At 33.4% G+C, this 526,424-nt stretch overlaps 1 protein-coding gene and 1 long non-coding RNA gene across 2 annotated transcripts; one reads left to right on the top strand and one right to left on the bottom strand.

Moving 5' to 3' along the window:
• Positions 1-42,063: 42,063 nt before the first annotated feature.
• LOC129226059 (uncharacterized) lies at positions 42,064-314,357 on the top strand. The gene is made up of 4 exons (XR_008580765.1): positions 42,064-42,175; positions 163,179-163,298; positions 258,721-258,868; positions 314,085-314,357. It is a non-coding gene; the product is annotated as an uncharacterized LOC129226059 (long non-coding RNA).
• A 125,836-nt stretch (positions 314,358-440,193) lies between these two features.
• On the bottom strand, positions 440,194-445,133 carry LOC129226953 (dnaJ homolog subfamily C member 24-like). The gene is made up of 2 exons (XM_054861582.1): positions 445,034-445,133; positions 440,194-440,615 (listed from the first exon to the last, which is right to left on the bottom strand). The coding sequence occupies exons 1-2, from the start codon at positions 445,131-445,133 to the stop codon at positions 440,194-440,196; spliced, it is 522 nt and encodes a 173-aa protein (XP_054717557.1).
• Between the last annotated feature and the right edge of the window lie 81,291 nt (positions 445,134-526,424).

The following is a 526,424-nucleotide window of genomic DNA, read 5'->3' as shown; positions in this document are numbered from 1 at the left end:
CAAATAAAAAATGAAGCATAAAAAATAACGATTAAATTTACGTCTAAAAGTAGAAATAAAAAAAGGAAACACGTTTCTTTGGAAATAATTTTAAAATATTCTTAAAAATAAGGACTTTAAAATGTTCTTTGAATTTGCTCTACAATATATTCTACGGGATTTGATTTTTTATTTTAACTCATAACGTTATTTTGCTTTATTTTTTGAAAAAAAAAATGCAAGATTATGTTTAAAATATATGAAATTTCTTAGAATGTTTTATGTAAAAATTTTGCTTCTAGTACTTCCGATATTTTACTCAAAGGTCTTTGAATTTCACAAATAGACGATAATGTTAAGCATACTCGGGCTGATAAAATATAAAGGGGAAAAGGGGTCGCATGTGAACATTTTTTTTATTTCTTAATTCATCAGAAAATATTATCAATTTCTCACAGAAAAAAGGTCCACATGATTGAATAGTCTTTTCTTTGTGCCATGGATTTTTCCAGATATTTAAAAAAAAATCTTTTTATACTTTATGGAATTTTTAAAAAATGTCTTCAATTGTTCACATGTGCCCTTCCTTATAGGGGGGTACATGTGAACAAGCTTGAGGCACATGTGAACACAATTGAAAAATGCAGCACGAACATCATATTTCAACGAAAAACTCGTTATAATGAAGCATATACGTACATACTAATTACATTCAAAGGTTTGTAACTTATACTGCGTCAGTTTGAATTGTACAGTAACTCATTAAGAAAATATTTTTTTCTGAATTATGTAACTGTGCTCACTGTCAAATTTTAAAGTTTCATAGCATGTTCTAATCACGGGATCGTCAAGGAAAAATCTTCTAAGACTAAACTATACAAATAATATTTTATTATGTAAAGTTTATTTTTGTTATATAGTGCGTTAACTTCATACAGAATATGATGATGAATTTTAAAATTATTCTAAACTTCAGTTTTTAGTTAAAAAAACTTTTGTCCTTATTTTCCTTGCATATATATATATATATGTATATGCCACTACACTTTTGGCCAGCTATTTAGTAATTAAAGAATTAAAAAAATTAAAAAGTAATAAAATAAATATTTATAATTATGTAATAATAATTACAATAAATTTAAACTAATTACAGAAAAATAATAATTATAAATATTTACATCTCTTTTAACACTTATAATAAGCTTACACTAATAATTATATTGCGGAGAGGATATGGGAACTGTTCACATTTGCCCCTCTGCATGTTGCGTTCACAAGTGCCCCGTCATCTACCTTATGACTGATTTTCAAAAATAAAGAATTTTTAATTAAATTACAAAATTCCAATATTGGTATAAATTCACTTGAGCATTCATATAATGGTTTTCAATAATTAAATTTAGCTTATTAGTTAGTTTAAAATACGTTTTTACACGAAGAAGACGGTGATAAAAGTGCATCAGCATCTGCTAAAACTAAGACGCTGTCAGCACAGGAACATAAACTGGCTCCTTGCTCTGAAACTTTGGTCAAAAAGTAGATCTGGTACTGCCGTTACTTGAGAATTTTTTAAGGTTTTTGCTTGATGTTGTCCTAGTAAAACATACCATGTCCACACGTGCCCCGTGCTCTCATGTGCCCCCTTTTCCCCTATCTTAGAAATAAAAAAATGTTTCATATGCGCATTCATCATAAATTCTCTCTGATAAAGTTTTGCGAACAAAGCAAAATTTGGTCAGTATATAAGCAATTTAATTTTCGACTCACAGCCTTTATATTTTTTTCCAGTTTCTTTCTCTTCATTTTTTAACATTTAAAGACTTAACAAAATGTTTTTTATAACTAAACACAAACATAGGACGTTTGAAGACTTAAATAAAGATGTATCAATAAAAATCTGGGAAAAAAAGACTTTTGACTTTTCATTTTCATCTAAAATTTTCTGAAAAAGTGCATGATATTTAATGTGAATAAAGTATTTGAAAATATAGACTGAAATTTGTGCAAAATTTGCAAAATTAAACCTTTAGAATCTTGAAGTGATCAACTATTGAGTATAGAAATTGAAAATAAAAAAAAAATAAAAAAAGCATTTCAATAAATGAACAAATAAGAGAAAATAATAAAAAATGTAAACAAAAACTAATATTAAATTAGAAAAAAAAACATCACGAGGGCCTCACCACGTATTAAGATGAACTGAACGGGCCAGAGCGCCTGCAAAATTTAAATATGATTAAATATTTTCTTGATAACATGAGAAAACACAAAAAAGAAAACATGATCACAACCACTAATTTCTTCTAGTCGAAAACAAAATCAAGAGATAAAATTGAAAATCCTTTAAAGAGATTTTCGTTTGTGCACTTAATCAATTACTAGTATGATAGTTCATTTCTTAACAAATAGAAAATGGCAACAGAGAGAAATTTTAAATCATTGACCTTTCTGTCCTTGACTGCCAACAATGAAATCTTTATCAATCGCGTAAATAAAGCCTTAAACTTATCTTTATACTAATAATAGCCAATGATTGAGTAACCCGCGAGTTTCAACAATAAAACTCGCGCCACGGCATGCTAATTTGATTACATGTTTTGGTAACGTTTAACATTCAGGGAAAGGCTTATTGTGACAAGGCTGAACTGGATCCAGTAACTTAACTGTTTTACTGATAAGATTGTGTCATTTCAGGGGAATGAAGAAACGAAAACTTGGTTGAAAATTGATGCTATTCACTGGAGTTTAGGGTTAAATCACTGGAGCTAGGGTTAAAATTCCAACTATCAAATTATCACCAAAAAAGCAATTGCTTCGTTCAAATGTAGAAGCAATTTCCACCGGTCATACCTTGACGGGCGACTTGCTAGTATATAAGAATGTGGTCGCTTCCGAAATTTTAAAAGTATTTTTTTCTGAAAGAACATGCTTAAAAACATAGGATCTAACCATTTTTTTAAATAATTTGCTTAAGTGTAATATTTTTAAAAAAATACTTATATCGGTGCGCTTTCATTGTTTACATTTCTTGCCGATGACGTCACAAATGATGAAATGCCATTCTGTGTTGCCATTCACAGAGCAAAATATTTAATTCGCATCATCTTTATTCCCGTGTATTGGTAACGATATGGTTGATAGCAAGCGTAGATCGCAATTTTAATTCGCTTCTTGATTATAATAACTTGGAAACGCGGTACAAAATGCGCCAAATTGCATCATTTGTGACGTCATCAAGACCACGCCTTGTTTGCAAAATCGGACATTTTAAAAAATCAATTAAAAAATAACTGTTGGGAAAATGAAAGAATTTTCTGGGTCCATATTATTATTATTATTTTGCTTATTTTATCAATTTCAGTGACTAAAAGGAAACAACCCCATTTCTAAAATAAAGTTCCAGTTTTTTTATAAGTTCCAGTTTTATATAAATTGATGTTCCAAACAAATTCGATCAGACAGCGAAAAATTCGTTCTTCCGATCATTTTGAATATGCGAGTAAGTTTTCGCTACCAAAATTACCGAAATTTTATTTTAATATCTCCAGTAGTTAAGGTCTTACACAGTTAACGGCTAGCTAAGAATACTTTCGATCAAGTCAACGCTCAAACAATGGGGTGGTTTCCTTCAGTCAAAAGTACTACTTTTAGTCATTAAAATGGATAGAATGAGAAAAAAAATACATGGACCCAGAAAATACTTTCATTTTCCCAACAGTTTTTTTTAATTATTTTTTTTTTAAATGTCCGATTTTTCAAACAAGGCGTGGTCTTTATGACGTCACAAATGATGCATTTTGGCGCATCTTTCTACCACGGCTCCACGTTGTGATAATCAAGCAGCGAATTAAAATTGCGCTCTACGCTTGCTATCAACCATATCATTGCCAATACACGTGAGTAAAGATGCGAATTAAATATTTTGTTCTGTGAATGACAACACTGAATGGTATTTCATCATTTGTGATGTCACACGACAGAAATGTAAACAATGAAAGTGCAGAGATTTAAGTATTTTTTTTAAATATTAAACTTAAACAAATTATTTAAAAAAATGATCAGATCGTATGTTTTTAAGCGTACTCTTTCAGAAAAAAAGACTTTCAAAATTTTGGAAACGACCCCATTAAAAGAATCATTGAAATCAGTTCATCGGTTTAGCAGAGACGACGCCACACAGTGGTGCCAGAGTGGAAAAAATTCGATTTTCGAAAGCACTTATTTCGATTATCTAGTGTATGATTCTCACACTATATAAGATACAGGATATAGGAATGGCATGATTTTTTCCGCTCTATCGAGGGTATTCCCATTAATTTAGGCTCAAAGTCAGAATTATGTAAGTTTGACCAAATTCCACCCTACTCAAGATGGGTGATAAAAAGTGTAAAAGAGTTAGAAAAAAATAATCAATTTTTTCCCCTGTTCTACGATGGTCAATTAAACCACTCATCAGTCAAACAGTGCAAAAAAATATTACAGCGCTTCACAACGTTATAAGTTACGAATTTTAAATTAGCATTGAGAACAGCTAAGATAACAAAAAAAGCTCCGGCTTCCTCCGCGATGGTGAAGGTTATTTATCAAACTAGGGGTCCTTAAGTAAACATTAGAACACAAATCACCTGCCTTTATCTGCCTATCCGATCATAACACAGAAAAGAAAGGAAAGTGTTAGAGTACGTATTTGTTTCTTGCACTATTTTGTTAATAGAATTGACTCAGACAAAACATTTCCCCACGTCAAAACCTTTTTTATTTGAGTTCAGTCTAGTTGCTAACGTTGTCTAGTCATGAGCTCTATCAAAATTAAATACCGTGATTTGTGTGAGTGCTTGTGGAGTGGTACAAATTTCGACGTATTCCTTCGACAAAATCACCCTGAACTTGACGAAGGAAACATTTCTTTAATGCTGACAGCTTTTAGCAAGAGTTTTTTGCCTCATTTTAATAAAAAAAAAAAAGATAAAGTAAATCGAGACCGGAAGAGGTTCAAAAAATAGTTCAGCGAGTGGATGGAAAATGAATACGTTTTCAACATACCGGAGCAGGAATCTACAGGATGTGTTGGGAGACCAAGTAAAGACTTTGATGATTCTGGTGAACGAAGCAAAAAGAATAAAATATGTAAACTTCAAGCATCGTACCAACAAAGCTTGATTAACGCAGCTGCGACACATGAAAAGCACGATAAACCCAAAGCTTTGTCAGCCGATCAAGCATTAGCAATATTTCTCTTGGCCAATCTGACAAAATATCAGTACGATGTGATTCGAAAAACACTAAAAGACATTGGATGCCATGTTTTTCCAAGTTATAAAAAATTAATCATCTCAAAGAAACAATGCTACCCTGATAATATGTTAATTAGTGAAACATCTGCAGCTGTCCCTTTGCAGAATTTGCTTGACCATACAGCTAAACGAATTCTGGAAACAAAACCCCTAGAAGAACTAGAAAAATTAAATGAACATGAATATTGACAACGAAATGGGGATTCGACGGTGCCTCAGGTCAAAGTGAATTTGCCCAAAAATATTCGATCAGCAATAACGAAACAAGTGACTCGAATTTATTCATGACGTCTATAGTTCCTCTGAAGCTCACAATTCCAATTGATGTTGATCAAAATGGATCGCTTTGGGAAAACGGCCGACCTTCTTCAACAAGATATTGCAGGCCCTTGAGATACAGCTTCCAGAAAGAGACAATTGATTTGGCATGAGATGAAAAAAAAAGGGTTGAAGAAGAAATAGAGAAGTTGGAAATTACCCAAGTTGTGATCGGCATTAATGTCATCCGTATTCGACACACGTTGGTGATGACAATGTTGGACGGCAAGGTAGCTCAAGCCATCACAAATACAAAGTCTGCAAGTGCCTGCTACGTATGCAATGCTTTACCTTCGGAAATGAACGACTTAGCAAAAATCCAACAAAAACCTCTTAATGTGAATGCTCTCGAATTCGGTATCTCTCCATTACACGCCAGAATCAAGTGTATGGAATACATCCTTCACATTGCATACAACAAAAAATACGAAAAATGGAGGACTACAAAAGACACAAGAGACATGCACGAAAACGAAAAGAAACGTATTCAACAAGAGTTTCTTGAGAAAGTCGGCATCAAAGTGGACTTTGTTAAGCAGGGTTGCGGATCTTCAAATAATGGCAACACAGTCAGACGTTTTTTCAATGATTGCAAGGTCACAAAGTGCAATAACGGGAGTCGACGAAATTCTAATCCACCGGATCGCTACCATTCTGGAAGTCATAAACAGCAATGCAATGATTGACCCAGAGAAATTCCGACTATTCTCAAAAGAAACAGCAGAGCTAGCCATTGAGAAGTATTCATGGTACTAACATGCCATCCACAGTACATAAGATTTTGTTACACGGTGCTGAAATAGTGCAGAAGTCAATCCTCCCAGTCGGAATATTGCCGAAAGAGGCACAACTAAGTAGGAATTAAGATTACAAGGCATTCAGGAAGACCAACTCGCGAAAAATGTCTCGTATATCCACCAACGAAGACGTGTTCTACAAGCTACTAGAGACTTCGGATCCTTTTATTACGAACATGAGACCCGAATCAAAGAAAAAGCATCTGGAAATCAGTGAGGCAGCTAAGGAACTGTTAATCTAATTTCCTTGAATTTGAATTGGTATGTATTCTTTCAATTTAACCAACTATTGACTAAGAATCTCAAACTTTATAATTTTTAAAACTCTCCGGGTCTTTAAGCTTCCTTGAAGGAATCATTTTAAGCAATATTTAATTTAAATATATGCTCAAAATACTTGTTGCAACTTGTTTTTATAAGTACACGCTGTTTTGGAAATTTAAAAAAAAAAAAAAAATTATATTTCCAATAGTCTTTCATTTCCCAATTAGTTATTTAATTAACTTCAAAATGTCAATAAAAACAGGTGAACTTTATGTATTTTTTTGCTCTTTTTTGAATGAGACCGGCCCCAGCTTTCTATGTTAACCCGTTCCCGAGATATTGAATTTTTTCCACTTTTTGGTCATTCGGCCCCATTGTGCGCCATTGACAGAAACACGCACGAAAACACACCTTAAAGTTAATACCCACTTTCCTTTTCCATCGGGGGTTAAAAACAATGTTTAAAAACAAGGTTGCTATCCTTAATCGTGAAAACTTTAATTTGAAAGAAGCAAACGACACTAAAATTTCCTTCCCCCTCTCGCTGAGAAATTCCTAAAATAGGGAAAAACGTAATGAGAAACTCTCCCGGTTTTCCGACAATTTTCTTTCGAAAAGGAAAAATGAAATGAATAATTCAAAATATTTATTATTAGAAAAATATTTATATACATACTTGTTGATTTTACAGTCGTATCTAGTGTAAATACGAAAGCAACTGTTTGTTATAATTTGCCAGAAAACTTAAATCTTTAACTCTATTTTGTTTACGGCTCGTACTTTGCAAATGTTGAATTTTTTCAGAGGAAATTTAGTATTTTTGTTTCAAAATCTGGCCAACATACCACCGATTTCTTATCAACGCCCCCGTAATACTAAAAAAGGCAATTAAAATTATATGCACTAAAATTTCATGAAAATATGCATGCATATATGCACTAAAATGTCTAAAATATGCACTAAAAAAAACTGGTATTTTTTTTTTTTTTTGCAGAAAATATGAAAGTTATAACATCTGAATAAAAATTGCTTCGCTATTTTTTATTATGTTATTAAGGCGGTAACTACATATTAAAGCAACTACATATTAAAGCAACTATGCCCATAAAGAGGTATGCACGTTAATTTCTGTAACTGAGATAAATTACAACACGGTTTTCATTCGTTAAAAATTATCTTTTAACTATTAATATCATATGTAACTAGGGATTGCAATACCGAACCAAAAATTCAATACTGGTATTCGGTATTTTTAAAACGTGATACCGAAATACCGGTATTAATACCGGTATTTGAAATTTCTCAAAAAATGCTTGAAAACATATTGTTTTATTGCCACATTTTATAATTTTGTACAAATATTGTATTATTGATGAAAACGCGCGTAGTGTTATCAAATGTAAATCTAAGGAACAAATGTCATAATAAATCAATAATAGTAAAAAACATAATGCATCTATTGAATTGTCTGTGAGCCTGGAACCCATTTTGTGGTTAACTTTCTTGCAGATGAAAATACTCTTTCTGAATTCACGCATGTTGTGAAACTTTTAACAATATGCGATACACCTCTTTTAGTTGTCTAGAAGTACTTCACCTTCAAATAATTCGGTCTCTTGCGTGTAATATTTGGAAAAATCCTTTTGTGTGCGTGTTTTGTTTTTGTATTGTGTGTATTATTATTATAATGTTATTTAGATTTATAGCTAGTTATAATTTATTTTTAAGAGACGATACTTTTCAAACATTAACATCATTTTCTCTTCAGCAGGAGATGTTTGCGTTTGATTTTTATTATTAGCCCTTAGTTTGAAATTTGCGATAAACTTGACTAAATTTGATTTTTTATTTTCTCTCATTCCTTTTCGCGTTCTTTTTAAATATCATCTTGCCACTTATAAAGCGAGACATGACAGCAATTCAATACCGGTGACAACAAATTACCATTTGTTTTACCAACACGAAAAAGTTTTTTGCTAATATTCAGTATAGTTGAGACAAAAGTTTAAAGAAAATACCATAAAGTATTACTGAAATTGATGGTTGGAATAAATTATTCATAGAAAAAATGTATTCGAAATGACACTCGAAATTAACTTTTATAGAAGGAAAAGTGAGTGATGAGGGAAATAGAAAAAATAAAAACACGGTGCACAAAAATGCGATTCAACTCATCATCTAGTAATGGAAATATTATTTTGCAATCAATCCGATGCTTTTGTTTAAAGATATTCCATTAGTTCGTGCTTTCGAAGGCAAATCTTTACATTTTGGTTATGTATCATGGAAAAAGAAATGTACATCTTTACTAATAATAAAGCTCAAAGTCTCTCTGTCTGAAGGATGTCTGGATCTCTGTGACGCGCATAGCGTCTAGACCATTCGGCCGATTTTCATGAAATTTGGCACAAAGTTAGTTTGTAACATGGGGGTGTGCACCTTGAAGCGATTTTTTGAAAATTCGGTTTTGTTCTTTTTCTATTTCAATTTTAAGAACATTTTCCGGAGCAAAATTATCATGAGATGGACGAGTAAATTACGAAATTATCATGACGTGGAATGGGAAAGCGAATGAACATAGCCAATTGGCGAGAAATTCGTCATCCATTATTTGTAAATATACAGGCGAACAGAATGACCTTTTAATTTTCAACTACGGGCAAAACCGTGCGGGAACCACTAGTTTAAAGTATAAGAAGATATACTAAGTTCAGTTGAAAATTCTTTAATTGAAACTGTTTATTATTTTCAGCTAATACCGAAATTACTGGTACTTTACTTCAGCAAATACTGGTATTACGAAATTGCATAATTGCTCGAAATACCGGTATTCGGTATACTGGTAGCAATCACTATATGTAACGATGAAAATAACCTTTCAATTCTACAGAATATCTTTAAATTAAAGAAAAGTCTAGAGAAAAACACAGTAATATGCATTTATTAAAAACCTTGTTTATGCATTCATATGCTCTTACGTAAAAAGTGTTTTAAAATGTGCAGTTGCATATGCCCATTATTCCTTATTTGCATATAATCCTGGCTCTAATGATAAGTAATATTTCATGTATTAAAGCTTATGACAGCTCAATTATCTTATACACATACACTAACACTTCAATCAAACAAAAACCCTAAACACACCAACTACCTGTAATATAACTTTGCCTCAAGAAAAAAGCCCGAAGTACTCATTTCACGAAAATGAAACACCCCTTTTTAAAACTTTTTTACAACACGAGTGGCATCCTATCAAGCTAAAAATGCTAGAGTTTTAAAATTTAATTGGTGTTTGCTTATTAATGCAGTATTAGATGCAATTAAAATGCACTCCAAAAATTCACCCTCAACAAGCGATATCAAATTTGAAAACCGATGCACGTAATTACGAGCCACCCCACTCTAACACTTGATGCAAAGAAACTTCACTGCAACTGTACCGAATGAACAGAGAAGTAGCCTAAGGGATAATATTCTTATTCACATTATGATTGCATTAGCTAATTAGACAGATATTTCTTCTACTATCTTCAAGTATTTTGTCGAGTGAAATAGAGAGAAAAAAAGGAGCAGCCGCAGCAAGACAAACCTCCTAGTGATCCTCCGCAGCTGACTTGCATACACACAGAAGAGAGAAAGAAATAGAGGTTCGAACGTGACTTTCAGCTCGTTTTGGAACGTCTCTTGATTCGAGTATCCTTCGAAAGAGATTTCGAATTCATTAGCTGAGTTATTCAGCCTCAAGGGCGATTTTTCCTCATTCTTCTTCTTTTTTTTTCAGGATGGTTGTTAAGAGAAACATGCATGAGTTTGGCATGTTAGGCGCTCTTCTTAAATCGCAGGTTAATTTTCTACATTTTAACAACTCGTGCTCAATTACTGTTAAGAACTCGGGTTTTATTTACAAACATGTGCTTGCATTATAAAATTTATCTTTAACTCAAGCCCTAAACGAATGTCTTATTTTACACTTTTTGCTCAAGAAAAACAATTTCTTGTACGTAAGAAAATAAAGTACACTATAACAGTGCTGGCCAAATTATTAGACTAAAGAGCTTTTTTTTGTTTTTTTGCACACTATTTGTACTAAAATACTATTTATTTTACTGTTAAAGTACAGTACATGCTGTACACAGATTATGACGTTATTTTAGCATAACTTAATGTTTGCAGGTGGCAGCACTGTCTGCTTTGTTTATCTACCTACCAGGAACATAACCTCAATCAGCTTAAATAGTTCACTAGTTCTTTTTATTAGTGTGTTCTGCTATATTTAAAATTAGTTTTAAGTAATTAGTGAGTATATGTATGTGAGTGGATATAATAGTGAGTATAAACAATTTTTTACCTTCTTTTTTAAAAGTTAAGAAAAGTGAAAAGTATGCCAAAAAGACTTAAAATGCTCATCAAGAATGAGGGAATGCATACTAAATATAAGATCATTATTTCACTGTTCGTTAATGTGCCTATAGTTATGTAATCAATAAAAAATTTGCTTTTAAAACAGTCTTAGTCTAATAATTAGACCAGTACTGTACCTTCACTCACGCGTAAAATTAAAATCAACGCTTTCAGATACATATTGTTGTCTTTTCTATAGCTAATAAGCATTATGAAAATATTGGGTTCTATTTCTTCGAGAAGTTAAACTTCTTTATTTATTTACAGATAAAGCCACTAAGAGATATTTATGCCTTAAATCTTGTGCAACATTTAAAACCACCGCTTTCAGACACATACTGTTGTCTTTTCCACAGTTAATAAACACTATGGAAGTTGAAATGACACAGGCTTAGCAGTGAAACAGTTAAGTTACCGGATCCAGTTCTGCCTTGTCACAATAAAGCCTTTCCCCGTATTTTAAACAAACACATTATCAAATTATCATGCCGTGGCGTGCGTTTCATTGTTGATGACGTCAGGAGTGTTACTCAAGCATTGGCTATTATATATATGAGGATTATTTATTTACAGATAAGACCGCTCAAGAGATATTTATACCTTCACTCACTTGTAATATTAAAATCACCGCTTTTAAATACATCCTGTTGTCTCGTCCATAGTTAATAAACACTGAAAATAATGGGTTCTATTGCCTCGAGCGATTAGACTTCGCAATAGAACGCAAAGAATATTACAGATTACTTATTTACAGATAAGACCACTCAAGAGATTTGAAGCGCAAAGAGTGGAAAGATTTGAATCGAGCCCACGACCTCTGGTGTATGAAGCAAAGCTTCTACCAGAGAGCTACTGTAATATTCTGACGAACATAAAATTAAAAACGCGCATTTTTAATTTCTAAAAAAGCTTAACGTACTCAGAACAGTACGATTCCTTGAGTATTCACATGTAATCTCCTCAAAATGTCAGTTAATCATTTCGATCTGAAGAAACAAACCAATTCTTCATTTAAATTTCATTAACAGTTAATTTATCTAGAAAATAATTTTATCGGTTAGGATGTGAAATCACCAAACAAATGAGCTGTTATTTATACAGTAACCAATGCACACAGACTGCAACTATTTTTAGCTTTATAGCAGACATTTTCTTAAAAGTCATTTGAGACAAAGAATCAAATGGGTGTTAGTCTGTTTGCGCCCACCCCCTCAATAACCTTTAAGACAATGAATTATTTGATTTAAATACAAGTTTTCATTTTTTATTATTGAAAATGCTTTACCCGTCATACATTTTTATTTATATTCTAAGAACTTCAACGCGTCATTTGCTAAATAGTTTATAACTGTAATACCGGGTGTCCGAGATGTCCTGGACAGATTTTAAAACGTCATAGCAAAATAACAAATTGTCGCATGAATATATCGTTTACGTCACAATACTTCACAGGTGCAATGATGTTTTATGTCGTCATAAAAAAACAGAAAAAGAAAAAAGGGTAATTATATAAGTAATAGTTGTATCGGACTGCAAATCTGCACTACAGATCATCCACTGTAAAAAAATTCCGAAACGTTACTGGTTATTTCCGTGGAACGTCTCTTTATTTCACACGTTTTCACCTATTTCCCCATAAAAACAAGTATTATCACAAAAAAGTTTCCTGAATCGCTACAAGTTGCACGCGTACAGACGTTTTACTGTTGTGGAAAATATTTTTAGCAACCAGTTTAAAGATTGAATGAGCGTGTTTATTAAGTGTATCGGCTTAAGATTGCTTACTGCCTGTCCAGGTTGACTAAGCTCTCAATGAGAGCGAAAATGTCAATGGATAGCTACATTTTTGTAAGGCAGGAATTGTGGGCAAGAGATATGCTTGATTCCTGCTTGCAAAGCCTTGGCTGTGGGCGCTCTGAATTTTATGGAGCCTTCTTGATAAATAGGAAGGTTCTAATCAATTACACTAAACCTACCTAATTCTTCTGGAAGGTTCAAGAGACATGACTGGTTTTAACAGGGAAGATTTTGCACTTCTTCAAAACGTTTTAAGGTTAATTTCAGAAAGGTTACTGACTCTTTTAGCGGAAATCTTTCCTGATAATTCCAAGATATGTTACTGGAAGAAATTGGGCACATCAGCTGCCCATTATTTTTTAGGAACGTTTCTGAATCGTTTTTACAGTGTCCAGATTGGGAAATGTAAGATAGTTATTGATATCAACAGGCTTCTGACTACTATCGCCTCATCGAAAAAAGCATGTACTTTACACTCTACTCATTTTTCATACATTTATCTCACTTTCAGCTTTTGCTGCAATACATATCTTGATGCAGATTTTTCATCAGTTAACCCGCATCACAATATTTGATTTATGCTTATTAATAATTTTAGCTGCTTAACGAATTTTGAAATGTTTATTAGATTAGTTGATAATTAATGTGATAATTACTTTATTGTTTTGCCTTTTTTTTTAACAGTGGAAATTTATAGGGGGTTAATACAAGGCGGTCAAATGATATTTCGCCACTACGCTAGCTTGGATGACAGGAAAAAGCAAAATGGCTGATAAGATAAGGCACGATATGCCTATATTCAATGAGACGTGGTTTGGCTTGTGCCGCTTTGTTTATTTCTTAATGAACATCATTTCATTTAATGCATGTTTGTAAAAAAAAAAAAAAAAATTAAAGATAAATGTTTAAAAAGAAAACTTTTTTGAATAGTTCATCACCTAGTAAAGGTAAGGCAAAATTACTTAATGCATTTAATAGCTTTTTGTTTCTTGTTTTAAGTTTAATTAAACAAATATTTCTATATTTTTATGTTTAAGCTTTTGTTACCAATAATTCTGATCGACTCCTACGTAGACTCAACTGGTACATTCGACACGAGGTCAGTTGATACACAAAAAAATACATTAACTAATCCCGGCCCCCCTCCCCCCTCCCTATCTGTGTCAAATAGCAGAAAGCAATTCTACATTTCTTGAATACTTCACTATCTGTTATTAAGTTTGCAATTTTTCGAATTTAATGAACTTTCACTGTTTGATGTACTAATTTACTTTTTGAATGGTTGTTGGTGTTGAAAAAGAGAATTGTGAATGATTTTCCCACCTTTTTGAATAAATTTAAACAAAAGTTATTGGGATATTTTCATAATCAATTACGTATAACTGACTCACTGTTTTGCTTTTATGACAGTAAAATTATTTTGGAACATTCACTGCATTAATTTTTTAACGCATTAGTACTCATCCGTTTCTTTATTTTTTTACTTAAGATAATAATTTGAGACTCCAAATACTAAGTTCGTTATTTGTTCTGTGTGATTTGCTACTTTTTAAAATTTCATGAATTTTCGTACTTTTGTATCATAAGTTAATTTGTGAAGAAGAGTATGAACCTTAACCAAGTTATTTATTTTGAGACCAAGGGGTATGAGTTTAGAGGTGATTCAAATAAAACCTTGAAGTTGAAGGCCATTAACCCGAGCTTTATGAACTTGCTGCTAATTTAAGTTCCTCTGGCCTCATAAACCTAAATTACAATCAAGATCCTAAAGTTAATTTTGGATACAAATTCCAGAAGCAAATAGCAGATTTAGTGTCTGATTACACATCTACGTGATTCCTAGCAGGGTACAGATCTCGTTAATAATTTAGTCCCATGTACTAGAGGTCTCGTCCTATATTTCCCGCGGCATCCTTGTGTGATTAACTTACCCATTAGTCAGAATCATAAAAACGAAAAAAAAAAATTAAAAAAAAAAAGTTAAAGTTAGTACGTGACACTTGACCGTTCTCACCACTCAACTCCGAATAAGATAAAAAACGCAAGAAATGAGAAATTAAGGAAAACCCAGGGAAAGGATTTCAGCTCTTTCTTAATACGGTTTTTTTTTCTCCTTGATGGATCTGCGTCACAAAAAAGTGCTAAAAAGAACGTAAAGCGTGATTAGTTTTAGTGCTCTGGTGTTATTTTTATAGTTTCTTGGCGGAGGTGCAATATATGCGGGTGTGGGGTTAGTAATTACATTTGGAAGGTGCGCAATAGCTGGGGCAGTGTTTCCGAAATTAGTCATGCCAGGTCCCCGCTGGGCGGCATATGGTGGCAAAAACAAATTACTCGCTACTGCCCTTGGGGTTGGAAGGTTATTTTTTCCTTCTTTATTCGCTTCTTATTTACTTATTCGATACCCGGCTGAGGAACTTTATCGTTGGTGAGAAAAACTGTCAAGACCGAGAAAATATAAAAAAATAAAAATACCACCGTAAAATTTAGATTTAATTAGCAATTTTACTGTTCTTGATGACTCTATTGCAATTACAACATGATGGCAGACGGTGAATGAATCAATATATTTTCGAATAATATATATATTAGGGTGTGTCTTATAATGCACTTTTTAAAAAAGTTTTGAATTTCTTATGGGGCACCCCTTTAATTGCTTCCTTTTGATGAAAAAATACACACATAAAAGTTTCATAGAATTTGAACATAATTTAGGGGGTGCTACCAGTGATTAAAATCACATTCATTGTGAAAAAATGGTGTAAAAATCAACTCCCCAATATATCTTGTCACATTTTTAATCAACATGAAATTAGGTTGGTTGGGTTTAACGTAACACAAATATCTATTTCATATATATACAAGAAAATAATAAGCATTTCATGGTTGTCATTTTATGTAATAATGTCAGAAAATCATCCGAAAGTTCGGTAATGCCATTCATATCACAGGTTTACACTTTCGGACTTTTACATTCAGGAATAGTGTAATTTTTCTCTTTGTTACTTCCATGTGACAATACAAACTTTTCACTGATTGCTACTTACTATCCAGACTAAATAAATAAATTAAAAAAAAATAAAAAGAGGGAGAGTTGACAAATTTTGCAGCAGTGGTAGCACCCTCTAAATATTATTCAATTTTTATTTTTCAGATATGAGATTTTTTTTTCTTCCAAAGGAACAAAATGAGAGGGTGCCTCATGAAAAAATAACACCTTTAAAAATAAGATGCACCCTAATATATATATATATATATATATATATATATATATATATATATATATATATATATATATATATATATATATATATATATATATATATATATATATATATATGTGTGTATGTATATATATATATATATATATATATATATATATATATATATATATATATATATATATATATATATTATACACAAATAATACAAGTAAAACATTTCAAAAGCTTTCCAAAACATTTGAAGAATTTAACAGTGTAAAAAACAATCAGATATGTACTGTAGTGTCAGCGCTAAGCTGCTAGAAACAAAAACTGTGCAAAAATATTCAGAATTTTTTTTTATCAAGAATGGGGTGGTTTCCTACAGTCAAAAGTACTGCTTTTAGTCATTGAAATGGATAGAATGAGCAAAAAAAAAAAAAAAAAAACAAGGACCCAGAAAATACTTTCATTTTCCCAACAGTTATTTTTTAATTAATTTTTTTAAATGTCCGATTTTTGCAAACAAGGCGTGGTCTTGATGACGTCACAAATGATGCTCTTTGGCGCATTTTGTACCGCGTTTCTCCGTTATGATAATCAAGAAGCGAATTAAAATTGCGCTCTACGCTTGCTATCAATCATATCGTTGCCAATACAGGTGAGTGAAGATGCGAATTAAATATTTTGCTCTGTGAATGGCAACACAGAATGGCATTTCATCATTTTGTGATGTCATCGGCAAGAAATGTAAACAATGAAAGCGCAACGATTTAAGTAGTTTTTTTTTAAATATTAAACTTAAACAAATTATTTAAGAAATGGTTAGATCCTATGTTTTTAAGCATGTTCTTTCAGAAAAAAGTTTTGGAAACGACCTCATTTAATATCTAAAAAATATCGAAAAATTGCCAAATGAATCAGATATCAAATCAGATATTCAGATATCAAAATATGAAAAGAGGGAAAACCAAATACTAATTGTAAAAGAAAGAGCCTAGTTAAGTAAGGGCTAATCTTCCTAATAATGATGTCTTAGTCCTTTCTAAAAGTTATTTCTTTAATTACATTTGGTATTTGGCTTTCCCCATTTTCATATTTTTGATATTTCTTTCACTTTTTGATTTTTGATATTTTTTATAGTTCAGTTTCCTGATGGTTTTTTTGCCCGGAATATATATATGGGCAATTCCACTGTTAACTGACTGACATTCACAGAGCAAAACAACAAGTAATTTGAAACATAAACCGCAAACGATGTATGTTCCAAAGAAAATATTTTCTCCTTACTTATTGTACTTTTTAAGCTGAATTTCATGGTAAAATTGAATTTCCAAAATATTATTTGAATGATTTTAGAAAAACTGTTAAAAGCATGGTAATTGACTGACATGAATGCTACCTATATGAAAAGTAATATTGATTCAATAAGAGACTTTTCTAAAAGTAAAAGGAAATTTTATTAAATTTAAATTACGGTCATAGAACAATAAATAATCTTTCGGCTTGTGGCATTTGAGTTCTAAAATATTGCTACAGTAAAGAATTAATTATTAAAACCGATTGGTAACGGACTGACATTCCGGTAACTGACTGAAATTTCTGAAATTTTCTAAATATACTTATGCAAATGTTCGAAATTAAGCAGTAAAACTTATGAACACTCTCTGAATATTTCAATGTCGCATTCTTACTCCCCTCTCTTCCCCCTATTCGTTTGTACCCCTCAAAAGTGTTCATTACCCCTTCCCAAAGTTCAAATGGCGCAAAACCCGGTAATTGACTGACATTTCTGAAATTTTATGCCAAAGTTCAAAATTAAGCAGCAGAACTCATGAATAAGTTTGTACAAATGGTAAGCAATGAAAATACAATTGTTAGATTTAATATTGCTAAAATGAATATTGGCCGTATTTACAACAAGTTGGTCACTGACTGACATATTGGCAACCGACTGAAATGGAGTCGTTTCCAAAATTTTAAGAGTATTTTCTTCTGAGCATAAAAACATAGAATCTGACCATTCTTTAAATAATTTCTTTAAGTTTAATTTTTAAAAAAATTACTTAAATCGGTGCTCCTTTATCGTTTGACGCTTCTGCTGATGACATCACAGATGATGAAATGCCATTCAGTGTTGCCATTCACGGTCCAAAATATTTAATTTGCATCTTAACTCACTTGTATTGGCAATGGTATGGTTGATAGCAAGCGTAGAGCGCAATTGTAATTCGCTTCTTTATTATCATAACGTGGAAATGCGGTAGAAAGATACGCCACATAGTACATCATTTGTGACGTCATAAAGACCACGCCTTGTTTGAAGAATAGGACATTTAAAAAAATAATTAAAAAATAACTATTGAGAAAATAAAAGTATTTTCTGAGTCCATGTTATTTTCTTTTATGCTTATTCTATCAATTTCAGTGACAAAAAGTACTACTTTTGACTGAAGGAAACAACCCCATTAAAAATCACTTTCACTTAAATGTAAAATACTCGTATATATGACACTAATCATACGACTAAAAAATCTCTTACTAGAGCAGATAATTTTCCCCATATTTTTTTACTGAATGGTGATAGAGTATAAAATTTGCATTACATTTGTACATAAAAGATATTTTAACGCATCTCTAATTCTTAAAAGAAATTGTCGAGTAGTTTAATATGGGTAATTTGGTCAGAATCTTCAAGGGTGCTTAAGAACGAGAAAAATAACCTTAAAACACTCTCTATTTTTTTCAATGTCGCACTCTTTTCTTCCCTCCCCCCCCGCTCCAATTCGTTTGCTCCGCTCAAGAGTGCCCCCACCCCCAAGCTCAATGACGTTAATTCCTCACTCCCCCTTTTCTCAACCCTATTTCCTTTATTTTTTTAGTTCTATATTTTCATTTTATTTATTTTTCAAAAACATTATTTATTTATTTATTTTTAATTATTATTATTACTGTTATTTTATTAGAAAAGTTCTGTGCTACGCCAATAACACACACGCGTGCGCCCAAACTAAGTAAATAAATAAAATAAAATGTATACGAAATACAATAAAATAAAAACATATAAATAATTTAAATAAAAAATGAATCAATAAACAAATTTAATAGTAAAAAAAATTCAAAAATCTTCCCAAAAATTTTGATGGCGCAACTATAACCCCCCCCCCCCCATTGCCTGTGGGCTCCCCTGGTACCCGTGGTAGATTTCAGGTTCTCAAAGACATAGTGAAAAAGAAAATTCCAAATTGTGTAGTTTAAGAAAATAATCTATGTAAATATGAAACAATAATTAAAAAGTTAAAAAACACAAGCAACTCTTGAACTATTTTTTCAAGTAAAAAAATTTAAACTACCGTTTTGAAAAATGTTCTTTTGTTATCTGCTATTCTGAGGCTGAAGTTCCTTTTATTAAAATTCAGTTTCATTTCATCGCTAGCTATCTTTTGACTTTTTTTGCTAGCTTTTTGCCACATTTTAATCATAAATGCAGTGATGAACCGACTTCTGGAAAAATCTATATCACCTAAAACTGATGGATCTGATTCAATTCTGATCAACTTGACAGACCACGAAAGGAAGGAAAAAACCCAAGAAAAAAATCAGATACCAATCAGAATTCACATCGATAATAAGAAACTAGTAAAAAAACGATAACTTTTGATTATACTTCATTGCTCTGGTCGGAAAAGGAATCGAGTAAAATTGATAGACACAGGAAAGTAAAGAAAAAAAATTGAAGAAAGTCACTGCTTCATGTGTATACTTTTATACGATATCTTCGTTATACTGGCTTTATTAGGTGCACAAAAAGACGGTTTTCAATCGGATTTCGATAAGAAATGAAGGTAAAAATAAAGTATTGTGGTCGATCAGGATATTTTTTTTTATTATTTATTTTACCATTTAGGAATCATTCAAGGCATCTCGTCCTTGCAATCTCGGTCAGAAACAGAAAAATGACCGGAAATTACGGTCAAATACTTCTTATCCGCGGAAAGGAAAAAGAGAAAAAAAAATCGATATCCGCCAAAGTGTAATTATTCTCCAAATTCGAATTTTCGTCTTCATATCGGAAGCTATTCAATAGGTAATTTTTTTATCTATAGATACATTTTATTCCTTAGCTATCCTGATTTCAAAAGATTTTTCCACCATCTTTTTATTTTTCACATTTTGATTCCGGTATATATGAGTGAGAAAAGGAAATTCTCTATCCCCTTTATTTTAGACTTTTTAGGTTAAACGATGTTCCGAAGTTCTATTTTCGGGATGAATGATGTACGAAGTTTTAGTAAATTATCGTTCGGTGGAATCGTTTGAAAGGAGCTTTTTTTTTCATTTCTTGTTCTATATCTTTCGCTTTCTTCACTTCGTCTAAGTGATATTGTTTTTCCATCAGTTTGATGTTCGATTGGTGAAAGCAATGAGGCTTACAATTTCAGCGCAAGTATGTCATAAAATGAATGATACTATACTGCTTTAGGTCCTTCTTTTGTGAGCCTGCATTGGAAAATGCCTGAAAGTTGTAACTCTAATTTATGGCTCAAAATGCAAGATAAGAGTGTTTTTTATTCTTAATCCTTAATCCTTATTCCTTAATCTTTAAATCTTAACAATCTTCTTTACTGATTTACGTTCTGTGAGATATTTTAGTCACAAAACATTTTCCTTCTTACTTACACCACTTCATTGGTTATTTTTTTAACCACTTCATTTGTAAAAAATGAAATGATTACTGTAGGGGCAAACGTAACCTGGCAGCATTGTGAAGACTGCACAGAGCCTAGTCACAGGGTTACGACGCAGCCAGGTTAGATTTGCCCTAACTATCGACAACTGTAATTACATTAACTCGATCCATTTAATGTACACACTTATTCATTTAAAACCAATTGTTATAAGTGTTTTAAACTTATTTAAAAAAAATATACTTGAGACATAAAGTATTTATGTAAATATTATGTGTCATAATATTTAACTTATTTATCGTCATTCATTCAAACATAACTTCATTTTTTGAAAATACTATTTATTAAAAAATAATTCCTTATTACTTGAAACCCTGTTAAACATGTCAAAAATTTATACTGATGTTATATTTAAAGGTAAATCTTTGCTGCTCTACGAAAATTGAAGACTTTTTTATTGCCACATAACCCGGATGGTAATATGAAGTCATGAACAATATGCAAAGCATAAATGTAAGGTTTAATGACGTCTACAAGGAGGGAGTAAGAACTTACTTACGAAAAAAAAACCATACAAGGTTGAATTGCTCTTATTTAAAGTTTATAAAACACTGAAAATATTTAGACACGCTTTTGAGCTTTATATTGCCTACATTCGTAATTTAAAATACATTCAGGGTTATTTTAAATTTTATTGTCACACCTATACTTTTCTGATATTCATTAAAAATGTGCGTTCAGAAAACAGACAAAGTTACACATTAAAGTATGGGAAGAAAAAAATCCTACGAAGTCTACCGAAAGATAAAATACTGGCAACGATAAAGGCGAAAGAAAGCTGATAAAAATATATGTATTATTACTATGATTTTTAAACTTTTACTTTTCATATCGGATATTTAATATTACTAGCAAAATTAAACTGCTCTTCGTTAACACACAAGCCTGTAAAATGTGGCTTTTTTTCACGTGTTTTAACTTTTTATAATTGATTCCTATGTATGTTTTAGAGCTTATTTTTGTGGATGTCCTATTCCCTTCTCCCTTTTCATTGAATTACTATCACAAACACTATTATTTATGTGACTTTAAATCGAAAATTAAGAAAAATTTTCCCCCTATATTTTAGAGCTATATTTTTATAGCTCTAAAATATGTCTAAAATCTAAAATAAAAAAAGTTTATTTTTTTATAAGCTGTTTTTAATTTTTTCAACCCCCCCCCCCATATTTTAGAGCCTTTTACAGTTTAATTTCCTTTCTGTAAAACTTTGACTGTTAAAAAAAAAAAAAAACAGTGAAAGAAAGGTAGAAATATGTATATAATTCATAATTAAAAATGAATAAACAAAGAAAATTTTTAAACTCACTTTTCAGCTTTATATAGTTAGCCTGTATATGTATTTCGAAATGCCATCTCGGATATTTCAAATTTTTGGTTGTCATACTTATACTCCTCTGATGTTCTCCAAAAATGTGCGTTTACAAAACAGCCAAAGTTTCACAGGAAAGAGTGAAAGTAAAGTATGGAGACGAAGAAGAAAAAAAAAAAAAAAAAAAAAAACTCCTACGAAGTCCGCCGAAAGATAAAATACTGCCAGCAATAACGGCCCAAGAAAGTCAGCGATGGCGCGCAACACCTTTCTCTTCTTGCAAAAAGCTGGGGGGAAAAGCCATGATTGCACACCATAAGTCACGGATAATGGCCCCTAAGATGTCTTTAATTCAAATAGAGGTGCTTTGCATAAATCTCTCCAAAGGGGCCAACAGCCGGGGCCCGCAGACAGGGGAAAGGAGAACCAAAGGCCAGCTAAATATTTTCCCTCTATTTTACCTTGATCGCTGTAAGGGGGAGAGCGTGATATTAATAGTCTGTGTTATGGAAGAATTTTCGAGTTATCTTCCTCTTCGCTCCATCTCGGGAAGAATAAGGCAAGCATAGAGAATATATTTTTTCATTTTTTGTGTGAGCTTTTTTCCCAGAGATAAAGATCCTCTGCTTTAGGTGCAGGCTAAGGATGATACTGATTTGAAGAGTAGAAATAAGGGTAGGACACTTCCACGGGTAACTGACTGATATTTTTAAAGCAAAACAGTACGTATTTTGTAGCATTCAACGCGACGTATACATTGTACCAGAAGGTTTTTTTCTCCTAGATTACTCTAGGATCTTACTGTATTTAAAGCTAAATTTAATGATATAACTGAATTCTCAAAGTACATTTTGGATGATTCAAAAAAAAAAAAAATGTTAAAAGCATGGTAAGTGACTGAAATTTTAAAAATTAGCATGCCAGTCAGTTGCTGTGCTTTTAACAATTTTTTAAAAAACCATCAAAAATGTATGTCTAAAATTCTATTGAAGCATTGAATGCAGCTTAAAAAATACAATAATTCAAAGAACTTTGAATTTGTATCTAAACAAGGGGTTTAATCCTGTTCAAATTTACACAGCGACTTTGAACGGTATCTCAGATACGAGTCGATGAAACGAATAGGGCTTGTTAATATTTGTGGTGGAACACGAAAGTTATAGATCTGGGCCTGAAGTGAAGGATTGGTTAGCATAAAAGTTTACTAAACATTAGATTAAACATTAACTATTAAAAGTTATTGCATACTAATTATAATGAAATAAACATTAAGATAATAGCTTCTAACGACGGCCACTGCTCTTTTTTATATTTTATGTACTGATATATCCCTAAAGAAGGTTAATTCCTTTCATATATCTGATTATGACACATCCATCTTGTATGCATAAATATATACTATTAAAACTTCACTTAAAATTTGGCAAAACTTTAACTTAAAATTAAACATTTTATTAATGTAATTCGGACATTGATAAATACTCACCGACTGACTCTTTTCAGTTGTAGAAAAATTGGAGGTGGACGAGGAAGTCGCACTCTGAGTCTGATACAGGAACTCGGGATATGTTTCCAACAAATTTGGGTTCATCAGTTTTTTTTTTTTTTTTACTTTGCAAAAACAGACAACAATGTTTTGTCACCAGAGAGCTTCATTGTTTTTGTTAAAGGTAGTCCTTTTCTAACAAAAAGCACCTTCTCTTAGCAGTTTCCATCTAATACGAGGGATTTATGGGAATCCTAGCATAACGAGGTTTCGCGCTAACTCGAAACTAAAATTTTACATTTCTTGAGTGACACAAAATCCAAATCACTCATTTAAACTAATTAACTATTTACAGCACATTTACAAATAACTCAGCACGAGCAAAAACGAAACTGTCTAAAAATCAAGACAGAAAGGAATAATAATTTACAGAGATTTTACGTGAAAAATATTTACATACTCAAATGCTTTATCAATTGAAGCGATGCCTGCCGCTCTGGAAATAGTTTTACAATAACTACCGTCGATTAAATTTGTTGCATAAAAAGCGTTAGGACGGCAAACACTATTCCGTTACTTTTCTTTTTCTGGCGCCTGCCGTAGAAACACTGTCTCAAGCAGAGCAATATATCAATTAAAAAAATGACATGTAACGCCATAAAAAAAAGGAATTCAAAAATTATTTACTTTTTCTTATGGTTTCGTTCAAGTTTCTTTCTTTTTTTTTCCAAGCAGTCATTTTCACTGCTCAAATGCAATGAACTTTATTACTATTGCAAAGTTTTGCACAGATTAAGGGTGGGGTCGTGAGGATCACTACCTCCCCTCCCTTCCTTGTATCCACCCCTTCAATGTTATGCCCAAATATTTCGAATAATAAAAAAAAAAAACTATTTCAATCAAGTTTTTAAGTTCTTTTAAGCAAACATTCAAATAATGTCACGGGTTTGGGGGGGAGGCGTCATGACCCCCATGACACCCCCCGCCTTGTATCCGCCACTGGTTGAGCAAAGAAAAGTTTGGACGTCAACCCATGAAAATTTAATCATATTAATATATTCCATCTTTGCAGTAAAACGCTTAATCACTGCCAAGTTACAAAGCGTTTTAGTCATTGATGAAAATGTAGGGTTTTTTAATTTTTTTAACCTATCTGCTTCTGTAATTGATGTTTTTTGTTAAAAAGAACTATAAATTATAATAGCTTAACAGCATTTATTTATTTTTAGATAGTTTCAAAAACTAATTTTGATTTAAGAGAATTAAATATATATATAATATATTGGACCAAAATTCCTTATTTTATAATAAAACAGCTCGAAATTAAGCCAGAATGAAAATCACGAAGCCAGGAAAGATATGAAAAATTCCTCAGCAAAATGTTGGTCAAAAATTTCTTGAGAGATTCTGGGATCCAAATTTCGTTCGCATATTAAAAAATACCCAAATCAGTTTTAATTCTCAACTAAGCAGGGCACTCCTAAAGCAGGAAAAGGAACAAAAAACAAATAAATAGAGAGTAATGAAAAAAAAAGAGGAAAATAATAAATTCGCTGTTGTTTTCTCTGCAAAGCAAATCCCTTCATAATCCAGTCTTTTCATTACAGACATTCCGCCCCTCCCCATCAATTTCGACATCTTAAGCGCACGAAGTCGCCCGGAATTTAATATGCGCTTCCTATTATGACGGAGTGTAGGGACTTTTGAAGAAATGAGGAAATTCATTAAATGTTTTTAAACTATACTAGTTTCCGGAGAACCTCACTCATTTCCGCATACACTAGTACGTTTTAAGCAATTAAAGCGTCGGCTCAGCTTGTCTGGGACTCAGATAAGGAAAAAATGGTAATAAGAAAAGATACCGGCGTAATTATTCAGCGCTTACGTGTTTGAGTCTGATAATTGTCAGGGTTTTTAAATTCATTTCGTGGAAAAAAAAACAATCAACTGCAATTCTTCTTTAATCAACTCATTATTAATTTTTATTTACTTTTTCTTTCTTTAGATATGTAAGTATAGCTCTCTTAATAATATTGACGACATGTAGTGTTAACTCTGGAGCAGATATGACGTGTGGTGATTGAGGTCTGATACGGATATGAGGCTGGTTATAAAGGAAGATGCTATTAATATTCAAATGCGACTAAATTTTTTTTTTTTTAATTAAATCCCATCATTTGCAAACTTTTAAATTTACTTGTATGTTTCTATGAGCAATTAATATGTATTTCTTACCCGCACACACGCATATATACGGTAGACCGACTAGTGAATGAAAATCTCCCAGTGAATCTTAGTGAACACTGAACAGCTCGTAATTCGAAAAATAAATAAATAAATAAATAATATCTTTCTCTTAAGATGAATTAGCATTAGTAACAATGCGAAAAAGCAATATCAAATGCCAATTAAAATATTACTGTCATGTGAAAAGTGCTACAGTTTCTAACAATGCCATGATTTTTAAAAAAGAAAATTAAACTTAAGAATTCTTCCTCTGGACGGTCTATCCTACACTGTGAAAGACCGCCAAGTTACTATAAAATCTCCTAGAAACTCAGTTCCATAAAGGTTTCTACTGTACGTAAGGGAATGCAATACCGAACAGAAAATTTAATACCGGTATTCGGTATTTTGAAAACTTGATACCGGAATACCGGTATTAATACCAGTTTTTGAAATTTCTTAAGAAATGCTTGAAAACATATTGTTTCAATGTCACATTTTATAATTTTGTAAAAAAAACTGCATTATTTATGAAAACGTATTGTAAACAAATATAAAATGAAGAAAAAATATCATTATAAAAATCAATAATAGTAAAAACATTATGCACCTATTGAATTTCCTCTTCGCCTGGAACTCATTTTAGTGCTCAACTTTCCCACAATTGAAAATACTCTTTCTGAATTCACACAGATCGGTGGTACTGTTAACAATGCACGGTACACCTCCTCTAATTGCTTAGAAGTCTTCATCTTCAAATAATTCGGTCTCTTGCGTGTTATTTTTGTATGAATCCATTTGTGTGAGTGTTTCTTTTGTATTTTGTATAATATTAATATTTTATTTATTTATTTATTTGTTCTGAATTTATAGCTAGTTGTAATTTCTCTGCGAGAGACGATACTTTTCTATTGTTAACATCATTTTCTCATGAGCAGGAGAGATTTGTGTTTGCTCTTTACTAGTCGTTTGATTTCAAATTTACAAAAAACGTGATTAAACTTGATCTTGTTAGTTCCTCTTATTCATTTTCGTTTCCTTTTCAAAACTCTTTACAATTATAATTATGAAAATATCTGAAAATATGTTTCAATCCATCATGCTTTACCTCTAAGAAATTTTCAAAGCACTATATAATTTCTAAATATTTTCTTGCCGAGTATAAAGCCAAATAGCGATACAGGACAACAATCCAATACTGATGACTACAAATTACCATTTGTTAAGCTAAAAAGAAAAGGTTTTGTCAAAACTTAGTACAGTTGAGTCAAATTAAAAAAAAAATCATTAAATATTACTACAATTGATGGTTGGAATAAAATTTTTCATACGACAATGCATTAAAAATTACAGTCGAAATTAACTTTCACAAAAGGGAAAGTAAGTGATGAGAGAAATGGAAATATGTAATAAAAATATAGTGCACAAAAAAGCACACGAATATGCGATTCACACCATCTAGTAATGACAATATCTTTTGCAATGTTTCCGCTACTTTTGTTTGGTGATATTCTATTAGTTCGTGCTTTTAAAGTCGAATTCTTGCTTCAACGGATTAAATTTTGGTTCTGTATCACGGAAAAAGAAATGTACATTTAAAATATAAAGAAACCTTTGTGGAAGCCCAGTGTCATATAAATTTTCTGGTAAACAGGCAGTCTTTTTTAAAATGTAGACATTCTTGCATTGTCTTACAGAAATCGGTCTCTGGTAAACTTTATGTGTAATAGTTTTATTTAAAAATGGTAGGAATGAAATATTGTAATTAATACACTCATGCTTGTGAAAATTGCAACAACATGAAGGACTCATTGGGAAAGGATAAAATTTATATCACATATTACTTATAGTGCTACAAATAAACGATCAAAGTTACAGATCACTGAAATGAAAATAACTGGCGTAAATTAATATCGAATGTAGCTACCCCGCTCAGCTATTCGATCTGTACACGTTCGGTATCAAATCATAGAGGTTCTGAATGTCACGATTTTGAATAGCATCCCATATGTCTTCAATCTGAAGCCAACGTTCTTCCGTACCAACTGCCGGACGAGACACATGGGCGAGTCTCCAGCCAATGCAATCCGAAACATGCTTGACGGGCGTGATATCCGGAGAACAGGCAGACCAAGGAAGTAGCGTAACCAGTCGTGCACCGAAGACACTTGTACGTTACGTGCGACATGTGGACGTGCATTGTCCTGCTGAAACACTGCACCAGGGATGCTCTAAAGAAAGGGTAGTACCTCCGGCGTCACAACGTCCCTGTAGCAGCGCTCGCTATCGAGGTTACCCGTAGTTCGGATTAGATGTGACTGCCCTTGGTATTCAATAGCGCTCCAGATAATGGCGCCGAGCGTTATGCCGGTATGAAGCCCGATAAAAAAAAGTCTGGGAGGTGATATTCCCAAATGTAACGTCTTACGCGTACGCGTCCATCATCATAGTGCAGATTAAATCTGGACTCATCCGAGAAGATGACCTGTTGCTAGTTCGCACGCAATAGGGTGTGTTGCTGGGCCCATTAAAGTCGGAAGTGACAATGGTTAAGGGTAAAGGGAATCCTGCATAGGGGAATCCTTGCATGCAGGCCCTGGCGCAGCAGACGTCGACGAACCGGGGACGCAATAAGTGTGACACCTGTAGCCATAGCGCTAGCGTACGAGAGGACGCTATACGATCAACCACAACTAGGCGGGTGAGGTGTCGATAATCTCGTGCGTCGTTTGGTTGCGTGGGCTGGCGCGAGTCTTTCGGCTAATTACATCGTCCTATTTCCATCTTTTACAAATGGACACCACAGTTGAGGCATTACGCCACGTGCGGGCACTAATTTCTCTATACGTATGTTCACCCTCACGCATGCAGATCATGCGGCTACATTCGAGCTCCGTTGCTCGTTCGTATGACGCTATGCGTTTTGGACAAATCATATTGAGTACTAGAGAAACATCTACCATGGGCAAATAATCATTCGATGATTCCAAAACACCTTTACAGCCCTTTATGTACAGAGTCTGCGCCGTAGTTCAGATGGCGTAACTCGATCCACGCATGCGCAACGACTCTGTAATTCTAATCATTTGCATATCTTATCCTGCTTTAGATTTCCTGTGAATTTCACTTCATTTGCATAATTCCTTCTTGGTGTTGCGATTTTCGCAAACATGTGTGTACATTTTTTCATAATTTATGGATAACTGCCTTTTCTAAATTAACTATCTTTTCATAATTTAAACTATTATCTTCGCAGCTTTCCTTCATTTTTTTCAATAAATGTACATATATACACCCACAGATAAGCTTATAAGTATATCTTAACTGTAATTTTAAACCTTTGAAACAATATCAAATTTAATTTCATCTTCATCACTTAACATAATGAGCTTTGTTTGTGCTGGGGAGGGGGATATAAATCATTACTTCAAACTTCCACCCAACTGAGCTCACTAACGTATGTACGTTATTCATTCGCATTTGGAATGAAAATAGTGTGCTCGTGTTTCGTAGTATCAACTAGAGCCGCGAAGTCGGTGGTATCAACTTCAACTCTGTTTCCGACTCCGTATGTTTTAGCGACTTCGACTCTGGACTTATTAACAACTACTCGGACTTATTTACACCAAAATCAGCCCGATTAGGATTGCAAGTACTGGCAGAGCTGCAGAGTTTGAGAGAAAAAGACCGACTTCAACTCCGACTGTTGCAGTTTTAAACCTTGGACTCCCAACACCGACTCCGACTCTTTTACCCCAAAAGCTACCCGACTATGACTCCACGACAAAAACTCCGAGTTCAAAGTCCTGGTTTCAATGAGCATCTTCTTAAAAAAGGGAATTGAGTTATAACCGACTAGCATGGACTAATTTTGAAAATTACTTGAACTGAAGTATTTATAAGGCTCTTTTAACTCCTAAACATGTGTGTATAGTTGACATTGAAAATGTGATCAAATCAATGTTGAATTTGTAGAACTTGGTTTTATCCGGTTGAACCTCAGGGACCTAATTTATACAGGAGTGATCAACGTGTCCGTCATTCAGATTGACTTTATGTGTGTCCCGATCAATTTACAGAATTTACCATTTATTGACGAGAGGAGTGATAGGAAACATTTTTTATAGACAAAAAATATTGGTTTGCCAGTTTATTTATAATCTAGTGACCCACAAAAAGGAAAACTTATACAAAAATCATTGCAAGAACGGATCATCACAAAAAAATCGATACTTTTCCAGCAGAAGAAATATAGTAAACATCAAAAGATGAAATCATAAAAAACCGCTTCAATTTGAAAAATTTCAGGGAGAAATATTGCTTTTAATTTTGTTAAGAAAAGTGCAAAGAATCCGCTGTGCAATGAGATTCAATTAAAAACTTACTTAAATCAACTCGGACACCTTTACTTCGGGTCACCTATTGGCCACTCCTGATACATATTATTACCAGTATAAAATAACTTCTCACTTTTGGAGCATTTGCAATAATGGCACTTGTTAGCTCTGTGCCCCCATTTGTTTTTCTAAAATTTTCGCAAGCTCCTTAACTTACCAAACGCGAAATGAGAATAAATAAGCACCTCCCCTACCTTGCGTTTTCATCTCGCAGATTTTCGAATTTTTAGGAAGACTGTCACTTAAACCTTTAAAGAATACTTCCTCTGAGACAGTACTAAAAATGCATCAAGTGTGGAGCTCATAAAAGCAGAAACTTCCGTAAATTCCCCAAACCCTTCCAAAGTCATGACTCCTCCTAAGTTCGACGAGTATCATTCATAGCGCGATTTCCCTTTTTTTCTCTCCTCTTATCCATTCCTTGGCTTCCGTTTTGACTGCGAGAGCAAAAAAGTTGGGACGTTATTTGATTCCAACGGCAAGCTTGTCGTAAATTTTAGATCGGTGCACTTTAGTTTCAATGGAATTTATGCGTTTCAGATACAAAAGTTAAGAGATATGGCCTCGCAGGAAGGCTTGGAAAATAAAATGAAAATTGAGTTTAAGCGTTTGTATGTGTAACGGTTTCTTATTTTTGACCGGGAGCGTGCATTCTTCAGGTGCCATTTTAATATTCGCCCAGACGCGCGGGAAAGTGGAGATTTAAATGCGTATTTGTAGTGATATTAAATTCGGTCCGTAGTCCATGAGTCAAATAGGTACAAACAAGGCAAGACAGATGGACCCGCTTTTCCTCTTTCTTAATTTTGAATGGTGTAAGCAGAGAACATGAATCACACTTTTGGCGGTTTTTTTTTATGATGCTTTTTAATTAAAACCACATAAGTTAAAATGTTGACATTTTTCACACGATCAGGATATTTCAAGGGGCGTGAGAGTGTTAAACTTTTATTTTCAGGATTAACTGGAATTAAAACCGTGTGTCTGTTTGTGTTCCCTTTACTATGTTCGATTCTAATGATATTTGGGTAATAGCAAAGCTTAATTTTTGCAATTATGAGTTTCATTACATTGCATTACTAATTAGTTGCGACAGAATCGCAGCTCTTCATATTTTAATACAAATCTTTTCATTACATTGCATTAGTATTTGAGTATTGTACTGAGCTCACTCATATTGAGCGCACTCATATAGCATTGAGTTTCATTACATTGCATTACTAATTAGTTGCGACAGAATCGCAGCTCTTCATATTTTAATGCAAATCTTTCTGTAACGTTCTACCAAAAATGCATCAATTGGATAACACTAAACTGTAATACAGTAGAACCTCCCTTAAGGGACACCTCCGAATAAGGGACACCTCTATTTAAGGGGCATTCTTTCCGATCCCAGTCCCTTTGAATAGGGACTTCCATGTATTTAACTCTAATTAAGGGACACTATTTAAGGGACAGTCTCAGAGAGAGGGGAAAAAAATATGTATAACTGCATAAAAAATAGTCATTCACTGGACACTTTTCCTCTAAAAATTAACTGGGAAAAATTTAACATTGCGCATTTGAAAAAGCTTTCCTTCACAGTCGTCGGAAGTTTCCAAGACGCTGTGGAATATTTCTTTCTCTAGCATGCTCATTCTAACTGTTTTCAGACTCATGTGCTCGACTCTTTCTTACTCGAGATGAACGTAAAAGAGGCTTTAACGTCATGTACCACATTCTCTATCCTACGTACTTATTTTATATTTACACCACTGAAAAGCAAAAAATAAATTACTTTTAAATTAAAAAAAAAAAACGCCATAAAAACACCTACGAACTAAAAAGTAAAAAATAACCGATTATACTTACATACTATTTCCTACCCAAACCTAGAAATGAAATTTATTTTTCAATTACAGTACAAAAATCGACTAAACTAAACATCTAATATGAAATAAACACTGATTTTATTTAATATACGATGAATTATTTTAAATACCTAACTAATTACATACGATCTCTTAATTTTTAATAACCTTTTGAAGTCGGGGCCTCCTATGAACTACTCTCTAACGTAACTGACAACCCACCGAATCCTGAATTAAACGATAATTTAACTAATCTCGAAATTAATCTTTAAAACCAAACCAGTTACGTTTGGAGGACGTTCTTTTATAGGAGGCCCCGACTTCAAAAGGTTATTAAAAATTAAGAGATCGTATGTAATTAGTTAGGTATTTAAAATAATTCATCGTATATTAAATAAAATCAGTGTTTATTTCATATTGGATGTTTAGTTTAGTCGATTTTTGTACTGTAATTGAAAAATAAATTTCATTTTTAGGTTTGGGTAGGAAATAGTATGTAAGTGTAATAGGTTATTTTTTACTTTTTAGTTCGTAAGTGTTTCTTGAAGGCGGTATTTTTTAGTTAAAAGAAATATTCAATCATTCATTTGATACAAACATGTTGAATAATAATTAAAAAAAAAAAAGACTTTGAAGAAAGTTTTTTTTTTCGTTTTTTTTTGCACTTAGGCCCGTCTTTTTTATTATCATTTATTTAATTTATTTATTTATTTATTTTTTGAATTTAAATTTACTTCCAAAAAATAAAAAATAATGTTTCCGTGCAAGTTTTGCTACAAAATGTCTCAATATTTTGAATATTTTAATATGTCTTTTACCGGATGTCTTTGCATCTATAAGATCACTATTTTGCTTCCAAAAGTCCCCTAAAACCTCGAAACACGTGTATGCAGTAATAAATAATGTTTTTTTTTTTTGTGTTTAAACGTTGGTAATTTCTCTTTTCTTCCCTGCACGAAAGTATTTATTTATTTCGTATTCCTTATGAAATTCATTGTTCTTTCTTTGTCCACCGTAATCTTCAAAACAAATTTCCAATTTGTTCATTTTATAAAAATAAAGTTATCTTTAAAACTATATTTTACTTTGCTCCACATTCCCCTATTTGTAAAAGCTGATTTTAGGTACGGCTATTATAGCGTTTAACACTTACTTGCATTTAAAGTTCGTGAAATGAATCAAGTCAGGAGTAAAAACAATGCAAACAAAATATTAATAATATTACAATGATCAGTTTTCTTTTGTTTACAAATACAATGGTGTTGTTTCTTTCAGTCAAAAGTAGTAGTTTTTGTCTCTGAAATTGATAGAATAAGCAAAAAAAAAAAAAAAAAAATAGCATGGACGCAGAAAATACTTTCATTTTCCCAACAGTTATTTTTTAATTAATTTTTTTTAATGTCCGAGTTTTCAAACAAGGCGCGGTCTTGATGTCATCACAAATGATGCGCTTTGCCACATCTTTCTATCGCGTTTCCACGTTATGATAATCAAAAAGCGAATTAAAATTGCGCTCTGCGCTTGCTATCAACCATATCGTTGCCAATACACGTGAATAAAGATGCGAATTAAACATTTTGTTCTGTGAATGGCAACACTGAATGGCATTTCATCATTTGTGATGTCATCGGCAGAAGTATAAACAATGAAAGCATACCGATTTAAGTATTTTTTTAAAAATATTAAACTTAATCAAATCATTTAAAAAATGGTCAGATCCTATGTTTTTAAGCATGTTCTTTCAGAAAAAAATACTTTTAAAATTTTGGAAACGACCTCTTTCTAAAATAATGGTGTTGGTTTTATTTACTGACAATTTTTGTCCCTTTCAAATTTTAGTATTGGTTCCTTTCATGGTGAGGGGAGGAGAGATTTACCTATCGAATAAAACTTTTAACTTCACTTAAAAGGATTGAGGGTCTGTAAAGGATAAATTTCCCTTAAAAACAATAACACAATGGGTAGTAGTTGTTAATCTAATCTTTAAGCACTCCACCATAAAATTTCCCTTAAAGTCCAAAGCGCCAAAAGACGAAAAGTTTTATTACAGTCTACAACCCTTTAATAATCCTTATTTGATTTAACTGTTTAACTGTTTGGTTATTTGATCATACCTATTGTGTCAAAAAAGCACATTTTTCATGAACAATTTGAATTCAAATTGATTTGCATAAATTCAAATGTGCGGGCAAAATTGTTATAAGTATTGAATTTATCGATTTATGGAAACTTGTAAATACAGCGTTTTCACTTAAAGACGGCTTTTCCTCGCATACCTAGAGAATTTGGAAAGAGCGTTTTACGGGAATGGATGCAAACGTCAAAGATGAATTTCCGGAGTTTTCCTCCCCCCTCATAGCTAGAGTACTCCGATGACAAACATTCTACGGTTATTTACGGAAGTTTTTGATTCACTATCAGATCCATAATCTAAGTTATATTCAATTTTGAGCAGCTCATTGCCACTGATTCTTCCGTAATTCTTCTTTAACTTTAGCACTAAATAAAAAAGAAGTGGCAATTTGCCATATGTGACGAATTGAAAACGCGATTTTCATTCGCGAAAATAAAAAGCAGTTAAAACCCTAAAATTGAAACTAGATTACACTCTAGGCTTTTGATTTAAAATTTACAGGAAATCTATAACCATCTAATCACCGATTGTATATTAAAATAAATCAATAAATGACATAGATAAAAAACCGCTTTCAAATTAGCGGATTAGATTGTTTTTTTTTTTTTAAAGCTGCCCGAGAGGTTTATGAGCATTTCAGGAAAAAATCCATTCGTAGAAGCCGAGCGGTGTTCCGGAAAAATAGCTCAGTGTTTAAATGCAATAGAAGAGTTAAAAACATCTTTAATAATCCGCTTGAATCGAGCCAAAATACAGAAGAAATCTTGCACAGTCGAGTCTCAGAAAAGCTTTAATGCTGATTACATTTCCATGATAACTTCTATATTCCCTTAATAATATTAAATGCAAATAATTAATTTCTTCTCTAATAAATCAATTAAACTAAACTGAAATATAGGTCCCTATCTTACGCCATAAATTTGAGAAAATTCTGTTACAGTTCACATTGCCTTAATAACTTCGGTTGACTTTAAATGCAAAATCAAAAAATTTTAAACTCTAATAATCCGCTGTAATCAAACTGAAATATAGGCGACATCTTGCGCAATCAATTCGAGAAAATTTTTATTACAGATTCCATTCCCTTATAACTTCAGTTAACGTTAAATGCAATCGAAAATTAAAAACTTCTCTAATAATCCAAACTGAAGTATGGAAACAATCTTACACATTCTATTCAAGAAAGTTTTTATTACAGGTTATGCTCCTTTAAAAATTTCGACCAATGTTAAATGAATTCGAAGCACTGAAAACTTTTCTAATTATCCGCTTGTATCAAAGTGAAATATAGCAATCAATTAGAGGAAAATCTTTTTACAGATTATATTCTCTTAACAACTTTGTCTGATGTTAAATGCAATTGAAAAATTTAACTTTTTTAACAATCCGCTTGAATTTAACTGCAATATAGAAGAGACCTTACACAATCAATTGGAGAAGCAAACACAATGCGGTTTTTGCGGGAGATCTCCCGTTATAGTTCTCAGATCAAAAGTGCCGTTCCTCCGGCAGATCCGGTCACGTGATTTTCTCAGCACCAAAGGGTTAAACGCTCAATTCTTCCAGCACCAATAGTTGCCGAGAACTCTCAACTCAGCTTCCAATCAGGACGATCTCCAGCGATCCCTGTTGACCAACTGGGATTCTCATTCCGTGTAAATGAGGCGGGGGAGAAAGTGACGAAACGTTGCCAAGGTGATGCGTAATTTCCGAGAATTAGTTCGTAATGTTTTCTTAACTAATTTATACATGCGCTGCTTTGGGCGGATGAAACATCGGGAGCTTATTGGAAATCTATAAATCAGCATCTCTTTCTGAAATTTACATTATTAATGAGATAGTGAGAAAAGAAATCTTACATATTGAATGTAATTGAAGCACTTAGAAAATGAAAATAATCCATCATTAAGGATTGACTGATGTTTTTTCTTTACTTTTCCAAGTATGAATATTGCAAAAAATTATTCGCGAACCATCGTTTATGAAAGCTGATAAATGAAGTAGGAGCTGTTACTTTCATTTTCCAATTCTTCTATCGACGTCTTTTTTTTTATCTTCTCTAATTAAACTCGCTTCATCAAAAGGCACATTTGTTGTGCTAAATGTAATAAGTTATTGAAAATGTATCAATTTTCCTTTTGAAAACGGATGGCTCATGGATACATTAGTGTATAATGCGAAAGACATTAACTTCTACTGCAATTTTTATTAGAATGACGTAAAAAATGGAGAAAATCTTCCTCTTCTTCTCTCAGAAAATAAAACGCATAGTTTAATGCTTTAATATTTAAAAGTACAACATTGTCTTTAACTTTGTTTCTTAATGAAAACTTTTGAACATTATTTGCTGAACTAAAATAGCTGACTAGATGATGATTAGCAAAATAAGTTCAAAATAATAACAGAGATGCAATCACTGTAAATACGATTGTTTGAAAAATGTTTAAGAAAAACGATAAAATATATTTTAAGTTTATCTCCAAGAAGTTATTTTTTAAAGTCTCTGCTAATCCCCTGTCTCTTTCTCTTCAAACTTAATGATTGCATCTACTATTCACAACTACGATTTCATACGTTTTTAACTTTAGTTTTTAGTTTCCTTGGATGTAGACGGTAATCGAATAACATATTTTAGTGATGTAAGAACAGAAGAACAAAAAGCAAAAATAAATAATGCATAAATAAATAAAATAGATAAATGTATGTAAAATAAAAGTTGTAATTTCAAATAAATAAATTAATAAATAAAAAATAAAATAAAATACATGAACAAGTTAAAAAAAAACTAAATAAAATAAAGAAATAAATTGAAATCACAACATTTATTTTAGACACCAACTGAACACCTTTACATTCTCGTTAAAAAGGATTTAATAAGAATAAAAGCATTTTAGTTCCGGAATCAATTTTTACATTTATGTTTTCATTTTGAAGGTATAAAAGATCAAGTAGTTTTAACGATATCACGTTTTTATAGGCGTTGTTGTTAATCGCGAGATTTCAAGTTTTTAAAAGGAAGTCCGGGACACAAAAATCGTCAAATTTTGCAATTTTTTTTATCATTTGAAATTTTTTTCCATTTTTTTCTGCTTAAAAGGACGTTGGAATCTTGTTTCTATCCTAATTAGAACCAATGATATAATTATTTTTGTTGAATGCATTTAGCTAGTATTATATTTAACGTTAAAACTTTAAACGCGTTTTTCTCCACGATGCTATTTTTCCTTATTTTTTACACTCAAACTCTTATAAGTCAAGAACTGATAAAGATAAAGTAATGAAATTTGGAGCCTATCTTTTTCAAGCAGTTTACTTTAGTTTTTATTCGGCGAATTTGAAAAAAAAAAACGTTTTTTGCAAAAAATATGATTTTTTTAAAGAATCTTCAGATTTTTCGAAATTTTTCTTCAAAAATTTTTTATTTTTTTATTGAATCAATAATTTGGAAATCGCCGAATAAAAATTAAACCTTAGATTTTTGTGCATATTTTTTTGAAATTTTTTTTAAAATTGACCAAGAATATTTTGAGTCTTAGCAATTTAAAGCAATCCTATTAAAAAAAAATTAAATGAAAACTTTTTTTTTACAAATATTTATGTTTATGATTTTGCTTATTAAATAGATGTTGATTCAGTGCAAAAAAATTCAAAACTCTAAACTGTTTCATAAAAGTTTTTTTTTAATGTGTCCCGGATCCAGTTAACATTGTCGTTTGATTCTTTTTTCTTTTCTTTTCCTTTTATTTTTTTCAATTTCTGATCATTTATTAATTTTTTTCAGAACAGCAATAAATGTGTTTTAATTCGATTTTTTTTTGTTTGTTCATCGGTGTTTTTTTTATTGAAATTGTACTTTTTTTTTGCCAATGACAGGAAAATTTCAACATACAATTGAAGTAAAGCAACGTTGATTTTAGTGATATTATAAAGCGGAGCTATTGGAATAGATGTGTAATCCAACAGGTAAAATTACCAATTGACTACTTTACTACTATCCTTTAAAATTACATGTGTCAAACACTTCACTCTTTAGAAAGCCTTTTTCCACTTAATTTTCTTCTGCTAGCAAACGTCAGAGTTTGATATGAACTGTCCTGCTCTTTACAAGATCCTTTTTCATATTATGCAGACGCTTGTGTATCATTAAGAATATTTGTTTTAGAATCATTGCAACATAATATCATTGTAAAGGAATGTGGAGCAAAGTGAAATTGCTTTTTTGAAAATTAAAAGAAAAAAAAAGTAATTTAATTTGTAAATACAGCAGAGATATGTGATGCAAAATGAAATAGCGGGTTGAAGTGAAATGTAAAATATGTTTCTTTTTTAGCGCGTCCTATCGAGTATTATTTTAACTATGTAGTAACTCATGTAATCTATTCCACAATCATGAACTTTACCACTTTATACGTAATAGCAAAAATTATTTTTGATATGCCGCAAATATTACACTATCAGTATTAAGTTTTGAAAATGGGTTTCTTATCATGTTTTTGTTTTTTAAATGTAACTTTTTTCTAATTGTGTTCATCGAAATGTCTAATAACATTATTAAAATATAATCATTCACTGTAAAAAAAATTGTTCAGAAACGTTCCTGGAAAATAATGGGCAAGTAATTTGCCCAGTTTCTGCAAGTAACATATCTCACAAAAAACAGGAATGTTTTCCTCTAAAATTCAGTTATCTTCCTGAAATTATTCAGGAATCTTTCTGAAGAACACTAAAATTTCCCCCATTAAAGCCTGTCCTGTCGCTGGAACCTTCAGAGGAAACTTAATTGGGTTTAATAAAATAGTTTGGCCCTTTCTCGATTTACCGAGAAAGCTCAAAAGCATTATTGCAGACATGAGCATGAGCAAAGCTATGAAATAATTTCAAGTAAGTATCAAGAATGTTGCTCGCCTGCAAGTCTTGCAAAGCTGTGGAATACAGGGACTTATTTATACTCTCTCACATTGGGAGTTTAGTCAATCCGGACGGGCCGTAATCGAATTGAAGGCGATACACTTAATAAATACACTCAGTTAATCTTTAAACTGGGAGATAAATATATTTTTCTTAGCAGTGAGAAGTCTGCATTCGTGCAACTCATAGCAATTCAGGAAACCTTTTGAGAAAGATGCTTGATTTTCACCGAAAATAGATGAAAACCTGTGAAATCCTGAAACGTTCCACAGAAATAATCAGAAACGATTTGGAATTTTTTTACAGTGTATAAGTGGCGCTGCAAATCTAGAAAAATATTTATAATCTCAATTTGCCCTACATTTCCCTACTCCCTCCCCTGAGAACAAATGAGACGACTCAATAAATACGTGCACTTTAGTGTTTTCTGTTTCAGTTGCTCACAAACTGTATTTGAAAAACGCGTATGTATAGTGTCATATATTACGTTCACTACTTTCGTTGCATGTTAACATCAACTAAATGACAAAAAACTCGCAAAAACTACAAATTTAAGACGTCTTAAAAGTAACTTTCATTTGGCTAGTTTCTAAAATACTTATATGCATTTACCTATTTCTTCATAAAATTTTGTTAATGCATTCTGAGTGCACAAATCAATAAAAAATTCTGATAGATCCTAGTTGAAAAACTTTCATCTTTAGAAATCAAATTAGGACTATCAAAGTAATAAATAAAGTACACATATTAGAGATAATCATAATATCAGCGTTGTAAATATTTCAACAGCAAATGGTTAGTACAAGTGGAAGAATTTCAAAGAAATTACTTAGGGATTTGCAAGTCCGCTGATTTTTCATCTTTAGCAAAAGTATTAAGAAAAATTTGTGTGCTAAGTTATGTTGTAAAGCAACCATTATTTGTCATTTAAGAATGTGTTAGCAAAGTTTATATAAAAAAGCAAATACTTGCAACACTTAACTTTTGGGATTGGAAATTATCATTTATCAGTTTTTATCCTTTTGAGTCTTCACAACACAAGTAATTATTTGCTCGTATCCTTAAATTTGTTTTCCCTTCAGTTATGTAAAATTTGGACATGACTATGACGTTAAAACTTAGTATACATTACTGTAGGACAAATATTAAACATTATAGAATTTTGAAAAAGTTAACAGTGGAATTTACATTGAAATATATTTTAATTCACTAATAATTTGTGAAACAATTAAAAGAGAAATACTTTCTAATTTATTTATGTAAAAAAAAAACTAATTGGCATAAAAAATACTAATGATTTGTGAAACAAATAGTTGACAGGGTGCTTTCTAAATCCCTGGTAATTTGTTAAAGAATTTCATATTCAAATATTTCTTGATCTCTAACATATTGTGAAATAATTAGTTTACATGGAATTTACTATTGAATTTGCTTAATCGAAAGGAGTTGATCACTTTGTTTTTTTTTAATGAAAAATATGAATATTTTGCTTAGTTTAATATCTAATTAAAGTTTAGGAACAAAAAAATAGTATCAGATTGAGATAGTCATCCGAACTTAAATGTTTTAAAAGTGTAATTATCATTATTTTATATTTAGCATCAGAATTAAAACTTTATACAAAATGATTTCCAACATATTATTTTAACAGTAACTGCTCGGAAGGTAGACATGTTTAAAATATTAATATATTGCATTAAAAATCAAAGCATCAAATTCCAAAATTTTCCGTAGAAATGTATTTTCTCTGAAAACTCTCTAAGTTCTAAAACTGTATGAAGCCCTGAAACTTTTTATTCGTTCGTAGGTTTTCGTATAAAATATCGAAAATTTTTGATCCTTATAACTAAAATATCTACTGCGAAACTTTTATAAGTCACTTTCAAAAAAAAAATACTTTCAAACTTTTTTAAAGTAAAATATTGGTGAAGTATTGGTGAAAATTTTTAAAGTGAGTTATCTTGTATCTTATAATATCGCAAAAATATCTGAGAATTTCAAATGTGGTCAAATGGCCATTTCAGTTTCTTTTTGACACACGAAAAGAAAATTTGAAACTTGGAGATAGAAAACTTTTAAAAGTATTCTTACTAAATGTTTTCATGCTAATTTCTATAAAAAGGCGCTGCGAGCGTTTAATGGGTAGATAAATTTTTTATGCTCATAAAAAGTCCTATAAAGCACATCTAAAATGATTGCTTAAACATTTCAATTTTTGTATTATATTTTGTTTCCTACAGCATTTTTAAAGTTGCACTCTTGTATTTTTAAGACTTTTATTCCTTAATTTCAAATTATCTCTCCTCCTTTTTTAGAAACAGGGTTATTCGTTTGTAATGTTACACAAGTATTATAGGTTCGATGATTCAAGTTGACCTAGTCTCTAATTTTGTTTCCCATTGAAGATAGCTTTAAGCAAAATTATAGTATAGTTCAAAATTTAGCAATCTTGATATGTTTTTCATGATCCTGGCGATTGGTATAAACATTTAACATAATAATATAAATTAAGTATGTAAATAAATAGGGATATTTGTGCATAAAAGTTGATGAAGAAATCGTTTTAATGTTTTCATTGAAGTACATTGCTAAAGAAAAGCATGACTAAGCAATCTCGATCCCGAAAACCAATATCTACAAAAGTAAGATGATAAAAAAGCGTGATCAAAAACGAAGTAGAGCTAGCTCATTCTTTTCAATAAAATATATTTAAATTTAAAAACATGATTCTTTTAGTTTGATCTACATGAACGACTCAAAGTTTTCCCAATGTTTATGTATATAGAATTTTTTCTTCACTGGAGGAAATAATGTAATCTCTTGAAATGTCGCAAGATTAACTGATTAAATTGAAGGTTCGGAGCAGAGAATTGTTTTTCCTTCCTATTTATGTTATTATAGTTCAAGTAGATGATGTCACTTCTTTTTACCTCCTTTTCAGGTTTGACAAGATAACAGATAAATTTAAAGGAAACTCTTGATGTCTTCATAAAATGTGAAAACTGAAAAATTGTGGCAACTTAGAAGTTGTGAAAGTAAAACACTTCTCTTCAGAGCAAAAGTAAGTAAGCATTTTATGTTTCAACTAATAATTTTTTTAATTTCTAAAATATTGCAATTTTATTTATTTATTTTTTTTTGTAACAGTAATGACACATATATTGAGAAAAAAAATTTATAAATTGTCACTAGTATAAAACTAACAAAGCAAGAATTTAAAACTGCAAAAAGGTGTTTTTCTTTGATAATTTTTTTTTCCGTCTGAATGATTATGATGATTGATAAATCTTTTTCTGACATTTACAAAATAAAAAAGTTAATGAGCTAGTAAACAAAAGGAAAATGACGCACACACACAAAAAAAGCACATATTCTTCCAAGTAAATTGGAGAAATCTTAACTTGATTATAAACATTCTTACTTACATGCATTCTTACTTATATTCATTCAAATTCAGCAGACAATGAATAATAACAATTTAGTAATAAAAGTATAATTTTTTATTGTCTAATATACTTATGAAAGTTTTTTGCTATGAATAATGCTAAATCTTATTGTTTTATTTCTTTTACGCCTCCCTTTGTAATAATAATAATAATAATAATAATAATAATAATAGTAATAATAATAAAATAAGAAAAAATTTAATAATATGCAAAAAACTTATAAAATAATAATGATAATGATAATAATAATAATAATAATGATAATAATAATAATAATAATAATAATAATAATAATAATAATAATAATAATAATAATAATAATAATAATAATAATAATTATTATTATTATTATTATTATTATTATTATTATTATTATTATTATTATTATTATTATTATACCATTAAATGCATCCCTTTTTTACTTTCTTCTATGTCTAATATAGAGAAGAAAGTATTAGATTTGTGAAAATTTTCGAATTTCGAAGGATTCGAAAGTTTTTAGACGTGCTGAGTCCATGTCTGCCTGTCTCTGTGTATGTGTCACGTATGTGTGTGACCAGTTTTTTTTGGCCGCTCTACAGCAAAAACTACCGCCTGAAATCAACCGAAATTCGGTACACATAAATGCCCCTATGGGAACTTGTGCGCATTGGTTTTTGGGGCGAATTCCTCCAAGGAGGGTGGAGCAATGGGACGTTTCTTGAGTTATGCGTGCCTGCTACTCCCCAGGAAGTAACAGGCGGAATCAAACAATATTTGGTCCACATGTTGCCCCTAACAGGTACAGGTGCTGAATGGATTTTGGTGTCAATAGCTCAAACGGGGGTTGAACTATAGAACTTTTTTGTCGTCAATTGTGACTGCTATGTCTCAAGAAATAATGAACGGCATCAAACAAAAATTTATCGGCAAGTAGCCCTTAGTGGGTATAAGAACTGATTTTATTCTTGTGTCAACAGCTAAAAAGGGGGTAGCGCAATCACCCGTTCTTTTTTTCCATTTTGAGTGCCCTATCTCAAGAAGTAATGCTACGTTCTGGTTGAAATTTGGAATATATGTGAATCCATATGTAAGCAGGCTTTGGTTCAATTTTGACGCCGATCGCTCCAAGAGGTGTTGATTTTTTTTTTTTTTTTTTTTTTTTGCGAATAAAAATATTTTTGTTAATGCAACAATAAGAAAGATAAATCGTAATGGAATGTCGTCTGCGTATTTCACGTGATTTTAATTGTTGGAAAATGACCATAAAATCTCGATGATTTAAACTTTTTATCTGTTGTTATCTTGCGTTTGTTAACAAACAAATGTTTGTAATTATTTTAAGCAAAGCTTTTAAAATAATTTTCAATTTTCATTCTATGCTTTGCTTTTGAGATAAAACGGGAACTGGGATGGTAAATCAAGCTTTGGCAAGTGTTGTCCAAATATAACGAGCCGTTAAGTATCATCATATGAAGTAGCAAAATTCAAAAAACAAGTTTTGTACTGTCCAACCACGGATTGTATGGAAAGGCAAACATCTGGTTTACAGGCGGAAATCGACACATCTATTATTTTTTAGGGATGTCAGCTTTTGCTGATGCATGTTAGCCTCTAAACTAAACAGAGTTTTATTCAAATGAGCGGAACACGCGCATCAAATTTTTACTTTCCCCCCTCATTCAGATTGGACGTTTGCCAATTCCATAGAATCTGTGGTCAAACAGTACTTGAAAGATAATGATTTGGACGTGCTGCCGGCGAGACCGCACGCCTCCTCCTTTGTTTTATTTTGAATGTATAAAAAATTAAAAGTCAAAGTTTAAAATTTCGGGTATAAAGTGCATATGTTACGCATATATGCGTAAAACAGCCCCATCCATGCAAATAGATTTAGCAATCCCGCTTTTAAGTACAATACCGATTAAAATCAGTTTTGAAGAACCCACATCTTTGCACACCGAAGTTCATGGCCGATTATTCCGGTGCGCACGTCACAAGTTTTGGCATGAAAACAGCTGTAAAGTAGCGAGACGGGAGAGAGTTCGTCCTGAGAAAGCCGAAACGTTCTACTAAGTGTCGCGTGCTGCAAAGAATCAATAACATCCCCATAACTCCCCCTGGGGTCGGGGAACCGATTTTTTATGAAGCCCTCTGGGGTGAGGGAGAGACAATAGCTTCAACCTACGGGGTTGCTGTTGCATTTTTTTTCTCACTCTTTCCCTCACCCAGGGGCACTGGCACGAGCCCCACGTGCTACAGAGAAAAAAATCGATCCCGCTACCCCCCTCCTCGTTTTTTGTTCTTTTTTTTTTTTTCTAAATCCCCAACTCCTTAGAATGGATGAATCACCATCATCGTGTTGTTAATCACGCTAATGTTTAATGGCTAATCGGAGAAAAAAAGGTCCCCTACCCCTTAAAATTTTAGGGTTATTAATGACCTTGAAGGCTGAACGATGAAAGGGTACAGAGAAAGGGTTGCGATAGTCAAACATTTGGTAGCAATTCACTTTTTTTTTTTTTGTTTCCTTTTTATTCTAGGGATGGAAACCAGAGACTTTTCGTGAAGTGATGGGGCATTGTGTGGATAGAAAAGATTTCTAAAGGATTTTTTAATTGAAAAAGGAATTACCTCCTCCTGCGCAAATGATGATAATGAATTTTGTTTGAAGCTTTATCTTTTAGTTTTGTGCTATAAATAATAAGGTAAATGCTCCTAAGTTGAAGTTATTTCTCTTCGTGAAGCGAAATCCTTTTAATTGAACTCATTAAGTTTGCAATCTAAGTTCAAAATTTCGTGACAAAAATAAATGCACTCAGTAATTTTAATGTTTGTAATTAAAAGTTGCTTCCGGACCACCGATTAAATGGAAAGTCAAACATTAGGTTTACAGGAGGAAATGGGCGCATCAATTTGTTATCAAGGATGCCAGCTTTTGCAGATGTATGTTAGCATTTAAATTAGGCAGAGTCACATTCAAATGAACGAAACACGCTCATCAACTTTTTTTAATTTTTCCTCTCATTCAGATAGACTCGTCTTGACTGGACATTTGCCAATTCCACATAATTCATGGGCAGAATCGGAACTTCTTAAAGTGGAACTTAATTATCTTAAAGCTGTGGCAATTGCTAGAGGCTATCCGCCAACTTTGATTGATTCCATTTAAAAAAAACTTTCAAAGTAAATCCCAAACTAATGTTCTTAACCGAACCTTCATCAGAAATAATTTGGTTGTTTTGTCATTATTTCCATCTGTAAGCTATCAGTTGCTAAGATTCTAAAACGTTTCCAATTCCAGGTGGTGTAATAAACGTTCATTCTCTTCTCTTAAAGATCCTATTCATCCTCTTAATTGTTGTGGAATTTATAGAATTAACTGTAGTTGTAAACTTGCCTATATTGGACAGACTCGGCGTGCTTTAAAAATTCGCTTGAATGAGCATCAAAATTATTTGAAAAAACAACAATTAAATAAATCTAGCATTGCTCAACATCGTTGGGATTCGAATCACTCTTTTGATTTTAACTCTTATCAGATTATTCAAAAATGCCCCAATCTTGACTTTTGGGAATTCTTTCATATTTTGAAGAACAGTTCTAACATAGTTAATAATCTTAAAGCAGTTCCATATTTTTCCAACATTTGTCTCCCATATCTTTAATATTGTCCTTTCCCCACCCCCCCCCCCTTTTTTAAATCTATCTTCCTTTGTTTATTTTTACCTTTTTTTGTCTTGGTTGACATCCCCCCTTTTTTCGTCTATTAATCTTTATATTTTCCTTTTTCCGAATATTTTTGTTTCTGATTATTTTATTTCGTGGTGTTTTTTTCTTCCATTCAGCTTCTTCTTTCTTGCAGTTCACGGTTACTGACATTTTCTTTTTGTTTAAGCTTCGGCTTAGTCTTTGTCCATTTGATATCTTTCTTTCTGGGTTTACTGTACCTAAGCCTTTGCTTGCACTCCCATTAGTTCCTGATCGGTTTATAATTTTCTCATTGGTGTTTGGCTAATCCGCTATTTTTATCTTTTAAGCTGCATGCTTATCTGCTCTTGGCTTTTGTCGGATGTCTTTTCATCCATAAGCTCATTATTCTTTGCATTGAAAAAGGTGTTCCTTGTAACGCCGAAACACGTGTCTACTGTAATTGGCAATTTGTGCTTTTTTTGACGTTGTTTTTTCTTACTTTATAGACATCTTGTTTTGATTAAAGCAATAGTGTTTTAAGATATAATTTTTCTACTATTTTTTTATTGCTGCAAAAGTCGTTATAACTTTCGCAAAAGAAAAAGAACTAGTTAGTGGTTTGAGTTGCGAAAATCCTTTCAACTTTGAGCTAAAACATTCATATCTCCAGTTTTAACTTAAAAGCTCCAAACAAATTCCACCTTATTCCAAAAAAATCAATTCGTTTGATTGGTATTCAAATTTGTAATGTGCTAGTATGTCTTTGCCACAAAATTTGGGGGAGAATGTTAATTACTTTTAAAATTAATCTCCCCATTAACTACAGACCTACAAAGATGAGACCAGTCAAAATGAGTTTCTTGTGAATATTAAAGTTATTTGGCTTCTGGTTTGATCCATAGCTGCCAGGCATTCTCGAAGAGATAACATACCTTACGACTTCATATTTAAAGGATGGTTTTGATAAAGGAACGGACGCTTCTTCCGGTTGCAAAGAAAACAATAAGCAATCTTTAAATGCTCAAAAAAGTGTCGAAACATTAACGGATAAATGTTTTGAATCAGCAACAGTACTGGTAACCCAAAGTTGAAGAAAATTCCGTCATTTCCTGTAGGTACTCGTGTTTAGTTTTTAAACAAAAGCGTCACAATATGATCAAAAACATTTTTAACTGCGATACTTTAAACAAATAGCAAATTGAAAAACCAATTGCGAAATTATTTACTGTTATTTGAATGTTTTTTCATGAATAAACAGCTAAAAAATCTAACAGTAAAAATAAATCATGGTAAGTGTTCATAAATTAGTGTAATACACAAAATAAACTTTAAATACTGAAGCTGAATCATTAGTTATATTCAATTTGCATGGAACAATTCTGGCATACTTAAAAAATTTTGCGGCAGTATTTGTACTATAATTTCAAACTCACCTTTGTTGATATTCGCAACGATGTCGCAATCATTTTAAATCAAATTAATTATATAGTAATCAGAAAATAAACTATCAAATTACTAGAATTTAAATTAGCATTCAAAGATTTTTTGAAAAGATATTTTAATGTTTTGCATGCTTTATAAATAAATGATTTAGAAATGCAATTAAGTCGGTTCCAGATGAGATCGACAAGATTCAAAGCGGAACTTAAAAGACAAAATTTAATTCAAAATTACGTTATAACTTATATTAATTGAAAATAGACTAATTTATTACTGTCACAGATTGTTTTCAAGATTTTAAAACCAACATATTTAATTTTAAATAGCATGATGTTTGAAACATGAACTCTAAACATACTCAAAAAGATGTTTACATACATTAGCCTCAAAAATAATGCTTGTTTCATTTGAATAATCTAAACATTTCCACAATGCATCTTAAGCAACAAAGATTAATACGAACTGTTCAGCGTTTGTTTAGAAACAAAGGCTTATTTAATTCGACAAAGCTTCTTAACTTTTCTCCTCGACGAGTACATTTCTGTTTATCATTTACAAAGAAAGATTAAAAATTAGTAGTAAGTACTCTAAAGTTATTCGAAAAATAACTTATTACGTCTAAGCCAGACTCGATAAGAATAACATTGCAAAAAAATAAACAATTCAATAGCTTTTACATTTAAAACCTATTTTCAATGTTTTGTTTAGGCTATTGAATATCGCCGCATTATGAAGGATTAGACAAAACCCTTGGCAATAACATCTTTTATGTGAAAAAAAAAAAGAACCACTTTGATTTTGAAAGATTTTACATTCGAATCGTTCTAAACAAAGAGCTCAGAATCCTTCATCCCAGTGGAATTCTCAGGGAAAAAAGAGACTTCGAAAACATGTTCTTTTGGGAGAACTAAAGCAAATCTGGGTAACGCAAAGAAGCCTTCGTTTAAAATAATTTCTTTCATTGCCAAAAAAGAAATAAAGAAAAATAATTTAAATTAGGATTATAAACTGCGTAATGGTGACATACAATGTGAAACAAACAAACAAAAAAAAAGTAGCAATCGTACTCCGGCTGATAACAAAAGAATAATTTTAAATTTCTATTGAAAAAGAATAAAAACATGAGCTAAAAAAAAGAGGACTGAATTGTATAAATTCTTAACGGGGTTTTAAAATACAAATACGGTCGAAGCGAAAAAGAATTTGCTCTTTTCTTAATTAGAGGCTTTGAAACCTGTGAAACAAAGACAAGCCTAGCTTCTAATGCTGATGTGATTTTTTTTTTATTATTATTACTTGAGTATTTGTCTGCTCAAGGAATTCGCAAAATCTTCGCAATCATTTGCATTGTTGGAACGCTGCTCTGTGGTAAAGCTGTAATCCCTCCGGAATTAACTTTTAAATCTCCCGTAGTTCTGCAGAGTTTTATTTTATTTCGTGACTCTTTTCTTAAGATCCATTTTAGGTTTGCTTTAGTGCGTGGCAGAGAGGGTTTATTTAAAAATTACGCTTCATTTGGATGAGTAATTTGATAGTTTTGTAGTTAGAATAGTATATTTTAACCATTGTTTATCGTTGCTTATCTCTCAGTTTTTTAGAAAATGTGAATTTCAAAGAACTCTTGAAAAAGAAGATACCAATGTGTTTGGAGTTTAAAAAGTAGTAGCATTTCGTTCTTAAAAATATTTTAATAATTTTTTTTTTAAAAGTTGGGGGGGGGGGGATTAAACGTAATAGAAACTCAAAGTGAAATTATAAAGAAATTTAAATGCTGACATTTTTTGTTTGCAATGTCACCTATTTGTAAGTATTTTAATTGCGTTACACAACATGTAATTAAATATAGTTTAAAAATAAGTTACGTGTAAAAATTATATGCTAATACAAGCCCTTATCAAAACTTGATGCTCAAATTTTAATGCATTTTGGTACATCACAAGGTTTTTGTTAATTGATATTTGCTATTGTTATTGTTAAGTTCTTCTTCACATTTCAAATATTGAGACCAACGGATTTTCAGTGAAGCATTTATTTACAAGAACAATTAGTGACGTGCATGCAAGTCAAAATGAGCTTCAGAAGCGAAAATGCTCATCTCATTTATTTATTCATTCGTTTATTACATTAACGTATTCTTTCATCAACATTTACATTCATTCATTTATTCATCCACTTTTTCATTTATTCATTAACTAGTTTCTAATTCATTCTGTATTTTTTCACTCATCTATTTTTCAATCAAATTATTAATTTTAATATTTATTTTTATTTAAGTATTCATTCTTATTCAATCATTTTTCATTTACAAATGAACAAATTCAATAATGAAACAATATTTCATTAAAAATATTTTTTAACTATCATTTTCCCCCACTCTGATAGAAAGTAATAATTTTCCCTTTTTATTGATGGCAGGACTATACAGTCAAAAGTGAAAAATAATATTTCAATTAAAAAAAAATTGATACATTGCTTTCTATTTATGTACTGTTGTTTTCAAAACAATTTTTTTTTTCATTTTGAAAAACTAATTATATGTCACTTTGCTTCTCATTATGCTACTTAAACTGTCAGGTTTTACCCTCATGTTACCATCCCTCCTATACATGTGAAATCTGAAGACTGCTTAAGGTGTCAAAAGTATCCAAATTCATTTGTATGGAATAAAATACATTTTTGGGGGTTAAAAATTAATCCGGTTGCTTAATTTTTCTGCCAATGATAATTTTACAGATTACCAAAAAGTAAAAATGTTTTAATATATGTTTTAAAAATGGTTTAAGAAACTTTAGTTCCAACTGATATAAATTCTGCGAAATGATCGAAGATATATATATATATATATATATTGGGAATTTATGCAGAAAGCAGTGTTTTGTCGTACATCCAAGCTCTATCATATGCTTAAAATCGAACAATATAATAAAAGCAATAAGCGTTGGTATTTTTACAGAAATTACTGTTAGTTTGAAGATAAAGAGTTCAAAAAATGCATGAACGAGCTGATGTATGCATCACATGATTTCCTTTTACTACAATTTAATGTCATCTCCGCATTATTGGCAATTTTAATGTGATTCAATTGTTTACTCTCTAAATATCACCAACAGTGGCCAAATCAAAACCAGATTTTAAAAAAAAGCCAAATTTGTCGCCAAGTTGGCGACAAAACATGGCGACCATAAGACTGGCGATATATCGCCAAGTGTCCGACAACTTATAACACAACTTGAGTTTACATCGAAATTAACAATGATTCCCCCAAAAAAGGGGCAAAAGACCACCTTAGGAGCATCCGAATGCAACCAAAGGGAAAGGTGCACAACTAGACCCCACTAGGAGTTTATGTACTATATTTCAACTTTCTTGTACATACCGTTTTTGAGTTATGCGAGATATATACGCACATAACACACATACGCACATACATACCTACATACGGACGTCACGAGAAAATTCGTTGTAATTAACTCGGGGGTCGTCAAAATGGATATTTCGGGTGTCTGTACGTTCCTAGGCATATATCCACATGTAATCGGGTCAAAAAAAAAAAAAAAAAGAAAAGAAAAAATCGAAATTCATTCGGGGATGAGAAAAATGGAAATTAAGGCCGATTTTTAAGTGAAAAATTTTTCGCTAATACATTACTTCCTTTTTTGTAAAAGGAAGTAAAAATATTATTCGTTAAAAAATACGACAGAAATAGAATGTTTGAAAAGAAATACTGTTAAAAGTTATATACTAAAACCTAAAAAGTACTGACATTCCCTCCAACTGAAAATTCGCAAGAATGTCGAAAGTTTTCAAACGAATAAGTCGCGACTTCACTATGAAAAAATATTTTTAGTTCATACAAATTCCAGGGAACATGCAAAACGGTTAAAATGTCAAAGAGATTGAGTATAAGTTTGAGCACTGACACCAAATGCAATGCACCGTCTCTTAAATAAGAATATAGAAATAATAGAAATAATAATATTTTCTGTTATAAAATTGTTTCTGTTAAATAAAAATTTAATAGAAATAATATTCAAGAAGAATATAAATTCTAGTATATGCACAAGAGATATTAAAATGACTCTGTTGGAACTTGAATGGAAGAATGCTTTTCTTTGCCAATATAAAATCAAAAGATTTTTTAAAAATGATTGTCCAGAAATGTTTAATTATATATGTCTCTAGAATTTAGTAAATTAACTTGCTTCATTTTACTGTACATGTGATGCGCAGAAAAATGAGCAATGGATAAAATGAGCTATTAACACATGAAATAATCTGGGCGGACTAGACGAGCAATGTAATAAACGAGCTAGTGAAATGAATAGATTGGTATTTAAATAACTGTCCTCATTTCCAAATATAAATGCACAGTTGTAAGTTTTCACGATCATATATAATTAAAAACTGAGCGTATGTACCTATGTATCTATGTATGTACCTATGTATCTATGTATGTCCAAGCTTCTTCTCCCGAACGACAGTGAACTGACCATCGAACCAGGTACCGATGGATTCGTAATCTTCCCGTCTTCAAGTGGCTATTTAACATAATCTTCCGATAATAATAAGCGGATATATCAATTAAAAACTATTCGCAACTTCAGCACTCGAATACGCTACCTTGCGGTGATTTACAAAACTGCAGAAAACACTAAAACATTGCCACATTGCGTTCCACGTATGTCTGTTGACTTAAACATAGGCAGTTTGTTCTGAGTATTTATTAACGCATTCGATGTGTCTTGGATTGCTTTCAGCAACATTAAGTATTCGAGCTCCTCAAAATAATGTTAGTTTTCATTATTTTTCTCTAAAAAGTGATTTGATTGAGAAAGGGTGAAAGCGCGTTAACACCAGAAAACTCTGGATTAGCAAACTTGGATAACGTTATACCAGGTAAAAAATTTTATTGTTTTGTGTGAATTTGTAAGAATATGGGTTTTTTTTTTAATCTTAAATTAATTTAACAAACCATATTTTACAGCAGCATTTAGTTGGAATAGACAGTATGCAAAATTTTTTCTTGAATATATTATCGTAGAACGAAATGAAAAATGTTTAACCGAGAAAGAATTTATTTTGTTGCTTTTATTCTCAGCTGAAAGGTTTCGCCAAATTTGTTTAGGGTTATAGTTTTAATATTGTGCGAGCTAAGTATCCTTGGCGAGATTCCGCCCATGTTAGTTAAACCATTTTTATTTTTTATCATGAGTGGAATAAAATGGTAGAAAGATTACAGAATTCGATAAGTAAAAAGAAATAATGGTAGATCAATTGAAAAGAAAACTACCACCATATATCCGTGAGAATTTTGTTGATGATTTGTATAGCATGACATAATTAAATCATAACTCAGAAATTAGAAACATACCAAACAGAAAAATTTAAAATGAAACGATTCGGCAATTTGAGAAAAATAACTCAGCTACAAATGCAAAACAATTAGCGCTAGCCAAGCAAGGCAAGGAAGTATCATCTTCTTTTGACAATAATTCGTAATGTCATATAATTTAAATTTTCTAGTATTAATTGTTATTCTTGTCAGGCCACAATTATTATTTAGTTTTATCAAGAATTGATAAATATCGAATTCAACATCGTGGAAATGGCTGCTTAGAACTACGAACTGCGTATTTTGCATTAATTTCTAACGTTTAGTAATGCTTCTTGAATTCTCATTTCTTTCTACGTGGGCCAGAATATCAACAATACTTTGAAAATAAATTTAAAAAGAATAAAGCGAAAAAATCATGCATACGAACAAAGTTTACTAGACTTATTAGCATTTTCTTCGTTTGTTTTAGTTTTTTCGTCCGCCATTAGACAGTGACTGCAGTGCCCCCCATAGTTCGCTGGAGTTGCGAATCAATTAGGACACTTAAATTTCGACATAAAATCCCTATTTTTCGAAGGCTTTCCCTCATTTAAATTATTTTTCAGTGCTTCATTTCAACTTTCCGCATCAATGCTTTTATTAAAATTTACAGCATGAAGAAAATCATTCAGACGAAAGATATGTTGCCATTTTTTTTCTCGAAAATGTAGAAGTAAAATTCTTGATTTTGTTTCAAAGGCTTTTCCTGTAATCGGGGGATTTAAAATGTTTACTTTTTTGTTACTTTTCCGCAAACTGCCGCAAAACTTTACTGATTTTTTTTTCTTTTCTTTTTGTTCAAGCCTGAGGGTTGAACAGGCGTCACTTGACATAACTTTTATTTCCGAGGCAGACCGTGCAAAAGTCAGGCGATGCAGCTAGTAACAGTATGAAAATTGAGATTTTGAACGCATATCAATCGACGATTAAAATATCATTTCATCCGCATGTTTATAATAGATTTTTTAAAGCTTCATAGAATTCTTTATAATAACAACAAAATTAACCATAACGAAGCACCCTAATACGAGTACGTTAGTAGTTTCTCAGGAGAACATTTGTGTTTCCATAGAGAAAATATTCTGTTTTTCGAAATTTGAATGAAGTAATCATATAATATAAAAATAAAAAGTGTCTTTAAAAATATAAATTGGTTTTTATTGTCAACATTTTCTACTACTAACCGGATCAGTTTGCAGTGAATTAGTTTTTCGCTGTATAGCTAATAGAAAACTTAAATGCCAAAAACGTTAAAAAAAAAAAAAAATATTGCAGCAAAAAAAATAGCCCTTCACCGTTCTACTGTTCAAAAACATAATAATTTATTATTTCAAAGAAAATCTGTATTTTTTCTCTTCATTCGTAAAACATTTCTTTATTACCAAAAGAAAAAATAAGGTATTTTTATGGGCAAAAGAATTGTAAAAAAGTGGAGTGTACAAAATCATTCAATGTAATAAAATAATGGATATTACATAACAAAACCCTCATTCAAGCAGCAGACGTGAACATTGTTTTTCATTAAAAAAACAACTTTTAAGTGAAAAGAAATACGAAGAAAATAAATGAAACTCTGTAAATAGCCCATAACAAATGTCTTAACAAAACACTCTTTTTTTCTTCTTCCAATTTATAACTTTTGTAATTTTGTATAAGGCTTTGTTTTACAATTGAAACAAGAATTTTTTCAAGAAGAACTTTTTTTTCCTACTCTCCTAAGTTTCAAAGTTGTAACTGAAAGTTCTTTTGCTTCTAGGTACTTAATACAGCTTTTAACTCGCTTTTTTTTGTTCATTTATATTGTGAAAAAACCTTTTTCAGATATTAATCCAAAGGAAACAAACGCATTTTACAGATTAGTAAACGGTTCAACTCCAGTGTTCCGTTCCTTTGCAACTTCATTTCTTCTTAAGTATTGTTATTACTTTTTCCTTTTTACGCGTTTTCCAGATTTCTCCGAGTTAAAATCAAGAAAATAAAAAAGGTTTTGAAATTCAGTAGATTCTTGATAACAGATATGCTATTCATGAAATTTGTCTCCTAGTCTTTAAACATTGTCATAGTTACTCTGTATGTTTGTAGATACTGTACAGATAGAAAGCAATTTTTTAATCAACATTTCTTTGTTCTTGTTGATTAATATTAATTTCTGTGATTTGATTTCACAAAAATTTCAGTGTAAAATGTTACTTTATGATAACTGTTTAATTATTTTCCTAGCCCGAAAGAAATCAAGAATCCTTCTAATTGTACTAGTTATCTCTAATTTTAAAAATAGAGCATTTGGTATCTTTAAAAACGGGTAGTGTCGTGTCTTAATACCTTGGGGTATTAGTGTTAACAGTTTAGACAGTCAGCCCGATATCTGAGCGTATTTTTGCAATTTCCTAAAAAGGGCTGTCCGTAAATAATATTACATTTTTTAAAGCTAAATTATTTTTTTTTTATATAATCTAAACTCATTTTCAGGTTTCTGAACTACAGTTCTGTTGTTATTAAAATCAGGAAACAAAGTATTAATTTTAACGTAGCAAATTGCAGTATAACTTTTTAAAAATATTTAACCAAAACAGAGGCATCGATTTCAATTTGTTTTGCTACACTAAATTATGCATTGCTTTAGTGTGCAGCATCCCGAGATGGTGGCCCATTAGCTCAGTTAGCAAGAGTGACATACTAATAACACGAAGGTTATGGGATTGAGCCTCCGAAAAGCCAGAAAAGTTGTTGTAGTTTTTGAATTTTCCTCAGCTGAATTCTCTAAAAATAAGCAAGCAAGTCACATTTTAGCTGTTATTTAAAAACTTATTGACACTTAAATAATCGAGTTTTTGAATTTCTACTGTGAAGAACAAAGGCTTCGCACATATCAGCTAGTTTAGAATGAATGTCAACTTCAACTTTTCGCATCTATTGTTTAAAACATAACAACCTTAAATAACAATCTTAAATAATTACATCAATAACTTAAAACTTCTTTTCCATCAAAGAAATTCCCCAATTCATTTTCAGAAATAATTTTCTCAAATTATGACCAGATAATCATGCATATTATTCCGAAATTTAAAAACGTCATTCCCAAATGATTCAGTGCGACATTTCGTATGATATCTTAATGTTGCCACGCTTGAGAAAACTTTTACAAAATTTACAACACGCTTGAATAGTGATGAATTAAGCTCATCTCTGCAAACGAACGTCTTCGTTTGAATTTGGAGTGTAATTTTTACGGAGTATGCTGAGTATACTTTCATCAATCACATTCAGGGAGACAACTTAGGATCCAGACACAATATGCTTTGTCATAATTATAAGTAAATTATACTACTCAAACAATGCCTCGAAGCGAGAAATCTCGTCTTTTAAAATCTTGTTGTCGATAAAAATGTGATAAAATAAAGTCGTTAAGAGGTTCCGAAGTCATTACTCTCCATCGATGAGCAGAAGAGCGTAAAAATTAACGCAAATAAGTATCTAAGAATGCGACGAGCATCACAACTGCGCATGCGCTTGTTTACTGAGCCAGAAAATGCCAGTTTCGACTTTCCTATGTTGTGCATCATTGTGATTTATAGCTTTCGTCGCTCTCTGCGCTACCGCTTCGTACATTTAATTTGAAGTCCCGCGTTTACAACCTATAATCAAGGAGAATTTATTAAGCTTATTAACGTTTAAGAGGCTGAAATGTGCTTTTATAATGCCCCTGTGACGATGAAAGCTGCGTTTTCTGATTTTTCTTGTTTATTTTAATCGATTAGTACAATAAACAAGAAAAGGGTCTGCAAGAAAAATAGGCTTTCAAATAAATGAAAACTGTCCATTATTATATTTTATTTTCTGCATTAGTTAAAAGATGGATTTAAGAAGTTTCTCCAAACTGAAGGTAATTTTAAGTTTTTATGTCCGTGCCATGCAGAAGTGTTTCGAAAATTGGCAGTTTGAAACTCAAGCAATTGCAAATGTTTATATTTTTTCATATTAATATTCTAGCGATTTAAATTTAGTGATTCATATCGTTTTCACGAAAAAATAATATTAATTTTACTCTTTGCTAGGCAAAAGATGACGTCCTATGCATTTGTCATTAAGATACAACTCACATTACTGCTGTTTATGTGCCTGCTTCCTCCCCATGCCCGCCATTAAGGGGATAAATTGGCCCCCCTCCCCCAGACTTTGAATTTTTTTTTTTCCTTTGAGTAGGCATGGTATTTGCTGTTTTCCAGTAAAACTTGAGTGTATACGCCCTTTGCACCCCCTAGAAATGGCCGTGGTTTCCCCCTAATAACTTTAAAGGGAATGATTCAATTTGGACAAACTTTTTTTTTTTTTTTTGTCTGAATGATTTTGGCTAAAAAAATCTTTCCTCTATTTTATTTCTATAGATTAAAACATTATTTTCTTTAGTATGAAGAGCTCAAACAATGTAACATTAGTGTCTACTGAGAAATCCGAATCCCATACTCGTCCTGATGCACCCGCTCCGCGCTTGCTACTTATGCGACTGTGTTTGATGGTTTCAAGAAACTGTAAAATATTGGGGCAGATTTTGAGTATACATGTCTTCATACGCTCTTAGAGGATTTTATGGGTCACTTACCCAGAAGGATATCACCTGGTGTAATCACCCACTCCCTTCTCGCCTCTGTAGTGATTTACTGCGTTTGGTACATTCTACATAATTTAAAATATTGGGAAAAATATTTATGAAAAGATGAATGTATGTTTTTCATAAGTTCTTAGACACATTTTGAGCGTCAACCCTCAGAAGAGTGACACCCAGGTAACCCCTCTTCCCTCTGTAGGAGTGATACTACTAGGTTTAATAGTTTTTATATTATTTAAAACAAAGTGGGGAAATTAAAATAAAAAAAAAGCTCTTAGAGACATTTTGGGTGTCACTTTCCATACAACGTGACACAGCAGCCTCCCTTTCCCCTAATAGGGATACTAATGAGTTTGTTAAATTCTGTATCATTTAAAATATTTATTTTTCATAAGTTCTTAGATACATTTTAGGCTTCAACATCCGGAAAGAAATAACATTGTACAACTTTCCCCTCCCTCACCACAACAGGTGGTAATGCTATCGCTTTTGAAAAATGCCATGTTGTTTAAACATTGGGTAAAAGTTTCAAGGTAAAAAAAAAACATGTTTTTGCATAAACGCTTAAACACATTTTTTTGTGTCACCAGGGGTGGACCGTCCCCCTGTAGCGACACTATTTGTATAATACATACATTTCTAAATCTTAGGAGCCTAGAAAAATTTTAGGCACCAGACAAATTATTTCCAGATTTAATTGAAAAGTTCAGTGCAACATGGCTTCAGAAAGATTATATATATATATATATATATATATATATATATATATATATATATATATATATATATATATATATATATATATATATATATATATATATATATATATATATTCATTCACGAATAAACAATCTAAATAAAATTGAAGATGCAAAAAGCAAGAACATCAAAATGAAACAAGGTGAACCAGGGACTGACACTTTCTCAAGGGGAGGACAGGTCCCTAAGTTCTAGGGGAGGGTAGCAAGTTATTGGGACCTTCCCTCTTGCTAAACAGAAAGGGCCTTGTGAACTTAGGCACCGGTTTAGCCCTTGAGAAAGTGTCGGTCCCTGTTTCATTTTGATGTTCTTACTTTTTGCATCTTCAATTTTATTTAGATTGTTTATTCGTGAATATGTTTGTACTGTTTTTGTTTCCAGCAGCTTTGCGCTGGGATTACAGTACACTTTAGTAGCTATTCTTTCATATTTTTTCAATGTCTTTGAATTTATATTTAAAATATGCTCTTAAATGTATCTTATGTTGTATATATATATATATATATGTATATGTATATGTATATAAACAGAAGCAAGAAGAAGATCATCCTCTGTTCTTCAGGAATCACGAGTGACAATCTTTGGCGCGTAGAAGCGCTAACAAGCTCTTTTCCCGAATTCATCTTCATGAGGACGCGACAGACGAGCGGCCAATCAGTGCGCCCCGGGTAGTTAACGCCTTCCTGCCCGTGCAATCAATTTCGCCTCACGCGTCGGGCGCAAAGAGCGTCGGAGAGCCGAAAAGATTTTTCAGCCGACGCCCAATCGGATAAAGGGGTTGAGTGCACATTGTTTGGAACACTCGAGTACGAGGTGATGCTCCAGAGAAACCTGATGATCCAACCGGTGGTTTGACGGTTGTGTACTCAAAAACGGGAGCACAACCAATTCGAAAGCAAACAGAAAGAGAAGGATTTTGATCAAACTGTTGAAAGGGTTAGAGGAAGATGGGATCTGTTAATTTTTAACTGATGTGCATTTCAGCAACATTGAGTGACATTCTAACATAAAAATTTTACCCCAATTGCTAAATTTTCATTTTTTTAAAGATATCTTTAAAAAAATATATAAGTAAATAAAAGAGTCGTTGGTAGCCTTTATTTTCGGCAGTAACTCCACCATATAAGATGAGTACATGAATAGAATGAAGCAGTAGGATCATGCAACAAAATATATTTCAATATGTCCATCTTTTTCCAAAATTCTTTGTCCATGTTTATAATATCTTCTTAATGAAGTGTTTCACGCGGGAGACATACTTGTTCAAGGTGTCCTTTTAAAATTAATTGTTTTAAGAAAGGAAGTTAAAAGAAAAAGTTTTCTGAAAAAACCTAGTTTAAAAAGTGTACCTAAGAGTTTTTTCGCTTTGAATTCAATTCGTACCACTCCTAATATTTTCACTGTTAATGTTTTTCATTCACATTTCCACGTATCTGAAATTTACTTTCTGATCTTTTATGAGTATTTCCTTTTTTAATAACAATAATAATATTCTCGACACCCCAAAGTTTAAAAGGTACAAAACAATTTTTTTTCTCTTTGAATATATTTTGTTTTGTGCCAATATTGCTCTAATGCGCTCGCATTTCCACGTTTTAAATGCGAGCGCATTAGAGCAATATTGGCAAAAATTATTTTCTCAACAAGTCAAACAACTGTACACTGCGCAATCGTCCACTTCGTAGAAGCATTTTTATTATAAATCTCATGTAACAGAAAAGTTAGTGCAGTTCTCATTACCAGTGAATTCAAATGGGATTCTTTCCACCAGTCAAAAGTACAACTTATAGTCACTGAAGTTGATTGAAGGACCAAAAAAAAAAAAAAGGAGCGAGGAGAGTCTTATTTTCAAAATGTTAAATTTTCAATTAATTTGTTAAAATGTCCGATTTTTCAAACAAGGCTTGGTCTTTATGACGCCACAAGTGATGCACTTTGGCGCGTACTGCACTGGTGCACGGAATGCTGACGCTTGCTGTCTTCCTCGTTTTCAGCTTATTATAGTTCTTAAGTTAATGAAATATTGAGCTCTACGCTTTCTATCTACTATATCGTTTCCAGTACATGTGAGTAAAGATGCGAATTAAATATTGCGCTCAGCGCTAATGGCATTTTATCACTTGTGATGTCATGTACAGAGGCGTAAAAAATAAAATTGAATCTGCGCACCGATAAAAATAACTTTTTTAAAAATATTAAACTTTTTCGTATGAGACAGTGAGAAGCAAAAGGATGTAAGTGGACATTTTCAAGTTTTGAGTAAAATGCGTTTAAAGATAACATCCGAGGTAGGCTTTCATTAAAATTGTTTTATAAATTATGCTGTATAGCAGCAACTACCAGGGCTACTAGTACCATCTTTTGCCCCAAGACAGAGGAGAGGTTCACCTATCATGTGTACTGGTTATCTCCAAAGTTTTGATTTTGCCACTTACATCCCTTTGCTTCTCGCTGCCTCATATTATTTAAAAAAATGGTCAGATTCTGTATTTTTAAGCATGCTCTTTCAGAAAAAAAAATGCTTTTAAAATTTCGGAAACAATCCCATTCCATGCAAATGCTGTTTATGCATCGTTTAAATGCATATTTCACAAGTACCCATTAATCTACCTACCCCCCCCCCCCCATCAAACACCTTTACACGTATATTAAAAACTGTATTTACATACTTAGTCCCGTTCCACTAACCCGATTTCTTCTGCATCCATATCTTCTTTTAATTAAATACTTTATTAATTAGGAAAATAGATTTAAACGTAAAGTACCCAATCGGCTTAATAGTCTACACGATGCTGTTCCATATATCCAAACAGTTGTCTCATGTTAAAAGCATGAGAACATCTGTGGGACATAATTATGTTTTTTCTTAAACGACTAAAATTCCAAAAATCCATTTTTCAACATAAAAAGAACCAACTGCGCACTGTAATGGAAAAGTAAGTCGTACTAATTAAATTTCCCATCACGCATTTTGCACAACACTACCAAGTTATTGCAACTGCTTCTGCGCTTTTCCAGAAGCAACCGAGAATTCACTTCGGGGCAGGGGAAAAAAAGGAAAACTCGCCAACAAAATCAGAAACGAAACCCGAGGTGAGAAGATCGGAGAAGAGCAAAAAACAGCGATGCATTAAATCACACCAAACGATGTCTTGGCGACGTTTGCTCTGCAGCGCCACAGAAGAGATAAGAGCCTCGACCATTTGTCTTTGTTGGGGAGCTCAAGCGACTTTCGAGAAGCTATTGTAACATTTGAATAATATACAACATCGTCTGCTTGCCCCATCCCCTTCTGCACTTTAGATCTTGATCATGTAGGCCTCGCTTCCCCCAAAATGTCTCTACACTTTCTCGCTTTCTATTAGCAGAAAAGGTTTTCACAGCGAACTGGGGTTGTATCATTTACTGAAGGGGAGAAAAAAGGAGAACATCTTTAAAAAAGTCATTTTTAACAGACAGCTTTTTCTGAAAATCTCTCTTTTTTTTCATGCTGGATCTATGCGAGGAACATTAAGTGCCCGCTGTTTTTTGATTACCTAAGTGTTTCGAGCGCGAATTTGATTGCAATTTGTGAATTATTTTGACACGGTAGTCTTCATTAGCTGATTGTTTTTCTTTTTTATAATTTATTTACTCCCCTTGCAGACGTATTTTCGTGATCCAAGAAACTGAATATTTGTTTTTCTCTCTATCATTTTGTTTCATTTTTTTCCCATTTTCCTTTTCAAATAAGTAGCTGCTTTAGAATCAGTGTACTCAATCTTTGTTTCCCATTAGTATTTCGGCCTGGAGCGCAAAACATGTAAGCAATCGTTTAAGTGATAACATTCATTTATTAATGCACTAATAGCTATTTTTACAGTTTAAGTAAGTGCACGAGGGTTAATGAATTAAATTCGTATTTCAAGATAATGGAATTTTGTTCTAATTTCTTTTGGGAATCCTTCATTTCACTTCAGTTCCGAAGAACATCACTCAGCATTTTATTAGAAAAATGAGAGCTGGAAATATTCATTTAAGTGGAAGTGTCATTAGTGAGATGCTATAAATTCATGTGATGTTTGTTTTACTGCAATGCAGTAAAGCGTGTTCGGAAAACAGCTTCTAGCGTGATTGCAGCGGAAACGGTTCGAAATAGGATTACTGTTGTTCTTTTGAGGCGCATAAAAAAAAAGCTCATGTTTTTAATAAATGTTACCATTAATTTTAAAAACTAATGATGGAACATAATATGAAACACATCAAATTTATTTTTAAACTTATTCAATACTAGAATGAAATTTTTAATAAATTAAAAAATTGCGTTTTGGTTCTTTCTAATAGAAAATATTGTGTTTTCTGAAGGATTTTGCGTTTTCATTAGAAAAAGAAGCAATCTCATCTTAAATTCAATTAATTTTTCTACTACTTTAAGTAATACCAAAACTTGAACGCGGAATTGTAAAATATATTTATTTGTGACTGATGCATTACCTAGAAATGTAAAGATTCCCATAAAGCATGCTGAATATAATGTTTAAAAAACGATATTCCCTTTTTTTTCTTCTGCTAATTCGCTGCTTGAAATCAAAACGTGGAAAGGCATATTGCTTTTTCGTGCGATTTTTACCTTTATTGAAATTTATTTATTTTAAAAAGGTTAAAAAAAAAAACTAAAGAAAAATCCATTATTATAAGCATGCCAAAATAATAATGAATTATTTGTGAAAAAATCTCTATTATTTGATAGAGTTTTAAAAATCACGGACCCCCTTCAGGGCTCGAGCCAACAGGTGTCATATTTATTTCGAGTAGAGCTGCGGAATCGGAATGATTTCTGGAGTAAAAGAATCAGAGTAGGAGTGGAAGTATAATTAAAATTCCAAGAGTCAGGGTGGGGTCTTTTTTCTTGTAAGTCAGCATTTCTGATATGACAGCTGAGTCGGAGTAAGAGTTGGATTATATGAACTATAATTGGAGCAAAGGAGTAGGAATTGGAGGCTCAAAAATTCTAGGAATCGGAGTCGTGGTGATGGGGTGGACTGATTTGGTGTAAAAGAGTAGAAGTTGGAATTGGGTGTTGAAGGCTTAAAAACTCCAAGAGTCGGATTACAGTTTTCTTTTTCCTCTGAATCTGCATTTCAGCCATGGATTTGAAGTCTGTGTCTGGAGCAAGTTCACAGTTACAGAAGCAATTTCTGCAGAGATCCAAATTTTTCGTTCATCAAGATTAACAGGTGAGATGGGTATAAACACATGACGCTTTACATGTCTCTGAAGGGAAAAATCACACGGTGTTAAGTTTGGTGATCTAGAGGGGATCAATCATAAAGTGCTAAATCACTTCCCCCGTGATCATTATTTTCACTAACTGAATAATAAATAACGCGTGGAACACATACGTTAACACACAGAGGCATTTAGCAGTAGCCAACTGAAACTTTGCAACTCGCTCTTTCATTCAAGAGCAGTAGGTCCAGTATTCCCAAAATTGTAGCGCTTTAAAACCCCACCGCTTTTTAAATTAACCTGTATTTTTCCATCTTGTTTGTGTGTACGTATAAAATTGACTATTTAATAGAGAGGCAAGCATGTAAATAGTTTTGAATATCATTCGGTAAACCCCTTTTCGAAAAATTGCTGTTCAGAAACTTCCAGATTCGTACCTAAAAACAAATATCGTTTTGCTGTTGGTCCGTTTCCTTTTGCCCATTGTCGTTGGAGAGAGCATTCCCAAAAACAACCTACCGACAGCACAGCGAGAGAGTCGAGCGAGCTGGAGCATTGTGTGCGGGGAAGGCACAGGAAGGGAGGGGGGGGGGGTGAGGACAACACTACGAAATCGTATTTACGAGGATGCCGTAATTGAATTTCTTCCGCTCGCAAGACCCTCGGAATGTTTCCGAAGGCCCTAATGGCGGCCTTCATAAGTTACGACCGAAACTCTTCTAATAATCACCCTCCCGTAATTTCGCGTCCTCTACTTTCTCCACGGAAAGAGACAAAGCAAAAAATATTTTTTTGGTACATTCATATGTTCCCCCCCCCCCCCCCGCCCCTTCCCGAAGTGTGTGCAGCGAAGTAAACACAAGCACCAGGATTATAACGCTAGAATGGATTTACCTTTCCGCAACGGTGGCCTGGATTTTGTGCTGGACGATTATGACATGGAAAAATTATCTTTTTTTCCCCGCACAGTACAAATTGCGTTAAGTTCCTCTTGAAGAATAGGAAAGACAAAAATATGCTGGTGGATTTTTTTACAACTATGTTTTCTTACTTAGCTCGAAATTGCGACCAACTTTTTCCAAAAAATAATCCTGCTATGTTTTCTTTGTTTGAGTGAAAACATTTATAACCGTGCGGTAAAATTAGAGCAAGACAAAATAATTATCGTCTGCAGAAAGCAGAAATAAAAATGGCCATTTCAAGTCTTAAATGTGTGGTATGTGCGTTGCTTTAATTCAGGCGTCTTTTCTAAACCCGTACGGAGACTAACTTAACATGTAAAAGTACATGTTCAAGTGCAATTAAAAAAAAAAAAAGAATATCGGACAAAGCAAAGCAGCAGGGTCAAGTAAAATAGTAAAATATCTACTTTGTTTTAAGCGCCACCTATCTGATAATATTTTAACTGTGTAGTAACACGTGTAGTTTCTTCCACTCAGGAAAAAGTTCTCGGAAGATTAAATCATATGATAATATTGCAACTTTCAAAAATTGGTGCTCATTCTGTAATATTTTTTTCAAAGTCAAAAATTATTTTTGTTATTATAAAATGATAAAATTCTTGTTATTAGCATTTTAAATATTAAGACCTACTAATATTCGGTTAATTATTTATTTATACAATGTTAAGCTTCTTTTATTTTACACGTTGGGTACAATTAGTCAAGTTCATGCGGGACAAGGTGAAATAGTTCTGTTGGTCGCTGCTTAGTGGACTGTATTACTTATTTTGAGAAATAGTCGAGGCTGACACAATTTTAGTTTTACTTGGTTTATTGAAAAACATTTATCTTGCATAAATCATGCCGCCGCAATCTTACAGTTTCTTCCGCTCGTCCCAGAGACCACAGTATAAAACTGCAATCCCAGAGGCGTTGCCACAGGAAAAGTATAAATATAAAAATTTGCATATGCACAGTAAAATACAAGTTCTTTTCGTTTACTTATTCAATAATTTGTTAAATCACTTACGTATTCATTTATTTACTTATTTTCTTGTTCACTCACTACTTTTTCACTCATTTATATTTCTCATATATTAATTAATTTATTTATTTATTTATTCATTTATAGTTTCATTATCTATTTTTTCATTCTTTAATTTACTTAATTATTTGATAAATAATATTTTTAATTAGCAAATAGAAAGCATTTCATTAGAAAAATATTTTCTTTTTGACTTTGCCCTATGAAAGAAAGAAAAAAAAATGAGAAAATGTTCCATTTCTTCTTGAAGTTGTAAATTTATTACCAAAAGTTAAAAAAAGAAAGTTTTATGATGAAATAAATTGCTCCTTCTTTATATACGGTAATTTTCAAAGCAAATTTCCATTTTGTTCAGTTTGAAAATGTTAAGTTATCTTAAATATTTCACTTTGTTCCACATTCCCTTACTTACGATAACACCAACGCCCAATCATTCGCAGCAGACCAAACAAAATGTCTGATAAATCAGCTGTGAAAAGCCTTAATGTGATAGAAATGTTATCCCCTAGTTATCTCTGACCTACCTTGTAAGAGTTTCGGCTTGTAACAATAAACATTTTGTATAAGTAACGAAATCCGAGTAGTACACACGGAGCACCATTCGGAGAATAAAACTACTGCTAAGACAGAGTGAAAGAAAGCTCTAAGAATAAAGAGAGAATGGGCGCTAAACTCCCAAAAGAGAACTGAAATCGCTGTGGTTAGCCACACACTCCCTGCACCTACAACCAGATTACGAAAATCTGAAGTGACCCTAAACAATTGGCTGCCCAATTGAATAAAGGAGCAGCTTTGCCGGGATAAAATCCGATCTGTAACGCCCCGGACAATTGATTCGGGACTGATATCATTTAGACAGGGGGCTACGGGGAAAGAAACTGCATTTTGTTATAAAATTTTGAAACTTGGCATATTTGTAGACATTGTATATACAAATATTTCAGGAAGGGGAGACATTCAAAATCCCACTCAAAACCCCCCTGGCGGCCATTTTTGGTCCAAATCCAGAAATGGCGATTTGTTTTTAAAAAAAATGTATTATAATTTTTTTAAATCATTGGTTGTATCACTCCATAAATGTTATTTATATTTTTTACCGTTTAAACCTCCATTTAACGTCTAATTTCAGAAATAACATTACAAAAAGTGGTTTAAAAAATCGATATTTTTAAATTGTAAATTCTCTGACGTGAATTTTCCATATAAGACATGAATAAGACGTATAAGAGGAATAGGAGAAAGATATTATCTTGGAGAAAATGGTTTGCTTCCTGAGAACTGGATCAGTTTTCTCCAGAATGCAGATAAGAAGACAGAATTGTTTTTTATGATTGCACTGTCTATACCATCTTGTTTTCCTCTTAATGATTCGACGGCGATTTTCATTGAATACAACACCTCTAGCTCCATCAAATCACAAGGAAGCTGATTGCAGGATCTACGTGCATGTTTTGGATGCTGCAGAAAGAGGATACATAAGCATCTGCGTAAGAACAGTTGGCCTGCGCTATCATTTTAGGTGTATCACATTTCCATGAGCTGTAAAAAAGGGGGAGAAAGAAAATGGGGCTTAAACTTGTAGCTGGGAAACACTTTCGACTTATACTAGTTCAAGATTTTGCTCACAAATTCGGTCAGCAAAAAGCAGTTGCTCAAAGAGGGTTCCACACATTCTCGGGATGTGACCCAACTTCTTTTTTTGCAGGTTGAGGAAAAGTGACGACGTGGAAAAGATGAAAAGACTATCCTGATGTTATTGGTGCATTTTCATACTTGTCCCAACCTAAAAAAAAAAAAATATACCGGATTAAAAATTTGAAATATATAACGAATCTTTCCTACTCGTCTTCATGTAACTTCCGTCCGTAAATGAAGCTAGAAAATGTTTTCCTACCAGCAAACAAAGATCAAGAGAAGCCTTTAGGCAACTTATATAGTGCTTATCAAGGTAGATATCAATGGGACAGTATGCCTAAAAATTTAACCTGTACTTAAATTCATGATTGGGGTTTACAATAATTGATGAGAAGTACTTTCTTGAATTCTTGAGTTTGTCCGCAGTTTCAAGTGCTTAAAACAAATTTACGTCATGCAAATGTAAAAAAAACTGCTCTCAAATAACTTCTAGTTACTGCAAAAATGGACGTATCTACACATCGATGTCTAAATACTGCAATGGAAAATGCTATGTATCTGTACATTACTTGTAAAATCAAGCGTTTTAAATTACCTTCTATATATTCATTGCACGTATCACTTACTCAGATTTGTTGTAGTTTTAGTTGTTGCTTTTGTAATACCGAGTTACATTTCAATACATAACAATTCTATTGATAGTAATAATATTGTTAGGTTTATTAACATAACACTAAATTTCTTACTGCATTTATTAATAATTTATTCCTCTTACATCATTTAAAACATTAAACAAACGCTTAGAAGAAAAAACTAGAATTTTTTTAAAGCTTTTAATAATAAATTTTAGAGCTATATGGAAAAAATATCCGTGCCCCCCCCCCTCATTTTTCTAGTGCAAATATGACTTATAAAATTGCAGAATGTGAGTCTAAGTTCCAAAAAATTGCGAAAAAAGTGTTTGAAGTTTTCTAATTTTTTTGCCGATAAAAATTGATTTCGTTTTAACAAATCAAGGTATTGTATTCATTCTTAAACAAAAATTCAATTGTTTGTTCTTTGTTTATGATTTTTTATTTCTAGTTTTATTCTTGGTTTTGAAATCAATTTTTATCAGTAAATTTGAAAACATGTTCGGATTTTAAAATGTTTCGGATTTTCAGAGTTCGGGTTATCGAATTCTACTTAAATGAATTGATTTTCTTTAACATAGTGCTTTAAAGTACATAAAAAACATTTCTCAAACAACCTTTCTAGAAATTTTAAAGTCTTTAGTTAGTTAAACTTTTGTTGAAAAAAGTCAAAGTTTTTGAAATTATTATTAAAATTAGGAGGTTTAGAAACATTTTAATGGGTTTTTATGATTTAGTAAGCATAGTAAAACTCACAAAAGAAGATACTGTGGATGCTTTTCTAAAAATAAAAAATAAAAGTTGGTTTGGCTTTTTGACCAAAAATGGACAACAAGGGGGGGGGGGGGGGGGGTTGGGGAGGGATTTTAAAATGTCTCCCCTTCTAGTAATGTTTGTAAGAACATATATATATATATATATATATATATATATATATATATATATATATATATATATATATATATATATATATGTATGTAATGTGTGTGTGTGTATGTGCGTGTTTGTAGAGAAAGAGATAGAGAAGAGTATCGAAAATGTGTGGGACAGCAGGATGTATGCCAATTTTTTTTTTTCAAAAGTATTTCTAGCTAGTGTAGTAAATATTGCATATCAGTATCACAAAAAGGTATAAACCTGCTGAACGAACTTGCAGTTAAGACAAAGATTGCAAATTCTGAGGAAAAATGACCGACTCCTACTCCAACTCTTGAAATTTTGAAATCTCCGACTCCGACTCATTTATCGCAAAATTAGTCTTACTTCAACTCTTGGAATTGTAAAGCTTTCGATTCCTTTTCTTCAAAATCAGTCGGAGTCCGACTCCGTGACTCCTGATCTTCAGCCTGATAAGCCCTTCTCTAGTAAAATAAAAACAAAATCGAACTGAAAATTAAAATTTCGTTTGGAAAAAAAGAAAAGAAAAAATTTTAATCTTAAAATGACGTAATATACGATAATGATGTGTTTGAATTAGTATTTTTAACAAAACATCAAAATTTTCGAAACAAGAAAGGGGAAGAATACTTTAACTGCAAATGTATTTTAAATAAAGGTCGCCGTTGTTCAATAGTTATATATGTTTTAAAAATTTAATCTCTCAGTTTTCCATCGGAGACATACTTTCATAACGAAATTACAAAGAGCACATAAAATCTAAGCATCAAGAAAATATAGGAGTATATTTCAAAAACCTAAAAATGGTCATAAAACGTGAAACACTTTTGGCTTTGACCCCTCCTATCTGCAAAAGAATATGACGTCTCATTCTGTTATAAATTTCCCCCCATATGCGAAAAAATGATCCAATATCTGGAAAAATACATTTTTCCCCATACGGGATATTTAAGACGGACGGGGGAAAAGTTGTACTCTTATTACGAAAAGCCCATTTCTTGAAAGAGAGCTTGTCAGATTCTCTAAACCCTATAATTTAGTTTTTGGAAATAAGTTTGAAATTTACGGCCGTAATACTGCAAAATTATACCTTATAAAACGATAAAATGTCCGCCGTTTTCTCGGATACGTCTACTTTTACAAAAAGTCGGCCGTTTTTAATACCAACGGGCCAAAAGTGAAATTTCCCCCCTCATCAATTCCCACCAAACGAAATAAATTGAAAGTAAGTCGAGAATAGTAAATTTTCTTTCTTAAAAAAAAAAAAAAAAAAATGACAGTAACTGAATTCTTATTTCGATTTATTTAAATGCAGTAGATAGAAGTTTTGCTTTGTTATGCCTTGCAATCATCTGAAACTATTAAGTTTAGTATTTTAGGAGAAATTCTTGAATCATTTTACTAATACAAAAATTATGTAATTTTCAGCATTCAGCAAGATTTATTTCAGTAAAAATACAAAAAGAAAAAGAAAAAAAGCACCCAAAAAGGCTTAATGTATTGCAAAAAATGTGATTCGCTAAAAACAAAAACAAAACAAGTATAAAATCATTAATTAATTAAAAATCAAATAAAAAAATAAATGATTCAATGAATATGAAAAAAAGGAAGTAATGGAAAGCAAGTGGGGAACTGGAATTGTGAAATGTGTCTGTCTGGAAGCCAGGCCCTTCAAGACAACTTTTGAGAGAATGCCTCGATTCAAGCAGAGCGATTTATTATTATTTTTTTTTTTGTTTTGTTTTGTTTTGTAAGATCTCGGACCGGACATACATGTTGCCAATCTTTGAGTCCTAAATGGGATACAAAGATTAGCTTTTTTTTTTTTTTTGAACGACTGAAAATACCACAACCGGAAATAAACAGTAATAACAATAGTAGTATAACACACATACATTTTTTAAAACTTACTTTTAACTTTTTTAACTAACATTTTCGGTGCAATATGTGAATGATTGTTTCGTCCTTTTGAACAGTCTTCTTATTGATCTCTATCACATTCTTTTCATTTTAATAATTAAAACCTCAAGTACAAGTAGTTTACTTACACTGCTGGCCAAATTATTAGACTAAGGAGTTTTTTTCTTTTTTGTACATTATTTGTACTAAAATACTATTTATTTTACTGTTACAGTACATACTGTACACTGATTATTAAGTTATTTTAGCATAACTTAATGTTTGCATGTGGCAGCACTGTCTACTTTGTTTATGTTCTTTGTTTATCTACCTACCAGGAACATAACCTCAATCAGCTTAAACAGTTCACTAGTTCTTTTTATTAGTGTTTTCTGTTATATTTAAAGTTAGTTTTAGGTAATTAGTGAGTATGTGTATATGAGTATGTATAATAGTGAATATAAATAATTTTTTACCTCCTTTTTTAAAAAGTTAAGAAATGGTGTAAACCTTGTGAAAAGTATTCCAGAGAGACTTAAAATGCTCATCAAGAACAAGGGAATGCATACTAAATATTAGATAATTATTTCACTGTTCGTTAATGTGTCTATAGTTATGTAATCAATAAAGAATTTGCTTTTAAAAAGTCTTAGTCTAATAATTTGGTCAGCACTGCAGAAATGGAATATTACGAGCGTCTTCGTTGCTTGTGTAAATAACTTTCGTTGCAGCTGTTTTTGAGATATTTTTACAGACGCACTTCCCCTCCCAGAACTATTCTCATTTTCCCAAGCAAAAATTGGCAGTTTTTAGGACTTCGCTTGTATTCTTCTTCGATAATTGATTCTATGTAACGCACAAGAAATACTGCTATATTTATCTTCTTTACTAATAATGAAGCTGAAAGTTTCTCTGTCCGGAGGATGTCTGTAGGATGTCTGGATGTGTCTGGATCTCTGTGACGCGCATAGCGCCAAGACCGTTCGGCCGATTTTCATGAAATTTGGCACAAAGTTAGTTTGTAGCATGGGGTGTGGACCTCGAAGCGAGTTATCGAAAATACGATGTGGTTCTTTTTCTATTCCAATTTTAAGAACAAAAATATCATAAGATGGACGAATAAATTACGAAATTATCATAACGTGGAACCGTAACATGGGTACAAGCCAATTGGCGAGAAAATTCACCGTACATTATTTGTAAATATACAGGCGAACCAAAAGACCTTTTAATTTTTCTATTGCGGACAAAGCTGTGCGGGTACCACTAGTTAACGATAAAGCTGAAAGTCTTTCTGGATGTCTGGATCTCTGTGACGCACCTAGACCGTCCGGCCGATTTTCATGAAATTTGGCACAAAATTAGTTTGTGGCATGAGAGTGTGCATCTCAAAACGATTTTTCGAAAATTCGGTTTTGTTCTTTTTCTATTCCAATTTTCAGAACATTTTACCGAGCAAATTATCATACCATGGACCAGTAAATTACCATAACATGGGCAAGCAAATTAACATAGCAAATTGGCGAGAAATTCATCATTGATTATATGTAAATATACCGGCGAACCAAGTGACCTTTCAATTTTCTACTTCGGGCAAAGCCGTGCAGGTACCACTAGTGAAAAGGAAAACTCCGTATTTTAAATTATTATTGCAGCGCGATTGACTTTCTCTTTTTTCGGTAGCAAAGTCAGTCGTGCTTTCTATGTTTCCGATTTAAGGTGGGACACATGTCCTTTTCCAAACGAAGACGATCTGCACGCATCAGTGAATTGTAGTAAGAGGCCCATGTCCCTCACAAAGGGATAAATTAACTATTTCATTTATTATTTTAATTGACTTCTCTATAACAAAAGGGTTTTTTTAGTGATGAAAAAAGAACATGTAACACACAGAGTATATTTGAATAAAAGTATTTTTTGTTTCCTAAAGAAGGCCAGAGCGGCATAATTCATTTAACTCACTTCATTCATTGGTTTCGAATTCATGGATAAATAATATTGCGGTTTGTCTTATTATTCTTCTTTGGTGAAATCAATAATCATCATTTTAAAAAAAATGTGCATACGAAGTAGACATAAAGTCATTTCGATTCAGAATGCTTGGGAAATATTGAATTTCTTTTGCAGGTTTATAAGAAATACAAAATAAAAGAACTCGCGTAGTAGTTTCTTGTCAAAACCATAATATTAATGGAAACAGCATGTAGTATCAAATAAATATCTCATTTGTATCATGGCTTTAAGAACAAAACAGCAAGTGATTAACGCTTAGCGGAGAAATAGATTGAGTTCTTGAGTAAAACTTCTATGTTATGAAGCTACGATTTTTTTAATTACATAATATTTTATAGTGAAAATACAAAGTTATAAAGCTTAACGTAAGGTATTGGTTTATTTAACGATCTTTATTTCGTATTATGATCATCATGACAATGTTTCTACTTAAAACCGCTAATTTTAAAATTATATAGTGTTTATTATTTAAGTGACTTGAAATGTTAAAGATATTTTACGTCCCCATTCAAAGTATATTAGAGCATAATATTTACGTATATACCTAAAAGTAGATTAATTGATCTTAAAAAACATTGAAAAATAAACTCGTGAAAACTTTATTATGAAAAACTGTATGGGGAAATGGGAGAGCACTTTTGAATTTCCATTGTTCCGAAAAACAATTTCTGTATCCACCAGTGTCTGTACGCTAGTTTTTGTGTGATGGAAACTGACAATGTATAACCTGCATCAACCCTTTCAACCTCATTTGCGGCAAGTAGTTGAAAAACATCTTCAATTGTATTTCATTTGCAGATCATTTCATTCCAATAACTCTCATTCGGTATGTTTTACTTGCAAACTGAAGCGTTCATATTCCTATAAAGACTAGTTTGGCTGTATTGTTAATGACAACATTTTTTAGGCTCAAAGAACGGGAGTTACTACTCCCTGCTTGAATAACCGCAAAAAAAAAAAAAAAAAAAAAAAAAAAAAAAAAAAAAAAAAAAAAAAAAAAAAAAAAAAAGAAGAAGAAGAAGAGAAAAGAAAAAAAAATTCTTCTAATTTTCAAACAGATAATGGAAGGTCAGTGAAACATAGAATATCAACAAACATCTGTAGGTTGAAAATAATGAACGGTGTTTGATTGCCAACAGGACCCGTCTGTGCTTATTTCATACTTTGAATATCATTCATTGAAAAAGAGGTAACCCTAAAATACATGTATAGTTTTCATTGCAAATTCCAACTTCCATACTTTCTCTTTTCTCTACCCACACCCAGATTAGTATGCTTATATATATACGCTTGCTGCGTATGTAAAATATTGCATAAGGTATCTTTAGAAAGAGAGGCTTACGAGTCAGTGGTGACAAATTTTGCAAAGACACTATTTACAAGCAACCGTCTGTCTCGAATTCTCGATTCAGTAAAGATTATAGAGAAGTAGCGGAAGGGATAAAATCTCTCCAAATATCCCCCTTCTTACTGTTGCCTTGAGTGTGTTCGTTTTACTGAAAACTCATCCCCACGACACCCACGACTTGCTGCCAACAGGGATTCCATCTTCAAAATACATTAAAATCAGCAGAGAAAGGAGAAGGTGGGATTGATGCCGCAGCTATTTCACAGAATGGATCACTTAGAGTAGGCTGTCGAAAAAGAGTGGATGCCCTTCTGTTCATCGATAATGTCAAATCATTAGGGTTAAGTCGAGGCGGTTATCGCTCCTTCCTAAGTATTCTAAATTCTTGATGGTGATGTCTTGTTTCCGTGGAATATCATTTAGTTTTTCGGCGAGACATCACAACTTGATACGTTGACGACTGCAAATAAGGGGACACGTTTTTTTTTCTTGTTAGTGAATGTCGTCATTTTGATTTGGGTGCTGGAATGAGGTGGGGAATTTATTTTTTCCCCGATTGGGTGTCGTTTTGTTGAGTGGAGTAATAATCGTTCGTATTTTTCCAGAATCGTCTGGCTTAAGTAAAAATCGGGCTTTTCTTTTCATCTGTAACACGCCCGCGTTTATCGGCTATGTGTGCGAATGTTTTCAAGGTTTTATGGATAATATCTCAATATTAACAGAAGTAATAGATATAAGAGTTGAAGGGGACGAATATGGCTCACTCTTCATACTTTGCTCATTAAGCAGGAAAAAGAGTAATTTTCATCAATTTCTCAGCCACACATTTAAGTCCATTTACAAAATTGAAAAATATTTCCTGCTGCGTTTTTATGCCTGTAATCAAAGTATCTACGAGTTGCAAAGAACATTATGCAATATCAAAAAAGTTTTTATGCTCAAAAGATTAAAAATCGGATTCCAAATGATTTCTTAAATTGTTTTAGATTACCAATAAATTGATTTAGATGACGAAAGATGAATTTTGTTGCCAGCTAAAATGGAAATTTTCAAAAACTTGAGCCTTAAAAAAATTATTAACGTCTTCCTAACCACCTAAAGGTAATAAAGATAAACGTTTCTCCAAAAATAAATTTAATAAAAATCGTTTTTAATGCCCAGACTTCATGTCGCATTCTCAAAGAAAAATCATTATTTCCTTGATATAGTTAGATAATATTATGTTGAATTTTGCACTACTAATACAATTGTGAAGCCATTTTACATAAATATAGTTTCAAAACTTACCAAAAGTAGTTTTCTCAGAATGTTAAAACTCACAAATAAATACAAGTAGGTCTGTGTAAAAAAAAGTACATATTGAAACTAGGCGTAATTGTATTAGATATTTTATTTTATGTGATTGAAATTAACAATCTGGCATTTCTGTATAAATGCAGGGTGACCAGTTATTTACGCGTTGAAAGGAAATGCCAATTTCTCGAAAACAGTTTGGCTTATCAAGTCCAAAGTTGGCAGTTACATTCAGTGCGTAGTCGGATTTTTTTTATTCTCATTGAGTAGTCTATTGTTAAGTCAGACAAAACAACGTAAATAGAAGCACAAATTTGTAAATTACAGCAGACACGTGTTTCGGCGTTACAGGGAACGCCTTTTTCAATGCAAAAAGTAATGAGCTTATGGATGAAAAGACATCCGACAAAAGCCAAGTGCAGATAAGCATGCAGCTTAAAAGATAAAAACAGCGGATTAGCCAAACACCAATGACAAAGTTATAAACCGATCAGGAACCAATAGGAATGCGAGCAAAGGCCAAGAGCTTTCTCTTAGGTACGAACCCAGAAAGAAAGAATTCAATTGGACAAAGATTAAGCCGAAGCTTAAACAAAAAGAAAAGAAATTGTCAGTAACCGTGAACCGCAAGAAAGGAAAAGCAGAACGGAAAACCGAGAAATAAAATAAACCGAAACAAAAAATATTCAAAAAAGGAAAAATAAAGATAAATAGAAGAAAATTGAGGGGGGGGGGGGTGTCAATCAAGACAAAAAGGTAAAAATAAACAAAGGAAGATAGATAAAAATGAATGGGGAAAAAGGGGGGGGAATGGGGAAAGGACAGTATTAAAGATATGGGAGCCAAATGTTAGAAAAATATGGAACTGCACTAAGATCGTTAACAAAGTTAGAACTGTTCCTCAAAATATGAAAGGATTCCCAAAAGTCAAGATCTGATGAATTGTTGCATTTTTGGATAATCTGATAAGAGTTAAAATCAAAAGAGTGATTCGAATCCCAACAATGTTGAGCAATACTATTTAATTGTTGTTTTTTCACATAATTTTGATGCTCTTTCAAGCGAATTTTTAAAGCACGCCGAGTCTGTCCAATATAGGCAAGTTTACAACTACAATTAATTCTATCAAGTCTGTTAAGTCTATTCCTTCAAATGTTAAACGCTCTGTTGTTCCATCTATTGCTAATTGTGCTAGATTTTATGCTTTACCTTCATTCTCTTCTCTTAAAGATCCTATTCACCCTCTTAATTGTTGTGGAATTTATATGTAATGATAATTTTGCTGTGAGTGTTAATCCTTCTTTTTCAAAGCTTATTGCTCCTGTTGAGAAAACTTTTAAATTTAGTGCCTTAACTTCCTCTCAAAAAGATTCGATTCGGCATCTTATAGCTTCTAATATTGACTTTAACTCGAAAATTTCTAAACCTGTATTTGCTAATACTGTTAGCCGTTCTGTTAAAGATTTAGTTTCGAATTGTGATCTGGTTGTTACCAAAGCTGACAAGGGTAGCCAAATTGTTGTTCTTGACAAATCATCTTATGTTGATAAAACTAATGATTTGATTTCTTCTGGGCCATATGCTGAAATTTTTAAAGATCCTAGTGATAAAGAGTTAAAAACTATTTCATCTGCTGTCAAGTCTGTTAAGTCTATTCCTTCAAATGTTAAACGCTCTGTTGTTCCATCTATTGCTAATTGTGCTAGATTTTATGCTTTACCTAAGGTGCATAAAGCTGGTATTCCTTTCAGGCCGATTGTTTCCAATATTGGTACGGCTTCGTATAAACTTGCAAAATATTTAGTCTCTGTGTTTTCTCCCCTTAGGAGTCACAATTTATTTGCTATTAAAAATTCTATTGAGTTTGCTAAAAAAATTCATAGTTTCGTTCCAAATAATTCTTTTATGGCTTCTTTTGATGTTAAATCTTTATTTACGAACGTTCCTGTCGAGGGTTCATTGTTATGCCTTCGTAGAAGACTTTCTGAATTTCATTTCACCAATACGGAAATTGAGGATTTAATTTTCCTTACCCGTACTTGTCTTAAGCAATGTTCTTTTGTTTTTAATGGGAAATTTTATATTATGTTAGATGGTCTGGCTATGGGTAACCCACTTAGCCCCATTCTTAGTGATAGTTACATGCATTATTTTGAGGTTAAGCTGTTCCAAAAACTGCAGTTTCAATTTTATGTTCGGTATGTTGATGATTGTTTTGTTCTAATGAACCAGAATCAGTTTGAGAGTGATGAGGTTTTATCTATTTTAAACTACATTGATCCTCATAATAAGTTTTCTTGTGAGAAAGAACGGAATAATTGCATTTCATTTCTTGATGTACTTGTTTCTCGTACTGAAATTGGTTTTGAAACTACTGTTTATCGCAAACCTTTTGCTGTTTCTTTACCTCCTCATAGAGTATCGTCTCATCCTCCAAATCAAAAATATTCTGCTTTCAATTCTTTTGTTTATCGCGCAATTAATATTTGTTCTTCGTCGGAACTTCTTAAAGTGGAACTTAATTATCTTAAAGCTGTGGCAATTGATAGAGACTATCTGCCAACTTTGATTGATTCCATTTATAAAAAACTTTCAAATAAATCCCAAACTAATGTTCTTAACCGAACCTTCATCAGAAAGAATTTGGTTGTTTTGCCATTCTTTCCATCTGTAAGCTATCAGGTTGCTAATATTCTAAAACGTTTCCAATTCCAGGTGGTGTTCTCTCCTATTAATAAACTTTCATTCTCTTCTCTTAAAGATCCTATTCACCCTCTTAATTGTTGTGGAATTTATAGAATTAATTGTAGTTGTAAACTTGCCTATATTGGACAGATTCGGCGTGCTTTAAAAATTCGCTTGAAAGAGCATCAAAATTTTGTGAAAAACAACAATTAAATAAGTCTAGTATTGCTCAACATTGTTGGAATTCGAATCACTCTTTTGATTTTAACTCTTATCAGATTATCCAAAAATGCCCCAATTCATCACATCTTGACTTTTGGGAATCCTTTCATATTTTGAGGAACAGTTCTAACTTAGTTAACGATCTTAGTGCAGTTCCATATTTTTCTAACATTTGGCTCCCATATCTTTAATACTGTCCTTTCCCCATTCCCCCCCCCCCCCTTTTTTCCCCATTCATTTTTATCTATCTTCCTTTGTTTATTTTTACCTTTTTGTCTTGATTGACACCCCCCCCCCCCTCAATTTTCTTCTATTTATCTTTATTTTTCCTTTTTTGAATATTTTTTGTTTCGGTTTATTTTATTTCTTGGTTTTCCATTCTGCTTTTCCTTTCTTGCGGTTCACGGTTACTGACAATTTCTTTTCTTTTTGTTTAAGCTTCGGCTTAATCTTTGTCCAATTGAATTCTTTCTTTCTGGGTTCGTACCTAAGAGAAAGCTCTTGGCCTTTGCTTGCATTCCTATTGGTTCCTGATCGGTTTATAACTTTGTCATTGGTGTTTGGCTAATCCGCTGTTTTTATCTTTTAAGCTGCATGCTTATCTGCTCTTCGCTTTTGTCGGATACGTGTCTGCTGTAATTTACAAATTTGTGCTTCTACTTACGTTGTTTTGTCTGACTTTACTATTCAGCACAAAGGTATTTATTTATCTTAGTCTATTGTTGTTTATTTCTCTGTGAAACTTTTGAAATATAGCGTTTCTGAAGGTATTTTAATGGTTCGGACGTATTATTCGAACAAAAACAGCCCAATTTTGACTTAAAGAAATCTGAATTGCATCAGATTGCGTCTTCTGCGTCTGAATTGAAGCATTAGACAACGAAGAGACTCACTTCTGAGCGATAGGTGGAAATGTTGAGAACCAATTTCATTAAAGCCATCCAAAGTGAGCGGGATCTTGAGAGCATGTGGTTTATGCAAGACGGTGCACCACCAAATCGTACCGTTGAAAACTTTGATCTGCTTGAAGAGCACTTCAATGAGCGGATTTTGGCTTTAGGATACCCTAAATTTGAAGACATGGGAATTGATTTGGCGCCATATTCTCCTGACATGACTCCCTGTGATTAATTTTTGTGGGCTTATATCAAAAACAATATTTACGCTGAAAACCCCAAGAGCATCGAAGACCTGATAACAGCGATTCAGCCTGTTATTGAAAGAATTGAAACTTCTATCCTTCAGCAAGTGATGCGGAATTTCGCTTTTCGTTAGTGCCATGGAAGGCCCATCGAACATGCATTAAACTATTTTTCATGTGTTGTACTTTGTTTTAGAAATCTAATAAATAAAAGTTTTTGAATCAGTAGTTTTTAAGAAATAAATTTTTAACATCAGCGCGTTTGTTACTGGTCACCCTGTAAGTACCCCCATTGTGTTCATTTTTTGTCTCCCTAGTTAGCTTTCTTTTGTTCAACTTTCCAAACCCATTTCTTTCAACTTCACAACAGCGAATTTGGACACCTATTTACTAATCTTTTGCTGTCGTTTTTTTCTTTTTCTTTTTTCTTTTCTTTTTTTAAGTTCTGTTATTATTGTCAAAACATTATTATTGATGTATTAAATATTTTTATATTACATTTATTATTATTATCAATTACACATAAAGCCACATAAGAGTCACAAAAGGCCGTCATCTCGATAATGATAATTATTATTCTTATTACATTGCTTGTTATTATGCACCGTAAATACATCTTCTATCCATATATTAATATACATTTATGTACGAAGATAATATTTTTTACAGTTAGCTTGTAAATTAAATGGAAAATTATTATTAAATTTCAAAATAATTCTATATTTTTGAAATAAAATAACAATATGATGGGTATTTGGAAAAACACTTCGTTGTACATTTAAGTTATAACAAACTGTACACTTTATTTTTCAAAGTTTCGATTTTTGTTTGTCAGAAGAAATAGGATTTTTTAATACTTTCTAGCTTGAATATAAGAACCATCGACTACAAAAACTTACCATCTATAAAATGTTAGGCAATTATGGTTTCTTTGCTTAGTTTTCTTATATTTTTAAACAAGGAGTAAAAAAAAATTCATTTTAACTTCAATTATAATTTTTACTACAGTTACATCGGGTGATACATAAAGACTAATCTTGAATGAATTTTTAATTTTCAATTTGCTGATGGTGGATTACTTGTCAAAAAACCTCAATTACTGATACGTCAAATTTTAAGAAAGGAATTACTCCAAAACTAATAACGGCAAAGTTTTATAAAGACTGTTTTTTATGCATAGCAATCATGACAATACTTCAAAAAGAAAATTAACAGCAAAAAACGTGAAAGAAAAAAATCCAACACGTTCAACAGCTCATTGTTCTAAGTATTTTGTTTATATTTTGTGGGCGGGGAAAAAGCAAGACCCCACTTTCACGCCACAAACAGGTGACAGTTTCAATACCGAGAGGTTTTAAGCTGTCCAAAAGATGAAAAATTCCTGTAACAGCAGTAGCACTAAAAGAGGGAAAAAATTAACAATTCATGCGTCCTAAAAGGGAAGAAGAATTGGGATGGGGAATATGTGCCCTGCAGTTCGTGAGAGAATAATAAAGAAAAATGATGTGCAGAAAATGATAGATCTAAGCCCTGGTGTCAGCGTCTTTCTTTATATTTGATAAAAGTATCGCTATTTTTCGTTGGTTTTTGATTCACTTTTAGAGATTGACATATGAATGAAAGTGTAGCCAGTTTCAATAACAAATTATAAGAGAGATACTTGTTTGTAACGAATTAAATTGTGAGCATTTATGATTTTCTTTTAAAAGGAGCTCTCCTGCAAATGTATAAGAAACACATAAATCGACAGAAAAAGTTTACGTAAAAATTTCCGCTATGCTACAACTAACAATTTCAGTTTAGTTTTATCTTTGTCCTCTTTTGCATCCGTAGTAAGAAGATGACAGACAATTATAACTGAAAAACTTGCGAATCTACAATCTAATTAAAACTGACGCAAACGTTTCATCAGATAATTGCTTGTAAATTTGATCCTTTTTTCTTTGAATTAAAGAATATGTTGTTATATATCTAAGGTAAATTATTGACAGTAGCCGTTATTACTTTGTTCTAGACCCAAATAATAAAAACAGGTATTGAATTCGTGAAAATAATAAATCTTATAGTTTAAACGGATTTATACTTTTAAGGACATTTTAAAGCTTTTTGAAATGTGTCGGTTTGTGTTAGTGTGAATGTGTGCATGTAAAAGTTTTCCTTCTTTCTTTCTTTCTTTCTTTATTATTATTATTATTATTATTATTATTATTATTATTATTATTATTGTTGTTGTTGTTGTTGTTGTTGATGATGTTGTTGTTGTTGTTGTTGTTGTTATTATTGTTATTGTTATTATTATTATTATTATTATTATTATTATTATTTTGTGGTCACTTTACTCAAAAGGTAATGCTTGAAATCAATCAAAGTGCGACATATCTATATGTAGGTGAGACCGGGGTTAGTTGTTACACGGGGTAAGTTGTTACATTCGAATTCAAAATTAAACGCCAGTAGAAACTGACTTTCCTTGCACTAAATGATAGCACCCACCCATCTGCATTCCCTGACCGTCACTGGAGTGCTTCCAGTTAGTAACGGGGAGAGTGTTAAAGGAAAATGTTTTTTTGAGTCTGGAAGTATTTTTTCTTTCCGCTGTTATTTTTCTATTTGTGACGAAACCGTTGTAGATAACGGATTGATTTCTATACCACGTGAAAGCCTACACTTTCAGGTAAGTGCTGACATATTTAAAAGTTTTGTACAAAGATATACTACCAGTAATATGTGCTAACATTTGAATTGGCGTCATATGGGGCAAGTTGTTACAGTTTTGTTGGGGTTAGTTGTTACAAGTAAAAACTTGCCCCATGCAAGTTTTAATTTAATATTATGTTTTCTTTTTAAAGGTGATATGGCAAGAAACTATGAAAACAAGACGGACAGTGGCAAAACACCTAAAGAAACATACATGGAGGTATGTAAAGAAGTAATGGCAGGTAGTTCATTCCGAAAGGCAGCTGATCAATATGAAATAAAATTCATGACAATACAGAGATTCTGTAGTAAAATGAAAAATGGTGGTAAATATTATTTCTGATCTGTTTCACTGCATGATTTAACTCGTGTAAAATACTGTATTTGGATGAAGATAATAATAATAATAACAATAATAATAATAATAATTATAATAATAATAATAATTATAATAATAATAATAATTATAATAATAATAATAATTATTATTAATATTATCTCTTTCATGGTATGATTTAATTTATTGTTAATATGTACGGTTGAATAAATAATAATAATAAATACAATGATAATAATAATAAATAACGTATTATTCGAATGTAGGTCTTTCTTCAACGCTTCAGACGGTGCAGAAGTGAAAACGGTCCTGCAAGCGGAAACCGTAGGTCAGCGCCACTTAAACAGATACACCAGTGAAAAAATGTTCTGCAAGCCCGATGTTGGGAAACAAAAATCAGTGAAAATTCAATTGTCTTTAACAGAGAAGAAATCAACAGACACAAAGACAAAAAAAAGTGCAAAAGGTGCTTCAAAACAGTGCGTCCTTCGGATGAAGATGATGAAGACTGGTTCTGCATTGAGTGCGCTAAACCGTACTCAGAATCCAAAAAACCAACTAAATGGCTTCAATGTCGTGATTGTGACGATTGGGCACATGCCCGATGTGCTAAGTTTGATAAATTACATGTTTGTAAAAATTGTAATTCACACACACACACACACAGAGACAATTATTATGATGCTGATAGTTTAGCAGAATAAGTCATTAATGAAGTAAATCTGTAAAGCCAAAGAGTTTTTGATTTTTAACGTGGTTAAGAATTTTTTAAATTGTAACAGAATAAACCACGAAATGTGAAAAAATTCATTTTATTACTTATGTATGTCTCATGTAACAGCTAACCCCATATAGTGTAACAACATGCCCCGTGGTGGGGTAAGTTGTTACAATGTACATATATTCAAAAGACTTGAAATATTTTGGAGTAGTGGCTTCTAATCATTTTTTAAAAAATATATAATGAATGTTAAACAATCAAGATGCATTTTAAAGTCTCACACACGTAAGTATTTGAAATAGCTTAACGTAAAAAAAATATTGAAAAAACTGTAACAACTAACCCCGGTCTCCCCTATACTCTCATATAAATTGATGTTGACCAGTTTTTAGAACAAATCATTCCAGGGTAGAAGCTTATCTCGTTTTGCGTAGCTGTTATATCTCAAGTAATTATGACAGGATTTGCATAAAAAATGGAATGCTTACATACACCGATGAGAATTAATTCTAATTACGTTTTAGCATCAATCGCTTAAAATATATTGACGTAGTGGAAAGTCTTCTCGTCATGTGTGATCATTTCTGTATCTAACAAAGTTAGGAAAATATTCGCAAATAAGCTGGGACACAGATGGATCTTAATAGGAAGAGCAGTTAATCAGTTTTTATAGTAAATCACTCAAAGTTTTAAATGTTATTTTCAAAATAACGTAACTAACACAAAAAAATTTCAAAATTTGTGACATAGAAAAGCACTTATAACAGTTTATATCAAATTCATACGAAATGTTCAAAAGAAGGAAGCGCCAATGAATTTGCATTTTCTTTTATTTATAAAGGGAAGCTGAGGCTCGTTCGACTACGGGGCACGTTGGACCGGTTTAAATTATTTATACTATTAAAACATTAATATATTTTCATTTTAACTTATGGCCAACAGTACCACCTATGGGCCTACAAGCCCTGCAATGAAATCACATGGTGCAGTTCTATTTAACGAGTTTTGTTTCAAAAAGTGATATTTCAGTAGTGCTGAGCAATGTTTAGAAATCTGCAACTTTTTTTTAAAATTTTAAACAGTTTTCGTCAAGATTGCAGTAAATTAATGTAACTCCTATCTTAAAGTAAGTTCCTTTATTTTACAATTATTTGCAGTTTTTTAATTTTTTGTCACAAAGAAAGAAATGATGACAGCATTTTTTAGACTAAGAACGCGAAGTGCGTTTTTCCTACTTTTTTCCGGGGCGCGTTGAATTGGACCAACGTAACTTAAGCAATTTTAAAACTTTTTTTTCTTTACCCTCAGTAATTATAACATCATTTTAATTGATTGCAGATTATACATTAATTTCATGTTACACATGTTTGGGAATAACAATCAAAAACTTGGGGAGGGGGGGGGGAAGCATAGGTATATTTCATAATTATTTAACCAAAATTATACTAAATTAATTTTACCAAAAGATTTATTTAGCATCCGCACTTTTTTAATATTTATATTTTCAAATGTTTACCTAAAATGTTGTTGACAGTTGCTTACAAAGAATAGAATACAGTCGGATCCCGACTTACGCACGTTATGCGTTTTGAGACTAATCGCGTAAGTCAAAATTTCGCGTTGTGGAAAAGTGTTGTGTATATGATTTTTTTATTAACATACCCAATCATTTTACACATTTTTAAGCAAATTTTAAACTATTTAGACCATTTTTAATTATATATTATCGTTTCTTACATAAAGAGCTGAATTTTTACTGTATTAAAAAAAGGAGCATTACTCAACATAAAATACGGTTACGATTCACAAAACCAATGATCAATGGGAAAGAGAGACATAAAAGCAAAACAGTACGGTACGTACAGTATGTAGTAATATTAAGCACTGCACTGTAAGATACAGTAGATACAATAAGTTACATTAATAACTTAAAATTAAGAATGATGATTTATGCTGCGCAATCTGATCGTCATTATAATATATTTTTAAATACAGTAGCTTCGCATTTACTTTTATAACATTTACATCTATGGTAACACCCCTCTTTCAGGGTCTCTATAATCTACAATACAAGAGCAGATTCCAATTTCATATTGTTTACATTTTACTGAAAAACTACTCTGCGAGCTTTATATTAAAACTAAGATTTGGACTTATACGGATTGCCTTCTCTTGACTTTTAATTGTACGTATGAAAGATTCACTCATGTCTAATTGTCGCGCTACTTTCGACCCACTTTCTAGTTGTTCAAAGTGTCAAGAATCTTGACCTTTTCTTAAATTGTCAAACTTTCGCAGTTTGTTTCCTTCTTCAAACTTTTGATGAAACAGCCAACAACCTACCTAGGTACCACACGTTTCATCACCTTCCATATTTAGAATGAATAAATGAAAAGTATGAGGAGTGGTGATATATCACACTAACGTATGTTTATACTGCGGTGTGTGGGAACTTGAGTAGTCAGTGATGCTGAAAAGATGAAAGTACATTCGCGAAGTCAAACTTTTAGAAGTCAATAACAAAGCCGAAACTTAGCATCACGATTCCTTTCCAAATATTTTCGTATTGAGAGCGAGAAATTCGCTTTAGCTCTAAAATTCGTTGCTCCTGAGAAACTCACGTTATAGTCATTTCGCGTAAGTCGGATCGCGTTGTAGCGGGAGTTGACTGTACATTCTATAATACAGTTCTTTAAGATGACTAATATTCAAATCTACCAACGATAACAGTTATTGTTAAATAAAAATTAGTTTAAGCAATGCACAGAAATATTTTTACGTTTAAAAACATTTGTAAAATAAAAATATAGAAAAAATTACCTAAATACTGGCTTTGTTTATTATTGAGAAGCACAAGAAATAATAAAACACTCAATTCAAAAAGACTTTAGAATACAAAAAGCAATTTATATCTACATTTTTTTGCCAGTTTTTTAAAATTTATTATAATTTTTTTATTAGTTTCAATTGCAAACGATCATGAAAATTTTGTATCAATAATAAACCATCGTAATTTTTAGTAAGTTATCGTCTCGTTTAAGAAAAATAATAATAAACATCAGAATTCGCAGGAGAAATGTTTTATAGGAGGCGCTAAAGTCTCACTGACTGCTGTAAAAGGTAAAATAAGCAAATTCAGTAACTTCTTTTAAGCTTAATGAATGACAATAATTTTTCTTCATGTTTATTAGGCATTTCTCGGTTGTATTCTTTTGAAATTACATTAACATCACAAACTATCTGAATATTACGTTTTACTTCAAAGGAGATATGGAATGTTTTGCTTTTTTGGCTAACTTATAAAATCACCCCAATGTAGCTTATTTAAGCTTTAGATCTGCAAATAAAAAGCAATTTAAAATTAAGTATGAATTGAACTGTATCAAAAATATTTTATTCCTATATTTTTAAAGTTATTTTCGACATATGTTTAAAGAATCTAATCATAGCATGCCGCTAATTCGCAACTCCAATAAAATATAGGGGGAGGGGGGGGGCTACAGCCACTGTCTAATGGCGGATGAAAAAGATAAAGCAAACACACGCCGTAACTTATAACTTGCTTTGACACTTAGTGAATGACAGTAATTTTTCATCGTGTTTGTGAGAAGCTTTCTTTTCTATTCCTCTGAAATTACTTTACACCTTAAACTGTCTGAAGCCTGTAATTTACTCCAAAGAAAACACGTGGAACAGAATGTTTTACCTTTTTCGGTAGTATTGTGAATCACCGCAAGGTAGCGTGTTCGAGCTCTGGAGTTGCGAATTTATCTATACACTAAAAAATCTAGTTCTACTAACTGGTAATTGTGATAGTTCTCAAAAATTGCAGAAAATAATTTAAATGTTCCAAAGAAAAGTTTTAAATCAAAAACCTGAACAGAAGGATTAAAACCGTTTAAATGTAGAAGTTTACTGTATTTTCAATGATTTTGCTCAATCATCTACTTAGTTTAAACTTGCAATTCAAATATACTATAGAGGGCGCTGCAGTGTCGGGCCACTAGCTGCCGAAAGATGAAAAACCAAGACTGCGCTACTTATGTAGGACTGTCTAATGAGACATCTATCTTATCCACGCGAAACTTAAATGTTTTACCGCTTAGGCTAATTACTTAAATCACCACAAGGTGGCTTATCAAAACTTTAAAATTTCGAATGCTATTAAATTACGTGATATTTTTTGAGTACAACGACTACAGTTAGCGACTCTGAAAAAAAGCATCCGCAGAATACAGATTTTGCCGAGATGTCAAGAAATATTTATGATTCAATTTGCTATTTTTATTTAGTTCCGAAGGTAGTAACAGTTAAAATGAAACCCATTAGTTGATTTTTTTCTTTTACAAGTTAACGTATAAAATATATGCAATGGAAAATCAAATGAAATCACGTATCAAAATTTCCCCTACGGAAATTCAAGTAATCTTACTTTACAAATGTAAAATTTATAATTTATTTTCACTTGAAAGAAAATATGTTCTTAGTGAGAAAAAGTGCCATATCTTTTAATTTAATTGATTAAGGGATGAAACGAAACATCTCTTATTCATTATATCTTCAGCCTGCTCTTTAAATTTTTCCGCTGCTCATTTTATTAAAACACGAACTATTTATTTTAAACATTCATAATATTTTTGACTTACCTGTATTGCTTTGAGCTTTTTGCTTTAAAACGAAAATGTCACATCAATTTTTTAAAGACTTTTGCTATGAATTAGCTTTAATTTTAAAATGAAGCAGAGCAAAGTAATTTGAAATGCAATGCTGAGACAGATTTAGTGTTTTTTATTAGTTTTTTTTTTCTCTCTCTTCAGTAATGAAACAGTTTTCTAAATTGTCCTTAGGAAAAATTTTTGCATTTTACATTAACTAATGAGCTATGAAAAAACAGTCACGTGACTGGGATAAAGCTTTGCTTTTCCTAAGGTATATTGAATAACATGAGCTTAAAATCTTGAAGGTATGTTAAAATAACATATCGCATTGTTTCAGTGAATTCAAGTAAATTTATCAAAGTTATTTATTAAATGCTAAATAAGGACTGTCCAACTGGCGGCCCGCCAACACTTATTGTTGGCGGGCCGCCAGTTGGACAGTCCTTATTATTTGTGTGGCCCGCATTGACGTTGACATACATCGATGTTGGCATTCCTAAGTTTGTAAAGCAGGCGGATAGGCCTCAGTTTTCCCAGCAAAATGTAAGCTAATTGTTTTATAATCCTTCTGTTTCGTTGTTTTATAATCAATAATTAATTAATATTAATTGTTATTGTATAAGAGGTAAGAGGTTGTTGCTCAACTTTTCAAATTGCGGCCCGCCAGGTGATCAGTGACCGGAATTCTGGTCCATGGGCTCTTTGCAGTTAGACAGTCCTGTGCTAAATAATCATACAACACACCTAAACAAAATAAACATCCTTATCTTTACTAATAATAAAGCTCAATGTCTGGATTTCTGTGACGCGCATAGCGCCTAGACCGTTTGGTCGATTTTCATGAAATTTGGCACAAAATTAGTTTGTATCAGGGGGGTGTTCACCTCAAAGCAATTTTTCAAAAATCGTTTTTTGCTCTTTTTCTATTCCAATTTTAAGAACATTTTACCGAGAAAATTATCATAACATGGACGAGCAAATCACCATAACGTAGACGAGCAAATTACCATTACGTGGACGAGCAAAGTACCGTAGCAAGGGCGAGCAAATTCATCATCCTTCATTTGTAAATATACAGGCGAACTAAATGACCTTTTAATTTTCCACTACGGGCAAAGCCGTGCGGGTACCGCTAGTATTTTATAAAACAATAAGAGAAGGAGATTACGAAAATTCCCTAACTGGAACCCCTTTTCACATTCAAGTAACAAGAAACTCCGTTCAAAACCAAACGATCTTACATTCCCGTATACCAATATCGATTTTCTAGCATCCCCTAATCACTATTCCCTTAACCATCTAAAACTGCATATTATGTCAAACATACCTTTTTAATATTTCAACCTGATTTCTAAATACAAAAAAAGGCCTCTCCCATCATATGAAATGGATACGTAAAAAATAAATAAACGAGCAAATAAAGTAGTAGCCCTTTTAAACAATGCAACTAATATGTTTTCTTTACTAATAATAAAGCTGAAAGTCTCTCTGTCCGGAGGATGTCTGGATGTCTTTGACGCGCATAGCGCCTAGACCGTTCGGCCGATTTTCATGAAATTTGGCACAAAGTTAGTTTGTAGCATGGGGGTGTGCACCTCGAAGCGATTTCTTGAAAATTCGATGTGGTTCTTTTTCTATTCCAATTTTAAGAAAAAAACTATCATAAATTACGAAATTATCATAACGTGGAACCGTAACATGGGCGCAAGCCAATTGGCGAGAAAATTCACCATACATTATTTGTAAATATACAGGCGAACCGAAAGACCTTTTAATTTTTCTATTACGGGCAAAGCCGTGCGGGTGCCACTATATGCTATAAAAAAATTCTTTAATCGTTTTCAGAATAAGAGTTGAAAAAAAAAATCGTCTGTACCGCTACTTCTTTCTGTCAAAAAATAAAACACTCCGAATCTCTTTTTATTTCCCGTTATCAAAAATATAATTAATTAAATAAAACTTTGAAATAAAAATAGAAACAAATAATCTCAACAATCATTATTTAACATTAAAAACCAGGTCATCAGAATCAGATTAGTGGAGTCGAAATTAGACTGGTTTTGGGGTAAAGGAGTCTGAGTTGGAACTAGGTGTCGAAGGCTTCAAAATTCAAAGAGACAGAATCAATCATTTCCCTCCGAATCTGTATTTCCGACAAGGCTGCAGAGTCAATGACGGAATCGGATTCATTATTGGCAAAAAGGGTCGGAGTCGGGAGTCGAATGCTTTAAAGTCCAAAGAGTCGGAGTCTGTCATTTTGCTTCAGATTCTGTATTTTTGCCAAGGCTATGGGGTCCTATTCGGAGTCGCGGAGTCGAAGACGGACTGATTTTGGGATATAGGAGTCTAAGTCAAAGGCTCTACAACAGGGTTGTTCAAAAATACATGTAAAAAAAAATTTCTCCTAGATAACGGGACACCCCTCAATATTTTTAGATCTGTGAATAGTAATAAAATGGAAGAATTTTAGCTTCCTATTTCAACTGAAAGAGGGTGACTATCCCCGCCCCCAAACTTAATGCGTATGTGGAGGGGGGTTAAAAAAGTACATTAAACTGAAAAAATAATGCTACATATTATAGTATACACTAGTAATATGCATATACATTGCATTAAATAATTAATTACAAAAAAAAAACAATTGGGGAAATTAAATATTTCTAAATTTGAAGCATTTTCTATACTACGGCTAATGTTAAATTAAGGGGTCATTGGGTACCCTTTTAAAATTTGAGTAAGAAGTTAAAACTTCTTCAGCATAATACTTGTAGCAAGTCTAAAAAAATAGGGGGTGTCCTGGACTTTAGCTCGGAAAATAAGTTTTTGAATCACCCTATTCAACAATTCTAGGTGTTAAAGTCGGAGTCAGGACTTGGCCCTTTTCCTACTCCGCAACCCTGGAGAAAACACTTACGCTTTGAATTTATTTCATTTTGATTCCGTCATATTTATTACTGACTTGCCTCTATGTTAAGTCAACGAAGTATGATGTCTTATGTTGTCGTTACTGTTAAAATATTTAAATTGTGAAAAATAAAAAATAAAAATTAAAAAAAAACCTTCAAACAGCTAAATAAAAAAATAAAATAAATAAATTAATTAATTAAAAAGAAGTAGAAGAAGAAGAAAGAAAAATATTTTCGTTACATGTTCTTAAGCTTTTTCCAACAAAGTTTGTTTGAAACAAATCCACCTTTAAGTTCAAAATCTATATTGGCATTAAATTTCCTTTTTTTATATTGCATATACATACACATAGTTTAAAGTTACAGTTGAGTTTTGCATACTTCCACAGGCTTTTAAATTTTTGGAAATGCTAAACATGATTCAGAAAGGCATCCATAAACATCCGTTGGGAAACTCAACGGATTTATAGCTTTGAGTCATTTCAGTGTGCTCTTACAAAATATATGTAGTTTTAAAATTTTATTCTTAAAAAAAAATGCTTATGAATTTTAGACCAACATAATTAGAGTTTGATTCATTTTTTTTAAAAACAATATTAATAAGGTAACTTTTCCTTAAGAAGAGAAGTAATATATTCTTGATTTTCATGAAAAAAAAATTGCCATTAACATAATATTTTCATTAATGTTTCTACTTTCAAATCAATTGAATTGGCAAAAAAATCAACTCTAATTCAGCAATTGCAAAAAATGAGTTTGTTTATATGTATACAGATTTAATATCACATTTTCAATTACTTTTTTTCCACTCAGCAGAAAAAATGTTTTTAAAATCGTCTTTTTATTTTCTAAATATTTAAACCTTGCAGCTATTTTCATCAGTGTACAGTAAGATATTCTTATTAGAAAAAAACCTAAAATTTAAAAAATTTCACTTTTCTTGAAGGTAAGTTTCGGTGTAAACAAAAGTGTTTAATTTTTAATATTAAAAACTGTCCTGCCTGTCTCAGTCTTCAAGATTCAAAGCGTTTCGGTTTACACAAAAAACTAATTAAATTTTTCGAGCGCGTTCGTTTAATATTAAAGTTTCCAACCATCTCAGATTCTGGTCACCTAATGACGCTAGAAGCTTTTTTTTTCTAGTCCAACAATTTAATTTCTTTGTTAATTCGCTTAATTTTAAAGAAAATATCTTGGAGGAAGTAATATCCGTACTGGCTTGAAAGAAGAGAAAATTCTTCAACTATGCCAGTCATGCTATGATTTTCCCCCTATTTTTTACGCAATGCTTTTTTTCCGTTCTCCGCTTCTTATTATACTTACCCTCTGGTGCTTTGAAAAAGTTTCTCTTTAAGGAAATCTAAGTTTCAGAAATGGGCAGAGACATTCTTGGCAATTGTCTCTCTAAAAGACACCTTTTGTTTTATTTCATACATGTTGTGAAGTGTACTACTATGTTACAAATAAAAATTACATAGATTAGTGCTAAAAATTACGCAATGCATTTTTTCAGTTCTCCGTTTCTTACTATACGTAACCTCTGGTGATTTGAAAAAGTTCCTTTTTAAGGAAATCTAAATTTCAGAAATGGGCATTTCTGAAATGCCCATTGCATTGAAATGCCCCCAAGACAATTGCCAAAAACTTTTTTTTGCAATTGTCTTTCTAAAAGTCACTTTTTGTGTTACTTACCCATATGTTTTGAAGTGTAATACTATGTTGCAATAAAAATCACACATACACAGATGTGAAAATTACGCAATGCGTTTTTTACAGTTCGCTGCTTATTATTCTTACCCTCTGGTTCTTAGAAAAAATTTCTTTTAGAGGAAACCTAAATTTCAGAAATGGGCAGAGGCATTATGCGCTGTTGTTTTTCAAAAGTCACATTTTGTTTTATTTGTATACATGTTGTGAAGTGTAATACTGTATTGCAAATAAAAATTACATAGGCTGGTGTGAAAAATTAAGCAGTGTGTTTTTTCTACTCTCGACTTTTTTCATTATGTTTACGCTCTTGTGCTTTAGAAACGTTTATTATGAAGGACATCTAAATTTCAGAAACATCAGAGATTTTTTTTCAAACTGTATTTTTAAAAGTCCCATTTTGTTTTATTTGCCTACATGTTGAAAAGTTTAATACTATGAAACAAATAAAAATTACAACAAGGCTGGTGCAAAAAATGACGCAATGTGATTTTTCTGCTCCCCAATTTTTTATTATATTTACCGTCTTGTGCTTTAGAAGCATTTATTAAAACGGATATCTAAATTTCAGAAATGCGCAGAGATCTGATCTTTTTGCCAATTGTGTTTTTAAAAGTCCTTTTTTGTTTTAATCGCACACATGTTGTGAAATATAATATCGTACTGCAATTCGGATTGCTCAGACTAGTGGAAAAAAAAATACGTTAAAGTTATAATGTATTTCGAAAATTGAAAGAAAAAGTTTCATAGTTGGGGAAAATCTCATCATTAGTGCAGAAAAAAAAGAGATCCTTCTCTTTATGCAACGCGTTTTTGTATTCTGTATTTTTAATTATACTTACTCCTGATGCTTTGGAAAAGTTTCTTTTAAAGAAAATCGGAGTTTCAGACTGGAGAAGAGACCTTTGTTGCTGTTGTATTTATACGATGCCATTTTTTTTTAAATTTAAGGTATGTGTACCTATAGTGGATATGCACCAAAATCGAATAACGTCTTCGAAAAGTACTGATTAAACTTTTTCATTAGCTAGGTGTCTCCTCCCTCCCTAAAAAATGATAAGGTAATTTTTAAGGGGCTGCCTACCGATGGAAAAGTCTTATCGTCTTTATTTTTTAAAGAAGTTATCAGCTTTTGGTGTAATATCCTTTTTTGGTGCACTCACCTTAGACATAAGTTGTGAAGCTGATATAATACAGTGTTGCAATACAGATACATAAGTTGGTTTTAAACACACACACAGTATACAGTGATGGCCAAATTATTAGACTATAGAGTTTTTTTTTTCTGTTTTTGTACACTATTTGTACTAAAATACTGTTTATTTCACAGTTAAAGTATAGTACATACTGTACACTGATTATTACGTTATTTTAGCATAATTTAATGTTTGCAGGTGGCAGCACTGTCTGCTTTGTTTATGTTTTTTGTTTATCTACCTACCAGGAACATAACCTCAATCAGCTTAAACAGTTCACTAGTTCTTTTTATTAGTGTGTTCTGTTATATTTAAAGTTAGTTTTAGGTAATTAGTAAGTATGTGTATGTGAGTATATATAATAGTGAGTATAAGCAATTTTTTACCTGCTGTTTTAAAAAGTTAAGAAATGGTGTAAACCTTGTGAAAAGTATGCCAAAAAGACTTAAAAGGCTCATCAAGAACAAGGGAATGCATACTAAATATTAGATAATTATTTCACTGTTCGTTAGTGTGTCTATAGTTATGTAATCAATGAAGAATTTGCTTTTAAAACAGTCTTCGTCTAATAATTTGGCTAGCACTGTAAGGCAAATGTGCTTTATAAGCTGCAAGAATAAGTTTGAAAATCATAAGATCTGAAGTGCAGAAACAGGTGTAACAAATACAGTTATTTCTCTGAGCTGAAAAGTTCTTCCTTGTTTCTGAAAAATAAATAAAAAGATCATGTAAAGAGAAGTATTTTCATAAACATTCGGGAAAAAAAAATAAATTTCATGAAGAAAACATTCAAATGCTTCTATTATCGGGTTTATTTTCTACATTGAATAAACGGAAACTCTAAGCAATATCAGCGCAGAACAAATTAGTGATGTGTCAATCCATCCTAGACAAAAAATAAATAAACTTTTAAAAAAGGTAAAAAAGATTTTTTTTCTTAAACATTCAAAAACAACAAACTTTCAAATGCTTCTATTACAAAATTTATTTTCTACATATAATAAATGGAAACTCTTAACAATATCAGTGCAGAACAAACCTTGGACATATAAGCCCATTCTGGACAAAAAATGAATAAATAAATAAAGTTTTTTTATTTCTTAAACATTCGTAAAAAAATTACTTTCATGAAGAAATTATGAAAATGCTTCCATTATCAAATTTATTTCCAACAGTGATCAAACGGAAACATTAAACAATATCAGCACCTGAACAAATCAGGTTATATTAACCTATTCCAACACCTCTCTCTTATTTAAGGCGTTGTGTACGCGGTCATTATCATTTCTTTCTTGCTCTAATATCAAGCACACAGTGTTCTTCCAGAAACATCTCTATCTGCTCCCCTTCCCTCCTTTTCCCGATCCTCCCATTGGATAATATGAGTTTCTGCAGAAATCTATGACATTCCTAAACACGCTTAAGGAAATGTAAATGAGAAAAAAGAGAAGTGCTAGAAAGAGCAAAAAGTCATAAAAGCAGAAAACAAACATGCATCGAATAAACGTTTTGGAATTCGCTGACTTTTGTACTGACCCACCCCCTTCCCCATCCCCGCACTTCTTTCTTTTAATAAATAATCATTAGTTCTCTTTATGGAAATCGATCCGAAAATTCCTCCCCGAGAGAAGTCTTTTCTTCCGCTCCCAATTCTTTTAGTCAATGGCCGTGACGCAATTAGACTCGTAAGTTTGTATTCAAACGCTTTTTTTTTTTGGCTTGTGTATCAGTTCAATTTTTTGCATTGTTGACTTTTTTTTCATCATTCAAGATACTTTTGATGCACTTCCATAGCAATAATAAAATACATTTAAACTCTTTTGAAGAATATAAATAGTTTTGCTTCATCTGATTGAGCATCATAAGATCAAATAATGTTTCAGTTAAAATAGGATAATTCCCATTTTAAAAATTAATTTAAATTTCCCAATTAAATAAAAAAACGAAGTAAAATTTGAAAAGGAAGTAAACAATGATAAATTTTTGAAATTAGAAGAAAAAAATGTTCGCAAACTAGTTCTTCATTGATCAGCTATGTTTTTCATTGAAACTGATTACCGATCTAAATAATATGATTAATGCAATAATGGCTATTTTTGTTGCATCGGGCTTTAAATGTTTTTCAAAATTAGAAATTTCAATTTTTATTAAAAAAACAAAACAAGAATAAATGAATGTGGCGTTTTTAAACATTCATATTATACATATTGATTCTAATATTTGACAAATAATTTCATTTGATCTATATAAATTGCCTTACCAAGAAAAGTAGACTAAAGAGAGTCACATTTCAAAAGGATAGGTGGCAGAAACTTATGTGGGATGTGATAATGTTCACTGTTCTTAGCCTCCTTTTCGTGGTTTTCTATGCAAGGCTCAAACTACGTCGTTTAAGCTATATTGCTGGAGAAAAATAAATCTTCCTTTCTGTTGTTGATAAAGTAAGGAATGTTTTTAAAAATAGTACGATTAAAATAATCCCAAATATACGTCTATGATAAGAGTAGGAAAAACAACGTTATAAATGCAAATTTGCAATAAAATGCTGACACGTGTTTCTAGATTTGAACTGTCTACTGCTCCACCTCGTTGCTTTGTTGGATGACTTTTCATTCATTAGCTCACATTCGTTAAAGGATCTTCTTCAAGGTGCGTTAGATGAGTGGAGTGAAGACAGACTAAGTGCTTTAACCATGCTCTCAGGTGAAAAGGCCTGATAAATAACATATTTCAACTTAAAGAAAATGGTATTAATTTGCTGCCTCAAATATAATGAAATAAATATTTTAAAAAAATTGTAAATAGGTAAAACAAAATAAAAAAAATAAATATTTAAAATAGAACTTGAAAGTACGTCATACCTGCATGTTTAATCTTTGAAATTTATTTTGGCAACCTCTATTTAAGTGTCCCACGAGCCGCCACTGATTAGAACCTCTTTCAGGGGTTAAATGATGCAGGGTGCCCAGCCCCCCCCCCAAGTGAAATGGCACAAATTCCCCCCCCCCCCCAAAAAAAAATTCCAACCCTCTTTATTTTTTTTAATTTTTTAGCTCTTTTTTTATTTTATTTTTTTTAAATATTTCTTTTTTTTTAATAATAATAATAATAATCATTATTATTTTATTAGAAAAGCTCTGAGCTATGCCAATGACATATAAACGCAGATAAAACTAAAAAAAAAAAATTGAAATTATATGTAAACAGAATAAAATGAAATCAAATGAAATAAATGATTTTAAATTTTAAAAAAGTCAATAATTAAAATAAATAAATAAATAATAATAAAACCTGTGATCCTCTTCCTCCAATCAACTCTAATTTGAATTCTGAAACTTTGAATTCAAATTATGTTTTTCGCAATCTCGAGTTGCGACAAGACCCTACTTATTAGAGTTATTGTTTCTAGAAATGGCTCCCCCCCCCCCCCAAGCATGTCCCTCTTCCTGGATGGTTACGTGTGTATAGTTGTGTGTGTGCAGGCTTACATGTGTGCACGTAGGCCTGTGTATGTGTGTAAAGGCGCGAGCGCGTAGGCGAGGGTGTATGAGCATGCGTGTGGTGGACATGGACCCCACCACCCAGCAGAAGTGGATTCCGGGGGACAGTGCTCAGGACCAGAGCAGCCGTGCCGCCGCCGGTAGGCGGTGGTGCTGCTGGTCCAAGCTGAAGAAGGAACCACAACGTCAAGGACTGTCAAATAAGAACAATAAGCAATCGTGATTGCTCAAAAATTTAATTCCCCCCCCCCCCCCCACAAATTTTAATGGCGCAGCTTGCTTCATCCCCCCCCCCCCCGGGTACTCCTGTCTTGATCTCCAGTTATAAATTGGCAAAAAGCACTTCCTCAGTCATTGATTTTTGTTTGTTTTACTTAACTACGAATTCAGTAAAGAATTAATTAATCGTACTAATCACAGAGGAAAATTCTGGAAAGAACAAACGCAGAAAGCACAAATAACAAGAGGGAAGGGGGAGTGTGATGGCGATCCAGAGAGTGCTGACTCTATAACTTTGAATCTTCTTTTAATGATGAAGGACGATGATCGATGTGTTTGTCATCGGGCGTTGACCCTGGAGACAAAGAAAGATCGACAAATTAGTCAAAGTGTTTTACGAGGCATCGAAATCAGTTTGAATAAAAGATTGTAAGAACACAGTTGTCATTCAACGCCTTTCAATTTGCCAATTTCTCAAGAGTTATTATTCATAGACTCAATGAAATTAAAGAAATTAAAGATCGTTACGATTTTGATGGGTCTTTTTTTAAGGCGTTCCAAAGAATTTCAAGCATTTCAATTTTCGAAATGAAACCTTATTACGGGTTTGATCACTTTTGTAGTCTTTTTCTTTCTTTCTTTTTTTTTTAAATTTATTTATTTATTCTTTTTTTTTTTTTTTTTTTTTTTAACATGATGAAACTTATTAGGTTCTGGATTTTTTTGTTGTTCAGTTAAAATCGTTGTTTTTGTTTAAAATTTCATATATCATTCATGATCTAGAAAAAATCCAGATCACATAGAGATGTTTATTAACAATCTTAAAAGAGTTATTAAATTAAACTATGTGTAGCTTTCAAGCAGGTACTTCCGACTAACTAATCGAAAAACATTATGTTAGAGGTTGTTTCCTTCATTGTTTTTACTCATGTCTGAATACGCATCAAGAACAAAAATAAAAATGAATAAATGAAACTTTCCGTAATTTATTTGCAACTCACACTCCAATAACGCAACATATACATGCTGTGTGCATGTATATATTTTCTTTTTTGTCACATCTTACTATCCTCAGTCAACTTGGTGGGAAACCCTCAGTGTCAGGGTTTATGGAGTCGGAGTCAGGAGGTGATGGTTTAAAATTCCCAGAGTCGGAGTCGGAGTAGGCGTCGGTCATTTTCCCAAAGGTCCGCAGCTATGCCAGTACTTGTGGAGTCAGATTTATTTTGGTGTAAAGGTGTCGGAGTCGGAGTTGAAGGCTCTGAATTTCCCCGAGTCGGAGTGGGTAATTTTTTCTCCAAATCCGCAGTCCTGCTCAGAGTGAGGGTTTATCATCTTTAACCAATACGTGTGTGTGTTTTCATTTGTTTAAATCTGTGTTTTACAGTGTATGGTGCACGTCAATTATTGACTTCATAAAATTTTACCGCATGAATATTCAGCGTTAGTTTCACAAATTGAATCCAAATAAAGACTTTGACATGCACATCCTAAATCACAGACAACAGTATTTTTGCAGAAAATACCAAGAAAGTTTGGATGAGCAAATCATGATATTTCTTGGATATCTCAGAGATAAAAGGTTCCTTTTATATTCTTTTTCAAACTCTTTATCGGTAAAATATTTCGCTATTTAAATGTCCTTAGTTCTTCCGCGTTCATAAATCAATGAAACTTTGTTGTGGAAGTAGTTCTTTCGATAAGATCCTGCACTTCGATCCGGCCAAATAAACAACGAAGTGGTGCGTCAAATAATTACTTTAAAACTTTCATCTATCTCTTTCTCTCTGCTTATGCCTTATGAGTTTTTTCAGGGAATATGGCAAATTTTTCAACGCTTCTTTTTTTTTTTTCAGAAATAATAATAAAAGCGAGAAGGTGGTGTTGGGGGGCTAAGTTGCTTTCGCCCGTTGTTAGTTTTCAATCTATCATGGCCGCCATTATCTTGTCAAAAGAAAAAGCAGAAGTTGCAGCGGTAGATAATGCACTGATTAATTACAGTTTCCGGTGTGCCAGGAATTTTTCCCCTAAATCGAAATTAATCTTTGTTCGCTTCTTAATTTATTTGTGGTTGAGATATCGCTCCTAGTTACGCCAAAAAGATTTTTTTTTTGTCCCCCCTATTTGCTATTTTGTTCGCCCGCGTTGAAAGAAGGCTGTTTTGTATCTTCTATTTCCGAAGACAAATTCTGTCACGTTGTTAAAGCTGATATGAATGGGGTAGGATATGAAAATCTAATTCGGGGGAAACAGAGTTGTTTCAGTTCCGCTTGACGCTGATCCATTACCAAAATGAAATTCTTGTACGAAAAGAGATGTAAATGCTGCAAGCAGTTATGTGCTACAAGTTTCATGTAATTTTTATTCCATGAAAAGAATCAAAACGTTCATATGCATGTGAATGAAATGAAACTCTACTTCTGCAAAGATTGTCGTAAATGCTACAAGTACTTATCATTGAAAAGACATAAAATGGAGGGAGTACAGACATTCAGTCGTGAAACAAAGACACCAAGTCACGTGATGAGATTTAAAGCATTGCATTGGAAGAAATCAGATTTCTTTCGCTAGTTTCACGCAAAACGTGTCAACCATTCGTCGTTGTTAAGAGCCATTATTTTGAAATTCAGACAAAAAACGGAAATTTTGGCAGTGACCATTTTTGATTTTCCTAATTTTTTTATAGCTCAAAGTAGGCCATAAGAAGTAAACATTCTGAAATTTTTAGCTTTCCAAAAAATTTTTTTCGCTCGTTAAAAATTCCCAAAGTTTAACGTTTTGCAGCGCTTTTTAGAAAAGTTCTAAAAGTCGCATTTCAGTGCGCTTTAACTCTTTACAGAAACACCACCCCACGGTTATATTTATATTTAGTGGTTGTACTGTATCTAGTGATGACGACTTCATAGTTATTTTGGTTGGGGGTTGTTGCTTTCTTCAGATAAGGGGTCGCAAAGCATGGATTTTATCCGTTTTCGGGCAAGTTGAACCTGCGTTATTTCCCCCAAAAAGCCACCCCCCGAAAAAAAAAGTAACATATACTGAAAGTTTATACTATGAAGAGAGTAAATGACACAAAATTTGTTTGAGGTTTAATTTTTTTTAGGAGAAAAATGCCCTGATATTTTTCAAATTATCAAAAATTGTGCTTTTTTGATCACAATTAACTCAAAACAGCATCACTAGGAAAAAAAAACCTTTTAAATATTATGGTACCTGGCTATGTGTAAAACATCATGAAAAAGAAAGCAGCATGGGATCTCTTCTTGTTTTCCAGAAAATAATTTTTTTTGTAGCTCATTTTATGCGTTTTCTCGTACGTAAAACGTGTGTCCAGTATGCAGATTAGATCTTCTAAAACTTTAAGGATGTAGTAAGAATGTATATATGTGTGTATAGAGAAAGCAAAAGACTAGTAATACTTTATTTTTCTGATTTTTACAAATTGATGTTATTTTAATTGCAGGTAATTCAGAAAACGATAAATCGATATCATATATATATATATATATATAGATTTATCGTATCAATCCCAAAATAATTCTTTCTTATTTATGTCCGTAGCAATGGAAGAAATATCATGAACAATATCTGTTTCACTTTCCTCTAAATGCCTTTTTTCTATGTCAACTTCAAATACCTCTAAAAGGCTGTCGGTTCTTGATAAATCAGTATTATCCGCTTTTTTTTCCTTTGTACATCGGTTAAAAGCAGCTTCAATTTGACTTTTTTTCAGATATTTGTTCGGTAGGAATATTTTTATGTCTTCAATCATCTCTATTCTCATTGCATGTTCTGCAACAAAAGAGAAAACAAAGAAAAAAACATGTTGGAAATCTCATGTGAGGGGTGGGCTCTCCCAACTCGTAAAAGTACACAATTTTCATTGAAACAAATAGAATTTCTTTATGAAAAGTTCCTTTATGGTAAAAAACCGGCTGAAAGCAGACGTCCGACCAAGTAGAACATGCAATGAGAACAGAGATGATTGAAGACATAAAAATATCCCAACCGAACGAATATCTGACAAAAAGTGAAATTCAAACTGTTTTTAGCTGATATCCCAAGCAAGAAAAAGCGAATAATGCTGATTTATCAAGAACTGACAGCCTTTTAGAGGTATTTGAAGATGACATAGAAAATAGACATTTAGAGGAAAGTGAAGCAGATATTGTTCATGATATATATATATATATATATATATATATATATATATATATATATATATATATATATATATATATATATATATATATATATATATATATATATATATATATATATATATATATATATATATATATATATATATATATATATATATATATATATATATGATACGGATTTATCGTTTTCTGAATTACCTGCAATTAAAATACCATCAATTTGTAAAAATCAGAAAAATAAAGTATTACTAGTCTTTTTCTTTCTCTATACACACATATATACATTCTTACTACATCCTTAAAGTTTTAGAAGATCTAATCTGCATACTGGACACATGATTTACGTACGAGAAAACGCATAAAATGAGCTACAAAAAAAATTATTTTCTGGAAAACAAGAAGAGATCCCATGCTGCTTTCTTTTTCATGATGTTTTACACATAGCCAGGTACCATAATATATAAAAGGTTTTTTTTTCCTAGTGATGCTGTTTTGAGTGTTAATTGCGATCAAAAAAGCACAATTTTTGATAATTTGAAAAATATCAGGGTATTTTTCTCCTAAAAAAAATTAAACCTCAAACAAATTTTGTGCCATTTACTCTCTTCATAGTATAAACTTTCAGTATATGTTACGTTTTTTTTCGGGGGGTGGCTTTTTGGGGGAAATAACGCAGGTTCAACTTGCGCGAAAACGGATAAAATCCATACTTTGCGACCCCTTATCTGAAGAAAGCAACAACCCCCAACCAAAATAACTATGAAGTCATCATCACTAGATACAGTACAACCAATAAATATAAACATAATCGTGGGGTGGTGTTTCTGTAAAGAGCTAAAGCGCACTGAAACGCGACTTTTAGAATTTTTCTAAAAAGCGCTGCAAAACGCAAACTTTGGGAAATTTTAACGAGCGAAAAAAAATTTTTGGAAGGCTAAAAATTTCAGAACGTTCACTTCTCATGACCTACTTTGACATATAAAAAAAATTATAAAAATCAAAAATGGTCACTGTCACACCTTGTCTGAACTTCAAAATAATGGCTCTTAAGTCACGTGCCTTGAGATCCTTGCGCAAGCTTTTTGTATATATATATATATATATATATATATATATATATATATATATATATATATATATATATATATATATATAAGCCAATGATTTTACTTAATCCTCCATTTATAATTCCTGCTCTAGAGTAGTTATGTACTATAAGTTTCATACAATTTTAACTCCATGAAATGAAAAAAAATGTTCATATATGTAAGTGAATGAAATGAAATTCTAGTTCTGCAAAGATGTAAATGCTACAAGTAGTTATCTGCTACAAGTTTCATATAATTTTTACTCCGTGAAGTGAATTAAAATGTTCATATTTAATGACATCCCTGTAACTTAGCTGTGACATGTTCTATCAGGGATATGTAGGATCTGTTAAGGAAATTGGAAACAAGGATTGACCATAAACTATAACTACATTGCCAATTTTGTGACGATTTCAAAAGATGATTTACTATGATGACTTAGCAACAGTGGAAAAATATTAAAAGGGTTTCCACGTGTTTCCAATTAGGTATTAATTAGTCACTTTTATTTAAACCTGATATTGAAAGAAAGTGTTTGTCAAAAGTTTTTGTTACCTAGCATTTTCCTCTCCAGCGGATTTACAAACGCAATGCAATTGGCTTCAGTAGTCATTATTTTGTACCTCAGAGCCAAACTGACGTAAGTCACATAATTGCTACTTTACAGGAGAGAAGGAAAACGTTTGTCTGGCGAATGCAAAGGATGGGACGAGCACTCTTTTAACACTGGTAAATAATTACAAAGGATTATTTTTTATTTTTAGAATTACGTTCACATGGATCGATACGGAAGAGTTTTCTACATACAGTGAACTAATAAACGGAAAATCACAATTTTTGAACTTACGCCAGTCTGGGTCTGAGGTACAGATTTGAGATTTGTCTTTTGAACCAAAGAAATTTACTGTTGAATTTCATCTTTCCTGTAATCTTTGGTTTGCACGTTAGGTGTTACCAACTACTATATTTGTATTATATTCTGGGGGAATTGGGAACACTGTTGACTTATTTTCCATCAAAATATAAATGTTAGACTTTTATGCGAATTACAGTTTTCGTATGCACGTAACTTTAGTATGTGTAGGTTTAGTAATGTAGTATATAAATTTGCCGGGTGATTTGATTTTTGTGCGAAATTTCTCGTTTTTTGAGCAATCGCGATTGCTAATTGTTTTCACTTTCTCCTGGCTCGGTGGCTTCCATGTCCTATACACACGCACGCTCATACACATGCACACTCACACACATACACACTCACACACATACACACGCGCACCTTTACACACATACACGCCATCACATACATACACTTACGCAATGGTCTACGCACAGACACAAGCCTACACATACATACACTTACACAACTATACACACGTAACCACCCAAGAGGAGGGGCAGGCTTAGGAGGACAGGGGACAGGAGCCGTTTCAAAAAACAATAACTCCAATGAGTAGGATCCTATCGCAGCTCGGGATTGCGAAAAACGTAATTTGAATTCAAATTTTCAAAATTCAAATTATTATTATTATTTTTTTTTTCAATTTTCTTTTTCTTTTTTTGTGTTTTGTTTTCTTTTCAGACAACAGTGTAGAAAATAATTTAGTCAGATAAAATTGCGTAAAAGTACTTTTGTTTCAATGAACATCTATCTTTTTGGACTAAATGGAAAATAAATTATTTGTTAAATAAAGTTCACAAAGTTCAAGATACATTAAATTTATCATTGGTAATGCTATGGACTTTTTGAATTTTTCCATGAAATTTTCCAAAACTTTTTGTTTTCAATTTTAATCAGTATAAAAATAATTTTTAAAAGCTTGTATTCAATTATAGCTATTAAAGTAAAACTTGTATCATGCTCCCTTGCAATAAATTCATACTGATGCTTAACCAGTAAAATATAAAATAATTTCTTATTGCAAACTTGAAGATGAAGAGGATGAAAATAAAAAGCTATTAAATATTAAAAGCTGCGTTTCTATTTTTAACTGCATACTTCAATGAATCCAAAGTGACAGCACTCTTAATTATGTCTCCTTCAATCACTGGAGAATATTTTAACTGATGCCATTTTATTTTAATCCAACAGTATTAATAAAAAAAAAAGATCGAAAGCAATTTCGCGAAACGATTGTGAAAGCTGCGCAGCTTGAATTGATATTCAGGCAGAGAATGATTATAATTTTTTTTCAGATCATTTCAAACCGAGCTGCCATTTGCATCTGAAAGTTTTATTAAACAATCTTTCAATTTTTAAGCATAATAACTCGCCGTAAATGTCTGCCAAGGCCCTTATTACCCTGAGTGGTATTTCAGCTATGTGATTGAAACTCAAATTCTTAATTGAAAATTTCCAATCTTGTTAAGGGAAAATCTGAGACAGGTGACTTAATGCATGGCATTCTTAACAATCATTACTGAGGATTGTTTTTCTGTTAGTAAAACTAGAGCAATGTCAAATGGTTTACCTTTTCTTAAGAAATCAATTACTCCCAGGGCAATTCTAAATTTCAATTTATGTCTTTCAATTAAAGTCTTCTGCAGATTGAATTGTTTGTCATTAAGGTTTTTCGCAAAGAGGCGGAAAAATCTTGTTCAAGAAATTTTCGAACAACAAAGGAATGTGATTTGAATAATAAAACAAAGCCTTCTCTAATTGCGTTTTGTCAGTTAATGACCCTATTCTAACATCATAATGATCCTGTTGCCTAGCAACCTCGCTAAGTATCTGAGAAAAAATGTTAAGCAGTTCCCGTATTCGCTGTGTTTCCTAATTGCTCATTATAAAGAAAGACTAATTAATTTCTTAGATGTAGCAGAACAGGCTCAAGATAGGGCTTGAACGCTCATTTAAAGTTAAGGCATAATTAACTTTTTGGAAAACCATTGATGAAATTAAGGAAAAGCGTTAGTTTGCAGTTTTTGGAAAATGGAAAGTGGTTGGTGCTTTATTTAAATCTATACATTTAAAAAAGCTTGTTAGTGCGTACATCTGCTTGTATGTATATATGTATGTATGTATGCTAAATTTATAACAAAAAAGTGGGGCAGTCCCGCATTCCTCAGAACTTAAATAGCTTAAATTCCACCTTATACGCAAAAAATTCACAAAGATCTGAAGGTTTTGAGCATCTGTGTTCGTCTAAGTAAATTAAGCCCTACATGTTGCATGCATACATGAATGTGTATATGTATGTATGTCTGTTTATACGTATGTACGTATGTCTGTTTGTACGTACGTATGTATATATGTCTGTTTGTACGTTCGTATGTATATTTTATGTATGTGTGTAATAATATGTGTGTATGTATGCTTAATTTACAACATAAAAAAATGGGAGAGTCCCTGAATCCTCAAATTTTATTTTTATTTAAAAAAAAGCTTGAACTCTACCTCATATACAAAAATTCACAAAGACCTGGAAATTAGTACAATTTTTGAGCTTCTGTGAACTCTGAAGCAAATTAAGCTATGTATATCTACCAAGGCTATTAGTACGATATCTAGCTACGAAACGGGTGCACGTTCTCCTATCATTTTTACTAGCTATCTAAAATGTTTCTAATTTTAGCCCTTGCACCCCTTTTGATTCTAGGTGCCTCACCTACTTCAAATTTTTTTGTTTCATTCATCGTCCTTTTTACTTCCTTTTACAAAAAAGGAAGTATTGTATTCGTAAAAAAAATTTCACTCAAAATCGACCTTAATTTCCATTTTGCTCAACCCCGAATGAATGTTAAGGTTTTTTTTTTTATTCGACCACACGTGGAAAAGTGCCTAAGAACGTATAGACACGTGAAATATCCATTTTGACGATTACCGAGTTAATTACAACGAATTTTCTCGTGACGTCCGTATGTATGTGTTTATGTGTGTATGTATCTCGCATAACTCAAAAACAGTATGTCCTAGAAAATTTAAATTTATTTCGTAGACTCCTAGTGGGGCCTAGTTGTGCACCTTCCTTTTTAGTTGCATTCGGATGTTCCTAAGGGGGTCTTTGGCCCCTTTGTGGGGGGAAACCATTGTTAATTTCGATGTAAACTCAAGTGGCGTTACAATTTGTCGGACACTTGGCGATATATCGCCAGTCTTTAGGTCGCCAAGTTTTGTCTCCAGCTTGGCGACAATTTTAGCGATTTTTTTTTTAATCTGGTTTTAATTTGGCCACTGTTGGTGATATTCAGAGAGTAAACTATTAAATCACATTAAAATTGCCAATAATGGGAAAACGACATTAAATTGGAGTAAAAGGAAGTCGTGTGAGGCACACATCAGCTCGTTTAATTTATGTGTACTTTTAATTATCAGGGTCAGTTTGGGTTAGTAGAAACATGGTTCATGAATGGGAACAAGCCCTTTTACCACATTTTTATTGATTTTTGAAACCAAACTATTGGTGAGTCACAATTAAGAAACCCAAAAAAAAATTTCTGCGGGTTCCACGTGTCTTCATTGTTTGATGAATTCTTTAACAAAGTTCAGTGGTCCTAAGCATTTTCTTCTCCAGCAGATTTAAAAATGTGAAGTAACTGGTTTCAATTTTGTAGTTAGTTACCGCCCTAAAGCCAGGGCTAAGGCAGAAATACTTAAAATACACCACCAGCTCCGTTATTCCATCCGTTTCGTGCAGTTTCGTGCTTCTTAGCACTCAACAGCCCGGAATAGGAATCACATGAGCTGGAGGCGAAAAATCTCTTAAGGGAGCCAAGAGAGCCAAACAAACTGGTACCTAATGCAGAATTAGCAAACCAGTGCAGTGCTAAGAAGCACGAAACTGCAGTCCTCGGATGGAATAACTGAGCTGGTGGTGTATTTTAAGTAACTGGTTTCAACTACAATACTTTCATTTGTCACGTCGGAGATTACCGCAATCATTTATTCGTAAATTTCACCTTCCCTGCTGTTTTTCCCCTGTATTTTGGGTTTTTATATTTAGTCCATATATATCGTACTCTGGGGTAAATAAAAACAACAAAACTTGTCACTTTACTCAATTCCCCCCCCCTTCCCCCACTTTTTTTGTGGAAGATTAAATTTTGGTGAAAATTATACTTTTGTGTGTACAATGAACACAAACTTAGCGAACAACTTAATTTTTAATGGGAATTTTTAAAAAGTATTTCAAGATGACGTTTGTAGAATTAAGCGGGTTGCATGCTACCTATTTGCCTTAGAGTTTTTATCGATCCTGAAAAACTTGTTTGTAAACTAAATGCGCATTTCACTAATATCCACGTGCGTACCTCATAGGGAAGGAAATCATTATTTCCACTTAATCTCTATGGTAAATACAAATAATGTGAAATTTTTGTTAGCAAAGAAAACATTTTTTTTAAAAATAAGTATTTAGTTTTCCTCTGGAATTATAGTGTCGATGAAAATCTTCAAAAAATATTCCATCCATTAAAAATACTTTTATGCCTTTCAAATACTTTTTTTAGACTGTAGTTAGTGTAGTCGATATCTTTGCGCTTTTTTATACAGCGATTCAGTGATTTAGAACGCAATATAGGGATCTATATAGAAATAAACTCAAATAATTCCATATCTCTGATGAATAAGAATGTTTTTCAAGCGAAAATTTACCACATTTAAGTAGCCCACCCTGTGGGAATGATTCTACTTTAAATGATCCTGAACGAGAGAGGTAAAACATATGTAAGTGCCATTTAGATGAGTTCGTGCGTAAAATTTGTATTATAATTTCCTACACCCATAAGTATGTCTCATGCTCATTTATATACTAGCCTATGATCGAGTAACTCTCCTGACGTCATCAACAATGAAACTCGTACCACGGCATGATAATATTATAATATGTTTTCGTAATGCTTAAAACGAAGAGAAAGGCTGTATTGTGAAAAGGCTGAACTGGATCCTGTAACTGAACTGTTTTACTGGTAAGACTGTCATTTTAGGGGAATGAAGAAACGAAAAAGAGGTCAACAATGAACGCAGCTACTGGAGTTTAGGCTTGATCCACTGCAGTTAGGGTTAAAATGTCAACTATCAAAATATCACCAAACAGGGAATGGCTTCGTTCAAGTGTAGAAACAGTTTTCCCCATCATACCGTGACGGGTGATTTTTCTAGTAATAATAGTAAAAACCAAACTGTAAAAGATAAAAATTAAAAGACACTTAAACAATCAAAGCTTTGCAAAAAAAAAAAAAAGCATTACCTCGTAAAGGCCCGATGCAAAATTTATTCAATAAAATGTATAAGATTCTTACTATTTATTAAATACCTGCAACGAATTATTGCTTTTTTTTCTGCTTTATTAACAAGAAGCGCATTTAGCTTATACATTGCACCTGCAATAATTAACTTCAAAAGCACCCTAAAGTTGTAAAAATATTAATCAGTCTTTAGTGATTGGATTTTTTTTCCATTTAAAGGAAAAACAATTTCTGCATCCGGATGTGGCCACTCCTCGCAAGGTGTGGCCGGGACACTCTGAGGAGTGGTGTCATTTTTTGCTAATTAAGTTGCCAAACAGAATGAGTTGCTCATTGCTCTTTTGCCTGGGGGCAACGGATGGGTTTTTGCTCTTAAAAACATACCGTCACACTAATGAACTGATCACTTAAAATGTGTGGGACGCTGGCAATTCCAGAATGCTTTGTTGTGTTGTAATGAAACCAGCGGGACGTAGAGAGCCTACTTTCATTAGAATACATGAATCTAATTTCGATTATGAAGAGAGGGCCTTGTAGGACCTTAACAGTTGGAATTATAAATCGTAGTTTTATTATTCATAAACTATGTGTTAGTTCGGGATTAAGTCTACCACCTCGCATTTGACTAAATATTTATCTTTAGTATTCTTCACTCCCTTTTTAAAAGCAGGCTCTAATGCATTGCTGGAAATATGCATATATGAAACCCTCTTTACGTATAGCTTGTCTGTAATTAAAGATAATCTGTTTGGGCCAGCGTAAAGCGCATTCTAACACAAGTTCTAACACAAGTCATTGAACTTGGTACACACATTAGGGGAATGTGGGGCAAAGTGAAATTGTGAAATAGTTATACTCTCTTTTTAGCGCTAGTTATGTGGTAATATTTAAACTATGTAATAACAACTATAGTCTTTAGGCCAACGTATAGCTCGTTCTAACACAAGTCATTGAAACTTGGTACACACATTAGGGTAATGTGGGGCAAAGTGAAATGGTGAAATAGTTATATTCTCTTTTTAGCGCTAGTTATGTGGTAATATTTAAACTATGTAATAACAAATATAGTCTTTAGGCCAACGTATAGCTCGTTCTAACACAAGTCATTGAAACTTGGTACACACATTAGGGAAATGTGGGGCAAAGTGAAATAGTGAAATAGTTAAACTCTCTTTTTAGCGCTAGTTATGTGGTAATATTTCAACTATGTAATAACAAATATAGTCTACTCCAGTCAGAAAAAAGTTAATTCTGAAGATAAAAGCAATGTTTAAAAATTGGTACTGATATTGTAATATTTTGATGCAAGTAAAAAATTATTTTTGTTATTTTAAATGATGAAGTTCTTGTTGTAAAAGTGAAATAGGCGAAGTGAAATAGTTCATTTTGTGTATTTCTTCAGTCATTTATTAACTCACTTACGTAAGCATATTAATTGATTCATTTACATTCCTTCCTTTCATAATTCATTTATTTATTCAGTCACTCATTTATCTTCGTATTCATTCGCACTATTTTATTCACTCATTCATTTTCCTCATAAATTAATTTACTCGTTCATTTATTTGTTAGTTTATTGCGCATTACTTTTATTGATGAAAAATATTATTGATGATCGAATAGAAAATATTTTATAAGAAAACTATTTTATTTTTCCCTTTGCTCCATGGAAAAAAAGTGAAAAAAATTAGGGTAAAAATTTAATGCGAAAACTTAAAAATACTGTTTCAATGCAAGTTTGTTATAAAATGCATTGTCTTTTCTCTATGTACTGAAATTTTCAAAACAAATATTTGTTTATTTTTCTTTTTCTTCTTCTTTTTTTCATTTTGAAAAAAAAAATGAGTTATTTTAACTATTTCACTTCGCCTCACATTCCCCTACTGCAATTTTCAAAATAAATTTTGTATTAGTTCATTTTGAAAAATGTAAATTAAATTAACTATTTCACTTTGCCCTAAATTCCACTACATGTGACTTCAAAAGAAATAATAGAAGACCCAATGATTCTTATACTCTGCTGTGAAAGTTATCCTGACTAATAATAAAGCTGAAAGTCTGTATATCTGCATGTCTAGATCTCTGGATATCTATTATGTGCATAGTGCCTATACCGTTCGGCCGATTTTCATGAATTTTGGCACAAAACTAGTTCGTAGCACAGGGGGGAGCACCTCGAAGCGATTTTTCGAAAATTCGATTTTGTTCTTTTTCTATTCAAATTTTAAGCCCATTTTACAGAGCAAATTACCACAACATGGACGAGTAAACTACCATAACATGGACGAGCAAATTAACATATCATATTGGCGAGAAATTCCTCATCCATTATTTGTAAGCATACAGACGAACTTCGAAAAAAATTTATGGTTCCGTGAAGATTTTATACACGAGGCGTTAGAATTCTGCAAAGAACTCTGACCCTCTGACCTGCTGAATTTGAAATTGATTTATGTGTATTTTACATTTTTTAAACACACCTTTTCCTGCAGAACAAATTTTCCCGAACATTCTGCCAGAAGGAAAATGACACTTGGAATATTTATGCCATCCCAAAATGTTTTATCCCTCTTTGTAATTTTTAATTAAAATAGCTTTTTTCGCACTTTACTTTATGCATCTTCTTCTGCCCCAAGGGCATAGCAGGAAAGTCCGTAGCTCCAACTTTTATTTCTCAATAAAACCGATTCCAAGTGTTATTTGTCTCTGTCATTCTCAGCGTCGAATGTGCTCAGCAGTTGCCCCTGAGGTAGCCATTTTCCAAGAGGCTTTTAAGACACATAAGCAGCTATTATTGTACCTATGCTGTTGTCTTATTCAGTGCTTTGCCGCTCATTTATATTTTGCATTTTTAACTTCCGTCTAAGAAAGGTTTATCGAATGTGCGAAGAAATTACTTGGAAGAAAGTTGAACTTAATGGAAAAAATAACGAACTGATTCAGGTTCAATGTACTAGCAGAAAAATTAATTAAAAATTTTTTCCCGTTTATGTTAAAATTTATCCTTATTCAAAGTAACAGTTATAATATTTCATATCATTTTTTTCACTTAATTTTGTTTATTTTTATTTTCATTTAGTTTTGTAATTAATTTTAAAGTTTTCTGTGATTTTCTCTCAAAAAGTGTATATTAATTAGAAATTTTTACCCGTCTATGTTAAAATTTATCCTTATTCAAAAGTAACAGTTATAATATTTCATATGATATTTTTCACTTAGCTTTGTTTAATTTTATTTTCATTTAGTTTTGTAATTAATTTTAAATTTTTCTGTGATTTTCTCTCAAAAAGTGTATATATTTAAGTATATTAATTACAATAATTTCTTAAATTTAGTTTAAAAATATTTTGCAAGTAAATTATAGAACAGTTCTTACAGTTAACTTATGTAAATTTATTTTTTGACCCCTGGTTTTTACTTTTTTGTAAATATTTTGATGTCATCTAAAACCCATTTTGCAAAAATATACGTTGCTTTTATGGATAATCTAAAAAATAAAATCAAAACATCCTTATCTATCAATAAAAATATATGTACTTGTGTTGCTTTGGCAAAGCTCGATGTGTAGTCATTTTTCGATGTGATTATTTTCTACCGAAAATGTTATGTCAGTTTAGATAAAACGATTTGAATATGTTTTTTTCAAGTTAGTACTTTCTTTTAGCGGAAATCTAGTTTTCAAAAGAGTTTTCATATCCAGTTAACAATTAAACAATAATTTAACTTTTTCTTTCGTTTTATTTGTAGCAATTGATGCATATTTTTTCCTCTTATTTTAATAACATTTTTCTTCACCAGCTCATTCATGTAGGCAGCTATATTTTTGCTTCAAAAGAGAAAGGAGAAAAGAAGCCCTCTGCGTTTGTGTAGCTTGTTGTCTGTCAACTGAAGATAGTTCTTCTGCTTTCTATGTCTGTTCCATGCTCTTACGTTCTATCAGCAGATTGTTCCTTCAAAGCGTTATTTTCTTTCTTTTTATTTTACAAAATTTGTAATGGGTTTTAATGTCATATTCTGGTTTATGCGCAAAATGTATTCTTAGTTTGCATATTTTATTTATTTATATATATATACATATATATAATATACATGTAAAAAATACATACTCATACATTTTTTTTAAGCAATCATTTATATTTACAACAAGATGCGAATTTAATTACACGAGCAACTTTCTTCTGGAGCTATTTAAGCTGAAAAAAATGAACCGATCAATCAATCAATCCTTCAAAAAGCAAACGAAACGAAGGTCAATTAATGCTGCTGTGCGACGCGTGAAAATCGATGACACGTGATGGTTAGTGAATATCACGCTATCAAAGAATCAACTCCAGCAGACAGAAAGTTTTTAAATTATATGAATATATATTTCACATAACGACTAGTTTCGGGAACACACAGGACGGCGAATGACGAATTTCTTTTTAGTGTTTCACAGTCGAGGTTTTCTTCTTCTTCGTTAACCGGACCTTGTTCACCAATTTCCCGTCTGTCCCCGGCATATGATCTGTCAAGTAAGATTAATTGGAAGGTTTTTGGAGATCTGCAGTTTTTCCTGACATACCTGCATTTACGCATTTATTTCTGTTGCAAGTGAAATTCTAATTGCATAACGTTTGAGGGTAGTATTTAAAGCAACACTTTTAGGGATGTACCATAAAATGCATCATGGGGAGATTTAGGCAGGGCTACGGAGTAGAAGCCGGATTGATTTTCAGGTAAAGGAGTCGGAGTCGGTTAGTTTTAAAATTTTACGAGCCGAAGTCGGTCATTTTCCTTCTGGATCCGTAGTGCTCTGCCCGAGTGCGGAGTCGGGCAGGGCCCAATTTCCTAATAGACAGAGTAGGCAACTGTCTAGGGCGGCTAATTTTCAGGTGTGGCCATACAATGTTTGAAAATATCATGATATTTTCGAAAATATCCGATATTTTGATATATATCGGATATTTTGATATACATCCGTTATTTCTAATCAGCGGAAACTAAATTATTCCAAATTGTAAATGCATCCTAATATCACTCTTTAATTTCTCATATTATTGCTACAATATGTAGACTTAAAATTAAGGTTTCTTTCATAATTTGTATCTAATATTTCATTTCATATTTTTCTTAATTTTAATGAAGTTAATTTAGCATTAGCTGTTTTCCTAATTTTTCTTCTGTTTGCTACGTTTAAACAGTTATAGGATTCAGAAATAAAAATATGCATTAGTCGATGCACAGTCATAAGGCATTTTATTTTTTTCTGACCAACGTTATTATAATATTTAATTAGGCACTTTTTGTATGAATTAAAATTTTTACATTGCTAATAATATTATGAATATACAATAAAAAAGGAACAGTGCATTACTTTGCTATATTAATGATGAATTAATACATCGTAGAAATATAGTGCATAACTTTCTGGCTTATTTTAATGATCAATGAACAATAGTAGCAATAGTACTATGATTCATATACTTTTTATATTGAAAAGTATAATTTTTCGAAAATTCGATTTTGTTCTTCTTCCATTCCAATTTTAAGAACATTTTCCCGAGCAAAATTATCATAAGATAAATTAAAGTAATTTATTACGAGTAAATTAACAAGTTATCATAACATGGAACCGTAACATGGACAAGCCAATTGGCGAGAAGTTCATCATACATTATTTGTAAATATACAGGCGAACCAAAAGATCTTTTAACTTTCTACTACGGGCAAAGCCGTGCGGGTGCCACTAGTTTATAATAAAACCGTAAGGTTGAACAATACGTGAATCCGTCTTAAATTTGTTTTGAAGAAATATATACGTGCAAGAAAAAAATCTTGCACATGTACCACCTGTAAAGTGCAGTGCTGGCCAAATTATTAGACTAAAGAGTTGTTTTTTGTACACTATTTGTACTAAAATACTATTTGTTTTACTTTTAAAGTACAGTACATACTGTACACTGATTATTACGTTATTTTAGCATAATTTAATGTTCGCAGGTGGCAGCACTGTCTGCTTTGTTTATGTTCTTTGTTTATCTATACCTACCCGGAACATAACCTCAATCAGCTTAAGCAGTTCACTAGTTCTTTTTATTAGTGTGTTCTGTTACATTTAAAGTTAGTTTTAGGTAATTAGTGAGTATGTGTATGTGAGTATATATTATAGTGAGTATAAACAATTTTTTACCTCTTTTTTCAAAAAGTTAAGAAATGGTGTAAACTTTGTGAAAAGTATGCCAAAAAGACTTAAAATGCTCATCAAGAACAAGGGAATGCATACTAAATATTATTTAATTATTTCACTGTTCGTTAATGTGTCTATAGTTATGTAATCAATAAAGAATTTGCTTTTAAAAGTCTTAGTCTAATAATTTGGCCAGCACTGTAGTAGTTATGAACTAGGAGAAACGTCCGAACCACGAAGGATGTTTCAGGTCATTATAATTAACTATAACTAAAAGCATAGCACAGGAAATTTGAAAGCATTGCTTATTTCTGTCATCCTTACTTTGAATTTGTATTTAGTTCTTTCTTAAGCCTTGTTTCCTTAGTAACATCAGTTTGATACATGTCAATACAATAAGAAATGAATAAATACTTTTGTGCTACAAAGTAGCAGTAAAGAAAACCGCGTTATAAATGTACAGATTTACAACAAATTACAAACCCGCTTTTCGGGGCTTCAAGATCCCATTTTTAAAGCAGAAAGGTGTGAGCATATTGAAACAAAGTAAACGAAAACGAACTGATGTGTGCATCACATGACTTCCTTTTACGTCAATTTAATGATAGTAGTGCCTTGGATTAAGCAAAGAAACACTTTAAACATTTTTACCCCAAGTTTGGGGCGAACCGGAGAAAAAAAAAACGTTTATACAGATTAATTTTTCCAATATTGGACATTTTAATATTATTCAATGGTCAACTCTCTAAATGTTGCCAATAATGGCGATAAAACTTGGCGACCAAAAGGTTGGCGATAAATCGCCAAGTGTTTGCCAAATTATAACACACTATAGTTTTCAGAAAAACTAACAACGATTTCCCTCCAAAAAGGTGTAAAAGACCCCTTTGGAACATTCAAATGAAATTAAAAAGGGAGGTGCACATCTAGACCCCACTAGGAGTCTACGTACCAAATTTCAACTTTTTAGGACATACCATTCTTGAGTTATGCGCCATACATACGCACATACGCACATCCGCACATAGTACGCACATACGCACATACATACATATGTACATATGGACGTGACGAGAAAAATCGTTGTAATTACCTCGAGGAGGGTCAAAATGGATATTTCGGGTGTCTATAAGTTCTTAGGCACTTATCCACGTGTGATCAAGTTGAAAAAAAAAAAAGAAAAACTCAACATTCAATCGGGGGTGAGCAAACTGTAAATTAATGCCGATTTTTGAGTGAAGTTTTTTCGCAAATACAATACTTCCTTTTTTGTAAAAGAAAGTAGAAAAGGGCGGGAGAGGTTTTTGAAAATTTGAAACACCTGTCTGCATTTTATTACAATTTTTGAACATTTATTACTTTATTTTTCTTACTGTTATATACTTAATTGATTCATTTTGGATGGAAGTTTTTTCCATCATTTTCAAATCGTTATTATTTACGTAATTCCTTCCCATGTCTTGTGTTCTGAATAAAAGAAGAACTTTTTTGTTTCTACAAATAGCAATTACCTTCATTTTTGTGCAACGTGTCAAATTTTATGGTAATATGTTTAGCTAAATATGTTTCTCTTTTGGAAAAACTTAATTTAAATACTAGAAAAAAGTGAGCTGGAATTACGCGAGAAATATTTCCAGAAATGTAAGAAGAAATGTTCCTATAGTTGTATAAAGATTTTTTAGGGTTAAAAAAGAAACTGTTCTTAGAGTTATGTAAAAAGGTTGTTTTTGGATGCACGTGGAACAAAGTTCTACGAATTAAGCTAGGAATTATCTCCATACTTATGCATAGAATTGTTTCCAGACTGACTGATCCGTATTTATTTATTTATTTATTTATTTATTTATTTATTTATTTATTTATTATCATTAATAGTAAGACTAGTATCACGGTCAGACACAGCACCTTACTTAACGAACATCCAGTTGTAACGAAGAAATCAAATAATATTATTATTTTGCACTTTTGATTATATAAAATTAGTTAGTAGCGAATTTGTTGTCATAAGCGATTTTAGTTTTGAAGCAACAAGAAGAAAATGGCTGTAAGTGCCAAGATTAAAAATTTGGAGACATCTAGTAAAAATAATCGGAGAAATTCTCATTTGTTTTATGGCAAGAGATAGTACTAGTAGCCCTAGCTACACTGTAATGCAGCATAAGTTAGAAAAACGTTCCATAGAAGGGAATTGGATTTTTGAACCCCATACTTTTTATTGCCTAATTTGTACGTTCTAATACTACAGTCATTACACTTAAGTTTTCTCTGCTATGTTTGTCTTGTTTCCTATTTATTTGTCCTATTTCACGTTTCACGTTTCACTTAATGGTGTTGTTTCCATCAGTCAAAAGTACTGCTTTTAGCCAGTGAAGTTGATAGAATAAGCAAAAAAAAAAAAAAAAAAAAATGGAGCAAAGAAATTTTTTTTATTTTTAAAACGTTTAATTTTTAAATATTTTTTTTAATGTCCAATTTTTCAAACAAGGCGTGGTCTTTATGACGTCACTAGCGATGAACTTTGGCGCGCTATTCCACTGGCGCGCTGAATGCTTATGCTTGTTGTCTACCGCGTTTCTACGATATGATAATCAAGAAGCGAATTGAACATTGCTCTCAAAGCTTGTTATCAACCATATCACTGCCAGTACATGTGAGTAAAGAAGCGAATTAAATATTGCACTCTGCACTAATGGCATTTTATCACTTGTGATGTCATGCGCAGAAGCGTAAAAAATGAAATTGAATCTGGCAACAGATCAAAATAATTGTTAAACTGTGTCCAATTATTTAAAAAATGGTCAAATCCTATGTTTTTAAGCATGCTCTTTCAGAAAAAATTACTTTTAAAATTTCAGAAACGATCCATTGTACGTTGTGGAAATTGGAAATGAAAAAAAAAATTGTAACTGTTTTCTTCCGAAGAAAAAATAAAAAAGATCCAACTATATTTCCTTTCCTTTGATGATTTTTAAATTTCCCAATTACAACCCCAGTTTCTCCATTGGATCTAAAACAAGGAAGGCGTTACCTCCTATACACACCCTGCATTCACTAATGGAAGCGTCTGCTAATTAGTGCGCTAATGGGAACCTCGCATGCTGAAAGGCGGGGTTGGAACTTTACTTCTAAACGCTAATATATCCTTTAATTAGAGACCACTTTCCTTCCGTCCTGATTAAATAGCATAGACTCACTCGGTTTTCTTCTGGGAAATGCAGAGGCCCATGACCCAAAACTGCGACAGCCACTAATTAAAGAAAAAGTTTTATCCAACCAAAGGAGCACACGTGGGAAATGTCGGACGTCTGTGGTTGATATGGATGGGTGGCACTCGAATCATGAGAACTGTTTGAAATCATTAAACTTTGATTGCTCTTCTGGTGGTGTAACTCGTCTTCAAACTGCGGGAAGATGTGCAAGAAGATCGATTTGGGGGGATTCAAGTATTGATACTGTATTTTCAAGTTCCGATGTGGAAATTAGTGGTATTTGTTTGAAATATCAATTTACATTTGATAAAAAATGTTCTTTTTGTTGAAATCTTGAAATATAAATTTGCTGTTACATTTAAAAATAAATTTTTTTTATTATTATTTTCTAGCCATATTCCACATTTACTAGACATTTTTCGATTTTAACTGGTGTTATTATAATCGATTGTTTAATTTTAAAAAAAAGTTTTATCTGTCGGTCGTCTGTTGTTGATATGAATGGTTGACATTCAAATCATGAGAACTGCTTGAAATCATTTAATTTTGATTGCTTTTGCAGTGGTGTAATCCGTCTTCAAACTGCTAAGAAATCGATTTTAAGAGATTCAGATATTCATGTCGTACCTTAGAAATCTCCAGCTGAAATCAAAAACAGGTGTTTGAAAATTTTATCTGCAGTTAGATTTTTTTAAAGCTTTTTTAACGGTACGCTAACAGTATTCCGTAGTTATCAGTCGTTTTTCGATTTTAACTGATATTGTTAATTCTTTAGTTAACGAAAAAGTTATCTAACCAAAGAGGCACACGCGAGAAATATGAGAGCCTGTGGTGGATATGGATGGTTGACATTCGAAGCATAAGAACTGTTTAAAATAATTAATTTTTGATTTCTCTTCTGGTAATCTTCAAACTGCTGGGAGATGTTGATGAAGTTCAAAGTCTTTTATGTGTAATTTACATTTATTTTGCACATAATTTATTTTTTTATGCATTTATTCTTTTAAATGGCTTTAGGTTGCATTTGGACAATCCAACGGATCACATGCGACCTACGACCTCTTCAAGCTTCTAAATTGATTGTGTATAGCATGATTATCTACCTACATCAACCTCATGGGGTAATAAACCGGATGTTTATATTTACCCTCTATTCTCTAAGTTAAAAACGAAATATGATTTAATTCGCTAACAAACGGTCCTAAAGTCAAATTGTTCACACCCATTTATTCTCAGAGAGTAGTTTTTTGGGACAATGCACGAAATTTCACACCTCAATTCATCCAAAAAAAAAAAAGGAAAGATCTAATTGAAACATAAAAAAAATTATTTATCTTTACCCCAACAGACCTTATACACATCGGCTGACACAGAAAATAAAACAAATAAATAAAAATGCCGCACTTTGAAACATTTTGTGCAACCTTAATTCCCATAAACTTGGTGGTAGTTAAGCTGTCTCCACTACTCTGGAGTAACTTAACTGATGTAACTGGTGTAAAGTTACACATCGCTTGTGAAAGGTTACACCATGGTAATGTAACTATGGTGTAACGTCTCACCCATTTCTGCGTAAGGTTACACCAGAATTATCTGTATGCGTACAGATAAATTGATTGAAAGGTTACACATGAGCAAAAATTAAGCTTTTATCTGATTTCTTGAACGGATGCTCATTTTAAATTTGGTGGCAGTTTAGCTGTCTCCACTGCTCTGGAGTAACTTAACTGATGTAACTGGTGTAAAGTTACACATCACTCGTGGAAGGTTACACCATGGTAATGTAACTACAGCGTAACGTGCGTAACGTCTCACTCATTTTTGCGTAGGGTTACACCAGAATTATATGTATGCGTACAGATAAATTGATTGAAAGGTTACACATGAGCAAAAATTAAACTTGTATCTGATTTCTTGAACGGATACTCATTTTTAATTGTAAGTAGACATACTTCAAGCTAACTATTCGGTGGTATAAATTATCCAGATATATTAAATGATCAAGTAATTATTTAATTCTACACATTTTAAATTGAAAGTAACAAAATAAATTAGTAGGTTACAATACTAGAAATTTCGTTATTACAGTATCAAAAATCATCCGGGAACACCTTCTTCACAGCTTTTGCTTTTAATCATTCTTTTATTCTATATTTAGCATGTTCATGCTTTTTTACAACCAATATACACCAATTATTTGTTTATTTGAATATGCAAACATGACATTTTATTGCACTAAGAGAAGAAATAACAATCTATGTCCGAACCCACAATGCGAGTCCCTCAGACAAGTCGCAACGCAAACACTTTTACTGCTAAGCCACCAAAGCCTGTTTTCGCTCCGTTAATAAGAGTTGATCAGCTCTGCGTCGGTGATGGTCTTTAAGCATGCGCTTTGAATTGTACTGAAACCATAGTGCAAGGCTCCTAAATTTATTTCAGTTTTTAAAACAATGATACTACGCTCTTCAGAATTTGTGTAAGGTTGCACCCATTAAGACTGGTAACCTTTTTTTTTTTTTTTTTTTTTTTTTACAGTGCGAAGCTAAAGTACAGTTTCAGAATAGATTTTAAGACAAAAATGCTGCAGAATTTATTTCAGAATAAAATGCAACAGAATTTATTATAGAATAAAATGCAATTAAATTATGCATCAAATACACACAATTTCAAAAATGTTAAGTAATATGTTGATTAATTACTAAGCAAAATGTATGGAAGCTGATTAGTACATGTATGACATTAGCATTTCCAAACTACGCCTTACTAATTGAAAATTGTTGCATTATGCACAAATTCTACGAATTGCAGCTAATGTGCCATGTGTTTAAAAACAATCAGGCACAAATTTAGTTTGAAAACGGATGCAGGTATTTCAGAACCATAAGAAATATGTTTTATATCCCAAAAAAGTGAAGTTCGAGGACAAAAACTAAATCCAGAAACAAAGTAATTAATGTGCTGTTTTCAACAGGTTGTTGATTTGAAATTAGTAAATATTTTTATGAAAAAAGTAGCAATTTGAAATAAAATCTGCTCACAGGAACCATTTTAACGTTATTACACCTTCTAGAGCCCATTCTTCGCCCATTTGTCTAGAGTTTATGCATTGTCAAATGCACCCTGGATTGATATTCCATTTAAACAAACTATTTCGAACATTAATGCTATCTGTTGCAAAATATTAAGCCGTGCCTGCCTAAACAGTAAAGCGTTTTGCTCGTAACCGGAGTACGATATTTGCCGGTCGTAAACCATCCGTGTACATTAATAGGGATTGGTGCACGATAAATCTGTCTTTGTCCCAAAGTCCTCTAAGTTCCTATTCCAAATCAATACCTCTGAAGGTGTTGGATCAGTGGTTGATCGATTTCTGGACAGGGGAAAAACAGAGTATTTTTCAGAGCCCCATACAATTGATTAAACCACGTGCAGTGGTTGTCACGAGGCATCCTAGAGTGTAGTATAAAGTTACAAACGAATTTAATTTATTTAAGTTACAAAAAACTATTTGTTGTGAAGTTACCTAATGCTTATTTCTAGCAATGTGTATATGCCTTTTCTTAAGAGATAATTTCAAATTTTTGTACTGAGAACCATCTACATTAGCTGGTATAGCAGGATTTTAATGTATAGATATATTGAAAAATACATCTGCTTGAGTACTGATACATCTCCTATTTTTTCAGTCTGAATTTTATATTTGTTTTACTGACCTTTTCTTTTTTCTTACATTTCTGACTTCTAATAGTCTTAGGTTTTTTATTTGTTTTGAGCAAATTTTTGTTATTTATGTTATACATTTAATTTTGGTTGAAGGAATTCATTCCAAAGAGTTATTTTTTCGTTAGGGGTACTACGTCACTTGGCTTGGTGACTTGGTTACTTTCACATGGTTAAAAACTGAAAAATCTCGCATCCGCCAAATTTTCTGCTATGTTTATAATTTTACAAATTAATGGAACTCATAGTGTTTTAATTTTTATTAATTTGACGGATTATTTTTATTTTTGTTTTTAATGGAGTTTTTAATGTTGTTTTATTTAATTGTCGGTTATTTTAATCGAAAGTTTCACGTTATTTGCTGTTTTATTTGGCGGACTATTTCACATTTTAGTGACTCTTGGCGGATTAGTTTTCGCTTAAATGAAACTTTTTTCTTCATTTTTAGAATCGCAAACAAGTTGTTACAACGTAACTTTTACCAAACGTGCTAGTAAAGAGTAAAATGAAAAAAATCGTCAAGATGAAAAATGCGCCAAGCGTCATACTTACAACAAAAAAGTACCTCCAAAAATTGGCTTTCTCATTTTTATCGCATAATTCCATTTCCACCGCACTAAAACAGGATGAAACGAAAAGTACTAAAATGCATAAGTTTTCTGATAAATGATCGAAGTATTATTAGAGCATTAAACTCTTTCTTGTTTATACTGATTAACTTTTGTATCTGTTTCCCTATTAAAATTTTGTTTTATCTTTATCTGCACTTACTAACAGCACCATTTTCTATAATATTTTAAAACAGTCTTAATTTTAAATACTTTTTTCAACTGGCAATGTTGTGGATTTTAGCGATATTAATCCTCGAACGCAAACAATTTTGTTTAAAATATATCCCAAAAGTTAATTAAACCTCTAAAGAAGAACATTTTGGAAGCTAAAGAAAATTGGATTTTTTAAGGAACTGCCCTCGATATCGCTGTTTACGTAGGCTATCTTTAGCGGAAAATTTGCTTGAAAAATGTCCCTTGCAGAGCACTTCAAACACAACTGCCTAAGTTAACGATAAGATTAAACGATTACCTCAAAGAAAATTATTCATTACCGCGTTTTGTTTGAACTACCTTTAGAAAATTCTCAAACAAAAAACATATTTCATAAAAAAAGCCGCAAAAAAAACTTCTATTGTTTAGGTCTATATTTGTTAAATCTTTTGAAAAAGTTTATCCCTTCCCCCCTATGCGCAAAGTTTTAACAATGCCCAGGATTAGATGTTGAGAAAAAAAATCCCCATGGGGAAATCGTTTTCTTTTTTGCACTCCTGTCCCCGATAGAGAGTAAGTTATTAATTAATAAAGTCTTTTAAGCGGCTGCCGTTGTTTCCTGAGCACGAAGTTGATTTTTTCTCTTTTGTCTTCGGTTTTTCTATAGAAATATTTTATCAAAAAACGGACCCTTTCCGAGAGTTAATGTTTTACTTTCTAATTAAAGGAGCTCTTATATATTTTGTGCCACAGAATTGATTCTTTTCCATGATTTTTGAGGAAATCTTTCGCAGTTCGCCATTTGCGAGATTTTGAGTTCAGCTATTACTCATCCGTTGCTAAATTAAATACAGAAATTGTCCTTTTTAAGTAAATTTGTAGAGCGTTTAAGAAATGAATGTGGACAAGAGTTAAGCCTTCTTTCTTACTATTTCAAGATGACGCCAAAGATGATGACTTCAGATGATTTTAAATAAAAGCAAAAAGTGTCCGTCAGTTAATGAATTTTCTTGGGGAGTTGCATATTACTGTCATGGTGATTTTTTACTTTATATATCAAGAAGCCATCAGTCTAGTTTGTTTTTAAGACAAAAGTATTTCCTAAAGGTTAAGCTCTTGATCATAGGGTCCTCCGTGACTCTGCGGTAGAAGCTTCATCCTCTAAACCGGAGATTGTGGGCTCGATTCCCGCCGGTGTCCTGGATGTTATTTCCTTCTCTTGTCTTGTAATTCTTTCTTAGTGTTCGGAAGACAAGCGCTTTTTAGATAGACCTCTAATGTGACGCTATTTAGCTTCTGTATAAATAAGTAAATCTTTACTAATAATAAAGCTCAAAGTCTCTCTGTCTGGAGGATGTCTGTAGGATGTCTGGATCTCTGTGACGCGCATAGCGCCTAGACCGTTCGGATAACTTTAATGAAATTTGGCACAAAGTTAGTTTGTAGCATGGGGGGGGGGTGCACCTCGGAGCAATTTTTAGAAAATTCGATTTTGTTTCTTTTTCTATTTCAATTTTAAGAACATTTTCTGGAGCAAAATTATCATAAGATGAACGAGTAAATTACGAAATTATCATAAAGTGAAATGGGAGAGCGAATGAACATAACCAGTTGGCGAGAAATTCGTGATCCATTATTTGTAAATATACAGGCGAACCGAATGACCTTTTAATTTTCAACTACGGGCGAACCCGTGCGGGTACCACTAGTAAATACATAAATCTGTACCTCAGAGCCAGAAGGACGTAAATCACATTATGGTAACTTTACAGGAACGAGGAGCAACTTTTTCTGTTGCATGCAAAGGATGAGACACGCGCTCTTTTAATCCTGGTAAAAATTGAAAAGGATTTCTTTTAAGAATTACATTCACATGCTTCGACGCGGAATAGGCTTCTACATACAAAACACTAATAAACAGAAAATCGAAATTTTTGGATTTACGTCTGTCTGGCTAGGTACAGGTACAGAAATATGCCCTCGATATTTGATGAAAGGTGAAGCATTTAACATTTGACATTAAGAAAGAAAAAGAACGCGCAGAAAGAAAGGAGAGATCATTTGATTTGTTTATTATTATTATTTTTCTTAATTTAACCTTCTGTAAACATTTAATACCTTTCAGAGATGCAATTTGTTACTGTTATAAGACACCACATTTCAACCTTTATTAAAGAATTTTTCGGTATTCTGCACTTATCTTACAAAAATCAGATAAAAATTCAAAAAACATTTTTTCATATTAAGACCAAAATTCTGTCTCTGACGTCTACACCTCAACTATATCATATTTGTGGAGTACACCCAAAAAGCACGTAGCCCAAATTTATTCCCCAGGCTTGATGTCCAAAAACAAAAATAGTCACGGACTTATATCGGACATGCATTGCACCCTCTGCTGTACCCATCTACATGCCATATATTGGTGACATGGACCTGATTTGAACTTGCAACCTTCTGATAACGCTATTCATCAAACGGGGGGAAAAACAATGCTTGAACAGCAAACATTTAAAACTTTTTGGGTTACCCATTTTGTTTGAAGTAATGGCAATAGATGGACTTGTAGATCAATTTTGACATAAAGAGTGTATATTGCTGATGGCCGAACGAAATCAAAAATTTCAAAAGGATGATAATTTTTAGCGAACAACTAAAAATTATCATCCAAATTTAGATTATTAACATTGATTATAGATGTGTGTAGTTCCAAAAGAGTGCAGTTTAGTTACAGCTGTTCTACATAATAGTCAAAAAAAGTAATAACTGTAATAAAATTTAATCAACCACCCAGTGGTTGGGTAGTCTTAGAGTTAAATTGTGAATTTACGAAATGGTTTGTTAAGAATCGCAAATCTGACGTGCTAAACGATTGAAAATAATTATAAATAAGGGGAAAATTAAAATAAACCCTATAGATGATCAAAACTGTACAGTACATTACCGTAAATCAGTATAAAAAAATTAAAACCAAATCCATTGCGAAATTCATTTAAAAAAACAAAAAAAAAAAAAATTTCAACCTAAAAGTTATTACGTAGGAATGTGTGTACGTATGGTAGGTATGTGTAAAGCTTTTACAACAAGAAAGTTTACTTTTGAAATTAGATTTTTTTTTTTTTTTTTGATCTTCATCTTTATACATTTTTATTTCACAAAATAATTTTAGTTGAAAAACAGTCCTCCAACTAATATATGTATAACTAAATAGCGGCGATCCATCTAAACTTTATCGGCGATCCCCCAGTGAATCGCGAAACACTGTTTGGGAAATGCTAGTTTTGAAGGAAAAGAGAGTACCCCAGGTATTTATGCAGTTCAGTGTTTCGAATGGAGATAAAATAAACTTTTGGATTAAAACTCAAACAATATGTGTTTAATGGAATGGGTAACAGAGAAAACCACCTTATCGTGTTTGAAGTATGAGCAGTGCTATATTCTTCAGCTTAGAAAATACGAGCATTTTAAAAAGAATGAATCTTTGGTATCTACGATCATATATTCCCTTAATCACACATTAACGAAAACCATTTTTCTTTTTGACATCAAAATCTCCTACTAATGAATCATTTGCAATAGTTTCATTCGCTTTGACAAACCGATGGAGAATTAAATTACGTTTGTATATATAGCCGGTTGTTTCTCAAAATTACATTTGAGGCACTTTCTCTTCTTTCTCCGAGCTTCCGGCGAATTATTAATTTTGCTGGACATTTTCCTTCTACTCCTTGTCGCTGCCACCCGGGATATTGCAACCCCACACCTTTCAAAACCCCCCACCCCACGGGCCCTCTTTTCCCCCACTTTCGTCTCTCTCTCCTCCCTAACAGCTTTAGCTACCTTTTCAGCGATATTAATTAAAAGTCTTATTTTTTTAATAGATCTTAGACACTTTTATTCAAATTTTTTAGCCATCACTTCATTTTGCTCTTCCCCGTTTTACCGCTCTCATATACCTCGCCTAAAAAAGGTTTTCGGATTTTTTTTTTCTTTTTTTTTTCTCTCCTAGCTTTAGTCATGCGATCACTCAGTTGACACGCGCTCCTGTGCACAACCACAAAAAATGTAAAGAAATATGTACACAAAAAAAGTTTTTTTTTTTTTTTGCTCGCCCTTTTTATACACCGCGCAAAATACTATTTCTCAGAGTTTAAAACAAAAAAATCTTTGCGTATTTTTTTGAGTCTTCTTCTAAAGAAAGCTTTTATTTTTTACATACTCAAGATTCTTAAAAAAGCAAAATATTTTGCATTAACTGGGGTTCTCTTAAACTATCACCGTTTTTGTGTTAACTGATATATTACCTAATTATTCTCAGTTAACTCGGTTGCAAATTATTTTTCGTAATAATTTGAGTAAAAAGTTTTTTTTAAATGTTTTTATAAATAAGTTGTTATTGTGTGCTTTGATTCTTACAAAAAACACATGGAGAAAAATGTATACGAATAAAAGTATTTGTTCTTCGATTATTCTTTTCCAATTTCTTATGGAAATACTGTGTTTTCCTATTAATTTTTCCTTAAAAAACGCTTTCTCTTAAAATATTTCTTCAATTCGTTAATGATGCTTAGAAAAATACAATTGGGATGATTGTCTTATTCTATTTAAAATATTTGAATTTTGTGGGAGTAATTTAAAAATATCTAGTTAAAACGGATATAGACAATTGTGAGTAACACTTACAAAGTTAGAAAACAACACCAAACAAAAAAGCTAATTACTTTTTTTACACTAACCAGTTAAATTTCATTTCTATTTGTTACATTTGTAGCAAAAACTTCCCGCTTTTTTCAAGCAATTTTGTTAATTCAGCAACAATTATAATAATGATAATAGTAACGTTAATAATAATAACAATGAACATATGACTAAAATAAAAATGTTATCAAAATTTTTCGAAGAAATGATAAATTGGTTAATACATTGAATTAAATGGTGCAATTGATGACGAAATTGGTTAGCTAGGAGAACGATCAATTTCCACGAAACTAATGAAAATTTCTAGCTGATTCGAGGGATATGAAAGCTTTACTCTTGTAAACTTTCTAAGTATTTTTAATGGGTTGCAACACGAGTACTTATAAAAAGTATTTAACAGAAAACTTTCATTAAAAAAAAAAAAAAACCCTGAAATGATATCCTTAAAGAATCACAGGAGAGGATGATTTCAATTAAAACATCTCATTCCCTGATATACCTTCTCTTGCTCGCTCGTTTTCTTTCTTTCTTTCTTTCACTGCTCTTTTTTTTCTCGCCCTTTTTAAGGTTTTATACTTGGATACGTGTCAACTTAACATTACACAATGTAATTAACAAATTACAAAATGTAATTTACAGTCACATGACTGGAGATTTAAAAAGTGACACCTTTCTTTCCCTTTTTACTTCCTTTTACAAAAAGGAAGTATTGTATTCGCAAAAAACTTTTCACTCAAAAACCGACCTTAATTTCCATTTTGCTCACCCCCGAATGAATGTTGAGCTTGTTTTTCGACTCAACTACACGTGGATAAATGCCTAAGAACGTAAAGACTCGAGAAGTATCCATTTTGATGATTCCCGAGCTAGTTACAACGAGTTATCTCGTGACGTCTGTATGTACGTATGTATGTATGTGCGTATGTGCGGATGTGCGAATGTGCATATGTGCGTATGTGCGTATGTATGTCGCATAACTCAAGAACGGTATATCCTAGAAAGTTGAAATTTGATACGTAGACACCTAGTGGGATTTAGTTGTGCACCGCCCCTTTTGGTTGCATTCGAGAGTCTCTAAGGGGGTCTTTAGCCCCTTTTTGGGGGGAAATCATTGTTAATTTCAATGTAAACTCAAGTGGTGTTACAATTTGGCCGACACTTGGCAATATATCGCCAGTCTTTTGGTCGCCAAGCTTTGTCGTCAACTTGGCAACAAATTTGGCGATTTTTTTAAAAATCTGATTTCAATTTGGCCACTGTTGGTGATATTTAGAGAGTAAACTATTGAATCACATTAAAATTGCCAATAATTTGAAAATGACATTAAACTGGAGTAAAAGGAAGTCATGTGAGGCACACATCAGTTCGCTTTTCTAAATTTTAGTCAAACTATGCGTAACAGAGCTAAGTCGGAATAAGTTGGTGAGCTACTAGACTTTCAAATTGTTTGGGCATTTTTTTAAAGGATTCATATCTTCATGCTTCTGAACCCTCAAATTAGTTAAATCCGAGTTAACTGGATTACATATAAATCGTATTGACAAAAGACCAAACTAAGCACAAATAAAATTGCTATTTCCAGAACAGAAATGAATTACATTGTAAAATTGCTATTTTATGTACACTGATTCAACATTAGCCAAGAAAAATGTTCTGTAAATATACAAATGTTTTTCGTAAGATGTTGTAGTTGGTGCAATTCTGAAAAATTCTTTGTACATTGAGAAAGTTTTGTGCTTTGACCGAAGAAGCATCAGTACTGGCAAAAGCAAAAGCACCTGTTTTACTGGTACAAAACAATTAAGAAATAATTAATTTTAAAATGTCAACACCACATTATTGGTGCCATTCATAATAAATGCATAGGGTTCTCTTCTGCACCAAAAGTACTTATCTGTTACAGATTCTATGCTTGCTGGGAGTTCGTTGATTAGCATTATAATACTCAATAGTGAGAAAAAGTGATTGATAGAATACAATACTATAGAATACAATCTGTTAAAAAAATGCTGCAGACTCTTATACCGTTTTAATATATAAATAATATATAAATATATATATAATTAACCGCTATTGGCTATTTCACCATCACTTCAGAAGAATATATTGGATTACAAGATACAGGTATTTATCAAAATAATGGAAACACTCTGTAAAAAGTGTGTTGGGAATCGATACTCTGTCGTAAATATTCCGTTAATAAAGGTGCTTTCTAACTGTAATCATTCACACTGGTGAATCCAGATAGTGATTGAGTTCTGTGGTCACTTTTGTTACTATTGTTCACTTTTTAGGCATTACAATCCGCTTCAATACCCGTCGGGTTATTTCGCTGAGCTTCTCTTTCCGCCCACTATTTTGCTTTGATGAGCTTGTCTTACCGCACTGTGTATGCTGTTATGACTATAGATACTGAAATTCTAGATACGTCAAAAAATTGAGATGTTTCAGTTACACTTACTTCAGTTGGACGCACTCCAACAATTTGGCCTCTTTTAAAATTTGAGAGGTCTGATATTTCACCGCTTGAAAAAAATCCAAGACTACCAAAACTTCCGTTAAACCACCAAATAGTACCGGAATATGTACATTGCTCTTTATAAAAAAGACAGACATCTAATTTTATTCTTTATTACTTACAAAGCGCATTCAAAAATGTCACTTTTATTCTCAGATGTTTCCATTATTTTGATTACTACCTGTACATGGTATATATAAATGTGTTTACTTAAAACCTTGGGTGACAGCTTCTATACTTTAGAATGCACTATGTGAAGATTTTTCATTTAATGAAATAATTGCAATAAAAAATATTGATGAAGAAGTAAGTACGATTGTATGGCTCGTTTTAACAGTCAAGTGACACACTTGAATAAATGGATGTAGGTAAAGCAGTTTAAGAAGTGGATGAAAAAAAAAATGCTGCAAAGTACCTGAAATTATGCCAAAAAAAGTATGAAATTTGAATACTTTCGAACTACATGATAAGCTTTATTGACTGAAAAAAATGAATTTACCTGATACATTTTATCTTGTAAAACTTGGAAGATCAAATAAATCTACGAATTTTGGAAGAGATTTCACAATGTGCTTAATTTTATTGAAGGAAGCCAGTCATTAGTAATCTTATTGACAGGAATTGCTATATATTATAAAAAAGTTTAATGAAACAATAATAACCATTGAAGACCAATTTCAATTCTTGTTGCAGGCTGTCGAAAAACATTGTCGTGCTTATACCGATAGCTTGTCAACTTACATAATGCTAAAGATTTAAATGAAATAAAGTTGTACTGCTTTCTTAGCCTTTTTCTTTTCTTCTGCATTTATTGCGTAAAATATTGCCGAACGTTGAAGATTTTGAGCTACCTCTAAAAGCTAAAATTATGAGCTGAAACTTAACAATAATTATTTTTTACATAAAAGGAATGGAACCAAATAGAAGGGTAAAACCAATAAAAATCAGAATTTTTTTTTAATGAAGGGACATTTTTGGACCACCCTACGCGTGTAACTGAAAGAGGCATTCAAAATATGAAAACTGTTCAACTTGAAATGTTTTTAATGATATTTGAATGTTCATTTTTGGACATTGATACCAACTCTTTTCCAACACATTTGTTTTTAAAAATTACATTGCAAGTACAAGAAGTTAAGCATCGGTAATGATGGTCAGAACCAAATTTCAGTCTAAAGTGGTATTCGTGCGTGTAATTGTAGTCATTACACGCGCCTTAGCCGGTTTAAATTACTAATTGCAGTCTTTAATTTAAGCACTCTCACCAGTTTCTCCGATCAGGAAACAAGTTCCAAATCCATCCGTCAAAAACCTTCTCCCCTGCAATTAAAAAGAAAATTCGGTGATGTACTCAAAAGCATCGCATGTCGGTGGAAATTACGCCAAAGACCTACCGGAATGTCGATGAGCGGAACATGAATATTTATTTATTTTGTACCACTGCAGCTGCATAACAAAACGAGAAAAAACCTCGCATAGAAATCTAACTACAACTCTCAAATCTATTTCCTAATTGCCTGGATTTAAACTTTTCCCTCGCGCAGTAGAAAACTACCCTGGAATTTTACGCACTACCGACTCGTTTGGTTATATTTGGGTAACAATTATCGCTCTCATTTTAAAAGCTTGGGTTTTGATTACAGCTTTTCTCGCTCTTTGAATCTGTTACATGTAAAAGGTTGTGAAAATTGCAGCAATTATTCGAAACGTTTGTTGAATTATTGGTCTATGGTGCCCGTATGAAACAAAAATGTAAGCTATTCTCAAAGATGATTTGGACTATTATCTTGCGTGATTAATGCTAAATGTCACAACTTTTAACTGCTGCTAAATGCGTTTAGAATGAAAGAGAATGTAAATGTTGGTCAGCGACTAAATGTTAGGGTTGGAATTTCCAGAAATGTAAATTGCGATTTATTAGCGTAATAAGAATCTATGCTGCATCGTGCTGCGTTTGTTTATTCTATACTATACAGTGGACGCCGGTTAATTGAATCAGTGGTTAATTGAATCAGACGCTTTAATGAATCAAATTGCCAAAAACAGAATAAAATCCAGCTTTATTGAACTAGCCGCTTTATTGAATCAGCCGCTTTATGGAATCAAATCCGATAAGAACAAACGTGATTCATACAAGCGGTGGCCACTGTACAAAAAACTTGTATCAAATAAATCAAAAGATATACAGTTAAAAATTCAGGCAACTTTTTGTGGTAAATATTACTTTAAAATGGAGTGTTTACAATACAGAAAAAAAATTACAGTAAATTTTACCGAAAAAAATAAACGATTGCAACGCCAATTGATACACCACATGACGTACAATGCGAAGCTCACAACACCGTTTTTCTCCTCACAGAATGTGTCACAACTTGTATGGTGGGCAGCAAAGTTACCTGCCAATCCGAAGGTCCTACGATCGTAGCTGCTCTCGTTCATTCTACCGTAAAATTTTACGGTAAAAGTTACGGCAACATGCTTACCAGTAACTTTCACCGTAAAATTTCAGGACTTTTTTAAACAGTGTACATAAAATATGTATGTCATACACTTGATTTCATATTACTATTGGTGCGCCATGTTTGCTTCACAAATCACTTTACAGTGTTATTTTGTTGTTAACAGTAACACAAAGACTTAATTATACCGTATATGATTTAACCCCAATGTAGCACTTTTTCCTTCAAAAATAAAAGATCCAAGCTTCTAAATATGCAATCTAAGCACAGCACAAAAAAACATTTTTTCGCATCCGAAAACACTTTCTGCTGTTCAAAAACAGTCTTACGGATGAAAATTTCTCGAGATTTTAAGTGGAATATATTACCTGAAAAAGAAATCATCGGAGGAACATGCGAGACTAAATATTTAACACACATTTTTACTCTCTCTTTCTCTCTCTCTCTTTTACCAAATACTTATATTAGCATTTACTTTTACCTTTAAAAAAAGCCCTTTACTTGCTTATTACAAGTATTAACTGCGGGAACTCTTGCTATATCTTAGAGGAAAGATTTTTGTTCGAAAAGTAATTAAACTATAAAGGTAACTATTAAATTTAGAAGCACACGAAACGCAAAAGATTACTTAACTGGGTGATCATATGATGCGGTCATTTTCGCAAACAGTTCAATTTTTCATCAGAACTATTTAATTACATGATCATTGAAACAATTTGCTTTTTACTTCCTTTTACAAAAAAGGAAGTAGTCGCAAAAAAAAATTTCACTCAAAAATCGGCCTTAATTTCCATTTTTCTCACCCCCGAATGAATGTTGAGATTTTTTTTTCGACCCGACCACACGTGGAATATGCCTAGGAACCTACAGACATCCGAAATATCCATTTTGAAGACTCCTGAGTTAATTACAACGAATTTTCTCGTGACGTCCGTATGTAGGTATGTATGTGCGTATGTGTGTATGTGTGTATGTATCTCGCATAACTCAAAAACGGTATGTCCTAGAAAGTTGAAATTTGGTACGTAGACTCCTAGTGGGGCCTATTGTGCACCTTCTCCTGGGGGGGGGGGGAAATCATTGTTAATTTCGATGTAAACTCAATTGGTGTTATAATTTGTCGGACACTTGACGATATATCGCCAGTCTTTTGGTCGCCAAGTTTTGTCGCCAATTTGGCGATTTTTTTAATTTTAAATTTGGTTTCAATTTGGCCACTGTTGGGGATATTTAGAGAGTAAACAATTGAATCACATTAAAATTACCAATAATGGGGAAATTACGTTGAAATTGGAGTAAAAGGAAGTCATGTGATGTACACATCAGCTCGTTTTATATGAAATTCCTGTTAGTAGAAGTTATTGGTAAATATTTCACCAATAGCCATGTGCAACAGCTTGTTTAAATTTTATTGTGTAGCGTTTGAAGTCTTGCTACTTTTTCGTACTATTAATGTATTTTATCTTTAAAATGTACTATATTTACTAGGACATCAGTGAAACTCATCCCGAACACTGGAAGTTAAGTGACTGAAAGTCTCAGCATATTAAGTTCACTTTATTCAATCGGCACAATGGGGTCGTTCCCATCAGTCGAAAGTACAACTTTTAGTCCCTAAAAATGGTAGAATGAGCTAAAAAAAAAAAAAAAAAAAAAAAACATGGAGCGAGAAAAATCTTAAATTTTCAAAACGTATAATTTTAATTCCTTTTTTTAAATGTTCAATTTTTTAAAAAAAGTTCGGTCTTTATGATGTCACAAATGACGAACTTTGGCGCACAATCCGCTGGTGGGTTGAATGTTTACGCTTGCTGTCTACCGCGTTTCCACGTTATGATAATTCTGAAGCGAATTAAATTTTGCGCTCTACGCTTGCTATCAACCATATCGTTGCCAGTAGACGTAGGTAAAGATTCGAATTAAATATTGCGCACTGCGCTAACGGCGTCAGTGAACGGCATTTCATCATTTGTGATGCCATGTGCAGAAAGGTAAAAAAATCTGCGCACCGATCAAAATATTTTTTTTAATAGTAAACTTGGTCAAATCATTTTTAAAATGGTCAAATCCTATGTTTTGAAGCATTCTCTTTCCGAAAAAATAATTTTAAATTTTGGAAACGACCCATTGTTTAGAAATTAAAAACGCTTTTTAGCGGGAAAGCGTGATTTAGATGATGAAGTTTTTGATCAATATATTTTAGCAACCTTCAAACTTTCAAAACTACAGTTCATGAATTGCAACTTCCTAATGTGATTGCATGAAAAAAGATCATTTTCCTCTTGCGCAAGAGCAATATTAGCGCTAGCTCTCTCAAGTTACGCGCGCTGATTAGCATTATTTAAAAAAAAAAAAAGCATTTTAATGAGAATACTTCGCCTAAAGTAAGCATATCTCAGTCATCTAAAATTTTATCGGTTGTTACTCTCCGGGGGAAAGCAATGAATAATAACAGCATCCTTCATTAGCATCTAAAATCTTTCGCAGTGCTTTCTAATTTCCAATCTAGAAAGTAGTTACTTTTTTCCAACATGGTGGAAGAAAACTCCGACTTGGAATCTCCGTTCTTCACCTAAACTTCATTAAAATTAAACTGAATAATAATAATAAAAGAAAGTAATGCCTTGAGGCAAACGAGAGGGATGGGGACGGGGGGGGGGGTGAATCTGCATATTCCGTATGAGCTGCGTACTAAAACAAATTCCGAGGAAGATGACAGGAACTGGCTTCCAAGATTATGTACCGCTTATTCTATAGGGTGAACCCGAAATTAAACGCTAAAAACCAGATTATAGCTCAGGCGGCAAAATGAAAGTTTTCCTGCAGTTAAGGTTTTTTTTTTTTTTTTTTTTTTTTTTTCTCCTCTGCTTTTTATGTTTCTGCCTGACAAGTGCTTTTTGTTACTTTTTTCGTGGGGTAGGAGAGCTTTTTTTTTATTACTATAATTTTTTTAATGCCTGTGATATATTTTGCAACCCATCACGGACTAATTAAAAACGTGTACCGTTCTCTGCTCATAACGCTTGCTCGTCACTTGTTCGCTCCCGAGGCTCTAATAAATGCTGAAGGGGGTGAGGTAGGAAGTAATTTTGGACAGGTGCCAGGAATCCTTTTTCGAACAATTAATCACCTCCAAAGCCTCGGGCAAAACAAGGTTTTTAGTAAATTTCGCTGCGACATCTTTTAAGCGAAAATTTGTCTCCCGCAGCATGCGAATGAAATTGTGGTAAGGTTTAAATTCTGATGAATTAATTAACATAAGCAAAAATAAAAAATAATCAATAGACAATATATATTAGTGTTTTTTTACCCAGTTGAAACGAAGGAATAAGATTTAAGAAATTACATATTTTACTGATTTATGTCACTGCTGTCATTGCGGTTTACACAGTTTTAATTTATAGGTATGTATATCAGGGTTGGGTTTTAGCGTCAAAAAGTAGCCTTTGACGTGACAAGGGAAATTCTGATTTGAAATGTACAAAAACCTGTCGACAAACTCCAGTGTCAAAACCCTTAGAAGGGAATGAGAACGTGCTGTTGAAACCCATAAAGTCTGTATTAGTAACAGTTGTCACACATTATGATAAAATTTAATCATAATCTGTGTAATTAGCAAGCATTTTAAATGATTAAAATGACAGTAAAATAATAGGATTCAAATCTCAAAACGTTTATTCGTACAAATTGTGACTTCTCTTTCACACAAATTAAGAATATAAAGAATAACTACAGATAGTTATCCAAATAATGGAAACACCTGTGAATAAAAGTGACTTCTTTGAACGTGCTTCGTCTTCTTTACTAATAATAAAGCAGAACGTCTCTCTGTCCGGAGGATGTCTGGATGTCTGTAGGATGTCTGTAGGATGTCTGTGACGCGCATAGCGCCTAAACCGTTCGGCCGATTTTCATGAAATTTGGCACAAAGTTAGTATGTAGCATGGGGGTGTGCACCTCGAAGCGATTTTTTGAAAATTCGATGTGGTTCTTTTTTTATTCTAATTTTAAGAAAAAAACTATCATAAATTACGAAATTATCATAACGTGGAACCGTAACATGGGCACAAGGCAATTGGCGAGATACGAAATTATCCTAACGTGGAACTGTAACGTCGGTACAAGCCAATTGGCGAGAAAATTCACCATACATTATTTGTAAATATACAGGCGAACCAAAAGATCTTTAATTTTTCTATTACGGGCGAAGCCGTGCGGGTGCCACTAGTAAGTAATAAAGAATAAAACTGGATGTCTGATTTTTTTTATAAATAGCAATGTATATATTCTGGTAGTATATGGTGTATTAACCGAAGTACTGGACGTCTTGGATTTTTTTCAAGCGCGTGAAATATCGGACCTCTCAAATTTTAAAAGAGGCCAAATTGTTGGAGCGCGTCTAGCTGAAGCAAGTGTAAGTGAAACATCTCAACTTTTTGGTGTTTCTAGAGGTACAGTATCTAAAGTTATGACAGCATACACGCAGCACGGTAAGACAAGCTCGGCAAAGCAAAATAGTGGACGGAAAGAGAAGCTTAGTGAAAGAAACCGACGGGTATTGAAGCGGATTGTAATGTCTAAAAAACGAGCAACAGCAGCGAAAATGACCAGAGAACTCAATCACCATCTGGGTTCACCAGTGTGAGGGATTAGAGTCAGAAGGCACCTTTATCAACAGTACATTTATGGCAGAGTAGCGATTCCCAATACACTTGGTCACAGAGTGTTTCCATTATTTTGATAACTACCTGTATATATAATATACAGATTCTCATCCCCTGATAGTAAGTTCAGAAAAATGATTACCATGGAAAAAATTAAAAGGGGCAATAATTATTCAGCAGCTAAATATTAAGCGTTCTATGAAACTTAGCAATCCCAACATACTGTATTTCTTAGTTTTTGGCTAAACGTAATATTGAGTAAATAAACTAAATTTCTTTCTATGTTTTAGCGAGTGAAGGAGAGAAGGCGATTACACATTCTCATGTACTTTTTAGTCATTTTACTTTCAATTTCGCAATTTTATTTGCTCCAAATGATCTAAATCTTACGTGGAAGTACTAAGTGACAATATCGACTCTATCTGCATTTTATTTCAAATGTGCTATGTGCTAACAGTATAAAGTTCACATGAAGCTGAATATATTTCTTTATTTCAACTTTTTATTCACCCAACAGATCACTTACTTAATGTAATATTTTCTTTTCAGCTTATATAGAATTTAATAATGGAAATAATAAATAAATATTTCTTAGTACCTTACATTTTACGTATAAATTGATTTTGACTGTATTTGACATTTTTGACAAGGAGGTTTTGGACATTGACGTGATAGTTCAAATCATGATTAAAACTAAATATATATATATATATATATATATATATATATATATATATATATATATATATATATATATATATATATATATATATATATATATATATATATATATATATATACAGTGGTGGACAAAATTATAGACTATAATTTTTTTTCATTTTGTTTCAATTACAACATGACTCAGTTTAAATTATTTTCATTGAAGTAAAGATGAATTGTTGAAGAAATAGTTCTAAAATTAGTAAATCTTATCAATTAAATTAAAAAATTCATAAAGTTAGAAAATTTGCAAATTTTATATTTTATCATTACGTGAAACCTGGACAAAAATATAAACTCAAAGTCAAAAAATCCAGGATTACGAGAAAGTTTCGTTCGAAAATGTTAATTTAACGCCATAGAATGAATAAATGTTGCCATCAGTGATTGCTAAAAGTTTTGTTTTGGGAAATTTATGAGAAACTAATAAATGCACCGCTGGACAAAATTATAAACTCATTTTTTTTTCGTTTTTTCAATCATAATTTAACTCAGTTAAAAAATTTTCGTTCCAGTAAAGATAAATAACCCTCTCAGCATGGTAAAGCAGGATTGGCATTTCTTAATGGAAGGTAGAACGCTGAAGATTACCAATTAATACTGGAAGATCATCTCTTACCTTTTGCTCATCTGATTCCTGGAGGAAACTGGTTATTTCAGCCAGATAACGCGAGTGTACAAGCAGCGAAAAGTACAAAAGAAAGGTTCAAGCGCTAGGTTATCAAAGTTATCAAATGGCCAGCTCGTAGTCCAGATTCTTAATCCGATTGAAAATCTTTGGGGGACCAGGGTTCGCAAAGTTTATCATGATCGGCACCAGTACCAAACCACAGAGGAATTAAAAAGGGAAATACTTTCAGCATGGAACCATATGCCACTGCAGCTGTTAGAAACTCTTGTGAAATCTACATGCCCAGCCGCATATTCGAGGTAATTCAGAAAACTGGGGGTCCAACTCGTTTTTAAAAGTTTGTAGTTTACACTAATGGCTAGATTTAATGCAGTTTTAGTTTTTAAAACATTTCAAATATTGATTTTTTTTTTTCAATTTGTCCATGTTAATAGCAAAATTACATTTTCCTAAATCTATGCTTTTGTTTTACTGAAGTAATTGCATATATAACTTAATTAAACTCAAAAAAAAAAATTGTCAACTTATAATTGTGTTTATGCAGTATTGTAAGTTTGCAATTTTGTAATTCAGCATTGGTTCATTTTTGATTGTTAAATGATTAAGTATTTGAATAAAATTCTACCAAACTTCAGAGTTTCTTATTTTTGAGTTGATACTTTTGTCCAGGTTTCATGTATTATAAAGATATTAATGTTGAGGTTTTTTTAATTAAATTATTTATTTTATAAAGTTTATGAGTTATACTGAATTTAGGACTATTTAGTCAGTTATTTATTTTTACTGGAACAAAAAGTTTTTTAATTGAGTTAAATTATGATTGAAAAAATAAAAAAAAATGAGTTTATAATTTTGTCCAGCGGTGCATTTATATGTTTCTCATAAATTTCCAAAAACAAAACTTTTAGCAATCACTGATGGCAACATTTATTCATTCTATGGCGTTAAATTAACATTTTCGAACTAAACTTTCTCGTAATCCTGGATTTTTTACCTCTGAGTTTATATTTTTGTCCAGGTTTCACGTAATGATAAAATATTAAATTTGCAAATTTTCTAACTTTATGAATTTTTTAATTTAATTGATAAGATGTACTAATTTTAGAACTATTTCTTCAACTATTCATCTTTACTTCAATGAAAATAATTTAAACTGAGTTATGTTGTAATTGAAACAAAAAAAAAAATAAATTGAGTCTATAATTTTGACCACCACTGTATATATATATATATATATATATATATATATATATATATATATATATATATATATATATATATAAAAGGCTGGATAAGTCCCAGACAATTGAATGAAATGCTTTGGGCGACTAGCAGTTCTTTCAGAAAAAAAAAAAAAACCTTTCAGAACCATATTATACTAAACTTTCCTATAAACTTTAAGAAATAAACTCTCCAGCACCTAAATTGATTTCCTGGCCCCTAAAATTCAAATTTTGTCCGTTTGTGTATGTGTGTGTGTGTGTGTGTGTGTGTGTGTGTGTTTGTTTGCGTGCGCACGCGCGACGCGTCACACATTTGAGCTAGTCATCACTAATTCAGGCAGGCACTATCTATTCTTTTTCTAATACAATGCTGACGCATCTTTATCGCTTAAGCGATGATTTTCGTCATAATTTTAAACATATTTCAAAATTTATGTAAATTTTCTACTTCATGACCAGAAGGTAAGTAATTATGCTTAAGTCAATAAAATTAGTTTAAATATTTTAGCACTTCATGAGTCACGTAAAAAAATGCGAATTCCCTTTTTAGTGACTGTTATCTTAGTGACTGTCCTGATTCACGTAAATAAAATAAAAATTCTTAATGATTGTAATTATATTTCTTTAATGTCACACTCAATCATGCCAAAAATTCTTGAAACTAAGTTTTTGCATTTTTCCAAATCATACTTATTGTTTTTCACTTAGTTCCGTTTAGAAGTTTTTCACTCGTTTTCTGTTTCATGACCGTAATTGCATGAAGAATTACTTGCCGGAAAGAGGCAGAAAAATACTTACTTACACATAAATAATGCAGGCAAATAAAATGAATAGTACCTGTAGTAAATAAAATGTATAATGTCAAATATTTCGTCATTTAATTTGAATGATGGCGCATTATGTAAGCCAATATCAGCAGATCACATGAAGTATCCTCATATACATAATATCAAATAATCGAGTAACCCGCGAGTTTCAACATTGAAACTGACTCCACGACATGATAATTTGATAATATTTTTTGGTAACGTTTGACATGCAGGGAAATGCTTCATTTTGACAGCGCTGAACTGAATCCGGTAACTTAACTGCTTTACTGGTAAGACTCATTTCAGGGGAATGAAGAAAAGTAAAAATGGTCAACAATGAATACTATCTACTGGAGTTTAGGCTTAATCCACTAGAGTTAGGGATAAAATTTTAACTATCAAAGTACCACCAAACTGGCAATTGCTTCGTTCAAATGTAGAAGCAAATTTTCACTCGTCATACCTTGACGGGCGATTTTCTAGTTTACAGATAAGCACAATTAAAACCAACAACATGAATAAAAGCATGTATTTTCATCTAAATTTACCTAAGAATATGTAAATTTATCTACTACTGAACTTAAAATTTTCAAACGTATCAGAACTGCATACTAGCAACAAATTATTTTAAAACGAGCTGATGTGTGCATCACATGACTTCCTTTTACTCCAATTTAATGTCATTTTCTCATTATTGGCAGTCTTAATATGATTCAATAGTTTACTTTCTAAATATCACCAACAGTGGCCAAATTGAAACCAGATTTAAAAAAAATAAAAAATCGCCAAATTGGTCGCCAAGTTGGCGACAAAACTTGGCGACCAAAAGGCTGGCGATATATCGCCAAGTGTCCGCCAAATTATAACACTACGTGAGTTTATATCGAAATTAACAATGATTTCCCCCCCCCAAAAAGGGGGCAAAAGACCCACTTTGAAGCATACGAATGCAACCAAAAAGGAAGGTGCACAACTAGACTCCATTAGGAGTCTATGTACCAAATTTCAACTTTCTAGGACATACTGTTCTTGAGTTATGCGACGTATATACGTGCATCCGCATATACACACATACATACATACGTACATACAGACGTCACGAGAAAAATCGTTGTAATTAACTCAAGGATCGTCAAAATGGATATTTCGGGTGTCTGTACGTTCCTAGGCACATATCCACGTGTGGTCAGGTTGAAAAAAAAAAACTCAACATTCATTTGGGGGTGAGCAAAATGGAAATTAAGGCCGATTTTTGGGTGAAAATTTTTTCGCGAATACAATACTTCCTTTTTTGTAAAAGGAAGTAAAAAGTATTGAAAACGAAATACCAAGAACAAAACCATGGTAACTCCTTCCTGATGAAGAATTCCATGCAGGTTGGAAGTATTTTCTTTGTACCCCTATAAAAAGAAGGGGGAAAAGAGATTAGAAAAATATCGGTTGTAGTTGCCTGGTAACCTGCACCCGTGTCACACTGATATTTGCATAGCGAAATGGCTCTATCACGTTCTTTCTCTTAAATTCGTCCCTCCCACTAAATTAAAACAAGGATAGGATTTCTAGATAGTGTACTCTCCCATTTTATGAAATAAAAGATCCTTTTAAAAGTATTTTCTAAGCGAATAACTTATAATTTGTTTAGGAATTTTCTGCTAGTGTAGTAGATTTTTGAAAAACTGAACGAAATGAAATTTGGATAGTGAGTAATATTATGAATGTTTTGGAGCTTTTAGAATAGCTGACCGATTACAAAAAAAAAAAAAAAAAAAAGCTTGAGTTCAAGTTAATATGTTTTTTTGCAATCACAAATCGGGGTTTTTTTTTTTTTTTTCCTATTTTTCAAAAATATTTTTTTCTAAAGACCATGGTCGAAAACATGGGGTAAGTTACTTTTTTTCATAATTTGACTTATTTTCTCTTTTTAAAAAACCCGAAAAGGACAACTTCGCCAAATAAATATTTTATTTACTAACAATTCATGTTCCGCTAATAATTGCTCGCAGTGAAAAATCACCAAAATGCCATATCTTACCAGGAAAGACAACTACGTGCTTCAATCTAAGATTGCTTTCTTCACTTTTGACGTCACACGCTGAAACATTTTATTTCAGAAACCTGACATTTTAAAAAACTAATTAAAAGTTTAAATTTATGGCAAATAAAAGTATTTTCTGGCTCCATGTTATTATAATAATTTTTTTGTTTCTTTTTTTTAAAATCAATTTCAGTGGATTAAAGTAGTACTTTTGACTGAATTGCAACATGACCTTACTCGTTCAGTTTCTTGTTCCTACAAATGCTCCTGTCGCAATTATAACTGAGAAAACAATTTGAATTCAAGGTATCAAAATTCTAATTGGATACATTCCAGAGGATATTGGATATAGTACAAATCATCAGTACAGTTTGTATTTTAGCATAGAAAAATAAAAGGGACCGGAATTCAAAAAAAAAAAAAAAAATAAAATCGAACAGAGCTTCAGACTTGCTTGTACTCTTCGTACGAAATAATTTAGTTAGTAGCCCATGATAATAAATGATTAATTCGTAAATTGAATCATATCGTTGAATAAGTCAGTCAGTTACTTTCATCAGTATTAATTGTACGTAGAAATATATGTTGTCTTTAACTCATATTCTTTTTTTGTTATCTTTGTTACAACAGAAGATGAAATGTATTTTTCGAAAGAAAAATCTCATTTCTAGCAATTTTGGTGTTTTTGGAAAAGGGATTTTCATTTCATCGTAGACGTTAATGTTAAAAAAGTTTATCATTTCAAAAATAGCCCTCAACATAATGAAATGATTTTTGTTTCTACGTCAGATGTTTTTTCTAAGAATGCTTGTAGGACTTTTAGCTTAGCTTTCCTTTTGGGATTAAAAATTCCTCGAAGAGGGGGGGGGGATGCAATCATTCAGTTTGTTCAAAAGTTAAAAGCAAAGAGAAAAATTGCTCAAATAATAATAAAAAAAAAACCTGCAAAACCGAGGTCTTTCGAACAGAAATCTTTTATTCAATTTGGGCAAGAGGAAAATTATACACACAAACCGACACACCTCACTCTGTTATACGTGTTATCACATTTTTCTTTAAAAATAAATCCGGAAATTATTTATTTTAAAACTTTGTAACGTGATGTGCTGTAGTGTATGTTATGCATATACATATTGTCCGATCACTTTATTTGATTAAATGGCACAATATATTTCCTAAACGGCATTTTCCAGGTTGTTTTCTAAAAATCCGAACAACTTGAAAATCCGAACTACCAATGGTCCCAATCAATTTGAACTTTAGACTTGATATACTGTAATTTGCTTTCCTCTTGAAACAAAAGAGTTTTGCAGTCATCAATTGTTAATTAAATTTTTTTTTAGTTGAAACAAAATACATTTGTTCGTTCTGTCACTATTTCATCCTAATTTTCTACGATTTCGAATGCTGAAAATTTTGATAATAGCAATTATTCATTCTAGCTTTGTCTGAAATCAACTTTCTGCGTAGTTTTTCCACAAAGCTGATTGAGCTCCAAGAATGTTTAAAAAATAAATCGAAACTCTTTCATCCGAATATTTGTTTTTGCATCAGTGTAAATTCGCATATCGTACATATCATATCCGTGCTCTCAAAAATGACTGTATTGGAACATTTCGCTGAATGTTGTGGCAAAACGAGTAAGTAATATTTTTATAAAATGAAATCAAAAGCTCGACCAATATAAATTACAAATCCCTATGGTATTCCCTCCAAATTCTTATAACTTTAGTTTTTTTCCCTCTGGGTTTTCATACATTATGAAATAATGTATATTATCTGTACGGCAAGTTAAAAACGATCATAATAGAGTTTTTCCATCTTCTTTACGAGGCTAAATTTTTCAAAAAAACGTATATATGACATTATGGATTAATTGAAATAAACCTCTTTGCCAAGATAAATCTTAAATCTTCATATTACATGACTTTCTGTCCTCATTTTTCTTATATTACAAGAGAATATAGTATCGGAGTATTCGAAAGCTCAAATAGAAATAATTAATAGACAAGATATTTTGCTCCTTCTTTTTTTCTTCCTTTCGAAACGGAATTTTAAGGGGAAACTCAGACGTACAATTTTGAATTTAGTGAAATAAAACGCTCAGCCAAAATAAATTATAAATCTTTATATCACTCTAAATCTTTAAAGGCTTTTATTCGTTGCTGATTTTTCATACATTGCAGGAGAATACATAGTATCTGAAACTTCAGTTTGCGATGATTATTACACAGGTTTTTTTCTTTTTTTTATGAAGCTGAATTTTGCGTGAAAACGTATAAGTTCCATTTGAATTGATTGAAATCAACCTCACGGCTAAGACAAATTATAAATTCTTGTATTCTTTCGATTTTTTTAATATTTGACTTTCTATCTTCATTTTTCTTATATTTCAAATATCGTAGGCGGATATCCAATAGCTCGGATAGAAATGATATAGAAAAGTTTTTTTCTTTTTTTCGTTCTTTTTTTTTCTCCCGAGACTGAATTTTACGGGGAACGCATTCGTGCAATTTTGGACTTTATTGAAATAAAACACACTGCCAAAATAAATTATAAATCTTTATTAGGTTTTTCCCTTCGTGCTGATTTTTCACACATTGCAAGAGAATATATAGTATCTGAAACCTCAATTCGTAATTATTATTACACAGGTTTCTTTCATTTTTTTACGAGGTTGAATTTTGCGGGGGAGCGTATAAGTTCTATTTTGAATTAATTAAAATAAACCACTCTGACAGAACAAATTATAAATCTTTATGTTCCTCCAAGCCATTTGTATCATTGGCTTTTTTTTCCTCCCTAATTGTTCATAAATTACAAGGTAATATGTAGCATCCTTGTGACATGATTGTAATAGAAAGTTTTCCTTCCTATCTTTTTTCCCAAGGTTGAATTTTGCGCGAAAAACGTATGAATGCCATATTGCATTAATTGAAATAAACCGCACTGTCAGAATAAATTGTAAATCTTTATATTCCTCCAAATCTGTATAATTTGTGTCTTTTTTCTCTGAATTTTCATACATTACAAGAGAATATAAACCCGAACTTTGAGTAATAAATCGTAGATGTTCGCACCAGGGAATCTTTAATGGCTGTTTTAGTAATGACTGCGGAAAGCTGCCTTACAAATCTTAAGACCAAAATTTACGACTTAAAGACGAATAAGACATCCAACGTGTTGTTAATTTCTACCCCTCCTTCTCTTTTTCCGAGAGTCACTCCCACATTTTCCCTCTTATTTCTAAAACAACAAGGCAACTTGATTTACACCCCTGCTATTAAAAATCTCTACATAATGCACTTCGCACTGCCTATGGGATAGAGAATGATTCAAAAAACAAAAGCAGGGGAGAATTGTGACCTCCTCGCTCCCTTAATGTCCATTTGCAAGCGCGAGATGAAGAAGAAAGAGGAACTGATGGGGACTTTTTTTTTTTCTTTTTTTCTGGGGACCATAGGAAACAATCCCTTGACAACCCATCTTACTTTTCTGGGGGATAATGATCATTGGGAACAAAAGTAGTAAATGTCGCGCATTGCTAAAAGATGGTTTGAAACTGCCTGACCATAAATCCTTGCTTGGAGAAGCGGGCGGTATTAAAACATTAGTCACCGGGTTGCACGCCTAGGGAGTTGTGGCAAGTTGTTGCCGGAGCTCTAGCTGCTTCTGTGTTTTTTGCAATACAGTGTGAGCCTACTTTCAATTAAGATTCAGAAGACAGAGCTTGATGGACAGTGGAAACCGCTGGTTAGCATTCATGGTATAATGGATGATGCAAAAGCGAAAGTGAAGCTATTCGGTGTGGATTATTGTTTTCGGTTGAGAAATCCTCCCTATATTTGATAAATACATACACTGCACGATAAAAACTCAGCAGCTATGCGCTTTGATACAAAAGAAATATTTATAATTTAAGAACTCTATTTACTACTAATAAACTTTTTAAAATCTGGTGGTATTTTCAGATTTCATCACTTTTCAACCCTGTCCATAGATTTTAATCTTAAATTTGAATATTTTATTTATTTTTTTTTTCATTTTTGACATTAACTCTTTGACATACAATAACGTCTCGACGCAATGTATGTGAGGTGGTTGAAAAATTATTAAAATTCAGACTCAAAGGTTAAAGAGGTATTGAGACATTATTGTAAAAATGACGTCTGGGAAACGCAAAGACGTGGCGAGGGGGGGGGGGGCACGTGAGATGCAACCCCCCCCCCCTTTTTTTTTGACATTCGGCATTTTCAACGCATCAGCCGGCAAAAGTATATGAATGGCATATTTTATTCTGAACATCGACTTTTGGAATAAAAAAAAATGCAGAGTTATAAAACGAACGTAAAATATACCAGGGTTGTGGAGTCGGAGGGAAAATGATCGACTCTTGGACTTTTAGTGCCTTCGACTCCGACTCCTTTATGTCAAAATCAGTCTGACTTCGACTTTCGCAGGCACTGGCAGAGTTGCTGACTTAGAGATATTTGCTCAAGTTGGCATTTGTGTAAAGTAGGCAGAGCAACAGAACTGAAAGAGACAGAAAACATGGGGCAGCACTAGGCCAACTATTCTTATATACTCTTACTAAGAAACAAAAAAGTGCCTTTTTTTGGGGGGGGGGGTTCGTTTGATCATTGTCTAAAACGAACGAGATCTCCAACCTGAGGCCCATAGAACACATCTGGCCGAAGAACAGATTTGATGATTTGGTATCAGTGACTGGATAATAAACAGCAGATAAGACAGACGTAACCAAAACAACGTAGCCACCATAAAAGCCGCTAACATCTACCCGCCCTAATTGAAAGATCCTTTATTTTAAAATTTTTAACAAATGAGAGGGGAATGCCAAAATATGCCGCATTCAGCTCTTTGTTGAATACAGCAAAATGTAAAAATCATGGTTCTCATTTTTCTGTCTCATATTAATTGGGATAAATTTTTGTGACTCACATGTTTCCATATCTTGCTATTGATTTAATCCCGAATCCAGTGTTTAGGAAATTCTTCTGTTGCTTGCTTTTATCTTACTTCCGATGCATGCTATCGATCTGTTTGGCTCGAGGAAAAAAAGTGTTGCTTTAGCTCTATTCTTTTTCATTCGCTGCCCTACTTGCACTTGAAAAAAAAAATAAAATAAAGAGAAATCTATGCTACATATTAAACTTAAAATAGGTGTTTTTATAGGAACACTGTTTTTTTTTCTCTAAACGTCTAACCTATAATCTCACTTTTTATGTATAAAAATGGCTGTTAGTTGTTCGAAGAAATACCTCGGTTCTTACTTTTAAAGGAAGAATGGAGTTGTTTCCAACATTTCAAAAGTATTTTTTTCTGAAAGAGCATGCTTAAAAACATAGGATCTGACCATTTTTTAAATAATTTGTTTAAGTTTAATATTTTTAAAAAATTACTTAAATCGGTGAGCTTTCATTGTTTACATTTCTTGGCGATGACATCACAAATGATGAAATGCCATTCTGTGTTGCCACTGACAGAGCTAAATATTTAATTCGCAACCTTACTCACGTGTATTGGCAACGATATGGTTGATAGCAAGCGTAGAGTGCAATTTTAATTCGCTGCTGGATTATCATAACGTGGAAACGTAGTAGAAAGATGAGCCAAAATGCATCATTTGTGATGTCATAAAGACCACGCCTTGTTTGAAAAATCGGACATTTAAAAAAATTAATTTAAGAAAAACTGCTGGGAAAATAAAAGTATTTTCTGGGGCCATGTTTTTTTTTTTTTTTTTTTTTGCTCATTCTATCCATTTCAATGACTAAAAGTACTTTTGACTGCAGGAAACCACCACATTCCGTAAAACTGTACAATCAAGTATCAAAATGTCAGAGACTGATAAGTGTAATTGAATTCGTGTTTTGAAAATTTTTAATTGTTCCCGACTCCTTGAAAATAATTAAATGAGTCTTTGAAATTTCTTGAAAAGCGCTTCAATTTTATTTCTTATCAAGTGCATAAAATTTGAATTGTCGGAACTGGCTGGATGCTACTTTAAAAATACATGTTTTCTAAATGTGTACACCATTCTTTTTAAAGCATATTTTACTATTATTAATCATTTTATATTTAATTCACTGCTGTGTTTGTCGATGGTTTGGAGTGATGACCAAAAACTTAACTATACGGAAATCAAATGTGAGCAAGTGACAATGCGTGATCTTTTCTTTTTTCTCGGTCTTCCTCTCCGTCAGTTAATGTCAACAATTTGTAGAGCCAAAAACAATTTTTGTTTTGAACCATCTTAAGTTGTTAAATAATGTATGACTTAAAAAAAATAGTCATTAGGCATTATAATATGAAAAGAAAAATTAAACAATTACAATATTACAACACTCCTGCCTTCAAATTTGCCTAATCTTCAATCAAAATCTGCCGAATAAGGATTTTTTCGGAAATCGGAGTGATCGCCTGTGACCTCCCATCAAGACGCCACTGAATATATTAGACTTTCCTCAGATTATGAGCATCAACTCTTTAATTCTTTCTTCCATTCTTCAGCAGGTCTGATGCAGATTTATTATCGATTATTGCCCGCATCAAATCCTTAGCATTTATATTCATTAGGAGCTGCAATTTCTTCCATATTATTCAAAAACAGCTGTTGCTTGCAGAGCGTAAATTATTTTCCATTGCAGGTACTTTCTGAAATGATTAAAACGAAGGTCAAGTTTTTTGGGTACCAATAGAGGATATCTCTCTGAGGCAAGGAGTCTTAATTACTTTATGTGAGGGGGAACAAAATGGAAGGCAATCTATGAAAGATGAACAAAATAGAAAAAAAAATTAATAATGACTTTCCAAAGTCGCCAATGAACTTTCTGGCGGAAAGAATTCTGATTAGCATAGTTGATGAAGGACTACATGCGGGGAATGGGGGTTTTCGTCGAATAGGAAAGGGGTCGGATGCACGTGCTATCGAATCCACATTCGAAGTTCCTGTTCTTGGGCCTCCTGGGGGATGCTCACGCCACGCGAATCATGGCTCCGCGGGGTGTTCCAGAGGCCTGAAAGGGTGACGATCTTGAGGGGGTAAAGAGAGCTATTGTAGGAACAAAATGGCATTTCGAATACTGGTATTTAATTCTTTTTCTGCGATTAGAATGCTGTTGAGTTGAGGATTTTTTTTTTTTTTTTTTTTTTGCTGCCCATGAATAGCAACATTTCCTTCGCTGCTCAATAAATAATTTTTTTATTGAGTTAAACATTATTTTCATTTCTAGTATTTTGGAATTTGTTTAGTTTAAGGGAATGGTAACTCTCAAAATTAATGTTTAATCATTCAGGTTTTATGCAATAATTAAAAAATAAATTAGTAACAAAATAAAATAAACATTAGACATTAATTATAATATTTTAAAAATTTAAGCTTTCCATTGGTAAGCTTTTTGTTTCTATCGTTAAATAAACTGTTTTCTTAAAAATCAAATAACAAACCTCAAAGTTTATACAAATACATTTTCAAGAGCTTTTAAGCTCGCTCGAAAAAAAAAAAAGTTTCTGAACATAAAGTTTTTTTTTTTTTTTTTTTGTGTGTATGTGTGTAAATACTTAGTTTTAATCGTTGATTAGTACTTTCGTCGGAAAATTAAGGTGTTTATATTTGTCTATTGGCTGTTATGGACTACGCGAAAGAAGAGAAAAAAAGAGTGGAATAGAAGAACGAATAATGTGGAGGTTCCTTCTTTTTTTCTCATTTGGTCGAACACCATGTTTTTTTAACTTGTAGTAGAACGATCAGTAAACGAAAAGCTTCTTTTTTAAAAAATTAGTTTTCAATTGCTTTTTCTTAAATGAATTAGTAGTAGTAACTTCCTTTTATACATTTCCAAAAAGAAAGCGACAGGAAAATGATGGATATATGTCCTTTTTTCTCTCTTAAATGCTCCCCCCCCCCCTTAAAAAAAAGAAAGAAAGAACCAAAAAGAAAAAACCTATCGCAGAACCGTAAAAGTTGTCCGATTTTTTGAAAAACAATTATATAAATCAGTTTTTTAAATATCTATTCACTTTGACAGTATCAATGCAACCAGGTACTGGTTAAGACATCCAAATGCAAATATAAGTAATTGTGTTGGCCTCCTCTTGATCTTGAATTAAAATTTTTCTTTCATTCTTACCTTTTCAGTTTAGTTTCTGTCTTTTCCGTTTATGAGCTTCATTTCAGACAATTTGCTTGTTCCTTTTTTTTCAACGCTTTTCGTAAATTCGAAGTTTAAAAAAAAAAAAAAAAAACTTCCCCTATAGAGCTCACCAATGCCCTTTCTTTCTCGATGTCGTTTGGTTTACAAAATTTATTATGCCGCCTTATCAATTCTTTTTTCCGGGGACAATGTATCAGTAACGACTTTCCTTTATTTTATAATCGAAGATGTATTTTGTTTATTAATTGTCATAGTGATTCAAACACTTAAAGGCGCAAGTAAGAATTGGTAAAGCAGCAGGGATGTGTCGTTCATGAACGAACGGGTCAAAAAAAAAACGAATCCTTAAATTGAACGGATCCGTTTGATTCACGTAAAAATGAACGACCGTTCTTTTGAACGGTGAGCAGTTTGAAATATTGTATTGATGCACTTGTGATAAAATCGGGGGGGGGGGGATTACATTCATCTTCAAATTTTGAACTATCAATCAATTTCAAATTTTCTTTGTCTCAGTGCAGTCCAATGTATGCATTTCGAACCTTTTTATTTCCTGCTTTATTCGACATTTTTCAATAACCATTGCAGTTCATTTGCAATTTTCCAATGTATCCATTAGTAATGTTTTGTTCAACTTGTTTGGGACTACTAACAAAACGTTTGGACTTTCCACTTCCTGTTCCACGCACCTGCTAAAATTCTTCTCACGATTTTTGTCGCCCAAAATTGTGCTAAAAATACCTTTTATCACTTTTCTGGCGATCCTTTTGTCTTCTCTATCAACAACCATCTACATTGATTTGGCTTTATTTTCAACTTGTTTGGCTGCTTCCAAGTCGCTTATTTAACATTCAATATCCAGAGATTTTTAATAAGGATTATTATTGTTTGATTTTTTTCCTCCATTTAAAAAGGTGTTGTGTGTGTGTGTGTTTTTTTTTTTTTTTTTTTCTGTTCTCTTGGTGCAGTGAAATAATTTTGAAGCTCCCTAATATTTAGGTGAATCTTTTTTTTTTTTTTTTTTAAATTAAGTTTCCCAGTACTCCCACTAAGCTACCGATGTATTTGTTGTTACTTTTTTCCGCTATATACATGGTCTATTGGTAATACTATAAGTGTACATACTGTGCTGTAGATTTAAAAATTATTTGAAAGAACGAATTTTTTTTCTTTTGGGTAGTTGTCATGGTTGACAGATGTCTGTTTTTTGGTCAAAAAATCTCAGTTTCTACAACTTACGCCAGTTTTTATTTAAAAAGCAGGTGTTCAATTTATAAAAAAAAAAAAGGTTTTAAAACCAATTTAAAGTAAATTATTTGTAACTACGTAATTCTTTTAAAATTAATGTAATATTTTCTTTCTTCAAATCGTATTCTGAATTGCTTTAAAGAACATTTGTATTTACATCAGCATTTGCTTTACAGGTTAACAACCCAGTAATTGGCACTTTAAAAATTTGTCCTTAACCTTTGTTTTCATCACCTTAGAAAAAAATATTCACTTGAAAATATTTTTGTATCGAAGAATGCACATCTGTGCATCTATTTAGTTCACTAAAAGCAAAAATACTTAAATTGATATTTTTATTAAAAATATATGTATAAAATCTTTCAAAAGTCACCAGTAATTGGAACCTGATATCCCAGTTATGACACCTTGTGATCCAGTAATCGGCACATGTTATTAGAACTGGAAAATCACTTTATTTTTAAGGTTTAGATTACATTTTTACATACAAGTTTATGATAATAAGAAGCATAATTAATATTAATTTAAAGTAGGTAATTTTACATAAATTAATGTTGAAGCACACATCTCGACGTTGTAAAAGTATTTAAGAGAAATAAAAATAAATTTGGAGTGTTGCATGAAAAAAATATCGAGATAATTGCTGTTTCATTAGTAGGTATGCAGTTTTGATTTTACGAATTATAGCTGCTTCCACAGAAAAAGCAATATTAACCCGATGATTCTAAGGGGCCATAAAAAATGAAAGAATTCTTTACTGTCGCAATATCTGACTGATGATCATACATATTTGCTTTTATTTCTTCTCTTACAAATTTAACCGTATATTTCGTAGGATTCAAATCAATAGTAGAACCCATTTAATATAGTTGCTGCAAAAGTAACAAAAATCAAACTAGTGACATATTGCGCAACACATACGAGGCACATGTGCCAATTACTGGAGACTAGCAAAACTGAAGCACCACTAAATGGCATCCATCATTACTTCAAAAATCCAAAAAGGGACAAAAAATGTGCTTCTACCCACTTAAAGTAACACCTTTCAACTAAAAAATACTTTTGACAACCAAAATTTAAAAATATATTTTAAGTCGGAATTTAATGGATTGATGCGCATGCTTTCCTTAAGCCAGAGAAGAAGCTTTTGCAACAAAAATAGCTGATTTGACAAAAGACACAATTGTTTCTCTTTCCTATGTAGTGTGCTACCATTTAATAACATGAGTTGAAGTTGTAATCTTTAAAGTAAATGTACGTTCAGTTGGTATATAGCCTTCTACTTTTAGAAGATTGGATTCTAATCTTATTTTAGGACATTTTTGTTGGAAAAGCCAATCACTGGTGACCTGTCAATTACTGGGGGTGTTACCCTAATGTATCAAGAAATGCTTTCGCCTTGTTTGCTTGCTGACTCGCTACGCGTTCCAAAACTTGTGAGGCTCGTTTTAGGGTATGCTGTTCCCCATCCACTGGCGAAGAAGAAGCTTAATTGTGTTTAATTGAACATTCTACATCCAACACCATTCCATAGAAACTACATCTACTTTCACTTCCACTATATAAGTGGATATTCTACATCCACATATTTCATAGAAATATTTTCTTACTTTTAGATAATTTTAGTTATTTTTCCTAAAGAATATTACTGATTTAATGAAGCATTTCGATCGTAAGTAAGAATGGCGCTCACAGAGATCACCTGCAGATTTTTTGAATGAACAAGGTCGTTCAAATGAACGAGTTGAATGAACGGATCAAAAGAATGAACGATCCTCTGATTAACGGATTATTAAAAAGAACTACATTCCCCACCTCTATAAACCAGCATTAGAAATAGGCTTACTTGGTTACATACAGCTTTTGGGTGTAGTTTTTTTTTTGTATAGAGGCGCACAATCAAACTGACTTTCAGATAAACTAACTGATGAAAATGTGATTTTATCAGCAAGATAAATTATTTTAATAAACTGAAAATATCTCATGTTGGAAAAAAATCACAGTGAGTAATGAAATTACAGCTCTTTTAACTTTTCAGGTTGAATTCATGAGACTAGATCTCCAGGATATTTCAAAAGCTTTTTAATGATCCATCCAAATCTATTGAATCTAACCCAACATGTATCATGAATAAATATCACATTTGGATATTAATTCTTAGTCCGAGGACTTCAGATGGGGCTTTACAAATTGAAGTTCAGAATCACGGTCATATTTTTGTTTTTGAACATTAATTGAACTATGTAATAACTACATTTTTAATCAAACGACGTAATGGCATTCCTAGAATTTGAAAACACGTTTCGATTTTTATATCAAATCTTCTGTTATAATCCGCCTGGTGTCAGATTAATCTACGCGGAAGTAAAAAATTCTCTCTTAATATCAGAGCAAACATTCATTAATTACTGATTAAAAATTAAAATTACTTAACAACATTATAACATTAAAAATTAAAATTACTTAAAAATAGATTCCAGATTGGTTTATTTCAGTAACTACCTAGTCCTAGACATGATTTTTTTGAAAATTAATTATGATTAGTTAATATTTGGGGAAACATTCCATTCATTGCCTGTTAGTAATATTTTGTGTAACCTTAGATATATTCTCCAATGTCTTTTTCCAGTATCAATCTAGCTTTTTTATGAATAATTAATACATAATTTTAATTATGTGATAGTAGTGAATATTTTAACGATTGACGTTGCATCTTTCCTAAAATGTGCATTTAGAAACTCACAAAAAAAAAATAATGTAAGGAGCTCTCACACTTTAATTAGACATACCTGATAATGTTAACTATGCTGTTTTATGCAACTTAAAATCTGGCCAGTTGCCAGGAATCACATTTTAGATTCTCGTGGGCGACTTCTGGCCCGCTAGCCAAAATTTGGATGCCCAGATTGAAAATATGTAAACATTTAGTGCTCATTTATTTTAAGTGTAGAAACATAAAAGGAAAAGTCGTTTGGACATGTCATTTCTTCTTTACTAATAATAAAGCTGAAAATCTCTCTGTCCGGAGGATGTTTGGATGTCTGTAGGATGTCTGGATCTCTGTGACGCGCATAGCGCCTAGACAGTTCGGCCGATTTTCATGAAATTTGGCACAAAGTTAGTTTGTAGCATGGGGGTGTGCACCTCGAAGCGATTTTTCGAAAATTCGATTTTGTTCTTTTTCTATTTCAATTTTTTGAACTAAAATATCTTAAGATGGACGAGTGAATTACGAAATTATCATAACGTGGAACCGTAACATGGGCACAAGCCAATTGGCGAGATACGAAATTATCATAACGTGGAACCGTAACATGGGTACAAGCCAATTGGCGAGAAAATTCGCCATACATTATTTGTAAATATACAGGCGAACCAAAAGATCTTTTAATTTTTCTATTACGGGCAAAGCCGTGCGGGTACCGCTAGGCACTTAATAAATCTTGACAACTATTTTGTGAGCCTTCAACGGGAAAAAAATCGATCTTCACTGTTACAAAATACCAAGTCGAATAATGAAATCTGAAAATCTTTTAATTTCGGCTGAAGCAAAATTAATATTTTTTCTATCCCTTACGTCGCCGTTATTTATTGACATTTCTCTCACACGACGTTTTCCCAGCGAAATTACAGCAATATTTTTTTTCCCTCCTACTAAAAAGAACGCCTAATGGGGTGCATTTTAGCCCGGCAATGAACAATGAACGCCAGACGTTAATTACTGCACTTAAGGGATTTAAGTACCTTGTGCCGTGAAACTTAGGGGCTGAGTTAACTCAATGCCGCACAAGCTACGCATACATCTCTCTGGGCCATATTCGGGTCTTAATGAGCTTCTTGCTCATTATCCAAGGCTGTATTTTAAGTAAAAGGAAACAAATTAAAATCAGGACATAAAAACAGCAGATTCGGATACAGCGTATAATCTTTCAATGGTTCTTCTTTGCCCCTAAAAAGTTCTTTATCATTATTAGTTATTACGAAGCGCCTCAAATGAGCCTTGTCTTTTATAAAAACACAACTTCCGGTCATGGTGATATTTCTTTTGGGCAGACCCTCCCCCTCAGTTGTATTCTTTTCAAATGAGAAATTTTAGAGGCGAAATTAGAGCGCGTCTTGAAATGTATAATTTAGAAAACTTTAAGTGGATGCATATGTTATTAACAAGGGCGGAAAAAAACTTTTTAGGAGAGTGAGTTTTTTTTTCTTTCTTATTAGTTCGCCAAACTAACTTCATCCAATTTTTCCCTTTGCTAAGCTTACATGCTTTTACGTTTAACGTACTGTTCTAAGTATTGTTTCTTACAGTCAGAATTTTTTTTTGCTCTTTAGGCTTTCTTATTAAGCCCCTTGCAAAGTGCTTTTTTACTGCTGTTTTACTTTCATTAAGAATGGAAAATAGAGAAAATGAGTTTTTATCTGCAGTAGTAATTACAATGGTGGGGAGCCGACTGCCAACGATACGCATGCGCGAGCAGTGTTTTTTCGTTGTCTAATTCTTTTCTTAAGGTTTTCTTTTACTTTTTTTTCCATCGTAATGGGTGCTGTTTCTTCTAACAACTTTTTCCCTTTTTTCACGTTGATGTCTTTTGCTCTTATTTTTTACGCCTTATTTTTTTTTCTTCCTCCGTTCTCTATTTTAATCGTGCTTCTTAACAACGTGTCTCCTCCGGAGCAAACTGTGCGAGTTAAATTTGCAACCCTACTTAGCCTGATGAGTTAGTCGGTAGTTTTAAATTCTAAAGCCTTCGCTAGTAATTTCAGATTTTGGGCGAAAAGTAGGAGATTCTTTCTTTCTCCCATTCATTTCGCTTTTTTTCTTTTCTTATTCTTCTTTTTTTTTTCCCTAAACGGAAAAATTAGAAAAAATGAGTCTTCATTTCCGGTGTAAAGTTTTTAACTTCTTTTAAGCCGGTTAAAACAAATAAGAGAAATTTGGAAAGTGCTGTAGAGTATGTAAAGAAAAAAAAAAATCATGCATTAGACAGTGCCATTTTAATATGCGCATTCCATTTTTAATGACGTCCATAAGGATGAAGTGAACTTAGTTTTAAAATACGTTTTGAAATTATTCCCATTGATTTTTTCCCCTTCTTTTTTTTTTTTTTTATAAACTTCTAGTAAAAGATGTGAAAAACATTATATGCTATTTTAAATACGTTAAAATATGGTCGTAATTAACGTGAATCACCAGTTGATAATATCAATGTACAAAAAGAAAATGTAGAACGATTTTTTTTTATTTTTTTTATTTTTTTTTTATCGCCGTTATAAGGCATGGTTTTTAACAGGTTTCCAAACAACGTAAAATGAATGAAACGCATCACTTCCACTTGTAAAACGAAGTTAGGGAATGTGTTGCAAAGGGAAATAATTAAGATACCTTACATTTTCTAAATAATCAAATTTAAATTTATTTTGAAAATAACAGTACATAAAAAATGATTATTGTATTTTTCAATATAACTTGCACTGGATTGATTATTTTTTACTTTTGGCAGTAAATTTGTAATTTCAAAAGCCTTCGCTAGTAATTTCAAATTTTAGGTGAAAGTAAAAGATTTTTTCCGTCTTTCTCCCCGGTTCATTTTTCTTTCCTTTCTTTTTCCTAAACGGAAAAAATTAGAATAAATGAGTCTTCATTTCCGGTAAAAAACTTCAAACTGCTTTTAAGCCAGTAAAAACAAATAAAAGAAATTTGCAAAGTGCTGTAGAATGTGTAAAAAATGCATGCATTAAAAAGTTAGAAGATTTTAATATGTGCATTAAATTTTTAAGGACATCCATCAGAACAAAATGAACTTAGTTTTAAAATGCGTTTTGAAGTTATTCCCATTGATTTTTTGCTACCAATTTTTTAAAAGCTTCTGGAAAAAGATTTGAAAAACATTATTTTTTATTTTAAATACGTTTTAAAATAGTTGTAATTAATATGAGTCACCAGTTGATAACATCAATATAAAAAAGAAAATGCAGAAATAATTTTTTTTCTTCTGTCAGTTATAAGTCATGGTTTTTTACAGGGTACAAAAAACGTAAAATAAATCAAACACATCATTTCCATTTGCACAACAAAATTTCGGAATGTAGGGACAAAGTAAAATAATAACATTTTCAAAAAGAAAAAATAAATAAATAAAAAAAAATATATTCTTTTTTTTTTTTTTGCAAATAACAGTATATAAAGAAATAACAATGTATTTTTTAATAAAACATCTATAAAATTATTTTTTTATATTCTTCGCTGTAAATTTGAAATTTCAAAAGCTTTTGCTAGTAATTTCAGATTTTAGCAGCAGAATTTTTTTTGTCTTTCTACCATTCATTTTGCTTTTTTTCTTTTCCTAAACGGAAAAAATTAGAAAAAATGAGTCTCCATTACCGGTGTAAAGTTTTTAAATGCTTTTAAACCGGTAAAGCAAATATCTTATTAGCATTTGATATCATAAGTTAAAACTGGCTGCATTTAAACCATGAAATATAATAAGGTAGGTGAGTTACAGGTAATGAGTGATTAAGCTATTTTTACATTTAGAAGAGTAATACAATGTTTAATCACGGGAAAAAAATTATTGCAAGGAAATTGGTCGGGAAAAATTACAAAAGATCTATTTCTTCTTTCCTACGCTATCTTGGCTTACTTGTTCCGGATTTATTTTAAAAGATGACTATAGAGCAATGTGTGATGTCAAGAACTAGCTAATACCGTGAAATTCCAAAAATTAGCTTACTACATTAGTTAACATATTATTTTTCTTGTGGTGGCCACCTTGGAAACATGCATAGGGTCGCCATTCGCAGGTTGCAAAATTAGCAATATCTTATATTTATTACAGCTTAAGTGAATTTAAGAAAATGTGGTTGAAGAAAAAGAAACATTATGAGAAGGAAACGTGCTTTAACTCAAGGTTCTAAGAATTTAAATGAATGTAAATTGAAATATAATCTTACCTAGAAATTAGAACTATTCCTCCTCAAAAGTGAAATCACTGCATATAGTGGTAGACCAATCAAGATGATCTACCACTATTTCTTCGAATTTAGCCATTTGCATTGCACATAAATGCTTTGTTATGTAGGTGCAGAAGTACCCTTTTTAATTAAAAGTAAAATTACATCTACTTTTTTTTTTTGGGGGGGGGGGTCTACCTTAGAAACGTTGGCCACCTTTGACTCACATAATTAAAATAATGCTATTTATAATTACAAATCACACTCAATGTCGTCAAAAATCCCTATTCCTTAGGATAATTTCTTCTAAACGTAAAAGCAAATGACACCTTTACATCTTTCTAGTGTAATTAAATATTGTATTAGTGGATCAAAGACAAACATATAAAACAAAATGTTAAATATGATGTAATGAAAAGTGTTTAAAATTAAGCAAGTCTAAGATTCTTGAAATATTTAAGTAATAATGTGTATAAATGTTAAGAAGCATTGTCAATTAAAATCTCCATATCTGAACTAGTGTATTCAGTCAAAATCTTCATATATGATTTATTGTATTTAGGAACTATATCATGTTGGGTATGTTAACAATAGGTATTTTCCCAATGCAGAGAGGTATGTTCACCCCGTAAGCAGAATAAAATTTAGTAAAAATGTTTCGGTAGCAGTTCGGAAACATTTTTCAATTTTTTAATGATCGGCATTAAGGCTTTCGATTTAAAAAGACATACTTTTTAATTTGAAACTTTCAGACATGCTAACTTTTCTTTGAATATAATTTTATAAGGGTATGCAGGGGGTTTGGGGGAGAAAGGACACCTATTGGCCGGCCCCGAGTCTGAATGGGAGCAAAAACATTTTAAGTGAGCGGTGAAATATATGTAGGGACGTAGGGGGAATATGAAGGGGGCCTGAAAAAATCATTTGTGACCAGCCGCAAAATTTCTGTGCCCGCCCTTGGATTTGCTCAGCACTTTTTCCACAAATGAAATACTTTTACGCATATATTTGCACTTCATTTCTCCAATTTTAAACTTTAATTGTGATATGTTCCAATACAAAAGATCATTATGTATCACAATGTGAAATATCAGCTTTCTGAAGACTTTTCTTGTACTTCAAAAGTAATGATTTGCGCGTTTGGTGGGCGTGACAGCGCTGTCACACTCGAAATATGTGTCCGGTTCCGCATGTGCTCTAATATATCACTCTTAAAAATCAAAATTTAAAATTCCGATAGCCAAGTGCAAATATATGCGTAAAAATGTCAAACTCGTGTAAATGATTGATCAAGTTCAATATTCATTAATTGAAAATCCGGGTAGCTTCCAGCCGAAACGAAGCCAAAATGGCATTCCGTGATTAACATATATCCTCCTATGATGCGCTTTAAAATATTCATAATCCCAAAATTGCTCGTCTGCGGAATTCGTCGGGATTCAAATCAAAACGCCGGCCCATTACAAATTCTCCATTCTGTCAGCATTTACGGATAAACACACACTAACTGTCCATTTTCGTTCCAAATCTCAATCACAACTGCTTCGTTAAATTTGCCGATAGCAAGATATCGTTCTTGTTGTGAGTCATTACACACTAAACAACTCAATTTCGGAAACTCCAACAACTCTCATTTCACACTCGACTGGTAAGTAACTTTTTTTCACTAGATACCTCCAAAGATCTACGAACTGCTAATGTTCAGAACAAATAAATAAGAATTCCATAACTCCGTCAAGCGAATCCTGATCTTAGGGCCATGCGAATTTTTATCTCTTGGTGATTTCTTTTCACTCGACCTCTGCCAAGGAGGGAGTTCGCTTGTTTCTTCTACCCCATCATAGTGTCATGTCCACTTCCTGAAGATATGTCTTTATTGCCTGGTGCAATAATTTACGCTATGATAATATATGGTGTTTAAATTAACCAGCCAAGCGTGAATATATGTGTGAAAAAAGAGCTTATTGAGAAGCAAGATGGCTAATATCTAGCTAAACCATTCTGTGGCGAGTAAACTCTTCAAGCCCATTTTTCGTCCACATTTTAGAAAAGAAAATCATTTTAAAAGTCTTGCTTATTTTAATAAAAAACATATTATTTGTTCACAAAAAGAATGTGGCAACAAATGACAATTTTAAATCATTGATGATTTTCCAATCATTTACCAACAATTAAATTAAGTGAAAGGTTTTCTCGAGTAGACAAAGGAAAAAAATATACGATATTCCTCTAGATATTTAGCACTACAAAAACTCCAGTAATGCATTTGTACAGCATCACGAACCATTGTCAGAATGATACTCAAAAATGTATGGAACGAACTGGATTACAAACTAGATGTCGTGTAGCAAAAAGCTCTAACACTGATCATTTGAAATTCAATATTTTGTACAATGTGCTCACACATTGCACATTTGTGTAATTGAATTTTACTGAAAAGAAACTTGTAATATTTCTCTATAAATTCATGTATTACTTATGTGCAGTAATTTTGAAAATGTTATTTTTTATTTGAAATCGAGTTCACCATTTGTGCTCACCCTGTATTTGACATTATTGGGGGAGGGGGAGGAACTCTCTTGTTGTATTTTTCTATAAAATCATACATCACGAGCTGTAATATGTGCAGTAGTTTCGAAGATATTATTTTTTTTAAATCGGGTCCATCATTTTTGCTCACTCTGTATTTAACTTAATTGAAAAAAAAACGTGTTTTATTTTTTTATAAATTTATGTATCACTTGCTGTAACATGCGAAAAAATTTCGAAAATATGATTTTCTTGAAATCGAATTCAGTATTTGTCTCACCCTCCATTTAGCAAACTTGGAAAAAAAAAAAAACTTGTTATATTTTTCAATAAATTCGTGTATCACTTACTGTAAAATGTGAAGTAATTTAGAAAATATGATTTTTTTTTTTTTTTGAAATCGGGTCCATCGTTTGTGCTAACTTTGTATTTAATATAATTTGAAAATATACTTGTTATATATTTCTATAAACTCATGCATCACTTATTGTAACATGTGCAATAATTTCAAAAATATAATTTTTGTGAAACTGGGTCCATGTTTTGTGCTCACCCTGTATTTAAAAAATTGGAAAAAAAAAAACTTGTTATATTTGTCTATAAGTTCGTGTATCAGTTATTGTAACGCGTGCAGTATTTTAAAAAACATGATTTTTTTTTTTTTTTGAAATCGGGTTTATTATTTGTACTCATCTTGTATTTCCTGTGATCACTTTGTATTTTTTGTGATCACTCTGTATTTTGTGTGATCTTCCGTTTTAATTCTTGATTTAATATTGTTAACATTCATTACACTCTTGCTAAAAAAGTTTAAACTTGACAAAACATTAATATAATTTGAGACGTTAGTGAAATATAGAATGAAATGTCCTCTCCAGGACTAAATATATTACTACTGTTTGGTCCTATTATATAAGTATTTCTAGCCTTTTGTAATCTCAAGAAAGAGATGCTTTGAAACACATTTAAATGTATACATAAAAGACTGAAGTGTCAGTCATATTTTTTTTTTTTTTTTTTTTTTCAGTTTTCTAACTTTAGCGTTTTGTAATTATTTCAAATGTTATTAAAAATGCATGTTTTTTTTATTGCAATTCTAACTTTACGAAGTAAATGATGTTTCATAAGGACATTGTTTAACTATTAGAGCGTATTTTCGTTTTGAATACATCTTTTTTTTTTTTTTTTTGCTGTTTCAGATGTCTCTTAAAAATATCTTAAGGGTATTTTTAGATTTTATCGTATTGAAATCTGAGATTTAGTGATAGTGTTCAAAATAACTGCTCTTTCCTATTACCTTTGACAGTCAGCTTAAAATAAACTTAATCTTATATGCTTAAAATGATTAAAACTTTTTTGTTACTTCAATTTTTTTTTCTATATTTTTGGTCTTTTTGCTCTGAAGAAAATTTTTTGGGGAAACAAAATATTGAGTGCAGTGGGAGAAAGTCTTTTCAAACAAATATTTTTAATGTCTTTTAAAAAATAAAAACAATTAGCTTTTTTGGGAAAAAAATTAGAAAGAAAAAATAGTAATTGTTTGAAATCATATATTGTTAAAATAACATAAAAAGCTTGATACGTTTGCTTTTGGGAGCGCTCTCAATTTCGAGCTCTCGATAGATTTTCTTCACCTTTTAAGAGGATAAAAGCGGAAAGTCGTTAAATTCTGCCCTGCCCCTTTTTTAAAACACAATTACACTATATGCGATAAAAGTAAACGCTAATTAACAGGCATAAAAGAACTTGTGTTAAAATAAAATGCTACTTCCTTATCAAATTTTCAAAACTTATTCTCGAAAAAGGAAAAATTTAAATGATCGTATTTAAAAACAACTGTTTTTACGCTGTCCAATACTGACCTGAAGCAACCATTGTATGTAAACTTTTTCCTTTCCTACTCACTTAGGAAATTCTTCTGATGTTCAACAGAGGGCAGCAGTGCAGCTGCGATTACCTCTTTTACCTAATGAAGACGGATTGGCGAGGACGTACTGCGGAGAAAAAAATGAATAGGGGAAATGAAACGGTACGATTCATAAAAAATTTGATTTTTTTTTTTTGTAAGGCAATTCATTTCTCAAGTATTCACTTTAGCTGTGTGTTGATGTGGCATAAATATATCCAATTGAAACTCCTGTTATTCCTGTAGAGTAAAATAAATACAAAAAGTTTTTTTTTTTTAAATTTAATTTCACGTCTCTACTTTCTGAGATATAAATGTTTTCGTAACTAGAATTTGTAAAAACTAATTTGTTTTTAAATATTCAGTAGTGAAACAACATAAATTGATTGTGCGTAATGATAATGCAGTCGAACTCGTTTAAAACGGGTCCGGATTTAACGGAAAAATCAGAAACACGTGGTTGGCGCAATGTTAAGGGATCATAACTCTCATTTAACGAGCAAATCTTGCTCAAAGCGAGTAATAGTTTCGTGATTCATAAATTTTCTATTGATTTCCGGTTTAGCATATCCTTTCTTGGGAAAAGTTAACCGAAATTTAGTGATGAAGTGATTAGTAATAAACCCTGAGAACAAAATGACGATCCTCAATATACGGTAAGTAATGACGGCCCTTTGCTGACTCAAACGCTAATATTATTCACTTCCAAGGTATTGCTTTCGGGGATGCTGTTAATTGATCGAGCTCAAGTTAAATAAGATGAAAATGAAAGCCATGAGGATAACGGCAAACGTGAATTTATTTGAAGCTAAAACACTCTCAACATACTCAACAAGTTTTGATATGCAGAAAAAATTTCAAACTTTTTTCTAAACCAGGGGTGAAAATTGCTGTTTTCCGGACTTGTAAACTTGTTATAATTTTCAATAAATTCGTGTATCACTTACTGTAAAATGTGAAGTAATTTAGAAAATATAATTTTTTTTTTGAAATCGGATCCTTCGTTTGTGCTCACTTTGTATTTAATATAATTTCAAAAAATACTTGTTATATTTTTCTATAAACTCATGCATCACTTATTGTAACATGTTCAATAATTTCAAAAAAATAATTTTTGTGAAACTGGGTCCATTATTTGTGCTCACCCTGTATTTGAAAAATTGAAAAAAAAAAAAAAAAACTTGTTACAGTTGTCTATAAGTTCGTGTATCAGTTATTGTAACGTGTGCAGTAATTTAAAAATATGATTTTTTTTTAAAATAGGGTTCATCATTTGTACTCATCTTGTATTTTCTGTGATCACTTTGTATTTTTTGTGATCACCCTGTATTTTTGTGATCTTCCATTTTGATGCCAAACGGAAGATCACAAACCGTTTGATATGCAGAAAATTCAAACTCTTTTCTAAGCGAGGGGTGAAAACGGCTGTTTTCCGGACCATGAGTACTATTAGAAAAAAAACACGTAGGTGGCCATCACGAAACTTTCTTCTATATTTTTCTTTTTTTTTCTGATCCCTCCCCATGCTTGACGAGGAAGCAATATTCCCAATAAAAACAAAATTACACATGCAAAAACTTGACGACCATCCCAATGTCTGAATTATTGCAAAAGCAAAGCAGAGAGCGAAAATTGAAAGTTATTTTAAAAGCATCGCTTGGATTAATTATAAATATTTTATTTGTTAACAAACGCAAGATGGCAACAGTTAAAAATTTTAAATCATTGAGATAATATTTCCGGTCATTTCCATACAATTAAAATCACGAGAAATACGCAGACGACAATCTATTACGATTTATCTTTCTTATTGTTGCATTAATAAAGCTATTTTTATTCGCAAAAAAAAAAAAAAAAAATCAACACCTCTTGGAGCGATTGGCGTCAAAATTGAACCAAAGCCTGTTTACATATGGATTCACATATATTCCAAATTTCAACCAGAACGTAGCATTACTTCTTGAGATAGGGCACTCACAATGGAAAAAAAGAACGGGCGATTGCGCTACCCACTTTTTAGCTGTTGACACCAAAATAAAATCAGCTCTTATACCCACTAAGGGCTACTTGCCGATAAATTTTTCTTTCATTCCGTTCATTATTTCTTGAGATACAGCAGTCACAATTGACGACAAAAAACGTTCTATAGCTCAACCCCCGTTTGAGTTATTGACACCAAAATTGAATCAGCACCTGTTCCTGTTAATACCAACATATGGACCAAATTTTGTTTGATTCCGCCAGTTACTTCCTGAGGAATAGCAAGCACGCGTAACTCGAAAAACGTCCCATTGCTCCACCCCCCTTGGAGGAATTCGCGCCAAAAACTAATGGGCACAAGTTCACATAGTGGCACATACGTGTACTAAATTTCGTTTGATTTCATGCGGTAGTTTTTGTTGTAGAGCGGCCACAAAAAACTGGTCACACACAGACGTGACACACATACACACACACATACACACACACATACAGACAGACAGACATTTTCCAAAAATGGTCGAAATGGACTCAGCACACCTCAAAACGTTCGAATCCGTCAAAATTCGAAATTCGAAAATTTGCACGAATCCAATACTTTCTTCTATATATTAGATATAGAAGAAAGTAATAATGACGCAAGAAAGAAGTAATACGATAGTTCAAGGCAAATTAAACAACTCCTTTGGTACTGTACAGATAAATTACAAATTAACAACGCAAGTACATATATGATTTTTTTTTTTCAAGACCCCGTTTTTTAGGAGCACTTTGTTATAAGGAACAAATATTGCCGCGCCTTCATGCTCGTTGTAAGCAAGCTTGACTGAAACTGTTTTGAATGCGAGTCCATCCTGAAACTTTTTATATTATGCTATGTGTTCAATTGGAACAATTTTATATGCTATTGCAATTTATATGCAATTTTATATTATATGCAATTTTATATGTTATGGCTAAGCTTTCTGTTTCATCTCTAAAATATGCCTTCTGTACGAAAAATATTTCTTCCTTTAGTTTACGATTTCTAGTAAGCTCACACAGTGTTGCCACCCCATTTCGGACATTCTTAAAATTAAGAAACAAAATTCATTTCTTAAGTCACACAGATGTTTGAATTGTCTTCAATTGAAAGTTTGTCATGGTTTATCGAATTAGTTAATTAGTTTTAAAAAAAATATAAAAAAGTGATAATAATAGTAAAGCATTAAAATTTTAAAAAAAAAATCGAATAAAATATAAAGATGCTTCGCGCATCATCAAAATAGTGCTCCTAAACATTTTAACATATTTTTAAAATGTAGTTCATAGAAATAATACTGACATAAGTTTTGAAGTGAAACTTTTTATGCGAGGGCTTAGAAATTCTGATCCGCAACCTTTTTGTCTAACGGAAATGACGTAGTTGTTTTTTAATTGCTGCCAAAAACAATGAAAAATAACAGATTATAATGTTACTTTTGTTAATAAATTTAACAAATTAATTTCAAGACTGAAACGAAGCAAGCATATATGGATGCCTCACTTGCCAAATCAATTAACTTCATAAAACAAAAAGTGAAGAAAAGTTATGAAGATAGTGTTATCCATAACAGTGAAAAGACACTCGTGTTACATTTTCTGCCATCACATGGTCAGAAATGTACTGAACCAAAACTTTAGTATAAATTCTTATGCTAAGCATTGATAAAGCACCATTAAAGTAGAAATTAGGATTTTTTTAAAAAATGGAGATAATCGATTAGGCAATTGAGGCATCCGTAGTTCTGGATTTTGGGCATTTTAAACTATTATGCAGGTTTTCGAAGATTTCTCTGTTCCAAGTCAAGTCACCAGTTTAAATCGTAACCCACATTGCTTAAGTTCAGCCTTAAAATTAGTTTGTTAACTTTTATTAACAGAATTAACTTTATATTTACGTACTTCTATTTTTCATTGTTTCTGGCAACAATTAAAAAGCGGATTCCGAGTAGTGTTTGGTTTTTTTCGTTCTTTATAATCTATTTTCTTCAATGAAATATACAATTGTGATGTAAATATGCCTAAGTTAGGCGCAGAAAGAACAAGAGAGAAGACTTGTGGGTGAAGTGACAGTGCATGAGGTGAAAAAAAGAAAAGTTAAAAGTTTCACTCATATCACGTGTCTTTACGACACTTTTTTTTTTAAATCTTCATTTATTTTAGTTAAAGAAGAGCAATTTATTGCCCACAACCTAAATCTTTGGTTTTTCATTTTCTTTGCCAAACAAATATGTGTTTCCATCCCTTCATGTGGGTTTTCGATTTTACTCTACATTTCGCTACTTTACATTCATATGACTCTACTTTTTCAGAAACTATTATTTTCTTCCCCATTTTGCAAGCAATCGATGATTTTGTTCATTTACATCTATTGACGTAAAAAGTACTCTGTCAACAAAGCAAAATTATCCGGATTATAAGACTTCTGTTTGGATCGCCATTAACTTTTGCTTCGTAATTCTTCGTAAATTTCCATCACATTAAACATAATTAAGAACGGGCAAATTTCAACTAAGCGCCCCTACGTGAGAAATAACTTCCAATAATCCACGCAAAATTCGGCCATTTTTCAAAGAGATCGCACCTCTTTTTTACCTAATTAGGCCATTATTGGGAAACTAATTTGAATTGATGCGAGTTGGTAATTCTCAATTAATATTTCCAAAGACTCCAAAAAGCAGCCATCAGTCCTAGCATGGACGGCATCGAGTGTTTTACCTAATTATTATTACACCTCTTTTGGAAAAATCTTCGCCGCAATTGTGAACCTAATGACGAGCGGCTACGAGAAGAATAATGTTTAAAAAAGGTATTTTTGAGAAAGAGAAGAACTGCACACGTCGTAATGTTTTTAACTGGTGATTTGGGTTAATTATGGCTACATGTTAAGGTCGTAGCGGCTCGATTATTTAACCATCATTTTCTAAAAAGCCAATTATTAAAACTAGAGGAAAAGACATTAAGGCGGCTGTTATCTCTCTCCATATCACGATTTCGGGGTTTGATTTTAATAGCAGTAACAATGGCTTTTATCGAAATATTCTTCTTAAGTGTTGGAAATGGTCATAAGTGTTGGAATAGTCATTATTTGAAGAGTTCTTAATCGTTGGCTGGGGTAACGCTTTGTCCTTGTATCTCTATCGCCGGCCATGATAAGTCCCATCATTAAAACATCATGAGGAGCCTAAATGACTTTTTGGGGGAATGTAACGTAAAGGGACGGGAAAGGAATATCGTGAAAATTGCTCAACAATGGAGTTTAAAAATTTAAAAGGATTTGCTCTTGAAATTTGCGATTGGGGGGGGGGGGTTAACGTTATGGTTGAACATCGTTTAAATTTTCTGGATGTTTTCTACCAACGACACTGCTGTATTATTATATACGTACTGTTACATGAAATACACCGCCAGCTCAGTCATTTCCAGCCGAGGACTGCAGTTTCGTGCTTATTAGCACTCATCAGCCCAGCATAGGAAAGTGACTGAGCTGGACGTGTATTTCATGTATTTCTGCTTGCTATTGGGCGGTAATTTACTGAATATACCATACCATGCCTTGCCTTCAATTCTCGAGTTGAATCGAACCATTGCTTCAGTCACTCGTCTGGTCTGCGCTAATTCTATATTAGCTACCAGTTTGTTTGGCACTCTTGGCTTCCTTAAGAGGCTTTCCATCTCCAGCTCAGTCACTTTCCTATGTCGGGCTGATGAGTGCTAATAAGCACGAAACTGCGGTCCTCGGCTGGAAATGACTGAGCTGGCGGTGTATTTCATGTATTTCTGCTTTAGCCCTTGCTATTGGGCGGTAATTTACTGAATATACCACGTACTGTTAGTATTTACTCAGATGATAAGGTTTGAATTAGTAAATTAAGTGCCGAATAAACTAAATTATTACCTTGTGCTGCTTTTGAAATTTGACTAATTCAAAGTTGTTGGTTTTTGCAAAATTAACAAAATTAGTACGATTTGCATATCGATTGCATTTGCATTATCGATTATTACTAGTGTATCAAACTAGTAATAATCGATATCACCATTTGTATGAAAGCTATGACTTTAAGAATGACTTTTTAAATGACTTCTGTTGTCATTTTTACTTTTTAGCTATCTTTTGTATATTTTCTTGATCGTCAAAATTATCTTGCGTATTACTACATTATTGCTTCGAACAGTTTTTTTAAATTAAAATTTCGTGCACTAAACATGTTCATTTCGACAAAATGTTTCAGAATTTTCGAAGTTTTCTGAATTTTTTTTTCTTCTGAAACACTTTGCTACTATATTACGCCCTTCAACACTTTTTAAAACACTTTTTGGAGTACCTAGCCTATTAAGTCTCATGCTCCATAGGATCAAACAAAATGCCATTAAATGATCTACAATTAGTTACATTTCATTGTACAAAGATGAATTGCAAAGCTTTTCAACCAGATCGAGTATGATAAATAAATACCTTTGTGCTGAAAAGTAAATTACGAAGTCTGCAGATCGAGTATGTTTCAAGCTGTTGTTGTGTTTTCTTTTCCTCAATTAACCAAATTGTGCAATAAATCCACAAAGACTGCCAAAAATGACTGTGGTTGTAATTTTGACAAGCAGCATTAAGAATGGAAACCTTTGAGGTGGAAACAGCTTTGCAAGTTTAATTTGGCTGGGGGAGGGGGGATAGAATCCTGTAAAACTATATGAGCGATTCGAATAATTAACATGATTTGCCATCTCTTAGCGAATAATCACCTGCTTTTACTCATAAAAGCACGATTTCGTAAATCAATCACTACTTAGAATGATACGTCAAATAAAACAAATGGTAAGTTTTAACTTAAATAAATAAGTTTTACTTCAAACTATAATAAATGTTTTCCGTTTATTTTTCTATTTAAATTATTTTTTTTTTTTTACCAAAAAGTTGAATTGATTATTCTAGAAAATATCATATTCTGACCCACTTTACGTATAAAAAATATATCGCTCAACAGTAACAATGGTGGCACAAGCAAAAATTTTTAAAAACGTAATATTTATTAATTTAAAATCTAAATTTAAAGCTGTTTTTTTTTTCACAATACTAAAACAAATTTAGTTTACAATGGCGGTGCGTGGTGAAGTATCCACGGGTTTTTCAATAGTGACACATGTTTAAAATTTCACAATTCAGAACAAAAAATTGCAAACTATACGCTATTTATTTGGACTACAAAAAATCACCATTAATTAAAACATATCTTGTTTTTCTGAGGAATTTTCAATATTTAGCAAAAATCGAATACAATTAGTTTAGCTTAAAATCTTCAACTAGCACTCGTAGTTTCAGCAAGAGAAAGGGAAAATAAAATGGCGTTGTTTCATTTCAAGCAGTACGTTTTTTATTTTTGAATATGATTGCGGTAAAATCCGTGAAATTTTCCCTTATGAAAAGCAAAAATATTTTCCTCAGTGTTTTTATTTTTAATTTAATCTGCATAATTTCTCTAAGCAGCAGTGGCAACAGTTAAAATACATGGACTTTCATTCGCGTTCTAATTTGTTTTGTGTTGTTGAGCAATCACATTGCTTATTGTTCTCATTTGACTATTTTTGGCACCGTATGATTTTATTTTCTTACCCCCCCCCGCCTTCCTCTGCAGCACCACCGTCGACCGGCCCCTCCCGATGCTCCTCCAGTAAAAACCGTCTCCAGGTTGCGCCTCTATCCCACGTGCACACGCATATATACACCTACACACACACATATACACCCACACACATACACCCACACACACACACACACACATACACACCCATACCCATAAACTCATCCTCGCACGCAGGCACAAACACACACGCCTAAGTAGCACACACACACACACACGTGCACACTCGTAATTGCGAAAAAAATTATTTGAATTCAAGATGTCAAAATCCAAATTAATTTTTTTCCTTCATTCTAAGTGTGTGAAACTATTTCTTGAGTTGTGTAAGCGTTTTTGAGCTAATTCCTAAAAATTCTACTAATACGGTTCACTAATAAATCGAATTTTATATAGGGAACCTTGACTGAAGTTTATTATTGTGGATTTTGTGCTTTAATTCACTCAAATCATCATATTTATTTTTTGACCTAAGGAGCCCCCCCCCCTTTTTTTTTTTTTTTTTTTTTTTTGCATCAAGGTTGGTCAGTAACTCTTATTTTAGTCATTTGTGATGGAAAATGAATCGTAAACCCTTTTTAAAAAGAAAAACTGCAGTTAAACCCACTTTAATAAAGTTAAAGGAGAAAATCCTTATATATTATTTCTGTAGCCTGTTTTTGGTTTCTACGCCAGATTTTCCTCAATTTTTGATCGATTTCTTTGATTTACACCTTATTTTAAAGCTTATGTTGCTGGCTACTGACGAAAAATAGACCCACGGTCTAAAAATTGTTTTTTGAGCCGAAAAACCTGTTTTAAAGAACCAGAATGAGACTTTCGGTTAAACTTATAACTTTAACTTGCACTATGACCGACAGAGCTGAATAGCTTGATCGGCAGAGCGTTCTCCTCGTAACCAGGAGAATGCGTGTTCGGGCCCGCGTCCGGACAAGGTGCATCAAAAAATTAGAGAAATATCCTGCATTACATGAATACTTAATTAAGTGAGTAACAAATATGAGGGAATAGAATAAATGAGTAAGAAACGCACTTTGCTGTTATGAAAAATTGATGTGGTTTTGTGCTAAAGTACTTCTGAATTGTACGTTTTTTTTTTTTTTTTTAAAGTTTTGGCTCTGGTAAGAAAATTAAAGCATAATGTAACTGAAAATATAAGTAACAGGTTTAAGATTTCAAACTACAATAGAATTGTTTTTTGTTCAGAAAAAAAAAATAATAAATCGTATATTGAAATATATATTCTTCTAATGAGTTTTTGACTCTTTGTACAAATAAAAAAAATACTACCTCAATTTGATGTGTAAAATACACATTTTTTCCTTTTTTTTTTTTTTTTTTTTGCAAAAAAAAAAGCTTATCACATTTTTACTACATTCGAAAAACTACACTTAAAAAAGAGCATAGTTCAATTTATTTTGTATTTTAACCGTGCTGTTAAATGATGAACACGTGCTGCCATCTAAGTTATAACGGTTCAAGCAACAAATTGTAACAAATTGTAAAACTTTTCAAAAATAAAAACATTTCTCTTCAATATCTTACTTTATATATTAATCCCCTCTCATTTTAAAATTTATCAGGCTGGCTAACGACGAAAAATAGACTTACGGTCGAAAAATCAAGTTTTCGAACACGCTCCTTGCTGTTTCAAAGCCTTGATGCAGCCTGTAGTTCTTATGCATTTTTTTTTAAAGCAAAGTTCTAATGCAGTTTTCCAATTTTTTACGTCGCTTTCGGCAAAAAAAAAAAAAAAATGTGTGTTTATATTTTAATAAAGCTTAAAAGCACTGGACTTAGTTGTTCGGTTAAATTGAAAAGTATTTTTCGGTAGAGCGTTCGGCTATAAACTATCTGAACTTCGGGCAAGCTTGGGCTGTCCGACATAATATCAAATTTATATTAGTATTACGCATTACATGTACTCATAACATACACACATAATAAAATAAATGCAGTGGGAATGCTATTTGGTATTTCGATTCCTTTATGCAGGCTACAGTTATCATTCGGATAAGTTGACTGTTAATCGAAGGGTGTTCTTCCTTTTTTTAAGCTTTGACTCCGTCCAGACCACTAAACATAATGTAAGCATAAAAAAGTATTATATTTACCTCAAGGGAATCCTTTTTGTGCAGAAAAACATTTTCTTTGTACGCTGAAATGTAGATTTTTCTAATAGCAGTGTTCGACCTTTTATACAAATGAAAAAAATTCTACGCCAAATTAAAACTCCGAGTTTCACCCAAAAAATACATTTTGTCTACGTTCGAAGAATTACACTTAAAAAACGGACTCCAACTGGTTTTGGTTTTGAATTTTAAGTGTTCGATTAAAAGAGAAACATGTGCGTACATTTAAGCCGTAACGGTTAAAGCAACCTTCTATGTGAAATAGTTCAATATTCAAAGATAAAAACACTTGTTTTCAATCTAATTTATTACTTCTCTAGAATGTTTATTTCTATCGCTACGTGAGATATTCGTCATTCTTTAATCAAATTCCATGCTTTACGAATAATTTTAAATCGTATCATGCTGGTTAATGATAAAATATAGAAGCATGATCTTATTATTATTTTTTTTTTTTTTTTGGCAAAAAGCTTTTTTGCTGTTTCTTACTACGCATTCCTTCAATGAATAGCTTTCGAAAAGGAAGGCGCAATTGCTAGGTTTGTTGGGATGTCGGGCTGTTCATCAGAATGGCGCCAATTCGAATCCTTGCCAATAAATATCTCTTTAATGTTTCTTTTTTTCCTGTCAGATGTCACATGGGCAGGACTATATTTGACACAACCTGTTTTTTTCACATGCACAATTATTGCTTTTTCACGAGTCATTACTTAGCCACTTTTAATGATATTTATGTTTGCATTGAAAATATGTACGACCAAAAGGCGAGCGATGATCAAATTATCACAACGTTGTATTTAACGAGGTTTTATTACTGATGTCTTTAAATTACATGCCTTCTCTTCTGCGCTTACTTTTTTTCGGTTCTTCTTCATAATGTTCTTTCTTTGAAATTTTTAAAGAGAAAAATGCCTTATGAAACGATTCGAAGCTCAGTGCGGAGTTCCGCACGGGTCGACTAGTTTTTAATATTATTGATAATGCAATTCTTCATTGCATTATCAATCTATATATATATATAAATGAATGTTTGTCTGTATGTCATCCATGAACTCAAAAACTACCCGGCAGATTTGGCTGAAACTTTCATCGTTTGTTATTTTTCGTACTGGGAATGTTTATAGACCAGTTCGAAAAAAATCCGATCGATAGTTCCTTTTTTATTCCAATTTAAGTCACAATCCATTGGATAAATACGAATAAAATTATCGGCTGCAGAAATTAATTCGCGTGAAAGATCTCATTGATAAGAAGTTAGCTGTTGCCATTTTTCTTGAGTTTGAACAAATAAATTCTTTCTTTATTGTTTTATGGCTTTTCATGCAACAGGGGGATTTAAAACTTTTTCTATTTGATATTTTTAGCGATTGATTGATTTTGCAAACTGCGTGAGTACAAAATTTGAGTATAGTCATGGCTTCACTTGATACCTGGACCGATTATTATGCAAATTTCTATATATATATGTATTTTTCCACAGAGAAAGTGCATAATATGCTCATTGAAGCCACTCGCCACCAGGTGGCACTGCAGAGTAGCAACTTCTGCTCCGTTCAACCGATTGTCATGAAAATCAGTATAATGATGTATTTTTTTGTTGGCGTAGCAACGGGCGTCGGGTACAGATAGTACTATTATAAATTTTCTCCTTTAACTTTGGATTGGAATTCTTCAAAGTTAAGTAACATTTTTTATTTGTGTGATGAATCGTAATTTGATTCTTTAATTACTGAGTTGCAAAGTCAATGTGATGTTATCGATGAATTAGTTCTCGTAGTGTTTACAGCAATGTCTAAGAATATTAGTGATGTGAAAAATGAAAGCAAATGATTCTTCAGGATCAATTGGTATAAGACTCCAAATTAACTCTGCTACTTTTACTGGTAATTTAGAAGAATGGAAATTCGACGACCCTTTTAGCGATGTGATTGCGAATAATGAAAAAAAAAAATCTGGTGAGCAGAAATCACAGTATTTCAAGTGTTCCTTAAAAGATGAAGCTTTAAAAATTGTGTAATTGCTTCCTATTTCTGATGCAAATTGTACTATAGCGTGGGAGTTACTTTCAAGAGTTTTCGCTTAAAAAGAACTTATAAGTGCTTTGATCAAAAAAAATGTTGTATTTACCTTCATTGCAATCAGCAAATTCTTCACAAATTTTAAGTTTGGTGGTTAATGTAAGAAAATGTATTTCGTCTTTCGACACAAGTACAAAATAGTGAACTTTTCTAACATTCTATTAATGTTTATTGTGAAATTTAAGTTAGACCCACTTCAGATACAAGAGTTTGGCGGGAACGTTGAATGAACGGTTCTAAAACTTGGTGAATTATTAGAATTTTTAAAATCTTATTCAAGAACCCTACAAACTAGTAACAACAGGGTAATAAAAAGCCAAATGTTTATCAAAGGGTGTCAACAATCACTTCAGAGATGCATTCGCAATGTTGCTGTTGTGTCAATGTTGCTGTATATTGCAAGACTAAGCCTTTTTTTTTTTTTTTAACAAAGAGCAATACTTTTTTTGAATTTAAGTGTTCAAGATCATGTTACTTTTGTGAAGAAAAAATAATAAAGCGCGAAGTGAAGCAACACCACTTTCTTTTCTCTCTTTTTTTTTGGGGGGGGGGGGGTGGAGTCTCACTGTATCAAACACAAAGATTCATTGGTCAATCATCACAAAGATTCATTGGTCAAATGTTCACTTTTGAAAGTTTATCAGGATAGATAACTTTATTAAGTTGATAGCCATTTCTTTTGTTTCAGCTATACAATAGAGTTTATAGCACAATTAAACTTCCAACATTTAAATTTTTGAACAACCTTTAAAAAAGAGTATTAAAGACCAATCAATGTAGTTGTCCAGTTTTGAAAATCTAATAAATTAAATTATTTTATTATCGGTACAGCATAATATACAGAGATCATTTTCCTTGTTTCAGTCTTATTTCAATCTGTAGTAGTACATAAAAACGTGTCTCTCTTTCGATTCAAGACTGAGTCAAGTCGCCAAAACCGAAGTCTTCCGACTTTAAAAAGGCGCCGCCGGGAAGTTGCGACACTTTCCAATTCGGACAAAGCGAATGTCGTCTTCAAAAGGTGCATCATTTGTTACAGCGTCTACCAAGGGGGGATTAAAATAAAATAAGAACGAAAAAAAGTGGGAAGAGCGCAGGGGGGCTACAAAAATAAAAGTATAATTACTTAATCGATAGCAGCTAAGCTGTGCTACGTTAATAGATCCCATGCTTTTTGGAAGGCCTTTACAATGAAGAAGTTAAAAGTCTTTCCCTCTTGTCTTGCTTTTTTATTTCCTTTCTTTTCTCTCAACCCGACTAATGTTGTGATTCTCAAATCGTTCGACCAGATAAAAACTTGGTGCCCTTCTTGAAAAGTGCTCTCGTAGTAACTGCAGTTTTAAAAGCTAGAACTTAAAAGTTTATGCACGAGAGCCCCGCATGTGTCCCCCTCTTCCCTTTTTATGTTCAATCCCCTTTTTTTGCCCTTATCGTTTCGTAAAAGGAGGGATAAGTAAATTATTTTCTTGTTCCTCCGTTGTTCAATTTTTCTGATTATTTTTATTCGCTACTTTGACAAAGCTTGAATGACTGAATGAAATCATTTTTAGGTTTAATTGTGTTCAGTTTTCAGAATAATAGGTCTTTTGTATATCAAGAAAAAAAAATTATTATTTGTTATCTGAAATATTTCTGAACTAATTTTTTGTAAAAAAAAAACACATATGCATTTTAAGATCGTAACTTTCAAAAATCGACAATTTTTAAGATTATTTGCTAGATAAAGTTGAGATGAATGATCCTAGGTGAAAATTTGACAGACTTTAACTGCATCAAACAATTTTGCACGGAAATCAATTTATGTAATTAACAATATTAGTGTGGTTCACTAGCGCCCCCAGAACTTACCTTCGAGGAGAGGGGAATCAGAACAGTCCTAACATGTAAAAAAAATGCCATATTAAAATTATCAATATGTATTAATACCAAGGGCTCTGGTGGAGTTGTCCTTACCACTGGCAGCGCCAATGCTGTGGCGCTAAAAAATAACTCTGTACTACATGTTATTTTTACAATATATTTTTTATTCTCCCCCAAACGAAACCCTTTTCCTAAAGAAAATTATGTAATTAAAATCAATACTTAGTTTATTATTTTATTATGATTTTCTTTCGTGAATATGTCAAAGCCATTAGACACTTTAATGTGTGTTAAATAAAAGACGTGGATTAAATGATACTTTATTTTAAAATAAATTATTGCACGTTTTATTGTTATATTGTGCCCCCGCCCTATGTATCCTCGTGTTAAGATTCAGAATGATTAACAGATCAAGTGCCTAAAGACTTTGAGGCACATGTTTATTAAAAGGTTGTTATCTCTTTAAAATTATCTCTGTTTCGAACGGGCTAGAAAATTTTTCACAGTTATTTCAAAACACCTTACACTGCACTGTAAGAAAAAACGTGTAAGGTTACCAGTATTAATGGGTGTAACGTTACACGAATTCTGAAGTGTATAGTATCATAGTTTTAAGAACTCAAATCGTTGGAGGAACCTTGCACTATGGTTTCAACAGAATAGGGAAGTTTTCGAGATTTCAATTTTATTTTTATATGATAGAGTAACATGTATGAACATCATAGGTGAAAAAAATTTTGTGATACGATAAGTAGTTTTTTTAATTAATTTTTAAAGTTCAAGCGATTGTGACGTCAAATGGCACAGGAAGTGACGTCATGCGCTCTTCCGCCGCGGGAGAAGCCGAAGGACGTGCAGTTGGCTTCGAGAACGAAACGTAAGGCTTACCTCCTCGCGTTTCTGGAACATTAAACCACTCATCCTCTCGGAAATATTCGAATACCATCAGTGATGTTACTTGAGGAAGATTATTAGATTGTGCTTTAACGAATCCGGCCTCCATAGTGTGTTCAAAAAGATTATTGAATTTCTAAAAAATAAAAATATCAGCGCGCTCAAAATGTCGGTAGCGAAAACAAGGGATCTTCGGCGGAAGGCTGTCCATTAGTGCCCTGTGACGTAAGCTCGTGACGTATCAGAAGAACGCACTTTTACGCGTGGATTTTTAAAAATTCATTAAAAATCAATCACGGCGTTTTAACATTCAGCGATGGTGAATTTTTTAGTTTTGAGGGTCAATTAACAATATCCAATAGTCAAAATATGAACATTTAATAGGTTGCAACTTCCCTATTGAGAGCACTTGCGTAAAAATTAGAATCGGTGCAGAGCATGTAAACTCTTATTAGCAAAACGAAACTCGTCCGTGGGGGAAAGCTCTTGCCCTGAGACCTGTCTGAGATAAGCGTTGTGGGTTCGGACACCACTCAGATTATTTCCTCTCTTAGTCCGATAAAAATGCCTTGTTTGTATGTTAAAATAAATAAATGATTAGTGTATTTTGGTTGTGAAAAGCATGAGCTTGATAAATATTGAATAAACGAGCTGATGTGTGCTGCACATGACTTCCTTTTACTCCAATTTAATGTCATTTTTTCATTATTGGCAGTTTTAATATGATTCAATAGTTTACTCTCTAAATATCACCAACAGTGGCCAAATTAAAAAAAGATTTAAAAAAAAATTCGCCAAACTTGTCGCCAAGTTAGCGACAAAACTTGGCGACCAAAAGACTGGCGATATATCGCCAAATGTCCGCCAAATTATCACCACGTGAGTTTACATCGAAATTAACAATGATTTCCCCCTAAAAAGGGGTAAAAGACCCCTTTTAGAGCATACGAACGCAACCAAAAAGGAAGCTGCACAACTAGACCCTACTAGGAGTCTATGTACCAAATTTCAACTTTCTAGGACATTCCGTTCTTGAGTTATGCGACATACATACACACATACGGACGTCACGAGAAAACTCGTTGTAATTTACTCGGGGATCGTCAAAATGGATATTTCGGGTGTCTGTACGTTCCTAGGCACATATCCACGTGTGGTCGGGTTGAAAAAAAAACTCAACATTCATTTGGGGGTGAGCAAAATGGAAATTAAGGCCGATTTTTGGGTGAAATTTTTTTCGCGAATACAATACTTATCCTTTTTTGTCAAAGGAAGTAACAAATAATTAAAAGCAAGAGTTGTTGAGAAGGGGTTTCTAGGGGTTTTCTTTTTACACTGTTATCGAAATTTCAAGCAATATGACCTAATAATTTATTTCTGTACTTTCAATTTAAAACGTATAGAAAAAAATTATTACTTCATCATTTAATACATCTGGAAAACTTAAACTATCGAATAGTTAACTTTGAAGAACAAGTTTACTTACAATTAAAAATGAGAAGAGAGAGGTGGGGTACGTTGGACCGCGGGGCACGTTGGACCAGTCTTAATTATTTTAATACTATCAATATTTTTTATTTTATTTTATGACCAACAAATAGCACCTATAGTCCTGCATATCCTATAAGTTATATTGAACAAATTTTACTCCCGAAAGTGTTATTTCATTAGTCCTGTGTAATTTTCAGAAAACTGTAACTTTATTTTTTTTAATGGTTTTCATCAAGATTATGGGAAAAAATTGAACACCTTTCTTAAAGTAAGTTCTTTTATTTCGATATAATTGGCATTTTTTCATTTTTTGTCAAAAAGAAAAAAAAATATATGACATATTTTTTTCAGACAAAGAAGGTGGGGTAGGTTGGTCCACTCTTTGTGGGGCAGGTTGGACCCAACCAATCTACCCCATATAATTTAAAAACTCTTTTTGCTCTTAAATCTCAATAATTATAACAATATTCTATGATTTTTCTTTTGATTTTTAAAAAATAATTGCGAACTAATGACGAATGCTTATTGCTGTTTTTAAATGCAGATGATTTACTAAAATATCAATTTAATATGTTATATTGATCTTTAAACTTAATATTTTTCACTCTACACACAACAGAGAATATGGTAGTTACAAAATTTAATAGTATTTATCACTGAAATTATAACAAATGTTGTTTGAGTTATGCGGTCCAACGTGCCCCACTCGTGGGGTAGGTTGGTTCACTTTACGAGGTTCCGTTAAAAAATTAATGTAAAAAAAGTTTATCAATTCAACACTTAAAAAAATCTGTGATGTTGAGAAATATTTAGTGAAACTTATTGTAGAAAATCGAACTAATCGTTAAATTTCTGGATGACATAAAAAATGATAAGTAAAAAAGCAGATCAACGCGCCCCACCTCTCCTTACCCGTTCAAGTAAGTCAGATGAAAGCTTAAGTTTTGCTAATGTGTAACCTTTCAAGCAACTTCTCTGTAAGCATACAGAGAATTATGGTGTAACCTCAAGCAGAAATGCGTGAGAGGTTACATTACCATGGTGTAACCTTCCATGAGCGATGTGTAACTTTACACCAGTTATATCAGTTAAGTTACTCCAGAGCAGTGTAGGCAGCTAAGCTGCCACCGTTTTTATGGAGTAAGGTTAGACAAAATGTTTTACAGTGTGGCGATCCCAAGCCAAAGCAATTTAATAATTGCAGTAATATGTAACCTTTCAAGCAACTTCTCTGTAAGCATACAGAGAATTATGGTGTAACCTCACGCAGAAATGCGTGAGAGGTTACATTACCATGGTGTAACCTTCCATGAGCGATGTGTAACTTTACACCAGTTATATCAGTTAAGTTACTCCAGAGCAGTGTAGGCAGCTAAGCTGCCACCGTTTTTATGGAGTAAGGTTAGACAAAATGTTTTACAGTGTGGCGATCCCAAGCCGAAGCTCTTTTAATAATTTCAGTAAATTCTACCATATACATGAAAGGAAACTAGACAGCGTATTTATTAAACAGAATGAGAAGGTAAACGGTAAATTCTACCATAAATTTGTAAGGAATCTGAATAATGAAAAGCAATGAATGAATATAAGGCAATTAACTCATTCCATTAGTTTCCTCATTATTATTATTATTATTATTATTAGTAAATAATTCTTCATTAAAAATGAAATCGAAATGCTGAAGAGAAATCAAACTTCTATATTAAGTATCCTGAATTTTATTTTTTAAATTCTTATTTTCTATCCAACCCTAAGCATCCTCGTGGTAACACATAAAGAGCCTAAACTACCCATCTGATAATCAAAGGATTGTGTTCTCGCTGCCTTAGCCGACCTCTAAGAAAATATTGAAAGCCCCTGAGCAGTTAACGCTGGCGATTTCAGCTCCAGTAACACATGACGAATTGAGCTTGCAGAAGCACTTTTCATAATTGCAGTAAATTCTACTATAAACATAAAAATAAACTGATAGCGTATTTGTTAAACATAATGAGAAGATAAATTCTACCATAATTTTATAAGGAATCTGAATGGTGAAAAATAATGAATGAATATAATATAATTAACTCCCACTACATTAGTTTCTTCATTATTATTATTCTTATTGTTATTATGATAATTAATAATGGGGTTGTTTCCTTCAGTCAAAAATAGTACTTTTTGTCACTAAAATTGATAGAATAAGCAAAAAAAAAAAAATAAATAAATAAATAAATAACATGGACTCAGAAAATACTTTCATTTTCCCAACAGTTATTTTTCAATTAATTTTTTAAAATGTCCGATTCTTCAAACAAGGCGTGGTCTTTATGACGTCACAAATGCTGCATCTTTCTACCGCATTTCCACGTTGTAAAAACTAAGAAGCGAATTACAATTGCGCTCTACACTTGCTAAACCATATCGTTGCCAATACACGTGAGTAAAGATGCGAATTAAATATTTTGGACTGTGAATGGCAACACTGAATGGCAGTTCATCATTTGTGATGTCATTCGCAGAAGCGTTAAACGATAAAAGAGCACCGATTTAAGTAATTTTTTTAAAAATATTAAACTTAAAGAAATTATTTAAAAAATGGTCAGATTCTATGTTTTTATGCATGCTCTTTCAGAAAAAAAAATACTTTTAAAATTTTGGAAACGACCCTATTCTTCATTCAAAATGAATTCGAAATATACTGAAGGGAAATTAAACTTTCATATTAAGCATCCCTAATTTATGTGAAGGGCATATTCATATTTTTTTTATCCAATCCTAAGCATCCTCGTGGTAAGATTCAGAACAATTAGCACATAAAGAGCCTAAACTGCCCGTCTGATAATCAAAAGATTGTGTTCTGACTGCTTTAGCCGGGTGTTAAGAAAATGATGAAAGCCCCTGAGCAGTTAACGCTGGCGATTCCAGCGCCAGTGTCATCGTTGAAATATGGCGTTAATCCAGCTCGCTCGAACACATGACGAATAGAGCTTGCCGAAGCTCTTTTCATAATTGCTGCGCACGGAGGACACTTTTTCCTTGATACTCCTGGCTATTTTTCAAGACATCCTATTTATTATTGTTACATTCTCTCTTCATCCCCTTTTATCCATCGTTCATTCGTCTTCGGCCCCTAAGAGAAAGAGAGATGCTTTTCCTTACCCTTCTGTTGAGGATAAATTGGTGTTTGAAGGGGCAAATTTGTCAAGGTTATGGATTCGTTGGAGAATGTTGCCGCTGGAGGGGAAGCCGGAGGGATTGATTTTTGAAAAAGCCCGGGAGCTCAATTTGTTTTGATGAAATAGAATACATATATTTTTGCCGTTTTTCCTCCCGTTTGGGTTAGCTTTCCTTCCATCTTAAGTGACTTTTTAATCGATAAACTTAGAAGGAAGATATCTTTCCCTTGTGCAGTACTTTAACTATGTTCAGCTCAGACGATGTAGCGAGCGTTGAAAAATGTTATCGGTTTTAATTTGGAGCGAAAAATATGGCAATGTCGGACGGGAATCGATAATTCAAAATTCATAAGTATTGAAGATGGAATGAAATTGCATGCTAAATCAAAAGTATTGATAGAAGTTTGAAAGAAAGACTTATCTGCAAAAAAATGTAAGAAGTTTCTAATAAATTATGTTAAGAAAGGGTACTTTAAGTATAATGTTTTCTAAAAATCAATACTACATCAATACAAAGTATTTTTTCTTTCGTCGCTTTGAAACATTCATATCAAACGAAGGGTGGGCACACTTCAAAACAAATATCAGTTTCTTAAACAAAATATTTTTACTGTTTGAAAAAAAAAAATGACAGCGAGAAATAGCGAAATGTTAAGGTTGAATTGGTGAAACACGGTTGCTCAAAAAGTGTTGTGATGGAATTTTCACCAAAAATGAGGGATTACATTGCATTATCTATTAAGGATGCTGACTGTTAACAAAATAAGGGAGTTATTCTTTCCACAGAAAAGGAACAGGTTTGAAAAAAAATCTCCAAACTCCAAAACTTGTTCTATTGGATCTAGGCAGAAAAACATCTCTTTTTCATGGGTGTACCCTCCCTAAAGATCGCAACGCCCCCCCCCCCCCCATAACAAGAGCCCCCCCCCCCCCCCAAAAAGTGAGGAAAAAATTCCCTTCAAATCTACCCCCTCTCCTAAAAAAACAGTCTGTGTCATGATCCCCCTCCCCCCTCCCTAGGTGGGCACCACTGTCTTTCCTAGTTGTCCCAGCTGTAAGAATTAGTTCCTGGAGGTATATTGAACTATTTCGGGGACTGATTGTGCCATCTCTGATCCAATGTGGAACTAATTGTGCTTATCCTGATCCACTTCGGCGACAGATTGTGTATTCTCTAATCTAGTGCAGTGATTGACAGCAACTTTTTTGACATTTGCGACTACTTAGTGCCATCTCTGATCCACTACGGTGACTGATTGAGCATTTTCTAATCCACTGCGATGACTGACTGTGATTTCTGTGAACCGTTGTGGAGACTGATTGTGCATTCTATGTTCTACTGCGGTGACTGATTGTGCATTTTCTTATCCACTGCAATGACTGACTGGCCGCTCTGCTCTACTCTGGTTACTGATTGCCACTTGCTGTGATAGAAATCCATGAAAATGGAAAAATATAATAAAATTAAGGTCATTAAAAGGTTAGTGAATAAAAAGTGAATTATGTAAACCGAAATAGGCGGGAAATTTCAGTGCACCTTGTTTCAGTTCACTAGTAACACAGAAAAAAAGGTATTGAACAAAATGGCATGATTTTATTTATTTTAATTTTTCATTTTTTCACATTGAGGATTTTCCAGTCTCCATAAACAAAGGAAATTATTTGAGAAATTTTTGTTGCTATAACGAAATATCAAGAAATTTTGAAATACGTATGAAGCACATTTTAAGCTTTCCCATCAATTTATATCAGCATAGCTAATACGATTTCGTTTATAATTTGTGTGTCATTTTTCCATGTGATATAAGGATTGATCGATTTTTTAAAAAATGTGAATGAAATTATAGAAAACAAAAAGAAAATCACGTTTCAGGTGCAACTCTTGTAATATTGATAAGTGCCTAAGGGATGGCAAATTAGAGAGTTACATCGCAATTCAAGACTTTTTTAGAAACAATATTAAACTAGTCACTGCTCTGTCCTTTAAAAAAAACCTAGTCACATACCTATGAATAAAATTACTTGACTTCAGGTTTAAGCGATTGCAGATTTTCTTGAAGACTGAGATAATTATTTAAAAAATTTTCTCTACGCTAATTAACTCTCATAAATGTATCTTATAAATAATTCTTGCTTTTTTTATCGCTGAAGAAGATGTTTGCAGCGCACTCTGCCTTAAACGAATTTCTTGCTACAGTCTGCAACTGGCCACTTTTCACTTTATTTAAATGAAGGAACTGCTTTTTTCTAATAATACTTAGGATCTTCCACTGTCTTCCAATACCCCAGTGAAACACACCGGAATAATTATGCAAAATCTTACCTGATCTCGCTCAATCGCGGAATTCCTAATTCCATTCCCGCCATATATTTCCCCATAAAAAAGAAAAAAAAATCGAGCCCTAGATTTCTTTCCCCAAGTGTCCGCGAGAGCTCATACTGATACAGAAAAGAATTAATAATATTCGAAATTCAAGCCGATAATTAAGTATCCGACAGTAGCTTTTCGAATTTCCCTAGAAGTATGTTTCGAAGTGCGAGATGATATTCTCCCATTCCTTCTACTAAGTGCCCCATCAGTACGTGAGCCGCATTCTTTATTGTTATTAGCCCGATGAAGATATTGCCGCATCCCTGAAAATGAATGCAAATTCGTCCTCTTCCGTTCTTTCTTATTAATAAAACAATAACCATATTCCTTGCTCATCACTGCCACAAAACTTCGTTAACCAGGACGAAGCGGTTGCCATGGCGACTGCCGCGGAGGCTGCACAATTCAAAGGTGCACTCTGCCTCGTAATTATAATACTTTTTCCTCATACTCCCTTCACGCCTCAAGCCCCAATCTGACGACGATTAAATTTTTTTAAGCATTTTTTAAGCCGCCATCACTTTGGCTGGATCTTCTCTTTGTACTTTTTTTTAATGCATAGATTTTTTTTTTCGCCACTCAAGTCTCGAATCGATATACGGGACTGATGTTTGTTTTCTTTGACAGCGAACATGTGAGGGATTTTTTTTTTTCTTTTCCTTCTTTTAAATATTTTTCCCGACACCTACTCTGCTTTAATATATTCTTTCTTTCTTTTTTTCCTTCTTGCCGTCCTTTAAAGGTTTTTTCGCGTATAATGTCTCTCTACGCGTCATAATTTGGTTAGAAATTTCCTTTCAACGGGAAATTAAAGCAAAATGGATGTTTAAAAAAAATGGAAAAACTGCGCTAAAAGCGAATCCAAATTGAAAAAAACAACACAAGGAGCTCCAAGTCCCTATGTAAACAAGAATTTTCTTCCCTTACAGTGTTTGCGTTTTTAATTCTTATTGAGAAACTCGCCCTGTGTAAACGAGTGAATTTCACTCGTGTTTTATTGTCGTTTGTTTGCAGAAGTATAGTTTATTCAATACGTGAGGAGGAATTGGATTTATGCCCACGTCGAACTTTTTTTCTCTTTGTAATTCTTTTTCTTTCTCCACGAAATACTATTTGCGCATAACATTAAAATAGCCTTAATTTGAGTTTCCAGAGCCAAATAAAATTAAAACACCTTTACTTTCAGCTTTTGGCGATGAATTATAGGTGATTAATGTTAAATTTATGTTCAAAAATAAGGTTTTAATAGAGAGTCAAACTAATAAAGTTGAGTATACAAAATACAAGATGAATTTTTTTGCGAAAATGCAGAAGATTTTTTATTAATTTATAGTATTATTTAATTATTTATATTTTAAACTCTTTATAGCTTCATAATAATATTATTTCAGAGCAAAAATACGCTATAAAACTAGTAGCGACTAGTAAATTAAGTTAAGCAAAAGATTTCACGAGATAAACTCATTACAGTTCTGGGACATGCTATATACTGGAAAGTTCTTAATTGATTTATCACATATTTTAAAGATTTTTTTTCTTTACACGCTTAGTCTAATATTAATTGCACCTTAAAATGTTCTTTAGAACATTTTTAAAGCAACGTAAAATAGTTTCATAGTTCTAACAATAAAAGGTTAGTTATTATATTTATAATAAAGTATTATTACACGGTAAAAATTACTACACAGTAAATGTTGTATTACTGTGGTGTCCAACCAACGGGCCATGAGTCCCATGCGGTCAGCGTAGCTGACCAAGTGTAACTGGTTGTTTGTACAATGATACAATTTGAAAATCAAGATTAGTCTCTATGTCACAAATTTGAAACCAAGTTTTCAGAAATTGCTTTCTGGAAAACATGCAAACGTCGCATTAATTAAAATATGCATCAAGTAATGATAACAATGGAATGTAAAATCAGTTAAAAACCATCAAACTCTTCCACAAGAAAAAGAGAAAATGGTTGAGTAAATTACGAGCTATTACTTTAATGACCAGCACCATCATGTTTCCATATATCAGGTACCAACTGTAAACATCGTGTCAAGAGATATTTGCAGTTGATTCCTGATCCCTGTGATAGCAAGAAAAATATTTGTGACAAAAAACAAATTAGCAAGTTTTCTATCTGAAGATAGCATAATTTTTCTCCATGAGAAAAATTCATCTCTCAATCCATTCAATCAGCAAAAACTTTTATTTTACCCCATTACCAAAATTTGTCGATGAAGATGTAAGCGAAAAGAAAATTTAAAATTACCAAGAGAAAAAAAGGAAACTTTCTATGAAGATTTGGTAAAATAATTGTATAAAATAAAAAATAAAAGGTCGTTAATTTTCAAACTTTTAATAGGCTCTTGTTCTTGTGTCTGAATTTCTTGTCCAAAAAAAGTAATAAAACATCACCACAACCGAAAACATCAAAATTCAAAAATTAAAACGGTTCGTTTTGGTTTCCTACATAGCCGGCTTTATAAATAAATACAAAATCAGTTTGAGACCATTAAACTCTACCACAAGAGATGAAAAAAAAAAAAAAAAAAGAAAATGGCCGAGTAAATTACGAGCTATCACCTTAATGCCCACCACCATCATAAGTTTCCCTATATCAGGAACCAACTGTAAGCGTCATGTCAAGAGATATTTGAAGTTGATTCCTGATCCCTGTGATAGCAAGAAAGATATTTGTGACAGCAAACAAATTAGCAAGTTTTCTCTCTGAAGATAACATAATTTTTCTTTATGAGAAAACTTCATCTCTCAATCCAGTCAATCAGCAAAAACTTTTATTTTCCCCCATTACCAAAATTTATCGATGAAGATGTAAGCGAAAAGAAAATTTACAATTATCAAAAAAGAAAAAGTAAACTTTCTATGAAGAGTTTGTAAAATAATTGTTTAAAACAAAAAATAAAAGGTCGTTAATTTTCAAAATTTTAATAGGCTCTTGTTCTTGTGTCTGAATTTCTTGTCCAAAAAAAGTGATAAAACATCACCACAACCGAAAACATCAAAATTCAAAAATTTAAACGGTTCGTTTTAGTTTCCTGCACAACCGGTTTCATAAATAAATACAAAATCAGTTTGAGACCATTAAACTCTATCACAAAAGAAAAAAAAAGAAAATGGCCGAGTAAATTACGAGCTATCACCTTAATGCCAACCACCATCATAAGTTTCCATATATCAGGAACCAACTGCAAGCTTCGTGTCAAGAGATACTTGCAGTTGATTCCTGATAGCTGAGATAACGAGAAAGACATTATAACTCCTGAAATGAAAAAAAAAAAAACTAAATCTTCCCAAAGAAAGGCTGAAGTGAAAGACAACCCGTCTATAACTAAATCAATGGCTCGCCTGCTCAACGGGATTGTAATTCCACAGATACGGAGGGTTAGATCATAAAAAAATTCCCTTAGGTACTGCCGCCTTCTCTTTCGGAAACACTGGATAGGTCAAGACCGGAGAGTACCAAGAACAAAAACTGAAGAGGAGCAAATAAAATTAGAATGGTGAGGACGATCGGAGGTGTGGGGAGGGCAGTCGTTTGAAAGGGGATTTATGACACCACGTGAGTGTATACCTGCTTGCGTTAGACGTATGCTCGGTGGAAACTGAAGACGATTATCGGTTTGATTGGAGGAAATTTAGCGTGAAGTATGCTACTTTCAAATCATAGTTGTGTGTGCCAAACAAATTAAACATAAAGCACCACCAGACGGCGCCTGCGCAACTTAAGTTTTATAAATAAATAATTATACTTGAAGAATTCTAACGCTAGAAAACTACTTCGACTTCTTCTATCTAAAAATTTTCAATCTTGACGATAGATGTCGAAAGGCTTAAGCTGAAGATATGTTGGACAAAATGTTGTGATTCTGTTTTGAGTAAAACTGAGAGTTCGGAATGAACTAAGAACAAATTAATTGACTTCTGTGTTAACTGCCTATTTTTTATGGTCATAAATGCTATGTGTATGTGTGTTTAACGTAGAATTTTATTGTCATTATTTGATACTTGTCGGTATTGGATTATCATTTGCATTTGTTACTTTGTTAATTTGAAAGACTGAAATCTTGTAAATGTTGACATTTGCTGGTGTATATCAACATTCTCGTTTCAAAGACGTGAAACAAAGACCGAATATTTACAGTGAAACATCGGTTGTTTACATTCACCAATTTTGATAGTTTAGAGTGACATATGCAATATGAAATTAGCTTATTCTAATAATAGGAATAATTTTTGCAAACTGAGTCTTACTGAAGCAGGTTGGGAATGCGCAATAAAAGACCCATCGTAACAAAGGAAACTACTCTCCTCGTTCGGTCATAAAGTTAAAACAATAAGTTGTGTCAATGTAAAACATCAAGGATTTCGTTTGATATAGTTAAAACTTCATTTTCCAAGTAAAAAATTTAAAATGTGTCAATTTACTTTCTTTCTTTCTTTTTTTTTTTTAAATTATTGAAAATTGTGCTCGATTTTGTAGGTAAGATGGTGTAAGCATGACTTTTGGTTAAAACAGTGTGTCATTTCAAGATTCAGAAAGCAAAACTATACTCTAAAATGCATAGTTTAATTTCACACTATTCAGTTTTATAGAAGTCATAGGTGCTGAGCAGAAAGCAACTTTACCTCCACCAAACGCTACAATTTTCCAGCCATTTTCTGAATTTCCATTAAGATTTTGATATGTTTCAGAGCATTGAATCATGTTCATGATATTTCCACAAAACAGTAACCTCAAGTACGGATACAAATCAAGGTTTTTTAGTTCTGTTGATAATTTATTTTGCAGAAAATGATGATTTACAGGAGCCATTCCTGCTGAGCAGAAATCAACACTAATTCTACTACACGCCACATTTTACCTGCAATTTTCAAAGCTTCGTTAAAAATTTTCACATGCATCAGAATATACAATCACGGCGAAACATTTGCCTAGTACTTTCCATGAAAGAGTAACATCAATTATAGATTCGCACAATTATATCGAAGAGCAGTGAACAGATTAAGGTTGTTTGGTTCTGAAAATACTTTCTTTGGTATAAAGTGATGATTTGTAGAAGATCTTTAATACTAATGTAATTCTCTCTAATACTAATAACTCTAATTCTAATGTATGTCAAATTTCACCTGCAATTTTCCTTGTTTCTCTAAACTTTTAACATGCTCCAGAACATTCATTCGTGGCGAAATATTTTCCAAGTATTTCTCACGTAAGAGTAACATCAATTATCTCTACGAGTAATTACATCAGTAAGAAATGAATAGGTTAAGGTTTTTTGGTTCTCCAAATAGGTTGTTTTGTATAAAGTGGTTGTTTTCAATAGCCATAGCTGCTAACCAGAAATTATCTCTTGATTTTACCATATCCATTTACCTCATTTTACCTGCAATTTTCTTAGTATCTTCAAACTTTTGACATGCTACAGAATACTAAATCGTAGCAAAATATTTTCTAAGTATATCACTGATAGGAGTAACATCAATTATTATCGATAAGAACAACTAAATCAGTGAGCAGTGAATAATTGAATAGGTCGAAGGATTTTAATATGCAATAGGTTGTTTTATAAAAAGGCATGATTTACAAAAGACATAACTGCTGAGTAAAAATCAAAACTAATTCTACCATATACCACATTTTACCTGCAATTTTACTAGTTTCTTTACATTTTTTGCACATGCTTCAGAATATTCAATCACGGATGAACATTTTCAAAGTGTTTTCCACAAAAGAATAATATCAATTATGAATGCGAACAATTATACCAGAGAGCAAAGAAGAAGTCAAGGATTTTCAGTTCTGCAGATAGGTTGTTATGTAAAAAGTGATGGTAAAAACTCTCACTCAGCATTAACGTAATTACTTTGATCTACTTTTGCTTTTAAACAAACTATATGCCATAAAAGATTACTTCGAACATTGGCATTTCGATAAATACCAAGTCTTCACTCTCGCCCTATTGTAGAGAGCGGAGAAATCCTTAAATGCACTTACGCTCTTTCATTGTTTATTAGTCAAATTATGAATCAGTTCCTTAACAGTGACACAAAACAGGATTCAGTCTTGATTCTTCGTAATCACTCTTCGCTTTGGAATGAAAGAATGCTGATCAAAAAGCACCGTATGTGGTAAGAGGTGATTTCAGGGCTTGGCATTCGAGGATGACCTTCGTCCGACCTTGCACTGGGGGAGGAGGGGGGGGGGGCGTCAGCGGCAAGGATTAAACAGTTTGCCGCAATCGCAAAAGGGACGAAAGTTTTGTCAAATGTGGAAAAGATTCAGGTTCGAAATTTATTTCAGACCGAATTATAGTTCTTAATAAAAATTTAGACAAAATTGCAAGCAAACAAACAAACAACAACAAAAAATAATAATAATTTCGTGAGAGAGAATTTATTAACTCCGTTCTGTTAGCATCATATTAACTCTTAGATAAATCAAGTTAAGGCACATTGCGATGCGATTCTAAGAAGAGCTTACCGTTGCAGTTATGGTATTTAATTTTTTAAATTATTCTGATAAGCATTATACTTATTTTTGAAGTATATTTTAGCGCGAACTTTATTATAGAGTTAACCATCAAAGTATAACTAAAAAGCATTAAGGAATCTTCTTTTTCTCTTTTTTTTAAATTCGAAAAAATAAAATAAAAATAAAAATTAAACAAACAACAACAAAAAATAATAATAATTTCTTGAGAGAGAATTTATTAACTCCGTTCTGTTAGCATCATATTGACTCTTAGATAAATCAAGTTCAGGCACATTACGATGCGATTCTAAGAAGAGCTTACCGTTGCAGTTATGGTATTTATTATTTATTTTTTACATATTCTGATAAGCATTATACTTATTTTTGAAGCATATTTTAGCGCGAACTTTATTAGAGTTAACCCTCAAAGTATAACTAAAAAGCGTTAAGGAATCTTCTTTTTTCCTTTTTTTTTAATTCGAAAAAATAAAATAAAAAATAAAAATTAGAATTTTGAGAGGGCAAAATTGAAAGTTCGGATTTGACACAATTTTGATAAATTATCCCAAAGATTTTATTATTATTATGAGGAGTGCGTGTGTGTTTGTGCATGTGAATTCTTACGACATTCCATCTCATAGTGGTTAGTCACATCCCTCCCCCCCCCAGAAAAAAAGAAGTGTGTTAGCCCTGCATAGTGTTTTTTCTTTTCGTTTTCATCATTTTATTTCATTATTCAGCGTTAGCCAGAAACTCCCCTTCAAACATACGTGTAACACATATGGTAAACTGTTAGCCTTGGTGGCGTTGCAGTTCCAAATGCTCGAAGTTTTGCCATTCTAAAATGTGTTTTTTTTTTTTTTTTTTTTTTTTTTTTTTTTTTTCTGAAATAGAGAATTTTGGAAAATTTTGGAAATAGCTGCATTTTTAAGAATTTTTTTCCTTTTTTATTTTTCTTAATACACACACACACACACAAAAATGACTTCACAGAATTATCTTCTACTAAGTGCGGAAGAACAACCAATGTTCCAAACCAATAGAAAATAATGTTTACTTTTTTTTTTTACGAAATAATTCTAGAACGAAACAGTAAATGAAGCTATTCACTTCGCTCACTTGATTGGTAATAATTCCTACTTTCTTCGTCTGAATAGAAACCAGTTTCGTTTGCCCCCTCAGAATTTATTAAATATGAAACTAAAAAATAGTCTTTCCTTTTTTAAAATTGTATTGTAACTAGTGCTGTTTGCCATTTTAAAATAATAAAACATGTACTGCAGTTTGTCTATTTCAATTATAATACGTTAGCCGGGTACCCGGCGCTGCCCGGGTTTCGGCCGAGTAGTACTGTAAAAAAAAAAAACGTTATAAAGAACTATCACAATTGAATAATACGACAAATCAAATTATTTACTTAGATAAGTAACGATCTTCAACTATAAGAACAAAAATAAACGCTTAAGAAATCAGGAAAACAAAACGAAATATAAATATTCTACAAAACCAAATTATGTACTTAAATATCGAAAAAAAAAACGCATTCAAAAATCAGTTCGCTGACCACAACAGTCCCACAATAGCGCAGCCGACCACGCGTCTGAGCCGCGAGGCATGGTTCCTCGCAGTTATCGACACTGTTGGCAAGCGCCCTCTCGATGAGTTAACTTACCCAGCCATCTATTAGGAATTCATAGAACTAAACAATTAATTAAACATTGAATTTGCAATTGCAAATATTTCGGTCAGTCTAATTTAAAAAAAATCCTTCCTCAATAAATGGACTATTCAACGCAAAAAGACATTTTCAATTCGAATCTGCAGTTAATGAAATTAGCACGTTGAAGCAAACAAACAAACTCTTCAGCTTTATGTTATTAGTATAGATATGCTGATGTTTGCTTTCGTAAATTACCCAGCACATGTTGTTTTAACCCTTTAAGGAATTTTTCAGAAAAACTGTCAAAGAAAAATTGATTAAAAAAAATTCTTTTTGGACATAAAATGCATATATAGGTTCAGTGCAAGTTGTTTCTTGCAATTTCATCTGTGTGGGAAAGAGGGGAACTAGAGAGTGGAGGGTGAATTAAGGGTTATTTTTAAGAAAATGTTATACAAACCTAGTGCAAACGATTTAATTCCATGTTTATTTTTAACTTCAAAACACTAAAATCAAACTAAATCAAATTGTTATACTAATGAGCGTAAACATGGCTAAAATTTCAATGAAAATTAGTATATCACTTTTTCCACATGAATCAACTGAGTGACCGAACTATTGCTTCGGTCACCTGTCTGATCTGAGCTAATTCTGTATTAGCTACCAGTTTGTTTGGCACTCTTGGCTTCCTAAAGAGGTTTTCCACCTCCAGCTCGATCAATCCTATGCCGGGCTGATGAGTGCTAATAAGCAGGAAACTGCAGTCCTCGGCTGGTATTGACTGAGCTGGCGGTGTATTTCATGTATTTCTGCCTTAACACTGGCTATAGGGCGGTAACTTACTGAATATACCTGCCTTGCCTTCAATATTCGAGTTGAACCGAAACATTGCTTCGGTCACTCACCTGTCTGAGCTAAATCTGTATTAGCTACCAGTTTGTTTAGCACTCTTGGCTTCCTAAAGAGGTTTTCCACCTCCAGCACGATCAATCCTATGCCGGGCTGATGAGTGCTAATAAGCAGGAAACTGCAGTCCTCGGCTGGTACTGACTGAGCTAGAGGTGTATTTCATGTATTTCTGCCTTAGCCCTGGCTATAGGGTGGTAAGTTACAGAATATACCCTGCCAGAATATACCCCTGCCTTGCCTTCAATATTCGAGTTGAACCGACCCATTGCTTCGGTCACTCGTCTGGTGTGAGCTAATTCAAAATTAGCTACCAGTTTGTTTGGCACTCTTGGCTTCCTAAAGAGGTTTTCCACCTCCAGCTCAGTCACTTTCATATGCCAGGCTGATGAGTGCTAATAAGCACGAAACTGCAGTCCTCGGCTGGTATTGACTGAGCTGGCGGTGTATTTCATGAACAAGGTAATTTTGTTGCAATTAAACAATTGTTGTTGTTGTTACATATCACTAACTGGAATTCAATGCATGGAGATCTGACTGCCCAGTACTTATCAAGAACAAAATGTAGAATTTCAATACGCACAACTAATTCAATAAAGGAAAAAGATTAACATATATACGAACGAGGAAACAAGAATGGAGGAGGGTTAGAGCTCAATCAATAAGAGGTCATTGGAGTCCAATATAATTTGTGTTCAACTAAATAGTAATCAATGCCTATGCAGCGGACGCATTATGTGACTGGTCCCTTTCATGCCGAAAAAGCAGTGACAATGAATGCAGGCAGCATGACAAGGGCATAGCTGCACAAGGGCACGGCATGCGGTCCCTAAAAACGTGATATATTTCTTACCACCCACCCCATCGGAACGGGCCACACAAATCTATATTCTCCTCAGAGATGGCTGCCGCGATAAAACAGCCTGACGCATCCCATACCTGCTGACCCCTCGAAGAAGCAGTGACCCCCTCCTGAAGACCTGGACACCCTTACTAATTAGACGAGCGAAGACCCCTCCTCTCACCCTCTGCATTCGAAATTTCGAATGACTCCGGGTCGCATCTTGAAGGACCCTGGGTCCTGTTTGGCTTACCAGGTGATGTATGAGACATGCAGTAAGAAGAATAAAATAGCAAAAAGGTTGACGACTTCTTTTCCATTTGTTTAGTTTTTAAGGTATAACGAAAATAAAGGGAACAAAATAAAAGCCATCGAAGTGTCAGACTGGCTTGTAGTGCAAGTTCAGACTTTGCAATTGATATTCCAGGGTCAAATCTGCTGCAATGGTGTTTCTTGGAAGCACCCGAACCTTGTTTTTCTTGGAAACATTATAATACCATATTAAGACACTTTGTTTTCTTCAAGAAGATTGTAAAGCTTTCTTTTTTCAAACTTATTTTTTTAAAAGAATGATCCTTCTCTGCGTGTGCTCCAACTAAAGAGCAAAACTGGAAGAATTCTTTTGTCCCCAGCTGCAGTAGTAACATTTTCATTAGAAGCCATTTTTTGAAATAGAGGCACTTTTTTTAAAACTTAACATGCAAAGCAATAATTTTGCTTTAACTTTTGAAATTTATAGTCCTACATGCGTTAGTTAGTGTAAGTAATATGTTTCTTAAGTTAGTTCATATATATGCTGCATCCAGATTTTGATGGAAAAGAAAGTTAATCATCTAACTCTTAACACTTTTAGGTCGGTAATTTATTTTTTGAAGTGGCGATTGAGTGAAAATTTATATTTCATTTTTTAACTATTGTTTTCTTCATTTAATCGCCCAATGACCCTATTTTTATCCTTCAGCACGAACTCATATCATATATTGTACATACATTACATCTGTTAGCTTTTTTACACCATCTAGCTTTCAATGCATTGTACATATGCACCAACTAGCTTTTTAACGCCCTTTGTCTTGTATTGCATTAGACATATACACCAATTAGCTTTTTTACATCATTTAGCTTGTAATGCATTGTACATATAAACCAATTAGCTTTTTTACACCATTTAGCTTGTAATGCATTGCACATATATAGTCCGTTTTTCACAAGAAGGCGTTCGATTCCTCCCTCTTCACGTGGTATCCAATGATATTTATATCGCTGTTTACGACAGAAGGTATATTCGGATCATAGCATTTTGTTGTAAAAGGAGTGATTTTTAAAATGTAAGATTTTACTAAAATGACAACAGCCAAGTGAAGCAAGCGATGTGAAGGACACTAAGACTTTTTTGCACATTAAAATGCACACCCAAGTTAAAGCTGTATACTTGTTTCCTTTAGAAGCGCGTGGAATGCCTACCGATCATCCCCGCGTAAAATGGAACTCTGCGTTCAAAAGGGCGTGGCGAAGTGCCTTCTCGTAAAAAACTGACGATACACCAATAAACTTTTTTTCCGTAAGAGAGACAACTTCATTTACTCCAGAGACTCATGCAAAAGAAACACACGGTTTAAAGGAAAATTAGCCCAATATTCCAACTACAAAATAAGGCAATTTATAAATAATAATATCTTTCAATTTAAATAAAATATTGTACATTAAATTTGAGGTCCAAATCTTTCATCTATCCTGCATATATGTTGCAATTTATGGTCACACAACAGCAAAGGTTTGATTCAGGAGTTCTTTTTTCAAAAGAACTCAATTTTTTTCAGCAATCGGGTCTGAAAATACCAACATTATTACTCTCATTATAAGGGTCCTTGTAAAAATTTCACCCGTCTTTAAAAATTATTAGAGAGAAATTTTGACTGGAATATAGTCCTTATTAATTACTGTGTTTTTTTTTTTTTTTTTGAAAAAATTATTTCTAATCGAAAGTTTCATTTCTCTTGAAGTGAAAGCAAAATTAACCTTCAAGTTGTTTTCAGTTATAATGACTTACTAAAACCTCGTCTCTATAATGAGTACTACAAGCAATTTGCTAGCATTTTCTCTGTGAGTTGTCATGATGTGTGTTATAGAGCAGGGGTTCTCAATTCTTTTCCAGTCACGTACTCTATTATGTGTATACGTACCCTCAACGAAAATACTTCAGTTTCATTAAAGGTGTTATATTACGAAAAGAATCAAATGTGCAACAAAGTAACAGTATAAACAACTTGGATACAGCACAAATTAACAAATTGATTGCATGCAATCAATCTGATAATGTGTGCTGTATCTACGTTGTTTATACAATTATTGTTGGGTGTTATAATAGTTAAAGTGGAGCTCTTAAGTTGTGAAACTAAATTACGAATAGGTAATTTAACTTAAACCTCCAGAATTTGTGTCAAAATAAACGACCCGCTAGCTCCCAATTGAAATTTTAAAAATTGCTTTAACTGAAAATATTTCATTTACTATTTTATTATAAACATCAAATGTTGTACAAAAATAATAACATTTGATGAAAGAAATAAATTATTTGATAAAACAAAAGTTTTTTCCTCCTTTGCTCACGGTCTAGAGCCGTCAAAAATAATTCATACGCTATAGTTTTCTTTCAGATTTAAAATGAATTTGAGAAACTGAGACGATTTTTTTTTTCACACTGAAAATAAATCACAGTATTGAAATTATAAAATTGGAAGAAAAAAAAAGTTGAATTTTCGAATGGGAACTTGCGCGATACTTCCAGCAAGAATTTGAGTTGATAAATTTCGTTCCAATCTGTCAAGAGAGTATCTTTGCATAGAAAAAGTATTACCTACATACACAAGTACGCGCACGCACACACACACACACGCGATCATTTTTCTTTACAATATATAAAGGGATCAAAAATGGGGTTGTTTCCTTCAGTCAAAAGTAGTACATTTTGTAAATGAAATTTATAGAATAAGCAAAAAAATAATAATAACATGGACCCAGAAAATGCTTTCATTTGCCCAATAGTTATTTTTTAATTAATTTTTTATAATATCCGATTATTCAAACAAGGCGTGGTATTGATGACGTCAAAAATGTTGCTCTTTGGCGCATCTTTCTACAGCGTTTCCACGTTATGATAATCAAGAAGCGAATTAAAATTGCGCTCTACGCTTGCTATCAACCATATCGTTGCCAATACACGTGAGTAAAGATGCGAATAAAATATTTTGCTCTGTGAGTGGCTACATAGAATGCATTTCATCATTTGTGATGACATCGGTAGAAGCTTAAAGAATGAAAGCGCACCGATTTCAGTAATTTTTTTTTAATATTAAACTTAAACAAATTATTAAAAAAATGGTCAGATCCTACGTTTTTAAGCATGCTCTTTCAGAAAAAAAAATCTTTTAAAATTTTGGAAACGACCCCATTGTTTCTTTTTTATTTCTTATTTTAAACTTTTATTTCTTTCTTCATTTATTTAGTTTTAATGCATTTACACTTAGAATTTTTCCATGTATGCAAATTTAAATTATACTGGCACTGATACATGCTTTTGCGTACTACCGAGTCTCTGTCTCTTAAAAATGAACCTTTTTTAATCCAACCCGCACACATTTAATTTCTCATTACCAGTACGTTTTACGTTATCAATCAATCACAATAGATACAGAAAGAAAAAAACTGGCTTTACATCGACACCATTTAGCGCCGGCTCATATCTGCATTCTGGGCAGGTATTCTTTACTTCTGAAATGCAGATTTAAAAAGTAGGCAATTTCTCAATTTCATGACCCCCAATGTAAGAATGAAGTACGTGAAACTCAAACTAATGCCTAGTTCATAGAATTCCTTGCAACATGAACCACGAAGGAAAGCTTCTATGTTTCAAAAAGTTGTTTTACTCATTAAAAAAACATTCTTACCATTTTTTGTGTCGAGCACCCATTTAATCCATTACGTCAGTTCAAAAGTTAATTCTTGCTTCCAGCGTGTGACAGCAGAAAAATATCCCTGAGTCTTTTCTTCCTATTAAGCATGCAAGGGTCATTATTTTCTGAGACACCACATGCTTCATAGTCGCTTCTTCTTCCGCACTTGTCTAACCCTTCTTTGAAAAAGGTTACTACTCTCTCACACCTTCAGAAATTCAATAACAGCATTTGGCACATTTAAAAACATTTCACGCCATTTCTTGCGAAGAATAGAACTTTCACGGAAACAACAAGTTCGATGATTTTGAGAGTAGCATCTATAGGGGGGATACTTTTCATATTTTAATTTTTAACGTCAACTATTTAAATCAAATTTAAAATCTGAAAGTCACATTAAAATACCCCAACATATTTATCTGCAATATATATATATATATATATATATATATATATATATATATATATATATATATATATATATATATATATATATATATATATATATATATATATATATATATATATATATATACTAGTGGTACCCGCACGGCTTTGCCCGTAATAGAAAAATTAAAAGGTTTTTTGGTTCGCCTGTATATTTACAAATAATGTATGGTGAATTTTCTCGCCAATTGGCTTGTACCCATGTTACAGTTCCACGTTATGATAATTTCGTAATTTACTCGTCGATCTTATGATAATTTTGTTCTTAAAATTGCAATAGAAAAAGAACAAAATCGAATTTCCGAAACATCGCTTCGAGGTGCACACCCCCATGCTACAAACTAACTTTGTGCCACATTTCATGAAAATCGGCCGAACGGTCTAGGCGCTATGCTCGTCACAGACATCCTACAAACATCCTACAGACATCCAGACATCCTCCGGACAGAGAGACTTTCAGCTTTATTATTAGTAATCACAAACATCCTAAAGACATCCTACAGACATCCAGACATCCTCCGGACAGAGAGACTTTCAGCTTTATTATTAGTAAAGATATATATTTTAAATTCAGACAGTTTATAAACAAAACATTGCCAGCCATTTGAAGCAGGGTCTGATTACCGCACAGGCTTACTAGGCCCGGGCCTTGGGCCCCCTCTTCCTAAGGGCCCCCAAATTACTTAAAGAATTATGCATAGCATTACAACTATACAAAAAATACACACATTTTTAAAATAATAGCCTTCAGTTGGCATCCAAATTATTGTGGACCTTGGGCCTCACTTTTAGTTAGTCGAGCCCTGATTTGAAGTAAGAGTTTCAAACTGTCCCAAGATACAACATCCTATTGTACCTTGCGACACATCCTGTTGTACCATGGGAAAGTCTTCATGATTCAGGAAACAGTCATATACTAGAACCACTTTTGCACCAAAAAACAAAAGAAATACTTTTTTCATGGTAAAGAATTAAATAATGAATCATGAATCATAACTAATGTATTAATGAATTTTGTCTAACGTTAAATGTGTTTAAAGACTACATAATATTAGAAAAAATTTTCTTGTTCCTAGCATCTCTTAATTAGTAAGAACCGTGCATATTTTGCGCCTTGAGACGTGTCCTAAGGTACAATATGTTTGGTTGTCCCAAGGTACAATTTCCACGTGGTTTAAGAAAAACCAAAATCCTGGTCGAACTAGATTCACTACCATTACTATCTCATAACAAAATATTTAAAGTACTTATCTTTTATAACAAAATAAAATTCCGTTTATTAGTTTTACAAATACAAAGACAGAAAATGGAATTAAAACGAAGAAAATATTTACTTTGGAATCATGAAATTTCCTTTCTCTCACAAAATCGTCAGTTTAATTCTTTTGATGCTGATTTTTACTTTGACACCATTTAGTGGTGAAAGTTACTATTAGAGATTACAAAAAAAAAAAAAAAAAGAAAAGAAAAGAAATGGATGCTTATAAAAGATTCTTAGCAAGGGTCCTAAAAGTACAACACTCTCCCTTATTACAGGGTGATGCACTCGATATCAAAAAATTAGATTTTCGAAACTATTAATAATTATACTTCGAAACTGCACACATTACAATAAAAAATACATAATTTTAAATAGACGTGCATTAAGTTTATTTCTGGTTACAATTCGATGTTTGAGGACTTCGTTACACGACAAATGTATAATCTGTAATCCAGTTAGTTCGCTCCACACGCAACGAAAAATCCTTCTTTTTGTCAGCATGTGACAGCTCATTTATTTCAGTAAATAGTAATAATTTTAAAAGGTAATGAATAAAATTAGTTGCTTAAGAAATTACACGTTTCTGATTTCTCGAAGAACAAAATTTTGCTATTTACCCTCTTAAATTATTATTTTGAATGAAATAAAATATAAACTATCACGTCCGGACCAAAATGTAAGTTTTGCCATAAAATGCCCTAGTTGTTAGAAATCCTATCAAGAATTCCATTATCATTTAAAATCAGCTCTTAGTAAATTAAAGTAAATTGTTGCATTAAAGAATGTAATGCAACATCCATACTGTAAAAAAATGCCCTTTTTCCCCTCTTTTTTTAATACTCTTATAATTCGATGATTCACATTTGACACATTGCGTAATATAAGCATTCTATATAAAAAGCATTCTATAATATGAGCCTCCTATAGAATGCCAAATACGTGAAACCAACAAAATATTAAATAAATCTCTGATTCGTTTCGAATGTCACGTGGCAAAGCATGTAATGTTTAACTCGTATTTCAGACTCATAATTTAACAGTTGCACTTTGCGGTTTGTTCGGGACTATCAAAATACGCAGTTTTACTTAAATTAGTTGAACAAAAAATTAGTTAATAATGGGGTTGTTTCCTTCAATTAAAAGTACTGCTTTTAGTCACAGAAATTGATAGAATAAGAAGAAAAAAATAATAACTTGGACCCAGAAAATACTTTCATTTTACTAACAGTTATTTTTTAATTAAATTTTTAATATGTCCAATTTTTCAAACAAGGCGTGGTCTTTATGACGTCACAAATGATGTCCTTTGGCGCATTTTTCACTGCGTTTAAACGATATGATAATCAAGCAGCAAATTCAAAATTGCCTCTACGCTTGCTTATCAACCAAAGCATTTGCCAGTACATGTGAGTAAAGATACGAATTAAACATTGTGTTCTTCTGAATGGCAACAGTGAATGGCATTTCATCATTTGTAATGTCATCTGCAAATGAAAGCGCGAAATGAAGTAATTTTTTAAAATATTAAACTTAGACAGTTTATTTAAAAAATGATCAGATCCTATGTTTTTAAGCATGCTCTTTCAATAAAAAATACTTTTAAATTTTGGAAACAACCCCATTCTCATGATTTTATACTTTTCCTAAAAATCTCTGGAATGAAAAGACAACGTTGAACAATCTATAGAATGTCGACGTTTCATACTTCACCTGTAACATACATGATAGCTTTATCATTTATGAAGACCTTTTTTCATGCTTCACCTAAATAGTATTTGCCACATTCGATAGAATCCCTAGTTATTATCTTTCTCGGACACGAGCGAAAAATAAAAACTTAGCATTTTGTAAAATGTACTTAAATAAATGATTTGATCAGTATGAAGTAGAAAAGTGCAATGATTATTTCAGTTGGGGGGTGGGGGGACTAGGGGGGCATGTATTTCATGTGATGCAAATAGAAATCAGGCACTTCAATCAGAAATGTTTCTTTTCTGAGGAAGATTATTTTAATTAGTTTAGTCTAAGTGCTCACCACACAATATATACACTACTACAAAAATACTGAAAGAAAATGAGCTTTCTTAATGTGTTGTGGCAACATTACATCGATTTTTCATTGTCACGAAATGAAGCAATTTCGTTTCGTCGTGAAACAGACATTCGCAAAAACATCTTGCAGTCGGTGCAATGTTTTGTTTTTTGTCAGTGACCTTCAAATGACAGAGCTCCAATCGGAATCATCGTTATTCATGAAACGTTAAAATTCAAAATTTCAAAAAAATCGAAATTTAGAAAATTACAGCAAAACTTGTAACAATGCATAGCAAACACCTCGAGCAAAACAATTAACTCAAGAAATGTTTTTACCCGCCTTAATTTCGTACGTAAATAAAACCAAAAAACAAACTAAAACTGACGTAAAAGATAGGTCCAACCGCCACTGGGGTTCATTGCATCACAGATGATGCAAATAAATTTTACAAGTTGCTATGCTGTTATATTTCGTATTTTTTTTTTTTTTACTTTGTTTCAAATTAGCGCAGAGTACACATACAACGGAAACATACTTCAAAAGTGTATGTTTGAATGGAAATAAAGATCCCATATCAACGGCGGGAGGACATCTCGTTTTCACTCAATTCGATGCTAAAACCTCAATCCTTGACAGTTATTATCAAATGTTGACGAAAAAAGAAATTTTCCGAGGCATTTTACTTTGCTTCACATATGAGGCAGCGAGAAGCAAAGGGATATAAGTGGCGATATTAAAAATTTGGAGATAACCAGTACAAATGGTAGGTGAACCTCTCCTCTTCTCTTGGGGCAAGAGATTGTACTAGTACTCCTGGTAGGTGCTGCAGTACAGCACGATTTGGAAAAAAAATCAATGAAAGCCTACCTAGGAAGTTATCTTTACACGCGTTTTAATCAAGACTTGAAAATGTCCACTTACATCCCTTTGCGTCTCACTGCTTCATATGATACAAATAGTTTTAAAACTACCTGCCGTGCGTCCTTTTTTCAAAAATGCAAAACTTTTGTACCACATTTGACACTTGAGAATCGAAGGGTCGTAAAAAAGAAAGTTGTGTGATAATTTTCATGTTTTATACTTCACCTAAAAATGGCCGGCCAAGGCATTCTATTATATATAATACCGGCATTTCACACTTGTCGGTAACAACATCCTCATACGTATGATAGCCAATGATCGAGTAACGCTCCTGACTTCATCAACAATGAAGCATGTGCCACAGAATGATAATTTGAAAATGTGTTTTGGGAATGTTTAAAATGCAAGGAAATGCTTTATTGTGACAAGGCTGAACTGGATCCGGTAACTTAACTGTTTTACTTGTACGACTGTATCATTTCAGGGGAAGGAAGAAACGAAAAAAGGATCAACGATGAATGCTATCTACTGGAGTTGAGGGTTAATCCACTCGAGTTGGGGTTAAAATTTCAACTATCAAAATATCACCAAACAGGCAATTGCTTCGTTCAAATGCAGAAGCAATTTTTACCCGTCATATCTTGACGGACGATTTTCCAGTTTATTCATAAAATGTAAAATTCACGTTAAAAAGCAACGAATTGACTTTAAATACCTATTTTATGAAAATGTGCGTTTTCTAACGTTGTTGTTTGCATTTTCTTTTAGTACCAGTTATTTACTTATTCCGCACACTAATTCTGGCTTGAATATTTATCTCAGCCTTGTTTTTACATCTGTTATGCAATAAGCAGTAAATTTGGTTGTCTGTCTATTACATCATATGAAGGGCAAACTTTTCTTCCCTTTGGCCCATCTCAGGGGTACCCCCCCCCCAAGTTCAATGGCAAAATCCCCCCTCCCCCAAAATTTTCCCAACCCTCTTTCTCTTTTTTATTTTTTATTTTTAGCTTTGTTTTTTTATTTGATTTATTTAAAAAAAATATTTCTATAAATTTATTTATATTTTTTTTCATTTGTTTATTTATTTTAAAATTTATTTATTTATTTTTAATTAGTATTATTATTTATTAGAAAGTTATGTACTACACCAATAACATACACACATACACACAGAAACTTATAAATAAATGGAAAAAAATATGAACAGAATAAAATAAAATAAATAATTCGATTTAAAAATAAATCAATAAATTAATTAAAATTAATGAATGAATTAAGTTTTTTTAAATTTAAATAAATAAATTTAAAAAAAATCCCCCCCCCTCCAATTTTTGATGGCGCACTTTGCGCCATAATCCCTTCTTCCCTGTGGGCACCCCTGCCCCATCTCTGAAAACACTTCGATTAAACTTTGCGCGCAAAGTCAACAAGTTTCTTCTGATTCTGATTTATCGGGGTGGTTGGCGAGAGGTGTCATTTTCTGCAGAAGATATCATTGTTTATGGGGAGGCGCAAGCGTCAGTTCTCTCGTTAAACATAGCTAAGAAGTATTTTGAAACAGAGAGTACAAACTCTGGCGGCCATGTCAAAGCAACGGGGGGAATTAATGAATGTTGAAGGAAAAGATGTACCGATATCTTTTGATTTGCTACTTTAAGATGTAGAATAAACTTTGGACATCATAAACAAGGAACCTACACTCTTTAATACTCTATCAGTTAAACTGATACTTATGAATTTTGTTACTTATAGTATTTTACGTGATTTTCGCCTTCTTGCGTTTTTTCCCCCCCTGAATTGCGACTTTACAAATGATTTTTACTGACTTTTAAAAAATTTTTGCATAGTTTCTAAGAATCAACTATTGTTTCTAGAAACATTTTATTAAAAATAACCCATGAGTTATTTAAGAAATTACAATACCTATCCATGCTTTAAATTATTGTTTGTGATTTTTTGAGCTGTTTTTTTTTTATTTTTTATTTATTTTTTTTATTTTATCTTTTCGAATTTCTATGCTCAATATTTGATTAATCTAAGACTATAATAGTTTTTTGAACCGTTTGGACTATTTTTTTGTATTTTTTCTTTCTACCAAACAACATACGTCAAAAGCACTAGTAAATCAAAGTATTTCACAAATTTAACCGAAATGTGTGTAAAATCATTTAAAAATTTAGTCATATATACTATAAGAAGTATGTGCAATTTTAATAGGAAATAAAACATGCAATTAAAAAACTTTGACACAAATATATATTTTTTTAATGTATTTAATGATTAGTATGAAATAATGCCTTTTTCGATCGTCTAATAATTTTAACGAAACGTTTGAAGGGGAAAAACGTTGAGATAATCATTTACGGGAAAAAACAGCTGCTGATGAAAGGGGAAATGCGTAGTTTTGTGCTACGTAGCATTGGTAGTTTTGTGCTACGTAACATTGGTTATTTCCTTATACTTCTCTGCACAAAGGTATTTATTTATTTCTTAGCTAGTTAATGATTTGAAAAGGTGAAAACCTCTCGATTTCGAGATAAAACACTTATGACCCAGTTCTAATAAATTTAGAATGGCCGAACAAATTCAGCCTTGCGCGGAAAAATCTGCTCTATTGATTGCTGTTAAGTTTTAAAAACTGAAATTATATTTTCAAAACCAGGTTTGTGAAAAAAAGTTTAATTTCATTTTATCTGTTGTCTACGTCAGTTACGTATACAACTTGGCTAAATCAGTTTCTTAAAAAGTTCAGAATGCTTTGATACTTGGTTTGACCCGTAACTCCCGGGCATTCTTATAGCACACAAAAATATGAAAAATTGCGTACTTAAAAATGGTTTTGAAAAAGGGAGAGACGCTTTTTTCCGGTGCTAAGAAAACAAAAAGCAATAGATTGCTCAAGAAACGATCGATGCAATCCAGATAACTATACAAGAAGAGCAAATTTTATAATTTGACAGTAAAAAAGTGCCGGATTTTAATATTATTCATTAAAATCGTTACACCAGAAAGAAAGCAAATATTGGATTTGTATTTATTTCATACAAGAATTTTAAAAAATGGTAATGTTAGAGGTTGAAGTTGACTACGTGCCGAATTGCTGGCCCTTTCATGCACATCTCTCGATTCTACATTCGTTTGAAAATCGAAAATTCCTGCTGGCCGATGCGAGAAACAATGTCGGGAACTGATGAACAAATATCCAACTGTAAACTATCCTGCTACCTTCAAATTTCAATTTACAGCTATTATGAAAGAAATTACTCGTTCTGCAAAAGTTTTACAGGTTTATTTGGCTAGGTTTATCGCTCTGTCTCATTTTTGAAACTCCGTGTTGTTTTGAAGATTCTTCAAGCACCCTCTGGCCTTGTTGTCCTCTATGCATCATAAATCGGACATGAGGTTGCCATATGACACTTTGTCACGTGAAGCAATGTAATGTATTACAGAAGGATGCTGGCTTGTTACTGGACTTAAATGAAGTAGGAATTTTTATTTTTACATTTTTTTTTAGTTGTCCAATTGACTTACCATTAAAAAAAGTTCAAACCATGAACAGTTTGTTGTTTGTTTCAAATGGCATTGAGTTTTGGATTTTCACTAGTAGAGCAGCGCGAGGGAGGGTAAACCCCTCTATCAGTCTTTTCTTTTCACGCCTTCGCAGAAGGTAAATTATGGTTGCGCTAGTATTCTTTCCTATTTGCAGTCGTAGTGCATTCTACAGCAGATGGTAACCCTCTTTCATGTGACACCACCATTAAGGGATAACCATTATAACTTTTAAGAATGTTAATTCACAGTTTGACCACCAGATGGGGCACCTGGACTTGACGGTGCAAAATTGTGCTAAGAATTAGCAAGGAGTATTCAAATAAAATGAATACTCAAGTGGTTTTTAGCATGCCGCAAAATCATACGACATGAACGTTGACGATTTTGTGCTTCTTGAAAATCCAGTGACAAGAGCCAAATTTTAAATCCCGTCCTTAGGCGTGACAGGTCAATGAATGTACCAACCAGGAACTCCCAATTTCTTTTTCTGAAATGGACTAAAATCGATAACTTTCTCCAATTATACTAAATCAGCCGAAATGTTTTAATTTTGCTGTGAATCATAAACGATACTGAACCATAACTAAAAGTTAAGAAATCATAAATTTTGAGAAGTACATTTCTAAAGAAAGAAAAAGAATGAATAAATAAAAATGCAACTACGAGAGACATCAGATTGTTTTTCATCATTTGTCTCCTCTTAAGGTTTCGACAATAATGGCCTGATTTACCGATGCGGCCGGATTAACAAACACTTGTAGAAGGACCTTTGATGTCATATTTTTTACGAGCAATTCTTCTCAATATGCAAATGGTACCTATTCACACATAAAAAAAGCTCAGAATCAAAGTTAATTTGGAGTTCCATCCACGCACACGTAAAGCACCATGTCGCCTTATTTGTTCCCGAAAGTTACTTTGAGCATTTAATGGAAAGATATAAATTACGTGCTTTGCCATGTGCAATTGCACGTTGCAAAGATGCAAAACCAGTTAGTTAAGGAACTCGCCATCAAATGTCAACAGATGGTGTTCCGATATCAAATAGAATAGATATCTGACGCGGTCGCCATAAATTTAAAACATGGTCATGAACTATAGTTAAGTAGGAGAAAAATGCATTTGAGGCTGGCTTCTTGGCTTCCAGCAGCTATTGAAACCGGTCAAGAGTGTCGCCATTTTTTCTTTTTTTTCCATTTTTTTTCTTTTTTTTCCGCCATTTTTTCTTCACTTTATGGATGCATAAGGGTATCTGACATTCAAAAAATCCACTTAGTATTTCATATGCACTTGAAAAGAATAGCAATATATTGTCTACTGTTACAATCTTATTATTTTCAAAATTCAATAACTTCAGCCTGCAAAAACAAATTTTAAAAAATGTACACCTATGCAAAATTTTCGCTTACTTTCAACATGGTTTATGTTTGTAATGTGTAGCTGTAAAAATAGGTACTATCTCCAATTCCAATATTTTCGCAAATGCGTTTATTTTTTTTTTCGCTGCAACACCGAGATAGGTTGAGACAGTCAGAGAATTTCAAAAAAGTCCTCTAAATGGTTTAAATGCGAAACAAGAAAAGTTATTGCAACTCGTATCTTTTTATAGCTATAGATATGTGAATTTTCCAAAAAATATTTTATTTTATTTTATTTATTTATTTATTTATTTATTGGACATACCTACCTTTGCCTCCTATACGCCTCTTTTTTAAGATTGTATTTTTCACTGAAAAATTTGTTGTCGATTATCAACTGTTTTTTTTCTTACGTTTTATGTGTTTCATGCTAATGATTATGCTAATAATACTTTCAAAAAATTTCTCTTGGTCCCCCCCACCACATATCTTGGATTTTTAAAGCTAAAAATAGCTTCTCTGTTGAATAAGTGTATATCTATATACATACATGTGTATGACAAAATACTGAAGTACGCAGTATATTTGGAGTAATTTGTTGCACATTTCATTGATACATTTGTTGTATATTGCATAGGTTACGAGATAATGCAGAAATAAGTCATCCAAAGTTTTTCAACAATATGTTTTCATTAAAAAATGTTCGTACAGGATCTGCCTTTAGCTATTTTCCAAGTAAAGAACATACCGTATGATATCCTATTATTCGTCAAAAATAATGAAAACCCTTAAAAAACAATATCAGACACCAGACCATTAACTATCTTCAGTATTAAATGTTCCGAAGTAATAAATACCTGAAAATGCGATCCCAATCACAGTAATTTGCTTTCTCCATTTAACAAGATTGGATAAGCATTTGCCGGTTTGTCCGTAATTATTTACCATGCTTTTTCTCTAAATGCTTGCTCAATGCTACAGGCGCCGACTGTAATTGCAGCCGGCATTTCTGCTTAATGTGTTCGGACGCTAACAGTCATCGAATTAATTTAAAAAAAGTTTGAGGGTGGGAAAAGGCCCGCGCCCGAAAGGGCTTGGCAAAATTATAACCTCCATGTTCCTACGAATTCTATGTCGCTTGAGTTATTAATGATTGCCAAAGAATGAACTTAATTCTTGTGGACGATAAATACTGCTAGTATGAATTAAGCAGCGAATTGGTGTTATTGTTGTAATCTTTAAGATGTGCGGTTATGGAAGGTTGTCATTAAACGCGTAAAGAGGCCTTTTGATGAAATATGTTTGACTCAGCTGAACTCGGATGGTGTTAAGTCGATCGAACCAATTGAATCCAATTCAGTCTTTTGCTTGTAGGGCGTGTATGCGAATGAAAATAATTAAAAATGTTCCCCAAGATATATCTGGAAGAGCAGCAGGGTAACTGACTCACATTTTTTCTATTTTTTAGAGCCTCGCTCATTTTTTGATTGTGTTATCTATTGGCATAAAACTGAAGGAAAACTCCTCAAGTACGTTGTAGCTACCTAAATATAATAAATAATAATTATAAAATCCATTTAAAATGAATTATTATGTGGTTTTAAATTATTCTGTCACTTAAGATATCTTTGAACATTGTTGGAACTGCAGTTAGCATATGGCACTTATTAGGATGAAGCAGCAGCGCCTCCTTGGGGGGGGGGGATGGGGGGCGTTTGGTTCCTAAGGCACACCAAAGTCTCCAATAAAAAGGACCAGTTGGTCCCGTATGGCAACCTATGGCACTTCTTACGGTGCAATTTGTTTCACTTTGGCAACCATAAGGGTGCCATAGGTGGCAAAATGAAACCCTTAAAAAGTGCCTCTGGAGTTACAACGTTTCACCGTAAAAGGTACCATACGCAACCCGCAGTTTTAACAGTGAACCACGTAAGAAATGTGATGTGTGTGTGTGTGTTTTTTTTTTTTTTTTTTAAGTTGACAAAAAGTGCAACTTCAAACCAGAAAAATTAAGCATTTAAATGAAGGGTTTCCGTCTACGGCCCACGGGAAGCTTACAAACGGGAAAAAAAACCCATTTTTAAAAAGTTGATAGTATATTTTCGGTGTCCCCCTACTTTTCCCCCACGAAATTTCCTCCCCTCCTGTTTTTCAGTTTCAAATAGAGCATTTGACATATTTAAGGGGGGGGGGGATTGTAAATATCGAAGAAACAGATTGTAAACCATATTTTTTAAGCATTTTTCTAGAAAAACTGAATCCAGGAAATCCCAAAAACCACCACTGGGGGGTGCGTAACTAAAAAAACAAAAATTAAAAATCGTGAATGTAGGGGGGCGGGGGGGGGATTAGGTAATGTTCTGACCGATCATACTGTAATGCTTATTTTCTAAATGTAAGCTTGAAACTATTAAAATCTTTATTCAGAATTTGCAGTTTGAATTATTTTTTGAAGGAGGGGGGGGGGGGTTCTCTTTGGCGCACCTTAATTAGCCCTCTTAGCTTTAATTAGATGTCTGAAGTGAAATACTGTTGCATACGCCATTAATTTTAATTGCAACCAAAATTAAGGAATAGAATTTGATGCTACTGGTAGAAAATTAAGCAGGAATAAAGAATTTCATGCAACTAAAAACTCCATTCAAAACAATTATATCGTTTTAAAGCCTCTACAAATTATTTATTTGAAACTTATCTAATATCTCCCTTCCAACGCATGCTTATCACGCACTATTTCAACTCACATTAACACCTCATTAATTGCACTATACATCCATTTATTTGTACGAAAGAATTGCCGAAAAAAAAGTTAAAATTCCAAAGCGTTCACACTCTTTGTGTGGTCCCACATACCTGTTGCCTTGGTTTTTATTTATTTTTTCTTATTTTCCAAGAAAAATTCAAAGGAAAAAAAAATAATTTTTCGTGAAAAATAATGCTAAAGCGCTGCGACGCTCAAGCTGTATTAATCGTAAACTCCAGGTTATAAATTACTAGGCCTCGGTCTGTCACCGTTTTGCCTCCCGTTGTGCTAATGCCAGCTGTCCGGATCTTCAAGAATATAATGCGATAAATAATTGAAACGGGGCCATACCGCTAGCTTTCTTAAAGTAGACTAACTAGTTATGCATTCGCTGTAATCAAACTTAGACTTCTAATGCAGCATTTATCTCATGCTGGTTCTTTGAGTTGTACGAAGAAACTACCAATTGTTTATATAATCTATGAGTTTTACTGAAGAAGAAAGCATGCAAATAATAATATTAATAGTAATAAATAGATTCCGGTTTATATGCACAGTAAAATCGTTGAAATATACATGCAAATCAAATATGCACTAAAGATTCCAAAAATATGCGCTAAAAACTATTTTAAGAAAAAGCCTTTTTTTTCATTCACGCAAATATCAGTTTTCACATCTGAATGAAAAAGTGAAAATCTTTTATATTCCCGCATTTTTTATATTTTTAACGACAAACTACCGTTTTTTCGATAATTGTATAACAAAACTAGTATGCCTTAAAATATAGGATGACTAGAGAAAAACCCACACGTTACCCAATTTTTGTCCTTTATGAAGAACAAAATAGTTTTTTTGTAATCTTTATTTAATCAAAAAAAAAAAAAGAATCTGAAATTTATAATAGTATCAATATGCTGTTTTGAAAATATGATATTTTTATGTAATTTTGTACATAAACGTCAAAAGAAGTAAAAATATGCAATTTTATATGCACATATCCATTTGCATATAATCCGGACTCTTGTAATCCCTTTATAGTAAATAAAAGTAAGGTTTCAAAAAAATTCTGGAAGGAAATCCCGTAGGACCTACAGATTTGAAATTTTGTACAAAATTACTTCGAGCCCCTGGGGTGTGCACCTGGAGTTTTAGTTTTTAAAATTCGAATTAGTTGTTTCGTAATTAATTTTTTAAGCTCAAATTTCGCGTAAATTGCCTATTAAAGGGGTGAAAAATTACACGAACTTCAGATCCAACTTGACTTTTGGTCGAAAAACTTAGCTTCTATCTCCAAAGGAAAAAAAGTTACAAGCCGTTAAAAATCTAGTTCAAATAATTTCATCTCCATTAAAATTATTGATGTTTTATTCGGCGTTGCCATAGTTACATCTTTTCGATTCGCATGTTTCGTCTTTCTTATTCACAAACTTTAAGGGTTTCTATTTTAACGGAAAATCATAGGGTCAACTCAATTAAATCCTCAAGCTAAAGAGCAAAATATATTACTAAAGACCACGAATATGAAAGCTACTTTTAAAACGTACAAAACTGCAGTTTTGAAAGGCTCAGGAGCCCCCAGCCCCTGCAAGTTGGTACAAGTTATTTTGAAATCCGGGGAAGGGGTGCTTTTTGATCCAAAGAGAGTCTTTTTCTAATTAACGATTTAAATCTTTGCGAATCATCTTTGCTCTATGTTTCTAAAAAGCAGTTTTGTGATAGATTTCAGTCTATCATTTCGTATTCTTCAATGACACAAGAAAACTTACGAAAAGAGTAGGTACTTATAATATTTGAAAAGGTATACCACTATACAAAAAGCAACCAATAAAAAGCAAACGTCTACGTAACAAGAAATGAGTACAATTGCAATATGAAATGAACATACCATTCAAAAAAATATTTAATATGCATAGAAAATTTTCGAAATCTAATGAATAGAATAACAAGCACAAACAAACAAAGAACCTATAACTTGATAGACATTGCACCCCCCCTCACACACACATAACTGTGGAAGGAAGAAAAATAAAAAATACATAAAAAATAAAAAACAGAAATATTTTCAAACGGCAATAGATTTTAGGACTCGCTATCTGCCAATCACAAAGCGATAATAGGAGAAAATGTCAGCAACGGTATAGTGACAGTAAAGTATCCAAAAAAAAGTGTTTTTTAAAATTCATTGATGCTCCTGTCTGTCCATGTCTGTTTTAAGCAGACTTCATACATTTAACAGTGCCAATTTTAATCCTTAATGTGTCTTAAACTCTGGCGTCAATAAATTTGTACGAGTTTTGGTATCTTACTACATTTATTTTAGTAATATCTTTATATTTTCTATGCTTAAAATCATTAGGTGTTTTTTTTTATTATTTTTTAAATTATAGTACTTCAAATTTTGTATTGCTTTACTATTTCCAATAATCAACGCAATTTGCGATATAATTTCAATATAAAAAGCCTTTAGCAAAAGATTAATTTTAAAATTTTATACTTATGTAATGTTAAAACGCTGTACGTAAACAAAATCATTTTGTTAAACATCCCTCTTTGTATTACGGTTACAGTTTATTAAAGCAAGTGTTGGGCACTGAGACACATGCTTTTCTCTAGCACATATTCTGTGGTTCAATTTAAGTTTTGTTTCTGGACAATCTAATTTTCTTAAAATAACGTGCAACTTTGATTTCTTTTTAATTTTAATTCAGGCACACATTCTGAAACGTATTAAAGTATCACAGTTTCGTTTTTTTCTTTATTTTTTTCTCCATTACAAAGCTGCTCCAATTGCGAGATTTGGACATCTCAGAAAATGTTATAGCGGTTTGTAAGCAAACGCAATTTTCTACTTTTGGGGAAGAAAATGTTAATATTAAACATCTTGCTTTGCCAAGGTAAAAACGAAAAAATAAAATGTTTCTCTCAAAAAAAATCTTGCTTTTAAATGAGATAAAAGTCTAAGTAAGAAGACCAACTAAAATGAAAAAGAGTTATAAAAGAAAGTTTTACAACTTAGTTTAGCAACGTCGGTAGCAAAGCTCGACGTTAATAACTTAAATCTCACAAGACAAAACAATTTAACACCTTTAGTGCATTTTACAGGGGAAAACATAGTTTTGCGACTTCGTTCCTAAAATGAAGAACTTACTTTAACAAGTTACTTTACTTTTTATCAAAACAGTTCCTGCACTTAAACACTTAAACTTCTATTTTTTTCCCCACATTGCAGACATAATGCATGCCTTTGAAGTTCCATTTTCCTTCTTAGAGATGAAACTATTTCCTACGTTTTACACGCACTTCGTTTAAAATTGACTAAAGTTATTTTAATTTACTTGGAAAAAGTTTATAATTTTTAAGACACGATTTAAAGCAAGTTTTGCGTCATGCAAGAGAAGATTAACGTGTAGATGTAATCAATATATTTTCAGCAAACAAACGCTAATGTTACGAATAAATACCTTTCTGGATGAAAATTAAATGAATGAATTAACAACGTTGTAATACACAACAGTTGAAAATTACTCCAGACATGTGTTTCGGGGTTACAAGGAATCCATTTTTCAATGAAAAGAAGTATGAGCTTTTGGATGAAAAGTCATCCGAGGAAAGCAATCCTTCAAAGCCAAGGTCATTTTGCTTTCCTGACTTCTCCTCCAAAAACTCGCACTTCTTTGCATAGAAAAAGGGGTTCTTTACAACCACGAAACACTAGTCTACAGCAATTTGCAATTGTTTTGCATTAAAACGTTGGTAATTTATTCATTTAAACGCTAATGTGTTGATTACAAGATATTAACAATAAATAGTATTGAAACACATGACATATATAAATGGATGCATGTTTGTGTGTGTGAATGTTACTTGTGCAAATCCAGTTTACATCGAATCTTTGCCGAATATAGCACAGAGGTCCTCTGTCGCTCATTAACTCACGGGAGGGGGGGGGGGTGCCCCGGAGCTCGGGATTTGATGTTAAGGAATTCAGATAGAGGTTTTTAGCTTTTAGAACTTTTTAAGAAATCAAATAAGGTCTTAATTATTTGAATTTTGTGCCAAAAATAGCTCTTTTCTACACGTTAACAGAAAATATTATGCCTTTTTTTTTAAATTCAAGCCTAATTGCAGAATTTGTTGTCGACCGTGCAACTTTGGACACGGTCGCTCGAATTCATATTTTATTTTAAGGCAGACAGCGCTTAAAAAAATCCATTCGAACTCAGAATGAATATTTTTTTTAAAAAATTCATAAATCTTTATGTACTTTAATGGCATTCTCCACAAAGCATTCCTGCAGTTTTTTTACATCTAAGTACGTGTAGTCTTTCAGGGTGACTTAGATTCATGTGAGAATCACTTCAAAGTATTTTAGCGTATTTTAATTTAAAAAAAAAACAATTAAGAGGCCTAGTACCGTGCCCAACAGGCACGGTTATGAAATAAGTTTTCTACTTATTAGTTTAGAAAAAAAAAAAAGCTGGCAATATTGTACAGAGCTAACAGCATCCTATTCAGTAATTCCGAAGCTACTGTTTAAATGCTATTTTATATATACAGTTGCTCTCTGTTTAACGACTTTCTCTATTTAACGACGGCTTTTCACGGTCCCAGATGGTCCGCTACAGTGTTTAAAGCATTCTATTTAAGAACGTTTTTTACTTAAGGACGATTTTTCGTGGTCCCTTGAAAGTCGTTAAACAGAGAGCCAACTGAAATCGCTTTTCCTGCACTGTAATATTCTGTGCAATATTTCTGATTAAAAGACATTTTATAATGTTGTAAAGTAAAATCTGGGGCGCTTTTAAATATTTAGAAATTTTATTTTCCTGGTTTAAAGTCGCACTACTTTTATCAGAATACTTTTTTCTGCTTCCCATTTCTGAGGTGGCTCAGAGTGTCCCTATCTGGAAAAATAACTTCCAATCAGGGTAATAATTCATTTTAAATGGATTTCATAGTTATGATTTTTTACTTTTAGACATCTATACAATGCTTTAAGAGTTTTTCTTCCGTTTTACACCAATGAATACAATACAACTAATTAAATATGGTAATGCCGTAAATAATAAAACTAATAAAATACAGAGTTTGAAATAGAGAAAATCGGGATCAAAAATTACCCTGAGTGACCTTCACTTGATTGACTTTACATAGATTTTACGTGGGTGGATTTTATTAAAAAGCTCACACTATCATGTATTAATAAATGAGTTTCTTCTAACCCCGAAACACGTATATGCAGATTAATTTGCAAGTTTTTGCAATAAGACCTTATTTCCCTACATTCAATTTCCACTTCAAAGTAAACATTTATCTGTACTGATATTTTGTTACCTCTATTGGTAGTTCCCAGAATTGAAAAAAAAAAAAGAACTTTTCTCGTAAATTGCGTATTGTAGAGGAACGTGGGGCAAATGGTAAAGTATGTTATCCAGTTTTCAGTACCACCTATCTGGCTTTTAACTATGTTATTAAACATGTAGTTGACTCTAGTCAAACAAAGAAAAAGTGAATACAATGTGTTTTCAAATTTTCAGTCTTATATTGTAACATTTTGTGGTATATGAATTTTTTTATTATTAAAGTTAGAGTTCTTGCTACTAATATTTCAAATATTATTTGGACTAAAGTAGTTTTACGCGTATTTTTATTTTAATATTCAGGAAAAATTATCAAGTGCATGATAGATCAAAGTGAATAGGACAGAGTGAAATAGTTTATTTTATTTATTTGCTCATTAATCAATTGAGTTAGTTATGAATTTATTATTATAATTAATTTTCAATTTACTTATCCATTCATTCCTTTATTTATTATTTCATTTCAAAAAATATTTTTAAAAAATAAAAAAGAAAATGTTTTATTAGAAAATATTCTGTGTCACGTTCCCCCCATATATGGTGCGAAGTGCTAGTTTTCTACTTTGATACACATTTACCGCTAAAAGTGAAAAATACTATTTTAATTAAAATTTGTCATAATTATAAATTTCCGTATATAGATGTATAAGGACTGCCTAACTACCTTTAGGAGATTTTCAAGGAATATTGTCTGGAAAAAAATTTTGTTTTAACAAACTCATTATTTTTTCTATTCCTTTTTTTTTTTTTTCAAAAAACTTAAATTGGCGTAGAATGCGCGATAATTTATCCTTTAATGTTTAAAACGAACTAAATGAGCTTTGCGAATTAGCATTTGCACGAAAATAACGCAAAAGGATGATGTTAAAGATTAAAGGTTTAAAGAAGTAAATATTGTAAGGTAATTTTCATTCCATCTATTTGATTTCAATTCAGATAAAATTGAACTGAAATATTTTTCTCTCCTGCTGATGGATGGTTTTAAGAAATAATAAATTATATTTTGAAATACTTCAGTTTTCATTCATTTTTCTGTTGACTCAGCTTTTTTTTTTTTTTTAAATGTTAAACGGTTATTTATGAATTGTTGCTGCCATAACTGATATTTGCAATACATATTTTTTCAACATAGCTCCAGTTATAACCTCTATAGTAGAATGTTCCTCTTTTTTTACTATTTCTAACGCAGTTAGGAAAAAGCATCATTAATAGTTCTTATATCATGTTCAAACGCTTTTTAAAGAAATAATTGATCATTAAAATTTAAATAATACCGCAAATCATCAGGGAAATAAAAAGGTAATTCGATCCCTATTTCTAAAACTAAAAATAAAAAAATTAAAACCAATTTAAATTTTGTTTTGAGATTAATTTTCTTCCTCTAAAATTTGAAAAGATTTCATCAAAATTTGTGTAAACACATCTCCGTAACAAATATACCCGAAATATTTATAACCAACAAATACATTTGATTATCTTTATTCTCTATTCAAGAAAACATTAAATGTATCTCTATGTAAACGTCTACCATTTGTCATGATCTTTTAAACTATTTTCATTGTTTCAAAATTCATTTTTTATCCCGGACTAAAAATTCATTTCACAATTTAGTCATTTTATTTTTCAAGTTCTAATAAAGATTGAACTAGAATTATTTGCTTTTCAATAAATGGCCGATTGTCTGGGTGACTAAGGTTAACACACCAGTAGTAGCCAGTGCTTCAGTAGGTGCCACTTCAAGGTTTAAAGCGCACTAGCAGTGTGCACAGTGAAGTATATTTTTAAACTATGGGTCTACGTCTACAATATTAATTACCTCCCTTGAAACTCAATGGGTGTATATTATAGCCCAACTCTTCCCTAATCGTCGAATTTTCTCAAAATGCTAGAATTTCAATGTGTGTGTGTGTGTGTGTTTTTTTTTATTTTTTTAGATAAGCTTTTTTCTCCCAAACCTTAAATTTGATCCAGTAGTGGCTACTCCAAAATCTGAAAATTTCAGTAGTGGCCATCTGACATTCTCCCCTCCGAAGAATTTACATTATTTACTTCAAATTAAAATAACTGATAATTAGAATTGATTCAGTATGATAGTTATAATATATTAATCACATTATTATTATTCATTTGTTTCTTGAAAGTGTATAAGTAACCTTGAAGTGGCCAAAATCTGAAAATTTCAGTAGCGGCCACCTGACATTCTCCTCTCCGAAGAATTTACATTATTTACTAAAAATCAAATAACTGATGGATAGAATTAATTCAGTATGATAGTTACAATGTATTAATCACATTATTGTTGTTCATTTGTTTCTTGAAAATGTATAAGTAACCTTGAAGTGGCCAAAATCTGAAAATTTCAGTAGTGGCCATCTGACATTCTCCTCTCCGAAGAATTTACATTATTTACTTCAAATCATATAACTGATGAATAGAATTCATTCAGTATGATGGTTACAATGTATTAATCACATTATTATTGTTTATTTGTTTCTTGAAAGTGTATAAGTAACCTTGAAGTGGCCAAAATCTGAAAATTTCAATAGTGGCCATCTGACATTCTCCTCTCCGAAGAGTTTACATTATTTACTTCAAATCAAATAACAGATGAATAGAATTGATTCAGTATGATGGTTACAATGTATTAATCACATTATTATTGTTCATTTGTTTCTTGAAAGTGTATAAGTAACCTTGAAGTGGCCAAAATCTGAAAATTTCAGTAGTGGCCATCTGACATTCTCCTCTCCGAAGGATTTACATTACTTACTTCAAATCATATTACTGATGAATAGAATTGATTAAGTATGATAATTACAATGTATTAATCACATTATTAATTGTTCGTTTGTTTCTTGAAAGTGTATAAGTAACCTTGAAGTGGCCAAAATCTGAAAATTTCAGTAGTGGCCATCTGACATTCTCCCCTCCGAAGAATTTACATCATTTACTTCAAATTCAAATAACTGATGAATAGAATTGATTCAGTATGATAGTTACAATATATTAGTCACATAATTATTGTTCATTTGTTTCTTGAAAGTGTATAAGTAACCTTGAAGTGGCCACTACTGAAGCACGGGCCACTGCTGGTGTCTTTACCTTATTATTTTTGCTCTGCTATCAAACAAAAATGGTAAGTGTCTGCAGTATGAAATCAGTTCAATACGATTTATTGTTGCAAATTTCATTCGTAAATATTTTAACCTTAATACATTCCATTTCGTTAGAGGGAGGGGACTATATCAAATCTAAACTAATGATATTTAAAACATAGAATCCCACGGGAGCAACCTGTTTATTCCACGATTCTAAATTTTCAGATAGAAGAGATGGATTGTGGGTACAGTCCATGGTTTGTCCGTGTTGTGAATTCATTTTCACTTTTCTTCTCGAAGGAAATCGATTTTCTATTTATAAACATTATCATATATTTATTTTCATTATAAAAAATCTATTAAATAAATAAATATATAATTGCAAAATTAATAAAAAGCACAAGGTGTCCATATTAACCGCACCTGGAGTTAAAGGCCTAATTTTTACTGTATTTCATAAATCAAATTTTACACATTTGGTGGTGAGTAAATGTGAAATTGATCTATTATAACTTTTTCATAAAGCAAGTTATTATAAGGGAAGGCAATGCATTCTTTAAAATAATAATAGCATTGGTAAGTGAAAAACAAAACAAGGATCCGTATTATAGCCAATTCGATTGTATTGAAGTGAATCAAATAAAGTTTCTTTGCGTAGTGAAACAAAAGTTAAAAATGCCCAAAATTCTGAAATAATAAAATTTGATTTTGCAGATTTGAACACAAGTTATTGTTCCTACGGTGATATCAGCAAGTCGCTTTTAAGTAAATTCTCGCCTATAACTCTTACCACATTCTTCTGATATTTCTCTAATTTGTTGAAACAATTGAAACTTCAATTTCTTAGAACACAAATGAATGAAATAAAATATTTTTACATAATGAAATAAACATTAAAATGCACAATGCTCTTAAATCAGAGTTTATTTCGTGCATTTGATTTGCCACTTATATTTTACATTACGGTATCAGAAAATACCTTTTAAGCGAAATCTAGCTCATAACACTTGCTAAAATCTGACAGTATTTCCATAGTAAAGTGAAGAAGTTGAAGCTTCATTTCTTAAGTATACCAATGAATTAAAAAAAATCATTTACTTAATGCAATAAAAATTACACAATTCTAAAATCTGGATCTAAATTTCATATTTTTTTTTGCTGCAACCAATTTCTGATGGTAATTCTCTTTTGATAAACCTCAATCACACAAGATAAAATACAACACGTTGATAGTGTTAATAACAAATTCCTGGACAGAAAAATTGGGCATCAAGCATTGTTAGCATTTATCCTAAAATTATAATATTTCACCCTTCAGTAATTTAGCGAAGAATCAGCTACACCTCTCAACAGTGATTACAAATCCAAGCGAAGAATACATCTTTCATTATGCGTTTCCCGCCATTATCTTATGCACGATGCACGCTTAACCCATATACTATCGCAAATTGCTAAGATTAAATTATCGCTGATATCAGAAGGAGACTGTAAATAAATAATCATCGTACAAATTCCTGTTCTGAGAATACTAGAACGCTCCACATGTAAGTCACGATTTTGCAAAATCACCGCCAAATCAAAAGCCGAGCCAAACAAAACACCTTTAAAGTTTTTTTCGCCACTCATTAACTTTGCCATCGACACACCCTTTTTAATAGAGAAAAGAAAAACATTGAGCTTCTCCCCAGCGATTATCAAATAGAAACGTTTTTGCCAAAAGCATCGAGAACCCCCCTTTATATTCGCATAGGTGTTAATTACCTAAACTTGGCGAAATAAAAGATTTAAAAAAGCGCCTGACCCGGATATGCTAATCCGCCGTGCCAGATGGTATGAGGCTTAGACGCCCAGCGACGATACGATGCAAAAGAATCAGCATCGATGGTGCTTTTATATCGCATCATTCAGGGCTTCAGCGAGGGGTATTGTTTCTTTTTCACCTACATAATTACCGACGCCGGCTTGCATATTTAGGAGCTGTTAGGGAATTTAATTTTGTAACTTTTTTAATACTTTTAGGAAAATTTATTCTGCATTCTTAGCATAGCTTAGAATATTCAAAGAACAAGAAAACGAATTATAATGTAATGCTCTGTATATACTGCTCATAAATTTTGTAGATAGTGATATTCAAATTGAATCGTGTGGCTTAAGAAGGGAATGAAGACCAGAAATGTCAAAATTACTAGTTGAACTCCTCCAAGCATTACTCTACATGTGAGTGGTAAAAAAAATAAACAAAAACCAGTCCCTAAAGGCGATATATAGCAAAAATTTGGTGGTCATTGAAAGCAACTCAATCACTCATACAAGCTAGTTCGATTTTTTACATTTGATTTTTGGACTTATTCTCTTCTTAAACCTGACAATTCAACTGTTGCTGAAATTAAAAAGTTGAATTGTGAAATAAATTAAATTACAAAGCAAGGTAAAACGAGAACGGAGCAAAGCAATGGTCGAAATGATATCAATTGTTATATGTAGTTCAGACTACAAAGTGTGTAAATCTCTACTGTAAAACCTGAAGGAACCGATAGTCTTCATCACATCATATTTTAGCTAAAGCCCGTTTACATTGACCTAAAACTTGTTCTTTTTAGGCACTTTAATACCATAACAAGAAAAATTCTTAAAAAACGGGTGTATTATTGCAGGTAAAATTTTAGACTTTTTTCTTAGTCCGGTGTACTGAACTAGGAGAAAGAAGAAGGTCATGGAGGAGTCTACACCATCGAAATTTTCAGATTGGTTGGTTTAAGGTGTTTTTACTTCCTTTTACAAAAAAGGAAGTATTGTATTCGCGAAAAAATTTTCACTCAAAAATCGACCTTAATTTACATTTTGCTCGTGCCCGATATTGATTTTTTTTCCCAACCCGACCACAAGTGGATACATGGCTAAGAACGTATAGACACCTGAAGAATCCATTTTGACGATCCCTGAGTTAATTACAACAAGTTTTCTCGCGACGTCTGTATGTACGTATGTGCGTATGTGTGTATGTACCTCGGATAACTCAAGAACGGTATGTCCTAGAAAGTTGAAATTTGGCACATAGACTCCAAGTGGGGTCTAGTTGTGCACCTTCTCTTTTGGTTGCATTCGGATGTTCCAAAGGGTGTCTTTTACATCTTTTTGGGGTAAAATCATTGTTAATTTCAATGTAAACTCAAGCGGTGCTATAATTTGGCAAACCCTTGGCAATATATCGCCAAACTTTTGGTCGCCAAGTTTTGTCACCAACTTGTTGACTTTTTTTTTAAATCTGGTTTCAATATTGCCATATTTAGAGAGTTAACCACTGAATCACATTAAAACTGCCAATATTGGGAAAATGTATCTGTAAAAAACGTTTTCTTTGCTTCGGTTCGCAATAGATTCGGAATGAAAGTATTTAATGTGTTTTTTTGCTCACTCCAAAGCAATAATATCTTTAAATTGGAGTCTTTAAAAAAGGAAATCATGTGATGCACACATCAGCTCGTTTTTTTTAGAAAGCTTTCTCTCAAGGGTGGTATTTGAGGGGTGCGCCCTCGCTCTGGTGGGAATGAGGACCACAGCCTTACTCGGTGCAAAGCGAGATGTTCAAAGGAGGTATTGATCAACTTCAGGTATAAGTAATATAAACGGTAGCGATTGAAAATCCTGACTCCTGCCAATAGGTCAAGTCAGTGCATTTCTTTTATAAACACACCTTTAGTGTTCGCGGTGGATTAACTTAGGTCTTTTCAAAATGAGGGAAATTCATGCTTCACTTCGAATACTAAAATACAGATTGATGCACTTTGCAAACAATGGCTGTATATAGTATTAATCACAAAGGGGTTGAAAGAGAAGCGAATATTAATAGAAGATATTAATTTAAAACGCTCGAAAATGAGCGTTTTTGTTTTCAGTTTATTGAAAACGTAACGAAAATATACTCGCACATTTAACATTTTAGTACTATTCAAAAGAATGAAATTTCCTTCTGCTATTGTGATTAGTTTTGAACTTCCAAGTTATGTAGAACTTGAATCATAACATTTTTTAAAACCAAATTTTAATTACGATCTAAGTGGCTGACAACGAAAGAAACTTTTTTTGATGCTTTAATCTGTTGCCAGTTTCTATTTTTTAATAAATTAAATGTTTGCAATTCATTTCAGCAACATAGAATGGATTTTTAATTTTCGCTTTTGCGACTAATAATTTTGCTATGTGTCTCATTTTTTAGGATCTTATCATTTTCGTTCTTCCAACGTCACCTAAAAAAAAGAATGCAGAATGTATCATTAAACTTTATATGAGGTAGTGAGAAGCAAAGGGATGCAAGTGGCAAAATTAGAAATTTGGAGATAACCAGTACAAATGGTTGGTGAACCCCTTCTCTTTCTTGGGGCAAGATATAGTACTAGTAGCCCTGGTAGGTTCCGGTATACAGCGTGATTTAGAAAAAAATTTCAATGAAAGCTTACCTAGGATCTGATCTTTAAACGTGTTTTACTCAAAACTTCAAAATGTACACTTGCATCCCTTTGCTTCTCACTGCCTCATATGAGTTCTGATCCACGAAGTTCATCGTAAAAGAAGCAATCAGGGTTTTTTTTTTTTTTTTTTTTTTGAGCAATCACGATTGCTTATTGTTCTCATTTGACCGTTTTTGGTGTCCGTGCCTTTTTCAACTTGGACCAGAAGCCTTTGCAGCACCACCGCCCACCGTCCTCTGCTGGCGGCGCGGCGCGGCTGCTCCGGTTTGGAGCTATCCGCTTCTCCTGGTTGGAGACGTCCATGTCCTACACACACGCAAGTTCACACACATACACACATACACACACACGACTTCACACACATACACACATACACACACACGACTTCACACACATACACTCACACACACCTACGTGCATACACACAGGTCTACGCACACACACAACTATGCACAAGTAACCGCCCAGGAGGAGAGGCAGACTTGAGGGGGACAGGAGCCGTTTCTAGAAACAATAACTCCAATGAGTAGGGTCCCGTCTCAGTTCGTGATTGCGAAAAACATAATTTGAATTCAAAATTTCGGAATTCAAATTAATTTTCTTTTTATTATTTTTTTTTTTCAAATTTTTAACTTAATATTAGTTTTTTTTAACGAAAATTCAGTCGGATTAAATAAAACATTGCGAAAAGAAAGATGTATTTGAAATATTTTGCTCTTGTTTTACTTTGTGGTGGAATACAAATACAACTATCCTCCGGTGGTAGTAAAATCTCTCATAAGTGATCTCCAGACCTAAACCAATGCCACTTCTGTCACACGGAACCAGCGTCCAGTTTTATTTTCCCCAAGCACAGGTGAATATAAGTCTCCACTCCTGCCTCTACCTGTCGTGCTGGAATCCCCTTTTCTTAAGCGCGAAGGAGGGGCAGTGCCCCAGGCCCCATCACCGAGGCCCTAATGATCGTCTTAAGGAGCCCCTTTGTTTTGTTTGCGGCGTCGATAATTGCCGCGGACCCCTGTCAATCACGCCAACTGAGGGCCCTTATTAACCGCAACGAGGATCCGGCTGTCTGGGCCCCCTCCGCGTTATTAGAGGGGTGGGCGCCGGCACTTTTTCCTTCCCTCCAGGTTTCGTAACAAGAGATACTTTTTTGCAGGTCCGAGTTGTGCTTAGCACGTTTTGCGTTCCCTTTCATAACCGAAGCGTTTACAGACGCTTTTCTTCTTTTCTCACTTAGTTTTTTTCCTTTCTGTGATTTTTCACTCCTCGCCAACTCGCCAAACACGAGTTTTGTCTTAGTCTCTACTTCCCATGGCTGTTCCGAGCAGCGAATGAACGATTATTATTTTTTTAAATAAGGTATCAAATGGCAGTCGAAGTTCGGTATCTTTGTTATCTAGGCCGTTTTTTAAAAGAAGGGGAGAGGTGGGAGGGGGAGGAGGAATATACTGGCAGAACAAATCCTCCGAATTCCATTTAACCGAACTGTCCAAATATCCGGTCACGCTACGTTGCCCGCCCAACCCTTCTGTGGCAGATTTGCAGGTTTGATGGCCCATCGGGGTACATCTTTGGGGGTATCTTTATCTGTCTTAGAACTATGCAAAACACTTTTCATGTGCTTTTTTGCATCCTTTTTTGGAGCCCATATTGTCGTAGGGACCCTTTTTTCCGCAAATAAAACAAAAGGAAAATGTATAAATAACCTTTGGTCAAAGTTGAGAAGAAAACGATAATGAATACCAAGAGAAATTATAAGTAGGAAAAATGTCTACGATAAAATTAATTTCATCATGTAATACTATTCTTGCAAAAAAAAAATTTATTTAGTACAAATTTGTTTCTTTATTTTTTATATATATTTTTTGTTGGAGTTCCTGAGTTTAAAAATAAAAACTCGAAGCCAAATAAAAAATGATTTTTTTTTCTAAATTACTGTGATGTAAATTTTTTAGTTAAAGTTAAAAATCCTTTTCGACAGCAGCGATTTTCGTTTGACCAATTTTTATCTTCTTCTATATATATAAAAATGAATGTTTGTCTGTATGTCATGCATGAACTCAAAAACTACCCGGCAGATTTGGCTGAAACTTTCACCGTTTGTTATTTTTGGTACTGGGAATGTTTATAGACCAGTTCGAAAAAAATCCGACCGATAGTTCCTTTTTTATTCCAATTTAAGTCACAATCCATTAGATAAATACGAATAAAATTATCGGCTGCAGAAATTAATTCGCGTGAAAGATCTCATTGATAAGAAGTTACAGTGGCTCCCAAAAGTGTTCGTACACTTTGAAATTTTTTAGTAAAACCAAAATAACTCGAAACTGAATTCGAATATAAGCATATTCGAAGTCCAATATTTCTTCACATCATTCCTATATCATTCTAAATACAACCCATTGGTTTTTTCAAAATATTGACGGATCTTCTTTTTGAAATGGGTCAGAAAACGAAGAGACAGAGAAATAACACGCCACAAAAGTCATCGTACACTCAAATATTTTCGAATAAATTCATGATTAAATTATCATATGCCGTTTTATTAATATTTTTGCATTGTGTTGACCCTTATAAGTCATTTGGCTTTAATTTTTTGTTTATTTATTCCTTAATATTGTGCTTATTAGTGTAAAATGGCTGCTATTCGTAAAAAAACTGCAAACACCATTCAAAATTTGATTTTTTTTCCCACAGTAGTGGTAAATTGGTTTGAAATGTCTCTAAATTAGTTAATTTATTTGTTTGTATAGTAAAATGCTGGATAAAATGCTTTAAAGAAAAGAATCGGACCGAAAACAAGGTTAGAAAAGGTCAACCGGCAAAGTTGACAAAACGTGATCGGAGATTTAAAGTTTAAAAAATTATGAAAAATGCACATTTGAGTGCTGTAATGCACTCAAATGCATTACAGCACTCAAATGTGCGTAATGCACTGTTTCTGCAGAGTTAAATGAAACATATTACATTTAATTTTCACCTAAAATTGTTCGCCAAGTTCTCTGATTAACTGGATTAAATGGGAGCTCTTCCCGCAGAAATTTTCTTGGTTGTGCGAAAAACAGAAAGCTTACCCTTTTCGTCGCAAAATCAATTATAAATAAGCTAAAAACGTTTTAGAATCACGTCTTACTTACAGATAAAAATGATTTTAACATTTTTGGTTAAATTGTTGTATAACTGTAAATAGAAGAAAAAATTAGGAGCTTAATCTTAAGAACTTATTTGGATCAGTTAATGAGGACGGTGGAGATGTTCTAGTGTGAGGGTGCATATCAGCATCAGAACTTGGTAGTTTGTAATTTTTTGATGAAATAATGAATCATGCTGTTCCTTTAAATATTTTAAAAACCAATTTTGAACTCTTAGCCAAAAATTTGGTTATTGGAAACAACTTTGTTTTTTATCAAGATAACGATAAGAAGCACACGGTTTTCAACGTTTGCGTCTAGTGCCTCGAAAATTGTCCTAAAGTTTAGAAAATACCCCCTCAATCTCAACTTAATGTAACGTATTTAGAGATATCTGGAGGCTAGATTACGAAAATAGGGCTTTAAAACGAAAATAGAGCTAGAAACAGTAAGACTCGAAGTGTGGTAGAACACTTATTCACAAATTGCGCAAAAAAAGATAGAAAAAGAATGAAATCTATTCCCAGACGTTTGACAGGTGTTATGAATACTATATGATATTCTACTAATTAATAATGTAATCAAAATTTAGATTATTCAATAATTATATAGACATTTTATAAAGTGTAACTACATAAAATGTCTATATAAATGCTATATATAGTATTTTTCCACGGAGAAGGTGCATAATATGCTCATTGAAGCCACTCGCCACCAGGTGGCACTGCAGAGTAGCAACTTCTGCCCCTTTCAACCGATTGTCATGAAAATCAGTATAATGATGTATTTTTTTGTTGGCGTAGCAACGCGCGTCGGGTACAGCTAGTTTTAAAATAAAAATAACAACATTTTGTATGAAAATGTTCACTTTTGTTTTACAATTAGTTTTTATAATTTTCTGTGATTTCTTTCAATCGCTTTTTGAATGTATTGTTCTCACAATAATTATGGATCTTTACTTTAAATATTATTTTAAGAAAGCCGTAATAGTAATTAAAAAAAAAATCTACATTTAGCTTACTACGGGACAGTTGTGAAACACCAAGGGATATTTTTTACAAGAAAAAGAAGTGTACTCGTTAACGATTGTTTTTCCACTGGTTTTTATCTGTTCTCTTCCCAGAAAAGGTGGAGAAGCGCTGTTAGGATGAATTTTCTAAAATATCTGCTCTTGATATTTTTCGATTTCAAACAAAATCATTCCTCCCTTTTACCAAAATGTACTTTGCTCCACATAAATGTGGTCTTTTTGTTTTAAATTTAAAATAAGAGTTAAGACGAGACTATTGCTTTTAACATCTCTAAAATAGAGCTCGCCAAAAAAAGCGCTTCTCTGCCAAATCAGATACCAATCATGTATGGCGGATAAACCAACAATCCGCTAATGGTTATGGGCGGGCAGCGAGCGTGAACAACAGTTACCTTCCTTACCTCCCAACCCCACGGATGGACAGACAGACAATTAGGGCATCATCGCCTCGTACTATCTACATCTTGGCTTTTACTTTTTTTATATATCTTTCAGCATCTAGCCATTAAGGAAGTACAATCGCTAATAGTTTGGCGCAGATAAGAATTTTTGTCGTGATGCCCCCCTCTGCTTTCTTCATAATAAACACCATCTTCTGTTTGTTCTTATTTTGTTCTTGGCGTGTTTTGCTAATTCTCTCTGCTTCATTTTCGCCACGTTAGTGTATGCGATAACAATTTTTATTTTTCATTCTCTCACTGCTCGTGCTAATTTTTACCTTGAAGTAAAAGATCTGTATCACTTCGATGATTTTATTTATTTATTTTCTTTTTTTTAATGTAGTTTGTTCATCTTCTTTCTTGATAGTAATTTTTCAGCGTTTTATTTGCTCCGTTAAATGCCTTTAATGCCGCAGCTGAACCGAGTTTGAAAATTCATGAGTTTTTAATGGGTTTCCAGTTTGAGAAAAATTGCTTGAGGCATTTGGTTTCAAAGTATCAACTCAACCAAAAAGAGAAAGAACAAGAAGTCTTCCGGCTTAACTACACTGGGGAACAAATTTTTATTTTTCTGTTGCATGAGATTTTTCAACAGACATCGGATACTTCCCCACTGTTGATTTCTAATCTGCAATTGCTGGTTTCTCTGTACAAGCTTCAATTTTAATGCAATTTAATAGCATTGTCCGTTTCAAGGGTTTTGAAAATTCACTCGAATGAAAAAGTTTATCTAAAAATATTGTCCGTCGCAAGAATTTAGAAAAATCACTTGAAAAATAAAATGGATTATGCAATAACATTGAACGTTGTATGAGTTTTTTAAATTCACTCAAATAACAAAGTTCAACTGATAACATTGTCCGAATCAAAAGTTTTGAGTAATCATTTTGAACAAACAATGTTTCTCTAATAACATTGGAAAAAGCAAAAGTTCTTGAAATTCGTTTAATTAAAACATTTTATTTAATAAAAAAATTAATGAATAAATTGCTCCATTTTTCCTTCAACGAACATGTCACCAAAGTTTCCTACTTCTGAACACTGTCTCAAGGACGTAGCCAAGGGGGGGGGGGTCCATGGGGTCCGGACCCCCCCTTCCCGAAAGAACCTTCTCCTTTTTTCTCAGTTGTTGCATCTCGCATGAACAAAATTTTTCCGAAAGATAATGATTTTATAAAACGCAGCATTCTCTCCCCTTAAATATTCCCAGTAATCGGCAATTTTCTCAGCGCTTGAGTCAATTCAAAACACGAGAACCTCGTGCAACAACTGCAGGTTCCCAATTTTCGTCTGCTTTTTGCTGTGTCACCTACTCCGTCCGAAACGGGGAAATGTCCCTTTCGACTTTCAAACCAGCTGGGTCCTGTGACCTTGAAATTCAGCCCCTCTCCTTGGTCCATCAAATTGCCATTGGCAAAGTAAAAACAAGCATTTATTGCCACTTCCGCTGTATCCCACAGGCTCATTGGCGTGGTTTTCTTTATTTCTTTCTCTTTTCTTTTTGGATTTTCGTGGATTTCGTAGACGCATGTTGTACGAAAGACAGCCAGAGTAAGGTGCGTTCCTGGTGAATCAGTAATTGAATTCCGATTCTTTTCTGTTTTAACATGCAGTTTTTATCTACGTTATACTTATAGAAAACATATCTTGAACAAAATTGTATGCAAAAGAAAATTAAGTTTACCCAAACTAGGTAAGTCGCAGTGCTCCCTTTGAAAGTTTTCTTGATAATACGAGCAATTTTACGTGTTAATGTGTTTTTCATTTAAAAACTAATTTTAGATTCTAAGCCAGCAGCGAAAAAAGAAATTCTACACATTTCGTGTGTTTGAGAATGAGAAAAATAATTATTGATTTTTTTTTTTTTTTTTTTTTTTTTTTTTTTTTGCATTTTAACTCTATATTTTTGGCATGGTTCATTTCAGATTAATTTTATATTTTGATAAAAATTTTATTTGAACTTTTAGCATCTCTCTCCTTTCTGAGTAACAAATTACGTAGATTTTTTACTGATGTTTTCCCCCCAATATTTAAGCATGATCATGGAACATATTAAATGCCCAAAAAAAATTCGTGTTTGAAGGTAAAATAAATAAAATAAATGAATAAATAAAACTTGAAGTTGATGTAACAAACTTTTTACGGTATCCAAATTTTATAGAAAAATTAAATTGAAAAGTACTTGAATATTTTACTGTGATCAGTTTATGAAATTACAAGTTCGGCCATATTAACGCATGTAATAAGTAATTTATTAGAAATTATTACTTTTAAATCTTACTGAATTGTGATTCTATGATCCCAAAAGAAAAACAGTTAGTTTTTAATTGACGAAAAAAAATCTTATTCGATGTTGTTCCATAAAACATATTTGTATTTGCATCATTGGAATACATTTTCTGATTGTTATTCACTGGCTTTGTACTAAGGAGTTATTTAATTAGCATCTATGCATCCATCTTTAGTAGATTGTGAAGGTAGCATTAAATTAACAAAAAACAGGCATGTGCATTTAACTATAACTTACTAGGTGAAAATTACCGCTATTTACTGCGTTACAAGCAAAGAAACAAAAAAAGGTGAATACGAGGTAAATGTTTTTGAGCTTTTCTGTTATATATTGCCTTTTTTTTTTAACACTTATTTTCTTCAAGCTAAAGATATTTACTATTTCTTGCAATAGAGTGTTTTGCTAACATCTTATTGAAGAAAAAAAATCATTACCTGCGTCGTAAAATATGATATGTATTGTTGTTAAAATTAACAACATGTTGTTAAAATAAAATTACACAGATGCTTAATTTAATTCATTAGGAATACATTTCATTAATCGGCATGTAAAAGATCCCTTTGGTCGTTTGACTGTGAATGCTCTTGACAAAATTGAATTAATTTTGCAGTTTCGCATCGAAGAGAGCTCAGGTGTCTCCATCTGGTGGAAACTGGGCATCAAATTTTCCTGTCACATTCACATCCGCGCCTTAATGGTGGCATATGAATGACTGGATGCCATATCGTTGGTTCGCACTTGTTCCGCAAAAGGCTAAAGCCTCTAACACAGCCCCGTTAGAAAGAAAAAAATAATGATAAAAAACGGCAATACGCCTTTTCCGATATTTAAAATTTTTTCGAACAGCTTTCACCCTTTGAGGAATAGCGACTTCACTTGAGAACACCATTTATTTCTTGCTTCTCTTTTTTTTTTTTCAGCTAACTGAAATCACTGTGTCAGTTGGCTGAAGAAAGAAAAAATATATATATAAAAAATGGTTGCAACAAAGGAAGCCTCCGTCCCCCAAAGAGTTAATAGTTTGTTCAAGCTTTTAATTGATGATTAGGAATGATAATTAGAAAACGGATAAAATTGGAAATATCATTCTATTTCGTGGTATCAAAAGAATATTATAAATGTAAATAAATAAAAACTAATTCAAGTTTTTTAAATGAAACCTTGTTAATATTTTCGTTGAGAGAGTTGTGGGATTTTGCCTGAAATGTTGTTCAAATCGGACAGGGTTACGTTATGTAACATTCATATAGTTATACATTCGACTCCATAGATATAGATTTATTTGTCCTCATATAAATAGTGCCGATGATCGAGTAACCCGCGTGTTTCAACAATGAATTCGCACCACGGCATGATATGTAATTCGATAATATGTTTTGGTAATGTTTAACATGCAAGGAAAGGCTTTATTGTGACAAGGCTGAACTCGATCCGGTTACTTGAACAGTTTTACTGGTAAGACTGTGTCATATCAGAGGAATGAAGAAACGAAAACAATGAACGCTATCTACTGGAGTTTAGGGTTAATCCACTGGTGTTAGAGTTAAAATTTCAACTATCAAAATATCACCAAACAGGCAATTGCTTCGTTCAAATGAAGAAGAGTTGAAGCAATTTTCACCCGACATGCCTTGACGGGTGACTTTCTAGTTTTCAAATAAAATGGCATCAGTACATGTGTACATATTTTGTTGAAATATATTACAAAGCTTTAATATTCTATTAAATTATCGCATGCATTTTCCAAGTAATTTCTAGAACAGTTTTCGTTTTCCGTTTTTCTTTTCTTGTGCCCTTTTTATTAACAGAAAATATATCACTTATTTTCAGGAGGACAGAGGTTCACCCATATTTGGAAACTTTGTATGTGATTACCACTTAACATAAACTTTTTGTTAACTAATTTTAACTAATGACTCTATTAATTTCAATTATTTAATTAATTTTAGTTAATTATCATATTTTAATGATCAGTTTTAATTGGATTTGTCTTAGTCTTGTGTAATTATCAGCTACTAATTCTGCTTTAGCATGCCTCCTCTTTTGAAGTTCGTGCAACCTTGGTCCCCCCCCCCTTAACAAAGTTCTAGCTACGTGCCAGACTGTCTGGTCTTCATCTTCACCCTCCAGGGTTTCCCTTACCTACCACTATGCACAGTTTTACCTGTTGGATGGGGCCTGAAGACAGTTATGTTGTTTGATTTAGACCAGGAACCGAGAAACCCCTGATCCAACTCCCCAGAGGTATTAACGTGAAATGCGAACTTCGGAGACTTTGAATCACTATCATATTTAATCCTTTCGGACGTGGCGTCTGGTATACCGGACATGGACTTTAGACAGCTGCTAATCAATTATTAATTGAATAAAGTATTCGATTGTTTTCGTAGTTGACTCTTTACAGCCTGCTTATTATTATCTGTGCAAGATTTTTTCATTTTGTGATTGACATCATAAAGAAATAGAGGATGGGAGAATGGGACTGGCTCATTTTCCCAACCACGGATTCTCGTTGCAAAAACGAAGTTTTTTTTCTGATTTTTAAAAAAATATATATAATCTTATATTAATCATTTCAAATGCTTATAGTATATTTTATTATTGTTTAGAGAGTATTTAACAAAGAAGTTTGTTTGATGTTTCATCGTTTTATTATCTGAAATACGTATTTTAATGACATATGTCCAGATTATTGGACGTGTCATAACTCTTTTAATTTCTCACCTATAAACTTGAAATTTTGTCTATAAGATACTCTTTACCATAGTACACTGTATACCAAATAAAAACACTTTTGGTTAAGTATTTAAAAATTTCGTCTGAAAGGGTTAAGATGCCTTGTTCCCCATTAACTAATACGGGGAAACCTTGACGGACTGACATCGAACCCGGAACCCTAAAGTTATGCCTTATCGCTCAGTCCATCACAGCCTTTCTCTCTCTCTCTCTCTGGTCTGATGGGAACAACAAAAACAAACACACACAAACTCTTGCATTTTTTCGATTAGACTGACCAGTGAATAAAGACCAAGTGCAATGACCATTCTTTATTTGTCTTTAAAAACAATGTTTCAAATGTTTTTTCCTTGATGAATGAGCTCAAGTTGCTTCTTTCTATGCAATTCTAAAGAGAAAATGACTCAAAGCTCTTAGAAAAATACTGCATACTTAGGAATGCTGGGAAAATATTAAATAAATTTTTAGAGGTTTTGAAACGCGTTGCAGATACATTCATATGACAACGCCTACGATGTCAAAGCGTTTTTACTCCACTTCAAACACAAAAATAAAAAACCGAAAATAAAAAAGAAAAGACAGTCACTCGATGCCCCCCGAGAAATACTTAATAATTTTTAATTTATTCTGATTGTAGCCAATCAAGGAGTGACGTAAAGCTAAATTGCAGGACCAGGATTCGCGGAGTGAATAAACGACAACTCATTAGAGGGCGTTCGCTAATGAGGGAAAGGATTTTCTAACCTATTAAATGCCGCTACGTTTCTAACCTAGCGGCAGAAGAGTGCAAAAGGATTTTATTAAATTGCTCGAAACTCTCATTTTCAGAGAAAATTAAGTTGAACCACCTTAAATTTTATTTTTTCATTTTGCTCAAGAAAATCTACACTTCTAAATGTAAAAATATATATATTGCGGAAGTTTGCTAAGACTGCAGCAAGCCATCGTGTTCCAATAAACTCAATTTTTACTTTTTGGTATTTAATGATCGAGATAAAAATGGCTGCTTCGTTAAACGAACCAATCAAGAGCTGGATTGATTTTTTTTTCTTTTTTCTTTGGCAACATTTAGTTTTTACTACCGCCATCTATTACGTTTAATGCCTACACAACTGCGTCGGAGTTACGGTTACGGTTATTTTACGACTTTATTATAAACAGATTTTTTTAATATTATTTCCTTCATTTAAGAAGGGGAAAAAAAGCTAAAGGTTACTCATTTATATAACAGTCAATTCCTGCCAGACGAGCGATATTAAGGACGCACCACAGCCAACATCGTTACAAGTAATCCTTAAAAAATTCCATTTGGTCGTAATATTTCTAGTTGAAATATATCCATTAAAAGCGTCGAAAGCGCGCTATTAAGAAATCTAATGAGTCGTAATTTATAAAGAATTACGAATTGGTGTTGTTAAGAAATCTTTTCGCTTGACAGTAAATGGGGAACGATGTTTAATTTTCCTGAGGCAGACGTGGAGTTGGGTAAAAAGAAGAAGTGATGTAATGTGTCTCAACCACTAAAATCAGTGCATTGAGACGAATTGATGTCTAGAGACGAATTAAATTCCTCACTTAGTTTTGCTATGAAACTGAAGTGTATTAATACATTGCAAATTCCTTATTGGATTCATAAAAACACATTTTTGGCGGGACTTTGGAGTCGGAGTCAAATAATTGGAGTCGGAGTTGAAATGATTTTGGGGTTAAGGAGTCAGAGTCGGGAGCAGAAGGTTTTAAAATTCCAAAAATCGGAGTCAGAGTTGAACTAATTTGGGATAAAAGAGTAGGAGTCGAGAGCAGCTTAAAGTTCCAAAAATCGAGTCGGAATTGGACCGATTTGGGGTAAATGAGTCAGAGTCGAAAGCAGAAGGTTTAAAAATTCGAAGAATCGGCGTCGGAGTTGGGCTGATTTTGGGTTGAGGAGCCAGAGTCGAGTGCAGAAGGTTTAAAAATTCGAAGAATCGGATTCGGAGTTGGGCTGATTGCGGGGTAAAGGAGTCAGAGTCGGGAACAGAAGATTTTAAAGTTCCAAAAATAGGAGTCGGTCAGTTTTCCTCAGAGTACGACTCTCCAATGCTTCGAAGTCAGTTAGACTCGGACTGATTTTGGGGTAAGGGTGTCGAAGTCTACCCTGAGTCCGCAGTTCTGCCAGTGCTGCGGAGATAGAGTCGAAGTCAAGATGATTTTGGGGTAAAGGAGCTGGAGTCGGAGTCAAAGGCAGTAACATTGCGGGAGTTCTAATCCATGCAAAGTCGGTCATTTTCCTTCCGACTCCGCAGCCCATGTTTTAGTTACTGGTATGCTACATAAACTTATGTGCAATTCTTAATGTAAAAAAACAAATAAATAAAAAATAAATAAAGTTAGTTTCTGACATTTTAACATTTTCAAAATTAAAGATAGCAGCCAGATTTTGAAACGTGGCCTTTATTTTTTGAAACGGTCTTTTTTTTTCGATTGCTATGCTCCACTGTTGATTAATCTGTGTTTCTAAAAATTTAAATTTTGCATTAATTTCAGTCCGTATTTTTTCCGTTTTTCTCTTTTTTATTCATACTAAATATAGAAAAAAACACTAATAAATAGCTATGGCTTTTTAAAATATTCTTATTTAATGAAGAAAGTTTAATGTAGCTTCAATCAAAAGTGGAAAATAAAATTGATAGTACAGATAATGTCAAATTAATTTCTATCTCAGTTATTTTTTAAACCAAGTTGAAACTCGAACTGTAGAAAAAAAAGGGAAAAAAATATTACTAATTTCAGTGTATAGCAGGGTTAGAAAAAAGTTTTTCTTTTTTTAAATCAAATGACGCAAAAGTAACAAACAGTTAGGATGAGGCAAGAGAATTTAGCAACTCATATGCTTTTCTAAAAACTCCAGTTTCAAATCCATGCGAAGTTTCGTCAACTACATCAATTATTAAATATGTCCTTCATTTATTCAAGAGAATTATCATTTAACTGCTAATGGATTTTGAAAACGCACGCCCTTCAAGCTGTCTCTTCGGAAACTCTTATTAAAGAAAGTGCACTTTTAGTTTCAAACTTTTACCAATGAAATTTAAAAAAATCAGTCTCCTGATCATTATAAATAGAGCTCACTCCGTGATAATTCCTCCAAAAAACAAAAAAAAAACAGAAACAAAAATTGACGTCATCTTGAAACAGTTGTCACAGAATCTCAAATAATTTAATCATCTGTCTGACATAATAGCTCCCCTTTTATATCGTGAATTATCAATGCAACACCCTTCACTAAAACGAAAAAAAAAACTTCCCAAGGAAGTCGAGGATGGAATCAGGTATTCATTCATTCATCATAGCGATTGAATATTTTACAGGCGGCAAGTGCCTTCTGATTGGCTGACAAGAAAAAGCACTCAACGGACGTCATTAGTTTTCATAAGAACGGATCTTGATTACGAGCTCACTCTAATTGAAGATTTAAAAAAGCGTTGTCCGTCCAAACCCAAATTTTATTTTTTTGTAAAATCTATTTTTTTTTCTTTAATTTTCTATTTCGTTTTTGTGTCTGAATAATGGATGCGAAAAAAAGGGGGAAATTTCTCGCTTTCATTAATTTACTCTTATATTAGTAGGAGGCAGAAAAAAAAATGCATTTGAAATTTATATTTGATCTTCTTTTTTTTTAATTTGACAGTCTCTTCTTATTAATTTCAACTCCTACATATATTTTTAAAAATGGTTTGAATGCGAAATGGCATTGGTGACAAGATTAAGTAAAAAAATGAAAACAATAAGCATTCGAAGACAGTAACATTTTTTTTTCTAGATGTGAAATTGCAAATGGTTACTATTTTGTTGTTGAACGGTTGGGTTTTTATCAAAAACGAATCTGATTATAAAATGCATTTATTCAAATTTTGCAACAAGAGACTTAGTTTGATTAGCAACGTTTGAATCAATTGCAAATTACGTTTTGCATTTATTTATTTATTTGTGCAAGACAAACTGCACAAAATAAAAAAAAAAATCTTTACTGAATCATTTAACATATTATTTCATTTGACACAGAACCCATTAGAAACTAATAGTGAAAAATAATACTATCGTCTCATAAAGATATTACGAATTTCTAAAGCAATGTCGATTGTAATAGGTAATGTAAATGAAAAGGCTTGCTTTAAAATAAATAAAACAGTCATGTAATTTTAATAAAAGATGAACTTGAAGGCACCGCAAAATATCTGTTCAGAAAAATAATAATAAAAAGCGATGAATCGAAACAAAACGTAGGAAACAACCGCTCGCTTCAAAATGCAATAAATAAACAGTTTATTTACTTATTTAGTTATTTCAATTTTAATTGTAGCTTTGGTCCAGAATGTCTCTGTGAATCTGCTTTCGGGTGTGGGAAAGGAGATGGGAGACATACTAAAGCCGACCCTTTCTTGCGAAATAAAAACTTCTTAACTGTTGTGCAATCAATTTTGACTAGGCTAAGAATAGTTGTTTAAACTTTGAGAATCTATAGATAGCTGCTAAATACAAGACCTATGGGTTTAACATTTTCGCAAATGCAACTTTTTTAAGATTGGCTAATTTAAGAATGAGTACTTTAACTTGGAAAAGCTGCAGATAGCTACTAAATACACAAATGATCACTTAAATTTATTTCAAATGAAAACTTTTTTGAATTTAAACAATCGACTCTGATTAAGTTAAGAATAAGTGCTTCAACATTTCAACATGGAGAAACTGAAGATAAGTACAAAATACAAAAATGATTCTTAAGCAAATACATATTTTTTTGGTCAGGCTAAGCTAAGCATAGTTACTTCAGCTTCAAAAAGCTGTAGATAGTTACTAAATACAAAAAGATAAATTAAAGTTTTTAGCAACATTTCAAATTTTATGCAATCGACATCGACCGGGCTAAGAATACGTATTTCAATTTTAAGAAGCTGTAGATAGCTACTAAATATAAAATTAATTAATTTAAATTTTTGCATATGAAACTGTTTTAAGACTTTGGCTAACCTAAGAATAAGAACTTCAACTTGGAGATGCTGTAGATCACTACTAAATACAAAAATTGTAACTAAAATTCTTCTCAAATAAAAACTTTTTAAATTTTAAATACAGTTGGATCTGGCTAAGTTTAGAATAGGTTATTTTAACAAGGAGAAACTAAAGAAAGGTACAATGTACAAAACCAAAAAAGTGAATTGTGAAGCAAATACAGACTTTTAAGATAGACTAAGCTAAGCACAGTTACTTCAGCTTCAGAAAGTTGTAGAAGCTACTAAGTAGTACAAAAAGATAAAGTTTTAACGTTCATCTCTTTAAATTTTCTCAAACTCTTTAAACTTCATACAATCGACTTTGACTGGCTAAGAATAGGTATTTCAACTTCGAGAAGCTGTAGATAGCTACTGCTTTTGCCACATGGAAGCTCAAATTATGATAAGGTACGGACTTGCGTGTTGGATAATAATATACCGTTCGCTCCTTGTTACGAACCCTTGTCCCTTACCCACGAATTCCTTCTCTTGTTTGAGAACGCTAAGTGATACCCCCCAGCATTACTCAATGATGGTGATACCATGCTTTGCAGCTTCGCGTGCTGCAACTTTCAATTAAGATTTTTCGGGTGACCATAGAGCGTGATAATGATGTTTGAAACAATAGTCAGCAAATGGTGGAAACGGGACTAATTTCACGACGTCGACAGCTGGACTTGGAGAGGGAGTATCATTCCCAACAGTGCAATGAATTTGTATCATTAGAGTTAGGCATAAATAAGACTGCTACTTAAGTATCGTTTGGCACACGGAAAGACTCATTGACGGATCTTAAGGCAGAATGAAGATAAAAGGCCAAGTTCAGATCAGCAGATATTTTGTTGCATCACAATCGAACTTGATGTGCGCGGTATATTTTACTTTGTTTCATGACAATCAATATTGGTACTTTTCTGTTATGGATCACTGGAATCCTATTTGCTTTACCTTAACAAAAATTGAAAAGTTATTTGTACGTCTTCAATAATTCTTTTTTTTTTTTTTTTTGAATTTTACATTTTAATGGAACTTCTAAGGTTCATTTATGACTCGATCTTTTAAATTTAGCTCTTCTGTAGATTTTCTCATCTTTGCTCATTTTTGGCTCACATGTTGATGGAGCATTGAAATTTAATTCTACGAATCATTTTAATGGGATTTTTAATGTTATTTAATTGCTTGTTTTTTTAATTCAGCGGATTATTTTATTTTAGGGCTTAGTTTAATTAATTGTCAGATTATTATTCATTCTAAATGGAATATATAGACCGGTATCAAGGCTTGTTTTGTTTATTAGTCAATTAAATAGGCAAAATATTGCGTTAAATCGGCAAATAAGTAGTTTCTTTGTAACTTTAACTGGACATTGCGACAATAAAAGAAATGAAAAATTCTTGCCAAGATTTAAAATGCGCCTGACGTACATAAAACAGAAAAATACCGCAACATTAAAGTTATCAGTATGTTTAATGTCTTCCCATTGAAAACAATATTAAAATTTGCAGTTCAATTAAACTGATTAAAGTGAATGCTCTTATTTGTATCGAGAAAGTCACAGGCATAACTGAGAGTGCTACTTAAGTATCGTGTCGCACGTAAAAGGAATCATTGACATATCGTTTCACAAAAATCGAACTGGAAATGCACGGACGATTTTACTTCGTTTCATTAAAATCAACTGGAAATGCTTAGTGTATTTTGTTTCGTTTTATTGAAATGTGGAATCTAACTTAATATGCGCAGTTCATTCAAACTGATCAAAGATAATATGCTAATTTATAATAACAAAGCTAGGAATAAGAACCATTGTTGCATTTTAAAGCAGAATGAATGTGGAAGAATAACTTCAGATTTTTGGAGTTACAATCAAGTGCCCATAGTTAGGACGGTTTTGAACTTTTACTTTTAGCATTCCATTAATCATTATGTTTTCTACTTTAACAAAGTATTAAATTATAAGGAAGAGGGATAGTGCTTTACCCCAGAGCAAGCTTTAGATGTGTAGATATGTTTCTTTAAAAATAAAACATAAAAAAATTCCATTGTCCAAGTTAAGGACCTCCTCCCTAACTTGGTACACTTAACATTTGGGACACCTAGAATGACTTTTAAAAAGTTTGTTTTACGATTAAATAAAGAAAAAAAAAGTTTGATAGAATAAATTCTGTTTTGTATATTTTCAGAAAAATTTCAGAATGTATATACTTACCAAGGGCGCCCATGTGCAAAACTTTAAGGGGGGGGGGGGCTCAAAAATTTTCCCCATGGTTTAGCAGAATATTTTCCCCATAAAAAACGATTTTAGTGCAAAGTAGAGATATTAAAATTGGACATTTTTAATAACGTATTCATTAATGGCTGGAAAAGAAATTTTTATACATTTTTGCGAAGAAAAAGCACTAAAAGCAAGGAAGTTCTCCTTTCTAAGGGGAGGGGGGGCTTGAGCCCCCCTTGCCCCCCTGTATGGGCGTCCTTGATACTTACTCTGAAAATATTCATCATCTCGCCAGCGTCTTTTATTCTTTTGAATTTAATGTTTTCGCGTTTCCCTCTACATTTGGAAGCGTAAAAGTATTAGGTGATACTAAATAATTTTTCATGCAGCTGATTCTTAGCTCTCTATGTTCCTTATTTCGCATTTTTCACATTCATTTCTGTTCCTTCAGTATTCTTGATATTCATCTTCATCTTCATCTTCACTAATAATAAAGCTGAAAGTCTCTCTGTCGGGAGGATGTCTATAGGATGTCTGGATCTCTGTGACGCACATAGCGCCTAGACCGTTCGGCCAATTTTCCTGAAATTTGGCACAAAGTTAGTTTGTAGCATGAGGGTGTGCACCTAGAAGCGATTTTTCGAAAATTCAATGTGGTTCTTTTTCTATTCCAATTTTAAGAACAAAAATATCATAAGATGGACGAGTAAATTACGAAATTATCATAACGTGGAACCGTAACATGGGCACAAGCCAATTGGCAATATACGAAATTATCATAACGTGGATCCGTAACATGGGTGCAAGCCAATTGACGAGAAAATTCACCATGCATTATTTGTAAATATACAGGTGAACCAAAAGACCTTTTAATTTTTCTATTACGGGCAAAGCCGTGCGGGTACCACTAGTAACAAATAAATCGGTTTCATCTAGACCAGTGGTTTCCAATCTTTTTTTTCACGTCGCGACCCTTTTTTCATCAAATGAACAACCAGCGACCCCCTAGGTGTCTCTTATGTATGTGTGTGTTTGTGTGCACGCTGATATTGCGCGTAATAACTCAAAGTGCTTGAGATATTTTATTTATAACCAGTGGTGCCTACACGGCTTTACCCGTAGTGGAAAATTAAAAGGTCATTTGGTTCGCCTGTATATTAACAAATAATGGATGATGAATTTCGCGCCCATTTGCTATATTCATTTGCTTGCACATGTTATGGTTCCACGTTATGATAATTCCGTAATTTATTCGTCCACGTTGTGATAATTTGCTCGGGAAAATTTTCTTGAAATTGGAATATAAAAAGAACAAAATCGATTTTTTGAAAAATCGCTTTGAGGTGCGCACCCCCATTCTACAAACTAATTTTGTACCAAATTTCATGAAAATCGGACACATTTTAAAACAGTAAAATAAGACAAAAAAAAAAAAAAAAAGAGACAGAAAGTAAGACAGTTGACCTATACTTGGGTTAGTTTGTTATCAAAATTTAAGGGGGGGGGGACAGTTTAGGTGGCCGAAATTTTTTGTGATTTTTTTTAACAAGAAAGAAATAATCAGGAATTCTTTAAACTTGGAGGATATTTCATTCATCTTTTGAAGTACACCTTGTAATTTTTTCAAGTCATTTCCACCAGAAATGGAAGAGTTAGAATCTGCTGTCAATGGGCGGTCGCCATCAGAGCTTGTTGCTGGCGGGCCATTACCAAAGCCACTATTTTTATCTGCAATCAATGCAATCTTTCTTTCTCATAAACAACATACTTCCGAAGAATATGAACCTAATTGTGATCCAAAAAGTTGAAAATTGAATGTTTTTACATGTTCGATTACAATGTCAAGTTTTTCTGCCATTTGTTTTACATTTCTTGCATTACAAGAAAGATTTTTATTAATAATATCATCTCAGAGTTAGGTTCATACAGAGTATCATGGAGTAAAAAATATTCACACAAATTTTCAGAACGATTGATCAATAACTCTTTGAGCTAGAATGCCCACCAGTTGAAAAAAAGTTGCTTCGAGAAAAATGGGTTTAAAAAACTGCTGTGTACGGTTTCGAAACTCTACAGTCACTTAAGTACTCACAGCATTGGAACTAATCGGAATTTTTCACTGATATTTTGGTAACATATCCTTGAATAGTTTTACTAACATTTTATGAATAAAAAAATTGGATTTTTTGACCCATCTAAACTGGTTTCCCTCCTTAATCTAAATGATAAAACTGAAAATTTCCAGGACTACATTTAGTAGATTTAATACTTACAGTAATAATGGTTCAATTTTACGAGAAGTCAGAGGTTATGCCTCAGTTTCGAAGCATATAAAACTTCCCAATTTCAGATTTTTTGCGAATTTATTTCCTTCGTTCTTGTTATTCGTTTTTCTACCTAGAAATTATGAATTTCCCTGATACAAGTTGAGGCATTTTGAGCAAGCAAGATTATTAATACGGAGCTTTTACCCGGGTAAAGTTTTCTCGCTGTAAAACTTCAAGCGGATTTAATTCTCTGGTGCTTTAGGGGCTAAAACTCACTGTGGTAACTTTTACATCTGTTCGTTAAAAAACTCGCTTATTAAATTTGTGACTCCGAAAAAGCTTCGTCACCCCCACCGAAGAACAGCAATAATTTATATGCCTGCTACCTTATGGGGATGTAGTATCGCAGTGATCAACCGACCATAATGCTTTACCCCGTTTTACCCTCTCACGAGGGTAAACCAAAGCTGCACCAATAAAATAACTTTTTAAAACCCCTCGGGGCGCCATCCTAACTCTCTCCTCAGCCTCTTCCAATCCTTCCGTTCATTCGAATCACGTGACGTACCCGAGCGGCAAATCACGACCAAATGACAGGAAATGAATCTGGCGAGTACTTCTCTCTGCTTTGATGCGAAGCTGAAACTTAATCAGGTTGGGAGAATTAAAATTTGCGGAAAATGAAAGTTGAAGTTGTGTAAAATAGAAACTGATGAGAGATATTCAAATCTTGGTGTTAGGCCTCCACTATAATATTAAAATCTGTTCGCGTCCGTCTGTCTGTCTGTCTGTCTGTCTGAAGATCGATCTCCTCGAGAACCGCTGCGAATCGAGAGTCGAACGAGATACCGATCAATTCGAAATTTTCCAAAGAAAACAATAGAACCAATCTCGTAATTGAACGACTTTAATTAGCGGAGATATTAATTAAAACGTTAATTAACATAACGTTATTCAGGAATTTTTATTTCTTTCCTGCTGCCATTTTGCGTATGAGCAAATAAAATTCTAATAATTGTTTTAAAAGAGATTTTTTTGGCTGCTGTCCAAATCTTAAAACAACGTTTCTATCCAGAATTTCATTTCAAATTAGTTTAAAATTGGTTGTTCTATTTGGATATAGCCTTTATTTTATCGTCTGTCCTTTTTTTATTTTTTACATTCAACGTTCTTAACTCTTTTCTTCATATAAAAGTTGTTTCTTTAGCTATGTTTATTGATTGTAGTGTAAGTTTATCATTCACCGGCCTCATATTTTGATACATTTAGGATGTGCGACTAATTATGTTTATTTTGTTGAACTTTTTCCCGTTACATGGGTGAGTTTTCGAATTGCAATAACTTTCTTTTTCTTTCCTGTTTCTATTTTTGAAATACAGTTTGTATCGTTAAAAGAACATGTTAAATCAAGATTGTTTGGATTTCTTTAAGTGAAACAGAGTTGAACAAAAAAATTGTTTTTAAGGATTTTAACTAAAGCTATCTTGGAATCTGATGACTTGGTATTTAATTAATGCTTATTGGTATTTATTTAGTCTTGGTGCTTTAGTTTCACATAATCAATCAAAATGCGTGTGTCATTTTATGTAAAAAGATGATCGTAATTGTACATAAATATTTCAGATATAGTCTATCAGATTTAATTCAGTTTAAAGTGACCAGAGATTATAGTTGATAATGCATATATTTTCATCTTTTGTGCTAATTGAAAATACTCATAACTTGTATATCATTGATAACTATGATTAACGTTAAAGAGAATTTTGACAAAAATATGCTCTACTGGTGTTTTACAAACCTTGCATTACGCGTATTTATTTACTTCTTAGCGCTTTAGAAACTGATGTCAGAGTAATACAAAAACATCAATTGGACATCTCTTTCATTTTTTAAGTAGCCCGTGCAACGCCGGGCACGCAGGCTAGTTGGATATTAATTTTTGTGATAAACACTTCCTACTGTTTTTGCATGGTTATTTGCAAAACTGTGCAATTGTCATTGTTTTGTGGTCATTTGTCAAAAATTAATCACCTTTCGAATCAAGAAGATGGAATATTTTTTTATTCAAAACACGCGCAAAAAAAGCTTAGTTGAATTTAGAAAATGATTCTCGAGATTAAATTTTTTTTAAATGAAAGGTTGACGTTATGGAAAATAGAAAATGAAGTGTTTAAATCTTGGTGTTAAAAGATTAGAAATCAAATTCTATAATAAACACTCCCTGCTGTTTTTAGATAATTATTTTAAAAAATATTAATGTCTACGATTAAAACTGAGATTTGTAATCTGTTGCTAACTCATATGCGTAAAATGCAGTCGAACTCGCTAATAACGAGCCCTGATTTAACGAGAACCCGGATTTAGTGAAAGCATCCGTGATATTTGGTTGGTACAATGTTAAATATATCTGAGCATAACTCGAAAATTTTCTTAAAATGTTTTAAAGTCAACCGAAATTGGAATTGAACTGGTGATGAGTCATAAATCCAGGGAACAAGTGGTAATGACCTTTAAAAAAAAATATGGAGTACAGCAGCATTTGAAAATAAGAGTTTGTTAACTTCAATGTTATTGCTTCATAGATTGACTTACGAAGACATTGTAGCTCATTTCGAAACTAATAAGGCGGAAAAAATAGTGAAAACATCGACGATAACGACAAATTTGAAGAATTTGAAGCTGAACAACACTTAGTATATATTCAATGGCTCTTGATGCGCAGAACAATTTGCAAGTTTTCTTGTACCCAGAGGTGCAAATTACGATGCTTTTCGGACCATGGGTATTTCTCAAAAAAAAAAAAAATAATAATAATAATAATAATAATAAATAAAAATAAATAAATAATAATAATAATAAATAAAATAAGGAAATAATAATCAATAAATAAAATAAAAAATTAATTTGAATTTTGACATTTGGAATTCAAATTATGTTTTTCGCAATCACGAGTGTGTGTGTGTTTGTGTCTCTGTGCAGGCATGAATGCGTGTGTAGGTGTGTGTATGTGTGTGTAGGTGTATGTGTGTGTGTTCGTGTGTAGGTGTGTAGGTGTATGTGTGTGTTTGTGTGTAGGTGTGTGTATGTGTAGTTCTGTGTGCGTGTGTGTAGTTCTGTGTGTGTGTGTAGTTCTGTGTGTGTGCGCATGTGTCTAGGATATGCACGCAACCTGGAGACTGTTTTCGCTAGAGTTGCAGCATCGTGAGGCCGGTCGACGGTGGTGCTGCGGAGGAAGGCGGGGGGAAAATAAAATTATAGGAACATCAAAACAGTCAAGTGAGAACAATAAGCAATAGTGATTGCTCAAGAAAAAAGAAAAGAAAAAAGAAAGAAAGAGACAATGCGACAGCTCAAAGCAATTAACCAACTTATTTGATACTGAACAGGAAAAAAATAAACAACGCAAGTATAAATTAACTTTTGTACAAAAAAATTCACGAGTTCGTTTTTTACAAGTACTCGCGATATTCACTCGTTATAACACGAGTGAATATCGCGCACCTTTCTTGCTCGTTCCAAGCGAATTTGATTGGAATAAAAAAGTTCTTATTTCATCCAATAATCAGGTGGTTAAACTTTGAAGAAGTTTCAATGTTACAGTAGCGTATTTTATGTACTTCCTCCGTTGTCTAAAGCATCACTATTCAAAATGAAAATCCTTCATTAATTCATGAATACAATACATGCTTCCTTTTTTTTTTTGCTCTTGTAGTGAAATTTAAGCAAAATAGTATGAGAAAAAACTCATATTTAAATTTTATGACATAATTTAATATTTTGCAAGCCATTTTAATCAAAAATCTAACTCCGATTCATGCTCATTTTGCTTTTAAATCTTGCTGTGCGTATAGTCTTATCTGAAAGAAGGCTGAAAAGTATTCCAAAGAAAAGGGAAAAATGTGCAAATGCTAAATGAAGTTCAAATAGATGAAAATGAAATAAATTATTCCGAAAGAATTCTGAAAAATAATCATAAAAATTCTATCAGCTAATTTATTTTCTTCTCGAAATATATTCATAGAGATATTGATTTTTTTTTTTTCCGCCAGCTTAGAATGAGAAAAGCAATTTGTATCGTCAGTGACTTTTTGCCTTTATTTCATTTTGCATTAAATTTCATTTTTGATCAAAACAAGCATATTGCATTCAGTAGATATTTAATTTAAAATATCATTATTTCTTTACCTGAAACTGAAAAAAATAAGTATCTTTATTTTTAAAAGAAACAAGTTTCGAATTCACATTAACTTTTATCAAATATTTAAAAATGCTTATAATTTGTTATGAGAAAAATATTTAAAACTTGTAGTTCGATATAATTTACTTTAACTATCACTTTGTCCCAAAAAACATTTTAACTGCTTCATGTAGCTAAACAACTCATGTAGCTATTAACAAGAAGTTCCATCCAGAACTAAAGGAGCCAGCATCAACTTTCCAGCATGTTTGAACATACCGTTTTAGCATTTAAAATCTGATTTCTAAAAATAAAACATGCCTCTCTCATCTCATGAAATACATACGTACAAATAAAATAACGATCAATTAAAGTCATTTTAAACAATGCAGCTTTATACAATTTTTTCCATAAAAAAATTCTTTAATCGTTTTGTTAAAAATAATAATAACAATAGCATTTTATGAAAGAAAAACAAAGACATTTGTTCGTTCCGCTTCCTTTTGGGTAAAACGACAGCGCCTCGGATTTTATTTTTCCCCCGTTGCCAACAATAAAAAATACTTTAGAAAAAAACAAATAAATAATAAAATGTCCTTTTAAATAAATAAATATTATCAAAACTTAAATGTGTTGCATCTAAAATAATGTACTCCGAATTTAATTTTATTTCCCGTTGACAAAAATATAATTAATTTATTAAAACTTTAGAGTGAAAATAAAAATACAGTGAAACCTGTGGTCAACTTAAACAGGTGATCAATTTATAGAGATTGAATTTATGACATAGCTTTAATTCTGTGCCTGAAAATAGCGGTCAACTTAGACAGGTGGTCAACTTACAAGGGTGGTCAACTTTACAGGTTTTACTTTATATCATTTGAACAATCATTATGTCACAGTAAAAAACCAGGACTGTGGAATTGGAGTCAGAGAGAATCGGACTGATTGTGGGGTAAAGAAGTCGGAGTTTGGGGGGGGGGGGGGAGTCGAAGCATTTAAAATTCCAAAAGAAAGAGTCGGCCATTCTCCCTTCAAGTGCACATATCTGCCATGACTGGGGAGTCAGAGTAGGAGTCTAGGAGTCAGGGTTATAGTCAAAGGCCCAAAAATTCTAGGGGTCGGAGTCGGGAATTGGTCATTTTCCTACCTACTCCGCATTACTCATGAAAAACATTTTCGCTGTGCATTCATTTGATTTCGATTCAGTCATATTTATCTGACTTGCATTAATGTTTAATCTATGAGATATGGTATTTCAATTTTAATGACTTTTTTCTATTTTTTGAAACCAAAAAAATGAGAATATATTTAGAATCTGCACAATTTTTGCCATTCTTTTTTTGGCAAAAGTTTTTTTTTTTTTCGGCATGTTTTTTTTTTTTTTAATCTTTCAAGAAATAAGCTTAAAATAACTAAATCGAAAATATCATCACCAAGAGCACTTACCAGGTATTATTTTGTTAATACCTTTGTCAAGAATGTTGAAGAATAATTTCATGTTCTCAAAACTTTCCTCTTTTCTCCAGGCAACCAAAAAGCAACTATTTCTATTTTTCACATTAATTTATCAAACCATTGATGTTTTTATTTTGATTAATGGATTTAAAAGATAGAGGAATTTCAGCATTAGAAAAAACCTAAAGCATCACAGGCGCATTCCACGAAAAAGCTGCTATTTTGTCCCGCACATATGAGCTCATATATTTCATTTTAAAATAATAATCTTTAAAGGTAACGAACAAAGCAATCACGCCTATGTTTGTGCTTTCTTAAGCAACGAAATTTTGTTCATTACCCTTTTAAAAAAATTTATTCATTAATATTATTTTAACAAAAAAGGAGTAAAATACATAATTTATGTTAAATTTATATTTTTAACAAAATGTTTGAGCTGTCACGTGCGGGACAAAGTATTCACTTTTCCGTGCAATGGCCCATTACATGTTTTACATTGTTTGCATAGAAACTTATGCAAAGTTAACATCCAAGTAGCTTCAGGAGAAATGGAGTCCCCCCCCCCCCTTCTTTCAAGAAAATAATAAAAATGAATCTATGGTTTGCTCTTTTTCGCAGTCTGTAAAGGTTATTAAAGGGTTAAGGTAATTTTGAACCATGTGGTATAACTTCGAAATATTTCGTTTTCTAGTTACTGTACTCTACTTATAAGGTTTTCATACCTGTACTCGAATTTTAATTTTGTAAAATAAGTTTGTCACTATTGCACGCAGCTCATTACAATATAATCTAATCATTCTGAAATTACTGTTCGGAAGCTACTCTTGATTTGAAATCGTTGGAGTCTTTTCCTGAATTTCGAAGTTCGTCAATTTGCTAGCTATGGAACGCCGATGAGAAACAATGGAATAATGAGTCTAAACCAACTTTATGTTATAATAAAAGTCATTTTTCCAGAAAAGCAGCTTCGAAACGGCATTCCAGCAGCCCTCCCTCCTCTCTATGTTGTAATATTTTATACAATATAATAAATTATGAAAAAAAAAATGAGGAGGTTTTTTAAATTTGAATTTCTCTTTTTACTTCCTTTTACAAACTAGTATGTTGTGGCCATCACGAAACTTTCTTTTATATTTTTCTTTTTTTTTCTGATCCCTCCCCATGCTTTGATGAGGAAGCAATATTCCCAATAAAAACAAAACTTCACATGAAAAAACTTGACGACCATCCCAATGTCTGAATTATTGCAAAAGCAAAGCAAAGAGCGAAAAATGAAAGTTATTTTAAAAGCCTTGCTTAAATTAATTATAAATATTTTATTTATTAACAAACATAAGATGGCAACAGTTAAAAATTTTTAATCATTGAGATAATATTTCCGATCATTTCCATACAATTAAAATCACGATAAATACGCAGACGACAATCTATTACGATTTATCTTTCTTATTGTTGCATTAATAAAGCTATTTTTATTCGCAAAAAAAAAAAAAAAAAAACAAAAAAAACAAAAATCAACACCTCTTGGAGCGACTGGCGTCCAAATTGAACCAAAGCCTGTTTACATATGGACTCACATATATTCCAAATTTCAACCAGAACGTAGCATTACTTCTTGAGATAGGGCACTCACAATGGAAAAAAAGAACGGGTGATTGCGCTACCCCCCTTTTTAGCTGTTGACACCAAAATAAAATCAGCTCTTATACCCACTAAGGGCTACTTGCCGATAAATTTTTCTTTCATTCCGTTCATTATTTCTTGAGATACAGCAGTCACAATTGACGACAAAAAACGTTCTATAGCTCAACCCCCGTTTGAGTTATTGACACCAAAATTGAATCAGCACCTGTTCCTGTTAGTGGCAACATATGGACTAAATTTTGTTTGATTCCGCCAGTTACTTCCTGAGGAATAGCAAGCACGCGTAACTCAAAAAACGTCCCATTGCTCCACCCCCCTTGAAGGGATTCGCGCCAAAAACCAATGGGCACAAGTTCACATAGCGGCACATATGTGTACCAAATTTCGTTCGATTTCATGCGGTAGTTTTTGCTGTAGAGCGGCCACAAAAAACTGGTCACACACAGACGTGACACACACACATACACACACACAGACAGACAGACATTTTCCAAAAATAGTCGAAATGGACTCAGCACACCTCAAAACGTTCGAATCCGTCAAAATTCGAAATTCGAAAATTTGCACGAATACAATACTTTCTTCTATATATTAGATATAGAAGAAAGTAAAAAGGAAGTAATGTATTCGCGAAAAAATTTTCACTCAAAAATCGACTTTAATTTCCATTTTATTCACTCCCGAATGAATGTTGAGTTTTTTTTTTTTTTCGACTCGGCCACACGTGGATAAGTGCCTAAGAACGTATAGACACGCGAAATATTCATAATGATAATTCCCGAGTTAATTACAACGAATTTTCTCGTGATGTCTGTATGTACGTATGTATGTATGTGCTGGTATGCGTATGTATGCCGCATAACTCAAGAACGGTAAGTCCTAGAAAGTTGAAATTTGGTACGTAGACTCCTAATTGGATATAGTTGTGCCCTTTTGGTTGCATTCGGGTGTTTCTAAAGGGATCTTTTGCCCCTTTTTGGGGGGAAATCGCTGTTAATTTCGAGGGATACTCAAGTGGTGTTATAATTTGGCGGACACTTGGCGATGTATCGCCAGTCTTCTGGTTGCCAAGTTTTGTCACCAACTTGGCGACAAATTTGGCGTTTTTTTTTTTTTTTTTTTAGTTTTTTTTAAAATCTGTCTCAATTTGGCCACTGTTGGTGATATTTAGAGAGTAAACTAGTGAATCACATTAAAATTGTCAGTAATGGGGAAATGACATTAAAGTGAAGTAAAAGGAAGTCAAGTGATGCACACATCAGCTCGTTATTGTTCAATGTTGCACTAATTTTACTAAAATAATTTATTTTGTATATCACACTTTTGAAACGTTCAAAATGACCCTAATGGTCAAAACAACTTAAAACCAAGTTCATATACAATGACCGCAGCTTATACGAATCATGTTTAATCTAAATAGTTTTGATTCTGTAAAACGACTGATTCAATATAGCATCTAATTCAATCAAAATGGGTTTTGTTCTGTTTTTAACAGTCATTAAAGGGGTATTCAATTAACCGGCGTTCACTGTAATAGTTTATTTTGAACCAGTGTTCATAGTGTAATAGTTTATTTGAACCAGTGTTTACATTGTCCTACATCAATGTAAAGTTGCTCATAATTTTTAACCTGTATTAGTTTTCGATAACTATACAACAATGGGGTCGGTTTCCTAAATTTCAAAAGTATTTTTTTTCTGAAAGAGCATGCTTAAAAACATAGGATGTGACCATTTTTTTAAATAATTTATTTAAGTTTAATATTTTAAAAAAAATTACTTAAATCGGTGCGCTTTTATTGTTTACACTTCTGTCGTGTAACATCACAAATGATGAAATGCCATTCAATGCTGCCATTCACTGAACAAAATATTTAATTCGCATCTCTACTCGCGTGCATTGGAAACGATATGGTTGATAGCAAGCGTACAGCGCAATTTTAATTCGCTGCTTGATTATCATAACGTGGAAACTTAGCAGAAAGATGCGGCAAAGTGCATCATTTGTGACGTCATCAAGACCACGCCTTGTTTAAAAAGTCGGACATTTTAAAAAAAATAATTTAAAAAAAACTGTTGGGAAAATAAAAGTATTTTCTGTGTCCATGTTTTTTTTTTTTTTTTTTTTTTTTGCTGATTCTATCCATTTTAATGACTAAAAGTAGTACTTTTGACTAAAGGAAACCACCCCATTCAGTTTTAAGTCAATATGTACTGCTATTGAAGAGATGCTGTAGCTTTAAGAGCTATGACATGATTTTTTTTTTTTAACTTGTAATCAAGATATTTTACATTTTAGTTTCTTTCTTTTTTTTTTCTTTTCTTTTTTTTTTTTTTTGTTATTTATTAATTTATTTTTTATTCTAATGGTATCTTACTTTTCAGCGTCTCTTGAGAAATGTAATTCAGTAAGGGCACAGAGTAAGTCATTACTCCAAGGAATTAAATTATCGAATAAAGCGCGTATCTACTAATTTCATTCTCTTGAAACTCTAAAACAAGAACAACTTAATTGACTTACAATATAATATGGGAAAGACGAAATTATAGGTTGAAAAAAAATGCATCTCAAGTCATTTGATCCAGTAATTAATTATTTTACACCCATTACTAGGCAGCGGGTCCCCGAATACTGGAATTGGCATGATGACTAAATTGAGTTACATATTGCGCTTCATGCTGTAAGGGCGAAGTAAATTTAATTTACTTTTAATTGCTTAAGTGCACCAAGTGACATTAGTCGACATTCAATACTTCTCTTTTTTTTCCTCTCTAAAACACATCGTGTAGAAATATGAGCTCTAGAAGAAAAATGTAATGATGTTAGCATATTATAAATTACTCCGTATTTTGCAAATGCTTCTTGAGCGTGCGAGTTTAGTAATTAAATTGAGTGGGTTCATTAACTTGTATAATCGGTCCCAACTTTTTCAAAAAGTCACTTTGAAGGTCCACTATAAAAGACATTGTTTGGCACAAAGTTTTAACCCATTTCACAGCAGCATATTTTCTATATCATTTCGAATGTTGTTACTAATTTGAACTACACTGAATAAAGTATTAAATTCGGAATATAATTCATTTTAAATATTTAAAAAAATAATTTGCATAGTGTTTCAAATTTTTGAATACTTAATTTAAATACATGAAATACACCGCAGCTCAGTCATTTCCAGCCGAGGACTGCAGTTTCGTGCTTATTAGCACTCAACAGTCCGGCATAGGAAAGTGACTGAGCTGGAGATCGAAAACCTCTTAATGAAGCCAAAAGTGCAAAACAAACTGGTAGCTAAAATCACGGCTGAATGTACGGCTGGAAATGACTGAGCTGGCGGTGTATTACATGTATTTCTGCTTTAGCCCTCGTTAATGGGTGTAATTTACTGAATATACCATGCCTTGCCATCAATCTTCGAGTTGAACCGAACCATTGCTTCGGTCACTCCTTTGGTCTTTGCTAATTCTATTTTTTCTTATAATTTGCGACTGGAAATGACTGAACTGATGGTGTATTTCATGTATTTCTGCTTTAGCCCTCGCTAATGGGTGTAATTTACTGAATATACCATGCCTTGCCATCAATCTTCGAGTTGAACCGAACCATTGCTTCGGTCACTCGTTTGGTCTTTGCTAATTCTATTTTTTCTTATAATTTACGACTGGAAATGACTGTACTGATGGTGTATTTCATGTATTTCTGCTTTAGCCCTGCCTAATGGGCAGTAATTTACTGAATATACTTAATTTAAATGTTTAGAGTTTAGAAACAACATTTCATCCATCGAGAAGGGATAAAATGAATGGGGTGAAGACTTTCGTTCGTAAATCAAAGAAATCAAGTCACGTGATACATTTTAAAGCGATGCATTGGAAGAAAACAGGCCAGTTTCGCGCAAAGCGAGTCAACCATTCGTCGTTGTTAAGTCACATGACTTGAGCTCTTTGCCTAAGCTTTTGCTAAGCCAATGATTAGACTAGCTCCCTCCATTTCCTAATTCCTGCCCATTTAATTAATTTCATCTTGAGACATGGAAATTGCGTGACCTTGAGTTGTTGACAAGAAGTATTCAAGGTGAATAAGTTTAGTTTTAGAGAGATTTGGGGTCAGGGTAAAAGTGAGAGTGAGTGTGAGATTATAAAAATAGGTTGATGATCGAAAAAAATATATATAATGTATATCTTTATAAAAAATATGGAAAGCAGGAACTTGTTTAAAAGAATTCAAATTTATACAAATTTTTAATCTGTAAAAACACTTAACATTAAAAAAAGTAATTTTTAAGTATCTATCTTCCATAAGGATATTTATATGTCCAACTAGATGTACGCATTAATATATTTCTTTTGATTAAAATTTTAAACGCTATTGAAGCGATTTGATTTTTTTGTGATTGTAATATAACTGAGTATTTTTGGCTGCTCCTGTAAATGATTCAAGAAACACCTACATACTTCGTTTTCAGCAGGTATCATGCTGTAGTTTAAATGTCAATAGCATATTAAAATAACTGAGCAGTCCAAGTGGATATACAAAAGCAAGAGCAGGGACAGATGAATTAAAGTCATGAGCATTTCTAAACTATGTTGAAAAGTCTGTGATGAAATGAAATACTTTAAACTACAAGTTTTAATCACTTTCAAAACTGAATTCAATGTGAACAATGTACCAAGATTTCGCATTTCATGAATCCAAAACAATAAATAAAACGGTACACGTACCATTATTTTCTTCCAGGAATCCTTATTTTTACCCCCGGTACACGTCGGAATAGGGGTGCCAATTTTGCAATCGAGTACAGGGTACCATTTCGGCTCCCTATAGAGTTCCGCTGGAGCTACGAGCGTTTTACCCTTGATAGGTGCCAAATGCAACCATTAGTTTTAACAGTGTATTACGTATTGAGGTAAAATAAAGTTGTAAAATTAATATTTTAACTACAAAACCGCCCGTTTTGCAATCGAGTACAGGGTACCATTTCGGCTCCCTATAGAGTTCCACTTGAGCTACGAGCGTTTCACGCTTGATAGGTGCTAAATGCAACCATTAGTTTTAACAGTGTACCTTACGTATTTTGGTAAAATAAAGTTGTAAAATTAATATTTTAACTACAAAACCGTCCGTCAAGGTATGACGGGTGAAATTTGCTTCTACATTTTAACAAGGCAATTGCTTGTTTTGTCATAGTTTGATGGTTGAAATTTCAGCCCTAAATCTAGTGAATTACCCTAAATTCCAGTAGATAGCGTTAAGCTGTTGACCACTTTTTCGTTTCCTCATTCCCCTGAAATGACACAGTCTTACCAGTAAAACAGTTGAGTTGTCGGATCCAGTTCAGCTTTGTCAAAATAATGCTTTGCCCTGCATGTCAAACATTTCCAAAAAATACTATCAAATTATCATGCTATGGAGCGAGTTTCATTGTTGAGGACGTTAGAGCGTTGCTAGATCAGTGAATTCATGAGGATTTCGAGTAGGATAAAGCTTTGATATCCTATTTTTACCCCCCTTTGTTCAAGAGCTTCCTTAAAGAAAACGGCAAGCTCAAAAGACTCCAAAAAGTGTAAAAGATTAAATACCCCCTGCTAAGTGGATGACTAGAGGAACATCGCTGCAAAATGTGTAATGATATTTATTTATGCTGATATCTGCCTATCATCTCGGTTGACATCTGAAAACCAGCAAAGAAATTTTCATAAGATTAAAAATAGTGCAATTATTGTGTGACCGATCTCTCTTCCAGAATATATTTGTTTAGACAAAGTTTGAAATTCATTGGCATTCTAAGCCTTTCCATGGGTCGTTCACACGATAACATCTATTTTGCGTGATGTATGTGCTCTTACAAACAACATAACCGATAGTTCTTGATGTCATAAGCAGGCAGCAAGACATAAGACACGCTTAATTTGACATTCATTCGAATTCGTGCCTTGCATTCTTAATTTGAGCTCCCCATGAGGGAATGTTTTGCACGAAAATAACAAATTGAGTTTCCAGAAAATTGTTACATTTACAATCTCAAGCGTGGTTTGATATCAGAAACATTTACGTAAAGTTCAAAAAAGCGTATAGAGCGTTACTATTAGAGAATTCATAGTTTTGTGAATCTCTAATTCGATCGCATTGATATGATAAATTCTGCATATCAATGCAAGCAAATTCGAAAAAAGAAACTAATATAAGATTTCGATTAACAATGTGGAAATCAGTTTTACATCAATGCGTCGTATAATTGAATCAGTAAACTAATCTGCTTTAAAGTTGATTTTAAATAGTTATTGAAATTAATTTTATAATCAGTCTGTGAATAAAAATAAGCTAAAACATTCTTCACAATTGAAAAACCTCGGTTCAAGAAAGGGACAGTTCTACTTTTTTTCCGGTTTTGTGATTTACATTGAAATAAATGAAGAAAAATACCATCTTTCATTTTTCACTAGAACCAGGGGAACCCCGAAGACGTGACCTTCCAGAAGGTTTCCGTGAGCTTCCAAAAGTTTCCTTACTCAGGAAACTTTGTCTGGCAATTCAGCCAAATTATCATCATTCGACAAAATTCGAGTTCTATTTGGAAATATTGCCATAATTCGGCGCAATTTAGAGTTCTATTCGGCAAAATTTGGAGTTTCATTCTACAAAGTTATCATCATTCGGAGTAATTCGGAGTTCCATTTGTCAAAATTATCGTCATTTGGCAAAATTTGGAGTTCCGTTCGGAAAATTAAGCATCTGTGCACTCCTAAAATTTTAAATTCCGGACACCCCTGACTAGAAATATACGTTTCCAATTCATATTAATGTAACAAGCTACATCTCAGGAAAAAACAATGTAGCTCCTCGATAACTCAACTTATTGTTTTGAAACTTTTTCCCCCCACAAAACTCGCATTATTTTCTTAAGGGGTTACAACACCTCAAAAATGATGAAATGATCAAAAAAAATTTGATTGCTTATTTCAAAACTAAAAACTATTCTGAACACTGGGAAAAAGTTTCATTGCTTTAGTTCAAATATTTAAAACGTTATGAGTGGTTTAGGCCATACTCGCTATGTGTTCTTATGCAAAAGAAAAACTTGAAACTGCTTTTTCTCGATGATGGCATTTTTGCGTTTTCATGTCATTAGAATCCCTAAGGATTTTTTTCTATAAAAGATACAGCTTTAAAGTAATACTTTTTGCAATTTTGATAACATATTTGACAAAACTGTGCATTGGATAAGCATTTTCTAAATTACTCAAATGTTTAGAGCATGTTAAACCTTCAAAAACCAATTTTTATTTTAAAAAAAAGCTTTGATTTTTTACATAGTTAACCACAATAAATTTTCTAATAAACTCATAAGCAAATGAATGCACATATTTTTAGAAATGATTATAGTGATCGTTAAGCAAAAAAAAAAAAATAATTAGTGCAAAAATAAAAAAAGCCTTAGAGATTTCAAAAAATTGAACTTTTCTTCAATTTTTTGAATTTTTACAAAAAATAGGCAATATTTTTAAATTTTGAAAATAAATTATTGATTAAGAAATAAGTACGCATGTTATGGTTTCAAAAAAATATAAAATTTACTTAAACTTAAAAAAAAAAATGTTCGAAAGTTACTGTGACCCCTTAATAGAATCGAATAATATTTAGATTCATAGAAGAAAAGGAAATTCATTTCAATATAGAATGGAAAAGCACCAATATGTAACAAGTAACACATCAGGAACATTTATATTTTATTAAAATATCATTTAAGTTGGTCTCATGGAGACAAATCCTAACATAATATTAAGTATAAAGACTTTCTTTAAAAGTGAATTTTAAAGATTTGTTTTAGGATTCCTGGAAGTTTTCCCAATGTGGGAGTGCTTCCCTTCATGCGCCGAGATCTTCAATTGCAAAAATATTTTCTGTCAATACTTGCAAAACTTATTGCGAAAAACTTGTTCCAGAAAATATGCGACAGTGATATTACTATTAAGCGTTATTAGAGGTGAATTCGAGTATCTTCGTTTAATTAGTTTAGTTAGTATCGTACTTAAGTTCAATGGATATGAAAATTGTTATTGAAGAAGAATCTGATCCCATCAAAAATAACGAATAACAAAGTCACAGTGAAGATGATTAAAAATTACATTTTCGATTGCAGGATTATTTCAGAAGTACATTATCTTGAAAAAAAACCTAGTAGAAAGAAAGAGGTAGAAATCACACAAACAATGGTAAAGCAATTGCCTAAAATTTTGAAACATTTACATTTTGAAAAAGTCAATACGAAACTAAAATGATGCATTTGGCTAATTGTGTTGTGGAAATGTGATGCCACTGAATCTAAGAAAAATAAATCATGAATGCTTAATTAATACAAATCACTGAATTTTTGTAGTCAAATTTTATTCTTTCATGACTTTTTAATTACTCTGACTCTATTTGACTGTTAATGAACTTCATCTTAAATCATAGCTTCCTGTTTTCTGTTTCTGATAGTATTATACCTGAAGACCTGGCTTCATGTCCTGTATCTGACTTGTTTGGGGTAGATCTTCAACCTTAATCATTGCTATGCAGCTAACCCATAATGCCACACCAGAGATCCAGGAAACTCCAAAAATGATGAAATTTCATTTAGACCTGCGTAAGTACCGCTATTTAGTTGCAGTTTAAACAATCCTTCAGTATAAAATTTCGAATTGTAATCCAAACAGTAAATAAACACTATTATTTTTTTTTATATATATATATAAGGTTTCAAAAACGCTTTTTTTTGTTTTATATGAATTGGAAACAGTAACTTCCTTCTATACATTTCCATCAACTAAGAATTTTTATGTTTTTAAAATGGTTAGACGTTGTTAATTACCAGTTTAATGAACCACTTTACACATAAATCCTCCCCCCCCCCCAAAAAAAAAAAAAAAAAATCCGAAGCAGATTTACAAAAATTCTCCCTGTTTCTTTTTTAATAAATACATCTATCAATAAGAATGTGTTAATCACATGTACCAAACGCTAAATGGATGTTCTAAGAAACAGTCCCCATTTTCTGCCGCACGTGACAGCTCATATCTTTTCTTTACTAATAATAAAGCTGAATGTCCCTCTGTCTGTCCGGAACTCTGTCTGTCAGGATCTCTGTGACGCGCATAGCGCCTAGACCGTTCGGCCGATTTTCATGAAATTTGGCACAAAGTTAGTTTGTACCATGGGGGTGTGCACCTTGAAGCGATTTTTCGAAAATTCGATGTTGTTCTTTTTCTAATTCAATTTTAAGAACAAAAATATCATAAAATGGACGAGTAAATTACGAAATTATCATAACGTGGAACCGTAACATGGGTACAAGCCAATTGGCGAGAAAATTCACCATACATTATTTGTAAATATACAGGCGAACCAAAAGGCCTTTTAATTTTCTATTACGAGCAAAGCCGTGCGGGTACCACTAGTATTATAATAAAATGTTACTTTGAAAAGAAAATTTTATTGCTCAAGAAATCAAAAGTGTGATTTCTTGAGAAGGAATATTTTGTTCATAGCCCTTTTAAATCATTGTTTTTGATAAAATATATGATCTGTCACGTGTAGGACAAAATGCACCTTTTTCTGTGGAATGGAACGCGATATTATGAGCTTCTCATGGTGAAATTTTGCTTAAGTGTTCATTTAATGTCCAGAATATCTTATGCCATTGATAGAAGGAAATATTTGCTCTTTGTCAAGCAGGTTAATTTACGTTTAATATGGATGCCTTAAAACACAAATATAGTAAAGTCAGACCAAACAACGTGAGTAGAAGCACAAATTTGTAAATTACAGCAGACACGTGTTTCGGCGTTACAGGGAACGCCTTTTTCAATGCAAAAAATAATGAGCTTATGGATGAAAAGACATCCGACAAAAGCCAAGAGCAGATAAGCATGCAGCTTAAAAGATAAAAACAGCGGATTAGCCAAACACCAATGACAAAGTTATAAATCGATCAGGAACCAATAGGAATGCAAGCAAAGGCCAGGAGCTTTCTCTTAGGTACGAACCCAGAAAGAAAGAATTCAATTAGACAAGGATTAAGCCGAAGCTTAAACAAAAAGAAAAGAAATTGTCAGTAACCGTGAACCACAAGAAAGGAAAAGCAGAATGGAAAACCATGAAATAAAATAAACAAAAACAAAAAATATTCGAAAAAAGGAAAAATAAAGATAAATAGAAGGGGGGGGTGTCAATCAAGACAAAAAGGTAAAAATAAACAAAGGAAGATAGATAAAATGAATGGGAAAAAAGGGGGGGGATGGGGAAAGGACAGTATTAAAGATATGGGAGCCAAATGTTAGAAAAATATGGAACTGCACTAAGATCGTTAACTAAGTTAGAACTGTTCCTCAAAATATGAAAGGATTGCCAAAAGTCAAGATCTGATGAATTGGGGCATTTTTGGATAATCTGATAAGAGTTAAAATCAAAAGAGTGATTCGAATCCCAACAATGTTGAGCAATACTAGACTTATTTAATTGTTGTTTTTTCACATAATTTTGATGCTCTTTCAAGCGAATTTTTAAAGCACGCCGAGTCTGTCCAATATAGGCAAGTTTACAACTACAATTAATTCTATAAATTCCACAACAATTAAGAGGGTGAATAGGATCTTTAAGAGAAGAGAATGAAAGTTTATTAATAGGAGAGAACACCACCTGGAATTGGAAACGTTTTAGAATCTTAGCAACCTGATAGCTTACAGATGGAAAGAATGGCAAAACAACCAAATTCTTTCTGATGAAGGTTCGGTTAAGAACATTAGTTTGGGATTTATTTGAAAGTTTTTTATAAATGGAATCAATCAAAGTTGGTGGATAGTCTCTATCAATTGCAACAGCTTTAAGATAATTAAGTTCCACTTTAAGAAGTTCCGACGAAGAACAAATATTAATTGCGCGATAAACAAAAGAATTGAAAGCAGAATATTTTTGATTTGGAGGATGAGACGATAGTCTATGAGGAGGTAAAGAGACAGCAAAAGGTTTGCGATAAACAGTAGTTTCAAAACCAATTTCAGTACGAGAAACAAGTACATCAAGAAATGAAATGCAATTATTCCGTTCTTTCTCACAAGAAAACTGAATATGAGGATCAATGGAGTTTAAAATAGATAAAACCTCATCACTCTCAAACTGATTCTGGTTCATTAGAACAAAACAATCATCAACATACCGAACATAAAATTGGAACTGCAGTTTTTGGAACAGCTTAACCTCAAAATAATGCATGTAAATATCACTAAGAATGGGGCTAAGTGGGTTACCCATAGCCAGACCATCTAACATAATATAAAAATTCCCATTAAAAACAAAAGAACATTGCTTAAGACAAGTACGGGTAAGGAAAATTAAATCCTCAATTTCCGTATTGGTGAAATGAAATTCAGAAAGTCTTCTACGAAGGCATAACAATGAACCCTCGACTGGAACGTTCGTAAATAAAGAGTTAACATCAAAAGAAGCCATAAAAGAATTATTTGGAACGAAACTATGAATTTTTTTAACAAACTCAACAGAATTTTTAATAGTAAATAAATTGTGACTCCTAAGGGGAGAAAACACAGAGACTAAATATTTTGCAAGTTTGTACGAAGCCGTACCAATATTGGAAACAATCGGCCTGAAAGGAATACCAGCTTTATGCACCTTAGTTAAAGCATAAAATCTAGCACAATTAGCAATAGATGGAACAACAGAGCGTTTAACATTTGAAGGAATAGACTTAACAGACTTGACAGCAGATGCAATAGTTTTTAACTCTTTATCACTAGGATCTTTAGAAATTTGAGCATATGGCCCAGAAGAAATCAAATCATTAGTTTTATCAACATAAGATGATTTGTCAAGAACAACAATTTGGCCACCCTTGTCAGCTTTGGTAACAACCAGATCAGAATTCGAAACTAAGTCTTTAACAGAACGGCTAACAGTATTAGCAAATACAGGTTTAGAAATTTTCGAGTTAAAGTCAATATTAGAAGCTATAAGATGCCGAATCGAATCTTTTTGAGAGGAAGTTAAGGCAGTAAATTTAAAAGCTTTCTCAACAGGAGCAATAAGCTTTGAAAAAGAAGGATTAACACTCACAGCAAAATTATCATTACATTTTAGAGCCTCAATTTGAGAATTACATAATAGAACGCTAGAAAGATTAACAACAACATTCTTATTAACAACAGGTAAATTATCAAGAGGAACGACATGAGAAGATTTACAAAGCATTGCTAATTTCTTTTTCAAAACAATTTGATGTTTATCAGAGGAACGAAGGGTTGTAGACCAAGAATTTCTGTCAATAATGTTAAAGTTGGGAATGGAATTAGAAACGGAAAGATGTAAATCATTAAGTTCACGTTCAATAAACGATAAATGTTTCCTAGTTTCCTGGATCGAAGCTATGAGTAAAGCCAATTTCGACCGAAAGATTACTTTGTCAATTTTTACAGAACATGGTAAATTACATTTCAAAGAAATGAACTTCGGAATAATTTTCTTGCGCCTACACTCTTGAAGAAATTTTAAATGGTTCAAAAAACGAAATTTCTTAATCCGAAGATTGGCAAACCTATTGATTTGAGACATAATCAAAAGCAAAACCAAAACAAATGAAAATAAACAAAATCAAACAATAACAGAATGAATAAGAAACAAGAAGTAAAAAGTCACGATCAAAATACAACAATAGATTGGACAGACTCGGCGTGCTTTAAAAATTCGCTTGAAAGAGCATCAAAATTATGTGAAAAAACAACAATTAAATAAGTCTAGTATTGCTCAACATTGTTGGGATTCGAATCACTCTTTTGATTTTAACTCATATCAGATTATCCAAAAATGCCCCAATTCATCAAATCTTGACTTTTGGGAATCCTTTCATATTTTGAGGAACAGTTCTAACTTAGTAAACGATCTTAGTGCAGTTCCATATTTTTCTAACATTTGGCCTTCCATATCTTTAATACTTACCCCATTCCCCCCCCCTTTTTCCATTCATTTTTATCTATCTTCCTTTGTTTATTTTTACCTTTTTGTCTTGATTGACACCCCCCCCCCCTTCTATTTTTATCTTTATTTTTCCTTTTTTCGAATATTTTTTGTTTTTGTTTATTTTATTTCATGGTTTTCCATTCTGCTTTTCCTTTCTTGCGGTTCACGGTTACTGACAATTTCTTTTCTTTTTGTTTAAGCTTCGGCTTAATCCTTGTCCAATTGAATTCTTTCTTTCTGGGTTCGTACCTAAGAGAAAGCTCCTGGCCTTTGCTTGCATTCCTATTGGTTCCTGATCGATTTATAACTTTGTCATTGGTGTTTGGCTAATCCGCTGTTTTTATCTTTTAAGCTGCATGCTTATCTGCTCTTGGCTTTTGTCGGATGTCTTTTCATCCATAAGCTCATTATTTTTTGCATTGAAAAAGGCGTTCCCTATAACGCCGAAACACGTGTCTGCTGTAATTTACAAATTTGTGCTTCTACATACGTTGTTTGGTCTGACTTTTCTATTCAGCACAAAGGTATTTATTTATCTTATTTGTGGCTTAAACGGGCCTTACGTTTACATTTTCCGCCTTTTATGCAATTTGTGTTTTTGTTTTTGTTTTCGGAATTTTTGTCTATTGTTGTATTTTGATCGTGACTTTTTACTTCTTGTTTCTTATTCATTCTGTTATTGTTTGATTTTGTTTATTTTCATTTGTTTTGGTTTTGCTTTTGATTATGTCTCAAATCAATAGGTTTGCCAATCTTCGGATTAAGAAATTTCGTTTTTTGAACCATTTAAAATTTCTTCAAGAGTGTAGGCGCAAGAAAATTATTCCGAAGTTCATTTCTTTGAATGTAATTTACCATGTTCTGTAAAAATTGACAAAGTAATCTTTCGGTCGAAATTGGCTTTACTCAGAGCTTCGATCCAGGAAACTAGGAAACATTTATCGTTTATTGAACGTGAACTTTATGATTTACATCTTTCGGTTTCTAATTCCATTCCCAACTTTAACATTATTGACAGAAATTCTTGGTCTAGAACCCTTCGTTCCTCTGATAAACATCAAATTGTTTTGAAAAAGAAATTAGCAATGCTTTGTAAATCTTCTCATGTCGTTCCTCTTGATAATTTACCTGTTGTTAATAAGAATGTTGTTGTTAATCTTTCTAGCGTTCCATTATGTAATTCTCAAATTGAGGCTCTAAAATGTAATGATAATTTTGCTGTGAGTGTTAATCCTTCTTTTTCAAAGCTTATTGCTCCTGTTGAGAAAGCTTTTAAATTTACTGCCTTAACTTCCTCTCAAAAAGATTCGATTCGGCATCTTATAGCTTCTAATATTGACTTTAACTCGAAAATTTCTAAACCTGTATTTGCTAATACTGTTAGCCGTTCTGTTAAAGACTTAGTTTCGAATTCTGATCTGGTTGTTACCAAAGCTGACAAGGGTGGCCAAATTGTTGTTCTTGACAAATCATCTTATGTTGATAAAACTAATGATTTGATTTCTTCTGGGCCATATGCTGAAATTTCTAAAGATCCTAGTGATAAAGAGTTAAAAACTATTGCATCTACTGTCAAGTCTGTTAAGTCTATTCCTTCAAATGTTAAACGCTCTGTTGTTCCATCTATTGCTAATTGTGATAGATTTTATGCTTTACCTAAGGTGCATAAAGCTGGTATTCCTTTCAGGCCGATTGTTTCCAATATTGGTACGGCTTCGTACAAACTTGCAAAATATTTAGTCTTTGTGTTTTCTCCCCTTAGGAGTCACAATTTATTTACTATTAAAAATTCTGTTGAGTTTGTTAAAAAAATTCATAGTTTCGTTCCAAATAATTCTTTAATGGCTTCTTTTGATGTTAACTCTTTATTTACGAACGTTCCCGTCGAGGGTTCATTGTTATGCCTTCGTAGAAGACTTTCTGAATTTCATTTCACCAATACGGAAATTGAGGATTTAATTTTCCTTACCCGTACTTGTCTTAAGCAATGTTCTTTTGTTTTTAATGGGAATTTTTATATTATGTTAGATGGTCTGGCTATGGGTAACCCACTTAGCCCCCTTCTTAGTGATATTTACATGCATTATTTTGAGGTTAAGCTGTTCCAAAAACTGCAGTTCCAATTTTATGTTCGGTATGTTGATGATTGTTTTGTTCTAATGAACCAGAATCAGTTTGAGAGTGATGAGGTTTTATCTATTTTAAACTCCATTGATCCTCATATTCAGTTTTCTTGTGAGAAAGAACGGAATAATTGCATTTCATTTCTTGATGTACTTGTTTCTCGTACTGAAATTGGTTTTGAAACTACTGTTTATCGCAAACCTTTTGCTGTCTCTTTACCTCCTCATAGACTATCGTCTCATCCTCCAAATCAAAAATATTCTGCTTTCAATTCTTTTGTTTATCGCGCAATTAATATTTGTTCTTCGTCGGAACTTCTTAAAGTGGAACTTAATTATCTTAAAGCTGTGGCAATTGATAGAGACTATCCGCCAACTGTGATTGATTCCATTTATAAAAAACTTCCAAATAAATCCCAAACTAATGTTCTTAACCGAACCTTCATCAGAAAGAATTTGGTTGTTTTGCCATTCTTTCCATCTGTAAGCTATCAGGTTGCTAAGATTCTAAAACGTTTCCAATTCCAGGTGGTGTTCTCTCCTATTAATAAACTTTCATTCTCTTCTCTTAAAGATCCTATTCACCCTCTTAATTGTTGTGGAATTTATAGAATTAATTGTAGTTGTAAACTTGCCTATATTGGACAGACTCGGCGTGCTTTAGAAATTCGCTTGAAAGAGCATCAAAATTATGTGAAAAAACAACAATTAAATAAGTCTAGTATTGCTCAACATTGTTGGGATTCGAATCACTCTTTTGATTTTAACTCTTATCAGATTATCCAAAAATGCCCCAATTCATCAGATCTTGACTTTTGGGAATCCTTTCATATTTTGAGGAACAGTTCTAACTTAGTTAACGATCTTAGTGCAGTTCCATATTTTTCTAACATTTGGCTCCCATATCTTTAATACTGTCCTTTCCCCATTCCCCCCCCCTTTTTTTCCCATTCATTTTTATCTATCTTCCTTTGTTTATTTTTACCTTTTTGTCTTGATTGACCCCCCCCCCTTCTATTTATCTTTATTTTTCCTTTTTTCGAATATTTTTTTGTTTTTGTTTATTTTATTTCATGGTTTTCCATTCTGCTTTTCCTTTCTTGCGGTTCACGGTTACTGACAATTTCTTTTCTTTTTGTTTAAGCTTCGGCTTAATCCTTGTCCAATTGAATTCTTTCTTTCTGGGTTCGTACCTAAGAGAAAGCTCCTGGCCTTTGCTTGCATTCCTATTTGTTCCTGATCGATTTATAACTTTGTCATTGGTGTTTGGCTAATCCGCTGTTTTTATCTTTTAAGCTGCATGCTTATCTGCTCTTGGCTTTTGTCGGATGTCTTTTCATCCATAAGCTCATTATTTTTTGCATTGAAAAAGGCGTTCCCTGTAACGCCGAAACACGTGTCTGCTGTAATTTACAAATTTGTGCTTCTACTTACGTTGTTTGGTCTGACTTTTCTATTCAGCACAAATATAGTGTTTATATTTTTTATTTTCATAAGAAAAATCAAAAATAAAGTTGCAGTTGCTCTGATTTGATAAATAATTTGATTCTCAGTTTTGGTTAATGAATCATTGACATAAAATACCTTGAAGTATTTTATGTCGCTTTTCTTGACATAAAATACTTCAGGGTAAAGAAAATTTGAAAAGTTTCAAAAGCCGGATATCAACTATTCTATATTTGCTTAAGTTATGCTTTGAAATTTATTTGTTAAATTTTTCACATTAACTTCGTATTTAGTCTTATTTAGTTTTTTTTTTTTTTTGACAACGATTTTAAAAAAACTTTACCCACCCAAGATAAAGTAAGTATTATAAAAGCATTTTAAAATAATCAAAAGTGACCTGCAAAGACAAATGCAATGAAAACCCAATTTAATGTAATTCTTTGTCTAGTATTGCATCAAACTTGAGTTAAAATCTTCTTTTTGAATACTAATAAAATTATGTTGGCAGACATAGTTTTTCGCGAAAAAAAGTGTTATAAAATAAAGTTCTTCAACTTGCATTGAAAGAAACATTCATAGTTTAAATTCCATTCTTCCCGTCGAAATAAAAGTTAAAGATTCAGCGGAAACCGCATTATATATTTTCGTTTAGAACACCCCTTTTACAAGTTCCCTGAGATTCAATCTTCTTCGTGTTGCCATCGCACACAATCTAAATAATTGATAAAGACAACACCAGCCGTTACTTTCCTTTACAACCGAAAGCGGATAAAGAAGAAAGAAAAAACTTTTTACCAGCTAAAAAGTTTGCTTTGCCAACACACTGTTCTTAATAATACGGTAAGACCCGACTATAGAAAATTTTGCACATAATTCTTGTCTTTCTTTTTTTCTTGTAAAAAAAAAAAGAAAAAAAGAAGGAAGACTCGAGAACGGTGTGTCAATCATAGTTCGTTAGTCCTCATTTTGTGAAAGAAACATGGAAAAGTCTAGTCGAAGAAAAGGGTACGAAAAAGTGAGGCTTTAAAAAAGAATTCACGGCTCTAGAAATTAAGTTAACGCCTAACAGTCGACCGTTCCACGTCGCAGATGTAATTTGCGTCCAATCGCCCCTTGATTAACACCCCTGTGAAGAAAACGAACTTTGAAAAAAGAAAAAAAAAAGAATTTCAAGTCCTTGTGCTTAAAAAGAAGCTCCTTACCATTACTGCTTTTTTTCGTTCAGTTTTTTACACCTGAAAAAAGTTTTACTAGAAAGTGTGTTTAGTTCATTAGGATGGCGTAATTAGTGAAAAAGGAGAAAATCATTCGGCTGTAGAGCAAAAGCCGTAATGCGGAGTAAAAAGTAAAGTTAGAAAAATAAAAAAGGCTTAACTCAATTCTAAAAAGCATGTCTTGTGTTTATTCGCTCGAGTTTGCAATGATGAAAAAGTCGTTCTTGTGTTTAATGATGTGTATTGAATTACGGTTGCATTTTTCGCGCGGAGAGTAAAGTAACACCTCAACTTTACTCGAAACGAATTATCTGTTCCAATGAAATTTTTCTTGCAGGTGTCGGCCGTTTTCTGGATAACAAAGAATGAAGTTAACTAGCCCATTCTATCTGACAATTGTTTGTTAATGTTATATGTGTATTTTTATTCGTATTATTACATTAATTACATTCCTTTCAGAGTATTTTGAGAACATGTAATTTAATTGTCGTCGAATTCTATTGCATAAAAAACTTTTTTAAAGCAATGCAAGAACCATGCATTTGTCGTACTGCGTTGAGGAAAACGAGCATTTCTTTGTTGGATTTTTTTTTTCCGTCTTCGAAATTTGGTCTCAATGCATCTAAATTGCTTATGCAACAAACCAATTTTTAACTATTTAAAACAAAAAACCGAAAATTTGTGCAATAAAATGAAACTACACTTCAATTCATTTGTCATGTGAAAGGTTACTAAAAGTGTTATTTATGAATTTCATCTTACCTATTATTTTGGATGTGCACGGAAGGTGTTTCTTTTTACATTGTATGTGTTACCCCATACTTTGGGGTAAATATAAACAATAAAGTTTATCAACCGTCTTTTTTTTTTTAAAGAATACATTTTGATGTAAATTACTTTTGTACGCATTTTACCTAAATTTAGAGTTTAATTTACTTTTTCTGTGAGTTTTCTTTTTAAAGTATGTGTCTCCCTTCAGTTTTCTTCACAAAAATAAAATTTTTAATTAACACACATGTTTTCAGTTAGAAGAATAAATAAAATAATGAAATGAAGTTCAATTTAATTGGATTTTCCATTGACTTTTGTAAACTAATCCATTTTTCAGAAAATATATAGTAAAGCTTCATATTTACTCTAAACCTTTTATAATAATTACAACAAATATTTTTAATTCCTCCAATATGTTAGTTTAATATTTAATTGTGTTGTGAATCAAAAAAGTTATAATACCTTTTATACTTACTGAAATTGGACAAATTTTATGTACACAGTGTGATCTTTCAATTTATCAATTTTTCGAATAAAAAAGTCATAAAAGTATCAAATACATAAAGACAAGCTATTTTTTGCTTCCTTACATACCAAAAAACGAGTAGAATATAGAGAAAAATTTTAATTTGAATGTCTGGAGAATATTTTTATAAATCAGGTTTTTCGTGAACAAAAAAATTTAAAATCTCAATTAAAGATTTTAATTTTAAACAACAAAGTTTGCACATATTGACAAAAATGTTACATAAAAAACTTAATTTAACATTTAAGCAAGAAATTGAGCCACTATAATGTTTGAAGTTTAAAGAACCGCCGTACCAATGCACTGTTTATTTTCTGTTGCTCTTTAGATGCTCACTTCCAGTTACCGAAATTTCACTTCCGCTGCATGTTTGGGGTCATAATTCTACTTCTAATTATCGCAGGACTAAGGTAAAATTTTTTTTTGGAATTCTAAATGTGTATCCGATGAAATGAGTGAACAAATTTTTTTTTGAAATTTTTCCCCCAAAATAAGGATTTTGAGGTAGGCACACTCCTTGAATGATTTCACATCACATTTGGAGAATTAAGCGCGTCGCATGCAACCAGATAGAGTATAATTGTTGAACAACTTATTGAACTTCTAATATGATTATTTGTACAGTGAAATATAGTTAGAACGAATACCAATACAACAACATTTCCGTTTCAACGAATTGAATTTTTAGTCCCAATGTAATATGCTTTTGCATCGCTTGAATTTCGTTACAACGAAATTCTCGTTACAGCGAACAAAGTATCTGATCCCGTGAAGTTCGTTGTAGCGGAATTGCACTGTATTTAATTATGGCAGTTGGAGGCGTGGTGATAAAGCGCTGGCCTTCTATGCCGCGGTCCCGCGTTCTGACCCATGGTGGTCAGTCTATGGATTTTCAAGATGCAGAAAATCGTCAGCCCCATGTGCTGCGGCATGTAACATACCCCTTTGGTATTTGTTTGGCTTTGAAAGCCCTCGAAAAAACTTTATCCCTAGTGCTGTTTCGCATCGAAGAGAGAACAGGTGCCTCCATCTGGTGGGAAGCGTCAAATTTATCTGTGTCATTGACATCCGCGCCTTAATTGGGGCACATGAAAGACAGACATTTGGGGGAGGGGGTTCAAGCTGAAGAATGACCCACTCTCCTCTTCATGAACGAACCTACTGTTTTAGGTACGAAACAATTCCGAAACTGCTTGGGTGTCAATAAAAGGCACCAAATCGGCCAGGAATATGGCATGTAATCGGGCATATACGTAAAAAATTAGTTTAATAGGCAGTGAAAAGAAGTGGTATTTCAAATATTTACTTTCAAAAATAATTAATGAATTGAAAAGTCTGCTGAAAACTGAATTCTTTTATCTTTTTTTCATTAAGTGTTTGAACACAATGGGGACGGGACGGATACTATTGTCGACAGTTTAGAGGGGATGACCCCCACGACACAAAATCATCAAAAAAAAAAAAGTTGTAAAGCCATATTTCTGATATCCAGTAACTTTTAGAGATTGTAGTCTTGGATACAGTGCACAAAGTTTTATCTCTCTATTCATCCAAAAGACAATGAAAGATCTCAAGCTGAAACACTGAAATTCTGCTTCCATTTATCATAACTCACCCTGTATGAAATTTGATCAATTTCTCTGATGCAAAAAAAAGGGAATCAGCTTAAGCTGAACGTATTTTTAATAATACAATGTTACAAAACATTTACCGGCTTTAGTTTTGTAGTTACAATTGATGACTTTCTCCCAAAAGTAATTTAGAAAGTAATCTTTCACATAATGCGCATAATTGAAATCCAAGCCTTTTACGTATCGTAATGACTAACCCATGGAAGCAAAAAAAAAAAAAACATTACAACATGCGACAGCAATTAATCTACTAAACGCTAAAGCCGGAAATGAGAACATTTACGCTTTTTTAACCAGCATTTCCATAAAAGCAAATGAGCTTTTTTATTTTATCAAAAGTTTTAGTCGCTCATGAACCAATATTCACTCATTCATCATTTTCCTAAGCAACAACGAATTAGTTTTTACATCGAATAACTGCAATTACGTCCACAAAATTATCTACATATTTTAATGAATAATTGCTGCAATGTCTTTGGTACTAACGTTTTAATGGACACAAAAAATTAAAAACGATACAAAAGGGAAAAAAAAAAACGCATCGAAATTAATTTCCCGACAACGCAATTAAATCATTTATTATTATTTTTTCGGGTGGAAATAACAAAAAGCAATCTTGTCGACTGCGTCATAAAACATAATTTCTTTCATAAAAGCAGCACTGGCACGGCTTTAATCATTCTGTCATATTGGGGTTGCTGCTTTAAAATAATTACGTAATTATAACTAAACGCCATTATTAAAGCGAGTAATGTGTTTTATGGCTAAGCAGACACTTTTTTCCCAAATTAAAAACTCCCATGCCAAATAGCCTCGTTTGCGAAATTTCAATTTCACATTAGTTAAAATGCCTTGTTAATATTTTCTTAATGTTCGTTTTTAATTAAAATTTTCTTGTAAATGCTGCTTATTAAAAATCATACGTCATTTCTTAATTCAAAGGTTATTAATAAATTTCTAACCTCCTTCCAAATTGCTCGCTTAATTTTGCAAAAAGTACACTCAGCATGCAGAGTCAATCAAAGATATGTATGTGTGTGGTTAATGACATAATTAAAAAACGAAATATTTGTTAATCTGCTGCTTGTTTATGCATTTTAAGTTTTGAATGTAATTGAACAAAATATGAAGCATTTTGATTAAATCGTTTCATTTAATGACGTCTGTCATTAGTTTGTGGTCCTTGTTTTCATTTCTCGGTTAGTTTGAATTAATTTTAATATTTTTCATTTCAATGAAGAAATAAATTGCTAAACTCTATTAACCAGATTTTTAAAGGATATTGCACGCATAATTTAATGATTATTAAAATAACTCAAGCTAATAGTAAAAAATGGATTCAATGGGTGGAGTTATCAAGCTATTCAAAAATTAACGCGAACTGTGCTTTTTTATTTATTTATTTATTTATTTATTTATTTATTTATTTTTTGAGCAATCACGAATTGCTGATTATCTTCACTTGACCAAAGTTCATGTTGCTCCGACTTTTCAGAGAACCATAAAAACGGTTGTTTTTCATTTTTATTTTGAGAGAAACATTTTCGTTACAAATCGTCTGCGGTTTGAATTTTTTTTTTTTTGAACAATCACATCGCTTATTGTTCTCACTTGACCGTTTTTGACGTCTTTTGATTTTATTTTCCCCCGCCTCCCTCTGCAGCACCACCATCGACCGGCCCCTCCCGTTGCTGCTCCTCTAGCGAAAACCGTCTCCGGGTTGCGTCCATATCATACACACACACACAAACACACACGCATATTACACACATACACACACACACAAATACCCACACACTTATGCCTGCACACAGTAACAAGCACACACGCATACATACAAACACCTACACACATACACACACACACAAATACCCACACACTCATGCCTGCACACAGTAACAAACACACACGCATACATGCACAGACATACACACGCACATACACTCATGCCTGGACAGAAACGCACGCGCCTACGTACACACACACACACACACACGCTCGTGATTGCGAAAAACATAATTTGAATTCAAGACTTCAAAATTCAAATTATTATTATTTTTTTCAGGGCTTAACGCAAGCAGACTGTATATTAAAAAAAGGGGGTTCTTTGAGTAAAATTACGTTTTTTCAGGGAAAATAATGATGAACCTATGTAGATGAACTTAAACAGCAATACTTTATATAAATACAAAATTTCAAGATTACTGATTCCCATCATTTAAGATTCATTAGAAATAAAAATACGTAACGTTATACGCTGTAAATAATCTTTATGATAAGTGTACTAGTGGATATGACATAAAATCTTTAGCTTTATTATCATATCCTAATCACAATTTCTTTTTTGATGGATATGACTCGTATTACCTACTTTAGAAAAACACCAGTTATAATTTGAAGGGCGCAAATTTTTTGGCCATTTCCATTCCATTCCATTTGTAGAAACAAGAAATCCGACGAGTATGGTCCTATCACAATTCGCACAAGCCAACAACATAATTTGAATTCAACACATCAAAATTCAAATAGTGCTGGATGCTGGATGTTTTTATTTTATTTCAGCTATGTTAGATTTAGTACTCTTAGAGATATTATTTACCATGTTTTCTAAGAGGTAACCCAAAAATTATTCGTGTTAAAATTTTAAATTTTAACAACCGCGACTTATCCGCTGATGTGGCGCGTAAGATTTTAAAAAAAGTACAATATTCCGAATATTTAAGTTTCTTCTTAATTTGGAATATTTTTGATGCAGAGAGATAAGAAATTTTCGTCGCGCAAAGTGAGTAAATGTTTTTCTACTTCACGTTGCAAGAAATAATGTATCAAATTACATAAATATTTTAGAGCATTATCATTTTTTCCAATCGTCAACTACTTACTATATTACATTAATATAGGGTAAACCGGGTGCAGTTGGCACAGTTTTACAAGGACACAGCTGATACAAGGACTTTTATTTTCGAGTGCTTATCTGCCCAGGAAAATAGGGGGTTTATTGAAGAAGCATCAGTCTAATGCTTATTTGACTTACGTACGCTGGGGAAACTTCTTTTTTGTTTGAGGGGTATTTGTAAAAATTCGTTTTTATTATTCCCCCCCCCCCCTTTTTGAGCAATCACGATTGCTTATTGTTCTCACTTGACCGTCCTTGGCGTTTTGTTCCTTTTTCAGCGTAGACCAGGGGCCTCTGCAACACCACCGCCCACCGGCCTCTGGTCCTGAACACTGTCTCCCGGAATCCGCTTCCCCCTGTCGGTGGCGTCCATGTCCTACACGCACGCACGCTCATAAACATGCACACTCACATACATACAAACTCACACACACGCCTATGTGCATACACACAGGTCTACGCAACATATACAAGCCTGCACATGCACGCATGAGCGCCTACGAACACACACACATGCACAACTATACACACGTAACCGCCCATGAGGAGGGGCAGGCTTGGGGGGACAGGAGCCGTTGCTAGAAACGAAAACTTCAATGAGTAAGGTCTTGTCGCTACTCGTGATTGCGAAAAGCATTATTTGAATTAAAAATTTCAGAATTCAAATTAATATTTTTTTTCTTTCTTTATTTTTTTTCTTTCTTTTTTTTCTTTCTTTCTTTCTTTTTCTTTTTTTTCTTTCTTTCTTTCTTTTTCTTTTTTTTCTTTCTTTCTTTCTTTTTCTTTTTTTTTCTTTCTTTTTTTTTGTGCGCGCTCAAAAGTAAATTTTTATGGATTGTTTTCAACTGTCGGAGTTTTGAGTTAATAATATCATATTTAGCAACATCAGGGGTACCCAACTAACTGCAATGGAGTTTGGTACAGACGGTGGCACTGAAATTTTTAGGAAGACGTATTCAAAGGTAGGTTTTTTTTTTGGAGGAGAAGGGGAAGGGGCTTTCGTTCTTCTGAGGTCTTCGTGCGCATTTGGGGTTGCGTCATTGCTTTTAGTGGATGTTGGGCACCATGTGCTAGAGGCTGCTCTGTCCCTTGAATGAGAGGCATGATTGAACCTAAAAAAAAAAAAATCTGAGATGTTTTTCCATCGTATTTGAGTAAACGTAATGGGGTTGTTTGGGTTAAGTCGATATTTCGCGCTTGGATCAAGTTGATACCGTATTACTCACAAGTCGTTAAGTGTTTTTCGTTTTCTAAAAACTCTAAGACTGCATGACCAAAAAAGGAAAACTGAAATTACGGAAATTCCTCTTGAAACATTTGAAAGCTGGTATTTTGACGAAGATAGCCATCCTCATGTTCATATAAACTGTAAAGTCAGAATGACGTTTATGGTCTTACTCGTAGCAAAACTTCAAATATTTTGTGAGAATCTTCATTTTAAACAACTCTTAAAAACTTCATTTCGCTTTTCAATACGTTAACTTAATAGCCTATGTATTTGTGTATCTACTTGATCCACTTTGGGCGTAAGGTAAACACACCAGTAGTGGCTACTGCTTCAGTAGTGGCTACTTAAAGGGTTTAAACGCACTAGTAGTAGCTACGGTGAAGTATATTTCAAAACTGCGGGTCTACAATATTAATTGCCGCCTCTCTTGAAACTCAATGAGCGTATTATAATCCAACTCTTACTCTTCCTTAATCGTCCCATTTTCTAAAAGTGCCAGAATTTTAATTTTCTCAATTTCTTCATTTTTTTTCCCCAAACCTCAAATTTGATCCAGTAGCGGCCACTCCAAAATCTGAAAATTTCAGTAGTGGCCATTTACCCCACATGAATAATTTCCATTACTTACTTTAAATTTAAATAACTGATGAATAAACTTTATTCAATATGAAAAGTACATTAAGTACGTACCAATATATTAATCACATTATTATTGATCAGTTCTTTCTTCAAGTACACAAGTAACCTTTGGCCACTACTGAAGCACTGGCCACTACCCGTGTATTTACCTTAAATGATACATTTCGAAAAAAAATTGAAGATATTTTTTTCCCTACGAAATAAATTTTGTCAATAAAAGTGTTAAGACCATTATTGCAAGAAAAATAGTAATAGTATTACAATATTACAGGAAATCTTATTTTGGTACTTAATTTCAGTAACAAACAATAGAGAAATCAAAGTGTACAATGTTTATTAACTACACCCAGTCTCCCTTACATAAATGCACAAATACCACTTCCTGACGAAGCGTTACTAAGGTGACTTAAACACCAATTCGGCGTGGGGGCGGCTTTTCTCTCATTTAAAATTTGAAACCCTCTGAGATCCTCGCACCTAGCCATTTCATGTTTGGCTTTTCTCTCAGAAAATACAAAAGTCCAAGTGTATTTTTGACGGTTAACTAAGTTATATTTCTCAGTTAAAAAGATAGGTTATTTACAAATTTGTAACGCAATAGCTGAACTAACTTACTTAACATCGAGGAAGGAAATGAAAAGCATAGGGGTGTAGAAGATGGTGGCTCAAAGCGGGTAGGTCACCCAAAGCCGGTAAGCATTTGTATGCCACCGGTGTGCAAGCTGCGATGTATGCGTAATGTCGTGTTTACTCGAACACCCCCGATTTTCAATCAGTCACAGCGTAGCAGCAGTGAAGCGGCATGACGTAACCAGGCTTAAAATAAGAAAAACGATACATATCTTTAAAAAAACTGAAGGTATGTAACTTGTGATAAGTTGAAGATTAATTTTTTTTTCAATAATATTACGACATTCTGACACCATCCATCTATATAGGATGCTTATTTCGTTTTTAAATTTAAGGTTATAATTATTGAAATAAAAAACGTGCCGGGCAAAGCGGGTATAAGATTTAATCATATATTTATTTATAATTTCTTGACACATGTGCTGTCTTAGATTATCTATTTCAATAGGATGAGTATAACTTTAAAAAGTTATTTTTTAGGATGGCAATTAGTTAGTCTATTAATTTAATCAGTTATTTCTTTATGTTTTATAAACAAATGTGCTAACTTAATTTTCAATTTAAAATGAATAAGTATAACTTATATATATATATATATATATATATATATATATATTTTATAATGGCAGTTAGCTAGTCAAGTCACTTAATCATTTATAACTTCATATTTGATTGGCAAATGTACCAAATCACAACTAGTTAAGCTTACCCACTTTATGCCCCCTGATAGGAATAAGCGGGTATTTCAAGTGTTTGTAATGTTTGATAATAAATATTTATTGAGTTTGAAATAATGCAAAGTTCACTTTTTACTTTGAAGTTCAAGAACCCTGCTAGAAAATAAAACGTAAATTGTTGCGATAAAAGTCCAATAACTACAACTGTATTGCGTTCTTCGTTAACCTGCCTGCTTTGGGCCACCTTCCCCTAAGTGCCAAAATTAAAAATTTAGAGTTCAAACCACAATTCGAACTGACCTTTGAAGCAAATTGCGTACGAATAGCGAGTTTCTACTGCATATGAACATTCCCTGCTGCTACTATTTGTCCACATTAAATGATCCTTCTCTGTCGGGTACCACAGTTTTAATATATTTCACTTTTTTTATGAAAGTACCAGGTGCAGAACGAAGCAAAAAATACTCGCAACGGGGGTAAAGAGGAAGTCGACAGGTGCAGCATGGGGACCCTTTTGTAACTCCAGCCTTTTCACATTCAACTTCCGTATTTACTTCCGTCATACAGTTCCTTATTGGGCGAGTAACTTTTATTTTAATATTTTTAAGTCCTCTTGAAACCTTGAGGTTTTAATTTGCATACAGTAGAAATTCAGTAAAGCTTTTGAGACAAACTTGAGTCACTAGAAAATAGATTTTAAGCTTATACGAATATGTCAAAGAATTTTTTTTTTTAATATTAACTCCATTCCTGACACTTTAAACGAAAATCCACTGGTGCCGAATCTATGACCGGCGATCCTTACGTGGCCCGTGAAGCCGAGGGGCTTGTTATGTTCAGTGTCATGAAACGGAAAATATGTTCCCGAATCTTCCACAACAACCGATCATGTGTTGTCCAGTATTACAAATGATAATTGCAAATTTGTAGCCAGATAGTCAGAAATGGTTTTCTAAAAAAAGAGTCGGAAACTTAGTATGAATAAAAAAAAGCATGCAGAAATAACAGAAACAATTCTTGGTTCGTAGTTTTAATTCCGTTTCCGTGTTTTAATATGTTATCTAAAAATATTAAAATATAGTGCTTTAATTTCATATATTTGTTCTAGCCTTTGAACTTAATCTTAGAAATAGGTGCAAGCCTCGGATTAAAAAAATGTTGCGGACCACTGATCGAAGCGATTTAAATTCTTAACCAACAGCAGTTGTTGCTTGCGTATAAACGGAAATAACTTTATTTGTTGTGAGAATAGTTAAGCACCAATAATTTAATGAGTAAATACTAATTTTCTTTTACATAAAATGATGCATAAATTTTTGTTGTTAAACATAATTTTCCGAAGATTTCACCACCTGTTTGTTCAACTCCTTTACCGCCTCGCACTTAAAACTTTTCAAACTTCAAAAATATCTTTCAAAACTGCATTTTTTTTTAAAGATTATTTATTTTACCATTAATGCCATTGTCAGAAAACTTATTGCAAAAGGTAGAAAAATGCCAAAAAACGTGTTGCTTTAATAAAGCATGATTGATTGAACATTATATGACATAGTGAGTAAATTGATGTTTTGCATAAAAATAGTTGAAAAGGATCAACGTACTGACCTCATAGAAAAAATCCGACTAGTGTTTCCACAGTTAAAATTTCTTTATTTTGCAGCGAAATTTACATTTGTCGCTATTGTACTTTTATTGTAAATTTCATTCAAACAATAAATCATTGATTGTCTCATTTTTAAGAACTTCCCTGCATTATATATCATTTTCAGTAATTAATACTAGAGTATTTCATTATTTAGTTTATTGTATCCTCATCTATATCCTTTTTATATTCTGTTCTTGATAATGGAAAGTACCCTGAAATCTTTAAAAAGATTTTTTTTCAGCTTTTATACATTTAAACATTCAAATCAAGAGCTTGTAAGCGATACCAAATTTCTATGTAGATTGAAAGTAATCTCAGTTTAAATGTTATTGCCCCAGGAATGTATTAAAACATACGTACAATTTTACTTTCACACAAACTCGATTTTCACAAAAGGTCAATTTTAAAATCTCATGTTTATTCTTCTAGAAAACTACTTTACATATATAACTTCGAAATTTTCATGACATTTTATTTATATGTTCATGATTACCCTGAAGTGAAATTATTATATATATATATATATATATATATATATATATATATATATATATATATATATATATATATATAAAGGTAGCTTTAGCACTCTCACTCTCACTTCTTCCTAAACAGCAGTTTCATGGTCAAAACGGAAAATGGACCTTTTTTTCATTTAAAAAGTAACTATTAGTTGAAATTTAACAAATTATGAATTAACCAAATTGCCTCAACATTTCACTTTAGTATACTCTTAGATATCTCTTGAAAAATGTGTGAAATTTGTGAGTTTGTATCATCAAAACTTTTTGCGAAAATATTTATAAAGTTAAACTGATTTGCATTACATATATTCGGGGAACTGACTCCGTTCAAAAGGTGGATGTGCCAAATAGGGCCATGTAGACTTGTCATGCCAGCCCCATTTTTCTATGTAGGATAGAAAAGCTCGCTAGATAATGATTGTATCGGCATGAGAAAGCCTAACTGATGGAATACCGCTATCAACAAGCAGTTTGTTATCAACAAACAAAAGTGTAACTGCAGTAATTACAAAAGCGTCTTGTCAAAGCTGCTCCTTTTTTTTTTTTTTTTTTACTTTGTTTCTTAGTGATTCACTAGTTTAAATTTATAAAAAAAAAACATTTTAATTGTTCTAGAAAGAGTACTTTATGTAGTTGATGAATCCAAAAAAGAAAAATGTGCTGTGTACCGTCAGTTTTTCCTGTGATTCCATAACCCTAGAATAGTAGATTGTATCCGAATTAATCCATAAAGGGCATTATAAGGAATCCGGTAATGCCCTTATTAAGGTACCGAAGAATAAGATGGTGGTTATGATCCTGTGCTACAAACGCTGCACTAATTTGAACAAACTGTGAGCAAAATAACCAAAAAAAAAACAGAAAATAACGAGTTGTCAGTACAGCGAATGTGACGATTGATCCTTCCGATTTCCACGGAAATATAAATTGTTTTAAATGTTTATTTAAATAAATTTAAATGTTTTTGAGTTTATCAAGTGAGGTTTAATACGTTTTTTGTTGACAGTAAAGAATGTTTCAATTTTTTTAGTTTGACAGTACATTTTGGCATTTTTTTTTTTTCAAAATTTAAGCTTGAAGTTTTCAACCTCCAAAAAAAAAAAAAAAAAAAAAAAAAAAAAAAAAAAAAAAAAAACAGAATTTTAGCCTGAAGATTGTAGTATAACGCTGAAAATGTTTTGAAAATATAGAAACATTACATAAAACAGTATTGAAACATATTTCTCAGAATACTTTAAGCGTAAAAATTAACTTTCGTTGAGATTAGGCGAATGACAAACTGAACACTGAACACTGAACTCTGTAACGCTCAAACGCTAATTTAACTACGTAGCGAAAATATTTCATCAAAAATATGCATGCATGTAAGGTGTACAACATCAATATACGCTAGCACATTATACAAAAATACAGTTTTTCTTACCGATAAATTAAAACATTTCTAGATAATATCACGCAAATCTTATATCACTTTTTAAGTTTAACACATTAGTTTGTAACTAAATTTCACATAATGGCCCATTCGGGGTTCTCTTTGCAGATCATGCTATGGGCTGTCATTTTTCTCAAGCTTAAAATTAATTACAAAAAGAAAAGCTTTACCATTTTGTTTCTCATTATTGGTAGGATATCCCCCAGCTCCCCCTATATGGAGTCTACTTTTCGCACTAACATTTATAGGCGGTTAGTGCACCAAAAAGTGAGGGGTCAAACAAATGAGGACTGGTGTGTGGGGGGGGGGGGTGAAGCAGCTTTGGTCCTTAAGGGGTTACAGTACCTTGAAACGATCAAAAAAAAATTTTTATTGCTTATTTCAAAACTAAAAATTATTCTGAACACAGAGGAAAAGTTTCATTGCTTTAGTTCTAATATTTAAAAAGTTATGAGTGGTTTTAGGCCATGCTCGCTATGTGTTCTTATGCAAAAGAAAAACTTTAAATTGCTTTTTCTCGATGATGGTTTTTTTTTTGTGTTTTCATGTCATTAGAATCCCTAAAGATTTTTTTCTATTAAAGATACAGCTTTAAAGTAATACTTTTTTGCAATTGGGATAACATATTTGACAAAACTGTGCATTGGATAAGCATTTTATAAATTACTCAAATGTTTAGAGCATGTTAAACCTTTAAAAACCAAATTTTTTTAGAAAAAATTTTGATTTTTTACATACTTAATCACAGAAAATTTTCTAATAAACTCATAAGCAAATGAATGCACAGATTTTTAGATATGATTATAGTGATTGTTTAGCAAAAAACTTTTTTTTAATTAATGCAAAAATAAAAAGGCCTTAGAGATTTTAAAAAATTGAAATTTTTCTCAATTTTTTAAATTAAAAAAAAAAGGCAATATTTTTTAATTTTGAAAATAAATTATTGATTACGAAACAAGTATGCATGTTACGGTTTCGAAAAAATATGAAATTTACTTAAATTTAAAAAAAATGTTTGAAAGGTACTGTGACCCATTAAGCTGATTTACCCTCCTTTTTCTTTTGTTCTTTCTTTCCCTTTCTGAAAAAATTTTGAACATAATTTTGGATTTTAACATTACTAATTAAACTTACCTCTAAAAATGGAATATGGCCTCAAAAATCAGGACGGGTGGCCACCAAATTCAAAACCCATTCTTAAAAAGTAACGTAAGTTCAGTTTTATTTTCGTGAAATAAATCAATTGACACTATAAAAAAATCACTCTTCAAATCGATCACTAACTTTTAGCTCTGAAAAGTATAAGGCAAGGACCCTTTACTTTTAAAAGTGAGAGGGCAGTTGACCCCCCCCCCCCCCCTCATGCGAGCTCCTATGCTAACATTAATGCATTTTTCAATAAATGTTCACAAATTGTCCATAACACTCACACTCTTTGCGAAACTCATGGCTGTAATTAATTTTAGGCTTATTCTCACGACTTTCTACATTTTATGTTCTTTTTGGAAAAATATAATTTATATGAGAGCACCTCGTTCGACAAAAAAAATGGTTCCATACAAGCAAAAATATAAGAGTTTCTGTATGCCGTTTTAAGGTCGATTATATTATTGTTTTTCAATTTGTGAAATTACAGTTGAGCGTTAAAAACCCTAACTAATTGGATTCATAAATAATTAAAATTTTCAAACTGTTTGGACTTTCAAAAATTACAAAAAAAAGTCATTTATGATAAAATATGCCATTTCATCAAGCAACATGGTTCCAATAAATACAGCACAGTTTACAACAGTACAGCTGCAATATGTAATTACATTTTTAAACAAAATGTTACAAAAATTAGCTCTTATTTTTTACCGAACATAAAGGAAAATTTGTTAAAACTTCTTGGGAGTGCGTTCGGATGTTCGACATTTCGGATTTTGGACGTCCGGATTGCTAACGGTCTACTGCATTAGTTGGTTTCGACTTCCAGATGATTAGTATCGTTGTTGATATCATTGAACTGTTTGGATCTTCAAAAAAAAAAAAAAAAACACAAGAAAATGTCATTTTTTAAATAATAATATGCTAGTTCATCAAATAACATGGTTATCCAATAAATACATTGCAGTACACAACAGTACTGCTGCAATATGTAATTACATTGTTTAACAAAATTTTACAAAAATTAACTCTCATTGTTTATTGAACATAAAGGAAAATTTATTAAAAATTCTTGGGAGTGAGTTCGGAGGTTTGACATTTCGGATTTTGGACGTCCGGATTGTCGACGGTCTACTCTATTACTTGGTTTAGACTTCCAGATAATTGATATCATTGTTGATATCATGGAACTGTTTGGATTTTCAAAAATAACCAAGAAAATGTCATTTTTAAGATAATAATATGCTATTTCATCAAATAACAGTGTTATCCAATAAATACAACGCAGTACCCAACAGTACAGCTGCACAAGATGTAATTACATTTTTTAACAAAATTTTACAAAAATCAACTCTTATTGTTTACTGAACATAAAGGAAATTTTGTTAAAACTTCTTGGGAAGTGCGTTCGGGTGTTTTTTCGGATTTTGGATGTCCGGATTGTCGACAGTCTACTGTATTAGTTGGTTTCGACCTCCAGATAATTGATATCATTCGATACACTCTCCCTCAAATTCCTTTTTCAGAAAACGGGGGCGGAGGTACCCCTGAAACTCGCAGGTGGCGTGTATCGGTTTTGCTAAAATACAAACATCTCAAAATGATCATCATTACGAGCAATAATTCATCTCTTCTTCTTCCTCGTATCCAGAAAGGAAGCTTGGAATATCACGCTTCTTCATTACGAACCCTCCGAAGAATAGGTGGGCAGGCGCAAGAATGATAATAAAGAACGAGTTCAAATATAAAAAGGAAGAATTACCAATCACGGTGATAGATTTCAAATCGTGTGTTAGGATTATTGAGGATAGAATTTAACCATCCCTCTCCTCTAGGTTATGGTAAGAGGATGAACCCCCTTGCTTTCTTTACATTAGATCGAATAACGTCGATGCGCCATTTCGTTTATTTGATCTTTTCTTCTTTTTTATTATTGAGAAACAGCAGTGTAGAGAAATCATTAAATTCGCTGGCTCCTATTATTATTTATGCATTAACTATTATTAAGGAGAATTGTCTATTTCTTCGACCTTTGTACTGCTTAAGGTAACAAGTTCATCGGCAAAATGGCTGCTCAATATGACCTCAAAAAGTGAGGTTCATATTTGTTTATGTTTTACTTTAAGATTAAAAAAATTCTTCTATTTACAATCTATTTCCTGATGTGTGAATTACAATGATAATGCACTTTCACTGCTTTCAAGTTTCTTTTTTTACTCGATGAATAAGTTAAATGTTACAAAAGAAAAAAGTATGCCTTTATAAATGTAGACGAATAAAGTAAATATTATGTTGCATGACTTAAGTTTTTTATTTTTAGTTTCATATTTTTTTCTTGAGGCAATAATAATTGCAAATCGTTTATACATTTTGAGGAATTTTTGGTCGGCTACCTCCTTCCTCTAGGATAAAAGTATGTTTATAACTTTCACAATAATACTTAATTGAGCGGCCAGTTGTTAATTTTTAAAACGTTTATACGTTTGGTAAAATTTTCGGTCAACCACTTTTTGCCTCCAGACTAAAAGTTTATTTATATTCTTCACAATAATAATTAATTGAGCGGTCAGTTGCTGAGTTATAAAGCGATTCCATTCCAACCCCCTCCCAAAATAAAAAATGTTTATACTTTTCTCAATAATAACCAATTGAATGATCAACTGCTGATTTGTTAAATGATAATAAATTTAGTGAAATTTTTAGTCAACCACCATTTTCCGCCAGAATAATAAAATGTTTATAGCCTTCATAATTATACTTAATTGAGCTGCTAATTGTTAATTTATTGAACTTTTATACGTTTAGTGAAATTTTTGGTCCATCACCTTTCTCCTCCAGAATAAGAAAATGTTATAATCTTCACAACAGTATTTAATTGAGAGGTCAATCGTTAACTTATAAAGCGTTTATACGTTCTGTGAAATTTTTGGTCAACCACCTTTTTCCTCCAGAATAAAAGTAAGTTTAACACCTTCACGATAATATTTAATTGAGCGGCCAATTATTAATTTATAAGGCGTTTATACGTTTAGTGAAATTTTTGATCAACCACTTTTTTCCTGCAGAATGTATGTTAATAGCCATTATTATAATCCTCAATTGAGAGGCTAATAGTTAATTTATAAGGCGTTTATACCATTTGCGAACTTTTTGGTCGATCAACTTTTTCTTTTAGAAAAAAATGGCGCACACGAGTTTCATAAAAGGAATTATATGTGAAGTGTAAAAGAGTAAGGAAACATAGAAGTGTTATAAATCCGTTACGAGTTACGGTAGCGAAGTTCGAGAGATTGAATTAACTTTTGATATCCAATTTTATGTACGAAATCAGAGAGATAAATAACCGCCATTTCTAATTTTCTTATCGCTATTCTGATCATAAATCAATTATTTGCGACACTCTCCAAAGAAAAGAAATCTCTCAATCGCACAGATTACGGTGAAGAATTTCGAAAAACAACGCATTGATTTATCGTTTCATTGAATTTCAAATTTACCGAGCGCACATTTTCCGCATAAAAGTGCATAAACAATCGCAGAATAATCTCAGGCAATAAGGATTTACTCTCGGCAAAGATTTACAACTGGATGTAAAATTTTCTGCCGTCATTACAACGACTTCCTAAGCAGTCGCTCATTAAATAGAAAAACTCGGATGCATCCTTGGCATTCGGTGACATTAATTTCTGAACGTGTCACCCGTCGAACAATGACAATAGTTCGATTATCAAAAGAATAAAAAGAAAATACCATTTCGAAGCAATTGATAGGTAAAGATACTGCGCAAATAAAAACCAGAGTCCCAAACAATGAAAATCAATCAATATCATATTTTACACCCCAACAGTCACGTTTCTGGTGGCTGGCCCTCTTTGATGACGTCATTAATTGCGCTGCTCTTTTGTCATCTTTCATCCATTGATGGGCTGTCACGTGGGCCATCTTTAATGATTCTTTCTTGCTGACGAGGAAGATGAAGATGTTTTTATCGCGAGTGCATATAAACAGGCTATTAACCTAAGTTTTATAGCGAATTTTAGTGTGCTTTGTTTAAAGAACGGTCCGGAATAGTCAAGGCAATAAAAAAAATCTTTGAGATAAATTAGCAACAGTTGAAAAGATTCGCAACTGAAATACGAGTCGACTCCTGGTATGCAGAAATATCGCTTTTTTTTTCTTTTTCAAGGCTGAAAATGCTCCTTGACATGTTTTAAAGAAGTGAAAAGTAGGAAAACAGGAAAGACCACAGTTAATTCAGTTAGTTTCGTTAAAAAATTGAATTTCTAAGGATGAAGCAGAAAACGATAGGGAAGGAAAAGATGTGTGTTATTTCGATTCTTAACATGCCTATTATTTTTTTATATAAAAAGGGAACAAACCATTCAAATGTAGTATTTAAAAAAATACAGCTCCATTTTTTCCCCATTTTCTACAGTGCTAAATTTTGATTCAAGATACAGAGCCTGAAACAATTTTAAGCATATTACCGGTTTTCAGTATGTGAAATAATGTCGTATAGAGGAGTTAAAAATATGTCTGCTTTTATGTATATTAGGATTATGACTAAAAATTACTTTGCGTTTTATTTAATCTCGTGTGGTTACGATTGATGAACTTTTGTGTCTTGACTGCTAAAAAACTGTTGCTGCAATTGACTCTGACAAAAAGTTCCCGCAACAACTTGTTTCAGGTTTAGTGTACTACATGTTAAATACTGTAACCTGTAGCAGCTAAAAGGGTAGGATATAGTAATATAGTAGTGCTAGTGATGAAATGTCTAGTAAAAGGTGTCAATTGCTTTGAGAAGACAACATTAAAAATTGTACATGTAAATTAGTGTTAACCCAGAGAAGAAATCTCCCATTCTTTGTGCTCTAAGATACGTAACAGTGTGGTGGAATATTGGCAAAGCGATTCATAACCCGTGCAGTTCCAGAAATGTACTGTAGTAATAATAATTTGAACTTTGACATTTTGAATTCAAATTATGTTTTTCGCAATCATAAGTGTGTGTATGTAGGCGTGTGTGTTTGTGTGGGGGGGATGTGTGTGTGGGTAGTTGTGTGTATATGTGGGGATATGTGTATGTATAGGTGTGTGTGTGTAGGTGTGTGTCTGTGTTTGTATGTCTATATGTATTTGTGTGTGTAGGTGTATGTGAGGTATGTGTGTGTGGGTAGTTAAGTGTATGTGTGTTTGTGTGGGGGAGGTATGTGTATGTGTGGGTAGTTGTATGTGTGTATGTGTAGGCGTCTGTATGTATCGGTGTGTGTATGTGTTTGTGTGTAGGTGTATGTGTGTGTAAGTTTATGTGTGTGTGTAGGTGTAGGTGTATGTATAAGTGTAGACAAGTAAGTGACGCGACCTTTAGACGGTTTCCGCCAGAGGAGCAGCATCGTGAGGCGGCCGGTCGACGGTGGTGCTGCAGAGGGAGGCGGGGGAAAAAGAAAATCATAGGAATTCAAAAGTGTCAAGTGAGAACAATAAGCAATCGTGATTGCTCAAAAAAAAACTGTTAAATAAGAAAAAAACCTTCAGATTTTTGGAATACATTCACTCCTGTCTTGAAATTCCTGTATCCCCATCTGGGGGGGGGGGGGTCTTCGTTGATAACCGTGTCATAATATATTTATACTAAAATACTAATTAGTCTAAGTAGCCAACCACCGTATTTAAAGCTTCAGAAAAGAAAAGGTATCTACAATATTTAATTACGCCTCATAAACATTAACTGCATCATAACTATGAAGAATTCAGTATTTCAAGCGGTTTACATATTTGTTAATACACCAGCTTTATTTTAAAATTTTCTGTTCTACATATTTCCTTTAAGATAAACAGAAGATCTGATACCCGAAATAAAAAAAGAAATATCCCTTCAATCGTTCATCCAAGCAAAATCGCGTTGACACAGAAGAGTTTAAATTTTATTTTGTTTGACAAAGGAGGAAAATATGCTGGTGTCCCTAAAGAATGGCTTAACAATGGAACAGAAACCCTGTATTAGTCAAACAGAATAAATTCTTTATTCTGAAATGTAAACATCATTACGGCCGTTTCGTTCCGTTTTTCCTCCTTCCCACCCCTCGCTCGTTTATGATTCGTTTTAAACTCTACACTTCAAAGAAGCTATTTCTTTAATTTACATTAGAATTTTCATAAAGAACTACACATAATAAACATTCTTTCTTTCCATTCAGAGCTGTAGCAGTCATTTTCTCCATTGCCAAAGGCTACACTTGAACAGAGGATCAAAAGATGGGTTGGAAACGTAAGATGAAAAGAATAAAAAACTCGAAGACTTTAACAAGAGAGGAATTTGTCTTCGAATCAAATCAGAGAGAAAGAAAAGATGAAATATCCGAAGGGGAAGAATTAAAATTGAGTAACCTTTTAAAAATGACTGCCGTTTAGAATTATTTGTTTAACCACCGGTCTTTAGCAAACGTTGTTTTCCAATTTTTGTTTATCTTTTAAATCATTCTGAAAATTCGGATAAATTGGCATGACTTATCGTTTGTATATGGGACTGCATTTTTTTTTTTTTTTCAATGTTTCATAAAAACATTGAAATAACTTAATTTAGGACTTCAATTTTCAACTTTAGGATTTCAAACTCTATTCTACAAAGAAATGAAATCTAAATACGTATTCTTGGTATGATATTCTTTTGATGGATGTGTGTTCATTCTTTGGATCTAGATATGTTTACAGAATATGCGTTTTTTCACTTAAGACGGTGAATGATATTCCAAACTCTCTCTTCAACAAAATTTAGATTTATTTCTCACAAAACTGGATAGTTCAAAATCTCTATTCTACAAAGAGGTGAAATATTGTAATGTAAGGAATCCTGTGTAAGCTTAAATTAAAAACAGTTTCATTTAGTTTAGTAGTACATAGTTATGAATTATTGTTTACAGAAGATGCATTTTTTTTACTCTCTACCTTGGATTATATTTAAAATACTCTTTTCTGCAAAATTAGAGGCACGTTCCCCGAAAAGCTTAGGTTAATCTTCTGCAAAATTAAAATTTTCCAATTATGCATTCTACAGCGAGATAAAATCGTATAGTATAAGCAATCCTGTGGAAGCATAAATTCAAAACTGCTCCTATATTTCGTTCAGTCCATCAGTATTTATGAATTCTTGCTTTCAAAAGATACATTTTTTTTCCTTCGATAATTGTATTTTATTCCATATTATCTATTCTAAAAAATTAGAGGCACATTCTTTACAAAGTTTAGACTAACCTTCTGCCAATTTCAAAATAGGCATTCTACACCAAGACAAAATCTTATATTGTAAGCAATCCTGTGCAAGCATAAATTCAAAAATGTTCCTATAGTTCGTTTAGTCTATCAGTAGTTATGAATTCTTGCTTACAGAAGATGAAATATTTTTCACTTCAGACCTTGGATTATATTCCAAACTAGCGGTACGCTCACGGCTTTGCCCGTAGTAGAAAACTAAAAGATCATTTGATTCGCCTGTATATTTACAAATAATGGATGATGAATTTCTCGCTAATTTGTTATATTAATTTGCTTGCTCATGTTATGGTAATTTTCTCGTTGATGTTAGGATAGTTTACTCGTTCATGTTCTGATAATTTGCTCGATAAAATGTTCTTAAAATTCGAATAGAAAAAGAACAAAATCGAATTTTCGAAAAATCGCTTCAAGGTGCTACGAACTAACTTTGTGACAAATTTCATGAAAATCGGCCGAACAGTCCAGGCGCTATGCGCGTAACAGATATCCAGAGATCCGGATATCCAGATACCCAGAGATATAGACTATCAGCTTTGTTATTAGTAAAGATTATCTATTCTGCAAAATTAGAGGCACACTATAAACAAAATTTAGACTAACTTTCTACAAATTTCTAAGTATGCTGCATTCTACAGCAAGATAAAATCTTATGATGTAAGCAATCATGTGCAAGCTTAAATTCAAAACTGTTCCTATATTTCGTTTAGTCCATCAGTAGTTATGAACTCCTGTTAACAGAACATGCATTTTTTCACTTCAGACGTAAAAGAATGTTTCAGTCTCTTCAGAATAATAGCCATTTTGCGTGATACATCACTGAGCCATGTAAAATGCGATTCAAAAATTCGCAACCTGCCTTAACGACAATATCGCGAAAATGCGACCCTATCGCCGTCATCTCGTCGGTGATTACATTCGCCTTTTTTCCATAATTTCCAGTTTTTCTCTCCCTTTGATGCGCTTCGTTTGGTCACGGTGACTTGATCACTAATCACACATTAATATGAAGAATAAAATACATTATGGATAAAAAAAGCTCCTTTCTCTTCTAACCCGAAGCTGATATTCGGCATAAACTCGCATCATCATTATATCAGCAGACGAGCGTTGTCAAAATATTTCATCAAATCATACGATAATTACTTGGTCGGCATCCTGGCGTATCTGGCTCAGAAAGTGATGTTTGTGCTCGAGTTGAAAAACATCTTAAGCACGATATTTCGAAATAAGCTACCAGCAAAAGGAAGAACAAAGTAGATACACTTCAATGGTTTACTGTTTTTGTCATGTCTGCTTTCATCGATTCGAAATCCATTACCTATAAATTTGTTAACCGAGGTTGAATTTGAGTCCATGTACATTGATTTAAGTCATCCATTTGAAAAATCTTCTAAATAGATATTTACATAATCTGCAACAGAATTCGAAGCATTTTTGCGAATGATTCTCTAATATTGTCTTTTTGTCTTCTTAACTATCCTGGTCAACTAGGTTTTGTTCTCTGAGCCTAAGAGAATGGCGTGAAATGTTCTACTCAGAAGCTACCCTGGTCATGAATGCTTGGCGAATCAAGTGGTAGTGCTGTAGTCAGTTGCAAATCATCATATCTAAGCATTAAAGAAAGCTAAAGAAGTTTTTTTTGTCCAACAGCAGATTGTTTGCAAAATAAGAAATAGTATCATCAAATTGCAGATTTGATGTTGCTATTTCTTATTTTACTTTTTATGCACAAATGCATTTATTTAAGTTAGTAGATTGTTTATAAATAATGCTCTTTTGTCAGTTAACAAATTTGCTTAAAAATTTGTTTTGGGTTAAAGCATAGTTGACTGAGGGGTTTCTGTAAGAACTAACGCATGTGGCCGGTGAGTTTTTTAAAACGTGAAAAAAAAAAAAGCCATCAATATAATCATAAACATTTTTTTTAACCCAGTCTTCTTATGAATGAGTTTCTCAATAATATGTTTAACGTTCGAATCAAAGATGTAAGACAATAAACGGTGAATTAAGAATCACAGTTTGAATGAATAATACCTCATTAACACAAATACAAATCACTAATACAAATTGCAATGGGAAACAAGTTAAACAAAATTTCTATTGAATTCGATTTTTGAGCTGTTTTTAAGTAAAACAAGCATGCAGATTTCGAAGCTGTAGATAGTTTTCTTCGTCATGTTTGTTCTGTACACCTTATGTAAATACCCGCACCCACTTTTCGCGGAAGAGCGCGAACCACAGAAAACCCTATTGCTCTCCTATTGGCTGATATAAGCGTTTTTGAATTGAAATAAAGAGTTTCATTTTTATCATCATTATAATCTTTGACAAATTTTAATTTACTATATTTTCAAGGCAAAAAAAAAAAAAAATCCTTGTCCATCAAGTATCCAAAAAAAAATTTTTTTTTTTTGCTGTGCATGCAATGTATGTAATTGCAGCCGTTCTAAAAATTATTTTCTTTCGTCCTAGAGTTTTCCAAAAATGTTCTTATATTTATTGTTATGTATGAATGGATGTAACTGCGATTTAGCTGCAAAGTTTTTTCTTTTGTCATTTTGTTTTTCAAAAAGTCCTACATTTTGGAATCTGTATGAAATGTTTGTAATTGCTGCTTATCAAAGGTTATTTTCTTTTGTCCAATAGTTTTTTTAAAAAATATCCTATATTTTGTGTTGTGTTATACAATGTAAGTAATTACGGCTTTCCTAAAAATTCTTTTGTTTTGTCTTTTAGTTTTCTTAAAACGTCCTATTTTTTGTTTTATGTATGCCGTGTTGTGCATTGGCCGCTTTGATTCCTATGCAGCTCAAAAACTTGATGTGCTGAAGAAAAACTGCGATCATTTTTCGGCTCAGAGGTGGTTAGTTACTCCAAAACAAGTCCCAGACCTAAGACAACCAAATCATTTTTCACCTGTGCTACCATTACCAAGCTCATAAAGCAATATTGTTGTGACGACATCTAAAAAAGGACTGCATTCCAAAACCAAAAATGATGGCTAGTCTTTTTGCCCACAAAGACTTTTGTGCATTATTTACAGAATTTATGTACAATATAATTCCAATAAACATCACAGGGACCAATACACTGCTAGAACAACAATGCTCCTCAAAGAATTACAAGACAGTCTATCGGAACGAAATTTGGCTATTGAAGTTAACAAAATAACACTTCTGATTCTAGGAGTTGAATAGTGAACTCAAACATCGCAGACGATTTTGAAATTGCTTTAAATTTAAGTCTAAGGCCATAATGAATATATCGCCATGAAATGTGAGATTTTCCTAATAGAGTTGTTTCCTTCAGTCAAAAGTAGTACTTTTTGTGACTGAAATTGATAGAATTAGCAAAAAATTGATTTCATTTTTACAACAGTTATTTTTTAATTAATTTTTTTAAATGTCTGATTTTTGAAACAAGGAGTGGTCTTGATGACGTCACAAATGATGCAGTTTGCATCATCTTTCTACCGCGATTCCACGTTATGATAATCAAGAAGCGAATTAAAATTGCGCTCTACGCTTGCTACCAACTATATCGTTGCCAATACACGTGAGTAAAGATGCGAATTAAATATTTTTCTCTGTGAATGGCAACACAGAATGGCATTTCATCATTTGTGAAGTCATCTGACAGAAGCATAAACATTGAAAGCGAGCCGATTTAAGTAATTTTTTAAAAATATTAAACTTAAACAAATTATTTAAAAAATGGTCAGATCCTATGTTTTTAAACATGCTCTTTCAGAAAAAAATACTTATAAAATTTTGGAAACGACCCCATTGTTTTTCCCCTCACCTGACCGAACCCTGATACAAAAAAAGTTCTTTAAATCCTGGGGCGTCTCCCCCCAAGAACAAAGGCGTTCCCCCCTAAGTATTGCAAAGCCCCTCAGCCCAAAAAAGCAAGAGCTTCCCTCAACAAAAAATTACCCCTCAAAACAACCCCCCTTAAAATATCAATGGCGCAGTCTGCGTCAACCCTACTTCCCCTTAGGTGAGCACCCGTGTTAAAACATTTCATTCTATTAAAAACTTAAGAACTTTAGCGTTTCACCAAATCTAATCTCGGAAGCATAGAAGAAGGCCAAATCGAACATTACGCGTGAACTCACGCACAGCGGAACAAAGTTAAAATGATGTTCAATGTAGCGAAGCGAGTCAGTTTTGAAGATTTGGCCATTACTCCTCATTTGCCGATTAAAAGGGAATCTTACCGAGATTGATGGTGTTCCTCTAACCTGCTTCGTCCCCTTCCCCTCCGTCTCATCGTGAAATATTTCTCTAGCAAGAATTTTTTAAAGATCATTCTTTTCTTTGTTTAATTAAAGGACATAAATTTTGGTAGACGTGATTGAAGACCCCAGACTGTAGCCAAAATGAGAATAAAAACTAAGCTCACTGGAGCATTAATGATGCAATATTCATCCGAGGGGGTTGTTAAAAGTGTCTGGCAGCAGGTCATCGTTCGCGGTAAACATGTTGCCGCGAAGGTGGGGGTGTAGTACCAACTGATCGTGGTTTGTTTATTTTTAAATCAGTTACCACACTTATGTGTTTGTCAAAATTTAATACTTCCATTTAAATATATCGATATATGTTTCGAGATCAGTGGCTTACGTAGACATACATAAGTGCTCTCCCCTCCAAGGTGTATAAGAGTGCCCCATGTTACATAATACTACAACAAACAAACTATATACTACAAAAAATAAAATTAATATAAAAAAAATAAAATTATAATATGAAATAAAAACACTAGGATGAAGAGCATCAGATATTTATAATTATCAACTTGGTTGATTACTTTGTTTATAATCAATTTTTTTTTTCTTTTCAAATTTGGAAATTTCATTCACTTAAGGGATTTCTTATAAATTCTCAGCACGAGCACTGCCGTGCGACATGGGTGCAGCTACGTTTCGATGTTAAAAGTTATTTTTTCCTTGCAGGAGTTTAAAATTAATATTATTACTACATTTTCACTGTTCATCCTCTTCGTTTTTTAGAATTAAGGATTTTTTGAACAAGTTTGTGGAGATTTAACTTACAATTAGCTTTTTATGCGCTCGTAACCCTCTTGTCCCTCCTCCTTCACTTGAGGGGGGTGCGAGAGTGCTATTTACACCACTTTTTGTGACTACTGCTATGTTGCTTTGAAGTTATATGGTCGAATTCAGGCAGTAGTTAAGAAACTTCCGTCTTATTTCGAAAGCTTGGGGGTCACACAAACGCAACTACATTTGTCTAGGCTTGCCGGACGTCCCGATTTGACCGGACAAGGATTTTTACAACAACATTAAAATCAAAAAAAGAGTTTCTAAAATAAGTACTAGTCAATGAAAAATAGAAAGTTTTTATTCCTCATTATAAGTATTTCCTCTCACTGAAGTAACTAATATTTAAATGAAAGAAATAAAATGTTTAAATTTATCTGCTTGTGTCATGCATTATCACCCCTGGTTTAGGCTCATAATTAGTATTTACTCACAGCATTGAGAATGAACTACCTTCTAAAACCCGTTAAAAACCAGCCAGAGGTGTGTTTCCTTCAGGGGTGCTTGTGATCAAGAATTTTGGGCTAACAACACATTCTAAAGCTGAAAAATTATTTAAAAAAAAAATTAAATGTTTATTTTCAGTAGTTTTTGCTGGCATATTTCAAAAAATTTCACGGGGGGCAGTGGAGAAGGTTCAAGCTTCCTCATAGTTTCTGAAAATTTCCCTAATTTCACTGTCTTCAGAAAATTTTATTTGAGTCCACTGTCACCCCTGATTTCCTTTTGAATACTCGCGACCGGGGGGGGGGATGATGTCGGTGTTCTTGTTGAATATTTCAGAAATCTGGCAAGCCTACACTTGTCTCAGTTTGTTGGTGACGCAAAGTCATATCAGCCGCTACGATTATGTTTCTCTAAACAAGATAAACATTATACGTAGATACGCATGCACAAATCAAAACTCGGGCCAGGTAAACATACATTCTTGTGACTTTTAAATAGGTTGAACTATGATATGCCTGTAATCAAAAGTAACGAAAATTTTTTAAAATGTAGTTCCGTTCGTGTGACCCTAAGCCCCTGATTTGTAACTACTGTTATGTGAAATGAAAAATTATCATATAAGCTTTGTGCTACAATATGATTAAGGTGAAAAAACAACGTAAATAAAGCACAAATATTCGAGAAAATACAGCATATAGCTATTTCAAGGCTACAAAAACTACTAAAGGGCTACAAAGCCTACTGTTATGTGGCTTTTAAGTTATATGACAGAGGTTAGACAGTAGTTGTGAAGTTTTGTCTTTGTGACTACTGTTATATGACTTTGAAACTATCTGATCAATGTAAAGTAGTAATCACGAAAATTTGCCTTACTTGTGACTGCTGCATGAAATTCATAAGAAAAAAGTTACGAATAATAACCCTGTCAAAAACCCTGTCTCTCCTCTCATAGCTGGCTTATTTTGTGGGCGTATAAAGATTTTCATTTTTTAATCTTTTTAATCGCTTAGTTTTACATTAAATGATGCTTTTGATCTCTTTTAAGCTAATTTAATACCAATTCGTCTCCTAAAATTACAACAGCACTGTTTACGGAATCAGTTCCTCTCGTGGGGCTCACCTTTCAGACAAAATAAGTTGTGCGTAATGAATTGTAGCAAGGCTTTTTACAGAAAAGATTTGCTCTGTTCGTTAGTATTCCCTACTGTAAGTCATTAAGCTATTATAGCTGGGAATAATTTAAGACCTTATGATATATTTTCACCTATGGCATACTACTGTATGTCCTTAAAGATCGAACAAGACTCAAACTGATTGCGAAATTAAATGGCAGTATGGGCTTTCTTACTTAGACAAAACTGAGCTAGTCCTAAAGACACGCTTGAAAGAACATGAAAATCATGCAATAAACTATAGTTAGAAATAAATTTAAAAAATATTCATTTGAATTCTGAAATTTTGAATTCAAATTATGTTTTTCGCAATCACGAGTTGCGACACGACCCTACTCATTGGAGTTATTGTTTCTAGAGACGGCTCCTGTCCCCCCAAACCTGCCCCTCCTCCTGGGCGGTTACGTGCGTATATTAGTGTGATAAGGCGTGTGTGTGTGCATGTGTATGCTTGAGTGTTTGCGTTGACATGTGTGTATGCATGTAGGCGTGTGTGTGAGTTTGTATGTGTGAGAGTGTGCATGTGTAGTAGCGCGTGTTTTGTAGGACATGGGCACCACCGACCGGGAGCAGCGGATTCCGGGGGACAGTGCTCAGGACCGGAAACCGGTGGGCGGTGGTGCTGCAGAGGCACCTGGTGCAAGCTGAAAAAGGAATCAAACGCCAAGGACGGTGAAGTGAGAATAAGCAATCGTGATTGCTCAAAAAAAGGCAAATAAATAAAAAGTCTTACTCTGCAGCCTTAAACTTTCAACCACATAGTCTTTCATCTTTAACAAACGTAAAAGTAGAAATAATCATCTGCTTCAGGACTTGCGTTTGTGGGAACTTTTCCACATTTCAGAGAATGTGTCGAATTTAGTCTGTGAGTTAGCGACTACTCCTTCAAGTTTTACATTCGACTCTGTTAGTTATAATCTTTACTTCTTTTTAACGTAATGTATCAACTAATTCAACATTTTTGTAGTTTTTTCATAGTTTTATCTAATAGGGAATTAAAAGTTTTTTTTTTTTTTGTCATGTCCTTCTTTGCAAATAATTAAAATAAATAAAATTATGAGTAAGGTTTTTTTTTTTTTTATCCTGTCTTTCGTTTCAAACAACTAAAATAAATTAATTTCTGTGAAAGTTTTTTTTATCCTGTCCTTCTTTGCAGATAATTAAAATAAATAAATATCTGTGTAACGGTTTGGTATTTTTTTTAACAGAACTCCGTTTTCATTCATTGAAGAGATGTTTTCTTTCAATTCCAAAACATGCGTGCTCCCCCCCCCCCCTTTCTTTCTTTCTTTCTTTTTTTTTTTTAATTATGCGTATTTTATTACAAGCATGTACCAACCACTTTTACCATATGTATTGTTGATGTAAATACTGTTGAATTTTTTTTAATAACAATTAACTGTTCGGAAAGTTACTAGAAATCAAAAGCTTGATTGTTTGTAGAATAGTAACAATCAAGATTTTAGAATAGTAAGAAGGGTAAATCTGCTCTAAAAAAGACTTACTAACCATTCTAATTATTAAAACAATGAAAATTTTATAGAATTTTAACAATATCATGTTAATATTACTTAATATTCATGAGTAAATGAAAATATTTTGAAAGACATGCAAACTTTCCACTTAATTTTCCGCTTAATAACTTTTAGAAGAATGTAATATCCTTTAATTTTCGTTAATGCACTGTGTTGATAACAGCCTCAAGCAAGCTTTCAAAGATATTAAGCTTTTCTCATTAAAATACAAGAATGATTATTAAGAATGTGAATGCTTTTCAATACAATCTTTTGGAACAAAGATTTTAAAATACGCTGAATCGAGTAATTTAACTTTAAAAAAAAGAGGAGATTTTAAATGAAATTCAGATGATGTTCATAAAAGCTGCATATTTTCTTAATTTATTCCTTTCTAATCAGGAAACTATGTAAAAAGCCTGTTATAGAAAAGCTTTCAGCTAAAATGCAACATTGCGAAAAGGAAAATAATTACTTTTTTTCGAGACATTCACTTTCATTGCCTTTTAACATTAATTGAAAAGCTGTTATTTAATGATTATGCTTGTCCTGAATTCTTTAATTTTTTTTCTACCTCTTCCAATGTCTCCATTTTCATCCAAAAAAGAAATTGTTTTCTAATATTACGCATACGTGCAACGAAATCCTCGTGCAACCGATCCTCTCTTGGAAGCACAGTTACAGTGAAAGTAACTTGATTTCATTATGCATTAGCAGACGATCGCGTTTTCTTAATGATTCAAAAGCGCAGTGGAACAACAATTTGCATTAAAATTACATCGCCTCACAATCACTGCCGCATAATTTAACGACTGGTTCTTGTTTTACATGAAACCCCGTGAGTTCCAGGAAAAAATAAAAATGGCAAAAAAAATGGCATGCTTTTTTTCTAGTTCTTTTACAAAAAAAAAAAAAAAAAAAAAAAATGCAAGCTTGTACTGAAACCAAAGAAAATGGAAATCCTACACTCCGAACCTACGGAAATTCGATCGCATTCTAATTATTTTAATGACTAAAAGGGAACAATGTCGAACACTAATTAATTCAACGGTTTGTTCTAACGCAGCTTCTTTCCAATTGTTCTTTATTAGCATAGCTAGGTAAATAAAATTCGAAAAAATATTTTTTTCTGTTCTATTTCTGCTCTCATCTTGTGTCTTTACGCGGGATTTGACTTTTATTATGATCCGTAAAAAGAGAAAAAAAGTGGCTAGAATCATTTACTTTGATGTTCCATGATTAGGGAAGCCTTCCTAAAAGAACAGTTGGAAATCAAATTCTTCTTGTTACCCTTATTAGATAAGAACAGGTTGCTTTGATGTATTTCTGTGGTTAATGAAATTTGGAAATAGGGCACCGAAAATTGAGACCTTTTGAATTCTCACATTCTTTTGTGCCTCTTCGAGTGGGAATGCTCACAAAAAGTCGACCTCTAATTAGAAGGCTGAATGTACGTTCTTTGTATATTTTAAAATGTTTGGAATAAAAATACATCTGCATGATTTTGCTTCTATAACTAAATCAAGAGGCTAAATAAAATTATCCGAAGGGAATTAGGAAGTACGTTCTTTAAGTTAAAATTTTGAATATTTCTACTGAAAAAAGTTTTTTATAAAGCATTTTTCTTCATTATGCGTTCATTTCTTGAACATATTCAATTATTTTCAATTGTTCTTCCTTTACTTTCCAGAAAATTAAAAAAAATTTTAGTGATTTAAATACGTTTCAAAAATAAAAGTATAATTTGTAATTACTTGATGTTTTCTCTTTTTCTGATTCTAACTTATTTTCACTCTAAACAAATAAGTAATATAACATGAAAGTAAGTAGTCTTTATTCATTAGTTATTTAAATACGCTTCAAAAACAGAAATATGTATATGTAATTTCTAATTACTTGATGTTTTCTTTTCTTATCCCTATTTAGTTCCACTTCAAATAAAATTACTAACATAACATATAAATACAATTAGAAGTCTGAGTAAGAGTTAACACAAAAAAATTATATTTTTAGCAAAATACAAAATGAAGTTTTCTTGATTTTTGTCATTAGAAAGAAGACTTCCGTTTTGGCTTCTCAAAAAGTTCGTAGAAAACTAAACTAGCTTACTCTTCCAGCACCATTTATATGACAAATTGTTCGTAAAATATGTTTTCTGTCTACATTATTTTGAATGGTGTTTACAGAGAAAATTTTAAACTTGGTGGAAAATCTTTTTAGTTCTTAACAATTTTTTTACATTTTCTGAAATTGTTCTGCTTTCAACATGTTCGGTAAAAAAATGAGTTTTTTTTTTTTGTTTTGCTTATCACAATGCGAGTTCCTTTTACTTGCTTTATAGTCACTAATAATTACCGCGTCACAACTTTCAAAGCTAAATAACAATCCAAAAATATGCAGAAATAAATTTAAAAGTACAAGGAATATCTGTTTTGAAGGACATTGTCAAAAAGAAGAAAATAATAAAATCAGAAAATAATTTTTACTATTAGAGATTTAATTTCTGGAAAAAAAATTTAAGCAATGGCAATGGAATATGTGATTCACTGTAGTAATCACAAAGCGAATAAAAATTCCTGTTCATTTAGTATTTCTCTATTACGCAATACAAACAATTGACTGTGTGGAAAATTAAATGAATAGTTGCACAGAATTTGATGAGGATCTTTGATGATAATGCAAACTCTCAAGATACCATTAAAAATTTATTCTAAAAGAAAGCCGTCTGGAAGAAAATTCAGAAATATTATGAAAAGAGCGATTAATTTTTAGAAAAGCAAAAGGACTGGGGTTGCCAAATGCTTATACATCATCAGCTGTTTCTCAAGTTTTCTTTGTCTAAATTTACATAACATTGCAAGAATATAAAGATACAGTCGTACTCGCTTATAACGAACGCAAAGGTCTACGATGTTTGCTCGTTAAAACCGAGTCCTCGTAAAAAAAGGAGTTCGTGAAAAAAAATTAAAAAATCATCGTAGTCGCCTTTTTTCTTCTTAAATTTTAACCTCTGTGCAGTACATAGAAGTTGGTTAATTTAATTTGAACTGTCTGAATGTCTGTTTCTTGTCATTGTTGTCTTCTGTCATTGTTTTTGAGGAATACAGATACACACATATAGATTATTTTACATGCTTCTTTACTCTTCAAATTAAAAAAAAAAGTGCTGATACCGCTTGATCTCAGGAGTTATGATTTATCTATTACGAACTTTTGGTTGACCGAGTGCTCGTAAAAAAGGAGTTCGTGAAAAAATAAAAAATTCATCGTAAGTCGCCTTTTTTCTTCTTCACTTTAACCTCTGTGCAGTACAAAGAAGTTGGTTAGTTTAATTTAAACTGTCTGAATGTTTGTTTCTTGTCATTGTTGTCTTCTGTCATTGTTTTTGAGGAATACAGATACACACACATAGATTATTTTTAAATGCTTCTTTACTCTTCAAATTAAAAAAAAGTGCTGCCACCGCTTGATCTCAGGATTTATGATTTATCTATTACGAACTTTTGGTTGACCGAGTGCTCGTAAAAAAGGAGTTCGTGAAAAAAATTAAAAAATCATCGTAAGTCGCCTTTTTTCTTCTTCATTTTAACCTCTATGCAGTACAAAGAAGTTGGTTAATTTAATTTGAACTGACTGAATGTCTATTTCTTGTCATTGTTGTCTTCTGTCATTGTTTTTGAGGAATACAGATACACACACATAGATTATTTTTAAATGCTTCTTTACTCTACAAATTAAAAAAAGTGCTGCCATCGCTTGATCTCAGGATTTATGATTTATCTATTACGAACTTTTGGTTGACCGAGTGCTCGTAAAAAAGGAGTTCGTGAAAAAAATAAAAAAATCATCGTAAGTCGCCTTTTTTCTTCTCCATTTTAACCTCTGTTCAGTACAAAGAAGTTGGTTAGTTTAAATTGAACTGTCTGAATGTCTGTTTCTTGTCATTGTTGTCTTCTGTCATTGTTTTTGAGGAATACAGATAAACACACATAGATTATTTTTAAATGCTTCTTTACTCTACAAATAAAAAAAAAGTGCTGCCATCGCTTGCTCTCAGGATTTATGATTTATCTATCACTAACTTTCGGCTGACTTCGAAACGTGAAAGAAAATTTTCCATAAAAAAGGATAAACTAAGTAAGAAGCCAACAGAAGTTTTATGAATCACAGAAATATTGCTCCATTTAAGTGGGGTTTGCTCTCTAAAAGCAAGTTGTGCTCCCATAGATTTAACATTGCATCAAGAAAGTATCTCTAGTTTTTTCGCTAAATCCGAGTTCTCGTTAAATCAGGGTTCGTTATCAGCGAGTTCAAATGCATAAAATCGTAAAATAACACTCACAAAGAATTCCATCCGAGTTAAAACGAAAAATTAAGTAAATAAACACGGTATGTTTACTTATGAATAAATAGAAAATAATACATTGTGCTAGAGACCTAAATTCTGAAAATAATTTTTCAGGAAATAGCATTGAATTTTGTGACTCACTATGTACTAATCACAAAGCGAATAAAAAGCAACGACAAGTCTTGATTTTTCAACAAAAGTTAGTTCATTAAAGTATTACTCTATTAAATAATACGATCAATGACTGTGTGAAAATTAAATGCATAGTTACACAGAATTTGATGAGAATCTTTGATGATAATACAAACTCTCAAGGTATTAACCAAAAATTTATGCCAAAAGAAAGCCGCCTGGAAGAAAATTCAGAAGTATTATCAAGAGAGCGAATAAAGAATTCGATTAGAAACGCAAAGGAACATGGTCTGCAAGTGCATATTAACATCATCAAGTGTTTCTCAAGGCATCGAGCTAACGATGCAATCTTTCACCATATCCGCCATCAAAAGTTAATAAGCAAAAAATTAAAATCATATGCATAGTTTCAGGAATAGCTTTCGTCAAAATCCGCCATCATTTCCCTTTCAACTTAAGTCTAGGGTGCGTAACTAAACTAATAATTGCCCAAAAGCGTTTGCGCGACTGTCTTACACGTAAAATTTTGCAGCATTAGGAGGATCCACTTGGTTGAACCAACTTATAGTGGAAATTAATGATCCGTGGGTTCTTGCAATTTCAAGCTTCTCCAAAGGCTGGATGCAGAATTTTGGAACGGTTGTAGATGCTTCAGCCCTGAAAGTCTTACGTCTTTTTCGATTTGTAGAATGTAATAATAATTCACTTTTCCTTCCTGAAAATATGGGAAAATCTATGATTAGTTGTAGAATGTTTGGTTCTCTTAGATGGTAAATAAAATCAACCTATTATTTACCATCAACTGTGGGAACAAATTTAAATTATTTTCCAAAGGCTAAGTAAAGAATTTTGGATCGGCTGTAGGTGCTTAAGTACTGAAAGTATTCGATTAGTGGATTCTCTCTCGTAATAGAAATTCACTCTTTCTTCCTGAAAATATGGGAAAATCTATGATTACTTGTAGAATGATCGGTTCTTAGATGGTAAATAATTAACAATTTTAATATGCGGACCAAATTTAACTTATTCTCCGAAGACTGAGTAAAGGGTACTGAAGGACATACTGAAGTCCTTAAAATTTTTCGTTTTCTTTGTTCTTGTAGAGTTGCAATACAATTCACTCCTGAAATCATAATACATGTATATTTTAATTATAAGTAGCGGAGATATAGGGTAACCAGTAATTTACTTACCAAATGATAAACCAATTACTTAATACCTAACAGTTTCAATAACATGACAAAGTATTTCAAGTATTTTCCAAAGGTTGGTTAAAGAACTTTGGAATGGTTGTTGATGCTTCAGGCCTGAAAGTATAAGCGTGTACAAGTTTACTGTTGTACACGCTGTAGTCCTGTCGTTAGTTAAGTTAATATTTCGTCTTCTTTGTTTTATAGAGTTCCATTAGAACTGATTCCTGAAATTATTTTAAAATATATTTGGTAAATAATTCAGCAGTTATTTACTGACAAAATGATAACCAATTATTTAATACCTAACAATTTCAATAACATAGTAAAGTATTTCAAGTCATCCACAAAGGCTGAGTAAATAATCTGTTTTTATCATGAATTACACTGAACGATTGCAAGCAAATGTTGCAAGCTTGCAAACGACCCCTCACGATTCGTTGTCTATCCAAGAATTATTGAAATTCGGCTCATTAGATCGCTGAAAACTTTCTGAATTTTTAAGATATTCAACTCAAATTTTATCATGAGTTGAGGAATCTAGTTGGGTTTTAGATTGTATTGGAAAGGGTTCAAAGGCGGGCTACAAGGCTAATAAATGGACTTTCTCATTTAGACGATGATTCCAGGCTTAGAAGGCTAAAAATGTAGTCTTGAGCAAAGAAGAGACCAAGGGGACATGATTCGGTTGTTTAAATTTATTAAAATGAAAGATGTTACGGGGCTGAAGTTTAGCACTGAAAACAGGACAAGGGGTCATTGTTTTAAGCTATTTAAATCTCAGGCTAACATGGATATTAGGAAAAATTATTATTTTAGCAAGGCAGTGGAACCTTCGAACAGCTTACCGGAAGAGGTGGTAATGAGCAAGGGAGTAGATAGTTTTAAGAGGGCCATTGATCTTCACTGGGGATTGTAAATTGACTAGGACCAGTCTAGCTGGGCCCAGAGCCTGTTGCTGGTCGTCACTTTTGTATTTGTATTTGTATTAGGAAAGTAATAAATTGCTATTTTTCGCGCATGCGCAGTGAAAAATTAATTGCTTTAAATTTCCATATTTTATCAAATGTTCAACATTTTAATTTCAAATTGTATGCTGTCGGCTTTTCTGAAAGTAACTTGAGAAAGAAACTTTGCATGTTATGAGCCAAAAACCTTCAAATAAAATTCGAAGTTTTGAAAGAAATGATTATATCTTCGTGAATATCAGTGCTACTTTCTCGAAAGTATGTAAAGTAATTGTGCACAGTAAGCTAACTAATTTCTGAAACTTACAGCTTATTCTCAGCTGTTAACGATGAATGATGATCAAAAAACCTTTTTGTTTTAATCAATTCCTTACCGATTCCCGAAACGCAAGGGTGCTATAACTTTTAATGGAAAATGACAGCCGGAGCATACCTTTTATGTGACAAAAGTTACAAAGCAGTTAATCTGTTATTTCTAGAGAAATCCTAAAAAATGTGAACTTTTGAAAGTGTCCTAATACAATGTCATATAGTGTAGTATGTAGACATTCATTATATTTTCAAGGAAAAACGAAAATAAAGGAAAACTCGAAATATTAAACAGAAAACAAATAAGTTTCAATTTGATATTAATTCATTTATCATATCTCCTAAGTAAATGATGCTTTACAAAAATTATCGCTTTGAAAAATAAATAAATAAGATTTCATTTTAAAAACTAAGTTCAAATTTCTTAACCGAACCCTAATCTTGGCAAATATGGCTAAAATCGTTATTCGAATACTGTAAGGTTGATAACGCCTTACCTATAATTTCTTGTCTACTTATATAGTGATTCATTTTATTTTAAACTAGTGGTACCCGCACAGCTTTGCCCGTTATAGAAAAATTAAAAGGTCTTTTGGTTCGCCTGTATATTTACAAATAATGTATGGTGAATTTTCTCGCCAATTGGCTTGCCCATGTTACGGTTCCACGTTATGATAATTTCGTATCTCGCCAATTGGCTTGTGCCCATGTTACGGTTCCATGTTATGATCATTTCGTGATTTACTCATCCATCTTATGATAATTTTGTTCTTAAAATTGGAATAGAAAAAGAATCACATCGAATTTCGAAAAATCACTTCGAGGTGCACACCCCCATGCTACAAACTAACTTTGTGCCAAATTTCACGAAAATCGACCGAACAGTCTAGTCGCAATGCGCGTCACAGAGATCCTGACAGACAGACAGAGATCCGGACAGAGAGAGATCCTGACAGAGAGAGAGACGTTCAGCTTTATTATTAGTAAAGATAAAGATAAAGGTAAAGAAGGCTGGACTGGATCCGGGAACTTAACTGTTTTACTGGTAAGACTGTCATTTCAGGGAAATGAAGAAACGAAAAATAGTTCAAGAATGAACGCTATCTACTCGAGTTTAGGGTTCATCCACTGCAGTTAGGGTTAAATTTCAACCATCAAAATATCCCCAAACAGTCAATGGCTTCGTTCAAATGTCGAACCAATTTTCACCCTTCATACCTTTAGATGAACGATTTTCTAGTAAAAGAATAATATCTTGAAATCCTCATTACAGAGATGTAGAGACTAGTGACTCATTTAATTTTGAAAAACAAAAAGACAATAAAGGAACAATATCTAAAAACTCATTTTTGAGAAGTACAAGCAGTCTTTAGTTGAAAAGATTCCACAGAAAATAAATGCATTCCAATTCGATATTAATTTATCGATCATATTTTCTGAGGAAATGAAGCTTTACAAAACTTATCCCTTTTCAAAAAGCCTGTCTTTTGAAAAGATGGAAAGATTCCTCAGAAAACAATTGCATTTTATATTCAATAAGTTACCCTCCTATAGCCGGGGCTAAGGCAGAAATACATGAAATACACCGCCAGCTCAGTCAATTCCAGCCGAGGACTGCAGTGTCGTGCTTATTAGCACTCATCCAGCTCAGCCACTTCCTAAACCAGGCTGATGAGTGCTAATAAGCACGAAACTGCAGTCCTCGGCTGGAATCGACTGAGCTGGCTGTGTATTTCATGAATTGCATTTCAATTCGATATTAATTTAGACACTGTATTTCCTGGGGAGGGTGAGGGGGGGGGGGGGTGCTGTACAAAATTAGTTACTTTTTTAGTTTCATTAATAATCATATTAATTTTAAGACATAACACTAACCACGTAATACCATCGAAGTTCCAATATTATCAGATTGAACTTGCCAAACCAATAGTTTCCAGTCTACGTTTTTAGTGAAACATTTTACTTTTAAAGAAAAAAGACAATAAAAGAATAATATCTTAAAACTCTTATTATTGAGAAGTACAGGCTGTCTTTAGATGAAAAGACTCCGCAGAAAACAAATGCCTCTGCTATCACTTCCGCTTTTCCAAGAAAGGAAAGGAACTACATTGGGGAACAGGCGGAGATTAACGAAGTTTGTCATTACAGACATAAGAAGGGCTGTAAAAAGGAAAACATAAAACGCGGAAACAAAAGCTTGCCGGACCCGACTCTGAACCCCTTTGTAAGTCCGGTCAGCTCCCGAGCCTTAAAATCTTTTGTTCGACGCCCCGCCTTTAGACTCTCCATTATCGAATTAGCAGAGCCACCCCTGTTCTGTCTTTTAGAACAGTTAGGAGTGCCGTTCAGGAGGAACTAAAAGTGCTGCCACTAAATGAAATTACATTCTAATGTTTAAATGAAAATTACTGCGTCTTATCTTTTGTTGCTTAAAGTGGCAATGCGGACGTACATAAAGTCAGTTCTAAGGTGGTTCTCCTGGGGGGGAAGTATCAGATTAGAACTTTTTGATTCCATATCGAGTTATTTCAGAAAGTATATATTTATTTGGAAAAATCTCATCGATATTCCTTGTATAATTTATGCTATTTAAAGGTTCGAGATAGGTTGAATTCAAAAACGAAGATACGAAATTTAGGCGTCATTGCCACTCAGGTCTAGATTGTTGCACGGTTTCCCAGTGCCCGTGCCCCAGGGCATACAATCTTCTAATAGGAAATTTATCTGTAATATGTGGAATTGTTCTTTAGTTTTCAGCCCATTTTCACTTTTTGAAATGCGTATAAATTTGTTATGGTCAATGTGATTATTTCGATTAGTATTAATTATAACTTTTTTAGTTAACTCTTTTTAATAACAGGTTAGTAGAGCTAATCATAGCACTGACTATATCATATTTATATAAATATACACAGTGTCCGAAAAGTCCTTGACACATTTTAAAAATTCATAGAAAAGCAACGAATTGTCGTAGGAATGTGCGCTATAATACTTTGCAAGTTCAAGAAGTTTTTATGGCAGCGAAAAAATGGAGAAAGAGAAAAAGAAAGAAAAAGAAAAAGGTGATATTATAAGTAATCGCTGTACCGTTACAGGAAGAAAAACAAACGTCAAGTGAAGTTGTTTAATCATTTTATCAAACGGAAAGCAACTCCTTTCAATCTAAACTACAAATCTAAAGAAGTTATTCTGCCCTTAAATAGAAGTTTGGTAAGACCTCATTTGGAGTATGCTGTTCAGTTTTGGTCTCCTTATTTTAAGAAAGATATTAATGTATTGGAAAGGGTACAAGGCTAATAAATGGACTTTCCCACTTAGATTATGATTCCAGGCTTAGAAGGCTAAAAATGTACAGTCTTGAGCAAAGAAGAGACCGAGGGGACATGATTCAGCTGTTTAAATTTATTAAAATGAAAGATGTTACGGGGCGGAAGTTTAGCACTGAAAATAGGACAAGGGGTCATTGTTTTAAGCTATTTAAATCTCAGGCTAACATGGATGTTAGGAAAAATTATTATTTTAGCAGGGTAGTGGAACCTTGGAACAGCTTACTGGAAGAGGTGGTAATGAGCAAGGGAGTAGATAGTTTTAAGAGGGCCATTGATCTTCACTGGGGATTGTAAATTGACTAGGACCAGTCTAGCTGGGCCCAGAGCCTGTTGCTGGTCGTCACTTTTGTATTTGGGTTTGTATTTCATTACCAGAATTCTATGTGGGCACCGTATGTTGCTCGAACCACATCTAAACGGTACTCAAGTTCATTCCATGTCCACAAGCGATGCATGCATTGAGCTCTCGTAATAAAAGGTATTGTTTTCTGTTTAATAAAATGATTAAACACCTCACTTGACGTTTGTTTTTCTTCCTCTGACGGTACAGCCGTCAATGTAAATTACTTATAATTACAATTTTTTCTAGTGTAACTTATAATTATACTTTTTTTCTTTTCTATTCTTTAGAGTTTTTATCTTTCTTTTACGATGTCATAAACATTCTAGAAATTCTGAAGTATTATGGTGCAAACCGCATATATTCATAATATTATCTTTTATTTTCTATGAGTTTTTAAAATATGTCGAGAACTTTTCTGACACCCTGTATTAAAAAAAAACGTTTATTGTTTTCTAGAGCATAAAAAAAACTTCAAAAAGTATCACTATACTAACTTTAGTCTATGCTTTGAACTCTGTTAAGGAAAAGCATTGCTTTTTGTTTAATAACATGATTAAACACGTCATATGCCGTTTGTGTTTCTTACTGTGACGATACAGTAGTCTATGTAAAATTCTTACACTTTTTTCTTACTAGTTTTTCTTTTGTTTTTTACGATGTCATAAAACATTCTTGAACCTGTAAAGTATTATAGCGACAATTTGTCCGTTTTTTTCCCTGAGAAATTTTAAAATATGTTGAGCACTTTTTGGACACCCAGTATAATTTTAAAAAAAAAGTTTATTGTTTTTTAGAGTACAAAAAAAAAAAAAAAAAAAACGTCAAAAAGTATCACTATACTAACCTTAGGCTTGCAAAAAATATCACAATCAATCTGAGACGCTATAATATAATTTATAAATTGCCAAGACCCTTCTTATTTCTTTTCTAAATTTGTTATTACTCTTCCTATACAATAGAAATAAAAATAAATCAGAATTTATTGTAAAACACTTGAAAGGAGAGTAAAAAAAGAATTAGGGATGAATAGGGAGAGAAAAAAATAAGAAAAGACGACGGGGAGGAGATAGCATCGGAGTAAAGTGCTCTTACTTGTCTAACTAAGACATTCTCCGTTTCTGAAAAAGGGAATTCCCTGCGCTCGAACCTTTTGGGAGGGAAGAAAATAAACTGTAGTAACTTAACGGTCTTACCAGATTAAGTAATAAGACTACATCGCTTCCAATTTGGTCTACCTTTGTCATGATACGATTCGGAAAAATCGAATTTGGAGTTTTTTTTTTAAAGCCATTACTTTGACAATAAAATCATTATATTACGTTTAAATACTCCAAAGCGATTGAGATTTTTTGTGTACTCTTTCGAGTATCCATCAGTTGAATAATGAGGTCTCTAACGAGTGGATCGGTGTATTGAAAAAGGATTAATTATCATTAAATTGGACCGAAAGGCATAGGCGAAGAAAGGAGATGCTTTTATATTGAAAGCAAAAAGAAAAATTCCGAGGAAATCTTGGAAAAAGTGTGACGCCGTTCCTGATATAGTTGCGAGCTTTATCAATCATTAGCTGTAAGCTCATTAGTACGAAACAAGTAATTCAAAGCAATTGCGTCTGATGAGTTGGCTAAAACAATCGTGCAAGTATATTTCTTCACTAACTTTTCCGCATCTTTGTTTCCGACTTGCATTCCGGGTAAAAATACCGCTTTCACTCCAGAAGCTAGCAGGAGTAGAAAGATTCCACATAAAACCCGCTAATAACCGGAATGCGGTGAAAAGCGGGCTTTTTCCGGGGTCGAAAGTATCCATGGAAACGGCCCTAGTGAAACGTGAAAAAATGTCCACTTGCGGTGCGGTAACTTATTGGTCAACTAATAGAGGCTGCTTTATATGATACAGGGCTGATTATATACCTGTAAAAAGCGATCCATTTCGACAGGGGATCAACATAAAAGGGTGATCAACGTTACAGGATCAAGTTTATTACTGTATCAAGTTTACTCTTATCTCACCAAGTTCTGAGATAAAGTAAGAATTTAAGGTGCAAATTTCGAACTCCATCTCAGCAAGCTCATTTGTGTAAAACAAGTAGTTCAAAGTAACTGCATCTGATGAGTTGGCTAAATCAATCGTGCAAGTATGTAGTATCTTCACTAACCTTTCCACCTCTTTTTTCCGACTGAAAACCAAATACAGTGAAACCTGAGTAAATTGACGACTTGCGGTGCATGACTTTAGTGGTCAACCAATAGAGTTTGATTCATATTAGTGACGGGCATAATTGAGATCTTTTGACAACCGAGATATCGGGAATCGAGTACTTTTGATAATCGAGATCTTTTGAATTCAAGAACTCGAGCGATTGATATTCGAAATCTTTTGAAATCAAGAACTCGAGCGATCAATAATCGAGATCTTTTGAAACCGAGAACTCCGGGGATTGATAATAGAGATCTTTTGAAATCGGGAACTCGAGCTGTGTCAATCGAGAACTCGAGGTGTGATGATCGAGAATTCGAGGTGTGATAATCGAGAACTCGAGATGTGATAATCGACAGCTCGAGATAATCGAGTTCTCGGATGATCTTGATAATCGAGAAATTTGATTACGCTCATCACTATTTTAAATGATGTAGGACTGAATCTGTACCTGTAAAGAGCGATCAATTTTGACAGATGACCAACTTAAAAGGGTGGTAACTTTACAGGTTTTACTGCATCAAGTTTACGTCTTATATCATAAAGTTCTAAGATTAAAGTGAGAATTTAAGGTGCAAATTACACACTCCATCCAACAAATTCTGGGATTGAACAAAAAGTTTACTGTTCAAATTACAAATTCTGTTGACACGTTAACAGAGGAAATACAATGACTTGGTAATTGTCAGGAGTAAAGGCTTTCAATAGAACTTGGTTACATTACAACCTGCAGTTGACCAATAACTCCTCTGAACTATTCCGCTTTGCTTCTCATAGGGGGTAAGTCGAAAATGCTTCCTGAAATAATCTGCTTCTTTTAACTTTCTGTAAAGGAATTTTCCAATCTCGGTTTTTAAGTTTCTGCAACAAACTGGCTTTGTGTGCAATACCGAATCACAAGTTTGGGGATTAAAGGATGAAGATGTCATATTCTACCATTTCACACCTTCTTGCAGAATACTCAGCAAAGTAAAATTACAGGAGAAGACACTGGTCTTGAGTTTCAATACGTGTGATACATTCTACATCATAAGTTCATGAATTAGAGGGTAATCTTATAGCGCACGTTTCACACTCTAGCCGTTTAAATCACATAGTTATTAGTAAAAGATCCTGCACGTCACTTAACTCAACTTTTGAAAACAATTAACCCTCGAGTACTCTTTTTGGCTTGGAGTGCTCTTGGCAAAATTTACTCCCTAGTGCAGTTTTGCCTCGAAGAGATCCCAGGTGTCTCCATCTAGTGATCAAAATTCTCGTAGTAAAAGCATCTGCCGATAGGGGCGCTGCATGAAAAAATGGATACTGTATCGGGGAATAACACTATGACTGCAAAAGATTGTGCTTCCAACGTAACCCTATTAGAAAGAATTAAAAAAAAAAAACAGGGAGAAAAAAAAGCTCCGGCTACCATTTCACTTGTTCTTAGAAAACAACAAAATTAATAAAATCATAAGAAAAGAAATAGACCCATTTTAAACTATGGCTACTTACCATTTGTCGTTAAAACCTTTCTTCGCGAATTGTTTCACCGAATACTTGATGTTTATATCGTAGAAAAATTTTGGCAGTAGCTACTTTGAACGCAAGGGACCACCTAAAGGAACTTTTTATATAATTGAACGAAAAACAGTGAAGTTTTTTACATGAGACCTTTAAAAGTACATTTTGGCCAGCAATTTTCTCTACAAAGGATTTTTTTGCCACGAATCATTTAAGCAAAAATTAGGTATTCATTCAATGCGTTGAAGATGGATACCATATTGCAGGCTGTCCCTTGGCAGGTGAAGAACTGTAATTTCGCTCCAAAAGCTTCGAGAACAATTTCAAGAAAAATAATGTATCTTTCTGAACCATGTTAATTAAAAATGTCTTTAACCACATATTTGAAAAAGAAATGGAAAAGTTTGCAGCCAAAATTATTTTGAATGTGAAGGTCTTTGCATTTAATATTACATCCATGAATTAGAAAGAAAGGTAGATAGGAAAAAAAACTATTTCCTGGAAAAACTGCTAGATATTAATGAACTTAATTTTTTCGAATTCATCAAAAAATGAATTTAATTAAATTGAAAAATTTCAGAACTCTTTTAATCAAAACTTTATTTAAATCACGCGACCATCCCGCTAGAATTTGAAGTTCTTCGAATTCCCATTAAAAAGAACGCCCTCAAATTTGCGCCTTTGCCCTAGCAGACGATTTAGATACGAAAACGTTTTTAACTAATGAAATTTTCGATTCGAAACGTAATATTTCATCACGACTTAACTTTTGTTTTACGATCTGGCAATGCTCTCTGCGTGCAGATAGCGACGAAGGGGGCTGGGGAAAGTTTAATTACAGCAGATGGTTCGTTTTTGGAATGAGAACCGGGCGGTTCTGAGGGACGGGTAATGAGAGAATGCAATTACGGTTTTACTCTTTTCTTTCTTTTTTCCTTTTTTTACTTTTGTTCTTTTTCTGGTTCTCGTGGGTGGTTTTGGTCATCCAGTAACTGTGTGCTCCAACCGATTAATTAAAGGACATCGGACTACCTATTTCTACCATTTTAGACCATAAATTTGTTTTAAATATCAAAACGTAAATGGCGACAAAATAATAGTATTTCCAAATTAGGGGTGCTCATCCTCCCTTAGTTCGATGGCGCAAATCTCCCCCCCCCCCTCCAGAAAAAAAATGTCTTATCCCTTTTGCCTTTTTTATTTTTAGCCCTTTTTATGTAATTCTTTCTTTTTAAATATTTTTTATTTATTTACATATTCTTAATTATCATCATTATTAAGGATTTGTTAGAAAAGTTCCGTGCTACACCAATGACACACACACACACACATATAAACACAAAATAATTAAAGAAATAACATGAAAATAAATTAAATAAAGTTTAATTTAATTAAAATAAAACAATATATTTTAAACTAAAAATAAATAAACAAATAAATTTAAATAAATAAATTTAAAAAATTCAAGAATTTCCCTAAAAATTTTGATGGCACCATAACCCCCCCCCCCTCCCCCCTGTGGGCACCCCAGTTCCAAACAATATGTCGATTCTTTTTTCTTTTTTTCTTTTCTTTTTTTTTTTTTTTTTTTTTGTATAGAGTTTTTTTTGTTTTGTTCCTGTTCAACTACAAAAATATAAATCTGTTCAGTTCCGGTTTTTGTTAATAACGGTAACAAAAATAACGGTTTTCGGCTTTCGGTAAAAGTTCCGAATGAATAATTTTACATTATGTAGGTTCTTATTTGTACCGCAAATAAAATTTTATCCTAAATGTAGCAACGTATGTGTAATGATTATAATTATATGGTTGATGTCAAGTAAGTAAACATTGATAATTTGGTTAGAGTAACAAAATGGCTGAAGGTCTATCGAACCGAAATAAATCGATTCTTTATTTTCGGTTCAGTTCCTGTTTTCGTCCCATCAAAAGTAAGGATTTTCGTGTTTCGGTTCAGTTCCGAATGAATAATTTTACATTATGTAGATTCTTATTTGTACCGCAGACACAATTTTATATGTAGCAACGTACGTGGTAAATAGATTTTTACTTTGGGTTTAGTTCCGGTTTTTGTTTCGACGAAATTGACGGGTTCCCCCCCCCCCCCCCCCAGTTTTCGGATTAGTATCAGTTCGAAATTCTGCAAAAATGTCTGAAAAAGGATAGTATCAATCATCTGTGATTTTTTATGTGCATAATCATTTGTTTTATCTTGTTAAAAATATGTGTCAATTATTTTTTTGGGCATCATAAATATGCAGTTTTTAAGTCTATATTTCTCTCCTTTTGAGATTTACACAGCCAATTAACAAGTTTCTTTTTAAATTTTTTAGAACTTAATTTCTAAGTGATCTGCATCATTTTAAGTAAAACAATAATGTTTTTCGTTACGTCATTAGAAACTATAGTTAGCTATTAAACATAATGTTAAATTGTGTTTTTTAATCAAAGTATATTTACTCTCATTTATTGAAATATAGCTAAATATATTAATTTCCTATTTCTTTTATTTTTCTAGGAGCAGACTCTTGCACTGTAAAGTGATCAACGTGCAATCGATCATGTTTTGAAACATGAATTCATCCTACAGCAATTTGTGAAGTGGAACGTTAGTTGAAAGTTTTGCTGCTTTCCTGCAGAAGATTGTTACTCTTTAAATTATTCAATAATAGGAATGAAAATTTGGATAGAGACTATCTGCGTTCCTCGCCCTGCATGGAGGAGAGACTGAGGCATCTTGATATTGAGAGGCAAAGAGCTTTATGGGGCGATAATGTTAGATCATCATTTGAACATTTTGATGTCTTCACCCTTTTGATGCTTTTTTATTGGTTTCTTTAACAAATATCATGTTTTGTTCTGTATGATGTACTACTCCAGCCATTGGAAATAAATACGTTTAATGATTTTTTTTTCTTTTTATGTTCAGAAATAAGATAATAATGAATAAACCTTGCTATCATTTTAACCGTCAAAGCTTCCAATGATTTCAAGTAAATACAATAGTAATTGAAAAAATAACATCTGTCTGAAGTTCACGAATGAGATTCTTTTGTTTTAGGTCAACGTTCGTCTCTAAGTAACTTGTACACAAACAAAAACTCTACTCGTTTTGTAACGATATGAAACTTCATTAACTTGTAAATTACACCCAGACTTATTTCCCACTGACTATCATTTATGCACATAGTACATTAATTGTGTTATTGGGGTATGGATATATATATATATATATATATATATATATATATATATATATATATATATATACATATATATATACAGTTTCAACAAACCATTTTAACAGGACATTAGTTTCTTTAAGAGTAGCAGCATGAGAAAAGAATATCCCGTGATTCAGCATTGACTTTGAAATTCTGTACCATTCGAATGCTTGTAATTAAATCCGAAGAGACAACCTTCAAGAAAGGTCACACTCCCATCAGATGAAGGTTCGTGAAAAATAGAGAATATTCCATCTCAATTAGCGCAGTGTGCCTTATAACGCTTAGCGGCAAGGCCTTAATAACTGCTGAAATTCACGTTTCACCCGCGCCGCAAGTGATGCGCCGTCACGCCGTGACCTGCTGACGAAAATTACCGAAAGATCTCCCATTCCTCAATAATTACGATCGAGTAATTTATTCCAGGGAAGGAGCCCATTAGGCTGCATCACGAAGTCAGGGGCGGCCATTTTCTTTTGCCATCCTGATGGCCCATTGACAGCTAGTGTAAACATCGATGACAGCATTCGAGCACTTTGGGGTCCCAAGTTGAACGTTGGGGGCCATCCCATTCTGACGGGTCAACTTAGTGTTCTGAAAAGACAAGACTGTCTTTGGAAATTTAAGACTCATGTGGGGAAAAAAATGTACTCACATACAAATATTAGAAAAATATTGCATTCACATTTTTTTTGTTTGGTTAGTAGAAGAGGCCGAAAATCACAAAGGGAGATTTTGACTTACCAAAAATTAAAATGAGTAATAAAAAATTGAATTATTGCTGTTAAGACAACAAGAATATAGGCTGTTGATGGTGGGTGATCGAGATAAGCCCTAACGTGAGAAAGGTTTTTTCCTTTCTACCTCGAGCCAACAAAAGTTTACTTTCGACTTTGTGGCAACAGTGTAAAAATAGAATAAGACTTTTCAATATTAAGGTAAAGTCAAATTGTTAAGAATTTGGCCATTTTTATTGAAATAATTTTAATTAGATACATGTAAATAGCGTTGATAAATGTGTTTTAAATACAAGCTTTTCCTTTCAAGAACATCATGAACTTTAATATAGACAATTTGCTCGCTAACTTGAAAACGTGTTACAAGACGGAAACAGTGAAATTCTATACTTGTGTCCAAAACGCAGTGTTGTCGAAATTTAAGTAGCAAGTTAAAATAATGAAAAATGTTTATTCCAGATGCAGATGATTTTTAGGAATGCATAGATTAAAGGAGGCTCCGTTACAGCAATCATCTTTGGAGTGGAAAATCGCACTGTGGCGTAATTTCCTTTTAGAACGTCATTATAATTGCCCTCAAATAATTAAAAGAATTTTTTTCCCCTAAGGTTCGAACAGTTACGAAAAACTACTCTGAAAATCCGATAGCACTATGCGCAGCTGTACTGCGCAATGTCTCTACATCGAAATCCATCTCTTACATCAAATCGCAGGTGTCAGATTTAAGTGCGCAGTGAGCACTAAACATACCTCAAATAAGAGAATCTCCCTCAAAGTGTGAATCTCATGCTGCATACTTTCATGCAATTACTATGTGCAATACAGCAGAAATTCATCGACAAATGAGAAAGGTGCAAAGAAATACTTTCATAGGTAACAGTTATGAGCAGAAATGGGGTTAAACTTTGAAGAAGGACAATTTAATATTCATAAAGCTGCTTCGCAGTCCGGACTTGGACCCTTCCAATTCGCATATTTTTGCAAATGGCTCATAGGACAAAAGTCTGGCTGAGACAAACTTACAGATGTGGCTGTAAGAATAGGCAGCTGCCTAGATTTGGGAACGTTAGGGGCACGCTACAACAAATGTTACAAATAAAACGGTTACTACGTGGAGTATAGCAGGATGATGTATTTAAATATTACAAATTACATAGTTTTAATTTTCAGTGTGGTTTTCATTTCGCGATCGATCAGATCTAGGGGGGAAAAAGCATTCGTACAACAAAACAGACATTTTTGTGAAATTTTATCTCACAAATAAATAAATCAGTAAATAATATTAAATTTTTATTTGCGCTGATCTGTTTTAAGGATCTTGTGTGAAACAAATTAAATGCTTTATTGTTCCCATTTTTAGCAGAACTGACTCACAAATATAACTTTTCTATCAATTTATTTCAGGAAGAGATGGTCAGATTCGAGAAGAGTTTGAAAATGCAATATTTTATACCTTAAATTCAAAAAAAAAAAAAAAAATCTCTGGAAAGAATTACTGTACATTAGTAAAATAATATCTTGTCAAAAAGCGTATGCCAGTATCCATCGCAGATTTACAAACATAGAAACCAGAAAACCTTCCCATGAGTCCATTTCAAAACAAGCGACTTGTTTAATTACAGTCGGAGAGTAAATGGAGCCAGCGCGTAGCTGGAAACCCCTCAATTAAAGGTTGAAGCCAGTTGGAAATGCGCAAATCACTGGATACCTCACTCATCGTAAGGCAAAATGAACTCCAAGAAAAAAAAATACCAATTTCGTGGGGCGTCATTTCCTCAAATGTTTTAATTGCTGTTTTTACCGGTCTTTTTACCGGTTTCAGATGTCTCTTCAACTGAAGAAGGGACTGAGATAAAATTTCTTAGGCTTAGGGATTGAGTTCACGCTGTTTTTCTTGGGCTGTATAAGATGAGTTTCAATCAAAATATTTTACTAATTGCTTCCTTCCAAGAGCCTTTGGTTTCAACAATTTAAGATTGTTACTTAAAAGGACAATAGTCTACTAACTGAAAACTAAGTATTCACATAAACTACTATATTTGGGGTAAAATTTCAACTAAAATTTGAGACTTTTCAACCCTGGTTTTACTAGTATGTTTTAGTTGCTTTTTTTTTTTTTTTTGAACTAATGATGGGACTGACATAAAAATGTCAAGGACTTAGGGATTGAAAGACGCTGCTTTTCTTGGGCTGTATAAGAATCAAAATATTTTACTAATCACTTCTTTCCAAGAGCCTTTGGTTTCAACAATTTAAGATTGTTACTCTAAAGGACAATAGTTTACTAACTGAAAACTAAATATTCACATGAATTATTTGGGATACAACTTCAACTAAAAAACTATTCCTTCTCAATGCTTTTTACTAGTGGATTTCAGATGTTTTTTGAACTGAAGCACGGAATAAGATAAAAAATTTCTAAGTTTAGAGATTGAGTTCATGCTGATTTTCATGGACTGCTGTATAAGATAAGTTTTAATAAGAATATTTTAACTTATACTTTTACTTACGAAACGAATTTTTTATAAGACATTTTGATTTCTTTCCTCTAAGAGTGATGTGAGAGAGAACAATATTTTACTAACTGAAAACTAAGAATTCACATGAACTATTTCAGATACTACTTCAACTAAGGATACAATGGGGTCGTTTCCATAAATTTTAAAAGCATTTTTTTCTGAAAGAGCATGCTTAAAAACATAGGATATGACCATTTTTAAATTAATTTATTTAAGTTTAATATTTTTTAAAAAAATACTTAAATCGTTGCGCTTTCGTTGTTTACACTTCTGTCGTGTTACATCACAAACGATGAAATGCCATACAATGTTGCCATTCACAGAACAAAATATTTCACTTGCATCCATACTCACGTGTATTGGCAACGATATGGTTGATAGCAAGCGTAGAGCGAAAATTTTAATTCACTGCTTGATTATCATAACGTGGAAACGTAGTAGAAAAATGCGCCAAATTACATCATTTGTGACGTCATAAAGACCACGACTTGTTTGCAAAAATCGGACATTTAAAAAAATTAATTACAAAAACTGTTGGGAAAATGCAAGTATTTTCTGGGTCCATTTAATTTTTTTTTTTTTTTTTTTTTTTTGCTCATTCTTTCCATTTCAGTGAATAAAAGTAGTACTTTTGACCGAAGGAAACCACCCCATTGATACTTTTCACAATTTCAGCTCTGTTTTTACCTTTCAGTTTTAGATGTCCTTTGAACTGAAGAAGGAATTGAGATAAAAAAAAATTTCTTAGAAATTGAGAACTAGAGACTTAAAAGATTATGTTTATACTGTTTTTCTTGGACTGTATAGATGAGTTTCAAACTAAAAAAAAAAATGCATGATACTTTTTACGGAACAGATTCTTTCTAACAGTTTTGGATTTCTTCAATTAAAAATTGCTATTCCAAAAGGAAATAGTTTATAAACTAAAGTAAGTACTCATATACGAGCTATTTTTTATACTACTTCAAATAAAGCTACAGTTTATGCTTTTCAGTGTTAGGATTTTTTGAAGTGCTACATGGGAACTGCATCAAAATTGAAATGATAATGGCCGTCCGCCAATAGAAATGACAAATGAAAGAATGAAAGCCAATCCTTAGGTCTGCAAATGGCATGGAGCTAATGCGCAGCACCAAGAGAAAAAAAAAAATCTTACATTTGATTTCAATGACAATAAGATCTTACGAATAAGTAGATATTACTACTCATTGAAATATAGATTCAGCAAAGGTCCAAATCTTAGTAGTACTTAGTACTATCTCCAGTAGAGTGGTTCAAAAAAAAATTTCAGCTAGAGTCCGAAACACCCCCCTTTTTTTTAGCGTTTACTAATAGTATTATGTTGTAAAAATTTTAACTTCTTACTCAAATTATAAGAGGGTGCTCAATGACCCATTCATTTAACATTATCCTTAGCATAAAAATTGTCACACATTTAAAAACATTTAATTTCCCCAGCTGTTTTTTTTTTTTTTTTTTGTAAATAATTATTTTATTGCAATGTATGTGCACATTACTCGTGTATATTAGAATATGAAGCATTGTTTTTTTTCAGTTAAATGTATTTTGTTAATCCCCCTCCCCATACGTATGAAATTTGGGGGAGGGGGTTGAGCACCCTCTTTCAGTTGAAATATTAAGCTAAAATTCTTCCAGTGTATTACTATCCACAAGTCTTTAGTAGTCTAAGCGGGGCAGTACAATAGACCTGAGGTCTCAGTGCTCGCGCTCGTTTCAGGCGCCCCCCTTCCCCCCATTTTCACTACATACTACATCCACAAGTCTAATAATATTGAGGAGTGTCCTGTTATCTAGGAGAAACTTTTTTTTTACATGTATTTTTGAACCACCCTAATCCCCAGTTAAAAGATATCTGCAAGTTACTTCAAATTCAAGTGCTGTTATTTTTCTTCTTTGCACGGCTGCGCTGATTAATAAGTGATGTAGTTACTAAATTCATTTATACTCATGTCACATACTAAGATATTACATAGTAGTTTAGTCACAAATTACTCTGATATCTATCAGTATATGTGACAGTCATCATAGATCACCATCCCACAAAGGATCTGGTGGGGCAAAACGGTCCTAAAATCGAGGACTTTCTTCTTAGGTGGATATTAGTGGTGCAACATCGATGAAAAACATCGATGCTTTGTAGCATTATTTAATTTACATATATTTTGAGTTTTGTAAAATCAAATAAATTCTCTTTTTCTTTTGGGAAAAGCGAATATACAGCCTGTATTGAATAATCTATATCTAAGATTCTTGAACTGTCTAAGCAAAGTAAATAAAATTATAATATAACTGATTTATTAAAAATATCTTAAATTTAAATCAAGTTGTAAAATGTGTGCATATTTTTAAATGTGCATATTTTAAAATAGTGCATATTTTTTTAATATCCAATATTGAAAATCAACAAAAATGAATTGGAATAATTTTATTACACCATTTAATGTTCCACCCGAGTGATACACATGCGAACTTATTTGAGAAATTGATAATATATTTTAAACAAGGTAACACGAAAAATAAAAATTAAAAAAAAAAGAAGCGTAAGAAAAAAAATGTGTTTTTAAAAGATTAATTTTTTACAGAATTGGATGGGGTTGTTTTCTTCGGTCAAAAGTACTACTTTCAGTCACTGAAATTGATAGAATAAGCAGAAAAAATAACATGGAGCCAGAAAAAACTTTATTTTTCCTAACAGTTACTGTTTATTTAATTTTTTTAAATGTCCGATTTTGGAAATAAGGCGTGGTCTTTATGACGTCACAAGTGATGTACTTTTGTGCCACTCTAAATGTTTACGTTTTGCTATCAACCGCGTTGGCAGGTTATTATAATTTGCTCTGTGCGCTAATGGCATCAGTAAATGGCATTTCATCACTTCTGATGTCATGCGCAGGAGCGTAAAAAAGGAATCCAAATCTGCGCACCAATTAAAATAATTGTTAAAAAATATTAAACTTTGTTCAATTATTTCTACCAATAATTGGGTTGGTCTTTTTTTTAACTATTCAACTCTTATTTTAACTGTGTTACTAGCCACCTACGGCAGATTAGTGTACGAGGGGCCCCAACGACCATAAGGCCCAGGAGGCGATCCAAAAATGCACACGATAAATGTTTTAAAAATTCCATGATTGACAAAGGATCAAAGATGTAGTGTGACGGACCTGTAAATCCGTCACTGACAGAAATAAAAACTGTATAAAATATGTTTATTATCAAAGTTCTTTTGAACATTATACTGCAAAACCTTTACAACAATGGTGCAAATTTTCGTATTAAAAGCTTTGGTGATCGCTCATAATATTGATGCTCGTATATTTTAGAACAGAAATATTCTTAGAATAATCACAAATTAACAATCGAGTATCAAAATGTAATAAAATAAATATTTGGATTACGTGCTTTAAGTTAGAAATAGAATTATACAAGTTCAAATTAATAATAACAAATGTAGAAAAAAGTTCGATGAAAACTTTTATCACACAAGCAGAAACTAAAATTGTATACTCCATAAATGGAAATTCTATTCGCTACAAATAAAAATTAAGCAATAGGAAGAAAGTTCTAAAAATATTTGATGGGGAGACCTCAAACGAAAAAGCGTCTCCAATTCCATGTCCCAGGTAAAGATAGATTAACCATTCCCAAAGAAAAGTCCATCAACGTAGATAAGTAGTTATTAGAGCTTAGCTTTAAGTAAGGTTTCTCGCAATTAAACCTGCGCCATTTTCCACAAATTAGCTGGGGCGTGATATTTTTTCGCCTTCTTTTTACATCTTAGCTGCTTTCTGTATCCCGTTTTTATACGTCACGTGCTCCCTGACGAAATTATCCCGACGGAGAATTGCTGGCTTTAATTATTATTTCGTATCCAAGAATAACAGTGTTACGCAGGATTTCGGCAATAACACATTCTTGGCTTAGAAAATAAATTCGTGCGGTTTTTTGTATCGTGTAGATGGCAACACCTAGGTGAAGTTTAGTTCGAGAGATTTGGACATCAGCTCCGAAATAATAGTTATGTTTTTTGGAGTATAAATTTATTACCGGCTGTTAAATACAGACCATGTGTGCTTTTCATAATTACTTTTTTCCCTATCGTAGTTTACCGAAAAATTTGTTTCGCTCCTAAAAGTTATTCTTAAAGGATGTTGATTTATTAACAGTTAATGTACCTCAAAGTTGCAGCTAGTAATTGCAGTTCTGGTACACCGTTATACTGAATGCTAGTATTTCCTGCTATTTTGTAATTTCATAAAACCGATATTTGCTATGATAAAATAATAGAATTTTCGGTGTTAGTTGCAAATAATATTTCATGCTTTTTTAGTACGACTCAAATATTTACTGTTATTTTAAATGTGTATTATTTTCATGAATGATACAAGATGAAAATTAATCATCTGATGCTGAAATTTTGCTTTAGAGGCACTCATAAATGGAGTACAATGATTAAAAGCATTGGAAAAATAAACAAGAAGATCTGCCTAGAACTAAACGAGCCTGTTTTCCCGTATACCAATATCGAATTTCTAGTATCTGATCAATATTCTCAAAATTAGTAAAAATCGCAAATCATTTCAAACAAATTTTTTTAAAAAATATTTTTAGCTAATTTCTAGAAATAAAATATGCCTCGCTCAATTCGGAACTCCAGCGCTCGAATACGCTACCTTGCGGTGATTTACAAAACTGCCGATGGAACTAAAACATTGCCACGTTTTAGTTCCATGTGTGTCTGTTGACGTAAACACAGGCAGTTTGTTCTGAGTATTTATTAACGCAATCGATGTGTCTTAGTTTGCTTTCAGCTACAGAAATTAATTCGTCCCCTAAGAGTATTCTCGAGCTTCTCAAAATAATGTTAGTTTTCCTTATTTCTTTCAAAAAAGTATTAAATGGTGGACGCGTAAACAAGGAAACTCTGGATTAACAAAATTGGATAACGTTATACCAGGTAAAATTTTTTATTGTATGAATTTGTAAGAATATGAGTTTTTTTTAATCTTAAATTAATTTAACTAATCATATTTTACAACAGCATTTAGTTGGAATGGACAGTATGCAAAATATTTTCTTGGATTTATTATCGTAGAACAAAATGAAAAATGTTGAACCTAGAAAGAATTTACTTTATTCCTTTTATTCTCAGCTGAAAGGTTTCGCCAAATTTGTTTAGGGTTATAATTTTGGTATTGTGCGAGCAAAGTAACCTTGGCGAGATTTCGCGTTTTTAGTTAAACCATTTTTAATTTTTATCATGAGTGGAATAAAATGGTAGTAAGATTACAGAATTCGATAAGTGAAAAGAAATAATGGTCAATCAACTGAAAAGAAAACTACCACCATATATCCGTGAGAATTTTGCTGATTTGCATAACATGACACAATTAAATCGTAACTCAGAAATTAGAAAAATCGGAACAGAAAATTTTTAAATGAACCGATTCGGGAATTCGAGAGAAATAACTCAGCTACAAATGGAAAAAAAATAAGCGCTAGCCAAGCAAGGCAAAGAAGTATCATCTTCTTTCGATAATAATTTGTAATGTCATTTTGAATTTTCTAGCATTAATTGTTGTTCTTGTCAGGCCACAATTATTATTTAGTTTTATCAAGAATTGATAAATATCGAATTCAACATCATGGAAATAGCTGCTTAGAACTACGAACTACGTAGTTTGCATTAATCTTTGACGTTTAGTAATGCTTCTTGAATTCTCATTTCTTTCTACGTGGGCCAGAATATCCACAAGACTTTGAAAATTAATTTAAAAAGAATAAAGCGAAAAAATCATACGTACGAACAAAAATCACAACACTTTTAGCATTTTCTTCGTTACCATGTGCGTTTGTTTTAGTTTTCAATTCCGCCATTAGACAGTGATTTCAGTGCCCCCTACAGTTCGTTGGAGTTGCGAATGAAAGAATTATATATGTAAAAAATAAACAAACAAACAAATAAAGTAGTAGCACCTTTTAAACAAAGCAGCTAATGCATTTTTTCCATTAAAAAATCTTTAGTTAATGTTAAAAGCATAGACTAATAATAAGAGTAGACCGAGCTATGGCAACCCTTTTGCTGCTCATAAACCAAACCATGTGACTGGTGGATATCCTAGCAACAGCGGGCGTTAATCGTAGCAGACGATCAACGCCACCGCGAAATAAAATAAATAGAATTGATGGAACACGGAAGAATGATCTTTTATGGAGTCCGATTTGTAAATTTGTTATTCTAAGTTGTAAATATTTTGTTAATATAGTGAGTTTTTCGTTTAGATATTATTGTGCATTTTCTTTAGTCAATTTCAATAACTTTCTAAGCAATAAAAGATGCAAGCGACCAAGAAGAATCAGCAAACGGTAAGATTTTTACCTACAGTTTCAATTTAAGATACCGATTAGTACATTTTTGCGTTAACGCAAAACGTTTACGCCATTTCGTTCACGCCAACGCTGACAGCTCCAAATGAAATAAAAGTTACCGAAAACTGATCAAAAACTATTACTAATGTCAAAATAATGCATAACTAAAAGAAAAACAGTTCAATCTCTGCACCTGGACGTTTTTTTTAATGAAAACACATTGTCTTAAAATACATGTCGAGTGCCAAACTATAGATAATGCTGCCATCTAGCAACCATGCTGCTAAAGTCTTCGCCAAGCCCTTCCACTAGTCACATGAAACATCTATGAACCAATTTTCTTTATCAGCAAGAATGAGAAAGCTCGGTCTACTCTTATTATTAGTCTATGGTTAAAAGCTCATTAAAGTAGTAAATACATCATATCGGGAAAAAAAATCGTTTGTTTTTTCGTTGTTGCCAAAGAAAAATTTTTGAAAATAAATTAATGTACTTTCAAAAATAAATAAAAACAATAAAATGCCAACTTAAAGAATTAATTTTTATTGTTGAAAAAAAAAAGAAAGAAAGAAAGAAAATCGTCTGCGCATATTTTTATGTGAAAACATAAAGGACTCCGAATTTCTCCTTCAAAAACCGAATAGATAAATTGAAACTTTAAAGTGAGGATAAAAACAAATCATATTAATAAAAATAATTATTTCACAGTAATAAACCATGATTGTGGAGTCGGAGTCAATCTGATTTCGGGAGAAACGAATTAGATTCGAGAGCCGGAACATTTTAATTCAAAGACTCGGAGTTGGAATCGGTGATTTTCCCTTAAAGTCCGCAAGTCTTCCAATGTTTGCGGAATCGGAGTCGGATGTATTTTTTGATACAGGAGTTGGAGTTGAATTTCCAAAAGTCGGAGTCAATCATTTTTCCTCCGTATATAAATTTTTGCCAAAGCTACGAAGTCAGAGTCGAAGTCGGGGAGTCGGAGTTCGTCTAATTTTCGGGCACAGGAGTAGATCGAAGAGAGCTATTTCCAACAAAATTTGTTTGAAGTAAATCCACCTTTAAGTTCGGAATCTATTTTGACTCTCAGTTTCCCTGTAGGCGCTATAATGTTGGGAGATTTGAACCGTTCAAAATTAAACGGAAAGTCATTCAAATCAAACAGACATTTTATATAGAAGTTTCTCGTCAAAAGCTTTTTCCTATAAAATTTGTTTGAAGCAAATTCGCCTCACAATTCGGAATTGCCTTGAATTTCCCCGTAGGCGCTAATGTTAAGTTTTTGTGAACTGTTCAAAATTGAACAAAAAATAGTTCGAACCAAAAAGTGAAATATAGGAATGAGGTGTCCTCGTCGAGATCTTTCTAACAAAAAAAAAGTTTGTTCGAATCAGATCATTCATTCAAAAGTTATTAGGGGGGTACAGACAGACAGACCGACAGACATTTTCTCCCATCTCAATACCCTACTTTCCGATTGTTAATTTTTCGATATTTATTTAATTATTATTTTTATTTTTGACTTTTTTTTTTTAATTTTTGTTTTTTGTAATATTTTCAAGATGCATTAAGCCTTCTTTCGTGCTTTTTGAGCAATCACGAATTGCTTATTGTTCTCACTTGACGGTTTTAATGACCTATGATTTTATTCCCCCCCCCCCCGCCTTCCTCTGCAGCACCACCGTCGACCGGCCCCTCCTGATGCTACTCCTCTAGCGAAAACCGTCTCCAGGTTCCTACCATATCCTACACACACACGCATGCATACACACACATACACGCCTACACACGCGCACACACATACATATAAACGTGCGCGTACATACATGCACACACACACGCACACGCCTACACAAAGACACACACGCCTACATACATACACTGGTGCCTCCAAACACACTCGTGATTGCGAAAAACATAATTTGAATTCAAGATGTCAAAATTCAAATTAATTTTTTCTTCTTTCTCTTACTGGGAAAGTAGGTTAAAAAAAAGATATTTGTATCACTGGATAGTGTGTTTGAATAACATTTTTATGCTTTTAAGTGCATAATAGCACGTGTAGCAAGTTTTTATTTTCTCATCTACTTTTGCACATCAGATTACTTCACTGGACTCTTAGTATAAGCTAATTAATTTTAATTCAAACATTGTTAAAAACCTACTTGTTCTATGAATAGTTTATTCTAACCTTCATTTGGAGCTTGGCTTCATATTAATCTTTTTAAATCTTTGTCTCAATTGAGAGAAACCCACGAAGAAGAGGGAGGGGTCATAGCACAATTTTTTTGGGGGGGAGGGGGTATTTTTACGGGTCTAACTTTTTTTGGGGGGGGGGGAGGTATTTTTACGGGTCTAACTTTTTTTTTTTTTTTTGAAGCAATCTCCATTTGGGAAGTACTCCGTTGCATTTGAGGGGTGTGGCAATTGCTCATGGGGGATGAGCACATCAACTGTTAGCACAAATGTTAATTTGCTATTTTTAAGACGGGAGTTACTATTTTTAATGCCCGACCAAACACGGAAGGTGGTTATGACTAGAGCCCTTACATATACCAGGTCGAACTGCCCGCCATTTTGAATCAAAAGTCGGAGAAATATTATCACACTGTATGTTTCACTTCCTTTCAGTTTCATTTTATGTTAGCGTAATGCATTTGTTTTTGTCCCAAATTGACATTAGAACAACAGAGTGTCATATTTTGGAAAAATAAACAAACCAACGAAACAACTAGAAATCGAAAACATTTCAATTGGTGAAATATTACACATATAATTATTATTCGGTTATTTGTATGATTAATTAACTTGGTAATTAATTATGAAACTAGTATTACTTTACATTATTAATGCTCTTAGTAGTATTAGAGTAACTATATATTTTTATGTGCTAATACTATCTACTTGAATTTCCAATAAAGTGTCCTATATAAATAGTCTTATTTTTGTCAGCATTGTATTTTTGGATATTAGCAATTAATTTATCAACTGATTTAAAAATGTAAGAGTTGTATACAAAAAAAAGCATATTTCATCAAACTAAATTACTCCACAGCAATAAAAATAGCACCGAGAATTTACATAACAATGTTTACTGCTTTAGCACTTAGCTTCGGATTTTCAGCAAATCGTTAATAAAATTTATTTTTTATCTTGGGTTATTAATTTTGAAATTTAAGGAAACAAAATCCTTTCTGTGAACTGCACAGTACACTGCGCAGTACAAATGCCGCACAGTACACTGCGGCACATTCACTTATTTTTACGGTCTTAACATTCTTTCTTGCGTCTTTTAATAATTCATCCTATGGCAATGGCTCAAGAACAGACGTCACTTTGATCCAAAATGGCGGATGCGTCAGCTCCTTATAGAGGGCCTTAGTTATGACGCGTCTGTATATCTTTTTATGGCATCGTACCTTCATACGAATAAACAGATTTGGTTATTTTTTGTTTGTTTATTTGAAAAGTCACTTGATCAAAAGTGTTCTTAGCAAGACTCAATCTTTGTCGGACTTAATTTACCGTAAATATTAATTAAAACCCGAAAAAGCATTTTTTCTTTTTCAGAATTTTGGAAAACTTTCATGCACATTTAAAATATTGATACCGATCGAAAGAACGAATTTTGCTGCTTATGATGGAACATGTTTGTAACTTTCCAGTTACATAAAACTGGAATGGTGCGAAAATTTTTGTTAATGTAGAGAAAAAAAATCTTTAGCAATTTCATTGTTGGCAGACAATCGGAGTTTGTCTCTGAATCATTGAGTTGGGTCAGTGGTTCAAAATTGTTATCTATTGCCACTTTCTATTTGTTAACAAATGAAAGAAATGTAATTGATTTTCGTTCGTAAGCAGGACTTGAAGAAGATTTTTAACTTTCCCTCTTGATTCTGCTTTTGCGAATAGTAAAAAGTACTGCTGAATATCTTTCTTTTTCATCATATTGTTTACGTGTCCGTAGCGAATAAACACATTGGCCTCAAGGGGTTGGACTTCTTTACTTATTTACAGATAAGACAACACAAGAAAGATTAACAGCTCAAAGAACGGAAATGACACCCAAGGTACCGGTGGTAATTGAACCCACGACCTCCGGCACGTGAAGCGAAACTTTAACCACAGAGCACGGAGGTCCCGTGCTTTCTCACGTTAGCTAGGGAAAAGTTGTTTGAAATATACTAAACCTGCTTATGTATTCTGACCCGTCAAATTCATCTGAATAACAGGTGCGGTCTTGGAATATAGCATTTGAATTTTTAATTTTGTATTAGTTCTAGTGACAAAGTTAAATGTAGGTTAGGTATAGGTTTGTCTTAATGATAGCATGTGACATCAAATCTTAAATCATTCAAAGTGTATAATGTGATTTAAAAAGCAAAATAACATAAAATAAGCTGAGAGTTGTTAGCATTTTCTGTTTTAAAGTAACCTACACAATACGTACACTACTGCACAAAATTTTGGACTTGGGTCATTGATGTACTAGCAAACCGAGCAATATTTTTATTTTTGTATGTTTTTAATCTGCAGACAGTAAAACGCACGCAGTAGAACATCTAATTCTTCCATTTCCTTGATAACCAAAATGATAGATCAAATTTCAGTATTAATAGTCCCTAAGATCGACGAGAGGGCAATAAAAATAGCCCGGATATACAATCCAGCATCAGTTAGTCTTTTTACGAGTGAATAAATAACATCACAAAAAAAATTAAAAATGATCGAAACGTGAGAATAGAACCCACAATTCCTAAACGGATGGAACCCCCTTCCCTACAGAATGACCCGTAAACTATCTATTCTGATGCCTCTCGATGCGTGAAACTGATATTAAGGTTCGATAGCCCATATTCTCATACGGCACCCAAAATGGTAGGGTTGCTGTTGGCGGGAAAAATAATTACACTTCCATAACAAGTTCGCCAATATTTCACTATTTGAATGCTTAAGGGTTTAGAACTAACTTGAGAAAAGTTCACGAATGAAATTGGAGTTGCAGTTGTATGAAGTAAAGGGCAAAATTGGCGATATCACCACCGCCAAGTGGCGGGGCGCCCTGAAAATATTTTTTTAGACAGGCGGAAATCCTCATTTTGATTTTATGGAACTCCTAGTTTTGCAAATGATAATTTACGGGTTTGCACACATAATCACATATCTAATAAAAAGGGGCATTCGGGCATTTAACAATTGCATCATTGTTGGAAAAAAGGGGGACACTGAAAATATTTTCTAGCTTTGCCTATAGTATGAAATCTACCTGAAATTTCAGTCCGTTTGATGAAGAGCAAATAAATGATGCAGTTTTTCCATTTGCTTATGCAGCGAAACCCGCCTGTTGAGGGGGGGGGGGTTATGGCGTAGACTGCGCCATTGAAATTTTTAGGGTGGTGTTTTGAGAGTTGTCTATTTTTGGAGGGGGGCTCTTGCTCTTGATAGGTGTCTTCGTGGCATTTGCGAAGGGGGGGGGAGTACGCCATCGTTCTTGGAGGAATAGGCACTCCTGGTTTATGATGGGTGCAAAGTTTGGGAATACAGTAAGGGTTGGCGTTGTTCAACACAGAACAAATCGTACTGCATCATGACAATGACACCCAACATGGAACCTCTAGTAACTGGCCAAAAAATCGCAAAACAAAGCTAGTAAATTCTTTCAGAGCCTGAAACAACCAGGAAATAAAACCGTTCCTTATATGTGCTGAAAAAAAATAAACTGAAAAACACCAGCATAGCTGATGCTCAAAATTGCTATTATAGGGCTCGTTTATAAATGACGTCACGCTTTGGGGGGGGGAAGGTTCATAAAATTGGGGCAATTTGTGACAAGGGGGAGGGAGGAGTAACAAAACGTGTCACTTTACACATTTTTATTGAAATATTTACATTTTTTATAACAAGTTAGCCTGAACTGCGACAAGTGACAAAAGAGGAAAGAGGTTAAATTTGTTGACAAAATGTGACATCATTTTGGAAAGTCCCTAACATTAATGACCGCTGTTTAACGACTGGAAATCAAAAATGTTTTGAACAAAAACCGAAAGCAAAAAACACGAGTATGGAATATTTTTGCAATTTTGATCTTTTATTACGTTATTTAATAAAAACTTCGGGATGCGCGGTTGTTAATATTATTTAATATTTTTCCAGTAGTTTTTTTTCTCTGGTTATTCCATGAAAATGAAGCAAGTTGTCATGTGGCAACCCCGAACTTGAATATCTGATGCCCCTCCCACCCACGATTCATCTTCAAATGATCATTAGCGGGCCCAACGACCCTTCACAAGAGATCTCAAAGGGGGAGACGTGGGGGATGAGGTTTCTCACAAAATCTCCAACTCATAACAATAAAACGAATCTTTCACACAGCTTATAATTCAATGTATCTCCCTCCCCCATCGCACTTTTCCGAAGTCCTGTGAAACGATGGATTACAGTTTTCCAAAATTCTACGGAAGAGATCCTTAACAATGGACAGGTTTGAGAGATTGAACTGATTAGGGACTCTCTCGAACACTCAAAATAAAAATCTAATTAATTCCCAGCGATTTTGTTTCAAGTTACGTTTTAAAGCTTTGAATCGGCTGTTCCTTTGTCTGGGTTTCTTTTTAAGGTAGTGCAATGTGTGTAGCTTTAGTTAATTTCAAAGAAAATTACAATGTAAAAAAGTATTCCGAATCTTAAAATGGTGACGTGGGTCTCTGCTTATTCTTTTCACTCATTTGCGTTTTCAAACCTTGATGCCCAACAGTGACACATTCATTAGATACTCGTAGATGATGTTTACTACTTATTAGTATTTATGTTGACTTTTAATGGTATGGAGTAATAACTGAAATGCTGTTCTGCATGCCTCTACTTTTTCCTGAGCGGCTCTCTTTCAATCAAACCAACCGAAATCACTGCTATATTTTACTTCCAGTAAGTTTTTTTTTTTTTAATCATATCAGACCCTACATGCATAAAGAACACCATGCAAGGACTGACAGTATGGACTTAAAAAAAAAGGGTTTCGGGAGGTTGACCCCCAAAACCTTCCCTTGCTGCTCCCACTTCAGCTATTCCTGTCAACAAATCAACTAACATGAATTTGACAGCTGACGATGAAAACGGAAACGTCAATCTCTTTTTCTTTAAACCAAATGTTTTTTTTTTTCGTTTGAAATCCAGCGGAACATGTCAACATCACTTTAGACGTATAGACCAGCAAAATCTTAAGACACATAAGACAACGCCTTTTGGAGACTCAAAGACCAGCAACAATTAAAGATACTCAAACCGTCACCACCTGGAGACGCATAGACCAACTTCACCAGGAGACACGTAGATCGGCCCCACCTGGAGTTCGTGTTAGTCTATGAGGTGTTGTTGCACAAGCCCAACGCATAACTGGCCTGTGCAACCAGGCCAGGTAGTTGTGCCTGTGCACAGACTCAACGAAATACGACCCAGTGGTGACGTATTGGATCCGAAAATAGGAGGTCTGGGGGGCTTGCATTTGTTATTTGAGCAAACAAGGAGTTACTGCTATTGTTGAGAAACATTTTTGAACACTAGTCGAGTATCATGGTAAGAGTTTTTCTGGTTTACACCCTTTCAAGGCGCAAGTGGAGAGCACCCCTCCAGTAAGTCCACCAGAAATGCAGCTCTCTTTCAACTGCTCTACTCCGAGATACAGGTACACTTCAAACAAAAAAAGGCTTGACCTTGGATGGTTCCATTTATAATTGGGTTGAAAGAGAAGAAATACATACCGCGGCACAATGGCAATAACTATTATTGGCAAAGCAAACTGACTTCCCTTATTCTATTTTACGAAACGGAATCGTCTAATCCTTCTCCAATCGGAAGTCATCTAATTGAAACCTGACGGTAGAACTGACTCTTCACGCATAAAACACAAAACAAACCGCGATACAGTGTGGACATGCTTCTTGAAATGTGCACAAAACTCAAAAACTTACGCTTTAGAAATTTAGTAAATTTCTAACTTGTACAGATTTTTTCTCTCTCTCTCTATATATATATATATCCTTTTTTTTTTTTCAAACGGCGATAATTTTTGCTTTGAACTTTCTGTGTTCAGTAATTTTTAAGAATACAGAGCTTTGCACAAAAAAGAAACCTTCTTAACTAACAACAAAACAGTTTGTATGACGCATTCGTCTTCATCGTTTTCAACAGTCATTTCACAAACTCTCTTCTAGAGACAAGGGTGAAAAAAATGGCGAGAAAAAAAAATCCTACACTTTCATCACCTGACGGAGAAACCGAAAGGGAAAATGGGACCAAAAAAAGAAAAAAAAAAGGCTATCCAATAAAACCGAAATTGGACACCGATACGGTTGAAGTATCGGAATCTGGCAATTACGGCACGTAATGTCACGGAAGTGACGTACGTGGTCTGCATAGGGCGGTAAGGTGATCACAAAATCAACTTCCTCTCTGGACTTGATACTCACCCACGGGATTATTACGTCCTTTCATTAACTCCTGAGAATTAAAGTTACCTGCAAGAGCTTTCAGTTTCTTTGGTACTTTGCAACTCACGCTGCTCCGTCCCGTTTTTTCAGGAAATGCTTAAAATTTTCATTAAAAAAATCCAAATTTGTCAATTATTTTCACTTTCATTTATTCTCTTTTACTTTATTAATTTACTTCATCATTTATTCATTTCATTTTTTTATTTATTTAATTTAATTAATTAATTTATTTTTTTAATTAATTTATTTTATTAATAATTAATCATTTTGTTTATTTGTTTATTTTGTTTGGTTTAACTGTGTGATTCAAAATATAGGGAGAAGATTTAATTTATTTCTGACAGCTTAATTGCTTTGATTTATTTAATTTATTTTTTTTAAAAATCGTAGCCAGGTTTTGAGACTTTCTTTTTTTTTCGAGAATAACTTTTTTCTTTACGAATGTCTCTGATCGCTCCATGATTCTAAAAGAAATTTTTCTTTTCAGATTTTTGTTATTCATACTGAACGTCGCTCAAAAAGAACGCTAATAAATCGTAGTATTTAAAACGTAATGTCATAATACATAAAACAATCATCAATTCGTCAACCAATGACAATGGATCCGTTATTCACTATCTACCAATCACAAAGCGAATAAAAGGGGGTGACGGGCGAATAAATGGAACGAAGATCACCCACGTGTTACTGTTGTGTCTTAGACATAATTTCATCTAGCAGAGTTAAAAAGACAAATACGGAATTTGAAATAACTCATGGAATTGATAAAAAGTAATAACAAGCCCAATTTTGCGAAAATTAAAATTTAAAATTTCAATTTCCCGAATGAAATTGATTTAAACGACTGTAACTCTTACAGATCCAAAAACGGATCCCTAATGAGAACTTTAGTGAAGCGGTGTTGATAAAATAGCATTCATTACTAAGCAAAGAATGCCTCAAGGACTAAAGAAGTTATTCCAGCCGTGTTTCTCTATTACATTATTACACAGCAAAAAAGAAGATTAAAATCAAGCATAATTGCTGCTGAAACTCATACACTGTAAAATGGAGTATTAACAGCACATAAAAAATTTACAGTAAAATGTACCGAAAGAAATAAACAATTGGTGCGCCAATTGATACACCACGTGACTTACAGCAAATAAGATCGTATTTCCCCTCACTCGTGTGCTCAACTGGTATAGTGGTCAGCAAAGCCGCCTGCCAATACGAAGGTCCCGAGATCAAACCTGCTGCGCTTTTTAACTCTCGTTTATTCTACCATAAAATCTTACAGCAGCATTTGATTTTTCGGTAAAAGTTACTGGCAACATGGATGCAGGTAACTTTTATCGTAAAATTTCAGGATTTTTTAATAGTGTAGAAGCTATGGTATCTCTCGGAAATAATGAGATGTCTCTAATCGCTGAAGCAAACTGTTTAACCATCATTCAGATATTGGATCATCCGTTATACTTTCTCTCGATCAGAGTCTGTAGCCGCGGTGGCCAAAGTATCTCGGATATCTCTTCATTCTCAAAAGTTTGTATTCACGAATTAAATTGATTTAAACTATTTCAATTCTGATATACCCAGAAAACGATCACAGTAATGAAAACTTTATAGAGAGGTATCGAATCAACAGTAATATTCAGTGAAGAACGCCTCAAGGGTTAATTAATTTAATCCGGCTACGATCCTCAATTAGCATAATTACACAGCAGATAAGATTAAAATCAAGCATAGGTGCTTCTGTAAGACCTAGAAGTTTTCTCGCAGATAATAATGAGATGTCTCTATTTTCTGAAACAAATTGTTTCCCCATCATTCGGATTCTGCATCAATCGTTATACACTCCCACCCATCAGTCTCCGTCTCGGAAGGACGTAGAGCCCCGATGGTCGAAATATCTCGAATATACATTCATTCACAAAAGTTTATACTCATGAATTAAATTAATTTAAACCATTTGAATTCTTATCTATCCAGAAAACGATCGCAAATAAAAGGTTTAATGAAGAGGCGAAGAAATAACAACACTAATTGGTAGTGAATGAATCTTCAAGAACTTAAGTTTCACGAATTAAATTGATTTCAACTATATGTACGTCTGACACATGGAAACTTTAGGGAAGAGGTATCAACAGTAATATTCAGTAAAGGATGCCTCAAGGGTTAACTATTTTTTATCCATCTACGATCCTCAATTAACATAATTACACAGTAGACAAGATTAAAATCAAGCATAGGTGCTTCTGTAAGACATAGAAGTTTTCTCGCAGACAATAATGAGATGTCTCTATTCACTGAAGCAAACTGTTTCCCCATCATTCGGATTCTGGATCATCCGTTATACATTCCCACCCATCAGTCTCCGTCTCGGAAGGCCATAGAGCCCCGATGGCCAAAGACAAAGTATCTCGGATATTCATTCATTCATTTTCATTAGGAGGTGGCAGCGACTCAAGATGGGTCATCCGTCATTAGGGCGGACGACAAAAAGAAGAAGAAGAGATGATCAAGGAGTGACTAGCCGCAAAAAGATAAAGAAGACGCTTGGATTTTTCCCTAACCAAGGCTAAAGGAGGAGGAAGGGAGAGAAGCGAGCGCCCATGTTTCATCAAGGGAGCGTCAACACTTCGGGTCCCTTTGTGGAAGAGTGGTAATGAACTGTTCTTCAGGAAAAATTATCCTCCAGTTAATCCCATTTCGTTATGCTCTCGGGCAGCAACTTCTATTTCTCGGTTATTTCAATGAAATTAGGAGATGCGATAGCTGAAGGGGGAAAAAAATCATGTTTGAGACACTTTGATTTTTCGCGATAAACTAGCGGTACCCGCACGACTTTGCCCGTAGTAGAGAATTAAAAGGTCATTTGGTTCGCTTGTATATTAACAAATAATGGATGATGAATTTCTCGCCAATATGCTATGTTAATGTGTTCGTCTATGTTATGTTAATTTACTCGACCATGTTATGGTAATTCGCACAGTAAAATGTTCTTAAAATTGGAATAGAAAAAGAACAAAATCGAATTTTCAAAACATCGCTTTGAGGTGCTAATCCCTAGGCTATGGACTAATTTTGATCTAAATTTCATGAAAATCGGCCGAACGGTCTAGGTACTATGCGCGGAACAGACAGAGATCCAGACATACAGACTTTCAGCTTTATTATTAGTAAAAATTCACGTTTTTGAGCAATCTGTAATTGCTTACTGTTCTCACTTGACCATAGTTGATGTCCTATCCTTTTATTATTTATTTTTTTATTGATAATATAGTTTTTTCCACGCTTTGGTTGAAAGAAATTTGGTGACAGGTGAAACCAAAAAGTTCAATCACCCTGTAAAATATACTTAATAGATGCTGAATGTAAAATTTATAGCTAATTTGGCATGTTTCAAATTTTGGTAATTCCCCAAAAAGGTTGCTTTAAAATATAAAAAAAAAAAATCCACAAAAAAGTAAATCAGGTCGTCCAGAAGAATTCTGCTTTATTCAAGGATCATTTTATTAAAATCGAACAATTTTCAGTAAGTTTGAAATTTGGCTTATACGTAATATGTACCAATATTCTGTACTCCCAAGCTATTAAATTTTTTTCTTGAATTTTTTTTTTCCTGAGATATAGCTATATTTTCACGGATGAGTAAAATTTGGCCTTTTTGACTCTTTTTCTAACAGCTCTAGTAAATTATTTAAACTCGTAGAAAGATTTATAATCAGCATAACTTTTATTTCAAAAATGATGGATGCAAACTATTTGCTTTGTCGCATAAACGAAAGGATTCAAACAATCTGTCAACCACAACATTCACATTTTTATATTTCAGCACTTAGGCAGAACTTCATGAACCTCATTAGTTCCTCTTTTTAGCTATTTCAAGGTTTACATCCATCAGATTTTTGATTTTTATTTATTTTCTTTTCTTTTAGGGGGGGGGGGGAGGGTGTCATTTCATGCCGCATCAACAAGCCTCTGAAATCGACCCATCTTAGAATTCTACAAAATTTACAGGTTTAAGTCTGTCCACGTGATGATAGAAAAAAAAATGTTTTTTTTAGATTTTTTTGATCATTAGTTTTTTGTGTGAGTAGTACCCAAAGTACTCGAAAAGTGGCACTTCGGATATTACAAAAATTAGTTTTTCTCACCTTCTAGATCAGTTATGAAATATTTTGATTCCGCAGATTACTGCAATTTTCCCAATGTGTGGCTGTTAATTGGAAGAAATAATTAATTTTCAGTACGATCCCATTGCTGTCCCATTCTGAAATTTTTAACACGTGTAGACCACGATGGTAAGCAAAAAAAAAAAAAAAATCAAATATTTCAAAAATCTACTTTTTAAAATGTTCGAGGTCAAATAATGATTTGCATGACCTTGAAATAATAATGTCACATAGCCTTGTCGAATGACATATCATGTGAAAGCCTATTAAAAAAGCTTTAAAATGACACCTAGTACGACACTGTAGCTCATATAGAAGATGAGAAAAAAGAATTTTTTTAACTACCGAAATGTCACTTTTTGCCACTTTTCGAGTACTTAGAGGGATCTCACACAAAAACTAAAGGCTAAAAACTCTATTTTTTTCAATCATCACGTGGGTAGACTCAAACCTGTAAATTTTGTAGAAATCGACTATGGGTCAATTTCAGAGGCTCGTTTATTTGGCGTGGCATGACCCTTTGTACAAACAATTTTATGCTGTGATTTTTAAATGGCTAAACCATCTTCAGTTCAATTTTTGATGTTTTGATATTAAACTCTTTTGGAACGCTTCCTCCTCAATCGTAACCTCAAAATTAGCAATCATTTCTTTTCCACCTACGTTCATTTGTTCATGTAAATATAGAGCTGTTAACCTGCAACCGAAATGACCCTCAAGAACGCGGATATATTCCCTGAGATAATACTTTATAATCAAGATAAACTTTATTTCTAAAATGATAGACACAAACTGTTTACTTTGACGCATAAACGAGATGATTCGGACAATCTGTCAACTACACAGCCTTCGCCATTTTATGTTTCAGCACTTAGGCTTACCTTTATGAACGTAATTAGTTCCTTCTGTCGAGGTCTACATCCATCAGAATTCTGATCACGGAAGGAAAGAATAAAGTTAATCGGGCTATAATTCTTTATTACAGCATCCTGTTTTACAAAGTTCATAAAAATAAATTACGAAATCTAAATTTATTGTTAAATTTTTTAGTACAAAACCGTAATATAAATTTCGAGGACCTGTTCTTCTGCATTCTCAGCTATGTAATAACCCAACAAGTAGTATCCTTGTGGAAACGGTTTTATAAAGTAATTTAATTTCTAGTTTTGCTCTTTAAATAATGTAAAAGTCGTCATCGTTGTTGTATTATTCATTTTATTATTCTTATTGAACAAAGCTAGGATGTCGGTGGTAAATGCATTACTTTCGCATTTTTGCCCTTTTTTCTTTTATAAGGAATTTCTAGTAATTTTTAGGTTATATTTTAATTTTTAAGATTTTTTTTTTAATTTTAGGCCATTTTTCAAATTTAATTGGTTTTTTAGGGATATTTTTTTCATTTTAGAAGCATTTTGCTTGTTGAAAACGTTGGTTGCCATACATAGAGAGATGCAAATTTCAAACATTTTAATTGGAAACAAAATGAGTAGAAGAAGACATTTACGCTAGTGAATCTTGTTTTAAAACAAGCTACGTATCTTTTCAAACTAAACATTCGACTCGAGGAAAAAGGTTATTTTTATAGGAAACTTTTTTCTGCAATAAATTCATATAAGCACCGAAACGAAATAAATAGTGAACATCAGCGATTAAGCCTCCTTTACAAGTTCAAATCAACGGACACGCACTGACGTGACGGGACATGTCAAAGTGCTTATGATGAAGAAGTTTGTTCTAAGGGCGTTCGTTCTAACGAGTTTTGATTGTTACATGACTCGACAAACTGAACAATGTTTCTTCTGAAAGTAAACATTTGGCTGTAGAAAAGAGCTCATGGTAATAGAAAGTCTTTTCTCCAATAAACTCATCTGAGCACCGAAACGAAATAATCAGTGAAAATCAGCAATTAAGCCTGCTTAACAAGTACAAATCAAAAGACACGACCTGATGGGACACGTCATAGTTCCTTTGTTGAAGGAGTTTGTTCTAAGGCCATTAGTTTTGATGAGGTCTGATTGCTGCATGACTCGACAAACTGAACAATGTATCTTTTAAAACTAAACATTCGACCCGAGAAAAGAGCTCATGATAATAGAAAGGCTTTTCTATGGTGCGTAGATAAAGTAATCTACGCATCGAAACGAAATAATTAGTGAAAATTAGCAATTAAGCCTGCTTAACAATGTTCAAGCTAAAGGACACGCAATGATGGGACAAAAACAATTCCTTCTGTTAAAGAAATTTGTTCCAGGGGTGTTCGTTTTGACGAGTTTTGATTGCTACATGACTCGACAAACAGAACAATGTGCCTCCTCAAAGTAAACATTCGGCTCGAGAAAAGAGCTCATGGTAATAGAAAGGCTTTTCTCCAACAAATTCATCTAAGCACCGAAACGAAATAATTAGTGAAAATAAGCGATTAAGCCTCCTCATTTCGGTAAAGCAGCGACACCGCCGTTGAAGCTTCACCATTAATCAAGAGCCCCTGACGAAGTCGCTCGGGATATAATGAGCGGTTAAAAAGACATTTGTTATTTTTCGCGGGCCCAATTAAAGAATTAAGGATACGCTAAAAATGCAATTACGACCAGTGATGACGCGGCAATTTTGGTCTTCTGACCCCCGTTGATGAAGATGCTCCTATTTGCCATCAGGCTGAAGTGACTTGCAACAGATCCTATGCCGGGCTTCGGGTGCGATTAATTGCTGGATTTGACTTCGAGACCCTTTGCTTGTTTTATAGCAATTCTTTGGAACCATTTACGTCAGAATGTATGAAAGTGGAGGATAATTTATTGCTTACATTTGGGGTTGAACTAATCGATACCATTAGCAAAAGCGCTGCTCATAAATAATGAAAATGAAAGAAGTTGCCGAGAATCTCCAAGAAACTTGAGTAATACGTAAAGAAAAACATTTTTAATTGTTTCTAAACTAGGTACGCTATTAGTAGCGCATGTATTTCGGAATTAATTTGAGTTAATTTTTTTGCTACGCATCAAGTTGAGGAGCGCATAATTCCTCAGGAAGATTTTTGGGTAAAGGAGTCGGAATCCGGAATCAGTGTTGGAGGCTCTAAAATTCCCGGAGTTGGAGTCGTTCATTTCCTTTCCAAATTCACATCATATCTCTACCACAACTGCGGAGTCGGAGTTGGAATCGTGGAGCGGGAGTCGGACTGATTTTGGGGCAAAGAAGTCGGAGTTGGAGGCTTTAAAATTCCACGAGTCTGAGTCAGACGTTTTCCTTCTGACTTCACAGACCTGTTCAAAAATCAGAAATTCTCAACATTTTGCGTGGAATCTCTAAACTTTGGATTTGCGCTATTTTATAGAATTTTTTCCTTAGAGTCTACGAAGATTTTTTGTTGGTTCTATAAAAAAATATTATGGAATGGAGAAAATTTTTTGTAGTTTCTGGTAACAGTCAACAGGAGTTCGTCAGAATCTGCAAGGGATAGATTATATTTAATGTTGTTTCAAGAATCCTGAAGGTTTTGTTTGCATGAGACTCTACACAAGGTTCATAAAGAGTCTACGGAGATGTCCTGCAGATTCCACTGCAACTGTTGACAGAATTAGCGGAAATTTTCTTTTAAAGAGTTTATAGAAGTTTGTTTAGTTTCTACTCTCTATTACATTTTTGATAGATTTAAAAAAATGTACTTTTAGAATCTAGAGAAACATTATCTAATGATCATAGAGTATTATTTATAGGGTCTGAAAAGATTTTTATTATTATTTTTTTTTAATTAATTTATTTATTTTTTTGAGCAATCACATTGCTTATTGTTCTCATTTGACTGTTTTGAATTCCTATGAGTTTATTTTCCCCCCGCCTCCCTCTGCAGCACCACCGTCGACCGGCCCCTCCCGATGCTGCTCCTCTAGCGAAAACAGTCTCCAGGTTGCGTCCATATCCTACACACACGCACATACGTACACAACTACAGAAACACACACATACACACACTCATGCTTGCACACAGACACAAACACTCACGCCTACATACACACACACTCGTGATTGCGAAAAACATAATTTGAATTCCAGATGTCAAAATTCAAATTAATTTTTTTTTTTTTTTTTTTTTTTTTTTTTTACAGTTTTGTAGAGAGCTGTTTAATGAGTCGGAAGACATTTGTCTAGAACACCTTCTGAAATAATCCTGCAGTTTATTTCAACATTTTACTGAAGTTGTGCCTTTTTTTAAATTTATTAATTAATTTATTTTTTATTATTTATTTATTTATTTATTTTTTATTTATTTATTTATTTATTTTTTATTTATTTATTTATTTATTTTTATTTATTTATTTATTTATTTTTTTATTTTTGCTGTTTTTTCAAGAAAATATACAGTTCTTCAGAGCCTGCAGGAGATTTTAGAAGCTTCTGTATATGCTTGTCTTCGGATTTTCTTTTTCTTTTTTCTTTTTATTTATTTATTTATTTTTTAAAATGCGTAAAGTCATTTGCAGTAAATTTGAGCCATGTGGGTTAACTTTTGCACCTCTTCAAAACTTTTTTTGTTTAACCAGAAGGTCAAGATTATGAAATAGGTTTTCTACTCTGTATTTTAGAAAAATAAGATGGCAACATGGTACACAGCTAACTGCATCATTGAATAATTCTAAAGTTTTACTGTGTGAAAACTATTTTTACTGTTGTCGCTCTTCCAACATTCTATCCAATATCAGGAATGATAAAAACTTTGTCATGTGAAGTAAAAATGTAGAGTTTTTTAAAATTTAGAAATTTAATTTTTCTGGTTTGAAATTTGCTCTACTTTTATTGAGTAATTAACTTTTCATCCCATTTCTGACGTGGCTCAAAGTGACCATTAATTTCAGGATAACTTTAAACCAGGTTAAGAATTCCTTTTAAATGAATTACATGCTTACGAGTTCTTAATTTTTGTTCAACTATACAATTCATAAGGAGTTTTTCACCCATCTTATGCCATCGCATACAATGACACTTAAAATGTTGTGTTTGCTGCATTATACTTACACTTAATTTACTATTATTATTATTACTTTCATTATTATTATTAACATGTTTAATGATATTTTGTTTTTATTTATTTATTATTTATTTGTATCCTATTGTTTTTGTAGCTTGAACCTACACCAAATGTAAGGATTACTTTGAACCAGGCAAATAATTCACTTTAAATGGATATTAGTTCCTAATCTTGGGTAAGTATTCAACGATTTGCAGCCCAGTGGCTTAATGGTAGTGCGTCCTTCTTCACGCCGCAGACCTGGGTTCGATTTCCATGTTGGACACGGTCGACTCAGCCTTTCATCCCTTCAGTGGGTCAATAAAATGAATACCAAGCGTGCTTGTGAACTAAACTCTAGGGGTTACACATTCTGCTGACCACTTAGCCAGAACATCTGCTTTGCAACCCAGAGCTTTCGGTCACGAAAACTAAGATGGGCACATCAAGCTTTGGCTTCCATTGGCTGATGCGCCCACTGAGTTTAGTTTATATAATACTGTAGGAAAGTTTCTTGCATTTTATGTCAACAAATACAATAAAGCCAATTGAAACATGTGAAGTGCAGTTTTAAATAGAGAAGTTGTAAATCAAAGCTTCCCTGAATGACTCCACTTCATACAGGATACCCTAACACTTACTTCAATACATAAAATACACCGCCAGCTCAGTTATTCCACCCGAGGACTGCAGTTTCGTGATTTTTTAGCACATATCAGCCCGGAATAGGAAGTAACTGAGCTGGAAGGCGGAAAACCTCTTGAAGGAGCCAAGAGAGCCAAACAAACTGGTAGCTAATGTAGAATTAGCACACCAGACCAGTGATCGCAGCAATGGTGCGGTTCAACTCAAAGATTGAAGGCAAAGCTAGGTATTTTACAGTAAGTTACCGCCCTAAGACAGGTCTAAGACAGAAATACATAAAATACACCGCAGTCCTCGGATGGAATAACTGAGCAAGCGGTGTATTTTATGCATTTCTGCCTTAGCCGTGGCTTAGGGCGTTAACTTACTGCAACTTACTTCAATGTTTCTTAAAACTTGCTACATTCTAAATTTCTTCAACGTTTCCTAAAACAACTGAATTTTAAATTCTTCTAGGTTTCCTGGAACTTAACTGAATCCTACACTCTTCAAGGTTTCCTAAAAATTAACTGAATTCGAAATCCTTCAAGGTTTTCTAAAACTTACTAAACTCTAAATTCTTCAAGGTTTCTTAAAACTTACTGAATTCTTATTTCAAAAAAAAAAAAAGAGTTAATTTGATTTTTATTTTAGTAAATTTAACATTATTTTAGAAATTCTTAAATATTTACTTTAAGTACTCTAGATTTCTGAACCTCTTTTAAGAGTTCGTATAGTTAAATTTTTCTTGCACTTCCAAAACTTACTGTTTTGTAGCGATGCGGTGAACAACTTATTAGTCAGAATTTATTTGGTTATTTAAAAAATATTCCTCAAAAAATATTATTTTAAATACTGCATGAATTACTTTTCGTTTCAAAGATAAGTGCTCTTTTTTTTCATTCACTAGCATGGTGAATGCAGGGGTGCCCATACATAAAAGAGCAAAAGCGCACCCTCCCCCCCCCCCCCATGAACGATAGCTCTCACCTCCTAAAAGAAAGTTTAAAAGAAAATACCCGTAAAAACAGCCCCCCCCCTAAAAGTTTCAATGGCACAATCTGTAGGCCCGGCGAAGGCCATGTCAGCCTAGTGAAACACTAGGGTCCGGGCTTGGGGGGGGGGGGGCGGCAACACTGACGCAAAAAAAAGAAAGAAAAAGAAAGGATGGGGGGAAAGGGGGGAGAAAAAAGGGGGGACTCCTAATAAGAGAAAACGTAAACATTAAGTAAAATTTATTGTGATGCTCTGAGAAGTTGAGCTCCGACTCTGACAATGTTTACCTCTGTTTCGGAAAATAGAGAGGGGTGATTGGCGCTAAGTTGAGTTGAGTAACTTTCTTAGTAGTTTTTCAAAAATATTCCAACTAAAATCCGAGTTAATGACACGTCTTTTTTTCACTCAGCTCCCCTAAAACATAGTCAAGGCCACAGCTTAACTAACCAGAGCTGCTCTATGCTCTTGTGGTATTTATTGTTGTGGCAGTAAAAGAAGAGTTAATTGTTTTCTAGAAAGCAATTTTTGATTTCACCTCCCCCCCCCCCCTTTCATTCTTTTCTCATTTTTTTTTCTTCTTTTTCCCCTTTTCTTTCTTTTTTCTTTTTTTTGGGGGGGGGGGGAGCGAGAAGGGCTCGGTGACATAACTAACAAGGGGCCCGCCGTGGCTCTCTAAGGCCCTGACAATCTGTACCATGATTCACCTCCCTCCCAGATGGACAAAGCTGGGTGAATGTATAATTCATTGAAAAAAAAAAGTTTCGATTACCAAAATTACTAATAATAAAATAGATCCATTCGCAGTACAAGCAACAATAAAATTAAAAATTTAAAAAACCCCTGACTATGTCGCAACTGTAGAATCAACAGGGATAACTGAAAATCCTTTTAAAAGCCTTATATTATTAAAAATCAATTACAAATATTTTATTTGCTATTAAATAGAAACTGGCAACAGTTAAAAATTTTAAATCATTGCTTTTAATTTCCTTGTCGGCCAGCAATGAATTCGGTGATCAATCGCGTGAATTGCTTAACCATTATTAAAATCTGCTTTAAAAAAACGTTGTAATTCGAATTCAATGAAACATGGAAGTTCCAAACACATTCTATCAGACGCGGAAAAAAATTATCTTCATTTTGGTACTAAATTTCAAAACTTTAACTATGTTTTAACTGCAAAAATGGCAAAAAACCTTTAAGATGTTTTTAATTAATATCTTCGTTAATTAATGTCATCCAAAAATGCAACCTAGCTAAGAACACTTTCGGTCAACTTTCCTTTTGAGCAAATATTTTTTTTTCAAAATCGGCCAACCCGTTTAGGCGCTAGAGTGCCACAGACAGACACACAGATACACCGACACGTCAAACTTATAACCCCATTCCTTTGTGTGTCGGGGGTTAAAAAATGAAGCACATTATTAAGCAATCACGATTGCTTATTGTTCTCATTTGACTGTTTTGAATTCCCTTAATTTGTTTTCCCGCCATCACCCTCTGCTAGCACCACCGTCGCGTCGACCGGCTTCACGATGCTGCTCCTCTTGCGAAAACCGTCTCCAGGTTGCGTCCATATCCTACACACACACGCATACACACACACGCCTACACACACATACACACACTCATGCCTGCGCACAGACACACACTCCTACAGACACACACACATACACACACTAATGTCCGCACACAGACACAAACACATATGTCTACATACACACACACACTCACACACACACATGAACGCCTACACACACGCGCGCGTACACACACAGCACTGCATACACAACACGCACACACATGCATACGTACAGGGGCGGCAAATAGGGGGGTCAAGAGGGGGCGGTCGCACCCCCAAATTTTTTGAGCAAAATGATAGAAAATGGGTGAATTCAATTTAGGTAAGTCGGTAATCAATGTTTATTAAAAAAACGCACTGTTTCTCAGTAGCTATTTGATGAAACTCGACACATTCCCACACTAGAAAAAGTGTTTTTCTTTATTTGGATGATGACTTAGAAATTCATGAAGTATTTTCCGGCCTTTTTAGAATATAGAAAACTGATAGAAAATTATGGTTAATTTTTACTAAAAAAAGACATTTCCTCATATAGGCTAAATATTTTATACTTGGTGCCCACTGTATCGTTGGTATGTCCAATATGAGAGGCTCGTGCAAAGTGGTGTGGCTACATGGTTTTCACAAGAAAATTCCTTGATATTTTACCTTCATTTTTACGCTCATTTTTTAAGTGTATATTTATTTAATGAGTGTTCATCGCTTTCTTCTGCTGGAAACACGTTTCAGCTGCTCATGCATCATATGCTTTCATAGAAACTTCTTTAAAATGCATGTGGTTATTGAACTAACAAAAAAAAAACATATCAACAAATACCTTTTATGGGGCTATATAATTATACAATCTCGGAGTGAAACAAGATGCTCTTCAAGAGTTAAAACCATAAAAGCATTTCTCCGTAACTTCAAAGCAGTGATTTGACGACTGGAAGAATTATTGCAAAACGATTCCTTCAGTGGTGGAAAAGCTCATTCCCTTTAGAATGTATGACTTCGCTTGAGTTTTTATTCAATTTGTTTGTATTGAAGAAAGTTTTTAAAAAAGTTCATCCTATCAAAACATCTTCAATCCGCTACCCTTAATTTTTTGACTATTCAAACCACAGTTCAATATATAAAAAAAAGTGACAAAAATCCACATAATGATGTGAAGTCATTATCTGGGTTGGATTTTGAAAACGAAAAATAAAATTTTTCAATTATAAGCAAAATTTTTAGCATGTAACAAGTACAATTAGAAGCAATAAACCGACAGACCGATTATCACATCCAGAGACTGCAGTTTCGTCCTTGTTATGAACTTATCAGTCTGGAATCGTGAATAACAGAGCTGGAGGCAGATGACATTTCGTTGAAGCTGAGAGCGCCGACGAGAATAGATTATTCAATGATGAAAATTTAAGCTCCTCACAATTTTGAAGTTGCCTCGGTGATTTTGAAGAGAAAGATATAAAAAGTGTTTTCATACATAACTTTATTACAATTATTTTTTAACTATTCCAATCAGCTCAGCTAGTAGAGAAAGTTTTTTTATGTCTCAGGAGTTTAGAGAATTATTTTTGAAGCACAATGGGCAAAAAAAAAAAACTTTTCTATTTAGCTGTACTGGCAAAACAGCACGACACTGGGCACTGATAGATTAGTAACAGGGGCGGCAAATAGGGGGGTCAAGAGGGGGCGGTCGCACCCCCAAATGTTTTGAGCAAAATGATAGAAAATGGGTGAATTCAATTTAGGTAAGTCGGTAATCAATGTTTATTAAAAAAACGCACTGTTTCTCAGTAGCTATTTGATGAAACTCGACACATTCCCACACTAGAAAAAGTGTTTTTCTTTATTTGGATGATGACTTAGAAATTCATGAAGTATTTTCCGGCCTTTTTAGAATATAGAAAACTGATAGAAAATTATGGTTAATTTTTACTAAAAAAAGACATTTCCTCATATAGGCTAAATATTTTATACTTGGTGCCCACTGTATCGTTGGTATGTCCAATATGAGAGGCTCGTGCAAAGTGGTGTGGCTACATGGTTTTCACAAGAAAATTCCTTGATATTTTACCTTTATTTTTACGCTCATTTTTTAAGTGTATATTTATTTAATGAGTGTTCATCGCTTTCTTCTGCTGGAAACACGTTTCAGCTGCTCATGCATCATATGCTTTCATAGAAACTTCTTTAAAATGCATGTGGTTATTGAACTAACAAAAAAAAAACATATCAACAAATACCTTTTATGGGGCTATATAATTATACAATCTCGGAGTGAAACAAGATGCTCTTCAAGAGTTAAAACCATAAAAGCATTTCTCCGTAACTTCAAAGCAGTGATTTGACGACTGGAAGAATTATTGCAAAACGATTCCTTCAGTGGTGGAAAAGCTCATTCCCTTTAGAATGTATGACTTCGCTTGAGTTTTTATTCAATTTGTTTGTATTGAAGAAAGTTTTTAAAAAAGTTCATCCTATCAAAACATCTTCAATCCGCTACCCTTAATTTTTTGACTATTCAAACCACAGTTCAATATATAAAAAAAAGTGACAAAAATCCACATAATGATGTGAAGTCATTATCTGGGTTGGATTTTGAAAACGAAAAATAAAATTTTTCAATTATAAGCAAAATTTTTAGCATGTAACAAGTACAATTAGAAGCAATAAACCGACAGACCGATTATCACATCCAGAGACTGCAGTTTCGTCCTTGTTATGAACTTATCAGTCTGGAATCGTGAATAACAGAGCTGGAGGCAGATGACATTTCGTTGAAGCTGAGAGCGCCGACGAGAATAGATTATTCAATGATGAAAATTTAAGCTCCTCACAATTTTGAAGTTGCCTCGGTGATTTTGAAGAGAAAGATATAAAAAGTGTTTTCATACATAACTTTATTACAATTATTTTTTAACTATTCCAATCAGCTCAGCTAGTAGAGAAAGTTTTTTTATGTCTCAGGAGTTTAGAGAATTATTTTTGAAGCACAATGGGCAAAAAAAAAAAAAACTTTTCTATTTAGCTGTACTGGCAAAACAGCACGACACTATGCACTGATAGATTAGTAACAGGGGCGGCAAATAGGGGGGTCAAGAGGGGGCGGTCGCACCCCCAAATGTTTTGAGCAGAATGATAGAAAATGGGTGAATTCAATTTATGTAAGTCGGAAATCAATGTTCATTAAAAAAAATCTCGCTGGTTCTCAGTAACTATTTGATGAAACTCGACACATTCCCAGACTAGAAAAAGTGTTTTTCGTTATTTCGATGATGACTTAGAAATTCACGAAGTATTTTTCGGCCTTTTCACGACTAAATATTTCACACTTGTGTGCTCAGTGTAACGATGGTATGTCCAATATGAGAGGCTCGTGCAAAGTGGTGTGGCTGCATGGTTTTCTCAAGAAAATTCCTTGATATTTTACATTCACTTTTGCGCTCATTTTTTATGTGTATATTTATTTAATGGCCGTTAATCGCTTTCTTTTGCTAGAAACACGTTTCAGCTGCTCAATGCATTATCTGCTTTCATAGAAACTTCTTAAAAATGCATGTGCTTATTGAACAAAAAAAAAAAACATATCAACAAATACCTTTTATGGGGCTCTATACTTATGCAATCTCGGAGTGATACAAGATGATCTTCAAGAGTTAAAACCATAAAAACCTTTCTCTATAACTTCAATGCAGTGATTTGACGACTGTGATAATTATTGCAAAACGATTCTTTCAATGGTGAAAAAGTTCATGCCCTTCAGCATGTATGACTTCGTTTGAATTTTTATTCAATTTGTTTGTATTGAGGAAAGTGTTTTAAAAATGCTTTACTCGATCAAAACATCTTCAATCTGCTACCCTTAATTTTCGAACTATTCAAGCCACAGTTCAATCTACAATTGATCTGTGCATTCATACTACCATAGTTCAATCTGCAATTGAAATTGAAAATAGATTTTACATAGATGTATATTTCAATCATTCGTGAAACTTTTTCAAAAAAATTTTTCCTCCGAGCCAATTTTAAAAAGGCGCTTTAAAAAAAAAATCTACATGATAATGTTAAGTCAAACATTGATTTTTTAATATTTTGTATGAAGTAATAGATTGTTTTTCGAATAAAATTAACACAAGATTTGATGATAATTATTTATCTGCATGGTTGGCTCTATATTACCTGGATTGGATTTTTTGAAAACGAAAAATAAAATGTTTTAATTATGAGTAAAATTTTTAGCACTAGGCAAGAAAAATTACAAGCAATATACCGACAGACCGGTTATCACATCCAGCGACTGCAGTTCCGTCTTTGTTATGGACTCTTCAGCCTGGAATAGTGAAAAACAGAGCTGGTAGCAGATGACATCTCATTGAAGCTGAGAGCGCTGACGAGACTAGATTATTCAGTGATGAAAAATTAAGCCCCTCGCAACTTTTGAAGTTTCCGGTGTGATTTTGAACTGCAAGACATAAAAAGTGTTTTAATACGTAACTTTGTTTCTTCAATCATTTTTTAACTATTCCAGTCAGCTCAGCTGGTAGAGAAAGAATTTTGTTAGGTTAGAGAAATATTTTCGAAGTACAATGGGCAAGAAAAAAAGAAAGATTTTTTTTTTCTATTTAGCTGTACTGGCAAAACAGCACGACACTGAGCACTGATAGTAACACGATTCCTTGCTCTTCCGAATTCCAAAAATCATGCATTAAAACTTTTCCAAAAGGTATGAAAACTTCAGTACCGAGATGTTTTGTATGATAACTTATTAGAAAATGAATCAAAATTTTAATTGCTTCTAAGCACTAATTTTTATTCATATTAAACCGATTTTATGACCACTTCCTGTTAGCTAATGTGTGTTTGTTACCGCACTGTGGTAATCAGGGTTGCCAGATTTAAGAACAGTAAATACGGGACAGGCTTCTAGAAGTGAAAAGGGGGGGGATATTTTTGAGATTGAGTGCAATTACTGGTTATAGTGTATTTTTAAGAAATGATAAACAACAATGTTTTTACAGCTTTCCGAAGATTACTCTCAGTATGTTTATGGGTGAGTACAATTTTGGAGGAACTATGTCTCAGAGAATAAAGCAAGCAATAGAACGATGCTCAGTGTACAACAGATCAACGTTGATAGGAATAGGTGCTAACTAGTTTTTTACTTGTGTTTGCTATAAGAGAAACAGAGAAACAGTGCAATCGAAAAGTTTTCTAGTTAAATGCGACTACTTTACCAAAAATAGTAATGGAAAGAATCATGGAGCAAAAATCATTTTTTAATGCCACACCAGCCCATGTGGAAATCTGAATGAGTAAGCCTCATGGTCTGCTGCCAAAACAAAGACATACGAACCAAATAAACACGATAACAATATGTTTGGATTTGCTGCCAAATTATTTTCATTTTGCTTTTTTTTTTCACATGTTTTGTTATTTTTTCCCCTTAAAATAATATCGCGTTTTGTAAAATACTGTTATTAGCCAGAATACGGGACTTTAGCCGTCCCGTATGGATGTTCCCCGGGACGCGGGACAATTTTTCAAAACACGGAACTGTCCCTTGAAATCCGGGACGTATGGCAACCCTGGTGGTAATACATATTTATGAAACTCGACCCCCCAAATGAAATGCTGAAATGCCGCCCCTGCATACGTACACACATACACACGCACCCACACACAAGCGCCTACACAAACACATGCGCCTACACAAACACACGCCCATTCATACACACACACGCTCATGATTGCGAAAAACATAATTTGAATTCAAGATGCCAAAATTCAAATTAATATATTTTTTTTTTGTTCCTAAATGTAAACAGACAAATATATTACCTACCCATAACTCTCCAGGATGTCAAGCGAATTTTTTTTTTTACCCTATCTTTTAATTCTTCACACCTTGTATCAAATGAAAAGAAAAAAGTATAATGAAGCGTATGTCCTTACTAGAAATATTAACCTAAAAAAATATAAAAAGCAGTAAAATGAAGGCCTATTAATCAACCTCCGAAAAATATCTTATTGGATTATTTTTTCGATTAATAGTACACTACCATGGAACAATATCATTAAAGGTTCCAATCTGCAGCATGGGTGTGACCCAGTTAATGATAAAACTTACCCATAGGGGTGTCTAATGGAAAATTTATGAATTTTCCCGTTTTTCTGCTTTAAGAAAAATGATTTATCAAACTATCACATTTTCAGTAGTTGCTTTAATTGAGAAAATTGAGACGAAAGCTATTAGAGTAGCTATGTAGTTAATATTAATCAGACTATCTATCATAAACAATTCATGTATGGTAATGATATTTTATGGAATGAATATGTTCAACAGAAATGAATCAGTGTAGCTTCATAAAACACGAATAAAAAATCAGTTCTTCAAAACTGAAACTTTTACAATCATTTTTAAGGTAGGCGGACATTCTAAATATTTTTTCTTCAATATTCATTGCACCTTTCTTAAACTTTAAACGATTGTTAAACACATTTTTACTACTTATTTGTTTTAAAAAAAAATCTCTAGGGTTTTTTTAAAAAATTAAACTGCCATTTTTTTAGCAAAAAATACCGTTTCCTTAACACCTCCAGTGCATTCGTTTTTTCATAATGGGGTCGTTTCCAAAATTTTAAAGGTATTTTTTTCTAAAAGAGCTTAAAAACATAGGATCTGACCATTTTTTAAATAATTTGTTTAAGTTTAATATTTTAAAAAAAAAATACTTAAATCGATGCACTTTCTTTGTTTATGCTTCTGTGGATGACATCACAAATGATAAAATGCCATTCAGTGTTGCCATTCACAGAACAAAATATTTAATTCACAGCTATACTCACGTGTATTGGCAATGATATGGTTGATAGCAAGCGTAGAGCGCAATTTTAATTCGCTTCTTGATTATCATAAAATGGAAACGCGATAGAAAGATGTGCCAAAGAGCATCATTTGTGACGTCATCAAGACCACGCTGTGTAAAAAAATCGGACATTTTAAAAAATTAACTGAAAAATAACTGTTGGGAAAATGAAATTATTATCTGAGTCCATGTTTTTTTTTTTTTTTTTTTTTGCTTATTCTATTATTCTATCGATTTCAGTGAGAAAAAATACTACTTTTGACTGAAGGAAACTACCCTATCTTTAAAACTTTTTATGTCTATCTCTTCGTTAGATACCAGAGAGTGATATGAACCACCAATTTGGAAATAATTAATTAAAAACTGGTTTTATGGGTAAATATTTGAAACATTTCTCCGTAAAACGTACTTTTTACTTCCCTAAGTTTAATCGATCATTATTTCAAAAGCACATATTACATGTGCCTTAAGTTTTCGAGGTTTATATCAAAATAATATGTTAAATTCACATTTTTGCTAAGTTTCAAATCTTTAGAGTTAATACTTTTTTCGCTAGAGCTGTTGGCGTGAATAAAATCTTTAAAAACGTGGTTATGAGAAAACCAAGCAAAAAAACGTAAATTTCGGTCATAAGTAACGCATTTGAGTTTAGTAAATTTCTTCTAGTTTTCTCAATAATTCACATCATTTTTTTTTAATTCCGAATTTAAAAAGGAGAATGGGGCTTAATTTTTCAAAATCTCAAAATCCATTTTTTTTTTTCGAAAATTAGGGTGATTGCCTGCCTTAAGTTTTCAAAAGTTGATGCCCATCGTAAGTCTCGTTAAACAATATTAATTGCAATATACTGGGGTCTTATTAAAACTTGCACTGAAAAAGAAAAATTTATGAAAAAAAAAAAACTATTTAGGATTTTTACATATAATTCATTTTATCTCAATTTTCATCCAATATTTATCTCATCAGTTTCCCCTCCCCTATCCCCACTGCGGTTAGTTGAAGCGATGGAGTTAGGGTTAACATCAAACCTGAAAATGGGGCCCAAGAAAGAAAAAAGTCAGTGCATCCTTTTACGTGAGGGATTTTGTCAATGACAAAATGTTTGAACACAAGTCTAATATTGGCATGTTAAAGGTAATAGTCATGGATGCGATATCATGCGTTACAGAAAATATGCTAGATCATCCATTCTCAACTCTGACTGCAGTAAAAAAGTTGACCAGATTTCTAAGATGACCTGACACCGTTAAAAAACTTTCCTTGTTAAATTAAAATAAATAAATAAATAAAATCCATAAATAAATAAAATAACAGATTTAAAAAAAAATACTAAGCAATTTTCATAACGCACCCAAAAGGACAAAATAACCTTTCTGTGTCAGAAAGGACAATTTAAGCATTCCTGTAGTTTTCGAAAATTCCAATAAAATGACACCACAAACGAAGTAAAGTGCGGCTCAAGTCATGAAGAGAATTTCTCTTATCATTATTTAGCTTTCAATCATAAATTTGAGTTTTCAAACATGCATATTTTTCTTAAGGAGAAAATTTCGTTTAAAATGACTAGAACCGCAATTTTCTTCGTTTGTGGTGTCATTTTCTTAGAATTTTCGAAAACTACAGGAATGCTTAAATTGTCCTTTCTGACCCAGAAAGGTCATTTTATCCTTTTGGGTGCGTTATGAAAAGTGCTTAGTATTTTTTAAAAAAATTCTGTTATTTTATTCTTTTTAGTGTAAATGTATTTCAGAAATAGCATAATTTTACCGTCACGAAACTTCACCTTATTTTTTCATATAAATGCTCGGTACTCAAAGGGGAAAAAAACTATATACGTGTCTAAAACTTTAAGCAGTTGCACTAAAATTTAAACCTTGTTCCTCTCTGAGATTTATGCTTGCTAATTTCATCCTTGCTTCCGAGAAGCCTTGATTTAAAAATTTCATTATGAATGCTTTTAACATTATTGTTGCAAGGCAACAACATTTGTAACCATGGGTTTTATGTTTAAATATTTAATGGGAAAATTGCATGAAATTTGCTATTTTCCATCCCAACCGAAATATTAATTTTATTTCAGAATATTAGTTTTTCAGCGTTCAGTTGTACCTTATGATTAAGAAAATCATTTAGTGAAACCCAGAAGTCTCTAAGTAATCTAGTTGCTGAAATATAAGCAAAACCAAGCCTCATCCGTGACAATCAGACCAAGTATAATAAAAGTGCTTAGTAAAAATAAGAATAATGATGTTTTATGTCTGTTACGTAACATTAAGTTAGTCTTCGATTTATGTATTTTTTCACGACTTTTCCCAAAGGTGTAATAATTGCAATAATTACTTATCTTGGTGTTTAAATGTTGTTCTAAGTAAGCCTTATTAAAAACATAACACTTAAGGGTTTTTTTTTTTGGAAACAAAATACCGGTTTGCAGAAACTTACACATTTTTTTTTGCCGATTTACTTGTCAAAAAAGGGTGAGAAACACTGTGGTAGATAAAACCTAGCGCCATGAAGTGGCGAGGGGTTGAGTGGTCAAGCCCCTAAACAACTTGGTTTTAACACATGTTGCCAATCTTAATGAAAGTTTATGTCCCTGTGAGGACTTTTATAGCCAACCCCTTCCTACAGATGTTAAATTCTTCTTAAATAAATAAATAAATAAATACTTCTGTTTTATAACAAAAAATGCGATGAAACTATTTAAATATGAGTGGGACAGTTTAAAATAGAGAAATTGGGTACTCAAAGTAGCCAATAACTGTGCTTATTCAATAAAACATTCCTAAAAAATATTTTCAACCCTAAAAGACGTGAAAATCACAACAGCTCAATACCTGTCGACTTTAGCAACATAAAGATTTTTAGTTCTAAAATTATGCAGTTGCAGAAGAGCTTCTAGATTTTACGTTTGGTTTAATTCTTTGTTACAAAATAAAATAATTCGAATAATTATAGTAATGAAATAATTCGTTATAATTTTTTCAATCAACAATTGCGTTTTAGATAAGTAGTATGATGTTTTTTGTGTTTTGTATTTCATAACAGATAAACCGATTAAATGCGGTGGTATCAGAATATGTTCTAACAAATTGTAGTTTGTCCTAGTAGTTAGCTGATAACATCAGAACTTAAAATGAAAAAAAAAAAATAGAACCGACTTCAAAATTGCTCTAAAAAGTGAAAAATAATTTTATTCTTTAAACACCATCGATAATGCTTTCAAACATAATTTTTGAAGTTGGCGCAAAAACAAAACGTAAAATCCAGTGTAACCATGCTTCGTTCATATTTTTTTCAGAAAAGCATCCAAAGTTACGAATGAAAGATTTATATCGTTATTCAAATATGCTGTCATCAATGCATAATGTATGTGATAGTGAAGAAACTGGGCCTGGTTAAATTTATAGTTGAGTTACGGCTGTGAATGACTTTATCTATCGTTTTTGCGCCAACTTCAAAAATTATGTGTAAAAGCATTATCGATAGTGTTTAAAGAATAAAATTATTTTTCACTTTTTAGAGCAATTTTGAAGTCGGTTCTATTTTTTTTTTTTTTCAAAATTTTTAATTTTATTCTTTTTAGTGTAAATGTGGGTATTTCAGAAATAGTAAGAAGTTACCATCACGAAACTTCGCCTTATTTTTTTCATAAAAATGCTCCATACTAAAAAAAAAAAAAAAACTATAAACACGCATTAAACTTTAGGCGATTGGCACTAAAAACTTATCTTTGTTCCTCTCTGGAATTCATATGTAGTTAATTTAGTTATAACCATTTAAGTATTACGTTTTCCCTAACTAGTTTAAATTTCACAGCATACAAGTTGCTTGTTATGCAATCTTGTATTTTCTTACTTATCCCTGATCATCTGTTATTGGCGTAGATTATAACGATAAAAATACTACTGTGTAGTTGAGGCAAACCAAACAGTAGCATTGGGAAGGCTAAGCAGATCCTAATCACTGCATCACCTCGCTTACAGGTTAAGTTTACCCCCACTATGGAGCAATAGCACTGAAGAAAGGAAGATTTCAATAATTCATATAGGCTTACTATAAATCAGCAGGGTTACCAAAATCAAATTATTTATGCCCAAAATGAGACGACAGCGCCAGATTCCCGATTATCGAAACATCCCCCTGAAGAAACTTGATGTTTGCTTCAGAGAAGCCTTCATTCCAAATTATCAATACAATTACTATTAATGTTACTGTCGTATGGCACCAAACTTTCATAACAATGGGTTTTATATTTAATCATTTAATAGGGAAATTGCATGAAATTTGTTGTTTTTTGCCCATAACTTTTTTCTAAAGGACAAATATGGTCAAGCAAAGTAATGGGACCTAAGTTGAGCCATCCCTTATCCATTAAAAAAGGAATCATCAAAATCGGCTCACTAGGTGAGACGCTGTGAGTGGACAAACAAAAAAAAAAAAAACATACATACGGTATGAACTGATAACCGCCTCCTTTTTGAAGTCGGTTAAAAATAAAACAATAAGGATTTTGAAGGAAAGCAGTATATTTTAAAACTAGCAAAAATACCCGGCGTTGCCTGGGTCAGTAATAATTATTAGAAAAAATCGTTACTTGCTTTTGTTTTCTGTTTTAAGTAAAAGAATTTAAAACACATCTTTTTGACGTGATTAAAAATCGAGTTTCTTCCTTACCCATAAAATAAAATAGCAATAAGTATAAAGAACAAAGTAGTATTGATTTAGAAACGAAAGCACTATATTTAAGCATATACAAATTTAAAAAACATGAAATTAATCTTCTCATGTTTAAAAAGATTAATCTGTTGATACTTTTTTTTTTAACATGGAGTCTAAAACCTTCTCTGTATGGCTAATGAAGTACGAAGTGATTAAAAAAAAGTAGCTGCGCTCGTAATCCCCTTATACTTGTTTTAGTTATTTCGGGAAATTTCAATCATTGTGGCTCTTGGTGCGATTTTACCGAATTTGCGAAAGTCGTTTCGAGGTACCTTCGATGATGCTCCCCCATTCTTTCCTTACTTTGTAAAACGATATGATATTAATTTTCGTTACAGAGATATCGTCGCCAGATGCTGAGATATTTTTGGTCACCATAAAATGGCGCTAAACAGTTTCATCCGAAATGTTACCAAAATAAGTAATAAAATTTGGTGATTGTTTGAAATTGTGCAAAAAGGAAAATTAATGGAAGTTTTTGTGCTGTTTATGTCTTTGCCTAATTTAGTTGCTGGATTATTTAACACAGTAAAAAAAGTCTTTTGAAAATTATTTGATTGGCGATATTTTGTTTACATGGTGAAAGCTGAGAAACATTATGACGTAGTCTTCGGCTTCAAAAACAGCAACGTTGAAAAAACTGCCAAATGCATCAGCTACGGAAATCTTTCTGCAAAAATTTTGGCGATCTGCTGGTTGTTTGGATAATGAGTAAGTGTTCAATTAGCATAAATAATAATAAAAACCATTAATTACACTAAAGTTCCGTTTAAATGGAAAATCATCAGCCAAATCATGTATTATTTGCCAATCTTGTGCAAAAATCTTAGTTTAAGATTTGACTTGAGAAAAGCCTTGAACAATCACGAAAAGCAAAGAAAGTCAACAATACAACAATTGTCGCTATCGACAGGGAGTTGAGATGATACACTAAATACTGTATTGAGTTGAGGAAAGCCTTCGAACATGGATCTAAAAAGCTCATAACTCGTTTTTTATTCTACTTAGAAGTTTCGAACAGGTGCCATCTTCAGCAGAAAAATCAGAGCTTTCGATGGACATATAATGTAAATATGTGCAAGTATTTTTCATCCCAATATTAGAGAATTTATACAAAAATTGTGTTTTATTACCCCCCTAAGGGGGTTTTCCCCCCCATAACGGGACGAAAACTACCCTATGTGTTATTCTGATGCATAAGCTATATTATTGTAAAGTTTCATCAAAATCCGTTCAGTAGTTTTTGCGTGAAAGAGTAACAAACATCCATACATCCATCCATACATCCATACATCCATACAGACAAACTTTCGCATATATAATATTAGTAAGATTTATGACGCATTCTATAAAGAAACCAATAGCCGAAGAGGAATGGTTTAATCCAAAAGTTATCAAATTCACAGTTAACTAGAAAATTATGAAAAACTGCATACAGGGATTTAAAATTTCGTAATTGGAAAAAGTTTAAATCTAAAAGTTGTCTCAAGCTAGTAAAATGTTTTTTTCTGTAGTGTGATGCAGATTAATAAACTGATTTAAGTGTAATACACAAATGTAGGGACTGATTTATGGTGAGTGAAGGAATTTATTTTTCCCCCTCGACAAAAAAAAAAGTACTTGAATCAAATGTTTACATTATAGCAGTTGTTTTCTCTCGATAATATTCCTGTAGTAAGGGCAAGCACTTGGAATCACTGCGAAGGCTCAGGCCCGACGAGACGCCATGTCAGTCTAGTCAGGACTAGGGGCCCATGCCTTGGAGGGCCCAGCGACACCGACGCAAAAAAAAGAAAGAAAGAAGAAAGGAAGAAAAAAAAGAAAGGAAGAAAGAAATGGGGGGGGGGGGAGACGATGAATAAGAGAAAACGAAAGATTAAGTAAAATTAGCTCTTTTCGTATTTACTGTTGTGGCACCTCAAATTGTTTTCTAGTAAGCAGTTTTGATTTTTTCACCCCCTCTTTTTTCTCCTCCCCCTTCCTTTTCTTTTTTTCCCTTTTTTCTTCTTTCCCATCTTTTTTCTTTGGGGGGGGGGGGGAGAGGTCTGCCTTGGTTCTCTGCGGCCCTGCGAAGGCTGCCAAGAGGTACCAAGTAACTGCCTAGTCTGCGTAACGTTAGGACATGAACTGGGCCTTGTTTACGGCGAATGATTATTTTCAAGCAGCGTAAAATTTACTATTGCAATCATTCGTTTGTAAGATGAAATGCACTGCAACACTCATTTGTATAGTTGCGAAGAAAATTTGAATTGATTTTTGCAACTTCTTTAGTGGGTGCGAAAAGATTTGGTTTTTGAAGGAAACAAATGTGGCGTAATCTGGTGGACAATAGTGTCGTTTCCGAAATTTTAGAAGTATTTTTTTCTGAAAGAGCGGGCTTAAAAATAGGATTTGGCTCTTTTTTAAATAATTTGACAAAGTTTAATATTAAAAAAAAATATTTTAAGATTCAATTTTATTTTTTACGGTTCTCCATATAACATCACAAATGATGAAATGCCATTCACTGATGCCATTAACGCAAGCGCACAATATTTAATTCATTTCTTTACTCACATGTACTGGCAACGATATGGTTGATAGCAAGCGTAGAGCGCAATATTTAATTCACTTCCTGATTATCATAACTTGAAAACACGGTAAACAGATGCGCCAAAGTATGCTTCATTTGTGACGGCATAAAGACCACGCCTTATTTCAAAAATCGGACATTTAAAAAAAAATTTAAATTAAGCGTTGGGAAAATGAAAGTTTTTCTTGATCCATGTTATTATTATTTATTTTTTCGCTTATTCTATCAATTTCAGTGACTAAAAGTAATATTTTAACTGAAGGAAACAACTCCTTTACTTATAGGCAAAATTGATTGCTTCTGCCCGCAAAGAAATTTAAGGTATTTTAATTAGTTTGTGTTGGATTGCAGAAATTGTAGCCATTTGCCCATGAACACAAGATTTGAAAGATTTTTCGTGAGCAAAATAATCATTGTACTTGCGTAAGAATTTTTGAAAGCATCGTAGCTTATGATTAAAGATGTAGAAGTTTCCTCTTCTAGTACTATGTAATAGAAACTTCATTTTCACCCGCTTGAGATTTAATTTCATTAATCAGTAAACTATTCTGTTGTTCTTTGATACACTTCTTGAGCAGTCCCATCATTTAGGGGGTCAACTGTCCCTCCAGGTTTTTAAAAATCAAAGCTTTTTCGCATAAGTGGCCGTGGATTTTGTTGTTTCTTGATAAAATGTTCATTGAGTGTATACCATTTGCCGTACTGTAAAACTTCGAAATGATGTGCCAGCTCTTGAAAGAATTTTTTATTACCAGGAAAGCATACTAGGAAAATTGCTTTCTGGGTCAATGAATTGAATGTTTCGAAACAAAATAGGGTATAGCTAGACCACAAAAAGAAGGTGGATGACCTTGAAGCAAAAACATCATCTGTATCATTTGGTGTTTGTTATTATTTTGGAATAGATAGTATTAGGAGACCAAGCCTCTTTCTATTCGGTGCTTTCTGGCAGATTCTACCTATAACAAATGATGTTTCGCTTCAAAGTCATCTTCCTTCTTTTCGTGGTCAAGCTTTAACGACATCAGTAACAGACACGCTTATAAGGCATCGCTTTCATGTTATATAAATTTTCTGAGCCTTTTAATGTATTTAGACTTTTTAAACTATTTTTCTCTGATGGATATACATCTCAACCAACGTTTGGCTGCTTCTGGATCCTATGAATTATTTCTATTTTTGTTTGCTGCATTTCGAAAAAAAAGTCCGCCCCCAGCAACAGACACCAAAAAATCTGATGATACCAACAGATAGACGAAAGGATGAGTAATGGTCAAAACTTCCTTTTTCTTTTCAAAATGTGCAAAAGTTCTTTGTTCTCAGAACTAAAGCCTTATTTAATTCAAATGTAACTGGCTTAAATCCCTTTCTACTGGCGAAAGGATGAGTAATGGTCAAAACTCCCTTTTTCTCTTCAAAATGTGCAAAAGTTCTTTGTTCTTAGAACTAAAGCCTTATTTCATTCAAATGAAACTGGTTTCGTGGTAACTGTTCATAACCTTCCACCATTTTAAATACCAACTGACTCATAAATTTCACTCTGATAACACTAGACGGTTGCACTGAATTCATGGGCTACAGCAACATCAGTTTTACCTGTCTAAAATTCTTAGTACTTAAATTCAAACTTATGACTGTATGTTACTGGATCCTTGTCTGTTGCTCGTACCGTTAAACAACTCTCCAAGATTTCAAGAACACTCCTTTTAATTGCTGTTAGCACTGCTGACACATTTATAGAAAGAAAAATTGCACTTAGTCATTTTTTTTCTTACTACTTCAGATTAGAAATTCCATTTTTATTCGGCAATTCCGAGCAATTTATCACATGTGGATTAATGAGAAATGATTCTACTTTTTAAATGACTTTTTGTTCTTGGGGGAACGGGGCGGCAGCATACATCGGGATCCTTAAAGTGCAAATCGGAATTCCCATGTCCCTTGCCTTACCTTGTAATCGCCACTGACTTTATTACCTTATTATATTCATCAGACCAAGTACAAAAGTAGAAAAGGCAATTAAAAGCAATTATTTGCCGATCAGAGAACATGTACTTCGAGTTTTACACCGCGAACGAACTAATTAGGAATCATTTGGGAGGGGGGCGGAAAAATCGAAATTCGAATGGTTATTCTCAGTGTTATTACTCGCTGCGTGCGATAATTATAGGCAAAAGGCCTTGTTCGCAGGTGCAACCTTTGCAGAAATTCCAATCATGAGGCCGTTTTATCTCATTTCTTTGCTTCTCCCCCTCTGTGCCCTCCTTGGAAGAAATGGTTTTGATTAAGAAACTGGTTAATTAAGGTTTCGATTCCTCAACGCTGGGTATCGCTGTTTGCCCTCCTGACTGGTGGCTACCCCGCCCCGCAATTAAGGTGTCAAAAGCATTTCGAGAAATAGATCTTAACATTGCTTGGAAATTTGTCCGCCTTTTTTACCTTTCGGAACCCCTGACCGCCGTGATACACTTATCGAAATCTCTTCTCAGCCAGAGCAGCCTGTTCAACTCAAGTCTTTATATTAGGGGAGCTGAGTTATCTGACATTTTGGTTCCAAACGAGGACGCATGATAACATTAGCATGTGTATACCGAACTTAAAAAAATACCAAAACCAACAATTTATTTGTTACTAATATAGCTTGTGTCATTGCAAGGAATTCGCACAGGCTAAGACCACTATATTAGGGGAGCTGACTCGTCCGACATTCATTTTGTTTCCAAATATGCACGCGTTATAACATTAGTATGTACCAAAACTACCAAGATAAATGTTACTAATATACCTTGTGTCATTGCGAGGAGTTCGCACAGACTGAGGCCACTATATTAGGGGAGCTGATTCGTCCGACATTCATTTTGGTTCTAAAAGTGTCTAGGACTCGACCGATGCATCGGTCTGGCCGATGCATCGGCGCCGATGGTTCACCAATTTAGCCATCGGCATCGGCATCGGCGGCCGATGTTAACTTGCAGGAAACATCGGCCCATCGGCCTTAAAATACATCGAAAAGCCGATGGAATTGGCCGATGTTTTTGAAAAATGCTGTTTTACTTTTTAATACATAGTAAAGGGAGTTATTGTTTTCTTATAAAAATTTTTACTTAAATTTCAGTTTGAATTTCTATTTTAGTCACCCCTGAAGGAATTTTTAATTTTGCATTCAGGTACAAACAATTTAATTATTGCGTTGTTTCTTGCAGCTGGATGTACGTATATATCTCTCATAAGTCATTACTCAAAAATGGTAAGCTGTAGAAGGTTAAATTTTTGCATGTGGGGTGTGCGTACGTTCCAGTTGTGCACTTCCCTTTTTGTTTTCGATCGGGTGTTCTGAAAAGCCAGTTTACTCATTTTTTGTGGCTATTAACTACATCAGACTGACGATCATTTGGTGATATATTGCCGAATTGGAGACTATGGAAACAAATATGAGATGGCGAAACCGGTTTTTGGGATATTTTGTTAGATTCCCGTTGAACCGACGGTAATTTTTAATTTTTTGATATTTGTAATATGAATGACAATAGAATGAAATACATTTTAGGGCCCTATTTCTCTATCACAGAAGTTGTAAAACATTTATCATAAGCATTTTTGTAACTCCTACGATGCCCCTATGGTTATGGGGCCTCTCGCGCAATTGCAACATTTGCTATAGTTTAAATCCGCCACTGCACGTCAAAACAAACTCGGGTGCAAGTTTTAAAAGGTTTTTTCTGCTCCATGTTTATGATTATTTTGAACTCTATTTTTTACGACTATTTTTTGAATTTCCGAGAACATTTGCATGCCTCTCCTCCCATTACCTCAATTTCGGAAATTAAAGTCTAGTTGTACTTCTGAGTTGTTTAAAACTAACACCATTCATAAAATTAGAGATTTGTTTTTCAAACTTTATCTATTGTTTAGAAAGAATTGAGAGCATTAATGCAAAAAATTGATTAAAGACGTTTTGAATGGTGAGATAATTCGGAAATCAAGGGGACTTTTGAATTTTTTCTTCGGAAGTGCTGAAGTAGATTCAGAAACTCTTCCGAGACGTTGGTGCTAGCGGTTCTGTACTAAAAAAATGAAGCCGAAGTTGGGGCCAAAGTGTGAGTTACTCCAAAATCAGAGGGTGACCCCCCCCCCCCAACCCTCCCTCGTCGTTTCAAGCATTTCTAAAATATTCAGCGATAATTTATTTTGGTCAAGAAATGTCATTTTGCGTATTTCTCATACTTGTTTCACCTATATTTCGCAATGCACCATCGTTTTTGCATCATTAATAGCGATCGAATTTTTCTGTTGTAAGTAACTATTTTTATGTATTTATATAAAATCAATGAATAAATTATTTTCGTTTTGTATAGAAAAGTTTCAAGGATTTTCTACTATGCAATTTTTTAAATTTCAGAAAATTATTGTCAAATTGAAAAGTTTAATTTAAACTTTTTTGTAAAGGTTCATAAAAAATTAAACAATCAAATTGTTCAATATTATGTGTGCAAACAACAGATCAAGTAGTATATTTATTCAGTTATTAACTTGGTGTAAATATTGAGTTTGTTCATTGTAGCTGCGTTTTAAGAACCTCGCTCTTTTTATGGCTATTTCTTTTTTCAGCAAAGTTTATGTCACTGTTATAGCTTTTATAAAGAATGCAAACTTTTCTATTTAAATTTTAAATAAGTACAAAAATATTCCTATTATGATTTAATATTGTAATTTATCTGTTATCTATTTTGTTAATTTGATGACTAAAAAATGTCTACGTGCAATCTCTCCACTTAAATTGGGTAATTTGTTCACGATTTCATAGTTTTATTCTCTTTTTTTTTGAATGATTAAACAACATAATTTAAAGTTTTTTAACTATTTTAATGTACCTAAATCCATACATCATTACAACATTACTGAAATCTTAGTTATATGTTCAATTAAAAAAAAACAAATCAATTGTTTATTAAACAGTCTCTTTGTTTTTCTTCCTTTTCTTTCTTTCTTTCTTTTTTTCTTTTTTTCTTTCTTTCTTTTTTTTTTTTTTTTTTGGCTGTTATTCTTTCTTTTTCATCATACAGCAGTCAAAAAAGGAAAAACATAACTCCATCCTATACAAATTGTACGTAGTACGATCCAAAAGTACGGGGACAAGCTGTATAAAACCTTACCCAGAATAGTTCACATTACCGAAGCACATCCACTTTCAAAAGGTCACCTTGAGGGATTATGTACTTCTGCCAGAGTTCATATAACTTTTGGAATCATTCTTGGAAGCCATTTTTCGCTACCTTCTATGATGCAGCTTCATCTTCTCCTGACGGAAGAAAGCGGCGTCCATGCAAATGTTTTTTTGCTGGGAACAGGTAAAAGTCACACGGAGCTAAGTCCGACGAAACGTTATGTTATTTGTTTGTCATATCAGAGTATTGACCAATCGAACAGTGCATCTTCAACATGAAAGTCGCCTGCTTCCCCACAATGAAGTTAAAGCAGCATCGCAAGAGGCCTTACAGGAGGTCGCGAATAATGTCTTTCAGGAGTGCTTCTAAAAGCTATACGAACGTTGGCAGAAGTGTATAGTCGTCCATTGCTATTTTGTAGATAGATGTGCTTCGGTAATGTGAACTATTCAGGATAAGGTTTTATACAACTTGTCCTTGAACTTTTAGATCATACTACGTACGTATGAGTTTGCAACTTACTATTTCATAACGTTTTTGAGTGACGCAAGTTTACGCGCATGAAGACTTCACAGAGAATTTGCGATAATAAACTGAGGAGGCGTTCAAAATGGATATTTTGGTCATATATATGTTCTTAGTTACATATGCATGTACAGATGTGCCGAAAAAACTTGTGAAGTTTAAATTAAGTGATAGTAAAACAGAAATTTAGGTCGAGAAATCTTTTTTTTTTTTTTTGAGCAATCACGATTGCTTATTGCTTTCATTTGACTGTTTTGATGTGTTATCATTTTATTTTTCCGCCAGCACCCTCTGCAGCATCACCGTCGACCGGCTCCTCACGATGCTGCTCCTCTAGCGAAAACCGTCTCCAGGTTGCGTCCATATCCTACACACACACGCATACACTCACACACCTACACACACATACACACACTCATGCCTGCGCGCAGACACAAACACACACACATACACACACTCATGCCTGCACACAGACACAAACACATATGCCTACATACACACACACACGAACGCCTACACACACTCGCGCGTGCACACACAGCACTGCATACACAACACGCACACACATGCATACATACACACACACGAACGCCTACACACACTCGCGCGTGCACACACAGCACTGCATACACAACACGCATACATACACACACACACGCACCTACACACATGCGCCTACACAAACACACACGCGCATTCATACACACACACGCTCGTGATAGCGAAAAACATAATTTGAATTCAAGATGCCAAAAATTCAAATTAATACAATTTTTTTTTTTTTTTTTGAGATTACGATTCCTTATTTGTAGAGAGGAAGTAAAGTGAAATGAATCAATGATCCTTTAAATCCCTGATAATCTTATCAATTTATTTCAGTTTTTTTTTTTTTTGCCATCGGCCATCGGCCATCGGCAATCGGCCATTTGGAGGAAAACAATCGGCCATCGGCCGTCTTTGAACAATCGGCCAACAATCGGCATCGGCCCATCGGCCAAAAAATGCCATCGGTCGAGCCCTAAAAGTGTCCGCGTGATAAATTTAGTATGTGCACCAAAACTAACAAGCTATATGCTACTAATATAGCTTGTGTCATGCAAATAATTTGCACAGGCCTCTATATTAGGGAAGCGGACTTGTGCGACATTCAATTTGGTTCTAAATGTGTACGCGTTATAACATTAGTATGTATCAAAACTACAAAGATATATGTTACTAATATACCCTGTGTCATTGCGAAGAATGCGCACAGACTGAGGCAACTATATTAGGGGAGCTGACTCGTCCGACATTCATTTTGGTTCCAAAAGTGTCCGCGTGATAAAATTTGTGTGTACCAAAACTAACAAACTATAAATGTCACTAATATAGCTTGTGTCATTGCGAGGAATTCCCACAGATTAAGGCCACTATGATTAAAGAGCAGACTCGTTCGACATTTCGGTTCCAAATACTTACGCGTGATAACGTTAGTGTATGTACTAAAACGAACATGCTATATGTAACAAATATAGCTTGTGTCATTGCAAGAAATTCATACAGACTACGGCAAAAATATTAGATTATTGACTCGTCCAGTATTTTTCAGATTGATCATCCGTGCTGACTAATGGCATTTTACTCAATAGCTCGATTCGGTTACCTTTGGACTTAGCAACCAGCTTATATAATAATATTTTCAAATACTTGAAGCAAGGTTGGATCAAAAGCTTTAATGAAACGAAAACGTCGGTCTGCCTGTAATCTAACATGGTTCTAGAGTTCTGGATCCAAAGACCTCTTGGAACTGAAATGTCTGTATGTCTGTCCTTTAAAGTGTTTCTAGAACTCAGGACCCAAAGACCTCTTGGAACCAAAATGTCGGATAGGCTAGCCTCTCCTTTAAGCGGTTCTAGTTCTACTCGGCTGCTGAACTGTAGCTGGCTGAACCCGATAGTGTGTGGGAGATAATGTTGATCAAAAACATTGCGGGATCACGCGCTTTTAGTCTTTTACATGCATCTTCAACAGCATCACGATTTTGCACCTTTTATCTGCCATCAGCCAATCTTCCGCCGCCGAAATATCTGATTGTTGCAGTAATTAAAATCAAATTTATTTTTTTCGGAAGATGATTTCTTCTTAGTTGCTGAATCCAGCAGAAAGATTTTTCTTGCCTTGGCTTTCTGAGGTTACTTCGCAGTAGATTTGAGCAAAGGTGTCCGAAAATGTTTCTCGGAAGAGATCGAAGAATTCAAGATTTCGGATACTCGTTTAAGTTAAATGAATATTTACATCAAGTGATTTTATGTTGGAATGCATTGAAATGATAAATCTTACCAAAATCATAGATTTTGAATCAGTAACATAAGTTTTATAAATAACAAATAATAATTGTTATCTTTATCTTTTCTTTACTAATAATAAAGCTGAAAGTCTGTATGTCTGGATCTCTGGGTTTCTGCATGTCTGTTACGCGCATAGTCGCGTAGACCATTGGGCAAGTTTTCATGAAATTTGGCACAAAATTAGTTCGTAGCATAGGGAGGAGCACCTCGAAGCGATTTTTTGAAAATTTGATTTTATTCTTTTTCCAGTCCAATTTTAGGCCCATTTTACCGAGCGAAATACCATAACGTGGACAAGTAAATTACCATAACATGGCTGAGCAAATTATTGTAACATGGACGAGCAAATTAACATAACATGGACAAGCAAATTAACATAGCATATTGGCGAGAAATTCATCACTCATTGTTTGTAAATATACAGGCGAACCAAATGACATTTTAATTTTCTATTGCGGGCAAAGCCATGCGGATACCGCTAGTTAAATATACAACTGTCATCTTTTAAAATGCTCTCAAATAATAAAGAATATTAAAACTAATAATACTAAGCTTTAAACACATAAACCTAACAGCATATGACGTTTGATTGCGACGTTGATGTCAATGTTTGAGCGTCCATACCTGTGATATACATTTGATATTGTGAAATACTTCATTCAGCTTAAGCTGTACTAATACAAATACAAATACAAATAAAAAAAGTGACGACATACAATTTGAAATTAAAATGTTGAACATTTGATAAAATATGGACATTTAAAGCATCTAATTTTTCACTGCGCATGCGCGAAAAATAGCAATTTATTACTTTCATAATACAAATACAAATACAAAAGTGACGACCAGCAACAGACTCTAGGCCCAGCTTGACTGGTCCTAGTCAATTTATAATCCCCAGTGAAGATCAATGGCCCTCTTAAAACTATCTACTCTCTTACTCACTACCACCTCTTCCGGTAAGCTGTTCCAAGGTTCCACTACCCTGCTAAAATAATAATTTTTTCTAATATCCATGTTAGCCTGAGATTTAAATAGCTTAAAACAATGACCCCTTGTCCTGTTTTCAGTGCTAAACTTCAGCTCGGTAAAAAAATTTCATTTTAATAAATTTAAACAACTGAATCATGTCCCCTCGGTCTCTTCTTTGCTCAAGACTACATTTTTAGCCTTCTAAGCCTGGAATCATCTTTGGGTTTTTGGTCAATTCACTGACAAAACTGTTCTGACGGTCGTTCTCTTAGTTTACAACGTCATTACACTCTGTAAAAGTAGTGAAACAATTTATATTATGTGCAAAGAGGTGACCTCAAATTGGGGAAGGATTTTGTACGTAACAAGTTTATTTAAATAATTAATTGCTAATATCGAAAATAGTTCCCTTCTCTCGAAGTTAATAGAAAAGATTCTCAATGGATCTCCAATTCAAGCGTATTTTCGTTTTCTCATTGAATCCCCGCCCACCCCCACCCCCCTCCAATCTAAACTCAAAGTTGCTAAGTCTTGTTAGAACAGCATATTATATGTTAATGCAGTTTGAGCTCTTAAGAAAAAACTTTTTTTTTTTTTGAATCCACTGCATTAGAAGTAGAAAATTTCCTCCTATTGGGGCAACCCGGACTTGGAGAGCGAAACGAGCAGGGGGTAAAGCTCCTTAGTTTCTAGCTATTATACTCTGTATCTCCAAAACAACCAAGTTAAATTGCTAATGAATATTATTAGTCACAAATCAATTAATCATTTAATCTTCAAAAACCTTTGTTTCTCTTCACGCCTACTTCAAATCGATACTGCCCACTAACGATACTGCCTACATCCATCAATTTCAGAGAGCAGTTTGACTTCAAATACCTCTTTAAATCGTTTCTCTGCAGCAAGACATTCATGCAATCGACAAAATATCATCCGTCATATCTCAATTTATGTTTCATTTGTTCTATGAATTAATTCTCGCCCACAAAAAAATTTACTTTTCCCATCTCCTAGACAGATCTAACGAAATGTACATCATAACAAATCACTTGGACGTTTTGATAAGCAAAATGTAGCTAAGGACCTCTTTACCAAGAGTAGCTGGAGTTTCTATTTCTAAAAATTTAAATGCTGCGAAAATGAATTGTCTTCAAATGTGCTAGAATTGCTGTTTTTCAATGTCTACAAGTATTTGAACCTAGATTCCTGGCAGGGGCGGCATTTCACCATTTCATTTGGGGGGTCGAGTTTCTTAAATATGTATAACCCCAAAGCGAAACCAAACACACATTAGCTAACAAGAAGTTGTCATAAAATCGGTTTAGTATGAATAAAATTAGTGTTTAGAAACAATTAAAATTTTGATTCATTGACTAAAAAGTTATACAAAACAGTTTTATACCTTTTGGAAAAGTTATAATGCATGATTTTTGGAATTCGGAAGAGCAGGGAATCGCGTTACTAATCTATCAGTGCCCAATGTCGTGCTGTTTTACTAGTTCAGCTAAATGGAAAAGATTTTTTTTCCCTTTGTGCTTCGAAAATATTTCTTTAACCTCCTGAGACATAAAAAAAATCTTTATCTACTAGCTGAGCTGATTGTAATAGTTAAAAAATAATTGAAGTAACACAAAGTTATGTATGAAAACACTTTTTATTTCTTGCTTTTCAAAATCATTCAGGCTACTTCAAAAACTGTGAGGGACTTAAATTTTTCATCATTGAATAATCTAGTCCTGTCGGCGCTCTCAGCTTCAATGAGATATCATCTGCCTCCAACTCTGTTATTCACTATTCCAGACTTATGAGTTCATAACAAGGACGAAACTGCAGTCTCTGGATGTGAAAACTATTCTGTCGGTAAATTGCTTGTAATTTTTCTAGCCTCAAGCTAAAAATTTTACTCAGAGTTGAAACATTTTATTTTCCGTTTTCAAAATCCAATCCAAATAACCATAATCCCAGTCAACCATACAGAAAAATAATTACCATCAAATCTTGTGTTAATTTCATTCGAAACTGAATCTATTACTTTATACAAAATATTCAAAAATCAATGTTTGACTTCACATCATCATGTGGATTTTTGTCACTTTTTTTTTTTTTTTTTTTGCGCCTCTTTAAAATTGGCTCGGAGGAAGAATTTTTTTGAAAAATTACACGATTGATTGAAATGTACATCTATAAAAAATCTATTTTCAGCTTCAATTGTAGATTGAACTGTGATAGTACGGTGCACAGAACAATTGTAGATTGAACTGTGGTAGTATGGTGCACAGATCAATTGTAGATTGAACTGTGGTTTGAATAGTCGAGTAGCGGATTGAAGATATGGATTTTAATAGAGTAAAGCATTTTTCAAAAACGTTTTTCCGATGCAAACAAATTGGATAAAAATTCAAACGAAGTCATACATGCTAAAGGGCATGAAATTTTTCACCATTGAAAGAATCGTTTTGCAATAATTCTTCCAGTCGTCAAATCACTGCTTTGCAGTAATAGAGAAATGTTTTTATCGTTTTAACTCTTGAAGATTATCTTGTGTCACTCCGCGATTGCATAATTGTAGAGCCCCATAAAAGGTATTTGGTTGATATGTCTTTTTTATTCAATAATCACATGCATTTTTAAGAAGTTTCTATGAAAACATTATAATGTATTGAGCAGCTGAAACGTGTTTCTAGCAAAAGAAAGCGATGAACACTCATTAAATAAATATACACTTAAGTAAAAGTAAATGTAAATTATAAAGGACTTTTCTTGTGAAAACCATGCTGCCACACCACTTTTCACGAGCCTCTCATATTGAGCATACCATCATTGCGCTGGGCACACATATTTAGCCTATATGAGGCAATGTCTTCTTTAGTTAAAATTAACCATGGTTCTCTATCAGTTTTCTATGTTCTGAAAAAGCCGAAAATTCTTCATGAATTTCTAAGTCATCATCCAAATAATGAAAAACACTTTTTCTATCCTGGGAGTGTCGAGTTTCATCAAATAGTTGCTGAGAACCAGCGAAATTTCCTTTAATGAACATTGATTTCTGACTTACATAAATTGAATTCACCCATTTTCTATCATTCTGCTCAAAAAATTTGGGGGTGCAACCGCACCCTCTTGACCCCCCTATTTGCCGCCCCTGATTCCTGGAACTGTCCTTTGAGCATTCGCATTCTTTTTCTTTTTAGAAACGAAAAATAAAATGATGAAAAGGCAGAGGTCTATCCGAAACATCTTTATCAGAGAAAACCATCTCTCCAACGGTGATGTCGCACTCAAATGTTATGCAGCAAGCGCCCTTACCCAAGAACGATTGCCCAAAAAAGACCAAGACCCCTTAAAACAGTCCCTTAAAATTGTCAATGTCGTAGTCTGCACCACTACCCCCTCGTCCTCAACTTCCGTACTTACCGCTGCAAGTGGTTTAATCGGTTGGATGGAGCCAAGAAGACAGCTCTGTTATTTTATCCAGACCAAGAAGCCTTACAATGCCTGATCCAGAACCCCCAAAGCTATTAGTTTGGAATGGTAACATGGAGGGCTTCGATACCATGACAGGTTCAACATGCACCAGTCACCATTGGCGAACGCGGATTATCGACAGCTAAAAGTTGGCATTCTCGTCTTACCCTGATTGCCATTTGTGGATTGAAAAATGTTTTTAGATAAATACAAAAAGACAGAACATACAACTTCCTTATGATTTCATTTGGACGTCAGAGAGCCAAGACGGGCCTCTTGTCAGTTATGTTGCCTGTCCCCTCCACCCTCCACCCCCCTCCAAAAAAAAGGAAAAAAAAGAAAAGAAAAGGGGAAAAAGAAGAAAAAGGGGGAAAGAAGAAAAAAAGGAGGAAAAAAGGAAAGGGGGAAAAAAGAAGGGAAAAAGTGGGGGTGGGGGAATCAAAACTGCTTACTAGAAAACAATTAACTTTATATCAAGTGCCACAACAGTAAATATGTGTCAAAAGAGTAACTAATGCTCAATCTTTACGTTTTCTCTTATTCGGAGTCCCCCCCCCTTTTTTTTTCTTTCTTGCTTTTTTCTTTCTTTCTTTCATTGTTTTGCGTCAATGTCGCCGGATCCCCCCTAGGTCCGAGCTCCTAGTTTCCGACTAGGCAGACATGGCCTCTCGTCGGGCCTGGATTAATTGCAAAATGATGGCATTCAGATTCAGATAAATTTTGCAGTAAGGGTGAGCATAGCTGAAACGTTCTTCACCGCACAAACCATCTCGAACGGGAGCCTTTCAACGAAGAAAAACGAATCGCCAAACGAATTAAGAACCGCAGCTCAATTTGTGCCCGCACCCCGAAATCGCTCTCCTTTCCCCTTCAAGCTCACCTCAAAGATACAGAAAGCGCAATCCAATAAAATGGATGATCGCAGCCTGCCTGTAAACAGCCGAAAGAGCAGCGAGTGATAAATTTATTCTCTCGCCATTAATCTTCGTAATATTTAATATGGCCATCTAAAAACCGGTCTGGAGCAAGGCGTGTATGTTTTACCACCAGCAAACGCGGACGTGCGATCCTCCCCCTGGCGTTAACTTCTAACACTTCTTTTTTTTCTGCTTCAGCCGATCTTGCTTTGTTTCATCTATTCTTCTTCTTTGCTCTCGGCAACCTCTTCTAATGCACAGTTATTATTTTATGTTTCTTTCTTTCTTTTTCCTTCGTCAGACGTTACCAATCGAGACCCACAGCGATCTCTAACTATTCTTTGCCTGAGAATAAATCAACAGTTAACCAGTAACAGTTTCATTGTTGACTTCATGTTAAATGATTAACTTTTTTTGTTACCTGAACCAAAATGTATTCAATTAGTTCAATATACATATAACTATCTGTGTATTCTCCTGTTTTTATCCAAAGTATTTCAATTTTTAACGCTTCTTCTAGTACTTCTTTTTAACCCCCTCTTCCAGGGGCGGACTGGCCCTGAACTTTTAATGTGGGAAAAAAATTCATGCCGGCCCCATCCAAAAAAGTTTGGCTATAGTTTTCCAAACCTAAAAAGTTTCTAGTGTGTTTTTTCAAAAAAAAAAAAAAAGGTTCCTCCAGCACCCCCTCACCTTCCCCCCCCCCGCTGAAATACCAAGATTTTTTTTTTTTTTTTTTTTTCAGAAATCCTTATTTAACTTTTCATTTCAAGCAAACCAGTGGGCAGATTGATTTAAAACAAGCATGCAGCAAACGCCCATAGTATATAGGTGATATTTCAAAGATCTAACTTTCTCAAAAATATTTGCAAGCTTAAATTTGCTCTACGCAATAAAAAAAAAACACTGAAAACTGTGTGGCTTCTTTGAAAATCCGCATTTAAGAGTATTTCGTTTATGTAAAAGTGAATAAAAATCTTTTAAAACAAAACGTAATACATTTGAGGGAGTGAGAAGTAAAGGGGTGTAAGTAGACATTTTCAAGTTTTGAGTAAAACTCGTATAAAGATTACATCCTAGGTTGGCTTTCATTGAATTTTTTTCTAAATCATGCTGTACAGCGGCACCTACCAGGGTTACTAGTACTATCTCTTGCCCCAAGACAGAGGAGGGGTCCACCTACCATTTGTACTGGTTATCTCCAAATTTTTAATTTTACCTCTTGTGCATCCCTTTGCTTCTCACTTACTCATATGGCCATGAGCGGTACTATTTACCCTTTAGAAAAAACTCTTTATTTTAAAAACGTCTTTCCTTAAAATTGTATTGTACGTATTCAAACTAATGAAAATTTTCATGGAAACCAAACGTAATATATCCGTTCAGAAGGAATACATCACAGATCATGAGACAGTGAGAACTGATCGGAAATATCGGATAAGCCCCGAATTACTCTACAAAAAAAAAAAAAAGAGTTTCACCCGAAAAAGTCGCCATTTGTCTCAGCGAGAAAACTGATTTTCAAAGGTATCTCTCAAAATGTTATCTAGTGAATGAAATTTATTTGTATGGTTCTAAGAACTAAAGTGAAAATCATGGGATATACACACTCTTAATTCAAAAGAGCGAAAAAATAACTCTTAAAAAGAGTGAAATCTATTGCGGGTGCATTCATTCTTTCTGAGTGCTAGCTTTATGGAAAAAAGACGCTTTACCAAAAAACCAAGACTAAAACTTTTCTTTATTCGCGTGAAATTCGGAAACACTCCGTTTGATGAGCGAAATATAAAAACATTCTTTAAAAGAAGGACTCAAAAACATTTTCATTGGTTCGATTCTGTCACGTGATTTTGTTTAGGGAGAATCTTCTATACCTCCACGTTAGGCTTACCCAACGTTGGTCGCGAGTACCAAGTGGATGTCGCTATCTAAATGTCTTCATTTAATGAATTTAAACAATATTTGTTGCCGAATGAGGTTTCTGAAGGAAATGCACAAAAACTGCATGGTAAGTGCGAAGAATTTTCTTTTTTATTAAAACTTGTAACTGTTAATATTTCTTGAACTGCTCGTATATCATTACAAATCATCCACGTGCAATGTTACGGCGAACTTTTTGTAACTTTTTCTTCCAAATGAATGAAACTTTCATCAACAATTTTATTTCGATCATCGAATCAAAAATATGACATTTGAAACAGTCGTTACCATCTTTGGTGTGTGTGTACTGTATATATATTTTAGGCAGGTGTTACAGACCCGACCATGTGCAAATCTATAGGTCGGATACCGAATCCGCTCCCGATGGTCGGAGCTCCAACCACTGCGTATATTTTAAATTAATCAAACATTGTTTTTGTGTATAATAAACTTTAAAGAGTATCATAAACTTTGTATAATACACTCATTCATATGTGTAACGGGCCATTCATTTATTCAGGGTCCTGAGGGGGAGGGGGTGGAAAATTCTCTACATACCCTTGCTTGGAGAGGGGGGGGGGGTAGATCCATTCTTACGTAATATTTTCCAAGCCGATATTTTATATTAGAAATCCGCGGTCAAGTGGTTTGGCAAATATTATATTTCATTTGCTTCAGGAAGGTAAAAGTATGTATTATAGGATGAGCTGTTTTTTACTTGTGTTTCAAAGAATGAAACGTGTAAAATATAATAAAAGAATCGCACTGTGTTTTGCATGTCTTATTTTTAATTATTATCGCATCATATACAAAAATTATTTGTCAAAAAACATTCGGTCTAGATTCCTTACAGTAAACATTTCTTTACTCAAAACTGTTTTTAAAAAAATTTAAAAAAAATGATAGTTAATTTAAGAACGATCCCAGTGATGTAATATTTGTAATTTTATTATTGTGAAGAAAAAAAAGAATCTTACCTAAGATGGGGGGGGAGTCTTACATACCCTTACATAGGGGGTAGGGAAGGTCAAAAATTGCCAAAACTGTCCTTACGTAATTAATGAATGGCTTCGAAGAAACAAAATTGAATTCAAACGTATCTTGTCACAATTTATGAGTGACTTTTTAAATTAATTTGAACTGATGTAACTTTTAAAACATTATTAATGTTAAAAGGCACACCGAGAATATCAATATAGAGTTTCAAAATTTTAAATCTATTTATTTGGAACTGTGTGGGTTTTTTAGTTTTATTTCAATCTTTAGATTCGGAAATGTACGTAATATTGCACGTGGGTGATTTGTAACGATGTACCAGTAGTTCAAGAAATATTACCAGTTAAAGTTTTAATAAAAAAGAAAATTCTTCGTATTTGCCATACAGTTCTTGTGCATCCTCTTCGGAAACACTAAAAACTTTTTTTTTTTTTTTTTCATTTTTTAAATTAAAAAACTAATTTTTTTTCAAATTAAATAAGTTTTAAAAACAGTTTTAAATTCAAATACACAGCATAAGCACATGAAAACACGTTTAAAAAACAATTTCACCAAAGGAGAGTGAAATGATTTTACCTATTTTATTCTAAAAAAAGAGTGAAATAGCGGCTTTCCAAAACAGAAAGCAACCACTCATTTAGGATATTAATTTAGTCTTAAAAAGAGTGAAAAACACTTATCAAAAGGGAGTGAAATAAGCTTATCCAAAAGGAGTGAAAATAACCGCTCCGCAAAAGGAATGAAATTCACTCCTATAAGGAAAGTGCGTTTTCGACACTGGAAAGGAGTGAAAATTTACTCAGTCTGAGTTAAAATCGCTGGAATTTTTTAAGAGAGCACTTGGGGTGGGGGGATTGCGGTCTCCTCCCCGGGCCCTAGGTTTTAACGTAGATTTAGATTGCTAATAATTTTAATACGGTAGTTTATATGCATGTAAAGATAGTTATGATCAAACTCCCCTCCCCTCTCCACAGAAGGCAAGTTCTGGCCGCGCTTGTGCTTTATGGTATACTAGCAAAAATACCCGGCGTTGCCTGGGTCAGTAATAATTGTGAGAAACAATCGCTACTTTCTTTTGATTTCTGTTTTAACTGAAAGAACTCAAAACACACCGCTTTGACGTGATTAAAAATCGAGCTTCTTCCTTACCCATAAAAGTAAAACTGCAATAAGTATAAAGAACGAAAGAATATTCATTTAGAAACGAAAGCGCAAAGTGAAGCATATAAAAATTTGAAGAATTTCCAAAATATATCTAACAAAAACAAAGATCACTAAAAAAACTGTGCGCTTTATTTACTTAAATAGTACACAAAAAAAAAAGAAAAAATGCTCTCTACTACGTTTACCTAAGTGTGCAAAAAGTGAGTTTCCAAATGTTTAAATGACTTTAGACTCATGTTTGCTCCGGAGAAGCCTTGATTCAAAATTTACATTATGATTACTTTTAATGTTGCTGTTGTTAGGCAACGAATTTTCGAAACAATGGGTTTAATCTTTAATCATATGATGTGGAAATTAACTGACATTAGCTGTTTTCTCTTGGCTTCCTTAAGAGGTTTTCCATCTCCAGCTCAGTCACTTTCCTATGCCGGGCTGATGAGTGCTAACAAGCACGAAACTGCAGTCCTCGGCTGGAAATGACTGAGCTGGCGGTGTATTTCACATATTTCTGCTTTTGCCCTGGCTAATGGGCGGTAATTTACTGAATATACCTTGCCTCGCGTTCAATCTTCGAGTTGAACCGAACCATTGCTTCGGTCACTCGTCTGGTCTGCTAATTCTATATTAGCTACCAGTTTGTTTCGCACTCTTGGCTTCCTTAAGAGGTTTTCCATCTCCAGCTCAGTCACTTTCCTATGCCGGGCTGATGAGTGCTAACAAGCACGAAACTGCAGTCCTCGGCTGGAAATGACTGAGCTGGCGGTGTATTTCACATATAGCCTAAGTTGTTCCCCGATTATGTAGCTATCTATGGTAAAAAAAATGGTTAAAATCACTTTAGTAGTTTTGAAGTTTACCCTGGACATCCGGACAGATTAGCTCTTTATGTATAAAGATGTGTGGCCTATGCTACATATTAACTTGCTTTTAATAATAATATTCCACTGACTCACAGCGTTTTCAAGTAAGAACAATTTATTTATCAGCTTCCAAGATTTAAAGTGAAAACGGAGAAATGTATTGGGAAAAGAAATAAGATATGCGTATTCTTTTTCGTAAGTAAATATGTTCAACTAGAGTTTAACCGATTACCCCCAAAAGGTTGATTTGGTTCCTCCAGGGGGCAATGAACATTCAAAACGAAAATTTAAATGATAATTATAATAATAAACATAAGTAATAAACATAAATAATTATATTTTTTTCAATTTTTAAATTCTAATGATTTGTGTTTATTAATATTAATAAACATAAATCATAAGAATTTAAAAATTGAAACAAAACAGCAAATATTCAAAGTGAAAACGTATGCAAAATCGATGGTCCAGAGTTTAGACAAAAAAGAGTTTAAAAAAGAAATGAAGTTTAAAAAAGAAATGAATTAAGTTCAGGAGGGCCATGCACATCCTCTGATCTTGGACAAGCATACGAATTGTACTCAGGGCAGGTTCTGGATACCGGAACAAACCATTCTCTCTCTTTTTTTTCTTCAAGTTTAAACTGCCAAAGTTTTTTATTCTTCCAAATCCTAAATTTTATACAAAAAAAGAAAAAGAAAAAAATGAAAAAAAAAAAAAAAACGAAAAAATAAATAAATAAATAAAAATGTTTTGCTGTCTTTGAAAAGGACATTAATAATCTAAGTTTATCATCTCCCTTCAAAAATTAATTACTCTTGAAAAAAAAAAAAACATAAAAAATGTGTGTAACAATTAGTGGATAAAATTGGTAAAGTATTTAGGCTTTAAATTAAAATTAAGTACAGTAAAATCTGTAAAGTTGACTATCCTTGTAAGTTGACCTCTTTTGTCAGGAACGGAATTAGTCCTATCTTATATAATGAAGGAAAACCTCTGTAACTTGACCACCTGTCTATCTTGACCACTAATGTACGCCAAATTTGGTTTGGAGTATTGTAAAAAAAACCTTTGTAAGTTTACCACTTGGTTTATTTTTTAAAACTTTCTCCAGTAAATTATTTTATTTTATTATTTATCAATTGATTATTATTGTATTATTATTATTATTATTTGATAGCTTTCTAAGAATGTTTTTAATGCTTTGGAGACGGACTAGCATTCTACTAACTCAACCGCAGCATAAAGCTTATGCTGCTCTTTTTTTTTTTTCAAACTTGTTTTTCATTTGTTGTTCTATTTGAGCTAGTTTTTTGTACTTTGTTCAATAAAAATAGGTGTCAGTAGAAAAGTACAAAGTGTTTTCTCTCAGTTGCAATAGGTTGTTGCAATACTGGAATTGTGCTAAGGCTCGGATCTGTACATTTTGGGCCCTCTGCAACAAAATAGGTAGGGCATCTCCCTAGTAGTCAGCAGTGTCTATTTGTAAAGTTAATAAGTAGTTTTTTTAAATAACTACTTAATGCTAGCTTTTTTTCTTCAATTTTTAGGTCGTTAGCTCCCTTGAGGAAGTGAGCCCCCCGCACTGTGGGTACGCAGATACGGGCTTGCTAAAGAGCCCTTCTGGCTTATTTCGGGTGCAAGGGATTAAGATATAGGATATTTTAATTTTGCCTTTATGAACTGAGAGAGTCGAGCTTGTTGCTCTTTGTGCTATAAGTGTTACATAAAAAGGCTTCAAAAAGAAAGTTAGTTGAACTTGAAATTAATAAAAAGTATGAAATATTAAAATGAATTGAAAAAGGAGAAAGCCAGAGAAAATTAGCCGTCACGTATGGAATTTCTAAACCTAGAGTGTTTAATATAGTTTAAAACAAGGAAAAAATAACAAAACTATATGAATAGTATTTTTAATTATGGTTTCACTTTCAATAATGTTAAGAAATGAAAGTTAGTTAAACAGAAAGAGTAATAAGGGTGAATTCCTCGAAAAATGAATACACGGTGCAAGAAATGACAAAAAATATTTCAAAAAATCATTACTGCCCTTTATGAATTGACCACCGGTCTAAGTTGACCATCAAAGTACTGCACCGCGAGTGGTCAACTTACAAAGGTTTCACTGTATGCAAAAAATACCTAATATTGATTTTACGTTGCTCTAAAATTTGCTTTTTTCAAGGAAAAAAGGTAAGGGGGGCGACGGATAAAAAAATGTTGGAAATCACTGTTTTAAATATTTATACTGTTTGTACTTTTGTGAATTTTAACTTTGCTAAACGGAAATAGATGAATTGGACGGTGTTATACAAAAATGAGCTATACAACAAAAATTTTCAAAAAAATAATGAGTTATTCACATAGGTTGGCAGATAAACTGATACACAACGGGGATACAAAGACGATTTAAGCCCAAATTCTGAATTAATATGCCATCTATGAAGTTCAGCTTAGAACTCAATTTACTCAAAAGTACTGCTTGGTGGGTTGACCCCCCCCCCCATACCCACAACAATAACACCGTCAATTTGTTATAATTATAACCAATAGTTCAAGTTCTTATTATTTAAAGTGCTGATGACAAAAAAAAAATTAAAAAACACATGATGATTAAAAATATTAAACTTACCTAAAAAAGATTCTTGTCACCGTTGGATTTAAAACACATGCAATCCCATTGAGCAGTCAACACGGTGTATAACAAATGACTCGTTTTTTTCTTCAGAGACGAAATTGAGGAGATCTCAAAATTATCTAATTGGTTGAGAAAGTCATGGATCAATCTATTCCAAAGTGCTGGGATAAATAACAAGAAAACGAAGGATGAAAAGGAAAAAAAAAAGCTTTTTAGCAGACGTTTTGCTCCTATACATTCTATTCTTAGGATGGCGCCTTTCTCTTCTTTCATTAGAAAAAGATTCAATGTAATCTTTTCCCAGACAGTCTCAGATGGCCACAAAAAAAGATCCCCACCCCCAATAAAACTCCTTACCAGAATTCTAGGAAACATCAATCCCGAACAGATACGAGAGACACCCATGGACCCTGAAGGCTTCGCTTCGGACGAAGACCACCCAACAAAGACATTGTTTCGTTTTCCCTACGTAACAAGATACGGTAATAGTTAGGCAAGAACAGAGTAACGTCCTGAGAGTGACCGTTGGAAAAGGAGCGGCTGTCCTCCTCTCCCTCCCCCCCCCCCCCCATCCAAAAAAGAGCAGTTCTGGCTGTAGTCCTCGACACAAGAACGGCCGGCCTAGCTAAGAACTTTTTTTAAAAAATAAAATTGAGGAAAACGGTACGTACACCTTGAATGCACAGAAAACGGCCCGAGTTAAGGACGGCCCATGTGGAATTTTCCACATCTCACACGTGGCCAGTCCGCCCCTGCCCTCTTCCCCAGTCGATCATTTTGTTTCATCTTTTCTTTATTCCGGGAACCTCCTCAAATGCAGTTTCTATTTTATGTTTCTTTCATTTTTCGTCGGACGTTACGAATTTAGAATCTTAGTGATCTCAAATTCTTTTTCCGTCTGAGACATTTTACATTGGTCATGAACAAGCATAACCAATTTAGAACTTGAAGAGAAAAAAAAAAAGTGTTTTACTGTTTTATCGCTTGACCACAGTTAACCAAGGCTATAATTGTCGATTTCAGGTGAAACAATCAACTTCTCTGCTTTATAACATTACTCAATTCTATTGGTACTATTGGTTCAATATACACTCCAGTTTGTGAAAATTGCAACACCATGAAGGAAGCATCATAGTTGAATGAAATTTAATACACAGTTGAGTGGTAATGGTACAAATAAATGATTACATTTTCAAATCAAACAAACAATAAAAAGAGATAGAAATTAGTATTTTGTGTGGCCACCACGCGCAACAATAAGAGCTGCTACACGACTCGGCATGGAGTGAAACAGAGTTTAAATATTTACCTGCGGAAGAGTATACCATATTGTTTGTATGCGCAACCAAAGTTCGTCTGTCGAAGCAACAGGACGAGGATCACGAGCAAGACGCCGCCCAACGAAATCCCACACATGATCAATCGGTGACATATCTGGGGAATATGCAGGCCAAGGAAGAAGCTGTACCTGCTGCGAATCAAGGTAGGATTTGACAGTCCTGCCGACACGTGGACGGGAATTATCCTGCTGGAATACAGCCCCTGGCAATACTTGCAGGAAAGGTATTGCTTGGGGCTGTAAAACTTCGTTAATGTATCGGGTACTGTTCAAATTGCCCACAATTCGTAGCAATTGCGATCGTCCATGATATGCTATGGCACCCTAGACCATAACTTCGAGTGTTCGACTGTGGCGTTCGATAATGCACTCGGGAATGTGCCGTTCACCGGCATAGCACCTGACACGAATTCGGCCATCATGGTGCCATAAATTGAAGCGGGATTCGTCAGAAAATACGACCTGCTGCCAATCAGCACGCCAGTTCCTATGCACATTGGCCCATTGTAGCCGCAGGCGGCGATGGTTTTGCATGAGAGGAATCCTGTATAAAGGAATCCTTGCGTGCAGCCAACGCTGCAAATGACGTCTCCGAATTGATGAAGCACACAATGAAACACCTTTAGCTGTTGACCACTGTGCTGCGAATTGTCTAGAATAAGCTGTGCGGTCCGTCAGCGCCATACGCAACAGGTGTCTGTCATCGCGAGCTGAAATCACATTTCGGGGTCCACTCCCGGATTTCCGAGCTGTCCGACCCTCGTCCGTCTACTGCTTTCAAAAACACATGATTGTGCTGCTGTTACGCTGCACACGAGCGGCTACTGCACGATAAGACAATCCAGCTTCACGAAGGCCGATGATTCGGCCCCGTTCAAACTCCGAAATTTGTTCAAATTTCGCTTTCTTTCGTCGAAGAGGCATAGTAAAGATTCAGTTAACGTTTACACTAGCATATAGCCACCGATAATCATGCACGCCTCGCTACAGTCGTCTATTTATATTCGGTTCGATCCGCCGTTCAGAGGGCGCTGCTCAGCATACGCATGCGCCGCCGGTCTGAAATTCTAATCATTTGCATATCAGGCCTTACTTTACATTTCCTGCAATTTTCAGCTCACTCGCGTAAGTCCTTCGTGGTGCTGCAATTTTCACAAACAGGAGTGTATATGGCGTGCCTGTGTGTTCCCAGTGTTTTTCCAAAGCCATTCTATTTCAGTTTTATAAACAAACTGCAGAAGTGTCCACCCAAGAGGGGTCATGGCGCAGACTGCGCCTTTGAAATTTTTCGGGGGGGGGGGGGGGAGGTGTCTTGATGAATAGTTTTCGCTTTTTGTGTGGTCTTCTTGAATTTGAGAGGAGGAGTGCTCCATTGTTCTTGGGGAGAGATGGGCACCCCTGCAAAATGAAAAGTAAAAACAGTGAAACTCTATTATAGCTTCATCCAAGGGCCCAGAATATTTATGACGCTATAACCAAGTGACGTAAGTTTCTTTGAAAGTGACGTTTTTCGAGTGACGTTAGTTCGAACATCATTGCTGTTTACTGTCGAATAAAGGAACTGAAAGTGTTTGACGCTATAAAAGAGTTGTTACTATAAAAGATGTCACAACAACCAATTTAGACTCATTAATCTTTGTTAACTCAAACAAGAACACGCCTTCTGTATGCAAATGGACTAAAGGAAATGTCCTCTTCCATTAGGCACGCTGACTAAACCAGGGCTGAGGAGTCGGAGGGAAAATGGCCGACTCCGACTCCAGCAATCTAAGTATTGTCCGTTTTTCACGAGAAGGCACTTCGCCCAGCCTTCTCGATCGCAAAGTTCCATTTTACGCGGGGGTGATCAGTAAACCTAAAATATCTATGTGCTTCTAAATGAATCAACCAGACAAACTTAACGTGGGCGTGCATTTGAATGTGCAAAGCAGTCTTGGTGTTCTTTACATTACTTGCTTCACTTGTCTGTTGCTATTTTCGTTATTCTTACATTTTAAAAACTGTTGCTTTTACAACAAGATGCTATAATCCGAATGTGCCTTCTACCGAAAACAGCGAAATAGAATAATCGGCTGCTATTTTCGTTATTTTTACATTTTAAAAACTGCTGCTTTTACAAGAAAATGCTATAATCCGAATATGCCTTCTACCGAAAACAGCGAAATAGAATAATCGGCTGCTATTTTCGTTATTCTTACATTTTAAAAACTGCTGCTTTTACAAGAAAATGCTATAATCCGAATGTGCCTTCTACCGAAAACAGCGAAATAGAATAATCGGCTGCTATTTTCGTTATTCTTACATTTTAAAAACTGCTGCTTTTACAACGAAATGCTATAATCCGAATGTGCCTTCTACCGAAAACAGCGAAATAGAATAATCGGCTGCTATTTTCGTTATTCTTACATTTTAAAAACTGCTGCTTTTACAACAAAATGCTATAATCCGAATATACCTTCTACCGAACAGCGAAATAGAATTATCGGATACTACCTGACGAAGGCGGAGTCTAGTGCCTTCTCGTGGAAAATGGACGATAGTTTGACTCTTTTGCACCGAAATCAGTTTGACTCCAAAGCCACGACTCCGGCTCTTACTCCGCAACCCTAGCAGAGTTAAGGACTCGGGAGAGAAAATGACCGACTCAGACTCTTGGAATTTTAAAGCATTTGACTCTCGACAGCCCAGGACTGAACACTCTCCCTTCTTTTTAGTTTGACAGAATGTGCTTATAAGAAACTAATTTAGTGATGATAGACATTGGAGAGCGTTGCACTTATACCTAACTCCTGAAGCATTGAAGCAATTAAGTGAGCTTTGACAAAAAATAATCTATATTTTCGCAATAAAAAAAAAAAAAAACATCGCCCTGAGGTATTCTAAATGGTGAGAGTTTAGTTTTCTTTAAGCATGTTGGTAAAATAAATGTGTTGAACGTATGTATTTATTTATTCATTCATTTTATGATATTGATTTATTTGTTTTATTTATTTTATTAGCTTACTAGTGGTACCCGCACGGCTTTGCCCGTAATAGAAAAATTAAAAGGTTTTTTGGTTCGCCTGTATATTTACAAATAATGTATGGTGACTTTTCTCGTCAATTGGATTGTATCCATGTTACGGTTCCACGTTATGATAATTTCGTATCTCGCCAATTGGCTTGTGCCCATGTTACGGATCCACGTTATTATAATTTCGTAATTTACTCGTCCATCTTATGATAAATTTAGAACCACTTCGAATTTTCGAAAAATCGCTTCAAGGTGCACACCCCCATGCTACAAACTAACTTAGCCAAATTTCATGAAAATCGGCCGAACGGTCTAGACGCTATGCGCGTCACAGAGATCCAGACATCCTCCGGAGAAAGAGACTTTCAGCTTTATTATTAGTAAAGATTTAAAAAAATTTTATTATGAGTTCATTTAAAGCGTTTCTCACATCTTAACTTCACCTGTACACTTTGAAAGTCCAGCTGTGTTACACTTTACTCCAATTAAGTATGATTTAACGGATTAAATAAAGTAAGAGTTAATTCTAGCTTCCGATTATATTCTCTATTTGCATTTTCTATATCGACCTATAAGCACTTTAGTTAGATAATGCTACAGTCAATCAATAAAAGAATTAATCAGCACCTTAGCTTCACAAAAAAGCAAACTAATACAATAAATACTTTGTTTAAATGAACAATGTACGCCCATGTGCTCTTTTAGTGTGGCGTGTTACTACAAATCTAGCTCATGGTATAGGTGCAAAAAAAACACTTGAATGTTTTCTGTTAAGAATGTGGTTGTTTCCTACAGTGAAAAGCACTACTTTTAGTCACTGAAATTGATAGAATAAGCAATATAATAATAATAATAACATGGAGCGAGGAAATACTTTAACTTTCCCAACGCTTAATCTTTAATTATTACTTTTTTAATGTCCAATTTTGATAATAAAGTTCGGTCTTTATGACGTCACAAATGATGTACTTTGTGACACTATAACTGTCTACCGCGCTTAAACGCAAAGATAATCGAGAAGCGAATTAAATATTGCGCTCTACGCTTGCTATCAACCATATCGTAGCCTACGCATATGAGTAAAGAAGCGAATTAAATATTGTGCTCTGTGAATGGCATCAGTGAATGGCATTTCATCACTTGTGATGTCATCGGCAGAAACGTATACAATGAAAGCGCACCTATCGAAAAATGCGCGTCACAGAGATCCAGACATCCTCCGGAGAAAGAGACTTTCAGCTTTATTATTAGTAAAGATTTAAAAAAATTTTATTATGAGTTCATTTAAAGCGTTTCTCACATCTTAACTTCACCTGTACACTTTGAAAGTCCAGCTGTGTTACATTTTACTCCAATTAAGTATGATTTAACGGATTAAATAAAGTAAGAGTTAATTCTAGCTTCCGATTATATTCTCTATTTGCATTTTCTATATCGACCTATAAGCACTTTAGTTAGATAATGCTACAGTCAATCAATAAAAGAATTAATCAGCACCTTAGCTTCACAAAAAAGCAAACTAACACAATAAATACTTTGTTTAAATGAACAATGTACGCCCATGTGCTCTTTTAGTGTGGCGTGTTACTACAAATCTAGCTCATGGTATAGGTGCAAAAAAACACTTGAATGTTTTCTGTTAAGAATGTGGTTGTTTCCTACAGTGAAAAGCACTACTTTTAGTCACTGAAATTGATAGAATAAGCAATATAATAATAATAATAACATGGAGCGAGGAAATACTTTAACTTTCCCAACGCTTAATCTTTAATTATTACTTTTTTAATGTCCAATTTTGATAATAAAGTTCGGTCTTTATGACGTCACAAATGATGTACTTTGTGACACTATAACTGTCTACCGCGCTTAAACGCAAAGATAATCGAGAAGCGAATTAAATATTGCGCTCTACGCTTGCTATCAACCATATCGTAGCCTACGCATGTGAGTAAAGAAGCGAATTAAATATTGTGCTCTGTGAATGGCATCAGTGAATGGCATTTCATCACTTGTGATGTCATCGGCAGAAACGTATACAATGAAAGCGCACCTATTGAAAAAAAATAACTATTAAACTTAGTCAAATTATTTTAAAAATTGTCAGATTCTATGTTTTTAAGCATGATCTTTCAGAAAAAAATACTTTTAAAATTTCGGAAACGACCCCATTGAATTAAATTTTTTAATACGTATCGTCAGCGTGAAATAGATAAAGGTTGCGCTGAGAGCGCGTGATGACTTCAAAATCACGTGACTTCTCACGACGAATTAAAATAAAACTTTTTAAGAATAGAACGCAATCTTGAAATTATTGAAAATTGCTACAGTTCTCTTTTGGTGTTATTCCCGGATTCGTAATTTGATTTTTCGTCGAATGTTATTTTATGTGATGCGTAAACTTTTATCCAAGTTTTATTACAAGAAAATATTTAAAAAGTTCAAAATTCAAGATTGATTTACAAGAAAGAACTTTGACGCATTGAAGCTGACATTTAGAATCGTACAGGAGTAGGTGAAGAAGTCCACTTCTTTACTAATAATAAAGCTGAAAGTCTCTCTGTCCGGAGGATGTCTGGATGTCTGTAGGATGTTTGGCTGTCTGGATCTCTGTGACGTGCATAGCGCCTAGACCCTTCGGCTGATTTTCATGAAATTTGGCACAAAGTTAATTTGTAGCATGGGGGTGTGCATCTCGAAGCGATTTTTCGAAAATTCGATGTGGTTCTTTTTCTATTCCAATTTTAAGAACAAAACTATCATAAGATGAACGAGTAAATTACGAAATTATCAGAACGTGGAACCGTTACATGGGCACAAGCCAATTGACGAGATAGGAAATTATCATAACGTGGAACCGTAACATGGGTACAAGCCAATTGACGAGAAAATTCACCATTATTCGTAAATATACAGGCGAACCGAAAGACCTTTTAATTTTTCTATTACGGGCAAAGCCGTGCGGGTACCACTAGTTAAAAATAAGCCATCAGCAATCTGGTTGTCTCTAATTAGGAGAAAAACGGGTAAAGTAAGTGCGAGAAAAATGACTCACCGTATCCCCGGTACCTTTTCGATCAAAATAAACCAGCACTGCCTCCAATCGACAACCCTGATTTGGATGAGAATTCAATGAGGGTGGTAAAATTAGCAGTCTCACTGTATCGGTGCCAAACTTTGGATTTTTTTTTCTTTCGAATGTTGACAATCTATTTGAAATGGGTATAAGTCATTGGCAGTTAGGAGGACGCGAACTCTCAAAATAGAAAAGAAAAACACCTGGACCTCACGAGAGGGGGTTATTTGAGAAACATAATGAAAAAAGGCGCTTTTTTTTCTGGTCCACTTAACATGACGAAGAACTTTTACTCTTTAGTTCACGCACTGATCTAATTCATAATGAATCATTCTTCGCGTGCTTTAGAACCGGTTAATTTTTTAATAGTGAAAAAAATAACATTACTTTGAGAGTGGTAAATCGTAAGAATTTCTATACAGTAACATATCGAGTGAAGTACATCAAAAAGATTCTTGATTACTTTGAAAAAAACAATTTATTTTATTAATATCGCCTTACTATCTTTAATCTTCACTAATAATAAAGCTGAAAGTCTCTATGTCCAGAGGATGTCTGTAGGATGTCTGGATCTGTGTGACGCGCATAGCGCCTAGACCGTTCGGCTGATTTTCATGAAATTTGGCACAAAGTTAGTTTGTAGCATGGGGTGTGCACCTCGAAGTGATTTTTCGAAAATTCGATGTGGTTCTTTTTCTATTCCAATTTTAAGAACAAAAATGTCATAAGATTGGCGAGTAAATTACGAAATTATCATAACGTGGAACCGTAACATGGGCACAAGCCAATTGGCGAGATACGAAATCATCATAACGTGGAACCGTAACATGGGTACAAGCCAATTGGCGAGATACGAAATTATCCTAACGTGGAACTGTAACATGTGTACAAGTCAATTGGCGAGAAAATTCACCATACATTATTCGTAAATATACAGGCGAACCAAAAGACCTTTTAATTTTTCTATTACGGGCAAAGCCGTGCGGGTACCACTAGTAATAAATAAAGCTGAAAGTCTCTCTGTCCGGATCTCTCTCTTTCTCTGTCTGTCGGGATGTCTCTCTGTCTGTCAGGATCTCTGTGACGCGCATAGCGCATGAACCGTTCGGCCGATTTTCATGAAATTTGGCACAGAATTAGTTTGTAGCATAGGGGTGTGCACATCGAAGCGATTTTTCAAAAATTCCATTTTGTTCTTTTTCTATTCTAATTTTAAGAACATTTTCCCGAGCAAAATTTTCATAAGATGGACGATTAAACTACCAAGTCATCATAACGACGAACCGTAACATGGGCAAGCCAATAGGCGAGAAATTCATCATACATTATTTTTAATTATACAGGCGAACCAAAAGATCTTATAGTTTTCTACTACGGCAAAGCCGTGTGGGTGCCACTGGTATAGAATAAACGCACAAAATATGAAGACTTGTTATTAGAGCAAAATTCTAACTTTTCCCTCTCCTTTGCTGCCATTTCTTTCTCACAGACGATTTATATTTATTTTTACTCACTGGGTTTAATTTTACCTGTTGCCATTCTGTTCTGTTCTGTGTGTTAGCAAATGAATTTCTAAATTGTTTTTAGGACTCATTCTGAGGTTTCGTCAGCAAGGCAGTATTATATTTAAAATATGCAATAGAATTTATTTACAATATGTTATTCAGTTTAATTTTGTTAACTGCTTTTGCTTAGAAAAGTTTTTTCTTGTTTTAAATTTTTGTATCGTAATTTTTATTAGTATGTTTTATTCAATATAACAACACTTTTCACTGTTGTTGTTGTTGATTTTTTTTTTCCTTTTTTGTTCTAACTTTAAAAGTATTCCGATTTATAAGTTATTTTCGTGTCACATTTAGTATGGATAAAAAGTCGTAAGTATTGGATGAAATTTACATAGAACTATAACTTTTTAAAATATGGAGTAATTCACAATAGAGCACGAAAATTTGGGAAAAAATGCTATCGTTTAGGGTTTTTTTTTTTTTTTTATTTTATTTATAACAATGCTTTCAAATATAGTGCAATCCTTGATTCTTATTTGTCAGAAAAAAATATTTACTTACTTATTTATTTATTTTATTTTTGTTTGATTCATTTGAAAAAAACATATTGTAGTGGAATAATCAGATTTTTCTTTATTCTAAGATTTAGAGTTCTTCAAGTTCTTATTTTTCTTTTTTTTTTCTTTTCAAGAAAGGGAGTGAGAGTTCTATAACTATACCGCACACATACAAAACATCTTTGATTTCCCACAAAACTTTAGAAACAATTCGAACACCGTGCGACACAAATCCACGAAACAGATATCATGGTAGCGATGAAACTCGTATACATGAAGCAGTGTCATATTCATTACAAAAATTCTTATTTTTCAGAAACAAAATTAATTTCTTCACTTATTTATTTTTATTTTATTTAGATTTTTTTCCCCCACAAAATCGAGTGGTGGAATAAGCAGAAATTCCCCTCGTTAATTCCATAATTCAAAACTCTCTTCTACTTCTTCTCTTTTTTTAAAAACTTTTTTCCAGAAAGAGGAAGCTAAATGGGGTGGTTTCCTTCAGTCAAAAGTACTACTTTTAGTCATTGAAATGGATAGAATGAGCAATAATAATAATAATAATAATAGTAATAATAATAATAATAATAATAACATGAACTCAGAAAAAACTTTCATTTTTCCAACAGTTTTTTTTAAATTAATTTTTTAAAATGTCCGATTTTTCAAACAAGGCGTGGTCTTGATGACGTCACAAATGATGCACTTTGCCGCATATTTCTACTACGTTTCCATGTTATGATAATCAAGCAGCGAATTAAAATTGCGCTCTAAGCTTGCGAACAACCATATCGTTGCCAATACACGTGAGTTAAGATGCGAATTAAATATTTTGCACTGTGAATGGCAACACTGAACGGCATTTCATCATTTGTGATGTCATCGGCAGAAGCCGTAAACAATGAAAGCTCTCCGATTTAAATATTTTTTTTATAAATTTTAAACGTAAAACACATTTATCAAAAAATGGTCAGGTCCTATGTTTTTAAGCATGCTCTTTCAGAAAAAAATACTTTTAAAATTTCGAAACGACCCCATTATACCTGGTGAATTCCAGCGGTAACGGAATGACAGTTTTTTCAAAAAAAAAAATATATTCATTTCTGTCTGTGAGCTTATCAAAATACATATTTTTCAAAAACTGATGCGTAGACTTTTATACACATCATGGTAAGTTGCTAAAACGGCCGAATCCAAGAATTTTTTGTTAGTAACTTTTTTTAAATCAAATTTAAAAAACGATAACGGAAGGACATTTTTGCTTGTAAAAACTATCCTTCCGTTACCGTTGGAATTCACCACCTCACACCCACAGCCTATCTTTGATTTCCCAAAACACTTCTAAAACAATTCAAACACCGTGCGACACTATTCCATGAAACAGACATCAGTGGGAGCGATGAAACTCTCTCACAAGTAGCCGCACCATTTTCATTTTCAAAGAATCCGTACAGTTGCCGATTTTGCAATCAGCATCATTTCGTTAATCTTGTTGAGTCAAATCACCACCTTTACAGAAGCCTCATAAGTCCCTTACACTTCGACTTCGTTAAGAATCATAATTGGAGGAACAACAACCAGGACGGGGGAATGATCTTTTTCTTTTATACCGTTCCTCTGTGGTTTCTTTTTTAGACTGGCGAACAAATTCTTCGGCAAACTTTATGCATTATTAATCCTTTTTAGAACACCGGGAAGAAGGAGGTTTCGCTCTTCATTTGATTTGTTTACTTTTTCAATGGGTTTCTTTTTGTTTTTGAATAACGGAATAGCAATGAAATTAAGAACTCATACCACCCTTTGAACCAAATTTCCGAAGGAAGAAAGCCTCAAAGGTGTAAATATTAGGGTGATTCAAAAGAACTTTTTTTCAGCTAAACTCCAGGACACCCCCGTGTTTTTTGAGCAATCACGATTGCTTATTGTTTTCATCTGACTGTTTTTGGCGTCTTTTGATTTTTCCCACCGCCACCCTCCGCACCATCACTGTCGACGGGCTCCTCACGATGCTGCTCCTGTAGCGAAAGCCGTCTCCACGTTGCATCCATGTCCTACACACACGCGCATACATACACAACTACACACACACACATGCACACACAAACACATACACACACAAACACATGCAAACACATACATCTACACACACATACACCTTCACATACACCTACACACACATACACCTACACATACATCTACACACACATACACACATACAAACACATACACACAACTACCCACACATTCATGCCTGCACACAGACACAAACACATATGCACACACATACACATACCCCCCCCCTCCCCACACACATTCATACACACAACTACCCACACACTTATGCCAGCACACAGACACAAACACACATGCCTACACACATACACATAGCACCTACACACAAACACATACCCCCACACACAAACACATACCCCCACACACAAACACACACGCCTACATACACACACTCGTGATTGCGAAAAACATAATTTGAATTCAAGATGTCAAAATTCAAATTAATTTTTTTTTCTTCTTTTTGAGCAATCACGATTGCTTATTGTCCTCACTTGACCGTCTTTGATGTTCGGCTCCCTTTTCAGCTTGGACCCTCTGCAGCACCACCGCCTGCCGTCCTTTGCAGACGCGGCTCCTCCGGTCCTGAGCTATCCGCTCCTGGTCGTGTCCATGTCCTACACACACACACGCTCACACACTCACGGCTTCACACACATACACTCACACACGCCTTAAGTACAGATGATTTCATAGCACATTACTGCTAATTTCACAGAACAATTCCTTTATAAGACAGTATATTACTGCTAATTTTGTAGTTTATTATTGTAATTTTTCACAGGAGAATTCCTTTATAAAACAGTATATTACTGTTAATTTTGCATTTTATCCTTGTTGATTTCACAGTGCAATTTCATTAAAAAACAGTATATTACTGCTAATTTTACAGATTATGTTTATACATTTATAGTCAAGGGGTTTTCTTTCGGTACCATTTTCTCATCCGTTTGTCAACCGATTTTCTGCGAAAATTCAAGCAGAATTAAAAAGAGTACAGGAGCTGAGCTCCCATGCAAGTTAAGTGTTTTCTCGCGATACGTTTTATCCCTCAATCTCTTTGCGTAACGAAATTGTGATGCGGTTTGTATAATTAGATGCATATTTTTACGAAAAAATTTATTTTTTGAGGAATTTCCGAACTATGCGTGATACGTTTAATGACTTTTTTTCATTATTATTACTACAAAACATAACATTTTGATAGAGAGAAAAAAAGGACTCTCTTCCTCCTCAGAATAAAAGAGTGTCATCTTGATTTTAATTGTTCCGGCAAAGCAACCGAGCACACAGTCAACTAATCTCGCGTGACTCCCTAACATCAGCAGCGTTCGTTGAAATAAGAACCTGACAATGTGCGCGTGTACGTGATCACAGAAAACGGAATGACACGCAAATCACGAACCTCATTTTCATTATTTCTAATTGCCGTTTTATGTATTGTTCGCAGATGTACATGAATCTTTATTGTCGTCCGCTGCAAATGGATGTAAAAAGTAACCTTTTTTTCTCTGTGTCTGGAGGAAGGTTCTACATTATAAAATTGAACTTAATTGGATGGTTTCATTAAATGAAAATGATTACTTTCAATACGGAAAAAAGAGAAGTAAGCAGCATTTAAAGATAAAAAGCGAATGAGAGTTGAGTGGTTTAATGATGTTGGATAATAATATGCACGTATGCAAATACACACTAAGAGATTGTAATAAATAAAATAAGCAAACAAGCGTTCATTCTAAAAGCCAAAGCATGAAATGGGAAAAGAGTCAAAATAGTTTATTAATTTCCAGGAAATTAGTTTTTGTATTGCTACTTTGTTAAACAAGGAATCTTCTATATAATAAAAGCACTTGGAAGTAATCAACTAACAAAGAAAAACGTACCCTCAACATATATCATATCATATCCCACTCCAGGGCTCTCCGTATCTTTGTTTTTTGATTCAGACGAGAAGTCGAGTAGTACTTGGTCCAGCATCCCCAGAGACATTGTTTCACTTGGAGGACTTTGTGACAGCGACACACTTAACGTACCCCAGTCACCATTAAAGAACACAAGAGGATCTTTGACAGGCTGACATCGAAGCCGTAACTCTCCAGTTACTGATCAGGCCTCCACGGCCGACCGTACCCTCTTTACAGTACAGTGGCGTTTCAATTACTGATTTCACCATCCTTATCTGAAAGAAAACCATCGAAAAAAACCCTATTTTAATAGGAAACGAGCTGATGTGTGCATCATATGACTTCCTTTTACTCCAATTCAATGTCATTTTCTTATTATTGGCAGTTTTATATGCTTCAATAGTTTACTCTCTAAATATCAAAAACAGTGGACAAACTAAAACCAGATTTTAAAAAAATCACCATACTTGTCGCCAAGTTGGCGACAAAACTTGGCGACCAAAAAGACTGGCGATATATTGCCAAGTGTCCGCCAAATTATAACACCACTTGAGTTTACATCGAAATTAACAATGATTTCCCCCCAAAAAGGGGAAAAGGACCCTCTTTGGAGCTTCCGAATGCAAGCAAAAAGGAAGGTGCACAACTAGGCCCCACTAGGAGTCTACGTACCAAATTTCAACTTTCTAGGACATTCCGTTCTTGAGTTATGCGACATACATACACACATACGCAAATACGCACATACATACGTACGACGTCACGAGAAAACTCGTTGTAATTAACTCGGGGATCATCAAAATGGATATTTCGGGTGTCTGTACGTTCCTAGGCACATATCCACGTGTGGTCCTGTTGAAAAAAAACTCAACATTCATTTGGGGGTGAGCAAAATGGAAATTAAGGCCGATTTTTGGGTGAAATTTTTTTCGCGAACACAATGCTTCCTTTTTTGTAAAAGGAAGTAAAAATCTGTTCTTTCTAATAGTGCCAATGAAAAGAAGATGCAAGGCGACAAACTTGAGCTGCAGCGCATTGAAAATAGGCGCTTTATCATGAGAACTGTTTTGATATCCACTTTAGATGACAATATCTTTTAGAAAATCAATATTTATGCTCAGAAACTAACACATTAAAAACAAGTATTTTGACAATATAATTACGAAGTACGATCCTTTGATTTTTTTTTTTTTTTTTTCAGAATTTATAACAACCAAGAAAAAATACAGGAAAAAAAAATCCTCATCGCGCTTTTTCACGAATTTACATGCGTGCTACACAAAATCTAATGAGCTACGAACATACTAGAACTAGAACGTCAGCCACATGTACTTTAAGTTTCCAACATTTCAGGCTTCCAGTGTGATAACATTTTCTGAAACCTTATCCTAAACATGGTCTTAGAGAGCTGTTCCACCATTTTGGAGCACTATTTTTGGGATATCTTAGATAATTAAGAATTGGATCTCGGAAGTTTAAAATCTGTATAGATTAGTTTCAAAAGCATCTCTACACTTTTATAAAACTTTATCCAATTCGAGGATGGTTGAACGGGAACAGTTTGAAAAATCAGGTCAGTTGACGCGGAATGACTCCACTCAAAAGAATTTGAAATGGATTATAGATATCCATAAAGAATGTGATGTGGAGAAGAGACTCATCGTATCACTTGGCTTCGGTGATTATATTTCTCTAAAAAATGGCGACAGGTGATGTTCCACAACCTTGACATAATTTCACCGGAGTTAGTTTGATATAAATGACTAGTTATGGACATGGTCAACTTTTTTTTTTCTTGTTGTTGAACTGTTCTAAGTTTTGTAGCTGTGGAAATTTCATTAGTTTTCAACTTTGATCTATACAATTTGGTTTTGACAAATTAGAATACACTGGTTTGACCAGCTCTGGTCGCACTCGCTTTGTTATGGTCATAATGAGAACTAGTAATAATCATGCTAGATGAATTCAATTATTTTCAGTGAATACTTTCAGTAAAAAAAAGACTCACACATACAGTAAATCTCGATTTTCCTCGGGGGGGGGGGGGAGGGGTGATCCGCGGTGTTTCACACTTTCAAGAAAAAAAAAGTGGAGATGATGAACTCAATATAGATAAATGCACCCATTTTTACGAGTAAAAAATCTATTTCTAGAAAAATTCCTACTTCATTTTTCCTCTCACCCTTCAAATGATATCAAATCATCCAAACTTTTCAAATCTACACTAAACACTGATTTTTTGGTCTACACTACGATTTAAAAACCTGATATTTAAATCAACACTACTTACAGTTTTAGATCTACAAGACCTACTGATTTTCATACATACACAACGTACGAGCGAAACGAGTGACCAGCCCAGTTTTGTTCGAGTAAATCCTTTTCTCCCTTTTCATATTGCCTAACTTGATATGTTATACGATCTGTTTGCACAATTTGCCCACGTATGTCTGTAATCCGGTTGCAATGGTTAGGAATCTTTGTTTAGCTTTTACATAAATTTTTTTTTATACACAGTGGGCGCTTTTAGCTATAGTTTAAATGCATGCAAGAGTTATTGATTTTATAAAGCTACTAGTCGTACCCGAACGGCTTTGCCCGTAATAGAAAAATTAAAAGGTCTTTCGGTTCGCCTGTATATTTACAAATAATGTATGATGAATTTTCTCGCCAATTGGCTTGTACCCATATTACTGTTCCACGTTATGATAATTTCGTATCTCGCCAATTGGCTTGTGCCCATGTTACGGTTCCACGTTATAATAATTTCGTAATTTACTCGTCCATCTTATGATAATAATGTTCTTAAAATTGGAATAGAACAAGAACTACATCGAATTTTTGAAAAATCGCTTCGAGGTGCACATCCCCATGCTACAAATTAACTTTGTGCCAAATTTCATGAAAATCGGCCGAACGGTCTAGGCGCTATGCGCGTCACAGAGATCCTGACAGACAGACAGAGATCCGGACAGAGAGAGATCCTGACAGACAGAGGGACTTTTAGCTTTATTATTAGTAAAGATTACTACACTAGTATTGTTTTTACCTATTTTGCAGATTATCCGCAAAATGCGCTTAACCGCGATTACCCTGCCACCCTTTTCCGCTGATAACTGGGAGTCGGCTGTATTGCTTGCTTTGCTACGAGTGGCAAGCTGAGGCATTTACGTTTTTCTGAACTTTTCCGTAGCTTCAAAATATTCCTTTTGTTGTTGTCATTTTCTGCCGTTCTTATCGTACTTTTGATTCATGGCATATGGAAAACAAAAGCCTTCTAAAATTATACCACTCTAATTAAGTTACTTACAAATGTTATAACTTTCGTCTTTTGTCACAGACCTATTTAAATGAAACGCAATTTTAAATTCTTCGAAAGAAACTTAAGTTCATTTTCGTGCATAATGAAGTTTGGTAGGATTAAAAGATAGCTTTCTTGTTCATTTGCAATTCTCATCGTACACTTTCCCAATTACTCTTTCATACACCTCTCGAAAAATCTCGTCCCACAATTCAGCCCAAAGCTTAAACGAAGAAAATTACCAACTTTAATTACTTTTTCCTATTAATATTAAAACGCAATAATCTTCTGAAGTAGCAGCATCGAGGAATCTCCGAAATCAGCAAAAGCTGGAGGAAAAGGTTTTTCTTAGTTTGCTATCGATTCTCGGATAGACAATAATTTAATGAACCTCCATTGTCGCTAATTACACGAATCAAACTCTTTGGTTAGAGGAAAAGAAAATAAACACTAGAAAAAAAAATCCGACTAATAAGCAGGAGAAAGAGAACCGCGTTGGTATCTTCTTAATTTCTGAAGTCCTTCTAGCTCTTCTTTCATAATGGCGGCGGTAGGTTTGCGTCTGTGGTAAAAACAGGAGCCGTTAAAGCTGATGCCCCACTCCGCATAAAAGTTAATTAGGTTCATTACAGCAAATTGGCGACTGTTCTTCCCAAAAAGGAAGGTACACAGAAAAACATGGAATTAACGGCCAAATGCTTTTATTACGGTTTTTTCTACCAATGTTTGGACGAGGCATTTCTTTCTTTTGATTCTTCATTTATTTCTGAGATTAAAACCACCCCGAGGTTTTTATTTATTTTCTTTCTTTCTTGGCTTTTGCGGCCACTCGACTAAAGGAAATAATTTTTGGAAATCAGTTCGGCTTTTCTGATTATGTTTCTCTAGCTGTAATTAAATAAAAACTGAGCGAATTAATAATTCATCGTCTTTCATAATTTATGTTCTGTTTCGTGGCGAGTTACGGAATAATGAGTCTATGATTAAGGAGTTTTTACTAATTCATTTCCTTCTTTTGCTGCGTTGTTAAAAAATTATATTCTCTTTGTCAATTGATGCAAAACGAAATCAGTTCGTTTTCTATCGAAGCCCGCATTTCAATGAGCCGCCATTTCATTAGCCTCAAAGAATCTCCGTGAAAAGCGTTACAGTCAATAGTAATTTTTCTCCCTCCCCTCACTCAGGTTTCTAAAAGTAATCATATTTTCCTATTGAAATGAATTATTAAAATTTATTTTAGTGAAGTAAACCGTTGTTTTTATATACAGTATTAGAGGGCTGGGCTGTAGTGGCCGGATAGGACCGGAGGATTCCGGGTTCGATCCTCGCTGGTCGAAGATCCACCGTATCCATTAATAGTAACTGGGGGAGGTTAAATATGTTCGTGGTTACAAAGTCATCCAAGTGAAAGAATACCTCTGGGGTGCTGGATCAGGGACTGCTCGGTTTCCAGTCCGATTCAAAAAATTAGAGCTGTCTTCAGGGTCCCATCCAATTGGTTAAGAAACGAATAGTGGCAGGCACGGGGGACTCTGGAGTGAAAAGTACTAGGGAGCTCCAGCCCCTACATGAAATACAGTCAATTCCAGCCGAGGACTGCAGTTTTGTGCTTATTAGCTATCATCAGTCGGCAATAGGAGTGACTGGGCTGGAGATGGAAAACCTCTTAAGGAAGCCAAGAGTGCCAAACAAACTGGTAGCTACTACAGAATTAGCACTGACCAGACGAGTGACCGAAGCAATGCTTCGGTTCAACTCAAATATTGAAGGCAATGCAGTTATATTCAGTAAGTTACCGCTCTACAGCCAGGGCTAAGGCAGAAATACATGAAATACACCGCCAGCTTAGTCAATTCCGGCCGAGGACTGGAGCGTCTACACTGTTAAAAAAATTTCCTGAAAATAACGGAGAAAGTACCGGCAGCAAAGTTGCCGTAAATATTACGTTTCCGTTCAATGACTTTCCGTGATTTAACAGAAGTTCCATTTCTTATTTCTCCGTAGTTGTAGTTTTCCGTTTATAAATTTCTCGTGACTGAACGAAAATTCCATTTCTTATTTTTCCGTTCATTTACGATCTTTCTGTGTTTTAACAGAATTTACGTTCCTTATTTTTTCATTGCGATATTTTTTCCATTTCTCACTTTCCCGTATTTATGTAAAAAGATTTTATTTTCAAAAAATATTTAAAAAGATATGTCAAGTATTGACTTTTCGTTTCATTAAAAATTTAGTTCTTTAAAATGATATATAATACAGATATAGTTAACTGTTCTAAAATTATTACTTTTTTTTATTTGCATTTGTTACTCAAAGATTTTTTAAATTAACATCTGGAGAGAGAACTTACCTAACATACCAAGCATCCATTTGCTGACCAAAACTATTTATATCAACTTCAGATGAGTCAAATTAATCAAATAGTACTAGCAGAAAAATTGATGGATTTGAATAGGACACCAATTATCCCTGCTGATACTGTTCGATATTCCCTTCGTCGTACATTGTCTGGGGTGGCATGGAAAAACATACTTGAAAAATATGATATTTTTATTTGAAGAATATGTCAAATAAAATGCTATTAAAAGAAGGTTGACGTTATTATATAATAATATACCTGATAGAGAGTACCGCATATCTATTGTGTTTAAAAACAGAATCATTGACATGCACGTGAAGAATTTTTGGTTAAGATGCTACATCCCCCCCCCCCCCCCAATGATATCCAAATTTTTCACTCATTGGAATCGCAACGTAGATTTTTAGTACATAATCATTATTACTTAAGCATATATCAAACAGTTCGTTTTACCCGAATTGTTTTTCCAAGAAACTTGCAATAATCTCAAATAAGTTGTTGGATAAGATCTTAATAAATTAAATTAAGTACTTATTGTAGCTAAAACTTTCATTGTATATATTAAAGATCAACAATACACCTTTATTTAGAGATTTAAAATAGTTACTTTCAGTATTCCAAACTGTGAAGCGAATCCCCCCCTCCCAGAAAAAAGAGTGATTTTTCCTATCTTGCTTGCACACCACGATAATCTCCGGTATAGATACGAAATGGCATTTAGTGTATTAACTTTCAAGAATGCGTAAGAGCAATAAAAAATAACTCTATAATAGTTGTATAAATTCTAAATAAACTATCATCGGAATTCTATCAAATGCATATTAACAAGGAAAATACATTTGTATTAACATGTACAAAGATATTCAACAACACTTACATATGACCAGCGGTGCTAAATGCATCTGGATACAGCTAATCCAATAGGCTTTATTTTAAATTGATAACACGAGATCCTTAAACTATTCTCACTGCTAGAGCACACAATATGACTAACGAATAGAATTGTTCAAAGTATTGAATAAAATATTAAAACCACAAAAATATTCTAATACTGACTCAGTAAAACCCACATCAAATCACCAGGGCGATCAAAACACATCTGCCAGTCTAAAAATGGCGCGAACATTTTCCCAAACTTACAAAGCTCAAAGGCGTATAAACAATTTCGACATACGAGTATATTACTCTCCAGACATGAAATAGCAAGCTATCTATTTTGTCTACAGCATCTGAGTTGTTATTCTAAATATGCTTTTAATTAGCAAAATGTAACAGTGCGATTAATAAGCACTATCAATAAGTGATGTTTATCATGACTTGAAGACTAATCGGAGCAAAGTACAGCACAGCGGCAACCCTAGAAATGGAAAAATTCCGTTTTCGTCGGGATGTTTACGTTTTTGTAAGGAAAAAATACATTTTGAAGCATTACAGAAATATTCTGTTAAAATCAGTCAGAAAACTACCTGAATTTTCAGGTTTTTTTTAACAGTGTACGAGCCCTGCTCGTTGACGCTCACCAACCCCCGAAAATTGTGTCGCAGTTTTATTTGATTCGCAAAGAAATAAATCGTCTATTGGAAAGAATCCAATTCAAAAACGCGATACGAGTTCCGTTTCGAACAAAATGAAAATCCTTCTCTCCCTCATGAATTTAAGTAAAGAGATCATATAGTTAGAACACAATCCCGCTCCCACTCGACTACAAAAAGAACTTGATAGAAATATGCATAACCGAGAGATTAAAAAAAAAATGCTTTGAAGAGAGCACCCTTTTTCCGGGTTCCAAAAAAAACTTGTACCAGCTTGCACAGCTATAGGTGCTACGGAACTCTTGAGCATTGCAAAATGGCAGTTTTGTACGTTTGAAAAGTAGCTTTCATGCTTTCATATTCGTGGCCTCTAGTAACATATTTTGCTGTTTAGCTCCGGGCTTGAATTGAGTTGAGCCTAAGAATTTTAGCTAAAATAGAAGCCTTAATATTTGCTGTTCTAATTAATTGGGAAAATTGGAACAAGCTTTCTTTGCAGAAAAAAAAAAATCGCTTTCAGAATGTTATGTGGGAAATTCATCCTTTTAATAGGCAATTTACGTGAAGTTTTAGCTTAAAAAGTTAATTACGAAAAACTTTTTTCGAAACTTCAAATAAAAAATCCCCACCGCCGGGGCGCGAAGTAATTTTGTACAAAATTTCAAGGATGTAGGTGCTATGGGGTCTCCTGGACGTAGGCCCGCCATAGACATAATTTCACAATTTCTTTGACTTTTACTTTTTTTTTTTAATAGAGAGATAACGTTAAATATCTTCTTGTCAAAAATCTGAACGCACTCCCACGAAAAGTCTGTCCATTACCCATCCCTTCTTCATCCTATCTGTTCCTGTTTACCATCAGAATTGTCGATGGCTGTTAGTGGGGGGTCGGACCTTTTTTCGGAACTGAGAAAATAAAAATAAAATTAACTACTTCAGTGGATCCAGAAGCAGCCAAACGTTAGATGAGATGAAATTGCATGAGAGAAAAATAGTTTTAAAGTCTATATACATTAAAAGGCTTAGAAAATTGAGTTAACCTTAGAACGATGTCTTCAGTATGTCTGTTCCTGGTGCCGTTACCCTAATTTACACTGAGAAAAATGAAGTTTTCAAAAATGAGTACATTCATGCTTTCGAATTTTCTTGAAACCTTTTGTTTCAAATATAAGTAACCATGTTTTCAAATAGTGTGTTGAATTATTTCGTACTCAAAAATGAGTACATAACTGGGTTAATAGTAAATTTTGAAATTATTTCATACTCAAAAATGAATACATAACTGGGTTAATAGTAAATTTTGAAATTATTACACACTCAAAAATTAGCACAAATACACCAAAAATGAGTACATATTGTTTCATTCCTGAGTAAGTGTAAGGTTTCAAAAATGAGTATTTGATTGCCTCAAGTTTCAAAACCACATCGTCGGAGCCATATTTACTCTGCGATATGCTCAAATTTGAGTACTTTTTCGTTGTTTTTGAAAATGTTGTTTTTTAGGACATACGTACCATACTGGACGTACCATACTGTTTTAGTTTATGTCTCTCTCTTCCACGGATTATTGGTTTTGTGAATCGTAGCATTATTTTATGTTGAATAATAAAACTTTTTTTTTTTAAATACAATTAAAATTTATTTCTTTATGTAAGAAACGCATTACATATACAGTTCGAAAAGATTTTGAACAGTTTGAAGGGTGTTTGCAAATGTCTCAAATAATTGGGCATGTTTACAAAAGTTCGTAACATACCCTTTTCCTCAAAGCGAAATTTCGAGTTACAGAAGAGGTTTTGGAATGCTTCCCTCGCGTAAGTCGAGGCTTAACAGTATTTGACCAGAAGAAAAAACACTATAACACCCAGCGCTGCACTCACCCCTCAAGGTTATGAAATAAGTTTTAACTCTTTTTTTTTTGATCAAAAAAGGATACAATATTGTACATAGCTCATTGCATCATTCAATCATTCTAAGGTTACTCTTCGGAAGCTATTTTTAAAATTTTAAAAGTGCTGTTTCTACTTTCTAATAATCTGCAATGATAAAAAGTGATAAAAATCTTATAATGTTGTGAAGTACAAATGAGGAGTTTTTAAACATTTTGAAAGTTTATTTTGCTGCATAAAGTTGTACGACTTTTTTTAAAGTAATTTATTTTAGATTAGATTTCTAACGCGTTTAAATTGACCCAAAATGGCAGAATAGCTTTGAGTCATACTAATAATCAATTTAGATTGAATTTAATAATTATAATTTCTTACTGCTGGATAACTATAACACAGATGTTCTGCTTCTTCCGTATAACGACAAATACAATAAAACTATTAAAATCTGAGTGGGGCAGTTAGAAATAGAAATTGTAGCTTGAAGTTATTGTAAGACTATAATTATTTTAATATGGACATAGTTTTATTTATTTTCATTTTTAACTACGTGAAGTAAAACAAAATGAAAACGCACAAATTGCAATGAGAATTGCAAACACGTTTGATGGAGTTACAACTTCTCCAGGGTGGTAAAAATACATTTCGAAGAAAAAATAATTATATTTGCCTTTTTGCACTCTTTTATTTCATTGCGGCGGCCTGCCCAAAGGTATCATTTTCCACTCTTCTAGGTGTGGAAAACTCCTTTTCCCTCCTAAAGAAGGAAACTTCTTCAGAAGTTTTAATTTATGCTTGAAAGCATGATGACAACCAAAAAATATCTTCATCTTTCGCTGAAATTTTCTTTCTGAAAGTGGAGAAGAAATTGAAATGAAGCTTTTAGGAAATAGAACCTGTTAATGAAGAAAGGGCGGAATCTTTTTTTTTATTACATGCATGAAACGAAAGACAAACCGCCATTCGGAAAGAACAAGCAAAAAAAATGGCGAAACGACGCAATCGAACCTTAATTTAATAAAGTTTCTCTCTTTTCGAATAAATTTCGATACGTTGTTTACGCGTATATGCTCCTCCGTAATAAAGAAAAGAATGCTAATAAACCTCCGAAAATATTCGGTTTTTCATTAGTTCTTCTGCGCAAAGAAATCTTTCTAATTGAGTCAGCATATGTATAATAATAAGCATCGACGTAATAAAATAATTTGTGAAAACAGGCGATGCAACATTTTGATAATTAAATTACAGTCTTTTTCTCTATCATGATCGAGGAACTACGATACTGAAAGGGGGATAAAAATAGATATTTAAAAAAAAAATCATTTATTTGCATCTGGTATTGCCAGGAAAAAAAACATTTCTAATATCGAAAGTTTTTGAAGCAATATCGTTCGATGTAATTAGATTGCCAGTACAGCACATTCAATTTCTTTTTAGGCTACGGAACCGTATCGAAAAGCGGAGAGAATATGTTGATTACTATTTTACCAGCCTTAACGTTTTATCGGTACAATATTCGTAATTAATTGCTAATTTTAAAAAGTGATAGGTAGTTCGTTTCTTTACGTTTTTCTTTCTTTTTTTTGGGGGGGGGGATTTTTGTTGAAAGGGAAAAGTGGGGCAAAACCGTGTCTTTAAACATTGAAGTGAAATTGAAATACATTTAGAGATATTTCTACGATAAAAATTGTAACACATAGAAGTAAAAAGGTGTAAGTGCAAAAATTCAAAATGTTAGGATAACTAGTACAAGCGATAGAAGAGATTCGTATCTGATTACAGACGAGAGATGGTACTAGACCAGCAGTTCTCAACCGGTGGTCCGGCGGACCGGCAACGGTCCTCAGAAAATTTTGACCGTTCCTCAGAGATTTTTGCTCATCTACGTTAAAAAAATTTCCTTTCTCAAGAAAAGAAAACCCAATGATAATAGAGCACAAATATCCTGCGCAACATATTTTACTTGAATTTTGTGAGTTATGTTTGTACTTTTCTATGATTTTTCAGCAATGTTTATTTCTTCTGTAAAATTATTACAATAATTATTTATCTCATACTTAGCATTTAAATATTTTTGTAACAGTTATTTAACACCAAGTGAAGTTTTATTTGTTATCATTATTATTATTATGTTTTGCAAAAAAGGAAAAAAAACTTAGTCGTTTGCAAAAAAATTTCACTTTTTTTTTTTTAATGCAAGAACGATAAGAAAAGATGGAAAGAAAACATCACCGGTCCGTGATTTTTTTTTCAAATGCTCTTGTCGGTCCACGGGTCAAAAAAGGTTGAGAAACCCTGTATTAGACACAAGACAGTCCTGACAGGTGCTACTAAATAGCATCATTTGAAACACAGTTTCTTAAATTGTGTTCCACGGACTCTCGTGGTTCCATGTCAATCAAAGGAGAGTTCTGCGTTTTTTTTTTTTGTTTTTTTTTTTTCTAAGTTCAAATAGTCAGTTCAAAAATCAATTTAAAAAAAGTTCTGAGTCAAATCTTCAATCAATGTTTTCCGAATGAACAGCAGAGAAAGTATCAAAATGAATTGTGAATTGTAAACTCAAAGTATGACCTGCGGCTGAAGCCCATACTGTAAAAAATCTCGGAAAACTCTCTGAATATACAAAAAAGCTTTCCGTAATACACAGATTCGTACGCCCTCAGCAGTTTACTGCTATAATCAAAAACCTTTTCCGTTTAGCAAGAAAGTAAGAGTCGACGCATGCGCAGCTCACACGGCAATTTTATAGTCCAGCAGCAAATCCAAACTGAAACTTTCGAAAGCACGCAATGAAAACAAGTGCTGACTCATGTATGCGAAGTAGCACTCATCAAGGGGATTAGTAGAAGTTTTGTTCCTCGCATGAATTCACTGAAGATAATTTTAAAGTCTTATATTTTCTTGCTTATGTATCGTCATGAGATTGAATTTGAAGCTATGCCACTTATTTTTAAGTACGAAGTGCAAATTCTCGACGCATGCTCGCGGAAGGAATACAAACTGAAATTAAAAACCAAATAACTGCCGAGAGGACGCCATGAAAATTCATTGCGTCGCATAACTTGTGTAGGTAATTTACTTTTTTCTTGGATACTTTTCTTCTTTCTACCAAATGGGTAGTTTTTGTTGGCAGAATTTTATTCTGTCATAAAAATCACCTTTTTGGTGACCAAAGCCTGCAAAAGACCACCACCGACGAATAGGTAAGTCGCTTTGCAACTCTATTACTTTAAAGAGATTTAGTTCATATAAATCTCGTTAAAAAAAAACTTTTTTCCTCAGTATCATTTTTTCGTTGTGAACTATTGCAATTTGAAAATATTTTACATTACATAGAACACGTAGTGTGTCTAGTTTTATTCTGTAAAATTTATGAATTGAAGATTATAAAAAACTTTAAATAAGTGTTATTGTGTACTTTGTTTTTATGTGTCAATCTCAGTTAATATTTGGCTGAACATTTATGTATCAAGCATTATGAATTAAATGTTATAATATGCAAATTGTCAGGTTTCATAGTTCGTCTTTAAGGTTGCATGTTTTCATTCTCTTGTAAACAGTGTAGCTAGATTGTATGAAGTAAAAAAAAAAAAAAAAAACTATCTCTTGTAATTAGGAACATAGTACTTCAGTATTATCTAAATGATGATATCTCTTTAAATATTTGCATTAGCGAAACGCTTTAAATTAGTTAAATGTGTATTAATTTCTTTAACAAATAGATACATATCTATATATCTATATATATAAAAATGGATTTTGGTAAATTTGTTCCCTAAGATCTCAGAAACTACCCGGCAGATTTGGCTGAAACTTTCACCGTTTGTTCTTTTTGATACTGGGGAGGTTTGTAGACCAGTTCGAAAAAAATCCGATTGATAGTTCCTTTTTTATTCTAATTTGTTCAAATTTTCGCATAAATGCCCCAATATGACAGTGAAAAAATACGTGCACATATTGAAATTGTGTGTCCGTCGAAAGCGCTTATTTTTCTGCTGAAGATGGCATCTGTTACAAAGTTCTAAGATGTATGAAAAACGAGTTATGACCTTTTTTTGGTCCATGTTCGAAGGCTTTCCTCAACCCAATTCATTATTTAGTGTATCATCTCAACTCTCAGTTCATAGTTAGAATTGTTGAATGTTTTTGTGTTTCGTCTGACTGTTTGAGGCTTTTCTCAAGTCAAATCTTAAAGTAAGGTTTTTTCCCCAAGATTGGCTAATAATACTAGATTTGGTTGATTATTTTCCATTTAAATGGAATTTTAGTGTAATTAAAGGGTTTTTTCATTTATTATTTGTGCTGATTGGAATTTTTAATCACTATCCGATCCAACAGCAGAAACCTCGCCAAAATTTATGCAGAAAGATTTCAGTAGCGGATGCATTTGGCAGTTTTTTCAACTGTCGCGGTTTTTGAAGTCAAAGACTACGTAATAATGTTTGTCAGCTTTCACCATGTAAACAAAATATCGTCAATCAAAGAATCTTTAAAAACTTTTTTTACTGTAAAATAATCCGGGACCTAAATTGGACAAATCCATTAAACAGCACAAAAGCTTCCATTAATGTGACTTTGTGCTTTAAATTCAAACCGTCGCCAAATTTTACTACTTATTTTGGAAACATTTCGGATGAAATTGTTTAGCGCCATTTTATGGTGACCAAAAGTATCTTAGCATATGGCGATAATCTCTTTAATAAAAATTAGTGACATACCGTTTTACAAAGTAAGGAGGGGGAGCATTATCCAAGGTATCCCAAAACGATTCCCGCAAATTCGGTAACATTTTAAATCGCACCAAGAACCCACAATAATTGAAATTTTCCAAAATAACTAAAGCAAGTTTAAGGGGATCACGGGCGCACGGTTACATTTTTTTAAACGTTCGTTCTTCAATAGACATACAGATAAGGTAAGACTCCATGTAAAAAAAAATAAGTATTAACTGATAAATCTTTTTAAACATGTGAAGTTTAATTTCATATTTCGGAAATTCTTCAAATTTGTATACGCTTAAATTTCGTGTTTTTGTTTCTAAATGAACCATATTTTGCTCTTTTTACTTACTGCTACTTTAGTTTTATAAGTAAGAAAGAAGATATATTTTAAATCACGTCAAAAAGGTGTGTTTTATGTTCTTTCACATAAGACAGAAAACAAATGCAAGTAACGATTGTTTCTCATAATTATTGCTGACCCAGGCAACGCCGGGTATTTTTGCTAATATGTATTTAAAAGTGTCTTCATTTTTTTCGTTTTACGAGCCTCAATTTTACCAAAAGCAAAAAAAAAAAAAAAAAAAAAAAGACTTAATAAAATAATTTTGTATTTTTACACCATATTAAAGTATTTGACTTATAATTTATATGATACTTTGATTTATAATGTATATGATACTTTGATTTATAATTTATATTATACATGAAATATTATTTATCTCAGCAGAGCTTCATTAGTACGATTTATTTTAGTTGCAATGTACCTGCCCTTAAGGGGAAGAAGCTGCAAATATAAAAAACAAGAATTATTTCTCAATAATATATTTTTGTATATATATGAAATAAACAAGCAATGAGTAGCAATGAGAAAAAGAAAATTAAAAAGTAGCAATTATTAGAATAAAGTTGAAAGGTTGAATTCGAAGCTCATCAGCCGTGGAAGATTCAATAAATATGGTCAAAAGACCAAAAGATATTAAACTATTTACTAAATAGAGAGTTTTTAAGCTCTAATATATGCATTACATTGGGCCAAACGCACCATATGCTAAACTATATGCAATAAACAAGAGCTTAAACCTAAAATTAAAAGTAGGGGTTTTTTACCTTTAAATTAAGAAACAAGTCCCTATAATTTGTCTTCCTCAGGACAGTACCTACTGCATCCATACTAGTTTAATGTAGGACAGTCAGGAGGAATGAGTCAGTGGCAAAAATGGAACAACTGCATTTACATGCCAAAATAAAAAGTAATATTATTTCGTGTCATTGTTTTAAAAGTGATCATTTTTAAAAAAAACTATGCTATTAATATACAATGTACATATATGGGGAGAAGACGAGGGGCGTTCATCACGCAGACTGTGCCATTGACATTTTCAGGGGGTTGCTTTTTCAAGGGGGGGGGGCGCTTCATAGCATTTTATGGGTGCACCATCACTCTTATGGGGGGGGGGGGGTATTCTCGTATATATGAAATGGAATAATCATGTAATAGAGTTCAATGTTTTAATAAATAAAATGTATAATGCATTTTGCGCACACTAAAAATAAAATCAGTAACCTATTTTGAATAAGTATTTATATTTGTGATGAGCTGGAAAAGGGCAAGAACAGAGGAATTAACCCGAATGGTTCCAGCAGGGGGACTTGGTGTCATATTTAAATTCATCAATTTCTCTGTTGGTACTTTTCGGTGCACTTTGTTCGTCAGAGAAATTGACTTGAGCTGAACGAATTCCGGAACGCGAAGGGTAGGTAAGTCCTGTCAAATTTTATCCGAGGATAAAAGCTATCAAGTTTGATACAAGATATGTTTTTAAGTTCTGCATTAAAAATACAATATGTTGATAGTTTTGTCTTGAAAATATTGAGAGAAAAACTGAAGTTTAAGATTGTTTAACAAACAATCCCCACTTTTCAGAAGGTACCCCCCACTCCAATTCCCCGACGATTTTGTGATTAGGAATGAAACTACTAGATTATTTCATAATTTTTCAAAAATTTATAACTGTGCATATGTTATGCTGTTAACTATGCTATTTGTCATTAGAAATTCAAAAAAAAAAAAAAAAAAAAAATCCACGAATGATTCTAAAATTGCTTGTATTATTACTCTTAGATATGAAAGAATCGAAACTGATATGATATGCAATACTATAATAAAGAATTATATTTTAGAAAAAATCACGGAAAAAGGATTCCGAAATTCTCGGAAACGTTTTTGAAAATTGTTTGGAGAATTCCGAAATACTCAGAAACGTTTTCGAAACTTTCATGAACCACAGCTGCACAGAATACTCAGTAACTTTTCTGGAAATTACGGAAAGAGGATTCCGAAATACTCAGAAACGTTTCTGAAAATTACAGAAAGAAGATTCCGAAATACTCAGAAACGTTTCTGAAAATTACAGAAAGAGGATTCCGAAATACTCAGACACGTTTCTGGACATTACAGAAAAAGGATTCCGAAATACTCAGAAACGTTTTTGAAACTTTCATGAACACTAAAAAAAACTGTAAATTTTGAAGAAGTTATCCGTATTTTTTACAGAAAAAAACTGTTCGTAATAAAATACAGGATTTCTCTGTTTTTTTGAATCTGTAACCGGTTATACTTTGTTTTTCTTCGAATCTTCGAAATTTCGAGCGCGTGTTTGGATTTTGGTTCTCGTGCTCGAGTTTTTGATCTTATATTTATTTAAAGCGAGTAAGTCTTAAATCGTTTGCAACTTCCATTTCATTGCATCCTAATCAATATTTTATTATTATGTTTTTTTGTCATCTGTTACAGAGGCATATTCGGAAATTTACCTTTGTATCATTTTTTAATCTTCATAAAATAATAAATCAGCTTGAATAAATAATAAAAATACGGAAGATTTCTGTAAAATAAACGGAAGAAAACTGGCGTCCTGGCTGACAGTTTTTTTTCTGTAAATTTTACGGATTTTTTTTACAGTGAACCACAGCTGCACGATATACTCAGAAACGTTTCCGGATTTTTTTTACAGTGCAGTGGCTCAGTATTTTAGCTCCAACGCCGCCGGCCGGGGTTCTATTCCCGGGTAGGGCATGGTCGACTCAGCCGTTCATCCCTTCAGTGGTACTTGATTAAATGAGTACCAAACGTGCTTGGGAGCTTAACCCTGGGGGTTCCGTGATCTGCTGACCACCTAACCGGAACACATGCCCAGAGCCCTTGGTCAGGAGGACTGAGATGGGCGCAATAGACCTTGGTCTCCATGGGCTGTCGTGCCACTCGGTTTGGTTTATGATCTCCGACTATGTTTGAAACAGAATACGGAATTTTTTATTGAAGCTTCAACTAATTATTTTTTTTAAAAAGTGTTAAATTTTGATAACAATAAGCATTACTTGGAATATTTTTCGTTTTTATTTTATGTAAGCCGTTTTTGAATGTTGCATTCAAACTGTTCTACTGAAGATAAACCAGGGGTTCCATGATTTATCTCTAGTAGTATAGAATTAGAAAAAAAAAATAATGAAAACCTACTTACAGGTTGAGAGGACTACACTATTTGGTTACACTATTTACAGTCGACTTCCGCTACAACGCGATCCGACTTACGTGAAATGGCTATAACGCGAGTTGTTTCACCAGTAAAGAATGTTAGACATAACGCGAATTCCTCGCCAGCAACACGAAAATTTTCGGAAGGGAATCACGGTGACCGAAAACTTTGAAAAGAACACTAACATCTCTTTGCTTCTCACTGCCTCAATTAATCAACATACAGTAGAGCCTCATTTACCCGGTCCTCGTTCATCCGAACCTCCGTTTAATCCGGATCAAATTTGTAGCCCCGAAAAAAATGGGGGCTTATATAAAAAACCCTAAATTATGATTGCAAAAACGTAACTCTTAATACTCCAAATATTCACTTTTTATTTCGATCTATTTCTAATGGTAATAAAGCCTTTGTATAACCGTTCTTCATTCAGTTACCTCTTGAGTTTGATACAGAATACAGTGAGAAAATTCTTTGCTAAGAAATGACGTGGAAAATATTTATACATTTTTAATGTCTTGTTAACAATAGAGTTAGTCTGTCTATTTAAGGATTTGTTTTGCTTACTATCTGTATAAACTGGAATATCTGGATTTCGATTTAAAGGATTGGCTTTCGCTCCAGTTAGTCCGGAAAATCGAGGTTGTACTGTACTTTTCATACATTTGAGAGGCAACATTTTGAACTCAGAAATTTACATAGTAATTGTGCATAGTTGTATATAATTACATAGTTATGCATATTGCATATTTAATGTATTACGTATATTATCGATTACTTGTTACACCTGACGGTTTTGTCCCATGGTCAAAACCATCACTTTGCCAATTATTAGAGCGGGGTTGGTAACTTATCATAGACTTGAGAGCCATTTTTTCATCTATGTATTTCGTTATTTTTTTAAAAGAACAAACATATTCTAAAACCAACTTCTCGTTTGCTATGGGGCAATGAATTGACTCGCCTATGGGGGTACCTCTTCCTCGATCATAGACGTACCCTAATCCTTCCATACTGACTTGATATAGAATCATACACTGATTTTCCAAAATCCTTAAACAGAGAAAAATAACTAAATATTTCTTTTTATTTCTCAATAAGAAAAGAGACCGGATATGTGCCAGATATGCTAAAAAAAATACATAAATAAAAATACAAAAATAAACATCTTCAAGAGGCAGCCAATAGCAACCAAAACATAAACACCGAATACGATCTCTTATAATAACAACTCTTTCTTGTTGCCGACATTTTGCTTGATTACTTTGGTAATCGCCGAAAGAAAAAAAGCACTTAGAAAAGTGCTATCCAGACATTAATGAAGCTCACATTTGCAGACGAGGGGGAGGGGTGATGGCGGAAATTACACCGTTAAAATTTCTAGGGAGGGAGGGGGGGTTCAGAGGGTATTGAACACTTTTTTGGGAGTTTCGTTTTAAGGGGTGCTCTGTAGCATTTGAGGGGTTGCGCCATTGGGGGGGGGGAGGCTTTCATAGGAGTACATAATTACAAGAAACACCCTATCCTCCCTTGTCCACATTCATACAGAATCGTACATTAGTTTCCTAAAAATTCTTAAAGAGAGAAACAATTTGTCAACTGAAAAAAGTAACAGACATTTGCCAGTCATCGTATTTTTTAAAAAAATCGAAAAATCGACGTCTTTTAAAAGTTCTAAATGATAACCAGAATATGAACACCTACTTCAAAATCCCTTACAATAAACGATAACTCTTTCTGGTTTCCGATATCTTGCTTTCTCATTTTGGTAATCACCGAAAGAAAAAGCTTTCAATTGCAATCCTGATGCTGATGAAACTGAAATATGTCGAGAAGGGGGGGGGGATGACGCGGATTACCCAATTGGATTTTTAGGGAGGATAATTTAAAAGGACCTTGGACTCTTTTCGGAGTTTTGGGGGGGCTCTGTAGCAGTTGAGGGTATGCGCCGCCTCATCTCCCTTGGTGGGGGGAGGGGGGTCAAACCTGCAATAGAAGTACACAAACATAAGCAATAGTCAAACCCTTTCATGATACATAATAACACACAAGATTCGACTAACCACGAGCAACTAATGAATATCTAACGACCAATTCTTTCAAAACAAGAATCTTTTAGGAGCTATGTTACTTTGAATTTTTCCAATAAACTCTGAAAAATAATTTGTCTGGTGCTCAGAATTTTTCCTGCTTCCTAAGATTTCATAATTTTTGTCAATCTCTGTATACAATCGAGTCCCGACTTACGCGAGGGATGCGTTCCAAGACCCTTCGCGTAAGTTGAAATTTCGCATTTTGGAAAAGGGTATGTGTAAAAAACTTTTATAAACATACCCATACGATTAAAGACACTTGTAAACACCACCTCAAACTGTTAAAAATCATTTCTTAACTATACATTACTGTTTCTTAAACAAAAAATTGAATTTTTTTTCATTGTAGTAAAAAAAAAAATTATTTAACGTAAAAAAACTGCTACGGTGCACAAAGTCAATGATCAGTGGGAAAGGAAGACGTAAAATAAACCACTACAGTACGTATATTATGTAGTAAGAAAAACAAATGCACTATAGTTGTTGAAACTTTCTCTTTTTCCTTCTATCTTCACAGTTTTAAATGAAACAGCGCTCTTAGGTTTCATTATATTTCATCAATTTTACCATATAGAATGAAAAAAATTAATGGAAAATGAGGAGTAATTATTTGTATAAGCGATGTTTTGACTAGTACGGTCAAAACGGTGTGGGAACTTCCGCCCTCAGCGATGTCAAAGGGATAAAGTTCCATTCACGAAAAAACCGCGGTTCCCTCCGGAAAATTTTCATGTTGCGGGTGAAAAATTCGCGTTGGGAATAAAATTCTTTACCGGGGGAAAAAATCGCGTTATAGCCATTTCGCGTAAGTCGGATGGCGTTGTAGCGGGAGTCGACTGTATTAATCATACATTCATATTTAGAAATTCTTAAACACAGAGAAATAATTATTTTCCCTTTTGTTTCTCAACAGGAAAAAATAACGGATATCTGCCAGACATCTTATAAAACAAACAGTAAAACCAACGCCTTTTAAAGCCTTCAAATACCAACCAAAAAATAAACACCTACAACGAAATCCCTTACAATGACAACAACTCTTTCTAGTTGCCGACACCTTGCTTGGTCACTTCAGTAATCGCCGAAAGAAAAAAGCCTTCAAGCTTTATCCAGACGCTAATGAAGCTCATTACATCTATCTCTCGCGAACCACCCCCACCACCAGCCATATATCCTTTTTTGCATTCATAAAGCAAATGTACTCATAGGCACCCATGCTGTGTACGCACGCACAGCAAGAGTTAAATACATTCTTTGAATAGGGCACGCTTAGCTTCGCCTCTTGCACGCTTGGCTGACGAAGCGCGCCATCACTCCTTCATTATTGTTATTATTATTGTTTATCGGAATATACACAGATATAGTTTTGTTTCGCGGAATTGTGAAATGACTGCGATTATTTTGCCCCGCTTTGAAATTGGATGTGTTTTCGGGGGAGGTTCTAAGGAAAGTGAGTTAGGGAGATAATTAGGGAGAAAAAAATGCTTTCGGAGGAGTTTTAATGTGTAATTTTCTTCAAGTTTAGATTTCCATCTTTGTTATTTTTGAAGTAAGGATGTGTGTAAAAAGCGTTTATGATTCGAAAGTATGCAGTTCTTCCAACAGTTATTTCGAAAATGATAGAGTGAAAAATCATTGAGTACGAACCATTGGAACTTCAAAAACTAAGTATAGTTTCTAGAAAAATAAATGAAACTTTTAATAAATTGCATTTTTGCGGGCATTAATAAGGAATCCCTTTTCGGTTCTTATATTTAAAAGATCGGAAAGACATGTGCTTTTATTTTTCAAGCAATATTAACTATTGGAGGTTATTTTTTTTTTTTTAACTTAATGATGGGATACTCTCGTCCTCAACTACCGCACACCATCTAATGTACGTGTACTAAATTTCACTCCAGGTTCGATACAAATCAATTGGTTTAGGAGAAAAACATTGGGCGTTTTAGATATCATTTAAATTCACGAGCTTTTTGTCATACAGTGAAAGAAATAAAGAGAAAGCAATTGGAGCAATGTCAGGTGAGTATAGTGGGAAAGGCTAGGATACCGCAATTCGTCACTTTTTCTATGGCTTGCCTTGTGGTGTGATCTTGCATAATAATGCTTCAGAACCACAACTTTTGTTGAAAATTGCACGGCAGCGTTTAATTTTCCTTTCTTCCGACGCTCAACTCTATTTGGCAAACACTTAAAAATTTGCTGTTATTCGAAATGTCATTTCAACATATTTTCAATAAAATCTACTGGTTTTTATAGAACTGGGATTCAAAATTTGCACACGAGAGGGCCAAAGGATGTTTATGAAGAGAATAGTTAACTGATTGATTCAGTACTAAAGTAAAAATTCATCTGTTTGGAAAAAAGAAAAAAAAAACGACAACCTAATATTAAAATCATAATGCCGAATTTTAAACAGACGTATTTGAAATGACTTCATTGAATGGAGACGCGGGATGGGAGAGTATACTTAAGAAAATACACTAGGATTGCTTAAATTTCATTTAAAAGAAAACAGTAATGAGCTTTTAATAATTTTCATGAACTTTTAAGATGTTTTACATCATGAAAGCTCATTCAGACCATTTAATCTTCTTGCAGGCATCTGATATTTTAAACTTTCATCTTCCTGAGCGCGCTTTCGTCTGGACACCGTTTAAAGAGAGCAAACCAATATGTTCAAGAATGCGAAGTATCAGAAAAGAGTTCGATTCTTAGCTTAAATCTTTAAAACTTCCTGGGTGATTTCTACTTCCCTGCAAGCCAGGTCTATAACGCCGCCGAAATGAGTATCGTAATCAATAATTTCCTGCTGACAACTGTCAAAGTAAATCTTTCATGCAATAGAATAGAGAATGCTAAATATCATGGATTCATGTTCATTTCCCTTTTCTCTCGATTCGAATTAAGTCTTGAAGAGCAGGCCCGACGAAAGAGCATGCCAGCCTAGTCAGAATCTAGTTGCCCGGGCCTTGTGGGGCACGGCGACACTGACGCAAAAAAAAAGAAAGAAAGAAAAGAAAAGAATTTAAAAAGAATGAAAGAAAAGAAAAAGAAATAAAAGAGAGAAAAACAAACAACCAAAAAAAAAAGAAGCGAAAATGTAAAGAATTAAATTTGTTTTCAGCCTGAGTGTTCGCAAATACACAAAAAATGATAGGGTGTGTGAAAATGTGTAGTGAAATAAACATCGATCATTCCGTGTATGCAACCCTTTGTATATATATGTAATAGATTCTACCCCCCCCCCCTTCTCCAGAAAAGAACGATCATAAGAAAGCGTGAAAGATTGTTGAATTGAGAATTGTATTACTGACAACGGTGGCATTTGCCTGCTTTAACTCTAGAGGGCCCGTCTAAATGTATTTTTGCCCATCCCCCCCCCCCGGTCTAAATCTCTAAAACAAACTGCAATAGTTTTAAAAACCAACTTTTCATAACTTTTATAATCTAAACATTAATAAAAGAAAACAAGATCGAAGATTCTTCAAAGGGTTGTCTTCAAACGTTAGACATAGCATTGTAAAAACACATTTTATTTTAAAACTAAGTTGGATCAGTTTTTCATCTTACATGATAAACGAAGATTAATTTGATAAAATACTACCTGTTCATCTAACGGGAAATTGGTCTTGGAATTTTGGAAGAATAAGCTTTCAAGAAACTTGAATTAGATCCGCGAATACGGATCTCAAATTTTTGTATCCCAATTCATTTGCAAAGGTATAAAATTTGTCACGGAAGGTTTTCCCGTCAGAGAAAAGGCACTATTCCTTTAAAATTTTGGCGAAAACATAACCAAGAATATGATTGATTCTTAAAGGAAGTCTCCGCCGAAATAGGAGAGAGTTGCGAGGAATGAGACAGCATTTATGCTTAAATAAAATATAAAAAAATATTTCTAGTAGGATGTATGAGCAATTGCTTAAAGCTGCTACTGAACAGGGCAAAAATAGTTTTTCTCATTATTATTTTGGCATAAATGCAGCGCTGACCCATTCCTCCCGACTCGCCTTTGCCGACAAAATATCACAGACGGAAACATCTTCACAAACAGTAAACAGAACTTACTCTCTCTTTTTTGCCGAGGAAAAAACCAAAATGAGAAATAATAAAAAACCCAAATCAATAACAAGATCTAATACTAAATTAAAAACTAAAAGAAAAAATACCTGACCCAGAAAGCCGACTTGATACTGAGATGTATCTCGCGGGTTGCACATTGTTAGCAAATAGAAACTGAAAGCAGATAAAATTTTAAATCATTGAACATTTTCTCCTTGTCTTCCAACAATGAAATTGTTACGAATCGCGTGTATAAAGGCAATTATATTTAAAATTGTAATTAAAATTTACTCAACAAGATTATAACTACTCCTGTATAACTTGAAAGTTCCAAACAAATATTAAACACAGAAAAATCGTTCTTTCGATTAGTGCCAATATTTTAAACATACGGGTAAGTTTTTACTAACAAAATTACGAAAATCACTAAATTGGTTTTTAATTCATATCTCCTGTAATTAAAATTCTATGAACACGAGATCAAGCGAAGATCACTTTCGATCAAGTTACCTTTTGAACGAAAAGAGAACTAACAAAATCAGTTCATCTGTTTAGGAGCTACGATGCCACAGACAGACTTATTCTTTCCTTCCTTGTTCCGTCGGGGGTTAAAGCTTGACTTTGGATATGATACCTCACAGGGCTACCCAACTTATGGCCCGCGGGAAGCTTACAAACTGAAAATATTTTTTATTTGATAATATATTTATTTTTATGAATTTTAGGAGAAAACTAAGCCAAGTAAATTTCAAAAACCACTAGTAAGCATAATCGTAGGCAAGGGGGGGGGGGCAACTGCCTCCAACCTAGAGGAGTCTAAACTTTCACTTTCCTCCCTGAAGTCACCAAAGACAGATTAAAATTGTAGTTTTGGGACTTCAATTTCAAAAAATTTCTGGGAGACAGTAGCTTACCTGCTCTTTTCCCCTCATTTGATCAAAAATAACTAAATCATGTGAACTGAAATATTGTTGGGTTGTTGACCCACCTTGCCTCCAAAAATTTACTATGTGGCCCTTGAGCGAAAAAGGTTGGAGACCCCTGCCTTATACCTTAAATAAGAAGTAAAACCCAATTTAAATGGTATTTAAGAGTATTTTATACCTACCTATATTTAGAATTCAAATATCTGTTAAAATTTTAGAATATAAAAGATCCGTTCAAGATCCATCAAAAACGTAATGGATACGGATCCTTATTTACCCTCGGATACTCGCGGATACTGATATATCCGGTACATCACTTCTGCATACCTGTATTTTATCATCCGGCAAAATTGGTAATTCCATTTGGAAAATTGAAAGCTTCTGTCCTCCCAAAACTGTAAGTTCAGGGAATCCTTGCGTACAAGAATAATTTTTTGGGGCTCTCTTTTTCTCCGCAATCGAGAGGATCGTCGCTCCCGTAAAACCTGTTGATCTCCCAATCTCTTGTCTTGAGCCAAGATTTTCCTTCCATGCAGCCCAGAAGAGTTTCGTACATGAATAATTTCTAGGGCATCTCTCTCTCCCTTTCTCGGATCGAGATTTTCCACGCGACCAAGAGAACTGCCGTTGTGATGGAGTTTGGCTCGATCTTACACTTCAGTTATTCTTTATTTCTAGTGATTTTACCTCCAAAAAATGTCTCTGAATTATTTATTTCTAATTTATTTTATTTTCTTTCATTTTTTTTTTAATTTATTTTACTGATATTTTTTTTCTTCTTCTTTTTTTTCTAATTTGCACATTTTATTTTTATTGATATTTACTTAAAGAAGAATATTACTGTTTCAAAAAGATAAAGCTCGGTAATTTATATGTGTAAAAAGATATATTAACAGGTGTCCCTCGTCTTACACGGTACTTGTACAGCATGGTTTCGACATTACACAGTACCGCGATTAATTTAACACGGTTTCGATACCGCACAATACAAAACTTGAATTGAATACTAGGGGAAACCCGAGTAAAGTGGATACCCCGGGCAAAGCGAATATTTCCCATAACTCCCAAACTGTTCGTTGGCCGGCAGCCGTGTTGTTATAGCAAAGGTCGTCTGTTGGCACTCCGTGCGCAGCAAACACGATGGGACAAGTTCGCGTCGCTCGGCTCTACTGAGCGGACAGAATGTGTTTTTGGGAAAACAATATTATTTTACAGACGTAAGTGTTTCGCTTGTAATTTTAATACTATTTGTGACATGTTTTTTGTTATGAGTAGGATTTGATGCATGATTATGAAGCTTTCAACTATCCGTAAATGACGAGTTTAGGTGCTCTGGTTTTTTAGTAATTTGAGATAACCTCAAAAATGTACCGAAAGGGCGAAGCGGATTGGGCAAAGTGGATACCTTATTCAATTTGCCCTTATACAGTTTTATCGAGTTATGTAATTTATTGCGTTTTTCAACTGTAGATGGTGTATAAATATTAAAAAAAAAGGCAAGGATTCTGGGATAAAGAAAACGAGCAAGCCGCTATCAATTTGTGTTTGGCGAGAGAATCGATTAAAGGGACGGCAAATAAATAAATAAATAAATAAAATAAGTGAAAGTAAAAAAAAAAATAACTTATTCGAATTTGATATTTGTTTAATACATTGTTAAAAATGTATGATAATAACTCTAATAAGTTTTACTATGTTTTTATGAAACCTATTCGAACAACTGTGTCTCCGGCTCGAAAGTTTGGTGAAAGTTTCGCGAAATTGGTACCAACGCGCGTTGTCAACAGTATCAGCGAAATTCGTGAATTCAGAAATAGTATTTTCAATTGCAGTAAAGTCGTGCAGAGAAATAAGCTCCAGGCTTAGAGACAATTCAATAGAGGCATTAGGTTTCTTATTGTTGATTTTTACTTTCTTCTATATCTAATATATAGAAGAAAGTATTGGATTCGTGCAAATTTTCGAATTTCGAATTTTGACGGATTCGAACGTTTTGAAGTGTGATGAGTCCATTTCGACTATTTTTGGAAAATGTCTGTCTGTCTGTGTGTATGTGTGTGTGTGTCACGTCTGTGTGTGACCAGTTTTTTGTGGCCGCTCTACAGCAAAAAATACCGCATGAAATCGAACGAAATTTGGTACACATATATGCCCCTATGTGAACTTGTGCCCATTGGTTTTTGACGCGAATTCCTCCAAGGGGGGTGGAGCAATGGGACGTTTTTTGAGTTAGGCGTGCTTGCTATTCCTCAAGAAGTAACTGGCGGAATCAAACAAAATTTGGTTCATATATTGCCATCAACAGGAACAGGTGCTGATTCAATTTTGGTGTCAATAACTCAAACGGGGGTTGAGCTATAGAACGTTTATTGTCGTCAATTGTGACTGCTGTATCTCAAGAAATAATGAACGGAATGAAAGAAAAATTTATCGGCAAGTAGCCCTTAGTGGGTATAAGAGCTGATTTTATTTTGGTGTCAACAGCTAGAAAGGGAGTAGCGCAATCGCCCGTTCTTTTTTTCCATTGTGAGTGCCCTATCTCAAGAAGAAATACTACGTTCTGGTTGAAATTTGGAATAGATGTTAATCCATATGTAAACAGGCTTTGGTTCAATTTTGACGCCAATCGCTCCAAGAGGTGTTGATTTTTTTTTTTTTTTTTTTTTTTTTGCGAATAAAAATAGCTTTATTAATGCAACAATAAGAAAGATAAATCGTAATAGATTGTCGTCTGCGTATTTCTCGTGATTTTAATTGTATGGAAATGATCGGAAATATTATCTCAATGATTTAAAATTTTTAACTGTTGCCATCTTATGTTTGTTAACAAATAAAATATTTATAATTAATTCAAGCAAGGCTTTTAAAATAACTTTGATTTTCGCTCTTTGCTTTGCTTTTGCAATAATTCAGACATTGGGATGGTCATCTAGTTTTTGCATGTGTAATTTTGTTTTTGTTGGGAATATTGCATATTGTCAAGCATGGGGAGGGATCAGAAAAAAAAAGAAAAATATAGAAGAAAGTTTCGTGATGGCCACAACATACTAGTTACTCATGACATTTGTTCCTTCATTTTATATTTGTTCACAATACATTTTATAAATAATACAATTTTTGCACAAAATTATGAAGTGTGGCAACGAAACAATGTGTTTTCGATCATTTTCTGAGGAATTTCTAATACCGGTATTTCGGTATCGCCTTTTGAAAATACCGAATACCGGTATTGAATTTTTGGTCCGGTATTGCAATCCCTATTCATAATAGTTTTAATATGAGGTAGGTATGTAAAATAGTTAAATTGAAGAACTCCAGAATCGACGTCTGCGGCGAGCGGATTTAATCGTAGTACAGTACCCGCCACTAATAAAATCACTGGATTATAAAATCAGCCGCTTTTTAAAATCAAATCTGGAAGAACAGAATCATTGCAATACCAAAACATGTTAAAACCATTTTTTAATAAAATCACTATCGCCGTTTTATAAAATCAAGCTTTTGGACATCATCCGTAAAAAATTTTTTAAAGAAGCACCAAGAAGGGAAGGAATCGATCTCAGAAGATGAGGAAATCTCAAAGTCAAATTTACCTCTTCATTTTCAATATACAGTACAACCTGTGAAGTTGACCACCCTTGTAAATTGACCACCTAAGTTGACAGCTTTATTCATTCACGGAATTAGCCGTTGTCAAAAATCGACTTCTTTAAATTGATTACCTGTTTAAGTTGACCACTAAAGTAGTGCACCGCAGGTGGTCAACTTACACAGGTTTCACTGTATGCCAGAAAAGCGCTTGATAATGTACGATGCACTTTAGAACAAAGAGGAAAATATGTTGAACGTTACAAAACACTTTGTAAACTCTCAAACGATATTGAATCTTGGCTCTCCCAAGTCTGCTAAGCAAACAACAATACACCTACATTTTAAGATCCTTGTGCAAATAATTTAAAAAAAATGTACTTCATGTTTAGTTAAAATGATAACTGTATTTTGAAATACTTAAAACAGAAATAAATGAAGCAATTCAATTCATTTTTGGGGTATTTAAACTTCAAAACCTTTATTTTTTTTGAATGCTGGATAATAAAATCAGCCGCTTTATAAAATCAAAAGTCCCCCGAACGAATGTGATTTTAATAAGCGGCGGGCACTGTACTTTTGTTTGTAATAACTACAATAATTAGCATTGCATTAAAAAAAAAATGTTTTTCGAATATGTTCCTTAAATTTTCGATGGTTATTTTATTTTCAATGGTTAGTTCCGTGTCAAAAAATATTGTTGTTCGCTTTGCCCTAGCACCGAATCCACTTTACCCGGGGTGCTGGACAAAGTGGATATTTATGCCGTTTTTGAAAACTGGATTAAAATCTAATAGTTTAATCAACATCAAGGACAACTGTCATTGCATTATGTAAGTTCATTATATGAAGACTGAATATAAACATTTGATTCAATCTCCCCAGTTATAACTAACCAACAATAATAAAGAAAAGCTTAAGGTAATCACGTTGCCCGGGTTTCCCCTACCCTAACTCGATGTAACACGAATTTTGAAAGATGGAATTTGATATGTTTAATACATTGTTAAAAATGTTTGATAATAACTCTAATAAGTTTTACTATGTTTTTATGAAACCTATCCGAACAAATGTGTCTCCGGCTCGAAACTTTCGCGAAATTGATTCCAACGCGCGTTGTCAACAGTACCAGAGACCTTCGTACGAAAGGTCCAAATACCAGAGACCTTCGTACGATTAAGAAAGAGTATTTTCAATTGCAGGGAAAGTCGTGCAGAGAAATAAGCTCCAGGCTTAGAGACAACTCAATAGAGGCATTAGGTTTCTTACTATTGTTGATTTTTAGTTATGACATTTGTTCCTTCATTTTATATTTGTTCACAATACATTTTATAAATAATACAATTTTTGCACAAAATTATGAAGTATGGCAACGAAACAATGTGTTTTCAATCATTTTCTGAGAAATTTCTAATACCGGTGTTCCGGTATCGTGTTTTAAAAATACCGAATACCGGTATTGAATTTTTGGTCCGGTATTGCAATCCCTATTCATAATAGTTTTAATATGAGGTAGGTACGTAAAATAGTTAAGTTGTATCGTTTATAACAACTCTAATTTTGGATCAGTGAACCGTTGTATGCTTTGGATGCCAGTTTTCGTTTGTATGTTATACTAGCAAAAATACCCGGCGTTGCCTGGGTCAGTAATAATTATTAGAAAAAATCGTTACTTGCTTTTGTTTTCTGCTTTAAGTGAAAGAATTTAAAACACATCTTTTTGACGTGATTAAAAATCGAGTTTCTTCCTTACCCATAAAACTAAAATAGCAATAAGTATAAAGAACAAAGTAGTATTGATTTAGAAACGAAAGCACTATATTTAAGCATATACAAATTTTAAAAACATGAAATTAATCTTCTCATGTTTAAAAAGATTAATCTGTTGATACTTTTTTTTAAACATGGAGTCTAAAACCTTCTCTGTATGGGTAATGAAGTACGAAGTGATTAAAAAAAAGTAGCTGCGCTCGTAATCCCCTTATACTTGCTTTAGTTATTTCGGGAAATTTCAATCATTGTGGCTCTTGGTGCGATTTTACCGAATTTGCGAAAGTCGTTTCGGGGTACCTTCGATGATGCTCCCCCATTCTTTCCTTACTTTGTAAAACGATATGATATTAATTTTCGTTACAGAGATATCGTCGCCAGATGCTGAGATATTTTTGGTCACCATAAAATGGCGCTAAACAGTTTCATCCGAAATGTTACCAAAATAAGTAATAAAATTTGGTGATTGTTTGAAATTGTGCAAAAAGGAAAATTAATGGAAATTTTTGTGCTGTTTATGGATTTGCCTAATTTAGTTGCTGGATTATTTAACACAGTAAAAAAAAGTCTTTTGAAAATTCTTTGATTGGCGATATTTTGTTTACATGATGAAAGCTGAGAAACATTATGACGTAGTCTTCGGCTTCAAAAACAGCAACGTTGAAAAAAACTGCCAAATGCATCAGCTACGGAAATCTTTCTGCAAAAATTTTGGCGATCTGCTGGTTGTTTGGATAATGAGTAAGTGTTCAATCAGCATAAATAATAATAAAAACCATTAATTACATTAAAGTTCCGTTTAAATGGAAAATCATCAGCCAAATCATGTATTATTTGCCAATTTTGTGCAAAAATCTTACTTCAAGATTTGACTTGAGAAAAGCCTTGAACAATCACGAAAAGCAAAGAAAGTCAACAATACAACAATTGTCGCTATCGACAGGGAGTTGAGATGATACACTAAATACTGTATTGAGTTGAGGAAAGCCTTCGAACATGGATCTAAAAAGCTCATAACTCGTTTTTTATTCTACTTAGAAATTTCGAACAGGTGCCATCTTCAGCAGAAAAATCAGAGCTTTCGATGGACATATAATGTAAATATGTGCAAGTATTTTTTCATCCCAATATTAGAGAATTTATACAAAAATTGTGTTTTATTGCCCCCCTAAGGGGGTTTTGCCCCCCATAACGGGACGAAAACTACCCTATGTGTTATTCTGATGCATAAGCTATATTATTGTAAAGTTTCATCAAAATCCGTTCAGTAGTTTTTGCGTGAAAGAGTAACAAACATCCATACATCCATACAGACAAACTTTCGCATATATAATATTAGTAAGATTGAACCGAAATTTCAGCTATTATAAAATTTGCACCTGAAGTCTTTGTTTCGATATAACACGGTACACATTCCTTGATTAACATTATTTCAAAGTTTCGTATAACATGGTTTCGATACAACACGATATATACTGACATGATTTAGAATATATACATGGATAATTAGCTTTAAAAATAATTAGAAAAACTATTTATAAAAAAGACTCGTTTAACACGGTTTCGATATTACACGGTACGAATTGACCATGTTACACGAGGGATACCTGTACATGAAATAACAATTTTAAAAAACGTAATTCATTTGCTATTTTTTAAATTAATTGACCTGGAATTGTTATTATCATTCAATTGTTTCAATTGCTGTTGTCATATGTTTTCTTTGAGACATCGACTAAAAAATATTCAGAGTAGCAGAAAGAAATTATGAAGCCCTCTCTCCTTCAGATTTATTTTTAATGCTAGGTAATATTTTACACACATTGTTTGTTATCAGGAAAAATATCCAAACACACAAGCATTTTAAGTGCTTTCGTATTTTTGTTTAAAAAATTGCTGTAGTAAACATTAACAGCCTTTTGTTGTTTTGTCAGTAGCTCTTTTAATTCCCAGTCTTTCTTTTCGGTTATGGTTTTATATTTTTATCAAAAAAAGAAACTCTCACGTTTTCCAATTTTTGCGTGATTTTTACGATAGGAAACGTCAAGAAATGTTCCATTTATTCCTGAAAGTTTTCTTTTTCGTTTAATATACCAGTTTCTACATTCGATATTACACATCAAACAATCGAAACCGCTTGATTTATACGCAAGGATTGATCTCGCCAGGTGCTTTATCATAAATCTGTGTCCTTTCTTTGAAACCGAGAAATATAAGTGGTAAATATTTCGCCTCGGTTGAGTGGCATCGCATTTTTACACAGAAGAAACTTTTAATTCTTCATACTAGGAGGCAAAAAGACATAAATTTATGTTTTAGAAGTAAAAAACAGACGCATTTCCCGTTTTTAAGCCATAGTTGGTATAAAGAAGCACATCGACTTCTCGCTTTAAAAGTTATCATAAAGTAGAAGTCTTGCTAAACGTTCCGGTTTAACCGAGACAGTGCCGGATTTCAGACAAAATCCCAGTGTTCCGACCGGTTTATTTCACGTAACGGAAAAAGACGATGATGATGTGTGCATCACATGACTTCCTTTTACTCCAATTCAATGTCATTTCCCCTTTATTGGCATTTTTAATGTGATTCAATAGTATTCAATAGTTTACTCTCTAAATATCATCAACAATGGCCAAATTGAAACCAGATTTAAAAAAAAAAAAAAACGTCCAAGTTGGGGTCAAAACTTGGCGACAAAAAAACTGACGATATATCGCCAATGGTCTGTCAAATTAGAACATTACTTGGGTTTACATCGAAATTAACAATGATTTCCCCCCCAAAAAGGGGCAAAAGAACCCTTTAGAAGCAACCGAATGCAACCAAAAAGGGAAGTGCACAACTAGATCCCACTAGGAGTCTACGTACTAAATTTCAACTGTCTAGGACATACCGTTCTGGAGTTATGCGAATACATCCGCACATACGTATATACGTACATACAGACGTTAGGAGAAAACTTGTAATTAACCCGGGAATCGTAAAAATGGATATTTCGCGTGTCTATACGTTCTTAGGCACTTATCCACGTGTGGTCGAGTCGAAAAAAAAAAAAACTCAACATTCATTCGGGGGTGAGTAAATGGAAATTAAGTTCGATTTTTGAGAGAAAATTTGTTTCGCGAATACAATGCCTCTTTTTTTGTCAAAGGAAGTAATAAATTGATTACAGGTGAACAAAAAAGCCTAAAAATAATTAGCTGCGAAGGATTATTTTGGATAATTACTTCGTTATTTGTATCATTGAATTGTAAAAATAATATTGGATTAGCTTGTGAGGATTTTTGCAACAAGATTACAACCGTAAAATACCATTTTTGTTCCTCATTTGAAGTGCTTTATCTTCCTAAAGTAATCTTTGCATGTTAACTTATTGAAAATAAAATGTGTAAATGTATCTGGTTGTGTCATTTATTACTACCCCTGGTTAAAAATCATAATTATTAACTGTTATTTCATAGCATTGAGAATGATTTACCCTCTAAAACACTGTAAAATCAGCCAAGGGTGTGTACTGTGTACACTTTTGAATACCTACGAAGCTTGCATTCTGGTGTCCCAGTTAAACGTTTCAAAGCAAGCTTATGAACTAGTGGTTTCTCCCATGTCGTTGAACAAAGCTAAAATTAAAATAAATAAATAATAAATTAATTTGAATTTTGGCTGCTTGAATTCAAATTTTGTTTTTCGCAATTACGAGTGTGTGTGTGTGTGTATGTATGTAGGGGGGTGTGTTTGTGCGTAGGCATGAGTGTGTGGGTATGTGCGTGTGTTTATTGGAATTTGTATGTAGGCGTGTGTGTTTGTGTCTGTATGTAGACATGAGTGTGTGTGCGTGTGTGTGTAGGTGTCTGTATGTATGCGTGTGTGTTTGTGTGTGTATGCAGGCATGAGTATGTGTGTGTGTGCAGGCATGAGTATGTGTGTGTGTGCAGGCATGAGTATGTGTGTGTGCATGCATTAGTATGTGTGTGTGTTTGCAGGTGTGTGCAGGTGTGTGTATGTATGCGTTTGCGTGTAGGATATGGGCGCAACCTGGAGACGGTTTTCGCTAGAAGAGCAGCATCGTGAGGCCGTTCGACGGTGGTGCTGCAGAGGGTGCTGGTGAGAAAATAAAATGATAGGACGCCAAAACAGTCAAATAAAAGCAATAAGCAATCGTGATTGCTCAAAAAAAAAAAAAAGCCTGAACAAAATCTGTATAAATTAAAAAGTTAGTGTGTGTTCGTAGCCTACCTCCTCGCCAGATGAAAACACTGTTCAAAATTTGCTTAAGGTTACCAGTATTAAAGGGTGTAACGTTACACGAATTCTGGAGTGTGTAGTATCATTGTTTCAAAAGCTAAAATTGTTGGAGGAACCTTGCAGTATGGTTTCAGTAGAATTCAAAGCGCATGCGTAAAGATCAGCATCGGTGCAAAGCTGGTAAACTCTTATTAGCGAAACAAACACCGGCCTTCGTGGCCGAGTGGTAAAAACTCTTACTTTGCGACCTGTCTCTGAGATTCGCGTTGTGCGTTCGCACACACTCAGGTTATTTTAACTCGAAGTGCAATAAAAACGTATTGTTTGTATATTAAAATAAATAAATAATTGGTGTACATTGGTTGTGGAAAAGCATGAACTTGATAAATATTGTGTAAGGAACGAAAGATTGAAAGCAAAAATTGTGAAGATGACAAAAAAACTAGGGATTTCTAGCTTGATTTTTTTTAAATCCTTAATCAATACAGAAAGAAATTATTTCTTTATCAGTTAATATATCTGGAAAATTTTAACCATCGAAAACTTAACTTGAAGTATAAGTCTAGTTACAATTAAAAATGAGTATCCGTTCAAGAAAGCCAGATGAAAGCTTAATTTTTGCTAAAGTGTGACCTTCCAAGCAATTCCTCTGCAAGTATACAGAAATTCTGGTACAACTTTACGCAGAAAACATGGTGTAACACCAGTTATACTTTACACCAGTTGTATCAGTTAAGTTACTTCAGAGCAGCGAAACCAGCTATGCTGCCACCGATTTTATGCAGTAAGATAAAACAATTTTTTTTACAGTGACAATCACAAGTACGAAATTTTAGTTACAGGTACATTGGTTCTGAGCGTCATGCACGTAGAAATCCTTTACCCAAAATGCGTTTTGTTTTGAATCACATGACTGTATGGAAACGTGGAAAAGAAGGAACCAGGACAGAGCCATAGACCGAAGCTGCCAAAAAAAAATTATTCTGAGCATCTAAGCAGTAAAACTCAGGGCCGGATCTAGGGGGGAGCAAGCCGGGACACTTGCCCCGGGCGGCAAATTCTAGGGGACGGCGAATTCACCCTATTTGTGTATTTTAAAAATGAAATTAGTTAGAAAATCTTGAATGAAGATAGGTAAGGGCAGCATTTTCAAGCTTTTGCCCTGATTCGGAAAAATCGCAGATCCGGCACTGATAAAATTAACTAGTTCTACTGCTAATAAATACATTTAAACACAGAATCCTTAATCCTTATAGTAAAGAGCCAATTGATAATCACTTATCATTAACATACGTTCATTTTTCTTGCTTTTCCTTTGTATATTTCTGCGTTAGAGTATTGGTAAAAACACTAAAACCAAAACACACAACTGATAATCTCAACGAGATAAATCTACCTCTTTTGCACACTTTATTTATTCATTTCTCTTGAATTAAAAACTGGAAAATAAATTTGAAATGCGAAGAAGAGAAAAATGAAATTATATAAAAAATACTTCACAAAAATGCTTTTCAGAAATTTGTTATGTCATAACATTCTCCATAACCCCAGTGCAAAAACAAATTATCTTCAATAAATAAAATTCACCCAAAATCAGTTGAATTTTGCATATCAAAATCTCGCTTATCTGCTATCTATTTAATTGCCTGGAAAATTCTCGGAATTGAAACGAAGCAAAAAATATGAAGGGGACAATTATTGCTCTTGCTTAAAAACCTCCTTCCCCCAAATTTAAAGTAAATGTTAAACAAAGAAAGAAAAATAACCTTCACTAAGAATATAGAACCCGTCATCAAAACACAACTGTTTATTCAGACGACACAATTGGATATCATCGGCGTCCTAAGGAAAATACGTAATTCCATCATTACTTTCTCTTTGAACTGGGGGAGAGAAAAAAAAGTTTTGACATGCAATAAACATGTTGCTTGAAAATTTATGTTTGAAAATGAGTAAACCTATTAAAATTCTGCTAGTTGAGTTGAGATTTCAAAATAAGTTTCTGGCAGCTGTGTTATTGAAAGAAATTTGCTTCTATGCTATTTCATGCGAAGTTTACATATTTCTAACTGGTTTCGAAAATGTAGGCTTTTATTCAGTGGGAAAATAGTTTCATCTTTGATAAAACATGCAAAATTATCTGTTTTCAGAGAGAATAGATTTCTTAAACAAAACACGTCTACCATATTCAATTAGAATATATATCAGGTTTATTCAGTAAATAACCGCCCATTAGCAAGGGCTAAAGCAGAAATACATGAAATTCACCGCCAGCTCAGTCATTTCCAGCCGAGGACTGCAGTTTCGTGCTTATTAGCACTCAACTCGGCTGGAAATGACTGAGCTGGCAGTGAATTTCATGTATTTCTGCTTTAGTCCTTGCTAATGGGCGGTAATTTACTGAATATACCTTGCCTTGCCTTCAGTCTTCGAGTTGAACCGAACCATTGCTTCGGTCACTCGTCTGGTCTGTGCTAATTCTATATTAGCTACCAGTTTGTTTGGCACTCTTGGCTTCCTTAAAAGGTTTTCCATCTCCAGCTCAGTCGCTTTCCTATGAGTGCTAATAAGCACGAAACTGCAGTCCTCGGCTGGAAATGACTGAGCTGGCGGTGAATTTCATGTATTTCTGCTTTAGCCTTTGCTACTGGGCGGAAATTTTGCCTTGCTTTCGATCTTCGAGTTGAACCGAACCATTGCTTCGGTCACTCGTCTGGTCTGTGCTAATTCTATATTAGCTACCAGTTTCTATTCTATTCAAGAGTCACAACTGACTTCAACTGTATTTATATCGAGGACTAAGTACCTTGTCTCCGCTACCAGTTTGTTTGGCACTCTTGGCTTCCTTAAGAGGTTTTCCATCTCCAGCTCTGTCGCTTTCCTATGAGTGCTAATGAGCACGAAACTGCAGTCCTCGGCTGGAAATGACTGAGCTGGCGGTGAATTTCATGTACATATCAGGTTTGTCGTAAGAGGCAAGAGAAGATCCAGGTCCGGTTTTGGAAGAGGTCGTTTTCAAAATATGACCCCCATATTGAAAGGAGGGATCACACGAGCAAAAAAAGAGGTCTGGCGTTCTCCCTAGATGATTTGTCAAAATTGATGTTCGCAAAACGCAGTCTCAGGGTATCTTTGGTCGCTTTCATGATCCAAAATACAACCCACCTCATGGATCCGCACATGCGGGGGTCTCTATAGGGGCAATTGTACTCCTGGCTTTCAGACACTAATGTATAAATATATTTGTGTTTCTTCCGTTTTAATATTTTACACTTTGAGTACGTGGGTGATTCTCCAAAAGTGGGAAAATGTGTGTTCCATTCTGTATATATATTTCTATTTTTTTTGCTTTATCTCTTATCGACACGTTTTTTTCGGGGGGGGGGGGGGGCTTTTATAACTCTTTAGCACGGTATTTACAATTTTTAACTATGCAAAATTTGTATTCTTTATTCCGTGAAAAATAAAATTTTTCACTAAAATGTCATTCCCATTGCAATGTCTCATAGATGTAATTTTCACTCCACAAAATCTAGATATAAACTGATTAGAGATTTCGGCACCATTTTTTACAATTAAATAAATAAATATATAATTTAAGAAAATTTGCCATGAAAAATATAAAAACAGTGTATAAACATCATTAAAAAGTGCTTGATAAGCATTGTCTTAAGGATTTTCAACCATCCATGCGGTTTTTTTTTTTTTTTTTTGTGTGTAAATTATTTACTTTTTTTTTCAAATAGAAGATTTGTCTCCAAAAATAGCAACACTTCTGGAAAAGAAGCATTTCAGCTTGGTCATTTAGATTTAAGTTGCCCGTTGATAATCTACATCCCCCCCCCCCCATAAATGTTCGAAAATGGTTGTCAACGTTGAGACAACCGTTTCAAAACACTGATGAAATGCTTAAACGTTCCGTGTGGTTCCTCGGTAATTAGATATGAAGTTAAGGGGTGCCTCATTGGACAACAAAAGTCTCACCCTCCTTAGCACTTTTAGAAAAGCAAAACACTTTTGGACAAATTTGTACTACAAGCGTATATCTACAGCTTGGTTACGACATTCCTAGACTGCAGTTTCGTCCTTTTTATGGATTCATCAGCCCGGAATAGTCAACAACTAAGCTAGTGGCAGATGTCCTCTCATTTAAACTGATATTACCTTCAAAATGGAAGATAAAATTAATTTAGCATACCAGTGGGAGTTCGCAAGTAATAGAGCGGTTCAACTCGTAAAATGAAAGTAAGAGTTATAAGTTATAAAGGTTTTACCTTCATATACTTGAGAGATTGTAGAATTAAGATACATCGGAGCTTCCCGACTTGTTTAATTTCTATCTTGGTGAAAACTGAAAAGCATCGTTTACTTCGCCGCCATGTTTGGCTCTTCATTTTACCTTCTAATGGCTTTTGTTGTTTTTGAATTACATGGCATATTTATTTGAAGGTTTATTTTACATTTTTTGGAACTTTTAATGTTGATTGATTTAAGATGGCGGATTATTTTACATTTTAATGGAACTTCTAATGCTATTCAATGGCTCGTTTTATTCTTTTGGCACAATATTTAAATGGCTTAATTTATTTATTTGATGAAAGTCCGTAGAGAGTGCCAGATTTGGCGCGTAATTTTTGGGGGAGTATATCAAAGTTATACCGATGAGTTATTTTACATTTAATGGAGCTTTTACTCCGTGTTTAATGGCTTGCTTTGTTTTAAAGTAACAGAAAAAGACTAAACAATGTAACGTCACGATAAATAGTTTCTCTGTAAATTTGACTAAACATGGCAGCAAACACTATGGTTGCCATGCATTTGTAAAATGTCGCCAGATAAGAAATACTTAGTTTCCAATCGTGATAAATCCATTACATTCATAATGTTCTCCCAGTACATTTTAGCCGGAGATAGATATCAAAATATTGCCGCACCTTTTCTTCCTCTCTCTCTCTTTATTATAATATCTCTTTATAAAATTGCAGAACTTTTGAAGTGAGGTAATTGGGTTATTCAGTTACCGTGAAGGATTAAAAAATATCCTACGTAGATCACAAACCGTCACTTCTTTAACTTTCAGGCTAATTCTGACAATGTCACATCTACCGTTACTCGCCAATAGTTTCGGACAAAAGCCACGGCGCTGAAGAACAATAAAGAAACAATATATTTATAAACATATACATTAATGAATTAAATCTGGTCACATCGAGTCTTATAACAGCCAGAGGTTTAATCCCTTAATGACGGGAAATGGGATTTTTTTTAATGCTTATACACCTGGATTTAATTCTGATATGAGATGGACGGCTTTTGTTTGACGCCCGTAATGACCGTTGCCACCAGGCGGAACGAAATCTAGGCGGCAACAATTAAGCAAAAACAGAAGGCTACAGAAGTTGCTGGAGTGAGATTTATTGCATTAAAATAAGGCTGAGATTATGTTACAATAAATGTTGTCACTAAGTTTGACATAGAGCACAAATTAATAGTCTACCAGTAAAACAAGTTACATTTACCATTAGAACCGTGCAACTTGTAGCTGTTGGTTGAGATTCTATAAAGTGAAAAAAAAAAAAAAAAAAAAAAAAGCAAAAATTGAAGAAGAAAGAAACCTCAATTCTGTTTCTCGCTTCTTCCCAAATTAGTTGCCTGGCAATTCTACGGATAACTGACTGACATTTTTGAAGCAAAACAATACGCACTGTGTAATATTCAACGCAAAATATACATTGTAAAAATAATATTTTCCCGTGGAATATTGTATTTTTTAAGCTGAATTCAATGGTATAGTTAAATTCCCAAAATACATTTTGGACGATTCAAGAAAAATTATAAAAGCATGGTAACTGACTGACATATATTTTTAAAATGTCAGTCAGTTACCATGTTTTTAATAAATATTTAAAAAAATCACCCAAAATCTATTTCGGAAATTCAATTCATTAAATTCAGCTTAAAAAGTACAATATTTCAGGGCAAAAGATCGTTTGCAAAACCATATATATTTTGCTTTGAATGTTACATAATTGTTGCTTCAAAAATGTCAGTCCCCGTTCACCGTCAAACCCGTGGAATTGCCCTGCTACATTTGAATACTTTTGTTCTATAATTGAAACCGATATTTTTATGATTTTATTTTCAGAGTTTTCAGAGCGCTATGATATCAATCAACCACGTCCGGTTTTGGAAGAACTCTTCCCCCAACAATCGCATAAAGCTACCTTCTATCTAAGAATCCCGAATTCACTTCAAAGCAAACTGATCCTTTTGGAATGCTGGTTAGTGGCATAGGTAGGAGTCTGTTTTGGAGAAGGCAGAGGTTCTAACCTCAAAAAGACTACCTCATTAAATTTTTTTCATTAAAGTGTTAATTAACGAGACTTCATTATAAATTCTGCTGAATATTAATAACTGCTTATTACTTACTATAAAATACCAATTACACTCCTATTTGTGATTCTGGGTTTTTTTTTTTGAGCAATCACGATTGCTTATTGCTTTCATTTGACTGTTTATGGCGTGCTATCATTTTATTTTCCCACTAGCACCCTCTGCAGCACCACCGTCGACCGGGTCCTCACGATGCTGCTCTTATAGCGAAAGCAGTCTCCAGTTGCATCCATGTCCTACACACACGCACGCACACACACGCACGCACAAACACACACACACACAAATGCATACATACACAAACACATATACACACGCATACATACAGATACCTACACATACACACACAAAAACATACACACATTCATACACACAATTACCCACACACTTATGCCAGCACACAGACACAAACACACACGCCTACATATACACATACTCGTGATTGCGAAAAACGTAATTGGAATTCAAGATGTCAAAATTCAAATTAATTTTTTTTTTTAGGGATAATCTAGAAAATTATGAATGAGTGATATCATTAAAATATTTTATTAATTAGGATTGAGAGGCAGCAATACTGAAGTATTTTTACCTACAATAGTGTTACTAATTCACTTAAATTTACACAGAAAAACTTTTTAAGGATCAAACAATTGTCTCTTATTTTTCGAAATTTGTTCAGTTATTTATAAATCAGAGACTGATTTCACTGCTCCTTAAATTGGTCCTAACTCGTTAAATGTTGACATTTTGCTTCCGGCTGCTGCCATGGATATTTTTGATATCGACGTCAAAAATCGTAAGGCAAGTTTTGGTAATGTTGTGGAAAAGAAGATTCTGGTGCCCTCCCAAAGGTTTTCAAAATTGAAGCCAATTTTAAACTTTCTTTGGTGATTTTAAGTGGGTCAAAAGTTTCTCCCGGAATCTATTCTAAACTGAAATTTTTCAAAAGCTATTTTAGGCCTTCGTTGCAACGTTAGGAAAAGGGTTGGAGCTTGGAAGATGTCTCCAAAAACTGTTTGATATTGAAGATTAAAAAACGCAAATTAAGGTTGGATGTAGAAACGTTGGGGGGGGGGGGGGTCCTTATTCAAGGCCTAAAATACACTTTTAGGCTATGTTTCGAGACGTTAGAAAGAACATGGTTTTTCCAAACTTTTCATGCTTTGACCCCCTGAAAGAATTTTACCTAGGCCACGGACCCTGCTCGCAAAGCTACCATAAAGTCTTTAACATAAATATCTTTATTTATTTACTTTTCTTTGTTAATGGATAATTATCATTAAGTTAAGCAACTTGAACAGTTCAAAGTTGGAGGGTTTAAAGTTGATCATTTCCAAACTGAATTGATAAGTAGCATTGATTTCATAGGGGAGTTCATAGGATACGAAACACTTTCGAATTATCCTGTCCATAAAATCGTGGTTTTTCATGATACAATAAAATTGTGCTTTCGTGCTCATTTACCCGTGAGATGCAGGGGTGTCCTCCTGGGGGGGGGGGAGGGGGGATCATGGCGCAGGTAGCGCCATGGAAATTTTTAGGGGGTTTGCTTTGAGGGGTATCTTTTCCATTTTTGGGGGGCTCTTGCTTTTGGGGGGGGGGGTCTTTGCGATATTGAGGGGTGTGAGCCCTTTCCTTTAGGGGGGCACCCCTGGTGAGACGATCCCGAAAGGGTCGTCCACGAATGATGACACACTTTGAAGGGGAGGAAGGAGGCAGCAAGAAATGCGACATTACACATTTTGATTGAAATAAAATTATTTTTTTCAAAACAATAATTATGCAGTATAGCAGGACGTGTGACAAGGAGGGAAATGGGGGAGGGTGATTCCTTCTAACAAATGGGGAAGCGAATATTTAAAAAAAATGTGACATTTATGGATAGCTTTTAACATGTCCTCGAGGGGGAGGTGGTTGGATGTCCACATCCATTACAAGCGATACGAAAACATTTTTTTTATAGCTTCATCCTTGACAAACAGTGAAAGCTCATTTTTCATACGAAGAAAAATTGTTTTTCATTCCCATATTAAAGCAACAACTAAAAATCGAAATTAAATAATAATGAAAAAAAAAGTTGAGATTTTTAATTACACAACCACGTAAAAGAAATAGTCTACTTGCGTATTGACCTGACTTGAGTGGGACGTAATTCTCATTAAAAGTTTTATCTGACTGCATAAAAACGCTAATTGAAGTCCTTGAGAAACAGTGGGGAATGAGAGAGAGAGAGAGAGCAACCTTCGTCAAAGCCAAAAGGAAACATTAATTTGCAGTTCAGCATCGCTCATAATTGCTGACGAACTGTTACCTGTTATTACTCGAATTTCTTCGCTGATCTTTGAGGAACCGGTCTGTTGCAAATTGGACGGCTGGTTGGATATGATGGGAAGTAAGACGGATTTATGATTCCCTAATTCACTTTTAATTTGAATTCGATGTTTCCCTTTTAACCGTCGTGGCTAAAAGCTTTCGCAGATGGGCAGAAAAATTAGACCTCGAAGTTGCAAAACAGGTTCAAATTGCTGCAATCTTTTTTTTATTGTGCTTTACGCAACTTGATTTTAAAACTCTTTCGGGCTATCACAATGATATGGTCGAGGGAGGAGGAGTACCTCTACTTTTGAAATTTCTCACTATCGTCCCTCTAGTTTTTAAAATTTTAATACAGGCGTTCTCTCACTTTTTCATTTTATTATCTTACGCTCGTATCACAAAACGTTCCTCCACCTTTTTCCCCAGGACTATATTACAGGGTCATTGCCTTTTCAAAGAGGAGGGGGGAAATGTGTAAATAGCTTACTGCTATTGATGAGCCATGGCTACCTGCGATCGATGGTCAAAATAATAAATGAAAAAAAAAAATCAGGTTTACTAATGAAATATTTAAATCACTACAAATCCTCATATAAATAATAGCCCATGATCGAGTAACCCACGGGTTTCAACAATTAAACTCGCGCCACTGCATGATAATTTGATATGTTTCGGTAATGCAAGGAAAAGCTTTGTGTCAAGGCTGAACTCGATCCGGCAACTTAACTGTTTTACTGGTAATACTGTGTCATTTCAGGAGAATAAAGAAACGTAAAAGTGATCAACTATGAACGCTATCTACCTAAGTTTAGGGTTAATCTGCTGGAGTTAGGGCAAAATTTTCAATTATCAAAATATCACCAAACATGCAAGTGCTTCGTTAAAATGAAGAAGAGAAGCAATTTTCACCCGTCATACTTGACGAGCGACTTTTTAGTGCCTTCAAATGACTCAATTTGACAAACTTTCGGCCAATCTACCATGAGACAAATGTCTAATAGCTTACATTCCCCCTTCAAAAGCAAAACTATGCTCACACTACCTCTTAAAAATATAAAAATACTAACACACAGACCATTGGAAGAAACTTGAAATTGTCCTGCATTTTACAAGAATGTACTTATTTGGTGGTTTATTCTGTTGCATTTTACAAAAATTAAATCGGAAAAATCATCTTAGAAAGTTTCGTTTTCGACAACAAAATAAAGTTGCAATGTGTTTTTCACTAGAAGTAAGAGATTATGGTTAGATCTTTCTTTTTTTAATACTTTGACAAACCATAAAATTCGATCAAATTAGAAAAGAAATATTGTTACAAAAAAAAAAAAAAAAACCACACACACACACACAATATTTAGAATTCAAAAGGATATTCAAATCCACTGATAAGTAAAATTAGTTTAGTGCACATTTATTTGCAGGTATATGACTAGAAGAAAATTTCATGCTACTGCCAGCAGCTTTAACTTCTCACCCGGCATATTCGGATAATCCCCAGCAACTGATTTTTTGATATTTTAGCCTACTTTTTTGGCTAGTTCCAAAAAATAAAGTTTTAAAAAAATGAACAAAAAGATAAAAAGGTCTCATATTCCATAAAAATATGGATACAAATATCAGTAAATAAAAAATATATTATCAAAGAGGATATGGGGAAGAAAAATTTGAAAGTAAATTAGTCTTATAACTCGAGTATATGAATCAGAATTTCTAATAATCCCTTAGGAAAATACTTACCAACTACAGCATAATAGCAGGACAAGAACTTTCGAACAAATATGGCTTATTGGGCTTTCTTAATAATTTTAATTTTCTTTTAGCTGCAATTCTCCTTTGCAAAACCAAAAAGTTTTTTTATTTCTGTTCATCGATTTGCAAATTCTTAAATTAATTTACTTAATAACAATAAACTTTGTAAAATTAAGTAGCTACAAAAAGGTGTAAATTAGGCTGATGAAGAAAGAAGGGGAAACACCTGATTATCCATTATTAGATTTTTGAAATGACAAGGTCTTTTCGCTATATAAGAAATGTTGGTTTTCAGGGAGCAAATATTTTTTTATTTTTAACTTTCACAAGGACCAGTACTTTTCAATGTGGATCAAACAGGATCTAACATTCTGGTGATTATTTTTCCAGACATTTTCCTTAAATGTGGTCCTTGCAGGAGATTCGCAACCTTGAATTTCTTGGGGAAAATTCTGTGGCACAACACGTTTTTTACTTTTATTTTTAAACTTAAGAGCAAAGTTTCCCAACATTGTAAAAAATAAATACTTTTCTGGAATGAGACATAGATTTATTTTTATTTTCAAAATGAAACATTCATCTTGGCTTAAAAGAATTTTTTTTTAGTTTGTTCAAAACACCTATGAAGTAAAATGCCCCAAAGATTTTTTTCACATTCTTCTGAGGAATTAGAATTTTCTCCTTCAGTTTTCACCAAAAGCCTTTGACTTTTGTTTTCACCAAAAGCCAAAAACTTTGGATAAATAATTTCAAGTCAAAAGTTAAATACGTGTGGAAACGCAAAACAAAGTTAACTAATACTACTACATGATTTTTTTTCACACAATTCTACTAAAAACAAAGTTCATACTTGGTTAGAATTTAAAAGTTACTAAATTTCAGAACATTCTTGTAGATTTATTGGAAGTACTGCAATTAAATCTTAAGAACTGAAACAAAGTAGTGGTAGAAGAGTCACTTCCCTCCACTTAAACTGAAATTTAGCACAACTTCAATAAGTCCAAACACTTTTACAAACTCTAAAGCAAATACAGTATAGAGATGTCAAGAGAGTGAATTTAACCCACATTAGTTTCCTAAGAAAACTGTACAATAAATGTTAGTTAACTATACCAACAAACCTTATATTTTATACAGAAGATGTTTTTGCTTTACATAGTATCAAATTATTTTATCTACACATATACAAAGCAAAAAAAAAAGTGTTACTGACAGCAGCTTATATTTAAAGGTTTTCAACCAGCAAGTATTGTCTTGGCTTACGTTTGACGAGCAAGACCGGTAGTGACCGGTTAGTTAATCACGTGACAGCAAATGATCACGTGCTCCAATCAACCAATCAACGCTTAGAATGGTAATTGGTGCGATAACCGGTTGATCATAGAATGCTGCGGTTAGTAACCGGTTACTCACCGGTCGACCAGTGAGTTTCGTCGAATGCAAGGCTGGATGACTCCTCCAAAGCACACGCATAAAATTTTAATTTACATTTAAGGCACAAAACTTTTCTTTTTCACTTGGAAAAATGCGTAAAATCGAGTATTGACTATTCAGATTAACGGAAAATATGGATGATTGAACAATTTAAAAAAATTCTACTTCAGGTAACTTCCTTTCACTTTTTCCAAGTTTAAGAATAGCAGATATACAAGCACATCTTATGAAGTGCTTAGAGACATTTTTTGAATGTATAAGTTTTTAAATAATTTCAAACAGAAGTATACAAATAAATTATTCTTGGAAAAAGTGGAGAAAATGGCATTTTTGGTAGATTCAATTAATTGGACATTCAAGATAACCGGCACTCCACTGTACTACAAAAAAAAGGTCTGGTAAAATGACTCGAAGAAAATTAGGCTTAATCAAAAAGTAAATTTATCAGCTAGAAATTTTATTCACGGAATTATCACAGTCAACTTCAATGCTCAAAGAGCAGTTATCACAATCAATTAATATAATATCTGGAGATACATCTGTTTCCAGCAAGATGTATTTACCACCACATCTACATAGTTTTTCATACAGTCTAGATTCAGAATTCCAAGTGAGATCCGAAAGATTAAGTTCTTGATCAATCGCGTGACTAAATCTTATTTCCTTAGCTCTTAATTCAGCATCATACATCTTGCGACTCTCTGCATTACCAAGAACTTTCCAAGCTTCATCCAGAAGGCAGAACAACTCTTTATTGCCATTTTTGTCAGGATGATGTAGGCGGATGAGTTTGAAATAATTCTGCTTTAGCTCTTCATATGTTGATGAAGCAGAACAACCAAGAATAGTATAATAATCAGACATTCCTAAAAGCAAAGAAAAAAAATTCTTAATGACTGTTTTCAATTGGCATAACATAAAATATGTAACTTATATACAATTCAGCCTTTATGTAAAAACATTTGCTTCTCGTAATAAGACCATAATAAAATACACACATTACATGAAATTAGAGGAAAATAACGTGATTAAGTTGGTAAAATTTACCATTTAGGGAACGAAACGATAATCATTGAACGAAAATGCCTAGCATGCACATTACTAGGAGGGAAAACACAATCAGAATCGTAAAACTTAAAATTAATTAAAATGTGAATTGAATTTCAATACAGGGGTTACAAACAAATGGTGTTCCTGACATGGTTCAATCACAAATTAGATAACAGGACCCAAAATGCTCAGAAGTGAATCAAAATTAAACTGTTATCCTTTGAAGTTGATTAAATATTGTACATGTGCTATTGCTTTTCTCTTACGTCTCTTTTGCAGTCTGATATACCTCACCTGACAGAGATGTCCCTCTGAAGGAAATTTTGTACATGGGTAGCAAAACAACAAAACATATTAAATAGTTTTAACAGTCAATTTAAAAACAAGCTGCAGTTTACAAACAAAATCACATTATGATATCAGGTCAAAGAGGCTGTGGTGACCTGATGGGTAAAGCGTCAGACTCGTAATGAGAGGGTTTAGGGTTTAATACCAGCCAGTTGAAGGTCCTCCATGTTAGTTACTAATGTCTGAGGCATGTTAAATATGTTGTGGTCACTAAGTCCTCCTAGTTCTCATTCCAAATCAATACTTCTGGGGTGCTGGACAAGGGATTGCTCGGTGCCTGGTCTGAAAAAAAAGAAATCCGAGTTGTCTTCAGTGCCCCATCCAACCGGTTAAACCACATATAGTGGTAGGTACGAAGGAGCCTGGAGTGTAATGTGTGAACGCATCAGGTCAAAAAGTCGTTGTCGTTAGAAAATCCACAAAACCTTTTAGAACAATTAAAAAAGCAATTCTCCAGTATTAGCAATAGTGAAGTTGCTAAAAACAAATTGTGCTAATTCTTGAAAATGTAACAGTACATGTTGGTCAATTTTAATTATATTGATCTTTAAACTTTGGTTTTTGATTCTAATCACAAAACAATTGTTTGGTACAAATGTTGGATAATATTCAACATTAAAATTGTAATAGAAATTGTTTTTGTAATGTGGGGACCCTGGGACCGTGGCAGGTTGGTTCACTTCACAAAGTTCTCTTAAAATATTAATGGGGGAAAATGTAATGAATTGAAAACATTTTTAAGATGATGAAAAATATTTAATGTAACTCGAGGTAGAAAATAAAACTACTAATTGAATTTTATGATGAGATTAAAAAAAAGAAGACAAGTAGAGAGCCAGACCAATGTGCCCTGACTCCCCCTAAACTTGTGCAGTCAAAATTCTTCTGAAAGTCTAAGTTTTTTTTAAGTATAAGTTGTAATCCCCTTTAAAGGACTACTTTTATTCCTTTTTTTCCTGTGCAGGCTGGTCAAGCATTTTGGTAAAGAAAGAGCGGTATTGAAACAGTTGCCAAATGCAGAGTTCGTAACGTTTTGTTGAGTCCATAACCAAATTTAGAAAATTAATGAAAAATACCAAATTTAAATTTTTAAAAAACTTTTTTTTTGAATAATGTAACAACATACGTGAAATTGGAAAATATTCGATTTAGTGATATAAAATGCATAAATAAAAATTTTAACAAAATTTTTATTCTAATTGTTGTTACGGACTCTACAATCACCATTTTCACAACTTATAATTTTTTAATGAATGCACTTTTTGATTAAAATTATTATATGTATTAGAGGTAATCCTTTACTTTATTTTTCCCAAGCACCAGTTTTGGCTTGAAATTCAGTTCAAGTCACTATTGAAGAAAAATTCAATGTAGAGTCCGTAACGATGAAAGTTGTATTTTTGATGTTTTGGTTGCGATTACATGGATTTAATGAAGTAAATAAAGAAAAAAATATGACATGCATGTCCTTTGAAATGTGCTTTTTCAATATATATAAAAATTTTAACCTTTTAACAAGTTTTATTACGGACACCCCTATGTCACATATACCGTGAAATGCCCCCCTTTTTTTTGGAGCAGTTTTCTTTCAAGTGGGCATAGTAAAATTACCAGTTTACAAATCAGCTACTGCCGAAAATAAAACATAAGAAAGGTTTAAAATAATGGTAAATGCAAACACATTGATATCCAACTGATGAAATTACACAGGAATTGTGCAAAAGGGAATGTGACTGAAATTCAAAATGCTTTCAAAAAAGGGACAGAATTGTAAAAAGATTTTAAAAAAAAAAAAACAGCTTATAAGTAGGTAGCTATGTGCCTAAAGAGAACTTAACACTTTTTGGTTCAAGTTTTACCAAATTGTTTTTTTTTTTATTAGACACAAAAAGAAACTCCCTATGCACCACACAGTATCACATAGGGTCCGAAGGTAAGAGGCACAACAGTACAAAATACACAAAATAAAATGAGCACAACATACAAACAATTAACAACGAATAGAGAAGAATAAAAAACACACACACACACATACAAAAAGGTCAAACAACTGAATAAATAAAACGTTTAAAAAGAGAAAAAGTCTCGACAATCTGAACCAGAGCAGAAGGAACAAGAGGCCTAGAAACGGACAACTTCCTCAGCTCCCGCATAAGAATTTCTCTCTGGGGGTTAAAACGATTGCAACGAAACAACAAGTGTTCTGGATTTTCAATATCCTGTCCACAATCACACACGTTACTAGTAGAAATATTAAATTTATACAAGTACTCTTTGAAATTACCATGCCCAGTAAGAAACTGAGTGACAAAAAAATCAGTTTTGAGATGTTGCCGTTTCAATCTAAAAAAAATAGTGGGAAGGAAGCGCTTGGTCCATTTTCCCTTATTTGAAGACAGATACTCTGAATTCCAATCCTTAGTGGCTTTCTTAGAGCAGAACAGTTTCCAGAACAAGGGAGGATTAGGTACATCTAAGGAAAAAGGTAAACGAGTAGCCTCTTTTGCTAAAGCATCAGCTCTTTCATTTCCTCGAATTCCTGAGTGGCCTCGCACATGGGTAAAATCGACACAAATATCGTGTGAATTAATATTGCTTATAATGCTTTGAACTTCCACATTGAACTTTTCAAAACTTCTGACATTCAAAAGAGAAAAAAGAGAGGAAAGAGAGTCACTGCAAATCAGTACTTTAGCTCCAAGAAAATTCGAGACGTGTTTCACTGCGAGATTTAAGCACAAGAGCTCGGCTTGGAAAACGGAACAGTTGTCACTGATACGGAACTGATGAATGGAGAACTCAATCTCATGCTGATACAAAACAAATGCTAGTCCGACTCTCTCATTGATCTTACTGCCGTCTGTGAAGCAAACAAAATCATAGTTGTTCAAATTAGTGGCATTGAAATCTACAAGTGAAATAGGAACTCTTTTAGAGAGATGAGGAAGATCGGAGGGAGAGAGAGTACCATTTAAGTGAACTGTTAGATTTTTAATTTAAACTTTCACAAAAAGTGAAAGAATCACTTAATTTGAAAAAAAAAATCATTAAAAATACGTTTTTGCATCATGCAGTATCAATCCTTTTTCGATGTAAACATTGCATCACGTTGTGACGTCATTTGTGTGATCGGTTGCAATAACTCAGTCAAGTGAATGAACTTTTGGGTGAACCGAGTCACCAGTTCATTGTATCTTATAACCGTGAGAAGTTTTTTTGATTGAGTTACTTTTTGATTGGCAACATATCTTTAACTTTCTTGCATTGGCAACACATCTTGTATTTTGCATATCCTTAATTTGAAAGCCATGTGAAGACCTTTAAATACTTCGAGCGATCTTTTTCGCTCTCTCTCTCACCTCACATAGCCACAAGTGTTGTACGTGATTTCGTGATGTCTGCCAGTGCTCTTTACTCCTGGCAGGGCGTAATACAACGTGATGTCAATTTTAAAGTTATAAAACGCCTTTAGGCCTATTTTTGTGTATTACGGTAATGCCTTATATTCCTTGGAATCAGCATGTTCGTAAAATTAATGTTTCGTTGTATATTAGCGGCTAATATTTGTCTATTTTTCTAAATGTTTTTTAAATATCAATGAAGATGTTGTTCGTCAACTTAAGAAATCCTTTGAGGATAATAAATACAGATTTTCCATGAGGAAAAATGCTTCACGTGTTTTTCTTTTTCTCCAACTTTAGGCTGTGGACATTTTCTTTGCAAATTCACTTCTACTAGCAGTGTAGTAAGTCTAAATTTCACTACACTTAATGCTCACAATATCCCGAACGGAGCGGAGATAAGCATCTCGAGCAAGCATTGTGTTGCAAATGACTATGTCCAAAGGAGGCGCACCGGCCAGAGCAAAAATGGCTTCGTAACTCACCGTTCAGTAAGTTTGGACGATTCTCAAAAGGACTCTTCTCTGCAGTTTTCTGATTTCTTTGCGATTTATTTTCTTTTTTAAGCTGTGCCCCCAGATGCATGAGGTATAAGAGATAACCGGCAGTAGCCTTTGATTATAAATGAGTTTCGCAGTATCCATGGTAATTCCATAGTTGTTTCGCACCAAATTGTTTGAACTTAAAAATTTTATTTGGCGGCCTTCTGCAGCAGACTGGCACCCACCCCATGGGTGATTTGGCACAGCTGGCATTCCTGAATGGCGAAAATATACACAAAAATCAGCAACTACAGCCTAAACACAATATAAACTGATTAGAGGACATGTTGTAAAGAAGCATAAATTTTCCTGAAACATTAAGATCTTGGAACAGAGGAAAAGGTATTACACAAGAAAAGATGAAATGTACAAGTCTAAGGATGCAACGATTATTTTGTTGTTATTCAGTATACTGCCTATTCGTCAGACAAACTGAATATTCAGTTCAGTCAAATACTTCAATATTCTGCAATGAAATAGTAAACAAATTTAAATATTTGACAATTGAAAAACAAATAAAAATGTTCTTTACCGATGAATGAAAGATAGTGCCATAGTAAAAAAATTCGAACTGACACTTAATCATATCATATTCAAAGTAATTTTCAGGGTGTCTACTCAAAAAAATTTTTCAACCTTTTCCAGGTTTTCCATACCCCAAACAAAATTGTTCCAGGGGCTTTTTTAGAGGTTAGTTTATCTACTTTCGTAAATTTTTTTAATGGATGGCTGTGTTTATGTGACATTTTATACACGTTACGATATATTTCAAACTATTACATCCATCCATCCCTAACTTAAGCTTAATGTTTTGGTAAATTGTTTAAGATTTTGTTTTTGGGAAACTTTGAGAATGTTTAAAAAGTTACTTCATTAAATTGTTAAACATCAAATACATCTTTTCACACAGGAAAGGGTCCATTAGTTTACAAGCCTGGAATCATATTAAAAACCTTGCAATTCTGATGCCACCGAAAAAAAATAAACCTAATTTTGCTTCCGAAATTTCACTGCACTTAACATAGATTTTACTGTGTCGTAAGTATTTGTATTCAGTTCAAAAATAATGGCCCGAATGGAAAGGGGCCATTAGTTTACCATCCTGGAATCATATTAAAAACCTTGCAATTCCGATGCCACCGAAAAAAATAATCCTAATTTTGCTTCCAAAATTTCACTGCACTTAACGTTGATTTTACTGTGTCAAGGTATTTGTATTCAGTTCAATATTTTTGCAGCCTCTGCCTTTTGAACAAAGACTTTTAAGAGTGGCAAAATGTCTAAAGCCCTTTGTACCACAGCTGAGCTCTCTACTCCCCAAATCAAACAAAATTTCAGGGGATTTTTTTTTTGCAGACCTTTTTAGTTTGTTTGGCTCTAATTAGAGAGGAATTGTTTCAAAGCAGTTAAACATAAATTAAATAAACACATCTCTCAGAGATAAAGAACTACACAAACACCTAACTAATACTGAAATTTAACAATCTTTACTAATAATAAAGCTCAAAGTCTCTCTGTCTGGATGTCTGTGATGCGCATAGCACCTAGACCGCTCGGCCGATTTTCATGAAATTTGGCACAAAGTTAGTTTGTAGCATGGAAGTGTGCACCTCGAAGGGATTTTTCGAAAATTGGATTTTGTTCTTTTTCTATTTCAATTTTAAGAACACTTTCCGGAGCAAAATTATCATAAGATGGACAAGTAAATTACAAAATTATCATGACGTGGAATGGGAGATGAATGAACATAGCCAATTGGCGAGAAATTCGTCATCCATTATTTCTAAATATACAGGCAAACCGAATGACCTTTTAATTTTCAACTATGGGCAAAGTCGTGGGGGTACCACTAGTAATCTATAAAGTAGTTTACCCCCTTATCATAGTTACTATGAATAGCTTGTCTATAACTGGTATGAGAAAACTAAACAGTTTTTTATTGGTAGTTTCAGAAGCAACCTAACTACCATTATTAGGGGGTGTAAACTTCTCAACCCCCAAGGAAATCTCGAATGTGCAAAACTAAAGAACAAAAGGTAGGGTTGAAAAACTGGTTTAAGAAAAGAAATATTTTCTTTTATTTATGACCAAATTAATTTTCCTAAACTGTGAAAAAGGAAACAAATCTTTTGAATCCTGTTATAATTTTTAAAAAATTCCAGGTTTTCTGCATACAAAACTTCTCCCGGACATTTACAGTACAAAAAATTTCCCTGACATTTCCAGGTTTTAGATGTTTTCCAGATGGGTAGACACCCTGAGTTTTAATGCAAAAGAAAACAATCAGATGCTAAATTTAAATTTTGTTGCATTTCAATTTTCTGTAAATCTTATTACATGTTAAATTTATCTCACTGTTATTTTACTCATTTAAATATGAAACGGTAACCAGAAAAAAAAACCTCCTCCCTAATTAAGTGTTTGCAAGGGCATATCCAGCTCAAAATGGAAGGTGGGACAGGTTTGTCTTTTGCTCGATAAGGAGGTTCCAATTGCCTGCCTCCCCCCCCCCCAGATTTTGGCAACAATATGATTAAGGCACTTGTGTATTTTCTGCTTTTTCTATAAAAGGCATCGAGTATACAGGGTGTCTCAAAAGGTTGTTGACAAACTTAAAATGATGGTGTGTCATATCATGATGAAGATTTACTTAGGAACATGTGTTCGCAAATGCAATGCTGGCGCACTACACGCACAAAGTAAGACACTGACGGATGCACAACATCTCACATATTTATTACACAAATACGGTTGTACACAACACTTTAGTTTTTAAAAGGACTCGACCGGTGCATCGGCCAGGCCGATGCATCGGCGCCGATGGTTCAACAATTTAGCCATTGGCATCGGCGGCCGATGCAAACTTGCGGGAAACATCGGCCTTAAAAAACATCGAAAAGCCGATGGAATTGGCCGATGTTTTTGAAAAAAAAAAGGACCTTTGCTGTTTTACTTTTTAATACAAAGTACATGGAGTTGTTGTGTTCATATAAAATTATTTAATTAAATTTCAGTATGAATTTCTATTTTTAGTCATCCCTAGAAGAGTTTTTAATACTACATTCAGGTACCAAACAAGTTAATTATTGCGTTGTTTCTTGCAGCAGGATGTACGTATGTATCGGTCATAAGTCATAACTCAAAAATGATAATCTGTAGAAGGTTAAAGTTTCGTATGTGGGGTCTGCGAACGTTCCAGTTGTGCACTTCCCTTTTTGTTTTCAATCGGGTGTTCTGAAAAGCCTGTTTACTCATTTTTTGTGGCTATTAATTACTTATTTCAATGCAAAACTTCTATAGCGTCTCAGACTGACGATCATTTGGTGATATATTGCCGAATTGGAGACCATGAAAACCAATATGAGATGGCGAAACTGATTTTTGTGTCATTTTATTAGATTCCCGTGGAACCGACGGTAATTTTTAATTTTTCGATATTTGTAATATGAATCACAGTAATGCAGTGTTTTCTGTATCGCTTCGGCGGAGTTACAAGTTTGGGGCTTGTCGAGATACATTTAGGGGATCACAGAAGTTGTAAAACATTTATCATTCGCATTTTTGTAACTCCTTCAGTGGCCCTATGGTTATGGGGCCTCTCACGCAATTGCAACATTTGCTATATTTTAAATCCGCCATTGCACGTCAAAACAAACTCTGGTTCAAGTTTTGAAAGGGTTTTCTGCTCAATGTTTATTATTATTTTGAACTCTATTTTTACGACTATTTTTTGAATTACTGAGAACACTTGCGTGCCCCTCCTCCCACTCCCTCAATTTCTGAAATTAAACACTAGTTGTACTTCTGAGTTGTTTAAAACTAATACTATCATAAAATTGGAGATTTTTTTTTTCAAACTTTATCTATTGTTTAGAAAGAATTTAGGGCATTAATGTAAGAAATTGATTAAAGACATTTTGAATGGTGACATAATTCGGAAATCAAAGGGACTTTTGATTTTTTTCTTTTTCGGAAGTGCTGAAGTAAATTCAGAAACTCTTCCGAGGCGTTGGAGGTAGCTGTTCTATACTACAAAATTGAGGCAGAGGTTGGGGCTGAAGTGTGATTTACTCCAAAATCAGAGGGTGACCCCCCTAACCCTACCTCGTCGTTTCAAGCATTTCTTAAATATTTAGCGATTATTTATTTTGGTCAAGAAATGTCATTTTGCGTATTCCTCATACTTGTTTCACCTATATTTCGTAAATTGCCATCTTTTTTGCATCATTAATAGCGATTGATTTTTTTTTCTGTTGTAAGTAACTATTTTTATGTATTTATATAAAATCAATGAATAAGTTATTTTCGTTTTTTATCGAAAGGTTTCAAGGATTTTCTACTATGCAATTTTTGAAATTTCAGAAAATTATTGTTAAATTGAAAAATTTAATTTGAACTTGTTTGTAAAGCTTCATAAAAGATTAAACAATCCAATTGTTCAATACTATGTGTGCAAACATCAGATCAAGTAGTATATGTAGTCAGTTATTAACTTGGTGTAAATATTGAGTTTGTTTATTGTACCTGCATTTTAAGAACCTTGCTCTTTTCATGGCTTTTTTTTTTTTTCAGCAAAATGTATGTCACTGTTATAGCTTTTATGAAAAATGCGAACTATTCTATTCATAAATTTTAAACAAGTATAAAAATATTACTATTTTGATTTAATATTGCAATTTATCTGTTACCTTTTTTGTTTAATTTGGTGACAAAAAAATGTCTACGTGCAATCTTTCCACTTTAATTGCGTAATTTGTTGACGGTTTCATAGTTCTGTTCTTAATTTTTTTTTTTGAATGATTAGACAACGTAATTTAATTTTTTTAAACTATGTTTAGTGTACCTAAATCCACACATTATTACAACATTACTGAAATCTTAAGTTATATGCTCTATTATCTAATTTTAAAAAACAAAACAAAAAAAAAACAAATCAATTGGTTATTAAACAGTCTTTTTGTTTTTCTTCCTTCTTTTTTTGGTTATTGTTCTTTTTCTTTCATCATACAGCAGTCGAAAAAGGAGAAGCATAACTACATCCTATACAGATTGTACATAGTACGATACAAAAGTTCGGGGACAAGCTGTATAAAATCTTACCCAGAATAGTTCACATTACCGAAGCACATCCACCTTCAAAAGGTCGCCTTAAGGGACTATGTACTTCTGCCAGTGTTCATATAACTTTTGGAATCACTCCTGGAAGCCATTTTTCGCTACCTTCTATGATGCAGCTTCATCTTCTCCTGACGGAAAAAAGCGGCGTCTATGCAAATGTTTTTTTTCTGTGAACAGGTAAAAGTCACACGGAGTTAAGTCTGACCAAACGTTATGTTATTTGTTTGTCATATAAGAGTATTGACCAATCGAGCCATGCATCCTCAACATGAAAGTCGCCTTCTTCCCCACGATGAAGTTAAAGCAGCAGCGCAAGAGGCCTTACAGGAATTTGCGAAAAATGTCTTCCAGGAGTGCTTCCAAAAGCTATACGAACGTTGGCAGAAGTGCATAATCGCTCAAGGTGACTATTTTGTAGATAGATATATGCTTCGGTAATGTGAACTATTCAGGGTAAGGTTTTATACAACTTGACCTCGAACTTTTAGATCATACTACGTACATATGAGTTTTCAATTTACTATTTCATAACGTTTTTGAGTGACGCAGGTTTACGCGCATGAAGACATCACAAGAGAATTTGCGATAATTAACTGAGGAGGCGTTCAAAATGGATATTTGGTTATCTATATCTTAGGTACATATGTATGTACAGATGTGCCGAAAAAACTTGTGAAGTATAAATTTGGTGATAGTAAAATAGAAATTTAGGTCGAAATCTGATTTTTTTTTTGTGATTACAATTCTTTATTCGTAGAAAGGAAGTAAAGTGAAAAATGAATCAATGATCCTTTAAATCCCTGACAATCTTATCAATTTCTTTCTGTTTGATTTTTTTTTTTTTTTGCCATCGGCCAACGGCATCGGCCATCGGCAATCAGCCATTTGGAGGGAAACAATCGGCCATCGGCCATCTTTGAACAATCGGCATTGGCCCATCGGCCAAAAAATGCCATTGGTCGAGCCCTAGTTTTTAAGGAAAGCTAAATGCAGTTGTTAAAATTTGCGTCCCGCCAGCTCTCATAATCACGTTGCAACAACAACGTTGTTTCTAAAAAATTTTTTCAATTAACAAACAGTACTCCTTTACCTATATACTTGACTTATGACCGCCTAAAAGTTTTAATACTTTAATTTCCGAAAATGTTTGACAGAAGCTTCCGACTCCCTCCCCAATTAAGCATCCAAAGATAGCCCAAAACAAAGTAACAAAGCTCTAAAAACTTTAGAAACGAAAATTTTTCTGGCTGGGCGGCGGAATAGCCCCCTCTCCTTGTGTAACGCAGGCACACTAAAGGCAGTGTAAGTTTGTGTTTAAGATGTATTTTTCTATTAAAAGAGCAACTCCCTCCCCACATCGCCAAAGACAACACAAAGTTTTAAGACTTCAATTTTGAAAATGTTTCAAGAAAGACCCCCCGATTTCCCTAACTCTTAACTCACTCAAAAATAGCATTTCAATACATCTGCACAGAGAAATTTGCAGGGGAGAGAGACCCCCCCCCCAGCTCTTTCCCCTAAGTTCACTAAATTTGACTTAAATTTGTGGTTCCCCCTTTTCATCGCTGAAGTTTTTAGAATTTAATTTCAAAAATGTATCGAGAGAAAGCCTTCGAATTCTCTCTTCTTAAGCTCCCTAAAGATTACCTAAAGCGGAATTCAGAATACTTCAGCTTTGAAGGGGGAGGGGGACCCCGAACCCCACCCTCTACGTTCATTAAAAATGGTCTAAAGTTGCGCTTTTAAGACTCCAGCTTCGGAATTTCGCCTAAAGAGAGCCCCTTCCCCCTCTTCACATTGCCAAAGACAGCCTAAAAGTTTTAAGATTTCCAATTACAAACATTTTTCGAAAGAGTGTCCCATATACACTTTCTCTTAAGACATTTTAGTATAGCCTCAAATAGTTATTAATGCATCAGCTAGAAAACATTTTTAGGTTAGAACACCGAAACCATCTGTCATAAATTCATCAAAGATTGCCTAGATTAGTGCTTTAAAGACTCTGATTTCCAATTTTTTTTTTTATAAAACCTCACCCTCCCCACTTTTTCATCATGAAAGACAGCCTAAAAATTTTTACCTTTTTTAAAGAGCTTGCAGAAGAGATATCCCAAACCACTCCTAGCTTCAAAAAGGCTTAAAATTAAGTTTTTCGATTTTTTTTATCCTGGTGCCCTTGAATAGCTCTCCCCCCCCACCTAGATTTTCCAAAATATAAATGTGTTAAGACTACAGTCTTATCATGGGTTAGTTTGCGGACTTACCCTCTTTGCAAGAACAGTGTTTTTTCGCAAACTCGTGCTGCCGTTATTTTTCACGTTTCTTTTCTCTCCCCCCTCCCCCATTCCCATTCTAGTGAGTGTTAGATTGAAAGTCATTGGAATTTAGTGATTCTTTAAGTCTTAGAATAAACATGTCAAAGATGCAGAAACAGTTGCCCGTCGGTGTTTCAAACGAGCTTGAAACTCGCCTTCAATTCTTTCCAGAATTCCCATTTGCATTAAAATCTTCAAAATACCTGATAGTTCCCGGTTTATCTGGTATGTGGACGCCCTTTGATGTGGCGCAAACATTTCCTCCCGTCAGCAATCACACTCAACCGTTGATTCACATTCAACTATAAGGCAATTTAAGAGCGCACATAATTTTCATTTATGCGTGTTAAGTTTGCAAAAAAAAAAAAAAAAACGTAAGGGTGATCGAAAACAGCAAGTGAAAAATAAAGACGAAAGGCGATCCATGAGTTAGAAATAACAGGGCACCTAAAAAAAGTCAAACAGCGCGAGTCTAAAAGTCACTCCTCCGAAAGCACGTTGCAAACAAAACAAGCTGATGGCGGAAAATGGAGAGAAGGTCGATGTAAATTCACGGTTATGGAAAGGTCCAGTAATTAAAGCATATTTTTCAAACGCTCCAATTTTCATTTTTTAGTAAAAACTGAAGGAAAGTCATCGAATTTCTTTCCGTCCTTACCTCCGTCTCGGAAATTTTGCCCAAGACGGAAATCCGTCCTGAGATGGAAGGTCTTTCACCCATGGATATGGGACACCAGCATGTTAAGTTTGTCAACAACCTTTCAAGACACCCCATATAATCCTTGCCCCTCCCCTTGGAAAATTTAGAAATGACAAGCTTGGAGGCAGGCACTTTTCTGAATATATCCTTTTTTCACGTTGCCAGGGAGATGGGGGGGGGGGAGGCTAACTAGAAATGAAATAACTCTTTTGCAAAAGAAAGAACACTTTTTTGTAGGCAGTTTGAAGAGAAATTAAGTGTTTTTGTCAGTTTGACTTTGCATTACATCACATGCCTGCATAGAGATATTAAGACGGTAACACAATTACATTCCGTTTTCAATGAGATCGCAGATATACACTATGAAAATCAAAAGCCAAGTTACCAGAGCTGAACTCATTGACATAGAAATTGAATCAATTCTGTCAATTAATCATTCTTTTAAATCTGTTTTTTTCTTCTGGTTTTATTTGAAATACTATTTTGGGGGGGGGGGGGGCAGCTGCCTCTAGATATGCCCATGAATGTTCATAAATGTTTAAAGTCAAACTGATAAATGAATGGGGATCTACTGTATAATAAATTAAGCATTTCCACATCTTACCTGAGACAGCTGATGTTCAGATATTATTTCAAAAACATCCTAAAGTTGATTTTTATGATGACACTGCAAACAAAATGAAATTCTTTAATTTTGTAAGCAAAAATCCATAAGTCAAATACATTTTGTCAAAAACCAAAATTAGTCAACTAGGCCAAAAAAAAAAAAAAAAAAAACACACACACACACACACACATGTAAATAAAGAAAAATTGAAACACTTGTGAGAAAAGTAAAGTGAAAATAAGATTTTCCTGCAAAAACGATCAGAAATTAAACAGCTGCAAATGTTAGTTCTCTCACAGGAAATAAATTTTCAGTTAAATTTACAGGATGAAAGTGTCTAAATTGACTCAACTAAGTCAAAGTAAATTTAGCAAGCAAGTTGGGAACAGATACATACAGTCGACTCCCGCTACAACGCGATCTGACTTACGCGAAATGACTATAACAAGATTTTTTCCCCAGTAAAGAATTTTAAACCTAACGCGAATTCTCCGCCCGCAACACGAAAAATCTCCAAAGGGAATCCTGGTGTGTAAGTATTGGCTTAGTTATAGGATACTAAAAACAATTTTTCGTGAATGGACCTTCATCCCTTTGGCATCACGGAGAATGGAAGTTCCCCTAGTCTAAACATCGCTTATACAAATATCTACTCCTCATTTTTCATTTTTTTTTCCCATTCTATATGGGGAAGTTGATGAAATATAATGACACCTAAGAGCGCTGTTTCATTTAAAGTTTGAAGATAGAATGAAAAAGAGAAAGTTTCTGACAATTAAAGAAAAGCTATAGATTATGTGCTTGAACAATTATAAAATGCATCGAAAGTAGCACGACAATTAGGTATGAGTGAATTTTCCATATCTGCAATTAAAATGCAAGAAAAGGAAATCTTTAAAAGTTCACCGAGTAGTTTCTATGCAAAATGCAAAAATTATGAAAATGGAAGCTGCTCTTGTATTGTGAATTTAGGAAACCAGGAAGAATGGAAACATTATGAAAGAACTGGTGAAGCAACTGTATTGCGCATTTAAAATTATATAAGAACTAGCCGCCTGCGGCGACCAGCTGGTCCGCCTTTTTACGCCATTCGCCTTTTTACGCCCGGGGGTGCCGCCTTCGGCGGCTGCTTAAACAATTTAGTGACGACATTAATCAATGATTTTCTCTACAAATAAGTATTATCATTCGTTTTTTTACGCCAATGTTGCTGCCTTCGGCGGCTGCTTAAATAAATTTCGTGGCGGTGTCAATCAATCTATATCTATCTATATTATTAAATAGCCGCCTGCGGCGACCAGCTGGTTCGCCTTCTTAAGGCATTCAACTTTCTATGCAAGCAGCCACCTACGGCGGCTGTTTGGCCAACTTGTCATTTACCATTTTAATTTAAGTTTGCCGCCTTTGGCGACCATTTAAATAAATTTTGCAGCAGTATTAATCAATCGATCTCTATCTTTTTTTTGTGCCATTCACATTTTCACGCCAAGATTGACGCCTTCTCTCGGCGGCTATCTACCTTCACGATCTATCTCTAAAATTTCTTATCCATCTCTATTTATTTTTACCTCCCAGCTCATTTCCTAATAAAAACAAAGATCACGCAAAAAACCGCTTTTTTTATTTAAGTAGAGCAAAAAAAAAAGGTTATCTCCAAAAGTCCCCGTAGTGTGCCAAAAGTAACAAAGTAAAATAAGTGACAAAGAAAAAAAAATCTCGCTGTTTTTAGTGACTTAAATGCGCACAACTATGAAATGTAACGTAATATAGATACAACAAAAGGTCCAGTTGGGGGGGGGGGGGGAGAATGAAAAAAGAAATAAATGCAATCCCTAAAAAAAACAAAAAAAGAAAGAAAAAAAAGCAAGCGCTGCCGGAAAAAACACGTGGTCATCACGTCATTAAATTAGATGTAAGCTATATAGTAAAAAAAAAGATTAACATTGTTTGCGATTAAGATTCTGTCGTAAATATCGAATCGAAATCCAAGTAGTGACAAATCCAAGTAGTGACGTCAGAGCCATAGAAGATTGAAGAATGCTTTTTTCGACTGATGCGTGGAAAGACATGATGTGTTCAGTATTAAAAAAATTGTAAAAAAAAAAAAACTATTGCATATTTTTAAGAACTTTTTTCTTCTGAAGAGAGCGAAATGTTTTTACTATTACCAACTTAAATTTTAGAAATGAGGCTTTGATACTTCTCGCAGGATGATATTAGAAAAATATAAAACCCAGAAAAAAATGCAAAATACAGGTTTTTTCAAAAATTTATAAAAAATACAAAAATTGCTCTATTTTAAAAATGTTTTTGTTCATCATATTTAAAATTAAATTTCCGACCCTAAAGTACAAAAAATATTTGTCTGGCGCGATTGGTTCGGGGTCTGTGAGGTTGAAAATACTAAAAAGGGCTAAAAATCACATAAAACATTGAATAACTTTTTTTCTAATTAAAATATCAAAAATCGAAGCCCGAGGTGCACAACTTCAGCAAAAACTACACCTGTATACCAAATTTCATCTTTCTAGGCCTTACCGTTTTTCCGGGATGCGCGCCACACACACACACACAAACATCTTATTTTATTATATGTATAGATAATGATTTGATTAAGCAACATAAATTATTACCATTTGCACCTTTTTAAGTAAAATTATCACTACCGGATCTATTGTACCGGATTTACAGTACAACTATAGTGCATTTGGTTTTCTTACTACATAATGTATAAACGGTTTAGTGGTTTATTTTACGTCTTTCTCATTGATCATTGATTTTTAACACTGTAGCAGTTTTTTATGTTGAATAAAACATATTTTTTTTAAGATAAATAAAAATTCAGTTTTCCATGTGAGAAACAGTGATGTAAAGTTAAGAAATGGTTTTCAAAGTTTGAGGGTGTGTTTACAAGCGTCTAAAATGATTGGTTATGTTTTTAAAAGTTTTTACACATACCCTTTTCCACAACGCAAAATTTCGACTTATGCGAAGGGTCTTGAAACGCATCCCTCGCGTAAGTCGGGACACGACTGTATTACTATTAGCCTTAAAATCATTGGATGTTTTTTAAAACTCAAAACATTCATAAAAATCAAAAAGTATCAACCATGTACAAGTTTTCTTAATTTTCTTCATTTTACAAGAGCATGAACAATAGATAAATTAATCAGGTAAACATTTTTTCTCATTAAGTTAATTTGAAAACCAATTTTATTAAGCAACCCTTATACCAAAAATTTGGGAATTTAACTTGACCATTTTTACTTAGTTTCAGGGCGGAATAAATCACTAAACATCGGCTAGGCTAATACTAAAAATTGGGATCAGAAATAGCCAGTGGCTGTTCGTCCCACGGACCACTGATTACTTTTTTATGGTGGTTGTAGGCAAGTTTCACTGGTCTCGTACCACTGGGCAAGCAGTAATTTCTAACGCTGAGTTAAAAACAATCAAAACTCTGTTAATGCAGTAGGGTTCAACCTGTGGCCCACAAAGGTCTCCCTAAAAGAAATTTACAGTTTTGTACCGAACCAGAGAGAAACAGGTTTGAAATGAAGATAAATTATCTCTCCTACTACGAAGTTCGAAGGCTATATTCTTTGCCTGTAATCAGAGTTGGGCAAATTTTAATTGCATGGACAATTAAAGATTAACAATCGATCAATTGTAATTGTGAAAAATTACAGTTAACAATTAATTAATTGTTAATTGTAGTTTACTACAATTAACAATTAATTGTTATTTTTTACAATTACAATTGATCAATTGTAATTTTTCACAATTACAATTGATCAATTGTTAATCTACAGTTAACAATTAATTAATTGTTAATTGTAGTTTACTACAGTTAACAATTAATTGTAATTGTAGTGTACTACAATTTTCAATTGTTTTGTGAATTTTAATTGAAACTAATATTTAAAAAAATTACTGGTTTAGTATCATATATATATTGCACAGGCGACAGGTCTACCTGGGATGTGGACGCTGGGCAGATACCATATTTACTATCTAACTATGTGACTACACATTTTAGCAACAAATAAAAGATCAATGCAAATAAATTATTAGTAACTTTAATGAAACTTATTGAAATCGCAATTACAACAGTAATTAACTTTAATGAAGCATATTAGATAGACAATGACAATTTATAATTTCTTGTAATAATTTAAGTTACATTTTAATACTACTCTCTTCTCGAACATGCTGTCTGACAATCTGTGACTCTTTGGCAGATTTGTCATTGTAGCGAAAGAAAAAATGCGTTCAACTGCAGCTGACGATGGTAAAGGTGTGTTGTATTTAATAAAAACACTTTATCTCAGGATATCTATTGAGCAGTTGCAAATCTTCGCTTTCCTCTGCAAAAAAATGCAGCATCAAAAGTTCTGCTTTAGTCATTGGTGCATCAGAGGAGGGTTTTTTTTTTCTGAGAACGAAATATCAGAGTCAGAGTCAGAATCAAAATTGAAAAATAAGTTGTCTTGATTACTTTTTGTTGTTGCCAGTTGCTATTACATTGTCACTCATTTCTTTGGAAATGCAGGTCTTGAAAACTTTTAGAACCTTAGTACGATTCGTGGGCTCGAGGCAAGTCAACCATTTATTTTTGAATCTTGGGTAAGATAACGCTGCCATAGCCGCATTTTCCGCTTCAAGAGTGGCGACGTCATTTTTTTCAAATCTCTTACCCACACTTTCTCTGTATGTTATGATCAACGGGCTGTAAAAGGAGAAGTTGTTTTTCTTTTCAATTTTTAGCAATTTTTTTCTCAGCGCAAGAAGGCAAGGCAAAGCTATCCCATAATACGCGTTACTCTCACTCTGCATTATGTCGAGAGATTCTGCCACTGGTGCAGTACACGTCAAATACTCTTTTATGTAATCGAATTTGTTGTCTTTGATAGAATTTTTTATGTTTAATGATCTATGTAAAAGTAAGCTTTTTTCTTTTATGTTGAAAATTTGCTGGAGGGTATCAAACAAACTATTCCATCTGGTCTCACCAGGTCGGCTTAACGTATGTCCCAACACATCCCAGGCGCGGATCCACGGGAGGGGAACTGGGGGAACGTTCCCCCTCCAAAATCCTAAGTGTACCTAAAAATTTTCAGAACAGAATGCAGCACAATCCTTCCGTTTTTTAAAACTTGAACTTTAAGAAAAGCGCCAGGAAAAGCGAGGAGAGAATTTCAAAAGCAGATTCAAATAGGAGAACTGTGGGAATGTCCCCCCCCCCCCTTAAAAAAATCCCAAGTGTACATAAAACAATTCAGGAAACATGAGTACAGAAAAAAAATTTCCGTTTTTTAGAACGTGAACCAAGGTATCAGGAAAAGCAATTAGATAACAGCAGAAGCAGATCCACGGAGGGGAACTGAGTTAATGCCCCCCCCCCCCCAATCCTATATAACTAAAAATTTTCACAACAGAGTGCAGGAAAATTCTTCTATTTTATAGAACTTGAACTTGAAGAAAAACTCCTGGAAAAGCGATTAGAAAACAACAGAAGCGGATCCACGGAGGGGAACTGGAGGGATGTTACCCTCCCCCAACATATCATGTGTACTTAACAGGTTTTAGAACAGAGAATAGGAAGATATTGTTTTATAGAAGTTGAACTTGAAAATAGACTCCAGGAAGAACGATCAGGCAATAGCAGAGGCGGATGGCAGATCCGTGGGAGAACTGGGGGAATATTCCCCTCCCCCCAAAATCTCACGTGTACCTAAACATTTTCACAACAGAATACAGCAAAATTCTTCTGTTTTATAGAACTTGAACTCGGAAGAAAAGCGCAAGGAAAAGTTAAGAGAGAATTGCAAAAGCGGATCCATGGAGGGGAACTGGGGAATGTTCTCCTCTCCCATCAAAAAAAAAAAAAAAAAAAAAATCCCAAGTGATCCTAAAACTGATCAGAAAACAACGTACATGATTTTTTTTTTACTGTTTTTTTTTAGAACTTGACGACAGGCTCAAGGAAAAACAATTAGACAATAGTAGAAGCGGATCCACCGAGGGGAACTGGAGGAATGTACCCCCACCCCCCAATCTCATATGTACCTAAAAAACTTTTGGAATAGAGTGCAGGAAAATTCTTCTGTTTTATAGAAATTGAACTTGCAGAAAGGCGCGGTGAAAAGCGAGAAGAGAATTGCAAAAGCGGATCCAAAGAGCAAAAAATTGCAAAAGCGGAACTGGGAAATGTCCTTTTCCAAAACACAAAATCCCAAGTAAACCAGAAACTGTTCAGAAAACAGGGTTAGGTAAAACCACCAGTAATTGACATTTTAAAGATTAATTTTTTCTATTTGTTAACATAGCTTGGAGGGAATTCATCCTAGGAGAAACATTTAATAAGTGATAACTGTACCAACTAATCTCCTATTATAGTGCAACAAAATTAGATTAATAAAGCGAATACACATTTTTTTTACTTAAAAAAAGACACTTGGAATTGACACTAAACTAAAACGAGAACATCTCATTGTTGACAAACTTTGTTTTCAGTATTTGATACATGCTTTGATACAGAAAAACAGGAATTGCTTAATAAATGAATTCGTGCCTACTTGTGGGAATACAGAAATCGCACTGCCGGATCTTGGCAGCAGCAAGGCAATAAATACCCTTGGCTTACCTTTTTTACGTATCGATACCCTTTGTCACCCCCCCCCCCCCCAGTCGCCGGGAGACAACTTCTAGGAAGATGCAAATTTACACTATTTCTGTTGTTTTCTCGTTGAACCTCGATATAAAAGTTCAACGAAGGTGGATAAAGGGTGGCAGGATTTAGGTTTTGCTCCGGTTCTGAAAAATCGAGGATCCGGCCATGCAGGAATCTACAGGCAGTTATAGAAAAATATAAAAATTAAATGTTTACGTCATAGGTTATAAGACTATGAGAAGTTTACATAAAAATTCGAGTTCGGGGACTGAGTAAATATTTTTCATCGTACTAAAAGGCTCATCGGTGTGGCACATTATAGCTTCACAGTAGTAGTTCAATTTATCCACTTTAGGGCTATTTCCAGTCTCCCAAATTTTCGTACTTGCTTTTTGCATCTGTTTTCCAGTAATCTTTCAAAATAATTCTTTTTGAACACAAACCTGTTTAAACTGTCTCTTGTATTCATTTGGTGTAGAGTTCCGGTTAATTACATCCCCACCATTTTTTTTTTTTTTTTGCTTTTTCCTAGTCGGTCTAAAAATAGAAAAATCGTCATAATTGTGAAGCCCCCTTTTCCCCGCCGAAACCTTTAAATAGTGTCTCAAATCTCGTTTTCGGGACTTGAATTTCGAAAAAATTCCAGGGGATAACTACCTAACACCTCGCATTCTAAAGACACCAAGAATCGTTCAATATTGCTTTTTTGAAGCTTCAAATTTGAAAAACTGCCGAAACCCTAATGTTACCAAATATGGTCAGCAGTCACGTTTTTAAGACAGCAATTACGAAAAATTTCCGGACAAGGGTAAGAATGCTCTCGTAGGAAATCTAAAAATGAAAAAATTACAATTTCGAAAAATTTTAAGGGGGGAGAGCATTTAAATCCTTCGTCACTGAATATCGCTTAAAAACTTCGTTTCCTAGGACTTCAATTTCGAAACATTTTTTGATAAGAGTCCCAGATCCCCACTGCTCGTAACACCATCAAAATTAGTCTGTAACTTCGTTTTAGGAACTTTAATTTTGAAAAATTGGGCGGTGGGGTGATCGATTTCGATCTATTTTACAAAAAAAAAAAATCCATCTAGGGCAGCCCCCAAAAGTCCCGTCTCTTACCTTACCGTCAACAAATATCGCCTATAATCGCGTTTTTAAAACTTCAATTTCTAAAAATTTCCGCGGAAAGCTCCTTGAACCTTTCCTCCCCGTAACATCATCAGATGCCGTCTAAAACTGCATTCTTAGGGCTATAATTTCAAAAATTTTCCGGGGGAGAACCCCCGGACCCCCTTTATCAGTTGGCGAAAATTTTAAGATTAAAAAAATATAAATATAACAATGAAAAAACTCAATTTCTACGGTTATTTTTAATGAGTAATTTCACATCCCCCTCCCCCATAAACAAAAACTGCTAAAAAAGTTCCCCTCCCAAATCCATAGTCTGGATCCGCCGCTGACACATCCTGCATTATTTCAGCACTCTTGGGTCGTCCTGCAGCCTTCCACAAAACATTACATTTCTTCATAATTGCAGCATGCATTTGCGACTGGTGTGTTTTGCTCGCTTAAAAGTTTGTTCGCGTCCGCAGTTGCGCAAAGGCTTAACATATGTGCACAGCATCGTAAATGAGCAGGAAGGAAATAATTATGCTCAGAATCTTCTAAATTTGATGATTCTTCATCTTCAACATCTGATTCAGAAAAGGCTTCTGTCGGCTGAGAGTCTAGCACAACTTCATCTGTAATATTTATATTGGTCAATTTGACACCGAATATTTTGAAAGCCTTTACAAAATTACTGCCATTATCTGTCACCGATGCAACATTTTATTCGTATTGAGGCCGAAATCACCGTTAATTTCTTTAATTATATCTGAATTGAAGAAATTAGCAGATGCAATCGTAAATATTTTCAATGCTTCTTATAACTTGGGGACAGTGCCAGAGGACTGGAAGCAGGCTAACATTACACCGCTCTTCAAGAAAGGGTCTTAAAGGGAGTGTGGGAAATTATAGACCTGTGAGTCTAACTTCGGTGGTTTGCAAAATTTTTGAAACATTGATAAAAATCAAGATAGTAAATTTTCTAGAGACTAATAATCTATTGACTGGTTTTCAGTACGGTTTCAGGAAAAGCAAATCTTGTGCAACTAATTTATTACATTTCTATGACAAAGTTACCATGGCTTTGGATACTAAGAAGCCTGTAGATGTTGTTTACTTTGATTTTCAAAAAGCTTTCGATAAGGTACCGCATGTTGCTCTACTTAGCAAATTAGCTGATATAGGAATAAGAGGGAAAACTTTCATTTGGGTAAAAAACTGGCTGACCAGAAGGAAACAAAGGGTAGTTGTAAGGGGAAATTATTCTAATTGGAGTGAGGTTTTAAGCGGGGTTCCTCAAGGATCAGTGTTAGGGCCTGTTTTATTCATTGTTTTTATGAACGATACTCACAAAAATATTTCTGGGAACATGAATTGTTTTGCTGATGATGTCAAAGTTATGGGGACTGTAGATAATGAAGAACAAGCAAAACAGCTGCAAGAGGATCTAGATCATATTACGGAGTGGGCTGATAAATGGGGTATGGCTGTTAATGTTGGGAAATGTCAAGTGCTACATTTAGGGCATGGAAATAAGTGTACAAGTTATTATTTGCAAGGTTCAGTCATTAGTCAGGCAAACAAAGTTACTGATCTGGGGGTCTTAATAAGTCAGGATTTAAAGTTTAGCCAACAGTGCAGCATTGCTAGTAACAGGGCCAATAAGATGCTTGGGTTTATCAATAGATCTATTTCAAACAAATCTAAAGAAGTTCTTCTGCCCTTATATAGAAGTTTGGTAAGACCTCATTTGGTGTATGCTGTTCAGTTTTAGTCTCCTTATCTTAAGAAAGACATTAATGTATTGGAAAGGGTTCAAAGGCGAGCTACAAGGCTAATAAATGGACTTAGACTATGATTCCAGGCTTAGAAGGTTAAAAATGTACAGTCTTGAGCAAAGAAGAGACCGAGGGGACATGATTCAGTTGTTTAAATTTATTAAAATGAAAGATGTTACGGGGCTGAAGTTTAGCACTGAAAACAGGACAAGGGGTCATTGTTTTAAGCTATTTAAATCTCAGGCTAACATGAATATTAGGAAAAATTATTATTACAGCAGGGTAGTGGAACCTTGGAACAGTTTACCGGAAGAGGTGGTAATGAGCAAGGGAGTAGATAGTTTTAAGAGGGCCATTGATCTTCACTGGGGATTGTAAATTGACTAGTACCAGTCTAGCTGGGCCCAGAGCCTGTTGCTGGTCATCACTTTTGTATTTGTATTTGTTATTTGATAGTCGATCGTAGCTGTGGACACCTTTGAATCGTTGACAAGCTAACGCCACAGAAACTCTGCGTAGATCATTTGTGATCCAGTGTGCTGTAACTCCGATGAAACTTCTTTTTTTACTAGACCAAATATCTATTGTTGTGCACACATAAGGAACTTCCTGTAGTTCCGACTTTATCTTAGCTACTTGCGTTTTGTAGTGTTTTCCTATTCGACATCCTAGTGTACGTTGACTCATTACAGTTAGCCCCATTTCTGATATTTTCAAGTCCATAAACATTTTAGAAAAATATGGATCTTCCACTGCACATAATGGAATCATAGAATGTATAAAATATTTCAAAATATTTTCATCAAATTGTTCTTGTGTAATTGTATTCTCATTTGACTTATTAGTTTTTCCAGTTTTTATTTTAACAATAGTATCATTTTTTTTCCGTACCTCACTTCTATGTTTTTTTGAATATGTTTTGTACTCTTCGATGCATTCTTGCCCATTTTTTCGCTTCAGGTGACTCAGTCCTCGGATGTAATGACTGACCTGGTGGTATATTTTATGTATTAAGTTAATTATCGCCATGCATGCTTCCTCTCTATGATCACACATTTTTTCTTTTTTTAAAAAAAAAATTCATTTTTTATTTGAGCAAAAAAGCGAAAATGCATTGCTTTATTTTCTCAATTGAGATAGTGTTTTCTCATTTTGCAAAATAATGCGACCGTAGCGGAAACAATGGAGGTATGTCCGAAAACTCGACATAACCAAGGTCTTCAACAGAACTAAAACTCAAGTAACCAATAGTGTATCTAATATTTCTTTCTAAAGTCTTTTCCGAATTAAAAGAACAACGGAAAGGCATTAGCATGCACAACAGATGAGCTTAGCAATACGCTCAATTAATTTCTCAGTCTCAACATTTGGATCAGTGGACGTTTGGACTACGGGAATTCAGCTTAAAGAAGTATTATTGTGTTAGCAAAAAAATTCAACAGAAAAAATTTGACAATTTTTTTTTTTAATAACAAGAAAAAATGCTGCAAATAGCATGAATAACATTTATTAATAATGTAAATTATGATTGCAATGTTTCACATTTTCAAATTTAAAAAAAAAAAACATTCCCACTACATGTGTTCTGCAGTGTGCAGGTAAAAGGCAGTAACTGCAAATTTTTCATTTTTGTCATTAATTGTATGCTAGCTTTATTGTACAAGCTTGTTTGTTTGGTTTCTGCTGAAAAAAAATATCGAAAAAAAAAACGTCTAATTCCAAGATTTCCCTACAATATTGAATTTGACAAATTTCTTTAAATATATATCGAAAATTCATTTCTGCAGACACTGCCATTTACCTGCACATGGAGGCAGTATTATGCTAACATTTTGGCAAGCCATTTAGAGTCTTTCGGGGAACAGCAAAAGGGTTTATACTTATCGCAATTTTTATCTGAAAACAGCAAAAACCACGGCTATGTAAAACATTTACCTTTTCAAAGCAAGGATGATTGATCCTCATAAATGACAGGCCTACCGTATATATTCGCGCATAAGTCGAGAAATTTATTACAAAAAGTGATGTTTAAAATTAGGGGGCCGACTTATAAGCGGGGAAGAATTTCTGAAAATTTTAGCCAATTTTTTCTTAGAAAAAACATTTGAAAACTTTGAAGCAGATGCTAAAGAAGTAAATATGCTATGATTTTACATGGTCTGAGTGTGAAATAAAGAATAAGGGGCATTCCACGGTATTTTTGACATTATGTAGAGTCCGTAACGTGACCTTTTTTTACCATAACTTTTTAATTTACCGTTTGATTTGCAAATTATTTTAATATTAGCTGGTGTGTTGGTAGGAAAAGATCAAAATAAAATAATATGCTAATCAAACAGTAAATTAAAAAGTTATGGCAAAAAAGGTCACGTATGGACTCTACATAAATGTCAAAAATACCGTGGAATGCCCCATAAATAATTACAGTAAACGGCTGACTATGCGAAAAGAGCAGGGATCGCGGTATTCGCGAATTATTGCTCATTTTTAAAAAATAATATAATATGGCTAAAGAATAAAATTCTATTGATATAAAATCATAATAAAAGCAACCAGTAAAAACAATCATTGTAACAGCAAAATCAAACCATTATTACAAAAATCGCGATCCCAAAAGTGTACCCTTTTGATGCAAAAGAGGAAAAATCTGTCGTTTTCTAACATAAAAATGTTCATTACATTTTATTTTTTCTTCTTTTTTAAACATTTAATTTCAAAATTAGAGGCAAAACGCTCCCGTTTTCTCCGAAAGTAGGGACTCTACTTTTACACGGGTTTTTGATTTTTCTCGAATTTCTCTTAAAAGTAGGGGGGGGGGGGCACCTTCTAAGCGAGACCGACCAACCTATATGCGAGTATATATGATTAATATTTCAACAGGAGAAAAAAATCTGAATTTATTTTTTCCTTTACATTCACATGCATTGCCATACAAGATTAAACCCACCAGTACAACAATCATAGTAAGACAAAAATATAAAGTATCTGCGCCCATAGCTCAAAACTATCTGTAGGAATGAAAATCAACATATTTTGTATGTAAAATGTTTACTAAGAAAATGCCTTTAGTTTTCAATCATGTATTTGTGAAAGCAATAAGAATATTTTTCATTAATTTATCTCCAAGTTTTGAATTTAACCAATGTTTAATACAGATATTTATTAATATTTTTTATGTCTACAGCAAATGTAAAGGCACTGCATCAAATGTATCCGAGCACAGCGTGCGTCCATATTATCTAGCTGTGATAACAATATTCATAAACAACAAATATATGTATACTATGCTATGCAGTCAATTCTCGATAACTCGAATCTAAAGGGACCAACAAAAAACTTCGACTTATCGAAAGTTCGACACCCTGCTAGTTTCGGTTTTCGACATTTTAATATTAAAAACCTTTGAATATTTTAATTATTATGTACATATAACAGATAAAATTACAGAACTTAAAAGTTTTTAAACACAATACACAAGCACAGTTACTCCGTGAAGAGTTTTGAAGACGAAGTTGTGTCTGGTCTTGAACTTCGTTCAATTGGCTGCTTTCTCACACAGCAAACATCTACTTATAGAAATGTTCTTGAATTTGATTTTGCTTGAATAGAGTTGATTCTACTTCAGGAAAGGTGCACATCTTCATTTGTTTCAAATTTGGATACAAGGATCCGTACCGCTTTTGAAGTTTCTTTCAATATCGTTCACAGAGTATTTGAAGCCATATTTAAATGCATTATCTTTCTTTTTGATTGTTGGATTCCTTTCAATGCTATAAATAAGATTTACTTTACTTTTTAAATCTAACGGTTTTTAGCTTTCGCTTCTAGACATCTCTATGCCTCTCCCGGATACTTATCAGCAAATGATTGAACTAAAGAATGAAGGGAAATGCATCTTAAGTCAGCTTTTGAAAAAAGGTAAAATAATTGACTTGTCAACTTGGCTAAGTGTAAACAGTACAGTGCAACAAAAGAATACGGGCATACTCATTTCCTTACGTGTAACTCCTTTATCGCACATTGGCTCAACAGGTGTTCTCCTTGCTTTAGAGGTTTTTTTGTGCAGGAATTGTAAGTGAAGGTAAAAGAATTTTTCATTGAATTATAAATATTTTCTTTTTCTTCTCTTTTTGTAATTTCAAAATAAATTTCAAGTCATCTTTGAAAAAACTTTGAAATAAAGGAAGTTAACTTCGAGATATTGAGCATAAATAGCATGGAATTAAAGACAACGGGATCGGGACTTGACAAAAACTTCGAGTTATAGTAATATTCGAGCTATCGGACTTCGACTTATCGCGAACTGACTGTATATAATTTATACGTTTGAGTTACAATAACACGTTTATATTACATTCCACTCTAACTCATCTAGGTTTTAGCATCGTTATGAGAGAAAAAGTAGAAGCGAAAAAAAGCTACATGACAATATTTAAATGCTTACAAGATCAAAACAATCTCTGCGAAAGCACAAACTATCATCTTGTTCAAAACGAAAAAAAAAAAAAAAAAAAAACTTCCACGATTCCCTTAAAACCAATCTCAAGTTTCAGCTTTAAAATATGGTACTAAAAATTAAACAGCACGTACATGAATGGTTTGAAAACACGCAACATAATTTCAATTTCATCTAACAACACAAACATTCTAAGCCTAATTTAAACGATCATGCAATATTGCCGGCATTAAACGCTTAAAATGACACTTTCAATGGAAATCTAATGATACACAGCACTTACTTGACCAATGTTGGTGCAACTTGCGGTGAAGAAACACAGATGTAAGACGAAATATAATCCAAAAGTCTCAAAAAGTATATGTAAACAACAACCACCATCGTCGCACGTCTGGGCCGCGCCATGACAGTTTTTTAACAGTTACTTCCCAGAGTGCTCAGCTGCCGGAGGTGCAGCTTTGCGCATGCGTCGTCCAATCCAATTAATTTTTTGAATAATTAATTAGTGGAGTAAAAATACCTTCTCCTGTGAATAAAGGCTATTTTCACGGCTAGCCGTGAGATCACAAACTCGCGGCTAAGCAGAGAGCGGGGGTGGTGACAAAAACAGCCTGTGATGAGCGCTCGAGCGCCAAAGAAGGTTTCGGAGTCGAATTGTGCTGGGATTACGTTGATCAGAGGCGAGAAAAATCTGCGTGGCGTCGACGTTAAAACACTCCGATGATTCACCCGGCCATTTTTAGCCAGATTGGTGCGTGTTAATTAGGCGCCGGCATTAGTCTGATGAGACTTAGCCTGAGCGACAGTCAGCGGCTGACACGACCGTTGCTCTGAGAGCCTTCTGCTAGAGAAGAGCTACGCAGAGGGCATGATCGGCTCTGATGCCAACCCAGCTGTGTGAGGTTATCGATTTTTTTTTATTCAAGGGGGTTGGATGGAATGGTAGAAGTGTCTGAACTGCTCCCACATGTGTTACATTTTCATGGCGCACGCGGCGGAGGAACATTAATTCCACCATTGTTAATGACTTGTGCTGCGATTTGCCGTCGAAACACTCAGTTTTTGCGTGGCGCTCTGAGAGAGTTGCACGCTTCTCGATCTTCGTCTGAAGTGGAAAATAAACGAGTTTTTTTTATATTACTACCAAATGATTTTTATTTTTTCTTCATGGCGTGGTTTCTATTATTTATGAATATTCAGCAATTCGAGATCCCTGCGGCCTGACAACTTTTTAGCAGCCCAGGAAAAACTTTTGGAGATTTATGACAGCAACTTAAGCAGACGAATTTTGAGCCGCAGATACGGATGTACTACTGGGGTAAGTTTTTGGTTTTTGTTTCTCGCTCCATTGCAGAAATCAGTGTAAACAAAAGCACGACGTGCGCTGTTGACATTCGATTCGGATCTTCACAAGTTTTCCCTAGGGAAAAAAGTAAATATAAATAACAGTAGAAAATAAATTTAAACTAAATGGATGAACAATTAATTAACTTTCCTTACATCTTTTATTTGAGAATTCGTTAACATTTCAAGACAGTTAATGCATAGAGAAAATAGACAAAAATATGAAACATCCAGTGGAAAAACGAACTAGTCCACTTTTTGATGAAATCTTTTTTAATGTTGTATTAAATGATAATTATAACGAATATAATATTTGTAATTTAACACGATTTTTGTCAAAAATAATTTTTAAAAACATATTTCAATTTGAAATTGTCAGTTTAACAGTAAGAAAACTAGCGTATTTTCGTATTATTCGAGGATTGGACTTAACTGTTTTTTCCAATGATCCCGTCTTATGTATGTTGTTTCTAGATAATTATTCGTTCAACGTTATCATTAACACGGTATCTATCAAGAAAAGAAAATTAAAATGCTGCAACTTTATATTTGATTTTGACTAATAATTTACTACCCTTTTATTATAAATGTATCATAGTTAATTTTAAGTTATAACTAGGAAATATTCAGTCATGATCATAAAGAAATCGCGATTTTGGTCATAATTTCTTCCACTTTTTAACTTGTAATGGAAGTAAAAATATTAAAAGTGAAAGTGATTGCAATTTCATTTTAATTGGTGCTTAAGAACTTTTCTTTCCTTATGTGTATTGTAAGAAATATTTTTCAATGGTGGTGAAATAATGTCACACCTACCATTTAAGGACGTTATTAGAGGGCAATTCCCCCCCTGACTTTGGTTGTTTCGGGATCTTTTAGGGGGGAGGGGATCTCGTTCTGGTTGTTTACTCCGTGGAAAATTATGGTGGGAGGGGGGGTGGAACCACCTATATATTTAAAGCGACTGTATTTCCTATCTCTCCTCTCTTTTTTTCTCTTTCCGTTACGTTTCTGCGGCTGAAAAACCAAACAGGAGTGTGGGAAGGTGGTTGATAATGTTTCTAGGCACTTAGATATTCGTTTTTGTGGTTCTTTGCATGTTACATCTAACATTATTAGGTGAAATAAAATTTTACGAAACTTTAAGAAATTTTCTCTATACGTTTCCAGGCCTGTCATGTCAGTTTTTCGGGGGGGGGGGGCATATACTTGATGCTTTGAAAAGAGAAAAAAGTACAAAGTACATTTTAAAAAGCTTTACATTATGTGTCTAAAATTTGAAGGGACAAGGAGGTGGACAAGTGACCCTTTCCTGGTCCTCAAATGATTGGGCCTGGTACGTTTCATTCAGATTGAAAGGGATATGTCAAAGTTGTACCAATCAGGCCCGACGACGAGGCCATGTCAGCCTAGTCGGAAACTCGGAGCCGGGCCTTGGGGGTGGGGGCGACACTGATGCAAAAAAATAAAAGAAAGAAAGGAAAAGAAAAAAAAAAGAAATGAAGAAAGAAAAAGGGGAAGAAACACCGATAGAAAGAAGGTAAAGATTAAGTAAAATTTACTCTTTTGGTATTTAATGTTGTGGGCAGTTATAACAGAGTTAATTGTTTTTCTGGTAAGCAGTTTTGATTCCCCCCCCCTTTTTATTTTTTTCCCTTTTCTTTTCTCTCCCCCTTTTTTTCTTTTCCCCCTATTCTTTTCTTCGTCTTTTCTCTTTTTTTTTGAAAGGGTGGGGGGGGGGGGGTGGCGAGGGGCCCGGCGACATAACTGACAAGGGGGTCTGCCTTGGGCTCAATGCGGCCCTGGTACCAATCTTGCTATTTCAACAATGAATTACGTAAAAAAATTTCGAAGGGTTTCCATTCTTTAAAATGTTTTAAGTTATTCATCCTAAAAACTTTATCACGCTATCGCACGCTTTTAAACGGATGAAAAATAATTACTCAGCTCGCACTTAAAATTTCGTATATAAGTTCTCCATATGGCTCTTTGTCAAAAGTGCTTATTAACTTCTTAAGTGTCCCTATTTAATAATAACCTGAACTTGGAATATTTTATCATTTTTGTAAAATTTTTCTGCTTATCAACAATGAGGTTGTTTCCATCGGTGAAAAGCACTACATTTAGTCACTGAAGTTGATAGAATGAGCAAAAAAAAAAAAAAAAAAAAAAAAAAAAACACGGAGCGAGGAAAAATCTTCTATTTTCAAAACGTTTATTATTATTTATTTATTTTTTTTAACGTCTGATTTTTCACACAAAGCTTGATCTTGATGACGTCACATGTGATGAACTTTGGCGCGTACTCCACTGACGCGCTAAATGCTTACTTTTGCTGTCTATCGCGTTTCCAGCTTATGATCATTCAGAAGCGAATCAAATATTGCGCTCTACGCTTGTTATCAACCATATCGTTGCCTTTACATGTAAGATGCGAATTAAATATTGCGCTTTGCGATAATGGCATCAGTGAATGGCGTTCCTCACTTGCATGGGCGGATTTAATGGGGGGGGGGGCAGAGGGGGCAATGCCCCCCCCAGTTTTGGGAGGACTTTATGTAGTAACAACACATCTTCCAAAAATTAAAAAATATATATTATTATTATTTTTTCTTTTTTGAATAGTTCAGAAGGGCATGGGGTGGATTTATAGGGGGGCATAGGGGGCAATGCCCCACAGTTTTGGGAGGATTTTAAAAAGTAACAACACATCTTTCAAAATCTTAAAACAAAAAAATCACGACTTTTTCTTTTTTGAATAGTTTTAATGAAAAGGAAGAGAAAAGCGAATGTCATTTTCTGATGGGAGAAAAGAAAAGGAAAAAAAAAAGCATTAAGTACAAATGGTACAGCTGTCACTGGGGTGCTGAAAATGTGTCTAAACTCACTATTTTGGACTAAAAACCATTTTGGGCAAGTCAGAGGCCGCGCTGTCCCCCAATCAAAAATGCTCCAACTGGAGGAAAAAGAAATCTCCAACTAAAAAAATAAAATTGAACTTTTCGGAATAAAAGTAGCAGTGAAATTGTACTGCTCATTAAAACAAGCAATCCTCCTTGCTGCCTATCTAAAGGAAAAATTATTGCCTTGTTGTGTTTTAAATATACTATTTCAAAAGCGCAATCTTTTACACTGAAAGCACACGATGCTAATGCAAACATGAGCATTTTTCTTCATGTGTGGAGCCATGAATGTTATTTTGCTATGTCTGTAATTTCACAAGGTTGAGCATTTTTCATCAACTATTTATGTTTAAATTAAAGAAAGAGGCACTCTTCTGGTTGCACAGCCCCGTGCCCCCTCCCCTACAGAATGCTTAGTTGTATGTTTTTCAAAAATATTTACTATTAAAGGAGGGGGGGGGGATACACATTTTTTGGAAAGCAAAGTTTCAGCTAAGTGATCAACTACTCCCACTCCGTTCTATTTCTTGTCTTTTTTCCTTGTTATTATTATTATTATTATTATTTTTGTAGTTTGCTTAAAAATATAGTTTCGCAAAATTTTGGGAAAGCTCACGAATTCGAAACAACATTACTTAAAACTGCGTTCGAAAATCAGTTAAAATTGCGTTCTTAGAGCTTCAATTTCGAATGCTTGCCAGTCCTAATGTTACCAAATATTGTCTTACAATCACGTTTTTAAGACTTCAATTTCAGAAAATATTCGAGCAAGGCCCTTCCAACCTCCTTCGTTTATTATAATCAAAAATTAGGTTTTTCAAACATGACTTACGAAAACTTTAAATTAGAATACTTGAACCACTTCTCTTAATACCTTAGAATACTGCTTAGGTTTTTAGGACTTTAATTTTGAAAAATTTTCCAGGGGAAGCTTCAGAATTCCTTCCTTGTAAAAATCTTCAAAGTTGTCTACAGTTGCATTTTTGGAAGTTGAATTTCAAAAATTGGAGGAAAGAAAAGGAATTGATTTCTGTCTATTGAAAAAACCGATCGGTTAGAATCCCTGAGTTCCATCCCTTATTCTAACGTCAATAAATATGGCCTATAATTACGTTTAAAGGGTTCAACTTAAATAAATTTCCGTGGAGCCCCTCGTACCTTTTTCCTCCATAACACCACCAAAGACGGTCTAAAATTGCGTTTTTCAAACTACACAGATTCAAAAATTTCCCGGGGACAAACCCCGGACCCCTCTTATTAAAAGACAAATTTTTTTCAATTTGTGCCCCCCCCCCCAAAAAAAAAAAAAAAAAAAAATTCTAGTTGCGCTACTGCTCCTGTTGTCATCTTTTGACAGGCATAAAAGTTTTGTTACTTGTTTATCACTTAGAGATTTAGATAGATATACAAAGTGGCTTTGACTTAGATATTAAAATATTTTCTTCTTCCCAAAACACATTCTTAGCATATCAGAGGAGCAGCTGAACTCGGAATAATTTCAAGATATGGAGTAAAAACGTACACCATATTGCGAAATTAAATATTCACGCATTATGTTTTTATAAACTAAATGCCAAAAGTTTTTTTTTTCATTTTATATTTGTCTACAAAACCTCTCTCCAGGTGTTAGTTACATTTTTCTCGAACGCCAGAGCATAAGGGCGCTCAAAAGACATTTGCACGACGGAGCCGATCAGGCTTGGCGCGGCCCTGGGGCAAGTATATGAATTAAAATATAGGCTAAACGAACATTAAACATTAAGCTGCAACACATATAATAATTGACGATTATTTTAACAAGTTAGAACCTAAAACAAAGGGGAACCCCCCCCCCCCCCCCATTCGCGCTAACAGAACGATCTACTCGTTATGATTTGTGTCCACATTTAAAGTATATTTGTGCATAATATTTATGTTCTTAGTAGATTAATTGGCCTTTTCTTTCTCTCTCTCTCTCTCTTTTTTAAGAGAGAGAGAGAATAAATACTATCGCAAACTGAATAAATTTCAGTTATCTGAGTGTTCTGATTAAATTAATCCTTTTACTTAGAGGGAGAGTACAATTTTACTTACTTTATAAATACTGTTTAAAAATTAAGGTAAGTCATAATCATCTAAGTCTAAGTGAGTCAGTCCTTGTCACTATTGAAATCTAAATAATTGAGTCATCAAAAGTTTTGGAAAAATTTGCTGAAATTTCATAAGTCTATAAAAACCTTACAAAGATTGGTAAAATCGTAAAAATCCTTTAACCGTAAAAACTGACGAATTTTTCGTAAAAATTACAAAAAATCAAGCAAAAATCTGCAGGCAAGAGTGAATTACAAACAGGGCCGAATTTGCCTATAAGATAAACAAGCTATTGCTTAGGGCCTCTGCTTTGAAGTAGGTCCCCTAACTCTCCAAAAAAAAAAAAAAAAAAAAATTAATGATTCGTCTCTTAAAAAATGATAATTGCTTGAAAAAACTAATTTCATTTTTAAGTGCTTGAAAACCTTGAATATTTAGAAACGTGTGGCTACAAACCTTAAATTTTAAAAATTTCTAACAAATGGTAGAGGGGGGAGGAATGCCAAAATATGTCAAATTCAGCTCCTTGCCACATCCTGTATTAAAAATGTAAAAATCATGGTTCTCACGTTTGTAACATATTATTTGAAATAAATTTTTGTCACTCAGATGTTTCATATCTTGCTATTATTATTCAATCCCAAATGCAGTATTTTGGAAATTCTTTTTCATTGATTGCTTTTATCATATTTCTTCTGCATATTGTCTATCTGTTTAGCACGGAAAAAAATACACACCACTTCTATTTCTTTTCGTTCTTCTGCCCCTCGTGCAACTGAAGAAAAGTTGTTGTCATAAAAAATCTATGGTTTCTTTTTTCTTTTAAATTTTAAATAGCTATTTCTTACAAAGTTGGAGCAGGACTGCAAAAATTTACAATCAAGTACTAAAATATCAGAGACTGTAAAGTACAAATGAAGTGCGTTAAATAATTTTATTTATTCTAGAGTCCTTGAAAATAATAAGATAAGTCTTTGAAAATCCTAAGCAAAGTGGGCTCCAATTATTTCTACTGCATATTGTTAATCTGTTTAGCCGGGGGAAAAAAAATGATACACTACCTCTATTCCTTTTCGTTTTCTGCACTACTTATAATTAAAAAAAGGTTGTTGTAATGAGAAATCTATAGTTTATTTTTTCTTTCAAACTTAAAATGGCTGTTTCTTACAAAGTTTGAACAATACTGTACAACTGTATAATCTAGTTATCAATTTCTATGTCTATCCAATTAAACTTTATAAAGCTTCAAAATGCAGAATTTTATATCCATTTTGCAGAATTTTATATCCATTATATAAAATACCCTCCGTAGGAGAAACCCCCGGCCCCCTAAAATTAGAGATATTCTATTTCCCACTTAAAAAAGAGCCTTGCGTCACTCTCTTGATACTAGCTCCCTCTCTTCAAGTCAATTAAAAAAGGACAGCATGAAAACACACATTAATAAAAACGACACACAAAAAAGTAAAGCATGGACTTATCACAGGAAACAGACAAAAACATGGGAGTGGGGGGCAGTAAAAATGTTGCTCAAAAAAAAAAAAAAAAAAAAAAAAAATCCTGCCCCTCCAGGAACTCGGTCCTAAATCCGCCTATGCTCACTTGTGATGTCATGTGCAGAAGCGTAAAAAATAAAATTGAATCTGCGCACCGATTAAAATAATTTTGAAAAAAATATTATACTTTGTCAAAAAATTTTTTAAATGGTCAGATCCTTTGTTTTTAAGCATGCTCTTTTTGAAAAAAAAAATACTTCTAAAATTTCGGAAACGACCCCAGTAAACACTTTTTGTTTTGCTTACTATGTTCAGGTTATATGAAACATACACGACATGATATAGTTAGCACTAATGTGGGAGGATATTTTAAATGGTAAGTAGTATCTCTACATAGTAAACGAGCTGATGTGTGCGTCACATGACTTCCTTTTACTCCAATTTAATGTCATTTCCAAATTACTGTCAATTTTAATGTAATTCAATTACTCTCTAAATATCACAAACAGTGGCCAAATTAAAACAGAGTTTAAAAAAAATGCCAAATTTGTCGCCAAGTTGGCGACAAACCTTGACGACCAAAAGACTGGCGATATATCGCCAAGTGTCCGCCAAATTATAACACCACTTGAGTTTACATCGAAATTAACAATGATTTCCCTTGGTCCAAAAGGGGCAAAAGATTCCTTTAGAAACATCCGAATGCAACCAAAAGGGGAGGTGCACAACTAGACACTACTAGGAATCTACGTACCAAATTTCAACTTGCTAGGACTTACCGTTCTTGAGTTATGCGACGCACATACAAACGTACATACAGACGTCACGAGAAAACTCGTTGTAATTAACTCGGGAATCGTCATTATGGGTATTTCGCGTGTCTATACGTTCTTAGGCACTTATCCACGTGTGGTCGAGTCGAAAAAAAAAAAACTCAATATTCATTCGGGGGGAGATTAAAATGAAAATTAAGGTCGATTTTTGAGTGAAAAGTTTTTCGCGAATGCAATACTTCCTTTTTTGTAAAAGGAAGTCTTTTATTGAACTAGGATAATTCTTGCTAAATGTAAAATTGAAAAAATAAATAAATAAATAGATCACGGTTAAAAAGAAAATAAATAAACAATTTCGGCTTCTAAAAGTGACCAAATGAGCTCAAACTCCGTTACTCCTCTTTTGAAATAACTTTGTGTAAATAATCTATCATTCACAAAAAAAATAATAATAATAAAAATAATAATAATAATGATAAAAAGTTTCTCACACCTTCAAGTATCCCTTTTTGCAGCATGCAGCTCAGGATAAACGTAGCAGCTTTGAACGACGTGGGGTTCTAGTCAATAACTTAATCCTCAACTAATAATGTTTTCGATTTGTGCAACGTTTCAAATTCTCAATTTTTTTTTTTTTTTTCCTGTGTTTCAATAACTTCACCTTTATTATGTTAAAGTGAACATACGTTGTGACACTACTAGATTTGTCGTACTAGTTAGCAAATCTTAGTAAATGAACAACTTTTTCCATCTTAACTTAAAACTGTTCAGAATATCAATATTTCGGTCATTTAATAATCAGCGTTTCTTCAACAAGTTTTAGTTCGGTTCCCGTGTAAAATTCCCTTCCACTGTATTGGAGAGTCCTTTGTCATGGTTAAATCATTCAATTTGCTACAAAATGAGCGTGAAATTGGGTTGTCTTGATGAAAAATAACTTGTAGCTGCAAATTAAGGAGTGGAAAATATGTCTGTAGATGACCTATATGTATAATGACAGAGACAGCAGTTTTTGTTATCACTTGCAGTTTATGAGGGGGATGTTATTTCGAGGGTGCCCACAATGAGGAGGGAAGGGGTTGAGAGGGTTTTTGATATTATTTTGGGAGGCTCTCGTCCTGGAGGAGGGTGCTATCTCCCTTGACTTGTTCTAGCAACAGCTTGTTATTGGAAGGTTCCGGCTTCGTTTCCTTGCATTAAAAATACTTCTCTGATAAAACATATTGGTAAAATTCCTTTTGTTTCAAAATGCAGCTTGGTCGAAGTTTTTCAAGTTTCCTTCTAGTCAAAACTCAGGGAAAAACATTCGTCATTAAATTCTCAAGATTCCCCCCTCCCCTCTCCTAATGGGCAAAATTCGCCCCCACCTTGATAGTGATCGTGCAAATTGAAGATCTCCCTCTTACCCTCATCGAATTTATAGACTTACCACTATTAAAAATATCAGCTAATTAGATATAAGAATACTTGCCATCGTTTTGCTCATTTTGAAGTCTCAAAGCAATTTTTTTAATTTTATTTCTTTTTGTACTTTTTACATGTTGTAATTTGGCAGGAAAAGAGTAAAAAAACATACATAAATAAAAATAGAGGGAGAGAGACTTTCTCTGTGTCTTCTTATACTAACCATTAGTTGTGCACCTAAATATTCTCAGCCTCATTGTTATTATTGAGCAATCACAATTGCTTATTGTTCTTACTTGACAGTTTTGAATTCCTATGATTTTATTTCCCCCCCCCTCCCTCTGCACCACCACCGTCGACCGGCCGCCTCACGATGCTGCTCGTCTAGCGAAAACCATCTCCAGGTTGCGTCACTTACTTACCTACACTTACACATACACCTACACATACACATACGCATACCTACAGACACACAAACACACAACTACCCACACACACATGCCTACACACATACACATACTCCCCCCACACACACAAGCAAACATACCCCCCCCCACACACACACAAACACACACGCCTACATACACACAGGCACACACTGGATTGCGAAAAACATGTTTTGAATTCAAGATGTCAAAGTTCAAATTAATTTTTTTATTATTATTATTTTACTTTTGAGGAAATGATGAATAATACTTTTTGTGCTGTACTAATTCTGCACAAGAGCGGATACAAGGGAGGGCGATGGGTGCAATCACCCCCTCCTGAAATCAAGATACATGAACTCTGCGTTGGCATGTTTTCATATTGAAGTACCAAAACTGCAATTTTAGTCTATTAACTGCAATCTTAGATCATGTTAGGAAAAATGGGAGCCATGAATTTTTCCAGAATTGAAGTCTTGAAAACGCAATTGAAGTCCATCTCTTATTACTTCAGGGATAAGGGTCAGCCCTTACTACGGGAAAGTGTTTTCGAAATTGAAGTTCTAAGAATTCAATTAAAGGCCATCTTAGAAGATATTAGAGGAGGTTCATGGGCTCTCCTCTGGAAAATGTTAAGTCCAAGAGAAGCAATTGTAGGACATCTTTGATAACGGTAGAGTAAGGGATGGGAAATTTTAAAAATTAAAGTTAAAAAAAAAAAGAAACATAATTTTTGACGATCTTTTATGACGTTAGGTGACGGAGGTTCAGAAGAATACAAAAGGTAATTGAACCAATTACACAGTACACACTCCTTAAAAATTTTCTGGATCCGCGCTTGATTCTGCATTATAAAAAAGTTCTTGTTCTAGGTAATTTCTCCTTTTATCCTTTTCTGTTGAAGTTTGTTAACTCTTTTTCTCTGAACTTTCGTAACGTAAGTAAAGTTTATAGTCTATGTATATGGCATTCAAATCACATTATACATTAACTCTGTGCTTATCCTTCATAAGTCCGAACGAGCTACTATTTACATAGTTCTGCCCACTGACTTTTTAAAAACCTGCAAAACAGATCTATAAGATATTTTTTTTTAATTAAAGAAAAAGGAATACTATAAATAATATACAAGACTTCTGAGGATGTTCTGACTCCCCGCCTCAGTAGTAAGATTTCCCACGTGGCCACGTATGATCTTGCTAGGTGTTTGATTAGAGCAGTCAACAGGTGTCATCAGTAGAGAGAGTTTGTGGGAATCTTGTGACATCAAATAGTTTCAGGATGCGTCCGCAGTCAAGCTGTTCTGATCAACTGAGGAATCTCACTGAGTTGAATACGAATCCAAGAGAGGATATAGCTGTATTTGGGGAAGAAACTGGGAGGATGGAGATCATCCCAACTCTATCGTCATCCTCCCGCGGAATTGTTGGTTGCTGGAGATATTTTCCTTTGAAAATGGGGTGGTTTCCTTCAGTCAAAAGTATTACTTTTAGTCATTGAAATGGATAGAATGAGCAAAAAAATTAAATGGACCCAGAAAATACTTTCATTTTCCCAACAGTTTTTTTTAAATTATTTTTTTTTAATGTCCGATTTTTCAAACAAGGCGTAGTCTTTATGACGTCACAAATGATGCACTTAGGCGCATCTTTCTACTACGTTTCCACGTTATGATAATCAAGCAGCGAATTAAAATTGCACTCTACGCTTGCTGTCAACCATATCGTTGCCCATAAACGCAAGTAAAGATGCGGATTAAATATTTTGTTCTGTGAATGGCAACATTGAATGGCATTTCATCATTTGTGATGTCACACGACAGAAGTGTAAACAATGAAAGCGTACCGATTTAAGTATTTTTTTTTAAATATTAAACTTTAATGAATTATTTAAAAAATGGTCAGATTCTATGTTTTTAAGCATGCTCTTTCAGAAAAAAATACTTTTAAAATTTTGGAAACGACCCCATTGTTGGTTGCTGGTGATATTTTCCTTTGAGAATTGTCAATCGCTCACCGAAGAAATTGGTTCATTTTTGAGGAGTGTTTCCTTTAGGAGGGGCTTTGTATGTTTCAATTACTTGGTTTTTAATGTTTACATTTGATTTTAAGACATTACTTGAAAGGAAAAACCGCTTGCCTTATCTACATAGATAAATTGAGTAATGCTTCTCAGATCTCCGGCAACAAATGAAATTGATTTTTTTCATCCTCTCAATTTTATTTTGGGTAATAAGACATCCTTAATATGTGAGTCAATCTAATTTTAAATCGTTGACAATATAGTTTTGTCTCTTGAACCCAATTCCGAGTGTAAATACAATGAAAGAACCTTTTAAAAATATAGTTCCTTTCTCTTATATGCAGTAGCTAATCAAGTTTTTACTAGCCTCTCCTCCTCAAATCCGGATAGTTTGTTGCACGATTTATATCGGCTTGCTATTTTTAAAAGCCAGACCTTGTGTAAGATTGATTTTTAAAGTTAACGAAATTGCAATAAGAAGAAAATAGGCGAAAATATTATTTTAGTTCTGTAAGAATTGGAAAAATGCAGAAATGCTATGGAATGACAAAAACGTTTTATCACTGTTCACAAATTTACGTTTGCAGTTTTTGGGCCATTTAAAAACTAAAGTTTTTAAAGTTTAGGGACTGTCTACAAATGATATCAAGTTTTAAGAGGGAAGCAGGTTCGTGAAATTGTGAGTTTGTGATAAGGGGTTTGTAACAAGATAGAAAGGGGGTGAAAACAAATGTGACATCATGCATTATTTTTATGAGACTGTTGTTGAAAAATAGTGTGACTTGTAACAGGGGGGGGGGGGGGAGCGGGTATAATGAAGTGTCACATTTTGTGACAAAAAGTGGAGAGGAGGTCAGAAGTGTTGAAAAGAAGTGCGACCTTATTTATAGAGACAGTCTCTTTTGACTGTGTGAGGTACACAATTTTTCATTATACATAAGATGACTTGAGTGTTAATCCAACTCAAACTAACACTGTTGGCGATTACAAGGGGGAGGGTCTGGGAGTCATGACCCCTGCCCCTCTAAACTGTCGAGAATAATATTCATTGACATTTTGTTCAAACACTTTATGAATGAAACGTAAACGATTTCAGTAGTCTTTTCAATTTATTAATTATTTTTGAAACTAAATATTTGAAATACTACTTCTTTTCATTGCTTATAACAATGGTTTCTAACGTTTGTGCCCGATTAAGTGCCTTATTGTTGGCTGATTTGGTGCTTTTTTTGACACCCATGCAGGGGGGATGAGTCATTCTGCATCACGACCCCCCAGCCATAAAATGGTATTCTGTATCCGCAAATGAACTAACATCACTTATTAGATCCCAATCCCAATATCTTTTACTGAAGGAGAGAGAAGCTGTTTCAAGAAAGGTCTTCCGGGGGTTTTGGTGATGCTTATGCGAAGATGGCACAGACACCTCAGACACTCCCTTCTCTCCCCAACGGCGACGGCTGATTAAGAGAAGGCTATATTTCAAGCTTTAAGTTGCGGTCGCTCTAATTTTAGGGATTCTCGAAGGACAACTGCATTAGAGCAGTGCCACCCACCCGCCTGAAGAAGACCGTTAGATCCTCTTACTATCGCTCAAAACAAACATCGTCTGCGATAAGGAACGGGCTCTTCTTGGGGACGGAGATGCGTTAACTTTCCATTATGTGAAGAGAGGGAGGTAAACAAATTAAAAAGTCGCAGAGGAACTCTCGTTATCAGTTAGGAGAAAGTGGGTGTCGCCATTAACCATATGAGCGCTTTCAAACTTCCAAGCATCTCAATTTCAGCTGATATACAGTTTTACTTCTTTTAAACCAGGGTGATTTTGCCTGTCCGGGTGTTGTAAAATTTTGATTTCTTAATTTTGGTTGAAAAAAATATATTTCTTATGGAATGATGGTTAGAGCACAAGTTTCATGAACTAATGCTGGTTACATGAACAGATGCTGGTAACACATTGATTTTGAGAGGATTTGAATATACCGTCAAGTTAGACAACTTTGGTAATTGAGACATCTTTTGCCGGTTTTTGAAAACGACGATATTTGGCGCTCTACTAATAGATGCGGTACTCAACGAGACGAACACACTGCCTCTACCATCTTAGGTTTATGTGGATTTACTTTATGTGGATTTACACGCAAATATGGGAGAGGAGCTTGAGCCTCGTCCTTTACCGGAACAGCTCACAACCATCTACGAGTTCCATTACTTGCTTAATTTACTTTCCACAAGCTGCTGACTAGGTATAGAGCTAGCCAAGCATCCGTAGAGGGTGGAGGTGGAGATTTAGCGTGCTCCAGGACGCACCACACGGAGGCCTCCACCGTTAAGGCCCAACTAATGGATGCGGTAGTTCATTGCAAAAACCCTACCTCATCTAATAGCTGGTTTTGGAACTTGAGAACGTCAAATGTGACCGTTTTCAAAAAACCCCACTTTGCAAAATTGTTCCGGTTGACTGTAGTGCTGTTTTTTTTTTTTTTTTTTTTTTTGTCTGCTTTATTGTTTTCCCCCGCGAGAACGAATTGGTATTCACATCAGGAAACATAGCTTTGATGTGAAAGCTTTGGATATTTATATCGCATACCAATGTTTCCAGGGACGTGCACAGGGGGGGGGGGAGGAGAAGGGAAACCTGTTGACCCTGGTCCGAGCCTGAAGGGGGCCCAATATTTTTAAAACTTGGGGTGAAATATAGGGGTAAACAATATGGAGAGGGCAGAAAAGTCATTTGTGACGGGCCTCAAAATTTCTGTGCACGCCTCCGCATGTTTCAGGATGACAAGTAACTCTTTTTACAAGGCAGTTTCCTTTATATATTTATTTATGTATTGACTTTGAGACGCAAGCACTCGGTCGGTGAAGTTATTCACGTATTGTTTTGATTAAATGCTTACATTTCAGAAATTTCATCTTTCTACCTTTTTTACTAAAAATCCAAACACGTCTTTGAGATTTCTCAGAGATAGCTACGCACTTTTATTTTAAAAGACATATAATTTGTTAAACAGTAGTAATATTTGCTGTTATTCTATTAGAAATTTTACTTTTTATTAATTTATTTATTTTTATTATTTTATTCCTTTTTTGACAAATTATTAGGAATCGTTAGTTTCCAACAGCGACAAATCCATTTTGTATTAATCGCCAGTTTACGTCGGACTTTAGCCAATCGGATCTTTGGCACAGCCGTTCTTTGATGCTGAAAAATTCAAATAGGGTGTTTTGTGGAATTTTTTTAAAATCAAAATTTTGAGTCATAAAATTGCTATTCTCCACACGTTAACAGGAAATTTTACACTATTTTTTTTTTCACTGTCATTATTTATGCCTGAATATTGAACATGTCTCACTTGACACAACTTGTATTTTCGAGGTAGACCGCGCAACGCTGGGCAACGCAGCTAGTCTCTAATATTTGCTGCTTATTCAGTTTGCTATTGGTTGGTTTGATTACTTTTAGGTGCAAGAGCCCTTGAGGGCATTACTGCGCCAAACGATTTTTTCAGTTTAAAATTTATACATAAATAAAAAGTCAGGATATGATAAAAGTGAACATGTTTTGGGGAGAGAGGTATAAACATCAGTAGTTTAAAACAACTAATAAAAGACCTGTGAACATTAAAAACTTTTATAAACGTATGAAACAATAGGTTGTCAAAGAACCTTGAATATCAAGAAAACGGACAAAATTACATTTTGACGACACAAACACTAATTTTAAAAGGAAAAGCCTATTTCCTGGAGGAAGGAGTATATATGGCGATGGGGTAGGTCCCCCAGCAAGTCTTTCAAAGATGGATTAAAATCATTAAAATATTTAAAACGTATTTGATTAAAATTTGGGCATTTGCATAAAATATGCAACACTGTCTGGTTGACGTTACATTTAATACAAGTTGGAGCTGGTTCACAGCATAAGATGTATTTAAGGGTGAACCTGGTATGAGCGATGCGAAGACCAGTTAATAAAACTTGTTCTCTCCTGGCTATTGAATTACATATACGTTTATGATGGCAAAGACTTTGTTAAACCTTTCTTTGTTTCATTAAGAAATTAAGGATCAATTTAAAAAATACCACCCTAATAACACGTTTACAATGTCAAAAAAAACACGCTAAAAAACACAAAAGAACCAAAAATGTTTAATTTTATTTATCTTTTTTTTTTTTTTAATTTTTTACTGTTGCATAATAGAATGCGTAATCGAAAGTTCCAGCGATGACCGATAGTGCTGATGTTTCTGTCTCCTAACTTTTCTGATAATGACGGAAACTGCGTAAAACTGTGAAAAATGAGAGCGGGAAAATGTAAATAAAGCCAAATAGAATTAATACTTCTATCTCATTGTTTACTTTACTTACTTAACTCTGCTAATATTGCGTCTTCTCTTGGTGACGTTGTGTCTTGTTGCGAAGGAATAGCGGGAGATGAAATTGATGCAAATTTGAAGAGTACTGAAAATAAATGGTGAATTAAAAAACGTGACCGGATTAGTAGCTTTTAAGTAGCACTGCGGAGTCGGAGGAAAAATTGGGAGGGGGTGGGGAATTTTTGGACCTTCGACTCCGACTCCTGTACCGCAAAATCAGTACGGCTTCGAGTACAACAATACTGATCGAGTTGCTAATTTGGAGGAGATATAACCGACTCCGACTCCTTTACTTCAAAATCAGTCCGACTCCACTACTTCGCAACCCTGGTTTTTAACATTAATCAGGAGAGTCTGACTAGTAAACTAAGCACAATTTCATTTTCAAAAATTCGTACTATCTTTATATCGTTTAGAACCAGAATCTGGTACATGGCGGTAAAAACATATTCTTTGAAATGTGCTGTTATTAGACCCTGGAGTATATGCACTAAAAAAAATCATAAAAATATGCATACATGTATGCACTAGAAATACCTAAAATATGCGCTAAAGACTGAAAAATATGAGCTAAAATCTAAAAAATATACGGTATTATCTTTTTTTTTTTTAACTCATGCCAAGAAAGTTGTCAAATCTTCATAAAAAATTGCTTCTCTCTTTTCTTCCCTAATTTTGTTACTCGGGTGGTTAATACATATCAATGCAAATATTTACACAGAAAGTAATATGCACATTAATTACTTCAGCTGAAAAAGCACTGTATGGTTTTCTTTTGTAAAAAAAATCATTTTTTATTTAATATCATTTTTAAAGATGAGAATATCCTTTAAACTTCTACAGAACCTCTTTAAATATATAAAAAATATTTTCCTTTTTCAAGACACATTATTAGCATATCATAGGAGTGGCTGAACTCGAAATAATTTCGAGGTATGAAGTGAAAACTTGCACAATATTCCAAAATTAATATTCACACATTATTTTTTGTATAAATTAAATGACAAACGTATTTTTTCCCCTTTTATATTTGTCTACAAAACCTCTCTTCAGGTGTTAACTACATTTTCCCTGAATGCCAGAGCATAGAGGCACTCACAAGACATTAGCACGACGGCGCCGATCAGGCTTGGCGCGGCCCTGATTGTGGGTATGCCAGAGTGCTGCGACTAATAAAAAGTATCCGGCAGGTTTTAGGGGGGGGGGGTATTTTTTTTATTGGGGGGGGAGCTCTTGCTTTTGGGGAGGAGAGTCTTCGCGATATTTAGGGGGGTGCGCCCTTGCTCTTAGGGGCACCCCTGCAGTACGCTAATCGTTCTGTTTGATTTGTTTTAAACCTAAACGAAGAGTCCAAATGTGCAGTTTCTTCAAGTCCATGATTCATTTGCGTCCCCCCCCCCCTCATCGGCTTCGCCTCTCAGTCATCTTTACTAATAATAAAGCTGAAAGTCTCTCTGTCTGTCAGGATCTCTGTGACGCGCATAGCGCCTAGACCGTTCGGCCGATTTTCTTGAAATTGGGCACCAAGATAGTTTCTAGCATGGGGGTGTGCACCTCGAAGCGATTTTTCGAAAATTCGATGTGGTTCTTTTTCTATTCCAATTTTAAGAACAAAACTATCATAAGATGGACGAGTAAATTACGAAATTATCATAACGTGGAACCTTAACATGGGTACAAACCATTTGGCGAGAAAATTCACCATACATTATTCGTAAATATACAGGCGAACCAAAAGATCTTTTAATTTTTCTATTACGGGCAAAGCCGTGCGGGTGCCACTAGTTAAATAATACACAAGATGGACAGCCAGCTTTTCATCATTCGTCCTGAAATCCCTCCAGTTCAATCTATCTGCGGCGTCTTTTAATAGCGTATAACACCCGCTCATAGTCTGATAGGAACAACCTATTCCGGGAAGCTGCGGGGGGAGAGCAAGTTAAAGAAGCAAAAGCACCAAGCCAAGTATATCTACGTGTCTATTTATTGCCAAGTGGACGGCTTGTAAAGAGTTCACAAAAACAGGATGCTGATTATGCTCTAATTATAGGGAGTGCTTAATTGACGCCGGGCGGACACTCTGCGCCTAGGCGTGGCACCGGGATAGGCCGGGCAGGGATTCTTTTTTGTTTGTCTTCTGGTCCACGTTTATGTGTTCTCTCACCTCCTGTTGAAAAAATGGAGATTGGGCTCACGCTGATGAAATCCGAGATGACTATCCGCGTTCGTTCATCACTCATCAGTAGTGTTCTATAACGCACGTCTGCTTAGCACCGTTTGAGTAATCTGCACTTTCTCCATCTTCTTCGGAAGCTGCAAAGAAGGGAATTGAGAGTTTCACCGAATACTCATTTTTTCCTTTCACTTCCTTCCTGTGATCCAATCCACGAGTATTAACTGTTATCACTGAGCAGCAAAATAAGTATATCTTCAAAATGTTTTTGACATATTTCTTGCTGATTATTATGTAAAGTGACCCCCTGAATTTGAATGTGACCCGTCATTTAGCGGGGTCGGGAGGGGTCAGTGCTCCTCCCCCCCGGCTTAGGGTAAGCATTGTTTTTACATGTAAGTGTGCGTGGAGGGTTTTTTTTTTTGTTATGTTTTACATTGAGAATACCCCCCCCCCCCCGCCACAAAGCAGAATACTACTAAATTTGCGACGTACGTCGCAGAACGGATGCCTGAGCTGCAGAACAATTCTGTTCAAAAATGTCAGAAGAAAAAGACAGAAATTCTGCAAATGTCAGTGAAATTTCTGCAGAAACCGTGGTGCAGAAAATCTGAAGAAACCGCGGTGCAGAAAATCTGAAGAAACCGCGGTGCAGAAAATCTGAAGAAACCGCGGTGCAGAAAATCTGAAGAAACCGCGGTGCAGAAAATCTGAAGAAACCGCGGTGCAGAAATTCTGTAGAAACCGCAGTGCAGAAAATTGGCAGAAACCACGGTACCGAAAATCTGCAAAAACTGCGGTGCCGAAAATGTGTTAGAACTGCAGTGCAGAAAATCGGCAGAAACCACGGTGCCGAAAATGTGCAAAAACTGCGGTGCATAAAATCAGTAGAAACTGCAAATTTTCTACAAATATCTTCCAACGTAAGATAGAATTTTGCAGAAATTCTACAGATTTCTTAAAACTAGAAGAAAATCTAAAAGTCTCGCAAATTACGATAATTTGGCGGAAAGCTGTTCAATTCGATAAGTCCTTCGTACGACTTTCCAAATCGATTTTCAGTCACGGCAATTGCCGCCATACACGTATATTTTGGAAACATACCAATGTTGAAACACATCCATTGCCGGAAATTGCGTGCATGTTTGAGATTTCAATCCCTTTGCATCCAGAAAATATTTAAATTATTTAAAAAGTTTTGAAGTGTTTTATTATATGCAACCCAAACTCGGCTCATTTTATTTGTTACTTCAGTAATTTCTAAATTCAGTAACGTTATTTTAATTGCTCCTTCATGCCATGTAAAATCAACGAAAAAAATGTGGTTTGACACCTAGGTTCGGATTTTTGAAAAATTTTGTACCTTTGCTCTTTCTATGCATTTTAGAAAGCATATGAACTATTTTTGGAGAATCTCAATCGGTTTAGGTTTGACACATTGTTAAAGTTTTTGATTTTATAGTTTTCATGATCAACTAATTTTCTAAAGTCAGTGTTTTTCAATTAGTTATTTTGTTGAAAGCTGTGATGTTTCCGGAAATATCTCATTTCCACAGAAATAAATCGCAACAGTCCAGTTAAAAAAAAAAAAAAAAAAAAAACCTATATGAAACAATTTTGATTTTTGTCACCCAATTTGTAGAAAATGTCACGTTTTTTTGCGTACAATGCTTGAAGGAAACAATTGCAGAACAATTTTAGTCAAATGATTTTAAGTTGCAGAACATCGTAAAATATTCTGCTTTATGGCGCAACTGGAAACATTCGAAATGGCGAGCCAGGTCCTAAGAGGTCTAATACTAGTTACACGTTTAAACAGCCTGAATTTCGCCTTGAAGAGCCGGAGCTCCAGCTCCTGTGAGCTCCTATGCAATTTAAATCTTGTATAGTACTGTAAACCCCTCAAATACGGACACTAAGTAGACAATTTTTTGTCCGCAATAGAGGGGCGTCCGCAAGATAGGGGCTTATAATTATTATTTGTCTTGGAATCGGGGAATTAAAACTGTCCGCATAAGAGGGGTGTCCTGTAGGAGGAGTTTCACTGTACATATAAAAATGTTAGGAAAAATTTAGTCCAATTTGTCTCACATGTGACGGTGTAATCACCCAGATAACCTACAAATCTTCTTGACAATGAATAACATACTTGAGAAAGTGAAGTAAACTCTTAATTTCCAGCAAACTAATCAGCAAAAGTTCCCAATTAGATTATCTGGGAGTACTGAATATTCTTTACACTTTTGCAAATGTTAATGGGGTCGTTTCCAAAATTTTAAAAGTAATTTTTTTCTGAAAGAACATGCTTAAAAACATAGGATCTGACCATTTTTTAAATAATTTATTTAGTTTAATATTTAAAAAATTACTTAAATTGGTGCGCTTGCATTGTTTACACTTCTGTCGTGTGACATCACAAATGATGAAATACCATTCAGTGTTGCCATTCACAGAACAAAATATTTAATTCGCATCTTTACTCACGTGTATTGGCAACACTGTTATAACCAGAGGTTCCAGACGAGTGAATATATTCCCCCTAAGGTGAAAGCATGGTGACCAAGGGTGCCATACTGGCCAGGAAGTAAAGCAGAGGTGCGAAAGTAGCAGACAGTCGTAGACAGGGGGTGCCAAAACAGCAAGCAATCGCTAAATGACTTGCTGGCGCATGCGCTTCCGGCATACATTCACCATTCAACCACTTCAATATGGCGGACGAATGATAGGTTGCACTACGCGTGGCTTCTACGTCTTTCACATTGAATGAAGTACACTATTGGATTAAATCTCAACTTTTGTAGGATAATTCTTTAAAATAACAAGTAAGTACAGCTTTTGATCACTTTGTAGCTTTTAGGGCTTTCAAACATAGTTAAAAGTACGTTTAATGCTTTTCAGTTACCGTTAGTCCGTTACGATACCGTAGTACCGTTAGTTGTTTATTTTCAGGTTACCGGTAATGTCGTGAAAATTCCATCATTCACACACAAAACGCTACTAAATGTATCTATCATTATTTTCTTGAGTACTCGATAAGCAACATTTAATCACCGAAATAGTAACCGCAATGATATTTTCAATAATCAACAAGTGAGAACCTAAATAAAAATGATTCTTGTGCTTTGTGTAGCGAGCGCAAAAAATAAAAAAGAAATCTCTCTCCGTCTATCTTTTTCTTTTGCTTTTTCGTTCAGTGTTTGAATCATTTCCTGTTAGCGGTTATTCGATAGTGTTAGGAATTTCTTTAAATTTTTAACTGTCGAAAAATTTTATGCGCATTTTATTTTATTGTTATTTTGATTGAAATTTTGAATGTTTGAGAAACGATTTTGTTTTTCTGTAACTTTAATATCCCAGAATATTTTTGGCTGTTCATGTAAATAATTCATAATTACATCTACACTTTACTTTCGGTGCGTTTGATCATTATTAAATGATCATTAACTTAACTATGATTATTCAAATAATTACTCGTCTTTAACTTTAAATATATTTGTGACAATTCTTTGATACCAAATAAAGTCTGTAGATATTTATTGTTTTATTCATTTTTAATATTACTTTGTAAAAAAAAAACTCATCAGTACGCAGAATTTTTTCACAAGTTTTTTACCGCCCCGAGAGTTATTATAATAATTATTATTTATTTTATTTATTTTTAAGAAAAGGATAAAAATTTCACAGGTCCGCAATGTTTTTCATTGGTTTTTACCGACCCGTGGGTCAAAAGAGGTTGAGAAACACTGATGTAGAGAACGATCAGATGAATTAAAGCAATGAGCACTTCTTAACTATGTTGAAAACTCTGAAATATGGTCAAATGCTGTAATTACAAGTTTTAATCATTTCCAGTACTGAATTCATGCAATGTGAAAAGTGTGCAAAACGTAGACTATCATGAATCAAAACAAAACTATTAAAAAAAGAAAAATACACAACTGTATTCAAAAACGCACACAATACGGGGGAGGGGGGGGAGGATCTACAGTAAGGGTGCCATTTCTCTCTCCGAAGGTTCATTCTTTTCACCCCGGCTGCCTATTTTTTAAAAGGTGCCTGTTTTTCACCCTAGTTAGAGGTGCAATTTCGGCTCCGTATTAGGTGCCGCTGGTGAACAAGCGTTTCACCCCTGAAAGGTGCCGAATGCAACCTGTAGTTTTAACAGTGAACGATATGGTTGACAGCAAGCGTAGAGCGCAATTTTAATTCGCTGCTTGATTATCATAACGTAGAACATAGTAGAAAGATGCACCAAATTGCATCATTTGTGACGTCATAAAGACCACGCCTTGTTTGAAAAATCGGACATTTTAAAACATTAATTTAAAAAAATCTGTTGAGAAAATAAAAGTATTTTCTGGGTCCATGTATTTTTTTTTTTTTTTTGCTCATTCTATTCATTTCAATGACTAAAAGTAGTACTTTTGACTGAAAGAAAACACCCCATTGATTGTGAGTTTTATAATTGATTTTTCCTACATTTTTTTTACCTATTAACTTTACCTAAAATATGCTTTCTAAATTAATTTTTGTAAGCTCTTCGGTAAATTCTACCATTTTTGCACTCCACAAAAAAGTAAAAGTTATAGCACTTCATCTCTTGAAAGTTTTTTTTTTTTGGTATCCATCTCTTTTGCAAAATGTGGTATTTTAAAAACGTTTAAACTGTCCCCTAGTTTAAGCTGTTGTCCCTCCCAAGTTTCAACATTGCATACAATTACTGCGACGTTTTGCATCGCAAAATAAAGTTTTCCCGCTTAGTAATTAAGTGTAATCTGGTCCTAATTATCTGCGGCATATAATTATCCCGAGTTCAACTAATTGCACTTTCCGTTTGCTAATTATACTACAGGGTCTTTACTTTCCAAACGGAACAGAAATTGCGCGTTTTCTCCCAAAAGGTTTGCTTCCATTCTGAGATAGTCCATTTCGGAGCTCAGCCCTTGGGTGCGGTAGGGCTCGTTTTTAATCACTTTGGGAAAGTGTTTTTTATTTTATTTTACGTTTTTCTTCCTTTCCCTATCCGCTGGTCTTTTCTGTTTTATTTTTTTTTAATTTGTTTTCTTTTTAGTTTCTCGCCACTCCCGAATTTTGGTCTTTATCGGGAAACAATCGATATCTTAATAGTTTCCATGATAAACGATTAATCAAGGAAATTCGGGGCAATTTTTATCGTTTTTTTATTATTATTATTTCGGGAATATTTTTATGGAAAGTAGGATATTAATGTTGAAAGATTAAACCATGTTGCATTACTAAATATACAATGGTGTATGACTTAACGCAACCGCAGTGTACCCGAAACGTTATATTTTTGCTCTATGCAATATTCGTCTTTTCTGAAACTGAATGTTCTTTCAATTTCGGCAACGCCTAATGCTGATATTTTTATTAATTTGTTGCCCTGTAAGCATCTTTTATTATTATTATTATTATTAGTAATAATTAAGCTGAAAGTCTGGAGGATCTCTAGATGTCTAGAGTCTGGTTGTCTAGATGTTTGGGTCTCTGTGACGCGCATAACACTTAGACCGTTCGGCTGATTTTCATGAAATCTGGAACAAAATTAGTTTGTAGCATGGGGGTTTGCACCTCGAAGCGATTTTTTTTTAATTCGATTTTGTTCTTCTATTCCATTTTTAAAAACATTTTATCCAGCGAATTATCATAACATGGACGAACATATTACCATAACGTGGACGAGCATATTGCCATAACGTGGATGAGCAAAGTACCATAACATGGACGAGCAAATGAACATAGCTAATTGGCGAGAAATTCATCATCCATTGTTCGTAAATATACAGGCGAACCAAATGACCTTTTAATTTTCTACTACGGGCAAAGCCGTGCGGGTTCCGTTAGTGAAAAATAAAGCGGTAATATGTTGTGTAATTAAGTTCGTTAGAACTGTCTGATTATTGGCGAATATTTTGAAGTGTTGAAGCATTAATGTATTAAGAACTCCGTAATAATATAATTTAAAATTCTACAGCAAACTGGGTGTAAATAAAAATTAAAACTAAAAAAATCACCCTTGAATGCGAACGACTTTTTTGTGCCGTTTCAATTGAGCAAAATTGCGAAGAAAAATATTGTTGTTGATGATATTTAAAAACAATTAATGAACTCACTTCTTTCTTGCTTCGGTTGTATAGAACGAGTCTGCACAAAAAATGGAGTAAGGTGTTAAATCTACTAGTTAAGCACCATGAAACGGTCTTTCCAAAAAGTAAGGAAAGGATAGACCCCCGGAAGAGGTTCCGGGAGTAAGTTTTAATTTCTTTTAGCAAGCTGGATGGTATTACATATTTAAATTATGTCTAATAGGTTTTGCTAAAAATTTTATAATTACATTAATGTTTTGTATTATTTGCACTTAAAATAAATTAAAAAATATTTTTTACAACTATTGTAATGTATAATTTTTTATTTTAATTCGTAAAATACAGCTTTTATGATAATGGGAAATGTGTTGATGTTTTTGCTGCTTTTGTTGAAATACAGGTTTTGTTTCTTAATGTTCGTATACTTATTAGGGCTATATTATTTAGGGCAAAAATGTAAAATTTTACTGACATTTTGAAAGTACTTGTATGATTAGTTAAGCAAAAAAAAAAAAAAAAAAAAAAAAAAAACAATACATCCTTTAAATTATTCAATTACAGAAAATCTAGGCTGTGAGAGCTAAAGTTTTTTCCTTCTATTTTTAAGTTGTTATCTTTATTTTTTGCATAATCCTGATATTAAACTTAAATTTTTTTGGAAACTACAAAAAAAAAAAAAAAAAAAGTCCCCCCGTAGTTACTTTTATTACCTTGTATTTCCGCGTGAAGAAAAACCCTGTTTTGTAACTTATCGGCGACCAGGTATTTTAACCATGTGAGAACATCCTGGAGTATGGATTAATTTCTGCTTTGAAAGGGGCGAAAAATGGGGAGGGGAAGTAACCAGCGGTGTTGCTATTGTAATGTTTCCCCCATTGCGGAAGTGTAGTCTCTTTTTTTTTTTGTTCTTTAAATTCCTAATTTTTAAAAAGGTTTTTTTTTTTCTTTTCTTTTGTTGAATATCGCAGCTGCTCAGGCACATTTTCAAAACACATTTTTTTTAATGTCCCCGAGTTTAAAAGGGTATCTCTCAGTGGTGTCACGCTGCAGGTTCGTCAGGTTGCTGCGGATGTAATACTGAGGAAGTTAGTGTGTGAAATAATTTTAATTTCTGTATCTTAAAAAAAAAAATATTGCACTATTTATCCAGAAAATATTTTTGTCGAAGAACATATCAAAGCAACGTACTGCTATTCGTATAAATATTTTTAAAATACATTTCGATTTTCATCCTAATGAAATTCAGAAATTAGTAGGGACAGCAATCGACTATTTGAATTTTAAGTTTACCGACTAAACTCCAGAAATAAATGTAATATAATGTTTTTAATTTTTGGTCTGAGACCCATATATTCAAATTTAATTCAACAGTAACCATATTTACGTGATTTGCACTTGCCTCTTGTTTACTCAGCTGTTTTACGATATCCGGAGGTTCTTTCATTTTGTTGAAAATTTAAAGCAAAAAGGAGAGGAAACCGTTTATGTTTTGAGTCCTAAATTGTCCCGAAATCTTTCTGAGACATCTGGAAATTTTTATGTAAAATTATATTACTATTCATAAAATGATGTTTCTTCGAAAATTAATTAATTTTCTAGTTTTTCAGTTGAATTCTAAATTTTCTAGTTTTGGTATTCTAATGCCGAAAGCACACTGGACGTTTTTAAGAGGAATGGAAATTATTAGTAAAATATTTGAAGTGTTGCATTTTTAACTTACACAGGCAAAGCCGAAGAAGTCGCCAAAGCCGTTCTGGAAGCTTTCGGTTCAGTTTGACTCTTTTTTTTTTTATTGTATTTCATTTTGTACTTTCCATACGACAACAACAAGTGATGAACCACAAGGGCGCCCATATAGGGGGCAGGGGAGGGGGGGCTCGAGCCCCCTTTTGAAATTAGAACTTTTTTGCTTTTAGTACTTTTTTCTTTGCAAAAATGTAAAAACATTTCTTCTCCAGCCATTAATGAATAAGTTATTAAAAATGTCAAATTTTAATGACTCTAATCTGTACTGAAATCAGTTTCCACGGGGAAAATATCCAGCTAAACCACGAGGAAAATATTTGAGCCCCCCCCCCTGCAACTTTACATATGGGCGCCCATGATGAACCATCCTTTTTATTTACAAAAAGGAATTGAAATCTTTCAGAGCTTTAGTTTCTGTATTTAAGTAGCAAATAGAGTGTGCATTTTTTCTTTGAAATTTTATTATAATTTATGATTTAATTCATTGTTCTGGCGGTATCAATTCATTCGTTCATTGTTTTACCTGTGTCCCTATTGCATCTAATAGTTGATTAATAGTAACAAATTTATAACGTAGTGATTTTGCCTGCGAAAAGACTTATAACTTTGTCAGCAAACTGATTTATTTATCTTTTTAAACCGTTAAATGGTAATAACATTCAAAATTACATCGTCTTGTCACCTAATCCATAAACAGCTGCTATTTTTCGAACGATTCACTCAGTCCAAGTTCCCAGCTTTTTTTTTTTTTTTTTTTTTCAGAAAAAACTGTTTCACTCGAAGAGAAAAAGTCGGAGACATAAATAAATAAGAAATCCCACCAAAACTAAACAAAGCGAAGTTGGGGAGAACGAAACGCAGGGTTTCACTTCGCATATGGTGCACAGATTAAACACGTGTGGAAAGTGATTGCGGAAACTTATGCGCGAACAGTTCTCTGCGTTTCGGAGCAAATCCTCCACTTTTATTCATTCCTTTTATTGTTTTTTATTTACTCGCGAGTTATTTTTCTTTTTTCTTTTTTTTTTTTTCTCGCTCTCCGTTCGACCACCCTAATCAACGCCTCACGGAGAGTTAAGCTGCGGCCATGTTCGGAAATAGAAAGACTTCTGTGATTACAAAAGGAGTGTTGCCACATGGCCATTTCTCGTTCTAATAAAGAAGAAAGTGCCGATTTTGTACTGTGTTTACATCGCGAAAGGAAACTGTACCCATGTTGCCGGCATATGCCTTTGCGGCGATTATAATGTTCTGCGAATATCTATTTTGGACGAAACTTTAGTTTATTATTTCGTAATTTCAATGGTTGTGTTTTGTGTGTGTATATGTGCAATACAGCTTAGTGCAATTTTGTGGCTCGAGTCTTTTTTTTTTTTTTTAATAATGCTTAAGAATATTTTTTATTCAGTATTTATTTTACGCCCGTTATTGCTCAAGATAATGTGAGAAGCAGTTTTTTTTTTCATGAAGAAATGGCTTTTTCTTACTCATCACATTTTCATTCTGCTTGTATTTATGTTTTAGTTCTAATAGAGTAGTCTCGATTTGAAAAAGAAATCCCCATTTTGTCATCCTAATACGTTTTTTACCTTCTAGACGCAAATAAAATATGATATCTGCCAAACTACCTGACCACGCAATTTCGAATATAAAATATAGACTTGGAAAATATTACGTAAACTTGGTTTATCTCCCCCCCCCCCCCATAAAAGTATGGGTATGTAGAGATATTTATAACCCCTCCTCCCGCTCGAAACCTTACGTAATTAATGATAATGACCCCTAGGCAATGTCCACTTTGGCAACCGTTACCCAACATACCATTTGCCAACGAAGGGCCAACGATCTGCTACAGTAAATAACAATTTCCGAACGATGGCCCATCGAAAATGTTCACACTTGACCCAACGATGCTCAGAAACTGTAGGGCCTTCGTTGGCTCATCGTTTTTTGCCAACCCACCATTCCCCTCCGGTTTCTACCGTTAGCCACCGTTGACCAACCATCTCCCCATCGTGCGAGGCTCTACTTGGGTTTCAAATAAATTAATATCTAACGAGCAGGGCCTGATTACTGAATAGGCCAACTAAGCCTTGGCCTAGGGCCCCCGCTCTTTAGGGGCCCACAAATGGCTAAAATTGCTTTACCTAACGAAAAAAACTGTAATGTTTCATAACAGGAGCCCCTGAAAAAGGGTTTGGCCTACGGGCCCCTCGATGTCTTAATCGTGCCCTGCTCACGAGAGCGAAATAGAACATCATATGAGGTCTTATCAAACTTCTGTAAAAAGGTAAAAGAACTTCCTTAGAATTTTGTGACACAGGCCTATGATAAACCCAACATTTTGTTGGCTTTGTAACTTGCTACACTACACTACACTGCTAGCTAAGCATCAAGTCCTCACTGATTAAAGACACCCTTATCAACAACTGTTTCTTCTTCGCTTATAAGATAGATTCCCGTTCATAAATGTGGACATATTTTTTTTCTCTGCAGTTCACCGGTAGGTGAAATATTATTTGGTAGTTTTCAACCAATAATTGTCATTTTCATTTTGGTCAATTTAAATGTTCTTGCAACATTAATGAAATTCTTTTTATCATTTGAACAACTGTCGAATTTTTTTCTTTCTGCACTCTTAATTACGAACACTTTCTTACAATTAGCACGAGAATCGCTGGATGCTCCTTTGGGAGTTGATTAAAAAAAAAGTTACGACGAGTCGACGCAAAGAGCTCATGATTTGTGAGTAGCTGATTAATTTTATCATCACCTGCTGCAGCATAGAAAAAGCGATGTAGGCTGCCTTTTGAATCATTTAAAACTTTCTACTGCAGTTGAATAGAACTTTCATTTCTGCTACTTCCTAACAATTTTATTTTAATGCCACTCGACAGCCGCAGTTAGAAAAAGAATCTCGCGAGCGAAAAAGGCGCAAACGTGGAAGAGCCTAACAAAGGAGAATAAAAGAGGCTTCATCATGCCTTTCGACAATTTAATTCTTCGCCAGACGAACATATTTTAGCGACAATAGCATCTGACAAGTCCTCGCTAAAGGGTCTGATGGTAATACAATGCCTTCTGGACCAATCAGGAATTGCTAATTGGAATTCAAGCGTCGGGAGGCATGTTGCATTTCACTAATTTGGTTACGTGTGGTTAAAAAAGCTTGAAGCGACATTGAGCAATTATGCATCATAAATGACCTCCGCCTCATAAAAAGATTGGTTTTGTTTCATTTTCGAGTTTCTTTTTTTCTTGTGGCACTCGCTGTGAATTTTGGCCGTTGGCCAAAATTCTATGTCTTCAATTTGGGGTTTGATTTTTCATTAACAGAAAGAAGAAGGAAAAAATAATTTGGCTTGATGGGTCATTTCGTGCTGTCAAATTCTGCAAGATGAAAGGGCCAGGCAATTGCATGGTTTAAATGCTCTCTCAGTGCAATATGAATCAACAATTTGTCATCTGAATTCGGTCTGCCTTGTAATTTCCTCATCAAAAATGCTACAATGTCTATTCTTATTATAGATTTGATTTAATGCTTGGTCGAACATTAAATATAACTTGGGTTTGCGATCTGGTAGGAATTTGGAAGGAAATGATTACTTATTATTGTTTGATTGAGTTTTTGAAGGAATTTCTTGTAGCTAATTTGGTGATGTTAGCATGTTAATTTTGCTCTCCTAAGTTCAATCGATAATTAATCAGAATTATTATTCATATGAATTTAAAATATATCAGTTGTTTGAAGAAATGATTCTTCAAATGAAGATGTCGCAAAAAGTTATGTAAACCATGCCTTATGTTCACATATTTAGTTTGCTTTTAGAAATTGTCACTTAAATTGAGAAAGTTGATGTTACGTATTTTCTTGTATAAAATTTTGGAGGAAGGTTAGTCCTTCAAAATCCTTGGAAGTTCTTGACATAACTCAAAATTTTGTATGCCAAAAAGGAGCCGAATTTCCGATGACTTTTAACAGAGATCAAGGTTTGTGTGATAATTTTTATAGAAGTTATCCAATGAAATTAAAAAGGATCACGTGACGGGTATCTGCCTACCAATCACAATGATATTTTTGGATAGCAATTTGAACCAAACGTCAGGTGTAATTGATTTGCTCGATGTATTTATTATTTTAAATTAATTTTTTTAACAATTTTTTTCTTCTTTTTTTCTAACTTTTTAAATAACTTTTAATTTTATTTGATACATATTTATTTTGTAAAATGACGAAGAACTAACGTTAATGTGTGCGTGACGAATACATGTAAATGATTATTTTTGATTTTCAATGCATGAGATGTGTTTCTAGATTCGCCAAATATACCTCTAAGTAGACTAACATTTTCCAACGCAACGAAACTAAAACTTTTAAACTTTACAATCCCTCATATATACTAATTCAATTTGAGGAATTTAGTCCAAGAAGTTGATTTACAAAAGTATGGCTTAGCTTTCCTTTAACTATTTCATTAAAACTTATATTTTACGATAGAGAATGGAAGTTGCTCGGCCATTTGATCCTCGTCAATTCATGCAACGTCACGTTGCTTCTGAAGAACCCAGATTACTTGCCCTACGCAGACTAATCGACCAAGACTGAGAGATAGATTTTGAAACGAACTTATTAATATGTTCCTCGAACTGTTTGATGGAAATTCTAATTTATTCAAGTGGCTTTCAGACGTTCCCTAGCTCCTGGAGCACGCGTTGACGTTTTTCGAAAACCGTCGTTTTCATAAATGCAAATTGCGTATTAAGTCCCTTCAACAATGGTCGCCAGTGTACTTAAAATTCTCTTTGCTTATTAGAAACAAACATTTCCGTTCAAGAATCTTCATTAGTTGCAGATGCACGCTGTCAAATTTAATTTCTCCTCCTCGATCTAGAGCCATATTGGAGGATAGACCGACCTATCCGACATTTTGGTTCCAGCCCAGGCCGGTAACTTACTGAAGTATGCTTAACGTTTTTAAACGATTCAAAAACGTCTTAAAATGGTTGCCACAATGTTGATAATGATTTTAAAACGTTTATGAAACGAAGACCTAGCAAAAGAGCTTCAGATCTAGCTTTGTTTCATGCCGGGCTGCAGAGTCGGAGTCAAACTGATATTGGGATAAAAGAGTCGGGAGTCGAAATCTTTAAATTTCAAGAATTGGAGTCGATCATTTTCCCTCACAATCCTTTGCTCAGCCGGGGCTGCGGATTAAGAGTCGGGCTGAATTTGGGATAAGTCGGGAGTTGAAAGCTTTTAAAAATTCCATGAGTCGGAGTCGGTCATTTTTCCTCGGAGTCCTTAACTCTGCCAGGGCTATGGAGTAAGAGTCGGAGTAGATCGATTTTGGGGTAAAGAATTCGGAGTCGGGGGGGGGGGGGGAGTTGAAAGCTTTAAAACTCCAAGAGTCATGATAGGAGTCGGTCATTTTCCTTCAGAGTCCTTAACTCGGCCAGGGCTGCAGATTAAGAGTCCGATTGATTTTGAGACAAAAAAGTCGGGGGTCGAAAGCTATTCTAAGAGTCAGGGTCGGAGTCGGTCGTTTTCGCTCGGAGTCCGTAACTCTGCCAGGGCGGTGGAGTAACAGTCGGAGTCGGATCGATTTTGGTGTAAAAGAGTAGGAGTCAGGAATCAAAAGCTTTTAAATTTCAGTAATCGGAGTGAGTCATTTTCCCTCTGAGTCCTTAACTCTGCCAGAGCTGCGGAGTACGAGTCGGAGTTGGACTGATTTTTGGGTAAAAAAGTCGGAGTCGGGAGTTTCTAAAATTTCAGGAGTCAAAGCCTTAGGCTGCCCTTTTTCCTCCCACTCCGCAGCCCTTGTGTCATGTACAGAAGTCTCCGTTGATTGTGATAGCGGTTAATGATATCAATCGCTCATTGTTACCAAAAGTACTTAATCCTCGATTTTCTCTGTTTATTTGTATGGTAAAATTATAGCTCTTTGTGCTCGAAAATTGGTAAATTTATATTGTTTCTTCATTTGCTTATTGTTATCAAAATCATTGTGTTCCAGAGTGATCACATAAAGCGGAGACTACTGTATTTGTACTTACATTATTATAATTGCTGGCAGGGGCGTGCAAATAAGTTTTGGAGCCCGTCCACAACGACTTTTCCGGGTCCCCTTCCATATTGTTTACCCCTATATTTTACCCCTAGTTTTAAAAATATTGGGCCTCGTTCAGGCTCGGGCCTGGGAAAACAGCTCTCACGCCACTTTAAGAAAATCTAGCTAAACTTCATTCACGGGGAAGATACACTAGATGTAAACAAAGAATATCACCATTTGGCGACCTCAATCACGTACTTGGCTTGGACAACAACAAATTGGTGCTAAGCAGAAGGCGAACACAAATCCTATTGGTTAACTTTTTTTTTATTTGAGAGTAAAAACCCAAAAATGGCATCTTATATGAGAGAGCAATTAGAATTTATTTATTATCATATATATATATATATATATATATATATATATATATATATATATACAGCGCCGTGTCCAAGGGGAGGGTTTTAGGGGTTAAACCCCTCCCTTGGGGAAAAATAAGCAAAATGAAGAAAATGTATATTTGACTTAAATTTACTTTAATGAGAAAGTTTGCGTTCAGCGTTTTTATTTTATTTTAATTTTCTCTCTGGAAGTTTTTTGCGATTTACAACTGCTAAAGCCTTACAAACCGATGTAATATTTCGGAAAAAGTATGACGGACGAACCACTGAATGATCTACCAATGCAAAGAAAGAATATTGCTTATTGTAAGGAGCTTATGGTGAATTTGGCATATGTTACATCTATGAAGATGCATTAGTGATTGTGCTTGGCTATGTAATTTGCATCTGCAAAGAGCTCTTTCTTGTTTAGTTTATTAAGCATTATTTCAGAACATAACAACCTGATATACATTCTACATCATAAAAGAATTTGTGAAGAGTTTTTAATACTCATTGCAATATACTACATAGTAAACAGATTTAATTAAAAAGAAGCAAGCAAAGTTTGATTAAACCGAATCTGTGAAACGAAGGAATACTTTGGTAACTTGTACAGCTAGAGGTATCCTTCAAGAATACAGCAGTCCTTACAAGTGAAATAAACGCCATACTGGGATCGGCAATTTGTCGTAAAACTAAAAGCTGTAAGGAGGTTGAATTCTCCCCCCCCCCTACTGGTAAGATTAAAACCCCTCCCTTTATGAACATCTGGACACGGGCCTGTATATATATATATATATATATATATACCTTCGTAAACGTAGCAGCCGATTAATACCCATGATTTCATTAATTCTTATTTTTAATGTTCCTAGTTTATTTTTTAATGTTACAAGTTTGTTATTGTTGTTGTTATTGTTGTTTATCTTCGTTGTTACATACACTCATCTTTTTGCTACCTGTGTATGTGAAACCACATACTTTACTATATATATATATATATATATATATATATATATATATATATATATATATATATATAAAAAAATATATATATATATATATATATATATACCTTTTTTTTAAGATTGATTTTTTATCAATCCTTAAAAGATATGCAGATATGCATAGTAGTATTTACAACAGTCAATAAATTTTAAGAATTAACTAGATCTTGGGTTTTGCGATAAATCCTAATGAGATTTCGGGCGGTATCACGCTTTCTCTTTTAGAACCAAAATGTCGAATGCGTCGACTCCCCCCAACAATGTGGCCTTACCTCGAACGATCTCCGGCAGAGAGAATTTTAAAATTTCACAGCTAAACTCCACCTGGACTTTTGACGTGTTTTATTGTATTGTCTCAAGAGCTTTAAAATTAATGGAAAGGCAGCGCCGTATGATAATTTGCGGAGATTTCCTGCCGGGTTTAAATGGCCGATTTAATCCCATAGTACTTGAAATTCGCGGAGGTATAATTCTGGCAGTTGAGGGTATTCTGCCATTTTCTCGGTATAGGATTTTTCAGCAGTGCAAAACCGGCACGAATTCTTAATTTTGATTGTTTTATTTTACGAGTGGAAGCTTGAATTTGTGCCTCGAAGAGAATTTGCAAAATTTATACTTCGATGACGAAGAGGATCGGACATTGAATCGAGTATTGTATTTCAGGAGTGGTGTTTGTATTCAAAATTAAATTTTAATCATCAGTTTACTGTAGTGAACGTTCTGAATCTTTACTAATAATAGAGCTGAAAGTCTGTGCCTCTGGATGTCTGTATGTCTGTTACGCGTGTAGCGCCTAGACCGTTCTGCCGATTTTTATGAAATTTGGCACAGATTTTGTGCGTAGCATAGGGGTGAGCACCTCGAAGCGATTTCTCGAAAATTCGATTTTGTTCTTTTTCTTTTCCAATTTAAGAACATTTTACTGCGCAAATTATCATAACGTGGACTAACAAATTACCATAACGTGGACTAACAAATTACCATAACGTGGACTAGCAAATTACTGTAACGTGGACTAGCAAATTACTGTAACGTGGACGAGCAAACTGCACTATGCGACCATAGGTGAGCAATTGAAAATAGCAAATTGGCGGGAAATTCATCATCCATTATTTGTAAATATACAGGCGAACCAAATGACCTTTTAATTTTTTACTACGGATAAAGCCGTGCGGGTACCGTTTGTTTCTTATAAACCAAATGGTTACACATGAGTAAAAAATTTAATTTGAAAAACCTAAAATTTTAATCCTTTTAACTGTAAAAAATTTTTGTTAATTATTTAAAAATTGCGTTCATTAAACCTAACATTTTAACAAAATTCTTTATGTATCGAACTGCTTAAAAATTTGACAGTGTCTTTTATAAAAGATAAATATTTTGTGTTTCATTTGTTAGAAGACGATATAGTCGTTTAATGTGTTAATTTGTTTTTTACAATTAGATTATATTATTACATTTAATTAATTATTACATTTAAAACTTATCTTCATTTTAAGATTTAAGTAGTTTTACGAGGCATTTTCATGTCGTTAATTTCGTGTAAACTTGTGCTTCATTTCTGTTTCTTTTTTTTTTTTTTTTTGATAGATACATTTGAATAAATCTCTGATTATTTCGCAATTGATAAATTTCTAAATTTGCCTGATTTCCTGTCTCAATACTGGCATTTATTTTAAAAATCATTTTGTGTATCATTTTGGTAAAAAAAACACATGGTACTCTAATGAGCAATTTGATGTACTGTTTGAGGGTTATCAAAAACTATGTTTTCCATCAGGTAGCACGCTTCGTTTCATAAACGTTTTTAAATGGTTGTGAACGTTGTGACAACTATTTCAAAACGTTTATGAAACGTTTCAACGTTGCGTGTGCTACTTGGGGGTTTTAATAAGAAAAATAATCCATTGGGATTACAGGTGTTTTTCAATGTTTTTTCGAGTTTTATATTGTGTTTTAGTGTGCTTTTTGGAAATGTTAGAGTGATAAAATGGCACATTTTTCACATAAATGAAATTATTTTTCAAAAAGTTTGAAATAACTTTGTTTTACCTCTACATGAGAAAACAAACCTAAAACACACAGCAAATGGAAAAGAGTTCATGTAAACAAACTTAGATCACATAGCTAATGCAAAAGAGTTCATGTAAACAAACTTAGAACACATAGCAAATTCAAAAGAGTTCATGTAATCGAACCTAGAATACACAGCAAATGCAAAAGAGTTCTTGTAATCAAACCTGGAACACCTAGAGCAAATCAAAAAGACTACATGTTTTCGAGTTTTGTTTTTTTCATTTTATGATTCTTCCTGAAAATTAGTAATGCGTAGTTTTAAATTCATTTGGTCCAAGAACGACGAATCATTTTCAAATTTAACTATATTTTCTCTGTATCTCAGCATTCGAAAACTGTGAGTTACTGTCGATTTCCGTCTGTTTCTGTACTCTGTTGCCGTCGAAAAGAATTATAAATCCCTACTCTATTCAAAGTTGTGTGTGCACAATTTTTTCCTTCATGTTATATACATCCATTACTGGAGCATTTAGTTTGTAGCATAAATATTTTCATAGAAATTTAATTTCAGAATGTGGGGAATTCATCTTTTATCTTGTCTCGTGCAATTTGTTTTCCAAAAAAATACCTTTGATCACATAACAACTTGCTCTCATTTCTCTTTAGTATTCCAAAAGCTACCATGTCTTTTCTTCTTTCTCACGCCATTTCGTGCGAAGTTGGTTTAAATCATTCTTCAACAAATTGGTACTTCTTCACTTCGCATCGTTTTGCGTGGGGATTTGCTAATCGTGTTTGCATATGTCTTCAATATGCACTTTTCTGTCTGAGTGTTTTGCTTGAAGTCGTTGTGCTTGAAATGAATTATTATTTCTCATCTCACAAGGTTTAAAAAAAAAAATATTCACTTATTTCATGCGTTTGTTTGTTTTTTTAACTGTGTTAAACGGAACATTTGCTTATGTTTATTTTGTTTTTCACTGGAGTAAAGTGCAGTTGCAATTACTTCACGATTTACTCTTTAGGCTAAGGTGGTCCTTAAAATTGAACTTTTGAAATTTCTATGGGGCCTTTTCCTATTTTTATTTATGCCCTAAAAAGATTTTCATAAAAATTTCACTTATAGAAATGATTCTTAGAGATCGCTAGCGACCTTCAAATTTTAAAAATTAAGCATTTTTTCGCAATTTGTATAAATGACATCAAACTGATGAAAGCAAACAATTTTTTGTGCATTTTCGTTAGACTTGATATTAATTTGAGAATTTTATTAACAATTAACTTTCTAATTACTATTTTGGCAACGATAGAAAGCTAGTTCCACTAAAACTGATAAATCAAAGCAAGTATAGTAAAAACTTAAAAAAAAAAAAGCTTATAAATGATTCGAAATTAAATTCCCTTACAAATTCCTATTCTTGTTACGCATAACATAATATTTCTTTTTAATACGACTAATTCTTGAACACTATTCTGACTGAAATATTACTGTATGCTTAAGTTAGACTATATTTATTTAAACTAGTTATTTACCACGATATAATGACTAAAAGAAAATCCAGATAAAATAAAAATTGCAGTAGGCGGAAATTATATAACATTAAACTTCTCGGTTACTTTTTTATCCAGATTTTATCGAACTGTATATTTCAATCTAAAACAATTAAAACCGAATTATTGTTGGATGTTGGATCTATTCACAAGATCGTTAAGTTTAAATGTTAAAATGATTGTTAGATATTCAGTCTTGTTTAAACATAAGAACAATTGTATGCAATTATTGGGCGTTATTTATTTTAGTCAGACTGATTATTCCGAGCAAATTGTGGAAGGAAAAGACCGTTAGCCATTATATTTTTAAATCAGACCTTAAAGCAGACATTTTATCAGATAAAGTAGTCGGATTTTTCTTCAGCAAAATGTAAAACTGAAGCTTAGCAACAATGCTGCCTTGTCACTCCTAAACACATTTTCGTTACACCCATCTAAAAGCTATATCATTGAGAGTTGGAAACATAAAAATAAAGAAACCAAACATTTTACTCAACGAAAAAGAAAATGTAAGAGAAAGAGAGACGGAGACGGGAATGTTTGGTATGAAATTTCGTGCTTGAATGATAGGTGATGTTTCTGAAGCGAAAAGGACTCTTTTTCTTAGTTTGTACTGGCATTCTCACTTAGTTGCACCACACACATTGACACCTCTGTTTGTCACTGGTTCGCTTTTGATATTCTCTTTTGCTCTTGCATTTTCTGGGATTTCAAGGTTAGAGATCAGGGCTTTGTGATGCGTGTGTGTGCTATTCGCAACTCCAATAAACTGTAGGGGGCGCTGCAGCCACCGTGTAATGGCGGATGAAAAAGGTAAAAGAAGGGCATGCCGCAACTTATAACTTGCTTTGACGCTTAGTGAATGACAGCAATTTTTCATCGTGTTTGTGGGAAGCTTTCTTTTCTATTCTTCTGAAATTACATTACACCATAAACTGTCTGAAGCCTGTAAGTTACCCCAAAGAAAACACGTGGAATGGAATGTTTTACCTTTTTCTTTAGTATTGTTAATCACCGCAAGGTAGCGTATTCGAGCTCTGGAGTTGCGAATAAGAAGATAAAATAGTGCTGCCTTAATGTTCCGGATTCAGATAAAATGTAAAATTTTTTGATTGAGGACAAATATAAGTGACCAAAGATAGATGATATGTTTTTCTCACACTATAGTAACCGCTACTTATAAAATCATTAGACAAACACTTCATGATCATACGATGCACTTTAGAAAAAAGAGGATATGATGTTGAAAGTTTCAAAAACTTTTATAAACATGAAACGATGTTGAATCTTTACTTTCGAATTCTTTTAATAACACAACAGACACCAATAGTTTAAGACCCTTGCATACGTTAAAAAAAATTACTTCTTGTTTCGATAAAATATCAACTGTATTTTGAAACACTTAAAATAAATTTTAATGTAGAATTTTTTTTCCTATTTTATATTATTTAAAAAATCATTTTTTCTGAATATATTTATTTTCTGATTCTTCTTTCTTTCTTCTTCTTCTTCTTCTTTTTTTTTTTTTTTGAGTGTTTAAACTTTAAAAACATTTTAATGTTTTCGACTGCAGGCATGCTGGTTTATAAAATCAGCCGCTTTATAAAATCATATGTCCTCAGAACGAATGTGATTTTAATAAGCGGCGTGTACTTTATAATTAACGGTTTCGTTCATTTTCTTCGGAGCCTTGCTTAAAATAAATCAAAAATAAATACAATATTTGTTACTGTTACTTTACATTAACATAGGTTTAATTATTTACCACATTCATTTATTTATTGTTATTATCACTGTTATTTATTGTTGTAATTATTATTTGGTGTTTGAAAATATCTGGTTTCGAATGTAATATCTGATTGATATTTGGATAGATGTTCTGAAAGAAAAGAGCACTTTTCTTAAGTTTGTACTGGCATTATCCATGGACCACACCTATTGACACCTCTGTTTGTCATTGGTTTGCTTTTGATCTTCTCTTTTGCTCCTTCTGAGACTTTAAAGTTTGTGATCATTTTTTTGTGAGGCAAGCATGTGCCAGAGAGAGGAAAGGTGCTGCCTTAATGTGTCCCGGATTTGGATTAATTTTTTTTCATTGAAGTCACAAAATGGTGGAAGATATATATTTCTCACGGAATAGTAAGCAGTTTCGTTTAGTTTCTTCAAAGCTTCTATTTTTTAAGAGAAACAAATGCATATGAATCATAGGAAATAACAGCTCAACTAAAAATGAAAATATCAATTCTCAAACAATAAAGAAAACCATAGTCAGAAAACGAACTTTAATTTAAATTAATTCAGTCAATATATGTTAATTCAAATTTTGGTGAGATACTGCCAAATTGTCGCTAACAAAATGAAAATATCAATTCGCAAACAATAAAGAAAACCACAGCCAGAAAGCGAACTTGAATTTAAATTAATTCAATCAAAATGTCCTTATTCAAATTTTGGCAAGTTGTCTCCAATTGAGTCTCCAATTTATGACGTCGCTTGCGCTTCATTACTTCCTTTTTAAGTTGATATTTTACCTTCACTGCTCTTCAACGGAAAAAATGCATTACGCGCATAATTTAATTAAAACCTTTATTGTAAAATGTAGTTATTGCACTGTTGCCAGCACTATTTTTATGGGTATATTGTTTCTCCTTGTGCAAAACAAAAAATAAATAAATAAATAAAATTGTTTTTCTTGGTATTACTATTTTTATTATTATTATTATGAACCAAACTCAACGTTTCAGATTTAAAAGAAACTTAAAAAAGTACGACCCAAAATTCGTTATGAAACAAAATGTTATTGACTTTTTCAGTTTTAATTCACTTTATTTAGATAAAATGCCTGGCATCAAAAAACTTATCATTTGTTAATTGAAAAATACTTAAGAACGCTGCCTTGACCCTAGCAGCTATACTGATAGACCGGGCATTGTTCCATCTGTCAGTCACGTGGTCCGACTTTTAATCGCATCTGCGAGCATTTAATCACACGAAATTTCTTGAGAGCTCATTTGCCGTTCCCGGTTTAATGCTCCTTCAAGAAGATAGATAAGCAAAAGGGGATGATAAGTTATAAACCATTCACGATATGCGTACAGAGAACATATCCATAACCTCCACTTATTATTACGTATATATAAAACAGAGTTGAGTTGGACGCATGCCAGTGACGATTTTCTCCGAGGGAGAAAAAAATGCAGAAAGGATACAAAGTCTTAAAAATTGATGTGAAAGATAGATAGCTATGATGGATATCTTCAGAACATTTTGAAACATTGTATATGGTAAACTTCTTTCAAACAAACATATGATATTATTATCGGGAAGATGTGATTTTTTTTCTTGTCCTCATCGAAAGATTGGAATAGTTAGCGCAGGCTCATAGGAGCGAGGCTCCTGCACCTATCTTCAATTTTCTGTAGGTTTTTGCATTTTTAACGCAATTACCGACAGTAGTACAATTTTTTAAATACCGTACAATTTTTTAATATAAGAAGAGCTCCCGCTCTTCTTACATAAAAAAATTGTTCTGGTTATGTTTTCATCCTTTTATTATTTTACAATTCATTATTATGATCTTTTTATAATTTCATATTACAATGGTCGCCGCTTATTTGAATCTCGTTTGCTCCAAACAGTTTTGATTCCATAAAGCGGCTGATTCAATAAAGCGGCTAATTCAATAAAGCTGGATTTTCTGTTTTTGATAATTTGATTCATTTAAGCGGTTGATTCAATTTACCACTGATTCAATTAAACGGCGTCCACTGTAATATAGTATTAAAGTATTATCAAAGTTTTTTTAATAATAACTTTAATAATATTCTTTTAATTCGGTCGTCTTATGCTTTGTCACTCTTGGAACACTTTGAAGAGTAAGTTTCTGTGTGGAACCCTATCCTGCCCTTATAAAACTGTTTTATAAAGTAATCTTTAAAAAAAGAACTATTTTATGTAAAGACAAGAAAAGAAAATCAGTGAAAATTTAATTTCAAAATTTACCCCAAAAGTAATGTAAAACAGCCTTAATTTTTGCTCCAGGTTTTCCTACCCTTACATTCTATTGGGGGCTCGTGGTGTGCTCAAGGCTGCGGAGTCGGGGGGAGGGGGGAGTGACAGATTGCGACTCTGACTCCGCAGCAATGGCAGAGTGGCGGACTCTGAGGGAAAATGACTAACTCCGTCTCTTTGAATTTTAAACATTCGACTCCGGATCACTTTGCCTTAAAATCGGAGTTGTGGAGTTTGACTCCGACCTTGCAGCGTTGGATGTGCTTGCATTGTTTCACACCAACTGTTTAAAATTCTGTACTTGAAGTTTTATATCCTGCTCATTTTTATTAATATTTTTTACTTAACTGAAAACACGCGCACTGAAAAACGGAAGCGCACTACTACTAGTACACTAGTGTACATGAACTAGTTCACATTATTTGCACTGGTCAGTGAGTGTGAGTGTTCAGATTGAGACTGTTTGGAAACGGGATACATAATTTCGTTTTTAAACAAACATTCGATATTATTATCAGAAAGATATCATTTTTCTTGCTCAAAGATCGAAAGACGCTCCTGGATGCACGATAAGCTGATTCAAATAAGTTTTCATAATCAGCCGTACTTTGTTTTATTCAGACGTCTAAAAAGATTTCATTTTTTAAAAAAATAACCCTTTCTTGAAGCATAATAAGGAAAAATATGAATATTTATACGAGCTCATCAAATTTAGTTGATAAAATAAAAATATTTTGAAACATATATACTCAAATGGTTGCTAAGCGCGGTTTTGCGCGGGTTACCTCGAATATTAAAAGACGAAAGCCTGATAGAAAAAAAAGTTTCAAACATTCTCGTTTAAATTAATGAAGAAAATTTAATTAAAATTCAGCATTTAATTAAAATTCAGTGGGCACCCCTTAGGGGTGCCCACCTAAGGGGTTCATGGCGCAGACTATGCCACTGAAATTTTTAAGTAGGGGAAGGAGGGTGTTTTGAGGGTTTTTTTTCATTTGGGGGGGGTCTCTGCAACATTGAGGGGGTGTGTCCTTGCTCTTAGGGGGGCACCCCTGAATTCATTCCTTACAAATCGTCATTAAAGTGAAGTAAACAGTTTCTGAATAAATTTGGAGTGTATGTCAACATTTCCATTAGAATAAGGATGACAGTCCCTGAACATCTTCATTGTAATAATAACAACAATCCATGAGATTTGAAATTAATAGAGAATCTATTTTTCCTTGATTGTTTAATCTCTGTGGATGTAACTTATGATTCTTTATATTGACTGTTATATATTATACTTATATTTGGAGCTTAATATATTGAGCGGGCGTGATTCTACCGCTAAAGAGGTTAATAGTATGGAATGTAGATGAATATTCAACCATCGTACACTTAGGATTTTTTTTAAGTATACTGAAAAACATGAATTAAACTATTATATTTACTATTACCAAGGAACATATTAATATTCCGACTTTACTCTTGGAAAGGTATTTTGTAGTTTCGGTTCTCTATTTACATGTTAATAAATATAGTCTTTGTACTAAGATATGCGTTAAAAAAGACATGCAAATATAAAAGTACAAATGAAAACGATAAACAAAAGTTAAAAACGCAGTAACAGCTGTTTCAAGGCTATCAAAAACTATGATTAAAACTCTTATGTTCATACCACCTTCATTGATTGATGCATATTTATTTGTATGGTTGATAGATGGTGTTGTAAAAGAGTGGTCACGTTCTAAACCACAAATTTCTTTTCGCTTTTGCTTTTTACTAGAATTTTCAAACGATTTTAAGTGGGATCTTCAATGTTTTTTAGGAGCAATTACAAAGATAGGAAGCAGTTGGTAGTTCGTAGAAATAATTGTTAAACCAAGCCTTTAGTTCAATTAAGCCTCGTTGATTGATGGTATTCATCAGTGTGGTTTGCAAGATGAAATGATAAAAGAACGGTTATGTACTAAACCCATTTTTTTTTTCTTTTTATAAGAATTTTTAAAACACTTTAAGCGGAAGCTTTTCAGTTTCTCAAAAGCAAAGGTAAGAAGCTTTTACTAGTTTGTAGGAATAATAATTTCAAACAGCTTTACAACTAGGACAGCAAACCAGTGTGTTGGTAAATGCCAGTGACCAATATCTGAGCTTCGAGCTGCAAATAAAAAGACTGAAAAAATAATCCTCGGATAAAATCAGACATTAGATTTGTTTCTTTTCCACTGCTTGGCGAAGTATTCAGTGGGTTTTCACCCTCTGAAGTTAATCATATTCTATCTGCTTTGGCATTTCGCTTATCAATCATCTTTTAACATGGAAAGATCGATTACTATAGAAGTAAATAACTTTTTACGTTAAGTTGCTTGGCATGTTTTTAAATTCCTCCAATAAAATAACCATTAGAATAAATAGCAGATGCGGAAAGAATTCTTGCCAACTAAATCCAAACGGTAGCTTCAGTTTCTCAAAAGTAATTACAAATGTAAGAAGCTTTTAGGAGTTCGTTGGAATAATATTTTAATGAAGGGGTTTGAAACAGCTGTAGCCAAAAAAACAATAAAACAATGTTGTGAAATGCCACTATCTGAGCTTCGAGCTACAAAGACAGGAAACTGCGAGAAATGCCGCGGATGAAATCAGACATTAAGATTTTGTACATCTAAGACCTCTTCCACTGCTTAGCAAAGTAAACGATGGGCTTCTATCCGCTGAAGTTAATCGTGTGCGTTTTTATATTTCACTTATCAATCACCTTTTGAAGTGAAAATATGAATCATTCCTAATTAAAAAATTACATCCCTCTTGGAATGACCTCGCTCAATAGAATGCTGTGTATTTTAGGTTTTTCTTGAATACTGGGGAAACATTTTGAACGTCAAATCATTTTCCATAATTTTTGCATTTCAATTATAAAAGAAGAACAAGAACAAACGATATTTCTGTTACGTATTGAATTCAAATGGGAACTTGGGTTCTTCTGAAGCAATGACAAAGGTAAGAATCTTTTAAAAGTTTGTAGATGTAGCAAAAGAACAGCAAAACAATGTGTTGTTAAATGCCAATGACCAATATCTGAGCTTCCAGCAACAAATAAAAAGACAGGGAACTGCGAGAAAAGTCGCGGATAAAATCAGACGTAAGATTTGCTCCTCTTCTACTGCTTGGCAAAGTATTCGATGGGTTTTCATCCTCTGGAGCTGATTCGGAAGAACGACAACCGTCAACATCCGAGGAACGAGAGTGTTGCTTTTGGCACAAAATCCCGACACTTTTGTCTCCCTTTGACTTCGGAGGATGACTGTCTGGAAGAGGGCCAGAGATTCTACCTTTTTTTTTTTCACCCCTCTACAAATTCCGGCATATCAGCAACGCTAACTCGGCGGGTACGAAGTGAAGAAGAAAAGAAAAGGAAAGAAAGAAAGAAAAATTCAAAATGAAGAGAACGGACTGTTATAAAAGTTATTGAGTTGTTTGGAGTGGAAATTTACGTCACTCCAATTACGCGAAGCAACTTCATTAAAATTTCAGCTTTGGTTCTGGTTGCAGCTGTGACGGAAATAGAAGTCATTTGAGTTCAGTTACCCTGGTGTTTTTGTTTTTCGCAAAATAATTTCAATTAAAAAACTGCCGAGGTGGTGAGGAGGAAAAGATCAACCTCAAGGCCGCCCCCAACCTACCACCCTTTTTAGAGTGAAAGGTTAATTAATGAAAAATTCGTTAATCAAAAAAATCGGATTTTGTTTAACCCTTCAACTATTTTTCAAGAAGACGGTCCTAAAAATGCCTATTTCTTTATTTAAGAAAATTATGTTATCAATGATATTTATACATTTTACGTATTTATTTTTATTTTTATTTTTTTTTTTTAGCTTGGTCTGGAAATATCACGGGCACGAGAAATAGGAGACGAAAGCTCAGCCCGTGATCTTGACGGGAGTGAAAGGGAAGGGTTTAAAATAGAGATAATTAAGTAAAAACTTTTAAACTGGAAAAGAAATAAACTAATGAACAAGAAACAAAGATATTTGGAATAAAGAACAGAAAAAAAAATATTAGGAATAAAATAAAACATAATAAAATCGTAATTTTAGCAGAGCCTCCTAGTCTTCGACACTCTTTTGTCTTAATAATGATTTTTCTTTACAAGATATTAATTTATTAAAATTTCCACTCGTGTGAAGGCAAATTCTCTAATTGGGATCTAATCTACAGCACATACATGAAATTATTACGTGATCGAAGTCATAGTTTTACTCAATCTTCAAAGTTGTTTTAGTTCTTTGAAGTTTGTTTTAGTCATCCAAATTCGGTATAATCATTCCACCAGCTACTTCAGACTTAACGTAATCATGTTGGTAGGATTAATCTCTCTCTTTAGCCAGAGCATTCATTTTTAAGTGCGTGTTTGGCTATAGTTTGAAGGTTAATGAACAGTCTGTGTTTGAAAAGAAAAAAGAAGAAAAGAAGACGGAGGTGAAAAACAGAGCGTTTTATTTTAATGAATTTAACCGAAATGTATTTCGTACCGTGGTAAATAGTCAAACAAAATTTTAAAATACATACAACCCAATCGCACCTTGGTTCTTTTAGAGATATTCACAACGGCCAATCCCTTTTTAGTTAGAGAAAAGGGGCCAATCAGTTAAAGCAACTGAATGAATTAACTTATGGAGACCGAGATGAAAATCTAATTAGTGGTTAACTAAAAACAATAACTAATTCATTATCAAAAGTTTACATTTAGCATATTTAAAAATCTCAGCATGCACGGCCTCTCAACTCTTCGTTCCAAAAAAAGTCCGATTACAGTCCTTGGCTTCCGCTGCGCCAAAACTGAACAACCACGTTCGACGAAGTCCAACAACTTTCTGGGAACTGACACCGACACTGATGAGGGAACCAACGCCCTTATAAACATATAAATGAACATTACCCACAAACAGCGACTGCGTCAGATTTTTTGCCATTTCAGAGACAAAGTTTTATTAAAGGAAAACAAGAACGGCAACGATGAGTTGGGAGGGGCCAGATATCAGCTAAGCCCAGCTGGTATGTTCAAATCCGACATTATAACATTAACCTTGAACTAGTATTAGCTTGTCCGGAAAACACCGCCAACACCAAACATCCTGCCCGCTATTAAAAGAGTTGCCACTCAATCCCGAGGCTATTAAAATCTGCCATTCTGCCATCCGCCTTCTTGACGGTTTCATAACTGCACCCTCGTCTGGTGGTTCCCTTGGATTTGCCATCGGAAGAGACAATGCAGATAGCGGTCTTCATTCCATCATCGTGGACATCCAGAGATGGCCAATCAAGATAACGTTTCTCCAATGTCTGACGGATGCTTTTCCAGTATTTTTTTTCTTCTTTCCTCTCGCTTTCTTTTAATTGTTTGCCTGTCATTTTAAAAAGTCGAGAGTGAACACTTGGCTCCTCTGTGAGCTTGATTTTTACTACATTTTCATTAACATGTTCTTAAATTTCAAAATTCTGAATCATTTTCAATCATCGTGATTAATCTAGTTCAATAGAAAGGAGAGGTGAGAACAGTTCAAGCAAGTCATAGAATCCATTGATGTTTACGCTACGCAATTATTTTTATAACTTCAACTTAGTCCTGATTTTTAGAAACTTGCCGTGTTCCTGAAAATGTGTTGATTTTGTCCTGATATTGAGTTCTCATCCTGATTTGTCCTGCACTTAAAAAAAAAAAAAAAAAAAAAAAAAAAAACTTTTCAGATAATCAAGTTAAACGCACCGTCTGTAAGATGGAACATTTTATTAATGTTCATAATTTACCGAGTTTGTTTTCTTCATCATGCTGATAGTGTATTAAACTGATTGATCGATTGGACGTTTTAATTGTGAAACACTTGCCTCAAATTAAAATAAGTTATTCTTTACTGGTGGCGAAATATATATTAAGATTTTAGGCGATGGAAACCTGCCGAATAAGATATCGTCTAGTCCCAAACAAGTTTGAATAGTATGATGTTTTATAGATTTGTTGGAGTTATGACTGTGAGCTTGAGAAGTACTATTTCTTTAAATACCTACTATTTTGGATCAAATGTGTCTATAATTGGGGCAAAGCTAAGCTGGCAGCGTTTTGAAGGCTAAGCAGGTCCATTACGAAGCTGCCAGGTTAGGTCTCCCTCAATTGCAGGCATCCACCGTACTTATACTTAAATTCATGGTTCAGAAGTAGCGGAAGAGCTCCATCTGACTATTTGTTCGAGTTTTATAAAAAATTTGAATTAAACCTAGTATAGGGTATGGATAAAATATTTTTTGAAAGCAATTTACGAATATTGTCTTTAATAAGCGTTCCATCTGACGACTTGTTAGGATCTCATTACTATTTGAATTAAACCTAGTATTGGGTAAGGATAAGTATTTTCTGAAAGCAATTTACGAACATTGTCTTTAATAAGCGTTCCATCTGTCAACTTGTAGGGTCTCATTAATATTTGAATTAACCTAGTATAGGGTAAGGATAAATATTTTCTGAAAGCAATTTACGAACACTGTCTTTAATAAGCGTGCCATCTGACGACTTGTTGGGGTCTCATTAATATCTTAATTAAACCTAGTATTGGGTAAGGATAAAATATTTTTTGAAAGCAATTTACGAACATTGTCTTTAATAAGCCTTCCATCTGACGACTTGTTGGGGTCTCATTAATATTTGAATTAAACCTAGTATTGGGTAAGGATAAAATATTTTTTCAAAGCAATTTACGAACATTGTCTTTAATAAGCTTTGAAACGTCCTTTTAAATTCATAAACTAGAATTAGAATACTTAGCAGTGGCAACTTTCCGTGAATGTTACCCATAGATTCAGAGCAAAATTTACTGTCGTCCATGTATTAATTATGCTATGCAAATAAAAAAATAATATAAAACTATTTTTGATAAGAGTTATTCCCTTGTTTACTTCTGATTTTAAATTTAATGAATGTTTAAACGCAAAACATTTTTACGCAATAATAAATTGTAATAAAATATATAGAAAATTGTTCTAATATCAGTATCAGTGAATGATATATTATACGAGTGCTCGCCGCTATATTTAGTAAAGTTCAGTTCTGTTTAAAAATAAATTCACATGTTTTAACCCCATAAAATCATTAACCCATTCGTGACCAATGGAGCTTAAATCCTCTGCCCTTTTGACTTCGCAATGAAGGCATCGAATCATTATGTCTCGCAGAAATAATTTGGGGGCACTAAATAACCTTCCTAAGGACTGCTCTGACACTGTCGGGTCCAATCGAATTGTCACATGCTTCTGAGGACACTGTCGCCCGCAAAAAGTAATTTATGGCTCTTGTAGAACAAGCAGGTTCGACGAAATAGTCGCACTAAGTGAGATTTTAGAATTCTGTTTTTATTTATTGGTTGGCCTTTTATCGGTGGTTGAGTATTTCCGGGTGACCAGAATATGTAGTGAATTATGTTGTATTATTTTTTTCTTTCTTCTTCAAGCTCAAGTGCACTGAACTTTGATTAATGCTGCTAATTTTCAGTTTTCTTGAAATTGAGTCGGCTACGCTTAACATGCGGTCAAAAGACAATTCGACAAAATCCAATTTTTTAAACCTGTGGTGCCAGTTTTTTTTTTTTTTTTTTTTTTACCAGAGTCATTATGTTAAGATGAATCTCGTTCGCCAGCACACATAAAAAAATAAATATATTTGAATGTTTTTCCTTGGTGACATGGGGAAACACGTAGAAGAACCGAAAATTACAGATCAAAAATTTTTGTTATCATTACTATCTGCTTACTTTGTCAATAAGAAGTTTCTGACTGAAGGCACTAATTTCTGAACATTTGTCTGCGAATTTACCACAATCATACTTAACCCTGAATAATGAAGAAGATTAATTGTGTTGGATGTTTCCAGAGCATAGTTTTCAATTCATGACATTGAAATAACAGCAGGCCACATGGATCAGTTTCCCGCGCCGTAGGTTCAGTGGCGGATACAAGGAGTGGGTCATGGGGGTCATGACCCCTCCCCCCCCAAACCGTCGACAATATTATCCGTCCACATTGTGTCCATGCACTTGTTGACTAAAATGTAAACAATTTCAGTAATCTTTTCAATTCATTATTTTTTTTAAAGTAAATATTTAAAACATTGCTCTTTTTCATTGCTTATGAAATTAACTAGAAAAAATACCCGGCGTTGCCTGGGTCAGTAATAAATGTGAGAAACAATCGCTACTTTCTTTCGTTTTCTGTTTTAACTGGAAGAACTCAAAACACACCGCTTTGACTTGATTAAAAATCGAGCTTCTTCCTTACCCATAAAAGTAAAATAGCAATAAGTATAAAGAACGAACGAGTATTCATTTAGAAACGAAAGCACGAATTTAAAAATATAAAAATTTGAAGAATTCCCAAAATATGAACTAACGAAAACAAAGGTCACTAAAAACACCGTGCGCTTTATTTACTTAAATAATACACACACACACACACAAAAAAAAAAAACAAAAAAACTCTCTAACTATGTTTCCCTAAGCGTACATCAAGTAAAGTTTCCAAATGTTTAAATGACTTTAAACTCATGTTTGCTCCGGAGAAGCCTTGATTCAAAACTTTCAGTATGATTACTATTAATATTGAAGTTGCAAGGCAATGAACTTTTGTAACAATGGGTTTTGTATTTAATCATTTAACGGGGAAATGACGTGAAGTTTACTGTTTTCCACCATAACTTTTTTAAACTAAGTTTTTTGGGAAAAAATTATAGCCTAAGTTACTTCCTGATAATGTACCTATCTATGATAAAAAAAATGGTTAAAATCCGTCCAGTAGTTTTGAAGTTTACCCCGGACATACATATAGAACTACCCATTTATGTATATTGATTAGTAACGTTTATGCTCCGCTAAGTGCCTTATATTTAGCCGATTTTGTGCTGTTTATTGACCCCCAAGCAGTTTCAGAAATGTTTAGTACCAGGACCGTTAGTTCGTCCATGGGGGGGGGGGGGCTCATTTTTCAGCGGGACCCCCCTTCCCCTAAAATGTAGTCTGTGATTTATCCGCCCCCTGTGTAGGTTGGGCACCACTGTTTCAAATTGTTTATGAGTTTTTATAAAATATAGATTTCCCATAACAGTTTTCTCGCTTTTGAAATATTTTTTATGGCTTGAAAATATGAAAATGTAAATAAATGTTTTGATTGTACTGGATAATTGTTTTAAAATATATTACGAAGAAAAAATTTCAAGAAGTATTTTCGTTTGATATTGATTTTTGAATATATTCGCATCGGTAAAAAAAGGGGGGGGGTCAAAAGTTTTACCTGCAATGATCTGATTTTGTTTTTCCTTTCATAAGAAATTTATTTTACCGCGGTTTGAAAATACCTGCAACGAATCGGCTTTTTCGTCAACGCAACACAGGCCTACTGTGTTCGCTACTTCCCCAGTTTTCTGCTGAGACCTAAAATATAAGGATTCGTTTTTCATCCTAAAATAAGGAAACGCTGTATCGCACGAGCTCATATCTAGTAGAACGTTATGTTTTAATTAACATCAGTCGATCTTTCCTAGTTTAAAAGGTGATTAATAAATAAAATGCAAAAACGCAATTCTGCTAGCTTCACGTAAAAAACAAGTAATCAGACAACGTGTGTTTGCCTAGATACAATCCAGTAATCAGCTATCGAAAAATCCATTTCTCGTGAACAAAGCTCTCCCAGAAAAAGGCAGCAACTGATGGTCGATTTAAAACTGCGATGTTTAATTAAAAGCGTTAATGGCCACATATTCCCGGACTGAATAGGACCTAGCAATTAAAGTCTCATTTGTTGGCGCCGACTTTCTCCGCCGGTCAATCTCATCACTGAATAATTATCAGGGAAAATAGAAGACCTTCAAATGATCGACGCTGCTAAAAGTATTGTTTTTTGTTGTTGTTCTTTGTAAAAATCTTTGTAATTGCTGAGTACATGAGTTGAAATAATTAAATATGTTTTATTGCGATTAAAGCGTTCTCATTAACTTTCTGGCATTAATTAATTTTCATGATAGCATTTCTCTTTTAAGTGGCTTTTAATACAAAAAAGCTTGCCCAAAAGCAAAAAAAAAAAAAAAAAAATTTGAATTTTGACATCTTGAATTCAAATTATGTTTTTCGCAATCATGAGTGTGTGTATGTAGGCGTGTGTGTTTGTGTGTGAGGGTATGTGTTTGTGTGTTGGGTTATGTGTATGTGTGTGTAGGGGGGCATATGTGTATAATTTTAAAAACGCTCCAAAGAAATTATTTAGCAAAATTGAAATGTTTTAATTTTAATTTCCACAATTTTAAACATTTAATTCCGCAAATTACATTGCATGATAATTGGTGCTAGGAAATCACGAACATTTTCCAAGTTTTGCCTATCTCGTGCTTAATTAATGTTTGCTGTTTTTTAATTATTCCTTTTCTATGTAGACATTGTAAACTCCTTTTTAATAATGACGGTTTTCAAATTACTTTGACACGCAACTCGCATAGTCCATGAAAATCTTCCTTGCAACATTTCTTTAAAAGCTTGTTGTTAGGGGGCTGTGATGTTCAAAAAATCAAAATGATGTGAAAAAATGTATGAAAATTGCTGTATTGTGTGTGTGTGCAGGCATGAATGTGTGGGTAGTTGTATGTATGTGTGTGTGTATGTTTTTGTGTGCGTATGTGTGGGTGTCTGTATGTATGCGTGTGTGTATGTGTTTGTGTGTGTGTGTGTAGTTGTGTATGTATGCGCGTGTGTGTAGGACATGGATGCAACCTGGAGACGGCTTTCGCTATAGGAGCAGCACTGTGAGGAGCCCGTCGACGGTGATGGTGCGGAGGGTGGCGGTGGGAAAAATCAAAGGAACGCCGAAAACAGTCAAGTGAGAACAATAAGCAATCGTGATTGCTCAAAAAAAAAAAATCATTATTTTTTTTTCTTTTCAATACCGTTTAAAAAAGGCACTGTTTTTCATGCAAATTACTGCAGTAGATCCGTGCTATACCATACCGCAAATGTTGGAGGCCATGTTTTGTACACTCGTTGTACTTCTCTTAATATTAGCGGGAAAAAATATTGTTTAACAATTACACGGTAATTTTATTTTGAAAGCATTGCATGTGAAATGCATCGATTATAAGCATCGCAAGTGAAACACATCGAGTAAAAACATCATAAATGAAACACATCGATTAAAAACATCGCAAGGGAAATACATCGATTATCAGCATCGTAAGTGAAATACATCGATTATAAGCGTTGTAAGTGAAATACATTGATTGAAAGTATCGTAAGCGAAATGCTTCGATTAAAAGCATAGCAAGTGAAATGCATCGATTCTAAGCATCGCAAATGAGTAAAAACATCGTAAGTGAAATACATCGATTTAAAACATCGCAAGGGAAATACATCGATTGAAAGCATCGTTGGGGAAATAAATTGATTGAAAGCATCGAAGTGAAATACATCGACTAAAAACATTGCAAGGGAAATATATCGGTTAAAAGCATCGCATTCATACTGTTGCCATGCTTCTACCTTTTTTCCCAAGATCACTTTTTAGTTAAAGATTAAATATACGTCATTATTTATCCAAATCTTTTAAAGTTTAATTACAAATTAATTAAATTTTGGAAAATAGTTTTGAACCTTATGGCCCTAAACAGGTAACGACATTTTCACATATTGTACCATTTTTATTTTGCATTACAAAGGAGAAAACTTTGTTTTTCCACGTCTTCAAAATAATAAACCAAACTTCAACCAATTAAATACTTTTAATAACTAGCTAATATTTGTACTTCTGATTATCCTTCACTATCAAATAATTTTAAAAACGTACCAAAGAAAATATTTAGCAAAATTGAAATGTTTTAATTTTAATTTCCACAATTTTAAACATTTAATTCCGCAAATTACATTGCATGATAATTGGTGCTAGGAAATCACGAACATTTTCCAAGTTTTGCCTATCTCGTGCTTAATTAATGTTTGCTGTTTTTTAATTATTCCTTTTCTATGTAGACATTGCAAACTCCTTTTTAATAATGACGGTTTTCAAATTACTTTGACACGCAACTCGCATAGTCCATGAAAATCTTCCTTGCAACATCTGCAACATTTCTTTAGAAGCTTGTTGTTAGGGGGTTGTGATGTTCAAAAAATCAAAATGATGTGAAGAAATGTATGAAAATTGCTGTATTGTGTAAATAATGATAATTTCGCTTGAAAACTAGTGTCAAAAGAAGGTTTTTAAATGCTCTAAGGTTTTTAAAATGTGGTTCTGCTAAAATCGTTTTTAGTTTACACTTCAGTAGCTCACAAACTTGTTAATGAAAGAAGTAGTCTCCTGCGCCATTTTGAATTATTTGTTGCTTTGCATTCGATAGTGATTTTTCATTGTCGTTGGATAACAAAAGTGCAATTATGTCCTATTCAACTGCCCGTAAACATTTGGGTAAATTCTTTATAGTTAAGAATACGTTTAAAATGAGATGCAGCATTTAATTGTTTTTAAGACTTTACTCAATCACTCATAGTATAAGAATCTGTAAGGATCTGTCTTGCTTTCATATTTTCACGGGGTGTGTCAAATTGTTCGATTTATTCTTTGAATTTCTTCAAACACTGCAACTTGCCTTTTTATTTTTTGTCTTTGTGGACTCTTAGGAATTTATCTAAGGCTTTTCAAAACGGAAAGCCAATCTTTGTCTGTTGCTTACTAAATTGTTTACTAATAGTTTTCCTTGTCTGCTAATTGAGGGCGCTTTTTAAGGATTACTGCTCAGTGACTGTTCTACAGTAATCTTTAGAAATCCTTCAGGAAGGCTACTTTACTACTAAGGATGAATTCGAACTCCAGGTTTTATGACGCGTGTAAAGCCAAACGCACTCTTAGACACGAAAACAAGTGCAAAAGAAATATTAAAATTGCTTTGAAAATTTGTAAAATGTTCTTCTCCAACAAAATGCATGCATTCAAGTCACTCGCGCAGCCAAAAAAACCTTCTGTGGGTTTTTTTGATCAAAAATACCTTCTGGGGTATCAGAAATACTTTCTGGAGGGTTTTTTTTGATCAAAAATACATTCTGGAAGGCTTTTTTTAAGTCAGAAATACCTTCTGAAGGGTTTTTTTTTTAAATCAAAAATATCTTCTTGCGGGATGTTCTTGATCAAAACAGTTCTTTCATATGGTGGAACTACTGTATTAGAATACGCATTTATGTTAAAACCAATGCCTGTGGGGGTTTTTTACCCTCAAAACCCCTCTCATTGCTGCACTACTGGTTCAAGTTCTGAATATAGCAAATTTAATAATAACCTGAAAATACCTTCTAAATGTGAGATGTAGTTATTTTGGACGTTGGCGCTGACGAAACTTGCATTTAATCTGAAAAGGAATTGCATATTTCCCTACACTTGCGTAGCCAAATTTTCATCAAGGGGCTCATAACAACATTATATGAACATAAAATGCCACATTAGGATTGGTAAAATAGCTTGAAACCGAAAGATCTGAGGACTTTGACCCCGAAACTCCCTCGAACGCCTATATTAATCCTGTAACCGAAGTACTATCTCTCTACATAGCGTTTTCACTATTACTTGCGCAAAAGGATTGCTACTACAAAAAAAAAAAAAAAAAGAACACTAGAATAAAATAAAATAATAAATGAATAAATAAAATAATAAATAAATAAAATAATAAATTAATGAAGTAATATAAAATAAGATGATAAATGAAGGAACTAAAATAATAAATAAATGAATGAAATAAAATAAAATAAGATGATAAATGAATGAAATAAAATGAAATAAAAATGAAGAAAAAAAAATTATAAAAAAATAATTTAGTGACTTTTTAATCTTATTCCATTAAGTGAAAGCTTCAAATACTTTAAATGTATTCTCCGTGTAAAAACTACTCTCGAAAACAGAAGTCGTGATATTCCATAGTGAAAACCGCATTTAGAAAACACATAACACACGCAATCGTTAGTATAATTTTTTTAACAAATGAAATCAAAACTACTCCTTAATACTCGTTATAAACCCGAACCTTACAGATCCCGAATATTCTTCATATCCATTATACTCCAGCATCCACGGTGACAAACCACCTCCTTAAAGATTCTAAACCACACGCTTATGCAAAGACATCCGCATTCAAAAAACCTGCTTCAAAAGCTTTAAAAAATGTGAGCTTCCGATTAGCATCTTATTAGTACCATAAAGCAGCCAAATCCTTTGAAAAGAAAATTCCCCCTCCACTCCACTTTTCCCTACAATGGGGGAAAAATAGCCTCCGCATCACGATCTTTATTATTCCCCAACAAAACGCTGCGTCTATCCAATCCATAAAAATCTTCTTGTGGTGAGAGAAATCGGAGCACCAGCACCTTAGTATACAAATGAATAAATATAAGACGATACGATGTAAAAGCAGGAGAGATTTTCTTCCCCTGCTTTTTATTTCCCCATTTATTTATTTCCATTTTTCTTCTTATATCGGTTTTTATTTTATTTCGGAGGGGGTGGAATACATGTTGATCCGGACTCCGATAAAGCGTATCTGGCCTCTGATTTGCATGCTTGCTTCTTTTAAATGCGTTTTTCACCGTGGAAGATGTTTTCGAGTTTCGGCTTTGGAGAGTTTTTCCAGGAAATAAGAGAAAAGCTTCTCAAATCTTGCTTCTCGATAGTAATTGGGTTTAATGATTTTTTTTCCCCTTCTCTCTTTCGGTTTGTTGTTACGCTCGATTCTTCGCGAGAGTTCGTTGAGGTTTATTTTGAATCGTCTGCGAATTGTTATTAAATAGAGAAGTTCGTTTTGTTGAAATTATCTCGAAAATAACCCCACAAATTAAGCGTTTTCTCCAAGCGTTAAATTCTTAATTCTGTTATGAGCTGACGATTTACTATTTATCTTTTTAAATTCGAGATTTATTTATATTCTATCGAAATGGAAAATATATTCCGTACTGTTAAGTTAGCAAATGACAAAATGAGTAGAGAGTTCGGCGAGGTTTGTTTTGAGTTGTCTGATAATTGTTATCATATAGAGAGGTTCGTTTTGTCGAAATTATCTTGGAAATGACCCTTCAAATTATGATTTTTCTAAAGCGGTAAATTCTTAATTCTCTTACAATCTTTAGATTTGCTATTTATCTTTTTAAACTTGAAATTTATTTATATTCTTTTGAAATGGGAAATATATTCCGTAGTAGTATTAAGTTAGCAAATGAGTAGTTTTTCGAGGTTTATTTTGAATTGTCTGATAATCGTTGTTAAATAGAGGAGTTCGTTTTGTTGAAATTATCCCGGAATTAACTCCTCAAATTCAATGTTTTCGCAAGCGTTCAAGTTTCAAGTCTTCTGTTATGAGCTGGAGGTTTACTATTTATCTTTTTAAATTCGAAATTAATTTATACTCAATTGAAATCGAAAAGATATTCCATGCTAAACGAGGAGAGAGTTCGTCGAGGTTTATTTTGAATTGTCTGAGAATTTTTGCTGTGGCGTTACAATCACATATGCTCTTCTCATTGCATGTACATCGCTACAAGCCGCAATACCAATCAGTCTTTATTTTTCGTAGAATACATAGACATACACAGGACAACTATTTCACTCGGACCCACAACTGAAACGTAAAATTAAATTATGTTATAAGTTTAATTGTTTTGGTAATGTCACTGAATTCCAGGGCCGGATTTAGGGGAGGGCAGGCGGGGCTACTGCCCCGGGGCCTCCACAAAAAGGGTCCCCACAATAAAATTTTTACAAAATATCCTAACTTTCACGCGTCAGCAAATTTTACGTTTTTTCTCCCCTATAAATTATAATTATAATAATATAAAAAAATAAATAGCAGTAACTTCAGGATGTATTTACTATTAAAGTGCTGATCGGAAATATCGGATATATACATATATATCAAAATATTCGGATATATATCAAAGTATCGGATATTTTCGAAAATATGATGATCTTTTCGAACCCTGATTAGGGGCCTCCACACTTCCAAATCCGGCCCCGCTGAATTCAATACTACCCTGTGCAGGGTAAGCCGCCGTAACTGCAGAAATCGGTTTTCGAGATATTTCAGGAAATTCGTTTCGGATTCACTACTCATTCATAATGGTAATATTTACCTCAACATTTTCCAAAATTTTCTACATTCAAGACTTATGTATACGACAGTTTCTTTAACTTGATATTTAATTTATCTTCCTTAAGATTCAAACATGTGCCTGTATCTCCTCCCATCTACACAGAAAGTCCTGCTTCGCCTCAATATTCAAACAGAGCATTAGACCCTATCCATTAAAAGCAATCCGTTTTATATATGCCAATGACTAATGGTTTTGAGGAGAGCAATTATTCATGCACTTTTCTAACTACAGTCCCTGTATCAGGGCCGTGTCATCTTCCCAGTTCTGGATGTACCAGGGGGAAATGAACGTCCGTCCAGAAGGAAGCTTCAACATCTTCCCTTACATGGCATGTGCCTAATTAAATGTCTCAGAAGTTGGTAGTCGTGGATTGAACTTCTCAACAAGCGACACACCATTTCAAGGTGCCGTGTCGTCGAAATTCTATATATATATACACTCTGAAAAATGGGAATGAAGTCGCTTGATAACGATTCTTAGTCACGATGTGTCTAGCGACACTTTTTTTTTGTCCTCCCTTACTGGAAAAAAAAAAGAAAGAAAGA

Source organism: Uloborus diversus, chromosome 7 (assembly GCF_026930045.1).
Source record: "Uloborus diversus isolate 005 chromosome 7, Udiv.v.3.1, whole genome shotgun sequence".
In the NCBI taxonomy this organism is placed as follows: Eukaryota; Metazoa; Arthropoda; class Arachnida; order Araneae; family Uloboridae; genus Uloborus; species Uloborus diversus.
This window is presented reverse-complemented; position numbering and strand designations above follow the sequence as displayed.

Excerpts from the sequence above, each read along its gene's own strand:
- LOC129226953 (XM_054861582.1), bottom strand. The coding sequence starts at position 445,133 with ATGCATCTGGGGGCACAGCTTAAAAAAGAAAATAAATCGCAAAGAAAT. Across the intron at positions 440,616-445,033 it reads TCGTCCAAACTTACTGAACG|GAATGTCTGATTATTATACT; the intron begins GTGAGTTACGAA and ends CTTTGCTTTTAG.